The 576,716-nt window shown below is 45.4% G+C and overlaps 2 protein-coding genes across 2 annotated transcripts; both read right to left on the reverse strand.

Annotated features, from left to right (window-relative positions):
• Window positions 1–44,419: 44,419 nt before the first annotated feature.
• Window positions 44,420–397,360, reverse strand: TENM4 (teneurin transmembrane protein 4). Its single transcript, XM_084845392.1, has 29 exons — window positions 397,345–397,360; window positions 396,523–396,657; window positions 318,350–318,602; window positions 301,958–302,056; window positions 299,854–300,089; window positions 255,593–255,763; window positions 248,439–248,653; window positions 243,629–243,839; window positions 215,399–215,500; window positions 210,910–211,104; window positions 204,450–204,650; window positions 183,785–183,970; window positions 152,096–152,242; window positions 143,307–143,523; window positions 122,932–123,051; window positions 117,047–117,308; window positions 111,053–111,320; window positions 109,683–109,826; window positions 105,633–105,882; window positions 95,713–95,733; window positions 89,988–90,220; window positions 83,090–83,244; window positions 75,550–76,427; window positions 69,743–69,915; window positions 62,272–62,507; window positions 58,098–58,394; window positions 55,586–57,200; window positions 50,405–50,547; window positions 44,420–46,189 (listed from the first exon to the last, which is right to left on the reverse strand). The coding sequence occupies exons 1-29, from the start codon at window positions 397,358–397,360 to the stop codon at window positions 45,431–45,433; spliced, it is 7,938 nt and encodes a 2,645-aa protein (XP_084701518.1). The 3' UTR covers window positions 44,420–45,430.
• An 84,485-nt stretch (window positions 397,361–481,845) lies between these two features.
• LOC146349347 (teneurin-4-like) lies at window positions 481,846–517,590 on the reverse strand. The gene is made up of 5 exons (XM_084845393.1): window positions 517,368–517,590; window positions 501,486–501,755; window positions 500,196–500,324; window positions 489,212–489,418; window positions 481,846–481,973 (listed from the first exon to the last, which is right to left on the reverse strand). Exons 1-5 carry the CDS (start codon window positions 517,588–517,590, stop codon window positions 481,846–481,848), a joined length of 957 nt encoding a protein of 318 aa, XP_084701519.1.
• Between the last annotated feature and the right edge of the window lie 59,126 nt (window positions 517,591–576,716).

Genomic DNA, 576,716 nt, shown 5'->3' on the forward strand with positions numbered 1-576,716 from the left:
CTGGATATCTCATTCAAACATGCAAAGACATGCCCAACCATCTCCTAACCATTAGCTTCCACTGATGATGAAGCCAATTAACCTGGGCTATTAACCAGCAATCTCAATCTGCATAGCACAGGAATGGTTAGCCACCACTGTAACAATATATAGCAACAACTCATTGGAAATATAGGGTGCTTCCAGATGAGGCTTTTATCATGCAGCACCCTGACTCATACACAGAATTTTCCTGCCAGGGCTTCCATCTTTTTCTCTTTCCAACACCAACACCGTTAGGGAAGAAAAGATGGAATACTTGCAAATGTTCTTTGATTGGTAACACTAGAAGCCATCAGTCTAGAAGAATCCCTAAGAATACATTGCTGCCCTTGTGAACAGGAGACCAGACTGTCTGCTTAATGTACAGCTGTTTATAATTTTGACATGAGCCACCGGAGAAGATCCATGCAGATAAATGCATCTGGCAGGGTTTTTTTGGCAACGCCGTAAACTATTTACTGATATTTTAAAACATTTACAATTGACTTTTTTTATTTGTAGGAACACATTTTATTAGATCACTGCTTGAGTATTTGTGAAGAAATGATACCTGGCACAAAAATATACAACCTGATACTATACGTTGTGACTGCTATGCACTGAGTTTTGTCAACAGAGCATTGATATCGATATTCTTTTACTCTTGCTTCTGAATTTTAGAGAAGTACAGTGAATACTAAAGTGTTTATATATCCTCTTTGAGACATTTCTACCGTTTTGATTTTAGCAAAGCACTGCCTTTTCTTTTGTGTCAGCTGCATAGCTAGCAATTCATCAATTTCTCCCTTCCGCTGCAAACAATGCAGTCAAGGTGAAAGTATCCAAGCATCTTTCCTATAGAAATGGAGGCAAAATGATGTCAGATACTCCCCAACAATGAATCATACTTATTTATTTTACTTAGAGTGCAATCCTATGGATGTTTAGACAGAAAAAAAGTCCTACAATTTCCAGCATTCCCCAGCCAGCCCTGCTGGCTGGGGCATGCTGGGCGTTGTCGGACTTTTTTCTCTCTAAACAAGCATAGGATTGCACCCTTGATCATTTTATTTTATTTATCAAAGTATTTTTAAGCAATCTTTCATCCTTGCAGGTACCAGGGTACAAGCAGTCCAACCAAAACAGTCCTACGGTATACATTAAAAAACAATAAAACACAATCATCATAGCAGAACAACCGAGAGGCAGAAAATGCAATGCAAAGACAGATCGATACAATTCAACTTAAAATGCCTGAGCAAACAAAAACATTTTAACATGATGCCCAGCATATTGTAGTAAAAATGTAACCTAAAAGCCATTGTATGTGTCTTAAGCAGCACATAGTACTGTAAGAGCTGCGCATGCCTGGAATGAGCAGACAGTAACCCTAAGATAAGGTTGCTAAGCAAACCGCTGGCAACCAATCAAAAGTAACACGCTGGCTGAGGAATGCAAGCTAAGTGATAAAACTGTAGCGCGGAGGTTGCCCAGGGTCGACTCTGCTTTGAGCGTGAGCTCCTTTGTCGAACTGTTTGCAAACAATAAAATCGAGTTGGACCCAGCCTGAAGTTGACTCTCCTCTTTGGGGCAAATTGGACTAGCCTCCAGGGGGCGAAACTAGCATTTTGTGCAACAAACTGGCGAGCAGTCAGGAGTCCCTTGGACCACCCTGGGGTCAAACGACAGAACCGGCAAAGGTGCCTGTGGGGCGCGCCGGACCGCCTTTGAGGTCTGCCACGGCACCAGAGAACGGGGGTCGGGACACCCAGGAGGTTAAAGGCGTGGACTCCATTGATTGAGTCAACCAGGCTGAACGGGTCTGAAGAGACGGCACTAGGGTGTTGGGCAGAGTAAGTACTTGATTTCCCTTCTGTCTTTCTGTTTGAGTTGCCTTCGGAGCGTCTGAGGTTTGTCAGACTCTGTGTAAACGTCTGAGGTTTGTCAGGCTCCGTGTCAGTGTCGGAGGTTTGTCAGGCTCCGTGTATGGTTTCAAACAGAGGTAGGCACAATGGGGGTGGGTAGCTCCCGTTTAGAAAGCTCTGCCACTCCCTTGGGATGCATGCTAAAGAACTTTAGCAAAGTCAAGCGTCTGAGGTTTGTCAGACTCCGTGTACTAAGATGTCGAAAGGCAAGCTGGTTACACTCTGTCAATTGGAATGGCCAGCATTTGGAATTAGTTGGCCAGACATAGGATCCTTTGGTGTAAATCTTGTAAATGCTGTATATAAAAATGTGGTGAATAATGGGCAATGGGATCAATTCGCCTATATTGATGGTTGGTTGAATTGGTGCGGAAAGAATCCCCCTTAGTTACAGAAGTGTAAATGTGTAAATGTGTTACTGGCAAAGGACCACAGGGGCAAGAGACCCCGGGTGGTGTCTGAATCAAGTAGTAAGAGATAAATTTGCCTCAGGGAAGGTGAGGTTATCAGCATTTGGATGAGTGCCAACCAAAATCCACTGAAGGTGAGAAAAGGTTGAATATAAAGTTCAATATTGTAAAGTCATGATGGTATGCTCCGAGGTGAAGCCCAAAGCCCCTGTTCCCCCCGATTCAAGCCCCACGGAAGGAGCTTGAAGACTGGGAGACCCTGCCCAAGGTGCCCTGAGCTCCCCCCGGTCTGATTCGGCCTGTTAGGTTGGGAGGAGAGGTTGTTGGGGGAGGGAGGGGGCCCGCCAGAGACAGTTTGTCTGCCACCGTATCCAAGTTTGTTAGAAGAAGCAAAAGCAGTTGAAAAAGTTGCAACTTCTGAAGAAAGAGATTTGTTTGATGACTTAAAGACTGTGGCAAAATCAAAAAAACAAAAACAAAACAAGAAAAGCATCACAGCTGGAAAGCTGAGCAGCACTGCTCTGTTCTTATCTGTGGAGGAATCTAGAAGAGGTGTAAGGTTACACCTTCCCCATTCGAACTGATGAAGAGACACAGAGCTTTTGTTAAAACGCATCCCTTCTTTATGGCCCAAAGCCTTCTTTGTTAGAGGCACTCTGCACATGGACTGGAACTTTGGCCAGTTAAAGACTTGCCGTAAAAAGTACTGTGAGGCTTGTCATAGCCTTAAACTCCCGTTGTTGTAGATTGTGTGTTTGTTTGTGATCAGATCAGTGTACAGTTTGATTTGTGATTTCAACACTCAGATAAAAAGCTGCATTTGACTGAAAGAACTGGGTATATTTAGCCTTGAGAAGAGAAGACTGAGAGGAGATCTGATAGCACTCTTCAAGTACTTAAAAGGTTGTCCCAGAGAGGAAGGCCAGGATCTCTTCTCAATCATCCCAGAGTGCAGGACACGGAATAATGGGCTCAAGTGACAGGAAGCTGGATTCCAGCTGAACATCAGGAGAAACGTCCTAACTGTTAGAGCAATACGACAATGGAACCAATTACCTGGGGAGGTGGTGGGCTCTCCCACCCTGGAGGCATTCAAGACGAGGCTAGACAGCCATCTGTCAGGGATGCTCTGATTTAGATTCCTGCACTGGGCAAGGGGTTGGACTCGATGGCCTTGTAAGCCCCTTCCAACCCTACTATTCTATGATTCTATGATTTCCAAGGCTTTGATTTCATTTACCCTAATGAAGCATACAGATACAAATTGCTAGAGATTCATAGACTACAAAGGAAACAGCCTTCAAAAAGTTCAAAGAGAAACTACGAAAGTTAGTTTCCCTTTAAAAAGGGGGCAGCAAATTCTCTTAACTTAAGAGGTGAGAGAGAGAGAGTCCCCCACTCTCCCGTGATACTTCTAAGCCCAGCTGTGTTTCTGAAGCCTAAGAAAGTTCCTGCCCCATGTGTTCCAGCTCTTTCTCAAAATCTGAACTGTTCTGACGTTCCATTTGCTCAGAGGCAAACCTGACACTCTGCCAAAACTCATGCAGTGTGGAGTTGCCGATGCAAAAATGGTGGCTTGGAATTCTTTCCACATATGAGAACGCCCTTCCCTTGATTTTGATGGGCCCTGACCATGCAGTCAGAGGAGCAGTATAATGGTTAGATCTGCTCCACCATGCCCTACTATACAAAACAAATGTTTTCCAGTCATGGTGTTAGATTTTAATGATATGAAAAAGGTATAAAAGAAGGCAGAAGAAAGTAGCAGACAAAAAGGCTTAAAAAAGAAAGAAAGCTTATCCCAAATGTGTGTCGTTGAAGATCTAAGCAAGCGAGTCTCTGTCGAAGCAATGGCAAACAGCCTAACTTGCAGAGAAAACAAAGAGTTAAAACTGGTGCATGGCACAGAGAATTTGAAACATGATTTGCAGAACAGGCAAGCCAAAAGATAAGTGTGCCTGTTACAAGAGGGAGGCTATAGTAGCCATAAAAAGGGGTGAAGCCCCCGTATGAAGGTTTAACAAAAATATTACCCACTAGAAGTGGACAATTAAAATAAAAAAGGCTTTTCTTAAATTGAAGCAAGCCTTAATATCACCGCCTGCTTTAGCCTTATCAGACCCCAGATCATGAAGTTTTTAGAGCTATGGTGCACATGAGAGCACATAAAAAAGTGCCATTCCTGGAAAAAGGAAAAGGCAATGCTGGCAGCCACCATGGGCGGAGATATAAACAGCAGCTTGAGAGCACAGAAGTGACCAGAGGGGGGGGGGGCAGAAAAGGAAAGGGCCAACCGGGGCTCAATAAATGTGCGTATTGCCGAGAGAAGAGACATTGGAAGAAAGATTGTCCAGAGCTGAAAGAAAAGAGAAAAGAGACTCACCCTGAAGGCTGCCAAATGCTGGCAGGGTCCTCCAGTGGGGGGGAGTCTAGCTGAAGGGCCACCGCCCTACGAACAAACGCTTGGGAGAATCCCAAGGTAAAAGTAAGGGTTGGTGGCGAGGACTGTAAAGCCCTAGTAGATACTGGAGCCACATTTTCTATGATCCCTGTGAAGCCCCCCGGTAAGAGAAAGTGGAAAGCATGTAACTATAGAAGAAATTAAAGGGAAAAAAAAACAAACTAAATTGCCCGTGTGCAAGCCCCTCCTCACGAAGACTGGAAATAACATACTGGAACATGCCTTTGTAGTTTCATCTGCATACCTGGTTGCCCTCTTGGGGCGGGACTTGTTAACAAAACTGCAAGCTAAAATCTTCTTCCGTGATAATCAGATTGTAGTACAGCTGCCAGCAATGCAGGGCTCAAATTATCGAATGGCCCTTCAAGCAATCAAGATTGTGTCAGAGGCCAAAGGGACTGAGATTTTAGAGAATGTTGATCCATGTGTGTGGGCAGACAGAACCCCTGCCCGACCAAATGCATAAACAAATTAAAATCTTCTTTAAAAAGGGAGAGCCCTGTGTGCGTGAGGCAGTATCCTCTGAAAAAAGCCACCTGTGCAGGCTTGAAGCCGCTCATTGAGAAGTTCAAAAATTATGGTTAGCTAATAAAGGGATCATCTCCCTTTAGCACCCCGATTTTGAGTGCTCCCGAGGCAGATAGCACCTCCTTCAGGTTGGACCAAGACCTGAGAACAGTGGCTGACTGCCCTTTGTGCCTCAAAAATGATTCAAAGATGCTTGAGCCCCCAGCTCAAATGAGAAGTCGCCCATGCGCTTACTATCCTTTTCAGAGATTTCAAATTGACTTTTCAGAGTTGCCCCAGACTCATGGCTATCGGTACCTGCTAGTAATGATAAAAGCAATTGACTGCACCGCTCAGACAGTAGCCAAGATCCTGTTAAAAAGTAATCCCTAAGCTCTTGTTACCTAAAGAGAGTGAATCAAATCAGGGGCCCCATTTTGTTGGACAAGTGACGCAAGTAGTGGCCCAGGCATAACAAACTAACTAGAAGCTACACCCCCCTTGGAAACCTCAATCTACAAGTCAAGTTGAGAAGATGAACCGCACCTTAAAGACAATGCTCATTAAAATTTGTTTAAAGATTAAGTTGAAAGGCCACAGGCCTTGCCAATCACCTTGACTCGAGTATGGTGCGCCCCCAAGGGAAGTATTAAATTGACACCTTTTAAACGTTCCACAAGTGCCCACCTCGGATATTACCTATGGCTGATAGCTTAAATGTGAATTTAAAAGTAAAAGTTTTAAGATTCAAGGTTATGTTACTGCTTTGCAGTCTGTTTTGTTTTCACAGGTTTGCGACACCGCACCAATCCTGGCCTTTAGATGCTCCAGTGCATAATCTCAATCCCAGCGATTGGGTGCTAATCCAGTCCTAGAAAGATGAACCACCTACCAAGAAGCAGAAGGGTCTGTTTCAGATCCTACTTACCACTCCCATTGCTATGAAAGTCGCCAAAGAAAAGAAGTGGATTCATCACACTGAATAAAGGCATCACCTGCACCAGAGAGGGTCACACCGGAAGCTGACCCACCTGAAGGTCACCGTTGGAATAATGAACCCCTGAAAGGACTCAAGTAGCTCTACAGAAAGAGGGTGCTCTCGTTTCAAGGGTTCCTGATGAACGGAACAAAACTGAGTTCCAAAAGTTCAAAAAAACTGTGTTTTTGTTGTCAACATTCTAGTAGCTAGAACAAGGGCGTCCCAGGCCTCACTTGCTGTTTAGAGAAAACCGTCAATGCCACAGCGATAATAGTTTGCGCCTTTAAGTGTGTAGTCCACCGCTGGACCAAAGAGAGTATAAATTTGAGAAAAGCCTTTTGAGGGGGGAATTGTAGTAAAAATGTAACCTAAAAGCCATTGTATGTGTCTTAAGCAGCACATAGTACTGTAAGAGCTGCGCATGCCTGGAATGAGCAGACAGTAACCCTAAGATAAGGTTGCTAAGCAAACCGCTGGCAACCAATCAAAAGTAACACGCTGGCTGAGGAATGCAAGCTAAGTGATAAAACTGTAGCGCGGAGGTTGCCCAGGGTCGACTCTGCTTTGAGCGTGAGCTCCTTTGTCGAACTGTTTGCAAACAATAAAATCGAGTTGGACCCAGCCTGAAGTTGACTCTCCTCTTTGGGGCAAATTGGACTAGCCTCCAGGGGGCGAAACTAGCATTTTGTGCAACAATATCCCACTCTCAGTGCTGACAATATGGAAAGCCACTGTGGTCTAGTGGTTAGAGCAGGGGTCGGCAACTTGTGGCCCTCCAGATGTTTTGGCCTGCCATACCAGCATAGCCAATGGTGAGGAATCATGGGAGTTGTAGGCCAAAACAGCTGGAGGGCCACAAATTGCCCACCCCTAGGGTAGAATGTCAGACTAAGACTAAAGAGGCCTGGATTAAAATCCTCTTTCAGTTACAAAGCTCACTGGATGTCGGGGTATGGCCAAAGGCAACAGTCTGAGGAGAGGAACCATAGGACAAGCTAATAGCCAGAACCAAAATAAGTCAGGGCCAAAGGACAAGCCAGAAGTCAGAGATGTAGAACACATCAGGCCAAATTAGGAAGAGCAAGCCGGAGCTTAGCACCAGACCCAGAATCACAACAGGACCTCAAATTCAACTGCCAGTCCAAGTTTACTGCAGTGCGTTCTACCTGGAGCTGCCTTTGAAGATGGTTGGACGCTGCAGCTTGTACAAAATGAGGCAACTGGATTGATAGAAGGCACCAAGAGGTCCTAACATGTAACAACAAGTCTGGCCTGGTTGTACTGCCTGCCTGTATGTTTCTGAGCCCAATTCAAGGTGCTGGTTTTGACCTAATGTAGAAAAGCAGGACCTCAATACCTGCCAGAGTGCCTCTCCTGCTATAAACACACCCATACGCTACGACTGTCACCTAAGGCCCTCCTCCAGGTGCCTCTTCTGAGAGAGCTTCAGAGGATGACAACAAGGGAGAGGGCCTTCTCAGTGGTGGCTCCCCAATTGTGGAATGCTCTCCCCACTGAGGTCTGCCTGGTACCAACATCATCATCTTTTAAGTGCCAGGTTAAGACTGCCCTCTACTCCCAGGCATTTGATGCGGATTTTAATGTCATTTGTTTGATTGGGTCCTGGTATCGTACTGCAACTGTTTTTTAGCTGTTTTAAATTGTTTTTAAAATTCGTATGGTAAAGTTTTTTATTTTTATTTTGTTTTGTACATGGGGTTTTTGGGTAATTTTTGTGAACAACCCAGAGAGCTTTGACTATTGAGAAGTACAGAGATGAAATCAATGAACAAGGAAGACCTTGTTGCTTAAGCAAGGCTTAGTTGGAAAAGGAAGCCTTTTATACTTCTTCCTGCCCGCAAGGATCCAATCTCCAGCCTGGGTGGGCAGAGTAAGTCCAGGCCTGAAGGTACTTCACTAAGAAGCAGTGGAGGCCGGTGGCTCCAATGTCAGTGGGGTAATGAATCCACTCTGGGTTTCAGTCAGAACCATTTTGAGTTCTGACTGAAACCCCAGCTGGATTCATAGCCCCACTGACATCAGAGCCACCAGGCTACGCTGCTGAGAAGCTGCTCATGTCGTGTCCCCTGATTCTGAGGCTCTACATTACCCTGAGGAGGACTCAGAAGGGTCACAGGTCACCCCGCTTCATGGAGAAACCTTGGCACCCCCTTCTATACCGTCCCAGCCCAAGGAAATAGTTCTCCTTTCATCTGAGTCTGAGGGTGACCCCTCTGCAGCTTCTACTGTCCCTCAGCCACGTAGGAGCATGAAACGGCAGAAAATAACTCATTCATTCATTCATTCATTCATTCATTCATTTCTTTTCCATACTGCCCAATAGCCGAAGCTTTCTAGGCGGTTCACAAAAATTAAAACCAAAGAGCACACAATAAAACAGTATAAAACTTATAAAACATTAAAACCGCAGTATAACAATACAACCAGAAAAAAACCTAGCAGCAACCTTTTAAGAACGGTGGTCAGCATCCAACAGGAGCAGAGCATCTGAAAGTCTAGGCTTTACCAGACTTCTTGACCACAGTTGACTGCGGTTCTTTGCTGGGACAACAGCTCCTTATGGGAGAACGCTTCTGCCTTGGCTCCCAGATTTTTTCCCTGCCACCGAAAGCATTACCATTTGGGAAAGCAGGGTGCTTTGAAAGCATGGATCCAGATGGGAGGCAGCAGTGCTTTGAAAGTGTGGCGGGAAAGCTATTTCTTAAAAACACACGCCAAACAAACAAACAAACAAAAAAACGGGAGCGACATGTGGGTTTCATGTAGTTCCTGCTGCATAGCCAAAATTTGCAGTGGCAAAAAAGAGAGAAAAAGATTCAATTGCCTGTCAGCTTCTGTGTATAGAATGGAGGGGGGTATCTTTGGTTCAGGCAGCAAAATGTCTTGGGCTGGCCCTGAGTGTGGAGTAGTTCTTGCCTTTTGGAGGATTGGGGATGCAAGGGTGAAACAATACTAATCCATATTCAGAAAAGCCAAAAGTTAACTTTTGAATGTCCAAAGATGTAAGCTTGTGGGGGCACCCTTGGTAGTGGGGCAGATGGTTAGAATGCATATAGATATGACTTGACTTGCTAATCAAAATCAACCATTTTGTGTATATGGGATGTGGGAAATGGGTATTTAGAAGCCAAGCAGGTTGAATCATAAGCTACTTAGGGAGAACTTGTTTGCAATTCACCACTAATCCCATCCTCTATGGGGCTTTATTAACACCGTATCTAGTCAACTGATAACACAACTTTGTTTGTATAGTAGATTTTGTCAACCCCAGTGAAAGGAAGATTAGCCCAATAACTTTTCAAAACCTGGATTTGTTTGTGCTTTCCTAGAAGACGTATCGTTCTCTATCATTTATTCTTTTTGTAGGAAATCATGTCACTTCCCTATCCACTTTTGGTCTTCTTTCTTTCTACTGCTCCAGGGAAAATAAGAGGTGCTGTCTGTGATTTTTGGGGAGAAGGAGAGAAGGCAAGTTGATCAATCAGCCCAAGCCAGCAACGAAGAAGCATCCCTGCCACTGAGGAATGAGCTCAGAAGGATGGAAATGGTCAGGGGACTTGGGAGAAACAGCCTAGGGGGACTGCCTCCACCGACCACCAGCACTGTCTAATGGTAGGGCCGGCCAAGAGAGAGAGAGAGAGAGAGAAAGGGAATGTAAAAGGGACCCCTGATTGGGGGGGGGGCAGAAACAGATTGGCAGGAAACGAGCCATAATGGTGGGGCCCACAGGCACTAGAGTGGCCCTGTGTCCTACTTTACAGAGGACACTCCTCTATTTGAAGGCATCCTCAGTTTGAAAGTCTTGTCCAAAGCTGGTTTAATGATAAAGAACTCTAGGAAGGGAGACTGGTAGGGCCTTGAAACTGCCTGTTACAGACAGTACCTGGGCAGCACTCTGAGCAGGCACACAGGTCACCTGGTCATGATGACATGCACTGCATTGCTATTCAAAGTACAGGAGCAATTTCTAAATGTTTATCTATACACATAAGCGAGCTTGTGCAAAGTTTATGTTATGCAAATCACTGTCCTCTTCTGTCCTCTGTTTTGGCGATGCATAGCTCCTTTTGGGGGGCAATGCAGACGTGGCCGCTCTAACAAGCACCTTGTGCCCATGGGCCTTCAAGACCTGCAGTGGACCCTGAGCACAAAGCTACCTGCCAGTTCACCTTTCTCTGCCTCACCACCTCTGTCCACGTTGACAGGTAAACAGGCCTCAGGCTCTTGTGACTCTAGAAAACTCCATAAATCCCAAAGCTGGTGTTGTGTGTATATCCTTGGAAGGGTGGAATGGTCATATCATTTTGTTTTCTCATCCCCAGGGAAAGGAGGAATACAAACAAAAATGAGCACTGGAAATGGCCCTTGATTTCACCCTTTATTGATTAACCCAAGGATCCGACTGAGTGGATTAGATTGCCGGCATTCAGCCCCGTGTACGGTTCCTGAAAGGCACTCATTGTATGGCCTTGTCTATATTGTGCAGCTAATGACACCAGCAATCACAGAGCGTTATATTTAGGACTGAATTACTGTAAGAGCACGGCAGCCACACGTCAGAGGCTTTCTGCTGGCTATTACAAGCACCATTCTGCTAACACCCCAAATGGGTCTGTTATGTACAAAATATCCACAGGGTGCTTTATGTCTTCCAGAAAGTGAAGGAGGCAGCAACAGTATTGATCGGCAGCAGGGTACCACCGGAGAGTGGATGGAGGGAGGGTGGAAAAGTGAGGGGGAAGTAGCGTAAAGAGAAGGAGGAGAGACGATAGTGTTCGAGGTGAGGAATAAATTAACCTTCCATCAACCAAGGTAGGAGAAGAGATGTCTTCCATCTGCAGAAAGAGGACAGAAAGAAAGTCATGTTGGCTGCATGATTGTCCTTCCATCCCCTTGGTAAGCGGCTAAAGGTTTTGTTTCAATTTAATGTTACAATTCCTCTTCATCTTACCAAAAGAGGCAAACATGACACTATAATTTAAGACAATGGCTGTGAAACTTTTTGTGATCTGTAGACATCATTGCCAAGTTTAAACTGGGCTATGAACCACAGGAGCAAACAGGCATATATAACCCCATGACTTGAATCAGCAAGGGAAATCCACATGCATAGCTGATTGGATGTCCATGTGGATGAGTGTGGTGCTATGCAGATCTATTTCTTAATGAGGCTAAAGGAGATGAGCATTTCAGACTGGGGTCATGAGTTGCATGCAACCAAGTATGACTAGTAAGGCTGCTGGATTCAAAGACGAAGAACAATCCTATACCTTCTGAGGGCTTTTCTACACAAGGCATTTATCATGTGCTCATCATTTCCTACTCCCAATTGTTTACGGGTTCTCTAGATGACGTTATGACCCCCCAGTTTTATTTCTGTGTCTAACTAGCAATTTCCTTGAGTTTTTTTAGAGCAAGGAAAATGCGGCATTTAATTGTGAAAGCAAAAGAAAGAGTGATTTCCTCTTGTGTATTTGTGCTATTCCACAGTGCCCCCTAGACGTTATGTAGCAGAAAAGTGGGAAAGGAAACACTCCTGGGGTGGTGCCCGGATCTCAATTCTGCGAAGAAACCAAAAGTAGATACAGTGAATTAACAGCCAATTAACAGCCTTGTGTGGAAAATCTCTAAATGTCCATAAGCAGCAGGTGACAAGTTCTCCTGCTCGCTCCTCCCCTGGCCGTGTCTTCCACCCCTCCCCTAATATTCTGCAATTGACCAGATCTCAGATTATGCCACACAGCAAGTAGGGGAGGGTAGATGGTGCCAAAGCTGGGGGAGGAACAGGCAGCAGAAGCTACATAGGCATGCTGGGAGTTGTAGGCCCTGTTTCTGTTTAAACATGCATAGGATTGCTCCCTTAATGGGTGAGCTCCACTCAGATTTCCTATAGGCCAGCAATGAGGAATACATGGCCCTCCAGATGTTGTTGGACAGCAAATCCCATAGCCCCTCCCCATTGGCTATGCTGGCTAGGGCTGATGAGAACTGTAGTCCAACCACTTCTGGAACGTTCCCCCATCCCTGTGTGTGTAGATTTTCTTCATCAGGTTTTCCTTCAATATACATACCATCCCTTCTTTGGAATGACTTTTTTTCTGCAATTATGTTAGTAATTGGAACAGGTGTGTGTTGATTTGGGGATGATTGAGTACTAAAAACACAAACTAGTTTAGCCTTCCCCAACCTGGTGTCCTGCAGATGGGTTGGGCGCCAGCTCAACTAGCTGGGGGATTATGGAAGTTGTAGTCCAACACATCTGGAGGGCACCAGGTTGGGGAAGGCTGAGGAATATTATTGTGCTCAAGCTTCAGATTAAGCAAGATTAGTGACTAGAGCTGCATCCAGCATCCAGTTTCTTTCAAAAATAAGCCCAGATAATTTTGGGTCAGGTTTAGTCACACCCCACTATTGCTCACAAAGAACTGCTGAGCCATTTTGCCAAGTCCGAGCTGTGCTGTATTTGTTCAACATCAAGCAAAATGTTCAACACACAGCTGCTTGACAGTTGTCACCTAACTGCCCAGCCAGCAACGTTGCTGCCCACCTACCCAGGACATGCCCTTGTGGGCATACGTCGGTCAAAGGAACGCACTAAGCGCAGGTAAAATTCAAACACTGGCAGAAGTAAAAAGGCCTGGCAGCCTGCCAGCAACACCAGGCTAAAACAGGCGTAATTTCTTAGGGTGCTTTCAGACTAGGCTTGTATGGTGCCATTGCCCTGTCTCATTCACAGAATTTTACAGGAGGTCCAGGCGGCTTTTGGTAGTGCTAAGAGGCTTCCTTCTGGAAGCACCCTTAGTCCCCAAAGCCAGTGATCCTGATCCACAGATACTTGTGCACAGAAGTGCTCTGTATGTGAGGATCTGCAGGTCCTTCTTAAGGGATGTGTGCCTTCCTGCACTGAGCAGGGGGTTGGACTCGATGGTCCTGTAGGCCCCTTCCAACTCTATGATTCTATGATTCTATGATTCCCTGTTGCTCTTTAAACAAGGACTTCTTAAAAGTCTGGTGGCGGAGGTAGGGAGGGTTTAATACCAGAAAGAGCAAGTGATACCCTGGCAAAGGGAAGGAACAGGATTGCCTCCCAGCCACAATTTTACTGGCCCAATTACAATTTTATCAGTTTTGACTGGTGGTCTTGCCAACATTTTTACTGGCTTCTGCTCCTCCGTTTGTAACTATTGACATGCAGAAATTAACAGGTGACAGTTATGTTTATCTCTAAGTTGTCTAAAGCCTCCCCTGCTGATGGCACAGGAGCAGACCAGGCTGGTTTTTTTCTGGTCAGCTGGAAAGCCTGTTTACTACCTTGCTCCTGCCCTTTCAATAGGAGCCTGATGTCTGGGAATTTAGCACTGGAGGTTTTCCCCAATAGCTTTGTCTCCATGTCAGGAAAACCCTTGAACTGCTAATTTTGAGCATGCCAAGTTAATGTTGACAGCACATGAGTGGGGCCGTTGAAAGAGGTGACAAGCTTAGCATGTATTTCTGTACACAAAGCACTGTGAACAGCATGGTTAAGCATAACCCTCTTAAATAAGCACTGTGGATGTACAAAATGTGTGCGCCTTTTTCATGTGAACGTCGTATAAGTTGGAAAGGCAATGTGCAAAAGCATCCAACAGATGGCAGCACAGCACAATAAAAAGGTCAACTATTCCCCAACTATTCCGAAAGAATATTTTTATCCCTTAAAGGGTTTGTTTTGATTTTTCTAAACCAATTTTTTTTCTGTTTGAAAGACGATATTTTCCCAGCCATTTCTCTTTGCAGAAGTGCTTCAGAAACATAATGTGTTCATTAAGTTCTCTTTTATTTTCCTGTATAAAGCCTGCAGTTATTACATTCACCGGACATTTTGAAAGATCTGTGCTTTGCCACCTCTTACCACTTCAAATATATGTTGCAGTTTCCACAAGTTAAAAAAAAATTGGAGCAGATTTTGATTTTTTCATGAACTATAAAATACTATGGGATGAGAATTTCCGGTGTAGATTACTTGGTGCACCAAGTTACACTATTACCTGTCTTAAGATTGGAAGCAGAAACGTTTCGCCACGAAGTACAAATACCAAACATGTTCACTTAAGATCTGAACCAGGTTTGTCTGAGAAAGATAATAAGTTTAATTCTAGGGTTATCTGGTGCCTGAGGATAGAGGATAATCATTGTTTCTTCGTCCCAACAGATGGGGTCACTGCTACATAATTAAATAGGGGTGCAATCAATCCTCTGCCAGCTATGCATGGCTGGCTGGGGAATGCTGGGAACTATAGGACTTTTTCTGTCTGAACATGGATAGGATTTCCCCTTAAATGCATTTCAAGTTTAGTGATGGAGCCACTCTGGCTAAAGAGATGGTGGAGTGTCAGTATCCAGCCTGTATCAATATGGACAACTATCGGGGTGGAACCAGGAGTCACAAATTGTGCAGGCAAGTGGGAAGGGTCTCTGTTGATGACCTCAGAATGCAGAGAAGCTGGAATGGCTGGAGGTAGTCGTTCAAGTAAGCCATATCCTGCACCAGTGGAAGTCTCAGAACCATCATGAAAAGTAGCCCCACATAGAGTGCATTGCAGGAATCTAGCCTGGATGTCACCAGACCATGAATAAAGGAGGCAAGATCAGTCCTCTCCAGATAATGTTGCAGCTGTTGTACTGGCTTAAGCTTGCAAAAAGTACTCCTGGTCATCGAGGCCACTTTAGCTTCCTGAATCCAGGAGCACTCTCAAATTGTGCGCTTGCATGTGGGTGCACAAACTGCGCAACTACATCTAAGACCAGATATATTCCTCTGTTGAGACTGATCAATTTCCCTACCCCATTACTTCTGTCTTGTCTGGATTTTCAGCTTCTTTGTCCTCATCTATCCCCAAACCACCTCCAGATACTGATTTGTTACTACAATGATAATGTAAGGCTTTCCCCTTGTTGAGATAGATTAAGACCTGGAGAAATGAATATGGGAAGGGCCATTGTTCAGTGGTAGAGCACATGCTTTGTGTGCCGAAGGTTACAGGTTCAACCCCCCAGCAACTTCAAGTAGGGCAGGAAAGACTCCTGTCTGACACCCTGGAGAACTGCTGTCAGCCAATGTAAAACAACATTTGGGCTCAAGGCAACATGCATGGTTCTCTCTCTCTCTCTCTCTCTCTCTCTCTCTCTCTCTCTCTCTCACACACACACACACACACACACACACACACATTTTATCCTCCCAACAATCCTGTGAAGGTTAGGCTGAGAGATGATGACTGGCCAGTGAGCTTTATGGGTCTCTGGAAAGGACATTAACGCTTCTGTAGATCGAGACTCTAGTTCTGGACCTACCCACAGCTTAAACGCAGTGCTCCCTGTGCTGTCCGTCTTCCACCTTCTTCAGCTATAAAATGGGGATAATTATATGTCATTTTGTAAATATGCACTGAAGACCTTCACATAGTGGGTGTTGTTAACATTGTGACTACCTAAAGCTTCCAGTTTCATTTCTTGTGCATTCCTTGGCACATTCAAGAGACGGCATCTGATGTTTAGCTAGTCTATAATGATCACCATACCATGAAACCATCATGAGTTGGTTCCTAAGAGTTAATTCATACATCCATTATTAATGTGTGCCTGGAAATTCAATTTACTCTCATTAACGAGTGATTAATAGTAAAGTTTCAGCAGATTACGGTCATGCTGCAGCAGCTTTTCCAGTACGCTCAACTTGACAAATGCAGCATTTTTTACACACACACACACACACACACACACACTAGCAAGTTCCAGCCATTTCAAAGTTGTCTGGTTTTTATGTTCTGGCTGAAAAATTGGCATCCCTGTTGGGAATATTTTGTAATGGGAAGGAAGGGAGAGGGGTAGAATTCTTAATTATGAAAATGTCACCTTTCTCTGGTGCCTTTTTGTCATCTGCTCCTTTAAAAATAAGCACAGATGGCAAAACTGAGCTTCCATCTTAATAGGGCTTAGGAAAGTACAAAGAAGTGTAACGTCACCATCTTGGTTAGGATCTTGGCAGTGGAAGCTGGTGGCACCTATGTCAGTGGGGCAGTGAATCTACTCTGGGTTTCATTCAGAACCTGTCAGAACCCTGAAGGAGCTATCCAAGGTGCTGAACCCTATCCCCCAAATGGGTTCAGCACCTTGGGTAGCTTCTTTAGAATTCTGACTGGTCCCAACTGAAATCCAAAGTGGATTTACTGCCCAACTGACATAGGAGCCATGAGCCTCCACTGGATCTTGCATGAGAAACTGAGTTCAATCCTGAATGAGACCAAGTCCCAAAACTACTTCAACATGGTGGGGTTTGAGCTGAAACACACCTAAAATGACATTTTAGGTGTGTTTCAAGTTACCATCTGAGCATGGTAAAGAGGCCACCTTAGATGTTCACTGCATGTCCATGCCCAGCCTTATTTATTCAGTTATATGGTTACAGACAAGACTGTCTTTATTCTTTAAGGATTCATGATCCCAATACAGAAATTGGTTCCTGAGAATCTTGGCTTTAAAACAGCCTGAGGGCTGAATTCAGTTTTGGAGAACCTCTTGGGGGGCTGCAGTTCAGTGATGGGCAAAGGCAAAACTGGGCAGGGCCAAAATGCAACCCCCCACACACAATTAGAATATTTTAGCATGAAGTTCTTACTGCCAATAACTAAGCCTTAGGAGAGGTATTTCAACCTTTTAGAATGGGGGAAAAGCTCATGCAAAAGCCAGGAAACCACCAAACAATTGGCAATTGGGAGAAAGGTGGTGGGTGCAGGGGAAGGGCATGCCATATGGCAAATTCTGAAGGGCAGATTTGGAGCCCAGTTGGGCCAGATTTTGCTGGCAGGCTTGCAGTTTGACAACCCTGCTTTAAAACTTATTCTGAGTGCAGAAACTGGTGCATAATTTGAATTATTATGATTTTTGTGTCTCAGGGCTGGTTCCAGAGTTGTCAACCTTTGATAAAAGATCTTCAATTGGTTGGCAGACCTTTATCCTGCTTGAGTAGGACTGAGGTCCAGATTCTAGGACAGATGGTGGCAAGCAGGGCTGAGCTGATATGTGCACCCCTGCCTTCCCTGTTCAGAGGGGCTTGGTGTAACCACTGGCCACGAAAGCCCATTAATTGAGACTGGCTCTGGTCTACCATCAAGTCCCAGTCTCTTTAAAAATCTGTAAAGATAGCTGCCTGACATAATCAAGGAGTGCATTTAAAACGATATCGTTACATTTTAACCTGCCAGCTCTGCCCTTCTGCTTTCTACACAGGACAACAGGCCAATCTCTGCATAACAGGTCACAAATCTGACATCAGAAATGGAAACATGCAGAAACCAATGGGAGAAACTTTCAGTCTCCATGGATGCTCTGCTACTGATCTGAAAGTTGTCATTAGAACATAAGAAGAGCTGTGCTGGATCAAGCCAAAGGCTTATTCTACTCCAGCATTCTGTTCCCACAGTGGTCAACCAGATACCCCTGGGAATTCCACCAACAAGACATGAGCACATCACAATAGCACCCTCCCGCCCTGTTCTCCAGCAACTGGTGTACCTAGGCATACTGCCTCTGATACTGTTGGAGGTAATATATAGGCATTGTGACTAGTAGCCATTGATCGCATTATCCTCCATGTATGTGTCTAATTCCCTTTTAAAGCCATCCAGATGAGTGGCCATGTCTACATCTTGTGGCAGCAAGTTCCATAATTTAACTATGCGCTGTGTGAAGAAGTGAAGAAGTACTTCCTTTTATCTATCTTGAGACTCCCACCATTTAGCTTCATTGGATGACCATGTTGTACTATCATGAGAGAGGGAGAAAAAGAGGAAGACATTTTCTACAAAGGAATTTCAAGGGGAGACTCTTGTAGGAAATTGTTGAATTAGAACTCATCAGGAAGTTTGATTCTACTTGTTAAGGCTTGAAACAAGACTATGGTTTCCTGCCACACTACAAGGGTGAATCAAAATAGCAAAGCAAAGGTGTTTATGGTATCACCAGTTGCTAGTACTCTGAATGGTCACTACATTTACCTTAGGGTTCACATAGAATTGATGAAGTCTTTGAAGTGTGATGCGACTCTTCGGATGCTTCCAGATGTGGGTGTTATCGTGCCCTTGCCCTGCCCCACTCACATCATTTTATGGGGGATCTAGACCATGCAGTCTTCCACTCGTAATCCGTGTTTTCCCACTGCTTCTTCCATTTTTTTCCTTACCACAGAAAATCCATTGAAGAGAAAAAGACAGAACTGCCACACAATGCTTTCTACTTAGTAGCGCCAGGAGCCCTCCACCTGGAAGTGGTCCCAGATATTGTTGTTATGTCTTTGTGGTCCTGAATCTTATTGTATCTTCTAGGGCAGCCTTCTCCAATCTGGTGGTGCCCCCCAGGTGTGTCAGACTACAACTCCCATCATCCACAGTCAGCATATCCATGCTAGCCGGGGCTGATGGCAGTTGTATGCCAACATATCTGGAAGGCCCCAAGTTGGAGAAGGCTGTTCTAGGGGGTTCCGATATTCTGGAGTGAAATGACGTTCACTTGAGAATAGGGGAGGTCCCTTTAAATGGAGTCCATCTGTAGAAACACCACTCTGTCTTCTGTCACAGCTGTTTTTCTTTGGCTTTCGGCTAGGAAGAAAAGACCTTTTCCACTGGCAAGAATTTTGCTTTAGTTACATACACATGTGGGGAACACCATTGCAAATCATGCTGAAAATCAGAGTTGGCAGGACGGCTCAGAAACTTCTTTCAAAGGTTATTGAGAGCAGAGTAAAACATTTACGTAAGACTATACAGAGAGTCCCCAGGGTGCAAGAGGGCGTCGGAGGCCCAGTATATGTTAACCTTTGGGGCTTTCTCACCTGTTCTTTTTTGAACCCATTCATGCTCTTTTTATGATGATGATGACGATTTGCTTTTTAAAAAATACTGTGCTTAGATCTCCCAGGTAACGTGCGCCATATGTCCGCTGCCCTTCAAACTGAAGCAGCACCAAAAGTTCATACTACCCTCTCCTGTTTTCCCAGCGTGCAGAGGTTTGTTAGAAGTAATTTCAGGTGCTTTCATAATTTCCAAACACGGCAATTAGATCACGGGCCCCAGACCGACTCTGGCAGCGAAAATTAGCCTGTATTTCCTTTACTTCGCCTAATGCTAATAGCTTGGAATTGTCATGGCTGCTATCATTCTCCCTGCCTTATCCCTCAAGGGTAATTATACCGTTTCTCAGGCTAGGTCAATAATCAGATTTACGGGACTCAGGGTGAGATTTAACTGTTCCCTTTCCTAGTAAAAAAATGTTCTTCGCCCACTTTTAACTTGCAGTATTTTGTATTATCCTGAATAGAAAAAAAAACAGAACAAATAAAAAGACACCAAGGGAAGAAATGTATAGCTGAAATGTTATTTAGGGCACAATCCTATGGCTGCTTGTCAGCAGCTAGATGGCCATAGGATAAGACGGTTCCTGGGAACAGATTTCAGGGCCCGTACTCCGAGGTCTGTTCCTGGAGAACCGACCCCCACCCCCTCCTGCAAAGAGCAGCATGGAGTGGTGAAAATGGGATGTTCCTGGGGACGAGGCAGGGAGTTGGAAATGCTGGTACGACACATCCTATATGTTGTCCAGCCGCTGCTTCCTGCACTCCGAGGTCTTGCGGCTAGACAGCTGAAATCGGCTGTTTAGCTGCAAAAGCAGGGCAGCAGGAGCTCGGAGGAGATCCGCTCCTCACCGCTCCTCCTGCCCTGCACTGGATCAGTGGTGGCCCCAGGGCTTGGAGGTGACCATCGATCCAGATAGGATTGCTCCCTTATTTATGTTGCAAATTGCCTTTCTGCTAAAAATGACAACAACCAGTGTTCTAGGTGATAATAGCATAATGAAAACAGTAGGAATTAATGTTGGGAGTCCACCATCGTCTTCCTGTTGGAGGACAGGCAACCAACGATAAGGGAAAGCCCCAAGGCAACCACAGAGGTGCTGCCTTTGCTTTTACAGGCTGAAAACCCCATGGTTGTCCCACCAACGGAGAAGCAGTAAAGCATCAGGACCAGCAAGCTTCAACTGATGTACCAACTATGGCCGTTCCTTGAGAGGGATAGCCTTGACACTGTGATCCATGCACTGGTAACCTCACAGTCAGACTACCGCAAAGCACTCTACATGGGGCTGCCCTTGCACCTTGTTTGGAAGCTGCAGCTAGTGCAGACTGCAGCAGCTAGGATTCTCTGTGAAGCACCTAGATACGCATGTTACACCCGTGTTAAAAAAAACCTGCACTGGCTGCCTGTGAGCTACTGAACCATGTTCAAAGTTTTGTTGTTGACATACAAAGCCCTAAACAACTCTGGACCAGGATACCTAGCTGACCATCTTACCTTAGTTGACCCCTGAGATCTTCTGCGGAGGCCTTACTGGTCATTCTGCAGCTAATGGAAGGTCACCAGTTAGTGGTATGTAAGCAGGGCCTTCTCAGTGGTGGCATCCACCCTTTGGAACAGTCTTCCATATGTGATTTGAGAGACAGAAGTGGTGGGAAGTTTTAAACGGCTCTTGAAAACACACCTATTTACACAGGCTTTCCCTGACCTGTGCGGGACTCTGTTACCTATTCACACAGGTTTTCCCTGACCTGTGAGGGACTCCATTACCACCCTGTTTTATTGTTATGAGGATATGATGTCTTTAAATGTTCTTAATTGGTTTTAATTATTTATCTTGTTTCTGTATTATGTTGTATTTTATTGTAAACTGCTTAGCGATTTTAATATATTAAAGTATTTTTGAATACTTTAGAAGTATCAAAAAGCATGAAAGTATTTGCTCCGGGAGAGAGCGCAGGACAGGAAGGCCTGGCGTGCTATGGTCCATGGGGTCACGAAGAGTCGGACACGACTGAACGACTGAACAACAACAATTTGTTTAAGTGGTTGTATCAGCAAAGTGTCTTGCAAACATGTCACAGCATGGGCTTTGGAAAACTCCCTCTCACTACCACGGGATCTGGAATGTAATAACCCCTAAAACACCCCAAGCGGTTCTGCTGGATGACACAGTGCTGACACAGTGGACAGTGGTGCTGCCAGCCCTAGACCTTGGGGCCAAAGTCCAAATGACCACCCAGGTATCAGCAGCTGATGGGGGCGGCAGCATACAGGCCTGGCTTTGGCACTTTGACATCCCCTCTTCTTCTTCTCCTTCTCCTTCTTCCTCTTCTTCTTCTTCTTCTTCTTCTTCTTCTTCTTCTTCTTCTTCTTCTTCTAAGCAACCACTTATAGTAAGGGCACAGTTGGACATGCATGCACAGGTTATTCTTTTTTACTTTAAAGATATATTATCCTTTTCTACACAAAATGGTGGCAGCAGGGATGGGGAGAAGATAAATGTTAGTTGTGGGATTCACAACTGAAGTAGTACACATGGCTGTCTACAGCCACCCCCTCCCCAAATAAGACCATTAGTCCAGGGTCTGAAATGACCTATCTGCACCACTGGCAACAGAGTCAGAGAAGAAAGACTTCACTGCTGTCCTCATCACTGTGGAATAGGCCCTACGATGAGCTCTAACCAGTGTTTAATCAGATTCAGCCCAGGTTTTCCCCCAACATTGTTCTAGTCAGCTGCCCAGGCATTTCATTGCCCTAAGCTCCTCAGTCTGGAGAAGATGCAGATACCAGGGAAAGTGGAAGGTGAAAGGAAGAGGGGCCGACCAAGGGCAAGGTGGATGGATGATATTCTGGAGGTGACAGACTCGACCTTGGGGGAGCTGGGGGTGGCGACGGCCGAAAGGAAGCTCTGGCGTGGGCTGGTCCATGAAGTCACGAAGAGTCGGAAGCGACTGAACAAATAAACAACAACAACAAGCTCCTCAGAAATCCAAGGAGCCTCTGCTCTGCTCTGGAGCAGGGGACACTTAGGAACAATAGTGTCTACTGCTTGGGTCATCTCCCTATTCCACAGATCAAACAGAGCTTTGAGAGTATTACCAGCTCCAGTGGCTGGATAATTCTCCAGAGCTTTCAGTAATCCTTCAGGATCCATTAGTATCTAGGGGCAGGGAAATTTAATAGATCACCCAACCTTGCAGAAGGTAAGAATCCCAGCATCGAAACCCTCCTGGGTAGTGATCTGTCCATGACAATGGGGTTTTCTCTCTCAGGCCAGCCGTCTGGTTCTCTTCCCCCCATTGTGAGAGTCCAGGTCCAACCTGAAGCTTCCTTCTGGCTGCTTGCCCCAGGCTGAGAGGCCTTTAGCTCTCATCAGAAATGTCTGGCTTCAGCGGGCCGCGGGCTAAACTACCTCAGAGAAAGCTGGAACAAAACATCCAGAAAACCAAGGCAGGTGACGACACTTCCAGTTCCTCCAGCCCTTCCCCACTTTTGATAACAGTCATCTATAAAGGCAAAACTTAAGGTGGACTCTAGTTTCTTTTCACATGTGCAACTCAGGTTTAAAAGGCCCCTGGCGCTCATGGTTGTTGGATTTGTGCCAAACCTAATTCCCTTTCCTGGGGCCCAGAGAGTAGGAGTCAATGAGAGGAGGAGCAAGCAGATGGTCCCTGAACCTGCTTCAGAGCGCAGAATGAAGGGCCCTCTTCCCCTTCTATAATTTGATGTTTCTTTGGGCTATTCTCCCTCCCCCACTTTTTGGGGTGCCCCCTTTCTGCCTTTTTTTTTTCCCATTTTAGAGCTGCACCCTTCTGGAGGGAAGGCAAACGTCTTCTACAATTCTTCCATCCATCTGGGAGGGCCATGAACTGTTTGCACCATTATATTAAGCCATTCGTAACCAGGCCCTTGACTCTTCGTAGCAGAAGTGGGTTGAGTCCTGGCCACTCTGCAGAACTCATGTAGAGTACTGGGCAGATTCTTCAGCCTGGGATATCATTCACTCCTCTGCCAATGTGTATGTGGGACGGGGGGGGGGGAGAGTTGTGATGTCATAACTGTGGAGTGGTCCGGCCCCTGAGCAGCTGGGTTGGAGAGGATCTGATACCTCCCACCCACACACTTGAAGAAGTTGGCCGTCCCTGAACGAAATAATGGTTCTTAGTGCATATTTTAGCTTATTTTTTCCTTTATGGCAAAATGCTTCATGCCACCACGGCTCTGAGTTGAAGCAGATTCACAGCAGTTTTGCAGCGCTGTGATTCACTAATATACACACCACTTTCGGGCAGTAGCCAGTTTCTGCTTTCATCACAATGGGTTGGATCCAGATTTAGTTATACTCATGACTAACTTAACCCACAGATTTCAATTGGTCAGTTCTAAGTATGACTAAATCTGGATCCAACCCAAGGACTGAGGAGCAAGCGAGGCCCCCAAAAGACAAGCTGAGATAAGTGTTGGTTATTGCACTGCACCAGTCTACGTTTCACTTGGATTTTCTAGATGGTTTGTGACAATAGATAGTTGCTAGTTAAGCACTTTAGCGGGGCGGGGGGAGGCCTTTTTTGCGCTCCCCCTCCTGCTGCCACGCTGCCAAAAATCTTCATCGCTGTGTTGCAGTAATTCTGCTGAGAAACAAGACATGCGCTGTTGGGCTTTCTGCACCACACGCACCTCCTGCAGCGGGAGGTGGCACCCAGGGGGTTCCAGGGGGTCTAATGCGGCCCTCTGAAGTCCCCCACTTATGCACTAGAGTGTCTCCAATTGTGCTGCTCCAACAACAACACAATGAAAACAGTCCCTAATTGGGCCCCAAACCTTGTCCCAGGCAGTCGCTTCACTTGGTGTTGTTTTGTGTCAGGGCTGGCCCTTCTCACCAATTAAATGTGAAACAGTGTGTGCTTTCGCAGCTGGGCCTCCGGCTGATTGACAAATACCACATGCCTGTCAAGTTTTCTGGCTTGTTCTGAGGGTTCCTACTCTGAGAGGCGACCCACTCTGGGTTGTCAACGCTATGTCGCAGAATCCAGAGCCTCATGGAAACATAGAGAAGCAAAGAGCCTCCAAACGTAAGGTGCAAGTCTGAAAAGGACCAGAACTTCACTCAGAAGGTGGCATACTCCAGCGATGAGAGGCTGCAGTGCAAATAATAACATTTTGGGATGAGATTGTACATCTTAAAAGGGGACATGAGCCCAACCCTCTGTGGCTTTTAAGATTATACAGCCTAGTCACTTAACATATCTTTCTCTGAGGAAGGTAGGCAGGCAGTTATTTCCCTTAATTAGGAAGGAGACAGCAACAAACAGGTAAAGATTTGGGAAGTTTCCTATAGCACACAAAGGTTTTCCAGCCCTGCGACCTGAGCTCTTTTAGTCTGACAGAAAACATAATTTAGCATCCCTGGTGGACATTTTATCTCTGTGGTGCCATGCCATAGCTGGTCCACAAGATGCAGCAAAACTAATTCCTGTATCATCAGAAGCAAAGGAAAATCTGAGAACAGCAAAACAGAGGAGAAGAGTTCCCTATCTGGACCGTTCCCTAATCCCCTGTCTCTCCAATCCCTGCTATCGCAAAATTCATGACGTTCCTGCCATATTGCAGAACAGATGATAACATATTTCTAAATCCCTGTTACAGTTTGGACGCTGTGGTCCTGTGTTTGCCTTTCCGCCTTTTATTTAAGGCCTAGTCTATTGCATCAAACGAATCGCAGCTGGTGCATATGCTTCATAACTCTGTATCAAACCAAATCCCACAGGGTTTCCTCTGGTATTATTTTCTAAGGCAAGCTATTTTCAATTCCCCTCCCCTTCTTTCTCACAAAGTAATAAACCCTTTTAACATTGCTGTGTGTGCAGGCCTTGCTGTTAACAGGCTCCCATAAATACTGTGATGTATTTTCCCTCTTACTAAATAATTCTGATTTATTGGTAGGAAAGAACTACACATAATGGTTCCAATATGTTGTTACATGCTTATATAATATAAAATGGTTGCCAGACACAGATAGCTGATCACTTACTGCTTTGGACCCTTCAGGTGTCATTTGAAGCCACAAATAGAGCAATAATAATAATAATAATAATAATAATAATAATAATAATAATATTTCTAGGCCACCTTTCGGGGCAGAAACCCTCCTTAGAGGCTGTGGCCTATGTAACAGCATTTTTAACACTTTGAATTTGAGCTACATGCTCAGCAAAATAATGGGGAAGATAGGAATGTGTGAGAAATTCACTCTTACTGAGTTTTAACAAACGGATTTACCCAGTTTGCACCTCCCGGATCTAAACACAATTTGTGGTTAGAAATCACACATTTCCGAGCTCGTAGTGGTTTCCACGAAACAAAACGAAATGCATTTGGCAGCATGCACATGTTTGAAAAATGCAAAAAGAAAAATACGTGCATTTCCAAAATGTACACAAACACACTTTAGTCAATGAGTGCATGTGTCCAAAGATGTGTACATTTCAAAATGCACACAGAAATGCGTACATTAATGTGCACATTAGGAAAAATGCGTATGGATTTCTGTACTGATTTTTTTAAAACCTGTACGAGCTCATGGAGAAAAGGGACAGAACAAATTTGACCTCCAAAACCAACAATCTCAGCAAGAAAGTTTTTTTCTGGGACTGTATCACTTCAGACTGTTCTTTGAATGATGTGATACATACAAAAATAAGATAAAAACCTTGCATGTTGAAAATAAGTATGCCAGGGACTGGGTGGAGGAGTAAGACTGGTGTAGGAGTAAGACTGCCCCCCCCCCCCCGCACAGGTTCAAATCAGTTTAAATTCAATGTGGCAGTAAGGATTGTGTCAAAATTGTACCCTCTTGGCCTTAACTGTCATATTACGGCATGGTAACAACTTCATCAGCCCATGAAGCGGACTGAGAAGGCTGGTCTTTGACATTCACATATGTAAAGGGAGTTTGACAAGGCACGGAAATGTCAGGCAGAGAAAGCCAGGCTCTCTGAGACTGGCATCCCTGGGCACCAGTGAGAGTGATGCGAAGGGGAGTAGAACCAATCAGGAAATGGACTCCTCTGACGCCCGACATCCGTGCTCTCTCAGGAGGATGCAGAGGGGAGTTTGGAGAGGAGATTCTGAGGGGAGGGCTTGTTACAGTTAGCCCAGTATGGCAGTGAATTGGCCACTGTTTCCTTAATAAAATTGCCTGAAAAACAGAGGTCCTCTCCATTTGCTGCTCCAGATGAGAGACATGTTAAACTCAGTGACAAAGAAGAGGCTCATAGGATGGCCAGATGCAAAAGAGGGCAGGGTTCCTGCACCTTAAATAGTTGTGCAGAAGAGAGAATTTCAGCAGATGTACCTTGCATGACAAGCTACACCTGCTGAAAGTCCCTCTTCTCTACAGCTATGCAGGATCCCTGTCCTTTTTTTCACCTGGCCAGCCTAAAACTGGACCTTAGTGTTGTCTCCAGATACGAAGGGTACTTTTCCCTCAGAGTCCTCCCTCAAAGCCAGGAGAAGTGTTTCTCAGATATCATCAAAGAGAAAGGAAAGAGTTTGGGAGGAGTTGTGGAGGCAATCGTCTCTTCCATTTCAAAGGCCCTTTGGTGTCCACACAGGCCATAGGTTCGTGTTCCTGTGGCATTGTCTGCTGGTGCTGAGGAGATCAATACTTGTCCTTTGATCAGCTCTTTTAAGGGAGGATAGTTGGTCTGAAAATCACATCTTGTTTCTGGCAATAAAATGATTTTCAGCCTCCATAGGTGTGCACTGACATGAAATGCCCCACCCCCTCCTTTGGAGCTTTGCCTAGATGAGAGTTTAGGGAATCATCCCTGGTTCACCATTTAGAACACAACTAGATATGGACAAAATGAGAGATGAAGCAGCATCACAGTTTAGCGTGTTAACATGACTTCTTGGGCCCGACCTGTGTGGACTTTGCCACCTGTGCAAAGACAACATGGGTGCCATTTATACTTTGAATCATTTAAGTTAACTGATTAATCAATTTATACCCTTTCAGTCACTAAACAAAGATGCTCCCAATTCATCAAGCTGTTTTTTTTAAAGTATTATTTGTAATCCAAGTACTTTTAAAAAGTGCTGACTACAAGCACCAAATCAGAAGAAGCATTCCCCTGTCACTCTCACCTGTAGGACGGAATGCCTCTTCTACAATTATACCTCCTGCAACACTTGCACCTACCAACTAAAAACAAAGTGGGCTATTTGCTTCAGGACTGTTGTTTTTATGCAAATTAAATCAGTTTATCCAGTAATCAGCTAAACTCGCATGATTAATTAACTAAAATGTATTTAATCAGGTGACAACCATAGTTATATATAACTGCCAGACAGGGGCCACCGAGGGTGTGTTTCCACGCTATTGGCTTCACTTTGTTTGCAACTTTGTTGCGATGTTTCCTCAGTCGCATTTTCTCCGTTTCCAGTTTCCAAGTGCTTAAAGTCTCGGCTTATCATCGCTGTAGCCTGGGGCTCTGTGCTGTTTCCACTGAGCTCTAATTGAATTATTTTCTTGATGGCCGCGTGGAGTCTGAGTGGAGTCTGGTTTGGGTCTGATTACCTCATCCGTGTTCCTGTGTCCTCTGCCGTGTTTCCAGGACAATGGAAGGAGAAGCTAATGGAGGAGTACGGGATTTTAAAAAAAGGAATCAGCTTTGCTGTGAAGAGAGGTTTTTAGGGATGTCAGAGAATTCCGCAATGGATCTCGGTGAGGCCGAATGTCAGTGCATTTGGCCCCCCGAAATCCATCGCGGAACGGCCTGCCACCCCCCCGCCCCGCATGGATCCCCCCCGGGACAAGACTTACCTGGGGCGGATGTTCCGGACGGCGGCGGCTCCAGTGGCGGCTTCGGCGGCGGCGGCTGGTCTTCCGACCGGCTGCCGCCACCGCCGCCATTTGCAGTCTGTGTCCTTTTTTTTTCTCCCCCCTATAGACGTGATAGGCTACGTAAAGACTTACGTAGCCTATCACGTCTGGGTTAAAAAAAAAAAAATGCATACACAAATGGTGGCGGCCGTAGCCACCATTTGCGTTCCTTATTTTTTGCTGTCTTAGTCTACGTCAATATTTACGTAGACTAAGACGAAGAAAAGAAAGGGGAACGCAAATAGTGCCCACTACGCTATTTGCATTCCCCTTTCTTTTCTTCATCTTAGTCTACGTAAATATTGACATAGACTAAGACAGCAAAAAATAAGGAACACAAATGGTGGCGGCTGTAGCTGCTGCCATTTGCGTATGCGTTTCCCCCCCCCCCCCCCCGTGGCTGGAAATCCAGCTGCGGATGGCCCTGTCCTGGGCCTGGCCGGCTGCTCTGCTGAGCCGCCGTGGAGCACAGCCGGCCGCCGAGGATTCCGGGGGGGAGGACCAGATCGCCTCCCCCCCCGTCGAGGATTCCGGGGGGAGGGACGGAACACCTCCCCGCCCATGAACAGAATCTGTGAAAAGTTAAGTCACTTTCGTACATCTCTAAAGGTTTTCCCCCTCTTCCCCCTCTTTCTCCTTTCCCCTGAAAGTCCAGATGCACTTGCATTTCAGGAGCAAGCCTCATTGAGCAAAATGGGAGTTACTTCCGAGTAGACACACATATGCTTGTGCTGGGAAAGTGGGGGGGAAGAACACAAAGAGGGAAACTAGCCCCCATTTTAACCCAGAGGACCTCATTGACCACAATGGGAGTTACTTCTGACAAGACAATAATGGGTTTGTTGTGGGAAAGAGACCGAAACCAGCCCCCATTTTAGTGCACAGGATCTCTGTTTGGAAGCTGTGAATGAGTTACGTCCTAAGGCAGTGGACTAAAGCCTCGAGACTGAGTTTAATCACATTTAAGGACTTGGGCTTAAAAGTGTGCCATTTCAATTGAGGGGGAATCTCTGTAAGTTCTGATGTATGCATTCAAAGGCAAGCCTCATTCAGCACAATTGGTGTTACTTCTGAGGAGACACCAATCGGTTTGTTGTGGGAAAGAGAATAGTAAACGGAATCCAGCCCCCATTGTAACCTGCAGGATAGCTATAACGGAGCTGCGATGAGGGATGTACGAAAGTTCTGCCACGGAGCTCAGGGAGGCCGAATGCCAGCGCATTCAGCCTCCCAAAACCAGTGGCAGAACGGCCCGCCACCCCCCCGGGACGGGACTTACCTGGGGCGGATCTTCCTGGAAGTGGTGGCTCCGGCGGTGGCTCCGGTTCGTCGTCGTCGGCAGCGGCGGCCGGTCTTCTGACCGGCTGCTGCCGCCACCATTTCCAGGTTTTAAAAAAACAAAAAAACGTGATAGGCTATGTAAAGATTTACGTAGCCTATCATGGCTAAATTTAAAAAAAACACCGTGATAGGCTATGTAAATGTTTACGTAGCCTATCACGGCTGATTAAAAAAAACAACAAAAAAACCCACGCGCGTATGCAAATGGCTACGCTATGCTATTTGCGTTCCCCTTATTTTTGCCGTCTTAGTCTACGTAAATGTTTACGTAGACTAAGACATGCCAAAATAAGTAACACAAATGGTGGCGCCCATGGGCGCCGCCATTTGCATACGTGCGTTTTTTTTTAATCAGCCGTGATAGGCTATGTAAACATTTACGTAGCCTATCACGGCTGACTGCAGGGACGCAAACGGCGGTGGCTACGGCCGCCGCCATTTGCATCCCTGCTAGCCAGCGGCCAGATGTCCGGCTGCTGGCGGAGCCAGCCGGCAGTTCCACAGAATTACTGCGGAGCACAGCCGGCTGGCCAGGATTCTGGGGTGGGGGAGGAACGGAGCGCCTCCCTCCCGGCGAGGATTCCGGGGGGAGGGATGGAACGCCTCCCCCCGCACCATCAGCATAATCCCCGAAAGGTAAGTGATTTTCGTACATCCCTAGCTGCGATGTACTTTCTTCCTAAGGCAGTTCACTGGAGCCTCACTTGGTTGCTTAAACACATTTAAGGAATTGGGCTTTAATGTGTGCCATTTCAATGGAGGGGGAATCTCAGCCTCATCCACCGCAGTGGGAGTTACTTCTGAGGAGACACTAATGGGTTTGTTGTGGGAAAGAGAGTAGTAAAGACAAAGACAGAATCCAGCCCCCATTGTAACCCTCAGGATAGCTATAACGGAGCTGCTGCGATGTACTTTCTTCCTAAGGCAATTCATCAGAGCCCTGCTTGGTCGCTTAAATGCATTTAAGGAATTGGGCTTTAATGTGTGCCATTTCAATTGAGGGGGAATCTCAGCCTCATCCGCCTCAATGGGAGTTACTTCTGAGGAGACAGTAATGGGTTTGTTGCGGGAGAGAGAGCAAATCCAGCCCCCATTTTAACACACAGGATCTCTATATGGAAGCTGTGAAGGAGTTACATCCTGAAGCAATGGACCAAAGCCTCGAGATAGCGCTTAATCGCATCTAAGGAATTTGCCTTTGATATGTGCCATGACCATTCAGGGGCTTCTCTGTTATTTCTGTGGTCATTGAGTAGGGATGTCAGAGAATTCCGCGACGGATCTCGGTGAGGCCGAATGCACTGGCATTCCGAAAACCATCGCGGAACAAAGCCCTCGCCCCCCAACCCATGAAAGGCGCACAGGATGAAGTGCCCGCTGCCCCTACCCCACGAAAATCGAGCGAAATGGAGCACTTACCTGCTCCCATCCGCGCTGCTATGCGAATGGCGGCCGTCCTGCGGCCGCCATTCGCTTCCTCCTTCTTCAGCCATGATAGACTACGTAAATACTTACGTAGCCTATCACGGCTAACGCAGGGACGCCATTTGCATCCCTGCGGAGGCCGTGATAGACTACGTAAGTATTTACATAGCCTATCATGGCGGGGGGGGGGGGAACCCCAGCGTACGCAAATGGTGGTGGCTACCGCCATTTGCATACGCTGGGGTTTTCCCCCTGCCGTGATAGGCTACGTAAATATTTACGTAGCCTATCACAGCTCACTGCAGGGACGCAAATGACGGCGGCTACAACAGCCACCATTTGCGTCCCTGCAGGGCTGCCCAGTGGCCGGATGTCCGGCTGCGGGCGGCCCCGCGGCTTGGCCGTGGAGCGGAGCTGGCCGGCCAGGATTCCGGGGGGGAGGCACGGAGTGCCTCCCCCCCAGCTAGGATTCCGGGGGGAGGGACGGAGCACCTCCTCCCACCTGCGGAGCCCGGCGGAGCCAGGTAAGCGGGGTTTCGTACACCCCTATCATTGAGAGGGCAAGCCTCATTCAGCACAATGGGAGACACACACACCTCAACTGGGGTCATGGGCTGTGTTCTAGTGCTTATTTTCAATGAGGTTTTAAAAGTTGGTCCCTCGGCATCCTGCTCCAAACAGCGGTGAAACTTCTGGAAAACAGGGGGAAAGGGTTGGGTCACTGGGGTCAGAGCGACACACCCTCAAAGGCTGGGCTACATGCCCCATGGGCAGGACTATGATACTGGATGCAGTGCGATTGTGGAAACAGGTCAGTAATGGGGCCGTGGTAAGCTGGAAAAGTTGGACTATAAGCAGCCTCAGAAGAAGCGGTTGTTCAGCGATAAAATGCGGCGCTGGTGCTGAATGGCCACAACGTCATGGAAACACAGAGACCTCACCGCGCAGCCAGGTTGGAGTAAATTCTGGTGGAATATTGGTATATTCTCTGGTGGAAACACAGCCCAAATCGTGCCACATTATGGCTGTTAACCAAATTTGTGTGCAGTCACCTATTGTGGACTGGGGGCTTTTCACTACGCTCCCTCTGTAAATGTACCTCGAAAGAGTTGCGGTGAAATGGCTACATGGTGTCCATGTAACGGTTGTCATGCTATCCCTTTAAAAGAGCGTACATATGGTGGCTGTAACATGAAAGCAGGCCCTAGTACCCTGCTTTGGTACAGTTCTACAAGTTTGCCATTGATCCCATGGTGGTAAGGGCTATGGATTCATCTAAAAGTGAGGGGGGATAGACTGTTAATGGTATGAGTGCATCAGGCTATTGACAGCACTTTTACTAAGGTTTCAAAGCACTTTGCCTGCATTATTTTACTAACCTTTAAGAACATGAGAAGAGCCATGCTGGATCAGACCAAGGGTCCATCTAGTCCAGCATTCTGTTCACACAGAGGCCAACCAGCTGCCCATGGGAAACCCCCAAGCAGGACATGAGTGCAACAGCACCCTCCCACCCGTGTTCCCAGCAACTGGTGTACATAGGCTCACTGCCTCTGGTGCTGGAGGTAGTATATAGCTGTCAAGACTAGTAGCCATTGATAGCCTTCTCCTCCAGGAATTTGTCCAACTCCCTTTTGAAGCCACCCAAATTGGTGGCCATCACTACGTCCTGAGGTACGTAGTTTAATTCCATAGTTTAACTATGCTCTGTGTGGAGAAGGACTTCCTTTTATCTGTCCTGAATCTCCCACCAATCAGCTTCACAGGATGACCCCCGGGTTCTAGTATTTTGAGAGAGGGAGAAAATGTCTCTTTTACAACCTTTACAACCCATTAAGATAGGCCAGTATAATTATCCCCATATTACAGATTGGCAGGGATGGGTGGGAGATGGAGGCTTTGAGACAATGACTTGTCTAAAGCATCCCCAGGGAGTTAATGATTGAGGTGAAATTATCAAACCATTGGGAGGCACCCTTTTAAAAGCATGATGCCATTTCTAAAAACCCTCACTTCCTTTCTTTGCTGTCTCCATTCTGAAGGAAATGCCTTCTGTAAATTGCATGTTTTTTTCTCTCCCACAACAATCCTTGGAGCTTTTTGTTTCCTCCTGGCCTGCCGGAGATGGCATTGTAACCTGGGAGAAGATTAATATGATGAGAAAAAAGGGCGAGTAGAGTTTCCCATTGCAGAGGTTGTTTGGTCAAAACCTGTCACATTCAAGAGTTCTTTTTAGCTGTTCGGGGCTTATGAGTTCCCACTCATTGGGAATGATTAGAGTTGGTTATGTAAGGCATCTTGGAGGTGAGGGCCAGACCGTCCATTAGCTTAAAGATGGTAATGTAGTGTCAGGCAAGCATTCTCATTTCTTATGGTTAGAGGCAGAAACATGGAGGCCTTGGCACCAGCCTCATTTGCTGAGGCATTCTATTTGAAAGCCCTCTTGTACTAAGACATGAGAACCAAACAATGTGTGCATAATAACACAATTACGTAACACCTTGGCGAGGAGGCCAAGTTTTGTAATACTTTTTTTAATCAACAAGTGTACATCAGTGGGTCTCCAAGTGTAAGGTAGGCTTGCTAAAATGGTGTGGAATAGAGCTGGGCGAATCGCAGACTCTCCTCAGAAGTGGCACAAACATTTCATCAGATGGAGTGTCGTCATGAGGTGGCTATTCCCCCCTTTGTTGTGATGAAGTGGTTGCCTGAAATGTGTGATCTTACTGTTTCTCAGAACTCCTCTGGGAGATGCTAGTTGCAATTCCAAACCCAATGGGGCTTACTTCTGAGTAGAGATGCATAGGATTGCAACGTTCCCCATTTCTAGCTCCCTGCCACACCCCAGTTTCTCCACATCCCAGCAATCTGCTGTGGAGTTATTGCTCTCTACCCCATTTTCCCCATGTGTGCACTTTTGCCTACTGCTTCCACCCCCCTCCTTTTCCCCTTCTCCTCCCCACTGCTCACAATGCGAAGGCAAGATCGTTACTGCGATCAAGCCGAGAAGTGGTTTTTCATAACAGAGAAACTACAGAACAGCAAAGAGGCACAATGTTGCAATCACGATCTAAGAGAGCATTGGAGAAGTGAAAGAGCACTTTAGGGTGAGTTTCTACAGTTAGCCTTTAACACTTTCACTGCAGGGGAGTGAGATTTATTTCTTACTTCTGAGTAAACATGCACAGAAGTGGGGGGAATGTTAAAGATTGAAACCAGGCTAACTTAAGTGAACGAGTGTCTCCACTACTGTGGTAATATGAGGGGTTCTTTGATGTTCTGTAGTTTCTCAGCTATTATGTAAAATTCCATGTCTGCTTTATCGCGGTAATGTTCTTTCCAGTTTACGGGAGCATTCATAATGCAGTAGCAGCTGGGAGCCTGGACAGGGGCAGGAAACAAGCCTCACTCATTGGTCTCCCCACCTTTTTTTACTCTATGTCCACCCACCCCATACCCCACTTGTAAATAACTCCACTCCCCCCCCCGGTGGCTGTGGTTGGTGAAACTGGAGTGCTTACTTCAGGTTCACAAAGCTGCGGCAATGCACTATTTCGACACTGTGCTTCTAAGGGGATTTTTTTTTTTTTAAGGTAGAGACTGAGGAGCAGAGTGCACCTATACTTTTGGGGGGATGGCTGCCAGAGTTTAGTGGTAGGCAAGGCAAAGTAAATACCATGAGGTAACTCAGAACTCCTGAATGGCTGGGTGCAAAATGGCAAAAACATCAGGGAAACACAGGGAGGGGAAACATTGGGGGAACACCCCTTGACCGGGCTCAGTGAGGTCACAGCCAGGCAAAAGACACACCCCTGGGCAGGGCTATCATGCTGAAATAATTGTTTCCAAGAGGAAGGAAATCTTCCTAGGATGATGAGTCATGTGAAATTGTCAGTGTTATGATAAACAGCAGTGATGCCATAAAATATATGATATATTCTTAAGAGCACGCTCCGGGAGAGAGCTCAGGACAGGAAGGCCTGGCGTGCTATGGTCCATGGGGTCACGAAGAGTCGGACACGACTGAACAACAACAACTGTGTTTGTGGATTTGGGTTTTTTGTTTCTCTTGTTCCTAGGTGTTTTCTTTTATCCACCCCTAATTCCAAATAAAGTTTTGTTAGCATTCATGATGCATCTTGAATATCACACTTTTCTGCATTAGTGCCTTCCAATTCCAAGGACCTTCTACTACTAAGTGTAGGCTTCTGTATGTCATAGAATGTGATGCTCAACCAGAAATCAAATAGCACACACAAGGAAAGAGCACAGGTGTGTTGTAGCAGCTGGTGCTATGTGAGCAAATTACAACTAGAAACTGCTGTGCAGCTTCCCCCACTCCCGCCCCCCGGAAAAATTCCAGTGGACACCCATGACCAGTGTCCTTCATAGCGGAGTCTTGAACCTGGGTCTCCCTGTCCTAGTCCGACACTACGTGGGTCGCTCTGGTTATGGGCAATATATAAAATAAAGTTATTTCCCTGATGGGACAAAATATTGGCCCTGCATATACCAGAGAGGCAAGGGAGGAAAATCCTGGACATAGCCTTTTGTGGCTACTGATTATAATCCAGCAGGAAGTAAAAGATTGGGCTGTGATTTACAAAGGTCTTGCAAGCCCTGTGAGTAATCCTTGCAGGCAATTGAGTAAGAGGCCTTGTGCCAACAAGAGAAAATTAACTTAATGGGCCTTACACTCTAACCATGAGTCCTGGAACGTTTCTGTATATGGGGGGTAGTTGTTTTTTAAAGTGTGCACCAAGGAACATGTGGGATATAATAAATAAACTTGGAGGCTGGGCTAAGAGAACAGGTAGTAATGGGGCAATGGTAGGGAATAGACAAGGGCTTGGTGGGTCTAGAGGAACCTGCAGACCATCTGTTGAGGGCCTTGTAGCTGGTTATATCAGGATGGGGAAGGCAGAAAAGGATCTACTCACAGATAGCTCACGCACAGAATCATAGAATCATAGACTAGTAAGGTTGGAAGGGGCCTACAAGGTCATCGAGTCCAACCCCCTGCTCAGTGCAGGAATCCAAGTCAGAGCATCCCTGTCCAGCCTCATCTTGAATGCCTCCAGTGTGGGAGAGCCCGCCACCTCCCTAGGTCATTGGTTCCATTGTCGTATTGCTCTAACAGTCAGGAAGTTTCTCCTGACTGTTAGATGATTTTCAGTAGATTTGCAAACATAGATCACTTCTAGGTGTTTAAGAATAGCAAGAGAAAAGTTACTTTGTTGTTCTAAATTAGTCTGTTAGACTCCCTTATCTGCAGTAACTAGCTGCAGATTTGTGCTTGTATATGGGTCAGCCCAGTCTATCAGCCAGCCCAATGTATGGCTCATGTGGTGCAGTGGGTAACTGGCTCCATCTCAGGGCCACCATTTTGTCTCTGGCTTCTACCTCGCAAGCCACTGTGTTGCACCTGGCTCCGGTTGGTGGGCCCTCAGGGTTCTAGTAAAAAAAGAAAAGAAAAAAAGGACACTGAAGTTTGACCACACCTGGTAAAGCATGCTAATCCCAGGGTTAGGTATCCTTGTGGTGAATTCCCCACCTTCTTGTTGTATTATGTATAACTTATCATATGACCACTTTTTCTGTCCACAATCCATGTCAACTGGGTTTTCTGACAGGCGTGAGGAAACTCATGATATAAGAGCCCCAACTTGCACAATGAATTGTAATAGATATAATACTAATAAATAAATGACATGGCCAGAATAGGGAATGTGCTATTGGGATAGGAAATTTGCCAGTCTTCTTGGTGAATGTAACTACTAGACCAGCTCCGAAAGAGAGCTCCTTAAGGTTAAGGAGCAGTTAACTCATGGTGTGTATATATCAATCATGGAGTAAAAACACAGTCCTATTGTGCAGTGACACTGTCAAACAGGATCTTGTATTTACAGTCATCAGCTTCTTAGACTGGAGTGAAATGTTACAGCAAACACAAGGCTGACACTTAAAACAGCAGCCCAGTGTTAGTTTCTCCTGCTCAACATCTAGGGATACTCAGGGCTTCGTCACATGGAGCTTTTATCCTGCTATCGAGATTGGTTACTCGTGGAAGTTTGTGAGTCCTTCAGATGACGACGTCAACCTCCAGGGCATCTCCCGCACCTAATGATCTTTATTCCATTTTTTTTAAAGATGGGAGATAATGAGCTATCAGTTTACGGTGCTCGAGTTCCGCTTGAGTTCTCTCACTAGACCACACCGCCATCTAGCAGCTGTATAATGAAACATATGGAAGACTCAGATAAGAGGGAAAAGGAGGGGGAAAGGGGGGCGGGGGAAGGAAGTGTGTGCAAAGGGGGTCCGTCTTGATCCTGCATTTAAAATGGAATTAGAAAGCCCCATTTTAAATGCAGGATTTTAGGCTGGTGTAGAGATGCTCTCAGTGCATGAAGTGGCATTCTGAATTTCTCCAGCCTGCAAGTTGTAGTCAATAAAGTGGGGTAGGCCTCCCTAGGATGTGTACATCAATCTGGAGTGCCCCTAGGACATTTGAGGCTGTTGGTTTGGGCAGCAGCCTGTCCCATCCTTAGTGTTTTGACATCTTGTGTCCTGGATCCAGATAGGTTTAGAAGTGTATTAACAATTTTAGCAATCCTAGGCCCAAAGAACAGTGGGAGGTCCTATGCACATCAATCGAAATAGCTTGCATTTTTAGTACTCCAGCTTTAACTGTTCATATAGAAATAGGTTAAGCATGTATTTGTGATCTTGGGGTGTGTGTGTGTGTGTGTGTGTGTATGTGTGTGTGTGTGTGTGTGTATATATATATATATATATATATATATTGCTTTTTTTTCTAGCCCTTCCTAAAAACCCAAACTAGTAGCCTGTTGTTGTTTTTTCATTGTACCATCTATGTAAATCAGTCTGCTCAGAGGAAGGTTTGAGTAGGCTCTCTGTTGGACAGGGAGTTCTCCAGGCCCTGTTATAAATCCTGCACCTGGATCTAAAGGCAAACTAAACAACTCATAGTTTATTCCAAGCCATCAAAAACTTCTCCACTCTTTTTAAACACAAAATATTCTTTTATTTGTCACCGAAGGCTACACATGGTCACTTCTGTTCTGAGATTTTTTTGTTTTGATTTTCATTTTCTAGAAGGTATCTACATCTGCACGTATTTACAGGCTTGTCTTATTTACACAGTCAAGAATACAGTGTTAGAAACACAAAGTGTCAAGAGAGAGAGAGAAAAAATCTCAAAAAATTAGTTCCAGACGTCAGGAAATTACACACAGTAATGAGAACAAAATCTCCAGTGCTGGGATTGCAAGTGTGACTTTGCGAGAAAGTCCTCCTCAAACTGGTAGCTGTGTTCAGAAGTTATCCTGTTATACAAAGCATATTTTTCTTTGTTTGCCGTAGGAAAAAAAGTGTGCGGTTATTTCTACAAGTGTCTTAACCTCAATCCCTTGCTGAAAAAAATATGGGGAGGTCTAAGATTCTTCCCCCACCCTTTCTTTTCCTTGTTCACTCAGGTGTTCCAGGGGCTCCTTTGCAAATATCAGTAACGTCAGAGGCAAGGTGTAATGGTCTGTAGCATTGTGCCATTAGCAGAAATGTTTCACTGAATAGGGAGAAAAATGATGTGGGGTTTCCAATGACTTGAGTTTCAAGATAAGTTCTGGATCAATTCTTATGCCATTAAAATAGTATCAGCAACCCCATCATATTTACTTTTCCTAAGTGAGGAATATTTAGAGAGAGATTCTAGGATGGTATCTGGCAGAAAGTAAATACAGATATGTGCTTAACACACTAAAGGTGCAATCTCTGCATGCTTACCTTGGTGTAAGCCCCATTGAACGCAGTGGGATTTACTGATGAGTAGACCTGTATAGGGTTGCACTGTAAAGCTACTTTTTGTTGCCATACACGTAATTCTATAGTGCACATAGAACTAGGGTGGCCACCCTCCTACTTTTCACTGTAGGTTGCTATCTGTGAAAAGCTTTTTGCAACTCAGCCCCACTGAAATGAATGTGACTTGCGTATTTAACTTTGCACTTTAGTTTCATCGATTTCAGTGGGGCCTAGCATGCTTCCAAACAAGGCTTTTATTGTGCAATCAGTTTCTTTTACATAATTTTGCAGTGTGTCCAGGCAACATTGTCATTAATTTGTAAACCCCCCCCCAAATATTTTCCCACCACCTCTTCCTTCTTTTTTCATATCAGAAAAAATCTGTTAAGGAAGAAAAGATGGAATAGCCTTTTGAGTGTTAGTGTTATGAACCATACTTCTGAAAGCACCATGTGTTACAAATTTCTCTGGATTGCACTGTGACCAGTGTCACCTATTGTCCCTTTGGGTGGCAGGTCACAGTGGTGAGGACATCAGCAGGATTGCTCCACTGCATATAGAATCAGATCAGGGAAGCAAATGCCCTGGATATGGGGGAATCGGTTTTGTAATGAAAATCTATGTCTTCTGTAGATCTCAAACATCTTGGCTGTGTTATAAGCACACTACACTTCCATTCCCTTCTAGATCCCCTTTTCCATTTTCTAATTAATACCCTTTCTATCGCAACCATCCTGTTTCCATCCTTCTCTCTGGACTCTCATGGTAAAAATCATGAGTTACATACACAAGACTATGCCCTCCAAAACCACAGAGAGAATGTATATTGATGCAGGCAGGACCTAGGGTGATCAGTGGATGACTGAGGCAACACCAACTCAAGAAGACAGGGAGCCATAGATATGCAATTTATGCATATGTAAACTGGATGTGCTAAATTAACATACCTTATTTGTGTTATATCCAACAGAGTGACCTGGTTTGAGCGACAGCTCATGGGCCAAACATCCCATGGGCTGTCATGCATGAGTGGGAGACAGCAGGTGCATTACCTCCCATATGCCCATCACTTCCGCTTTTAATCAACAACCCACGAGCGGCTCCTTCATAGGGTGCTGAGTCTGTTGCCCAAATCCAGACTGCTGGCTTGTTTAGGGGCTAAATAATTCAGCAGTTGTTGGGTTAACCACTGGGTTGTTTAGCCCCTAAACAATCCAGCAGTCCATGTTCAGGCAACATGCTCAGCAACCTATGAAGGGTCTGCTTGTGGGTTAATTAAAAGTGGAAGTGGCAGGTGCGTGGGATGCAACACGCCCGCTCTCTCCTGCTTGTGCTTGTCCATGGGTCAGGCATGCAAACCGGACCATTATCAAGCACTGAGACCATGCTATTGGAAAACATAGCAGAGAGTACTTCCTAGCGGCATGTTCTTACAGCCCAGCAGCATGTGCGCATCAATGTGTTGTATGAGCTTACACACAGACAGAAGCATGACTTAGATGTGGTGAAGTGCTTGTCTGAAACCATTCTCAGTTTGAATGCATTCAACAATATAGTATTCCCAGAAACAATACTCTTTGCTGTTTTAGAAAACTGTTCAAATGCATTCCAGAAATTAAACATCCTCTGACACATCTTTTCTCTTGCTCAGTACAAATCTTAATTTGTCTGTGTGTGTGTGTGTGTGTGTGTGTGAGAGAGAGAGAGAGGCAGAGAGAGAGAGAAAGAGAGTGTGATATACCTTAATTTGTTTTCTTGACTCCAAAGTAAAACCAAAGAAAGGAATGGTGAAAAATCTTTTGGTCCTAAAAACAAGGTAGTTATAACACTCTGTAGAAAACTAACAGACAATTGTGGCTGCAGGAAATACCAAATCAAACATGCTACACAGGGCTAGCTGGAGGGCATGCCTGCCCATTTTTGCATCGGATCAGTTATGAAATTCACCAAAATATTTGTTGATGCACAGATTCTTGTGCTGCAATCCTATACACACTTATCTGGGAGTAAGCTGCTTACTTACTTCCAAGTAGAAATGTACAGGATTGCACTGTTGTGGTAGCAACCCCCAAAGCATCTTTAATGGATATGTTACATTAGAGAGGTGTTTTTCAAACCAAATTGTTGGTCTGAAAACCCTGGCATTCCTTAGAAGCATACTGAGAGGGTTCCTCAAAGAGAAGCATCATGCAAAGACAACTTGACTGACCTGTCCCCTGAGACACCATAGGGAGAGTGATTGGGTGTGCTCTAGGGTCACTCAGTTCCTTTGAGGCAACAGTGAGACTGAACAGGTCTGACCAGAACACTGAGATGAACTGATGAACTGAGATAGGGTCCTATTCCATTCCTTGGAATGGAATAGGACCCAGAATCCTGTGTAACACAGAGAGTGTCCATGGCAGTGACACAGGGAGTCCTCAACAGATTGGTCCATGTGAAAAAGTTCCTGGCATGTAGGAAGTCTGAAGAACAGTTCATCAGGGCATCCCACTATAGGACAAGAGGTTGCAGTAGATACCACTAGAGCACAATAGCTTCCCTTAGCACCTTTTAAAGAATAATTTTGATGTATACTCATGATGGCAACTTCATATGGTGGTGAACGCACTGCCCTCCTATCCCTCAACAGCCACTCATTTCAAAGAAGTCTTCTGCTACATTTCTATCCTGCTTTTCCTTTAAGGAGTTCAGGGACACATGCCAAAGTTTCCTGGATGTCTCCCTCCAGACACTGGCCAGTAACTTATTTGAGCTTATGGATAGATGTGCCTCTAATTTCACGAAGACATGTGATGTGAGATGCCACTAAAGTCCCCTGTCTGCAGTTGAAATTTTAGGAAATGTGTATACTTCCTTCCTCTTATAGGTAAAGATAAATAAAAAGAGGTGCCCAAGGACAAGCTAATAGTATAGAATGTTTGTCCATTGGAGCTGCTACACAAAATTTATCTTGGTTCTTTGGAGATCTTTGTATGAATGTTTTATGACCTGTACGGTTCACCCTATGTCATAGGTGAGAGAGATGACACAAATGTCCAAGTCAGGTAAAAAATTATGGTGTCACTCTGATGCCCTACAAGGGTTGGCTCTGGATTTTCGGTGACCTGAGGCCTCTCTGGTAGTATGCACTCTCAGCTTGCTGAGATACTCCATTACCCTGATCACGATGTCAAAATAACATGTTCTAGCAGAGAGAGGGGATTGTTGTCTGGATGCATTACAGCCTGGTTATCTCCCTCCTCACCCATGCCAGGTCACTCATGCATCAGCCTCCTTCTCTGCCGCTCTCTCAAGGACCAGGAACAGCACAGCAGAGGCTGGTAGCTCCAACGTCAATGGGGTGGTGAATCCACTTCTGGTTTCAGGCAGAACCAGTCACAACTCTAAAGGAGCTATCCAAGATGATGAACCCTATTCCCCAGATAAGTTCAGTACCTTGCATAGTTCCTTTAGACTTCTGACCGAAACCTAGAGCAGATTCATCTCCACAATGAGCCACCATCCTCCACCAGGATAGCCGAGGAGGAGGCGGAGCTACACACAGGAAAGAGACACACACAACCTCTTACTTGTGCAGGGGGAATGACGAGTTGAATGGATGGAATCCATCCAGGCAGCAGACAGTTTTCCTGACTGGCTATAATCGTTTATAAAACAACCTCCTTTTCCGTTGCTTCCTGACACTCAAAAAAACTCACTCAAATATCCCCCACTCAAGTCATGGCATGTGTCCATGTCCTTCATTCTCAGTCTTGGGCACTATTCTCTTGGTGTCCAGTTCTCACAATTTGGAAGTCTGTTGGGGTGTTTTTAGAGAGAGACTCTGGAATAGATTTTGTCTCACGAGCTGAACACATATTGATCTCACAAGGCTATATGTTTTCCACATATACATTATATCCCTTATGAGCTGTGAAAAACAATGTGAAAATATGACACTGAAATGCTAGCGAGTGCCTGAGCAGGATTTCCACAGGCAAGGGGGTAAGCTTCAGTGTCTTGCACAAGATTCTTGTTACCCCTAGGGATGTTGGAGAAATCCACCACGGACTCCAGTGAGGCTGGATTCTTTGGAATCCGGCCCCCCGGAGTCCGTGGCGGAACGGCCTCTCCACCTGCCACCCCCCAAAATCCCCCCCCGGGACGGACCTACCTGGCGGCAGATGCGGCGGCGGTGGCGGATGCAGTGGCAAATGCGGTGGCGGTGGCTCCAGCTCGTCTTCCAGCTGCTGCGGCCACAAATGGAGGCTGTTGTAGCAGCTGCCACTTGCGTGCCTGCATTAGGCCATAATGCGGCTGCTACGCCATTTGCGCCCCTGCTCTTTGCCGTGATAGGCTACATAAGTATTTACGTAGCCTATCATGGCAAAAGGTAGGGATGCAAATGGTGTAGCAGCCACCATTTGCATCCCTGCCTTTTGCCGTGGTAGGCTACATAAATACTAATGCAGCCTATCATGGCCTAATGCAAGGATGCAAATGGCGGCCGCAGCAGCCCGGCAGTGGCCGGAAGTCCGGCTGCGGCTGGCCCCGGCCAGCGGCTCCATGGCTTTGCTGCGGAGCAGAGCTGGCTGGGGAGGATTCCGGGGGGAGGGACGGATCGCCTCCCACCCCCGCGGATCCCCGGAACGGAACAAGGTAAGGGATTTGTACATCCTTAGTTACACCCACCTCTCATGGTTACTATTGCCCCAGTATCTGCACCTTCAGGTCACCTGATGCCAATCTCCATATCATTCTGTTCTACTATGCCCCGGTTCTTTGGAAACCACAATGCTGGAAGTAGAATGAATTGCACAAAACAAGCAGATGTGGGCAAAGTTGCATAACACGGTTTGATAGCAGAATCTGGGTTTCCATGGCACAGAACTGGGTTACATTAGTGCTAAATGTGGGGTTTCTTTGCACAGAGTATTAATGGCTGTTCCACTTTCCAAGACCAGATGTAATGTATTTGGACGTGTATTTGACTGAGATTCTTGCATTGAGCAGGGGGTTGGACTCGACGGTCTTATAGGCCCCTTCCAAGCCTACTATTCTATCATTCTATGAATCCACCTGCCTATAGCTCAGTAGTAGGATATGTACTTTGCATGCCTACTGCCCTAGGTTCAATCCCTGGGATCACCCATTAAAGGACAACGTGGAGGCAAAGAAAGACTTTCTCCAAGACCTAGGGGTGCTGCTGCAAGTTAGATGGCCCTGGGGAACCCAGAGCAATGGCTTGGCTCAGTATAATGGACAAAGCAGACTGGACTTGGTGGACGTGTGGAGTGTCTTCCAATGGTTTTTGTTTTTTTGCAGTGCAGCCACAGGAGGCTCTGAGTTTGATGTAAGCAGCGCTGCTGGTGTGTGCCTCTTTTTCTATGGGCCATCTGCTCACTAAAAAGCACCTCCCAGCCACTTCTTGATACGATATCTTTTTATCTTGAGGGAGAAATGCAGTGGATTATTTTGGCCTATGGAGAAAGAGTTAAAGACCTCTTCTCCCTTGCTGTAGCTCTCATCAAATTCGGCATGCCCCTTCCCCACAGCTGCATTAGAGTAAAAACAAAAACCACTGAGATCCACAGTAACATCTAGTTTGGTCCTCAGGTATATAATTCTCAGGAGGAATTGAGAACATTTCACCATGAATGGTGAGCCTACCATTGGAAAATTGCCACCTGTACTTTTAAGAGAAGAGCTTGCATCCTCAAAAGATGACTTTTAAGACACTTGACCTGGTGTACAGAAATACTATATATTTAAGGAGAGTTTACCATTGACAATTATACATCATTGGTGCTTTCCATCCAACAGCATGTGCAAGAAAAGTTATCCTAGTAGAGTGTGAATCTTCCCCCACCCCCAACCCCATAGCTGTAACGGGGCTTCAAAGTAAAAAAACAAGATCTGCAGCGATACATACTCTGTCACACTCACACAAAAACAAAAACAAACTGGTGAACAAAATAGCCTATCGTAGTAAAAAAGACTCATTTAAAAAAAATAAAAAAAGATTATTCCATCTCAGGAAGGGAAAGACTCATCTTGCAAGTCTATAAGACGCAGCTATTTTGCCTTGTTCGGCCACTTCTGAGCCGCAGAATCGCCCAGAAAGAGTGTGAAATGTGAAAATGACCTGCAAGTTCTCCTTTAGGGGCTCACGGTTATTTAGAAGGATCACATTAAGAAGATTTAGAACAGTCTCCAGCTTCTTCTTTTTGTTTGTTTTCTGTGTGCACTGCAGGGTGTCATGAGCTTACTCTCCCACCCCACCTGCTCCTTATTGGAAATCCTTTTTTTTTTCCTTTTCCAACCCACGTATGAAGGGTTAGTGTGAATCCAATACAGAGACCCTTTTCTCACCACATTAGGAAATCTATGGATTTACATGGACAACTCCTCATTTTTTGGAGTGTTGCACAAAACGGGAAAGGAAGGACGAAAAGGACACGGGATTTCACTGTGTTCACGCAACAGCGAAATATACTTTCTGGTCCATGGAAGGGTGGGTGGGGGTGGGGTGGGGGGAATGATAATAGTAACAGGTGAGAAAGTCAAATTTAAAAAAATAAAATAAAAGGATGTTGCATGAGTTACAGTGCAACTGTATTATCACTCCACCCCAACTTTATTCCTTATCATTTATGTTCTTTGTTTTTTAAAAAAGGATTGAGTACAACACAGTCTGGTACGCGGCCACAAAAGAGTAGCTGTCTTTGGCAAGAAGTCAACGCATCGACCCTCTCTGTCACCTTCTGCCCATCTCGCTCTGTCTCATAAAATGGATGTTGTTGGCGCTGTCTGAGAGTTCAGGATACTGCTCCACTGAGATCACAAAGTAGCCATCGTAGCCCTGAACCCGCCCTGTGTTTAGCAATTGCTGCTTCTCCCCTTCTGTCCAAGAGCGGGTTCCCTCTTCCCCATCCCGCAGTCTCTGCTGCTCCCGCACCCAGGCTTGGGTCACAGCACGTTGCCTGGCCAACTCCAGCACACGTGTCTTCTCCTCATCCAAGGTGGTCCCATAGCGGGTGTTTAGGCACAGTGCTCCATGTTGGAGCTGGATGTCTGTGTATCGTCTAGTCCTTCCATTGAGCACTGTGTTGATTTGGGAGACGGTGACATTGACGCCATTTTCCAAGGTTCTCCTCCCACCGCTGAGGCCCAAGATGGACAAGTCGCTGTCCGACGACCCTGGTTTGACAAAATAGTGGGTGTCCATGCCCTCAATAGTGAAGTGCAAATTCTCCAGGTAGTGAGCGTTGTTCAGTATGGCTGCAATTCTCCGCCCATCCTCATTAGCTGTGCTGATGATGTCGGTGGCTACCCTTCCATCTTTCATAGCAAATTTGACCCCCTTTCCAATGATGGATCCTCCTGAAGCAAAGTTATTGTTCTCCTTGACTTCATGGCATCCCGCAATGCTTGAGCTGTAGATCTGTTCAAATCGCTCTAGGGTGACAAAAGCCTTCAACTGCTTCTGCACTTCACACTGCACTCCCAAAATCGACTGAGCAGCAGCAGAGAAAAAGATTAGGAAGATTAGGACAGAGAGAAACTCATGTTAGCAATATACAGATGTTGAATGACCCCTGTCCCCCCGGCAAGGAAGAGTCTTGTGGCATCTTAAAGACTACCAAACGTAGACTGCAATCCTAGACACACTTACATGGGAGTAAGTCCCACTGAACTCAATGGGATTTATTTCCACGTAGACATACATAGGATTGCACTGTTAATCTTTTGGGTGTATACTTTTGTGGACTTATTTTGTTCACCTTTGAGGTGAACAAAATAAGAGCCAACAATGTGATGTGGCTGCAAAAAAGGCAAATGCTCTTTTGAGCTGCATTAATAGAAGCATAGCTTCCAAATCCTGGGAAGTACTAGTTCCCCTCTATTCAGCACTGGTTAGGCCTCATCTGGAGTACTGTGTCCAGTTCTGGGCACTGCACTTTAAGAAGGATGCAGACAAGCTGGAGAGGGCTCAGAGGAGGGCAATGAAGATGGTCATGGGACTGGAAACAAAGCCCTATGAGGAGAGATGGAAAGAACTGGGCATGTTTAGCCTTGAGAAGAGAAGACTGAAGGGAGATAGGACAGTGCTCTTCAAGTACTTGAAAGGTTGTCATAGAGAGGAAAGCCAGGATCTCTTCTTAATCATCTCAGAGTGCAGGACACGGAAGAATGGCCTCAAGTGACAGGAAGCCAGATTCCGGCTGAACATCAGGAAAAATGTCCTGACTGTTAGAGCAATACAACAATGGAACCCATTCCCTAGGGAGGTGGTGGGCTCTCCCATACTGGAGGCATTCAAGATGAAGCTGGACAGCCACCTGTCAGGGATGCTCTGACTTGGATTCCTGCATTGAGCAAGGGGTTGGACTCGATGGTCTTATAGGGCCCTTCCAGCCCTACTATTCTATGATTCTATGAACTGTTACAAGGCTCTTCCTTCTTTTTGATGCATCAGACTAACATGGCTACCCCTCTGGAATAGGCTGAATGAAACGTAGCAACAGCATTTCAGCATGATGGAGAAATGCCTATAAGCAATCAGTTCCAATCCTTTGGGAAGGAAAGGCAGTGTATTCAATGAAGGCAGAAGTAAATTTTGAGCTTGCTTTAACTTCTTCCAAGAGGATGCCATAGATGTCATAGTCATAGAATCATAGGGTTGGAAGGGGCCTACAAGATCATCAAGTCCAACCCCCTGCTCCGTGAAGGAAGCCTGATTCCCAGGCGGGCTCCCATCCAAGTACTAACCAGGGCCGACCCTGCTTAGCTTCCGATATCAGACGAGATCAGGCACATCCAGCCCTTTGCTGGTGCCCTTGCATCCACATCACAGTAAGCCACTGGGTGCGTGTGCACATAACACAAAACCATAATTTAGCATTACGTGCACAAGGAACAATGTGCCCGTGCAAAGTGCTGGGCATAAAGCACTCAGTGCATACTCTGCTCTTTTTCTCCTGCATGGCCAGGAGGAGGAATAAACCCGAACTTAATTTCATTTTTTTCCAGATTCCTGGTTTGTCATTATGTTTGAAAAAGGAAATGTTGTTTAAAACAAACTCTACTCAACTGCTAAACAAAGCAGTTTTAAAACCGGGATTGTTTTTATGGTTTGTTTAAGGAACTATTTTTTTTTTTAATGGCAGAACCTACTTATATATTCGAAATATCTTTCACCTCACCCATTGCCATATTAAGTGTTTCTAAGGGCCAAACTAGGCATGATATAGGGAGATCCATGGGGTCGGGGGGTGGGGATCAATCAAGAAAATGATGCAGAAGGAAAGGACGAACCCACCCTCCACTGATAGTGTAATCCCAATCAGACCCAATTCACGGATCTTCCATTTCATCTATAGTTTGGCCCTAAATTAACAACATGAGGCGATCACTTTTTCTCTAAGACTCAAACCGTGACGCTCCTGAAGTGTCCCTTTACCAACAGCTTCTGCATGGTACTGTGGAATGTTATGAGCGCCACTGTAATCGTAATTAAAAAACTTCTCTGTTATCTCAAAATAAGTCCTGCTGTGCCTTTGAAAAGCTGCTTAATTTTAAGATCTAACGACCTTGAACACACCCTTTTAATAATAAAGTAATGCATTTGGGAAGAGTGCTTTCTTCTGGGGAAGAAAAACAACTTTGTGGGCTCTGTGGCTGGAAAATAAAAGGAAGGGACGCAAACAGATTATGCAGAGTTCAAAGAGTCAGAGTATCCTGACTTTGAAATTTGCTACCCATTCCGTTTCATCTTCCATTATATATCTTCCTCCCTAGCTGAACTAGGGAAGAAGAGAAATAGAAAATGCAGTTTGAGTGAAGACGGTGGGCTTCTGATAATGCCCAGGCTTTCAGCAAACTGTTAAGATAGAGAGGAATGCTAGAAAACCAGAAGTACCATAGATAGAAGATTGGAGTCTGAGATTTGAGTCTGAGTCCCAGCTGAGTCCTGGACTCAGAGATATTCTGCTTGGTACAAAGGGGTTTATGTTGGGAAATTAGTAGCAGTCAGTGTGCTGATTGCCATGGCTGTCACATCACATGAGAGAAGGTCTCTGGTCCAGTGAAGGGTAAGTAAAAATAAATAAATCCCATATCCCACATTTCAGATGTGAGGGGGAAGAGGCCAATTCCTCCCTTCATCCTATGTCCGACATCCCTGATCCAGCAAAGGGGAGGGTTTTGTTTTTTTTTTAAACCTAACTCTCATTGGACTGGAGACCTTCTCTCCAGGGACACAGAGCTCACTTCATGTCTCGAGGATGAACGGCTTGGATGCAGCAAGGAATACGTAAAGACACCACCCCCTTGCTGCAGGGTGAATTGCAGAAGACATTCTGGCTTCCATGATCCATTCTAGAGTCTTGGCAGAATGGAACAATTTCAATTCTATTCCCACAAAATCTCTGTGGAGTAGAACCGGGTGGCTCTGCTCACCCGAACACTTTGATCTTAAGGGGCTGGGGGGAAAACATTTGTGATAGCACTGTGTTGATCCTTTTGGGTGGAGAAAAGCACTGCAGCACTCCAGCTTGGAAAGTGTCAGGGTTGTTTCTGAGTGCAGGGAGTGGGACAGCAGTTCAGATTCTGAAGGAGAACCGCCAGACACGGGGGAGGTGTTTCCCCAGGCTAGCCCAGACATGACTGGCCCGGCTTCTCAGGTTACAAATGCCCAGCTGGCTGAGGATGAGGGTTCCTCTTCACACCCCCTTTGAGAGAGAGCGAACAGAAGGGGGCGGGGTTGGAGAATCTGATCTAATAGATGCCAGGTGCATATGCAGAGCAAAGAGAGGGAAAGCAGGGGTGGAACTTAGATGGTCTACCAGATTGGCCTTGCGTGAGAAGCTGCGCTCAGAAGCCTCACAAGAGAGAGGTTCCTCCTCCACTTAAGTTAGGCTAGGGAGCCTGCCTTCCTCTTCAAATGGCGGGCAACTTTCATAACTACCTTTTGAACCCCCTGAAGGCATTTCCGTGTAGACTGGGAGTCACTGAGAATTTGCATCTGTATGACCCTGTGAAGTAATGGATTAAAAGCTGTGGACTGAAGCCCTCATCTGTGCATGTTTTGGCGTTTGAAGTTAAGTGGGGGCAAAAGGAATCCTGGCAGAAAGAGAGCTACAGTGATATTGTGGTAGTAGATGTTGCTGCAATAGCACTCGAACGCTCTCCATCCAAGCTAGATGGACTGCTGCTTCTCGTGGCTGTAAAAGGCTGGAAGACACTGCCATGATTGTACCTCATCAATCTTTATGTCCCAGGAAAGAGCTCTGTCATTGCCAGGAGGATGTACAGAGGTGCTTATGTGCTTGGTGGGTATGAGGACTAAACCTGGAGAAGCTGGCACTCCACTGGCTATATACACCCCCCCAAAAAAAAATTGAAAGGGTTCTGTAGAATAAATTAGTGATGACCCCAAGAGATAGCCTTCTAGAAGCCAGAGAAGCAGACTTTATATCAAAGTCAGGCAGATGGACTTTTCATCCACATTACAGAGGGTGTGTCCAGATGGAGGGGTCCCTAGCATGAACCATTAGAAGGCCTTGTGCAACCAATCCGTCTTTTTCTCCTTAATGGAGTTTTGGCCATAAAGAAAAAGACAGAAACATGGGGAAAAAACAGGAGTGTTATGAGTAAAAGACAACATCGTCTGGACCCCCCGTAAATTTCCACAAACAGGGCAGGGCGATGGTGGGATAAAAGTCTCTACCTTGCTGTTGTCCCATTCTTGGGTTTTCAGCTGGGTGTGGATGAGTTCATAGGAGGGTTCCACAGTGTCCATGTCAGGCTTAGGATATCCGGGGATGACATTGTGCAGTTGAAACCCAAATGTGAGCAGCCAGCTGTTGACATCTGGAACAGGAGAAGATAAACTAAAAATTTATCTGCTAGCTACATTTTAATGCATGTAGGCAAAGCCAAGCAGCTTGTATTTCAGAGCTGGAAATCTGGAAGGAGGAAGAGGTCACATTCCCCCAAATGGAAAAAAGTGCACTGGCTATTTGCATATGTTCATTCATATGCACATTTAAAGCTGTACATTGCCTAACATGCCTGAAGTGGTCATAATGGCAACTGTACTGCTATAGGACAGATTTTAGATTGCATGTTGTGGCCAATGGGAAGCAAATTCACATCAAGCCACCTTATGGGTAAGACACCCAGCAAGTCAACCAGCAGAGCCAGTGTGATCCACTGGATCAAAAGCTGGCATTGGATCTGGGAAAGGGTGGACTCCAGATGCATCCAACCATAAACTGACTGTGGGTCCTTAAATCAGTTGCTTATCACCCTATGTCCTCCATTTACAAAATAATGGAAGTGGCCGGTTCCTTTTTAATATCTGTCAGCAGGCCGGTCAATTGCTTCTTCTTGCTATATTCTCAGCCCTTTCAGCACAACTCCATGTTGCCCACTAATGAGCCAAGTGAAGAAAAACGTTGAATATCCTTTTCTGTTTGCTGGTATTCAGGGTGCCTTCTGTGCCTTTGAGAGATAGAAGGCAATGCTGCTTCTTATTATTTTATGAAGATTTGCTTTAAAATAAAAAGCACCTTGCTCTCATAGTAGAAATCTCAGGCTGCTATAGCACAAAAATAATCAACTTGCTGCCTCAAGGGAAAATTCTTCACAGCATCTTTACACATCACTCACCAACATCCATTGCCCTGCAGATTAATCAACATCATGCTTAGTAACTCCCCATTGATTCAAAGGAAAGAGTATCTCAACATAGCTGCATGACAGACTTAAAAGTGGTTTAACTATTATTCCCTTGTTCAAGGAAAGCCTGGAAACTGTAGTTTTCTGACGCGGGCTAAGAATCTCTAAGTTTTTAGTCACGACCAACTACAATCAGCAGGCTTCTTTGGGGAGTCCGTGAAAGCTAAACTGGTATAAAAATCAATTTAAGTTCGTAGTGTAGATATATTCTCACTACAAGCACTACGAGATTAAATTTTAGCCTTTCAGATTCTCAGGGTTGGGTTTTTTGTTTGTTTCTTGGCTCTGCATATTGTGGATGATGAAGAACAAAAGAAAGAGCCCCCTGCAAAGAGCACATCCAGTACTGGATGGGGGAAGAGGTCAGCAAATGGTTTTCAAGGCAGAGTCAAAAAGAACTTGTCAAGAGGACAAAAAGCAACTTGCTTGAAAAGTTAATCAATTCTTTGTGAACTGCTATTCTGGAAGGTATATGAAAACATCTGTAAACACAGCCTTCTCTGCGGGATGTGGAGTGTGGGTGGAAGGAGGTCAGAAAGAAACATTTTTTTAAAGGTCCAGGAGCTCAAAGTGAAAGAGACAGAAAGCACGCTCCAGCCACAGCGAAGGGTGTGATTAATCCTCCCATTGAAATCAATGGGACTTCAAAGTGCTTGTCTTTGACCAGGCTGTGCCCCAATCTGCTGAATGGCAGCAACATTCATTTTTTAGAGAAAAGTACACTTCATATGACACAGGGTACATTTTTGCTTCCATCCACAGTAACTTGGCTTGTACTTGCCAGAATAAATTCATTTGGGGTCGACGGCAAAGGGCATAACCAATACAGACAGGGGTAACAGAAATGTCAGCTCCGTCTATCAGAATTTCCCAGCCGTACTTCCCCACAAAGTAGTCAGAAAACCTCTGTGCCATAAAAGTAAAATTGCAGAAGAACTGCTCCTACTATTGGGTCTGCTAAACATAAATTTCAATAAATCAAAACCTCCTTTGCCTGTTTTGTTTAGGTGCTCTGTCAGAAAGCTCAGAGCACAATCCTATGCATGTTCAATGCAGCTGACTCCCTAAAAAGTGTGTTTCGGACTGTAGGCTTAGTTTCTCTACCATCAGGTAGAACTTCATCTCTCTGCCTTCCATCTGCACCATTTTGAGGTCTTTGATTCCTCCCATGCCTTTTATTCTCACAACGAATAGGCCACAAACCCTGTCAATTCCTCTTTTGAATGAGCTCCTTTCTCATCTAGCCAAAACTCTTCTAGAGTGCTGCCATCTCTCCTGTTCCACTCTTGCTGCTGCGATTATCTTGTCCTTCTCTATAAGTTCATAAACTAGTTCTCTCCCTCATATCAATCCAAGCTTCTAGTTCTTCCTTTTAAAGCTCTCTGTTTCTCTGCTCCAGACGATCTCTCACCCTTTTTCTCCCCTTTCCTTTGCCGTTGTTTCACGCAAGTTCATCTCCTTTTGTTTCTTCATGTAAAGACATGAAGCTGCCTTATACTGAGTCAGAACACTGGCCCATGTAGCCCAGCACTGTCTACTCTGACTGGCAGCATCCTTCCAAGGTCCCTGGCAGGGGCTTTCCCAGCTTTTCAGCTTGAGAGCCTTTAAATGGCAATACCAAGGACTGAACCTGGCATGCAAAGCACACAGTCTACCACTGAGTTGAGGCCCATCCCCCTATGTTTTGCTTTCATACCACTTCCTCTGTGTCAAGGGCATTGAAATTCTTTCAGCCCAGGGGTCAATTCCATTTTGGAGAATCTCTCGGAGGCTGCATTCCAGTGGTGGGTGGGGCCAAAGGAAAAAGGGCGGGGCCAACCCCCCAAACACCAGCATATTTGAGCTTAAAGTTCTTAGGGCTTCTCTGCACCAGGCTTTTATCCTGCACCTTTACTGGGGCTCCTGCTTTCGGATCCTTTGCGGTATTAAGATCAGCTCCTTTACATGTGCTTTCTCTCGGGGATTTCTTTTCTCTGCAAGTTCTATATGTTTCATTAAACAGCCACTACATGGTATAGCAGCATTGCAGAAGTACACAGAACCTCTGAAGCGCTTCAATGTGCCATTTAAAAAATAGTGGATTATTCCAGTTAAGAAAAGAGCCTTGATAATGGTCACAAAGCTGGGAGAGGCCCTGGAGGGTGACAACGTCATGTAAAGTACTTGCAAACTACCATGAGTGAGCAATCATGAACACACAATAAAAGCCTCATGTACAGAAGCCCTTACTCCTTACTTAGGCATTTCAACCATTTAGACTGGAGGAAAAACTGCACAAAACTGCACATTTGAGAAATCACCAGTGGAAAGGGAGTGGGGCCAGGGAAAGGGGGGTTTGTGGCCAGGTAGGTACCCCAGGAGAACTAAATTTGGCCCTTGGTTCTGTACTCCTGCTTTATGTGGAACAGCTTCCCACCACCTCTTTCTTTTCTCAAGTCCCTCAAGACTTGCTGGCATACTCCAGCACCATTGGACCTCATTTCTGATACTACTCTGTCAGTCTTCTATGCCTGCCTGTACTCTGTTACCCTCCCCTCTCCAATACACATCAGCTCCCACCCTCAAATTACTTATCCCAAAGTAATTCGACTGATTCTGGTGGAGTTCGGTTTGTTTGGTCAAAGGCTGCAGTCTCTCTGGTCTGGCCTATATTTAAGGCATGTGATACTTGTTTTTCGACAGCCCTTAAATAGCAATTCTCATGGATGAATTAACATTTAATCGCATTGTTATTTTTAAAAGGCTTGATAAAAAGGTCATGATTAGAAAGGATTCAGCTGCTACTCTTCTGGAGCAAGGATCCTTAATACTGTTTATTTAGATGCAATTTAGAATCTGGGCTGCCAGCTGATGCACACAATGATACCTCTGTGCAACTGATAGGAAGTTAGAAGGGCATTAATCACCCTTTAATCTGCAGAAACGGATGTGTGAACGAGTAGCAAAAAGTGAGGCAAGGGAGCGGGATCCTTTGTGCACATTTTTGCTCGTTACTTAGCTTAAAGTATTGGAGAGGGTTTGTGATACAGCCAGGCAGGCAATATGACTAGGGTGGAGGATGGTACTTTATACCAGATCAGACTGTTTATTTGTCAAGCCCAGCGGTGTCTGCTCTGACTGACAGTGGCTCCCTCGTAGGGATGGCGGAGAATTCCGCCATGGAATTCCGCCATGCACTGGCATTCGGCCCCCCGAAACCCGTGGTGGAACTGCCTGCTACCCCCCCACACCCCCTGCGGATCCCCCCTGGGACGAGACTTATCTGGGGCGGATGTTCTGGACGGCGGCAGCTCCAGCGGCGGCGGCTGGTCTTCCGACCGGCTGCCACCACCGCCATCTGCAGTCTGGTCTTTTTTTTTTTTTTTTACTCAGACGTGATAGGCTACATAAGTCTTTACGTAGCCTATCACGTCTGGGTAAAAAAAAAACACGTACGCAAATGGCGGTGGCTATGGCAGCTGCCATTTGCATTCCTTATTTTTCACCGTCTTAGTCTATGTAAATATTTACATAGGCTAAAACGGCGAATCAAAAAGGAACGCAAATAGTGCCCACTATGCTATTTGCGTTCCCCTTTATTTTCGCCGTAATAGTCTACATAAATATTTACATAGACTAAAACGGCGAAAAATAAGGAACGCAAATGGCGGCCGCTGTAGCCGCCGCCATTTGCGTACATGTTTTTTTTTTTAACCCAGACGTGATAGGCTATGTAAATATTTATGTAGCCTATCACAGTTAAATACAGGGATGCAAACGGCGGCGGCTACGGCCGCTGCCATTTGTGTCCCTGCTACCCAGCGGCTGGATGTCGGGCTGCTGGCGGAGCTGGCTGGCGGCTCTGTGGAATCCCCGCGGAGCGGAGCTGGCCGGGCAGGACTCCGGGGGGAGGGTCGGAGCGCCTCCCCCCCGTCGAGGATTCCGGGGGGAGGGACGGAGCACCTCCCCCACCACCGTGAAGCAGATCCGCGAAATGGTAAGTGACTTTCGTACATCCCTACTCCCTCGGGTCTCAGGCAGGGAGAACACTTTCTCATCATTTTCTCCCTGATAACTGGAGACACCAAGGATGGAACCTGGACTCTCAGCATGTAAAGCACATGCTCTAACACTGAGCTATGGTTCGCACTCCTTGGGTAAGGGACAGTCGGCGAAAAACGAATTTTACCTGTCATGTAGCACTTGATATCCTGAGAGTTACTAATAGGATTGTTATTCTTGAACATGTAAAGGTTGAAAGGCATTATGTTACTGCTGCTTAGACGCTTCCAAATGTCATGGTCTGGGCTTGTCCACCGTCCGGCAAGCACATCATAGTCTCTCTTCCCCATATGTATGAGCTTTGTGAGGGGGTCGTACAGGCCTCCATGGTAGCCAATGATGATTTGGAAGTTTGGGTTGGTGTCCATGTAGATCTCCCCATAAGCTGTGTACAGGATCTGCTTGATCATCAACCCTGTTCCACTGAAGACAGCCAGAGGAGTCCCAATGTTGTCACAAGCAATGTAAAATTCATCTCCACTGCTAAGCTCCATGGCAAAAAGATGGCCCTGAAGGTCATAATAGAGGGAAGTTATCTCAGAACTGGAGTGATTGTAAAGATGGGTGACTTTGGTGGGGTTGGTGAGATCTGCATAAAAGAACTGCAGATGATGGCCATGGGTGGTTTTGCTGGACACCCTCCTTCCAAGTCCATCATAGCGATACTTCACACTCCACCCACTGGCTTTGTTGTATGCCTTGATGAGCAGCCCTGCAGAGTTGTACTCAAAAACGTCATTCCCCCTTTGTCTCAAGAAGCCATCTTCATCCATCTTATACTGCACATCCCCCAATCTTGTAATCCTGTCTCTGAGATCATACCTCAGTGGCGTGAGGCGAGCACTGTTGCCAGGACTCAACAAATGGAGATTCCCATTTAGGTCGTAACTATACCTCCAGAGTGGCTTCTCGTTGATTGAGACAGTCTGCAACTGGCCATCAGCATCATATTCGTACGAATACCTTGTAGTGTTTGCATATGGGCCAACCTTCAACTCCTTTTTCACCACTCTCCCCATGTTGTCGTACTGCACAGTCATCCAGTACATGAGGGACCTAAAAATCTCATACTGTACTTCTTTCATCCTACCATATGCATCAAAGTGCTTAGTGTGAGTCATGACTGCTGTGGTGATGATCTGATTGATATCATAATAGATCACTCCAAATTTGCCAAACTGCTCTGTTTTGCCTGATACGTCGTCATATCGGTAGAGGTCAATGGGTAATGGTGTCTCGTTGATCACCGCTTGCATGCTGGTAACCCGGAAGCTGTTGTCATAATTGTAGTCAAAGCGGGCATTCACCATGCCTTCTTCCGTGAAACGGAAGATCTGCCGGTCAATGAGCGGTCCAATCTGCCGGTACCGGATAGTGCAGGTGAACCCCTCGTTTTGCAGGTTGATAGTCTTCAACATGCCTGCCGTTTCATCATAAGTGAAGCTGATTTTGGTTGTATCATAAAGCATTTCAGCCAGCTTTGACAGCTTTCCATATTTGTAGATGACACGCCTCCCTGTTCCCAAATGATGGGTATGAAGGAGCTGCTCCTCCTCATTGAAATCCTTGATGACAGAGGCATTACCCTCTGGGGGCCTGTAGATGTTCCTGTAATAGCCAACGGAGCGGATGGTTTCCAAGGTCTGTCGGGCTACATTGGGCATGGTCACGGATGACAAACGGTCGTTCTTATCGAATTCAAAAATGTACTGCCGCTGGCTGTGAAGAAGCAGCACCATGGACTGAAACCAGGAGAGAGAAAGATAGTTATAGTCCTTCATTTTAAAGCCATTAGAAATTTGAACTTTCTCCAGCAGGAACATTCTTTAGGACATTATTATTACTGTAATAATCTTGCCTCCTTTGAAGATCCCCCCCCCCCGAATTTTTGTAATTGGCGGGAGAGGGAAAGTGCCAGTTGTTGATGCATTGAACAATATCTTATGGATTTCTAGACATTGGTATAGATGCCCTCCTCCCTCTGTCCCTACCATAAAATTTTGGTTGATCAGTAGATCCAGTTTCTGATATAGCCCAAATCTCCCAGATTCGTATTCACTAAACAGATGTGCAACTTGGTGAAAATCCATTGCTGAACACTACATAGTCCAAAATGCTGACGGAAGGGAGCATTATTCCACTCAGAATTAAGAATACTTGGATGTACTTCTAGACAAAGTATATCTGTGTTTTCCTGGCTTGTGTGGGATTATTTATTTATTGATCAAAACATTTTAAAACCACCCTTCATCCTTGTGGATACCATTGTGGTGTATAAATATAATATGGGTGGGGGGTTGCTACTGTCACACCCAGAATCCCCTCAAGCAAGTATTTAAAATCTCTTGGGGTGCAACTCTATCTATGTTTAGACAGAAAAAAGCCTTACAACTCCCAGGATTCCCTAGCCAGCCACGCTTCTGGGAGTTGTAGGACTTTTTTTTTCTGTCTAAACATACATAGGATGGTACCTTTAAGATTGAAAAGCAACTTGGAGATTATAATCAAGAGAAGCTGGAATGTTAAAAGGGGGCAAAAATAAGGAATAGGAGGAGAGACTATCAATGAAGGGGATCTGATATGGAAAGCAGCTGTTGATTCTACAAAGCTCAGAGAGACTTTTTACAGGTGGCACTCACCTTCTCCAAGTATGTGTAGCTCCAAGATTTGCCATCAGCAAAGATTCTGGACGTAATCCTGCCAGACTGGTCATATTCCATCCTTTCTGACATGGTTCCCCTTTGAATCCCAGCAATATGCCCCCCTGAGGAATATGTTACGTTCACCCCATTCAGCCTGCTGCTTGGAGACCAAAGGCTGGGCCGCCCGGCTTGATCATACAGGATGCGCAGGGTGAACTTGCGATGGTCATCGTAGATCTTCTCTGTTCTAGTCACACGGTCAAAGTCAAGGGACAGCAAGTTTCTGTTATGAACCTGCAGCAGGGACAGGGGAGGAATGAGAATTAAAACTACACAAGCCGTAAGAGGATGAATGATGAGCCACTGTTCAAAACAAACAATTTTTCTGGGGAGGTGTAAAATTCTGGTTTTTTTGCAAGCAGCCATAGGACATAGGAAGAAAATAAGAAATAAGAAAGGAGAATAAAACAAATCTGAAAACAGACCGCTCAATCCCTAGATAGATTCATTAAAAGTGCAGCACTAACACGTTTATTATGAAATAAGTCCCACTGAGTTTAATGGGACTTATTGCCAGGTAAGTGTGTATAGGATTGCAGTCTAAGTGTTTTAAATGTATTTATTAGTTGATTTAAAATATTTTATGCCACCTTTAAAGGCAAAGCACATATTAAAATGATGAAGGTGATGTGCTCAGTTCCTCAAGTGCAACCATTCTGAAATGCGAATGTGTATGCATGCGTACGTATTTAAAAAACACCAAAATGTGCATGGGTGGGGATTGCTAATTTGATTGCAAAACTGGCATAGAGCCAAAGGGCATTTAAATTTAACCCCTTTCTCTTGCACCTTTTCCTAATTTACATCATCCTTGAAGAAACTGCTAAATGCTCTGCAAGAGAAAAAGTAAAAGTGCCTACATTATGCCTGTTTTGAAACCTTTTTTTTTTTTTTTACCCATACTGCAAATGGGAGGGAAGGGAGAGATTTACAATGGGAAAGTAGTATAGAGAAAGAAGTAACAACCCACCTCCCAACACACAATAGTTCCTGCTTCAGATCAAAACCCACCCATGGCTGCATTCAGTTAAAAAAAATCTCCCAGTGTACCCCATGAATCTCCCAGCATTACACGTAGTTTGGCCCTACGAAGGTTTAAGGTTGGAATTAGTGTGACAGGAAACACAGCAACCAAGCGCTGTCCCCGAGAAAAGGCAATCATAAAATGGAAAAGCCTTATAGTATTTTCATAGAGGAATATGAAAATATTATTTCTACCATTACTGCCTAATACATTTCTTTTAGCACCTCCCGAGTGACCTAAGGCTTAAATGCAACATACAGAAGCCCCTGCTCTGGAAGGAGTGTTTGTGCTATAAGGCCTGAAAAACGGAGATTTACAACACAAATGCTGAGGCAATGCTAAGTGCCAAAATGGCACCTTGGTGTAAGAGTTTGCATCTCAGAAATAATTAACTGCAACTACATGGGTAAAAAAATATGGCCTGTGTGGTTATTTCTCTGGTAAAATGGGCTGAGTGTGATAGGATGCTTGAAGCTCAGCTATGTACCACGTGGCCATTTGGAGGGAGCTAGCCAAGCGGTGGTTTGACAGTTGGCAACCAATCTCTGTAGTGTGGCTGCTGGGTGCGATGGTACACCCTGTCACTGTGACAACCGTGGCTGTTCTCTTCTTACCAGAATCCACACAAAATATCAAGATGAACCTCTGTTTGGACATCCCACGTTCAATAAACAAAAGTGAACAAATCAGACCGCTCCATAGCTGTGAAGACACCAGCTGCACTCCTAAGCGAGAGGAGGTTTTATATCATAGATTGCAGTCTGCATTTGTGTGAAGGGGGCAGCGCTGTCCAGAGCAGTGTTACAAGAAGCGTTTATGACAAGGGTCGAGCAAGTAACTGTTTGGTATGGATTTTTAATGCAGCAGTTGAAGAGCAAGACGATCAATCTGTAGCAGTCAGGTGCAATTAGAGGTCCAGAAAGTTACAAAGCCAGAAGGCAACTTCAAGGTGTTAGGGTGCAAGGCGCTGAAAGTGGAGGCAGGCACAGGTTAGTGAGTTAAGAAGGCTGGGAGAAGAATGGACCCAGTGAATGAGGCGCAATGTACGGCTTCTGGGGGAAAAGCACCCCCTATCTATTTTTGTGGGTCTCCTGGTATTGTCCTGGTCCTCACGATATTTTCTGCACAGGTAAGAAGTCCCTGCTCTCTTTGGACACGGATGTCTTGCGTTTTCCTGGCTTGGTGCCCAGTAACACACTTCCAGGGGAATGGGGCTCTTCTCATGTGGCTACTGTGAGCCCAGTGAAGCAACAACAGCAACGAGAGGGATTGGGGAGGGGACTGTGTAACATCACAGTTCTCCGGCTTGCGTTGCAAGACTGTCAGACATCTGGGTGTTTGTCTATCAACAGATGGATGGTACCACATAAGCAGAGAGTAGAGTTCATGTAGGGGATTCCCCAGACCACAGATGTGGCCGCTCTTCACAGTTTTATTGGCTTAACTAGATTCTCTATAATTACGTCAACTGACTCTTGGTCTGTAGGAAATAGATGATCAATAAAAGTGCTGAGGCATCTCAAGGGATGGGTGTGAATCAGTCCTAATACTCTGGCCAACAGGGAAGGCAAATGACATGTGATTCCAGGAGACCCATGACTGATCCACTAGTGCAGACAGGGAACCTTTGGTCTTCCAGATGTTGTTAGACGGCAATTCCCAGACCATTTGCCATACTGGGTGGGGCTGCTTGGAGTTGGAGTCCAACAACATCTGGAGGGCAGAGGTTCCCCAACCTACCCTAGTATTTACTTTTTATTAGAGAAGTGAAGGCTGGGAGGAGCATCCCACATTTCCCCCCATAAATGAGACGAGGGGAATTTTGATCCCAAAAGCAGCCCACAGGAAAAGAGTTATAGTATCCTCTGCACCAGTGCTGCTACTGCTGCTACTTGGCATTTATCCTTATTAATGAAAATTTAATAGGGATACATGCCAAGTTCTGCACCTAGGAAAAAGAAACCAAATGCAGAGTTACAAGATGGGGGATACTTGGCTCAGCAACACTACACGCAAGAAGGATCTTGGAATTGTTGTAGATCGCAAGCTGAATATGAGCCAACAATGTGATGTGGCTGCAAAAAAGGCAAATGCTATTTTGGGCTGCAGTCATAGAAGCATCGCTTCCAAATCCCGGGAAGTACTAGTTCCCCTCTACTCAGCACTGGTTAGGCCTCATCTGGAGTACTGTGTCCAGTTCTGGGCACTACACTTTAAGAAGAATGCAGACAAACTGGAGGGGGTTCAGAGGAGGGCAATAAAGATGATCAGGGGCTTGGAAACAAAGCCCTATGAGGAGAGATGGAAAGAACTGGGCATGTTTAGCCTTGAGAAGAGAAGACTGAGGGGAGATATGATAGTGCTCTTCAAGTACTTGAAAGGTTGTCACAGAGAAGAAGGCCATGATCTCTTCTCCATCATCCCAGAATGCAGGACACGGAATAATGGGGTCAAGTGACAGGAAGCCAGATTCCGGCTGAACATCAGGAAAAACTTCCTGACTGTTAGAGCAATACGACCATGGAACCAATTACCTGGGGAGGTGGTGGGATCTTCCACACTGGAGGCGTTCAAGACGAGGCTGGGCAGCCACCTGTCAGGGATGCTCTGACCTGGATTCCTGCATTGAGCTGGGGGTTGGACTTATAGGCCCCTTCCAACCCTACTATTCTATGATTCTACTGCCGTAAAAACAAAGGCTCCCTACGCCTGCATGTTCCTTTTTTAACAAGCCAGGAGATCAATCTGAAACCTCCTGGTGTCATGTATAGGTTGGCCCTCAGTACTCTGAATTCTTGATCATGAACACCACTGCAAGACTGAGGTCCAATTCTCACATTACATTTTTATGCAATAATAAAGTCTCCGAGAAGTGCTCTTGCTCCTGTCAGCTCTGTGCGATGGAAGTCTCTCATTTCAGTTCACTCTCGTCTGGCAAGAGCTGGTATTTACCACAATAGGGAAGCCTATTGAAATACTAGAGTACACCTTCATGCATGGAGCCAAGCACCAGCTCTCACCCTGAAGTACAGGTAATGCGAGAACAGATCCTGCGAATCACGGCTCAGCACAGCCTTTTTCACTCACCCGCAGCCTGCGTCCAAAAACGGTGATCTGGCCCCTCGCCTGTTCTTTGCGCTGCCTCCACTCCACCAGGTTGAGCCCGTTGTCAATGGGGAGGGTGACGTTCCTCTTCCCCACAGTAGGATTAACGGTGCCAGCCAGTAGATGAGGTTCAGTCTGCAGTGCCACTTCCATCCCATTTGCCAGCATGAGCCGGAGGGAGCCGTCTCCACCGATGTAATAGCTGTTTCGCACTTGGTCTGTAAAAAGGAGGGAAAAAAATGATCCAGAGAGCTAAATGCTGTCGCTAAAATTATTTATGCAAATTAGAAATAAGATGGGTCAGGCCAGAGGAGAATAGCATCATCCTCAGGATTAGTATGGTAGTACCAGTATCTGAGAATTACTAGTTTCTGTTTATGGTAATATAGGCATTTTCAAGCTGTTTTTCAAACAACTAGAATTGCCTCATTTTTTTTCTGGGAGGACTCCTATGCCTTTACCTAGGTGCTCAGCAGACAGAAATTCAGTAGGTGAAGCCTGCCCATCACTCCATGAGAATGTTCAACTGTTAAATTTCTGCCAGTCATGTTGCTAACAGAAGCCCAGACTGGGCCAGGGTGAGTGTCATGTTTAGCCAACTAGTTGGCAATTTGTGGCTCCACAGTAGAAAATGGAATTCTGGGAGCTATTGGCTTGCCATGTCATGAGTGCTGCAGAGGTGAGGAAAGCTCCAACTGCTGAAATTCCTTTGTCTGTCCAACTGTTAATGGTATAGGAGTGCTGACCTCAGCTGCAACTGATCAACCAATGCCATTTTCACGCACATGGCCTTGGGACTGCCTCTGGGGACAGGCCATAGCTCAGGGACAGAGCACTTGCTTTGCGTGTGGAAGGTCCCAGGTTCAATCCCTGGCCTCTCCAGGTAGGGCTGGAAAAGACCCTGACTGAGAACCTGGAGAAATGTTGCCAGTCAGCGTAGACTGGTTTGCACTACAACTTCCATCAGCCCACTCAGGGATTAAGAGAGTTGTAGTCCCAAACATCTGGGGGGCACTAGATTGCCTACATCTGGTCTAGACAATACTCAGCTAGATGAACCAATGGTCTGACCTAGTATAAGGCAGCGTCCTGTGTTCCTTTTCCCCTTAGTGTGAAGAGAGACGGTCTTTTCTGAGTGGCTGCATCGTTGGTTCTTTCCCGCCGCATAAATTCAGCTTTGCAAATATGCACCCCCAGCAAATCAAACGTTGGATTGGTGACCAAGTCAGCCCTCAAGTTGCGTTTGTGCTTCTCTGTGTGTCAGGACCACTGTTGGTCTCCCCTGCCCCCTTTTCCTTTCCTTTTTAAAGGAGACACATATGTATGCATGCATGCAAATAATGATCTTTCACTTTACCCCCAAAATCGAGCCTCCCTTCCACATCACGAAATGGTGGAAGGAGATGTGTTGGTGATGTCATGGCACTAGCCAGTAGGTGCCTATCGATATCCAATGAGGAAGGGCTTTTCCAGGGGCAACCAGAAACCTCAACAAAAATGTGCAAAATTCTTATTTTCCAGTTTTGGTCTAGGACTGAAAAGGTGTGTGTGTGTGTGTGTGTTTGAAAACAACAAAGGTGCGAGCAAACTCTTTTCACCACTGTTAAAATGTTACATCTGTTTTCACCTTTAACATTTTTGGGAACTAACCCTTGTTTCACTTTTCAAAAAGGTGGGACCCCTTTCCATTCTGCAGAGAGCATTGTACAGCACTAGCACAAAATGAAACTTTAAAAAGGGCGACCTGTTTGTTCTGTCATTGGCAGAACAACCTCCATGGCAGTTTGATGTCTACTTGCCATATTACTGAAAACTGGGTGCATGTAGGTTTTATTTGGTGGCAGGGGCAGGTTGGGGGGATTTACATACAGTCCTTGTGCATGGTGTGATGGCAGACAATGTGGCAACCTTGATGAAGCTAAGCAGGTCTGGCTCTGGACAGTGTTTAGATGGGAGACTATTTGGGAACTCCATTCATTCATTCCTTCATTCATTCCTTCATTCCTTCATTCTATTTCTATACTGCCCCATAGCCGAAGCTCTCTGGGCAGTTCACAAAAATTAAAAAGCATTGAAACACATTACACAAGGTACAAGAAAAGCATTTACATAAAGCTATATAAACAGATAACACAGACAACAAATATCTAAAAACAATTTGTTAAAACTATCAGCCAATGACAATCCAAGGCCTAATTTAAAACTCATAAAACATATGCTGCCAATTGCCTGAGAGAAGAGGGCAGTTTTAACCTGGCACCAAAAAGATGACAATGTTGGTGCCAGGCAGGCCTCGTCGGTGAGATCATTCCAAAATTGGGGGGCTACCACCAAGAAGGCCTTGTTGCCACCCTCCGAGCCTCCCTCGAAGGAGGCACCCAGAGGAGGGCCTTGGATGCTGAGTGTAGTGTACAGGTCATCTCATGCCGGGAGAGGTGCTCCATCAGGTATTGTGGTCCCGGGTTGTGTAAGGCTTTATAGCTAGCCCCTTGAATTTGGTTCCGAAACATACAGGCAGCCAGTGCAAGCGGGTCAGAATCGGTCTTAAATGTTCAGACCTTCTGGTCCCTGTTATCGATCTGGCTGCCGCATTTTGCACAAGCTGCAGCATCTGAACCGTCTTCATTTATGCCACCTTGAGGTCCATGAAGGAATGAGGGCGGGACACAAATCAATAATCTAGAAAGGCTAACTTGCCAGGAAGTGTTGGGAAAAGCTCACTGTTCTGTTTAATTAGAAATATCATTTAAAAGAAGAAGAAACACATTGTCCATGAGTTAAAAGTTTGTTTGCTTGTTTGTTTTTATAAAACAAAGAATTTGGAAGAGGGCTGACTCCACAAGCAGCTCACCATCTGAAAAATGCCACTGATTCTCAGTTTGCATGAAGCAGCCAAGAAGGTTATGGGGAAGGAACTCTTGGTTTACATCCGAGGTGGCGAACTTGCAGCCCTCCGAGTTTTGTTTTGGCTTACAACTCTCATCAGCCCTAGCCAGTTTCACCAATGGTGATGGACGATGGGAGCTGTAGGCCCAAAGATCCGGAAAGCCACAGGTTGCCCACTCCTGGTTTACATGCTTTTCTCTTCCAGCTTAAACAGGTCTCCTATGGAAAGTGCCTTGTCCAATGGGCCCACTCCCTGCCTTCAGTCCCGGAGCTGGCTCTGACTTGGAATGATGCAGCCATGCCGCAGTGCTGAGCAACTGAATATTGAGAGGCTTGACCATGAGACAATTATTAGAGGCCCTCATCTCTGGAGGCATAAATCAAACCAGAGTCAGTTAATTCTCTGAAGAGCCCTGAATGGCGGTGTCTGTTGCTTAATTAGACTCCCGAGGTGGAGTTAAACTCCCATCCCAGTGTTCGCCAGACATCTTATTGTTTCTGAAATCCAGTCGAGCCAGTTAGGAACAGGCTTGGCTGGTGTATAAAAGGTGAAGCTGTACTATAACTTGGAAAGGGCAGGATGGAACATTTCTAGTTCCTAACCCTTGTCCTCCTAGACCATGCCTTCATCCTAACTAGGGATACGTGACAGTGCACTGGACAGATCCCCCTTGCCTGCCCGCCCAGGCCCCGCTCAGAGAACCATGGGGCTTCCAGGTAGATAATGCTGCATACTTGGGAGCTGTTAAGACCCCATTTATGTAACAATACAGGTGTGAAAGGAACATTCATGCCTGTAATGTTGTGTAAAAGGGCCTTCACCCGGAAGCACCAATGGCGGCTTGCAAGGGAGGACAGGTGGACCCACAGCTTCGTCGGGCGCTCACTGGGCCACACTGAAGCTTCGGGGTGCCACAAGCAGGGGTGGACAGCAGCAATGGCTTGGCGAACACCCGACAAAGCTAGGCATGGGCGAGTCCATCCATCCCTATCTTTTACGTCTTTGTCCTCTGCTGCCCGAGAACTTCCCAGTAGCTGCACCACTCTCGGTCATCTGAGGGTCTCCTGCTCCAAAAATGATTCTGCACTCTCTCCCTTGCTGCCCCATGGCTGTGACTGCCCCCCACAACACCTCCCCTAAATCCCTCCTCAAAACCCACCTTTTCTGCGAAGCCCTGGGCACAACCCCTTAGTCCCCACATCCTACTGTAACTAAGCCTAAACAGGCATGACTGAAATAAATAAATGCATCATCGTGCCTCATTGACCCCAGTCTCCATGTCACTCCCCTTCCCCTGTTGCCTCCCCTGTGCAGAATTATAGATTGCAAGCTCCTCTGGGCAGGGATCCCGTCTCCTGTCCTTTCTGATAGCCAATAATAACAAAACAGCAACAACAACAATAAGCTCTGACCTTACAGTCACAGAAGAATGTCTTAGGACAACTGGAGCCAGAGGCTGGAGGACTGTAACCTAACAAATGTGGTTGTATTTCTCAGGTCCCGGATGGATGGATGGATGGATGGGTGATTTGAGAATTGAGGTTTCTGGAAAGAGTGTTGGCTTTAACTGATCAAAGCAGGTGTCAGCCTTCTGAAACACTCCTGGGCAGGAGCTGGATTTGAGCAGTGAAGTGTATGCATGAGGGGTTCATGTGTGAGTTGTACGTTGTATTTGAGTTGTAGGTGAACACGTGCGTGCACGTGTACATGTGTGTGTGCCCCTGCCACCCTAGCAGACACCCAATGCAACCAATCCTGGCTCCAAGCCCTTTCCCCTCCTCGAATTCACTCTGAACGGTTGTGCACCCCTGATGTGGATGTGAAGCAGTCCGAAACCAATGGAATTAATGGAGTATAAAATGAGTGGCCAATTCCAACCTGTGTTTCTTTGGATTACAGCCTTAACAAAATCCAACTATTACACCCCGAATAAATTGCAGAGTATATCATTTAATGTAAATGTGGTCTTCCTTGGTGTGAATTTGGGTGTTTGCTTTCCACGAAGCTACCCTAACTTCATCTCCCGCTGCCCTGATGGTCTCTTTTGATACAATAACAGCAATAGTAAAAGTGGACGTGGACTGTGTTGGGAGAAGAATGTGCTAGCAAGGAAATCAGGCTGAACCCCGAGTGGAAAACAGCTGCAGTACCAACAACTGGCCAGGCAAAGGCCTGACTTGGTAATTAGGTGCGAGTGTGTGCGCGTCAACACTGGAAAGCATTAGGAGGCGCCAGGATGTGGGGGTCTCCTGGTGCTGGGATTACCACGATGATGTCTGTTTCCTGCTGCATAATCCAATGCGTGCCGCTCACCCCTTCTCACCCCTTGCCAATAGCTGCAGAGAAGACGCTGATTCATTATTTGAATGTATTTGTATTAATGGCCTGACTTATCTCCAAGACTCTGGGGAAGTTATAGAAATATTTCCAGTTTTACATTAACTACCCTCCCCCTGAAAGGGATGGAGATCTGGCAAGTTCATAGTTGTGGAATGGGTTGGAAGAGGGAAGATGGGGTTTTTCCACACAGGCACCCACCCACAAAATGACATGCAGTTTAGCTTCCTCTTTTCTCCTTCGTAAAGTGGGTGGATGTTACAGCAGGATAGGGGTGTGGAGAGGGTTCTCAGCTGGAGCGCTCACATAGCCGAGCACCCCTGCTCAAAATCTGGCAAAGAGAATTTAGGCGGGCACAGCAGAATGAACATTCTGCTCACCCTCCTGATTCTCTCTGCCAACTTGCTACCCTGTCTCTGGGGGGAGGTCGGGGGAGGAGAGAAAATAAAACTCACCTCAGACAGTGTCATATTCTGCCAGGGATCATGGAGGTTGCAGTTCAATCCCCATTACCCTTGGCAACAAAAAATACTGCAAGCTTCACTCCGCAGGCAACACCCTTTCTTACTGGAGGCACTCCTATCTTCGAGGAAGCCCTCCAGTATCCACTACCCTCATCCCACATGTTGAATTTTCTCTTGGAGGAGTGGGATGGGGTAACACGCAGTGGAGGAAACTGAGCCCTTAAGAGGGTTCCTTCTGAATGCCTGAAGGGCCAAAGACACTTTCAGGGCGGGCACCAGGTTTTTGAACTAGTCGGTTCAACTCCCGGTTCTTGAATGAGCGGGAACCATCCTGGCTTCAGTGGTGGGGTGGCGAGAGGCAACAGGAGTGCATGCTGAAGCCTCTGAACCTCTTTCACTGCAAAATCAACCTTTAGCCCTTGCCTAGTGTCATGTTAGCAGAGCACTGCATGTTCCTACCAGTGCTATCTGCATGCGACCCTACAGTGCGAGATACTAGATACTGTTGTGACTCAAGGAGAATCCCGGCTTGACCCAGAAACCTTTACAATCCTTCCAGGTCAGGGAGAGCCAAAGGCCAGCTTGGACGGTGACCTCACTTCTGAGTAGGGATGGATGAATCTGTGAGTTGAGAGCCAGTGTGGTTAGAGTGTTGGACTGGGGAGGTCTGAGTTCAAGTCCCCATTCGGCCATGAAGCTCACTGGGTGAATTTGGGCCCGTCATTGACTCTCAGCCTAACCTACCTCACAGGGTTGTTTTGAGGATAAGATGGAGAGGAGGAGGATCATGTGAGTCACCTTGGGCTCCTTAGAGGAAAAGGCGGGATATAAATGCATTGAGCGGGGAGTTGGACTCGATGGTCTTGTAGGCCCCTTCCAACCCTACTATTCTATGATTCTAAATGTAACAAATATATTCTAAAAATTCGGTTTCTCTCAGTTTATCATTTTGCCAGTCTTTGGTTCGGTTTGTCTCAAACTTTGAGAATTTTTCCAGTGTTAAGTTGGGTTCGTCATGAACTTTGAGAATTTTTTTTTTTTTTTACGTTTGTGTGAAAATTCAAAAGTATTTTGCTGCACATTTTCCCTAAAGCATGCATTTTTGTGTGTACGCTTGTCTAATACACACATTTTTGTAAGCAATTTTTCTAATATTATGCCTTTTTAATATTATTTTCCCATGAATTTTATTCTGAACATTAAAATGCAAACTAAATAAATTTCACCATCATCCCTATGTCTGAGCCCAGTAACCCTTTACTGCCCAGGGAATGATCCAACAGCAGCACACTGATCTGTGGGTTCTAGGCTCTACGCCCAGTAGCTCCTGGCAACTTTGGCCTTCAGTCTTCCTCAGATGACTGGAACCCTGAATCTTCATATATTGGTTAGATTTAACAAACCTAGAAATAACTTCCTTTATTTACAACCAAAGAAAGTTATAAAATAAGGGTGCAATCCTACGCATGTTTACACAGAAAAAAGTCCTACAACTCCCAGCATTCCCCAGCCAGCCATGGACTGTTTTCTGTCTAAACATGCATAGGATTGTGCCCTAAAAAAGCAAGTTTTTGCCAAGACTGAAGACAGATTGATATAACTGTTTGGGGGGTTATTTCCAGTCTGTGGTGCATGCCACACACTTCATCCAACCCATCCTCATGACTTGTAACTTCTACGCTGTACCCTCCCCAGTCCAATGAAAGAACAATAAGCAGGAAAAAAAAAAACAGGCCTAAGCCCAGTCAGTAAACATGAGCCTCACCTTGCAAGAGGGTATAGAAGGCGCCTGATGCTGAAAGGTTGGTTGTTATGGTGACATCATCCTTGCTGGAGGTTTCAACCTGGACGTGCACTGAGCTGTCTGTGTCACTCCGGAAGCTGCTGACCTGGCCGGTAGGGAAAGTGATGTTGGTGAGACGGCCGAAGCTGTCGTATCTGGAAAGGAAGGAGATGTGTGAGAAGTGAACAGAGAGAAGGGAGAGAGAGAGAGAGAGATTGGGATGGGATGGGACAGGAACCTGCATGCCAAAAATTTGGATTTTAATTGGCTGCCACCTACTCTAGGCTTGAGGAAGGCAGTGGGCCAGAAATTCTATTTAAGATGGCATTGCTGGTATTATGAACAATTTGAGCAACCATCCGGACTCCAGCCAACTGGGGGTGGCATATCATGCCCTCGTTGCAGTTTGTTCTGTGGGTGGCATCTCACATATATATGCACAATAGTTGTGGCAGAGGGTGTACAGCCATGGTGATTAACATTCCTTTTAACTGCTATTTTTAATTAGCGCGGACAAAGTGTAAAATATTCATGCTCAAACTCAAAGGCTTCTATATTACCAACAAGGCAACGCAGAAGGAATTTCTGAATGCATTTTGCTGCAGACATTTCTCTTGACCACACAGGAATGCTTTAACGAAACATTTTTATTACGAAGTAACCCAAAATTCTGCTGATCTGGGAAAATGTGGCCGGTATCTGGATGGAGACTAGGGTTATTTGATCTTGGAGAAGGGCAGAAAAACAGGTCCCATAGGATGTTAAGGCCTTGCACAACCCAAGAGGAGATGCAGACTTCTTGCATAAACTTTCTGGCCAGCCACTGTGCTCTGATTGCCTTAATTCCTCCATGTTAACACTTGCAAATTTCAGGTCTTTACTCAGGACAACAACTACAGAAACCCCCACCATGAAAATATGTTATGCTGATTTCTAACCTTCCTGTTTAAGCCAAATAGAAAGACAAATAAAGAATTCAATGTCTTTTAAAGCTGTAAGATCCTGAAAACCCAATACTGTGTAAGCAAGCATGCCTACATGACTCTTTTGTCACCTTTGCTTAAGAGCATCACAAAAATCCCCCTGGCCAACTTGCTCACCTGGACCTGTTAAAGCCAGAAATATTAGAGATGGCAGAGAATTCCACCATGGATTCCAGTGAGATTTCTAAAGAATCCGGCCCCCCGGAATCCATGGCAGAACGGCCTCGTGCCCCCCCCCCCCGCGGAATCCCCCGGGATGGAACTTACCTGGGACAGATGCGGCGGCGGCTGGTCTCCTGGCCGGCCATGTCTGGGCTGCTGCGGCCACCATTGCTGTCCGAGCTGTGATAGGCTATGTAAGAATTTAAGTAGCCTATCATGGCTAACCCCCCCTCCAAAAAAAACCAGTGTACACAAATGGTGGCGGCTATGGCGGCCGCCATTTGCGTTCCCTATTTTTCGCTGTTCTAGCCTACATAAATATTCATGTAGGCAATTACGGCGAAAAAAAAGGGAACCACAAATAGTGTAGTGGGAACTATTTGCGTTCTTTTTTTCCCTGCCGTTTTATCCTATGTAAATATTTACGTAGGCTTTTACGGTGAAAAAAAAGAAAGAAACGCAAATAGCGCCTACTACGCTATTTGCGGTTCCCTTTTTTTCGCCGTAATTGCCTACGTAAATATTTACGTAGGCTAGAACGGCATAAAATAGGGAACGCAAATGGCAGCCGCCGTAGCCGCCGCCATTTGCGTACGCCGTTGTTTTGTTTTGGGGGGGGGGGCATGCCGTGATAGGCTACGTAAATACTTACGTAGCCTGTCATGGCAGCCTGCAAGGACACAAATGGCGGCCGCTATGGTGGCCGCCATTTGCGTCCGCAGCAGCCCGTCCACGGCTGGAAGTCCGGCTGTGGACGGCCCTGGCCGGCTGCTCTGTGGAGCTGTCGCGGAGCAGAGCCACCGTGGAGCAGAGCCAGCCGGGCAGGATTCTGGAGGGGAGGACTGGATTGCCTCCCCGCCGTCGAAGATTCCGAGGGGAGGGACAAAGTGCCTCCCCCCCCAGTGGATGCCCCGATCGGAACCAGGTAAGTGATTCGTACATCCCTAAGAAATATGCACCCATCAACTTCCATCTTTTCCGCACATCAGGAAAGAAAGGGAATCCCATTGTCTTCTTTCTTCCCATAATGTCTGACACCTAAAATCCATTTTCCAACATCCATGAGTAATCTTGGAAGAAAGACTTGTTTTGTTTTATTTTGATTACTACACCCTGAGAGAAAAAGGATAAAAACAGCAACCTAAACTCAGAACACGCAGCAAGGGAGAGAAGGAAAGAGGATTCCTTCCATCCTTTCTGCTCAGAAGAGCAATCCCCCCCTTCCTCCCTTCTTTCTCCCCTTCTTTCCCAGAGAAGGAACTCAACAGAGCTTCCCATCACTTCACAAGTCAGCAGATAAGGAGAGGTAAATCTTTGCACCATCTTCTATTTCCTTCTCTCTTTTCCTCCCTTTTCCTAGTATTCCACCCCATACCAAATTCCAAAACCCCTTGGCTTTAAAGCTCCCTGTTGCTCTTTATTCCTCTCCATTCACTTTCTTCCCAAACCCTGCATTTGTTCTAAAACTCTATCAAAATAGAACTCTATCCTTCTCTGCCCCGCTCCACTTTCTCTCTTCCTCCATGATCAGCTACACATACAAACACACACACACACACACACACACACACACTTTCTATGCATCCCAGTGTACTTCACTATTGACTTGAAATGCTTATCTTTAACCTTCTGAGTGTTAATGTATGATTCTAATTCCCCAAGTGTATGTATAGTTCTAATTTCCCTGATATGCGATTTTAATTCATTTTAAATTCTTCTTTAATAAATCAAAGAATTGCTTTCAAAGAGCTTGTTGTGGTCTCTGACTCTCTCAGCTTGTAGGGATCTCAGGTTTTCCTAAGTGCCTACAGTTCAACGCCAAAAGATCACTCAGGTATGTGTTTGGTTTACATGTATGTGATACACACACCCATGTAAATTAAAGCATGCTTCGTAACATTTTGTTTCTTCCTTATTTTGCTTTTGCTTTGCTCTGCTGTTTCTAAAGATGCATTTGGGATCTCCACCTTGCTTTCTAGGAGGGTTTCTCAAATCCTGGGCCCAATTCACACAATCTTGGCTTATTTCAAAATCAGTGTGACTTTTTGTATTACCCAGCCAGTTCTGCATCCGTGTATGAGTGGTTGTAAGAACAGGTTGGCCAATGTGACCAAATCACTAGAAAAATCCAGATTCAACGGTAGTATATGGCAAATTACACAAGATTGACAGACACACCACTGATCTAGGCACATGACTTAAAAGCCAAATTGGCTTGAAATAAGCAAAGCCAGCCCAGGTGTATTCTGATATTGCAATACATAAGCATTCATAAACTGAAACTGGGCATAGAATTTAGTACCACAAGAATCTCCACTTTCTTTTTTTAAAGGTAAGTTTCTAGCTCTTAAAGTTCTGTTAGGAATTGTTGCAAGCTTGTCTCAGGTGCGTAGTGTTTGCACATGTTATTGCTTATGAACTCAAAAAACTTGGAAAGCTGATTTATTTATTTGGCTGTGCTTAGATGTCATGATAAACTGGTTTACTGTGATAGGAATGAGCCTCCCCCCAACCCCACCTCCCCAGGCTTACGTGCTCTCCCCACATGGCCATGAGAAGGAGCTTAGAAGCTTTTAATTAACCACAGTTTAGCATATGGCTGAACCCTCATCTGTGGTTTATCTTAACTACAGTTTGTTGAAACAAGCCAGCTTCATAAACCAAGGTTTGAAGTTGGCTTGTTTCAAACAAACCATGGTTAAGATTAATCACAGTTTGTTTGGTTCGGACGTCATGAAAAACTACGGTTAATATAAAACAGAAGCAAAAGTATTTGAACTCACAGCTATGCCAGAGCAGGACAAGGAAGCACATGAGACCAGGGTGAAGCTAGGCTCATTCCTAACATGACAATCCATGGTTTATTGTGACCTCTGAAAGCAGCCATCCTGTGTGTGTATGAATAAGTATGTAATAATTATTTATATCAAGCCATCTTCATTGTTCAAAATAGAAATTAAGCAAGTTCCTTTCTGCAACATTTGAAATCCTTGTTTGTGTCCCCTTACATAAGTGAGAACATGCAGGAAAGGTGGAAGCCAGGCAATTTGCTAAAAAAAACCCCTCTCTTGGACAAGAGCACTCAAAGACTAGTGACTGAACAACTTTGGCTGACTGCATCGTTAAAGAAACCCACAAAGCTTTTTGTTAGAAATTGGGCAAAATTGATGATGTGGAAGTCTCGGGATCTTGAAACTGCGTAACTGATGACGTGTTTCTGCCTCCATGAATGCACTTCACTGCCACATAATTCTGTTTGGAAAGGTAGACTTGGGAAATGCCACTCATGTCACAGTCTACTACTATCCTAGTATTTGTAGGGAGACAAATCCTCCCCAAGTCAATTCATTTCAGAGTTAATCCGGCTAGGCCTGATTTCCACAGTCAAAGGATTTAGAGGTAGGCTGGTCTCCATCACATACTAATATTCTCATGTCCTTTTAATGCTCCGACTTGCACCAGAATTAAGGACAAATACCACAGTGCATGAAGGCTCCAAGCAGCCAGTGTGAGCAATGAATTCATCACCTGCTAATGTAACCCACTACCGTCTGATCGAGCCACCCTGGCTTTCACAATCACAGTGGCAATTAATATGGTGACAAAGGAACCCAGGGCCATCCATCCCCAAACGGAAATGTATTTAGCCAAGGTTCACTGCACAGAATTAGAGCAGTATTTGGTGCTTATGAGATTATTTTTTGCTTGTGAACATCCGACACCATCATTTGTCATATTACTGGTGTGGAAAGGAGGCCATGATTCCAGAAATGCCTGTTCAGAAGAGTAAATCCTTCCATCCCCCAAGTTCTCTACTTTCAGCCACCATTGGCTGCTAAATAATAACTGGAAAGCCACACACCTTGCAATATTGTCACATGTACTGCCTAAGAAGCAGAACTCACATCAGTGCTTTCAAAGGGTAGGGATGGGATAGGTGGGAGAAAGGAAGATTGCATTAGATTGTCTGTCCCAACCACAGTGCAAAGCTTTAGTAATGTGTAATTTTGCAGGTCTTGAAAAAAAAGGGGTGTGGTTTGAAATGTAAAGTACAGCCATCCAAACCTCCTGAGGCCATGTTGACTCAGGCCCAAGCCTCTTTATGTAGACTGGGCAAGCTTGACATAGGTTTTCTACTGCCATTTCCCCTTATCCCAAACTTCCCTGGCAAGGCAGCCTCAGATGGTGCTGTGTGTAGGACTTTAGCAAGTACAGACTGGGAAGAATTCCACACACTGAAACATTATGCTCCAGGTGACAAAATTAATTCCATAATTATGTCATGGAGCCCACTGCTCCAAGATGTGGTGAGAGCTGCAAGATTATATAGATTAAAAAATGAGACTGGAGGGCAAATTCATGGAGAAGGATAGGTCTACCAAAGTCTGTTAGCCCTGACAGCTCTATGGAAGCTCCAGATTCAGAAAAGGCAGCATGGCATTGATGACTAGTTCCTTGGGGGCAAGGATGGGAGAGGGTTTTTGGCCTCATGCCCTGCTTGCAGGCTTCCCAGAGGTATCTGATTAGCCACTGTGAGAAACAGGATGCTGGACTAGATGGACCTTTGGTTTAAACCATCAGGGCTTTTCCTATGTTCTTAATGCAATCTGTGATAAGATCAGCGGTATCCCGACAGATACTCACTCATAAAATGTTGTCCACCCATTTTCATTGCTCTTGGTGGCAAGGAGGCCAGAATTCCCATGGTAGGTCATCATGGCCACCTCATGACCCTGCGCTGTCACACTCTTGAGGGCGCTGTTGGTTCCAATGGTTAGCCAGTAGACCTGCCCATCGGGTACCACCAGCCAGAGTGGCATCCCTGTGGAATCCCTCCGGATGTTGACTAAATTTCCATTGTTGTCGGTAATCAAGGTTATGTCGCCGTCTCCTGTGTAGGTAAAGTTGTAAAGGTAATCTCCGGTGGGAAGGCCCTGGGTGAAAAGGTGTTTGCCACTGGTGTCAAACAAGTAGAGTTCCTGATCGATGGGTGAGGATAATTCATATAAGTTCTGTGTATTGAGGAATGGCTTGTTTTTCCGGATGAAGCGGATTCGGATGTTCCCAAGATCGGCCACATACAACTCACCATCTGCACACACCGCAAGGGACGAAGGGGCGTTGAGCTTGGCATCCTTTGCATAGCCATCATCCCCAGAAAAACAATCACAGTTGGCATCATTTTTACAATCACAGCCACTTGGAGCACCGGCCACGAGCGAGATTTCCCCATTGGTAGTGACCTGCCTGATGCGGTTGATCTTCTTCTCATCTGTCTCTGTTATGTACAGAACGCCACTGTGAGAGACAGCCAGGGCTGTCGCAGATTCCAAGGTAGCATGAATAGCCACCTTGCTCAGAAGGAAGTGATCAATACCCGGGACCTGGCAGTGCATTGGCCTTCCTGCCACGATGCGCACTTGGTGGTTTTCTGAGATTTGCAATACCACGTTATTGTCAAGGACGTACAGAGAATTGTCCATTGGGTTTACTGCTAGGTCTGTAGGCCACTCTAGACGGACCTAATAAAATGGAAAGAAGAAGAAACAGTTGGTGGGCTCCACTACTGCCATTAATATACATTATTAACATCTGTTTAGCAACAATAGTGTCTTGGTTTACTTCCAGACAGATGGCTCCTAGTTATCCCATCTTTCACTCCTTAAAGGATTTTCTGTGGTAAGAAAAAAGACGGGAAAAGCGGTGGGAGAACATGGGAGGGTCTCAAATGGAAGATGTTGCCATTGTCTGGACACCCCATAAAATTCCATGAATGACAAAGGGTGATTGCACAATAAAAACCTCTGGAAGCACCCTTGGGCTCTATAGGGGTGCATAAAAATGAATGGAATAGATAATAATAAAATAAACAGGTTTTGGACCCAAGTCCATATATTAGATTTCCGATAGGTTGTGAGGGTAGCCCTTGAGACCCAGTCACTGCATTCTTGATGTTGGAGGCTATTCTTCAGGAACATGGAAAGGTTATTAGGGCTCAGGATCCCTGGCAGATGAAGCATGGAGCCATACTGTAAAGTCAACTCAGGATCAGTTTATTATCTTGACTAATAAGCTAGAAGACAGCTAGGAGAGCGGCAGAATGTTCAGCCCTTGCAGAACTGAAAGCAGCTCTGATTTAAATACAGTTTTGCACCATGGACTTTTGATTAGAGCTGAGCCTCTTAAAAAACAGACCTCTTACATTTGCATCCTGCAAAGTTGGGCACCTCCCACCCTTTCATTGATGCTTTCAAGGGCCCCTACAAAGTCTGTCCATTTCCCTATCTCCTGGCTCTGAGCTGAAGGACATAAGGTGGGGACAATCACCCAGAGGCCTAGGCAAAAAAAGGAAAGACAGAAGTCATAAACATTGCCACATGTCATAACTGTCGCTGAAAGGGGGTACACCTATCTGTCCTTAGCATAAACCTCTATTATAGGTCTTCTTCTCGCAAAGGTGGTAAACGTGTTCCTGTGCTGTAGTACTTGGGCTTCAGTGAGAAAATTAGCATGTCATGGAGACAGCTAGGTTAGAATGCTTCTCCCTGACATCTCATTATCTAGGTGGAGGATTTCAGGTGTGTGTGTTAAGGACATAGGAGAAATTCATTTCTGTTCATTATTTACCAAAATTTACCCAATTCACATCTCCTGGAATCAAATGTGGACTCAAATGCAAACTGTAGTCAAAGTCTATAGATTTTCAGGCCTGCGATGCGATTTACAGAACAACAACAAAATGCATTCAAAGATGCGAACATTTGGAAATGCGTATGAAAAATGCGTAATTTGAAAAATGCGCATGAAAGATGTGTACTTTTGAGAAATGCACACAAACACATTTGAATCAGTGGGAGAAAAATACATCAATTTCAAAAATGCACTTAACTGATGCGGACATTTCAGAGAATCTGCACAAAATTATGCATGAATTCTTGTGTGAAAAGGAAAAAAAAAACCTCCCCCAAAGCTCACCATCTGAGACAGATGCAAATTAGAACAATCTTCGAAGTGGAATTCAGAGAATCCCAATGAACTTGAGTTTTGCAGATTCACACATCCCTAGTGTGTGTGTTTTTGAATGGGGAGGATTCAGTTTCGTGAGGCCCCACCTGCGCTCTAAAGCAGTCCTGCCCAGACTCCACCTCAGCAAGACCTCAGCTGTAGGGACAGAAAACTAAGCTGTGTCTGGTCTCTCGTTTTTGCTTCTCTCGCTCCTGGCCCTCTTTAACCCTTCCTGGGGTAAAACATGACAGCCTGTGGTTTCCCCTTCAGTAATGCATGCCTCTCTGACTTCCCAGTGGTCTTCCAAGCGACTGCTACTAGGCTTGCAGCCTCGAGTTAGCATCAAGAATGTAAGTTTATTCAGAAATGACAAGGGAATTTTTTTTTTCCTCTCCACCTCTTAAAACCAATTTCTTGTTAACAACGGCAGCTAAATATTTTATGGCTTCTGGTCCTTCACTGCCTGAGGGGTCTGACTGAAAAGACCTCTCTAGCTGATTTATATGATGAAAAGATAGCACCCTGGTTGAAGTTCTTTTAGAGAGGTCTCTTGGCAGTATCCGTCTTTGGCAGGTGGGCAATGGAAAAATGGGTCCCTCATATTTGGAAGAAGAGAGTGGGGACCTGAGATGCAGCAGACTGACCGACACTTGGATTTTTTTTAATGCTCTTCCAATAACTTTAAAGAAGAAGATGTTACAGTATACATTTTCAAAATGGATTCAAAAATGTGGGGAGAGCCCAGGAGGTTGTGGGGAAAGCCCAGGTGGTGGCCAAGGAGGGGAAATATGATGGTGGGAGGGAGAATATGACCAAACTCCCCTTCCTCCTCCCCTCTGCCACCACTGTCCTCAGCTAGCATGGTGAGTACATTATTGGCTGGATCCCAGAGTGAACTGAGAGGAGAGAAGGAATGGGAAAAGATTAAATTGTGGCTGGAGCAGAGGGCAGTGTGACCTACCAGCTCCCCATGCAGAAATCTGGCATGTCACTGCCTCCTCTCCCCAACTTTTCCTAGCTGAAGCATTGCTTTCCTGCTCCTCATGCATAAAGTGTGTTTGTATCTCCATCCATCCATCCATCCATCCATCCATCTACAGTATCAACCTACCTACCAGTCTCCTCAGCAACCTGAACTCAAGGGATGAGCATGGATTACTGAATTTGTACCTGAACCAAAGATAAGCCCCTGCAGTGGGTTTGGGAACCAAAAGGCAGGGGAAAACTCCTCCCCCTCACACACACACTTTGCTCCAGAAAACTATTGTGCGGGGTTGGACAGTTGGATGCTTCCCACCTAGAAGAGAAGGTCAGCTGAGGCTGTGGCTACCCCTGGACAGCTACCCTTGGGGGACAGAGGGAGGGTAAAAGGAGGAAACTATGCCTCCCTCTTTGCTCTACTCTTCTTCTCCCTTTGCACCTTGGATAGCTCCTTTAGAGTTCTAACTGAAACCCGGAGCGGATACACCACCCCACTGACATCAGAGCCACCAGCCTCCACTGGAAGAGGGCTTCGTATCCTGCTGTGAGTTTCACAGAAGCATCTGAACGTAAGAAGGGCCCTGCTGGATTAGACCAAGGATCCCACTTATCCTGCATACTGTTCACACAGTGGCTGACCAGCTGCCTGTGGGAAGCCCCCAAGTAGGACACAAGTGCAAGAACACACTCCCGGTCATGCTTCCTAACAACTGGTGTACATACACAGGCCTACTGCCTCTGACACTGGAAGGAGCATAGAGCCATCAGGACTAGTAGCCACTGATAGCCTTATCCTCCATGAATTTGTCTAACCTCTTGGAGAAGGCTTTCAATGGCTACTAGTCCTGATAGCTATGTGCTACCTCCAGTATCAGAGGCAGTATGCTTATGTATACCCGTTGCTGGGGAACACGGGTGGGAGGGTGCTGTTGGGAGGTCACCCCTGCTGCCTTCTGAAATCCTCAGGTAGCCAGAATCAACATGCAGACAACAGGGCTCTTTTCCAAGGCTTTATTTCCATTCAACCTAATGATGCTTACAGATGCTAATTGCTTGATCCTACGAGTGAGACTTAAGAGAGCTGCCTACTCGGGGATTCTAACCTTAGGAATCAGTTGATCTCCGTTTTGAGTGGAAGGTGGGAAACCTCTGAACTTATGGGCTAGGAGGAGAGAGTCTACTCCTTTCCTGTGGGGCACTGGGGCGCCGCTGTTGCTGTTGCGCCAAGCGGGCTGAGCGTAGGGATGTCAGAGGATTCCACCACGGTTCTCAGTGAGGCCGAATGCCAGTGCATTCGGCCCCCCTAAATCCGTGGTGGAACGAAGCCCCCCGCCCCACCACCCTGCGAAAGGCGCGCGAAAGGGAGCACTTACTGGTGCCGTTCGCGCTGCTTTGCGAATGGCAGCCACATCTGCGGCTGCCATTCGCTTCCCCATTTTTGCTGTGATAGGCTATATAAATACTTAAGTAGCCTATCACAGCTAACACAGAGATGCCATTTGCGTCCCTGCAGAGGTCGTGATAGGCTACGTAAATATTTACGTAGCCTATCACGGCAAAAAAACAGGAATGCAAATGGCGGCTGCTGTAGTTGCCGCCATTTGCATCCGCAGGCTCCACACGCCTGCAAATGCACCTGGCTGGTGGCTCCGCGGAGTTGCCACGGAGCGGACCTGGCCAGGTTAGGATTTTGGGGGGAGGTGCGGAGTGCCTCTCCCCCACTGTGAATCACCCCTTTGAAAAGGTAAGTGACTTTCGCCCATCCCTAGCTGAGCGCCTCCTCTCAGCGCTCGCCATCTCCCGCTTGATGCTGCGCCGGTGCCTAACGTCCAGAAACTGCTGTTGCGCCTCCCTCTCCCTGCCAGGGTCACTATCACTCTCAGGAATGTGTACTGGGAGGGGCTCTCCCCCTGACTGCACCTCTGAACAGCGCCCGGGTTCCTCTCCTATGGTTTCTATCTCTTCCTCAGAATCAGAACTGCTTTGGGGCTCTCTGGGCTCCGATCCAACCCTGAGAGGTGCTGTTGCACTCTTGTCCAGCTTGTGGATTCCCAGTGGACAGCTGGTTGGCCACTGTATGAACAGAATGCTGGCCTAGATGGACCCTTTGTCTGATCCAGCAGGGCTCTTATGTTCTTATGCTGGACTAGAGGGGCCCTTGGTCTGATCCAGCAGGGCTCTTCTCATGTTCTATGTTTGGCCACCACTGCTGGAAACAGGCTGCTGGACAAGCTGGACTTTTTACTCTACCCCAGCAGGGTTCTTCTGTGAAATTCCCTTCCTTCTCTTCCCCATCTGCTTCCCCAGGGCAAGACTGATGGATTCTGAAGGATCAGCACATAAAGAAATGAACTGTAGTTTAGTAGTGCTTTGTGAAGGTTTCTTTTAAAAATCCAGAGAGACAAACCCATTTTTTTTAAAAGAACAACAACCAGGTCTAAGTCTATATCAAGTTCCGGCTTGTAGAATTGAAGCTGCAATGTGCCAAGACTGTTTTTAACAACCAAAGTTAACTCTGGTCCACTAGGCAGGTGACCTTTGTAGGCCTGTAATTTTCATCCTGCTCATAAATGGCGGGCAGTGGGGTAGCTGCCACAAAGAAGCAGGAGCAATCTTTTCAAATTGGGGCGGGGGAGAAAGAACCAAAGGAACAGGTGCCAGGTGGAAGCATAGAAATTACATGGGTGGTGACAAAAGGAAAACCCCCATTGGCTCCCATTGTGCCTAACTAACAGCATTCAAGCCTTCCAGTGAGGAGCTGTAGTTTCGCAAAACAAAGCCCCATTCCTGAAGCCATTCAAATAATAATTTGGGGCACACCAGACTGATAGATTTAGAGATTATGCCTTCAAACCGGTACTGATTATCATGACGGACCGCACCCTCGAAATCTGAACCCTAGCAGCATCAGTTATATCTAGTTTACACTAAGAAATGCAGGTGTCGAAATAGGGCTGTTTTTTTAAAACTTGAGCAGCAGGACTTAAAAAGCCCAGCATGAGAGCAGTCATGACCCATTTGCAATCTGATGCAATTCAAGATTCTTCGTTTTCCTGCTGTTGATAATTTGGGCAGAACAGACTTCAACCACTGTTTCTCTGATATTAATTTGAACCAGTCCCCCAAAACACACTGTGTCCAATTTATGAAGTCTCTGACACAAATAGAAAGAAAAAGTACTTGTGATGAGCAAATGAGTTGAACAGGTAACAATAAACATGAAGATATTTTGAGTTTGGGCTGCATAGTGATATATTCCTACTAGTCCTACTATCAAACATATATGTTAGGCTAAAAATTATCAACCGCAATTCTCCCCTAGTCATTGGCTTAGCTGAGGTGATGTCATAGAATGTTCAAAAACATCTTCAACTGCTGAGAGGGAACCTCAGTGTCAGAATGTTCTCAAAGTAGTGCAGTTTCTGTAAAGTGAGATTTCAGCTTGGTTGAGAAAAACCCTCATACAAAACCAGAAAATAGGAAGAAAAGGACAGGGGGCTTAGACTACAAAGGGGGCTGAAGAAATTGGGACAAAGCTGGCAGCAGCTGAAAAGCAGGGAATTAAGGTTAGTGTAGATTGAAGAGGAAGAGGGGGACAGGAAAAAGAGGAGTAATAGAACTGAGGGAAGGAGAGGCCAATGTAATAGCGAACCTGAACGAGAACAAGGAATGGAGAGACTGTTGTGTTAGTGTAAAAGAAGAGCAGATAGGAAAAAGGAACCAGAGCTCTTCACAAGGACATTACAGCAGTCTGAGGGTATTATTCATTGGAGTTCCAGGGAACCTTTCCAACAGCGTACAGAACACTGATTCCAGCAAGACATACAGGGGAAAGAGTAGGAGGGAGGTCATGGCTTCCTGAAGATCATAATAAGGATGGGATCAAAGAGGGCTTATTAGCAGAGGGCACTATGGAATAAGTGGAGCTGCGGTACTCTAGGAAAAACTTTGTGGAAGAAGTGAGCATTGAGCTGCAGTGAGGCCATGGGACATTCACAAACATTCTAACTACTGTGGGAAGGTTCAGTCATAGGATGTTTACAGATAATCCCCAGTTTGTAGGGAAAAGGTATTTGAAAGAGGAAAAGGCTGACAGATAGAGATGGGGGAGTTTCACCATAAGATGTCGCATGGCAGATGAGACCAAGTCTGAATTAGGAGAAGGCTGATAATTCCTCATTCATGACAGGCTGAGTACCTGGGAGATATCCATGACCGAGTCACAGCTCAGAGGCCTGGCGGATGTCAGGTCATTGGAACCAAGCACAGTCGAGATGATTCCGTTCTGGTCAATGCGGCGGATCATGGTGCCATCCACAAAATATATGAACCCAAATTTGTCCACCGTGATTCCTGTGAAAAAGAAACAAACCCAGTATGGATAACCACACAGAAAGAACTTGGTTGTATCAGTGTCCAGGGATTGAATAAACAAACACACTTATTTTCAAGATCTATTTGGCCTGAATCCATGAGGGGAACAGGTGAGTCAGGGGAAGTATGAGGCAGAGAAGTCAAGAAGGTTGGAATCCTTGATACTTGTCATAAAAGTGATTGTTCCGTAATTCTTTTCACACTGTATGGAAAGCAAATAGAGGATGTCCCAATCCACTAATTCAAGGTTATGTTGGTAGAAGTTCTGGGTCTTCCCCAATTTCACATAAAGTGGGGGGGGTGGGTCAGTGCTGGCCTCCACTGCCCTCAGTGGTCCCACCTCCTCCTCCTCCTCCTCACCACTTGCTGCTGCCCATTTGCTTGCTCACTTTCTCTGAGAGCAATCCACACTGCTGGTGAGGTGAGCAGAACCTCTTGCTCTTCTCCCTCTTTAATCACTCTGAGAGGGCGGGTGTCAAGATTCCCCTTATGACCTGGATCCCCTGAGCAACTCCTTAAGGATCTCTTGCCTCCTTAACAGTCCCACCTTCCTTCTTTTAAAATTCCCCTTCCCAGTAACATGGGGTTTAGGCTGTAGATGTGGGGGTGATTGACACTCTAGACACTTGGGGTTTAACCACAGTTTACCAGCAAATTAAAACAAGCACATCACAGCTAAAGGTATTTACACAGTACAGCTGAGCGATACGAAAGGCCTTAAAAGAAAATATAAGTTGCAAAACTAAAGTTCCTTTACCCTAGCCATCCTTAGACTTTTCTAGGCAGCTTCTTCCTGCTCACTCTTCAGACTCTGCTTTCCTTCAGACTCTGGCTGTCTCTCTCTTGCTCTGGCTGCAGCCCGGTCTTTCTGATTTTTACTGGCTCTCTTGCTCTCTTTACATACCCTCTTCCCTCAAAACTGAAAGTACTGCCTCAACCTGGAGAAAGGAAACTTAAGTGGAGAAATGAAACTGGCACCCAACCGGAGAAATGAAACTACTCCTCTCAGGGTTACCCCTTCCCAACAGAAAACTCCAGGCCTCTAGAACAGCAGGTGAACAGGTGTCTATAATGAGGAGCAGGAACAGGGCCAGAGGGTTCCTGGGCTTCGGAGTGGGTCTCCTGCAGAGCTTGAATGATTCAAACCCGGGGGCGTGGGGTATAATTTTTTTAGAACAAAAGGGGTGCACATGTGTGTATGTGCACCCTCAATACACTCCCCTGCCTTGAATTTGTCTCCCTGCAACCTGTCCCCTCAGGTGCCTTTCTCCTCAGCTAAACTCTGATACCAATTATGAGATCAGCTGGGAGAAAAAGACCTGGGGGAAGAGGCTAGGGGAGATATGCTATAGGTATGGGGAGCGTTCAACTCCCCTACCCTGCACACTTCTTTTGCTTTAAAAGCCAGGCCACCTCATTTGATATGTGATTGGTGTAGACCAAGGATATTGAACCTCTTTAACCTGAGGGCTGAATTCAGTTCTGCAGATGTTCTTGGCTGCATTCCAGTGGTGGGCGGGGCTGAAGGCAAAAGGGGCGGGGCCAAAAATACCAGAATATTTTAGCCTCAGGAGAAGCATTTCAATTTCACAGATTGGGGGAAAACACCATGCAGATGCTGGGAAACCACGAAACAATCGGTGCTCAGGGAAAAAGGGGTGAGGCCAATTGGCAAGCCCCGGAGGGAAGGACTGGGATTTGGCCCATCTGCCTGAGGTTCAACACCCCTGTAATTTTGGGTAAATGGGGCTATTTATGGCTTCCATTTTATGCAGATGGCGACTTAGGTAAATAGCAGAGCCACCATTTTTATGCAAAATGGCGGCTTGCGGACAAGCGGGGATCTCTGTGCTTGGCTAACTTGGTGTGCCCTGAGTCGGGTAAGTGCAGGGATCTGCGGACTGGAGTCCAGGGGGCCGAGCTGGCGAGAAATCACCAAGCCTCAAGCCCCAACCAGACTCTTGTGACATCCCTAAAGAAGAACCCACATTGTCCAGCCAATCCAAGCAGCCTACACTTATACATGCGACTGACGTGACAGTAGGAAGCAGTTCACACCTCCTTCATACAGCTTCTGTCCAATAACTAGGGAGCCTTGGTAGCCAGCCACTGTTTGTGGTCACCACCGGCTCAGTCCCTCTCCTGAGTTCTCTGGCATGCACAAAGGACATGGGAAAGACAAGGTGTGGTTTTTGAACACAAGAAGCCACCTGGTATCAGACTGTTTGTCCATCTAGCTAGCATTGTCTATCCTTACTGACGGTGGTGGCTCTCCAGGTCTGAGGCAGATGTTTGTTACATCATCTGCTACCTGATCCTTTCCACATGCAAAGCATGCACTCTATAACTGAGCGATGGTTCCTCCAAAGCGCAGTATAAAGTTACAGACAAACCTTGAACTGAGAGCCTGGAACTTTAAAATTGTGCATAGTGTGGAGAAAGTAGATAGGGAGACATCCAATCCAGAATTTTGTTCACAATCTGCTGCCTGTAGAAAACCCACAAGTAGGAAATGAGTGCGACAGCACCCCCCTGGTCATGTTCTCCAGCAACTGGTGTACATAGGCACACTGTGTCTGATACTGGAAGTGTCATATAGCCATCAGGACTAGTAGTCATTGTTAATTTTATCCTGCATAAATGTGGCTAATACCCTTTTAAAGCCATCCAAATTGGTGGCCATCACTACATCTTGTGGTAACGAATTCCATAGTTTAACTATGGAAGAAGTGAGGCCAACGGAAGAAATGCTTCTTTTTATCTGTCCTGAATCAACTTCATGGGATGACCTCTAGTATTATGGGAGAGGGAAAAAAATGTCTCCCTCTCCACTTTCTCGGCACCATGCATAATTTTGTACACCTCTATTGTGTCTCCCCTTACTCACAATTTTTCTAAGCTAAACAGTCCCAGAGGGTGTAACCTTTCCCCATAAGGGAGTTGCTCCAGCCCCTTTATCATTTGGGTTGTCTTATTCTGCACCTTTTCCAATTCTACAATATCCTTTCTTAGGTGCTGTGACAAGAACTGTACACAGGATTCTAAGTATGGCTGCACAATAGATTTGTATAAGGGCAGTATGATATTGGCAGTTTTACACATCTGCATCCCACTTGCATGATTCATCTTCTGTAAGCAAGCAATGGGTGGGTCACAAGTGTGGGACCAATCACATGCAACATTCTGTGTGCAACAGGGAGCACATCATATTAACACAAGCGCCTCAGCTACTGGGTGGCATAGAAATGCAATAAACAAACAAGATGCACTCCCAGGCACCCCACTGAGTAGAGCCTGCAACCAGAGGTGCTTGAATTAATACAATCTTGGCTTTCTTCTTATCTTTTTTTGGTGAAGAAATGCAATTTTGTTTATGAATTCAGCACTGAATCCTCATATGAAATAAGCCCTGTTCCAAAATAAGTATTCTATTTTGCATTTCTCTTTTATTTTTTTCTTCTTTTGCTGTGGCTTATTTTTTCTTCCCTCCTCTTCTCACATATTGCAATCTCTTTTAGCTGTGGCTGTTTAGGGCAATTCCATCACCACAAAATTTATGCAAGAAGACCATCCATGGTGGGGGAATGCTTCGATGTCAGCTGCATCAAGCTGGAGATCGATTCCCCCTTCCCTCCCTTTTGATTGCTAGGACAAGAACAGTTTGAGCAGATGATAATTGTAAAGTGATAGCTCTCTAATTTACTGGGAAGGTGGGAATTCAGCAGAGTCTTTGGAATTTCGCAGTGCTCTGGGTGAAATGAGCCGGAAGAATTATTCTCAGGCAAATGTGTACCGCACTGTCTGTGACACCCCACCCCACCAACCATCTTGTTGCCTGGAATCTTAGCTTCTGGTTAAGGCAAAGTATGTTTCTAGCTGATACTAGAAAGTTTGAAAGTTCGGTGCCCCCAATTCCCTGGTGCTCACAGCACCTGTGCACTGGATGTTATATTTGAATAAAGACCCATATGGTGGATGGTAAATTTTAAAACCAAATAAATCGGGGACCTTTACACATAAAACCCAGCGTGCTTAACCCCAATTCATGTCATCATTACTTATCACAATGGAGTGGGAGGACAGATGGGCGACTGCATGATACAAGGATGTAATTAATGTAGGGCTCTATTCAAATGTGATATTCATCACGTGTGGTCTTCTGGGTGGTGTAGGGCAGGATAGGCTCAACCCCGATCCCCCGTTGCATAAAGATTCTACACAAATAGAGCCACATTTGCATACAGCTATAAGATGATGTCATGATTATGATGTGGTTGACTAATGATTTTTTCAAAATGTTCTTGCGACATCACAATTCTAGGTCAGCAAAAGAAACAAGCTCCGTCAGCTCCCAAACCCTTTTCTTTTTCTTGTCCTTTTTTAAAAGAAGAAAGCTGAAATTCTGGGACTATTTTATGCTATATCCAGTAACAATTACTGCTGTTGCATAGATACTAATATGCACAATTGTTGCCAATATCATATATGGATCCCCAACAAAAACCACCAAGGAAAGAGGTTCTGCAGCACTTCTGGGCAGCTAATTGCATTGGTGAACTTCTCCTATATGGTTCAATATGGAGAAAGCTAGGCACACTTAGATCACATTTAGACCAATAGGATTAAAGGAACCCCTGTTTTCTTGGGTTATGTCCACGGATGTAGAGATTGTGTAAAATCTGTTCTGTCTATGTTTTGAGGATTGTCAGGCATCTTTCATTCTGTCATCCACCCATCGACAGAATCGGATGGTTTTTTGGTTCTGAATTTGCACAGATGCAAATTTGCACAAATTTGCATGTGCAAAAATGCACAAATCCCCCCTGCTCATTTTCACGCTATAGCCTATGGGGGAAATGCACTTTTTTGGCCAGTTTTTAAAAATGTTTTGAGTATTTTTCTATGATGAAATTTGCGCAAAATTCCCAAAGGTTAGAAAACTGGTCCACAAGTCTGCAGAATCTGCCCAAATGGGGAAAAGCCAGTCTGCTGCAGAATCCATGGGGTGGATTCATAAAAATCCAAACTCATTTGGTTCTGTTGCGGATTTCTCCAACATCCCTAATAACGTCCACTGTTTTCTTAATATTTGACCTAAGTTTACATTCCTGTATATTTAAGAACTGTCTTGTTAGATCAGACTAATATCAGTCTAATCCAGGACTCTGCATCCAACCCCAATCAGCCATTTGACTGTATATCCCTAGTTATTCATATTTATGAATAATTTAAATTATCATAGATAATTTATGAATAAGATAGAAATTACTAGTTCCCAAACATATCATTGGGGGACCCCATTTCTTACTTTCCTCCATTGTGAGAACTGTGCATTTATTCCTGGCCTCCACTTCCTGTTCTTTGACCAGTTACCAGTTCATAACAGGACTTCTCCTCTTATCCCATGACTACGAAGTTTACTCAGGAGATTTGAGGGACTTTGTCAAAAGTTTTTGAAAATCCAAGTACACAATATCACCACCAGAACACACACTTGTTAATACCTCAAAGAACTCTAAAAAGTTGGTGAGGCAGGACTTCACTTTGTGGAAGCCATGCTGAGATTCTTCTTCAGCAAGAGATGTTCTTCAGTATGCCAGATAATTTTATTTTTAATGATTTCCACCAATTTACCCAGCACAGATGTTAAGCTAACTGGCCTATAGTTCCCTGGATCTTTTATTAAAGATCTGCATTAATTTTGCTATATTCTAATCCTCTAATATGGAGACACGTTTTAGGGATAAGTTGCAGTTTGTTAGAAGATCAGCAATTTCACATCTGAGTTCCTTAATAGCTCTTGGGTGAATGTTCTCCAGACCAAGTGATTTGTTAATTTTAATTTGTTGGTCCTAGAACTTCAGCTCTTGTCACCTCTATTTGTTCCAGTTCTTCCGCTTCCTCCCTGAAAAAGTAGATTCAGGCATGCGTATCTGTCTTGCCTCTTCTGTAGTTGACAGAGGCAAAGAATTCATACAGCTTCCCTGCAATCTCCCTAACTTCTAATATACCTTTCACTCCTTTGTCATCTTAACAGTCCAATGGCCTTTCCTTTGGTTTCCTGCTTCTGATGTATTTGGAGACTTTTTTTTTAACCACTGAGCTATTTCCTTCACCCATTTTAGGCAGGCCTACTGTATACGAAATAGTTGTACAGAAAAGAAGAGTCTCAGCAAACACAGTTTTTCTCACCCCTACATGATGGGCTGCATTGACTAAAATTCCATTTACAGTGCTACCAACTGAACACCGAAGGCAGAACTGCTATCCAGGGCAGGCATAGCTGGGCATCTGCTAAGGGCTCACACCTGAACAGAAGCCCACTGTCAAGAGCCCCCTGGACTTGCTCCTCCTCTTCATCACTCCAACCTGCTTGTTCACCTCCCTCTTGCTCTGGCCTAGACAACAATGGTGGTTAGAAGGAGGAGCGGCAGATGCCATGGCCTCTTTGCTCACTGACTCTTTGCCTGCCAAGCAAGCAAGCGGTAGCAAGGATGAGAAAGAGGGTGAGGAGCCACAGCAACTGGTGACAATGGTGGACTCACTGAGGGAGGGGGCCCACTGAGGGTGACTTGCCCAAGGGCCCTCAAAAACCAGGAGCCAGCAATGACCTAAGCCTTTGGGCTGTCCCAGCTTTTATACACAATTGGAACCATTTGTGTGGAAACCGCATGCCTCTTTGACAGCCACCAGATCCCTTAAGGAATGGCTGTCCCTCGTACCTCTGGGACTTGTGAGTGTGGCCTCAGTTGCTTTCCCTCCATCTCCACAGTGGGTGTCATCAAACGGAAGGCACTGGTCTCCTGTTCCAGCTACCACCTCTGAATTCTTCACCACATCCTTCACCACAGTGGTTGACTTGATTTTAAAGATGCGGCGGCTGCTGGTGTCGGACAGGTAGATGGATCCACTAATAGGGTCTGTTGTCAGATAATACTTATGAGCAGGGCTGTGACTGCAAAAAGGAAGAAGGCAGAATAAGTCCATTGTTTCTAACAAAGTTTTACACCCGCCATCAGGAATCATGTTGTGGATATGGTAGTATCACAGCACCATCAAGCCAGCAGGCTCTCAGAAGCTAAGAGAAAGAGGCACGGCAGTGGAGAGATCTGAGGAGCAGGAAGGACTTTAAACACCAGATTCCCCTGTTCCTGCTTGGCTGCTTTATCCGTAATATAGAGAGGCAGGCTGGATATAGGAACAGCTGGAGAGCGCACCCGCAGTGACAGCTTCATCTGGTGTGCCCAGGAAAAGCCAAAAAGCCAGCCCAAGAAACTAAAGAGACTTCGTAAAGCCATGGAGCAGGTAGGGTCTTAAACACCTGATTCCTCTACTCCTTGTTAGCTGCTGTGTTGGAGATGTAGAGAGCTGGGCCAGGGAAAGCAGCGGTTGCCAGCTAGAGACTCCACCCTAGTGAGTGCCATAAGCCAGCTTCTGGGGGTGGGTGGATATCTAGACAGCCCGCTGTGCAGTGGATAAGCTAGGAAGTTAGCACAAGTGAAGAGAGAGATGCAGCCCCTAGGAGGGCTGAGAAGCAAGTAAGATTTTAAACGCTGGATTCCCCTGCTCCTTGATAGCTGCCGCATCAGAGACGCCATGAGCTTGGCCTGCGAGAGGAACAAGTGCCTGCGAGAGTCCACCCCCAGTGATCGCACCATCTGACTTTGAACTGATTTCCAGGGGTGGGTTGCCCCTTTGGGGGGTCACTACTTTAGGGACTGGAATGAGTGTGAGAGCTACCCCTCTGACAGAGAGAGGGAAGGAGGGTATCTATTAGAATCTCCTATCAAGGGTTGTTGATTCTGTTGACTGGCCACATGAGAGGCAGTTATGCTGGGTGTAGTGGTTGGAAACTCCCTCCAGCATGCATGTGGGTGGCCTTATCCTTAGGGTGAGATTCTTATTATTGATGTAAGTGTGGGTTGATTAACCTCGGAAACTGAGGGTGGTAAGGGTTTTATTAACAGCCTAAGGACGCAATCCTATGGCTGCTAGTCAGGGGCTAGATGGCCATAGGATAAGTCGCTTCCCTGAGAACCGACCTTCACCACTCCTGCACTGCCTTGTAGGCAGTGTGGAACGGCCCTGCACTTGGAAGAGGTGCACGGAGCAGTGAAAATGGAGTGTTCCTGGGGGTGTGCCGGGGCGGGGAAGTCAGAAATCCAGTACAACACATCCAACGTGTTGTCTGGGCGCCACTTCCCTCGCTTTGACTTCCCGTGGCTAGACAGCCGAAATCAAAGAATCATAGAATAGTAGGGTTGGAAGGGGCCTATAAGACCATTGAGCCCAACCCCCTGCTCAATGCAGGAATCCAGGTCAGAGCATCCCTGACAGATGGCTGTCCAGTCTCGTCTTGAATGCCTCCAGTGTGGGAGAGCCCACCACCTCCCTAGGGAATGGGTTCCATTGTCGTATTGCTCTAGCAGTTAGGACGTTTTTCCTGATGTTCAGCCGGAATCTGGCTTCCTGTCACTTGAGCCCATGATTCCGTATCCTGCATTCTGGGATGACCAAGAAGAGATCCTGGCCTTCCTCTCGGTGACAACCTTTCAAGTACTTGAAGAGCGCTATCCTATCTCCCCTCAGTCTCCTCTTAAGGCTAAACATGCCCAGTTTTTTCAGTCTCTCCTTGGGGCTTTGTTTCCAGTCCCCTGATCATCTTTGTTGCCCTCCTCTGAACCTTCTCCAGCTTGTCTGCATCCTTCTTAAAGCGTGGTGCCCAGAACTGGACACAGTACTCCAGATGAGGCCTAACCAGTGCTGAGTAGAGGGGAACTAGTACTTCCTGGGATTTGGAAGCTATGCTTCTATTAATGCAGCCCAAATGAGCATTTACCTTTTTTGCAGCCACATCACATTGTTGGCTCATATTCAGCTTGTGATCTATAACAATTCCAAGATCCTTCTCGCTGGCAGTGTTGTTGAGCCAAGTGTCCCCCATCTTGTAACTGTGCATTTGGTTTCTTTTTCCTAGGTGCAGAACCTGGCATTTATCCCTATTAAATTTCATTCTGTTGTTTTCAGCCCAGTGCTCCAGTCTATCAAGATCACTTTGAATTTTGTTTCTGTCTTCCAAGGTATTAGCTATCCCACCCAATTTTGTGTCATTTGTCTAGCTGCAAATGCAGGGCGGATGAAGTGTGGAGGGGATGATCCCCTGTGCGCTTCTCCTACCCTGCATTGGATAGGTGGTCACCTCCAAGTTCGGAGGCATCCACTTATCCTGGTAGGATTGCTCCCTAAGTGTCTTAGCAGGGACTTTTAACGACATATCCAGGGGAAGTTGCGTGTGATAAATAAGAGAGCGGTGGAGGGAGGGTTCAATGCTGCAGAGCTTCCCGACTTTGAGAGGTAGAGTGCTGGGTTCACCCAGCAGAGTGGCTTAATATGTCAAAGTACACTTCAGCCCCTCTCAAGGAACAGTTTGGGAGTCACTCATCTGGCTGGTGTCTCACACTGCTCACACGGGTCTCCGGTGGGAGCTCATGTCATGTCTACTGCCATAAAAAGTAATTTTACTTATCCTCACAGTTTTCTCTCACCTTTCTTTTAAACACCTTGGATTTTCCAATCCTTAAAACATTTTTAAAAACCCTGTGTGTTGAATTCTTCATTTGAATTAACACCTCCTTTATGGGCAGGCTGGGGCGGGGGCGGGGGGAGACCTTTCTGATGTATCCCAGAATATCCCCTGTGATTTACCCTATTAAAGGCCGAATAGATTCCATCTGCACAAGATGACACTGATTCTTGCTAAATAAAATACTCTGACCTTCAGCAACTCAGCTTGGCAGTTTGGGCTCCATCTGTATTCCTTCCCAATGACAGCAAACTGGCAGGGTATTATTTCATTTACTTGCCCGTCACTCAACCTGAGCAAGTGGCATCCACTTTCAGGGGGGTGGGAGGTGCCCTGTGGGAATCCACCATCCATTTTTATCAGGCCCCAGCATTAGCTGCTGTCTTCAGCAAGGCTAGGCCGAATGTCAGTCAGTTGTTGAGGCACTCATAATCACTGGAGGTGGGCAGGCGAGACATTAATAACAACAGGCTGACATTCCCTAGCACCTTGTTTGCCTCAGGACTTCCAAACTACTTTTAGCTGAGCTTCTCTCTTCAAATTGGAGAAGGCCACGGCGGTGATTTACACACCCATAATTGGACAATGTGACCCCTCTATCCACATTCAATGGGAAGAGGGAGGGTCACAGATGTTTGCAAGTCCCCTGCCAGCCTTCTAGAAAAGTGCCGAGTATTTTTTTTTTCTTACCTCAGAATGGTGATGGCCAACCTGTGGCCCATGGGCCAGATTTGGCTTCTGAGGCAATTTTACCTGATCCCTGGCTGCTCTACTAGATTTTAATCAAGGTATGATAGTTGCCTGTGAAACTCAGTGGAAATTGCTTCTCATCCTCTTCTGTTAGTGGAGGTGTTTGCTGGATTGAAAGATCTTCCACAAAACAGAAGGGCACAACTGGATGAAACTCAATGTTTTGAAGTTGTAAGAAATTGAGATATTCTGCACTTCAGTGTTATATATGGGGTCAATATATCTATATCTATCTATATCAGGTTAATAATAGGTACATAGCTATATGTAATGCTATGAAGAATGCATTTCCTTCACAATAAGGAAGCTCTTCTTGGTTGATGGTGCCTGACCACTCAGGAGAGGGTCAGTCTGGCACCAAAAACATTTCTAGTCTCCCACACAACCACTCTCAAGAGGACAGTGTGCCCCCTCTGAAAATATAGAAGTGGTCATCCCTGCCTTAGAAGGTGAAGGCTCACAAGACTAGTCTGACCTTTAAATATAGTGGACATCCAGGCCTCTAGGTGGTGCTATGGAGCCATCTACCAGGCTCCCCCACCATGGTCCGCTGCTGCTGCCCCACAACTTCCTCCTCACGCTGCTGTTGTTCCAACTCCCCCCAGCCCCGAACTAGAGCTTCATTCAAAATAATGCCTTTTATAGAGGACATCTAGGCCTCTAGGTGGTGCTATGGAAAATGATGCCCTGGATTGAGTGTGTAGTGCTATATTCATCCTAGCATGTTGTGCAATTTCCTGTACCCGCTGGGTGGATGGGATGGGATGGGGTAGACCTACTGCAGGAGGGAATGATCATGCCATGGATAGATGACCCATGTTTAGGCTTGTCAACAGCCACTTGGCTGATTGCCCGGGCTGAATGAAAAGTGCCTCTAAAAGTTTTGGTTCTTGGTTTTGGCGGCCCCCTGGGCAAGATGCTCTCAGTGGGACCCCCTCCCTGAGTAGGCCTCCCTCCTCCTCCTTGCTGCTGTTGGCACTGCCTATTCACTTGCCTCTTCCTCTGGATCCATCAGCACCACCTCCCAGAGGGAGAGAGGGAGAGAGAGAGGATAAGATCAGCAGAGATTGCTGCTCCTTCTCCTCAATCCTATCACTGCTTGATTGTTTGGAGAGGGCAAATGAACAGGTAGCAACAGCCAGGAGAAGGAACAGCAGGGTCAACAACTCCCAGGGATTGTCAGTGGCCCCCTCCTGACACGTGGGCCTCGGCAGGTGCCCAGCAATGCTGACCTGACAATGGCCCTGGCTAAATGACTAGAAATGGAAAGTTTCCTAAATTGGAGAAAGGTTTGTACTAAGGCTGAGCAAAATGATACCCCCCGCCTCCAGCCCCATTCACCACCCATACACAGGCACTGAATTTCGGTTGGGGCATTTCAGAGATTTTTTGAGGCGGGAACCAAATATTTTCAAAGGTTCATGGTAATGAGGGGACTCACCAGCAACCACAGGTCAGCAGTAGGTTTTTTAGGTGTGTGTGAGCATGCAGGCTGTTAATGGTATTTGTGGGCTAATAACTTTGGGCAACTTATTTGCAAAGCTCGCTACATTGCTGTTTCTTTCCATTTTGCTTTTCAACCAGAGGTGACTGAGGACTCCAGCACGGCTGCTGTGGCAATACAGATATTAAAGTGAAGGGTGTTGGTAAAATGTGGAAGAATATTGGAAACCAGCATATGCATATTTCATATATTTTATATATTCCCACACAGGACAAAATGGACACACGAGTTGCACAAGGAATCACTTTTTTTTTCTTTTTTAGCAACACCACAGCATTCTGTGAGCTGCAAAACAACCATTTTCCTTGATCAGAAGTGGTAAATTAAGGATGCATATCCAGTTCTTCTGCAAAAACCTAGTAAACAAATGCAGCATTTTGATACCCAAACAGATATCCAAAACTGAAAAGGCCACTGAAGTGCAGAAAGCATCCTACATGGAGATGCCCTTAATTAAAAGCATCTTCATTTGACAGGGTATGGTGAGGGCCTGTTTTATCTGTAATATATTAAACATGTACAGATGGCTCAACGGGCAAGGAAAAAGAGCGAGCGAGCATGCAACAAAGACAGAGAAAAGAAAGAGACAATTCTCCACTTGTTGGCTTACCTATGTCTGAAATCTTTATTTCTGACAGAAGAACAGGAACGCAGAAGGAAGACAAGAAGAAAGGAGGAGAGAGAGAGGGTTAGAAGGTGAGCTCCAAGTATTATTAGCAGGCTGAAAACTTGACAGTAACAACCGCACTGTACAAGGCAATAATAAATACAAGATTTAGGAAGCCTGAGACTGATACATTTCATGATGGAGATTACTTGTCAGCAAGCTGCTTTATAGGCTGCTGCCCATCACTGAAAAAGCTGTCTCCCAGGTGCCTTTAGAGTTGCCTGCACAGCTAAAGTGTAGTGTAGTGTGAACGTTATGGGGTACATTGTACCATTATTTCCTGTTCCTTTGGGATGATTTGCAGAGCCCTTCCACACATAGACAATGAATGTGTGGGGAGCCATTTGAGCCCAGTTTTTCTTCCCCACTGGCTTTGCAGGTGCCATTTCTCCCCCACAGCCTGGTTCTTTTAGCCCCATACTTTGGCAGGTGTGTGTGTGTGTGTGTGTGTGTGTGTGTCTGTATGGGGGACAGGGGGTGACCATCCCCCAAAAGGCCCATTTTTAGGGGTGGGGTAGGTAATCTTTTCATTCCACCTTCCACCCTTTCCCCCTCTATTTGGGGTAGGGCCTCTTCCAATCTGAAGGGTGTGAGTGTATGTGTGGGGCTTCCCCACACATACAACTGACTGGCCATCTGAAAATCTTCCTCTTGCTTCCCCTCTACCTAATTGAGGCCTTTTGAGGGGAGGCATTTCCCACTCTTCTCCCTGCTGCCCTGCCCACACCATGATTCTCCTGCCGAAGCTTCTCCTTCTGACCCATATTATGTCCCCTCCCCAAACTTTGTGGGATTTGAAAATACCCGTCCCATATCGTGCCATGGCAAATGGATCATCTGTATTGTTGGCCATCAGCAAAGTTGCGATTTTGCACTCTGCTGGGGGCTCATTCACGTGGACTGAAGAGTAACAGTAGCAGGAAGGCAGCCCTCAAAACAGGAACTACATCACTCAAGAAGTATTTCCTGTTGCAGGGCTTTGGACTGTCATCGCCTCAGTTCAAACGTGAAGACGGACTTCCAGTTCTGGGTTACGATTCAGAGTGCGAGTCACAGTGCCACTTCCAGGTTTTCAAGGGCCCTTGAGCAAGACACACTCAATGGGCTCTCCTCCCTCAGTGAATCTACTTTCTCACTGCCATTGTCACCAGCTGTGATGCCTCCTCCTCCTCTTTCTCGTCATTGCTTCCACTTTCTTGCTTGACAGGCAGAGAGCCAGTGAGCAAGGAGGCCGTGGCCTCTACTGCTCCTCCTTCTCACCACCATCATTGTCTGGGCCACAAACCACATCTTCAGGCAAGGGAGGGGCCAGGGTGGGTCCCCCTTCCAACAGCAGCTAGTCTACATGGACTTGCAGAATCAGTTAGGGATAGAATCATAGAATAGTAGGGTTGGAAGGGGCCTACAAGGCCATCGAGCCCAACCCCCTGCTCAATGCAGGAATCCAGGTCAGAGCATCGGATGGATGACAATTTTGTTTCAGTTTGGTTTTGGTAAGAATTTACTAAAATTCGCAACGTTCTCCAAACTCAAGACAAAAATAACTTGATTTTTTTTTTTTTAATGAAATGTGGGAGAAACCAAAACTGATAGATTTGTCCATCCAGGCTTACAGCTTTCAGAGCTTAGTTCTTAAAAGTCTGGGTTTGAATCCCTGTGTATTCTGTCACATTTGTGGCACTGAACTGGGGTTGCTACCTCTTTTTTTCTACAGGTTCCTCATCTTTAGCAGCTCTGTCGTAGGCTGGTAGACCATGGTCCTCTTCATGCTGGGAACAGCTGTACCTATTGAATTTGGTCAGTGCAGATGGATGAGAATTTTATTTCACTTTGTTTTTGATAAGAATTTGATAAGAATTATTAATATTCGCAAAGTTCTTCATATCTGGGAGAAAAAGAACTCGTGATTTGAAAAATTTGAATGCGGGAGAAAGCTAAATGGATGTGAAAGGTCCCAGGTTCCCTCCTTGACTTCTCCACTTAACATGAATCTCAGGTAACAGAGCTAGGAAGAATCCTCTGATTGAGGGTCGAACTACACATGGTGTCAACACACGTGTGATCGCATCTCCGTTTTTAAAAATTTTAATGGCAGCTGTGCCACAGGGTGCAAATCCAGTTGGGACCACAGTACTGCGCGGGGTGTGGGTGGAGGGATGAACTGAAGCCTTCCCTCTCCACACCATTTCCCCATTTTAAATACACCCAATACTGCTACTTGCCCCATGGGGCAATAGGGTTCAATGTGTGTGCAAGTGTGATTTCAACCAGGATTAGGGGGAAAAAGTTAAGCCCACTTCCCCTTATGTTGCTGTCACAATTGGATTTGTACCCACAGCTGATCTTACACTTAAACAAAAAAGAAAGAAACGTCCTATCATGGATCTCCTAATGCCACATCTCGTTGCACTCTGAGAACTTGGAGACGTACTGCCAGTGCGTGTAGATCAGCCTTCCCCAAACTTCATTCTATCAAATCAGACAATTGGTTCATCATCATCATTCATCTAGCTCATTTTTGTCTACACCAGCCTTACCCAATGTGGTGTGCTCCAGATCTGTTGGACTCCGGTCATGCCCAGTTTGGCATGATGGGAATTTGTTTGTTTATTTATTTACATTTCTATACTGCCCAATAGCTGAAGCTGTGTGTGCAGTCCAACACATCTGGAAAGAAACCCGTTGGGGAAAGCTGGTGCAGACAATAATGGGCTAGAGGAACCCACGGTCTGACTCATAGAATGACGTTCCCTATGTTCATGCATGGCCCCATAGTTTGGGCTCATGGAAATGATTCAGATGGCCTGTTTGCTCTGTGCAAAAAGGAACCCCAGGCTGAAAAGGCCGGAGGAGGGGCGAGGGAGAGAGAAGGAGAGAGACTGGCCTCATGAACAGAAGTTGTGTGAACTGGCCCACATAGTGAGCATTAAATGTTTTAGTGAAAAAACAGTTAGTACCATTGGTCAGTGTGTTCCTTTCTACTTTCTAGAAAGGCAATTTAGCAGCTGTAGCGTTGTGGGCAACAACAACGTCGTTTTATGTTTTACTGCGCGAGACTCACAAAGTGGCCACGGGAGAGAGCCGAACCAATGTTTAGGCTGTTTTCAGCATTCCTGAACAAGAGTTACAAAACCTTCCCTTGCTGCAATCTTTTTGAAACACCCGTTTTACAGCTGCCATTTCCCCTCTGGAACACCGACCCCCCCGATCTCCAATAAAGAAACCATACTGAATGCCATTCATCTCCAAGGGAACACGCTTTGAAAAGGCACAGATAAAAACCATTTGTGCCCAAAAAGCCACCGTTTCCCCAGATGGCTGTTAGCTGAGGCCAACCAGGCAGATGGCTTGTGGGCCTTTTACAGTTTCTTGATCCTTGGAAGTTAAGAATAAAAGCAGCAAAAGCAATGGCTGGAGCTGCTTTCATACCGGTGTGAATTTATAGTGTCTCTACAGGCAGGAATAAGGTTGTTCTTTTCAGGATCTAGGATAGGACTTGTCGGGGGGATCCTTAGGTTTGGCTACTTTGCCTGACAGTGGCTCTCAGGAGGATGCTGAGAGCCACAGGGGATGCCAAGGACTGAATCTGGGACCTTCTGCTTGCCAAGCATGTGGCCTCCCATTGGGCTATGGCCCCTCCTCCCCTGATCTTAACTAATTTAATTTAGGAAATCCATAGCAATACGCTATCTTGGAAAGCGGTGCTTTTAAGGGAATCAGTAGGGATGGGTGAGCTTCCTAAAGTCCTCTTTGGATTAACTTGGAATTTACCTGACTTTTTCTCTCCCCCACTCCTAAGAAATTGCAAGAATTCAAGCCATTGCTCTGAGCCAATCTGAGGGCTCATTTTAGGAGCCTTTCCCCTTCTCCCAAAAGAATGAATGGAACCATCTGTTCCTATGGAGACAGGAGGAAAACACTATGGGGTCCAAATTGAGGGTGACGGCTAAAAGCTAGCCCTGGATGGATAACCCACAGGGGGCTAGCTTTTAGTCCCCGCCTCTGGTTCCTCCCCACAAACATCTGTTTTTCTGCCTCCATAGGAACTAGTGCAGCCCTTCATTCCATTGGGAGAGGGAGGAAAAACACCATGGGAGCAAAATGGTGAGGTGGAGAAGGGGGCCCTGATCTCTGGTGAGGAGCAGGGGCTTGGGCCTCCCTCCCTGATTTTGCCCCTGCAGTGTTTTGGGTTTGTTTTACACGGCTGTGCAACTAATGCAGCTCCATTAGCTTGCATTGGGGCTGGGGGAAAGTGCTGTGGAACTTCCTTTCCTGGGCACTTGGATTTTGAATGCTCGGGGAAGGGCGTCCATGGGCAGGAAAGCGTGTGTCCAGCTTGGACTCAGGTCTTTTGAACTGCTTGGGTTTGGAGCTAAGCCCAGGCACACTCTCACATGATCTTTAGAAAGTGGGACCTTAGGACCCATGCTTGTGTCTCTGAGACAACTGTAGGAGTCAAAGGCAGATCTTTCTGGCAGCTTCTCCATGCTGCCACTTTACTTCTAATAGGGCATATGAGAAGCACAGGGACTCTAGGTAGCAGGTACCTTTTCCCCAGTTTTGATGGCAGAGGACTCAGCCTCAGATCCCTAAAGAGGCTTTCCATCCCCTCTAGAGCAAGAGGGAGGTGAACATCCCCCCTTGTCCTTACCTTGAAAGCTCTTGGAAATGCTCTCCCTGGCCTCACCCCATTCCACACTTCCTGCCTGATAGCCTGATAGCTTTGTGGCTCCAACTCTACAATTTCAGGTACCAGAAGGCTTCCTGATCTCCTAAGAAGAAAGACACACCCTGGCTGCCCTCAAGGATCTGGCTACTTCCACCTGCCTTGTCCCCACTGTCTCCATTAGTTAATAAATTCGTTAAGCTGTTGAGGATGCCCCTGGTGTATGGAGGGAGCCTGGTGTGAAATATTACCCCAGGTGACAGATTGGGGTGCGATGGGGGGTAACCTTGGTGTGAGGTGGGTTGCTGAAATAGTTTCCCGGATTTTTACAGCTTCCATTAAGGTCTGAAGCATTTTATTTAAAATATTTATTATCAGACTGGAATTCTCAGGTCACTCATAATGTAGCACATTTCTGCGCATCTGCTATTCCTTGTAGGAAAGCGATGATAAATCAAGGATAACAAATAACAAACCTCATCTCAAAAGCCTTCTTTTTCATGAAGCTCTGCTGAAGTGTGAAAGGCCTGGCTCTACTTTTTTGGGTGGGGCGGGGGGAAGTGCCCAGCACCACAGCCCATACTTTGCATGTAGAAGGTCCCAGGTTCAAGCCCTGGCACCTCCAGGTAAAAGGATTAGGTAGCAGGTGACGGGAAAAACCTCTGACACAGTTTCAGGAGAACTGTTTCCAATGATGGGAAAAGATGAGAAGTGTGGAATGCATGGTACTCCAGATGTAGATGGTCTGAAGTCCCATCAGCTCCAGCCAGTATAGCCAATGATGAGGAATTGATGAGAGTTGCAGTCCAAGCACATCTGGAGGGCCCCATGTCCCCCATCCCTGTGTTAGAGAGACAAATTGCCTGATGTGTTATATGGCAGCTTTCTACACACCTGAGTGTAACCTAAGAACTTTGATGGTGGTCATAGCCTAAGGGGTGTAACCATCTGGGTTTGGGATCCCACAGTTACACATTTCCCAGGTGAATGTTTCTCTCTCTCCAGGTCTGAAAACCTGGAGAGCCGCTGCCAGTCAATGAAGACAATACTGAGACGAGTGGACTGACTCGGTATGTAAGTCAGATTCCTATGTTCCTAAGCCTTTTGCTTCAAGGAGTCCCATTCAAAATGCTGTTCTGAGTTGCACATATAGTACTAAACTGAACATGGCCCTTGCTCAAACTGCCAAGGTCAGGCACCATAGAGATGCAGGGCTAGAGCGACCCCTCTATCTGTATCCACAGATTGAGCATCAAAGCCAATGGCAGTTCTCAGTTCAGTACTGGAAGCTCAGGCTGTGTGTCACTCTAGTCTTTTTCTCACCTCTATGCTTGGCATAACCCCTTAGTCCTCAACTGAAATGAAGCCTGTGTAACTGCGTTTGCTCACTTTCATCTGTTGTCACCCTTACTTCTCTCTCCCCTCCCACTTAAATTCAAATTCTAAATTCTTTAGGGGCAGGGTTTTATCTTTTGCTTACTGCATGAAGTATTATGTACATTGATGGCGCCATATACATACACTGAAAAATCAAGCATCTTCTGCCTGGTGTGGTTTCCTGGCTGTAGAATAATGCGCATGTGCATGTGTGTGTGTGTGTGTGTGTGTGTGTATGTGTGTGTGTGTGTGTGTGTGTATATATATATATATATATATATATATATATATATATATATATTATTCATTCTGTATATGGATGCAGGTAGTGCTATGTTTGCATTCTTGTTGTTCAGTCGTTAAGTCATGTCCGAATCTTCGTGACCCCATGGACCATAGCACACCAGGCCTCCCTGTCCTCCGCTCTCTCCCGGAGTGTGCTCAAGTCCATATTCATTGCATCGGTGATGCTATCTAGCCATCTCATCCTCTGCCATCCCCTTCTCCTTTTGCCTTCAATCTTTCCCAGCATCAGGGTCTTTTCCAGAGCGTTTTCTCTTCGCACTAGGTGGCCAAAATATTTGAGCTTCAGCTTCAGTATCTGTCCTTCCAATGAGCACTCAGGGTTGATTTCCTTTAGGATGGACTGATTTGACCTCCTTGCAGTCCAGCAGACTCGTAAGCGTCTTCTCCAGCACCACAGTTTGAAAGCATCAATTCTTCGGCGCTCAACCTTCCTTATAGTCCAAATCTCACAGCCATACGTTGCTACTGGGAAAACCATAGCTTTGATTAGACGGACCTTTGTCGGCAAGGTGATGTCTCTGCTTCTTACTATGCTGTCTAGGTTTGCCATAGCTTTCCTCCCAAGGAGCAAGCGTCTTTTAATTTCATGGCTACAGTCACCGTCTGCGGTGATCTTGGAGCCCAAGAAAATAAAATCTGTCACTGCTTCCATTTCTTCCCCTCCTATATGCCAGGAAGTGATGGGGCCAGATGCCATGATCTTCGTTTTTTTAATGCTGAGTTTCAAACCAGCTTTTGCACTCTCCTCTTTCACCCTCAACAAGAGGCTCTTGAGATCCTCTTCGCTTTCTGCCATTAGGGTGGTATCATCTGTGTATCTGAGGTTGTTGATAATTCTCCCGGCAATCTTAATTCTGACCTGTGATTCATCCAACCCGGCGTTTCTCATGATGTACTCTGCATATAAGTTAAATAAGCAGGGCGACAATATGCAGCCTTGTCATATTCCTTTCCCAATTTTGAACCAATCGGTTGTTCCATGTCTGGTTCTTACTGTTGCTTCTTGACCCTCATACAGGTTTCTCAGGAGACAGGTAAGGTCTCTTTCATCTCTTTTTTTGAAATTCTGAAAGAGACCCCCATCTCTTTCAGAATTTGCCACAGTTTGTTGTGATCCACACAATCAAAGGCTTTAGCATAGTCAATAAAGCAGAAATAGACGTTTTTCTGGAATTCTCTTGCTTTCTCCATGATCCAGCAAATGTTGGCGATTTGATCTCTAGTTCCTCTGCCTCTTCGAAACCCAGCTTGTACTTCCGGTAGTTCTCGGTTCACATGGTGCTGAAGCCTAGTTTGTAGGATTTTGAGCATAACCTTGCTGGCATGAGAAATGAGCACAGTTGTATGGTAGTTTGAACACTTTTTGGTATTGCCCTTCTTTGGAATTGGAATGTCAACTGACCTTTTCCAGTCTTGTGGCCACTGTTGAGTGTTCCAAATTTGTTGGCATATTGAGTGCAGCACTTTAACAGCATCATTTTTTAGGATTTTAAATAGCTCGGCTGGAATACTGTCATCTCTGCTAGCTTTGTTGTTAGTAATGCTTCCTAAGGCCCACTTGACTTCACTCTCGAGGATGTCCGGCTCAGGTTCAGTGACCGCACTATCATGGCTATCAGGGACATTAAGATGTTTCCTGTATAGTTCTTCTGTGTATTCTTTCCACCTCTTCTTAATCTCATCCGCTTCTGTTAGGTCCCTGCCTTCTTTGTCCTTTATCATGCTCGTCTCTGCACAAAACATTCCCTTGAGATTTACAATTTTCTTGAAAAGATCTCTAGTCTTTCCCATTCTGTTGTTTTCCTCGATTTCTTTGCATTGTTCATTTAAGAAGGCCTTCTTGTCTCTCCTTGCTGTTTTCTGGAACCCTGCATTCAGTTGGATGTATCTTCCCCTTTCTCCCTTGCTTTCCGCTTCCCTTCTTTCCTCAGCTCCTTGTAAAGCCTCATCAGACAGCCACTTGGCTTTCTTGCATTTCTTTTTCTTTGGGATGGATTGAGTTGCTGCCTCCTGAACAATGTTATGGACCTCCGTCCATAGTTCCTCAGGCACTCTGTCTATCAGGTCTAATCCCTTAAATCTATTCCTCACCTCCACTGTATATTCATAAGAGATATGATTTAGGTCATACCTGAATGGTTTAGTGGTTTTCCCTACGTTCTTCAATTTCAGCCGAAAGTTTGCAAGAAGCAGCTCATGATCTGAGCCACAGTCAGCTCCAGGTCTTGTTTTTACTGACTGTATAGAGCTTCTCCATCTTTGGCTGCAAAGGACATAATCAATCTGATTTCGATACTGACCATCTGGTGATGTCCATGTGTAGAGCCGCCTCTTGTGCTGTTGGAAAAGAGTGTTTGCTATGATCAGCGTGTTCTCTTGGCAAAACTCTATTAGCCTTTGTCCTGCTTCATTTTGTACACCAAGGACATGCTTGCCTGTTATCCCAGTGATTTCTTGACTTCCTACTTTAGCATTCCAATCCCCTATGATGAAGAGGACATCTTTTTTTGGTGTTAGTTCCAGAAGGTGTTGTAGGTCTTCAGAGAACCGATCAACCTCAGCTTCTTGGGTATCAGTGGTTGGGGCATAGACTTGAATTATTGTGATGTTGAATGGTTTGCCTTGGATTTATACTGAGATCATTCTATCGTTTTTGAGATTGTACCCCAGTACTGCTTTTCCCACCCTTTTGTTGACTATGAGTGCTACTCCATTTCTTCTAAGGGATTCTTGTCCACAGTAGTAGATATGATGGTCACCTGAATTAAATTCACCCATGCTTGTCCATTTTAGTTCGCTGATTCCCCAGATGTCGATGTTCGATCTTGCCATCTCATGTTTGACCACCTCCAGCTTACCTTGATTCATTGATCTGACATTCCAGGTTCCTAAACAATATTGTTCTTTACAGCATCGGACTTCCTTTTCACCACCAGACACATCCACAGCTGAGTGTCCTTTCGGCTTTGGCCCAGACGCTTCACTCTTTCTGGCGCTACTTGGAAATTCCCTCCCCCCAAATATAACCCATTGTGTCATGCTACTTTCCTGTAGAGCCCGAGTTTGCAATTTCTTCCACCTTGCCCCTACTCTGCAGGGAGTTAGTAGGATACTTAGGAAGAGGGCAACTTCAAGACAGCTTCAGACATATAAATCACAGTTAACGCAGTGGCCTTGTTATGAATGACCCCCTAATGCCCTGAATATCCTCTACATATTGTCAATAGTCCTGGTATCCTTCCAAGATTAGATCTTTCCTTGCGGCTGCATGTTAATCTTCAGCATTCCCAGCAGACACACCACACAAAGGCAATGTTTAACTTTTAGGCCAAGCCTTCTCTTGGGTTATATTATTTAAGGTGCACCACTGCCAAATTTGCCCTGTCTGTTCTTATGTTAGTGTTGCTGTTCTTGGACAGAAAAATGTTGCCCTCATTTTCCCATTTGGGCAGGTAACAATCAGTGCACGAGACTGGCTAAGAGAGGACTGATTTCACCAGGCAGTCTGGCATACCTTAACTCCAGGACGTTGGTGACATTTCCAGAGGGGAAGATTCTTCGGATGTAGTTGAAGTCTCCGACGTAAAGGCTCCCATCCGATCCGCAGGTCAGGGCGACGGGAGCCAGGAGCTTGTTCCCGTCGGCGAGGCCATTGCAACTTGGGCAGGAGATGCTCCTCCTGCGCCCGTTCCCCATGATGCTCCCTATGACAGGTGGCTGCTGAGAGATGAACTGGTTTTCCCCATTTCCTTTATGCAAGATACCTGGAAAACCACAAAAGGAAAAATAAAGTGGGGCTGACTTCCGTGTCAGTGATTTGAACGCTGCAGCTGGGACACTGAATACATTTGGCTCCAACGACAACAAGAGCTGCTCCAACGACAGCAATATATTTATTTATTTAAAACATTTCTATCCCGCCCTATAACATTAAGATCTCAGGGTGGCATACAGATAAAATCAATGTAAACTATATAAAACAATAAATAATTTAACACCTCAAAACACATTAAACTATTAAACAAGCTAAAACCAGTTAAAATCTAAAACAATAAAACAGTTAAAACAATGTGCTAGGCAATGCATTTAGCCCTCAAAGGCTTTCGTAAAAAGTCACGTTTTTACTTGCTGCCGAAACGAGACCAATGTCTGCGCCAATCGGGCCTCCAAGGGGAGGGCATTCCACAACCGGGGTGCCACAGCAGAGAAGGCCCTCTCCTACATCCCACCATAGTGTATGTCTCGTACTGGTGGGACGCAGAGGAGGGCCCCTCCAACAGATCTCAGTTCTCGGGCAGGCATATATAGGGAGAGGTGCTCCCTCAAATATCGAGGTCCCAAGCCGCTTAGGGCTTTAAATGTCATCACCAAAACCTTGAATTCTGACTGGAAGCATATTGGCAGCCAGTGCAATTCCTTTAAAATTGGTGTTATATGGGTTTTATGGGGTGTTCAGGTCAGCAGTCTAGCTGCTGCATTTTGCACTAGCTGCAACTTCTGAGTCATCTTCAAGGGCAGCCCCACGTAAAGTGTAATGCAGTAGTTTAATCGGGAAGTTACCAGCACATGCACTACTGTGGCTAGGCTATCCCTGTCCAGGAAAGGCCATAGCTGGCGGATCAGCCGAAGCTGGCGCCAAGTACTCTGGGCCATGGAGTCCGCCTGGGGCTCCAGTGATAGGGATGGATCTAGGAGTACTCCCAAGCTACGCACCTGCTCCTTCAGGGGGAGTGCAACCCCGTCCAGGACAGGTCGCTTACCTAATTCCCGGACCCGGGTACCACCAATATCCTGCATGATTTAAAGATAGTAGTATCCCATATGCTGGGGCAAACCATTTTGTGTGGGGTATTCTGTGGGATCACATGAGCCCACCTGAGCTGACTCTGCTCTGATTCTGCACAGCAAGGGAACATCAACTGACCGTCGTTGGGCATTTCTGCCAGCAAGAGCCAACGTTCGATTCTGGGGAGTGATCGTATCATGGAGTCCTGCATTTCTGGTGCAGCACAAAGCATCAAATCAGTTAGCAGGAGACACAACCTCATTTGCAATACCCACCAAGGTTCTTCTGGGTTGCAACCTACTTCAAAGGCCTTTAAGATAGTGTAAGAGTAGCTCTGCTGGATCAAAAGAGAAGTCCAGCACCGTCTGTATCAGCAGCTGGCCAGAGACTCACAAGGAGGGAATGATATTGTTTTGAGCTTCTGGTAATCAAAGGTATTCCGCTTCTGAATACAGAGATTCCATTTTAGCTATCACAAGAGGGATCTGCAACAAAATCTTGCAGTGTGGAGTGCTCCTGTTCAGGGTTCTGGCCAGCCAGCCATGCCCTCTTCCAGGATAACATTCCATTCCCCCTATGCCCTCGTTTTCCATTCCCCTCCAGTCCCAACAGGCACTCAGTATTCAGTGGCAACTGAGCATGCACAGCCCCTCGTGTATTTTTTCCCCTAAATATAGTTTTTACTTCTGGAAACCTTAGTGTTCCCAGTGCATGCTGATATCTCCTCTTGTTTCTTAGTAGCCCTGTTTGGCTGGTCAGCTCTCACCAGCTCAGTTTGCTATTAGAAGGCGTTATGGCCAACAGCTAAGTTCACACCTAACTTCCAACGGGCACATATGAGTCACCTCCAGACCAGTCCCTGTCCTCCACCTCTCTACCTATTTCCGAGCCATGTAAAGACTTGGGATGCGACCACTATTCTGTATCTGGTGAGGATAGATTTTACTGGAGAATTCACAACAAGCCAGGCAGGCGATTAGCAAAACAGACGAGGTGTCTGTCTCCCAGCAACTTCTAGCATCACAACTGATGATGTTACACAGCAGTCCTTCCAGGTGACCATATATTTTGCCAGTGCACTGTCTCATAGGACTGGACCACAACAGTGCCATTACGATATATTTCTACCGCCAGGGAAGGCTCCCATTGGTATCCCCGTTAGGACATCCCACTGCACAAATCAAGAACAAAAAGAGCAAGTCTACGTGGTTATGTATGTAATAGATAAAGAAGCTAAAAGTATAAACACAGTATCCCTGAACTGATCCCTAGAGAGAATGGCTAGTAAAATCTGGGATGAGTGAAGAATGGCTGCTATCAAGCAGACTCCATTAGCTCACTGCACAGAGTTGGGAAACAAGAGATGGGAGCACACGCAGCCTCTCAGGCAATGGGAGGAACAAGGACTCAGTGCAGAGTTAAACTGTGGAATTCGCCTACCACAGGATGTGGTTATGGCCACCAATTTGGATGACTTTCAAAGGGGGTTGGGCAAATTCCTGGAGGAGAAGGCTATCAGTGGCTACTAGTCCTCATGGCTATGTGCTACCTCCAGTATCAGACGCAGTGAGCCTATGTACACTAGTTGCTGGGGACCATGGGCGGGTAGGTGCTGTTGCGCTCATGTCCTGCTTGTGGGTTCCTTGTTGACAGCTGGTTGGCCATGGTGTGAAGGGAATACTGGACTAGATGTACCCCTGGTCTGATCCAGCAGGGCTCTTCTGATGTTCGTATGACCCACGCACTTAAGGCAGAGCAATGGTTTTGCATACTGAAGTTCCCAGGTGCAGTCTCTGACACCTCCAGTTAAAAGGATCAAATGGGGATGGGAGAATCAGTGAGGCTCGAGCTCAGCGAGTTTCTCTGATTTCTACCTCAAGCTTGGTTCTCATCATTCCCGTATGAGAGCTTTTTTCTTTTTTTTCCAAACAAGAAAAGTGTTTATTTGGGTGGGTTTTCTTTTAATGTGTGCACCAAAATGTATATTTTGGTGCACACATTAAAAGCCCCCCACCTGTGCAGAGAGAACTGTGGTGGCTGCCTCTCTGTGCTTGTAAAACATAGCATGGAGAGGGTGAAAATGGGTGTTCCCGAGGGCAGGGAGGGGAGGAGACCACGGAAGCCCCTTTACGCTGCTTCCTATGGGGCTTCCAGGCCTGTTACTGCCCCCTCTTGGAAGCCCCAGCTAAGAACGCAGGGCAGGCGGAGTGTGGAGAAGAGGATCCCCTCTGTCCTCTGCTCAACCAGCGTAGGATAGTGGCCACTAGCTTACGACTTCAGAGGCTGGCAACTATCTCGACAGGATTGCACCCTAAGTCTGTCTCCCTTTACGCCTGCCGCTTGGGACTGCACTCTTGCAAAGGGCTCTCCCAAAGGCTGACCCCTTGATTAGGATAGCCACCCACAGGGTATGTGCCTGGATTTTCTCCTCCTTGCTCTGGGCACACAGAAACTCAAAGGCTTTCTTTAAAAGATGGCAGGACAAACTAAGAACAAGCTATATCCAAAAGAAACGCTTGCAATGGATTTTCAGAAGCTGTTCCTTCTTCTTCTTTGGCTTCATGCATGCACACAGAACAGTTGGCACAATATGTAGGTTACAATAAATAATTGGTTAGCAATACATGTGCATGTGTGTATATTCCCCTCCCCTTTGGGTTGAATTATTAATGGTGAAAAAGCTACTATGCACAGTGCAACTGTGTCAGACCTGTGTTATTTTTATTATTACAATTGGGGAGAGGGAGGAGGTTACGAGGTTGCTAAAAGCAGACGTACCGCTCTGGATGTTGAGTGCATGGTGCTTGTCCAGGGACCACCCTCCGAGTTTGGAAGCATCAATTTCGTAACCTTGAAGCACCGCTGTCCGCTTCTCCCACAGGATCAAATCAGGACATGATTCATATTCATAGCCCACTGAAACTGGGAGCAAGAGGGTGAGAAAAAGAGAGAAAAGAAACCTATCTCTTAATCACCTTCGAAGTGCATGCTCAGCACAGAGCAAGGACTTATAGTCGGGTGGCTGGGTTGGGCAGAAGGGCATTTCTGCAGGCTAGAACCAATTCTTATTTAAAACACTCTCACGTCCATACGGAGGCTCCCACTTTAACGTCTACTGTGCATTAAAAAAAAGGTCAGTCTGGTAATAGATGTTGAACAAATGTGCTAATTATTTAAAAACTGCTGGATCAGGGACATGTTTATTAGACATGGAAGCCTCAAGGTCCCCTGGTTTGCATTTTCCTCCATTATTTACTTTATTGGCCAAAAAATGTCCGCTGAAGCAGGACAGAAGGAGGAAGACCAAAATGTGGAGGCTCACCATTCAAGTCACACTTTTAGGACAATTCACGTGGCCCTTTCAGAATGGCAGGCTGTGGGTTATTGGATGAGTAGTGACTGTTCTTTGACTCCCTTCTCAGGGCCCTGGGGATGCTGTTGGCCTGGAGCAACAGAGGGCAGGCTCAGTTTTGGAAGAAGCAGGTGCAGGAATGTTCCGTGTGCTGCCCATGATAATGGCCTGAGTGACAGATGGAGGCCTGCGGTTATGGCCATTGTGGGAGGGACCAGCATATCCAGTGGTGAGTGGGTGAGAGAAGAGATGATTTGGGTTGAGGGAAAGGACTCAAATTCTCTATCCCTCCCCCATTCCACACCTATCAAACTTGATGGGGGACTTGAGTTATGGACATCTGCTATCATCATCATCATCATCATCTTGTCTTTCTATTAAAATATAAACCCTCAAAGCAGATTACATTAAGCATTTAAAAATGATCAACCTATCCCCCCCCCCCCATTAACAACAAACATACAATACAACAAGGAGAAGCAGATTAAAAGAATCAAGCAGAAACCCCAAACAGTCAGGGAAATTAAGTCAGGCATCACCCAGGTCAAAGGCCTGTCAGAATAAAAAGGTCTTTAGGCAGTGACAGGAAAGCATCAAGGTGGGAGCCAGACAGATCTCCTGGGGCAAGGAGTTCCACACTTCAGGGACAGCAACAGAGAACGTCCTTACAGGTGTTCCTGACAACTGCGCTTTAGATGGTGGTGGGATGTGCAGAAGGGCCTCTTCGGTCAACCTGAGTGGACAGGCAGGTTCATGGGGGAGGAGACTGTCCTTTAGACCAAAAGTGCCATCTTACCAAAGACTTCCGATAACCCGTACACCTTCTGATTGTACACGTCAGTCTTGTCCCATATGAAGTAATAAGAGAGATCTGGGGCTGCAGCAAACCACCTCCTGAAAAGACGTCCCTCGACAGCTACCATGAGGTGGACTTTCATGAGATTGAACGGTATGGTGGGGTGGGTCAAGCTGATCCTGAGGACTGATTTGTAGCCAGATGTACGGCTGCTCAGGTAGCTCAACTTGATTTTACTGCCTGAAATTTTAATCTCTTCTTGTAAGGCCTGGTAAAAAAATTCAACCATCACAAAAAAAAAAAAACACAGAGAGGTTGTATTAAATCACATATCGAGCAGGCAAGAAACATCAGCCGAGCTGTAATTTATGAGTTGCTTATGCTGTTTTTAATAACATGGGTAGAATTCTGGTTTTATACACCCACATAAAACACACTGATACTAAAAAGTACAAAAACATTATAGAATTGTTCCTGGAAGCAAAGGGACATTTCTCATGTGTTTTCAACTACCTAAATTTTGGGACCTGAGCCTCATGTATTCATCACTCATTGACCTCATTGTGCTACTAAGGCTGGCAGATGCCCCTTACAAACAAAAGGCTGTGCAAACTTTATTCCAGAACATCATGGTGCCATGAGACATAGCAGATGTCTTTATGTACAAAACATATGCAACAGCTCTACAGTGCCCTGTGAATTTTGATCTGGTAAACTGAAGATTTGGAAGCAGTGACTCTCATTCATTCATGGCTTCAAGACTTCTTGAAAGCAATGCCTCTACCCATGAAACTGGCCACCAAGACTGACTGGAAGTCTGAGCTGACACAGAAATGCAGTGGTCTGTTGCTTCACGGGGGTCTCCCAACCCCAGGAATGGTGCTCCAGCACGGGGGCACTGACTTCATATGGACCTGGTTCACATATAATGGTGGTGGATCGTGGGTTAATTAACCCACAATTTGCTGAGGTTGCGTGCACCACCATTGGCCCAATTAGAGGTTATTTTGTGATGTGCGAACCCACACACTATGGGTAAAAAATGGGGTAAAAACCCCCACAGTTAAACTACGATTAGTTCTTAGGTTAGCTGTGGGTTGCTTAAACCGCAATTAATCCAATTAATTGGGTCCGGGTTCGCATGTCATGGAATGACCTCCAATTGGAGGTTGCATGTGCAAAATGGTGGAGGCATGTGCCAGGCACACGCTGCAGCAAATCATAGGTTAATTTGGGCACATGTGTTCCAGGCACAATTCAGGGCCATAGGAGTAACCTATGACTCCTCAAATGGCTTGGCCTTATGCAGAGGTGGCTGGTGAGGTGGTTCAGTAGGTGAGATCTTCATCAGCTGCTGAATGTTGATAGAGAGGGGAGGCTCTGTCTCTGGCTTCAGAGGGGGAGACCTGCAGCATCCTTTGGCCCCTCACACACTATCAAGAGGCCATACTAAGGCCGGCCCTACCATCAGGGAGCTGGACTCGATGGTCTTATAGGCCTCTTCCAACCCCTACTGTTCTATGACTATTCTATGATTAGGTAGAGCGCCTGCCTGAGGTGGCACATGCTATAGGGCAAGGAACAGTGGTGAAGTGCCGGAGAACAGAGTTGTGTCTGTTACTCAGCCTGCCCTGTGTCCCCTAAGATAGCCTGCTGCCCTCAGGTGAGATGAAGGATGCTGTGCCCTTGATAGTGTTGAAGTAAGATTCAACTGCCAGACTAGTCTGCCTGGCTCCTGTTTGTGGAATGGGGGGTGCCATCTTGTCCTTCAATTCAACCAGCTGGCAACCTGTTAAAACTATGTCAAGTGGAATTCCTGTTTAAATAAAAAGATGATTGCCTGCCACTGGAAGGTGAAAACAACTGGGCTAGATGGGCCTCCTTTGGTAGAGAGTTCCAACGTTTGGGTGCAGTCAGAGAGGCTTTTTCTCACCTTCCTGCCAAACACACCACAGACATTTCTCACCTTTCTGATGTACCTCTGAACACAGTAGGACTTACTTCTGCATAAATGCACATAGGATTGTGAGGTTTACTCAGAAGTGGGTCTGACTTCCTGGTAAGGGTGTGTTGGATTGCAGCCTAAAACAAAGGTGTTCAAATCTTCTAGGGAGGCCCTTCCTATTTAAACAGGAATTTGGTCTACAGACCTAATTTGGTTTTTCTCTGCTGCTCATTTTAATGGTGTTTTGATTGTTTGGCATTTTTGTATGCTCTGGTTGGGGACACCTTTACCTTTTTTTTAATCTGATTTTTAGACAGTTTAATATTGCTTATTTGTTATGTTATTTCTCTCACTCTAAATTTATTGTGGATTTTATTGTTGTTAGCTGCCTTGGGCATTTTCTATGGACAGGCACAGTACAAATGTAACAAAATAAATAAATAAGCAAGCAAGCAAGCAAGCCTTTTTCCCCCACTAGGCAGCAGCTCTATTTCAAAAAGAAAAAAGAAAAAAAAAGAACTGGTTGTTAATTTTTTTATCTACCCTCACAAGCTACTGTTAGAGACTCAAAATACTTCCTGAAAGGGATAACTGATAAGTCACACGGCTCAGCATCTCTCAACAAACCACTCAAGTGCAATATCCTTGCTCTCGGACATATTTACTTTCTCTAATGCAGCCTTTTCAATTTATGTAACTCGACACATATGAGGGTGAAACACAACAGAACTGGGAAAAGGCAGGAATCATTTTTTTAAAAATGCATTTTACAAGCTTAGCTACCAGGCATGCTGGGAACTGATGTAGCCAGTTACAAGCTGGGAAGGGTTGAGAAAAGGGAAGTAGTCCTTTAATACAATCTCACTTCACAGCCAGTCAACTTGGGAGAGAATCAGGCAAAAATAACTACAAAGGAAACATTTTTTCCCCACATCTTGTCCAATGCCATGTTAGGAAATTATTACTTCTCTCTACTGTGGTCTGTCTTTATTGACTGACTGCTGTTTCAGAGGAAAGGTCAAACCATGGGAGAAAACAATGCGAGTGTGATGGAAGGCTTTGGAAAGGATGTGGCATAAAATGATGACTATATGGGGAAAATTCCAAAATGGCAGTTGTTCAGACTCATAAGATATATATATCTACACTACAAACTGATAAGAGTTTTATTCTGTCTTTAGTCACAGAATCTTACAACTGTACCATGCAAGTGCAGAATTTTGTTACTGGGGAGAGAATTAGGCTGGCTGAGAATTTTAGCTTGTATTTTAAAAATATGCTTTTCTTAAACCTCATGGCTGCAGTTTTGAAAATATGTGTGCTCAGCAGAGCTCTTTGTCCCTCTCCAGGACGAGTAGCATGTGAAATGCTATGAACATTTAATTTCTATTGTTCGTTTGAGGTACAGAATTCTCCATCTGTGATGGGAGAGGGATGCTGGGCTAAGACTTTTGTGAGATGTGCAAAAGCATCTCACAAAAGCATGTTGTGCCTTTGTATGGGACTCTAGATCAGAAGAAATGAAGCAAAGCTGAAGCAGACTCCCAACGGACCCCACTGGGCCCAGAATGAGAGATTCCATAGGACAAGGATGACATAGGAAACCCCTTCCCTTCGTTCTGTGGTTGACACTTGTCAATCATCCACATGGGTGAGAACCTCTGGAAACAGTTCTGGTTATATATTGCTGATGGAAGTGTTTACTTGATAAACATAGTAAAAGAACATCTTTGCATTCTTTTTGAACTACAGATGTGTGAGCTGACTAACTCACCCTGAACATTAACTGGGCATTTGAGTGGTCCAGTTGAATACAGGAAAAACCTTGAAGATTTTTAAAAATGTTGAATATGAACACTCAAAGAGCCTTATTATGGTCTTCGTGCTGAACCTCCTTTCCTGCAAGTCCCCTCCCTCCAATTCCCAAGTCAAAAAAGTCTTACCCACATGGCCTCATCTTGGCAGCCAATTTATTATTATTTATATTACTTTTATATGGCTTAATATACTAAAACTTAAGATAAACATTTAAAAATAACAAAATTTAAAATTTAAAATTGCAATAGTTTAACAATAAGACAGGGTAGTAACAGAGTCCCTCACAGGTCAGGGAAAGCCTGTGTGAACAAGTATATTTTCAAGAGGCGTTTCAGAAGGCTGCTCTTATATACCACTGCCTGGTGGCATTCCATTGACTGTGGAACAGTCAGTAAGGACTGACTTATGGGAAATGATGTACTGAGCATAATTTGCTGCCAAGGAGAGATCTCATCTTGCACAGTCGTTCCTGTGACTAAGGAAGCCTTCCACTGCTTGTTGTTCTCTCCCCCAGAGTAAAGATTTTTTGGCTTGGGAAAAAGAGGGACTACCACAGTAGTTGCAGAGTTGAGATGCAAGCCCTGTTTCGAGTCAGGAGCTGTCAAAAGGGGCTGGATCCAATGTGAAATGGAACCAGCTTGTTCAGGCAGGCAAATTCACATTTTGAGCTCCACTTTCCTTCAAAAACTTTGAGCCATCCCTACTTTCAACCAGTGGCAGGTAAGCCTGAATAAGAGGCAGAAGAGTTCACAACCCAACAAGAAACCATAGGTTGTCTTCCTGGGTTCTTTGTGGTTAACAGCCCATAGTTAAACCATACTGCAGAATTCATACGTAATGACAGCCCACCATTTAACGACTATGCATACTCAACCCAGAATCAACCTGTACTCTGAATTGTCATTACGTGTGAACCAGTTCATAGTGTAAGAGACCAGATGCTCTGGATTCCAATTGCCTGCTTTGCTTACGGCCTGCTGCCATAAATCTGAGCCCTTTTGTTTTCCACATTTGCTTACTATTGAATTGTAAATAATGTGGCTCTGGGAATGAAGGTCCCTCCCACCCCCGCAGTGACAACTGCAGATTTTCTCTGCTGGTGGCTGTTGTTAACCAGCATTTTCCTGTCAGTCTATCAGATATGGGCAGAAAGAAATGATAGTGATGTGAGCTGTAAGCTTTAAGTATCAAAAGCATGCAAATGCCTATGTAAATCAGTCATACACCCAGAGGGGGAGAAGCCTTTGTGTAGAGTAATGTGTGTGTCTGGGATGGGGAGGGGAGAGAGAGGCCTGAGTAAACACAGAAAGCTGCCTTCTACAAGACAAGACTATTGGTCAATCTAACTCAGTATTGTCTACTTTGTTCATTCCCAACTCTTCCTGGAGATGCCCGGGATTGAACCTGGCACCTTCTTCATGCAGAATGTCATGTGTTTTACTCACAGAGTTATGGGCCATTTACTAAAAAACACTGCTGTTTCCTGAAGTCTCTCTACCTAATCCAGCATTGCCTTCTGCCTTGATTGCTTCTGGGGTAATCCTGTTCCTGCAGCCTCTCTACCTGTTTTCCCAGTGCTACCTCTGACCTCCCAAACCCGCAATCCTTCTGAGTAGATCTCCGGACTATTGCCTCTAGATTGTACTCTGGCAACACCTGGATTAAGACCGAACTGCATATTATGTGTAGTTCTGTGATGGCTTTCCTGATAGTTGTTGTTGTTTTAATGGAAGACAGATGTGGGTTGAATAGGGAATGGTATTTGAGGGAGGGGGTGTTTAACCCTCTCCTTGCAGCCATTTTCCAGTTCAAAATTCTCCCTGGCTGTTTTTCTGTCTGTGGAGGAAAACGTATCCTCCAGAAAAGGTATTTCTTCTCCTTGGGGAGAAAAGCAGCTTAGGGAGGTGATTTTGAAGAGAATGAGTGGCGGGGAAAGTGGTATCCCCTCCCCACTGCTGGACACACACATACACATACTGGTTGGCTACTGTACTTGAAACTAGTGGCTGCTCTGCAATAAAAAATAAAGCACAAAACTACACATAACATGTATTTTGGTCCTCAAATCCTTTAAAATGCTGACCTCATGGGGCCGAACCCTCAGCTTTCACCACAGCTTTCTAGTCTTCCCGTGTACTGAGTGCTGGAGATGCGGCCTTACAGCTCAGTCCAGACAAGTACCAGCATGAGAATCCTGCAACTGGAAATATACTTTCACTTTCATTGCATACCTGGATTTCTGGCACGATGGGGCCTCTCTCTGAGCAGGAGCTGGCAAATGCCGTCAGGGGAGATGGCGAGACCACGGGATTAGGCCGGGCAAAGTTGCTCAGGTCACAGCTGGGTATGTCATTCTCTTCGTGCCTCATGACTATGGTCTCCATGACGAAGAAGTGATCCCAAGGCAGCCAGAGGGTGTGGTCTTGAGTAATGAAGGGTGCCCGCTCAAAATGCAAGATGATGGAGATCCCACCATTAGTGACAAGGTCAAAGCTGTTGATGGAAACACAATATGCTACTCAAAAGGGAAAAATAAAGGCTGATAAATTAATATCAGCTACCGAGGCAGTTCGGAACCACAAAGATTACCACGATTGTTTTTATGATCTGGTGAAACTTTCCCTTTAAAAATGGATTAAAAGAAAACAGAAAATAAACCATAGAGCTTTCTTTCTTTTTTCAAATTGTCCTATCTTCCCATACAAATTGATGAAAGGAAGAAGCAACATAAAGGAACCAACAACAGCTCTTGGCCTTTGTAAAGAAAACATCTTCATGGATTGCCTGAAAACGAAGGAAGATGAGAAATCTTTCAGGCTTTGAGGAAAAAGAATAGCCAGGTTGCTTCCCAGAGACTGACGCTGTCCCCTTAAAAATTCCCAGATCTGGAGGGAGGCTGAGCATCTGTGGCTTTTCTCTCCTATTTTCTGCATCCCCTTTCTCCTTCCCACAGCAGCCATGAGTCCAGATGTGCTGCAGGGCAGGCAGAGGGGAGGGGTAGATGAAAGGACCATGTTTGCGAAGTCTCCTGGTCTCAACCCTTGGGTATCATTCACCTCCTAGCTCAGCCTTCCGCAACCTGGTGTCCTCCAGACATTTTGGACTACAACTCCCAGAATTCCTGACCATTGGCTATGATGTTGGGGCTGACGGGAGCTGAAATCCAAAATATCTGAAGGGCACCAGGTTGGAAAAGGCTGTCCTACCTTCTCGGGAGGAGCCCCAACTTTACTCCAGGGCCTACCCTTCATTCCTCCATGGCTTGGCAGGGTAGTATCGACCCACAGCTCCAATCCTCAAGGAAGGAACAGCACTTTTCCTCCCCTTGCAGCACACAGAAAGGAAGAGGAGAGGTAAACTTGATTCCGTTTTAACTCTGTTTTAATCTGTACCCTGCAAACTATTTGTTCCTCTTTTAATTCTATGGGAAGAAATGGCCAGTAAATCCATTCACTTGCTGCTGCTTAGGGAAAACCATGTCTCTTGCCTGCATTTATTCTTCTTCAAAAGTGGTCCACACACAGGTCACACATATATGGCCTTCCCACACTTGCTGGCTCTGCTGTTGAAGGGATTCTGGCCCAAGCTGCTGTTTTGGGTGGTGATGAATGTGTATGACTGTGTGGCACAACTCAAAGAAGAAGAAAGAACTATCTACAGAAAAAGAAAGATCTATGGAAAAAAAGAGAAAGCGCTATATCCAATGGAGTTGCAGCGCTCGTGTTAATGAGGTTGTGCTAGTGTGAACCAACCATTAGAACTTGCTAGCACAAAGGGGAAAAGCAGTGATCTGCTGCCGAAATTCAGCAAATTTGGCTAGCGCTGCTACAACATTGGATACTACCCTTAATCTCTGGGAAATGTGTAATAATTATTTATTATTCACAATAATCAGACATGTTCATTAGGATTTACTGCTGAAATGTCTGTCAGTGGACAGGGAAAGGGGGACAGAGAGATGCTGTATTTTAGGGGTTGCCAGTCGATAGCATCTGGGCTAGGCAGGAGGTTCGTCCCCTCAACTGTGTTCGAGATTACAGATCTATTTTGCCTCACAGAACTTAATGGGAGCCACTGAGAGCCAAGCACTGTCTATATGCATGGTGCACCTCTTTCCTTGCATCTCCACTGGGGGTTCCATCACTTGGTCTCACTAGAGTGCAGCCAATAGACAGAACCTGGAAAGTGGGGCCTGGGGTCAGCCCAAATGTGTGATCTAGACAGGATAGATTTATTTCTGTCTATTAAGTGAAAACAAAACTTCTACTTTTTTATTTTTTAAAGTAGGTGTGTTTACTCTGCAATTCAAGTAGGGGCATCAAATTCCCAGACCCAGGCCACTTGCTGTCTTAGAAAAGCCTTGTTTCTTGCTTGCCAGCAAACTGAATAGCATTTAAGCCTTGATGAGGGCATTTTTAACAGTTAGTTAGCATTTGGCAAAGCCTTGAAAGCAGCCCTAGGCCAAAGCTGAGCAGTAAAATATGGGGTGGGGGGAATTACAGAAAGAGTTGTGGTGTTTTTCTTTTAAATACTAAACAAGACAAAAAAATACATTCAAGGAACTATTTATGGAAACACCTCCCCTTGGCTCATTGGTGAGTAGAACTGCTAGGAGCAAGTGAAGTCTAATGAGCTTTGGTAAGGCATGTGAACCAGCCGGGAGGAAAATAAGCTTCCTTTTGGACCAGCCGTGAAGCTTGACAGAAAAGGGAAAGCATCGATCTCATGTCAGAGGGAGGCTCAACAGCTGCGAAAACACAGAGGCTACATTGTATTGTGGGAGATTTGGTCGCTCATCAGCTCCTGCCTTTGCCTTGAAGATACCTTGACGGGACCGAGCAGTGACAATGGAAAGAAAGAGAGAGAGGGAGAGAAAAAAAAGAACTCCCCCAGTGGAATCAAAATTAATACTGGCAAAACTCTCAAAAATGCAAAAAGCATAAAAGCATTCCCTTTGTTGAGGCCTGGCCTTTGCGGCAGCTGTTCTGTAGGGCACGGCCTTTGGGCCTACCTCAGGGTGTGCCACACGTGGTCCCCACAGCCTGCCCGCCACCCCCAAAATTCAGGGGGAGCCCCCCCAATGAATTTTTTTGAGGGGCAAATGAAATAGCATAGTAGCTGCTACAGAGCCCCCAAAGGATCAAAATTAGGTTGTTTGCAAGCTAATTTTGGCCCTTTTGGGACTCTGTAGCAGCTATGGATGCTATTTTCTCCCCCCCGCCGCCTTCTTGGCACCTGTGAGGGGTGTGTGTGGCCTGCTGGGGGCGGGAGTGTCCAGGGGGCAAAAATGACCCCTGGACCTCCAGAGGTTTCCCACCAGTCAATGGTTCAAAGCAAGAATTCTTGTTTAACAAGCGTCTCTTTTACAGTTTGCTCCTAGGAATGGCTCTGTTGAGGCAGCAATCTACAGGATCAGGCAGGAAGGTCCCAGCCCTCCTGCAAGGGAACCACCATTTCCCTGGCACTGCTAGAACTGCAGCAAGGCCCCAGTGTTCAGCAAATAGCTGTCTGTGCTGATACTGCATCTTTGCTGCTAGTGTGTCACGTACTTCCAGTGCTTCAATGCAATGGAGAGCTGTGATGCTCAGGGGACACGGCGCACTACAGCAGAATTATTATTATTATTATTATTATTATTATTATTATTAAATTTATTAATCGCCCATCTGGCTGGTCACCCAGCCACTCTGGGTGATGTACAACATACAATAAAACAATAAAATTCTACAATAAAAACATTTTATAAAATACCCTAACCCACCCCAAATGCCTGCCTGAACAGCCACGTTTTTAATGCACGACGGAAGCTCATTAAAGAGGGGGCATGACGGAGTTCCCTAGGGAGGGAGTTCCACAGAGTGGGGGCACTACAGCAGGAGGCAAAGTCCCTCTTTTGTGGCATCCAAAGACCAGTGCAAGGAGGTGCCTCCAGCTGCTGTTGCTGTTTTTATTGCCTTTATTACCGCATCTGAGTTTGATTGTTGTACACAGCCTTGGTAGGGCTCCTGCCCTGAAAAGCAGCCAAGAAATGGTTCAAACAAACAAACAAATAAATAGATAGTAAATAAAACCAGTACTGACTGATGGAGTGGAAAGGCTTTCTCTGAGAAGTGCAACAGAGTCCACCGCTTGCAATGCATGGGATGTAACTTCAGCCGCATGGTGGCCAATCATTACTTTCATGGCTGTAGTTTGAACTGATCCACCCACACATTCACTTTTTTGTAAACTGCGCCTTTCTTAATCTGGAATAGTTACAACCTTGTGGGTTCAAAAGTACAAGGGCCTATGTTTTTGAATGGATTAATAAGTACGATTCCCTGAACCCATTTAATGTGCAAATGGCCAGTGCATCTTCTGCATGTAAGGGCTTATCTAACAGTTACACTCAAGAGGACGCTGACGTTTATACCATGTTTCCTTAGAATAACTAATTGTGTTGTTAGGGCCATCACATTATTTAGGAACTGTACTCATGATCTCACCATTTTAGCTGTACATTTCTGCAATTGTAATTGTACAATGGTGAGGAGGAGGATCAAGAAAACCACCTTGGGCTCCTTGGAAGAAAGGTGGGATGTCAATATAACAAACAAGCAAAGAAACAAACAAATAATTTTATTGGGGGCTTTGGGAAGCGGGATAGTTTATGCTATTGTATTTTATGTTCTTATTGAAAATGTTATGTAAACCACACTGGAAACTTTTGTGATGAAGGGCAGCATATAAGCAAGCAAGCAAGCACTATTTTAGGGAGGGTTTGCTGTTAAATTTTCAGATTTGTTTTGATTTGACTAGTTTTTCATTTGACTGTGTATTAATTACTTGATTTTAAATTCTAACATTTTAAAAATACTGCTTGTACTTGTACTGCCTTCTCTGTTAGCCCTCTCGGGCACTTTTCATGGAACAGTGGAGTGGAAACATTTTAAATACATGGCACGGGCAGGAAATCTCAGAATGTGATGGCCCCAACCTTCGTGGTGAGTTGTTCTAAAGTTTAGAATCTAAACAATATGGCCAGAAGGTGGAAAACTCGTCACAGAGATGCCAATTCCCTGTAGAAAGTGCAATGACTAGCAACAAGTATGCACTGAATCTGGTGGGAACAGTTCATCTTTTTCTTACTGTGTTTTAACCACCTTTATCAGGAGTAGCAATTTCTAGTTAAAACATTAAAAAATAAGGTAAGGAATCTGTACTGAGCATAATGCGGCATGCATCTGTAATGGCCCCAGAGCTGTAACCAAGTCACCTGTAGTTTTAGAGGAGCCTAGAGATCCATAGTGCTCTCTTTAGGTTCATTAGAGCCAGTGTGGTGTAGTGGCAAGAGTGTTGGACTGGGAGCTGGGAGATCCGGGTTCTAGTCCCCACTCAGCCATGGAAGCTCACTGGGTGACTTTGGGCCAGTCACACACTCTCAGCCCAACCTACCTCACAGGGTTGTTGTTGTGAGGCTAAAATGGAGAGGAGGAGGATAATGTAAGCCGCCTTGGGTTCCTTGCAAGAGGAAAAAAGGCGGGATATAAATGCAATAATAAATCAATAAATTATAAGTGCAATTTCCTTGCTAGTGGGCCTCTGAGCTTGTGAGATGAGTCAAAGGTCAATAGTGCAGCCTCAGCACATTCCATGCTAATGAAGGCTAGTATCTTATCAAGGCCTAGGATGTGCCTGAGAAGTGAGGCTATCTTTATGCCGAGCTACAGGTGGTTGTGCCGGGAAAGTTCTGATTATTTTCCCTCTGAACAAGTACTGTTAGTCTGTGCTGGGAAAGTTGCAGATGAACGCTGATTAACGCTTGCTGCTGTCATGCTGCCTCACTGCTAACATGTATGGTATAAAACCCATTGTACCCCTTGGCTCTGGGTTCAGAGAAGCTGTCTGATCCAACCATTGGGTACGCCTGTGTGCTGTAAGTACTCAATAGTCTCCTTGTCAGCAAACCTGGATCTGGCTTATCATTATCTCGGCACCTCCAAACCTTAGCAGCCCATGGCCGGGGCATACAGCCTCCTCTGAGGCAGCAGAGAGTGAACTTGATCTCTGTAGCCAGGGTGCTGATGCGAAGGAAGTACATGCTTCATACTCCCAAAGACGGAAGGAGTCCACATACCTGCCATCTTGCCTGCTGATGGTGTAGCCAAAAACGGGGTTGTTGACGAAGCTGATGTTCACGCCGACAAGCGGGGTCCCGTCTGATGTCATCACCTGCCCACGAATCACACAAGGGTGGCTGGACAGAGGTAAAGAAACAGCAGTGGTGAGGTGGTGATTCTGTCGACAGGGAGAAGGTCGTCTTCTGATGTAAAAAGCACCAACTAACTGCATAGTGTCCAGCTGCACCTATCCGGCCCCATTTGTTTGAGTCCATCTGCTCCATGTGTTACTTACTGGCCAGCTGCAGCCTGATTGGTTGCTGGCACAAGATGCAGTGACGGCCACCCATTTGGATGGCTTTAAAAGGGGATTGGACAAATTCATGGAGCAGAAGGCTATCCATTCTAGTCGTGATGCCTCTATGATATCTCCAGTATCAAAGGCAGCATGCCTCTGTACACGAGTTGCTGGGGAACATTTATTTATTCATTTCCTTTCTATACCGCCCAATAGCCGAAGCTCTCTGGGCGGTTCACAAAAATTAAAACCACAAAGTGCAGCATGAAGCAATATACAGTATGAAAGCTTAAAACCACAGTGTAACAGTACAACCAGAATAAAACCAGAATAAAACCTAGCAGCAATGCAGGGATTTAAAATACAGATTTACAACAGCAAAGCTAAAAGTCTAGAAAGCTAAAATGCCTGGGAAAATAAAAAAAGGTCTTCACCTGGCGCCGGAAAGAATACAGTGTAGGTGCCAGGCGAACCTCACTAGGGAGCTCATTCAACAGCCGGGGTGCCACAGCAGAAAAGGCCCTCCTTCTAGTAGCTACCCACCTCACTTCCTTTGGCAGCGGCTCATGGAGGAGGGCCGCTGAGGATGATCTTAAGGTCCGGGCAGGCACTTCAGATAACCTGGCCCCAAACTGTTAACATGGGCTGGAGGATGCTGTACCACTCATGTCCTGCTTGTGGGTTTCCCTTGGGTAGCTGGTTGGCCGCCGTGTGAACAGAGTGCTGGACTACATGGAACCCTGGTCTGATCCAGCAGGGCTATTCTTATGTTCTTATCATCTGGGAAGGGCTGTAGCTCAAAGGATAGAGCACCTGCTTTGCATGCAAAAGGTCCCATGTTCAATTCCTGACATCTCCAGCTGGGGCTGGGAAAGACCACCATCTGAAACCCTGGGGAGCCAATGCCAGTCATAGCTCCTACCCCCTTTTTCTTCTCTGGTCACTTTTGCAATAAGAAGGAAAAGGGGGGGATGCGGAATTCGATTTTTGCGCAATTCTGCTTGTGAGCAATTTCACTACAGCATTAAAGCACTATAGCAAACAGAAGCGTCTCTGCCAGTATTATCTGGGAAGGGATAAAATGCGCAACTTCGCTGTATCACTAAAGTGCTATAGCGCTTTAGTGATTTTGAGATAATAAAGGCTTTATGCCAGCACTAGTTATGGGGGGAAATGCGCAATTGGGGGGGTTGTCCTGCTCCTGCAAACCCCAAGTGTTTATCTGTAACACCTCCTTTTTGTTGCACCTGGGATTTCCCCTCCTTTGGGAAATCCCAGGTAAATTGGGAAATTACCCCAATTTATTGGGGTAAATGCACAGGGTTTTGATGGTGGATCAGGTGCCTCCTGACTAGGAGAGGCTGTGTGTGACATTTGGTCCCAATCCTGTAAACCTCCCCTGACAGAAGCAGAAGAGATCAAGAAAAGGTGGCAAGAATATACGGAAGATCTGTATAGGAAGGATAATAATATCGGGGATAGATTTGATGGTGTGGGTCAGTGAGTTAGAGCCAGACATCCTGAACAGTGAGGTTGAATGGGCCTTAAGAAGCATTGCTAATAACAAGGCAGCAGGAGACGATGGTATCTCAGCTGAACTGTTTAAAATCTTGCAAAGTGATGCATGCCATATGCCAGCAAATTTGGAAAACACAAGAATGGCCAGCAGATTGGAAAAAATCAACTTATATCCCCATACCAAAAAAGGGAAGCATCAAAGAATGTTCAAACTATTGAACAGTGGCACTTATTTAACATGCCAGTAAAGTAATGCTCAAGATCTTGCAAGGTAGACTCCAGCAATTCATGGAACGAGAATTGCCAGATGTACAAGCTGGGTTTAGAAAAGGCAGAGGAACTAGAGACTAAATTGTCAATATCCGCTGGGTAATGGAGAAAGCCAGGGAGTTTCAGAAAAACATCTATTTCTGTTTTACTGACTATTCTAAAGCCTTTGACTGTGTGGATCATAACAAATTGTGGCAAGTTCTTGGTGGGATGGGGATACCAAGTCATCTTGTCTGCCTCCTGAGGAATCTGTAAAACGACTAAGTAGCAACGATAAGAACAGACCATGGAATAATGAACTGGTTTAAGACTGGGAAAAGAGTACAGCAGGGTTGTATACTCTCACCCTACCTATTCAACCTGTACGCAGAACACATCATGCGACATGCTGGGCTTGATGAAGCCAAGGCTGGAGTTAAAATCACTGGAAGAAACATTAACAATCTCAGATATGCAGATGATATCACTTTGATGGCTGAAAGCAAGGAGGAGCTGAGGAACCTTATGACGAAGGTGAAAGAAGAAAGTGCAAAAGCTGGGTTGCAGTTAAACCTAACCCCCCCCCCCCAAGATTATGGCAACCAGCTTGATTGATAACTGGCAAATACAAGGAGAAAACGTGGAGGCAGTGACAGACTTTGTCTTTCTAGGTGCAAAGATTACTGCAGACGCTGACTGGAGCTGGGAAATCAGAAGACGTTTACTTCTTGGGAGGAGAGCAATGACAAATCTTGATAAAATAGTTAAGAGCGGAGACATCACACTGACAACAAAGGTCTGCATAGTTAAAGCAATGGTATTCCCCGTAGTAACCTATGGCTGCGAGAGCTGGACCATAAGGAAGGCTGAGTGAAGGAAGATAGATGCTTTTGAACTGTGGTGTTGGAGGAAAATTCTGAGAGTGCCTTGGATTGCAAGAAGATCAAACCAGTCCATACTCCAGGAAATAAAGCCAAACTGCTCACTTGAGGGAATGATATTAAAGGAAAAACTGAAGTACTTTGGCCACATAATGAGGATACCCTGGAGAAGAGGTTGATGCTAGGGGAAGTGGAAGGCCAAAGGAAGAGGGGCCGACCAAGGGCAAGATGGATGGATGATATTCTGAAGGTGACGGACTCGACCTTGGGGGAGCTGGGGGTGGCGACGGCCGACAGGAAGCTGTGGCGTGGGCTGGTCCATGAAGCCATGAAGAGTTGGAAGCGACTGAGCGAATAAACAACAACAACTGCAAACCTCCAAGCTTTTATAGGCACCACCTCCTTTTTGGTACACACAGGATTTCTGCTCCTTTGGGAGTTATTGCTCCCAGCCCCTTTTCAAACTACAAAGTTACACATGCATCAGAAGGGGATCATGATTCCCTGATCACGTGGCCCCGATATAGTGAAGTTACAGCATCAGGGAAGCAAAGAAGTCATTTTGTGCATAATTGCGGCTCTACATGGGCGGCCCTTCAGTGCTCGGTGGCTGCTTCCTGAGCCCTCCCTCAGTGAGCAGAAGTGGGTGGAGGAAGCGGTTTGGTGAGCAGGGTCCAGAGGGGTGAGTGGGGAGGGGGTCCATCGGACTCCAACCGCTTCCCGGATGCCTGCGCTCCGCTCCACTGACCCTTTCAAGTATGCTCCTAACATCTTGACTCCTATACATTCCATGTGCCTGAATGAGGTATCACAAGTAGAAGCATGAGGATAATGAAGTACAATGACTCAGCCGGTTTTTTGGGTGGTCCTCACTTGGCCATGTACTCCATCTGTCCTCGTTTTGCAGTGTTGAATCAGATGTGGATAGTTTTGTTATGCAAATAAGTGGGAAAGCTCTGGATGTATGCCAGTGTGCACAACACACACACTTGTTTGAATTGGTCAATTGTAGCCCGGGCAAGGATAAGGCACTATTCCTAAGGCACTGTTTCTATTGGTGAACAGTGGTGTAGTGGACTCAGAGTTCTCAGGGATGCAGTACTTCGCAGGGACATCTGCCGCCCCGCTCAGAATTCCCTGTCCCCTTTGAGCCTAGCTGCAATTCCGACAGTAGCTTGGGGGGAAATGAATTTTCCCAGCAACAATATATCGTTCCCTGTTGTAACTCAAAGTATGTTGCAATGGCTTTGGGTTGAAAGGGCAAATAAGATGCGTTATTTATTATTTACTTATAATATTTATATACCGCTCCTCATCAGAAGATTTCGGAGCGGTGAACAACATAAGAATAAAACAATGGTTAAAAGAGTTTAAAAAGCTAAAACATTTTTAAAAAGACAAATCCCAACGAAGTGGAATTCAACAACCAACGGCTGGTCATGCAAGGAAGGATAAGATGCGTTAGCTTTACAAAAGACCTGCTCCTGGTGATGAAAATGGCTACAACTGGTTAGTTGATATGGATCAACACAGCAGCCTGAATTTTGGGACTCTGCTTGGGGGCGTGGCTATGGGGGCTGTCATGATGAGTGCCTGCACTAGCATTACCACCCATTAAGGCTAAGAACCCCCACGCCCAGGTTCTGCGCATGGAACTCTAGGTTCCCCAGTGATGGAGCCAACTCAGCCTAGAACCCCTAACGAGTAGCAGGAGAGCTGAGTATCTGAGAGCCCTTGTGGTCCCCTTTGTTTTAAACAACCTCCTCCATGAAGGCTGTAGGTATTACAAACTACCCGCCAGAAAGCAAGAAAGTCTAAAAAGAGCTACCTGACAGAAAGTGAGTGAGGCAAAACTGGGCTAGGCTAGAGCTTTTCCCTGTGATGACTGATGAGCTTATTTCATTTGCAAGGAGTCACTTATGTGGGGAGGATTCAAAAGTAGCATCCCCCACACATAGTCTGAACTGGTACACCGCACAGTCTACCGCTAAGTTCTCCTGCATGCAGAGATCTGCCCTGAATCTGGTCTTAAAAAGAAGATGGGAAAACCAAGACACATTTGCATTTGGCTAAAGGGAGCCAAGAAGGATAGGAGGAGGTAAAATGATGAAGAGATTAAGTCCTACACTTTGTCTGATGAGGTTTTTTTTTTAATTTCATTTTCCCAAGTGATAAAATTTGCCCCATTTGGGAAAATCAATTAACACCATGCCTTGTAAGCATCTGGCCTCTCTCGGGTCAATTTGTCCTTTCTGGAGGCAAGACTGTCTACCCACAATGCACCGAGCCTCACAGGAACCTGGTTAATGCTAATTTAGTCAGTCATTTCCTTCAGAAGACCTTGGTCTAAATGCAATTACATTGCAAACAAGCTAAGTGGTACAGTAAAGACTCTCTCAGCTCTGCCCAGGAAAGTCTCTAGATAAATGTACATAAAATTATATCTCCTGTTAATAGGAGGAGATCTCTTTCAATCACTCTAGCCTTGCCAATATGGAATTTACATTTGGTAATTTGGCAAAACTGATCTTTTTCTTGTAGCTAAAGGTTCAGCAATCTGCTGAATTATTAACCTTTTCTTCCAATGAATTTGCCTGCCTTTTTTATTTTGGAAATTGTTTTGATGTAAGGCTGGAAAGATCTCTTTCCATTGAAAATAACCATTTAGTCACTATTTTAAATTAGTCCTTCCTTGTGCCCCCCCCCCCCAAAAAAAAACAACCACTCCTTTTGGGGTTGCTTAATATTTGGGAATAAATGTTCACAAATAATTTTCAAGAAAGTGGATGGTAATTTAGGCATGCAGTAATTTTAACCTGTCATATTACGAAGTAATGCATAATTCACCAGGAGTTAATGTTTCTGTTTTCCCTTGGGTAAAATGGAAAGTTCTGCGTCAAGCAAAGGCGGTATTGAGTTCATTGTCCACAAAAGCCAGTATTGTACAATATGTCTTGCACAACTAGTCCTAAACATAATTTAACCTTGCTGGTTAGGAAATAGAAGCAAGCTAATAAAGAAAAGTCCCTGAGGTGGCACCCAGTCCATTGGCTCTACCCTTCCTTTTTCATGGAAAGGAGTTGCAAAATGCCTAAACTTTAATTGTTACTGAATCATTTTTATACCATGTTTAGGAAATGCAAAACACTTTGTAGTTCTTAGTTCGGTCATCTCCACAAATCCTGTGAGTCAATGTTGTACAGCATAGAGCACTGGGCCGGAACTGGGGAGATCTTGGTTCGAAACACCACTGAGCTCGTCAGGTACTCTACCTGACTATTTGGCATTTTTGCCTTGGATTCGGTATCAGGTATTCTGTTGAATAAGCCAAGTATTCAGAGATGATCTCATAGGCCCCTTCCAACCCTTCTATTCAATGATTCTATGAAACTTGATTTCATTAATAATAATCATGATTTTCACAATGAATGTTGCTATTATTATTATTATTATTATTATTATTATTATTATTATTATATGAGTTGTTTCAATTGAGCAATGAGACTTTTTAGTATATGAGGAACATATATAGCAAAACTGTAGTTGAGTAGCCTTCCCCAACCTGGTGCCCTTCAGATGTATTGGACTGCAACTTCCATCATGCCCCCATAGCAGTTAAGAACATAAGAAGAGCCATGCTGGATCAGACCAAGGGTCCATCTAGTCCAGCATTCTGTTCACACAGTGGCCAACCAGCTGTCGACCAGCTGGTTGGCCACAAGCAGAACACGAGTGCAGCAGCACCCTCCCACCCACGTTCCTCAGCAACTGGCGCACAGAGGCTCACTGCCTTAAACATTTAAAACATTTATTTCTATTGTCCTTATTCCCTGATCCACCAGGCTCTATCCACTGACATGCTAACCACTGCATACTGACCTGTCAAATCTCCACCCTCAATCAGCCAAAGCTAACATGGGCTCGCTCCACTGACCACATATTTTTAAAATCACAGTTTGACAACCTAGACATTCACTGTTCTGTCCTTGGGTGAGCTATTATATCTCAGCCTAACCTACCTCACAGGGTTGTTGATAATCCCATGTGTGCCACCCTGAGCATTCTTGGAGGGAGGGTGAGATACAAATGAATGCTGCTAGAAGAGTAAACCAGGCATATTATAACTTCACTGAGTCCACAGGAGCACAATAACCACCAGTGGTAGTAAATGGAAGCACTCATTGTGGCTGTTCTCCATTACCGGAGTTAAAACTAGAGGTAGTGTAGCAGCACTAGGGGTATTTGGATTTGAAGTGCTGCTTCCTTAGCATGGCTAGCATAACAAGATGTGTCTCTAGTCAAGCTGGGAGCCAGGAATAGAAAAAAGAAGGTCTGCAGGACTAGAGTCCTCAAGTTGAACATATGGAACTGCCTTCTATTGAGGTGGACCATCATCTATCTGGCTCAATGTTGTCCACTCTGGCTGGTGATGGTTCTCCAGTGGAAGGGCAGGGACTTCCCCAGCACTGCTCCCCAAGATCACCAAGGGACTGAATTTGGGCCCTTCATCACACAAGAGGTGTGCTCTACCACTGACTTATGGGCCCTCACACAAATAATATGCAGTATTTACATCTAGTGGTTTATTATGTTCCTATACAAAATGCTTCAGCATTTTGTTGTTCAGTCGTTCAGTCGTGTCTGACTCTTCGTGACCCAATGGACCATAACACGCCAGGCCTTCCTGTCCTGTGCACTCTCCCAGCGTGTGCTCAGGTTCATATTCATTGCATCGGTGATGCTATCTAGCCATCTCATCCTCTGCCGTCCCCTTCTCCTTTTGCCTTCAGTCTTTCCCAGCATCAGGGTCTTTTCCAGAGAGTTTTCTCTTCGCATTAGGTGGCCAAAATATTTGAGCTTCAGCTTCAGTATCTGTCCTTCCAATGAGCACTCAGGGTTGCTTCCAATGAGCACTCAGGCTTCCGCATTATGGAGCTAGTAATGCTGACTTACCTGACAGAATTGTTGTAAGGGATAAAATAAGCAGTGTGTACTCATATTTTAGCCCTTAGAACAACTCTGTAAAGCAGGCATCCCCAACCTGGTGTCCTTCAGATGTGTTGGGACCGCAACTCCCACAACGCCCAGCCAGCATGGCCAATGCTGGCTGGGAATTATGGGAGTTGCAGTCCCAACACATCTGGAGGGCGCCAGGTTGGGGATGGCTGCTGTAAGGCAAGTTGGGGCTATAATCATTATGAACAACCAGGTATCTAGGAAACCTGCCCCTCTTCCTATGCTTAGCACAATTTCGTGTCATCATAAATGCTAACAGGGATCTGAATTCTCCAAGTGCCGGTCCCCATGCAGTCAAAATGGCACCACTCACATACAAGAGCAGACATGGGGGAAACTTGGATACAAAATGTTTCGGGAAAAAAACACCTTCAAGGCGGAACTCCTTCCCCTGCCCCTCAGCCAAATGAGGACTGAGCAAGCTCAGTGGGCAGGGAATGTTGACTGACTGCTGTAGGAAAACTGGGGGGTGGGGAACAGAATGGAATCTTGAACATGAAGCATTCTGCACTGCAAAATTTTATTGCAGGTCCCACTTATTATCCCCACATTGCAGGCTGGTTGGGGATTGAAGCTTGCCTAAGACTGCCTATTAAATTCATTGCAGAAGAGAGGTTTGAATCAGCGAATTTCTGATCCATCCCTTAGCCACTATGCTGCACCAGTTCTCGGACTTGTGAGCAAGCGAGACCTGGAAGCCTTTGTAAGAACCAGGGAGTATTACCTGTCCTGCTGTGGCTTAGGTGATGCAACTCCCTCCCTGTAGAGGCTCGCATGCCCCCTACGTTAAGGCCTTTCCACTGTGTTATTCAGGCTATTTTATTTTGTTGATGCCTTGGTAGCCATCTTTGGTGCCCGCCCTTGTTGCACTTTTATAATTAACTGGTTCTTCATTGTATTGTGCTTGGGAGTTCTTTAATTTATACTACTTTAATGGTTTTCTTTAATACTGTAAGTGGCTTTGAAGGCCTACATGAAGAAAATATTCATACTAAATAAATAAATATTGCTATCAAAGCAGCTGCCTTCCTTCCCAGTCTGGCTGTCCTCCTGCCGTTCCCACTTTTGGCCAGAGGTCTGTGGTAGTACCCAGGTACAACAGTGACTGCAGCTTCAGGCGGGAATTCCACCCGGTAGTTAGAAGCATTGCTCATAACAACTCCGGTACTTGATTGCACTACTGACATGACTTAACTCCAGTGCTGTATTCCAACTGTTTTGGATATTATAACAGCAGTGAAAAAATAACTACCGTTTAAAAATGGTTACACACACGAGGCCTAAATGGTTTTCAAGAGCCAGGTTTATTCTTTTGCCCCCGAGTGCTAAATAAGAATTTAAAAGACATTATAGGAAATTGCTACTAAGGGATGGTAAAATTTAAAAAGTAGCCATCCAGAAATGTTCTTGCGCCACCTGTGTAGACTGCAAGCGAGTTCTTACAAGAATCTGGCATATGTCAGACAGCTGGGAGACAATACAAGCAATTAAACTCAGCAGAAAACTCCAACAAGAAACAGAGCACCAGAAAGCTACTTTCAGGCTGAGTGTGGGGGCGGAAATCTTGGTTATCAGACCAAGAGCCCGCCTCAGCGTTTGGTGAAGTGCCACCAATGGCTGGAGACCGTGATAGGTTCCAGGCGTCCAACTGCTGAGGGACTGATGGGGTGCAAGATGGGGGAGATGGAGAAAGAAATAAGCAACTAAGGACACAATCCTATGCGTGTTTAGACAGAGAAAAGGCCTACAACTTTTTGTTGTAAGTTGTTGTAAGCAAGGCTGGCTGGGGAATGCTGGGAGTTGTGGGCCTTTTCTCTGTCTAAACACGCATAGGATTGCATCCTAAATATGTAAACAATTTTTAAAGCTTCAATTAAAAACAAAATTACAGGTTTTTGTAGAACAAGGCAGTTCTGTTATTATGATCTTTTACATTATATTCCACCATTCCTCCAAGAAGCTCAAGGCTACGTACCACCCCCACCTCCCAACTTTATCATCATAACAACCTTGGGAGGTAGGTGAGGCTGAGAGACAGGGACTAGACCAGCGAGCTTCATGGCTGAGCATGACACTCTGACTACCATACCACACTGGCTCACTTGTTCTAGCTAAGATTTTTTTCTGAGGGCTAAACTAGATGTGACGGTACACATGCCCCTGGAAACAGCGACCATACACTCAACTTCCCTTCTGCTGATGTAAGTTCTAGTAGAATTTCCCGCTTGTCATGATGTTGTGATCATGTGCATCTCCTGGCCTTGTTCTGCATCAGCCTTCCCCAACCTGGTGACCTCCAGATGTGTTGTACTACAACTCCTACAATCCGCTAGCCAGCCATAATCCACCATCCAGCGCATCTGGAGGGCAACAGATGTGGGAAGGCTGTTCTACATCACTGGCCGATGATGGTGAGATGGGTGGGTGGGAGAAACAGAACATCACAGTGTCATGAGGTAAGTTTTAATCAATGTTCTGGACAGTGTTGGTGCCATGTTTCTGAGGGTCTGTAGGCACTGGCCTCCTTTAACTGGGTGTGTGCATAACTGAGAATTCTCTCCTGCTGCCCCAGACCTTATTGGGGGCCCCTAGAAAGAGCAAGAGGGGTGGTTCTACCCAGGCTGCAGGCCCTCTGTTAGTCTTGGGGCAGCTTGACCCTGCTACCTTCTGATTCAAGCCTTGGTGACAGAAGCAGAGGAGTGGGGATGAGCCAGACGCACAGCTGCCATTTTCAGGGGCAGCCATGCATTTACTGACATTTTGAGTTTTGCCAGCTGTCCAACAGCCCCTTACTACTCATCTCCACGCGAAATGAAACCTAACAAAATATTTTACTTATATTCATCTCGTTTCCCTTCTTTGCCTTTCCCATTCCTCCACCACTTTCCACACCCTCATTCTCTCTCTCTCCCTCTCTCGTTTCCTCCATCATGCAGAAACAGGAAACTAAAAATTAAAAAAGGAAGATGTAAGTGTTCAGTCTCTGTTCCTAGGGGTTTCCAGTCTAATACTAACGAGAGAAATCCATGTTTAAACACAAATGGTGGGGGTTAGCGCTCTTTCATTGGCTACTGCAGATTTTCACACATACTGATCCCCTCCCTCCCGTTGCCTTAGTAATGGCTTGACAGCGGGGCTTGAAGACTGAAGGAAGAACACATCAAGGGGATAGACAGGGTTTAGTTTTGATGACCCCCCAGAGATAGCTAGTGATTAAGGAAGCCTGAATGCAAGAAACAGGAAAAAATGGACAGGAGCTAGTGGCTGACTTCCAGTCACACCGACAGTCAGCGAAAGCTTTTCTCTTTAACTTCTGCCATGCAGGAATGCTTTAAAAGGAGTGCAACTATGCCCTGTTTTACAACTACTGGCCAGAATTGTTCTACTAAGCCAGGATTGATTGCAAAAATGGCGGTGAAACTTGGTTTTCCATTTTAAAACAACAGTGGTTTTGAAAAGAACAAGGAAGAGTCTTGTGGCACATTAAAGATTAACACATTTACGATGACACACACTTTCACGGAGTACAATCCATGTCGTTATGCCATAATAAATCTATTAGTCTTTAAGATGCCACAAAAGACTGTTGTTTTTGCCGCAACAGACTAATACAGCCACCCCTCTGGAAGTGGTTTTGGAATTAACCCAATGTTTTCATGACTGGAAAGGACAGTCTAAGGGAGCATTATTAGGAACACGTCACACATTACACAGTAGTAAAACTGGGTTTCCAAGCAAGTGTACACTTGACAGGGAACTGTTGCACATCCAAGTCCTTGATGTTGGTGCCTGTAAGTTACACAACTTTGCAAACATGCATTTGTCACCTTTACACATTACATTTTTACGTGCAAGCTTAAAAACCAACCAACCAACCAACCAGATAGATTATTTATTTATCTCTATCCAACCATTTCCCCAATAGTTGGACTCAAGGTGGCTTTACAACATTAAAAACTTGTAAAGTTAAAACATATAAATAGAAATGTACAAAAGGGGCCTTTAGATTGGATTGTGTGGGAGAAGCTAAAAGAAAAGCATTGGATTTCAGAGGTTTCTTGCAAGAAGGAAGTGGAGAAGCATGACTGACAGAGTAGCCTGGTGTCAAGATTGATTCTGAGTGCAGGGAGATAGTTAGCAGCTCAGATTCAGAAGAGGAGCAGCCAGAACCAGGGGAGGCATTTTCACAAGCCAGATCAGATATGGGTAGGCGTGCTTCTCACGTTACCAACTCCCAGATGGCTGGGCATGAAGCTTCCTCCTTACCCCCCTCTGTGAGAAGCAGCAAGCAGGAGGAGGAGGAGGGGCTTGAGGAATGTGACGTAAGAGATACGAGGCGGCGGCGCAGAGCTAAGAGGGAAACGTCAGGGGCGGCGCTCAGACGGTCGACCCGGTTAGTGATGAGCGAGAAGCTACTCAGACAAGCATCACGTGAGGGGTGGGACCTCCCTCCCTAAGTTAGCCTAGCCAGATAGCCTCCCTTTCAAACTGCGGGCAACTTTTGGTGATCCCATTTGAATCCCCTGGAGGCATTCCTTTGTAGCCAGAGAGTCTTTGAGGATTTGCATCTGTAATGAACCTGTGAATAATGAATTAAAGGCGTGAGACTGAAGCCTCTCATTTTGTGTGTGTGAGAGTGCTTAAGGAAAGAGGGGCCCAAGGGATTTAGGACACCTGGAATATCTAATGTTGCAATCCTATGTATGTTTAGACAGAAAAAAGGCTTACAACTCCCAGCATGCCCCAGCCAACCATGCTGGCTGGGGCATGCTGGGAGTTATAGACCTTTTTTTCTGCGTAATCTGGCATAGGATTGTGCCTTAAATGTCTTGGGATGCTTCTAGATGAGGTTCTTTTATTGTTCAATCACCTCATTAATGGAATTTTACCTGGGGGGCAGGGTTCCAGATGATGTTGTCTTCCACCTGTAACCTTCCCATGTTTACTTCCTGATTCTTCCATCTTTTTTTATTACCACAAATAATCTCTTACGGAGGGAAAGGTGGAATAGCTACACAATGCCTTCTGGTGGGTAGTGCTGGGAGCCTGCCATCATGAAGCACCCTTGGTCTCTGGAGCCTTCACTGATTCTGCCATTGCTTGATGTAGCCTCCGCACCATTTCATCTCAAATGGTGGATTTGTAAATGAACAGATTTTCACATTCCTCAGTCTGGAATTCTCTCTCTTCCAAAGGAAACCGCTCCTACTAAGGCTAGCCTGAACTTCCATTGACTCAGGAAAAGGGGATCAAACCAGGAGGACTCAAGTCTGGGTGACGACATGTTAAGTAAAACAAGCTGCACTGGTTCCTTCCGAACGCTTCTCGGTTTTCGGGAAAATGTGCTCTCTAGTTGTTAAGGAATTCAATTAGGCAGAAAGTAATGGAGGAAAACTGAAATTCCTTGGGAAGTAATAAAATAGATGGAGCAAAAGCCTTGTGTATTTCTTGGCTTAAAACACACAGATGTCATCTTTTCTCCAAGGCTGGTGAGAGGAAGACATTAAAATGTTCTTTAAGCTGCTAATGAAAATGTGGAGCATTTATGTAGTCAGCTTTATACAATTCCATTTTATGATGCCGTTCCAACTGACACTGTGGCTGTCGAGATGTGTTTCAAAATGCACTGGAAGTAGTCGCCTGAATCCTAAGACGGTTGTTTGCTGTATGCCTCCGCTCTGACCATCCTATGGCCGTGGTCTAGTGCTTCATCTGGGTCTGCACACAGCTGGGGTTCCTGCCTCACCTCCCACGTATGGCTGTTTTACTACCTCTGAGCTTTCTATTGCTGCTGCACTTTGTTTAGCACTAAATCTGCGTGGGTGTTTTTTCTTTGCCAAAAATGGCTGACTGTTGTAATGGCCTTTTTTTAGCTAAAACGATCAAGATAGAACCAACTGTTTAAAGCCTCCAGCATTAAGCAAGTACTTGCATGAATGGCACTGCCACCACAGAGCAAAGACCACTTCCCGTCACCTCAGACGTCCCGTCCACATTCAACTGTAACTGGAATGGTTTTTAATAACTATTTAAAATGTGATTTTAAAATTTACATGTGAACTGCTTAGGGATTTTATTACATTAAGTGGCATGGAAGTATCACAAACAAACAAACAAACAAAATGAAGGCCACTTGCGTCAAGCTTTAAGAACTCTAGAGGTGCCTCTGTGCCTTTGCTTCCTCAGGCATAGCTGTGGTTTTCTCCTTGCAAAGCCATAGGAGCATAGGAAGCAGCTTTATACCGAGTAAGGCTCTTGGTCCATCCAGCCCAGTATTGCTGACACTTTCTAACCCTACTCGGAGATGCCCGGGATTGACCTTGGGACCTTCTGCATGCAAATCATGTGCTCTACCACTGAACTATGACCCATCCACCTTCAGTCTCATGATTGCATGGGGTAGTTTGGTTGGAACGATAAGCACAATGGATTGGCATTTCCCATTTTGATTGGGGGGAGAGCACTCACGAGCAATTGGAGGCAGAGGGAAGACTTGCAAGGCAGGTTTGGTCGGTGGGTGGTGTTTCTGAAGTTGGTCGCCACAGGGAAGATGCAGCTACCTTAGCGCGCGCACACGCGCGTGTGTGATCTTCTGCCCTCCTGGCCTACGTCTCCTTCAGAATGCCTTTCCAACGGTAGGAAGGAATGGGCAAGCAGGATGCCCTGAATGGACCAGGAGCGATCTGGATGGACTGGACTGATGGACGGTGTACACTTTTGCTGAAAACCTAGCGGACAGCCTGAAGTGGCTACACCAGCAGGTGTAGAAGAGGCAGTGAGATGGAATATATGGCTCAATGCCTGCATAATATGCCCCTAAGGTTTAAAAGACACAGCTTAGTTTCCCTTGCAAGGGAACAGCAGTTGCTCAATGGTCTAATGGAGTACAGGTAAAGCAATGACCTGTGACAATTCACTTTTGGGTGAATTTATTACTGAATTACTCTCTGGCTTTCTAACAAACAAGTGGAGCTGACAAGCCACCTCAATGCTGTTAGACAGAGAGAGAGAGAGAGAGAGAGCGCGCGAGCATGCTCAGGATAAGGAGAAAGAAAAGAGATATAAAAAGGACATTGATGAATCACCTCAATGCATAAAATGTAAAGACCTCGCCTTCTCCAAAATATCAGCCATTCTGCATTATTCATGGGCAAGTGGGGGGAAATGACAAAACTCAGGATGAGAGCCCATATTGAAATGAGCATTTATGATGATAAAACAAGCCCCTGAGTTAAATTCCGAATGCAAAGGACGTCTCTTTGCATCATCTTGATGAACAGATAACAAGTGCTCTTGTGTCACTTGATCATGCCCTTATTGATTTCCCGGCCACTTACTCCTGCTGTTTGCTTTGTATCTTTAAGCCATTTTTAGCTGTCCGTCACCCTAAGGATTGGCATGAGATACACCATGGTATCAAGCCACTGGTTTTCGAGAGCGACACCTGAGAGTCCTGTTCTCTCTCTCCAGAGTGGCAAAGAATCACAGGACTGCAAGAGAGGGCAAAACGTTTGACATCTGCGCGTCAAACAGAACTCAGGGAAAAGGGCACTTTCAGACAGAACTAAGTGCAGGGATGATGTGGTGAGCAGTTTTGTGCTTCTCATCCCCAAATACCAAATCTAGTGGATACTGTGAGAGCCAGTGGATAAACAGCTGGATGTGAATTTGGGGAATGTTGGGAGGACACTTGTCCATCCTAACTCTGCTCCAGAAATAATCTGTTATAGCCAGATTAAATTTTTGGACATCTACTGGAGAGTCCAGATTTCATATGGAATGGATGGGGTCATGGTGATGGCAGCATAGTTGCACACGGGGCTGATTCCCTACCAGGTTGGCCCAACCATGAGGCAGAGTGTGGCGCTGGGGTGGGGTTGGGAAGCATACCAGCCTCCTGCCTCTTCTCATAAACTCTGCAGCTGTTCCCATATGTTGGAGGACAGCTGATTTCACTGATGTAAACTCATTAGCTCTCCCACTGAATGAAGCTTAGATGGACTTAACTTTGGCTGGATTGCGCTCTATTTATTAATAAAGCAACAAAAGTTGCAGCAAGACAAAATCAGTGTGCTCACTCCCCCAAGAGTGGGTGTCCTGGCCTCTACTGACGGGCTGCACAAAGGGTAACGCACAGAGAAATTTTGCAACCCCCCCCAGCCCCAAATCCAAGGGATCTCCACAGACCCTCCCTCCACACACATTCTGTCTCTCATAAGAATGGACAGCTGATTCCCTGCAGATGCGGATATCCTGATATATAGCTACCCAGTGGAGGCTGGTGGCTCTGAGGACTAGTGATGTACGAAAGGGACTTACCTGGTCCTGCAGCTTGCTTCGCGGTGGGGGGGAGGTGCCCTGCCTCGCCCGGCCGAAATTCAGGCCGGGGGGGGGAGGCGCCCTGCCTCGCCCGGCTGAAATTCAGGCCGGGGAGAAGCGCCCCGTCTCCCCGGCCGCGAAATAAAAAGTGAAAAAAACAAAAAAACACCTGTGATAGGCTACGTAACGATTTACGCAGCCTATCATGGCTAGATTTCCAAAGTCAGCCGTGATAGGCTACGTTAATTGTTACGTAGCCTATCATGGGAGTTTTGTTTTTTTTTACTTTATTTTGTAATGGCGGCGGTGGCAGCCGGTCGGAAGACCGGCCGCCGCCCCCGCTGAACCGCTGCTGAACAGCCTCCGGGACCCGCCGCCGAGAGGGACATTCGAGGGAGGTAAGTCCCATCCTGGGGGGGGGGGCGGGGGAGTGGCGGAGAATTTCACCAACAATTTCGGGGGGCCAAATGCGTTGGCATTCGGCCTCCCCGAGATTCATGGAGAAATTCGCGGCCATCCCTACCGAGGACAGTGGGGTGGCGAATCTGCTCTGGGCTGTGGAAGGACCTTGAAGAGCTCCTTTAGAGTTCTGACTGGTTCTGACTGAAACCTGGGCGGATCTGCCACCCCACTGACATCGGAGCCACCAGCCTCCACAAGTGGTACTGGCAGCTGCTGCAGTGTGGATTGCTGTTGTTCAGGATTCAAAGCACTCCATTCCGTTCCTCCACTCCCAAAAGGTCAGCCAGCATTCTGCAGACATTCAGCATGCTCAGTTCTCATTGTGCTATTTTTAGGGTCCCACTCAGTTTTTTTTTCTTCCTAAAGTTAAAAAAAAATAATTTGCAAAATGTGGGATTTCCCAGAGCCTGTTGATACCTCCATCTTCTGTGTGGGTGGTGCTGTTTTGACTACAGAAAGACTAGCACTTAGAGTATTGGGGTCGCTCTCAGTATAGACCTGTGTATCTTTGGGGAAGTCTTCAAAGCCCTCCCAACTTAGGAAGGCCCAGAGCGAGTGAATGGCTGGACACCACCATTCAGGAAGACAGTGAGTGAAGAGCAGCGATGGGCAAAAATGCGATGTCTGAGTTCATTTATGTTCCCTGAGTTCTTCCTTGAAGTTCGTTTCACTTCATTTGCATTCCTGAACACAATAATGCACAGTTTTCAATCAGGATAAACGTGCATTTAAAAAAGAGTGCAATTTTTCTGATTTGCAAAAATACACATTTTTCTCGACCAACATCGCCCCCAAAGGCTGAAAATTAGAATTTTGGGGTGATTTGCTCACACGTGCACTTTCGAATGTGCACAAGTGTGGGGAATTCCGAAAATTTCCCGAGAATTGCATTCTTCCTGGCGTTTGTGTTTGGGGTTGCGAACATGACATCTTTGCAAGATTTGTGAACAGGAACAAAATTCTGGTATGTCCCTAGAGGTAGGCGCCTTTATATCTATGTGTCTCATTCTCCATCCTTCTTTCCCAGCCACTCCATTCTATTTCCCCCCAGCCCCCTTAAGGGTTCCCTATCAGCACAATTTTTTTTTTGTACTTTTGCAAACTTTGGGTTTACCCCAGGACTGCTTATAGCTGTTGCCCCTTGTGCATGGCTATTGCCATTTTGACTACATACGCAATGCCACTCAGAGAACTGAATCAGAGTATAGCAGCCCTCCCAGCATTGCTGGCTGGGAAGTATGGGAGTAGTAGTCAAACACATCTGGAAGTCACTGGGGAAGAGTGGAATATAGCATGCTGATATGAAACTATGGTAAGCACAGGAGGTACGCACGTTTCCTAGATACCTAGTTGTTATTGACTGTAGAACAGCCTCTTTGGGGGAGAACATGAGGACGTTCGGGGGATGTAGAACAGCCTCTTCAGGGGAGGATGTAGATGGTAGAAACCTTACAGATCTTTGGTTGTCATTAAAATGGACAAAAGGTAATTAAAATGGACATGTCAGATCTATGTAATATAAAAAGATCTGTCTGTCAAAAAACCAACAACCCACACCAAACATAGTCTTCTTATGCTCGGATAACATATGCACATAGAACTAAAATCCCAGCAGGCAGCAATACTATGGGAAATCTTTTTCTCCTCCAAAAGCAGCTGAGGGTGTGCGTAGAAAAACAGCTCCAACATCACAATTCCAGTGATAGCTTGTTATTTCAAGGCTCTTGTTGGTCCTGGGCAGCAGATGAAGTCAGAATTTGTTTATTTCACCCAGATTCAGAGACTGATGTTTCAAGGTTGCTTTCCATGAGATAACAACTCCCACCTAGAGGATCAATGAATTCAGGGTGTTTTCAGCAATACCCCTTTGCTGGCTACTGTGGATCTGTCCTGGTCTGCTTATGCAATAGAGTGAGGTGGTAGAATCCTGAGTGGACTGCACCACTTAGGACTGTGGTGGACTGCACCACTTCAAATAACAGGTGGCGGTGGCAAAACCATTGTTGAACACTGCCACATGTAAAAAAAAATCTCCCTGCATTTTTTTAAAGCTCTATGATGCTAGTTTTCTAGTTGCAGGGAGCTTTTCACATAGGGGAAAGGGATCAGAAGAGGTGATCCACCACATGAAGTCTGAAGTGGTATAGCCCAGTCTACCACCTAATTCCCACCTCATTCTGCAGTGTGCATAGGCCAGCTTCATCCACAGGTCACTGTGGGCCAAACGAGACGGCGAGGGCAAACTACATGAGAAATGTAGCATCTGGTTTGGCCCTGGGCCCTTCTCCATGGATGTCACCCACCCAAGATCTAGCAACTTTGCTATCTAGTTTAGACAGCACGGAAACACATGGGGAGAGCAATCCTATGCCCCCTAGAAATAGGATATTTTGGTTTCCTGGCTCCAAGCTCAGAGACAGGGCTCCGAGCTTGGAGCCAGGAAACCATACTCCCCACCTCATCCCTCGCACCCCTGCAGCCAGCGCAGAGAGAACTGCGCTGGCTGCTGCTACAAGCTCGCGAACGTGCGCTCGTAGGGGATGAAAGGGGGCATTCCCAGGGCACGGAGGGGAGGAGACTGGGACGTGGAGATACAACGTATGCCCAGCCTCCTCCATTCCCCCTCCCTGAAGACTCCGCTAGAGCGAAAATGCAGAGAGGGAGGTGTGTCGTGCTTCCCGCTCTGCACTGGATAAATATAAGACTCCACGTTCGGAGGCTGAGGGGTACCCAGGGCAGATCAGATTGGATTGCGCCTTAAAAGTCAAAGTTGAGCTGAGCTCCATAGTTGTTGTTTTATGCCAGATGGCTCCCCTATTCCACATGTGGAAAGTTGCTGTGCTGCTGTAATGTAAGCAGGGTTGTGCTGTTTCTTAAATTAAAAAAGCCACAAAATGCTCTGCCAAGAAAAGCTGATTCTGCATCCTATGTATATTATGCAAATCAAGGCTATATCTGCCTATTTTGCATAATTTATTCTGTTTCTGTTAATTATGGGGAGGAACAAAGAACAATACAGTGCACTCCAGTCCCACTCCATGACCCCTGGTAATCCTGTTCAACTTGCCTTCCCAGCTTCTTAGAATTCATCAAGCTTTGCCCATGTGCATTAGCCTTAAGGACTAGGCTCTTTGTTTTTAAAATGAATTCTGGGATGCTGAATTCTGCATCCAGTACCAAAGCACACTTTTCTATGGTCTGACTATAGAACTGCAGAGTACAGACAGGGAGAAATACTGGAAAAGGGAGGAAATTTATTTATTTATTTATTTAATTTCTATACCGCCCAATAGCCAAAGCTCTCTTCGGCTATTGCCCCCCAAAGTATGTTCCATTTGCTTTTGTATGAAAATTAGCCAGCAATCCTAAGCTTTAGGAAAAAACTAGCTAGAGAGAAGCATGGATATGTGATCATTTCTCAAGTTGTATACCATTTAACTCAGTAAGACCTTCAGGAACTATTCCTGCTCATTATATTTTTTTTTTAAAAAAACAAATCTTAGTATCTTCTTTTCTGGTAGGATGGTGCTTCCATGTCATGTATCATTTTGCTTTTCTGTTGCACATGGTTCATATCTCACGCAGGCATATCCATGGCCTAAAAATATTTTGGTTTTGTTGCAGCAAATAAAGCCCCAAAGGGACTTACCCTCCATTGAAAGGATTCTCTCCTGGAATTATGTGCGTGCTGTCCTTGCCAACTAGAAACTTGATCCGATCATAGAATGAGTAAAGGTTCTGCTGGGACACTGGTGGTTGCGTCTCCTGTATGATATCCAAGGGGTCTGGAGAGCCCAAGCACAGTGTGTTGGTATGGCATAGGGGCTGAAGGCAGCAGTCTGGGTCCATGCAATCTATTAACCCATCTGTGGATCAGAGAGAAAAGGAAAGGAACAGGCTAAAGGGGTGCAAAAACAGGAGCACAGATCAGTAACAGATTCAAAGCAACCTTTGTCCAGCCCCTCAAAGTCCAAATGAGTGCTCTCTCTCTCTGTCTCTCTCTCAATCTTAGCAACTCTGCTACGCCAAACCAAAGCTGTCCTCTTTCAGCTCTTCATGACACTCACTGAATTGCCTTGGACAAACTGGTATCTCTCAGCCAAGTCAACCTCAGAAGGTGAATAGTGATGGGTGAACACCCCTCGGTTCATTTGGAATCAGCTCAGTATGTATGAGTTTTCTCAGAAAATTCTCAGGAAAAGAGAGTTCATTTAATAGTTTAGGGACTGCACAGCTCTCTGGAACTGCATTTGGTGTCCTTTACATGTGTGTGTGTGTGTTTTAAGTGCAATTGCATCTAACCCTCCTCCAACCCTCACACAGAGATTGACATCCTAGACGACTGAGAGGAGGGAGTTGAAACCTGGAGAATGTCCACTCACAAGCAGGATTTTAAAGAAGTGTGCTCCCAAATCTGCCCTAGAGACAAAACAGAGTCAAAATAGGGCCAGTGATTTGACGGTGAGAACTATTGGAAAACCGAGTCTTTCTCTGTTAACTATGGACAGTTGGAACATATGCTTCAGTTCTTGTTGGCTTCCCCTTAGTTTCCCAGCCTCAGATTAAGACTTCAAGGACCAAAAAACGACACTGCAAGCAGCAGCAGGCATGTGTTTCAGGGAAAGCCATCAACAGAGCATCTGGGATGAGGCATGGATGCTAAAGAACTAGTTTTTCACCTAATATTTCTTTCTGTCCTTGTGTAGACAAGTCCCCCCCCCTTTTTTTTTTCCTTTATCCTGATCAGGTGTAAGTATGACAAAGGGTCTTTGCTACTGACATCTTTAAAGCTCTTAAACTCTCTGAACGTAGATCTGGGATTCAGCTCCTGGCTCCCCTTGACTTTTAATGGGTGTTATAGGATTATGCTCCCTTCAACTCAGGAAAATTTAGGAGCTGCTTATGCCATGCAGATCCAACACACACACATATATACACACACAGAGAGAGAGAGAGAGAGAGAGAGAGAGAGAGAACACAACCCCCAGGCAGAATTAGGAAGCAATCCTATGCATGTTTAGACAGAAAAGAGACCTATAACTCCCAGCATGCCCCAGATTTTTTTCTGTCTTAACATGCATAGGATCGAACCCTTAGAGTAGCTTTTAATATGCGACTACTATTACAGAGTGGTTAAGATGTTGGCTCTCCATACATGTATAGCTGTGCTTTGCAGCTTTGTTGACATTCTGCTGACACCATGACTCAAGCATCCATTTTGTTACGGAACAGGCAGCCAAGCCACAGGGGCTGCCAGAAATGAGAAGAGGCCCCGGGTGGCTGCAGAGGGGCCAGATAATTGTGTATTATTTATTATTTATTTGTTACATATATATCCCACCTTTTTTCCTCCTTAAGGAACCCAAGGCGGCGTACATAATCCTCCTCCTCTCCATTTTATCCTCACAACAACAACCCTGTGGGATTGGTTGGGCTGAGAGTCTGTGACAGGCCCAAAGTCACCCAGTGAGCTTCCATGGCCAAGTGAGGTCTAGAACCCGGATCTCCCGACTTCCAGTCCAACACTCCAGCCACTACACCACACTGGCTCTCTTGTGTATGTGCTTCCCCCATTGATTACATTATAAGGAGTTGCTCCCATGCACAGGGCTGGCCTTAGCATTAGGCAGAGTGAGGAAGCCACTTCAGGCGGTGGATGCTGGAGGGTTCGATGAAGCTGTGGTGGCAGCCCTGGTGCCCCCATTCCTCCTGAACCTCCTGGCTGACTGCCACTGTTGAAGGACAGAACTCTGTGTGCACTGAAGCATGCACACCTTAAGCTAGCCTGCTGCCCTGCGATGTAGTGAAGTACTCTGTCCTGTTGTCTGTATGATGCAAGATTCTACTAGGGATGTATGAGAATTTCGTTTTTGCGTGCAAAACATGCGAGCATGCCCTGTTCGAAGCCCTGAATGCGAACGTATGTGTCCAACGAAAGTGGTCACAAGTCGTCAAACACATACTTGCATTTGATTTGCACAGCTTTCCTTGTTTGATTTTGTGCAAGTTTCCTAATTTGCACAAGTTTTCCCCTGCAGACTGAAAGCCCCACTTTAGTCTATGGAGGAAAGTTGCACAAACGAGGAAATGTGTGCAAATATGGCTTTCAACAGCTGCTCAATTTGTGCAATTTTCCCATTTTTGCAGAGTGAGCAGTGATCCCAAGCTTAGACAGAAATTGGGCATGAGACGAGTGGGGAGGCAATGTCTGGAGAGGCCTAGTGATCTCAAACGCTGCCCATCGCTAAACTCAACTGCCGGGTCGGGCAACTTCTATACACAGAATGGGGGAGGACCGCATCTTGTGCTGTGCCTCAGGCAGAATGTCTTGGCTGGGCTAGCACTGCCCATGGAACTAGGGAAACATGCACATGCATAACTGGGCCAAGTCACCACCCACCCAGCTAACATACCAGGGCATCTGTAAGTTGGCCAATGCAGAGCCTGGCAGGATATGGCCCAATCCTGAAGCATTCCGACCCCAAAGGTGGGTCAACAGGTATCACCTGGACACCCCTCGGGATACCTTTCATTTAGCTAGGGATGGACAAAAGTCACTTACCTGATCCCGAAGCTTGCTTCGCAGTGGGGGGGAGGCGCTCCGTTTCCCCCCCCGAAATTCTGGCCGGGGGGGAGGCGCCCCGTCTCTCCGGCCGCAAATCCTGTTGTCCTGCTGGGACGCAAATGGCGGCGGCCATAGCCGCCGCCGTTTGCGTCCCTGGCCTGCAGTCAGCCGTGATAGACTACGTAAATCCTTACGTAGCCTATCAGGGCTGACTTTGGAAAAAAAAAAAAGCACGTACGCAAATGGCGGCGCCTATGGGCGCCGCCATTTGCATTCCTTATTTTGGCCCGGGTAGTCTATGTAAATATTTGCTATTTGCGTTGCCCTTATTTTCGCCGTAGTCTACGTAAATATTTACGTAGACTACCCATGCCAAAATAAGGAACGCAAATGGCGGCGCCTTTTTTTTTTCTTCAAAGTCAGCCGTGATAGGCTACGTAAGGATTTACGTAGCCTATCACAGCTGACTTTGGAAATCTAGCCGTGATAGGCTACGTAAATCTTTACATAGCCTATCACGTTTGTTTGTTTTTTACACTTGGAAATGGCGGCGGCAGCAGCCGGTCGGAAGACCGGCTGCCGCTGCCGCCACCACCGAACCACTGCCAGGAGCTGCCACCGTGAGGGACATTCGCTGAAAGTAAGTCCCATCCCGGGGGGGTGGCGGGGGGGTGGCGGACCGTTTCTCAACCAATTTCGGGGGGCTGAATGCGTTGGCATTCGGCCTCCCGGAGATTCGTGGAGAAATTCTCTGACACCCCTACATTTAGCACGCTGATAGCTAGTTGTCTTCCATGGTACAGATCTTTCAGAGAACAGCCAGCTATCCTTAATTCAGTTAAGTAGCCAGGAGCCTCCCTGAGGTTTCCTTCTATTCCCCAGAGTCAAACTACTGCTCCCTTTGTTCTGCCCCATCCTGAGTGTAGTCTCAGAGCCACTAAGTCATTTGTATTCTTTGTTCTGAAGCCTATAATAGCCCTTGAGTTTGGACACCAGTTATTTCCTTTTGCTTGCACATCCCTGACATTCATGGATTTCAGTTCATCTCTAAGATTAACTCAGAGTTCACTTGGCCTCCAAGATCATTCATTGTGATCCTTTGCTAGCATTAACTCCTGCTCCACTCTGATGCCTAGCCCATATTTCCAGGGCCAGAGGTCTCTACTTCTTTTCCTGATCCACCTTGTTACTCCACTGGAGGGGACATAGCTCAGTGGTAGAGCACCTGCTTTGCATGCAGAAAGTCCCAGTTTGATCCCCGCCCAGCATCTCCAGGTAGGGCCAGGAAAGAATCCTGCCTGAAATCTGGAGAAGTGCTGCCAGTCAGTGTCGACAACAGTGGGTTAGATGGACCCATGGTCTGACTTGATATAAGGCCGCTTCCTATGTTCCTTGTTTGCCCAGAGAGATTTGTTTTGCTTTGTACACCACAAAGAAAAAATCTGTACCCAAGTTAAGGTGCGTGTTGAGTCCAAAGCTGAGTCCCATATGTCACACAGCATAACCTCTGAGCTCCCGACTTCCATTTTTGGTGCTATGTATGTGTTGAGTCCAATGTGGGGTGTCAAGCATGGACTTTAGAGCGTTGCTGGGAAGCTTCCACCAATGGTCTTGAGTCGAGCATTACCAATTTAGCCACCTTTCTAAAACCTTTGAAGAATTTTTATATAGTTCCCTTCCTCATATCCTCTCCCCACGTCTCCCTTGCCTCTCTCTGTTTTTGTTATTTTCTTTGGTGTTGTCAGGTCTAAGGAGAAGGCCCATTTTAAGGCTCTACATTTTAAATTATATTCTTAAACCAAACTATGGCAGCTCTGGGTCCCTAATAATGGCTCAGCTTTCGCTCAGTCTCCCCATCATCTCTGTGAGCACCGATTGTGTCAGAACCAGGTTTAGTTATATTATCCATTGGCTGTGCCTAGGCAACATGGTTCTCCATAATAGGGATGTCGGAGGAATCCATGAAGCTCACCAAGCCTTATTCAGCTTGACCCCCTGGACTTTGGCTCACTTTCCTGCAAGTTGACCCGACTTGATCTGCATCGAGTTGGGCCAGCTCGCAGATTTCTGGTTTTTAAAAAATTTGTGTAAAGCAGCGTGCACAAATTATGAGCGCAATTTGCACAAATTACACACATTTCATCCGTAATGTGCAGAAAATGGATTTTTACACAAAAATAAATAAATAAACAAACAAACAAACCCAAAGAAATTCCTGGATTTCAGGAACAGGCCCCCGGCTCAGCTCACAAATGCAAGCCAAGTTGGGAGCACTGCAGGAATCTGTCGGGGCCAAAAAGGGCTGGACTTCCCAGTGACAGACATCCCTACTCCATAGTGCCTAAGCGGCTTGAAGCTTTTGCCCCATGCTTAATTTGTAACTAAAGCCAGACAACCTGAGGGTAGCCTGTGCCCCTAGTATTTTTCCAACTATTTGTGACCAATCAGGAAGTGAAGTCCTTCCAGGTTCCCCTTGCTCTGAAACCAGGGAATTATAACTGCTTATGCTCTATACCAGCCTCCCCCAAGCTGCTGCCCCCGTATGTGTTGGACTGCAACTTCCGAAGCCCATGCTGGCTGGGAAACATGGGAGCTGCAATCCAACGCAGCTGGAGGGCACCAGGTTGGGGAAGGCTGCTCTATATCTTTTCCTTTTCTCCTCTAAATATATCAGTTTCAGCCCTATGGACCACCATTTTCACCAGCACTCAAGCTTTTCTTGAATGCCCACCCGCCCAGTCCCCTTCCTTGCCATTTTATAGCACCTCTTTCCATTCCTTGTTTGGCAAACGTTAAATCCCCAATCTCCAGATTTCTCTATTCCGATGTTATGCCTATCAGAACTAGTATACTGGCCCATGTGCAAGGGGGCTGGCACACTGACCAAGCCATTCTTCTCTTTTGTAACGCATGTGGATGTGCTAAAAACCAAGTCTGTAACTTTGGACTTGAACAGTTGTTTGGGCTATTTTCTCCACTGTAGAAGTAGTGGTGTCTCCCCTGTGTCGAAGCACAGTACATACATCTGCTATGGGCATCCCATACCTCTGGAAGAAGTCCCTTTTCCCCCCCACATTCGTTCTTACATATGTGAGTTTGTATCTGCTTGTGATCGGGGACCTGTGGCAGCACCACTTCTGCGGAATGACACTGTGCCCAAATTCATCTGAAAATTCTGTTTGAGGAGTTTTTATTTGTGGTGGCCTTTCCAAGTATACAAGCCGTGACTTGATGGGACAATCATCAAGGGATGGTGTGCATGTATGAACTCACCATTGTAGCCCTATGCTATAAACAATGGCTTAGAAGAAAGCCCCAAGAAGCCCAGTTCCGATGGTAGTTGCATAACTTGATGCATGTTTACTCAGAAGTGATGAGGTCTATGGGGCTTACTCCCAAGGAGGCATACACAGATGCAGTCTTAAATTTATGTCACCGTCTTTTATAACCACTTCTTACACTCTCTGTTTTCAACCTAAAGTGCAAATTTGGTGCATGGGAAATTTCTGTCCCAACTTAGGCCAGAGACATGTGTAATATTGACCAGGCGCAACTGCAGTTTTGAACAATATTCTTTGAAGATAACAACTGTAGTTTCCATTCTGTTTCTGGTCCAGGTTGCCTCCCTGGAAAACCGTGCCCTTCACCCATTCTAAACATGGCCATTTTTGTTCCCATTCACAAAAGTGGGGATTATAGCCTAAATCCGTATATTTGACACATCTGGTGCGGTGAACAGTATTGCTGCCTTGAGTCTGCCGTAAATAGAAATGAAGACGGTGGTATCCAGTTTCATGGGAGAGAAGAAAGTGTCCTTTGTTTTACAGCTTGTGTTTTTTTTATACCAGGGGAGGGGAGGAGCGCTACTTCTGCTGGGGGCCCCTCTATTCCAAATCTTTTTTCCAAGGGAAGTAATTTGGGCCATTTACCACACCAGATGTGCAAAACTATCTTAAGCATTCAATCACACACACACACACCCCACAAGCTCTCAGGCTTGGTTTTACCTCCACTCCCCCTTCTGGAAATAGCAGTGCTCTGTAATATGATAACACATGCAATGCTTGTACTTCACTGCTATCTTAAGCGGGGTGTGGGGGGGCGGGGAGGTACTGTGGTTTACAGAATCAAATTATGCATTCTTCTGTCTGTCTTACAATTAGATGTCTCCTAACGTCTAATCCAAACCGTAACCGTCTACCAGAGCTTTCTCTGCAACATGATAAGCTGCTGTTAATAGCCAATTACAAGAATTTGCTTGCCATTATTGCCTACATCAGTATTAAAAGAAAAAGAAAAGGGTGTGTCTCCACAGGAGAACTAGTTGAGCCTTAGAACACTGTGCTGATATGTTTTCCCAATCGTGGCAAACAGCAGGTGCTTAGGTGGGCGATGTGTCGGGTTCTCTGCTCAATAAGGAATGAGGCTGGAGGTCACCTTAGCAGGGGATTTTTGTTGGGGAAGTCTCATGAGGGAAAGGGATTAAGTTCCTCCCCTTGTGGTCCCAATCTAGGACCACAAAGGGTGCTCTTTGTAAACGTTTTAATGAGAGCGAGATGCTTTTGGCCCTGAAGACCAGACCTCGCCTAGCCTTTCTCTAACCTTGCCTAGCCTCTCTGAGTAAACATAGCTGCCATACATCTGCTTTCCCCAACTTGAAGCCCTCCAGATATGTTGGACTACAACTCCATCATCCCCAGCCACCATGGCCAATGGGGAAGGCTACTTTACACTGCATCGTACCATTGTTCCATCTAGCCCAGTATTGTCTAGTGTAACATCTCCAAAATCTCAGGCATGGGTCTTTCGTAGCACCTGTTACCTGAGGTTCTTCTACATGTAGATGCCAGGCATGTGTTTTACAATGGAGCTGTTTACCCTAATATGAGCATATGAAGCTGTCTTATGCTGAATCACACAATTGGTCCAAAGTACTGTCTACTTTGACTGGGAGTAGCTCTCAAGCAGAAGCCCTTCCCAGATCTGATGAGATCCTTTGGAGTTCAGAACCTGAGGCCTGGGGGTAAAATGTGGCATGCCTGCTGTCCCAATATGGACTTCCTGGGTTCCCTGGATGGCAACGCCCCCTCCCCCTATTTATTTATTTATTGCATTTATATCCCACCTTTTTTCCTCTTGCAAGGAACCCAAGGCGGCTTACATTATCCTCCTCCTCTCTGTTTTATCCTCACAACAACAACCCTGTGAGGTAGGTTGGGCTGAGAGGCTGGGACTGGCTAAAAGTCACCCAGTGAGCTTCCATGGCCATGTGGGGACTAGAACCCGGATCTCCCGGCTCCCAGTCTGTCACTCTCACCACTACACTACACTGGCCCCACTCTCTCCCCAATCACTGATTGTTTGGTGGTTTCCCTGATTTTGCACAGTTTTTTCCCCATTCTAAATGGTTCAATTGCCTCACCTAAGCCTTGATTACTGGTAGTACGAGTTTTAAAGTAAAATATGCTGGTATTTTAGAGAGAGCTTCGGCTATTGGGCGGTATAGAAATGAAATGAATAAATAAATAATAAAATGTTTTTGGCTCCGCCCCTTTTGCCTAGCCTACAACTGCAATGTGGCCCCCAAGAGCTTCTCCGAAATGCAATTTGGCCCATGAGTTGGAAAAGGTTTAGCACCCCTGCTTTAACTGGAGTTGCTCAGGATTGCGCCTGGGACCTTCAAAACACAGTGCCCTCCATCTGGTAGCGACCATAACTGCTGGCAAAGGATCAGATTGGATTAATGTAATAATATAAGATAGGGGAAAGATTTAAGGTTGGATCCTAGGAATATTCAGTGGTTCCCTGGCCTTCGAGGTGGCAGATGCAAATGCAGACTTGCAGTTAGCAAACCATGTTGGTCGTTATCTTACCTCCATCATTGTCTTTTCCATCGCCGCATGCTGTCTCCATGGAAGTGTCGCAGCCCGCTCCTCTCCAGCCCAGCTGGCAGACGCAGTGCCACCCATTCATGTCTAGCGTGCACCTGCCGTTGCCGTTACATAAGCCAGGGCATCCTTCTGGAAGGGCAAAAGGAAAATAACAGTTCCATTTCATCAGGAAGGCATTAGAAAATTTAAACTGAGTAGAGAGAGGGGCAACCTGCCTACTGTGTCCAGACAAACGGGTATTTGCAGTGTCCTTGATTGATGGCATTAAGGATGCATGAGAATTTCGTTGCAGTTCACAAATCACTTGAAAATGCCCTGCTCATAATCTCGAACACGAACGGGAGTATGTTTTCTCTGAAAATGTTTGCAAATTTCTGAACTTGTGTTCACATTTGTGAAATGCGTACTTGAAAAATGTGCAACTTTCTCAAAATGCAAAAATTTCTCAAAATGCATAACTTTCTTGAAATGCACAACTTTTAAATCATCCATGCTTTAGTCTTTGGGGGACATTTGTGCAAATTTGAGAATTTTTTGCACAACTTCCATGAATTGCTGTTCATCTTGCGCAATTTCCCCACTCACACAAAACAAACAGTGATTGTAAAAGCAAGCACAAATCAAGGAGAGATAAGCAGTGAGCTGATGTTCGGAGATTCTTGGCAAGGTCAACTATTGCTCTTGCCCATCCCTAGAAGGCATACCCTTCTAGGCTCTCTTGTTCAAAGGGACAGCTTCTTATTGCATCCTAAGGTGATTCACACAACCGTTTATCTCAGTTTGACATTTTCAGTGGGCATGTAAACATCTGAACAAGACTGAATGGTTTGATATGCATCCACAATGCAACGTATCCCCGTCAACAGGACAGTCTCTTTTTTACAAAACCTTTTCCTCATTTCCGTATGGAACAATTTACAAATTATTACAACTATACAGTGAAGAAAGACTCTACCCTGAATCAATTATACAGCAATTTTTCTTACTCCCCCCAAATGTATATAGATTTCCATTAATAATCACATCTTCAAATGTCTTTGCTCCTTTATACCATTTCTTACAAAAAATCTAATTTATCTATTTCCATAACCTTTCTTCTTAGCCAAGTACATACTATAAGTACACATTCTTTTTTGTTGTTGCTTTCAATTATTGGAATCTTAAATTTTTGTCTTTATCAACAACTTCCTCAATAAATTTATATCTTCTTTAATAAGTATATCTTTCCAATAAGTTAAGCATACTGAGGAAACAAAATGGGCAAGTATATGAAAAGATCTCAGATTGTTTGATTGATTGACTGTTGGAAATGTCAGCAAGGTGTTAATACACAGCACTTGTCTTACGGTACAATCCTATGCATGTTTAGGCAGAAACAAGTCCTAGAACTCCCAGCATTCCCCAGCCAGCAGTGCTGGCTGGGGAATGGTGGGAGTTCTAGGACTTTTTTTCTGTCTAAACATACATAGGATTGCAGCCTTACTGAATTATTGATTTGTTCCAATATGCCATTTGATTCCTAATTCTGTAACCTTTTTATCAAAATAAACCAGAATAAACTGAATATTATTATGGCAGAGGGTAAACTAGAGCTATGAATAATTTTAATAGTCATATTTCTCATATTGTATCACATTCCCATCAAACAATAATAATGACATCCTTCTGTTTTCATTTGTCCAGCATTATGTACTATTAACATCTTATAATTATATCTTATAATTATTTTTCAAAGAAAATGTATAAAAATGCCAGGCTGTATTTCCATATCCATTCTCTGCAATTTGAAACTTTGATTTCCATTTCCATTTAAGGGTGAAATCCTATGCATCTTTAGACAGAAAAAAGTCTAAAAAATTTTTCTATCTAAACATGCATAGGATTGCACCCTAAAATTATTACCTAGACCTTCCTGAGATTCTAGTAATGAGGATCCTGAGCTGACCCTTAACTCAAATTTTTAAACCTTTTCTGAATGCAACTAGCTATGATCTGGACATGAACCTTTCATCAGACTAGAATCATAGAATAGTAGGGTTGGAAGGGGCCTACAAGGCCATCGAGTCCAACCCCCTGCAAAATGCAGGAATCTAAGTCAAAGCACCCCTGACAGATGGCCATCCACATAGAAGATCAACGTGTCTGAATTTAGAGGAAAAGGTCAATTCATGTTGACTTCAGTGGATGTCCATAGCTACTATGAATTGGAGTAAGGAGTGCTGGTGCTGAGTCCCCGGCACCACCAGGTGCACAATGCATTATTTCCCTTTGCCACGGGAAATGTCATTCAATGCAAAAGCTACATTTCCTTCAGTTATAGTTCACTGGAAGATGCAGCAGTTGTCCCAAGCATCTGTATAAACCACCACTAAAAAGCAAGTGTGGTGGTTCATGGTTCAGAATACCTATTTTTGTCTCCTCAAATAGTAATAGTTGCCTAGAATACCAATACCAAACACATTATGATGCTTTATACTTCCCTACTCCCCATAGCACACCTTCACACTTTACAATCCCAAGGGGATCCAGGCAAGAGAAATCTCTTGTGGGAGGTATCCTATGGCTGAGGATGTTAACATGTGAAATGAATTTGCATAGAGATGCATGTGAAATTTTTACAAGCAAGCCATCAACACCAAGAAAGCTTGAAGGTTCTGTCGTCAGGGATGATTGTTGCAAGTCATTTACCCGGGTGGTATGTGGGATACTGGGCAAGCGGTTGACACAGATTCCATGGGGAAAGGGGTTGTGGGATTGCCATGCCATCTCTAATCTTAGAAAAGTGACTGAGACCGGTGTCATGATGTCCAAGCAATCAGACAAATAAGTTACTATTTCTCCTTTTCTTTCATCTTTGTCTTCTTTCTATCACCACCACCACCAAGGAGCTATAGCCAGTGTTTAAATTATAGGGGGACGGGGAAGACCTGGCATCCTATCTTTTGTGACAACACCTTCAGCTATTGTTTTTAGAAGGTTAGAGGGAGAGCATGATTTAGCTAAAAGTGTGGGTTTCATTAAGAGCCCCTCTACTTTTTTCTCCGTAATCTATGCAGAGATCACAGCTCAGTGGCACAGTATATGCTCTACATGCATACAATCCAAGGTTTGATACCTAGCACCTGCAATTAAAAAGATCTAAGGTAGCACAGCTGGGAAAGCGGATCCTAAAGAGCTACTGCCAGTCAAAGGTGATACTGGGCTAGATGGACAAATGGTCTGACACAATATATTGTAATTTCATGCACAGTGCTTTACAGCATCAGCGAAAAACACAGGTCTCTGCCCCAAGAAGATTACAATCTACATTTAATTCTGGGGAGAGAATAAAGGGATGGGAAAGGTGAAGGTAACAAAGGAGGAATGTGAACAATATTTTAGATTTTGTTTTTGCCAGGGATGAAGACTGGAGGAGGGTGTTAATTAAGAGTGGTGGATTTGAGGAGAGATTTGAAGAGAGAAAATGTTTGACACTTGCACAGGGAGCATCTCACCATGCAATTATGGTCATGTCATTTGGCCAATAAGATTAATTTTAAGAGAGGAAGTCCCAGTTTGGATGTAAACCCATTAAAATGGTCCACCCCAGGCGTCTTATGGATCCGAATGGATTCCTGAACGCGCTTGGGGATTCTCTGGGGCACGCCAACGGCCACTCGGTCGAGACCCTGGTGGATTGCGGCTGGAATGCCGCAATCACTGGGGCATTAGATCGGGTGGCTCCGAAACGCCCTCTCCCCCTGAACAGGGCTCGGACTGCACCATGGTTCAATCCGCGGTTACGAGCTCTGAAACAGGAGGTGAGATGGCTAGAGCGCCGGTGGCGGAAGTCTCGCTCCAAAGACGATCAGACACGGGCTAGAGCTGTATCTTCAGCCTATCACGTGGCGGTGAAGGCAGCAAAAAAGGAATATTATGCTGCCTCCATCACGTCTGCAGAGTGCTGTCCCAGGAGGCTGTTCCAAGTGGTCCGGAGCCTGGTCGGTCCTGTGGCTCCGGAACCACTGGAGCATTCTAAGGCCTCCTGTGAGGCCTTGGCAAGGCACTTTGCAGATAAAATTGATCGGATTAGGAGTGTTACTCCGTGTGCTGTGGATACAGTTAGTGAGCAAGAGGCGGCCTGTGGCAAACGGGTTTTGTGGGATCGGTGCCAGCTTTTTCCTCCTGATGAAGTGGACAAGGTGCTTTCATCTGTAAGGCCAACCACCTGCTTACTTGATCCTTGCCCATCTTGGCACATTATGGGCTGCAGAGAGAGATTGGGTGAGGGGATCAGGGCGGTGGTGAATGCCTCCCTTGAGGAGGGAGTGATGCCATCAGCCCTCAAGGAGGCAGCGATAAGACTGCTCTTAAAGAAGCCCTCCTTGGATCCCCAAGTTCTGAACAACTTTCGCCCAGTCTCAAATCTGCCATTTTTGGGCAAGGTGATTGAGCGGGTGGTGGCGATGCAGTTGAAGGCACACTTGGAAGAAACTGATTATCTAGACCCATTTCAGTCAGGCTTGAGGCTTGGGCATGGGACAGAAACGGCCTTGGTCGCCTTGGTGGATGATATGAGGAGGGCTCTGGATAGGGGTGAATGCTCCTTCCTTGTTCTCCTCGACCTCTCAGTGGCTTTTGATACCGTTGACCACGGTATCCTCCTGGACCACCTGAAGGGGTTGGGCATTGGAGACACCATATTGCAGTGGTTCCGGTCCTTCCTCTCTGGCAGGTATCAGAGGGTAGCACTGGGAGAGGAGGTGCTGGACCCGTGGCCACTCACTTGTAGGGTGCCACAGGGTTCCATCCTCTCCCCAATGCTATTTAACATCTATGTGAAGCTGCTGGGGGCGATCATCAGGGGTTTTGGGGTGCGTTGTCATCAATATGTGGGTGACATGCAGCTCTACCTCTCGTTCAAATATTCACCAAGGTTGGCCGTAGAATCCCTGTCCAAATGTCTGGAGACAGTGAGTGGCTGGATGGGGAGGAATAAGCTGAAGCTGAACCCTGACAAGACCGAGGTACTTTTGGTGGGAGACAAGAGGAGGCTGGGGGATGTCGACCTGGTGTTGAATGGGGTACAGCTACCCTTGAAAGACCAGGTCTGCAGCCTGGGGGTCATTTTGGACTCCCAGCTGTCCATGGAGGCTCAGGTGTCAGCTGTGAGCCGGACAGCGCTGTATCAACTCCATCTGATACGGCGGCTGCGCCCCTACCTTCCTGACCATCTGCTCCCATCGGTAGTACATGCCTTGGCCTCCTCTCGTTTAGACTACTGTAATGCGCTCTACGTGGGGTTACCCTTGAAGACAGTTCAGAAGCTGCAGCTGGTACAGAACGCGGCGGCTCGCCTGATTAAAGGCAGCCGCCGGCGAGATCACATCACTCCAGTGCTGAAGGAGTTGCACTGGTTACCAGCTGTTTTCCGGGCCAAATTCAAGGTGTTGGTTTTGACCTTTAAAACCCTATATGGTTCCGGCCCAGCCTATCTTAAGGAGCGCCTTACTGAACACCAGACAGGCCGCTTAACAAGATCAGCCTCGGATGGCCTTCTCTCTGTCCCATCAGCCAGGACAGCTAGACTGGTGGGGACGAGGGAGAGGGCCTTTTCTGTGGTGGCCCCCACTCTGTGGAACTCCCTCCCTCGGGAAATCCGCCATGCCCCCTCTTTAATGAGCTTCCGCCATGCATTAAAAACGTGGTTGTTCAGGCAGGCATTTGGGGTGGGTTAGGGTATTTTAGAAAACGTTTTTATTGTAGAATTTTATTGTTTTAAACTGTTTTATTATATTCTGTACATTGCCCAGAGTGGCTGGGTGACCAGCCAGATGGGCGATTAATACATTTAATAATAATAATAAATAATAATAAATAATCATCGTCATCTTAGCATTAGGCAAATGAGCTTGCTAAAGCCTTGGGCTTGAGTGCTCCCTCCTCTATCATCCTCTGGCATTCGCCAGATGAGATTGGAAGTATCTGCTTCCAGGTTTAAGATAACCATAGTTCATCATTATGTCCAAACTGTGGTTAATTTAAACTATGCTTTATTGGAACACGCCAAGATCAGAAACCATGTTTTCATCTTGGCTTGTTTCAATAAACCATACTTTAAACTAACCACAGTTTGCTCTTGCTGGACATAACCATGACCTACAGTTAGTTTAAACCTGGAAGTGTTTACTTCTGATCTCCTCCTCTGGTGCGCACTGGAGAGGGAAGCTTCATCCCAACACTTGCGCAAGCTCATTCATGTGGCTGAATGTTGGGCAAGAAGTATGCATGGAAAGGCTGAAATCATTATTGCCTTTCCATGTATACTTCTTGCCTGACATTCAGGAAGAAATAATGAGCAAAGTTACATTTGGGAGGATGGAAGCAAAGAAAACCAGTTGTTCCATATATACAAATATACATATACATATATATATTTCCCCCTGTCTAGCAAGGCTGTTTATGCAGATTAGCAAGTTATTAACTCGCAATTTTTCAAGACTGGTAGCCGGAATAATCTGCCGCTAATGATCTGGGCAATTAAAGCTCTTTAATCAGTCCCAGTCATAACCCTCCTATATCCCTCAGAAGGCTCTTTCTACAGAAGTCATATCTCCAATTGAGATTTTATTTAGAGATTACGGTTGGATGCTGAAGGAATATAGGAGAGAGGTGGAGTTAATGTATTTCCTTCTTTGGCCTCCCTCTAGTTAAAAGAAAAGGAAGGGAAGCATGATGAGGGCTTTCCTCATCAGATTTTGGTGGGAAAGGGAATGATTTCAGAAGGTCATAAATGGACATCACTGTGAAGCTCACAACCATTTATGGCGGAGAGACCATCGTTTTAAGAACATTGGAAGCTGCCTTGTATCCAGTCCGACCATTGGTCCATCTAGCTCAGCCTTGTCAACACTGACTGGCAATGGCCCTCTAGGGTTTCATGCAGGTTTTTTCCGGCTCTACCTGGAGATGCCAGGGATTGAACCTGGGATCCTCTTCATGCAAAACAGGTGCTCTACCGCTGAGCCCTTCCTCTTCCAAGTCCCTTAGCACTTTGTTGCCTTGATGGTGACAAGTCTGGATTGCTTGGTCTCTACAGAGCATAGTATTTACTTAGACCACTTCCCCTTTTCATGGCCCTTTACCACTATGGATGCCGTCTCCATGGTTGCTTAGACAATGGAATGCAAACTAGCCTTCAGTATGGAGGGTGTGTAAAAGCTTCCACCTCTGGTTTCCACTACTCATGCTGGCTGGGGAATGCTGGGAGTTGTAGGACTTCTTTCTGTCGAAACACGCATAGGACTGCACCCTAAAAGGTTGAAATGCCTTTCTAAAGGCTTAGGTACTGGCAGTAATAGCATTAAGCTAAAATATGCGGGTATTTTTGGTATTTCTGGACCTGCCCCCTTTGCCTTCAGCCTCGGCCACCACTGGAACGTGGCTCTGAAGAGATTCTTCAAAACTGAATTCAGCCCTAAGAGACTACACTACATCTGGCAAGGAGGTCAGGAAAGTCTGCTAACATGTGGGAGGACACTTGAAAGCCTTCTGAATAAAACTCAGCCTTCTGTAGCTGCTGTCACGTGAGCTAAATGTGCAGCTCTCCAGATCTTGTTGAACCGCAACTCCCATCAGCCCTACCTTGTATAGCCAATGGTGAGGGATGCAGGGAACTGCAATCCAACAAGAGCTGGTGGGCGACACATTCCCCATCACTGAACTAAACAGATGAATGGGGACAATCCATGTAGCCAAGAGTTTCTTCCATGTTTCCAAAGTAGCTGTTTGCATTGCTGAAGAGGCAAGCTGCTTTTCAGCTTAAAACTTAAACTGACAAATGGGCTGCCTCTTCAGCACATGGTGGAAATGCTAAAGAATGATCTATCTGGTCTTCAGCATGTTATCTCTTAATTTCACTGTGGTTTTGGAGACCACCTGTAAGAGTACACTAGATGTCACTGGTGATCCTCACTCGGACCCCCGATTTCTGAACAACAGCCAGAGAGAAGGTGCCTAAGCAGACATAATGATGTATCCCTAATGTGGAAGGAGGGGTAACATGTTAAGAAACGCCACCTTTTTGTTCTTAGCAGAGTGAGTCACTGGACTGCCAAAGCAGACCAGATATGGTAACCTAATCATGTATATTTGGAAGTGTTAATAAGAAACAGAAATGTGAGCGAGCGCTAAAAATAAATCTTAAAAAATCACAGGACAGCTGTGGAAGATCTGTACAACTGGAAAAATATAATTAAGTCATTTTCACTTGCCGCCTTGTTTCTAAGGACCAGGTCCTACAATCCCCTATATGAGGCTAGAAGAGGTGGATTGGCTGAATCTTTTTTCAGCCTGACACTGCGGGAAAGCAGTCACACAATGGCTCCATCACTCACTCAGCTCATATTTCAGTATGCAGTGAGGTTCCTATCTAGTTTCAATTCACTTCCTTAGTTTGCTGACAGGTAGAACATAGTGAGTGATGAAGCCCTTATTCGGTAATGTATATAAAGTGCTATATACCTGCTACATAGTGTGCTTACTATCACACAATCATTATACCATGTGGCCAGGTTGAGTAAAGATTCACCGAAACATTCTCTGGCTATATGGAGGTAATGGAAATTGACTCTTAGCCAGTGCAATCGTATTCAGAATCTTGGAAGTCAAGAGACTTGCCCCAAAGAACCTTGGGGATTGTAGTTTGGTGAGGGTGCTGGAAATTTGACATCCATGATCCACAGTCCCCACTCAATCAACTGTAGTCCCCACCATTCTCTGGAGAGAGAATGACTATTAAACCAGTCCAAATCTCTGGAGTAGATATGCACTTAAGATCGGACTGTTTTGCTGGTTTGGATTAGAGCAGAACGAAACCAATGCATCTTTCCAAGTCAGATCAGAATGGCTGATTTGAAGATTTCAACCAGAAATATGTTAATAATTAAGACAGCACAAATGACCTGAGCTATGTTCATTTCAAATCATGCATTCTGCCCGCATAACTAAGAATTATTCAAGATGGAAGTTACAGCTAGTGCTGATTTCTCCAAGGCCCATCAAAAATGCAAAGGTTTACTGCAACTACTCTCACCAGGCACCAAGGAGTACAATCTACACTTTGCATCTCCTGGTTTGTAAGGGCGAGCCAAAGAAGATAAAGCAAGTATTTTTTTTTTATATATATATAGAAGGCATATGGAAAAAAAGGGGGAGAGTGTATAACAAGGGACAGAGAGTGGAGATGCCTGTTACTTCACATCTCTGTATCTCAAGGAAGGTGGGACACTGAGATACCATGCTTTAATGGTCTCTCCCTGCCTCCTCCTGTTCCCTCTGGATGTTCCTCTGTCACCTTTTGATATATTTATTTATTTATTACATTTATATCCCGCCTTTTTTCCTCCAAGGAGCTCAAGGTGGCGTACATAATCCTCCTCCTCTCCATTTTATCCTCATAACAACAACCCTGTGAGGTAGGTTGGGCTGAGAGTATGTGACTGGCCCAAAGTCACCCAGTGAGCTTCCATGGCTGAGTGGGGACTAGAACCCGGATCTCCCAACTCCCAGTCCAGCACTCTAGCCACTACACCATGCTGGCTCTCATATAACCCCCCCGACCTCCCAAATGGAGATGAAAGGCAGAAACCAGGCGTACTCTTGAAATCTACCATACCAACATGTACCATATTATTAGCAGGAGGTTCTGATCACACCGCCTACCAATGACCTACCTATTCTTTGTAAGAATTGCTACCACTCTAGCTCTATAAATGGACACAAAAGCAGCTTCTCATTCCTTGATCTAACAAAAGAGACTTTAACCCCCCCATAATATATAGCAATTCAGGGGCATTTCATTCACTGTAGGCAATTAGGTGGAAACAACCCAGATACCAGCAGAAAGGAAGCCCTTCTGAAGCCACACAAGTTTGGCCTACAAGCAGTATCTGTTCTTGCAGGTTTCCTAAAGGGCTAAGTTGCAAAAGCAGCTTTGCTAGTTCTTCAGGATTAGCATTTGTTTGGCCACTCTGGCTGTCTGTTTGCAGTCCTGTTTGACCTGCCACCCTATGGATGTCGAAGAGAGGCTGGAAAGGGATACAAAGTCAACATTTGATCTGGAGGTCTGCTGCCACCAGGATGACAGTGTTGATCACACCACCCTGGAATGCTGTAGGACAGGAGGAGTTCGGTTAATTGGGAAGATGTTGTGGGTGAGTGCTCAGTGCAACAAGTTTTTGGCTTTCAGTTTGTTCCCTTGAGGTTAAAATGGCTGAGCTGTAGAAGCTCAGGAAGGCAGAGAGGTATGTGGATGAGGCCTTCAGGATCATTGTAAGGAGTTCTTGGGATGAAAGAAGGAATGTCGGAGGAATCCGTCCAGGGGGTGGAGCTCGCCAAGCTTTCATGAGCTCGGCCCCCAGGACTTCGGCTCGTTTTCCTGCAAGCTGGCCTGACTCGATCTGCATTGAATCGGGTCAGTTTGCAGATTTTCTGGTTTTAAAAATCTGTATAAATAGAAATGTGCGCAAATTGTGTTCACAATTTCCTTATTTTTTTCACATTTTGGCTGTAATTTGCGCACATTTCCATTTACACAAATTAAAAAGATACAGAAAAAATCCCCAGATTTTGGGGACCCCCCCTGCAGCTTGGCCCACAAATGTGAGCCGAGTCGGGGTGCTCAGTGGGAGTTCGTCGAGCCCCCAAAGGGCTGGATTTTACAGCGATAGACATTCCTAGATGAAAGCTACTCAACTGTTGTGAAAAAAAAAGGCCTGGGAGCAGGAAGGCATCATATGAGCGCCAGGGTGGTGTAGTAGCTAGAGTGTTGGACTGGGAGCCGGGAGATCCAGGCTCTAGTCCCCACTCAACCATGGAAGCTCACTGGGTGACTTTGGGCCAGTCACACACTCTCAGCCCAACCTACATCACAGGGTTGTTGTTGTGAGGATAAAATGGAGAGGAGGAGGATAATGTAAGCTGCCTTGGGTTCCTTGCAAGTGGAAAAAGGGTGGGATATAAATGCAATAAATAAATAAATAAATAAAAATACTTGGGAAGCAGGAAGCATCACTTAGGAGAGACCTACCTCTCAGGTGATGTATCTATATCCTCTGACACCAAGGATATAGCTCTGGGATGGGGTAGAGTCCTCCTAGTCAGAGACTTTATCATTTCGGATGTAGAGAAATGGTTTGTGATAGATATGGCTACTGCATTGTGACTTTCCTGGCTGGTGTGAAAACTGTGGACATCACATGCTATTCAGATAGGCTGTGAGGGAGAATCTGGGGATTGTGCCACCTGATTTATCGAGGAAAGGCATCTTTTTAATCAATCGAAAGATCTGTAATGTATCAATCTAATTAATCAACTAACAGCACAGTCCTAAGCATGAATATGAGCCATCAATGTGATGTGGCTTCAAAAAAGGCAAATGCTCTTTTGGGCTGCATTAATAGAAGTATAGCTTCCAAATCACATGAAGTACTAGTTTTTATTTATTAAATTTATTAATCGCCCATCTGGCTGGTCACCCAGCCACTCTGGGCGATGTACAACACACCATAAAACAATTTAAAACAATAAAATTCTACCATAATTTTTTTTTTAAAATACCCTAACCCACCCCAAATGCCTGCCTGAACAACCACATTTTTAATGCACGACGGAAGCTCATTAAAGAGGGGGCATGATGGAGTTCCCTAGGGAGGGAGTTCCACAGAGTGGGGGCCACCACAGAAAAGGCCCTCTCCCTCATCCCCACCAGTCTAGCTGTCCTGGCTGATGGGACAGAGAGAAGGCCATCCGAGGCTGATCTTGTTAAGCGGCCTGTCTGGTGTTGCTGGAGGTGCTCCTTAAGATAGGCTGGGCCGGAACCATACAGGGTTTTAAAGGTCAAAACCAACACCTTGAATTTGGCCCGGAAAACAACTGGTAACCAGTGCAACTCCTTCAGCACTGGAGTGATGTGATCTCGCCGGCGGCTGCCTTTAATCAGGCGAGCTGCCGCGTTCTGTACCAGACGCGTTCTGTACCAGGCGTTCTGTACTAGTTCCCCTCTACTCAGCACTGGTTAGGCCTCATCTTGAGCACTGTGTCCATTTCTGGGCACCATACTTTAAGAAGGATGCAGACAAACTGGAAAGGGTTCAGAGGAGGGCAACGAAGATGATCAGGGGACTGGAAACAAAGCCCTATGAGGAGAGACTGAAAGAACTGGGCACATTTAGCCTTGAGATGAGAAGAGGGGAGATATGATAGCGCTCTTCAAGTACTTGAAAGGTTGTCACAGAGAGGGAGGACAGAACCTCTTCTCGATCATCCCAGAGTGCAGGACACGGAATCATGGGCTCAAGTGACAGGAAGCCAGATTCCGGCTGAACATCAGGAGAAACTTCCTGACTATTAGAGTAATACGACAATGGAACCAATTGCCTAGGGAGGTAGTGGGCTCTCCCACACTGGAGGCATTCAAGATGAAGCTGGACAGCCATCTGTCAGGGATGCTTTGACTTGGATTCCTGCATTGAGCAGGGGATTGGATTCGATGGCCTTATAGGCCCCTTCCAACCCTACTATTCTATGATTCTATGTTTACTCAGACATAAGCCCCTCTGAATTCAATTGGGAGTTATTCAGGTTAATATGCACAGGGGTGCAGCCGAAATGCTGCAGCCCTACCATTGATTACAGGGTTTGGGTCAGTAGGCACATTTGGAATTTTGAGAGAGTCTTGAAAGAGCTCTCATAAAATGGCTGCAATGGGGGGAAGGGGTTACCCATTCATAAAATGGATGCCATGATGGGCATGACCAGTCACAAAATACTCATGCCGCAAGCAAACTGGTGAGACTAACAGAAAAGTAACTTCCCCAAGAACCTAAGTACAAGGCAGAGGTGGGGTCTGAGCTCTGAAACAGAAAATCACTCTTTTGAACCCAAATAAAGATGGCGCTGGAGGGCAGCCCTTTGTGCTTTGCAACATCCCAGTTAAAAAATAAATACATTACAGAATCTTAACACATAAAATTTGAAAAGCAGGGGCAGGAAGCTTGGTGGGCAAGTGTTGGAGACCCCAGGAAGATCCAGGAGCTTGGTTCTGCTTTGCATCCGGTCACTTTACCTTCCCACTGCAATATGGTTAAAACAGGCACTGACTTTAATGGAATGGTATGGCATCCCATGTTTTTTGGTGAAGAGTGAGTGCTTTTACCAACCCCTGCTCCCTCCCCAGACATATAACTATGTACAGTTACACCACTACAGTTTCAAAAGGATGTGTGTGTCCAACTTAATCAAATTTAATGTCAGCTTGTCAGACGTACCAAGAAAGCACTGAGTGACTGTGGCCTATGTATATAATTAGCTACACATTTTGAAATGGCAGGCAATGGTTTCCAGCTTTTTTTTTTTTTTAAACCTCAATTTCCCCATTATAGCTATAATTTCATAAATTAAATTAATAAAGTACAGCTTCAACCCAGGAGGGCCTTGAAAGAGGAGGACTTTTCCAGAGCAACTTTAATGGCTTTTTGGTAAGGCACTGTAGAACGTGTGCGGTTTTGAAGACTGAAAACAAAACCTAGCTTAAAAGCATTGAGGTCTGAATCTCGCATAACTCTGATGGATTTATTTGTAATGTGACGTTCCACTTCGGATTGTGAGAACAGCCCCAAGTTTGGTTATAAGCGAGTGTTTCTCAAATGGGGATCAGGGTGAGGTTTATTTTGGTGTATGTGTGTCAAAGAGAGAACCACAAGTGTCGTGGCACCAGAAAAGGTAATACTGTTTTCTGGGCCAAATTTAAGGTGTTGGTTTTGACCTTTAAAACCCTACGCAGTTCGGGCTCAGCCTATCTCAAGGAGCGCCTCCAGCAACACCAGACAAGCCGCTTAACAAGATCAGCCTCGGATGGCCTTCTCTCTGTCCCATCAGCCAGGACAGCTAGGCTGGTGAGGACGAGGGAGAGGGCCTTCTCTGTGGTGGCCCCCACTCTGTGGAAGTCCCCTCCTAGGGAACTCCGCCATGCCCCCTCTTTAATGAGCTTCCGCCATGCATTAAAAATGTGGTTGTTCAGGCAGGCATTTGGGGTGGGTTAGGGTATTTTTAGAAATATGATGTTTTTAATATAGAATTTTATTGTTTTAAACTGTTTTTATTGTTGTACATCGCCCAGAGTGGCTGGGTGACCAGCCAAATGGGTGATTAATAAATACAATACATACATACATACATACTTAGGATAGCACAGAAGAAAAAGATTGCCTCCTCCCATGTGTGCCTGCCTGGACCCTAAGATCATTTTCAGGGGTCCTTCTCCAGAAGCCCCTGCCAAAAGAGGTAAGGTGTCTACCAGGAAAAGGGCATTTTCTGCTGTGGCACCCCGATTGTGGAACAAACTCCCTAGAAAGGTTTCATTGCAGCCTACGTTAGACCTTTTCTGGCACCAGATGAAGACCTTTTTATTTTCCCAGGCATGTTTAGCATTTTAGCATTCCAGGTTTTTTGTTTTGTTTTTTTTAGCTCTGCTATCATAAAACTGCTATTGCATTTTAAATATCTGCACTGCTGCGAGGCTTTACTCTGGTTGTATTTTTATTCCATAGCTTTAATCTATTAAATCTATTATATTTTATATTATATATATTATATCTATTATATTTAATCTATTATATTTTATATTGTATTTTCTGTTGTATTTTTGTGGTTTTAATTTTGTGAACCGCCCAGAGAGCTTCGGCTATGGGGTGGTATTAAAAAAAAAAAAAAAAAAAGGAAAATAAATAAATAAATAAATAAGAAATAAAAAGGACAACCAAAATGATTGGGGGCTGGAGCAACTCCGCTACAAGGAAACGTACAATGTTCGGACTTTTTTAGTTTACGGTGAGCAGGAGGGGACATGTAAGAGGTTTAGAAAATTACGCACAGTGGGAAGAAAGTGGATAAGGAGTTTTTCTCCCTCTTTGCTAGAATCCGGGGGCATCCCATGAGTAGAATTGTGGGAGATTCAGGACAGATAAATGGAAGTACTTCTTCACAACAACCCATTGTTACTGTGGAATTGATGACCACAAACGTAGATGGCTTTAAAAGGGGATTTGACAAATTAATGGAGGCACATTGGCTACTTGTCGCAATGGCTATCTACTACTTCTAGGATCCAGAATGCCTCTGAATATGAGTTGTTGGGGAAAATAGGAGAAGAGGGATATTGTCCTTCTGTCCTGCTTGTGGGTTTCCCAGAAGCATCTGGTTGGCCACTGTGTGAAATAGGATGCTGGACTAGATAGCCCTTTGGTCCGATCCTGCAGGGCTCTTATGTTTATTCGGAGTGGGGATGGGGTGGGGGACAAGGAGAACACAAACTTTGTCTGATATATTAGCTTTCTTGAACAGCAACAGTGGTATATTTCACATCAATGTTCTGATTCAATGGAGTTCACTTTCAAATAAGTATGCTTAGCTATGCATACCAGTGGTGCAGCTAGATAATTTTAGACCCAGGACTTAATTGTCTTGGGGTGGGGAGTTCAGACAGCCATGTCATATTAATTCAGTTGTAAAGCAGACAAGTAACATTTCTCTCTCTCTCTCTCCCTCCCCGCCCAGTCCAAGCTGCCATTTTGTACTTTACAAATCCTTCTATATTCCTGATAGGTTAAGAGGAAAGAAGAACTGTGTCCAAATTCTTATTAAACACACACACACACACACACACACACACACACACACAGATATGCAGTTTCATATTTTAAACTCACTTAAATCATAACACCATCATGACTACAGGAATAAAATGGACCTTGCTTCTGCGGCCTTTATGCTAAAGACATTTACTTGGAATAAGCAGCATTTTGTTGTAAAAAAAGAGGGGGTAATATGTATTTAAAGTAAAAATAATGAACCATCTATAACTACCCCATGACTATGCACTGTATGTACTGTCAACTGAATGCACTGTAGCCGCACGATCTCATACTCTGGCCTTCATTTGTGGCAGAATTGTGAAAAAACAATAGTCGTGACATGCACAGTGACCTGGTTAAAGACATCTAAGTCAATTAATCATATGAAATATGCGTATCAGAAGAAAAACAGGAGCTCTAAAGCAGAAAAAGCATACTTTGTTTTTAGATGATGCACGCAAGTGTTGCAGTGGGTATCATTTTAAAGGGCCCTTCCTCTTTCTCTCTCACCCAGGGTGGGGTGGGAGTGGGAATGCCTCTTCTATGATGGAACTTGCCATCTGCAATTTTTATAACTTGCAATAAAAATAACAAAAGGAATCAAAGCTTGTTACCCAATTAATCAAAGGCAGCATTTAAGTTAATCAAAATATTTTTAATTCAACATTTTAATCATTTTGCTTGAATGTTGCAGCAAAAATTAACAGATCCCCCTCCCCCAATGAACTGCAACAAATGCACTTAAAATATGCAAGGCTTTTGTGGTTAACTTTTTTCAATCTGATCTTGAATTTAGCCAGTTCATACAAATGGCGCCTCTGTGTGGGTGCCTCCCAGCTATGAGTTCAGCGGTGGTCCTGGCCACTCACTCGGCTTGTGCTTGTAGATTGCTGGCTAGTGTCAATCAGCACATTTGTATAACCAACAGGATGAAAGATGCAGCCCAAATGGGAGGCATCAGGTCACCCAGAAATCCCATCTTCTGGTTGATATTCTGCATATCTTTTAGATATTGAAGGTCATATCCACTGGCCAACCTCATCTGAAGATTTAACCTGCTACATTTGCATCCAAAAACAAAGCCCATGGTCAATATTACTCATTTTAATCTGGAAACAAGGAGACTTTGTACAGTTGCACTCACCTGGTCTTCATGCCTTGGGTCGTCATTATTATTATTATTATTATTATTATTACTACCACCACCGTTGCTGCAGTGACTGCAGTTATTATTTTTCCTCTTGAATAACCTGGCTAGGTGGAACAAAAGGTGGAATGCAGAGGATAGAGGAAACACTGATATGAAATTAGTGCAAGATGACAGCACTTACAGAAGGATGAAGTCGCAAATACATTTTCCCAGCCTAAGAAAGCTAGCCATGTCAGACTTCAGGCGAGAGTATTGTGACCATGGAGAAAAGATGCCACCTAATTCGACATTTTGGGTGTGTGTGCGGTGTGAGTGTTTCAGCTGGGTTTAAAACACAAAGACAAACAGGGGAAAAGAGAGGAAGGAAGACCACCATACCTTTCACTACCTTATCCAGATAGTGAGCTTGGGAGATAAAAGACAGGACATGTAAAGTAGGATTGAATAAAGTGCAGTACAGCTTAGTACGAGACAGTGTGGGCAAAGCAGAGGCAAAGGAAAGGAGGTTGAGGGCAGGGTGGAAAATGGAAGGGCCGGGGTGGGGGTGGATGTTGGGAAGGACAACAGCAGCAGCAATGGAAGATCAAGCCTTTAAAACAGGAAAGCAGGAAAGTGGAAAAAGGGAGAGCAGCAATACCCTCAGCCGAAGAATAGGAAAAGGTCTGTTTGTTCATCCTGGGTGCAGTGAGAAAAACAGGGCCAGAATAAAGGGCATTGTAAGGTCCTCCGGGCCTTTTCATGACTAGAGCAACCTCTCACTGAAGCTGCTGTGAACATATTTTCTCTCTTTTCTTCCTTCCACCCATCATTCCACCCAACAATGTAGACAGCAATTTACAAATAATTTAAAGAGGAAGATCCCTGCTCCAAGGAGTTTGCTGTCTAAGTGTGTGTGAGTGAGTAGCATGTGTGCGTGAGTTGTATGTTGTACGTGAGTTGCATGTGAATGTGTGCGTGTGCGGCTCCTGCCGCCTCAGCAGATGCCCGAAGTGGCCCACAGGGCCAAAAAAGTTGTGTGCACCCCTGACTTATGGGTTGGGAAGGTGGTATATAAATTCAGAAATAAATAAACGACATTGGACACAAGACTAATTTATAGCAGAGCAAAGGGTCTTCTGTAGGCCTTACAGGATCTTCTCTTGGTACCAGGGGAAGTTTCCATGAGCTTGTTCGTTCTTTCGTTCTTTCTTTCTTTCTTTCACTTAACTGCAATGATGAAGGCTCTGTGTAACAGCCTTCGGCCGACTCCTTTGACACTATGAATTCACCTTACAAAAGGGAAAGGCCAAGTACAATGATGATATGAAGGGATTCAGCAGAAGAAAAGAGAATTTAAGTGGCTGGCTTAAGGTCACAGAGAGAGAGAGTGGCAAAAATATAAAAGCACAGACGTTTTGGCTCATAGTGGTGTGACTGAACAGCTCCTTTTCTTCAGAGCGGTTGATAACTTCAGCAGTGGGAAAAATGCTTTGGGGGAGAGGGTGAGCGGGGTGGGGAGATTTTCAGTTACTCTCATTTGCTCTCTTCCTGCCAAGTGCTTTTCTCTTATTTATAATGTTGTTGGATAAAGATTGGGGCGCACCACTTCTCCAGCTTGGGCACCATTCCCACGCTCCTTTCAATCTGGCTCTCAGATGACTCCTTGTATTTTCCATTTCTTTTTTCTTTCTCCTCCTGCACTGACTCGGGAAGACCACCCAGCTAGAAGGGTCACGACCTTTTAAGAATTTTTGGTTGGTTTCCCCCCCCCCCTTTGAGTCTAGACTCCAGTATGTCTAATGGGTAAATGAAAGCACAAGATTCATATTTGTAAGCAAGAAGGACAGGAAGATTGATTACTAAACGTTGGCTCTAGGATGGGACAACCTCAATTTTCTGGTACTTCAGAATCAAGGAGGAAGGCTTGATTACAGTTCCCAGAGAGTCTCCTCCAGAGGGGGAATTTACTAGATTAGAGCCCACTCCATCCAAACTACCTGGCTGAACACCATTTCTGAAGAAGCTGTCATCTTTTTGCAGCATTAAGAGCCAAGCCACATGATCCCCACAGAATCATATGATGTAATTCTGGCTGTACTGGTCCACTTTAGACTGTAGGAAGACTGCATTTAAAAAAGCAAATAACTCCTTACAGATACAAAACTAGTGTGTCGCCATCTTCCTCACATACTAGTATCCTTGGTGCAAGAGGTTTGTTTTTTTAAAGCTGCCTTGTGTGCCATTATTTTTGGTAGAAAGGTGGGGTATAAATAATAACTTTTTTTTTTAAAGGAGTTAGTATTCAAATATTTGATTCCCCTGTTGGCAGTGCTTGAAGTAGTACAGTCCAACAAGGACTGTACCGTGTGATCATGTAGCTGGGCTCTTAGGCACCCCAGTGATTCTGAACAACAACAGCAATAGGAACAATGCGAGGGATGCAGGGGAGGGAGGAGTATTTCTGCAGCACCATTCTAAGAACATTTTGTGCAGCAGAAAGTCTCAGCAGTATCTTCCTCTTCAGTTATTCTCATTAATTCCCCAAATGCAGTTAGGCCATTTGGTTGAAATGAAACCAGACTTGCAGTTAAGTTCCATTAATACATGGCTTCGGACCACAATACCTGACAGAATGCCTCCCTCAACCTGAGTCTACCTGGAAATTGGAAACTACGATTAAACATCGTAAGGTGAGGCTTGAAAGGTGGCAACAAGGGAGAGGGCCTTGTTAGTGGTGTCCCCCCCCACCTATGGAATGCTCTCTCCACTGAGGTCTGCTTTGTGGCAACACTGTCACCTTTTCAGTGCCAGGTTAAGACTGTCCTCTACTCCCAGGCATTTGATGGCATATGGAGGGCCATTTCTGTCAGTTGTTTCTATCAGGTCCAGTATCCTACTGAAATTATTTTAGCTGTTTAAACTGTTTCAAATGCTGTATGTTAGAGATGTTATATTATGTATTGTGGCGTGTATTCTTGTGAACCAACCAGAAAGCTTCAGCTATGGGGCTATATAGAAATAAAATAAAATAAATAATCCATCTCCTAAAATAATATCCCATTCAACTTAAGGCATGGCCAGCCGACCTGGTGTGGTAAAAAAAGAAAAGGAAGCAATTTGCAGCATGCCTGAACAGGGACTATCAGGTCTAAACATGTGGCTGGGGCTTTTGGCCTGGATATTGCTCAGAAGCAGGCCTGGACTCCTGCCTGCTTCTGCAGGGCCTACTCCCTAGTTCAGCAGACTATATTAAAAAAGATTTAAAAAATACCCCAAGGCACTGGGAGGTACAAGTGCACTGCATAAAGTCATACCTTGGACTTCACTTTGGCATTCTTGTCAAACGTTTGGCTATGATGAGATTGGAGAACATGGACTATCAAGCTATTACAGGCCAGAGCTGGGTAGTATGACACAAGTGTGGCTACTGCTCAAAGCAGCAGACCCACATCTCCTTCTGTCTTCCCCATAATGACAAGAAGAGCCCTACTGGATAAGGCCAACGGTCCACCTTCTAGTCCAGCATCTTGTTTCACACAACTGGTGTCCAGACATATACTGCTTCAAAACCCGAAAGCTCCATTCAGCTGTCATGTCTGATAGCCACTGACAGACCTGACCTTCGTAAATTCATCTGACATCCTTTTAAATCATTCTTCCCCAACTTGGCATCCTCCAGTCGTGTCCAACACACCTGGAGGGCGCCAAGTTGGGGAAGGCTGCTTTAAAGCTATCTAAACTACCTATTCTACAAGACGTAGTGATGGCCACCAATTTGGATGGCTCTAAAAGGGGTTAGACAAATTCCTGGAGGAGAAGGCTATTGATAACTACTAGTCCTGATGGCTATATGCCGCCTCCAGTACCAGAGGCAGTGAACACCAGTTGCTGGGGTACATGGGCAGGAGGATGCTGTTGCACTTGTGTCCTGCTTGTGGGTTTCCCATGGGCAGCTGGTTGGCCACTGTGTAAACAGAATGCTGGACTAGATGGACCCTTGGTCTGATCCAGCAGGGCTCTGCTTATATTCTTAGGGCTGTAGCCATCACCACACCTTGTGACAGTGAATTCGACAAGTTAATTATGTGTTGTGTGTAGGAGTCCTTTTGTCTGTCCAGCCTATTTCAATAGATTCAGGACAGAGAAAAGACAGGTCTATTAATAAAAAAGTGGTCTATTAATAAAGAAAGTGTGCTGGTCTATTAATAAAGAAATGCGTTGGCATGACATGCTCAGGTTGAGCGTCACCTTGTCTCTGCATGTGGCAGCAGGGACTGGAGCAGGGGTGGGCAACCCTGCAACCCTGATGAACTCATGCTATGAGTTGTACTACGACCAGAGGAGAAAGGAGGAGTATGCGCCAGCACCTGTTTGCTTCTTTTGGCTGCCGTCAGGTCTGTCCTGTAACATCTAGTTCCACCCACAGACTATCAGCTTAACTGTTTGAAGGAGCAAACAAAACTACAGAGAGTTTTTCGCATGACAGCCTGAGCATGTACCTCCTGCATGGCCGGAAAGGATGGAACTGAAGAAGAGTCTCTTACTTTGCTTTGTGATCTACAGGGAGGGAACATTAGCAGAAGCTTCCTTCGCTTGTGCCAGCCATTCCTAGCAATGTTACCTGCACACCTGTCAATTACAGGTAGGAATTTAGCTTCAGCTGCAGGAACGTCACATTTTTCAGGGCTAAAGCAGGCAGGGAGATGAGATGTATGGGGAATCTTGCCCACAACAATGCAGGTGGTCATGCAGGGAAATAACATCAGGATGAGGGAGATGCTTGCCATGCACAATGCAATTCCACGGCGCCCATGTCCTTTCATCTGTGCCAATATTGCTACCTTTAAAAAATATATATATCTTGGATTATATTATAAGTCTGCAAGAAGTCCTACACATTTATTATGGTCTACAAATTTACTCTTTAGGAAATGTATTCGTCTTGGGTTGTGTATGAGTCTATGGACAAATATTGTGCTATGCCAGTGGGTGGGATATTTGGGTGGTGGGGTGAAGTGGCATGTAAGGAACTCTCTCGATGTACTGCAGGATAAATGCAGCAAGAGCAGTTAACGAGAAAGGAGGTTCCTGCTAACCCCAGACCGACACTGGGTTCTCCTGCAGTGCTGATCAAGATGACAGGGCAGATGGTTATGAGTAGTGACTGTGGTTGAGGTTGGTGGCTCCCAAATATCTGGAGAGCATCAGGTTGCCTAATCCCTGTTCTAGAGGAATGCAGAGGTGGGGCGTGGGGAGGCATTCAGCAGCCACGAGGACTGCAAGGAATGTTTTGGTGCTAGAACGATGAAACAAGCAGCAGCACGAGCGAAGCGGGTCAGTCAGGAGTAATTTTGAGGTGACTTTTTTCCAGTGGAGGCTGGTGGCTCCGATATCAGCGGGGCGGTGAATCTGCTCCAGGTTTCAGTCAGAACCAGTCAGAACTCTAAAGGAGCTCTCCGAGGTGCTTCACAAAGTGTTCTTAAACTGCTCTGGAGGTGGAGGAAGGAGGGAATCCGCTCCTGGTTTCAGTCAGAACCAGTCAGAACTCTAAAGGAGCTCGCCTAGGTGTGGAGCTGTCTTTGGAACACCTTGGATAGCTCCTTTAGAGTTCTGGCTGGTTCTGACTGAAACCTGGAGCAGGTTTACCTCCACTGAGTGGCTGTGCAGGACTTCAAATGGGTGCAGCTTGAAACGCTAACTCCTCCCACTTGGAAGGTCTGGCTCCATTTGAAGCCACATTCTGTCCCCATTTCAATGTGAAATAGACCCTGCACCCTGTCCAACTCTTCCTGCTAGTCCCTCCCTGCTATTTTCCCCCAATAAAAAACAAAATATAACCCCTCTGCCCTGGTAAAGGTGCGTTTTGTTTTTAAAAAGAAAAGAAACACTTTACCTCAGGGAAGGCAGCATGGAGGGCTCACTACCACAAAAAAGAGGGGCCCTTGCAGAGGCTTCTCCTTAGTGGGAAATGACGCCTCGAGTGTAATTTTCTGTGGTAGAACTTGTAGTTGTCCAACTATGAGCTCCATGATCCCTTGGAGGAACACTTGAGGCATTTTGGTAATTTGACAGGGATGCTCAAAAAGCTCAAGTGGTTGTCAGGGAAAGCTGGAGGGGGCGCACACATTGACAGTTATGAACTGCCACACGAATCTGATGCAGACTCTAAAAGGCTTCTGCGACTACTCTCAAGCCTGCCCCGACATGGTTCCAAACAAGGCTTTTATGGTGCCCTCCCTCATTCACCCCCTTCATGGATCACTGCCTTGTTGTGGCGAACGGGCTTGCGTAACTCAGTGAAGCCATAAGCTATGCCATGCAGGGCCACCCAAGACGGACAGGTCATGGCAGAGAGTTCTGACAAAATGTGGTCCACTGGAGAAGGAAATGGCAACACACTCCAGCATTCTTGCCAAGAAAACCCCATGGAACGTATCACAAGGCTGAAAGAGATGACGCCAGAAGATGAGCCCCTCAGGTCGGAAGGTGTCCAATATACTAGTGGGGAAGAGCAGAGGGAATTTCCAAGTAGCGCCAGAAAGAGTGAAGTGGCTGGGCCAAAGCCGAAAGGACACTCAGCTGTGGTTGTGTCTGGTGGTGAAAAGAAAATCCGATGCTGTAAAGAACAATATTGTTTAGGAACCTGGAATGTAAGATCAATGAATCAAGGTAAGCTGGAGGTGGTCAAACATGAGATGGCAAGATTGAACATCGACATCTTGGGAATCAGCGAACTAAAATGGACAGGCATGGGCGAATTTAATTCAGGTGACCATCATATCTACTACTGTGGGCAAGAATCCCTTAGAAGAAATGGAGTAGCACTCATAGTCAACAAAACGGTGGGAAAAGCAGTACTGGGGTACAATCTTAAAAATGATAGAATGATCTCAGTACGAATCCAAGGCAAACCATTCAATATCACAGTAATTCAAGTCTATGCCCCAACCACTGATGCCGAAGAAGCTGAGGTTGATTGGTTCTATGAAGACCTACAACACCTTCTAGAACTAACACCAAAAAAAGATGTCCTCTTCATCATAGGGGATTGGAATGCTAAAGTAGGAAGTCAAGAAATCACCGGGGTAACAGGCAGGCATGGCCTTGGTGTACAAAATGAAGCAGGACAAAAGCTAATAGAGTTTTGCCAAGAGAACACGCTGATCATAGCAAACACTCTTTTCCAACAGCACAAGAGGCGACTCTACACATGGACATCACCAGATGGTCAATATCGAAATCAGATTGATTATGTCCTTTGCAGCCAAAGATGGAGAAACTCTATACAGTCAGTAAAAACAAGACCTGGAGCTGACTGTGGCTCAGATCATGAGCTTCTTGTTGCAAAATTTCAGCTTAAATTGAAGAACGTAGGGAAAACCACTAAACCATTCAGGTATGACCTCAATCATATCCCTTATGAATATACAGTGGAGGTGAAGAATAGATTTCAGGGATTAGACCTGATAGACAGAGTGCCTGAGGAACTATGGACGGAGGTCCGTAACATTGTTCAGGAGGCAGCAACGAAATCCATCCCAAAGAAAAAGAAATGCAAGAAAGCCAAGTGGCTGTCTGATGAGGCTTTACAAGTAGCTGAGGAAAGAAGGGAAGCGAAAAGCAAGGGAGAAAGGGGAAGATATATCCAACTGAATGCAGAGTTCCAGAGAATAGCAAGGAGAGACAAGAAGGCCTTCTTAAATGAACAATGCAAAGAATTCGAGGAAAACAACCGAATGGGAAAGACTAGAGATCTCTTCAAGAAAATTGGAGATCTCAAGGGAACATTTTGGGCAAAGACGGGCATGATAAAGGACAAAGAAGGCAGGGCCCTAACAGAAGCAGATGAGATTGAGAAGAGGTGGCAAGAATACACAGAAGAACTATACAGGAAAGATCTGAATGTCCCTGATAGCCATGATAGTGCGGTCACTGAACTTGAGCCGGACATCCTAGAGAGTGAAGTCAAGTGGGCCTTAGGAAGCATTAGTAACAACAAAGCTAGCGGAGATGACAGTATTCCAGCTGAGCTATTTAAAATCCTAAAAGATGATGCTATTAAAGTGCTGCACTCAATATGCCAACAAATTTGGAACACTCAACAATGGCCACAAGACTGGAAAAGGACAGTTTACATTCCAATTCCAAAGAAGGGCAATGCCAAAGAGTGTTCAAACTACCGCACAATTGCGCTCATTTCACATGGCAGCAAGGTTATGCTCAAAATCCTACAAGCTAGGCTTCAGCAGTATGCGAACCGAGAACTACCGGAAGTATAAGCTGGGTTTCGAAGAGGCAGAGGAACTAGAGATCAAATCGCCAATGTTCGCTGGATCATGGAGAAAGCAAGAGAATTCCAGAAAAACGTCTATTTCTGCTTCATTGACTATGCTAAAGCCTTTGATTGTGTGGATCACAACAAACTGTGGCAAATTCTTAAAGTGATGGGAGTACCAGACCACCTTACCTGTCTCCTGAGAAACCTGTACGAGGGTCAAGAAGCAACAGTAAGAACCAGACATGGAACAACCGACTCGTTCAAAATTGGGAAAGGAGTACGACAAGGCTGCATATTGTCACCCTGCTTATTTAACTTATATGCAGAGTACATCATGAGAAACGCTGGGTTGGATGAATCACAGGTCGGAATTAAGATTGCCGGGAGAATTATCAACAACCTCCGATATGCAGACGATACCACCCGAATGGCAGAAAGTGAAGAGGATCTAAAGAGCCTCTTGTTGAGGGTGAAAGAGGAGAGTGCAAAAGCTGGTTTGAAACTCAACATTAAAAAAACGAAGATCATGGCATCTGGCCCCATCACTTCCTGGCATATAGAAGGGGAAGAAATGGAAGCAGTGACAGATTTTACTTTCTTGGGCTCCAAGATCACCACAGACGGTGACTGTAGCCATGAAATTAAAAGACGCTTGCTCCTTGGGAGGAAAGCTATGGCAAACCTAGACAGCATAGTAAGAAGCAGAGACATCACCTTGCCGACAAAGGTCCGTCTAATCAAAGCTATGGTTTTCCCAGTAGTAACGTATGGCTGTGAGAGCTGGACTATAAGGAAGGCTGAGCGCCGAAGAATTGATGCTTTCGAACTGTGGTGCTGGAGAAGACTCTTACGAGTCCCCTGGACTGCAAGGAGGTCAAATCAGTCAATCCTCAAGGAAATCAACCCTGAGTGCTCATTGGAAGGACAGTTCCTGAAGCTGAAGCTCAAATATTTTGGCCACCTAGTGCGAAGAGAAAACTCTCTGGAAAAGACCCTGATGCTGGGAAAGACTGAAGGCAAAAGGAGAAGGGGACGGCAGAGGATGAGATGGCTAGATAGCACCACCGATGCAACGAATATGAACTTGAGCATACTCCGGGAGAGAGCGCAGGACAGGAAGGCTTGGCGTGAAATGGTCCATGGGGTCACAAAGAGTCGGACACGACTGAACGACTGAACAACAACAACAAACCCTCATTCATGGAATTTTACGGGGTGTCCAGACATCGTCTTCCACTCCTAGCCCTTCCCACCAGTTTGTCCATCTTTTTTTTTTACCGCAGGAAACACCAGTAAGTAAGAAAAGGTGGAAAAGCAGCATGATGGCTTCTGATCGTTAGCACTGGGACTGCTCCATCTGAAAGCACCCACGGTGTGGATCAGACCATTCCTGTCCACCAAGAAAAATTCTGTTCTAATAGAATTTCTGCGTTTAAACAAAAAACTTTTTTGTCTAACGGAGTGTGAACATCCACAACTGCGTTCAGTCAAACCAATAAATCAGGTGCAGTGTGTTAAAAAGTGTATGAAAAGGGCAAGAAGAGAAACACCCAAAGATGGAATGACAAAGTAACTGGATTCAAGGCTATGAAGTAGCTGATTTAATCTTCTGCTAAAATGGAACAGTAGGAAAAAAATACCAACCATTAAACAAGTTGTCTAAGCAGAACAGATACGCTGGTGAAATGGTACAAAAATTCACCGGTAAAGGAAAGGGGAAGAAGGCATTGTAATGATGGAGGAGAGCTGGAAAATGGCCAGGCTGAAGGACTGCATAAAACTTGGAGTTATATCAATTGTGAAAAGGTTTGTAACTCTTTAAAGTGATAGAAATTTTTATGAAACCCCCCCTCCCCACTAAGTCTCAACAAGAATTGAGTGCTAAATAGGAACGAGTTCTGATGGATCATGGGATGCTTTGTGGGACAACAATACTTTATGTGATCATAAATAAAAAATAATAATAAATAAAGTAAATCAATCCAGTGGCGGATTGAGCAAAAACAAAAACAGTTGATCTGGAAGCACCCTCAGAGAAATTCAGCATAGGAACAAGCTACTGAACCTGGAGATAGGCTTCAAAGTAGGTATGATAGGGGATTTGTTGGCTCTGGTCAGCACACTTGCACTGCTCCATTATCTCTGAATAAATAGGTTTTGCATCTTTGTGTATTTCCTGTAAAACCTGCAAACTCTATTTGACCACCAGCAAGAGCTGGACAATTAAAAAAAAAGAGTGCATAGACCATGGGCAACAATAGCTTTGTCATACTCTATTAAAAAGAATATGTTTCCAGCCTTCTGAAGATGTGGCATTTCCTGGAGAGGGTTTTAAGAAAAGGAAAAACAAAACAAAACTGGGAAGGCATGTGCTAAGGATGCATAAACATAGGAAGTGTGTCATGGCATTAGGGAGAGACTCAATGGAACCCTCCCAACTGTTTTACACTGAAGCTGGGCTGATATTTCTCATTTGACAACATACGGCTTGAATTTTTTCAGGATGGGCGAAATGAGGGGACAAAATGGGGCTTACCTTTCACCGCCTCTGTCACCACTTCAACTACGGCTGCTGCAGTGGCAGCAAGAGCTTTTCTCGCCATTTCCCCCCAGTGGAGGCTGGTGGCTCCATGTCAGTGGGACAGTGAATCTGCTCCAGATTTCAGTCAGAATTCTAACGGAGCTATCCAAGGTGCAAACTCCTTTAGAGTTCTGACTGAAAGCCAGAGCAGATTCACCACCCCACTGAAAGTGGTGCCACCAGCCTCCACTGTTCCCCCCCCCCCAATGTCCTCTGTGTGACACTGTGTCATGATGTAGCATCACAAAGAAGGGGTGTCTGGAAAAAACGGTGGCTGACAGGTCTTCTCCCCCGGCCCTGCCGCCCCTATAGCCTCTTTGGTGTGATGCTACATTATGATATAGCATCCAGGGCTGGCTCCGGGTTTTTGAGGGTCCTCAGGCAAGACACTCTCCCTCAGTAAGTCTACCTTCTCCTTATCGTTGTTACCAGCTGCTATAGCTCCTCCTCCTCTTTTTCATCATTGCTCCCACTTGTTGTATGACAGGCCAAGAGCCGGTGAGCACGTAGGCAGTGGCATCTGCTGCTGCTCCTTCTCACCACCACCGTTGCCTGGGCCAGAGCGAGAGGCAAGTGAACAGTCAGGATGAAATGGCGAAGAGGAGGAGCGACTCCAGGAGGCTCTTGCCAGTGGGCCCCTATTGCGATGTGGGCCCTTGGCATGTGCCTGACCATGCCTACTTTTGACGCCGGCCGTGACCGCTTCACACCAACAGAGTTACATGGGGGGAACTGGCAGCCACCAGCTGGCAAACTCCAGGACGAGCATTTGCTATGGGTAAGGTACATGCTCCCCCCACTCCATTTTCTGCTCGTGTCCCCTGAAAGGACTGTTGAGATGTCCTGTCCACTTCTGCAGACTGCAAAGCAGGCGGTGAAAGTGGGGGGAGGGCATTTGGGGCTAATCCAAATGTACATACATAAACACTGGTTCAGTTCAGATGCTCAGTGGCCTCTAAAGAACTTTCTGTGGGCAAATATGGACCTTGGAACTGCCACTTGTGCCATCACAGTGGCCCTGTTTCGAGACACTGCAACTGTCCAGAGAGCACCAACCGGCACCTCTGGCACGGACATCATATGATCTGGAAGAACTAGAGGTAAGTAGAGCTGTAAAAACCTTCCTTGTGTCTCAGTGGCCTAGCAGACACATCATCACTCTGTTTTATTTCTACATGACTTTAAAAGGAGCCTGTTTTTTTAACTGGGCAAAAGCTGTTAGATGCACGGAACAAAAAGTCAAAAATGCAGTTGCAGGGAATGCTGTTGAGTGCCAGTCTATGGAGTGTCCGTTTATAATGGGTCTTGGCAGGCAACATTCGTATAAATAACTGATAAAACAGAGTTTCGGTGAAGTCATGGGTGACTGCACCATTTCAATGCCAGAATTTAAAGCAATGGGTTTGCGTGTGATGCATAGATGGTGCGCATGTATGTTCTGTGGGAGTGGTCACATTTGTTGCTCATGTGTCTGCCATGTTCATGCATAAATTGTGTGGGTGGAGTCTTATCTTAATGAAGCATATGAGTAAAGAGAGCTGAACCCTTCCCCTGCTTCACTTCTGTGTCCTCGGTTGTCCAAGCCCCTTCCCCCTCAGCCTGGCACTAATACTGGAAGTAAGCAGGACTGGGATTAAAGAGCCTTAAGGCAGGGGAGGTTTCAGCTTTCTTTATCCGTGTAGACTATTTGTTGTAAAAACGAGACATTGTTAACATTGTTGCTGGTTTTATTGTTGGCTTTTATTGTTGTTTTTATTGTTTTTAACGCTTTTAATATTTTAACTGTTTTTATGTATTTCATTGCTGAGAGCCGCCTTGGTAGGGCTTCTACCCTGAAGGGTGGCCAACAAATATTTTAAATAAAGAAATAAAATAGACACTCTTCTCTTCACTTTATATATGAATGGCACAGAAGCAAAAACACACAAACAGGGCTGCCACCACCAGGGCCGGCGTTATGTGCAGGCATGGCCGGGCACCTGCCGAGGGCCCAGGAAGGGAAACTGATAAGAGACCCTGGAGTTGCTCCTCCTTTTCCCCACTGCTAGGGATGTACAGATGTACAGATTCCCCACCGTCCGTTCCGGTGGGAAATCCGCCCGGGGGGGTAGGCGATCTGTTCCTCCCCTCCCGGAATCCTCCGGAGCGGCTCCACTTTACAAGGATTCTGCAGAGCTGCCCGGCTTGAGGGCCGCTTACCTGCTGGACCCATCTCGTTCTCCTCCGCGCCGATTGCCTTTTTTTTTTTTTTTAAAGGCCATCGGCAGGTTGTGCCCATAGACCTAAATGCAAACTAGAGCCGTGAATCTTGCGTATAAGTCTATGTGTCCATAGGTATAAGTCTATGGGAACATCCTGCCGATCGCCATTAAAAAAAAAAAAGGCAATCAGCGCGGAGGCCAACAGGACGGGTCCAGGAGCAAGCAGCTGGAGCCGTTCCACACGGAATCCTCCTGGAGCAGAGGTAAGTGGGGCTAATACACTGTGGAATCCGGCCTCATTTGAATCCGCAGTGGATTTCTCTACCATCCCTACCCACTGCAACCTGCTTATTCACCTGCCTCTTGTGCGGGCCTAAACAATGGGGAGAAGGTGCAGCAGTGGTAGTAGATGCCACTGCCTACTACTTGCTTCCTGGGTCTCTGCCTGTCAAGCAAGCAAGTGGGAGCAAGGATGAGAAGGAGGGTGTGTGCAATAGCAACCGGTGACAAGAGCAGTGAGAAGTTAGAGTGGTCGAGGGAAGGAGGCCCATTGAGGGTATCTTGTCCAAGGGCCCTCCAAAAAGTGGGCAATACAAATTTTGGAGCACTGGCCAGGCATCACTGAAAGTAGGGATTTTGTGCAACCCCAATTTTCTTGTTTGGGGTTTTGCTTTATTATGAATATGAAGAGTGACTGTGTGTGTTGGGGGGGCAGTTGGGGTAGAGAGAAACCCAAGTGCAACCGGTGTTCCTCAGCTTGGGCCAAACAGGTGAAGGCTAAACACTGATGGAGAGAAATGGGCAAAGAACATGAATTCTCAAAGAGAATTTAACGTTCTCCCCCACTCACCTAATTAATGTTTTTGATAGTCTAAACATGGCTCAGTTGTCCATGGGGGTGGGGAGAGATGACATTTCAATGTATCTCGCTATATTTGATTTCAAACTGATGGCAACACTGAAGCAGCTTCACTGCTTCCTATCTCATCCTTCAAAAAACTATGGGGACGTTTCAGTTTTCATTGTTAAGGTATCAGTTACGTTTTTCTGTGACATTTTGTTTCTTGACCTGTTCTACTAAGAGAAAATAAAATCCCGGTTCCTGCCTGGGTTTGCAAAAACAGAGAAGCACCAAGTGAGCTACAAATTATACAGGCCTGTGGCTAAAACAAGCAAAACAAAAACAAAAACACCCCAGCATGGCTACTTCAATTGAGCACCAAGACAACCTGCATGTTGCAACCTGAGACTGAGTACATTATGCAAACAAACCAAATATTCATCTGCTTTGCATAATGTATTGTGCTTCCCCCATAGTGTCGAATGGCACTCAAGCCCTGCCCCTGGGAAATTCCACTCAGACCCCCCACATCTGGGCTGCTATGACTTTACCGGACACCTCCCACACACTCTAAAGCCTGTCTTTACAATCATCAGGGCTAGAAACTTGTTATACATTCAAAAGAAGGTGGATATTTTTAGGTTGCTGGATTCTGTGGCCAGTACCACTTTCTGCACTTATGAGGGGCAAATGGAGGTTATAATGACCCTGGCTTTAGTGTGAATGTGGTGTAAGTGTGCTCATATTGCACATGGAAGGACATTGGGCATTTTGGGGTGTGGAAGGGGGACTGCCGCATGAAAATGTATGACACCAGAACATGAAAATCCAGGAACATAAAAAAAGATGCGCATGCTACGATAATGTCACGCCAATTCAATTAGGCATGCTCCTTTCCTCCCTCCCCTCCACCCACATTGGTTATTCCTTTTCAATGGGATGTTCTTTCTTTTAAAACTTTTCCTCCTACCAATGGTGCAGTGTTCTCCGTTCCAGCCCGGGCTGCATTCACACTTGCCGTCACGGCACGTCCCGTGCTCATTGCAGCGTGGGTGACATGCTCGCTGATCACAGGCCGCTCCCATCCACCCCTCCTCGCAGCGGCAGGTGCCTCCGACACAGACGCCATGCCCTCCACAGTCCGCGGCACAAATCTCTGTGGAAGAGAAGAAAGGAAAGAGGCCAGGGGTGGGTAGGTGAGGGGCAAGAAGGCGGGGGGAGGGGAAGGGGAGGGTCAGGGTGAAAAGAGAAATCCAGAATGTTATTGTTATGAAAAAGCAGCCACACTCCACTACCTCGCCTGACGGGGAAATGAAAGGAATTCCTACGGCTCATAACACTAATCCTTTCTGACAATAAGAATCTAATAAGCAGATTACAAAAAAGAGGAGACGGACATGAATTGACAAAGTCCGTCGGTGATTGAACCTCCTATTTGCTTTCTAATACTATCACGCTCCTCTGGCTTTTTGTTGAGCTGGCAGATCCAAAGGGGGAAGGTTTTCCCAATGTAAAGGAACAAAAGTCACTTTTTAATTAAAAACTGGTTAAGTGTGAAAACAATGAGCCACTAAATCGCCCGAAAATAAAGTCAAGTGTCGCCAGCAAAGTCTATTTGCAGCTCGTTAGCCCTCTGGTGACGGAGCTGGGGGCCTGGGGCTTATGAAACTTCGCTCTTTTGTCCTCACTGTCGTTAACATTCACAAAGGATGTTCTATTTCTCTTGAATGTTTTGGGAGCGTTGAAATCTTGCCTCCTCTCTGGGATACACAAACTGCCACTGGAAGGCCATTCCGGGCCTGCACAGCTTGAGATCGAAAGCCAAACACAACTTGCTGGCTGTATGGTGTAGCGCAGTGGTTCCATTGGTGGTTCTTGACCGGGGAGACCTTAGTTCAAATTCCCACTCAGCCAGAAAGTTTACTCGGTGGTCTTGGGCGAGCCACTCACCCATGGGAATAGATTAGGCCATGTATGCCGCTGGTTGTTATAAGTTAAATACTGGATTTTGGTCTACCAGATAAAGATTTTTTTTTTTTTCTAGAATCCAGAAAGACCAGTTCAAGAAATGGGTTTTTAGAGACCTTGGCTCTGGAAGGGTCCTTATTGGACTTGAAGGTGCAATCCTAGGCATGTTTAGACAGAGAAAAGGCATAGCACTCCCAGCATTCCCCAGCCAGCCTTTTCTCTGTCTAAACATGCCTAGGATTGCGCCCGAAATGGACTCAAAAAGTCCAGCCCTTTCCAAAGACCTCTAAGCCATTTTGTGCATTCGATGACATCACATGGTGAACCACCATATATATATGTGGTGTAGGTGACGTTAAGGTTTGGGGGCTTTGTTGATGCCTGGTATAACTGCAGTTCAGTTCATGTATTCTTTCAGGGAGTTGCAAATATGAACTGATTTCTCCCCCATCCTTACTTCAGTTGCAACACTTCAGCTTTCATGCTATGAATGATGGTGAGCATCGTTTCCATGGCCAAAAGTAAAAGAGTGTTACTCCAGAGTGTTACTGGGGTGGGGTGGGGGGTAAAGGTTTCAGGCCTACAGAGGCAAAGGGAAAAAGGGTCAGGCTTAGAGGCCTGGCTTTTTTTTTGTTGGGAGGGAGTATTCCTGAGAGGAGTAGTTTCATTTCCCCAGTGTAGTTTCATTTCTTCAGATTTGAAGCAGTACTTTCAGTTCTGGGGGAAGAGGGTATAAAAACAGAGAGTCAGAAAGACCAGGGGAGTGAGAGCCGAGTCAGGAGACCACAGCCTGAAGAGGGAGTAGGAAGAAGCAGCCTAGAGGAGTCTAAATATAGCCAGGGTAAAGGAACTTGTGTTTTGCACCTTTTATTTTCTTTTAATGCCTTTTGTATCACTCAGCTCTATTCTGAAACAAAATTTAGTTGTGATCTGCTAGCTTTTACCAACAAAATGTTGTAGTTAAATCCCAAGTGTCTGGTGTGTCAATCACCCCATGTCTACAGCCTGAACACCAGATTATTGGGAAGGAGACATGTAAAAGAAGGAACGTGGGACTCTTAAGGAGGCAAGAGATCCTTACGGAGTTGCTCAGGGGGTCCAGGTCATAAGGGGAACCCTGACAGGGGGACAAATCTATTTTATGTCTCACTGACCCTAGACTTTGAAAATCAACCCTGCTGCTATACATACAAGTCCACCTCTTCACTCTTATACTGGCTGCTGGCTTTGATGCTCTTGCTCTAGGATGAACAACAGAAAGCTTGGGGGTCTTATCAGGCCTTTAAGGTTTGGGGGCTTTGTTGATACCAGGAACCCAAGGCAGCTTACATGATCCTCTTCCTCTCCATTTTATCCTCAACAACAACCTTGTGGGGTAAGTTAGGCTGGGAGTTGGTGATTGGCCGACACCCAGTGAGCTTCATGACTGTGTGGGGACTAGAATCCAGGTCTCCTGGTCACTAGAATCCAGGTTTCCAACACTCGAACCTCTACACCACACTGGCTCTAATCATAAACCTTTTTACTAATAGCAAACACATTCTCTAAGTGTGGATCCTTATGTAGCCAAACTGGAACCATCCACCCAAAGAGAGAAAACTGGGGGAACCCTATCATTTCTAGAAGAACAATAGACTGAATGCAAAAAGAGAACACATTCTCAAGGGAGATCTTTTTTATTGAACCCAACATGTTTCAGAATGAAGAGCTCCTTCATCAGGGGCAATTTTAGAAATACTGGCTACAAGCTAAGCCAACTTCCAAAGATGGTTGGTAACTCTCTTACAGGGCACTGTTAGCCCCAACTATATTATGGCCCTGGTTTTGCAAAGAAAATACATCAATCCTGAAATGGAAATGACTCCAGAGCGTATGAAACCACGTGATACAGCAATATTGCTGAAGTTAAGCAGAACTTGTTCTGATCAGTAACTGAATGGGAGACTGACTCCCATATACTTAAGTTCCATGACGGTGGGTATAAATTAAAGTTAGAGACTTTGATATATCAGCATACGAAGCTGCCTTGTACAGAGTCTAACCACTGGTCCATCTAACCACTAGATGGACCCTAGTCTGACTCTGTACACGGCAGTTTCTTATGCTGATTCTAGCCCATTGCTATCTATACAGAGTGGTTCCTCACCCCAGCAGTACAATCTGAGTGCCTTTTAAATTGGAAAAGCCAAGGATTCACCTTGGCATCTTTGGAAGGCAAAGAATGTCCTCTACCACTGACCTAAGAATCCTCCCAATACGGAAGTGTGTAGAGAGGTTTGTAGACTGACTTTAAAAAGTCTAATTAAAGCCTGTTTAAATTAAAGGAAAGGAGGAAGTAAAGCAGGGGTGGGCAACTTTTGGCCTACAACTATCAACATTCCACACCATTGGCTATGCTGCCTAGGGCTGATGGAAGTTGTAGGCAAAAACATCTGGAGGGCAACAGGTTGCCCATCCCTAAAGTAAAACTAGATGCTGACTAACACACAGCATGATGGGCTGATTTGGGACTTTCTGGGCCCTTTTTTAAAAATTCAGAATGAGCTATTTGTGGTTAGGGGAAGAAAACGTCAGATGACCTTGCCTATTACTTTTGGCAGCTTGGCAAAACTGAGGAGGGAAATTCCTGAAAGATCTTCATGATTTAGAAAATATTAATATTTATCCGATGTGGGCAGCTCTGTAAGAGACCTGTTTTCAGGTAGGAAGCTTGATATTTGTCTGGCAGTTTTCTACATTCAGGGAATTGTCTTTTATGGAGGAGCATTCAACCATGTAAGCACCCTGCAAAAACACGCATCCCTACAGTGTGATGCAGTATAGTCCACAGCAGGTTTACTGTTTTAGTGAGAACTAGGCCTTTCTCGCTCTCCCTTCAAATCCTTCCTCAAAGCCCACCCTTTTTGTGGACAAAAAGCCCACCTATATTGAAACTGCATTTGCAGGTATTCATCTCAGGGCATGTTCTGAAGGTGCATGAGGCAGCAACCTTGGTGTAAATAAGCAGGTCTGGTCAATGCTTCAGTGAAAGGCCGTCTGGAAACCTTTGGTGTGGCACCCTGGTTTCCATTCTGGAAGAAAACTGAGCTGTTAATTAAATTCTATTATCCTTGCCTAACTTTACCTCCTTGTCGCCTCCCCTTGCTTCTAAATTCAGATGATCATTTAATTGGTGGTGGGACCTGTCTCTTTTGTTGATGTTATGCTGCAAAGCAGCCTTTCCCAACATAGTGCCCTCCAGATGTTTCTGACTACAACTCACATATCCCTGACAATTGACAATGCAGGCTGTGTCTGATGGGATTTGTAGTCCAAAACATCTGGAGGGCACCAGGTGCGAGAAGGCTACTGTAAAGCATCTTGTACAATGATGATACTCAGTGTCAGGGATGTTGAACCTCTTTCAATCCAAGGTCTGAATTCCATTTCAGAGAAGTTCTTGTGGGCCATATTCCATAAGAACGTAAGACGAGCCCTGCTGAATGAGACCAAGGGTCCATCTAGTCCTGCATTCTGTTCACACAGTGGCCGACCAGCTGTCAACCAGGAACCCACAAGCAGGGCATGAGCACAACAGCACCCTCCCGCCCATGTTCTCCAGCAACTGGTCTATATAGGCTCACTGCCTCTGGTACTGGACATAGCCATCAGGACTAGTAGCCATTGATAGCCTTCCATTGGTGGGTAAAGCTAACGTCAAAACAGGGCAGGGCCAAGGGACAGGCCAAAATACCAGTATATTTTAGCTTAAAGCTCTTAATGCCAGGAACTTAGCCTTAGGAGAGGCATATCAACCTTGAAGAATGCGGGGGGGGGGGGACCTGCAAAAGCCAGGAAACCACCCAATGTCAGCAATTGAGGGAAAGGGGGTGGGCTCAGGGGAAGGGGGCATGGCCATCTGGGGAACCCTAGGAAGCTGGATTGAGATATTGCACTCCTGCTCTCTATGTATCTTACAGCCCATTTTATTGCAGACAAGTCAATCACAACGCTACCACTCTATGCAAACAGCCGCTCTGTTTTCAACTCAGGGCTTTCTGAGTCATGTGTGCGCTCTGTTTTCCAAAATCTGTGTTTTTCTGGAGGCTGTGGGGAGGGGATATTGAAGAATGAGATTAGGTAACATCTGAGTTTCACTACTGAATGGGAAGAAGGTCAGGGAGGAAAAAAAAAGGATTTTATTACTCTGATTACAGGACCGGCAGCCTTTGGGGCAACTGCTTTATGCCGACACTGGTTTTTTGAGCGGATCTAAAACATTCTCCCCAGGCATGGAAGCTTTTCCCCATTAACAAATATTTTCATACCAGCTGTTCCCCCCAAAAGGTGGTTAAATATTTCCTTTCATCTTTAATCTCTTTTACTGTTTGTGAGAATAGCTCAGCCGATCCCCTGCGCTATCTCGAGGTGCATTTGTGAGCTCCTGCTGTTCTTGCCTTGTGTGGATTCGTTTGCTTTGCTGTTCAAAAGCCTCATGTAGGAGGGAATTTGAGCAAGCTTTAAGGCCTAAGCTTTCCTCCTTAGACTTCAGGATGAATTTTGACCTTGGGACTCGTGTACAGGTCTCTCTCATCAGTAGGCATGGCGGAGAATTCCGCCACAGATCTCGGTGAGGCCGAATGCCAGCGCATTCGGCCCCCTGAAATCCGTGGTGGAACGAAGCCCCCCCCCCCCCCCCCGTGAAATGGGCCCAGAATGGAGCCTACCTTTGTCAGCCATTCCGGTGCTCCTCAAATGGCAGCTATGTCTGCAGCCACCATTCGCGTCTTTTGAATGGCCGTGATAGGCTACGTAAATACTTACGTATTTATGCCATTTACGCCATTTCCGTCCCTGCAGAGGCTGTGATAAGCTATGTAAATATTTACGTAGCCTATCACGGCAAAAAAAGGGAACGCAAATGGCGGCCTCCGAAGCCGCTGCCATTTGCGTTCCCTTTTTTTTTTTGCCGTGATAGGCTACGTAAATATTTACGTAGCCTATCACAGCTAAAGCGGGAATGCAAATGGAGTAGGGGATGCCATTTGCATCCCTGCTTTAGCCGTGATAGGCTACGTAAATATTTACATAGCCTATCACGGGCTGGCGTAGGGATGCAAATGGCGTCCCCTACACAGGACGCCATTTGTGTCCACAGCAGCCCAGCAGTGGCTGGAGGCCCCGCTGCGGGTTGGCCCGGCCGGTGGCTCCACGGCCTGGCCACGGAGTGGAGCCGGCCGGGCAGGATTCTGGGGGGGAGGAACGGATCGCCTCCCCCCCGTCGAGGATTCCAGGGGGAGGAACGGATCGCCTTCCCCCACCTGCAGAACCCGGCAGAGCCAGGTAAGTGGGGTTTCGTACACCCCTCATCAGAAGGGAAGGGCTGAAAAGCATGTTAAGGAAAACTGCTGGTTTCGCAGAAAAAGGTTTGTTCTCTTTCCTCACAGTATAGGAGGCACAAACAAAGAAGCATGGATTCCATTGCTGGCGAGATCATGGATGAGGAGCAGTGAGACTCACTCCAAATAAGGGCAGCACTAAAAGGAAAGGTGAACAGGTGAAGCAAATAACTTGGATTCTGGTGCAGATCGTGTGTTGATGTACAAGAAGGGTATTGAACCTCTTTTAGACCAAGGGCCAAATTCCACTGGAGAGAATTTCTGTGGTTTGGTAGGGCCAAAATGCCAGCATATTTTAGCTTGAAGCTGTTACTGCCAGTCACTAAGCTTTTGGAGAACCATTTCAACTTTTCAGAATGGGGAAAAACTGCACAAAAGCCAGGAAACCACCGAACAATTGGTGACTGCAGGAAAGTGGGTGTCACAAATCCCTTGGCCCCCTCTATCCTTAGGCACTCACACACACACACAAATAGAGAGGCTTCAGTCTCATGCTTTTAATTCATTATTCACAGGTTCATTACAGATGCGAAGACGCTCTGGCTACAAAGGAATGCCTCCAGGGGATTCAAATGGGATCACTGAAAGTTGCCCACAGTTTGAAAGGGAGGCTCTCTGGCTAGGCCAACTTAGGGAGGGAGGTCCCGCCCCTCGCGTGATGCTTCCCTGCGTAGCCTCTCACACATCGCTAACCGGGTCGACCGTCTGAGCTCCGCCCCTGACATTTCCCTCTTAGCTCTGCGCCGCCGCCTTGCGTCTCTTAGGTCACATTCCTCAAGCCCCTCCTGCTCGCTGCTTCTCAGAGAGGGGGGCAAGGGGGGGGGGATTCAGGCCTGGCCATCTGGGAGTTGGTAACTTGAGAAGCACGCCTACCCATATCTGACCTGGCTTGTAAAAATGCCTCCCCCAGTTCTGGCTGCTCCTCTTCTGAATCTGAGCTGCTAACTATCTCCCTGCGCTCAGAATCAATCCTGACATCAGGTGGGGCCAGGGAAAATGGGCATGAAGTCAGATGGCCAGATTTGGCCCCCAAGTGGGCTGGAGTTGGCACTTGGGCTGTGACCCTGACATACAAGATTCAAAAAGCACATCGCTACTAGCAGATGCTGAGCTCTAACAAAGTTGCCAGGAGATGAAGAGAGTGGCTTTCACCCAAATACCAGCTCATGAATTGATAATTAGAGGATTTATTTAAAAAAAGGGAGGGCTAGTAGCAATTGATTAGAGTTCAAAATGGGCCAACTGCAGTAAGGCACTGCACTCTCCTGAGCAGGGTGAGGGCATACATGCATGCCTTCCACAAACCCGCCATTTCAAGTTTATTAAATAAAAATACTAAGTTTTTGGCTTGAGGCAAGTTGCTTCTGCAAAGCAAACACTCCTTCTTAGCTGTTGAAAATAGGGATGGGAGAGCGAGGCGTGTTTGAGCTCACCGAAATTCTCCTAACTTCACTTCGAAACTCAATTCAGCTCAGTCCCATTTTCATTCGCGACATGTCTTTTGGTTCGTTCGGAGTGTGCATTTTCTGTGCTCATTTTTTCAAAGTGTACACTTCCCCCCACTGACTAAAGCATGCAGATTCCAAAGTCAACATTTAAAAAAAAATAAATGCATTTTTTGGGAAGGTGTGAACTAAAAAATGTGTTCACGTTTGGGGTTGTGAATGGGGCAAGTTTGGATGATTTGCAAACTGAAACAAAATTCTCATACATCTCTAGTTGAAAACAATTATTCTTGGCTTAGGGCAGGCAGCTTCTCCAAGTTACCAGTTGTTCCTGGCTTGAGGCAAGCTGATTTTCTGTGGGAGGGAGACGGTACTGGCTTAATCAAGATATGACTTAAGATGCTTGCTATTTGCCTTTGGACCAAATCTTCAATCGCAGTAAATGTCAGTTACTCAAATTCTTTTTCCCACTGTAAAAAAACCAGGACACCCAAGGGTGCATTCTCAGGGCTTGCTGAAAATGGGAGCGTTTGCTCTAGAGGTACTGCACGTTTGCAAATGGCCACTTGCTTGGTTGCCTGGGGTGAGTATAAATGGCTCCCAGGGGACCAGAGATCAGCAGGAGTCTCCCCTTTGCAGCCTGCCCTTGGCAAAAGAGAATTTTCTACCCACAGCACTGGCTGTTTTGCAAGACATGAAAAAAAGAAGACATTTGTATGCAAGTGAAACTAAAAGAGAGCCAACCACTTCAGTTACCCTTGTTAAATCCCTAATAAATATGGATTTAATGGTAAGATATAAGATCTGTTAAAATTACCAAGAGCTGCTTAAAAACTGAATTATTCCACTGACCTTCAAAATGTTATTAGAAAATTTAATAATTACAAACTGCCTTAAGTTGGATTTTTGGGTTTCAAGGAAGCTTGATTAAGGCTCCCACCCCCACAACTGCACTGTGTTGCAGATTGTTTTTTTTAAACTGCCCTGAATAGGATATTCACTGTCAACTCTCATGTCATGTTAATGGAGAGGAAAGATGCTCCCATGTGAAGCCAAACTGTCCATTACTTTAGCTACTTAAAAGCAGCCAAGCCACAATAAATTGCCACCTTCAGTGCCATTTTTCATGGTAGAAAGGCAGGGTACAAATCAAATCAATAAATAAATTCCCTATCTCCAGACGATCCCTGTATGATAATTCAGTTTCTCTCTTCAGTATCTTCCAGGTTGTTTCTGAAATTTAAATCTAGGGATCCAAGTGGAAAAACCCATGGAAATGTGCAGACATACTTGTTGGTAGGGATGTTGGAGAATTCCGCCGTGGACACAAATGGGGCCGGATTCTTTGGAATCCGGCCTCTGGAATCCACGGCAGAATGGATCACTTACCTCCCTTCCAGGAGGACTGCAGGCGGAATAGCACACCGGCTCCAGAGCGCTGGCGATACGGTAATGGCGGCCACCATTACCGTATCGCTAGGAGACACACAGCCACAAATGCCGTAGTGGACGCCACTTGTGGCTGTAAAGCGCCGAGTTTAACCTAAATGCAGCTGTAAATGGCTGCAATTAGGTTAAACTAAGGGCTTTATGGCCACAAGTGGCGTCCAATACACCATTTGCGTCTGTGTTTTTCCCCACGATATGGTAATGGCGGCTGCCATTACCGTATCGCCAGCGCTCCGGAGCCGGTGTGTGGCTACGGCTGTGGAGGATTCCAGGGGGGAGGAACAGATTGCCTCCCCCCCGGGTAGATTACCCACCGGATCAGAAGGTGAAGAATCCGTACATCCCTACTTGTTGGTAATACCTCTGTTTTGCATTAACTCTCTCACATAGAACCCCATTCATTCATATTCATATTCATTCTCATTCTCTCTCTCTCTGTCTCTCTCCCTCACACACACACACACACACACACACACACTAACTTCCATTGTGACCACTTCCCACCATCTGGTCTTTCATAACATGTCAGCCACAACCTGATACCCTCCAGATGTTTTGGACTAGAACTCACATCAGGTTAATAAATTTGGCTGCCATTGTTACATCTGGCTTGTAGGGCTGGCCCTACTTTTATTTATTTATTACATTTATATCCCACTGTTTTTCCTTCTTAAGGAATGCAAACCAACCCTATGAGGTAGGTTGGGCTGAGAGTCTGTGATTGGCCCAAAGTCACCCAGTGAGCTTCCATGGCTGAGTGGGGACTAGAGTCCCGACTCCCAGTCCAACACCCTAGCCGCTACACCACACTGGCTCTCACACCATTTGGCAGAGTGCAGCAGTTGCCTCAGGCAGCTGATGCTGGGGGGGACAAGGAGTGATGGCAAGGTACTGGAGGGCAAAGCTGTGTGTGCCCCCTAAGTTAGCCTGCTGCCCTGTGGTGCAGTGGAGAATGCCATCCTGTTTCCAGCACTGAAGTAAGATTCAACTGTCAGTCTTGGCTTATATACATGGAAAGGAGGAGGGGAACCATCTTGTTCTTCACCTCAGGCAGCAAAATGTCTTGGGTCCACCCTGCTGGTTTGACCCTAAAAGTACATTGGCACCATTTTTATTTTATTTTTTTTAGCTTCTTTTGGTTCATAGAATCATAGAATAGTAGGGTTGGAAGGGGCCTATAAGATCAACCAGGAGTCCAAGTCAAAGCATCCCTAACAGGTAGCTGTCCAGCCTCGTCTTGAACGCCTCCAGTGTGGGAGAGCCCACCACCTCCCCAGGTAATGGGTTTCACTGTCGTATTGCTCTAACAGTCAGGACGTTTTTCTTGATGTTCAGCCGGAATCTGGCTTCCTGTCACTTGAGACCATGATTCCGTGTCCTTCACTCTGGGATGATCGAGAAGAGATCCTGGCCTCCCTCTCTGTGACAACCTTTCAAGTACTTGAGTGCTATCATATCTGCCCTCAGTCTCATCTTCTCAAGGCTAAACATGCCTTCTCAAGGTTCAACTTGTGAGTGGTGTCAGGAGCTAATCTACTGATAGTTGGTGTTCAATGTGTGTGTGTGTGTGTGTGTGTGTGTGTATGGGGTGGGTGGGAGGCAAGATTGGTACAGTTAGTTTGGAAGGTGAGTCTGAGTTTAAAACATTTGATACATATTGGCCTAAACCATTATCAGATTCCAGTACATTTACTATTGTGAACTTTGCTTTAAACAGTCACTTGCCGTTGGGTGGCGCTGCATGAAATGAAATATCTCAGGGGTTTTTATTCAGAGCATTAAGATTTGGTTAAAGTAAAACAAACATTCCAGCCTTGATGGATTATGTCCCCTCCTCTTTGATGTTTAATTGGATCTCCAAGTTTTACAGGATGCGGATTAAAGCTTCCCAAAGACAACTAATTCCCGCTGAACAGCTAACACTCCTTACAAGAGACTAGGTCTCTTTGTGGTGAATTTATTTGACTCTCCCATTAACTCAAAAGCTCAGAGTTTGACTTGGTGTGTCTGGATATATGTTTAATACAAATTTTGTGAATGCCTGAAATTTCCATAGCTATATTGATGAATGACAGCAGTCAATTAAATGGGACTGTCAGCATTCACTTGTTTATGTCCCCAGTGTGGAGAAATAGTTATTTGGGGACATTCGGAAAATACCCATGGGATTGGTAGGATTCACCTGCAAATGTCAGCCTTGATCACATTAACTGTGGTTGGATCTACAGGTGCATCATAAACGATGAATGGTATCACAGACTAGAGGAAGGGATCCCACTTTCGAATGTCCCCCAGCCCACTATCTAAAAACTCTCTGCAATTAGAAAACTATCAGGGAGAAAGGTTCTAGGCCAGCCCAGTTCCTGCTTTGCTGGTTTCCTATTTGTAGGGAGTTTTTAACATAGGGGACCCTTGTGTTGTCGATCACAAGCTGAATATGAGCCAACAATGTGATGTGGCCACAAAAAAGGCAAATGCTATTTGGGGCTGCATTAATAGAAGCATAGCTTCCAAATCCCGGGAAGTACTAGTTCCCCTCTACGCAGCACTGGTTAGGCCTCATCTGGAGTACTGTTTTGGGCACCACACTTTAAGAAGGATGCAGACAAACTGGAGAGGGTTCAGAGGAGGACAACAAAGATGATCAGGGGACTCGAAACAAAGCCCTATGAGGAGAGGCTGAAAGAACTGGGCATGTTTAGCCTTGAGAAGAGTAGACTGAGGGGAGATATGATAGCACTCTTCAAGTACTTGAAAGTTTGTCACAGAGAGGAAGGCCAGGATCTCTTCTCAATCATCCCAGAGTGCAGGACACGGAATCATGGGCTCAAGTGACAGGAAGCCAGATTCCGGCTGAACATCAGGAGAAACTTCCTGACTGTTAGAGCAATACGACAATGGAACCAATGACCTAGGGAGGTAGTGGGCTCTCCCACACTGGTGGCGTTCAAGACGAGGCTGGACAGCCACCTGTCAGGGATGCTCTGATTTGGATTCCTGCATTGAGCAGATATACCCAACTGAATGCAGAGTTCCAGAGAACAGCAAGGAGAGACAAGAAGGCCTTCTTAAATGAACAATGCAAAGAAATCGAGGAAAACAACAGAATGGGAAAGACTAGAGATCTCTTCAAGAAAATTGGAGATCTCAAGGGAACATTTTGGGCAAAGACGGGCATGATAAAGGACAAGGAAGGCAGGGACCTAACAGAAGCAGATGAGATTAAGAAGAGGTGGCAAGAATACACAGAAGAACTATACAGGAAAGATCTGAATGTACCTGATAGCCATGATAGTGCGGTCACTGAACTTGAGCCGGACATCCTCGAGAGTGAAGTCAAGTGGGCCTTAGGAAGCATTAGTAACAACAAAGCTAGCGGAGATGACAGTATTCCAGCCGAGCTATTTAAAATCCTAAAAAATGATGCTGTTAAAGTGCTGCATTCAATATGCCAACAAATCTGGAACACTCAACAGTGGCCATAAGACTGGAAAAGTTCAGTTTACATTCCAATTTCAAAGAAGGGCAACGCCAAAGAGTGTTCAAACTACCGCACAATTGCGCTCATTTCACATGCCAGCAAGGTGATGCTCAAAATCCTACAAGCTAGGCTTCAGCAGTATGTGAACCGAGAACTACCGGAAGTACAAGCTGGGTTTAGAAGAGGCAGAGGAACTAGAGATCAAATCGCCAACATTCGCTGCATCATGGAGAAAGCAAGAGAATTCCAGAAAAACGTCTATTTCTGCTTCATTGACTACGCTAAAGCCTTTGATTGTGTGGATCACAACAAACTGTGGCAAATTCTTAAAGTGATGGAAGTACCAGACCACCTTACCTGTCTCCTGAGAAACCTGTACGAGGGTCAAGAAGCAACAGTCAGAACCAGACATGGAACAACCGATTGGTTCAAAATTGGGAAAGGAGTACGACAAGGCTGCATATTGTCACCCTGCTTATTTAACTTATATGCAGAGTACATCATGAGAAATGCCGGGTTGGATGAATCAGAGGTCGGAATTAAGATTGCTGGGAGAATTATCAACAACCTCCGATATGCAGACGATACCACCCTAATGGCAGAAAGCGAAGAGGATCTAAAGAGCCTCTTGTTGAGGGTGAAAGAGGAGAGTGCAAAAGCTGGTTTGAAACTCAACATTAAAAAAACGAAGATCATGGCATCTGGCCCCATCACTTCCTGGCATATAGAAGGGGAAGAAATGGAAGCAGTGACAGATTTTACTTTCTTGGGTTCCAAGATCACCGCAGACGGTGACTGTAGCCATGAAATTAAAAGACGCTTGCTCCTTGGGAGGAAAGCTATGGCCAACCTAGACAGCATAGTAAGAAGCAGAGACATCACCTTGCCGACAAAGGTCCGTCTAATCAAAGCTATGGTTTTCCCAGCAGTAATGTATGGCTGTGAGAGCTGGACTATAAGGAAGGCTGAGCGCCGAAGAATTGATGCTTTCGAACTGTGGTGCTGGAGAAGACTCTTACGAGTCCCCTGGACTGCAAGGAGGTCCAATCAGTCCATCCTAAAGGAAATCAACCCTGACTGCTCATTGGAAGGACAGAGACTGAAGCTGAAGCTCCAATATTTTGGCCACCTAATGCGAAGAGAAAACTCCCTGGAAAAGACCCTGATGCTGGGAAAGACTGAAGGCAAAAGGAGAAGGGGACGGCAGAGGATGAGATGGCTAGATAGCATCACGGATGCAATGAATATGAACTTGAGCACACTCCGGGAGAGAGCGCAGGACAGGAAGGCCTGGCGTGCTATGGTCCATGGGGTCACGAAGAGTCGGACACGACTGAACGACTGAACAACAACAACATTGAGCAGGGGGTTGGACTTGATGGCCTTGTAGGCCCCTTCCAACCCTACTATTCTATGCTTCTATGATCCAAAACCTGACCCTGCATCTACAGTCTAAAGACGGGAAACTGGAACTAAGTGGAGAGTGGAATGCAGCCTTTTCGCTCTACCAAAAATCCCAGGCTGGATTGCAGAAGCTGAAACAGCTTCCACATTTCACAAGCACAAAAAAGCCTAGCAAGCTTATTTTTTGTTCATCCCCTGTGTAGAGCATGCAGTGCAGGGTCTTCAAGAGTCCACCTCACCTGATCCAAACCTCTGCTATAGCCTCACTGAATGGCCTTACATAAACCATTGCCTCACAGGAAGCACTTCTCTCTACTCATGAAATAGGGAACAAGGATTGATTATTTTAAGGCAGGAGAGAGCAAAAGGTAGACAGGTATCTATTGATTTCGTATTTATCCCGCCTTTTTACCAAAACTGGCACTCAAGGTGGCTTACAGGTACAATTGAAATGGACTAAAACAATAAAATGATACATTAAAATATAATGAAAACATTACCATTACAGAATAAAAAATAAAAAACAGCACCCAACCCAACAGACCCACTTACAGGTCAAAGGCCTTCTTGAATAAAGCCACCCCAAAGTCCTCTCTCGGGTTGCCGCCCAACTTGCCTCTGAAGATGTTGGTCTTGAAAGAAGGGCCTCTCCAGAAGATCTTAAGAAATGGGCAGGCTCATATGGGAGAAGGCAGTCTTTCAGGCAGCCTGGTGCCAAGCCGTATAGGGCTTTATAGGTCATAGACAGCACTTTGAATTCTGCCTGGAAAAAGGCTGGTAGCCAGTGAAGCTGTTGTAACAAGGGAGTCGCATGCTCCCTGTCAAGAGTTGGGCTGCAGCTTTCTGGGCCAGCGGAAGTTTCTGAACAGTTTTGAAAGGCAGCCCCACGCAGAATGCATTACAGTGGTCTAAATGGGATGTAACTAAGGCATGTGTGACCATGGCCAGTTCAGACATTTCTACAAATGGGTGCAATTGACACACTAGCCTCAGCTACGTAAATACACCCCTGGCTACTGCCAAGGCCTAGCCATCCAGTTTCAGGGCCAAGTCCAAGAGTACACCCAACCTGTGAGCCTGAGTAACCCCATCCAGCACAGGGTGAATCCCTAGTCCCTGATCTGCCTTTCGACTGTTCCAAAGCACCTCTGTCTTGTCTGGAGCTTCAATTTGGTAGGTGTCTGGGTCAAAAGCAGTAGATCAACAAGGGTTTCTGACTCCCAATTATTTAACAATAGCAACATGAAAAAGGCTTTTCTTCCCCCACTAGATTAGGCTGCTGAAATGCAGAAAGCTTGGGCAAGAGGGATGGGATGAGGAGTGGATTTTTATGTGAAAGGATGGTTTAGCTTAGTTTTGATACCAAAGCCAAATTTCTGGGCTAAGCCTATGCTCAAAGGCATCTGCTCCTTAATCTTAAGAGCGTGTCTGCCCCCAAGAGCCACCATTTTGTACTTGGTTCTGGGTAGTGGACTGTGGGTTGATTCTAGTAAAAAAAGGAGATTCCAAAAGCCTGAAGGCTGCTAACCTCAGCTGTAAGACTGCAGCATGGATGAAGAGGTATGGTTAGGCATAAAACTTGCTTAACATTAAGGACAAAAAAAGTCCTAAAACCTGTACCTATAATTTATGAATGAACAAGATGGAAGTTACAGTTTGAGAACTGGTTTTCTACAGCTGCCTGACCTCTTCCGTTATTACTATGTATAACTCCTCTCTCCCCCCATGACTACCTCAATCCCACATAAACCAACTACCTCTTGGGTTCGCATATAAAAACATAACCTTTTCCCTTTCTGCATTTGTAAAACTTGCCTCAAGTCACTTTTTCAGGCAGCACAAAATTACATCTTGAAGACTTCATTCCTCCAAGAGCTGTTTCCGATGTTAAAGTTATTATTGTTTTATGCCTTATGGCAAGGAATCCCTGCTGAGGTGGTTTGTAAACACCCATTTGTTACCCAGACCTCTCAAGTCTGTCTTGGCTTCAAACTCTGAAAGATGGATTTACATGCTGTACACATACTGTACTCCTCAGGCAAATGCACACCACCACTGAAATGACTAGGGCTGGTAGCGTGGACTGGGGATTGACATGTGCACTGCTGTACAAGTGGAATTATGGGACAAGGCGGCCGCTGTTATAAGATGCTTTCATCTTTTAAAGGATTTTTCTATGACAGCGAGGGCTAGAAGCCTTCCTTTTAAAAACAAAAGCCCCAGGAGTAGAGAAGTGTCCCATTGTCATTGCATAAAGGATAGTTGATGAAGGTTTGGAGACCAGAGTAGCAGAGATGGTCAAACTTATGCAATATAAAAACTTGAGGTAAAAAAATAAAATAAAAATTAGGCAAATGTAGTAATAATTGGCTCCTGTTTATTATATCTATGAAATCTAGGTATATTTTAGAGGTCAATAGATATAAACGTTACCACAAATCCTTGTGGTAAGACATATATTTATCTATTCATTTATATTTATCTATGGGCAAAGCAATCTTTGGATCTTTTTGGTTTGGAATATCTCCCCCTGTTGAAACCAATAGGGAGGGGCTCTTTAAATCCTTCCTTTTTAAAATGATCACAGAGTCATAGAATAGTAGGGTTGGAAGGGGCCTACAAGGCCATCGAGTCCAGCCCCCCCGCTCAATGCAGGAATCCAAGTCAGAGCATCCCTGACAGATGGCTGTCCAGCCTCATCTTGTATGCCTCCAAGTGTGGGAGAGCCCACCACCTCCCTAGGTAATTGGGAGGAATAAAAATAGAATAAAAAGTATATAAAAAAAGAGAGAAACCAATAGGGAGGGGCTTAGCAATGCAAGCTCCAGGCTAGCAGAGTGTGTGCGTGGGGGCTTATCCAGAGGCCTCTGGGGGTAGGGATGAACAAGAATTTCATTTCTGCTTGCAAAACATATGAACGTGCCCTGCTTGCAACTGTGAATGCAAGCACGAGCAGGAAACATGTTCTCCGAAAATGTTCGCAAGTTCTCAAACATGTACTTGTGTTTGAAAAATATGCACATTTTGCCGGAAAAAAGTTCAAAAATGCGCATTTTAAAAAATGCCCAACTTCATACTTTAGTCTATGGGGGGAAATTAGCACAACTTTGGAAACATTTTGTGCAATTTCCCCATTAGTGCAAAAACCAACAGCGATGATAAAGGCGAGTGCAAACGGAGGAGACACGAACATCGAGCTGATGCTCAAAGAAATTTGGTGAACTCAAACAATGCTTGTTCACCCACCCCTGTCAGCGGGGAATGAAGGGGCTTTAGAGCCATACCTACCCTTGACCCAGTTTGGGGTCTACCTGGCAGGAAGACCTCCAGTGGTAGCTTTCTGCACGTGCAACCAGGGCTGGGATGGCTATGTTGCCCTCCATGCCAGCTGAGCTCCTCTCTACTCGGGGGGGGGGGGTATTCACTCTATCCTAATCCCCCCGGCCAACAGAAATGGGGGAGAGGTAGGATTGCACTGTTATTTACATGCTTATACTCATTTGTATCTATATTTAATTTTGTATCCATATTTAATAGAAGAAACAAATAGAACTGGCCGTTTAAAACATTTTTTCAGTTTAGTGTCAACTGCACTGGTTGCCAATCAGTTTCTGGGCCCGATTCAGAGTGCTGGTGCTGACCTTTGAAGCCCTAAATGGCTTAGGACCAGTCTACCTGAAGGACCATCTTCTCCCATATGTTCCTCCGCAAATGCTAAGATCATCTTTGGAGCTCTTTTCTGGGTACTGTCACCAACGATGGCGCAATGTGTGGCTATTGGGGGAAAAGCCTTCTCTGTAGTGGCCCCTGCCATCTCCTCTGTATAATTTAGACGCCACATCAAGATGGTCCCTTCCAGTAGGCATTTTATCTTTAATCTGTTGCCCTGATTCTTAACTTTACTGCTGGCTCTTTAATACTTTTTAATATTTTATTACTTTGATATTTTTATTGTTGCAATTTTTTAAGATGTATTTTATTGTTGTCGTTCTTTGCAATTGTAAACCACCCCAGCAGGCATTTGCCAGTTGGGCGGTATAAAAATCTAACCGATACGTAAATAAACACTGACGGCTTTCCCCCAAACGCACAAGGGCTACCGTACAACGCAGTAGCCACTCTGGCTGGGGTAGCGCAGCTAGAGTGATGGACCAGACTTCGTTTCCATTTTTTTCTGTGCCGCACCCTAAAAGCCCCTTTTTGCCCCCATTCATTTTATATTGAAAATGTATTCATAAAGTACCACAGTATCAGCTTTGGTCAATTTGAATCTGTATTTCATACAGTGTCAAAGTGTTGTTGCCCAGTGAGAAAACCAGGTCCAAGCACTGGCAACGCACAGCCCCCAGCAGGTAGAGAGCTGGTAAGAACCCAGAGCAGGGATGGTAGCAGGTAAAGCTGAGATGAACGTTCTCTTAAGAGAATGTTTGACTTGAACTTGGAGAGCAGGGGTGTCTCTGAGGGAAAAAAAGCAGTGAAGGCTGGTGGCTCCAATGTCAGTGGGACAGTGAATCCACTCTAGGTTTCAGTCAGAACTCTAAAAGAAGCTATCCAAGGTGCACCTTGGAGAGCTCCTTTAGAGTTCTGACTGGTTCTGACTGAAACCCGGAGCGGATTCACCGCCCCACTGACATCGGAGCCACCAGCCTCCACTGGAAAAAAGTCACCTCAAAATTACTCCTGACTGACCCACTTCGCTCCTGCTGCTGCTTGTTTCATCGTTCTAGCACCAAAACATTCCTCGCAGTCCTCGTGGCTGCTGAATGCCTCCCCCCGCCCCACCTCTGCATTCCTCCAGAACAGGGATTAGGCAACCTGGTGCACTTCAGATATTTGGGAATACATCTCCCAGGGTCCCTACCCCTCCCTTTGAATGACGGAAGCACTGCCTTCATTCTGATTGTTGTCAGGATGTCGCCATGGAAACATGCAGGGTCAACCTGAAGCCAAACAGAGCGAGGGCAATGGTTCCTTGCTGCCATTCTAGGAAAAGATGGCTGGGAAAGATGGCAACCACCTGCCTCTGGGACTGCAGAAGTTCTGTCACTGCCAGCAGTAAATTTGTCCAGCTTTCATTCCCTTTGCCCATTCATTCATCAACACCCCCCCCCCACAATCCTGAGCACACAGCTGGAGTAAGGAGCTCAGAGAGAGCTATTAACCCAGCCAACATCTGGGAAAACACTCCAAATTCAGCAGAGCGATTATATATATCTATATATCTACACACGCACACTGTTGCTAATTCTGCAGTTGCAGCTGGATCTGCTTCTTCATTGACTCACTGAGGGGAGATAGGATAGCGCTCTTCAAGTACTTGAAAGGTTGTCACAGAGAGGAAGGCCAGCATCTCTTCTCGATCATCTCAGAGTGCAGGACACGGAATCATGGGCTCAAGTTCCAGGAAGCCAGATTCCGGCTGAACATCAGGAACAACTTCCTGACTGTTAGAGCAATACGACAATGAAACCCATGACCCAGGGAGGTGGTGGGCTCTCCCACACTGGAGGCATTCAAGACGAGGCTGGACAGCCACCTGTCAGGGATGCTCTGCCTTGGATTCCTGCATTGAGCAGGGGGTTGGACTCGATGGCCTTGTAGGCCCCTTCCAACCCTACTATTCTATGATTCCATGACTATTGCTGGGTCTTCCTCCTCACGAGTAGACCCCTTCTCCCATGTAGATCCTTCCTCCTCAGTAAACCTCAGGCAAAAGGGTCTCCTCGTGGCCAGACATCCTACTCGGTCCATTGCCACGGGTTCTCTGGGGAGCCGTGGGATGAGGGAGGGCAATCAGGAATCCTGGCTGGGCTCAGGATGGGGTTGAAGGGGTTCTTTTGGACCTTAGGTCCTGCAATGGAACTGCTCAGGTTGCCCCGTGTCTTCTGTGGGAGTTGGGTTTGCTGAATAATCCCAATTCTCCTCCTCCGAAGAGGTCTCTCCTGGGCTTGGGTCAGCCAGGAGCCTGACATCCCTCCAACTTCACTGCCTGCCAATGGGGCAGCAAAATGTGTGTGTGTGCCTGGGTCAGCTCAGATCTTGACAGGAGGGCAAAGAGTATACTAGGATAGTCTAGTGGCTTAGGGAGTTCAGCAGACTTTGGAGCTACACAGATCAAGCAACTGCACAGGATTAGCTCTCCAAGATCACCCGAATGCTAGCACCAGTGGATTCTGGTATATGGCAGCTATTAAAACAAAAGTCTGGGAAGAACAACCACTGGGATACTGTAAAAAAGAGTGTCTTTCTCTGTAGGCTCAAAGCACAATTTATGGTATGGAGACGGTGCAGTCTCCAATACATATACATCCAACTGCTATGCAACGGAACTACCATTTACAATTCATACAGAATTCTTCCTAAGTGGTCAAGTGCTTATATTTTCTGTAACTCAGGCCAGAAGGGACCAAGGCATATCAGGCAATAAAACTGAATGCAAATTCTCCATTCGAGAACTCACAGATCATTCAAGTAAGGAGTAATTTAAGGAAAAGCCACAGGTACGATTACCAATTGAGCAGTCATGGCCAGTCCAGCTTGGATCACAATTGCACAGGCCGGTTTCAGGCAGGAAGGTGCCATGGCCGGAGCATTGGTCCAGGCACGTAGCTCTCGGCGTCTCACAGTTGGTGCCTCCCCAGCCAACGGAGCAGTGGCATTCTCCTCTCACACAAACGCCACGGCCTGAGCAGGTGGGGTCCATGCAATCCACTGTTACGGAAGGGAAAAGAATATATGCAAAAATAAGCCTAGTTTCATATTCATGACTTTATCATCATCCTTATTAACACATGGGCCCTATGTCCTCTATATTTAATTATATTTAATTATTTATTTATCACGTTTCTCTATGTACCTTGTCGGACTGTCTAAAGATACATGATAATATTTATGGGGAAATCTCATTGTAAGCTATAAATTAAATACTGCCTATTCTTCCCCTTTTACTCATGCCTCCACTTACCCAGTTGTTGAATTATAGATTTTAAGACCCTTGGGACAGAGACCTCTCCTCTTGGACACTGTAAAGGGCAATGCACATCAACTGTGGTAGATAGATAGACGGACATGGAGGATAGAGTAAGGGTGCAATCCTCTGCATGTTTCGACAGAAAAACGTCCTACAATTCCCAGCATGCTGGGAGTTGTAGGACTTTTTTTTTTTCTGTCTAAGTATCCATAGGACTGTGCCCTTAAGCTCTCCTTGTAGGCTCTGTTTTAAGAAGGAGCTGTCTCACAGGATATGGAAAGTACTATGTTCTTAATGGGCTTTGTTTAGATGGGCCAAAACCATTATGCACATTTTACCCAGTTTTAAGACAGTTGATCAGCATTCTCCTGAGAGCACATGGGTATATTACTGCTGCATAAACTCTCAACTGCAGCGCTCTCTCAGGATCATCCCAGGAAAAGCCCAACTTATCCATTTCTCCTGCTATTAAAGTGTTAGGGGGGTGGGCCCCCATTTGAGAACACAGGCCCTGGCAGGCTTGACCCCTTTCTTACTCAGAAGGAGAAACTATGAAAGGGAGGGCTGGGAGCAAGCTGCCTGTACCTTACGTCCTCAGCAGATGGTTCAACTGTTGAGAACAAAGATTGCCGGCTAACTGACAAGGGGCTATATAGCTAGGCAATTAATCATCCCCTCTGAAAGCTAACAGGGGGGAAAGAAGGTAAGCTGTATGGGGGTCTCCATCACAGAAGGCAGTGCGTGCTGCAACCTCAGCGTTAACACAGGCTGATAGGAGGGGAATGCATGTGTGTCAGGACACTCCATTCATCATAATCCCAGGGCCATTTTTCATGTTGAAACGAGCCCTTTCACAAGATGCCATGCACAATGGCTACTTTAATCTTGCCCTCAGCTGGCCGTATCACTTTAGACCCTTGGCACCATGCCAAGGGTCCTGGGATAGGATTAGAGAATTTGTCTGCTTTCTTTGTTGTAAATGCTTTAGTGTGTGTGTTTTGTCTTTGTCTTTCCTTTTCCCACTTTCTTCTGTTCTTACAAAAAGAAGAAGAGAATGGTATATTTTTCAGGACTTTTAGCTCAGCAAATGTATTTGCTCAGCTGCAGGCAAGTGCACGGCACCATTCAAAACCCAGTTTTCTGCTCCTTTCTACAGTATGGTTCTCACAGTAATTTGGGGGAACAACCCACAGGGAAAAATTTCAGTCCCAACCCTACTGAAATGAATGGGAACTCCATGCAGCTCCCATTCATTTCAATTGAGCTGGCACAGGCAAAATTCCCTGTGGATTGTGTCCTTAGGATGCTGTAGCTAAACCAGCAGTCCAGGGAGGTGGGAAATCCAGGAGGTGGGAGCACCTTCCTAATAAGGAAAGCTGAAAACTTTTAAGGTTTTTTAGTTTGAGGGGAAAAAAGTTGTTTGTAGTCCTATACACACTTACCTAGAAGTAAGTCCCACTGAATTCAGGACAGACAAAAGAAAGCACTTTTTCACACAGTGTGTAATAGTCCTGGATCTGCCACAGACCCACATAAAAAAGCAGGTGTGCAGAGAATCTTGAAGTTCATATATGTTTCAGGCTCATGTAGAAACTTCGGAAAACATGCCCATTCTGGTTCATGGATTTTGGAACTGCCATTTTCCAAGATGGCTGACATACAAATGGCGATCTGTGATAACTCATGGACAAATGCATGTAGAAAGCTAGTTTTGGAAGTAAAATACAGGACTTTTAAAAAGTCAAGGTGGGTAGAACAACTACTATTACTAGCCATTCTTACCTCCGGTATGGCCTAATGCAGGCCCCCCCAAACCTTCAGAGGTCGATGGGCACATGTGGAATGTTGAGCCAGTGTTGTGGGTGCACTCACAAGGTGGCTGCCATAGGGGTTTGCCCATTCATAAAATGGCTACCATGGTGGGCATGGCCAATCACGAAACACTCATTTCCCAGAAGGCAAACCGGTGAGGCTAAAAGAAAAGTTACTTGCCCATGAACCTAAGTACAAGGCAGAGGTTGTCAGGGTGGAAACTAAGCTGATAGAGCCCCAGAGCAGTTCTGATTCTGAGGAGGATCAGCAATCCGTGGGAGAGGAGCCAGCTCAACCCTCACAGGCACAGCAGCTGGCAGAGATTCCTCCTGCCGGCATTCCTGAGATAGACAGTGATCCTAGCAGTGAGAAAGTGCAGGGGGGGGGGCTTGCTAGACGCTCGATGCAGACGCAGGGAGTGACGAGCGATGGAGGGCGCGGAAAGGAGGCATAGCGCCCGTTTGGCGCGCAAGCAACGGCCGCATCCCGTGGACCCAAGGGAAAGAGGGAGGTTCTCTCCCTAGCCCATAAGTTCAGGGTCTTCAAGTGATTCTCCTTCAAACGGGGATCAACTGCCTACTCGGAGCATAGGCTACGCTGCTGTTCATTGCTTAGTCGCTGGTGATTAGCATCTGAAAGAGTAATTAAGTTGTAAAAAGGATTAAAGCCTTGAAAAGAATCCTTTTGTCTGTGTCTTGAGTTGGCTATTGGAGTAGACTGAAAGAGGCCGCTAGGGCTCTCCTGACAGAGGTGGGGGCTGAACTCCAAAACGCGAACCCACTGTTTTGAACCCAAATAAAGATGGTGCCAGAGTGCAGCCTTTCTTTTACCAGCATACCAGCCAGATAATTAAAAAAAAATCTTAAGGAACAAAGTAAAAATCAGGAAGGGCAGGGAGCCTGGTGGGCATCAAGAGAGATGTCCGTGGGGACATTGGATAGGATGCTAGACTGGGAACAAGAAAACCCAGGTTCAAATCCTTGCTCAGCTATGAAGCTCCCTGGGTGCCCTTCACCACCTCTTAGCCCCACTTAGCCCCTGTTGTGGTAGGTGAGGGGAACTTTATATGAACTGAATTCCTTGGAGGAAGGGTGGGATAAAAAGGAAGCAAATAAATATTTATTTAATAACCAATGAAACCAGAAACACATTCAAACAACAGCACACTGGGTTTTGTTATTTAAGGTGCATTGTGACACAGCATTTCACACTTGCATAAAGGATGGAACGTCGTTGAGACGCTCTTGCATTTGCACATTTTTATGTGGCATGTTTTGCTCCCACACATGGCCATCAATACTTCTGGTAGTTGTAAGGCTCTTAGATTGCTGCAAAACACTATTTCACTTCCTCTCAGCTGCCATCCAGCAGATTTAGCATTTGCAGTCATGATCCAAGAGGGTGCGTGATGTTCTAGCAAGGAATGTTCTTTGGATAAAGCTGGTGGTTGGTGGCAGATAAGCAAGAGAAAGGTTCAGTGTTCTGTATATGCATCAACTCTCTGCTCATCAAAAGTGTTCACTTTTGTTGATACTCCACTTTGGGCCAGGTGGTTTTCAGGCTGTGCAACCAGTGGTGTCTTTTTGGTACCAGTCTTGCTCAAAGCATCATTGTGGGAGAGGGAGAACAGAGAAACTAGGCACTGTGTGAAGAAGGACTTACTTTCCTTAATTTCCTGCCGTTCAGCTTCATTGGATGATACCAGGTTCTAATATTGTGTGAGAGGGAGAAGAAGTTCTCTCGATCCACGTTTTTTACACCATGCATAACTTTATACACCTCTGTTATGTCCCTCCTTGCTCACCCTTTTCCCCTAAGCTAGACAGGCCCCCAAACTGTAATCTTAGGCATGCTCGCTGGGACATGCTGGGAGTTGTTGGACTTTTTTCTGTCTAAACATGCATAGGATTGCGCCCTACATTTCTTTGTGCGAATGTAGGGGGGAGGGTGAAAAGAAAATCCTTAAAAATAAAAGAACAACCATATATAGAAAGAAGCAGATTATTGGTTAACTTTCTTCAAATCTTTTTTGTATATATTGATGGCTTATGGATTGAAAGCAATTTCAGTCCATATTAAAGGTTTCTATATTGCGATTAGGGTTTTGTAACACTGGCGAGGAGGGAAAATGAATGTAGAATAGATTGTTTATATCTACAGGTGTGCGAATCAGCAAAACCCGAACTCGCCAAAGTTCTCCAAATTCCACCTCAAACCTTGTTTCGACTTGAGCCTCTATGAGATTGCGACCTTTTTTTGTGTGTGCATGAAAATACGTGTGTATTCTTGTGAATATTTTTCTAAATGTATGCATCAATTGGATCCAAAGGTAGCCGAGAGTTATCGGGACGGACGGACCACAGCTGAGTGGCAGAGCACCTGCTTTGTACCCAGAAGGTCCCAGGTTCAATTCCCAGCATCTCCAGTTAAAAGGATCAGGCAGCAGGAGATTGGGAAGACCCTTTTCGTTCTCAATTCTTGGGTTAACTTGGGGTTGTTTAACCCACGAACGACCCCAAGTGCCTGTTTGGATATCACGGAAACAACCCTTGAATGCCGCATTTGAGGGTTGTGGAAGCAAACAGGAAGCGGCTTGCGCACAGCATGGTGTGCATGCCTGCAATCTGAGGGTTAATTAAGCCACAATTTGCTGCCAGACATTGCCATTAGGTCTGAACAGGCTTATTGTCTGTCATGGGATGAGGCATGTTTTTATGCTCCTACGCAACAATCAAATGAAGTAGCTTCCGGCAAAAACTGGCATATGGCTTTCCAAATTTAAAAATAATTGAAAAAGAAAGCTGACAGTAAAGGAGGACATGAGGAAGGGAGGGACAGTGGATGAGATTAGGGGTACTGAAAAATATTTGTCCAAATGACCACAAGGGACATCTCAGGAAGGTTAGTTTAATTATCTACTAACTTTGATGCTAAAAATTCATCTGGAAGCAGAATGCTAATTTGGGACTGTATAGGGAATTAAGTTCAGGATTTAATGCAAAGCCTCATTCCTGCTGGTCTGAGCTACAAATCACGTGGAAAACCAGCATATGCAGACATATGCTTCACTGCACCGATGATGGGGAAAAAGGATTCAAAAGAAATGCACTCGTGATTCAGGTCTCAAAAAACTAGTGTATCAGAGAGACAAGGTGGTACTGCATGTTAGGAAGAACACAGAACCGCTGCTGAAAACAGCAGCTCCATATCAAGTTGCCACCCCACCCCCCTATAACACCTAGTACAACTTAACCTATCTCCCATTGTCTATGATGCACATACCTTGAAGTCATTACGATCTGTGTTTTCTGACTATATTATTGGGTGCCACTCTTGGGGTGGGAAAACACACTTTGCAATGGCTTCAAGGTATAATACAGTAGACATGACGAGGAGAGGGTCCTTGACATGAGGCTGCCATTTTCAGTGGCAGTCTTGCATTTTTATAATGTGTCGTCCTAGCCCATAGCTGACTGATGGGTAGTTTGCTGACACAAGCTCATCCATCTGCCACTGTTGCCCCAAGAGCTATTCTATGCATTCCTTGGCAATACGGAAGAGCCAACATTAAAAAACAATTATATTCACCCCCAATGACAACAGGGGTTCCATCCTACTTGCATATAAAGGAAAAGTGAAAAACACAGCACCTAAAAGACATAGAAATTCATGCAAATCAAGGAGAAATGCTACGACATTTCCATTTCATGCCTAACACAGAACTGAAAGTGATCTAAGGCAGGACTTTTGAAAAGATATTCGATCTCGAAATGATGTTGAATTCAAGGCCCAGATACTGCAAAGCCTCCTTATGGAAAAGCAGCCCCCCTTTCTTTTATACATGCTACTGCTTCATAAATGTTGGCATCTATAAATTGCTTTGTGTAGTACACCAGGAAAACACACACACATTTAGATGTGTGAATGGGGAAGACCTAGTAAGAACATTTGAGCCCGTGACTATGTAAGCCGGCTCTTCAAGTTGCTCTCTCTGTCAGAGGCACTGGATGATTTTTTGTCCACTTATTGTACAAAAACTGATAGAACACCCGCAGCTATTTAAAAAGTTTCTTTTTAAAAAATGCTCTATCTGCTCCAACGCCAACCATTATACGTGGTATCAGAGCCTCATCTCCCTGCAGTAGGACAATAGCAATCAAAGGCAAAAGGACAAACTGAATGAAATACCTTCTTCGCAGCTCTCTCCCTTGTACCCTGGATTGCAGATACAGGTACCCATGATGCAAGTGCCATGGCTATTGCAAGAGACGTCAATACACTGGTTGGTCGGAACGTCACATTCGGCTCCTTTCCATCCACTGTGGCATAAGCACCGGCCTTTCATGTACTGCCCGTTTCCGCTGCATAACACTGGGCAAGATGCTAAGAAGTAATGAAGGATAAAAGCATGAAAGCTTCACGTGTGGGGCTCTAGAGTTCTGCAACAATTCATTTATTTTATTAATGTCATTACTGCTGCTGCTTCTTCTACTAAAAGAATGTATATAGCCCAGCCCAGCTGACACTAGCGTCTTCTTTTTAAAGATTTCATCCATCTTTATCACCCCTAATGACCCTGAGCCCCCAATGTAGGGGGCCCAGAGGCATTGTGAAGCAATGGAGATTTTTCAGTGCTGGGCTGGGGGAATACCAGGGGCTGGAGCTGCACGGCTACTCCTTTCAGTGCTGGTGCTCATGCTCAGCACCGTGGTCTCCAAAGGGCACATTGTCCAGTGCCCCCTCGAACTTGGCGCTGGCCCCGTCCAAAAGCATTTTGAATTCTGTGGGATTCAAAAAACTGTTTGGGATTTTGGAAGTGATGTTGCTGTCTGTGTGCTAGTCCCTCTCAAATTTCTCTGTTAATGTAGGATTCAATCCTGTGGTCATTTCCCCAGAGAAACCTGGAAACTGACTGAGGGATTGAAGCCTGTGTGTGTGTGTGTGTGTGTTTGGGGTGTGTGTGTCTGTACCTATGCTATAGTGCAGACATTCTGGGCCTGTGTGAAAGTGTGGAGGCAGGAGAGGCAAGGGGAATGACTGTAGCTCAGTAGCTGCAGGTCCCAGCTTCAGAATTGTTGTTGTTGTTATTTATTAAATTTATTAATCACCCAGCCACTCTGGGCGATGTACAGCATATAATAAAACAGTTTAAAACAATAAAATTCTACAGTAAAAACATTTTCTAAAATACCCGAACCCACCCCAAATGCCTGCCTAAACAACCACGTTTTTAATGCATGGCGGAAGCTCATTAAAGAGGGGGCATGGTGGAGTTCCCTAGGGAGGGAGTTCCACAGAGTGGGGGCCACCACAGAAAAGGCCCTCTCCCTCGTCCCCTCCAGTCTAGCTGTCCTGGCTGATGGGACAGAGAGAAGGCCATCTTCAATGCCTGGCTTCTCCAAGTAAGGATAGGAAAGAATTCTGCCTGATACTCTGGAGAGCTGCTGCTGCCAGTCAGTGTTGACAATACTGGGTTAGATGGACCAATGGTCTCAGTATAAGGCAGCTTCCTATGTTCTCATGAGGTCTGCAAAGAGGCTCATCCACCCCTTCACCTGGTGGGCTGGAATGGCTGTTCAGGTATTGTCCAAACAAGCCCAAAGTTGTGCAGGCTTGAATTAGGATTGGAACGCTGAGGCACCTCAGATGTGGAACTTCTGTGGGCAAAGGCCAAACTTCTGGGCCTGTTTAGCCTTGAGAAGAGAAGACTGAAGGGATATAGGATGTACTCTTCAAGTACTTGAAAGGTTGTCACAGAGGGGAAGGCCAGGATCTCTTCTCCATCATCCCAGAGTGCAGGACATGGAATAATGGGCTCAAGCTTCACGAAGCCAGATTCCGGCTGAACATCAGGAAAAAATTCCTGTCTGTTAGAGCAATACAACAATGGAACCCATGACCTTGGGAGGTGGTGGGCTCTCCCACACTGGAGGCATTTAAGACAAGGCTGGACAGCCATCTGTCAGGGATGCTCTGACTAGGATTCCTGCATTGAGCAGGGGGTTGGGCTCGATGGTCTTATAGGCACCTTCCAACCCTACTATTCTATGATTCTATGAAAAGCCTCAGTTGGCTCAATTGCTGGGCAATTCTGAGAAGGTTGTTATAAAGCAACAACACACATTTCTTTTCCAGAAAGCCTTTGCAACAGGGTGAACTGAATATCAGTGCCATTTCTGTGTTTTGAATTTTAAGACTGTATGCTTGTGTGTTTTTAACAATTTTACTTGTTAAAACACTGTCTTGTTTCATGCCTGAATGTTTATGTAAAGTCTTCAGTCCCCTTTATGGAGAGAGGTGGGCTGTAGCTGGAGCAAATAAAGAAAGAACCCTTTGACTAACAGCCTTTTTAGGGTATGGCTTTGGTGGACCTCAGGTAAGACAATGTTAGGGCCAGAGGTTGCCTGAATTAGTGCTGAGTGCCCGCCCTTCTACACTGTGCCGTGACAGCCTCTACACAAAGCAAGGATAACCTCGGAGGCTCAAGGCAAGGAAAGAAGTTGCTTAGAGACCACCTTATGGATGGCTGAGAACAAAAGGTCAGCCTAAAGCTCCATCAAGCTATTGACAGAGCAGTTGCTGGAGAAACAATAAAACACAGCGGTTTCTAAGCCCCTTTGCTTAATTCTTTCCCAAAGGGACAGTGCTCTCGATGGGTCCGTTTTCTCATTGTTCGTTCACATGCGGCAACCAAAAGGAAGGAGATGGGGGAAGTGGGAGGTGTGGTGGGGGTTATGCCCATAAAGTCACAGCAACTAATAAACTAACAAGCCCACAGAGTCAACTGGTTTTTGCCCGACTGCAGCCTTCCCCAACCTGGTGCCCTCAAGATGTGTTGGACAGGACAGAAAAGGGCAACTAAAATTATCAAGGGGCTGGAGCATCTCCTCTAGGAGGGAAGGTTACAACAGCTGGGACTGTTTAGCTTGGAAAAAAGGAGGGTAAGGGAGACATGATAGAAGTCTACAAAATTATGCATGGTGCGGAGAAAGTGGACAGGGGGACATTTCTCTCTCTCTCTCTCTCTCATAATACTAGAAGCCAATGGGGTCATCCTATGAAGCTGCTTGGTGGGAGATTCAGGACAAATAAAAGGAAGTACTTCCTCTCACAGTGCATAGTTCAACTATGGAATTCGCTATCGCAGGATAATGGCCACCAATTTGGTTGGCTTTAAAAGGGGGTTGGACAAATTGCTGGAGGAGAAGGCTATCAATGGCTATAAGTCCTGATGGCCATTTGCCACCTCCAGCACCAGAGGCAGTGAGCCTATGTACACCAGTTGCTGGGGAACATGGGAAGGAGGGTGCTGCTGCACTCATGTCCTGCTTGGGGATTTCCCATGGCAGCTGGTTGGCCACTGTGTGAACAGAATGCTGGACTAGATGGACTCTTGGTCTGATCCAGCACGGCTCTTCTTATGTTCTTGAATGCTATGGGGGATGTTGGAAGTTGTAGTCCAATACATCTGAAGGGCACCAGGTTGGGGAAGGCTGCTCAACTGCAATTTTGCTATATATGTTCCTCATATACTAAAAAGTCTCATTGGTCAATTAAAACAACTCACACCATCACCATCACCATCATAGCAACATTCATTGTGAAGATCATGATTATTATTAATTAAATCAAGTTTCAGAATTAACTGATCACACCTCTGCGACCACACTTCCAATGATGCTCCCACTTACAGGACAGTTCTCTTTCAAAGGTCTTCTACGGTTTGGTATGTAAAACAAGATTGTGCACGAGCACAGATAATGCTTTTTAACTTAAGTCTATTTCTGTTAACTGAAGTCCTGGGCACCAATTATTGCTCAGAAAGAGCTAAGTGATCCATGGAAAAGGTTTAAGGCTCTGGGCATTTGAGGGAAAACACAGCACAATCAGAAATATGGGAGAACGCAGAACTTCTGAAAAACCTGAGCTTTCTTTCCAGTGAGTTATTTAAAGATACTTGTGACTGGAGCCTCATTTCCAAATCAAGGGGATGGGAGTTTGCCCATCACTACAACAGTGGGCTTAGCTAGACTGCCAGCCATGTGGCAGAAGCGATGCACAAGCACATTGGATTGAACCGTCAGCTTGTAAATAGTGCCAGCTCCAGGTTCTGAAGAGCCCTTGGGCAAGACGCCCTCTATGAGCCCCCACCCTCAGTGAGCCTGCCTTCTCACTGCCCTTGTCACCGGCTGCTCTTACGCCTCCTCCTCTTTCTCATCATCGCTACCACTTGCTTGCTTGACAGGTAGAGAGCCAGTGAGCAAGGAGGCCGTGGCATCTACTGCTGCTTCTCACCACCACTGTTGTTTGGGTCAGAGAGACAGGCAGGGGAACAAGCCGGTTGCACTGGGAAAGAGGAGGAGCAAGTCCAGGGGGATCTTGTCAATGGGCCCCTGCTGGGAAGTGGGCCCTTGGCAGGTGCCCCACCATGCCTACCCTTGACACCAGCCCTGAATGCAACCGCACACGTTCTTCCTTTCTTTCTGAAGCCTTTCCTGGGATAAATCTGAAATTGTGGAGAATTCTTTATGGGCAGCGTGACATGGGTGGCTTTTGACCGTTTTCCGGGAAACCCCTTCACCTGCTTAAGCAGTCTCCCCAGACGCATCCCCAACAAGATGCTGCATTGCTGTCTGAGAAGAGCGATAGGAACAAAAAAAGGTAGCTTAAATCCTACCTCGGCCACAGTCAGGACCCAGGAAGCCGAGGAAACAATGGCAGGTCCCTGAAACACAGTCGCCATTTCCGTAGCAGTTGCTGGGACAGTTATCCACTGATTCTAAAATAGGAAGGAACAGAGAAAATGCATGGATGAAGGAAAAGTCAAAGCACGTTAGATGTGGGAAAAAGTAAGTCACAGGACATACACACACACACACACACCCCTCCTGATTTGAACCCTTGGTACAGAGACTTAACAAGAATTGTGAGTGGTTTTCTTATGATGGAAAGTGATTAACTGGTGTCATTCTTGCTATGTGTATGCATCACCAGTGCCAGCCACACCTACTCTGAATGGAGCTCATATTCATTTGTCCTCTGCACAGAAACATACCCTGCTGTCTGTCTTTGGTTGGCCTTTTTTCTTATTTTTTCCTCTCTGTATTACGGTATATATGTACAGCAATCCACTTAGATGACAATGCCTCTGATGAAATGGTTTCTGGCCAATGACACCTGCCTCATTTATTTTTTATTCCTTTGTTAGATTTATGCCCTGCCTTTCCTTCAAGGAGCAAAAGAGAGGTTGCATGATCCTATTTCTCCTCCTCTCCATTTTATCCTCACAACAACCCTGTGAAATAGTTCAGGCTGAGAGTAGGTGAATGGCCTATAGTCACCCAGTGATCTTCATGGAAGAGTGGGGACTAGAACTCAGATCTCTCCAGTCCTAGTACAACACTCTAACCACTACTCCACACTGGCTCTTATCACTTGTTTCACACTTCTGCCCCTATCCCAAAATTCTGCCCCCATCCCAGTCCCCATTTTGTTTGCATCTTCCCTTTCTCATTATTTTAGATACATCCTACTTGCTATGAAGGCTAGAAACATTTCTCCTCCAATAAAAGTTAAGATGCTCAGCATTTTGAAAATGCTGTCTGTTTTCACGGCAGAAAGCAAAACCCCACTCTTCACAGTATCTTAGCAGCCTTGCAGAAATCAGGATGCTGATCACCGTGAATCATAGCCCTATAATCATAGCCCTATAATGCACACACAGATCTGCTATGCGCATGGACTTCCTCACTCATTTCAGAGAGGGGAGAGCTCTGCGTGCAGCTCTTTGCAAACACAGAACAAGCCCTCCACTAAAATGAACGAGGAAATCAATGTGGGCAATATATGAACCATAATGTCTGTGCTAGTAAGAAATCAATGGATTAAGATGCTTGTCTCTTGTGTATTTTCTAGTGTATTTATTTATTTTAGTAAATCCGAATTTTATGTCTGATGCTGCTGGAGTTGGCTAACAACATAAAATCAAATAGACTATCAATATCAAAACAATCAAGACACAATACTTAAAACCACAGCATCAATAAAGCTGAACATTAAATCATATAGCAACGTATCTAAAAACCGAACCTCCTGCTTCTTACTTTGTGGGTTAGGAGGATACAGTTTTATCCCATACATAACGTAATGCTTTTGCTAAATAATTCCAGAAAAATAGAGACTCTAAACATCAGCTATTTTTTGTCTTCAAAAAGTGAATAGGTAATGGCAAATTGTGTCTAGCACTTCCTGTTTCGTTTTAATGACAGGGTCAAACTGTTAATATTTACCATTTTCTTTTCATGAAGAAAAAACATGGCTTATTAAATCTTAATTTTCCCCCAAAGAGAGAATAAATATAACTTTTAGTGATTTCTTAGCATACGTTTGCATAAAGACAGGGTGCCATTGTCTGTCTGGGGCTTGGAGCAATGAAAAAATAGTAGGGTTTGTTTGAATCTATTGCTTCTGATCCTCACTAAATGTAATGCGTGTCATATTAAAATAGGATGTAATTATATAGGAGCGGCCTTAACTTAGCTGGATTCATTTTTCACCGAAACAGGTTAGAAACAGAGGTGCTGCCTGGGAAATAACTTATTTTTTAAGGCCTTCATTCAGGTCTTTGTGGCAGTGAAACCATTTCTAAAATTTCTCACTTCTTGTAAGGCAAGAAAACTAGCCACTGAACTATTTACATGGAATTGGTGCTAAGAACATTGTGAGTCTTTCTAAATTAATGGATGTGAGGCATGGAGGCAGGAAGAGATTGGTCATTGCACTGTCATGTAAAGGGAAATTTACATTAATTTCCTATTTGTAGGAAAGGGAAACGAACAGCAATCGGATGTGAACATTGTGCAAAAATCCCCAAATTAGCGGAAATTTCCTCCATAGACCAAAGCAGGGCCGATTTAGAAATTTGTGCAAATTGAACAGGGAAAGGTGCGCAAATTGAACACGAGCACGTGTTTAGTGATTTGCAAACATTTTCAGCGGAGACGTTCTAATGCTCGCCGTTGCAAGGGGAAACTGAAGTCTTGTACACCCCTAGCTATTTGTGCTGGGTCCAATCTAGTACCAGCAGTATGACATTCCATTTCCAATAAAAGGAGGGGGTACTTATTGCTCTGAAGAAACAGGTTGACTCCTTTTTGCTATTTTTCAGTAAAACTGTGCAGATGCAGGGTTGGATCCAGATTTAGCCATGCGTTGAGTAGACCTACTGAATTGAACAGGACTTAAGTTAGTCATAACTATCTTTAGAGCCATTGATTTCAATGGGTCTACTCTAAGAATGACTAAATTTGGATCTAAGCTGTGCACTGTGGCACTGAAGTGAGGGAATGCATAGAACTTAAGCAAGGGAGAGCATAGAACTAAACAAATGGTGAAAAAATAATGAAAAAGAAACAAACAAAAGAACCATAAAGGTCACTGCTATGGCATGAGGGTAAACCTTGTGTAGGGTTGTTGTTAAGGTCAGAATGAGCTTCGTTTGTGGCAGTAGCATCAAATGGAGTATGCATAGCATCTGTTATTTATTTAATTTCATTTTTATCTCACCCTTCTTTCAAGGAGCTCATAGTGGCTTAACTATCTAATCCAGTATCTCTGATCTTCATTAGCAGTCATTTTCCAGCTCCAAGGTCCTCCTCTCGTTATGAAAGATCCTTTTAAACCAGAAATGCTGAGGGCTGATCCTCTGCTGTGTTTTTTTTTCTTTAAACATCCCCAAGAAATTCTTTGCGCACAAATACATACACCGCCTTATCTGGGGCACATTTGCTTTTGTTTAAATTTATTTTAGAGATTTACACCAATGGAAATAGCACGTTAAGCACAACTTTACAATAAATACTCTGGTTTCATTCGGTTGTTTTAAACTTTTAAAGGTCTTCATCTTGTATTACTTACTATGTGATTGTATTTTATGGCTTTACGTTTTATTTTGTGAACTGCCCGGAGAGCTTCAGCTATTGGGTGGCACAGAAATGCAATACATTAATAAATAAAGATAAAAACAGAATAATACACCCCAGTGTCAGAGCTGACCCACAGGCAGCCGAGCCAGGAGCCAGGGGGACAAGCCAGGAATCAGAGAACAAGTCAAGGCCCAGGAAGACTATCATTGTCCAGGCAAAATCCCAGCCTGAAACCTTTCCAGAAAACTTCCTGCTGGTGAGAGCCAATGGCCAGCCAGCAGTGGGTGGAGTCACTCCGGTACCTGGGAAGCCTTTGCTAAGGAGATGCTCCTATGTGTCGTCCCGGTGGCTCGCTGCCCAGGGCATCTGCCAAGGGAGCTGTGGGTTCCAGGGTGCTGCTTAAGCAGCTCTCATTTCTCTGAAAGCAGACCTTGGAGACAGCAGTCTTGAAATGCTCTTCTCGGTTTGCAAGCAGGGGCTTGCCCAGGCCTGATATTAGTGCAGTGAGCTTTTTAAAGCTCCCTTGCTCTGTCCTGCAATCACCTATGTGGATTACTTTTTCTTTGGACAAAATGCAATTATATATATTAAAGAGATGGACAAATTGGTTAGCTCCCAATAGATCTTCCTTTTCCCCCCTTCTTTCGGATTAATTATCCACCCTCGGGCTGGCTGGGTCAGCCAGCAGAACAGCGGCTGTTGCAGTATTTCTTCCTTATTTATCTACTGGGTAGCATCAGGCTTAATTACTAAGGGCCTCTCTCTGTTGGGCTAGAGGCCAAGGCGATGTCTGCCCAATACCAGACCTTATTAGAGGCTGTGGTAATGCGACTGCATGTTAAAAGTTACATATTTTATAGCCTCCGTGCCTCACTCACTCGTCCCCAGGCACTGAGAAAAGAACAAATCTGATGCCAAGAAAAACATACAAACAAACCAAACATTATGCATTTAGCAGGGTAAATGAGGGAGGTGGGAGGTTTGGAGTGGGGAGGAGGCAGTAGCCTGCATATAATTAGAGCTAGCACCAGTTTCAATGGATTAAATGTGCCATCGTTTCTGCAGCTTAACTACTGACCGAATGCCCATGCAATGTGGCCAGCATTTGGTGGAAGGGTCATGGTTTGCAGGACCATTGGCTTCCCAGTGAAACCAACCTGAGGACAGTTACAATGGGCTCAGACCAAGAGATCACCTTATACCACCTAGAGTAGATGGCAGCTTCCCACACGCCTCATTGAGTTGTGTAGGGCTTACGTGAATTGCATTTCTGTTCACAAGTTGTGTGAATATGTCCCGCTTGCAACCCTGAATGGGGATGTGAGCAGCAGCATTTTGTTTGGAGAAAAGTTCCCGAATTCGCGATCACATTAGAAAAATGTGTATTTTTTTTAAAAATGTGCACTTTGAAATGTGTCACGGGATTCCTCCAACCCGTGTAGCTTTCCCTGTGTTCCTCTGGTTCACTACAATCTGGTATAGGTGAAACATCTGGGCAAACCAAGGGAACCTAGGAGAAATACAATGGCAATGAGACTTCCAACATGAACACTATAGAAATAAAGTAAAATTGCCATTGCTTCTAGCACGAGAGTAAAATCAGGGTTAAAGAACATAATGGAAACATACGGAATTAGCCCAACTAGTTCAATACTATTTAGTATTTCAATTTGTTTTACTGCAATTTTAACTTCCCAGGGAACTTGGTGAAGGTGGGGTATAAATCCATAAAATAGACAAATACATACTCTCCAAAGGCTCAGACAGACCTTTCCCAGACCTGCTACTAGAAAGCCTTTTTAACTGGAGATGCCAGGGATTTAACCTGGGACTTCCTGTATGCAAAGCCAGCGCTCTACCGTGGATCTATAACCTCTTGCTGATGAGCTAAGAAAATGGTGAGGAGGGCAGCTGAAAGACATCTGGAGAGGAGCATGGAGGAAAAAGACTGCAGATGAAGGGAAGGAAGAAGTAAAAGATGAAGGAGGAAGGAGAGGCGAGAAAAGCGAATCACAGACAGCTTTGAAAACAGAGACGATTTAGCTGATCAATGGTCAGCTTGGCATAGGCACTTCCAACCAGCTGTAAAGAGCTGAATTAAACAGAAGCTGCTCTTCATTACCGGATGGATGAGGTTCCCCCCCCCCCCCCGCTACAGCTGGAGAATTCCTTCTGGAGAAGACTCGGGCAGTAAAGCCATCTGATAATGATGACAATAAGATCTGTAAATAGTAATGCTTTGTTTAGTTACCGAATGATAGAAGACTAGATGCTGTAGTGCTCCTGTTCAGGGTTCCGTCCCGCTTGCAGGCCAGCCATATCCTTCTCCAGGATGCTATAAACCACGGGAGGGCGGCCACTTTCGGTCCGGGGGCTGGATCACTCCCTCAAACCAAGCTGGCATGCTGGATGGTTTCAGGGGGTGGGGCCTCACACCCAAAGCCTCACCCACTCCCATGACATCATATGCCCTGCCCCACCCACTTAATTTTTTTTCTCTGTGCAGAGAAAGGCATGGAGCTGTATGCATCTCTCTGCATGGAGAAAGGGACTCGACTGGCACTTGTGGGAACCAGCTCCTGCAAGCCTTGGCCAAGTCAGGCTGCTTCTTTCTGCGCCGCTCACACCTTGATTGGGCACAAGCAGTACAGAAAGTGATGCAGGGAAATCCCCAGCTTATCTCCTACGTCTGACTGGAGAAAACAAAGGGATCCCCCTTTACACCACTTGCCCTCATGGGGTGGGGTGGGGCATGGGGAGGGGAGGGGGCAGGACCTGCAGAGGGTACTGAACCCTCAGTGGGCTGGATTGGACACCAGTGTGGGCTGGATTAGGCCTGTGTGCTGGAGTTTGCCCTCTCCTGTTATAAACTGCAAGGGCCAGAAGCACGACATTCCATTCTGTACACACACGTCCCATTATCTGTTTTTCTTTTCCCACTGACACTCAACATTCCATGGCTATTGAGCACGCTCAGTCTTCATTGGGCTATTTTGCTCCCTTCTTCTTTTTAAAAAATATGCTTCTACAAACCTCAAGGTACCCCTGAACATCCCAACAGCGCTCTCTTGTTTCTCAATGGCCCAATTTTGGCTCAATTTCTCTTGGCAATTGTCACCTGAGTTCACTATTAGAAGGAGTGGTGGTGGATACATTATAGAACAATAAACAGATTTGTTGTTTTGGTTAGTTAATTATCATTTAAATAATTTATGACTCAGTTCTCTGTTGGCGTATCCAAACTAATGTGCAACCATGCTGAAAATATTAACAATTGAAATACTACAAACAATTAATGAATTACATAACAAACATAGTTTTTTAAAGTTTAAAAACAAAATGAAATAAATAACTTTGGAGGCAGCAGCACTGATTACTTTTGCCTCTCTTCACACCCGTAACGAAATCAGCACCTGTGTGTATTACACAAATGTCTGAATGATGGAAACTCCCCTCCCCGCAGATAATGTTGCGAAACACAGTAATTCTGATTGATGAAGGCAAGGAAAGGCCAGCAAATGATCACTTCTCAAGAATTATGGGTACACATTCTCAACATTCTTTGCTCTGTCTTATTCCTTTTACGTAGCATCTAATATTGGTCATTTATCACACATGTCAGAAAGCTGGTTGGTGCAGACGCAGTCAGCAAATGGAAGCTCCTACAGTTTTGCAGCCTTAATATACAGCTCCCAGAATGCATGGGTAAAATGTGGGCAGAGCAGGAGGAGGACTTGATGCCTGTCCCAAACCTGTCCTTGGTTGCGGTTTTCTAGTATTAGGGATGTTGAAAGGCTCCATCTAGGGGGTAGAGCTCACTGAGCTTTCATCAGCTTGGCCCCCTAGACATCAGCTCATTTTCCCCTGAGCTGGCCCAACCCAATCTGTGGATTTTGGTTTTAAATGTTTTTTAAAAAATCACGCAAATAGCTGTTTGCACAAATTGTGGCCATAATTTACATAAATTGCACAAACTGCAGCCACAATTTGCCCAAATTACGCAAATCACGGCCAGGGGTTGCACAGATTGCTAGTTTATGCAAATGTTTAAAAAACTAAAAATTTCCTGCATTTCAGGAAGAAACTCGTGGCTTGGCTTGCAAACACAAGCTGAGTTGGGGGTGCCGTGGACATCCGGTGAGCCCCCAAATGGCCCGATTTCCTGGCAATGGAATCCCTATCTAGCATCAGCTGCACTTTCTTCCAGACTATCCTCGGGCTACGCTTCTTCAAAGGTGCATTAATCCACCTGTTCAACAGCAGGGGGTGTCCAGCCTGGGCATGCAGAACTTCTGGACTAGGAATGCACCAGAATTTCATTTCAGTTCGTAAATCATTCAGTCTTGCTCCGTTCACAACCCCGACGGTGGGTGCATTTCTAAAAAAACTGTTTCCACATTCCCGAACTGGCAACCACATTAGAAAAATATGTGTATTTTTTAATGTGTACTTTGAAATGCACATTAAAAAAACAACAGCCATTTTTATGCTTTAGTCTGGCAGGGGGCGGGGAGAACCTACTTCGGCCCAAGAGCTGAATTCCATTTCTGAGAAGCTGGAAACCTACCACATGATTGGTGGTTGGGGGCAAGGGGGTAGGGAACCCCAGGGAAATGGGGTGTGGCCTTCTGGGGAACCCAGGAGGGCCAGATTGGAATCCTAGGCCTGCAGTTCCCTATCCCTGCTTTAGTCAGTGGAGGAAAAATACACACTTGAAAAATGAACAAAGAAATGTGGACATTTCCTGTTCGGAGTGTGTACTTTCCCCATTTGAACGAACCGAAAAACAGGCTGAAAATTAAAAAAGGAATAAGCCAAACCAAGCTTTGAAATGGTGTTCAGAGAATTTCGGTGAGCTCAAATTTCCCTGGTTCTCTCATTCCTACTCTGGACTGACCTATAAATATTTAGAACATAGGAATACAAGCAAAGCCTTGCTGGATCAGACAGAAGGTCAATGTATTCCAACATCCTGTTGCCAACAAGGGGCAGCCAGATGTCTCCAGAAAGCCTACAGGACATGAATACAGCTCGCTCGTGTTCGTATTCAGGGTATACCGCCTCTGAAAGTGGACATTTCATAGTATCACAGCTATTAGTAGTTGACAGGACTATCCTTCAATAATTTTAATATTGTAAGAGGAGGGAGAGAAGCCAGATTTCGGCTGAACATCAGGAAAACCTTCCTGTCTGTTAGAGCAATACGACAATGGAACCAATGACCTATGGAGGTGGTGGGCTCTCCCACACTGGAGACATTCAAGATGAGGCTGGATAGCCATCTGTCGAGGATGCTCTGACTTGGATTCCTGCATTGAGCAGGGGGTTGGACTCGATGGTCTTGTAGGCCCCTTCCAACTCTACTATTCTATGATTCTATTATATGTTTTTGACCCTCTCTCATAAATCTAGAACTTGGGACAAACAAGGAGTATACAACCTTTTTGGCTCTGAGGACCACATCTGAGAGCCAGCTGGAGGGCTGGGAGCTGCACATACTTGCATGCTCTCTCTCTCACACACACTTCCCCCATCCCATCTCACTGCATGGTGATGGGGAGGCTTAAACCTCCCCTCCCTGGCTGCTGAGATTTAGAGATTGCTGGTGTGTGTGTGAGAGAGGTGAAAGCTTCTTCCATTCCCCAGCGACTACCATCAAGATAGTTGTTTCCCCACCACTACTAGGAGCAGGAAGACACCGATCTCAGAAACCAGGGAACAGCAGCTTTTTCCCTGAAGCCAAGCTTATCAGCTCACCTGTCAGGAAAAGTAGATGGGTCCTACCAGCTTTGGGGGCCACACAGGGAGGGAACCCCTGGGACAAACCAATGGAACTGATCAACGGTAGGTTCAGAAAAACAAAAGAAAGTACTCTTTCAACAATGCACAATTGATTTATAGATTTCATTGTCATCATAAGATGTGGTGATGGCCATGAGCTTATATAGCTTTAGAAAAGGGTTAGGCAAATCCATGAAGGGTAGGTCTGCCAACAGCTCTTAACCCTGCAGCTTCCGGGCATAGTAGAAGTCTGAACGAGCAATCCTTACCCAAATTTTGCCCCACATTTTAGAGTTCTGAATTCTATAGCCTTGTTTTTGAAGTAAAACTGATGCATTTGGAATCCTCAACTGATGCATTTGAAGTAAAACTGATGCATTTGGAATCCTCAACTGATGCATTTGGAATCCGTTTTTAACTTCTGCATTTTGTACATGTGTTCAGCTCTAAAGGGAGTGATAGGAAACCCCACTTGGCAGAGATCCCCCACTTTCTGTAGCTGCCCTTCATCTCAGCCCAGGATCTCAGTGACAGTGACACAGGAGACCTTTAGGCACCAACTTTGTAAGACATTCTTCAGATTCCGTTCAAGAAGTTGCCTCACATTGCTCTTCATACTGACGTTGATGTTTCTAGACTCCTAGGCAACCTTTGGGAGGAGGGCATGAACATTGGCAAGACTAAGAATAAATCACTGTGATCTTGATAATTATAGGGAGAAGAAGCAAGACCTCGGCAACATCTGGGCCTCTGTATGGCTCCAAGCGCAGGTCTATGGCGCATGAAAAATATGTCTACGCGAACTTGGTATTGAAGCTGCTCAGTATACAGAAAAGGGGACAACCAACTTTCTTAGAACAAAACAAACTTTTTTTTTGCATTTTAAAGGTTCTAATCTTTTGTAAACCAGCACAACAGCTTTAGCTATTAGGTGGTATAAATATTGTAATAGTAGTAGTGCTAGTAGTAATAATACTGCAAGTAGGAACAGAAAAAGAAGGTGAGTATTCCCTGTCATACCCAAGAGAGGGCTCCAGCCATCAGAAGAGACTCCTCCTACTCCTCCATTGTCACACTTTCATATTTCATATTTGACTGCTTTGAGAACTCTAGGATGGATACCAACTGGGCCTGGTGATTTATTTGCTTGCAATGTTTCAATAACATTGAGAACTTCATCTTTTGTCACCACTATTTGCCTCAGTTCCTCTGGTGAGCATGCAGTTTCCCATGGATTTCAGTTCCTTGGGATCATTCATGTCTTCTTCACTGTACATTTCCTACTGATGCAACACTGCAAGAAAGTATTGGTGAGCATTGCTTCAAAGGAAGAGAAAATGAGGGATAAACATTTTTAACTTTTTTTCCTTTCTTGTTGCGTCTGATGTACGTACGGTCCCGTCAAGATTTTTCCCCTGATGTTTTACTGACGTACGTGCATGCATATGCACATCAGTCAAATGTGGCACAAAAAATATCTTGATGGAATTGTACGCATAGTCAACATCTACATTGCTTTTTGACTGAGCTTTATCCATGCACACATGCATGTCACTAACAGGGTGGGGCGGGGTGGAGGAAGATGCAAATGAACTAGGGTGGCCATAGCTCTCTTAAAATCCTCTACTTGAACGGCTGCCAGAGGACCATAGTCTACTTGATAGGGGTGGCTGTCACAGGGAAATCTGGCCCTTTTGGGGCTTACCAGATTTCCCTAGCACCCCCAGCTACTTGGCTTTCATTTGCAAGCCGTGGGCTTTTTCCCCAAAATCGCCCCCCCTCCAGTATATAGCAACTTGTGCAAATTGTGGCTGCAATTTGGTAAATTTCCACAAATTCAAGCCATAATTGGCACAAATTGTGGCTATAATTTGCACAGGTCGCTATTCACGAAGCCCATAAAGTCTGTGAGCTGGCCCGACTCAATGTCATCAAGTTGGGTCAGCTGCAGGGAGGAGACCCAAACCTGGGGGGGGTAGGCTGCTATAAGCTTGGCAAACTGTGTCCCCTGGAAGGATTTCTCTGACATCCCCACTATTTGAAGGCACCCTCCATTTAAAGGTCTGTACTGCTCAATTCCAATTTGAAGACAATGAACCATAAGAACTATTGCTCCTCCACAGTTAGCACCTGGACAGGAGGCAGGAGCATAGGTTACTTGGTCTCACCCTTCTACATTATGGTGAAATATACTGTATTTCTATTTAAAATATATTTATTTGTAAGTTTGCATCTATGCATATAAATTAGTATATGCAAGCATTATGAAAATTTCTGTCCTGCATTTTGGTATGCATTTACTCTTTTTGGGTGATTCATAAGTGGCCAACTGAAAATGAAATCACAAAATCATAGAATAGTAGGGTTGGAAGGGGCCTACAAGGCCATCGAGTCCAACCCCCTGCTCAATGGAATCCAAGTCAGAGCATCCCTGACAGGTGGCTGTCCAGCCTCGTCTTGAACGCCTCCAGTGTGGGACAGCCCACCGCCTCCCTAGGCAATTGGTTCCATTGTCGTATTGCCCTAACAGTCAGGAAGTTTTTCCTGATGTTCAGCCGGAATCTGGCTTCCTGTCACTTGAGCCCATTATTCCGTGTCCTGCACTCTGGGATGCTCGAGAAGAGATCCTGGCCTTCCTCTCTGTGACAGCCTTTCAGGTCCTTGAAGAGCACTATCATATCTCCCCTCAGTCTTCTCTTCTCAAGGCTAAACATGCCCAGTTCTTTCAGTCTCTCCTCAGGGGGCTTTGTTTCCAGTCCCCTGATCATCTTTGTTGCCCTCTGAAGAAATGGAAAATTTATTTATTTATTTATTTCATTTCTATACCGCCCAATAGCCGAAGCTCTCTGGGCATGCAGGAAAACTGCATGCTTGCTTCAATTTGGGAATTAATTTCAGCTATTCAGCAGGACTGATGGGCAAAGTGAACTGGTGGAACAATCAAGGAAAAGAACCAAGGACATTCACTCATTGCTACTCTGCATATCTGATATCTAAGGATAAATGGAATAAAGTGATGGCTTATACACTCGCACACTCATACACACACCCCACTTGTCAGGTTACAGAGATGTCTAGGTAGGTGTTGTTGAAAACAGGCTGTTGTGGGACTAGATGGGCCGTTATCTGGTCTGCCGAGTCAAGTATTATTTTCTTCTGCCAAAAGGTATATTGCCCCCGCTTGCTTTAGACAAAAAAGAAAAAGGCTGGGATTACTCCCTTTTTTCATTTCTAGGTCCTGCACTCCCTCTGTCCCTCCCACCAGTACAGGATATTTTTAAACCTGTATTTTGCTCCAGTAAATGAACCACTCTCTTCTTGCCAGAGTGCCTTAGGGACTGCAAAGTTAAGTCTACTAAAGGGTTTTTGTGCACGTGCATGGTGTGTGCGGGTGTGCGTATGTGCTTCCCACACATACACACATCCCTACAAACTACAAGAAGAAAACAACAATTATGCAGCCTTTGGGGGTTCCGGCTGTAAAGCCTTCTGCTTACAAGCAGGAAGCTGCTTTATGTTCACTATATTACAATCCCCGCCCTCGTAGCTGGGGGCAAGGCCAGTGCTGGCTTTTGCATTTCATTGCAAATAATAATTGAAGGCCAGCGTGCCCATTTTAGAAACACAGAACAAAAATGCACACAAGGGTGTCTAACATTGGCTGATGCAGCTACAAGACGCAGAGCAGTAGCCTAGCCATGGAGGCTGGGGGCAGGAGTAATTGAAATGAAGTAATTGAAATAATGTAGCAAATTCCATTAAATAACATTAATTGCAAACATGTTAGATTTCTCCTATTAAATTGTCGGCGCAAATCGTCAACAATTTATACGTCCGGCTACAAGGTACCCTAGGGCTCCACAGCCACTACAAGGTTGCTAGATACGGGGCTTCAGTGATGGCATTTCTAAATGTACCAAGTAGACCACTAAAAAAAACCAGGAACGGCTTCCATTTTGTCCATGGCCATTATCTAAAGGAGTTCATTACACGTGCAACAGGAAACTGCACACCTAGTTGGCTCTCTCTTTTTAATTTTGGGTGCTAAGCTACCATAGCCAGTGAGGCATGAATATGATTGCAAAAGTGAAGTGTGATAAGCCTTGTTAGCTGTGAAAATTGAAGGGGCAAAACTTCCAGAAGGAAATGCCCAGCTTTTGGGGGGGGGGGGTGTTTCCCCATGAATATGCATGAATGACTGTTTTTGGATAGTATCTCACCCTTCTTTTCAGCTGCAGTGGCTGCCAGTCCATTTCCGGGCCCGATTCAAAGTGCTGGTATTAACATTTAAAGGCCTAAACGGCTTGGGGCCAGGTTATCCGAAGGATCGCCTCCTCCCATATGTGCCTGACCGGACCTTAAGATCATCCTCAGCGGCCCTTCTCTGTGAGCCCCTGCCAAAGGAAGTGAGGCGGGTGGCTACTAGGAGGAGGGCTTTTTCTGCTGTGGCACCCTGGCTGTGGAATGAGCTCCCTAGTGAGGTTCACCAACATTATATTCCTTTTGGCGCCAGGTAAAGACCTTTTTACTTTCCCAGGCATTTTAGCATTTTAGCTTTCTAGACTTTTAGCTTTGCTGTTTTAAATCTGTATTTTAAGTTCCTGCACTGCTGCTAGGTTTTATTGTGGTTGTATTGTTATATTGTGGTTTTAATGTTCTATATATTTTATATTGTTTTATTGTGTGCCGTTTGGTTTTAATTTTTGTGAATCGCCCAGAGAGCTTCGGCTATTGGGCAGTATAGAAATAAATAAATAAATAAATAAGTTCTATTTGTTGTAGGGCTGAGCCAAACTTTCATATGTAAAGATTCTTGCAATGATGTACACAACTTCGCAAAACAATCAGTGGGTAGAATCCAGTCCAATTTAAGTCTTTTCAAGACACACTGATGTCAATGAGAGATCTACAATTGTGCCTAACTCTCTTGTTGAACTCAATCAGATTAGAATAACTTTGGGTGGACTATCCCATGATAGCTGTTTGATTCTTTCGTATAACTGCCCTGGGAATATGATGGAAGGCAGAAATATAATACCTATAATCAATAATATGAAATATCCTGAGCAATGGTACAGTAGAGCAAAGTGGACTGAACATAACATTCCCAGGTCTTTTAAATGGACACCTAGCAAAGGTCCTTGACTAGCGACTCAAAAGATCCACAGGTTCTACAGCAGTGGGGCCAACTTTTTGGAGACAGCAATGGAAGTAACCTACACATCTGCAGCTGGAGGGAAACCACTGTAGGTGGCTGCATATAATCAACCGATAGTAATTTCATCCATTCCCCTTCAAGATCTCACTAGTAATAGCTGAAAAAGTGTTCACTTTTTAACAGCTTCATTAGGGATGTGTTCAATTGTGCACTCCTGTATGCAAGCTCGTCATTTTTATGGGTACAAGTTAAGAGCAGGACTTTGGGGAAAATACATTCTAAGAAGCCCCATTGTTTCGGGGACATAAAGGTTTTATATTTAGGTGCCAAGACATACAAACAGTTCAGTACTTCCCACTGCCAATTTCTACTCTCTGCCATTATAGCTTGGACAGAAATATGAGCCAAGCAACTCCATAATGTGAAACAGGAACTAAACAGGCTATGCTTACATTATCCGACAGTCCAAGCACATTATATACCTAATAGAGAGTGCTCCATCTTAAAAAAGGGCAAGAAACTCAAACCATGCTGACTCAAATTTCCTGCTTTACAGGGGCAAGTTTCTCTAGGAACAACTTTGGATAACACTGGAGGCCTTGTCATAAAGGTTGAATTCAGGTCTTTGGAGAAACAGCAGCACCCCCCCCCCAAAAAAAAATGCATGTGAATTAAGTTTAAAATTATGTAAACCTTTTCTTGACCCTGAAGCAAAAGTAATTATACCCGTCAATGAACCTTTTGTAGAAACTCTTAGATCGAGCGAAGTTGCCTAGCTGAAATACCGAGGGAACTGACAGGCTGTGGCTGACAGAAAGTGATCTTTGGGCAACCAGGCCTGGGGGAACAACGTAGGCACGCTGGCCAGATTTTTTAAAAAAGGAAAAAGGAAAAGAGGAGCATATTTGACCCCACCCATTTTGGGCAATGCGAGAGACGGAAGAAAAACACGCACCCCTTGTGCACGAACTGCCATTTATTTTTCATGTTTGTCACGCCAACTTAAAATAATGCTGCTGCTGATGGTGCAAGTGATTCTAGAGTGCATTAAAAAAAAAAATCCCACACCACTGGTGAATTATTCCATTTTGCTGCAATTTATAATTCCAAAGTGGAGGCCTAAACCAACAATAGTCTTGGCCTTTGCTGGATGCTGAGGGTGCGTTTGCTTCATGGGATTCCTGGCTAAGAGACGAGCTCGTCCTCCATCACCCGGTACACTTTTTTCTGTCATCTTTTCAGCACCAGGTGGGCCTCTACTCCCAGGCATTTGATAGCGCATCTATGTCAGTTGTTTCTATCAGGTCCAGTATCTTATTTTAACTGTTTAAATTGCTTTAAATTTCGTATGTTAGAGATTTTATATTTGTGGTATTGTGGTAGGTGAATTGCATGTTGGGAGTTGTACTAGAGGCATGGAAGAAGTGGGAGAAAGAGGAAGTGAAAGGGAGGAGTCAGGAGGATTGGAGAGGGAGACTGTTTGCTTGAGTTTCAGTTTTGAGAAAAGGCCTAGTGGAGGCCTAGAATAAAGAAGAATTTAAGTAAAAAAACAACAACTCTTTTTTCCCCCATTCAAATTTAGCTGCATCAGAAGAAGACGCTCCAGAAGCCAAATCGCAAACAGCAAGGTGCTAAACCAGAGTGCACCTGTGACATTGGTATACAAACACTAATGCTTTTGCCTCGCAGCTCTACAGGTAAAAAGGAATCGAGAGCAATCAGTTTGCAAACAGAATGCTCACCTATGGAACTCCCTGCCACTGCTGAGCAGGCCGTGAGATGGTTGTATGATGTCTGTGTGCATTAGGGAGCAATCCTATGGTCTCTAGTCAGCGGCTAGACGGCCATAGGATATCTGGTTTTCCGGGAACCGACCTCAGAGCCCGCGCTCTGAGGTTGGTTCCCAGAGAACTGACCTCCTCCCACTTCCACGCTGCCTTGCAGGCAGCGTGGAGAAGCCCCGTGCTTGCAAGAGCGCAGAGCAGCCAAAATGGGGCGTGCTGGGGGCGTTCCGGGGTGGGGAGGGCAGAAATGCCTGTACGACACATCCAATGTGTCTTCCAGTAGCCTCCTCCCCTGCTCTGCCCTCCCACGGCTAGACAGCCGCAATCGGATGTCTAGCTGAAAATGCAGGGCAGGAGGAGCATGGAGGGAACGATCCCCTCCGTGCTTCTCCTGCCCTGCAATGGATAGGCAGTCTGCATAGGATTGCGCCCTTAATGACCTTCCTTTGTTTAGAGCGTGCGATAAAGGAAGCTCATGAAAAGAAAACGTGACAGTCACTCCAACTAACAGCTTTTTCTCCTTCCCTCTAATGCTTTCTCTAACTCTAAAGATTTTATTTTTTTATTATACTGTTTAAAAGAAAAATAGGGGGGATGTATTCTTTCTGTGCCATAATATTATGTTTTTATTATCTTGCATTGCAGCATGAATTTTTGTGAGCTGCTCAGATAGCTTCATCTATTGGGCGGTACAGAAACAAAATGAAATAAATGAATAGTAATAATAACAACAACAACGAAGCCAAACAGCAGGAAAGGGAGACATACAGAAAAGCAAAGTGAGAACAGAAGGGCCATGCAGAGAATGAAATGGATTAACTCTCAGGCAAGGGGGCTCCAAAAGGACCAGGAATTCCTGAAGACAAAACTATTCAGAAACCACAAACAAAAACATGGCATGGTGGACAGTGCTGGTTGTAGACCAGCAGAATCTCATTTTGAAGCCTCTAGAAACGAGGATCATTCAGATTTGGCTTCAGGGATTCCACAGATCCTGACGCGGTGTGAGGTTCAGTCTGTCAAGAAACCATACTGCAGGCCACCTAGAACAGCAGGGCTGAAAGCCTGGCTCTGCCCCAGAAGTGAGGCCTGGGACGCTCCAGCTTCTCAAGAGGGGACAAGGAAAAAACTGGAAGGCACCAGCAGCACAAGAACACATCTTTTTATTTTTATTTATTACATTTCTCTACTGCCTGAGAGCTGCAGACTAGAGGCTACCTAAGAGGTACACTTGACTTGAAACAGTTTAGTAAGGCCTAAGATGTTTCAGGTTGGAGGCCTTGCTCTCTCTCCATCACATATGGATATATGATGGGGTGGGGGACTCAAATCCCTCCCCACAATTTTGGGGACCCATTAAAGTGGCGGTCCATTTAGTTAATTTTTCAGTGGGGAAGTGATATTCGCCAGCAGGTTGGTGAGGGCAGCAGCTTTTTTTTGGCAATGTCTTCTTTGGGTCTTTTGTAAAAAAAAGTTTATTTTGCTGCCAACACTCTGCAGGGATAGAAGAGAGGGAGATACCCTCCCATTGGCCTGTTTTCACCTATTTCTATTGAATATATTTCTTGTATTAGCAGACTTGAGTTTTTCTGCTGGAAAACTAGAGTGGCCTATAAATATCTACCTACCTATCTCCAAGTGTGTATTTTAATTATTCCTTGCAAAAGATAAATTAGCATCATTTGCATCGTTTAAAAAAATAATAACCCAATATTCCACTTTCCAATAACAAATGCTAATTCCACCACCAGAATAAATCACACTTACTGGCAAAACTTGAATATTTCTACATTTGTCCCCAGGTGTGGGGCTCAGGGACTTAACAGTCTGGGAAAACAAAAAGACAAATGAGATTAGCTTCTCTGGTGGTGCCTGCAGTTTATTAGATGGGGGTCTCAAACACCCTAAGGTTATGGCAGCATCCTGAAGACTCTTAGCTGGAGAAGAGCTCCACCAGGGAAGGAACCCAGGGGATGCTGACTTGCACTCAGGAGCTCCTGGTTGCTCCTGCAGGGACCACCAGTATGGGTTCTCCATTTCCACCATAGCTCTGCTCTGTTCCTTCTCTCTTCTTCCTCTTTCCATCTCACCCAGCAGGGAAAGGGTCCTTTTATTTCCCCTGGTCTTGGAAATGCTACAGTGCTGCAACACCCCCCTCACCTTCTCCTGCTCTGGCCACCACTGACAGCTGAGGCTTTTCTTTAATGAGCCCAGCTGCATGGTGGATGCTTCAGAGGCTGACTCCTGCAGGTTGGAGGCGTATTGTGACATCCAGCCCTTGGGCCTTCTGGTACACAGCAGAGGATTCTGATGAGGACAAGGCACAGGCTATTTCCTTGGTGGTAGGACAGTCAGTGCCTTATTGAGGGCCCTCCTGGCCAGAGGACACAGCCCTGCCATTATCCTCAGGCTTAGAGGATGAGTCTCCAGCAGATCGTCCATCTCCCCAGCATCACAGGCTACAAAATCAGGTGAGGGCCCTTTAACAATCCTGTCAGCTCTTCCAGGAGGAGCAGAACTGACTACGCTACAGGTCTTGCCAGTTTACATAAGGCTTCAGTTGGCTTTAACTCCCTGCTGAGACATCCTCCTCCTATTGCCCTAGTAGGAGAGAGTTCCAACCAACAGGACCCACTCAAAACTATCCAAGGTTCTACATTCTTCCTGCCTTGAACTGCCTTCCTGGCTTGATCTTCCTACCAGCTTCCCCAGTGAACCTCACGAAACCACAGAATGGGAGAGGGTGGATGATGCATACTGCACCAGCCTGGAAGCCCATTCGCTGGCTGATAAGGCAGTTCAGGTAGGCCGAGCGGTAGTGGGGAGACATGGGGCACACAGCTCATTCCTCTTACATCAGGGATTGAACCAGGGACCTTCTACATGCAAAGCTTGTGCTCTGACACTGAGCTACAGACCATCCTCAAGAGCGCGGCGTGCATGTGCCTCTTGGGTATTGTTATAGCACACAAATAGGAATGCCCCAAAGAAAAGAGGGATGATGCCTCCGAGATATCCCTCTGTGCTCCATTTGGGTATTTGGCTGTGTAGACTGCATCCCCTTCACTGGTCTCACACTGGTCCTTTTCAGCTTCATTGACTGCTAGGGATGTAGGGATTTGGTTAAATCCATTCCACCTGTGTTTTGTGGATTGTCAGATGTCTTCCATTCCATCATCCATGCATTGACAGAATCAGATTCTGTAAACCAGGATTTTGTTTTGCGGGCATGAATTCACATTAGTGCTAATGCACACTTGTGCAAATGCATTAATCGCCATTACTCAATGCGAATGAGCAATAATGCACATTATCTAATAAGGATTACTGCAAATCCCCCCCCCCCCCCGTGAAAAACCTGTCCACAAGACCGCGGAATATGTGTGACTTAGAAATAGCTGGTTGGCTGTGAAACCCACAGGTCGGATTTATAGAAATCCAAACTCGTTTGAATCCATTGTGGATTCCTCCAACATCCCTAGGGACCGCTAGAGGTCAGTACTGGCAGGAGCATCCTGCATGTCCCCCACTTCTGGAAAGAGAAGTGCTGAAGCTTCTGGCCCAAGAATCACCTGGCCCATCTGGATGACCTCTCTGAACTGACGCCACACCAACCTTCAACGGCACTGGACAAACCTTTAGCTTGACATAATAAGGCCACTCACGTATTTATTTATTTTTGTCCTGTGCATGTTTCCTCCTTGGGTTTCGTGGTTCTTCAAGCTTGACAGCAACAGCTGCCAGAAGGTTCTATAGATGCCTGCAGCCAGGCTCTTGGCTGTTCCTTGCCACCGTTGAACAGGTTTTTGGCCAACATCTGTCCCAGATGTGCTGACTCCAGCTCTCCCTTGGCCTGCTATTTTGTTCTACTTAAGACCAGATTGTCCCAAATAAATCACTGTTATCTGGCAGAGGTGAATCCACCAGGCACTTAGCTGAGGAGCATCTGTGTTAGAAAAATGCTGCCAAAGTCATTTACAGGGAGGTTAATTTATTACAGAGAGAGACCTTGGTCTTCCCTTGCCGTAATTTGTAAGGACAAGGGATGAAACGGGCTTATTACAAGGAGAAGCCGTTATTCTGTAGCTTCCTCCTTTCATCCCTTGCCAAGTGGCTATCATTAGCTGGTTTGGGCAAGGATTATAATGGCATGTTGTCCAAAGCTTCTCAGGAGATGGGAAGATGCTTTGGGAGAGGCAGCTTTCAACAAATACGGATGCTCTCAGCTTTGATTTTCCTGTATCAGGGATGTCCACCATGACTAAAAGTGGTGTGGGGGGAGATGACAGAAGCTTATAAAATCATGCATGGTATGGATAAAGAGTTTTTCTCCCTCTCCCCAAATATGAGGACTCAGGATCATCCAACAAAATTGGTGGGTGTGAGAGCAGCAGGACCAAAAAGAGAAGAAAAAAAAAAAGATAAAGAAAAGCGAAATATTCAAAACTGAAACTGTGGTGGCTAGCACTACCAAATGGCAGCGGTGGGAAGCCTGGCTAGTCACAAAGAACAAGCAATGTGCCCAAGAAACTGAGTTCAAGGCAGGGATTGGGTCTTAGCTCCAAATGTCAAGCCACATATTTCACCCCTCATAGCACAACAAAATACTCACTTCACAGAAAGCAAACTGGGGAGATGCAGAGGCAAAAAACTTGCCAGCCAAACCCAGGGCCAACCCAAGATGTGCTGCTGCCTGAGATTTTGCTCCCTTCACTCCTGCCAGTCTCTCGCTCACCCCTGATCACCACCCAAACACACCCACTTTCCCTTTCAGGAACACTCACCCCAAAACATCCTCTTTCTCTCTCAGGATCCCCCCCACAACACATGTTGTCTGTCTTTCTTTCTTTCTTTCTTTCTTTCTTTCTTTCTTTCTTTCTTTCTTTTTCTTTCTTTCTTTCTCTCTCCCTCCCTCCCTCCCTCCTCTCTCTCTTACACCTCCCCCAGTAATCCATGATACACACATGCACACACAATCCCTCCCTTCTCCTCAATCTTCCCTCCAAGATGAGTCTGTTGCACTCTACTCCTCACCCTCCAGCCCTCCCGTTTCCCTCCTGCGCACTCCACACTCTCCCACTTATCAGGTGGCGGAGTGCCTTTTTAGTTTTTACACTGAGCATTCTGGGAAAGTGAAAATGGCAGGTGGCAGGGCTTTTGCAGTGTGCCCAGTTGCTTGGTGTTTGTTTCTGTAAAATACACATCGGTTGAAGAAGGAAGCCTCACAGACATGTTGAACGGTGTCTGGGGGGCACTATGGCAGCCGCGGGCATCGCACTGGGGAAGGCAGGTTTATATTATTAGGATTTCTCACTGTAATAAGCCTGAAGTATTATTGAGTGAAGGAGCGATCCAAAAATATTCTAAATAAATGAACAAAATTGAATGTTACACAAGCTTGTTTTTCTTTTCTTTGTTAAGTATTATGCCCCCCCTTCCTAAATGGAAGTAGGTTAGTAAGTTTAGACTTGTGGTAAGCTCAAGACAGACATAAGAAAGTTCTTTCCCCTCCAGAGGATATGTTAATCAACAGAGAATTGCCCTGAGAGCAAAATGGAACCTCCACATTTCTGAATGCTGTGAACAAATAAGAGGGGGGAGTCCCTTCCTTCCTGACGAGCTTCCACAGTTATCTAGCTGCCCACTGTTGGGCAGAGTATACTGAACTAGATGAGCTTTGGCCTGATCCTGCAAAACTAAATAACCAGGACAATTTAGCCATGAGGTTGAGGACCGGGCAGCAAATAAGCTTAATATATCCTTGTCAGCCAACAATGTGTCTATCTGCTTCTCTCTGTTATGCTGTTTATGAAGATTTCCAGAGCTCCTATTAACCCCTGTCTGGTTACTTTGTCCACAGATAACAGATTTCCAGTTTCTGGGGCTTTCATTCTTCCCAACTTTCACAAAGGAAGGGGGAGAAAAAGAGCATTTTCTTCAGACCAAAGAGTTAAGATGCCGTCAGAGGAGGAAGCGAGAGGCACAAAGTATACAGAAGGCAGAGAGGTGAGGATTTCAAAGTAGACCACAGAGCTGCAAGGAAACTAGTGAGGTTATTTTGGCTTTTCAGCTGATCAGGTCTCCTGGCACCTCAGCCTACTTTTCCTGTCAGGGGTTTGGAACTCTGTAGCGGAGCCACACGAGAGGTACGGGGAGGAGTCTGACACCTGCGGAAAAGTGTGTTGTGAATTTGAGGGTCGTGATGAAAAGGTGGCTGGCAGCTGGCAGTGTAGGAGATGCACAACAGTGAAAAGCAGATTATTTAAAGACAGTGAGGACCAGTGGAGGCTGGGGCGGTGAATCTACTCCTGGTTTCAGTCAGAGTCAGACAGAACTCTAAAGGAGCTGTCCAAGGTGCTGAACCCATGTTGGGGATCAGGTTCAGCACCTTGGACAGCTCCTTTAGAGTTGTGCCTGCTTCTGACTGAAACCAGGAAGGAATTCACCACCCCACTGAAATCAGAGCCAGCAGCCTTCACTGCTTTCCATCACCTGTTACCTGATCTTCTAAAAACAAGCAAACCTGGAGATTTAGGTTTCCTGAAGCTTCCACTCCCAGTGAGCCCTCGAGGTGTCTTTCTGCTGCTTGGGAGGAGAAAACAAGCCTGCCCCCACCAATTTCCTAGGTCTCCAGTTATCTTCTTTAATCAGTAATGACTCAGCCACTGTGCCTTTATAAGCCAGTACAAATCAAGAGTTAGAGAGGCGGATGTTGACACGCACGCAGATACACACAGTCTCAAAATGGCTTTAGACATCAGAATCATGCTTCTTTCTTGACAGTTCCTACAAGCCTCAAATGTGTACATCCTATCTCTATCTCCTCTTTGTAATTATAAACAGATTTTTAAAAGCCAGTCGCTTGAGGGCACAAACCTGTCTTAACGGCTCTTGTATAAACTGCGAGATCACACTTAAAATTAGACATCTCTGCCTTTGCCTCTCACACCCAAATTTGCCCTCCCAGCCCACATCAATCTATTTCCCTCCTTCTGCAAAGATCTAGCCTCCCATTTGTCTGGTGATCTGGAACATCACACCCTAGTCCATAAATACAGCGTGTCACACCGTTAAATCCTTTCCCCTAGCACATTAACAAAAAACGCAGAAAACAAGACAAGATGCTAGAGTGTTTAGAAGATTTAAAATCTACCAATACTTCTTTTATTTATCTAAAATATATACCCTGCCTTTTTAGCCCCCCGCTCACCTGCCGCATGGGCTCTCAAGGTGGTATACATCAGAAGGGGGCAATCTTCAGGCTTGTGGGCTCTGCTTTAGTTTTTACTACTGAATGGAGCCCTCTTCGCATGGATTGGAATAGTGCTTAGTTTGATACAGCAAAGCCTTCAAGCAAATGCACACAGCAGTCAAAGTTGGGCACACTGTGTCCTCCCTGTCTAGGCACCACCCCTGCCATGGTGCACTCCTATAGCCCCCCCCCCCATTCCATGAGGTAGGGCTGCTCCACAGCAGGGAGAGAGGGCAGGTATATAACTCTGTCTCTCAGCCTACTCATCTCCCCTGGCTTCAAACTGTAAAGACTACAAAGCCATGTGCTGCTTATGGAAGCCTGCCCCTAGCAGCTGTTGATGTTACTGCAGGCTTCAACCACACGGACACATTAAAATTCATTAAAATTAATTAATGTGTTTTAAAAATAAAATAATCATGAGGTGCAAACTCCGAGGATTCCCATAGTATGCATGCCAAGTTTCAGGCGCTGTAGGTTTTAAGGTCTTGGTGCTATGGCACTGACTGATAGACAGACAGACAAACATCCTCTCTATATATACAGACAAACAATATATCTTGTTATAGACCAGAATCTTGAGGGCCATATGCAAACTGGTGATGCAGAAGCCAGAACCTACTGCCTACTGCATCCTATAAACCGAAACGTTGGATAACTTGTTTATACAAGTACAAAACAAGACATGACATTAAATGCATCTTTGCACTTGGCGTGTGCAGGTTTTTTTTTGTTTTTTTTTACGAAATAGCATCAGCTGGGGGTAAGGGCTCAGAGCAGACTAGCAGAGCTGACTTAATAGTTTCCTTCCCTGCTGCAGTCTTGAGGAAAATCTGAAGCTATTATTTGCACTGAAAGAAAATCCCCCACTGGTGTCAATGGGGAATTTCTCCCCAAACCAAATCCCTCAGAAGACAGATTTTCCTCAGGACTGTAACGGGAGAGGAAGGAATTAAATTCACCCTCGCTGCCTACTCTGAGCCCGATAATTATCACACACACCCCCGGCCGCAGCAATTTGCATTTCTTTTAGAAACCTTGCATGTTCGATGCAAAGACGCATTTAATGTCATGTGCTGTTTGGCCCTGAGTTGATATAGATTGGGGATTTGAACACAAAATTCCTGAACTGGCCAGCAGAGTTGCACAAAGAACAGAAGGCAACCAATTAATACCTGTATTTGACAGATGAGAAACACCAAGGCTGAGCGATAAGCAATTAACTCAAGGCCAGCCATAGCAAAGAGGGTTGTTTTTTTCACTTACACTTTGACTTGCTATTGTTAAACTACTGGGAGTCAAAAAACCTTCTAATGCATATCCCTCAGAGAATGACTATTAAGTCCCAATCTCCCTTCTTCACCACCAATTTACATAAATAAAACTTGATAAAAATTGGGTGGGGAATAACGAAACAAGAATCAGAAAGCCAGACAGCAGAAAGGAAGGTGATTCATAAAAGAACAGAAACAGATCGTTCTGTGAAGGTCTCTCTAAATAAGGTAGGGGCAGGCAACATGGTTTCTCCAGACACCTTTCTTGGTACCCACCAAGGTACCCTACCCCTTCCACTTAAAAAAAAAATAAGCAACCAATTTTGCCATGAAACATCAGAGCCACCAGCCTCCACTGACTTGATCCTTTTTAATGGAAGGTGTCAGTGCTCAATTCTGGGACCTTCAGTATGCAAAACCATGTGCTCTAGCATCGAGCTATAGTCCCTCCATAGAGCTCCTGCAAACACAGAGGATGGCTCTGCGAACACATATGTGAATACTCTTCCAGTTGAATTGGATGGGGAAGTACCCATATGTACAGGGGTTCCATGGGTACTGGATGTGGAGCTATGCCTTAAAAAGCAAAGAACAATGAATGGGAGAAGAGATCCCTTCAAGAGCAACCACTGTATGAAAAGACCTTGGAGAGTCCTCCGGAGGGAAAGGTGCTGTGCAGAGGCAAAAGTCCATCTCATTTCCAATCATCTGGTACAGGGGGAATGCAAAATTTATACTGTATTCCATAGGGTCAGATTACAACTTGGTAGATCAAAGTATAATTATTTTCAGCGCTATTTAACGATGAACAGGTTTGAGCACATGCATGAGAATAACATGTGCATTCCCGACAGCAAAGAATTACAACAGTTACATTCAAAAGTAGGATATTGCCCATTGCATTGCAGACCCGTGGTTAAATAAACTTTCAAGGTAAATAAATAAATAAATAGTATATTGAAGCCATAATGACATTGCTTTAATAAGACCTAAACTTTTAATTAACCTGCCAAGACAAATTACAGCCAATAGCTCTCAGGTAACTACTGCAGACAGCTGAGACTCAGCGGCAAGGCCTCTTCGGGGAGAGGGATTAATGGCAAGCTCAGAACAAGCCGTCATTTTGCAGTCAAGGAAAAAAAAATCAGACCATTAAATAATCACTGTGGTTAAAAGAATGCTAAGTGTTAATTTTTATGGGAGGGTGTGTGAATTACAACAAGATGGATTAGGGAAATAAGAAACATGGCTGGATTCGGTAAAATATAAAATAGCTGTAAGTATGGCTACCCCATGTGATTTTATTTAGAGTCTCCCGATATTTAGTAGGGTTAAAAAACACACACACACAACTCATAATGAGTCTTGAAATAATGTCATCCTCAGCTTTCAGCAGAGCAAAAAAATAATCTAGACTGCTTGGCAAGTCTGTTTGGTGGAGTGGCTGTGAGCTACAAAATTCCTGGATCAAATCTCCGATCAGCCATGAATACTTTGGACAGCCAGGGAAAAGACACTGACCTGGTTTGCACAACATGGACAATTCCCGGGTTGTTTAACCCAGGAATTGGCTGGGGGGATAAGCGGGTGAGGAAGTGAATGAGTGTGCTGCTCACCACTTCCGTTTTCATTTAACAACCCAGGAACGCCCCGGGGAATTGTTGGATTACCCATGGGCAATTGTTGGGTTAACTCTGGGTTATTTAACCCCTAAAGAACCCAGAGTTCTGGGTTCGGATGTCACAAAACAACAGCCCATTCCTGGGTTAATTGAAAATGGAAGTGGTGAGCAGCAAGTCCCATGCACCCCCACCAATTCCTTGGTTAAACAACCCAGAAATTGACTAAGTAATGTGAACAGGATAATTCTGTCTCAGCCTCCCCCCGTATCAGCAATATGAGGCCTGGCCTACTTTACAGGGCTGTTGTAAAGACTGCTGGAATATATGAAGCCCTTCAAACAGTCTAAAGCAGGGGTTAGGTAACATGGTGCTCTCCAGATATTTTGGACTACAACTCCCATAATTCCTGACCATGGGCCATGCTGGCTAGTGCTTAGGAGAACTGTAAATCCAAAACATCCAGAGGGCACCAAGTTGTGTAGCTCTGGTCAAAAGCAGGGAGATGCAAGTTTGAAAATGTGGCCCTTGTAAAGTGATGCATCTGTCAGGAGCGCCCTAGCTGCCTCTTACAGTCCCCTCCAATAGCCAACTCAAGACACAGATGATGAGGATTCTTTCCAAGGCTTTATTCCTTTATTACTTAATGACTCTTACAGATACTAATCACTAGTGACTAAGCAAGGAACTGCACTGAGGTAGATAGCAGAGTAGCCTAAGCTCCAGGTAAGGCAGTTGGTCCCCATTTGAAAGAGAACCTCAGGAAGACTCTGAACTTATGGGCTATGGAGAGATCCTCACTCTTACCCCTGGGTCCTCAGGACGCGACCATTGTTTTAGCGCCAAGTGAGTGGAGCGCCTCCTTTCGGTGCCCTCCATCTGGCGCCACTCCCTGCATCTGCGCCGAGCGTCCAGCAAGCCCCCCTCCAGCACTCTCTCGCTGCCAGGGTCACTATCTCTCTCAGGAATGCAGGCTGGAGGAATCTCTCCCTGCCGCTGTGTCTGTGAGCGATGAGCGAGCTCCTCTCCCACGGGTTGTTGCTCTTCCTCAGAATCAGAACTGCTCTGGGGCTCTATGGGCTCAGTTTCCACCCTGACGGCATCCCACCTTAGAGCAAGGTGGCTCCCTGCATCCTCCACTGTCTTAGCCATGCTTTTTCTGTAACTTGTGCAAAGGAGACACACATCCGCCAACCCATGGGCAATAAATCCTTCGGCACTGTGACTGGCTGAGGCTTCTGGTTCTGTTGTTATTTTGTTGGGCAGTAGATTCAGGATAGACAAAAGACAGCTCTTTTTCACACGACAGGTGAAATATGGAAATTGCTTGCAGCAAGACATAATGACGATTACTGGCTGAGATGGCTTTAAACAGTGACTGGATTAATTTATGGGGGAATTTGGTCTAACATTGGTCCTGTCATGAGAACTAAATGAAACCTCCAGCTTCAGTGGTAATATGCCACTGAATACTGGGAAGAAACAGCAAGGAGGACGATTACCTTCAAGTGCTGCCAGTGGGCTTCCTGCAGGGGTTTGGTTTGCTACTGCAGGAAACAGGATGCTAGACTAGATGGATCTTTGGTCTGGTCCAACAGGGCTCTTCTTATATTCATAACACATGGCCACCCCACACTAGAAGACAGTGTCTTTGTAAGGCTGAGAAAATATTAGCATTTGAACAGCATAATCTGGGCCTGAGAGACATAATTGTCAGAAATATTGTTTGATCGAGATTGGCATGGTGTAAGCAGGAACGAGATAACCAAGTATTAACCTTGACTGGAAAGACTAAGATCCAGTGTGGTGTAGTGGTTAGAGTGGTGGAGTGGGACTCGGGAGATCCGGGTTCCAGTCCCCACTCAGCCATGAAGCTCCCTGGGTGACTTTGGGCCAGTCACTGGCCCTCAGCCTAACCTATCTCGCAGGTTGTTGTGAGGATAAAATGGAGTGGAGGAGGCCATGGGCTCCTTGGAGAAAAAGCGGGATATAAATGTAACAAACAGACACACACATTTTTCTGCACCCCTCTGTATTGCAACAGTCTAGGTCATGGATGTGGAACATAAATAACATAAAGATTAAAAGGTGTACTCCCCAAAATGAAGTCCATACCAATGGTAGTGGTGAGAAATGAGACCACCTCGGATTCTTTCCCGTCATTGTAAAAGGCCAGGTGCCACATTCCCGAATCCAAATACTGAATAAATCCTGTCTCGTGACTGGCCAATGGCACAATGCCCTTGTATTGCCTCTGAGGGCCTTCCAGGCTCCGGGCCTCCTGAGTAAGTAGTCGCCTCCCATCAAGGAGCTCCACAAAGTCAAACTGGAAGAACACAAAACAAACACAGTTCAGATGGCATTCCATATTTTGGGGTCAAGGCTATGGAAATCTTGTACTAGGTTGTACAGGTTGTACAATTCAGTAGGATTGTGTAAAAAAAAGAAATAATAAAAAAACTATTTTTAATTTATTGAGCTACTTGACCTCTGAGTTAGAATCCCCCAGCATCTCCTGCAATATGCTACTGGTGAAATGGTTATTTGGGGTAGAAGGTTAATGAGAAATGGAGGCACCCCCAAATGCCTAAAGGACAGAAAGTAAAGTATGAGGCAGGAACTTAAACAACTGTCTCCTACCATGTGAGCCCACCTGCAGGCTTTGATTGTTGGGGGAGGTCCTGCTCCATGTCCCACCATCATCTGATGGAGACACAAGCCACCTTCAGTGGTGGCATCCACACTTTGGAATGCCTCACCTTGAGACCTGCCATAGGCTAAGACGATGATGAGACAAATGTTTGCTTACACATGTTTGCTCACAGCATCCCTGGAAGTATGTTAGGATTCCTAGTACCCTGTGCCCAGCCAGGCAATTGCCAGCAGGGCAGGAGAAGCGATGGAGGCAATTTTTGCCTCTCCGTCCTTTTAATAAATTTTCCTCTAGACAGGCCTCTGAGCCCAGCTAGAGTAGTCATGCAGGTGGGGGTGGGGCTGGAGGCCATATGATTTGTTGTATTCTGGCCTCTCCTCTCCTCTCCCCTTCCCGCCTGTTGGAATGCCCCCTTTCAGACCTGTCTGAGGTCCTCCGAGGCTGCTTTTGTGACCTCGGAATGCAGGCACCATGTTACTTTCTGTGGTTGGCTGCAAGGGGGTGGGAAAGGGGGAATGGGCAGGATAGCTAATACCTTGGAAGACAGAAACAAAATTCAAAGTGATATTGATAGGCTGGAGCGCTGGGCAGAAAACAACAGAATGAAATTTAATAGGGATAGATGCCAAGTTCTGCACCTAGGAAAAAGAAACCAAAGGCACAGTTCCAAGATGGGGGATACTTGGCTCAATAACACTGCAAGCGAGAAGGATCTTGGAATTGTTGTAGATCACGAGCTGAATATGAACCAACAATGTGATGTGGCTGCAAAAAAGGCAAATGCTATTTTGGGCTGCATTAATAGAAGCATAGCTTCCAAATCACGTGAAGTACTAGTTCCCCTCTACTCAGCACTGGTTAGGCCTCATCTGGAGTACTGTGTCCAATTCTGGGCACCACACATTAAGAAGGGTACAGAAAAAACTGGAGAGGGTTCAGAGGGGGGTCAACAAAGATGATCAGGGAACTGGAAACAAAGCCCCCTGAGGAGAGACTGAAAGAACTGGGCATGTTTAGCCTTGAGAAGAGAAGACTGAGGGGAGATAGGATAGCGTTCTTCAAGTACTTGAAAGGTTGTCACAGAGAGGAAGGCCAGGATCTCTTCTCGAGCATTCCAGAGTGCAGGACACAGAATAATGGGCTCAAGTGACAGGAAGCCAGATTCTGGCTGAACATCAGGAAAAACATCCTGACTGTTAGAGCAATATGACAATGGAACCCATGACCTAGGGAGGTAGTCGGCTCTCCCACACTGGAGGCATTCAAGATGAAGTTGTCAGCCACTTGACTTGGATTTCTGCATTGAGCAGGGGGTTGGACTCGATGGTCTTGTAGGCCCCTTCCAACCATACTGTTATTCTATGACTGGATTTGGAAGTCCCCCTTCCAAGGTCATAGCAGTGTCTATGGCCTCAGAGGAGGTACTCTGAAGAATCGTATGGTCCTTGGGATGCTTTCCAGGGACCATCGGATGGCTCTCTTAAGTTGTTTCTTCTGTATCTGACTTGTTCTCGCCTGATGTAATATTGTTACCACATAATTTTTGTTTAATTATTTTAATTGATTAATCAATCAATTAATTAGTTACAATGAGCATTTATATCCTGTTTCTGATTTTTAAAAAATCATTCCAAGTCAGCTTACAAAATAAATTTATAAAACAATAATGGAACAGTTATGCTGTTTTATTGTTGAGTGTTTGTTATGATGATTGATAGCCTCCTAGAAGGACCCAATAAGGATGTAGAGGTATGCTATACATATTTTAATTAATTAATCAATATTAATTGTTAAATGCCCTTTTAGAATGGGAATAGCTATTTTTGTGCTTTACATTTTTCTTAAACAAACAACAACAGAAAACTATCTGAAGTTTTGCATGGATAGGACGTTGGTAAAAACTCAAGTTTGTCCCAGTTTTTCTGCATCCTTCTGTATTGCAACGGTCTAGGTCAGGGATGTTGAAGTTCTTTCAGTCCAAGCACAGAACTCAGTTTCAGAGAAGCTCTCAGGGGCTCCATTCCAATGGTGGGCAGGCTGAAGAAAAAAGTGGGCTGGGCTAAAGGCAAAAATTTGTAAACCGTCCAGACAGCGTTGGCTATTAGGCAGTATAGAAATGTAATAAATGAATGAATCATAGAATCATAGAATAGTAGGGTTGGAAGGGGCCTACAAGGCCATCGAGTCCAACCCCCTGCTCAATGCAGGAATCCAAGTCAGAGCATCCCTGACAAATGGCTGTCCAGCCTCGTCTTGAAGGCCTCCAGTGTGGGAGAGCCCACCACCTCCCCAGGTAATTGGTTCCATTGTCGTATTGCTGTAACAGTCAGGAAGTTTTTCCTGATGTTCAGCCGGAACCTGGCTTCCTGTCACTTGAGCCCATTATTCCGTGTCCTGCACTCTGGGATGATCAAGAAGAGATCCTGGCCTTCTTCTCTGTGACAACCTTCCAAGTACTTGAAGAGTGCTATCATATCTCCCCTCAGTCTTCTCTTCTCAAGGCTAAACATGCCCAGTTCTTTCAGTCTCTCTTCATAGGGCTTTGTTTCCAGTCCCCTGATCATCTTTGTTGCCCTCCTCTGAACCCTCTCCAGTTTGTCTGCATCCTTCTTAAAGTGTGGTGCCCAGAACTGGACACAGAATGAAAATGGGCTGGGCCAAAATGCCAGTAGATTTTATGATAAAGCTCTTCCTGCCACTCACTGAGCCTTAGGAGAGGCATTTCAACTTTTTAGAATGCAGGAAAACCGGCACAAAAGCTGGGAAACCACCAAACAATCAGTGGTCAGGGGAAAAGGGATGGGATTGGGGGAAAGGGCCATGGCCATCTGGAGATACCTGTTGGGACCCCAGGCAGCTCAGATCTGGCCTTTCATCTTCAGCCATCTGTAAATACACTAAAGATTCCATTTCATTCATTCCATTTATTCAATTTCTATACTGTTCAATAGCCAAAACTCTCTGGGCGGTTTACAAACATGAAAACCCTAAAAATACATAACATAAAACCAACATACAAAAATAGGACAATTTTAAAGCAATTGACAGTAAATGCCAGGACCCATTACAAACCTTATCATACGTTGTCAAAAGCCTGGGTCATTTCAAGATGGCACGTGTCAAGGTTCCCCTTGTGACCTGGACACCCTGAGCAACTCCTTAAGGATCTCTTGCTTCCTTAAGAGTCCCACCTTCCTTCTTTTAAACTTCCCCTTCCCAGTAACATGGGGTTTAGGCTGTAGATGTGGGGCGACTGACACTCTAGACATTTGGGGTTTAACCACAACAGTTTACTGGTAAATTAAAGCAATCAATCATGGCTAAAGGTATTTACACAATAGAGCTGAGTGATACAAAAGGCATTAAAAGAAAATAAAAGTTGCAAAACACAAGCTCTTTTACCCTAGCTGTCCTTAGACTTTTCTAGGCTGTTTCTTCCTGCTCACTCTTCAGATTTTGCTCTCACTTCAGGCTCTGGCTGCCTCTGCTTTTATTGGCTCTCTTGCTCTCTTTATATACCCTCCTCCCGCAAAACCAAAAGTACTGCTTCAAACCTGAAGAAATGAAACTTAAGTGGAGAAATGAAACAAACACTTAACTGGAGAAATGAAACTACTCTTCTCAGGGTCACCCTCTCTCAGCAGAAAACTCCAGGCCTCTAAGCCTGACCTTTTTCCCCTTTGCCTCTGTAGGCATCAAACTTTCACAGCATGTGAACAGAATCAACGGAAGATCGGACTTGGCTCCACATCTCACGCTCCGCCCTAGAAAAGTGAGGGGCCATTCCTCAGTGGTAGAACTCATACTTTGTATGCAGAAGTTCCCAAATTCAATCCTTGGCATCTCCAGTTAAAAGGATGGTAGCACATGATGAGGACAACCTGTTTTCTGCTTGAAACCCTGGAAAGCCATGGCTAGGCCGAGTGGACAATATTGAACTAGATGGACAAATAGTCTGACAGCTTCCATGCCTACTGATTTTTAGAATTTTTCCTTGTTCCCTGTGCCATTTTTTTATTCCTTAGTATATTTCAGCTGTTTTCCTGGGGCTTGAGAGTCACTGTGAGTCAGAGGAGACAATACTGGTCAAGATGTACCAGTGATTTTCCTGTTCATATGATTCTTCCTATAGGTGATTTCCCTTTCTGGTAACTTACCAGGTCCCAACCATATTAGTTTCAGCCGTATAAAATTGTGCTATGTTCTTCCAGGCCATTTTCTGTGCTTGAGTTCTTGGAGGAAGATAACAACAGATGAAGACATTCGCCTTACCTGTGTGTGTGAAGGAGGGAGGCCTTTTCTGCCATAGATCCCAACTAGAGCAGACTTTCCTAATGAAACGTTGAACTTCAGATGCACTGGGTGGTCAATGAACACCTGAGATCTCCAAAAGATACTGGGAGGGATCTTCTGTGTGGCTCGCCTGCCAACGTCAATCTCTCCAGTGTCTATAAAACTGTCTTCTGGAAAGAAACTACTGGGCTTTCCTGCTGAGATACAGCAAAAGAAAAGAAAATTGTGGATTAGGTTCTTATAACGCAGCTGCGAATCATCACCTCCGTGGCTGACTCTGATAGCAGCTTGGGGAAATTATCATGCTCCTTCCTGTATTGTTGGTTTTCATGCTTAACATCAAGACCACAAAGTCAGAGGGATCATTTGCACTAAGTTATGTGATACATTTCCATACTGCAAATCAATGCAGCATGGCAGATGCAGGAATAGAGTTCAGTTGCCACCAAATCCAGAGGTTCGTGCTTGGAAGAAATATCCGAGAAATTTCAATGGAAGCATAAAAGAGCTTCAATAAGAGTTGTGAAATTTCTCATGGGGATCCTGAATGTCCGTACTGAGGATGCACAGAAAACATTCATGCAGATTGTTAAATCAAACTCTGTAGTGGCTGTCACTGGTCTCTCTGCCCAACACTGGATGTCCTGCTAGAAATCTATGGCAGCCGACAGACGTTTCCATACAGTAAGCGAAATGGGTAAGACGGGGGACAAGAGCCACCCCTGGATTTCACCAAAAGTGAAATTCTGAGGTCAATTTGAGAGGACACTGCCTTGTGCGGAGTCAGGCCGTTGGTCAGACTAGCTCAGTATTGTCTAGTCCTGGGGAGTGCAACCTCCAGCCACAGCATTGCCCAATCCAGCCCATGGAGGATTGAACACACTCCGTGGGCTCCTCCCCCCAAGCCACTCCTCCACCCCAAGGCCCACCCACTGACCTGGGGAGCGGAACCCGCATGCTATCTCCAACCAGAGCTAATATTGGGATTCTCCGCTTGGCCAGGGCTTGCAGAAGCAAGTCCTGCCAAGTCTCTTCCCATGCCACTCGTGCCCTGGCTGGGATGCGAGCAGGGCGGGAAGGAGGCACTCATGCAAGTGCCAGCCACATCCCTTCCCATCCCTCTTGTGCCCCAATTGGGATGTGAGCACTGCAGGAAGGACTCAGTCGGCGCTTGCAGGAGCTGACTCCTATAAGCACCAGCTGAGTCGGTTTCTCAGTGCAGGGAGAGGCACAGAGCTCCGTGTCTCTACCTTCACAGAGAGAAAAAAAGTGGGTGGGGCAGGGGCACAATGACATCATCTGGCCTGCTGGCTTGGTCTGGAGGGGCCGTTGCCCACCCCTGGTCTACACTGACTGGCAGTGGCTCTCCAGAGTTTCAGACAGGGGGCTTTGCCAGCCATATCTGGAGATTCTGGGGATTGAACGTGGGACTTTTGCCTTCTCCCCAAAACACCTGTGGGATTTTGAGGCAAAACACTGCAGTTAAGGCCTGGTCTAGACATGCGGTAGAAATAGATGCTAAGAGGGGACTGTACCACTTCAAGATGCAGGTTGGGAGCATGCTCTTTAAATCCTCCTTCATGTTGAAAATCCCCAGCCAGGGGAAAGCCAGCAGAGCAGAGAGGAAGGTTCGAACGTCCTACCCCTTTTGCTTGCTGTGCTGATTTTCTATTTGTAGAGAGTTTTTAATGCCCACACCTGCGGTGTGAAGCGGAACAATCCATCCTACCACATCAAGATGCTACCACCTAACTCAGGGCTGGCGCAAAATGGGGCGAAGCTCCTGCAACAATGCCAAATATTGTTTAAAGGTGGAGTTACATTTGACATTAACCTGGAAGTTAAATGTGGAACAGTATTTGTTATCATAACGGCTATACTGTTGAAAAGTTAAACAGTATGTGCTGATTCCATGAACGTGGCAGTCCTTCATGGTGGGCAGGGACTGCATGCACTGCTGTAGCTGAGGCGGGGGACACAGATGCAGGGGTGACCCTCCCGATCTGCTTCCTGAGCCTTGTGGCTCACGTTGGGCCTGTCCTTGACCTCTCATCTCATTCGGCTGCATGTCTCAACCTTTCTCAGAATGTTCCACAGATTCTAATGAAGGGGAGAGGAAAAAAGCTGACCTGTTGGAATTCCCTCTTCTTTGCAACATGTGGGGCCCCACAACAAACGTTGCCATAAATCTGTGAGGTGCAGGTGTTACCTGAGCCCATGGCTGAGGGCTAAAGAAACTAAAGATAGCATCAAACCGTCCTTGCTCTAACATGCATCTGTCTTCATGTGCAATTTTTAAACAGTTGGTTTTAGTTGTGGGACATATAAAAGCACAACCAGTCTTCATGCAAGTTAGAGGAGAATGAGGCTTCTGCATGCAACGGAGTGATGGATGTGTGAGGTGGTGGTGAACAGGCATTTTAAGTAGATTGACCTTTGCTGTAACCTGAGAGGTATGACTGATTTTTGACTGGGAATTCAAACCACCCTCAGCCCCACTTCTGACCTGCAATATTAACGGTGGACAGCATTGCTGGGCTGCTGTAAGCTACTCTCTCTCTCTCTCTCTCAGCCCAGCCCAGCCCTCCACCCAGCAATAGGGGGTAGCAATGAACTATACTGCAGGGCTGTTGTATGCTACTCTCTCCGCACAACCTTCAATGTGGGGATAAAAGCAACATTGCAGGGTTGTTGTAAGCGTCATCCTAACTTGCAACTTGCAAGGAGTCTGATACCTCTGGTCAATATTGCAGGGTTGTTGTAAACCATTCAGAGCCCAACTTGCAGTATGCAGTATGAACTACGTTGTAAGGCTGTCATATGCTACTAGCCACGGCCCCTTCCAATCCACATGTTTTGGACAGTAAATTGTGTTTGTTTTTGAATTTGCATAAGCAGGGCTATTTTAAAAAATATTTCACGCTAAATATGAGAAGAGTTGGAAAGAGCAGGAACTCTTCTACCTGCTGGTACTTTGGGGGGTTTTGGAGGGTGGGGAGTGAGAAGGATACAACTTCTCAGTGCGAACCAGGAAATAACCTATCAATGAGAAGGTTCTTTCTGCTTTTTAAAATATATTTCTACATCTCTTCTTCCATCTTCTTTTGCTCATTTCTCTCGGAGGAAGGAAGAGGAGTGGAGCAAAGGGGAAAAAGAGACACACGGATATAAACACCCACTCTCCTCTGCACGCCTTGCCTTCTCTTTCAGCCCTTTCTTGCCAGCTTGGCAGAAGCACTTTGAGGCCTCCCAGCCTGCTGTGTCCATCCCCTCTGGCCAGTTCCAGCCAGCCAGTAGTCAATTCCATTTCCCCCTCCCCTGGTTTACTCTGCTAAGGGCGCAATCCTATGCATGTTTAGACAGAGAAAAGGCCTACAACTCCCAGCATGCCCTAGCCAGCTGGCTGGGACATGCTGGGAGTTGTAGGCCTTTTCTCTGTCTAAACATGCATAGGATGGCGCTCTGACTCAACTTTACATGGCTACTAAGTGTGCTCAGTCTTTGTTTTTGGTTTGTTCCTAAAGATGCACCTCTGCAAACTTCGGGATTCCCCCAAGCTTGCTGATACCTCCCTCTTATATGTGGAGTGTACTGTTTTGGCTACTTAAGGACTGGCACTCACCCCTGAACTTCGTAAATATCTATGCAGTTATCAAAGGCACATCTACCTGATAAGCTTTGCATGTGATCACTTAAATATGATTGCTAAGCAGCCTCAAGTTTAAATACATGGCATTTGAACAATATATACTGCTATATTTTGGCTATGAAAGGGACAATTAAAAGGTCAGGAGCAATAAGGTCAGCTTTTTATTATTCTTAGGAAGGCAAATCTGTCAATCTTCTCATCTTCTTGGGCCATTAACGCACAGCCCTGTACATTTAAGCAAAATCAATGGCACTAAACAGAAAAAAATAATTAAATAAATGGAGCTATCAGGAAGATAAAGTAAACTAATAATCGGAACGAATGTCACGTTTGCGGAGACTTTGTCGCCTTCTTCCCTTTTTGAAAAAATGTAAATGGCATTTAGGGAATAAGGAATTAAAATACCTTCTCCAGCCACTGCCTGTTTATACAGCTGAATTCCCTGACAATGCATGTTTCGTGGCAAGATCCTGATTGGCAGCACATTCTTGCAACCATAAAATAAAATATTTCTACTATTCTAGATAGTAAAACTCTACTTAAAAAGTTAAGTGATTCCATCTGTTATCAAGTCAGCATGAACTCCCCCTGAGGGCACATTAGGTTAGATGCTTTGGTGTTACTTTATTTAAAACAAGTGTGTGGTATTTTTGTATGTATGGGGGGCACTTTTCAGATGGTAACCGTGGATTGGGATGAGCATGGGAGTAGCCACTGAACAACTGCTCCAGAAAATCTAATAGCTGAAGCAGATTCCCTTTCTGCAAATATAACTGGAGATGCACCTCACTCTTATGCCCCCCCAAATTCATCTTTCAAATATGTAAGCCTACCCCCCACACACACGTCTCCACAGAGGATCCCATTTCCTGCATGTCTTGAGTGAGTCTCTGTTCTATGCATAGCTTCTGATAGGAATGAGGCCCAGAAGAGTAACTCACTCAGAGAACATGCATTCTCCTTGACTAAGAATCTACTGGTTTTACCATTCAGTCAGTGAGTATCATCCAGTCTGATTTTTTGGGATGACTTTCAGTTACTGAGGCCCAAGGGTGTGTGCAAGGCGCATGCATGGGTGCGTCTTTCCACTTGTTTACTCGCCCTTCCTGGTTTATAACATCTAGCAGGAGTGAGATAATGCAAACAGCGGGTTGGTAAGTGCTAAAAGAGAGGATGGTCACTCCTATAAAAGCACTCTCTGGACCCTGGTGATTGTTCAGTCAAAATATGTCTCTTTTGGGGCAAGATGCTTCAGTGAGTGGTGGCAGTACAACTTTAGGACAGCACCAATTGTCTGGATCCATTTCAGTCTGCTTTCTGACCTGGCTTTGGAACTGAAACTCTTAACCTGATGGGTGACCTTTCCTGAGAGATGGACAAGGTTAAGTGTGACTGTATTAATTCTCCTGCACCTCTCAGTGCCTTTCTATACAATTGACTGCAGTTATATTTCCAGACTGACTGTGGATTTGGGGCACAGCACTCCAGTGTTTCCATTCCTATCTGGATGGCCAGTTGCATAAGAAACTTCAACCAGTTATAATTTTATAGGATTGGCAACTTAAAACATCTTACAGCAATGCTGCCCAGTTTAAATGGTCAGGAAGGGTAGCTCTGCCCTGTTAACCCTGGGTCATCACATATTTTGTCATCTGCTACTTTCGGTCAACCTTGCAGGTTTTTCGTCCCCAGTTCTCACTGCTTCCATGTTGCCTCCATTTTTGTTCATGTACAGTAGCTAATCTTTTCTTTTTTAAAATGTATGGTCACAACCATAACAACATATGAAACTATAGTACACTGGACTAGAACACCAGTGGCTACCATGAGCAGAAGACACCTTGGATGAGGCAATGACCACAGGTGAAGGAGAAGCAGAGTTGTAATATGAACCATAAATAAACCCTTTTCTGAAAAACAGCCTTACGGACTCTGACCTATAAACCAGCAAAGCCAGAATATTTGAAGGGAAGCCTATTTAGTTCCATATGTGAGCCATCTTATTACGTTGACTGAAATAACCTGTAGCTGAGTCCTTTACATTTCAAATGTGATGCAGGTCATATGGAGAACTGGAAGATGGTTTTAATTCAACTAGAGTTTAGCTTGGAACACCTCATGTTCATCAGCACAACATGTTTCATTTGGAGGGGATGAAAAACCTGTCTGTTCTATACCTACAGCCAAATCCAGACTCACCACTGAAGTAGGTAATGACTGCTTTTTAATAAGAGTCAGGATTTCACCTGTTGCAGGTATTTTTGCCTTGGATTCCTCATTAGATGCTATCTCATAGGCTGTCAAGCTGTCAGTGTTTTTCCCCGAGCAAAGGCTGGCTTTCTATAGTTCTGAACAGCTGCAGCTTACTAATTCCAGTAGGTGGCAATGCCTCTTGGCAAGCCAGGAAACATTGTACAAGACAATGACCACTCATAAGGCAATCAAGAAGAGAAATGGGCAACTTCCAGATATTAAATTTGAATTCCTAAACACATTTTCATAGAAGTAAATAACCACTCATTTTTATTCTAAATCAAATACTTGCACAATGCTTGCACAACATAACTAGCACTTGCTAGAGCAATGGAAAAAAAGTGGCGATTCGGTGCTGAATTCCAGCAGCAGTGCTGAAATTCAGCAGGAAATCACTGCTTTTTCCTGTTGACCAATGAGCGCTAATTACATAGCAAAGCATTGGTTTATGCTGGTGCAACATCATTAGCACACTGGGGCACAGTTGATATGTTTAATTTTGAATATCAAAATTGTGTGAATATATAGGAATCCAGCAGGAAATCTTGGCTTTGGGTCACGGACAGAATGGAGGAAAGATAACATTCAAATTTCATCAACAGCAAAGTTTTGACAGGAAAAGTTGGGGGTGATGTCATATGGGTCTAAACTGAAAATGTTGTGAAATTAGATAGAATTATGTTATAGCTATTCTACTGATTTGTAAATGGAGGAATTCAGAATACGTGGTTTGAAGACTGCAGATTAAGGCTTGTGGTTCCAGTGGTTCTTTATTAATATTTTAATATTAGATATGCTATCCAGTAGCAACAACCCCATGCCAAAACCCCGAATAAGCGAGAATTATCAGCATTCAGTAGCTCTGTAAAAGAAGGAAAGTTGAAGCAACATTTTAAATCAGCAAAACATTTCTGATAACGGAAATGAACACAGGATAGTTTTGGTGGAGAAATATCATCCCCAAATGCATATGAAAGAGATATTTCCTTTTATGAATGGCTCTGGATGGATCATTGCATGGGAATGCACACTTCAGGACTTGGCAGTTAACAGTGAAAAAGGACAGATGGAAATATGGATGGACAACTACTGACTCTAGAATGTGTTGAAGTGGGTGAGTTCCAGGATGTGGTGGCACTGGAGGAAGGGGCAATGAAGTTATGAGGGTAGATGTCTGGAACTCAGAGGCAGACACAGAGGACTCACAACAAGAACAACACACCAACCGTACCTTCGCCGACTCCTTTGCCTTTCCTGTCAGGTAACTCTAACCCCGTGCCCCCTGAGGAATATAAGGAGACGTCCGTTGGCACTGGCCAACTGGTGGCCATGTCTTCCGTGATCTCATACATCTGCCCTTCCATCGGTTGCAGGTGCCAGTTTAGGCCAAACAGGTGCATGGCTGTGGTGAGCAATGAGAAAAATCATCTTTTGTGGGGGGTTGTTTATCTGCTGAGGAGAATTTTGAAATTTACAGGCTGTGCCCGAGTTGCACATTCAGTACTCCTCTTGTTCGATCCCTAGTGTTCCAGAACACTACTGGGTTCTCTCTACTGGAAACATTTCAAGGTGCTGTTTTTGACCTATTCAAGTCTTAATGGCTTGGGCCTACTATTTCTTAAAGGGTCTAATCTTCCCTATTCTCAACCACAACCATGAGAACAAATGGTTATGGTCTCTTCACTATGCCATCCATGACCACTTGTCAGATTTGGACAGCCAGGGCCCATACAGAGGTATTGTCAATGGCTGTCCCCAAATATAGAGCCCTCTCTTGCCCTGTTAACAAGGAGAAGTTCAAGTTAGAACACCCTTCAAAGGTTCAATAAGAGCTGCTGTTTGGCCTAGCTTTTACAGGTTGGGTCTGAGGGCAGAACACATTATCATGATACATGAATGTTCTCCAACCCCCCATCTGCCATTATACAGAGATCCTATAGATGAATTGGTGGCTGTGAGAGAGGGTATTTCACCCCTCCTGTGCCTGCAGATTATCTTCTGCAAAGGCCCCACTCCTGTGGCCATCTTTCCCTCAGCTGAGCTTACTTCCAGTTTTGGAGCCCGGCAGAGGAAAAAAAAAATATTTACAAATAACCTGGGGATAATTTGTATGGGAGAGAAGGGGAAAAGTTCAGCAGTCCTACCACTTCTCTCCTGAAAATGGCTCTCTACCTCCACATTACAGGCCTGAGGCAAGAACCGTGTGGCTGCCTTGTAACATGTAGCTTCACCCAAAGCCAACCATGACTGGTTAGGATCTGCTATGAGCTTTCTTAGTTTATATTTTATTATTATGCTCTTTTCCCAATCATTTAAACTTACAGAATTACATAAACCAATGGTAGAGACGATCAGTTTGTTTAACAGACCTATTTTATACACAATTCCTTGGCTGTAAATTGTTTGTCCCCCATTCTCTCCCTCCCCACTTTCAGATCACTTGACGGAAGGGAAGCCATATTGCATCAAGAACAGTACTACATCTACTCATAGTACCTTAAGTTGGAAAGTGCTCTGTACTCATCACTTCCTAATAAAAGCCACACTGGGGGCAAAAAGAACAAACATCATCTGTCTGTGCTCAAGAGTAGGGATGGACGAATCTGTCTGTTTCAGTTTCTACAGGTTTTGAACTTCTCGAAGAACAAGCTTGTTCCATCTCAGTTCCACATCAGTTTCCAAATTTTTTGTTTAAAAGTTTTTGTATGTATTTCCCCTAATACATGCATTTTTGTACACATTTCTTCTCCTATTGTATGCATACCAAAATGGATACAATAGGAGGGATGCATATAAAATGCATATCTTTTGGGATGCATTTCTCGTAATGTATGCAACTGTGTTCACATTTCTCCTAATGTTTGCATTCTTGTGTGCCATTCTCCTTAATGTACATGTGTTTGATCGGAGAACTGCATTGCCAAATTCAGAGAAGTGCAAAAACTGGAGGATAATTGCATTCTGGTTTGTGCATTAGTTTAGGAAGTGAGAATTAGTTCATATTAAAATGAACATCCAATGAATTCCTCCCTCAAGAGGTCTGCAAAACCTTGGCTTCTGCCTCTCACCTCTTTCCTTTCTCCCATATTTTCAGTTTTCAGCAAACTTGCTCTCTCTTTTCTCCCTCCCTGCCTCCCTTGAGACATACGGGAGTCTGTCAGAAATCCCCAGGGATCTTTTGTCCTAGCCTTGTGTATAGGCCCCAGGAGCATAACCAAGTCACCGGTAGTGTTAGAGGGGCCTAGAGATCCATAATGCTTGCTTAAGTTGATTATTGGTGCAATTCTCTTGCTAGTAGGCCTCTGAGCATGCTGAGATGAGTCACAGGCCGATATCAAGATGTCTCTGGGAAGAGAAGTTTGTTTATCTTAAAGCTGCAGGTGGCTGTGCTGAGAACCAAATACTTCTAGTCTATGCTGGGAATGAATGCTAGGTGGCATTTACTGCTGTCATGCTGCCTCATTGCTAACATGTATGGTATAAAACCCATTGTACCCCATGGCTCTGGGTTCAGAGAAGCTGTCTGATCCAACCATTGGGTACGCTTGTGTGCTGTAAGTTACTCAATAAACTACTCCTTGTAAGTAAACCTGGGTCTGATTTATCACTATCTTGGCACCTCTAACCTAAGAGTTCGAAGCCCACGGCCAGAGCAATACACCTTGTAAATAGCTTAGCAAAATTTACTAGCCCACCCCTCAAAAAATATTGCTGGCCCTCCTGCCTAGAATGCAATCCTATGCATGTTTAGACAGAAAAAAATGTCCTACAATTCTCAGTGTGCCCCAGCCACCATGGCTGGCTGGAGGGATGCTGGGAGCTGTAGGACTTTTGTTCTGTCGTAAAATGAATGCAATTGTGCCCTTAAGCATTTAGGACACTAAGGTAGCCTTTTAAAACATTTTTTTAAAGAACACCTCTCTTCTGAGTTCCAGAAATGTATTTACCTTGTCACTTGCAGGTAATTTTTACTTGCTGTAGGTGACCAATCAAGAAACTATTTACTACCTTGTGGTTCCACAGATAGTAAGCAGTCTTTGTTCATTCTGTCTCCATGTGGCCTTCGTTCAATTCCTTCTCCAAGCAGCCTCCCAATCCTAGCTTGGAAAACAAAGGTGATGGCGCAAGGCAAAGTCCCCATCTTGGAACTGCTCAGGAGCCACAACGGGTCGTACCAGTAGTATATAAGGCAACGGCAGAATAAGCCCTCCACTTCGGTTGACTCGGGGCCTGTTCCTGTTACCTCAGTGGTGTGAGAGCCACAGAAACATGGCTCCATTTTACGGTACTTCAGAAATATAGGAAACCCGGGGTCACAAAGCAGGACTTGATGGCACTGGTACCTCCCACAGTAGTGTTGCCTTGGGTAGCAAAAGGGCAACATAAAGGCAGCTATGGTGGTCCCTCCCAACATATCGTAAAATCCCTGCTTTACTGGGACCATATTGGAAGGAGCCATGTTGCAGTTGTTGTCATGCATTTTTAATGTACTTACCATTTTATATTGTTTTAGCATTGGTTTTTATATTTTATTTTTTATGCAAACCGTTTAGAGATGATATCAAGAGGTATATAAGTAACTTAACTAAATAAATAAATACATGCTACTACGGTAGCAAAGAGGCAGGCAGTGGATCTGCTTCCATGCAGCAGCATGGGAAGGAGCTATGCCACCACTGGGACACAGGAACAGGCAGGGCTGGCATCAAAGGTAGGCATGGTTGGGTGCCTGCCTAGGGCCCACATCGCACCAGAGGCCCACTGACAAAAGACCTGGAGTTGCCCCTCTTCTTCACCATTGCAACCTACTTGTTCGCCTGCCTCTCGCTCTGGCCCAGACAATGGTGGTGTAGAGAAAGAGGAGCAGTAGATGACACTTCCTACATACTCACTGGCTCTCTGCCTTTCAAGCAAGAAAGTGGTAGCAATGATGAGAGAGAGGATAAGGAACAATGCTGGTAGACTCACTGAGGGAGGGGGTGTTGTGCCCAACAGCCCTCAAAAACCTAGAGCTGGGCCTGGCAACAGTGGCTCAGTTTCACAGACTTAGAGACAATCTTTTGCTCAATGGCCCCCATAGTTCTCCAGAATGAGACCCACAGGTAATAACAGCAATGAATGCCAGCACTGGAGAGCTTGAAAACAAAACACAACAGTTCAGAGGTCTTCTGAGCCCCTTGTTAAATATTCAGGTCCAATTTGGGAGGGGCTTCACACCATCACCCCTTCCCTGCAAGCCATTCTTGCTGCTATCTCTCCCAGCCACCAGCCTCCACTTCACCCAACCTACTTGGTTAATGAGGAAAATAGCAGTGGAGAAGGCTCCTGGCAGTGGAGACTAGGGATATATGAGAATTTAGTTTTGCTTGCAAAACATGTGCCCCGTTCTAAGCTCCAAATGCAAGCATGAGCATGTGTCTGCCAAAAGTATTCACAAATTGTTGAACACGTGCTCACGTTCATCTCATTCCCGATCCCCAGTCTGATTTGCACAAATTCCCTAATTTGTGCAGATTTCCTCAGCAGACGGAATCAGCCCTGTTTTAATCTATAGATAAAATTTGCGCAAATTTGGGGAGGTCTGCGCAAATCTCCCATTCGATTGCTGCTTGATTCACGCAAGTTTCCCATTGGTGCAGAGTGAGCGGCGATTGCAAACGTGAACAGGAATCGGGCAGGAGACAAGCGATGAGACAATGACTGGAGAATCCTGGTGATCTCGAACCTCGCTTATTCGCCCACCCCTAGGGGAGACCTCAGGCTTAAGGCCTGGATGATTCGTTGTTACTGCTGGAAATCATAAAAAATGTACTTCCAAATGTTTTCCAGTTCAATCAACTTCCCATGCTTCTCAATGACAAGGGTTTCTGAGCTGGGAGAAAGGGGAGAGGAGTTGGCCCCTATCCAGCCCCTATCATACACCTAATGACATCATCAGGAGACCAATGGGTCAAGCTCAGATTGGGGCCAAGTTTAAAAAAGCTAACTGATAGTATTGTATACTGTTGTAAGCTGGGAGCCAATCCTGGCTGAAAAGCAGGGTATGAACCTAATTTAGTAAATAAAATACTTAAGGCTCAATCGAAAGCGAGCCCACACTGACTGGTTTGAGGCACCCCCATTCCGAATCGAGACAGGGGTGGTGGTCTCACCCATCATTAGTTCTAGGCCAAGTTGAGCAAAACATTGAGCAAAACAAATCCAGCCTTCAATAGCATGGAAGCTCTTTCGACCTAGTTTCTCCTTTTGTTGTATGGAGGGAAAGTGAAAAAGAACAGACCAGGGCTTCTGCCTTGATGCAATGCCAGCTTCCCCCTTATCAGGTCAAGGGTGAGTGGGCTAGGCTGGAAAAGCATGGACGAAAACGCCAGTTAGATTTGCTCAGTGCCAACATTCAGCACTTTGCACATCCTTGTGGATTATGCAAAGCCAAAATGGCGCATGAGTCAATTCCACCAAATAATAAGTACCTAAAACCAAGGAAAGAGATGGGACAATTTTAAAAAATAAAATAAAGCAGCACACACAAGCACGGTATATACAGAGGGGCATGTTTATATGATTAGCTATCGCTTCCTGAAAGCACAGAGGAAAGCCAAAACAGCTTCCCCTATCATTTCTCTCTCTTCCCCAACATAAACATTTCATATTTAATCACAATCCAAATTTCCCTTTGGGCTCTCTGCAGCTCTCAGATTTGCTGTTCCCCACACTTGAAATGGCATTTCCTGATTAAGGGAGCACATGCACTCACCCCACCCCCAAATTTTACACTGCACATCCTCCAGGAAAGTGTACAGCCGTGTTAGCATCCAGTCCACTCAACATAATTAAGAGCAGAAAAACGGAAAGAGAACTACTCCCAAGGTTGCCATGTTGTTTATAAAATCATGCCAGAATTTGTCAAGCATTCCAGAAAGGAGCTTAGCGCTAAGCTTAGGGGAGAAGGTCAGAGCTACAAACACCTCACAACAAGACCTGAGGCTCTTGAACTCTCATGGCAAAGAAATAACACACACTTCGTATCTGGATGAATTCTCCTAGTTGCCAATCTCAAACCCAATGTCCCAAATCTCTCAATGGCTCAGATATCACACCAAGACACGGTTTGTCCTACTCATCGTTTAGAAACCAGGCAAACCAAGGTTTAGAGATGCTTGTCTGGTTTTGATCGCTGTTCTTTTGACCTCTTGGCTCCAGAGGTTCACTCCAATGTACTTCAGCGATGGAGCAATAGCTGTAACTATGGGTTATCAATTCAGGCAACATTGAACCAGTTAGCACAAACCAGTTTGCAAACTCACTTCAAAGCCATGATTCCTGATTCCAATTTGCTGCCATCAACTACTGATGTCAATTCAGACACCACACCAAACCATATAACACCAATCCATGATTTGCTGTTACAAGAAGAGCCCTGCCTCATCAAACCAAAGGGAGCTGTACTACCTGAATGTATAAACTGGCCCTAAGTAAGCACAGATCTCATTTTGGCATGTAAAGAAGATCTGAGTGTGTTTGTTATCGAAAATGCAATTAATCTTTAGGAAATTCCACATAAGGCCCCAGGCAGAATGAAAACCATCTGAGCTGTGGGAAGGAGTTGGCTCACATGAGGAAGCCTTCAAACATACCTCACCCTCATAGCTTTCAAACGTTCGTGGCAAGCAACTGCAGGACCTCCCTAGACCACAGTGAATTGCTTTTACTGTTTGGCAGCTCCTCCTAATGCTTAACCTACATCTTCCTCTGTGTGGCACAAAATAAACAAACTGGAACTGTGGGTAAGAGATTTTTTTTTAAAAGAAGATATCAATGGAAGCAATAAGGGCTCCTAAAAGCAAAACGAAAACTTTAAACAAGACTGAAGAGGGAATCCCTGATGGTCTCAGTTGAAACAGTCTCAGTCTGGACCAATCTGTGACCTTTCCTCTGTCATTTTTCTACTCAGCAAGACAAAAAGAAAGGCACTCAAAGCAGAAACGCCTTCTTAGCAATATTTTTCACCTCACGGGCAACATTCAATACATTTCCAGCCTGCCTCGAAAGCTTCCCATCTACTAAAAGAGCACGGTGCAATTAACAGCCATTTAAAAAGTGCCAGTTGCTACAGTGCTGCGTAGTTAATGGTGTTTAAGACCTCTGTACGCACACACAGTTTGCTTTGTTTTGGCTACACTCCTCAGGGTTAATTGAAACTATTTTATTTTCTCTAAACTCCTTCTCAGCAGCAGCCACACCGGTGGTTTTAAGACAGAACTAAAATGTGATTTTTATTTTTACGCGAAGTGCCCCGATTGCTAACTAGTGAGGGGGAGAGGATGCCATATAGCTAAAATTATCATTATAGTGGACACAATCCACCATATTAACTCCTGCAAGGTGCTGCGTTAATAACTGCTGTCTCCGATTACCACTGACGGAATGCTACTGCTGCCCATATTTTCCCTCAATAACTAGGCTCTTCTTTTTCCTTTTTGAGGGCAGGCTCTTTTAATGTAGGTGTTAACTCCTTGCAGGAGTTAATATGGTGGAACCTCTTTCAGCCCAGGGGCTGAATTCAATTTCAGAGAAGCGCTGGGGAGCCGCATCCCACTCTTGAGCGAGACCGAGTGCAAAACGTGTGAGGCCAAAGGCAAAAGGAAAAGAGCCTTAAGCATGGTGGCCCCTGGAACTCCCTGCCTCTGGAGGTCAGGAAGGCGCCAACGTTGTGTTCCTTCCAGCGCCTCCTGAAGACGTTGTTATTTCGGGAAGCCTTCCTTGAGTGACCGGCCATGGTTTATTAAATTCGGTCTTATTGGAACTTGTTTCTTTTTACATGTTTGAATTGTTTTAACGTGGTGTTTTATTCTTTTATCTTTGTTGTTCACTGCTCCGAAATCTTTTGATATGGAGCAGTAGATAAATATAGTAAATATTTAAATAAATACATACATACATGATTAAAAGGGGTGGGGCCAAAATACCAGCCTGTTGTAGCTTAAGTCTCTTACTGCTAGTAATGAAGCCTTAGGAGAGGCATTTCAACCTTTCAGAATGGGGCAAAAGCTTCACAAAAGCTTGGAAACCACCCAAAGAGGGTGGGGCCAGGAGAAGGGGATGTGGCCATCTGCAAAAATCTGGAGGGTTCGATTTGGCCCCACCCCTTTGTCTCTGGGTTACAATACCACCATGATGTTGTCGGGAGCTGCCCCTTTTCAGCATGTAACTCCTTTGCTGAAGGAACTGCACTGGCTGCCTATTTGCTACCGGGCCAGGTTTCAGGTATCAGTAGCAGTGTACAAAGCCCTAAACAACTTGGGACCAGGATACCAGAGAGAGCACCTTCTTCTTTACCAACCTGCCCGGCCACTGAGGTCATTGGAGGGCTTGCTCCTGGTGGTTCTACACAGACCTATGGCTGGGTTGGAGTCCACCAGGAAAAGAGCCTTCAGCGTGGTGGCCCCCTTTCTGTGGATTTCCCTGCATTTGGAGGTCAGGCAGGCACCAATGTTGTGTTGTTTTCGGCGCCTCCTGAAGACACTGCTATTTCGAGAGGCCTTCCCTGAGTGACCAGCTGCAGTTTATTAAGTTCAGAATCTGTTCTTTTAAAATGTTTTAACTATGTTAATTATGGGGTTTTACTCTTTTATCTTGTTGTTCCCCACCCTGAAATCTTTGATATGGAGCCGTATATAAATATTATAAATAAATAAAGCTGTCAAGGGCTCCTTGGAGGCCTCTCTCAGTCTAATCCAGTAGCCAAGTCCAGACACAGACAAAGGGATTCTTTTCAAAGCTTTATTCCTCTTTTACATCTTAATAACTCTACCGTTAGCAACTAGATATGAGCAGCAGAATACCTATGCCCTAAGTTGGAACAGTTGGTCCCCGTTTGAAAGGGAATTACTGGCAGACCCCTGAACTTAAGGACTAGGGAGAGTCCCTCCCCTTTTCCCTTGGATCCTCTGGGCGCAGCCATTGTTTGCACGCCAACTGAGCACTACGCCTCCTTTCTGCGCCCTCCATTTGGCGCAGCTCTCTGCGTCGGCGTCGCGCGTCCATCAAGTCTGCTTCCCACGCTCTGTCACTCCCAGGACTGCTATCTAAGCTAGGAATGCTGGTGGAAGGAATCTCCATCAGCTGTTAGCCCTGGGAAAAAGGAGCGCGCTCCTCTCCCAGGAGCGACTGCTCTTCCTCAGAATCAGAACTACTCTGGGATTCTATGGGCTCAGTGTCCACCCTGACATCAATGTTCTCACAGTCCCTTGTAGTGCTTTACTCTCCCACTTGTCATTCTCTCATTTTCTAGCTTGGGCTCTTCCTTTTCTTCCTTTCTATGGAATCTTCCATACTGTTGAAACGTAGATTGTTAACCTGTAAGTGGGAGCTGATAAAACAGACTAGTTCCTACGGAAATAAAAGCAAGCTCGACCAAGAGACCAATTGCTCCTGAAGAAGAGACTTCATCTTGAAACGCAGAGAGCAGAGCATTTTAGATGTCTGTACGACGAATAAACAATTATTATAGACCATACTCTGTGGTGCTTTGGGATCTTTTCCTCCCTGGTGTTTTTAAGCTGTAAGTGGGGCAAGGATCCATCCTTACAGAAAGAGACTCTGTAAAGCACTGTGTGTGTAATTAATTAATTAATTAATGTAGTACATTTTTTGTGCCATGCTAAATAAGCAGAGGTGAGCACGACTGGAAAGTATTTGGGATTGAGGGTGGAGATCAGGAGGGAAAAAAATGTGAAATGAGAGGGGGTTGGGTGGAAGCAAGAATGAAGATTGCTGAACATGTCAGAATGGAAAGATCAAATAATAATTAAAAAAACACCAATTCCCCCCCCCCCTTAAAATGTAAAGGAAAAGGGGTGGGACAATGGCTTGGAGGGAAGGAGGTGTGTGAAATATTTGCCCGGTTCCTATGAGAAGGCCCTATAGCTCAGTGGTACAGCACATGCTTCACATATAAAAGGTCCCAGGTTCAGTCCCCGGCATCTCCAAATAGAACTCGGGGTGCAGGCCTAAGAAAAATCTGTGACGCACTGAGAGCTTAGAAAGCTGCTGCCAGCCACAGGGACAGAGAAAGATGCCCTCTGCTAAGGCAGACCACTGATCCATCTAGCCCAGTATTGTCAACACTGACTGGCAGCAGCTTTCTAGGGTTTCAGACAGGAGTTTTTCCAGCCCTACCTGGAGATACGAGGGATTGAACCTGGGTAGACAATGCTGGACTAGATGGACAAATATTCATATGATCCTGATTCTAAATATTTTACTTCCTTGTAAGAAAGTCACATTGATTTTAATGGGATTTAGGTTGCAATCCTTTACAACACATACCTGGGAGTAAATCTCACTGAAGTCAAAGAGACTTGCTTCTTAGTAGACAAGCACAGGATTGCACTGTTAGTTCCCAATAGATCAGGGTTAGAAAGAAAACCCTGCCCCCCGCCAATGGCCATGTTCCCTTCCTCTGGCCCCACACATTCCCAAGGGTGTTTCTGGCCCCACCTCTTTTGCCTTTAACCCCACCCACCACTGCAAGGTGGCCCCCGAAAGCTCCTCCAAAATGGAATTCAGCTATGATCCCTGCAATGGATCATAGCCATTCCTATTATTTGCGGATAGGCCATAGCTCAGTGGCAAAGCATGTGCTTTGCATGCAAAATGTCTCAAGGTCAGTCCCTGGCATCTCCAGTCAAAAGGTTCTCAGACAGCAGGGCTTGGAAATACCCCTGCCAGAAGCTCTGGAGAGGTGTTGCTAGAATGGATGGCAGTAGGCTAGGTAGATGATTGTCCAAGTATGAAACAGCTTTGTATGCTCAGCCAGGGGCACTGCAATACAAAGATCTGTGGAACGGAAGAGCAGTATCACAATTTTGGATCCAAGTCAGGTTTCACTTTTCACTTTATAACCAAATTACAAGTTCTTTGTAAGCTGCCTTGGGAAATTATTTGAACGGTGAGGTAGAGATTTACGTAGCAAATACATCCACGAAATTAAAGAGTGCTTAACAACAACAAAACCTTGTGAGGTACTAATTTTTCTGATTATAAGTTTCTAGTAAAAACAACAACAACCAAGAAGCACAGCACAAGCTGCACAAGACACAGTGGTAGGGGTGGACCAGTGGGCGATACTAATCTAAGAAAGTTAATTCCCTCAAAACACTGATACATTTATTTACCAGGAATCGTGGAGGGGATCAAGGTTTGCTACTTAATGGAATGGATGGAGTCCAGGGATAGTTAGTGGCGGTGAATAGTGCCGACACATGTGTTTTTTCCCACCCCTCTCATTTTTCGTGTTAGCAAACAACATACTGTTCCAGGTTTATGTTACCAAACAACCTGTTGTTCCAGGACTGGAATGACAAAAAAAGATTTGAATAAGAGAAAAAAATTGAGCACTCCACAACAGATATGTAATCAGATCGCATGAAAATGGTTCAAGCCCACCTTTAAATTAGACTTCAGGGGTTATGCTCCTTGATTACCTTTGCGCTACCAGGGACTTATGATAGAGCCGAAAAAAGCAGACAGAAGATCATAGTCAGCAGAGTAGACAAGAAACAGGAAAAAGACTAGAAGGAAAAGAAGGAAAGAAGCGGGGAAAACAAAGATAGTGATTCAGATGGCCAACAAAATGGACTCCTCTTAGGACAGGTTGATGGAGTGAGGGAGTTAGCTGGGACAGGCCAATGATTTTGATAGATCACTGAGAGAAGAAAAGGTAAGACATGCTAGTGAGGCGTAAGACACTTTTTGGGCGGGGAGGGGGGTGCAAGGAGAAATCCACAGAAGTCAGCAGAAAAACAAGAAGAAAAGAAAAAGAGCCACAACCAAACCTCACACATTGCTGGCCTTTTATTAGCTTGTTGACTTGCTCAAGCTAGGTAAAGGAAATGCAATAAATAACTGAAGTGATCAATTACAGCATTTTAAATTAAAGCCTGAGTAAAAGCCCTCAGGCTGAAGTCAGTAATTGATTTCTAAGTTGGTGCTGAAAGAGGGGTCCTGAAAGGAACACCCTGATGTTGCCGGACATGTCAGCAGTCTTTGTCGATACTCCTTGTTTAATCTTCTGGGGGGTCAAAGCCCTCTAGGCCAACACTTTTGTCTTCAATTTTGATCCATTGATCTTTAACCGAAGCAAATATCCCCGTGAAAGGAATTTTCTCCAATAAAGTCTGTGTGTGTGTGTGGGTGCGCGCACGTGTGCGCGCTCGCGCTCCAAAACCTTTATATTTTACAGAGCGCAGTGGCTGGAGGAAGGGAGGACCACATCCATCTTTCTCCACCAGTCAGAGTATTGCAACCAGCAAAACGCCCCTCTTAATTGCTCAGCTCCACAGGTTAGTTAGTTGGCTGCAAGCAAGGTTACCCGTTTTTGTTTTACTGGCTGTGCAATCCTGCTTTTAACAACAGCCTGGCTAGGGAAAAATGGCCAGAAGGGGCATCAGCCTGGTGCTGTTTTGCTAGCTATTGCATACCAAACGAAGACCTTTTAATTTTCACAAGCATTTAATAGTTACAATTTTTTAACTTCTAGCCATTATTATTATTATTATTAAACATTGTTAGGAAGAAAAGTGGGAAATACATATTTTAAATAAATAGGGTCTTTATGCTATAAAAGGGTTTTAATGATTGAGGGTTTCCATGGAAATATTTTATATTGAAAGGTAACAACAGAAATGAATTAAATAAAAGTATTTGTGAGGGAGAACTAGTGGACAGGAGAGCCAGTGTGGTGTAGCGGTTAGAGTGTTGGACTGAGGAGACCTGGGCTCTAGTCCCCACTTCGCTACAAAGCTCACTGGGTGACTTTGGGCCAGTCACTGACTCTCAGCCTAACCTACCTCACAGGGGTGTTGTGAGGATAAGATGTAGAGGAGGAGGCCCATGTACGCTGCCTTGGGCTCCTTGGAGGTGAGACGGGATAAATGTAACAAATAAATAAAAATACATAAAGGAAGGAAGGACGGATTAAGCAACTCTCTCTTATCCATTCCTCATTAAGTACCTCCACCCCACCACACAATTGCCTTCTCAGGAAAAGTACGTTTTCCTCCTGACATGCAGTTCTACCTCAGATCAGAATTAAACCAAGCCCACTAGCTTTCACTGACACCTTTCACTGTAGACTCATTTTACTCCAAGGAAATGTTTTACTTTCACTTCCCCACTCCCTCTCCACTCCCTCTCTGAGATAAATTTAACAGTAATTACCAAGGTAACTACCCCACACCCATGTCTCACTCTATCTGTGATGAAATTATGTGATTTTTGGGCAAGCAGCTGCTGGGAAATTAATCACACTTTGGTGAAGACATTCCATGCTGTTACATAGAGCAGGAGAGGGAGGTTTAGGAAGGAGGAACTGCCGAATTGTCAATCTTTCAGCGGTTCGGTATAGGCAGTTATTGCTGCGGCTGGGTCCTAGGGAGGAAGAGTTATAAAGCAGGTAATGTCTTCCACTGAGCCAACATCTGCTAGGATGTGTGTTCCACCTCAATGTTCCAGAAGCAAATACTAGCATGGGGATTTCTTAGATAAAGTGTGGTCTCGTGGTTAGAGCGTTGGATGGGGGCTCAGGAGATCCGAGTTCTAGACTCCACTTGGTCATGAAGCTCAGCAGGTGATTTTGGGCCAGTCACTGACTCTCAGCCACAACAGGGTTGTTGTGAGGATGAAATGGACCATGTAAGCTGCCTTGGGTTCCTTGCAAGAGGAAAAAAGGTGGGATATAAATGCAATAAATGCAATAAATAAATCAATATTAATAATATGTCTCGGCCTGCCATAGTAAAGAAAGAACACCGCCCTTCCATTTGACAGAGCAGACTGGGGCAATGGGATTTACTGAGGAGAAAGTCACCCACCCACTGTTTGTGGGGCAGAAGTCCCCCTACAGTGCCTATACAACATCACAAGGAACATTGTGTGGAAATCAGTATATCATCCAAGCACTGACTTTTCCATCACAAAAATCCTAGCATTCCAGAAACGCAGGGATTTCTTGTGAGTAAGTGAACTAGCCTTACTTTCCCATCACTAAAATGGAAATGGGGTCTTGGTCAGGAACACAACCTAGAACATACTGAGAATCCTGGGAAAAAATAAGAATGACCCTACAGGATCAAAACAGGGGTCCATCTAGTCCACCACCCTGCTTCCAACAGATGCTTCTAAGGTTACAAGTACGGTGTGAAGGTATTAGCTCTCCCTTACTGTTTCCTCCCATTTAACGGCATATTGCCCCTTAACATGGATGCTCCATTTTTCTATCATGGCTAATAGGACTGTCAGCAGCTTTCTTCCACGAATTTGTCAAACTCCCTTTTAAAGCCAGCTAAACTAGTGCCCATCATCTCAGCCTCTGGCAGTAGATTCTATAAGTTAATTATGCATTCTCCACGGAAGTACTTTATTTTGTCTTGAATCTATTACCCATCAGTTTCATTGGCTGACTCTGAGTTTTAGCATTATGAGAGAGGGAGAACTATGCAGACAGTTAAAGAACCTCTATCATTTCTCTTCTCTCATCTTTTTTAGTGAACTAAAAAGCACCTCTAGCCTTTCCCCATAGGTTGTGCTGATTGCCCCTTTTGCAACCAACTATGGCATGCTATGGTCCATGGGGTCACGAAGAGTCGGACACGACTTAACGACTGAACAAAAGTATGGACATATCCCAGGGTCCATGATGGTTCTGGACCCATTAAATCTGGGTCTGGCTGAATCATGTATAAAGGGCATGGGTGAGTCTAACTGTTAGTGCCAAAGATGCACATGCTAAACCTTGTATCCACCCACAGTGTATCTCCCTCAAGCTCCAATACAAAGATCCTGGCTGGAAGAAAAGTGCTTCTAGGGAGAGGCTACAGGGAAGTAAGTGCCTGGCAGAGGGACATTACATCAGAACTGGTTATCCTAGTCATTTTTCCCAGCTGGGTCTGCAAGCAGGATTTCAGAGTCCTGCTTAGACATCTGGGACCAGAAAAACCACACATAATTGATTCTATCCATGGAATCATCTTTTAAAAAAGAACAGATTTGCCCTACTTACTGCACAGCCTTTTGAAATCTCCCCCCCCCCCCGCCCCAAAGAAAAGAAAGCAGTGAAACCTGTTCTGAAGCTAAGCAGTTAATCTTTCTGTTTTGACTTTCTATATCCCAAGAGTCAGCTCTTACAATTCAAGAGGCTTCCTTAATTACCACTGGAGGACAAAGTATTTCAAGGGGCTGTTTGCCCACACAAAGGAATAAGAGTCACCTACTACTCTTCCAGCTCTGCACAGGCACGATGGCACTAACAATCCCTGCAGGGAGGAAAACCACGCTTTATTCACTTTGCAAATTTTATGTATCGTTTTTTAAGCATGCATTCTTGTTTGCACGGAGGATAGTAGAAAAAAAAAGAAAAAGTGTCAATAACAAATAATTGGCAATGTGTAAATTACATGCGTTGCCACCTGATGTGCAGAAATACCTCTGGGTATCGTCAAAGCTGTGCCACCGGCAGCACCCGAAGTTCTTGGGCAGCTACCGGGAGATAGTGCCAACGCCTGTTCTACGGCTGCCCACACAATTCCCTGTCATCTCTGGATCTGGTTGTACTGAGCAGCAGCAACAGCTGGTTGGAAAAGCCTCCATTTTAAAACTGCCCACAATGCTCCAGGGGTAATTGTGCATTGTGCGTAGTTATAACAGACTGCTTGGTTGCAGAATCTGCTGCAGATCATGGCAATACCACTCCTGCCGATTAGCTCTCCAGGGGAGGCCCAATGATGTTGAGGGAGGCCCATCTGAGGGCACTTTGCTTGGGGGCCCACATACCTAGAACTGGCTCTGCAAAGTAGACACCCATGGTTTATCAGCAGAACTATTAATGCTGGTACAGGGGACTGCGGGAATCAGATAAAGGGTAACTGGAGACCCAGTTGTGCTCCCACCTCTGATCTTGGGATTTTCCTCCTAATTCCCTTGGGGCTTCTTGAACCATCACAAGATACTGACTGGTGTGGAATGATACCGATCAGTGGTTTTCAAGCTGTGTTCTAGGCAATCCTGGGTTCCACAAAAGCTTATCAGGGCTCCTCACTAAGCTGATGGGAAACAGCAGACAAACTTCTCCCAAAGACAGCTTCTCCTGCAATTAAAGAACTTCCCTGATTCCATCACTTGATCATTTCTCTGGTTTGCTCTGCTCTGCATTTCAGTCCTCCTAAGTTCCAGTTGTTAACTAGAAGAATTCCTAAAATTAATTCTGGAATTGGATCAGGCACAGTTTGTCACAACTTGAATTCCTTCTGTTGATGGGCATCTCCCACACCCCGCCCCAGCACTACTGATGGGCTGATGCACATTTTATGATGCACATTCATAAAATATTACAAAAACAGAACTGATGTGATCATATCAAAACTATTTTTAGTTATATGTTGTTTGTGTATATTTCTGTGTGCTATTATCTAAATGGCTTTTAAGCTTTGTATATTGTATTTTAATGTTTTAACTTCTGTAAACTGCCCAGAAAGCTTCAGCTATGGGGTGGCATAGAAAGGTTATACATAATAATAATAATAATAACAATAATAATAATTTATTGTATCAACAATTTTTTAATGTTGTCCAGTGTTTGAGTGAAGTGCGCTCTACCTCACTGGCAAAACACCATGCAAAAACAATCTTGTCACAACAGTGTGAAAATCACAGCAAGTTTGCTTTGGGGAGAACGGGCAGTGTTTTATCAGCGCACACAAGTGCACATGGATTTTGTTAGAACACTGAAGTATACTGTTGCAATCCTACAAAAGTTCAAATCAACATCATCTTGGGGAGGGTTTTATCAATTCAAATGCGTAATATGGAGGGGCGGGGGCTGGAAATGACACAAATGAACTGCAAAAACTGAACGCTCGAGCGAACTGTACACATGCACAGTACAACGTAAGGATATAAAACATGGAACAAGGGGAAAAACTTAATGCACGTATTCCACTTTGGAAAGGCCAGTTGATTTGGAAGTTCAAAATCCAGACAGAAATTTGGATGAGGACCATTTCAGAAGACTTACTACCTGCAATTCACCTGTCTTTTTGTGCAATGTGCTGCTTGAGGATAGTGAGTGCTGTGCACTCTCAGTTCACACAGAATGATGGTCGATATCTGGTGCGAACTTGAGGTGCTCCCTAGTATACCAAGAAGAACCCTCTGCAAGATGCAGGGATTCCATTCCAGACATGGAAATGATTCTCTAAGGGAGCAATCCTATGGCCGCTAGACAGTGGCTAGACGGCCTTAGGATATGTTGTTTTCTAGGAACTGACCGCAGCGGCCGCGCTTCCCCCAATTCTGTGCTGCCTCGGAGGCAGCGCAGAACAGCTCCATCCTCCATGCTTGCAAGAGGAGCGTGGAGTGGCTGAAAAGGGCCGTGGCTGGGAGCGTTCCCTATGTGTCGTATCCTATGTGTCGTAAAGCAGCCTCCTTACCCACTCTGTCCTCCTGTGGCTAGACAGCCGCAATCGGCTGTCTAGCCGAAAAAGCAGGGCAGGAGGAGCATGGAGGGAACGATCCCCTCTGTGCTTTTCCTCTCCTGCTTTGGATAGGCAGTCGCGTCCGAGTTCAGAGGCAGCCACCTATCGAGATAGGATTGCTCTCTAAGTCGGAAGCTTAAAACCTCTCCTAGATCTGGACCAGAAAAATCACTACACTCAGCCATAAAGCTCACATAGGGAAGTCATCATCAGCACAGCATTTTTAACAGTGCTGTTATGAGGGTAAACTTAGAGCTGAGCCAAATTTTTGCAAGTTTCAGTTTTTGCGTCTAAATCGTCTATGTTTGGTGAGAACAGACCCCTCCACCAAGCAGCTAAGATTAAAAGTATTTCTGTGCTTTTATTTTATTTATTTATTACATTTCTATACTGCCCAATAGCTGAAGATCTCTAACTGGTTTTCATATAAGCACCTCAGTTCCCCCCTTAAATTAAAAGAAAAAAAGACCAATTTTAGCCTTTCCTGATAGGGAAGATGCTACAGTCTGAACCCTTTTTGTTGCTTCCTTTCTGAACTTTCACCAGCTCCATGATATCCTTTATGAGACAGCTAATGTGTTAGCCAGCCTACACAATCAAGCTGAGGGTGCTTACATAAAATGTGCAGCTCCTTCCCTCGGCTTATACTAATAAAGTAGCAGCAGGCTAGGAAAGGAGAAGACATAATACACCACCGTATACCATCTTGCTGTACCAGAGGAGATCACTGCAGGCCCCATCGGCACCAGTAAATTTTGGATTATTCATCCTACAATGGCCTTTCCTAGTAAAATAATATTTTTCCATCTAGATCCTTTTACGATGGGAACCATATTACTTCCTAATCTATATTACAGCATGTTTCTCCATGATCAAAGTCAATTACCACTCAGTCCCAGCACGCCTCTAAATTGAGTTTTAATTTGTGTATATTAAAGAGGAATCTTCCCATTGGGGTATTCACTGTAATTAGAAAAAAAAGGCTAGGCAGATTTTACAGGGAGCCTCCCACCTTGCTTTGTAATTGCTAAGGTAAAGGGCTAGTCTGTTATGGTCAGTACAACTTTATGCACACTACCTCATTAGAAAATCTGTAATTTTTTTGGGGGGTGGGGGGTTTAATTTATGAATCGTGAGTCAGATGCTTAATTCAACTACCTGCAGCTCATACCCTAGCTGCCCCCAATACAGAATCACAGAATCATAGAATAGTAGGGTTGGAAGGGGCCTATAAGACCACTGAGTCCAACCCCTCGTTCAATGCAGGAATCCAAGTCAAAGCATCCCTGACAGATGGCTGTCCAGCCTGATCTTGAATTCCTCCAGTGTGGGAGAGCCCACGACCTCCCTAGAGAATGGGTTCCATTCTTGTATTGCTCTAACAGGATGTTTTTCCTGATGTTCAGCCGGAATCTGGCTTCCTGTCACTTGAGCCATTAGACCATGTCCTGCATTGTGAGATGATCAACAAGAGATCCTGGCCTTCCTCTCTGTGACAACCTTTCAAGTACTTGAAGAGCGCTATCCTATCTCCCCTCAGTCTTCTCAAGGCTAAACATGCCCAGTTCTTTCAGTCTCTCTTCATAGGGCTTTGTTTCTATCTATTGTTTCTTCTATATCTATCAGATCACATTCTATTCTGATTCCAGCCTAATCAAGAGTGAATTCAAACAACCTATCCATTTTCATGAACATTTTATAGTATTGAACAATGTCTCCCCACTTTGGTGATTAGTTTATACTCTTTGCGGAATGTTTATTTGTCAAATAATTCCCATCACTTATTCTCACTTTTGATGGCCCTCACTGACTCTATTCCATAGCCAAATCTGACAGGTTGTGATATTAGGGATGGGAGAACCAGGGATGCTCAAGCTCACTGAAATTCTCCACAACTTTATTTCAAAGCTCAGCTTGCTCCTGTTTGTATTTTCAATAGGGATGTATGAAACTCCACTTACCTGGCTCCACCGGGTTCCGCTGGGGGGGGGGAGGCGCTCCATCCCTTCCCCCGGAATCCTCGCGGGGGGGGGGGAGGCGCAAAGCACCTCCCCCTGGAATCCTGGCCGGCCAGCTCTGCTCCACGTGGATTCCGCGGAGCCACCAGCCAGCTCCGCCAGCAGCCAGACATCCGGCCGCTGGGTAGCAGGGACACAAATGGCGGCAGCAGTAGCCGCCGCCGTTTGCGTCCCTGTATTCAGCCGTGATAGGCTACGTAAAGACTTACGTAGCCTATCACGTCTGGGTTAAAAAACAAAAACGCGTACGCAAATGGCAGCGGCTATGGCCGCCGCCATTTGTGTTCCTTATTTTTGGCCGTCTTAGTCTACATAAATATTTACGTAGACTAAGACAACCAAAAATAGGGAACTCAAATGGCGGCGGCTGTAGCCGCTGCCATTTGCGTATGTGTTTTTTTTAACCCAGATGTGATAGGCTACGTAAGTCTTTACGTAGCCTATCACGAATGGGGAGGTGGGAAAGACTGCAAATGGCGGTGGCAGCTGGTCGGAAGACCGGCTGCCGCCGCTGCCGCTACCTCTGCTGAAGCCGCTGCTGGAGCCACCGCTGTCCGGAACATCCGCCCTAGGTAAGTCTTGTCCCGGGGGGGAACCGTGGGGGCGGGGGGGGGGCAGGCCGTTCCGCCACGGAGTTCGGGGGGCCGAATGCACTGGCATTTGGCCTCACTGAGATCCATGGCGGAATTCTCTGACATCCCTAATTTTCAACCTGTTTCGCAGTTTGTTCAAATGGGGAAAGTGCACATTTTCCCAAAGTTGTGCATTTTTTCCAATGCACACGTTATGCATGAGTTGTACATTTTTCCAAAGCTGTGCATTTTAAAAAATGCATACTTTGAGTTATGCATTTTTAAAGTTATGCATTTTTCCAAAGTTGTGTGTTTCTAAAGTTATACATTTTCCAAAATTGTGCATTTTTTTTTAAAAGTACACACAAACACGAAAGCAGGCTCAGGAATTTGCAAACATTTTTGGAGAACATATGCTCCCGTTTTGTTTGGGGTTGCATACAGGCATTTTTGAGCGATTTGTGAACTGAAACGAAATTCTCATACAACCCTATGTGATATTAATTACTGCTATCTAGTGATGCCATCAACACAGGCTTATCAATGCATTGTGACATCATCACATACATTACCCTTGTGATTAACTCTATGTGACTAACTCAGAAAGAGAAAGAAGCAGCAATTAGAAAAATTAATAGCACAGCACGGGATTTCAAAGTCTTTTTTAGGATTTTTTTTTTTTTACTACACTGAAATCAGCAGTGTCAGCTTGAAAATTAGGAAGTTGAGGGGAAGGGGCATTTTGATTGGGAAGAAGAAAGCCAAAGAAAATGGGAGTCATGAAAAACTGGAGGAAGGTAAGGGTTACAAAGATGTGTGGGATTGATGAATGCTGTGGGCTCTGATGTAAGTGGGGAGTTTTGGTCCAAGTTTGGATTAGAAACTATGAAAGAGAAGTGTGGGATTGGGGGAAGTTATGAAGTTAAGTGGCAGAATTCTGGGATGTGGCAGGGTTTAGGTTAGAGACAGGGGGCAAAGGAACTAAGGACAAAGGTCCTGAGGAACTAGAAAGAAAGATGTGGCAAATGGGAGAGAATTGATAAAGTCCATCGAGAGTGGAAATTCAGCACAGAAGCACACAGGGTAATTTCATGAGTAGGACTTGGGCTGAAACAACAATAGGAAGTTGGGGGGCTAGTTAGAGCTGGCAATCCTATTTAGCCGTGCGACTCACAACTGTTAATAAAAGTGGGTGAGATTCAGCCTGGCGTGAGATAAAACAAAGCGGATAAATTTGAGAAAAGAATGCAAACCACAGACATGACTGGCACATGGCCAAGGCTGAAGGGTAACCCCAGGAGCTAGAAGAGAATTCAGTGTGGAAACAAATTCACCACAAGGAAAGGGAGGAGGGGATGGGTGGGGGGGTGTAGTTATATACAGCAAGGGTATGTCCATTACTCATTGTCTTTAGAATGCAACTTCCAGAGCTACGACTGAGCCCAAGTGAAAGTTTACTATATTAAAATGACAGACCGACAGGAAAAAAAAACCCTGGCAGATGTTCCTGACATGGGAAACACTTCATTGAGCCAGAAAGGTTTGAGAGAGACCGATCTAGAATGTTATTTGTACAGAGATTGCTGTAAGAATGCTTTATTCCAACTCACTTGTCATCTTTCTACAAACAAGCTTCAACTATAAAACCCTGCTTTAAAAAAATAAGTTAAGAGTCGGGGGGGGGGGAGAACGGGATGGTGAAGAAGAGTGGTGCTGTTCTCTTCTACACAAAAGGCCTGGCAAATTGTTACAAATGGACCCAAGTCTGGGAGGGCTGATTAAGCAGCTGACATTGTGAAATTAATGACATTCTCCCCTCCAGAGAACCTGAGTAAAAATCCAGCACAGGGCGCAGGAGAGACATAAATCTAAGGGAATGGGACAGAACACTGTTAAGAGCTCTATCAATAACGAAATTTAACACAGCCTGGCAGCTGGTTAGGCCAGCCTCAGAGTGAAGGTGGGAGAGAAAGTGGTGGCTTGTTCACACTGGGCTTACTCCTGAGCACAATCCCATTCTACAGTGGCAAGTTCAACCACATACATTATCACAGGGCAAGGTCTTTGAGCTGCTAGGCAGATCTGCCTCTTGGGCAAGCTAACACAATAAGTTATCCCAGGATAACAATCTCTTTACTAATCCATTCAACTGCCAATGTATTTAATATATTAAAAAGGGGTGAATAAGAGGTTGAAGTGAGTTAAAACAGATCAATCAATGGCTTTTGATCTGACTTTTGGTGATCGTTTAATGCAACGGCTTGGTAAAAGAACTTCACCATCCCAATAGAGGCATGGAACAGTATTATTATTGTTGTTATTGCATTTATTTATATCCCACCATTTCCCAATACTGGGGCTCAAGGCGGCTTTACAACATTAAAAACTTATACAGTTAAAACATATAAATAGAAATATACAAAGGTTTAAAATATAATTAAATCATCAATAACATTAAAATTATATAAATTATCAGAATTTAAAAACAACAACAATATAAACAATAGTGCCACTCCATCATATTCTTAGAGGTCTGGACTATCTATCCTCAAAGGCCTGCCAGAACAAAAAAGTTTTGGCCTGCCTGCAGAAACATACCAAGGAGGGTGTCACTCTCACCTCCCTGGGAAGGGAGTCCCAGATCCTTGGGGCAGCCACTGAGAAGGCCCTCTCCTGCGTTCTAACCAGGAGAGCCTGTGATGGTGGCGGGACTGTGAGAAGGGCCTCCCCTGAAGATCTCAGGGCATGAGCAGGCTCATAGGTAGGGATGTACGAAAGTCACTTACCTGGTCTCGCAGCTTGCTTGGCGGTGGGGGGGAGGCGCTTCGCTGCTCCCCCCGAAGTTCAGGCTGGGGGGGGAGGCTTCCTGCCTCGTCCGGCCGAAATTCAGGCCGGGGGGGAGGCTTCTCGCCTCGCCCAGCCGAAATTCAGGCTGGGGAGAAGCGCCCTGTCTCCCCGGCCGCGAACTTCAAAACAAAAAACAAAATGCCCCTGTGATAGGCTACGTAACGATTAACGTAGCCTATCACGGCTGACTTTGCAAATCTAGCCGTGATAGGCTACGTTAATTGTTACGTAGCCTATCACAGGGGCGTTTTTTTTTTTTAAAAACTTTTCTTGTAATGGCGGCGGCGGCAGCCGGTCCAAAGACCCGCTGCCGCCCCTGCCCCTGACGAAGACCTGCTGAACCACCCCCGGGAGGGACATTCGTGAAAGGTAAGTCCCATCCCGGGGGGGGGGCGGGGAATTTCTCCCCGAACAACCTTCGGAGGACCGAATGCATTGGCACTCGGCCCCCTGAAGTTTCGGGGAGAAATTCTCCCCCATCCCTACTCATAGGGGAGAATATGGTCTTTCAGATCACCTGGACCTGAGCTGTATAGGGCATGACTAGCACTTTGAATTGTGCCCGGAAAGAGGCTGGGAGCTGGTGAAGCTGTTTTAGCAGGGCAGTTGTATGCTCCCTGTAGCCAGCCCCAGTCAACAGTCTGGCAGCAGCTCTTTGAACCAGATGAAGTTTCCGAACACTCTTCGGAGGCAGCCCCACATAGAGCGCAGCATTACAGTAATCCAACAGTAGACTTTGGGTAATGAGTCAAAGTAAGCTAGAGAGAAGCAATATGTTTTCCAGAGAGTTGAAACTGCAAAAGAATAAATTTGACACAAATCTGAGATCAGAAAGGACAATATTCAGTAACAAGTGGGAATTTCTGCCTCCTATGACACTCCCAGAACATTTTAGCCTCCTGGGACAATCAGTTACTGACCTGAAAGGGGCTCTTCTTGAACAAAGGAACTTCAAAGGGAGCCTGTTGCCTGAAAGTGCTAAATTGTAATTTAGCAACTCTATTACTTTGGGCCTGAATCGAGATAATGAGTTTTTAATCTGACACAGGTGTTCATTAGTTTACCAATGCCAGGATGTTTGTGCTAATCAATACCGCTTTGTGAATTGTCACTGTACTTATTACATGTAATCTTTTTTGTAATTGTCAGTCTGTGCGTGTTGTATTTCATTCCCCTCTGCTTGCAGTTCCTTCTCCCTCTACAACCATGTGTGCCTGTGTGCGTGCATACACACACACATATCTGCCAACTTCATGCATCTGATGAAGTGGATTCTAGTACACAAAAGCTTAAGCCATATGCCACAAAACCCTTCATTGTTTTTGCTCATGTGGTGCCATAGAGTTGAGCTATAAAATTAGGAAAGCTGTACCAAAAAACCCCTTTCTTCTTCTTTTAGGCTGTAATCCTATACCTATTTACCTAGGAGTAAGCCCCCCCTGAACTCAATAGGATTTACTTCTGAGTAGCCACATTACCAATGCAGCCCTTATTTTTGAACCTTTCTTTTTTCCTGTGCTTCCCCCTTCCCTGGTTATAATGCTGTTGGTTTTTTTTAAAATGATATAATAAAATATTCATTTTTAAAAACACCCTAGAACTTGAAAATGCATATTTTAGTAATTCCTACCTTTAGTGCAGGGGTGAGGAATGTGTCGCCCTCCAGATGTTGTTGGACTACAACTCCCATCATCCCTCACCACTGGCTATGCTGGCTAGTGCTGATAGAGGCTGAAGTCCAACAACATCTAGAGGGCCACACATTTCCCATTCCTGCCTTAATGGCAAGTACAGAAATAAATTGTACTTGTGTGCTATAGCAATGAAATAAATAAATAAATAAATAAAATTCCAAAGTTGCGTAGTGTTACAAGTATGAACACTTCACTTATGAGAACTGTGTTCCCTTGCAATAAAATCCATTGTTGTGATAGCATTAGAAGAAAAACAAGCATTGTGGATATAATTTTAAGATACCAACTTCTGCCTTCACCTTCTTCAGGTACATTTTTGTAATAAAAATGGGAGATAGAAAAGAAGATGGCTGGGTTTAATTCAACAATGTGGTCCCTCTCACACACACACACACAAACTCTCTCTCTCTCTCTCTCTCTCTCTCTCTCATGCAAACAAATCACTCCAAGCCTATTATTATGACTGGTTACCCCACACAAATATATAGTATTTGAAAACACTGAAAGCAACCATTATGGGAAACCTTTCTCCCTTTCGCTCTCTCTGTGTCTGCATTTAACCACAATTAAAATACACTATTTCACGGTAATTAATATCAAATAAAGACAAGGACTGGAGGAGATCCTTTTTCAGAAGTTATTAAGATCTGCAAAAAATTCCTTTTCAGCACTTGTGGGTAAAGGCTGAATCAAGCTGTGAAAGAAGGATATGTCTGAGCATCTGTGCTACTCTTGTTAAAGCCTATGCCAGTTCCCTCCACCCCACCTCTTCAGTGTTCACTGGGACTTCACAACCAGGGATTTATAATGACTGTTAAACAAATCCCTCAAGACAAATGAATTTAAGACTAGAAGCAGAAAGTTCTGAGCAAACCAGAGTAGAAGCAGCTCAGCTTCATCATCCCATCCCTTGCCCACCAAAGAAGACAGAAGGGCCTGGAAGGAGAAAATGTCTATTCTGCCAGGTCCTCAGCATGATAAGAGCACAGCCCCCCGCCCTTGCCAACAGTTAAGAGCTCAACGTTAGAGGCATTGTTTTCCACGGTGCTCAGAACTAGGGATGTTAGAGAATTCCGCCACGGATCCCAGGCAGGTTGAATTCCAGTGAATTCCGTCCCCCGGAATCCATGGCGGAACGGAGCAACCCGTCCCACCACCCCGTGAAAGCCCCGCAAAACGGAGCCTACCTGGCTGCGGCTCCGGCGGCGGCTCTGGCTCCGGTGGCAGCGATGGTGGTGGCTCTGGCCGCTGCCAGGCTGCTGCGGCTGCAAATGGCGGCCGTCGTAGCGGCCGCCATTTGATTCCCTACACCGGCCCGTGATAGGCTATGTATATATTTACGTAGCCTATCACGGCTAAAGCAGGGATGCAAATGGCATCCCCTACGCCATTTGCATTCCTGCTTTAGCCGTGATAGGCTACGCATATATGTAGCCTATCACGGGCCGGTGTAGGGACACAAATGGCGTCCCCTACGCAGAACGCCATTTGCATCCTCAGCAGCCCAGCAGCGGCTACAGGCCCCACTGTGGGTTGGCCTGGCTGGCGGCTCCATGGACTGGCTGTGGAGCGCAGTCGGCCGGGCAGGATTCCGGGGGGGAGGAACGGATCACCTCCCTCCCGTTGAGGATTTTGGGGGGAGAAACGGATTGCCTCCCCCCACCTGCGGACCCTAGCGGAGCCAGGTAAGCGGGGTTTCGTACACCCCTACTCAGAACTAGCAGGGCATAGTGGCTAAGTGACTGAGCTGTGAATCAAAAGGCTATGAGGCTCTTAGGCAAGCCACTGTACAGAGTTGTGCTAAGGATTACTGAAATATTGTTTGATAAGTGCTTCGAACTCTAAAATGTTTACTTTGTGAACTGCTTTGGCAGTTTTTTAAAAAAAGACAGGTTGTAAAGCAGTATAGAAATAAGTATATAAATGCAATATATACATTTTAAGTTCAGTTTTGGGGGTTGATATCTGGATTAGGACATGGATACCTGTTGGAGTATCTTCTCCCTTACGTCCGTGCCTGGATATTAAGATCTTGTGGGGATGCCCTCTTGACAGAGCTGCCTTACCCATGGAATTTGATGCACAGCAAACCAAGAGAGGGCATTCTCAATACAAGCACTGTAATTATGGATCTCCCTTCCCCCTCAAATGGTGGGCACCACAAGGTGTCTTTATGGTCAATTTAACAGAACCACCAAACGTCAGACCTGTTTCTGTTATATCTCACTTTGCATGTTCGTTTCTCTTTGTGATGGGAGCACTGCACGAAGAATTAGGCACCACCAGGCCCAGCCTCATGACACATAGAGAGGCAGCAAGTATCTTGACCAGAGAGGTGGGCAGGCAGCAGTGAAGGATAACCTGATGGCTTTGCATACCAATAAGTGGCCCAAACTGACCGAATGCAGCAGGCCATAGACCTATACAGAAAGCAGCAGCATGGGACAGATCCTCTGGGATCTGCTGATTCCAAGAGGATCATGGTCTGTGGTGTTATCATCCTATCTTGACCTATTTGCACTTCCCTCCTCTGACCGGTGGTCACAGTGGTGCAGCAAGAAGGGGACAGTTCCTGGATGAAGCACTGCAGTGCTTGACATAGACAGCATCAGCACAAAAGTGACTGTCCAAAGCTACCTATGGTATAACTTGACCTGATCCCTTGAGACTGCATAGAAAAGAAATCTTAATAAAACAAGTAGATGTAAGAAACCTTGCTCTGCCTTTTGGCACTCCTGCCTGCCATTTTTGTATTATAAGGCTGTTGAATTTTAGGCTGTTAGCTTTTTAAAGGTAGACCTGTATCATTCCTCACTTTGGGCTGCTTGCTGAACTGGAAGATCACTCTTAACATTTTTAAACAATTATTTATTGGCACAGAAAGATGCTTGTTTTCAGCTGTTCCTATAGGGCTGTATATCTCCCTTACTCCACTGCTTTTAAATGTCAGGCTAGAGGTCTTGGTTAGGTTTGGAACAGAAAGACCAATCCATTATAGCATTTTCCAGGTTAGCTCTCCACTCCAGTTGGGGTGGGTGGATGGGGGATGGATCGATCTTGAGAAGGACGATTCTAATGCAAGATCTTGTATCTTTAACACCATTACTTTTAGAGCTGCAGTTAAATCATTTCAGCTTCTGCAGTCCCTAGACTACAAAGCTATCCATGGCTGCCATCCAAACCTATATCGCCAAGTCCAAAAAAACCACCCCCTAAAAAACAAAACAAAAAACCCAGAAGAAAAGGCCTGTTCTCCCATAACAAAAGAGAGAAGGCCGCCAACAGCAGCATAGATGTGGAGAACAAAGAAAATGCTATTTTGGTTATATTTAGCTCTCGTGACAGGCTCAAAGCAGCAGTGGAAATGGGATGGGAGAGGATAAGAGACAGGGTGGAACTGGAAGCCATTTCTCCATCTCGTTCTTTTTTTGGTTCTTTGCTCACTTCCTGCCTCTAAGGGCTGCTGCTCCATTTGCAGGCCTGAAGCTAAAATGCTGAGCCAGTGCTGCGCTTAACAGCACACTTGGCATAGCTATATGGATTTGATAAAGTTACTGAGGGAAATCTAGTTTTAGAAACAACAACAACAACAACAACAACAAAACGGGGTTGTGATAAGCCTCCGAGTCATTCACAAGGCAGCCTGTCCAAGGGGAAATCCTTCAGCTTCACAGAGTCTGTTCCAACTCAACACTACTCAAGTTGCGACTTCCAAAGCTTTGTTCTTCCGTAACAGCTGGCTCAAGTACGCAGACTCCTTAATGAGAGAAGGAGTATTAATTAGGCTAGAAAGCAGCCAAGAAGGCCCCCAGGGTTCCCACCATCCCGACTGTAGGGGAGAAAATACCTGAAAGAGCCCGTGTCCCCAGACACTTTTCAATAGCCACTGTGGGTATATCTTTTTAGATGTGCCATCTGTCTATTTATCTACATGGCGCACTTTGTGGATCAGGTTCCCAGAGACACTTCGGAAGGGTGTATTGTAGAATTCAAGGGTGGAATTAACAGAGAGATCATTAAGCACTAGGCTGAAGGGTCGGCAGTGAGCCGAAGTAGAATTTCCATATAGTTGAGTCTTGAGTTCTGTCACCTTCAAGGACAGGAAATGAGAGTCTGAGTTCGCAACCAGAGATGTGGGTTACCAGGCAAAAACAATACCCTTCCCCGTCCATAATCTCTAGGATGAAATAAGCATTTCCTAATTTAGGGTATTTTCTGTTGTGCCACTTTTGTTTTAGACCCATATTCAAAGACACATGTTTTGCCACAAACAAAAAGTGAAAATGGGGAGACTTTGCTGTTCAAATGTCTTCAATTTGGATTTGAAACACTAGAGAGGAAGAGTTATTTGGAAATGTACCTCAAAATGTAGTTTTGATACCAAAACTTGCACAACACTAAAAGGTGTCATTCTCACTCACATCTAACAACCAAGATCTAATATTTGATCTACTTAAGGAAAATACAGCTTTATAAATGTTTAAAATCTCAAAAACCATTAGGAAATTTACAAATTTAAGTTTTAAACATCAGTTTGCATTCAGTAAACATTATAATTGCTAGAAATCTGCAGCCAAAGAACTGGCAAACTGTGGCTGTGATTCTATACCTACTTACCTGGAAGTAAACCCCATTGAACTTAAAGGGATTTATTCCTGAGCAGACAGGGACAGGATTGTGCCCTGTCGCACAGTACAGAATGGGACTATCATTAGTTTCTTTGTCCCAGTCATGTCTACCTATCGATCATGCACCTGCACTTTGTATTATGGAAGTCCATGGCTTTGCATACTATAGGGCATTCACTTTACTCTGGCATGTTTCTCTGCTTGGTTCTCTAATTCTTGTTTTGCATAAGCTAGTGGCATTTTGCACGGAGCACACTGAGCACTTTGATGCGCTTTGTTGTTTTTGCCTCAGTACAAATCGCAAAGAATGTTTGAAAGGAGAGTAGCTGCTGAATCAAAGGTTGGTTAGTACCAATGGGGATGTAATGGCTTCCTCAAGTTAATACACCTTTATCTTTTTGTTTGCCCGTTATTATTCCTCTAGAAAAGTGAATCCGCCTTGTAAAAGCTTCTGCAGTGTTTTCACATCACACCAGTCATACAGTTTCTATGAAATCCTATTCCACTCTCACCAAAACAAAAAAAGCTGCATCAAGCTCTTCTGGAGATCTTTAAATTCTGTTCTGTTAAATTCTGTTAATTTAACAGAATTAAAGCAGAAGCTAAATAAGGTCTCTTCAGTTTGTTGTTGGAATGTCAGACAAATCCAAAACGATACAAATGAGTTTGGATTTCTATTATTCTGACCTGTGGATTATGTAGTAGACTGCCTTTTCCCAGCAGTCTGTGGGGGGGGGGGATTTTGTCCCCCTCATCAGTTGAAAGTTATGCAAATTACAGGTATAATTTGTGTAATTTTTGGCCATGATTTGTGCAAATTGCAGCCAGAATTTGCACAATTTCAGCAAATTATGCCTGGCATTTGTGCAAATTACACCTGCAATCTGAGCGACGTTCTATTGACGAGGAAAAAAACACACGGAAAAAGTTCCCAGATTTCGGGAAAAGCCCACTCAGCTTGGCTTGCAAACTGGGTGGGCAGTGGGGATCTGTTGGGCCCCAACAGGGCTGGATTTTCAAAGGGCAGACATCCCTAGTTTCCATACACAGAAGTTTGTATACTCTACTGTCACCTTAACCCAGTGATGCTGAGACACACAGGTGTGCTAGGAGAGTGGCCCAAGTATGCCACCATATCTGATACATTCATCAATCTGTGCCCTTCAGTCATAGCAGGGAGGGCTCATGCAGTGTTGATCGCTTGCCCTCTTTGCTAATATACGGGCAATGACACCATCACGGGGGAGGAAGGACACTCCAGAATTCCCTGACACAGCCTGTGCTGCTGCTGATGTGCATGAGGGAATTCTAAAACTACCATTATTCCCCAGAAAACAAGGCCCATTCCCTGTGCTCTCACTGACTAAGAAGCAAAGAGAACGGATTACTAGGAAGCAATGCCAACTGGCCTATCCTGACTTTGCAAGGGGAATCACTATTCATCATTCTTGTAGCTGAGCCTCCAGACCCTAGTTCCCTCCAGATGTGCTGGACTGCAGATATGTTGGACGGCTATTGCACTCATGTCCTACTTGTGGGCTTTCCACAGGCAGCAGGTTGGCTACTGTGTGAACAGAATGCTGGACTTTGGTCTGAGTCAGCATGGCTCTTGCTATGTTCTTAATTCTCATCATGCCCAGCCAGAATTTTATTTATGTGTTTATTGTTTTGTGCCCCACTTTTCTACCAAGTAAAATGGCACTCATGGCAGCTATGAATTGTGGGAATTGCAGTGAAAGCATGAATGATAGGAATTTCAGTCCAACATTTCTGTAGGGTGTGAGGACAGGGAAGGCAGATTATTGAGAACATATACAATTCTGAGGTGCAAAATGTTCCTCCAATTTAAAATCTAGAAAAACACCTCTGTTCCAGGTAGCAAAAGCTCAGGCAACACTGTCTTTATCCAATGATGATCAAATAGGTTATGGTAAGCCTCCCCAAGTATTACCTATGAAATGTATAATTTGGGTTTGCTTCCCACATTATTTTTTTTAATGTGGTGGATCAGCACCAGATGACTTTGAGATGGTGAGCCTTTCTTCTGAATGTACCTTCATGTGGCAGGATCACACAGCATTGGGACCTAATGAAAACAAAGCTTCTTCCTGCCATGCTGAACAGCAGATCTCACTACATGATGGTAAGTTCAAAAACAAAGTTTTAGTATTCCAATTTGAAAGGAGGAAAAAACACACACGACATGGTGACATGACGACAGCACAAGTAATAATAAGAATTAAGTCTACAGCAGTGTTAACACAGTATTGCACAACCTGGGTGCAAAGAAATTGCAAGGGGGGGGAAAAGCAGACGGTATTCACAATCCTACTCTATGAGTCCATACCACTATCAACTGCTGTCATGTGATCAAAATATATTCTTTGAAGATCCAATTCATGTGTGTTATATATTTAATGACTTTGGCTGATACACTCTCAAACATCACCACTCTCATAGTCTCACCTTCCCTTGCACTGAAACTCCCACGCCTTGCTTCAAGTGGGCATGCTTAGAATTTGTTCATGCGCTTACAGTATATGGCTTGGAGCTTGTTCAATAAACTAAAGCTAGAAGTCTTGCGTTCTTAAGATTTCTAGGATATCGCAGCAGTTCAGCCAGCGATAAGGGAGGGCTCAAAAAACAACACAGCCAGCAACATTTACCTTAGATTTTGTCTCCCCCCCAACCCTCCCCCTTCATGTGACTTGTTTGAGAAACTGCAACGTTATTGATTTTTTTAAGGAAATGTATATTACGTCCTGAGGTATTACCTGATGTTTCACTCATCTCTACAACCACAGTAAGTGCCCAATAAAGGTGTTCCTCATGGGATGGAAGGGTTGAAAATATAGAGGTCTTTATGTTAAGCTTTGAATTAGCTAGCTCTTCTAAAATTCTAATAATTACAAAGCAATAATGTAATTTAGAGTGCAACCCAAAGCCCCCATAGCTCGCTCACTGGAGCAGGTTAGGACTGGGTGGAGATGACCTTCTGCTGGCACAGAGGAAGCCCACTGGTGGGGGATGGGGGATGGTACTCTGCCCACCTCAACGGCTCCAATTCCATCCATGGAAACCTGTGTGGTGGAATACTACTGCCGGCAGTGCTCCCACCAGCAGTAGATGATGGAAGGCCCTGAAACAGGGCATTTTGGCAGTGGGAGCCCCAGCAGCTTTGGATCTGCTGGATCTAAAGTCCTGTGGATCCCACCAGGGGTCTGATCTTTGGGCATCTCAGCTACAGCCTGCAGCAGGCATGGGGAGGGCGGATCTCCCCACCTACTGCCCTGGCTAACACTGGCAAATGGGGCTTGGGATGTGGTGCTGGATCCGCACCACACTGACCCCACTTTGGATTCCTCTGTCCATTCTGAGTGGATGGATTAAGACAGGGGTGTTGAACGTCTATCAGTGCAAGGGCCAAATTCCATTCCAGAGAAGCTCTTGGGGGCCACATTCCAGCGGTGGGCAAGGCCAAAGGCAAAATGAATGGGGCCACAGTACCCAAAATACCAGCATATTTTAGCTTAATTCTCTTGCTGTCAGTAACTAAGCCTCAGGAGAGGCATTTCAAACTGGGGGGACTGCACAAAAGTCAGAAAACCACCAAACAGTAGGTGGTCAGGGGAAAGGGATAGGGCCAGGGAAAGGGGGCATCGCCCTCTGGGGAACCCTGGATGGTTGGATTTGGCCCACTGGCCTGAGGTTCTCTGCCTCTGGATTAAAGAGAGAGAATATTCAGGACAGATAAAAGGAAGTACTTCTTCACACAGCGCAGAGTTAAACTATGGAATTTGCTACCACAGGATGTAGTGATGGTCACCAATTTGGATAGCTTTAAAAAGGGGTTGGACAGATTCCTGGAGGAAAAGGCTATCAATGGCTACTAGGCTTGATGGTTCTGTGCTACCTCCAGAACCAGAGGCAATGAGGCTATGTATGCCAGTTGCTGGGGAACATGGGTGGGAGGCTGCTGTTGCGCTCATGTCCTGCTTGTGGGTTCCTGGTTAACAGCTGGTTGGCCACTGTGTGAACAGAATGCTGGACTAGATGGACCCTTGGTCTGATCCAGCAGGGCTCTTCTTATGTTCTTAATAGAAAAGGATTTTCCTGCATTTGATACTCTTGAGACAACGCAAGTAACCATACCAGTAGAATCTTTACACTGGAATCTCTGATTAGGCTTAGTTTAGAGAGCTATCTAATATTATTTAGACACTTTAATGCAATAAACCTAAGCTCATTGCTTTCCTTAATATAACCAAAGCTAGCATGAAATACATTTTGTCAATCTTACTTAAAATTAAACACTGAAACTAAATTAAAATTAGCAGTATAAAATCAGGGATGAAATATCACCCAACAAGAGTAAAACAATATGTATTTTAAGAAGTCTACAGCTGCACTCTGAAGTTCAAAAAATAAGATCTGATTATTATTTTTTTAATGAAGCAAAATAAGTACTTTCACTGAAATCTCCACTGTATTCAGTAAAAGAAAATTGTGGAAGAAAGGATTGTGGTGTGTTTTTTTTTTAAGGTGATACAATTTTTATCTTCAACTTGACAGGATGTGGAAAATAATTACAAATGAAAAGGTTATTCATAATTTTTAAATGAGTTAATTAGTAAGCCCAGTCAGAGTCACTCATTACATTAATTAATAATTGATTATACTTGAAATTAAACACAATTTTTCATTAAATCTAATTAAATATCTGCACTTTTTCCACCTGCTGATTAGATCAGTGGGCTTGATAGCGTCTCTCCTCATTAAATATGTTTATGCTGAGCTGAACCAATTAATTTTGGTTTTGAGTAGTTCTTTCAGAAATTAATAATTATGACTCATGAATGCCACCAGTACAACATGACCAGGACTGGGGGTGGGGGTCATCTTTCCAGCCTATTATGACATGTGGAAGATACTTCAAAACCATAAGATACGGCATGAAAAAGACCTAGGGTAGATCCAACCCGAGACTACATTAGTTGAACTTAGGTCCCACTGAAATCAGTAGAACAAGTTAGTCATGAATAAGTCCCAAGGATATCAGTGCAGACAAAATTCAACTAACTTAGTCTATGTTGTTGTTGTTCAGTCGTTCAGTCGTGTCCGACTCTTCGTGACCCCATGGACCATAGCACGCCAGGCCTTCCTGTCCTGCGCTCTCTCCCGGAGCATGCTCAAGTTCATATGCATTGCATCGGTGATGCTATCTAGCCATCTCATCCTCTGCCGTCCCCTTCTCCTTTTGCCTTCAGTCTTTCCCAGCATCAGGGTCTTTTCCAGAGAGTTTTCTCTTCGCATTAGGTGGCCAAAATATTTGAGCTTCAGTTTCAGTATCTGTCCTTCCAATGAACACTCAGGGTTGATTTCCTTTAGGATGGACTGATTTGACCTCCTTGCAGTCCAGGGGACTTGTAAGAGTCTTCTCCAGCATCACAGTTCGAAAGCATCAATTCTTCTGCGCTCAGCCTTCCTTATAGTCCAGCTCTCACAGCCATACATTACTACTGGGAAAACCATAGCTTTGATTAGACGGACCTTTGTCGGCAAGGTGATGTCTCTGCTTCTTACTATGCTGTCTAGGTTTGCCATAGCTTTCCTCCCAAGGAGCAAGCGTCTTTGAATTTCATGGCTACAGTCACCGTCTGCGGTGATCTTGGAGCCCAAGAAAGTAAAATCTGTCACTGCTTTCATTTCTTCCCCTTCTATATGCCAGGAAGTGATAGGGCCAGATGCCATGATCTTCGTTTTTTTAATGTTGAGTTTCAAACCAGCTTTTGCACTCTCCACTTTCACCCTCAACAATTGGCTCTTTAGATCCTCTTCGCTTTCTGCCATTAGGGTGGTATCGTCTGCATATCGGAGGTTATTAATAATTCTCCCAGCAATCTTAATTCCGACCTGTGATTCATCCAACCTGGCATTTCTCATGATGTACTCTGCATATAAGTTAAATAAGCAGGGTGACAATATGCAGCCTTGTCGTACTCCCTTCCCAATTTTGAACCACTCGGTTGTTCCATGTCTGGTTCTTACTGTTGCTTCTTGACCCTCGTACAGGCTTCTCAGGAGACAGGTAAGGTGGTCTGGTACTCCCATCACTTTAAGAATTTGCCACAGTTTGTTGTGATCCACACAATCAAAGGCTTTAGCATAGTCAATGAAGCAGAAATAGACGTTTTTCTGGAATTCTCTTGCTTTCTCCATGATGCAGCGAATGTTGGCGATTTGATCTCTAGTTCCTCTGCCTCTTCGAAACCCAGCTTGTACTTCCGGTAGTTCTCGGTTCGCATACTGCTGAAGCCTAGCTTGTAGGATTTTGAGCATCACCTTGCTGGCATACGAAATGAGCGCAATTGTGCGGTAGTTTGAACACTCTTTGGCGTTGCCCTTCTTTGGAATTGGAGTGTAAACTGACCTTTTCCAGTCTTGCGGCCATTGTTGAGTGTTCCAAATTTGTTGGCATATTGAATGCAGCACTTTAACAGCATCATCTTTTAGGATTTTAAATAGCTCAGCTGGAATACTGTCATCTCCGCTAGCTTTGTTGTTAATAATGCTTCCTAAGGCCCACTTGACTTCACTCTCGAGGATGTCCGGCTCAAGTTCAGTGACCGCACTATCATGGCTATCAGGGACATTCAGATCTTTCCTGTATAGTTCTTCTGTGTATTCTTTCCACCTCTTCTTAATCTCATCTGCATATGTTAGGTCCCTGCCTTCTTTGTCCTTTATCATGCCCGTCTTTGCACAAAACGTTCCCTTGAGATCTCCGATTTTCTTGAAGAGATCTCTAGTCTTTCCCATTCTGTTGTTTTCCTCGATTTCTTTGCATTGTTCATTTAAGAAGGCCTTCTTGTCTCTCCTTGCTATTCTCTGGAACTCTGCATTCAGTTGGATATATCTTCCCCTTTCTCCCTTGCTTTTCACTTCCCTTCTTTCCTCAGCTACTTGTAAAGCCTCATCAGACAGCCACTTGGCTTTCTTGCATTTCTTTTTCTTTGGGATGGATTTCGTTGCTGCCTCCTGAACAATGTTATGGACCTCCGTCCATAGTTCCTCAGGCACTCTGTCTATCAGGTCTAATCCCTGAAATGTATTCCTCACCTCCACTGTATATTCATAAGGGATATGATTGAGGTCATACCTGAATGGTTTAGTGGTTTTCCCTACGTTCTTCAATTTAGCCGAAAGTTTGCAAGAAGCAGCTCATGATCTGAGCCACAGTCAGCTCCAGGTCTTGTTCTGACTGACTGTATAGAGCTTCTCCATCTTTGGCTGCAAAGGACATAATCAATCTGATTTCGATATTGACCATCTGGTGATGTCCATGTGTAGAGTCGTCTCTTGTGCTGTTGGAAAAGAGTGTTTGCTATGATCAGCGTGTTCTCTTGGCAAAACTCTATTAGCTTTTGTCCTGCTTCATTTTGTACACCAAGGCCATGCCTGCCTGTTATCCCGGTGATTTCTTGACTTCCTACTTTAGCATTCCAATCCCCTATGATGAAGAGGACATCTTTTTTTGGTGTTAGTTCTAGAAGGTGTTGTAGGTCTTCATAGAACCGATCAACCTCAGCTTCTTCAGCATCAGTGGTTGGGGCATAGACTTGAATTACTGTGATGCTGAACGGTTTGCCTTGGATTCGTACTGAGATTATTCTATCATTTTTAAGATTGTACCCCAGTACTGCTTTTCTCACCCTTTTGTTGACTATGAGTGCTACTCCATTTCTTCTAAGGGATTCTTGCCCACAATAGTAGATATGATGGTCACCTGAATTAAATTCGCCCATGCCTGTCCATTTTAGTTCACTGATTCCCAAGATGTCGATGTTCAATCTTGCCATCTCATGTTTGACCACCTCCAGCTTACCTTGATTCATTGATCTGACATTCCAGGTTCCTAAACAATATTGTTCTTTACAGCATCGGATTTTCTTTTCACCACCAGACACATCCACAGCTGAGTGTCCTTTCAGCTTTGGCCCAGCCGCTTCACTCTTTCTGGCGCTACTTGGAAATACCCTCTGCTCTTCCCCAGTAGTATATTGGACACCTTCCGACCTGAGGGGCTCAACTTCCGGCATCATATCTTTTAGCCTTGTGATACGTTCCATGGGGTTTTCTTGGTAAGAATACTGGAGTGGGTTGCCATTTCCTTCTCCAGTGGACCACATTTTGTCAGAACTCTCTGCCATGACCTGTCCGTCTTGGGTGGCCCTGCACAGCATAGCTTATGGCTTCACTGAGTTACGCAAGCCCCTTTGCCACAACAAGGCAGTGATCCATGAAGGGGAACTTAGTCTATAACAACCCCTAATGTTCTAGGTTTGAGTCCACATCCCTTAAAGGCGGCCTATACATATTTTTAAATAAATAAATAAACAAACAAACAAACAAACTTCTTATGTACTGCAAGGATCTTTCACACCAGACACAAACACTTTCACATACTAGAACACTGGCCTTCCAACTACAACCTTTAAGTGGGTCAAATGTCCTGGTCTTAAGCGGGTTACACCAATGGAACCAGCAGCAACTTTTGGGTGGTTAGTTATTTTCTCTTTAAAATATTTATATACTGCCCTTCATTACGAAACCACAGGGAGGTATACAGACTTCACCGAAACAACAATGAAAATAAAGTTAAGACAATAAAAAAAAAACAGGAATACTATCAAGTGAAGTATTAAAAACCAGCAATGCCTGGTTAAACAGGCAGGTTTTTAACACATACTGCTGAAACAACATCAAGTCTGGGCACCTGTTGGTGGTGAGGGTGGGGGTGGTGGTGGGCGGGAGAGAATTCCAAATGTGGGTGCCACAACAGAAAATGCCCTTTCTCTGGTTGCCACCAGATGCACTTGTGCAGGTGAAGGAACATCCGGGAGGCCCTAATCTGTAGATGAAAGGGGCATTCCCTCAGATAACCTGGTCCCAATTTGTTTAAGGCCTTATATGCCAATAATATCACCTTGAACCTGGCCCAGAAATAAATTGGCAGCCAGTGAAGTTCTCTGAGAAAAGGCATAACATGCTCGTGGTAGGGTACTCCACTCAGCAAGCTGACCACCGAATCCTGCACTAACTGCGGTTTCTGGACCAGTCTCCAGGGAAGTTCCACATAGAATGCATTGCAGTAATCTAATCCCGAGGTTATCAATACATGGATCACTGTGGCCAGACTATCCCTATCCAGGAATGGCTGTGGTTCGTGTACCTACTGAATCTGGTAAAAAGCACTCCTAGCCACCGAGTCCACCTGAGTCTCCAGTGAAAAAGATGGTTCAAGAAGAACTCGCCGCCCGAAATGACGAACTTGATCTGTCAGGTGGAATTCAACCCCATCCAGAGCAGGTACCTTGCATGATTTCCAGGCATGAGAACCACCCGCCCACAGAGTCTCAGTCTTGTCAGGATTCAGCCTCAGCTTATTGGCCCTAATCCAGCCCACCACTGCTTCCAGGCACTGATCTACTGTTGCATATCCTCACCTGAATCAGGTGTCACACAGAAGTAGAGCTAGGTGTCATTAGCATACTGATGACATTGTGCCTTAAATCTCCTAGTGGCCGCTCCAAACAGCTTCATATAGATATTGAACAGCATCTGGGATAAGGTAGTATCCTGAATTACTCCACAGTACAAGTGCCACTGGGCCGATACATAGTCACCCTATGCAACTTTCTGAAACCAGCCCTGCAGGCAGGAGTGGAACCACTGCAATACAGTGCCTCCCACCTGGCGAGCCAGTCCAGGAGTACACCATGGTGAAGGTATCAAAAGGCACTGAGAGACCAAGAAGGATCAATAGGGTTGCACTCCCATTTATTACTAGATGTTACAGAAAGGGAAAGGGGAACTGGAATTAGGGTTTGTCTAATTGCGCCTTAAGGTCTGGTCGCTGCCCTGAAGAATGTGCACACATATCTAAGTTTTTTTCCTGCAACCATGAGATCTAGAAACTAACTTTTCTGAAAAAAACAAACCAGAGAGCTAAGAAGGATGCCAAATTCCACATAAGAAATCAGTTTTTCACACTTGCATGGTAGGATGCAAAACACTCACACACACCCCACCGCCTATTCTTGATAGATGCCAAATTTCTACATGAACTAGGAACAAGTTCCTCTGACACACAGAGATAATGTCCAAATGTCTGCTTGGTGCATACGGATAACGCAAGATAAATGGGGCACCGGAGCTGAACATACTTGACAAATGATGAAAGGTGACTGTACATTCCATCAAGCTGTTACCAATTTAATGCTAGCTGATTAATCATTTCTGATCCTATTACAGCAGACGCTAAAAAGGTGACTGAAAGCATGATTCTAATCCACGACGGGGGGGGGGGGTAGGAGGAGAAGGAGAATCAGACATTAAGGAAACATCAGCAAAAGAGAAGAACCACGGAAGAGACCATCTATGTTAGTAACTGACTGCATGCATACCGAACGGAGTCCTAGGGGCATAATGAAAGCAAAATACCTTACCCCCATCTGTTTTTTAAAGGTTCTCAGAGTATTTTTTTTTTTTTAAGAATGAAAACAAATATGACATCAGGCCTGGTAACTTGGTCTCTCAGCATAGGAAAACAGACATCAAAAGTTAAGAACTCAGCTTAGGAGTTGCAGAAGCGTAATTCGAAAAGGAAAAGTGAGAAGGAACCAAATGTAGGAATAAGACGCGATGAAAACTCCAGTAGTGCAAAAGTGTGTTCTATTAAGCTGAATACATTTCGAATGGAATTCTTCATTGAGGCACTCTTAGGCTTCACATGGTTCAGTTTATATTATCCAAACTCTGTCAGAAAATAATTCTGAATTATATTTCACAATTATTTTGCAATGGAGTTTGGAGTTTGAATATGTTTCAGATTAGAATATGTTTCAGACTTATTTTGCAACCTGGGAGACTATAGACTGAAAGTGTTTGTGCCTAAGAGTACCTCTGAAACATGCTGGGCTCAATAAAATGTACTTCTGTCCACCTGGAGGTCTCATCCCTTCCTATTCTTGCAAAACCATTATTCCTCCAAATATTTCAACTCTTCCTTGAACTCAAAATATGAGCAAACCATTCTCCACAGCTATGTGCTGTTGTGCAATGACCCACAAAATGAGATAAAAAATATGCTAGATCTTTTATGGGGAATGTACTGTTGCTTTACCCCAAACAATGCACATTTCATGGTATGGTAAACTCTAAACTACTTTTCCAACTGGCTCCCCTTGAGCAGTTCCATTCACTTAATAAATATCCCCACCCCCCATCCCTTCGGTGAGAACAAGGAAAACAAGAATGTGTACTAAGTTCAAGATTAATAGCTTGTTGCAAAACTGTTTACCTGGGGTACGCTGGTTACTAACAGAATATTTTACTAACCCCCTGGTCTCCCCACTCAGATGCTTCTGTTGACATTCAGAAATCACAAAAATGGAAGCCATCATTTACCACAATTCCATGTGGGCACTTAATATTTTTATTGTTTGCCTCCAAGATACTTGGAGGTGCCTCAGTTTCTCCTCTATGACCAATGTATGCATTTACCAGAAGCACATAAAATAATGGAGTATTTAAAGCACATAGGGCAGAAGATTTCAATCTGAAGGCAATGTACTACTTATAAACCTAGAGCTGGTACAGCAGATATAACCCAGACCCTTTGCAAATCCTGATTACGATGGAAATCTAGATTATACATAGCATTATTGCACATGAAACTTTGAGCCCCCCTTCATGGATCACTGCCTTGTTGTGGCGAAGGGGCTTGTGTAACTCAGTGAAGCCATAAGCTATGCAGTGTGTGGCCACCCAAGACGGACAGGTCATGGCAGAGAGTTCTGACAAAATGTGGTCCACTGGAGAAGGAAATGGCAACCCACTCCAGTATTCTTGCCAAGAAAACCCCATGGAACGTATCACAAGGCTAAAAGATATGATGCCGGAAGTTGAGCCCCTCAGGTCGGAAGGTGTCCAATATACTACTGGGGAAGAGCAGAGGGAATTTCCAAGTAGCGCCAGAAAGAGTGAAACAGCTGGGCCAAAGCCGAAAGGACACTCAGCTGTGGATGTGTCTGGTGGTGAAAAGAAATGCTGTAAAGAACATGCAGCAACATCCGATGCTGTAAAGAACAATATCGTTTAGGAACCTGGAATGTCAGATCAATGAATCAAGGTAAGCTGGAGGTGGTCAAACATGAGATGGCAAGATTGAACATTGACATCTTGGGAATCAGCGAACTAAAATGGACAAGCATGGGCAAATTTAATTCAGGTGACCATCGTATCTACTACTGTGGGCAAGAAACCCTTAGAAGAAACGGAGTAGCACTCATAGCCAATAAAAGGGTGGGAAAAGCAGTACTGGGGTACAATCTCAAAAACGATAGAATGATCTCAGTATAAATCCAAGGCAAACCATCACAGTAATTCAAGTCTATGCCCCAACCACTGAGGCCAAAGAAGCTGAGGTTGATCGGTTCTATGAAGACCTACAACACCTTCTAGAACTAACACCAAAAAAAGATGTCCTTTTCATCATAGGGGATTGGAATGCTAAAGCAGGAAGTCAGGAAATCACCGGGATAACAGGCAAGCATGGCCTTGGTGTACAAAATGAAGCAGGACAAAGGCTAATAGAGTTTTGCCAAGACAACACGCTGATCATAGCAAACACTCTTTTCCAACAGCACAAGAGGCGGCTCTACACATGGACATCACCAGATGGTCAATATCGAAATCAGATTGATTATGTCCTTTGCAGCCAAAGATGGAGAAGCTCTATACAGTCAGTCAAAACAAGACCTGGAGCTGACTGTGGCTCAGATCATGAGCTGCTTCTTGCAAACTTTCGGCTTAAATTGAAGAACGTAGGGAAAACCACTAAACCATTCAGGTATGACCTCAATCATATCCCTTATGAATATACAGTGGAGGTGAGGAATACATTTCAGGGATTAGACCTGATAGACAGAGTGCCTGAGGAACTATGGACGGAGGTCCATAACATTGCTCAGGAGGCAGCAACGAAATCCATCCCAAAGAAAAAGAAATGCAAGAAAGCCAAGTTGCTGTCTGATGAGGCTTTACAAGTAGCTGAGGAAAGAAGGGAAGTGAAAAGCAAAGGAGAAAGGGGAAAATATATCCAACTGAATGCAGAGTTCCAGAGAATAGCAAGGAGAGACAAGAAGGCCTTCTTAAATGAACAATGCAAAGAAATTGAGCAAAACAAGACAATGGGAAAGACTAGAGATCTTTTCAAGAAAATCGGAGATATCAAGGGAATGTTTTGTGCAAAGGCGGGCATGATAAAGGACAAAGAAGGCAGGGCCCTAACAGAAGCAGATGCGATTAAGAAGAGGTGGCAAGAATACACAGAAGAACTATACAGGAAAGATCTGAATGTCCCTGATAGCCATGATAGTGCAGTCACTGAACTTGAGCCGGACATCCTCGAGAGTGAAGTCAAGTGGGCCTTAGAAAGCATTAGTAACAACAAAGCTAGCAGAGATGACAGTATTTCAGCTGAGCTATTTAAAATCCCAAACATGAAATTAAAAGACGCTTGCTCCTTGGGAGGAAAGCTATGGCAAACCTAGACAGCATAGTAAGAAGCAGAGACATCACCTTGCCGACAAAGGTCCATATAATCAAAGCTATGGTTTTCCCAGTAGCAACGTATGGCTGTGAGAGCTGGACTATAAGGCTGAGCGCCGAAGAATCGATGCTTTCGAACTGTGGTGCTGGAGAAGACTCTTACGAGTCCCCTGGACTGCAAGGAGGTCAAATCAGTCCATCCTCAAGGAAATCAACCCTGACTGCTCATTGGAAGGACAGAGACTGAAGCTGAAGTTCAAATATTTTGGCCACCTAATGCAAAGAGAAAAGTCACTGGAAAAGACCCTGATGCTGGGAAAGATTGAAGGCCAAAGGAGAAGGGGACGGCAGAGGATGAGATGGCTAGATAGCATCACCGATGCAATGGATATGAACTTGAGCACACTCGGGGAGACAGCGGAGGACAGGAAGGCCTGGCTATGGTCCATGGGGTCACGAAGAGTCGGACACGACTTAACAACTGAACAACAACAACCTTGAGCCATGGTTGAGGCAAAGAACAGAAGGGATGGGGGTGGGGTGGGCAGGAGAGATTTGGCTATAGAGGAGAGGAGGGAAAAGGCATGCACACTTGAAGATTTGGCCCTTGCTTCGCAAAATATCATGGTGTTGAAATTAGGATTGCACAAGACCATAATATTTGCACATATCTTAGTGGAATCATCCTGTTGTTACAGATGTCAACTGGAAGGTTTCCTATCAGAGGTTTCAGCTCCTTACTTATTTATTGGCAGTTCGTAGAAGATGGAGCAGACCTGTCCAACAAACCTCTGCATCTTTCTCCCGCAGAAAAATCAAACTTGTTTATGGGCAGCACAGTATACATGGCAAAACTCCACTTCGGGCAATTCAAGTTAGTGGAACTGCCATTTCCTCATTGCCAACAATGACACCCACTGAAGAGGGGTTTTCAGGAAAATTTTGAATGGGAAAAGCTTTTAGAAAAAATGTCCTATGTAAATTAGGTTTTATCAGAACATTTTCTGATGCCTCACAGGGTGATCTAATTTAGAAGGTTTATTTTACTTGCACTTAGTAACCAACAAAGCTTTTTTTTTTTTTTTAAGCACCCCATGTTATTTTTTTGACCCAAGTATTTGTCCTGAAATATTGGAGGGGAAGTATTAAAGCACACTTCAGCTATTGGGTGGTATAGAAATGAAATTAACAAATAAATAAAATAAAAATAAAAATAAATGTTGTATTATGCAGAATTTTTAAAAATCGGTATACTTGTAAAAATGGAAGGACAATAGCATGTACTTCCCTTACACTGTTTACATTTAAGAAAAATGCAAAGGTACTGATAACGGTTGACACAGTAATACATTTTAGCAAACTAAAGACCTGTACATGGTATGCTGACAACCACTCGTCTACAATTTTGAAACTTCCAAGCTTGCAATTGGTATCCATTCACTGCTACTAATGAACTTGGAAAAATTTCTTCGGGAAAAATTAAGCACTTTTCCACCCCACATCACTGATGATGTCATAACAGTGTTTGTCTCTCCCAGCACTGGCACAGGATACTGAAATGGTAAAAAGGAATGGAAGGAAAGACTTACCGATAAAATATGCCAGCAGTATCACCAGCGTGACCGAGATGATAATGGCACTCAAGGCGGCACATTTCCAAGTACAGTACTTATAGGGCTTCTTCAGGTTAAAGGCCGGCCTAGAAAACGTACTTCTGGGAAGAGGCCTAGGGGGCGGCGAATACACAGTGCTGGACGTCAGAGGATATCCTGGAGACGGTGTACAAAAGAGCGGAGAGGTGCCTCCTGGTTTGAACAGGAAGTGCCTGAGAAAGGAAAGAGAGAGAGAGAGAGGTCGCAGGTGATCGATTCCCTAACATAGAAAACAATGATGGAAGCTTTAGGCACAGCAGCCTTGGTTAAAAACAAAAACAAGAGGCCGGCACCATGCATTGAAGAGAAAGAATTTGTTAAAGTAAAAAAAAAAAAGGAGAGGGGAAAAGGAAGAAATGAAATACATACATGGAAAATAAAAAGTAAGACCAGCAACAACACCAAAACTATGCCCTGTCTCCATAAGAAGGCTAATGCTGCAAGTGAAATGAGATACTTTGAGCACAAATTATGTAGACTGTATGCATGTGTGCCCGCAAATGTTATCACACTGCACAGAGTGTTGCGGGGAGGGATACATGTGCTCTATTGCCCTTTTGTCACAAGGATTTTGCTTCTGCTGCACCTTCAGTGTCCCTGTGACTGATCTGTACATAACTTCCTGTATATATGATCTCTCTCCGTAATAAGTCAACAACCCCTACATGTGGAAGCAGTCAGATGTTAACTTACCAATATGGGAATGCGCAGAAGCAATCATGCCAGCGTCTGCAGGTCCAAGGCTGGAGCCACATTTTACCAGGAAAATATGGGGATTCACAACCCCATGTTTTCCTCAAAACATTAAGGTAGATTTGAGGGAGGGGCACATTTTTAGGAAAGGATCAGTGGGCAGGAAGGGATGCTTTTCCCACTGATTCTTCCCCGTGAATGCCACCACAGGTAGTCCCCCCACCTAGCTGGAAGACTCGATAAGGAATTTGCAGGGAAGAACCACACAGCATGGCATGGGTTAAGCGACTTTATCCTGCTGATTTTCCCCTACAAGGGTCCCCTCCCATCCCTGTATTCACATGACCTCCTGGCTGCCACTATGACCTCCTTGCTGAACCTCAAGGCATCAGGCTAGCCAACCCAAATAGTCAGAAAACTAAGCTAAATGGACCACTGATACGGTCTAAATAGCAAGTTCTATGTGCACGGTGGGTTGTATCCAATGTTAGTCCTACTTGGAGTACTTTTAAAAAATAGGCTGCACTGCAAAGCTGCAGTTAAATTGGTGATTTAATAAACTGTTAGTAATAACTGTTATTTATTTCATTTACATCCTGCTTTTCTTCTGTGGCACCCAAGATTGCCTTCAAACCCTATGTGGGCTGTCTCCCATCCAGATAATGACCAGTCCTGGATCTGCTTAGCCTCAGCAAGGCTGCTGCAGCATATGCTTTCAAGTTCATATCCTTGGGACCAAGCAAGTAATAAGCTGTTACGAGTTAAAACTATTTTGTTATTGTACTAATCAGTTATTCTTTTTTGAAAGGGTACACTTACTGAGAGGGTCCCCCCAGGGGCACAAAACATTCCATTTCCCCTAGGTAAAAATAAACATGGAAGAAGTGCTGTTGGAGAGAGCAGTCATAATTGTCAAAATGGCACAAAGACATTTTCCCCAAAGTTCAGACAACAAACCTGGAAATCTTCAGGTTAAGGACACTGAAACCATCTCAAAATGAAATGCAAAGCAAACATAGTGGTATGTCATAGCCTGTTAAACCCCTACTGCTGCCTCTGTGTTAGTGAAATGATTTCCAAGGTGTCAGGAGGGAGCCAATGAGATGCTATGGATCAGCATATTAACGAGGCTGCCATTAATATGTACAGGACAATTTGTGTTGCATATACTCAAGTACCTCATTGTTTTCATTACACCCTTTCCTTGAGGGGGAGAAGAAAAGAAGACAGAGGTGGGGTCAGATCATTCAAGACAGGAAGTGGAAAAATATGAGATCATTTGTCATGCAAGGATCAGCGAGTGACTGCACAATTAAAACACGAAAGACCACGTTAAGTGTCAACGTACCCATCATTGTAAGCACCATCATGTCGGGAGGAGGTGAGAATGTCCATCTCAATGAGGTTGTCCTGCAATGTCTCTAGGAATGTCTGCTTTGCTATGTTTCTACATACATATGGAAACATGAATGAAGCCAAGTGAGACATGCATCTATGAAGTGTGACCTCATAAACCCACAATGGTTATAGTGCAGCTGTGCATGGAATTAGAATGATGGGCCACTTATTCATATGTATAGCATGTTACAACATATACATATACAGCATTTGTGAATGTTCAGTTCCATATATACATAGATTTATCCTATATACTGTATGCATACACACATGAATATATATGTGTGTATATATATATATGTGTGTTACAGTGAATATCTAACGTTTGGTGCATGTTGACATTCACATCTCAATATTGACAATCCTACACAAATTTTGTGAATGCCTGAAAATTCCCCCTTTGTCAGGCTAATACCAGTGAATGTTGAAAATCACACACAAGGGACTGGCTATGCTCAGCAACATTATCTGAGTTTTCAGACATTCATGGAATTAGAGTGGGAGTATCAACAGTCACAGGTCAATGCCGACATACATCAGATTTTGGACATTCAATGCAATGTATATAACTATATCTATATCTACAAACATACCCTCAACTCTAGGCATCTATTTATACATAAAAAGTAAGTTATTTGATGTCTATGTTCACATTTCATAGCTTTTTTTGCTGCCAACTTAGCTGTCCAGAGCCGTCGCAAATGAATCTATCTGATCTACTGGACATCTTAATTTCGCACAGCAAGCATCCCCAGTAATGAGTCTGTCTCAGTGGGTGCGCCGGCTAGAAGACGGAATATGCCAGTCAATAATCCTCCTAGAAACCATTTCTTCACAGATCTCAGATAAGAATTCAATCAGACTGAATTTCATTCTCTTTCTTCTTTTAGTTACACTTCATGTTGCAGTTCCAAACTGAATAGTTAACAACCAAGACAATCCCGATGTTCTTACCTTGCGTCACTGGAACATGTAAATTGAACAACATTCAAGAGTCACAATTATGTGTCTCAGTTTTCACTCTAAATGTATACAGTTCAGGATACATTAGTACCAATTCATTTTATCCAGAACAAGAGGCAGACAACATAGTTAGGCCCTATGTGTATCCCTTGGATCACCACCTTGAACTCATCTGTCAATCTCTGGTTTGCTTACAAACTCAACAGCTGAATCTGAAACCAAAGCCAGTTGAAAACAAGTCAACAACTTCCACCTCTGGCAAGGTCAGGAGCTTTTGATTCATCCTTCTTTCATCCAAGAACGAGGGATCATATAAACAGGGTTATCATATCTGATATGCAGAGGTAGTTGGAGGGGGAAGATTACCTACAGCAGTGGTTTTCAAATTTCCTAACTTTAGGGAATAGGTTTCCTGTCTTCAGAAAGCCATCAGTTAACTCTGTGGTACCACTGCATTTTACAACTTATGGAATCTTCCTACTGAAGTTTACCAAAACACATAAATAGGACCAAATGTTATGCCTCTATGCTCCAGTCCTCAGTGCTATCACTCCATCTGCAATCGGTTGGCCTCTCAATGTGCTGGAACACTGACATACAGAAGGACTCTCTTGTCATACAAAAGGGTGCTCTTAACAAGATTATTGTTTTAAAACTTTCATTGCATTATTAGTGTTATTATTAGCAAAAACAAATATTTTCCCTTGGCAAACAATCAAACATTAAAGCGGAATTTCAACCTGAACTATAATTTGAATTCTCAGGCAGAGACGAGAAAAGGGAGACATTATCCTTTGGGTGCAGTTATCATTTTAAGCTTACAAGTTGTGACATAAAATTATGATCTTCAGTGAGAGTTTGCTTTTGCAACAGAAGCTGAATTCAGGTAGCATCTTGTATCAAAGATACCTTTGGTCCCAAACTCATTACATACACCTGAAAATGCAACGCCGCTTTTTTGCAGGAGAGCGGATCCATCTACCCTTGCAAAGGTGATGAGTAATGATTTTGTTCAATCTCCCATACTCTCCCCAGCCTTTGTTGGCAAGGGGAATCTTTGACAGCCTAAACACTGGTGCTTGATCCAAAGAAGAGAAACATGATTCACATTTATAGCTTTGAAGTCAAGTGGATGAACCTGCATGAGCCAAAACGCAGACCTTGAAAACTGCTTAAAACTAAGGCTGGCATATCTGTTGTTTTCTTGTGTTCCCCAAGAATACAGGAGAAGTTGTATGTCAAGATGAAAGCAATAAAGGAGAGCTTTTGATGGATAAGCTGCTAAGTGGGGTAGCAGCGAGGATATAAATACAAATTTATCAGTAGTTAAAACCCACATAAAACAGTTTTTTACAATGGAATTGTACATTTTTGTGGGAAATTGCCAATATAAAATGAGATAGGATGTTGGGTTATACAATGTTTCATGGAAGTGTCAATAACTGAATAAAAACAAGGAAGGGGTGCGGGGAGAGGAGGCGGCCCCAGAAAGTGCAAAAAGTGAAGAGAGAGAAGGAATGGGGAAAGCTTCAAAAGCTAAGAATAGTGGTATGATTCCTGAAACTCTAACATGTTCAGAAGTCTTTGGGGAGCAATATTTCTTGTATTTATGTCTTTCAGAAAGCTTTCTCCTAAGGGAGGAACTAGATGTGTTGAACCATAGCGCCAATGCCAAAATATCAACCTGGTTCTAGTTGCCCCTCTCATTCAATGTCCGATGAGGCAGCCACAAAATATATTAAATAAATAACAGAGTGGATACAGCATTGGACTAGGAACAGGGATCATATTCCTGCTCCTCCATGAAGGTTATTGGGCAGCCTTAGGCCAGTCACCACCTCCCAGCCTAACCTACCTCCCAGGACTGTTGGTAAGATAAAAAAGAAGCAGGAGAACTGCATTCACTGCCCTGGGCTTTGTGGAGGAAGGACAGGATAAAACGATGATGAAAGTATAAATATTTGGATGGAAACATGAAAAAATGCAGTTTGCTACTAACCATGAATGGAAGCTTGGCATCGCCTCCCCTTGTGCACAAAGGAGGGAGGAAGGGGACAGGGGAGTGCACAAGTCCCATTGTGGCTGATACGTGCAATGACAAGCTACAATTTGTTTTTAGATCACAATCAGGCCATTGAAAAACCTGGTTGCACTCAAACCTGTCAAGATGACTTAAGACTATGTCATGAAAATTACAACAAGAGGTATTTTTTTTCCCTAATGGTGTGGATGGAGGAATGAAGAGAAACACTCAGAAGGAGCAAGTTGCACATTTGCTACTCTTAGGGATGTGCAAACACACCCCATCTCGGGTTCTCTGGGTGCCACTGCCACTTGTCCCCCCCCCCCGACCTGTGCTCAAGCCCCAACGAGCTCAGCGAGTCGCCCAAACTCACCCCGGGCCCGTCTGGTGAGCGCCTGCCATCTTGCCACCTTTTTTTAATGGAAAAAAGGGAGTTTTAAAGACTGCATATTTAAATATACACAGTTTGGGGCCAAGAAAGCTTACTATGTGCAACGTAAGAGGCATAATGCCTCTAATATTGCACATATTAAGCTTTCCCGGCCCCAAACTGCGCATATTTAAATATGCGCAGTTTTAAAAACCACTTTTTCTGTTAAAAAAAGGTGGCAAAAATGGTGGGTGCTCCCTGGACAGGTCATGGTGAGTCTGGGAGGGCGTGAGCGGGGGCTCGGCGGGCGCAGTTTGGGGGTTGCAGGTGGGGGGCCCGACGGACTCCTGGACCCAGTCAGGCATTTGTGACATCGCTAGCTACCCTACAAATGCCCCACCAGGAGAAGAAATCCACCATCAAGGATGCTCACACAACAAATGGTCACCAAGACTGGTTAAAAAAAACAAGCATCCGGTTACCTACTCTTGTCAACCAAATGCCTCCAGGAAGCGCACAAGTAGGTCAGGAAAGCAATATCCCTCTGCTGTCCTTGTTCTCTAGGTGCTGGTATTCAGCGGCATACTGCCTTGTAATCTGGCGACAGCATTAGATGTCTGAAGACAGTGCTGTTGGTATTCTGTATCTTTAAGCAAACAGCACACTTGCACGGGTTGCAAAATTCAGCATGTTGAGGAACTCAGGTTTATTTTATTATACTTTTTAACAAGTTTGATTTCTAACCTTTATGGCTTCAAAGATAGCCTTGAAATACATGGGCCATGTCAGCTACATTAAAAGCAGAGTTATACTGACTCAGACTGTGGGTTCATTTAGTTCTGTATTGTGTGCTCTAATGGGCAGCGATCCAAGGTCTCAGTCAGAGGTTTCCCCCCAGTTTTGCTAACCTGCCTGCTTTAACTGGAGATGCTGACAACCGGACTTCTGTATGCAAAATGTGTGCTCTGCAACAAAGATGTTGTCCCTCTGCTAATCTTACAGCTTAGAGGGTGGCTGAAAAGGATTTGGTGGTTGCAAGTCCTGTGTTCCTTCCTTTAATTAGCAGAAACAGAATCAATTGTCCCAAACTGGCAAATGTGTAAATTTCCTAAGTACGTGAAACATTTTCAGCAATATCAAAAAGCACCTCCCTCCCCATTTGGAATATTGTTTCAGTAGTTCCTTAGCGTTCCCCTTATTTTTGCCGTCTTAGTCTACGTAAATATTTACGTAGACTAAGACGGCCCAAACTAAGGAACGCAAATGGCGGTGGCCGTAGCCGCTGCCATTTGTGTATGCGGTTTTTTGTTTTTTGTTTCCCCCAGAGCCCTCTGCGGCCGGAAATCCGGCTGTGGAAGGCTCTGTCCTGGCTGGGCCTGGCCGGCTGCTCCGTGGAGCTGCCACGGAGCACAGCCAGCCGCGGAGGATTCCAGGGGGGAGGAACGGAGCGCCTCCCCCCCACCATAAACATAATCCGCGAAAGGTAAGTGACTTTCGTACATCCCTATTTGAAAGTGTCCAAAAGTATCCACCCATTCAGAAAGCATTACCCCCACTCTGGATTGACTTTGTTTCATAGAATCATAGAATAGTAGGGTTGGAAGGGGCCTACAAGGCCATCGAGTCCAACCCCCTGCTCAATGCAGGAATCCAAGTCAGAGCATCCCTGACAGATGGCTGTCCAGCCTCATCTTGAATGCCTCCAGTGTGGGAGAGCCCACCACCTCCCTAGGCAATTCGTTCCATTGTCCTATTGCTCTAACAGTCAGGAAGTTTTTCCGGATGTTCAGACGGAATCTGGCTTCCTGTCACTTCAGCCCATTATTCCGTGTCCTGCACTCTGGGATGATCGAGAAGAGATCCTGGCCTTCCTTACTGTGACAACCTTTCAAGTACTTGAAGAGCGCTATCATATCTCTCCTCAGTCTTCCCTTCTCAAGGCTAAACATGCCCAGTTCTTTCAGTCTCTCCTCATAGTTTGCCTTAAATGACACCAGCATGAAACAAAATCTGATAGAGTACATAGGGTTGTGACATTAGTCCTTTCATGACATGATCCCAAACTGAGTGGGATAGTCAGCATGACTAATCAAAGAAGAAAACATTGCAAATATGAGAAGAAGCAAGTCTGCATTGAGACGATTGAGAAAAGGTGAACTTTTTGAAGGAAATATCTCTACGTTCTTGAAACAATACATGTGAGCTGAAAACTGAAATGGAATGAAGCATAGCCCTATAGAAAACACACAACGCTGTGTTCAAGCAGCCACTTATGCAGGTGTTGTGTGAAGAATGGCACTTATTTGCCCTTGTCCCTGTCACCACCAGCAGCTTGCAAACGAGTGCAAGTTACATCTCTCTCACTGCATCATCTGTTTTGTCATGACCCCAACCATGAGCAGTATGGGAAACCTCTTTCTGTTGATGTTTCTAATCAGGATTTACCCAGTTCACATCTTCTGGACTGAACAAGGACTCGGATGAAATCTGCAGTTGAAGTCTGTACACTTCGGAGCTTGCGATGTGATTTGTGGACCAAAAAAAAGTGTTTGGCAGCATGCGTACATTTGAAAATGCACATGAAAAATGCATACTTTGGAAAAATGCACACAAATATGTTTTAATCAATGGGAGAAGAATGCATACGTTTCAAAGATGTGCACAACTGATGTGTACATTTGAAAAAAAATGCTTGAAAATATCCACGGGTGCGAATAGAAAAAAATAAAGCTCACAATCTGTTATGGACTTGAATTAGAATGAGCTTTGAGATGGTATTTGGAGAACTTTGGCAAGATTGAGTTTTGCTGAGTCACACATCCCTGGCAGCAGCTGGATCAGGAAAAGCAGCAGCACAAACCACGGACCTACTGTACTCAGAACTAGGCCCCAAGACCAAGCCTGAGCCTGTCAGGTTGCTTACCTGTAACTGTAGTTCTTCGAGTGGTCATCTGTGCATCACATGTATGGGTGATTAACAAGCCAACTTACTGGTGGTGGGTAGGTGTGTCATCATAATACTGCACAATACTGCTCTTCCAAAAGTGCAGTCCGACCTTGTGTGCACATCTAACTTGTAATGCTTCACAAAGTAAATGAGGTAGCCCATGTAGCAGCCTTATGTAGATCCTGCAAAGGCACCCCTCTACCGAATGCTGTAGATGTTGACACAGCTCTCATCAAGTGCACTCAGGTTCGAGGCAAAGTGTCTTGACCAGTAAGCTGGTACACCAATTTTATAATCTGAATTATCCAGGCAACCAGTCTTTGGGATGACACAGGTAAGCCCTTATTGGATCTCCCATAACAGACAAATAATCTCTGCGATTTATGAAAAGATTCAGTTTGGGCCTTGTAAAAGGTCAGAGCCCTGCAAACATTGAGGTTATGCAATCGCCTTTCCAACTCTGAGGAAGGAGACAAGAAAAGGCTGGAAGGAGCACAGCTGGTTAATATGAAAATCCAACACCACTTTCAGCAGGAAAGAGATGTCTAGGCGAAAGACAAGCTTGTCCTTATGAAACACCGTAAAAGGCATGTCAAGATGGAAAGCACATAACTCACATGCCCCCCTAGCTGAAGTGATGGCTACCAAGAAAGCCACTTTCTAAGAAAGTAAACTAATATCAATAGTAGCCATTGGCTCAAATGGCTTCGACATTAAAGTCCATAGCACCAAAGAAACACCCCATTCTGGTACCATCCTTCTAACAAGGGGAACCAAATTTCATAATCCACGCAACAACTATTTGGTGAGTGGATACGTAAACACTGAAGGTCCTTGTATCTGTCCTCTTATTACTGATACTGCCGCCGCATAGACTCTAATGGACGAGTATTTAAGGTCCTTCTGAAACACATGGTGAAGGAACGACAAAACATTCGAAATAGAACAATCTCCCAAAGACTAACAGCCCACTCCTGCTCTTGAACAGAATGTCTTGCACTCCTCATTCGAGGGGTTTGCAAACAAGTCCACTGATGGGTGCCCCCACCATCAAAAGAGTCTGCATAGGATGACTGGACACAGTTCCCACTCATGAGATGTCAGAAAGATACAACTGAGTGAATCTGAGTGAATCTGCCAAAATGTTGTCTGTCCCTGCGATGTGAATTGTAGTGAGGCATATGCCCCTGGGGACAATCCAATCGTAAATGTTGAGGGTGAGCCCCACCAGCTTGGACGAATGAGCACCCCCTTGCTTGTTTAGGTGGCAAAGAATGGAAGTGTTGTCCGTTAGGATTTGAATGTGTCTGCCCTTGAGGTAAGTTGCGAAAGCCTGTAGAGCCTTCCACACCGCAAGGAGCTCCAAAAAATTTATGTGAGCCTGATGCTCCATTGGCAACATCGACCTTGAACTTGCAGAGGCCCACAATGAGCTCCACACCCAGTTAGGGAGGCATTGGTGGTGAGGACCCGAGATGGCAAGGGTTGCAGAAAAGGGATGCCTCGACTGAGATTGTTGGGATCCATCTACCAGCAGAGAGACTGAGCAATGTGTTCCGGGCTCGTGAACTGGGTTTGACGAGCATTGGTCTCGTTGTGGAAAATCCAGATGAAACAGTTTTGCATGGGTCACATCCTTAGTTGCGCCCACTCCACTACAGTCATCGTTGCCACCATGTGCCCTAACAGGCATCGGATGCTGTAAACGGAAACATATCTGTCTCGGTACAGACTGCTTGCCATTTTGTACCAATTGGACTACACGGTCCCGAGGGAGGAAAGCCCCTCGTGACGTCCAAGAATGCCCCTATGAATTTTATAGTTTGAGAAGGGAGTAAGCTCTATTTCTCCTCACTGAGGCAAAGTCCCAAAGCATTGAGAAGATTCCGAACAAACACGATATAGTGACCTATGGCTTCTTTGGAAGTATCGACCAGGAGCCAGTCGTCTAAATATGGATAAACTTCGGTGCCCTTGAGTCAGAGATACGCGCAAACTACCGCTACACATTTTGTGAATACTCTCAGTGCCATCGCAAGGCTGAAAGGCAGCACACAGAACTGGAACCTGTCAGGACCTACTGCGAAGCAAAGGAACCTCCGGAATGACTCTTCGACCGCTATGTGTAAATAAACATCTTTGAGATCCACCGCTGTGAACCAAATGCCTTTCAAAAGGAGGGGAAGAATTGTTGAAAGCGTCATCATCCTGAATTCCCTGGGTGTGATAAATTCATTTAATTTTCGTAGATCCAAAATGGGACAGAGTCTGCCATCCCTTTTTGGAACTGTGAAGTAATGGGAGAAAAAACTCTTGTTCTTCTGTCTGAGAGAAACACGCTGGATGACTCCTTTCAGAAGAAGGGACTCCATTTCTAGATGTAACGCTACTGACGGTGGAGTCACTTGTACGGTTCCCACTGGAGAGAGGCTGTCGAATTCAATCTTGTGTCCGCGATGAACAACAGCCAGCACCCATGGATCTGAAGTTATTGCACAACAAGTAGGGAGGAAGAATGAAAGACCATCATGAAACTGCAGGAGAGGGAGGTGGTGACTGGCTTGAGCTGGGACAGAATCAAAGATGCCGCTTGGAGGAGTTGTCAGGTTTGGTACAGGCGTTATGAAATCTAGCAGTGGAGTATTGCTTCCTTTGCTGTTGCTGTTGTGGCTGGTACCGAGAGGTATGATCTGCAGTTTGTTTCTGGTAGTATGAAGGCTTTTGTCTAAACCAACAATGAGGTCTGTATGATTGTTGTTGTTGAGGTTGCCCAATTCCCATCTTTTTAGCTGTTGTTTTGGCCTTTTGTATGGAATCCATTTGGTCATCCATCTTAGAATTAAACAGATTACCTTCTCCATCAAAAGGTAAGTCTTCAATTCTAGAACGGGCCTCAGGTGTTAATCCTGCGAACCGGAACCATACATGACGCTTAGTGCAACTGAGCCCACCAGTGACTTCATGCTGCAATACGCCTGATGACGTGCGGTATTGATTTGTTGGTGTGAAAGTCGAACTGCCTCAGATTGGAACTCTTTGGCCAATTCTCTCTGATCATCTGGCAGGTAAGTACCTAGGGAGTCCATCTTCTCCTACAAAAATAATTGATAATGGGACATCATGGCTTGGTAGTTAGCAAAACGGAGTCCCAAGACTGCAGATGAATAGAATCTTCATCCCACGTTCTTCTTTATGCACCAGAGACGCATGAGATCATTGAGACGGACATTGAGCTGATTCGACTATTATCGAATTGGGACGTGGTTGTGAGAAAAGGAACATGGCATCCTTCTCTTTCATTTTATATATTCACTCCAATCTCTTTGATGTCGGAGCCCCAGAAGATGGGGCAGACCAGGTTTGCTTCACTGTTTGAAGAAGGGTCAGTAGAAACGGGATCACCACCAGTACCAAAGACTCTGAATCCATCAGAGACTGGATCTTCAACTTTTTCCGTCGACTGTTGCACCTCTGTTCCTAAAGACTGCGACATTTGTAAAGCTTGTTCTGAAAAATGGCCCATATGCTCCAATGGGGAAGCTCTATCTCAGGCACCCACCACATCATCAGGAGACGAAATAGATGGTGGAATGGAGGATTAAGATGAGGAATCTGACTGATAATCCTCTACTGAATCTTGAGATAATTCTGTCTGATTGGTAGTCTTTACTTGCTCACTCTGCATCCCGATCTATGTTGCCTCTACATAATTGCAAAGAAGTTGAACGTGTGGAGGTAGTGGAGGTGGCTGCTGAAAAACATCGGTGCCTGGTGGGCCTGAAATTGAAGCTGATGAGCATGATCTGTATCAGGGTGAAACTGCTCCAAAATATCTCGCACTATCATAGTACACATCAGAAGCTCTTCTGAGTGACGAGTTTGATATGACCTTGGAGGAAGCATAGACAAGCCCAAGTATTGATCCCACTCCTGAGGTCCCTGAATGAGATTTGGGTTCTGGGTGTTCACCGCTTGAAGAGCTTTTTGCCACAGAATTGCCTTCAATCTATCAGAACGATTCTTGCAAGCTTGCTTAGAGAAAGATTGACAATGATGGCAAGTCTCCACGACATGAGCCTTCCTAAGACAAAGAAGGCATAAATAATGACCATCAGATGGTGGCAATTTACTGCCACGCTTTCTGAAGGGGGCTTTCAGTGCCACACGCCAACAAGACGAAATAAACTATTCTAACCTACTTTTTTTTAGAAAGACAGAAAACAGCAAGAAAAAACAGAGAAAGACAAAAAGGCGAAGAATTAAGAGAAAACCTCAGCAGCAAGGTCCTAACAAGACGGACAAACATCCCAAAGAGGCAGCCATAATGGCGATCGAAAAGGAACTGAGGAGATCGGCGGGAACCCACTCGGATACGTGCAGTGGGATGATGGTGGAGGGTTCCCGCCAAAAACAGCATTCCTCAGCTACAGAAGTTTCCCGAATGGAGGCTCCACACAGGTTCAGAGCACATATGTGTGATGCACGGAGACCATGAAGAAAAACTGCTAGAACTATCTATGTAATAAATAAATAAAAATCAGGAGCAGGTCTTTTGTAAAGCTAACGGGTCTTAATTGCCTATTCAAGGCCAAGCCACCCCAAAATACTGCAACAGAGATAGCTCATGACAATATATGGTTGCTGGGAACATTCCCACCCAGTCCGTGCCAGCTACTATGGCAATTGCAAGTAACCTCAAAGGGGACAGGGGAGCCCGAGGTGGGTGGCAGATGACATCATCATCCCTGCTAATCAACAAGTCCCAGTGCTTTGACCCAGCAAGCCCTGACTCCACTACACTACTGCTAGTCACTGCTTGGTTGGGAGACTGCCTGGGAACCCACAATGTCTGCCACCTTGAGTGCCATCATGGAAGGAAGGCCAGGTAGAGATAAATAATTAATATGGTCCAGGTTTTGATGGAAAGGCAGCAGAGAAATATATAAGTAAATTAAAGGGGCCAGGCCAATTGGTTTAGAAATGTGCCATGCATGTTGGTTTTCCTTGCACATCCCATGAACACAGGAAAGAGTCCATAGTTCAGTGGCAGAGCAAAAGTCCCAGGTTAATCTCCAGCTGAACGGGTAAGGTAACAGCTGGTGAGAAAGATGCCTTTCTAGGACCCTGGAAAGCCACTGCCAGTCAGAGTAGAGAGTGCTGGACTAGATGGGCAGATTTGGTATGAAGCTATGTCCTAAAGATCTGGGGAAGGGGAGTTGGAGGAGAGGGAAGAAGCACTTAAATCAGCACACCTATTCCCCTCCCCCACCAAATTAGAGCTGCTTAGATGTGCCCATAGACTGTATAATCTGCAGCAGTTTCTGAAAACATTCTGCTTGAGTTTAAAAGTGATGGAGCTCCTTAGAAACAATAAAGACTAACCTGTAACATGCAATTACCCAAAGACAGAAGGAGGGAAGAGAGATGTGGCAAAGGAACTCAAGGGGTGTGGGGGAAAGACTAGAAGAAAACTATGCTAATTGACTGATGTGGTGCTTTGCAGGGTTCCAGACTTACTGGAGCAATATTTTAGAACGAGCAAAATGCAGCCAACGACATCTCCCCCATTACATCTTAACAAGATCAAGTTCTCCTGCGATGTAGACTACAATTATACTTGCTGTGATCGGCACAGCTAGGAGCCTAAATCTTTTCAATATATTGACTGATTTCAGTTTCTTAAATAGGATATTGATTTATTCTGCTTTGGGGGAAGAAACTATACAGAAGAGCATACGCACATGTAAGCCCATTCTGAATTATGTTTCTCATTCCTGTTTTAAATGGGGAAAATAGCCTTACAAGCTACTGTTAATGCCGATGATATTTTCAAACTGCAGAAGACGGCTGCAAGGCAATTTCCTCTTCTCTTCGTCAAGCAAAAATGCATCGGGAATAAGCTATGGAGCTACTATGAAAAGAAAAACTAAACTAAACTAAGTCCCCCAACTGAAAGCAAGCAAGAGCCATAGCTCTGTAGCAGAGCAGCACATACTTTGTGCGCTGGGATCTCAGGTTCGATCCCCTGGGTCCCAGGTAGCAGGTGACAGGACCACTTCTTGAGACCCTGCTCAGCTGCTGGCAGTCTGAATATACACTACTGGGCTAAATGTACTAATGGTCTAACAGAGTATATGCAGCAGCTTTATGGAGAGGAGCTATAGCTCAGCACTAGAGCAGATGCTTTGCACTAATAAGGTCACAGTTTCATTTTCCAGCATTTCCAGTTAAAATGACTTGGGCAGCAGAGCTGAGAGAGAGTCCTTGTACAGTTCATTCCAGTCATATCAAGGAACTCTGGGCTAGATGGCCTATGGGTCAGGCTGAATATAAAGTAGCTTGTACAGACAGAATTTCATTAGGGGTGGGATCAGGACCAGACTAGGTGAACTGGACAGCCTACATTATTCCACGCTCTGGTAATACATGGGGCTGCCCTTGAAAATGGATCAGAAGTTTCAAGCAGTGCAAAATTTAGCTGCGAGAGTACTGATTGGTTTATCTGTGTGGAGTCACCAATTCTAAAAGAATTGCATTGGCTGCTATTTGCTTCCAAGCCCAATTCAAGATGCTGATGAGCGCTGTTAAAATGCTAAACAGCTCGGGACCCAAATATCTGAAAAAGTGCATCCTCCTTTACAAACCTGCGTGTACATTAAGATCATCAGATGAAACCCTTCTCAGAGTTCTATCTGTTGGAGAGGTACATTATGCATCCACAAAAAAGAGGGCCTTTTCTGCGGTGGCTCCCTGATTCTGTAATACACGCCTGAAGGAAGTATGAGTGGTGCCAACACTATTCTTTCTGGCACCAGTTCAAAACATTTTTATTTGCCCAGGTCTTTTAAATTAACTATATTTTTTAGTTGGGGGAATGGTTTTATTTAGTGCCACTCAACTGAATTTTAATGATGTTTGGCATTTTTATATATACTACCCTGGGATGAAGGTGTGGTTCAGAATTTCAAATAAACAAACAAACAAACAAATAAATAAAACCCCAACATTTTCAAAGTAGAAGACTACATAGCTTAGTTCACAGAAAGTATTTTCTTCTCAACTGTTAACATATACTGCGAACACAACCTTTTCCTGCGCCCATATACATTGTTTTTTGGTGATTAAAAATTTACTGGTTGTTTTTTTTTTTTCATTTTTAAATACTAGGAAAAAACCCACTAATTAATAAATGGGTACAATGGATGCTTAAACACTCCTAAGGGCGCAATCCTAAGTAGATAGGAGGCAACCGCATATCCAAAGCAAGGCAGGAGAGGCATGGGGGAATTGTTCCCTCTGCACCTCTCTTGCCTTGCTCTTTTTTGCTAGACAGCTGTTTTCAGCTCCGAGGTTGGTTCCCGGAATAGACCATATCCTATGGCCCACTAGACAGTGTCTAGCAGCCATAGGATTGCTCTCTAAGTCCCACAAAGAATTAGATTTAAGAGGGCTTAGCTATGGCTAGATAATGTGTACTGTTTAAACCAGAGGTGGGCAACTCATGAGATGTGGTGTCTCTGGTAGGCTCTGCCCATCCAAAAGTGCTTTGAAGCTGCTTCAAGAGGGTTTTGAAATCACAGATCTGGATGGATCTGTAGAAGATCTGCTCTCTGCCAGATGTAGGATCTGCTCTCTGCCAGAGCAGGGCAGGGCTGCTCCTTCCCCAGGGGAGCAGGGAGAGAAGAGCGTTTGGAAAGCACCGGATACAGATAAATCTGCACTTTCAAAAGGTGTCCCTGTGTCTCTTTCTCTGTGTTGTGAGAGCTCTGTGTATATGGGGGGCTGGGGAGGGGGGAGGGAGGGAGAGAGAGAGAGAGAGAGGAATGCTGTGTATGTGTGTGTGTGTATGGGTCGTATGGTGTTTTTAGAACATAAGAAGAGCCCTGCTGGATCAGACCAAGAGTCCATCTAGTCCAGCATTCTGTTCACACAGTGGCCCACCAGCTGTCGGCCAGGAACCCACAAGCGGGGCATGAGTGCAACAGCACCCTCCCACCCATGTTCCCCAGCAACTGGTGTATACAGGCTCACTGCCTCTGGCACTGGAGGTAGCACATAGTCATCAAGACTAGCAGCCATTGATAGCCTTTTCCTCCAGGAATTTGTCCAACCCCCTTTTAAAGCCATCCAAGTTGGTGGCCGTCACTACATCCTGTGTTAGCGAATTCCATAGTTTAGCTATGTGCTGTGTGAAGAAGCCCTTCCTTTTATCTGTCCTGAATCTCCCACCAATCAGTTTGGTAGGATGACTCTGGGTTCTAGTATTTTGAGAGAGGGAGAAAAATGTCTCCCTATCCATATTCTGCATGCCATGCATAATTTTGTACACCTCTCCCTTTACCCTCCTTTTTTCCAAGCTAATCAATCCCAGCTCTTGTAACCTTCCCTCCTAGGGGAGATGCTCCAGCCCCTTGATCATTTTAGTTGCCCTTTTCGGCACTTTTTCCAGCTCTACAATATATATTTCTAGGTGTACCAGAACTGTACACAATATTCCAAGCGTGGCCACACCATAGATTTGTATAAGGGCAGTATGATATTGGCAGTTTTATTCCCAATTCCTTTTCTAATTATGCCTAACGTGGAGTTTGCCTTTTTTTTTTACAGCAGCCACACACTGGTTTGACATTTTCACTGATGTGTCCACCACAACCCCAAGATCTCTTTTCTGGTCAGTTCTTGAGTGTGTGGTGGTCATAAATGTAAGAAAGAGAGAGAGAGAGAGAAAGACAAAGTGTGGAGTGCTGATGATATTATTTTATTTATTTAATTAATCTGTACCCCGCCTTCCTACCAAGAAAAATGGCACTCAAGGCAGCTTACAATCACAAATAAAATTTGATTTAAACAATAATACAAATGCATTAAAACACAACTAAAAAACACAACAACAACAACAACACTGCAGACAGCCCAACAGACCCACTTACAAGCCAAAGGCCTGCTTGAATAAAAAGGTCTTTGCCTGCCAGCAAATTCAGAGGGGAAAGTGTAGGGGCCACAAAGCTGGCACAAACTGCATCCAAAAAGTGTCACACAGACCCTGATCCCTTACTTCACCTGCTTTTGTTGGGAAAGTGGTACCAGGTTGAGAAGCAGAATGGTACTTAATACCAGTTGCTGGGGCAGGGTGGGGAAACAGAAGATGAGGGTTATATTGCCTTTATGTCCTGCTTGTGGGCTTCCAAGAGGCATCTGGTTGACCAGCTGTGGGGAGCGGACTAGATGGAGCTTTGGTCTGATCCAGCAGGGCCCTTCTTATGTTCATACCATGCACACACATTATATGGGCATTACCTGGAACAAGATGCTCTAAAATGGCAACACTTTGTCCCTGAAGGCTTTGCCCTAGAAAAAGTACTCTGTAACAGAATGGATACGTTCAACGCCATTTTGGAACTGCTTTCCCCTGAGACCACCACCGCTATAGGGTTATGATGACTATGCACAATGGGAAGAAGGCAGTGGAAAGAAGAGAAGGACTCAGACCTAGGCATGGGACTAATTCCAGGCATTTCCAGCCCTGAGCCTTCAGGGACCACTCTGTGGACCACAGGGGTTGGATGCACATCCTACCCACACCACAGAATTACACACACATGTGCCCCAAGGTGAACCACAGCTGTTTGCATTTGATACCCCAGAAAAGTGAAATTACAGCAAATATTCATCAGTTTTGCACAGTTCTGTTCCTTGTCCTTGATCCATCAGCTGCTGCCCGTACTGTGTTAACCAGAGCAGTGGTCCAACTCAGCATAACGAACATACCAAATTCAGTGTGGGGACCAGAGGAATAGACACACATCTGTGTGAACACACTGTCAGAGGACTGATAAGAAAATGTATCCATGCACAGAGATCAAATCATTGTGCAGAGCACAGAACCCTACCTCCCAATTATTGCAATGCCATCCAGATACACACCGAGTGATCACCAGGTGCCCCAGACATGTTTCCAGGCTTTTCTCTATGTTCATGAGGACTAAATACTTGCACAAAGAGAGAGCATCTTACACAAATGAAACAAAATAAGGTTTACCTTGTCTCGAGGGGGATGTTACTGTTAAGTAACCAGTTGTCCTGAGCATGCGTAGACTCTTGTGTTCCAGCCTGCTGTTCTCCAGAAAGGGAGTGGTCTGTGGGAACAGGGCTAGGATTGCTGCGTGGTGTGAAGTTCCCTCGATTTAGGGAATTAATGGAGGCTGCATGATGTTGGTTTGGCGTGTGTGCATGTGAAAGTGGAGGTGGGGGAGTTCGGAGCCTTGAGTGGTTTTGAAGATTTGGTGGATGATCTGTGGGGAAAGCAAAAGCAACCGATTTGTGAGTTTCAGGAATTAGGCAAGATTTCACAAAGTAAGTGAGAATACTTTTTAAAGGACTACCTCCTTTGGTTAAACGGTATGCAAGCTCTAGGGTTACACAGAACTCTTAGCAGACTGGAAAATTAGTTTATCTTGTTATTTTTAAATATTCTCATCATCATTTTGCATCACACAACCAAACATCCAGTAAGGCGGGCATTATACAACAGAAATAAATATTTAAGAACATAAGAAGAGCCCTGCTGGATCAGACCAGGGGTCCAACTAGTCCAGCATTCTGTTCACACAGTGGCCAACCAGCTGCCCATGGGAAACCCACAAGCAGGACAGGAGTGCAACAGCACCCTCCTGCCCATAGGTGTACAGAGGCATACTGCCTCTGATACTGGAGGTAGCATACAGCTATCAGGACTAGTAGCCATTGAAAACACTTCCACTGAAAATTCATTCTTCCACGAACGAACAAATCCCATCCAAGTTGGTGGCTGTTGTTACACCTTGCAGGAGCAAATCCCCTAGTTTAACTATGTACAGTGTGAAAAAGTACTTCCATGAATCTTCCACCATTCAGCTTCATGGGATGATCTTGAGTTCTAGTATTATGAGAGAGGGAGAAAAATGTCTCCATATCCACACATGCATGATTTTGTACACCTCAGTCCTGTCTCCCCTTACTGGCCATTTTTCCAAGCTAAACAATCCCAGCTGTTGTAGGAGGAGTGTTTGCTTGTTTCCCAAACTTTGCAATTAACCATTTTGCTGCTGCTGCTTCTTTTTTGAATATATTTTTATTTATTTTATCTTTATAAATGAAATAAACAATACCAAAAATACCAACAACCTGATCAATACTACAATTTCCCAACAATACAATATTCTGATGAGGACACCACAATAACAGACAGAGAAGGAAAAAGAAAAAAAGAAAAAAAAAAGAAAAGGGAGGAGGAAAGGAAGTAAAGAAAAAAATAAGTTTCTTTCCCTTCCCTTCCCCTCCCCTCCCCCCCTCATCCTTTAAAGAATTAAGTTTAAACTCCAATACCCTCCGGCCTCCGATGCCATTCTATTTTAAAAACTATATCTATAACCTTAACAATCTTACAGTTTAATAAACAACCTTACATTTCAATATCATATCAACAATCTTATACCAAAGAAACAGGTCTACAATTCATTCCCAGAAGCCATTAATAATAATAATAATAATAATAATAATAATAATAATATATAGTGTTATATAATAATAAAACTTAAACCTTCAACAGTAATATATTTTATACTAGATATAGAAGTACACAATATACCCCCAAACAATAAAATTAAATACAGCATACCATATCTATTTTGAAATAAAAATATAAAGAAAAGCAAGAAAAAACGAAAGATGAAAGCGAATAAACAAATATATGTATACTCATTTATCTTCTGACCTAGCCTGGATCATGTAGACTAAACCATTTTGCTTCTGACAATGTCTTCCTTTTTAAAAAATCCACACAAGCCATTAATATCGTTCCTGGATAAGCAGGTAGGAAGGCAATCCCAAATGCATCCATCCATTGTGAAATGGTTGGGCAAATTCCCTGAAGATAGCTCATTCTTGGCCCTATAATGAGCAGGTTGTCCTTCAGGGCAATCTACATGTTACTCAGAAGCAAGCCCTGCTAAATTCAATGGAATGTAATCCCAGGTAAGTAAAAATACCATTTAGGGGAATTGCAATACATATCGATCCTGATCATAAACCATTTCACACATCAGGTAGTTATCATGCAACATATTACCACTTCTCTCATAAATCCTGAAATGATCTAATAATAATATTAAGAACATTATTATTATTATTATTTAATTTGGTAATTAGTTAGATTAAATGTACAATTTCCAGGCACACAGAGATAAGGCTGGAGTGGTTGTTGAGAGAGAAAGAGAGGGAAAGAGTTGAGTAAACGTTCAGAGCTATGGGAGGCATCATCATCATATTTCTATACTGCCCCATAGACAGATGCCTCTCTGGACGGTTTACAGAAGCAGTTCTATTGGGCATCTCTGCCCAGCCATGAAGCTTGATGGGTGAGTTTGGGCCAACCATTCTCTCTTTGACTAATCTACATTACAGGCTTGTTGTAGGAATAACATTGATACAATCCCCCTGTACACCATTGCAAGCTCCTTGGAGGATGGGTGGGACATAAATAGATATAAAATTAAGTGAAAAGTTTAAAACATGCTAGACCTCTGGACCAAATATACAACAGTTAATTTGTTATATTAGAGGTGCCAGGACTCAAAACTGCACAATTTGATTGGGAAGCCCTTTCCCCTAGTCCTAGAGTATCATGCTTGTATCCCGTCCTTCAGGGCAGCATAGCTGGTGGCCATCCATTTTTTCTTCACAACAACCCTGTGAAGTTAGGTTAGGCTGTGAAACAGCACCTGGCTCATGGTGAACTTCATGGCTGAGTGAAGTTTTGATTCCATGTCCTCTCAGGTCCAGGTCACACACTGCTCCCACCACACCACACCACACTTCTCCATGCTGGATCTCATTCCAAGAGTACTAAGACTGGCTACAGTGTAAGGAAAAGATTCTGTCTATGCTCAGGACCATCCTTCTGATGCAGGTTTAGAGGTTGTGATGCTTGCTGTGGCTATCTCTTTGCCTCCAGTATGCCATGTTTGCATATTTGTAAATAAAGCAACTATTATAAGGACCCTGTAAGTCTCAACTTACATTCCCCTCATCCAAAGGAAGCTAAACCTTGTGGTGCTGCCCCAGGATTTCTGGCCTCTTGGAGAAGTTGGGAGTGCATAGCAATATATCATTCACAATTGAAGTGGACAAGGTGCTTTCATCTGTAAGGCCGACCACCTGCTTACTTGATCCTTGCCCATCTTGGCTCATTATGAGCTGCAGAGAGAGGCTGGGTGAAGGAATCAGGGCAGTGGTGAACGCCTCCGTTGAGGAGGGAGTGATGCCATCAGCCCTCAAGGAGGCGGTGATAAGACCACTCTTAAAGAAGCCCTCCTCGGATCCCCAAGTTCTGAACAACTTTCGCCCAGTCTTGAATCTGCCATTTTTGGGCAAGATGATTGAGCAGGCAGTAGCAATGCAGTTGAAGGCACACTTGGAAGAAGCCGATTATCTAGATCCATTTCAGTCAGGCTTCAGGCCTCGGCATGGGACAGAAACGGCCTTGGTCGCTTTGGTGGATGATATGAGGAGGGCTCTGGATAGGGGCAAATGCTCCTTCCTTGTTCTCCTCGATCTCTCAGTGGCTTTTGATACCGTTGACCACGGTATCCTCCTGGACCACCTGGAGGCATTGGGCATTGGAGACACTGTATTGCGGTGGTTCCAGTCCTTCCTCTCTGGCAGGTACCAGAGGGTAGCACTGGGAGAGGAGGTTTCGGACCCGAGGCTGCTCACTTGTGGGGTGCAACAAGGTTCCATCCTCTCCCCGATCCTATTTAACATCTATGTGAAGCTGCTGGGGGCTATCATCAGGAGGTTTAGGGTGCGGTGTCATCAATATGCGGATGACACGCAGCTCTGCCTCTCGTCCAATCCTCACCAAGGTTGGCCATAGAATCCCTGTCCAAATGTCTGGAGACGGTGAGTGGCTGGATGGGGAGGAATAAGCTGAAGCTGAATCCTGACAAGACCGAGGTACTTTTGGTGGGAGACAAGAGGAGGCTGGGGGATGTTGACCTGGTGTTGAATGGGGTACGGCTATGCTTGAAAGACCAGGTCCGCAGCCTGGGGGTCATTTTGGATTCCCAGCTGTCCATGGAGGCTCAGGTGTCAGCTGTGAGCCAGACAGCACTGTGTCAACTCCATCTGATACGGCGGCTGCGCCCCTTCCTTCCCAACCATCTGCTCCCATCGGTAGTACATGCCTTGGTCTCCTCTCGTTTAGACTACTGTAATGCGCTCTACGTGGGGTTACCCTTGAAGACAGTTCGGAAGCTGCAGCTGGTACAGAACACGGCGGCTCGCCTGATTAAAGGCAGCCGCCGGCGAGATCACATCACTCCAGTGCTGAAGGAGTTGCACTGGCTACCAGTTGTTTTCCAGGCCAAATTCAAGGTGTTGGTTTTGACCTTTAAAACCCTATATGGTTCTGGCCCTGCCTATCTTAAGGAGCGCCTCCAGCAACACCAGACAGGCCGCTTAACAAGATCAGCCTTGGATGGCCTTCTCTCTGTCCCATCAGCCACGGCAGCTAGGCTGGTGAGGATGAGGGAGAGGGCCTTCTCTGTGGTGGCCCCCACTGGGAACTCCCTCCCTAGGGAACTCTGCCAGGCTCCCTCTTTAATGAGCTTCCGCTGCACATTAAAAACGTGGTTGTTCAGGCAGGTATTTGGGGTGGGTTAGGATATTTTTAGAAAAATGATGTTTTTACCGTATAATTTTATTGTTTTAAACTGTTTTATTATATATTCTGTACATCGCCTAGAGTGGCTGGGTGACCAGCCAGATGGGCAATTAATAAATTTAATAAATAAATAAAATAAAAACAATTGTACTTTTGCATAGTTCCCTGCTTACTACCTGTCTCTTCATTCTATCCATACCCAAGCCAGACTTCTAAAAAGCTGCTATGTAAATTCTAATTTTACGTTGCTATTACAGATAATGCCTTTTGAATTAAGGAAAGGAAAGAAAGGGTGTCACTTATGTTCTATGTTTACATAGCCTCTCCAATTTCTTCACTAAATGTAAAATAGCAAATTTGTCGAACTCCTGCCAGTGTGGCTTCTCCCCTCACAAGGTTTTATAATATGCATTCCTTTCCTGATAGTCATTTACCATTCCACACATCCCCCCCCGCCCTGAGCCCTAGAGTCTTTTGACTATATTCATATACACTTATGTCATGTTTCAGCATTGCAAATGTAATATACCTTGACTAGGATTAAAACAGATTTCTTCAGCCTCTCTCTCTCACTTTGCAAGTTCTCAAACCGGAGCCCTTAATGAAGCAAGCTATGAAATCTGAGTACTGTAAAATACTGAGGGAAAGCAATGCTTTTGGAGAATACCTATATTGGATTCTTGCTTTGCTGTTTTCAAAGAACATAAGAAATGCCTTGGTGGATCAGATGACGTGTCCACCTACATTTAGCATCCATTAATGGCCAGCCAAATAGCTATAGATAATTCACAGGCAGGACATGCAAACAATGGCTGTTCCACATTATTTCCCCACAGCATCTGGTATACTGTCCCTGAACATGGATGTTTCATTTAGATATCATGCCTGATAGCCATTTGCCAGATCCATGAATTTATCTAAAACCTTTTGCTTTTAAAAAACCAATCAAAAAGCTAAATGACCTCACATCTTGTGGTAGTAAAACTTTGGCCCAGTTCGCTTGCAACTGTAACCTGCACATAACGTTTTTTAAAAACACACTGGGTTACTGTGAACGAGCCAGTGCACTAGTTCATGTGGTTCAGTCTCTCCTGCTTGGCTCACGTAGCTTAATTGCTCCTCCTGCTTGGCTCCTCCTGCCAGCAGGAGTGGCTAAACAAGCCAGGTAATTGGCCAACTTGGTTAGCATTACGCTCAAACCTTGTCTCTTTCCCACAAGGCAGAGTTGGAACCCAGAGTTTGTTCTAAAAAAACACCTGGGTTATCATTGCATGTGAACCACAATTTTGTCCAACATCCCATTTCCAGCTGGTACTTGGGATCTGGTACTCAGAGGTCTCTAAATATGAAGGTTCCATTGAACCATCAGGCCTAATGGTTGTTGGTAAGACCTCCATGAATTTGCCAAATCCTTCCTTAAAGCAATCTAAGCTTGAGGCCCTTGTCACATCTCCTGGCAGTGAATTTCATAAGAGTCAATTTGCAAGACCTGAAGGTTCCTAAAGTCATTCCTAGGAGAGCCAGTATTAGGAAAATAAACCCCGAAACAAAAGAGGGACTGACACTGTTTAGGGGAGGCGTGGGTAACACATGGCTCATGGGCCATATGCCCCCGTCTCCCCCTCCCATTGCCCCCACTGTGCCTCTTCTTAAAAAGGAGGGAAAGAGGGAAAAAGTCTAGGTTTGCCACTGAAATTTGGCAACAAACCACTACAGAGGTTCAGAACAGACAAATGTAACTTCTTTTTTGAAAACCTTCTCCCTTTCCTCTCCCCATCCAATGTTTGGTGGCAGGGCAGCAGGAGCGTGGCCCATAGCAGGTCGGGGCGGGGGGCAAATTGGCTGCCTGAAGTTGCCCGCCCCTGGTTTAGGTGGAATGATAATCTCTCCCCGCACTCCAATGTTTGTCTTCCTACTTCAGTTCCGTGGACTAGCCACCTTCCTTTTTTCTGCCAGAGCATGTTGTTTGCAGGCAACTGGGGCTCTGACACTTTTAAAATGCAAATCGGAGATATAACCTCAAACTCTCCTGAGGAAGTGACTGAATAACTGATTAAGGAGCATAATTCTCTCTCACATGCACTCTTATCTTTTCCATCCTGAGCAATGATTATAGCATAATGAAATACACATATTTGCAATAAGAAAATAACATTTGTGCTGTATTAACTTTCCTGATGTTCCCCTACGAAATAGCACTCTTCTGAGTTATATAGGAAATCAGATTAACAACATACTTATGCCTCCATTAAAGTAATGAATCAACACGGGGAGGTTACTTTTTATGTCAGCAATCCACTTTCCATTCCTTATTTTTACAACTACAAATAATTACACAGAACAGCAAGCACAACCTTTAGGGGCTTTTCTGGAGAGACTGGCTCTCCTGCATACTTTTGACAGAGCTTTCAAGTACTGGAAATATCACAGTGTGGGTGTACAAGGAACACAAATATTGCACCCAATCCTTCCAGCATGCTCCCCCACCCCCTGCACCCCAATGAAAATGCTCCGATATTCTTCTACAACATATTACCCTCCAAAACTTCTGAGCCAGGGAAACAAGAACTAAGCCTTGCTTGAAAGTTAGTAGAAAATGGCTTGCATGTGGAGAAGCACAGGGTAGATATTATTATTACATTTCTATCCCGCCCCACAGCTGAAGCTCTCTGGGCAGTTTACAAAAGTTAAAACATTAAAATACAACATACGAAGTTTAAAAACCATTTACATAAAAGCATATGGACAGTATATACAAACAACAAATAACTAAAAAGAACTTTGAACTTAAAACATTTTTAAAAAATCCAACAATAAAACAACACAGCTTAAAAACAGTATACAAAAGTCATCAAAAGGAACAAGAGTTCTAAAAAGGGAAGGCCTGCTGGAAAAATAGTCTTTGTTGTTGTTGTTGTTTATTCGTTCAGTTGCTTCCGACTCTTCGTGACTTCATGGACCAGCCCACACCAGAGCTTCCTGTCAGCTGTCGCCACCCCCAGCTCCCCCAAGGTCGAGTCTGTCACCTCCAGAATATCATCCATCCATCCATCTTACCCTTGGTCGGCCCCTGTTCCTTTTGCCTTCCACCTTCCCTAGCATCAGCATCTTCTCCAGGGTATCCTGTCTTCTCATTATGTGGCCAAAGTACTTCAGCTTTGCCTTACTATCATTCCCTCAGGTGAGCAGTCTGGCTTTATTTCCTGGAGTATGGACTGGTTTGATCTTCTTGCCGTCCAAGGCACTCTCACTAATGACTGCTTAAAGATCTTCAAAGAGGTCAGCAGGTGCATTTCATTCCACAACTGAGAGGCAGCCAAGGAGAAGGTCCTCTCGCGTGTGGCTGCCAGTCTCACATTAGACAGCCGCAGCAAAGAGCCCTCTGAGGACCTTAGGTGGCGGACTGGGACGTAGGGGAGAAGGCGCTCTCTAAGGACACTGGGTGGGGGATGGGGTGGAACCTGTCCCCATGCTCTGCCTTAAACTGGCCCGATGCCCAATCCCATTGCCAATCTGCCTTCCAGAGGCATGCCTGAGGATACTCAAGGAAAAACATGTCCCAAAACCGTATGCATGCTTTTTTCCTTATCATGTATTGCAGGGTTGTGAGAATTTTGGAGACAGTAATTGCATGTAACCAATGGGGCTGGGAGCTTGGCCTGCTGGGAGATGTAGCTTGAGAGGGAAGGAAGCTGAACTTCCTGGGTCTTGACAGAGTTATGCTGCCGTCAGTCTACAAGTTTTTGTTTTCTAAGTCATCCTTGCTGGAACTCCAACTATGCCTCAAGTACTTGATACAACGTAGGGGAAGCTGAACTTGTTCTTCCTCTAAGCCTGCCTGCATCCATCTGACACAGCGAAGAGTGAAATTATAGTTCCCCCTCCCTTTGCTCCTTTACCCGCATCTCATCTGTACTTGTTTTTATTTATTTATTTATCGCATTTATACCCCGCCTCTTTTTCCTCTTGCAAGGAACCCAAGGCGGCTTACATGATCCTCCTCCTCTCCATTTTAGCCTCACAGCAACAACCCTGCGAGGTAGGTTGGGCTGAGTGTCTGTGACTGGCCCAAAGTCACCCAGTGAGCTTCCAGGGCTGAGTGGGGACTAGAACCCAAATCGCTGGGCTCCCAGTCCAACACTCTAGCCACTACACCACACTGGCTTTTATATCATGACCTAAACCAAATGGAGGATGTATTACAGAAAAAAAACACACCAATGAGCACATTTCCAATGATATCTTTTGAGAGTGGGGTATGTTGCAGACTATTTTGTAGATCTTTTACTTTGCTGGTCTTCTCAAAACTTTTTGTTTCCCTCTAAATTTTCTTTGGTGTGTCTCCCAAAATCTGGAGCCTCCAAACCAATTTCATGTTAGATGAGATTCAGTGGTAATTCTAGTCCTAGGTCTTATCAATTTTGCCCACAGCATGGAGAATTACTTCACCAGCCTTGGACTCCCCAGAAAACATCCAGAGTTGGTAAGAGGAAGATGGTGACACCCACAAATTGAACTAAATCATTTCGGTAGAAGGGGGTGTGGGGACTCCATACTCTGAGGAATTTCACACTTTTGCTTCCCCCTTTCTGCTCACTTTTTTATCATGTTACAAAACAAGCAAAATAGTTCAAAGATCTTTCTCTGTATTTATCTGAATTTAGAAGCTTTCCTGGTTCAAAGAGGCAGCACCCAGAAAAGTGTTTAATACATGTCCATGCACACATCTTTTCCATTCAAATGTTATGATGTTCAACACAGTGAAACATACTAGATAAGCTACAGAACAAAGATTTAGTGATTAAGTGGCCCTCAAACATTCCCTAATTCTCACTTGCACATGGTTCACATGTTAGATGGTATTTATTTAACCCATGGTTTGTTGCTCTACTTAGGGTTTCTCTCGCAGAGATGATCAAACAAACCGTGCTTTGTTTTCTCAAGCCCTGGGTTGTTTGTTTCCTTCCTTCTTCACCTGCTCCCTTCCTGTGTCCTTTGCAGTGCTGTAGGACTGGCAGGGCTGCACAGCCTGCACTATGTCATCTTCCTGCTTACCACTGGTTTATTCTACACACAGGGCATGGAATACTCCTCAGATGCTCCCAGCACGGCTCATAGCTTGCTGAAGAAAGGCTCCCTTCCTCCATCCCCAGGCAAAATGCTGCATTCAGAGAAATTTAACCCTTTCTCACCGGGACAGTAGTGCAAAGGAAAACTTATTTTACCAAAACAGAGGAACTACCTTTCGCTGTTTTTGAAGTCTTGCTTCTCAATTTAAATAAAAAAAAAACACCTTTCCTTACAGTAATGCACTCTCCCTCTCTCCCCAATTCTTCAGTGAGTCCCCCCCCTGCCCCCGGCACCACTAATCATTCCCAATTCAAACTGCCCCTCCCACCTCCCAGTGCTTCTGCTGCACTACTGTGGCTCACCCCCCAGCCCCACACTCATTCGATCTTCCCAAATTCTCTCTCCACCTTCTCAGGGCTTGCACTACTGATAGCATACCCCTTACAAAGATAGCTTTTGGCTTCCCCATGCCCAATTACTAATTGCATTTCAGCCTGCCAACTGCGGATTGACACACACCTATGGCTAGATCTGTCTGAGCAAAAAACATTCCACAGATTAATGTAATGGAACATTTTACGAGTTACTTATGCGTTGCTGTAGAATTACAGGTGACTCTAATCAGCTAATTAATAGGGTACAGGTAGAAGGCAATTGTATGCATGTGACTCTAATAGGCTGATCAATGGGGAGCGGAGAGCATAAATGGCCAGTGGGACTAGTCATTAAAAACTCTCCCAGTGCTGTCAAGAGCAGCTCATTGCTGCAGGAGCAGGAAGGGGATCCAATCTGCCTGGCTGGTGTTGCCGGGCAGATTTTGCCATAATTCTGGAAAAAGGCAAGTGAGAACATAACTGCATCTAGAGCAGCTGGTTCTTTTAACCACTCTTGCCTGCTGCCTCGGTAGCCTAGCCATACAACGCATGAACAACCCACAGTTCTGGGTTCACACAGAATGACAACCCATGGTTTAAATAATCCAGAGTTCACAAGCCAACAACAAACCATGGGTTCTCTTCCTGGGTTGTTCTTAGTTAACAAACCATGGTTAGCGTGGCCACATTCACACATAACGACAACCCCAAATTCAACAACCCATACCATGGATTAGCATTATGTGCAAACCGGGCCATCTCAGGAAGCATACATTCCCAAGCCCGCTGTTGTGGCAGTTTCCCCCTTCATTTGCCATACGAAGGAAACACACAGCTGGCAATCCTGCATTTCCCTCATAAGGTTTAGTTCTGCTCACAGTAGAAGCAGCTGTCTAGCAAAAAGCAGCCATTTTGATTTAGCTGGAGGGTGGTTTAAGATTTCAGGTGCTGATGTCGTGTTGGGGACTAGCACTGCTCCATTTTAGTGGGACCTACTAAAACTATGCCTTGGTAAACAGAGTCTTATGAAGACCCTATAAATGTCCACCCAAGACTTTTCCTATAAAGGTTACTCCAACTATAATTATAACACTTTTCATTATTGTTGGAGAATGGCAAGGAACTGCTGTATTGGCCAATACAGAAACAAACCATTTAAACAAACTATTTATACACAGAGATGAAGGATTTCCCACCCCGCTCCTGTTCCCTGCCTTTGGATAAGATTCTACACAGGAACAGCTAGGGGCAAGGGTGGGGAACTGTAGCCTAATATTTGGGGTGAACAGCAGCCCATTTTTCTGTCCATCACTTTGTCATCAATTCTTTTTACCCTTAAAAAAAACAATTTCTGCCCATATAAGTCAAAACAAAGCCATTTTTGTTCAAATATCTCTGAACAGCAACATAAACTAGGGACAATTTCTGTTTGGCAGCTAAAACCTTGACACTGAGTCTGTCAAAATAATTACTATTTTTCCTGCCCCAGCCTCTGTTTATGAACAGAGTCTCACTGATTCCTTCCATACTCACAAGCTGGAAAACCAGGAGTGCACTTAAGTGTAGAATTTCTTTGCACAAATGGAAGACTTTACTGCCTTTGTTGAGTAGGTATGGTTTGCAAGTGGCAGTACCTGACACGAACTTACCCAATTTGTGTTGCCCAAAACAATATGTGAACCAAGCCCATTATATTTGGATATTTGCAATTTTCCAAATTTTGCGATGCCATTCTCCAATCCAAAAATCGGTGTATTTGTGAAAATAATGTACAAAAAATACATCATTTTATGACAATTGCTTAGAAAAAATATACATAATAGGCAAAATTACATACAAAATGCATATATTAGGGGAAATGTGCATGAAAGTGTGTTTGAATTTTCATGCGGACATTAAAGATTTCTCAAACTCATGCGGACACAGGACAAAACAAACTTAAGGTTAGAAAAATGAGAAACAGAGAGAAACTGAAACTGACAGATTTCTGCAACTTTAGTTATATGTTCAGCCTCGCATTTAAGCACAAGTCAGGCAGTCATAGACGAGAAAGGATTAGTCAAAGGTGAGTCAGCAGGCTGGCAAAGGAGACAAGGAGAGTTCTGTCGCACCTCTGTACCCAGCACAGATACCAAGCACAAAAGGGAAGCACCTTCCTCCACACGTAGCACAGAAACACAATGGACTGCTGCAAGAGGAATGGAACTCTCCACCACTCCTCTGCCAGCTCCCAGCAGCAGGCCAGTTACCATTTCTGCAGGTGAGTAACTTCTGTTGGTTTATTTACATGGCTGTTTATTACCCTTAGTATGTCATTTTCTGACTTCTTTTGATATCAGTTGGTTACCCGTGAACACAGTTTGCGGAGAAAACTAAAATCTAACAAAATGGGGTGTCATTGCTCATTAGCTCCTTCAGCAGCCTGTCTACATAGTCAATATAAACTTCTGAATTACACTGAAAACTGTTGTTATTTGTGGAATCTCCATATCAAGAGCTTTCCAATGAAGTATGTTTCATGAAAATCGGTCAACAGGAAGACAGTCAAAAAGGGATGACCAACTAACTCCTGACTTGGAATTATATATATAAGATTGTTGCCTGACCCAAATCAGGGAAGGGTCACAGCTCAGTTGTAGAGCACATGCTTTGCATGCAAATGACCCCAGATTCACCACCAGGTATGGGTGGGCAGAAAGCTTGTCGGAAAACCCAGGAGCCCCTGCCAGTCTGTGCAGACTATACTGAATTAGGTGAGCTAATGGTCTGACTACTATGTTCCTTTGAAAGTCAGGGAATAAATAAGAAATACATTTACTTAACCCACACACCCCCAATAAATAAATACATAGCTTCCCTCCCCAACCCCAAAATCTTGTTATACTTCTTTACTACCTGCTACTGACACCAAATGGTACCACACAGAGAAAAATGACAAGGAATTGGGTGTAATTTCAGAGTAGAGTATAAAGATATATTATCTGTAACTCAAACAGCACATTTCCATTTCTCTCTCTTCTTATATAGAGAGAAAGCTCCATTCTGATGGGGGCTCCTTTGAAAAGACTATAAATTAAACAATAGAATGAATAACTGACTGGATGGTTTTATTGGTTCTAATGTAATACATGCAATTCAGTCAGCTGTAGGGGAAAAACTCATTCAAAATTTCATTTCAAAAGGAAAGTGTACAACAACATAATAAAAATGAATTAAGTTAATAAGGATTGGAATTCAGCACACCTTGGAAGGTTGAATTTCATGGCGCATGCTGAATTGTTGCTGACAGAATCCAAATTAGTTTTACACCAGTTTTAACTCAAGAGAGGTTCTAAATAATGTCAGACATCAACCACACCATTAAGCTGGGTTAGCCAGAGAGTGTCTTTGGATGCAACATTGATGCAGGGCACTGAAAGCACATCCATGTCATGCTTTGGTTCATCCATATCTCTGCCTCATTAGAAATAGAATTTTGACATCACATATCTCCTGTATGCATCTCACGGAGGTGGTGTGATGCTGAAGTCTAGTTCAGACGAGACAGGCACTCACCTACCTGCATGGCCTACACATGCAACAAGTGCAAGTTGATTACACTGTTGGAAGAAAAGGTAAGAGGACTGGAATGGCGAGTGTCGACCCTCCAGGGAATAAGAGAAGACAAAGAGTTCTTAGATGCAACGTTAGAACTACAGCAGCAAAGTGAATTACAGAAGCTAGAAGAGCAACAGCAAGCTGAGGCAGAAAAGGAAAACGCTGAGATGAGGAAAAATGAAGTAGAGGATACTCCTTGGAAAAGGGTGACAATTAGGAGCAGAAGAGGTGGAAGCCACTGTGCACCAGTGGAGGCAGTGGAACTATGGAACCGTTTCCAGGTACTTGAGGATGAGACTGGAGGACAGCCTGCAGAGGAAGGATTACAGGGGCCCCCACATGAGAGCGAGCAAGAAGCTGAAGGTCAGTCAAGCAGAGCCAATGAAACCAAGGTCTACAACAACAAGAGAAGAGTAGTAGTTGTGGGACATTCCTTGCTGCATGGGATTGAAACCCAAGTATGCCGCAAAGACCCATGGACTCGCCAGGTATGTTGTCTCCCGGGAGGGTGGATTAGAGATGTGACTGAAGGGTTGTCTACGCTCATAAAGCCAACTGACAGGTATCCCTTTCTTCTCATCCCTGTGGGAACAAATGATACCGCCAAGTGGAGCTACCAAGAAATCACGTCAGACTTTGAAGCTTTGGGAAGGAAACTCAAGAACTTTGGGGCCCAGATAGTTTTCTCATCCATCCTTCCAGTAGTTAGAAGAGGGACAGAAAAGGAAAGAAAAATACTCTGGGTGAATGACTGGCTATGAAGGTGGTGCCGACGCAAGAGATTTGGATTCTGGGAGCATGGGCTATCCTTCCTGGAAGATGGACTGTTGGTAAGGGACAGGTTGCACCTCACAAGAGTTGGGAAGAATGTCACAGGCCACAGCATGAAGAACTTCATCAGGAAGGCTTTAAACTGAATCCTATGGGGGAGGGAGACATAAGGTTGGGGGTACAATGGATGAAAGCTCATGCACCACAACAGATACAACAACAGCTCTAATAGTGCCCAATAATAGTCTTCAAAAACATGTAGGAAGAAAGACAGACTATAAGCACATGGTCTTCGATGTCTATATACTAATGCCCAGAGTATGGGAAACAAACAGAACAAATTTGAACTCCTAATACAGGAGGGAAATTAGGACTTGATAGGTGTAACTGAAATTTGGTGGGATGACTCCCATGACTGGAATACAGCAATTGAAGGATATAACTTGTTCAGAAAGAACAGAAGGAACAGAAAGGGAGGTGGAGTTGCCCTATATGTTAAAAGTACATATCTCTGCACAGAAATACAGGAGGAAGAGCTTGGTAGCCCCATCAAGACCATCTGGGTAAAAATGAATGGAGCAAAGAATAAAAGGAACATGGTGGTCGGAGTCTATTACTGGCCACCTAATTGAGGAGAAGACGAGGATCAAACTTTTGAAAAGCAAACTGCCAGTGTTTCAAGGAAGCATGATGTAGTACTAGTGGGGGACTTCAATTTCCCTGATATTTGTTGGGAGACGAATTCTGCAAAACATGGCCCCTCCAAGAAATTCCTGACTTGTGTTGCTGATAACTTCCTCCTATAGAAAGTGGAGGAAGGAACTAGTCAAGTCAAGGAACTGGCTATCCTTGACTTGATCCTAACCAACAAAGATGACTTAGTGGATAAAGTAGCAGTTATGTGAACTCTGGGGGAAAGTGACCATGTTATACTTGAGTTCTTGGTTCTAGAGGAAGCAAAAGCCAAGAATAGCCAAACGCGTACCCTGGATTTTAGGAAAGCCAATTTTAATAAACTTAGAACAATGATAAGTAAGCTCCCTGGCAAGCGACTCTAATGAGAAAAGGAGTCCAAGATGGATGTGAGTTTTTTAAAAAAGGGAATTCTAAAGGCACAATTACAAAAAATTCCAACAACAACAACAAAAAAGGTGGGAAACAACAGAAGAAGACAATGTGGCTTCACAAAAAGCTTAGAGATGACCTGAAAACAAAAAAGGATACATATAGGAAGTGGAAGGAAGGCCAAGCTAAAAAGGAAGAGTACAGGCAGGTAGCACAGAATTGCAGGGATGGCATCAGGAAGGCTAAAGCTGAGAATGCGCTGAGGTTAGCTAGGAGGGATGCTAAAAGCAACAAAAAGGCTTTCTTCAGATACGTGCATAGTAAAAGACAGAGGAAAGTAATGGTAGTTCAACTATTAAATAAGGATGGCAAAATGATAACAGATGACAAAGAAAAGGCAGAAGTGCTCAATTCTTACTTTGGCTCAGTCTTATCCCAAAAGAGGGTCTATGACCCCCCTGGCAAAGGCGAAGTACAGGATGAAAGGGCAGGATTGCAGCTTGTGATCAAAAGGCATATGGTCAAGTAATACCTAATTACTTTGAATGAGTTCAAATCTCCAGGGCCTGATGAACTGCACCCTAGAAAAATAAAGGAACTGGCAGAAGAACTCTCAGAACCACTGTCTATTCTCTTTGAGAAATCATAGAGGACAGGGTTGGAGGAGGGCTAATGTTGTCCCTATCTTCAAAAAAGGCAAAAAGGAGGAACCTGAGAACTACAGACCAGTCAGTCTGACATCAATTCCTGGGAAAATTCTGGAACAGATTATAAAGGGATCCATCTGTAAGCACCTTGAAAACAATGCAGTCATTACTCAAACCCAACATGGATTTGTCAAGAACAAATCCTGCCAGACGTATCTAGGGATGTACGAAAGTCACTTACCTTTTAACGAAATGTGATTCGAGGTGCGAGGGAGGTGCTCCATCCCTCCCCCCCCGAATCCTGGCTGGGGGGGAGGCGCTCCGTCCCTCCCCCCCCAAATCCTGGCCAGCTGGGTCTGCAAATGGCGGCGGCCGTAGCCGCCGCCGTTTGCATCCTTGCAGTCAGCCGTGATAGGCTACGTAAATGTTTACGTAGCCTATCACGGCTGAGTAAAAACAAAAAGACCAAAACCGCGCGTACGCAAATGGTGGCGCCCATGGGCGCCGCCATTTGTGTACGCACGGTTTTGGTTTTTTTTTTACTCAGCCGTGATAGGCTACGTAAACATTTACGTAGCCTATCACGGTATTTTTTAAAAATCTAGCCGTGATAGGCTACGTAAATCTTTATGAAGCCTATGACTTTTTTTTTTTTTTTACTGGAAATGGCGGCGGTGGCAGCCGGTCGGAAGACCGGCCGCCACCGCCAGCACCGCCAGCAAGATTCGCCCAAGGTAAGTCCTGTTCCGGGGGGGGCGGGGGGGGCAGACCGTTTCGCCACCGATTTCAGGGGGACGAATGCGCTGGCATTCGGCCTCCACGAGATTCGTGGCGAAATTCTCTGACATCCCTAGACGAATCTGATCTCATTGGATCAGGTCATCTCCCTTGTGGACTGTGGGAATGCTGTGGACATAATATATCTCGACTTCAGCAAAGCTTTTGACAAAGTGCCCCATGGTATCCTGATCAGCAAACTAGCTCAAAGTAGGCTAGATGAAACAATGATAAGGTGGATCCACAGTTGGCTACAAAATCGGACCCAAGGAGTGCTTACCAATGGGAGTTTCTCAAACTGGGGAGAGGCAATGAGTGGAGTACCACAGGGCTTGGCCCTGGGCCCAGTGCTCGTCAACATTTTTATTAATGACTTGGAGGAGAAGGTGCAGGCAATGCTGATAAAATCTACAGATGACACAAAATTGGGCAGGATAGCTAATACCTTGGAAGACAGAAACAGAATTCAAAGTGATTTTGATAGACTGGAGTGCTGGGCAGAAAACAACAGAATGACATTTAACAGGGATAAATGCCAAGTTCTGTACCTAGGAAAAAGAAACCGAATGCATACTTACAAGATGGGGATACTTGGCTCAACAATACTACAAGTGAGAAGGATCTTGGCACTGTTGTACATCACAAGCTGAATATGTGCCAGCAGTGTGATGCGGCTGCAAAAAAGGCAAATACTATTTGGGGCTGCATTAATAGAGGTATAGCTTCCACATCACGTGAAGTACTAGTTCCCCTCTACACAGCACTGGTTAGGCCTCATCTGGAGTACTGTGTCCAGTTCTGGGCACCACACTTTAAGAAGGATGCAGACAAACTGGAGAGGGTTCAGAGGAGGGCAACAAAGATGATCAGGGGACTCGAAACAAAGCCCTATGAGGAGAGACTGAAAGAACTGGGCATGTTTAGCCTTGAGAAGAGAAGACTGAGCGGAGATATGATAGCGCTTGTCAAGTACCTGAAAGGTTGTCACAGAGAGGAAGGCCAGGATCTCTTTTCGAGCATCCCAGAGTGCAGGACACAGAATAATGGGCGGAAGTGACAGGAAGCCAGATTTTGGCTGAACATCAGGAAAGCATCCTAATTGTTAGAGCAATACGACAATGGAACCAATTACCTAGAGAGGTAGTGGGCTCTCCCACACTGGAGGCATTCAAGATGAAGCTGGACAGCCATCTGTCAGGGATGCTCTGACTTGGATTCCTGCATAAATAGGGGGTTGGACTCAATGGTCTTATAGGCCCCTTCCAACCCTACTACTCTATGATTCAATATAGGGCAAAACTGGGGTAGGGGGCAGGGGCATGCACATAAGACCCACCCACAACATCCAGCCGCACCCTGTTAGATCTTTGTACGTTGAGCATGAAGGTCTGCAAAGGGGTCTGTAAGCATGTGCAGTAGAACGAGCTTACATACCTCCCATGATCACGAACCCTGCCTTATCAGGTGTCCAGTCACTGGAGCCTGTAACTGTGTTCAGCTGAATGTGCTTACAGAGCACTTTGCAAACCTTTATGCTCAATGAGCAAAGGTCTAACCGGCAGCCACACATGTGGGGATTTTGGGGATGTGTGGCTTACGTGCGCACCTATTTCCCCTCCCCACTTCTGCCCTGCGAACCCCTGCATAGGGCTATGGAGAAGCAGGAGGCACGAGGCACTCCTTGCATCAGGTTTGTGTCTGAACCTGGTCAGAATAGCTGTACAGTCTTGCTGTGACTATTCTCATGATTGCTTTAGCATGTTCAAAAACCTGAACATGCTGGCTCCTAAAGCATCCCCAGACAGTTGAGGGGTTTCTTTTAATTTCGTTTTTTAAAACATTTGTAGAGTATCTTTCCTCTAACAAAGTTAGGGTGGCATACCTGGCTCCCCGATCCCATTTTATGCCAAGAGAGAGTTCTGGCCTAAAGTCACTCAGTTAGCTGCTAGGGATGGCGGAGAATTTCTCCCCGAATCTTCGGGGGGCCGAGCACCAACGCATTCGGCCCCCCGAAATCAATGGTGAAATTCTCCGCCCCCCCCCGGGACTTACCTTTGGTGAACGTCCCTCCCGGGGGCAGGTCCCGGCGGCGGTTCGGCGGCAGTTCATTGCGGGAGGGGGCGGCGGCCGGTCTCCCGACCGGCTGCCGCCGCCGCCATTGCAAAAAACAAAAACAAAAACCTAAAGTAAAAAAACCCCCCACACACCCGTGCATAGGCTACGTAACGATTTACGTAGCCTATCACGGCTAGATTTCCAAAGTCAGCTGTGATAGGCTACGTAAATCGTCACGTAGCCTATCACTGGTGACTTTGAAAAAAAAAAGCGCGTACACAAATGGCGACTCCCATGGGGACCGCCATTTGCGTTCCTTATTTTGGCACGTCTAGTCTATGTAAAGATTTACGTAGACTACGGCGAAAATAAGGGTAACACAAATAGCGTGCCCTTATTTTCGCTGTAGTCTACGTAAATCTTTACGTAGACTAGACGTGCCAAAATAAGGAACGCAAATGGCGGTCCCCATGGGAGCCGCCATTTGCATACGTGCTTCCCCCCCCCAAAGTCACCCGTGATAGGCTACGTGACGATTTACGTAGCCTATCACGGCTGACTTTGGAAATCTAGCCGTGATAGGCTACGTAAATCGTCACGTAGCCTATCACGGGGTCTTTTTTTTTTTTTTTACTTTTTGTTTTGCGGCCGGGGAGACGGGGCGCTTTTCCCCGGCCTGAATTTCGGCCGGGCGAGGCGGGAAGCCTCCCCCCCCTCGCCTGAACTTCAGGGGGAGAAGCGAAGCTGGAGATTTGATCTTGGGTGTCCCAAGCCCTGTGCTTGTAAATAAAGGAAATATTTATTTATCTCATCTTTTATATAGCACCCTATTTCAAACAATAATGGTGGCGAATTACAAATAGCAAATAACCTTAAATACACACAAAGAAAATATACACAATTCCACTCCTTATTTTCCCTCAGTCAGTCCATGTAGGAACATCTTGTGCCATTTAAAAATGTTGGTCAGGCTAGCATCTGAAGAACCTTCTGGTAACCTTTGCCTAAGCCCTAGGTTCTAGCCCAGCTTTCTCCCTGGCATGCTAATGGGAGGGGTGGAGGAGATATTTTTGTAGATAGGAACATTCAGTCATGTGCACCCCACCTGTTACATGGTGCAGCCCAAACATACCTCAGTGAGAAGTTGTCCCAGAACTCTTTGAGGCATCATACACAAATATGAATTCATCATTTGTATAAGAGAAACATGAAAACACGATCTTAATAGTTGCATTGCTTTCAATTCTGGGAACACTGACAGATGGAACAACAAAGCCCAGACACTGCCACTTAATTGCTAGGCAGTGAGAAAACGGTTTTTATAGTTATTTCAACTCTTTGTGGAGTGACATTTTAAGAATAATCTGTTCTATAGCCACAGGAGCCCTGACCTTTCTGGGGAAGCATGAGATGTATTTTGCTATTATCTGCAAAATAAGGTGACTTTCGCCCTACAATATCAGAGTGCTTTGTAAACCCCAGCAAAGACGTAAGATAGTTAAGATGCAACTTTACCCTATGCATGTTTGCTCAGAAGGATGTGAAATGGCATTTTGTTCCAAGTGTACATAAGATTGCAGCAACGATATGATTTGCAGCAACAATCAGTTAGGGTGGGTTTGTGACAATTCATAGAATCATAGAATAGTAGGGTTGGAAGGTGCCTACAAGGCCATCGAGTCCAACCCCCTGCTCAATGCAGGAATCCAAGGCAGAGCATCCCTGACAGATGGCTGTCCAGCCTCGTCTTGAACGCCTCCAGTGTGGGAGAGCCCACCACCTCCCTAGGTAATTGGTTCCATTATCGTACTGCTCTAACAGTCCAGACATTTTTCCTGATGTTCAGCCGGAATCTGGCTTCCTGTAACTTGAGCCCATGATTCCGTGTCCTGCACTCTGGGATGATCAAGAAGAGATCCTGGCCTTCTTCTCTGTGACAACCTTTCAAGTACTTGAAGAGTGCTATCATATCTCCGCTCAGTCTTCTCTTCTCAAGGCTAAACATGCCCAGTTCTTTCAGTCTCTCTTCATAGGGCTTTGTTTCCAGTCCCCTGATCATCTTTGTTGCCCTCCTCAGAACCCTCTCCAGTTTGTCTGCATCCTTCTTAAAGTGTGTTGCCCAGAACTGGACAGAGTACTCCAAATGAGGCCTAACCAGTGCTGAGTAGAGGGGAACTAGTACTTCCTGGGATTTGGAAGCTATGCTTCTATTAATGCAGCCCAAAATAGCACTGGCCTTTTTTGCAGCCACATCACATAGTTGGCTCATATTCAGCTTGTGATCGACAACAATTCCAAGATCCTTCTCGCTTGTAGTGTTGTTGAGCCACGTATCCCCCATCTTGTAACTGTGCATTTGGTTTCTTTTTCCTAAGTGCAGAACTTGGCATTTATCCCTATTAAATGTCATTCTGTTGTTTTCTGCCCAGCACTCCAGTCTATCCAGATCACTTTGAATTTTGTTTCTGTCTTCCAAAGTATTAGCTATCCTGCCCAATTTTGTGTCATCTGCAAATCTGATCAGCATTCCCTGCACCTCTGTCAAGGGCTCCTTGGAGGCCTCTCTCAGTCTAATCCAGTAGCCAAGTCCAGACACAGACAAAGGGATTCCTTTCAAAGCTTTATTCTTCTTTTACAACTTAACAACTCTACAGGTAGCAACTAGAACTGAGCAGCAGAGTACCTATGCCCTAAGTTGAAACAGTTGGTCCCCGTTTGAAAGGGAATTACTGGCAGACCCCTGAACTTAAGGACTAGGGAGAGTCCCTCCCCTTTTCCCTTGGATCCTCGGAGCGCAGCCGTTGTTTGCGCGCCAACCGGGCACTGCGCCTCCTTTCGGCGCCCTCCATCTGGCGCTGCTCTCTGCGTCTGCGTCGCGCATCCACCAAGTCTGCTATCTCTGCTCGTCACTCCCTGGACTGCTTTCTAATCTAGGAATGCTGGTGGGAGGAATCTCCGTCAGCTGTGGGCCCTGGGAAAGAGGAGCGCGCTCCTCTCCCAGGAGCGACTGCTCTTCCTCAGAATCAGAACTACTCTGGGATTCTATGGGCTCAGCGTCCAACCTGACAACCTCCTCCTCCAAGTCATTAATACAAATGTTGAAGAGCACTGGGCCCAGCACTGAGCCCTGCGGTACCCCACTCGTTACCTCTCCCCAGTTTGAGAAGGTCCCATTGATAAGCACTCTTTGAGTCCGATTCTGTAGCCAACTGTGGATCCACCGGATCGTTGTTTCATCTAGCCCACTTTGACCTAGTTTGCTCATCAGGATATCATGGGGCACTTTGTCGAAAGCTTTGCTGAAGTCGAGGTATATGATGTCTACAGCATTCCCACGGTCTACAAGGAATGTTACTTGATCAAAAAATGAGATCAGATTTGTCTGGCAGGACTTGTTTTTGACAAATCCATGTTGGCTTCGAGTAATCACGGCATTGTTTCAAGGTGCTTCCAGATGGATTGCTTTATCATCTGCTCCAGAATTTTCCCAGGGATTGATGTCAGACTGACTGGTCTGTAGTTCCCAGGTTCCTCCTTTTTACCCTTTTTGAAGATAGGGACAACGTTAGCCCTCCTCCAGTCATCTGGCACTTCCCCCGTCCTCCATGATTTCTCAAAGAGAATAGACAGCGGTTCTGAGAGTTCTTCTGCCAGTTCCTTTATGACTCTAGGATGCAGTTCATCTGGCCCTGGAGATATGAACTCATTCAAAGTCATTAGGTGTTCGACGATATGCTTATCGATCTCAAGCTGCAATCCTGCCCCTTCAGCCTGCACTTCGCCTTTGCCAGGGGGGTCATAGACCCTCTTTTGGGAGAAGACTGAGCTAAAGTAGGAATTGAGCATCTCTGCCTTTTCTTTGTCACCTGTTATCGTTTTGCCATCCTTATTTAATAGCTGAAACACCATTTCTTTCCTCTGCCTTTTACTATGCACGTAGCTGAAGAAAGCCTTTTTGTTGTTTTTAGTATCCCTCGCTAACCTCAGCTCGTTCTCAGCTTTAGCCTTCCTGCCGCCATCCCTGCAATTCCGTGCTACCTGCCTGTACTCTTCCTTTGTAGCTTGGCCTTCTTTCCACTTCCTATATGTGTCATTTTTTGTTTTCAGGTCATCCCTAAGCTTTTTGTGAAGCCACATTGGCTTCTTCTGTTGTCTTCCACCTTTTCTTCTTGTTGGAATTGTTTGTGATTGTGCCTTGAGAATTTCCTTTTTTAAAAGCTCCCACCCATCTTGGACTCCTTTTCTCGTTAGCGTCGCTTGCCATGGGACCTTACTGATCATTGTTCTGAGTTTATGAAAATCAGCTTTCCTAAAATCCAGGGTACGCGTTTGACTACACTCGGCTTTTGCTTCCCTTAGAACCAAGAACTTAAGTACAACATGGTTGCTTCCCCCCAGAGTTCCTGTAACTGCTACTTTATCCACTAAGTCATCTCTGTTGGTTAGGATCAAGTCAAGGATAGCTGATCCTCTAGTTCCTTCCTCTACTTTCTGTAGGAGGAAGTTATCTGCCACACAAGTCAGGAATTCCCTGGAGGGGCCATGTTTTGCAGAATTTGTCTCCCAACAAATATCGGGGAAAATGAAGTCCCCCATTACTACTACATCATGCTTCCTTAAAACATTGGCTATTTGCTTTTCAAAAGTTTATAATTAGTAGCAACATTATTATGGGGGCTCTCCAATGATCAGCTGAAAGTAACAGAGTTCCCCCCCACACACACATACATATCTGCCTTGCCTTGTTTTCTGGACCCACCTCTGTTTAAGAACATAACAGTATCCCTGGTGGATCAGATGAAGGGTCAATGTTGCTCAGCATTCCATGTACAACAGTGGCCAAGAAGAGGAAGCCCATAAGTAGGGCATGAGGACAATGGCTCCCTCATGGTGTCCCCCTCCCCCAGCAACTGGTATTCAGCAACATACTGCCTCTGGACCTGAAGGATTCATACAGCCTTCATGATCAATTGCTACTGAGAAGACCTCTCCTCTTTCTCCACTGATTTTTCTAATCCCCCATTAAAGGTATCTAAGCCAGAAGCCATCACTGCATCATTTGGCAGTGAATTCTGTAAGTTAATTATATATATAGTGTGAAGTACTTTCTTTTATCTTCTCTTGCCCAGCCTGCCTAACACTCCCATGATTCCCAGCCAGGGAATTATGGTTGGGAATTATGAGAGCTGAATTCCAACACATCTGGAGAGCAGCAGGCTGAAGAAGGCTGGTCTTGCCATTTGGTCTCACTGGATGACCAGGTTTCAGTATTATGAGAGAGTGAGAAAAGCTTCTGCCTGTCCACTTTCTGTTTGTTATCATAGTATGAGGGCTCTGCTGTTCGAAGAAGAAGTCAAAATACAGCTGAGCAAGGCTGAGCCTTTTGGCATACCTAAAATCACCTGTTGGGTGGCATTCACTGGGCAGTATCCAATGCAACATGATTGCAAACGTAAATTGCATGCGCTAGCATAAGCGACCGCTAGTGCAACACCAATAGTGTTAGCTGGTTCAACCGGTTTTCCATAATGCTAGAGGTCCCTTATGTCAGCGCAATGTAATTTACGTTAGAGCTCATGTTGCGCTGGACACTGCCCATTGTTATTAATGCAGGTTATTTCCTTGAATGCAAAACTTCTGTGTTTGGCTCCCCCTCCCCCAACTTTTTTACATACATTTTTTCCCTCATCCCACATATTCTTATGCATATATTTTTAAAAATGCAATCAACCCAGTGCAACTTTTATGAAACAAATAATCCAGGAGTCGGAGGAGTTTAATCAAATGCAGTAGTCATATCTTCATCTTCTGGTATCAGCTATTGCTGCTCCTAATTTATGCTGCCAAAGTTGTCAAAAAGAAGTGGGGGGACTTGTTTGGCACTTTGAATGACTGCAATGGAACAGTTGAATACATACATCACATACGTATCTTTGTACTCGGCATTTCAAGGATATTAAACGACTCCAGAACTGGAAACAATATGCATGAAGGATTACACTTCAGAGTACACATTATAAACTTGGTACACTTTTTAAGTGCAAAGTAAACTTTTAATTACAATTTGAGTTTGGTTTCTTGCAGAAAGAAAACTAAAAAAAATCTGTTACCTACATGACCCTGAACAATCTGATCTCTTGTTATAAATACCATCAACTTCCTCAGGCACTCAACCTTTACAATATATTCATACCTACCACTAAAACCGCTTACTCTCATATAGGTTTACATGATGATTTATCTGGAGATTATAAACACCTTAACATGTGTCAGTCTGTGAAGTTAAGCAACCAATGGATTAATCAGAGCCAGAAGACAGAGCCCCGGAATACCTAGGGGCTTTCGGCTCCTCCAGTACATTTTATGGTATACAGAGGAGTGTGGACAACAGGATTTTGACTTGAAAGTGACCAAAAAGCAAGGAGTTTCAAGGGAATAAAGATCAAACAGAAATGCAATTTGCTCCGTGCTCGGATTATGTACCAATTTCCCTTGGGAAGGCAGACATCCTGCCACAATACGAGTGCAACACTGTTTGCTGGGCAACAAAGAACATTACAGGATTATGATGGCCACCTCTTCCAGCTTCAGAGCCTTGAGAAACAGCCATGATAGCACTGTGACAGCATTTTTCACAAGGACCAATAAGGTTGCTGGAATAGCTCCAGAGGGTGTATGGCAGCACTTTCCAATGGGGTGCCCTCCAGATGTTTTGGACTGCAACTCCATCACCCTTGACCATTAACCATGCTGGCTGGGCTGATGGGAGTTGTAGTCCAAAACACCTGGAGGGCTCCAATCAGGGAAGGCTATCCTAAGCCACTGTTTTCAGCCACCAGCAGCTAAATAGCAAGGAGGATTGTATACCACCAGTGATGTGTGTTTGCCATTGGTAGTGCGCATGAAGCATCTCCTATATTTTACTGGTTATGTATACATTAGACTTCCATTGGACTGTTCTATTGTACTGTGTTGCCTTTATTCAATTGCATTAGAGTCTATTAGAATGCTTAGCAGATAAGGAAAAAATCCATAACATCTTTTGTGAAAGCCTAAACAATCTGATTATAAAAGCTGTAAGGTAGTCAAAAAGCATTAGGCCAAACAAACATAGTCCACCATGGCCTTTCCTCCCCACCCCTTCCCATTGTCTCTGCACCACTGACTTACTCGAAGAGAATATTGCTAATTACACTGCCTTGCATTGATTTCTGCCCACTTCCCACAAGAGGATGGATTACTGTGTCCTCCCAGACTCTTAATGATTTAGATTAGAATAAAACTGCCATCTGATAACAGCCTGAGTCACCTTTAAGAAAGACATCAAATGCAGCATCACCACATTTCCCCCGCTTTTTCCTCCTTCTAAACTCTGCTTTCAAAATAAGGTTTCAAGTGGGATAGGCGACAACTCTTCTATGACAAAGTAAGCATGTTGGTGCAGTCAAATAAAATCCTACCGCGCACTGCTAGGAAACACGGAGTGGCAAAATGGCAGATCTGTCTCTATCTGTGCTTCTGCTCTAATAAACATTCAGCAGACCATCACATTCTCATTTCATGTACACCCGGGTAAATCACAAGACAGTTCCAGGAAGTGACACTACAATCTGGAGAACTTTATTTTCAGTCTCCCTCACTCCCTTTCTCCCAGTCCTTTCCATAAACTCAGAGAGAAATGTGAAGCTGCCTTATAGCACGTCAGGCAATTTGTCCATCTAACCTAGTGTAGTCTATTCTTACAGGCAGCAATTATTCAGGATCTCAGGCAGAGTAGGGATATATGAAGATTTTGTTTCAGTTGGTTTAACATCAGACCTTGCCCCATTTGCACCCACAAACATGAGTGTATTTTCCAAGAAACCTCGCATAGTCTTGAGCTTGCGATCGCAAATGCACTCATTAGAAAAATGTGCAGTTTATAATGCACATTTTGAAAAAAAGCATACATTTTCACACTTTAGTCAATGGGGAAAGGTGTGTATTTGGGTGTGCATTTTTCCCATTCAAACAACAAAAGCTTGCATTTGGGAATAAGGCAGACTGAGCTTCGAGGCAGAACTTCGAGACCTTCACTGAGCTCAGGCCTCACTGATTCTCCCATTCCTGAAGCAGAGATCTTTTATATCACTTATTAATCCTACCTGAACTTTTTTTTTTTTTTAAGTGGACCTGCCAGGGGTTGAACCAGGAACCTTGTGCATGAAAGGCATGCACTCTCCCACTGAGCTATGGTCCTAGCCTTGATAAGCAACAGCAATTTATAGGCCACTTGAGACCTACTGTAACTGTCTACGTTGCCTCTTCTCTTCCCATTAACTTTGCTCTGACTTGTTCTCTGCTGTGGACAATAACCTCCATGGCACAACTAAAAAAAGCCTGGTGGCAGCTTGGTCAGTGTGAAGACAACCTTGAGAGGTAAGCTTGCTAGATATCAGGGTTTGACCCAAGGTTCCAGCTTGCTAGATTCATAGAATCATAGAATAGTAGGGTTGGAAGGGGCCTACAAGACCATCGAGTCCACCCCACTGCTCAATGCAGGAATCCAAGTCAGAGCATCCCTGACAGATGGCCATCCAGCCTCATCTTGAATGCCTCTGGTGTGGGAGAGCCCACCACCTCCCTAGGGAATGGGTTCCATTGTCGTATTGCTCTAACACGGTCAGGAAGTTTTTCCTGATGTTCAGCAGGAATCTGGCTTCCTGTCACTTGAGCCCATGATTCCATGTCCTGCACTCTTAGGTTCTAAAAGAGAAGGAGTTCGGTCTCAGGGTAGAAACTATTTTCTACAGGGCCCATTTCTGGGGTTTTCCCAAATTCAAATAGCAGTGATCAGAAGAGAACTGGGTGGGATGGTATGCACCGTGCCCACCTGCGCGTGTGCAGAAGATCAGCTTCTGCTTAATGGGAAGGAGCAACAGAGCCTCCTTCCTAGACAAAGAGCTTCAGAAGGTTCTAGGGATGTCTTGTACAACCTGAGGAAATCAGGTGTGGGGCAGCACAGAGACCATGAACAAAAACTGGGAAAAGGACTGCTATTCTGAAAATACGTGATACAGCAGCCTTGACGATGTTTCGTAGGTCCAAGTATAGTCAATTCCTGGAGAAGACATCACGGGGGAACCAAACCATGTATGCTCCATCGAGCTCCATTATGGAAGGAAGATGGAATATAAGTATAATAAACAAATAACCCTGCACTGAAGATAAGTTAGGAGGAAAAGCTTAAGATTTCATCCTCTTTAAAAAATAAATAAATCACTAAGTGCCACCAGACTCTGCCCCTGCTTCAACAGGCACCAGACATGAGCTCCCAGGCTTCACCCCCTCAGGTTTTGAGCCTCAGGAGGTCTGTCATCCTAACATGAAGTAAGCTGGTTGGGGAGATGCCGTAGCTTAGTGGCAGAACACATGCTTTGCATGCAGAAGGTCCCGCCTTCGATACCCAGAATTTCCAGGTAGGACGGGGAAACCTCTTGCCTGAAACCCTGGACAGCCACTGCCAGTCAGTGTTGACAATATTAGGCTCAGATGGACCAACGGTCTGACTCAGTATAAGGCAGCTTCCTATGTTGGTATAGATTAATGGCATGTTATGTGAAGAGACAGCCACACACAGGAAGTTTCATGGAGTTGCATGTGGAAGTAACTCCATTGGTGAGGCCACCCAAATGGATCACTTCCTCTCAGGCATTACAGTTCAGCTATGTAGAAGCTACCCAGGGCACCCAGGCAATCTCTTGGGCAGGTGTCTGATCCCACTGAACTAGAAATTAGCTTGATAAAAAAATGCACAGAGAAGAAGGAAAAAGGAGCTGAAAGGGATTCCAACAGGTTGCTGCTGCCTTTGCAAGAGATTTTTCAGATTTGTTACCTGTCTCAAATCCCATGTGGGCCAAAATTCCTGTTCTTTTCACATTTTTCTATCATCCATTTTCAGCACATGGACTAATTGTATGTTACTGCAGTAATTATGTTTTCAAATAGTTTTTTATATAGCATGCTATTTTTTTTAATTAATAAAACACTCGTATTACACATCACTGTCAATTCTGACCACAGGAAATCTCAGGAAGAAGTAGGATGGATTCTGCTTTCCCCTTATCCCCCTTCCTTTGCTCATTCACTGCCCATTTCATTCTTTATCGAATATATACTTTCTTCTATAACGTGTCCTAAACCTGGGGGGTAAAAACCCTCCTATCAGCGTAACTTGCCCGCTCAGCCTGTCCACTCACCACTTTCAGATCCTGAAAAACTTGTATCTTGTCTGCAAAGCTTTAGACATATTGCTGAAAACTTTTGGTAGCCTAGGTTAGGCTTTGAATAGGTAGGTGGGTGTGTCTCTTCTGCCAACCACTATTTTTGGATGATCCGAATCTTATTATTACGAAAGAAGAAGAAAGTTCTGTCTCTATCCACTTCCTCCACATAATGCATAGCCTTATAAGCTTCTATCACAGGGATCTCCAATGTGGCACTCTCAATGCTCTCCATTCTCTGTCCCCCTCCCCATCAAAAATTTGGACCACGGGTCCAAAAAATTACTTTTAATAAAAACCTTGAAAAACGTTAGGGCGCCAGGTTCTCATTCTTGTTCCTGAACGTGCTGCTGATCTACCATCTGGCGGGCAGGAAGAGAAGGAAAGAATTGCCTCCTGGCCTCACCCAATCTTCTTCCACCCAAACAGACCTTTCCCATTTCCTCTCTCTTTCTCTCCACTCCTAGCTTCTAGTCTCACTATTTCTTTATCTGTTTCTCCCCCCGCCTAGCCTCTGTGGGGTCAAACACTGTGGGTTGCGTTTAGAGTTCAGACTCTTCCTCTGCTTATACCCAGTTTCTTGGGTAAATTATTTGTCTTTTTTGACTAGCCAGCCCCTCACAGCAGCCAGGAACCAGTCCTAATCCCCATGGCTGCATATGCCATTTAAAAACCATGGGAGACTAAATTGTGGACTTCCAGCCATCTTGTCTAGTTATGCTTTTAGGCACTATAATATTCCAAGGAGAGTTGGGAAATTTAAGGGCAAGATGAGTACATAGGCAGTGAAACACAAACTGGGGTCTATGTGAAGATTCTAGTGCCCTTGTGTGTTAATTAAGGTGGGTCGTTACTTTTTTCTCTTTTTTTATTGTAATCCATGCTAAGCCTTCATGTGAATATATGCAGACCACTGATCCATCTAGCCCAGTACTGTGACTACTCCAATTGGCTCTCTGCTGCTAACTGGAAATAATACCCCCCCCCAATCTATTAGGGATGGGTAAGCATATGATGTTTGAGCTCACTGAGGTTCTCCAAATTTCTTCCCAAAGCTAAGTTTGCCTTGATCGCAACCCCAAACACAAGCATCCCGCCCCCCTTGATCAGGAAAAATGTGCATTTTTAAAAGTGCACACCCAAAGTGGAGTCCACCCCCCCCGTCCCCCATAGGTTGACATGCAAAAATGCAGATTTGAGGGGAAAATGAGCTGAAGTGTGCACTTCAGAATGTAAATGCATGTTCAGGAAATTGTGAAAATTTCCCGAGAATCGTGCTCCTGCTCACCTTCGAGGTTGCGAATGGGACATGTTCGCATCATTTGCAAACAGGAACAAGATTTTCGTACATCCCTACAATCTATGGATGGATTTCCCTCCCATGTGTACTCCTCCTAATGCTAATAAAGGGGCAGGGAGTTATAAGGGAGAATCCATGGGGAGGGGGAGGGGGATGCTTAGCCCTTCTTTCCCACAACCACAGGTCTTCCACTTAGGTTGCCCAAGCTCCAGGTTTCCTGAAAATCAGGTCTGAAATCAGAAATAAGCTCAGCTGGGGGTGGGGGTAGGAGGACTGAGCTGAAGTACCACAGAAGAGAATCAACTGACAGAGGAAGGACTATGCACCCCCTCGTGCATGCCAATTCACTCCTAAAAATGTCACCCTCCTGCCCCCACATGGCTGTTAGTAATGCAAGAGTAACCGTAGCAATATCTTGACATAAATAAATCCCTTTTTCCAAAGGGACATCTTCTTCCTCCTCTTCCTCTTATCCAAAGTTAGCATGGATAGATTTCATTATATAGAAAGGGTGCTTCATTTGCAGAAGCTTTAAGTGCAAACACAAGGTGCCTCACACATTCCCTTGCATGGTTCTGCCTGCAAAGTTTTGAGGGTGAAGGGTTGTTCTGCAGTCAGCCTGTTCCTCTTCTAAACTACACTGTAATCTCATCTTGCAGTTCATCAGGAGGAGGCTAAGAGAAGTGTTAATCCCCTCTAATTCTCTGGGGTCATGTAGGAAACATGAGGCTGACTTGAGCTTTTTTGCTAAGTGTGGGAGCGATGGAAGCCTGCAAGGTTCTTAATTAAACAAGGGCATCACTGCATGAAGGCTACCCCCCACCCCCACCCCCACATCTAACAGAAGACTAGGCGTCAAAACAGGGGCCTTGAAAGAATGACAACACTTGGGGTTTATCCAGAGTCAAAAATATAAAAGAAGGGGGAAAAGGAAGAAGAAATTAACTAGGCGTGATCTAAATGCAAAAGCAGCAGGGAGCTTGGGAGCTGTGATGAAACCACAGAATAACGAAGTTCGAAGCAACCTCATGGACCACCTGTAAGCAGCATGAATCCTACCTAAGGGATCTTTGTTGGAAGAAAAGGTCATCCCCATCTCCAGAAACGGCCAGGCTGGAACATACAGGGATGTGAAGTCATCTCCTGGGTCCAATTTCAAAGAGAAAATGGCATCTGAACAACTCCCTAGTATAAACATGGTTCCTTAATCCAAGGTAAAAAAAATCCTGAATCAACACTTGCTATAAAGTATTAAGTGCTTCCAATTGGAGAAGGCGGAGTCATTCCTTGGATCATTTGTTATATCTGACTTTAGCAGTTAAGCAGTTGAAGAATAATTAATTTAGGTTGACATGTATTTCCCCCCATTTTTTCCAAATCTGCCTGCTGAAGAGTTCTATGAAACTCAGATGCTTGCATACTCCTGCAACAATCTAACATTGTTTAACAGAAGAGATCACTTTGCTAACTTTTACTATCTGCGTCTAACACAGTCTATTAAACTGTCATTTCGCCTAGTTGCTTTCTTTCTGACAACCTCTTATTGATTTCCACACCAATGACGGCTAACCACTCACTTGTAATAAACTCTTCGATTTAGGATACCGTTGATTCCCCATACTCTCCCTAATGCCTGAACTCCCTTCCAGAATACATGTATGATACCCCCCCTTAAAATATACAATTTCCACCAAGCCTTTGGCTTAGTACCCACCCCTATGCAACAAATATATACGTAGCAAAGCCTTCTCTGACAGGCTAGTTTTCTATATGCAAGGACTCTTTATTTTTACACTGAGGAGCATCCAATCATATGGGCTTCCACCTGGAGTCTGAAGTGGTAGAGCCTAGACACAGTGAGAGAACGAGGCCCAGGTTTGTTCATAAACACACGTCAACGTTTTCCTCTTGTTTTGGAAACCTCTGAGGCCTGATGCCAATCTGGACCACCCCTGCACTTCTCCCCAGTACGTAAACCATTCATCTTAGTTTTAAATTCAGCCCGTCACTCGGAATAAGATCGGACAAAGAAACAGCAATCAAGCGATTTCCATGCGAGGCAGGTAATTACGGAATCTGTTAAATTACAGTGATTAGACACCACTCTGTAGGAGCACAAAGAACATTCCAAGCAACTTTTGGAGGAGGAGAGGGGAGGGTGGAGGGAAAAGTTTTAATTAAAACAGCTGCATGCCTCTTGCAATTGATTCGATCCATTCCTAATACCGCCCCCCCCCCCAGCAATCCGCCACCTCCCTTAAAAAAGCAAGCAGGTTAACAAGAGACAAAAGGCAGAGGAGGGAGTCTAAGTGGATCAAGGGGAGCCTTGGGAAATCCTCACACAATAGGTCTGAATATGGCATTAAATGGTTCATTCCGTGGAAAGTGATTAAATGGGAGAGATTTGCCTTTATTATGGAAATAGGAGCCTCTGTGCTGTTGGACCTATGCTAATGATCTGAAACACACACAGAGAAAAAGGTGGCAGTGTTCAAATGGTATATAATACACTACTTTGCCATCAGGGCTCGAAGAGGTCATTTGCATGAATACAATCAGGCAAAAGAATTCAAACACCAATAGATTCAGCGAGGGATGGCTGGGCAGGAATCATTCTCACCGATGTCAAAAGTTCACAACACAGAAATTGGGATCTGGTGGGTACCTTGGTTCAAAACCAACAATGAAGCCCTCCCTCCCTTTTTTGCCATAGTACTGTGCAAACAAACAGACTGTGTGTTTTTATTTGCAAAAAAGCCTATATTCCAAGGGTAATTGAAATTAGCTGCGGGGGGACAGGGGACGGGACTAAATTACGGGACTAAGTTACAATTGCTTGGAGAAAATGAATGCATCTTAAAATCTAAAACACAAAGCTCTTGTACTTAAACCACTGAAATCCCAAATTACATTTCACAATGTAAGTTAGTTAGGTTCTTTGTTATAAAAGCTCACGCCACAATAGTCAAGCCGTTAAAATGCCACAGAGTCCTTTGTCTTTTGACATAAACTGTGCCAGCAGAGATATCCCCTCAGATTACAAAAGGAAGGATTGGAGTAGTGAGAAACATAAGCTGGAAAGGTTTCAAGCAAGATCTAAGTTCCGTTCCCTTAAGTCTCAAGCTTTGGTGTGTGGCTGTCATTTAAGCCTTCATCACTTTCACATCCTAACTAACGCTTGGTTGTGTTCCTGTAAAAACACACACACCAAAAACCTCATACGAAGGGAGGAAGCAGGAAATATTTTAAGCCTAATTGCTGTGAATTTCAAAATCAGTTCAGGCTTTTAAAAGTTAACAGTACTGGGCTGGGAAAGGCTTCAGGCTGTTGGGGGGGGGGGCACTACAGGACATAGATAGTAAGAATAGGGATGGATGGACTCACCCGCACCCGGCTCTTCGGTGCTTGCTGAACTGCTGTCACTGCACACCCACGCTTGTAGCACCATGCGAGCTTCAGTGTGGCCCAGTGCAGGCTGCCGTCCTCCTTAGCCAGCTGCCGCTGTGAGCAACAATGGCTGACTGGGCGCCTCTAATTAGGTAATGTTGTGTAATTAGTGGCTGTAAAGGGCCCATTTATGCAACGTTACAGGTGAGTTCACCTCCATTCACATTAGCTACCCAGAAGCACTCAAACCACCATTGTTGTGCACAATGGCGGCTCCCTAGGGAGGACGGGCAGCTCCTGGGGTCCCATTGAGCCACAGGGTGCGTGCCAAGCGGGTCAGCAAGCACCCCAGTAAGTGGGGTCTGGCAGGATGGGCGGGGGGAGGCGTCCACTGGACTCCCCCCCATCGTGGACTCTCATGACATCCCTAAGTAAGAACACTAGCCAATACGCCCAGGTAAAGTCTATTTATTTATCGTACAGGTTAGCAAACCTTGTTCATCAAGTGCCCTTTTTGTTTGGGAGGAGGAAGAGGTCAAACTGCACCGTGTTTGAAGTTATTCAGTCCTCTAATATATACTTTCTCCTGTGGCTAGTAAATGCAACTAGAAATTTGATATGGGGTGTTTTGAAACTTGCAACTTACTAAACTTAATAATATGAAATAATTTCACCAGTACTTCCTTCTTCAGTAATTGCTGCCTGTGTTCATATGATCATTTATTAAAAAGCAGACCACCATGGACACACTCCAAATAGGGTTACTCAAGTCCTTCTAGGCCTGAGGAGGAGGAAGACTCTAATTTACAAGTCATAATTGGGATCTCAGGAAGCTGTGAACAATGCTTGAGTTGGCTGTGTTGCTTGCTGATGGCGAGAGGACAGCCTAAGTCTATGGGCTAAAACTAGGTCTATTGACTTCTTAAAAGGATTGTTAGTTGTTTGCCCTTTTAATGGAATGATAATTAATTAATCAATCAAATTTAAAATATGTTTTTATGTCACCAAAACTTCAATACAGCATAACCTAAAATTTAATAAACCAGCACTACAACACACTCTTAGAAGGAATGACCATCTTTCAAATCTTCTTTTTTTGCTCCCTGTGACCATAACACATCAGAAACAAAACAGGTTCCAAACCAATCATGTGCCCCAACATTTGGTCCTACGTAATTGAAATGGACTTTTGCCAATTAATTAATTACAGTTTAAGATGGTTAATCTACTGTTTAAAGTTTGCAACCCTCGCTAAAACAGATCGTGCTTCAAATGAGATCTGTTACTAGGAGACCACAGCCCTATCCTACTTCTTCACATCCTACCAGTCTGAAATGAAGTACTGTTACACTCTATTGTAAAAAGAAATACTGTTGACTGCCATTCCACTTCATGGAACAATAGAATAGTAGGGTTGGAAGGGACCTACAAGACCATTGAGTCCAACCCCCTGCTCAATGCAGGAATCCACTTTTTTTGTCTTCCACTTCCCATGATTTCTGCATGCTGATCCTGGTGCCCAGAAGAGCCTAATCCTGCCTATACCCCTCCAGACACTACTCTTTCCTCCAAGTTACTCTTCAAGGCTCGCATCTTCAGCAAAGCCATTCCTAGACTTCCTCCACTTCACCACTCTTGCTACTCCACCACCACCTGATTTTTTCCTTAACTCAAGGCCAAAATTCAACCTTAAAGCTCTGCCTTTAAAGCACCTCAGGTGTGCACAACCTACGGCTTGAATATGGCCCTCCATGGCCTTAACTACAGCGACCCCTGATCCCTGCTGCCGAATTCTCCACCCACCCACTGCAGATCACTTTTGCCCTGCCACTGCTAGCAGCAAGGTAAGAGCGATCTCTATCAGGATGGCTGGGATGTGCGTGCATGTGTCTGTGCAGTTAGGGACGTGTGAGAAATTCATTTCAGTTCATTTTGGATCAGGATCCACCCAGTTCTCATCTTCCGGATCCAATATAGACTCAGATGCAATCTGCGGTCAAAGCCCATGCATTTCTGACCTCGCAATGTGATTTGTGGACCAAAGAAACTGCAATCGACAGCATGCGTACATTTGAAAAATGTGCATGGAAAAATGTGCACATTTGAAAAATGCACACAAATAGGTTTTAATCAATGGGAGAAGAATAGGTTCAATTGGGAAAAAAATGTGCATGGATTTTCACATGAAAAGGAAAAAAAAACAAAGCTCACAATCTGATACGGACTCAAGTCAGAACAAGCTTCAAAATGGAATTTGGAGAACTTCAGCAAGCTCAAATTTGGTGATTCCCATGTCCCTATTTTTTTGATAAAATAGTTAAGAGCAGAGACATCACACTGACAACAAAGGTCCGCACAGTTAAAGCAATGGTATTCCCCGTAGTAGCCTATGGCTGCGAGAGCTGGACCATAAGGAAGGCTGAGCGAAGGAAGATAGATGCTTTTGAACTGTGGTGCTGGAGGAACATTATGAGAGTGCCTTGGACTGCAAGAAGATCAAACCAGTCCATACTCCAGGAGATAAAGCCAGACTGCTCACTTGAGGGAATGATATGAAAGGCAAAACTGAAGTACTTTGGCCACATCATGAGAAGACAGGATACCCTGGAGAAGATGCTGATGCTAGGGAAAGTGGAAGGCAAAAGGAAGAGGGGCCGACCAAGGGCAAGATGGATGGATGATATTCAGGAGGTGACGGACTCGACCTTGAGGGAGCTGGGGGTGGTGATGGCCGACAGGAAGCACTGGAGTGGGCTGGTCCATGAAGTCACGAAGAGTCGGAAGCGACTGACTGAATAAACAACAACAATGTCCCTATTTGCAGCTCCTGACCTGAGCCAGCATCACATGCAGGCCTCAGGAATAAAAAGGTTATGCACCCCTGCCCTACTGTAACTATACCCAAGTACACGCAGCTGAAATGCTGTATATTCTTTTCTGCATTTACCCTGCCTCCATATCTCTGCCTGTCCTCTGTCCCCCCCCCCCCGCCCCGGGTCTCCAACTTTAGACTAAGAGGGTTAATCGTCTTTCAACCTGAGGGCGGAATTAAATTTCAGAGAAGCTCCTGACGGCCCACATCCCAGTGGTGGGTGGGACTGAACAAAAGGAGTGGGGCCAAAATACCAGCATATTTTAGCTTAAAGCTCTTATTGCCAGTAACTAAGCTTTAGGAGAGGCATTTCAACCTTTGAAACTGGGGAAGGGAGGGTGGGGACTGCACAAAAGCTGTGGATAGGGAGACATTTTTCTCCCTCTCGCAAAATACTAGAACCCGGGGTCATCCTATGAAGCTGATTGCAGGGAGATTCAGGACAGATAAAAGGAAGCACTTCTTCACACAGCGCAGAGTTAAACTATGGAACTCACTACCACAGGATGTAGTGATGGCCACCAATTTGGATGGCTTTAAAAGGGGGTTGGACAAATTCCTGGAGGAGAAGGCTATCAATGGCTACTAGTCCTGATGGCTATGTGCTACCTCCAGTGCTAGAGGCAGTGAGCCTTTGTACACCAGTTGCTGGGGAACATGGGTGGGAGGGTACTGTTGCGCTCATGCCCGGCTTGTGGGTTCCTGATGGACAGCCGGTTGGCCACTGTGTGAACAGAATGCTGGACTAGATGGACCCTTGGTCTGATCCAGCAGGACTCTTCTTATGTTCTAACCACCAAATGCTAGGCAGCTGGGGAAAGGGGTGTGTTAAGAGGCATGGCTCTCTGGGGTTTTGGGATCCCAGGCAGGACAGATTTGGTCCGTGGGCCTGAGGTTCAACACTCTTGCTTTAGAATGTAAGGCAGGAATATATCTTCTTGTATTTTGTAAAGTGTCCTGAAATTGGTGGCACTGCAATAAACAATATAATATAATTCTGGTCACCCTGGAGTAGACCATCTGGAAATATAGTTCTGTTCAACAACTGATTTGCTTGGAGGATTGCACTAAACCTCTCTCTGTTGTGCTAACTTACTGCATGGAGTTCTGGGGAGGGAGGCAGATAAAATGAGGGAGCATTAAAACAAAAGACTCTGGTCCCTACTTGCAGTCTGAAGTGGTACAACCCAGAACTCTACAACTTTATTCTAGATCAATGTAGAGTAGCTCTCATTCATAAATTAAATGGATCTCCTTCTCTTTGGAAACTGGCCAAACCTTGAGCAGCTTTCTGGAGTGATATAAAACCTTTATATCTGAGCTAGTTGTTTTAGCATGTGTTATCTTTTAACTGTCTTAATTGGATTTCAACTGGATATACATTCAGTCTATTGTTAGATTTAAGATAAAACTTCAGGACAGAAATTTTATAGCCTGTGCTTTCTCTCTTTTAGCTGAGAAAGGGAACATTTTAGCTTTTCCATATGGGCGTACAAACACCTTCCGCGCAGACATTTTCTTTGAAGGGATTGCTTATTCTGCCAAAGATAAAGATCCACCAACTCAGGCTATGTAGGATCTTTTGCAAGCACCAAGCAAAACATACAAATCTGAGAATAACACTGCAACATGACTATAACGTAGGGACCAATGAGAGGAGACCCCTGAGACAGGTCTGACTCCCTCAGTTGCCCCAGCCCAGATATGAAATGGTTATGTGGCAAGTGTTCTGTGAAGGTGGCAAAAGAAGGTGACCAGGGGCTAACTTGTCCAAACACAGACTTGCAACATTTCCTGGAAAAGTTCTACTTCAGGCTTTGGAAAGTCTCCACAAAAGCTTTGCCATCATTGCAGGGTGGTGACCAAGAACTAGTGATGGGTGAATTTGTCCCAACAGAAATTGTAATTTGCTTGTCAAGTTACTAATTCCTCCATCCAATCTTGGACCATTCTCCATTATTCTGAGAACATGTTGCATATATACAAAATGTTGTGTATACGCATCAAATAAATGCATTTTTGGAACTTAGTATGGTGCTAAGTACATCATGCACCAGTACACCTCTGTGACTGGCTGTTTTCACGTGCCCTACTGTTTACCCTTACAACTAGTGGAGCCGCTGGAACTGCGGGCTGTGGTGTGATTAGGAGCTACAGAAGCCGGACCTCCATCTGCTGAAGTCCAGATCTCCTCTATGCCTTGGGTTGCACTGTCCCCTGCCAGCCTCCTCCTTGTTGGATTCTCTTTCAGGTGTCCCCTCACAGAGCCACCTACCAGCACCCAGGTCTAAATAAACATTTACTTACCAAACAAAGGGGGAGAGGGATGTCCGATAGTAGAGAGAAATGGCACTGGCTGACTAGCTGGACACAGAAAAGAAACCAAGCCATGACGGAAAAAGCAGTGTTGAACAAGGGGTGGATGCTAAGCTATATGGCTATTTCTTCAAATGTAATTGGCTTGTTGAAGGATTTCAAAACTAATCTTTCACACCAATGTTTTTGGAGAAGATTAAATAAAGAGTTAAGTGATGTCATTCCACACGCATGAGCACTGCGAACAGGATGTTTGCATTTCCTTCAGAAAATAAACGGTTGAACCAACCAACATCAGGACATGCGCAGAAATGGCAGAGTTTAGATGCTTTAGTCATGCAGACCATGTGGGTGTTTGTACTTGGTCTTGGTTTGAATACCAAAAATATCAAAGTCTGTTAGACAGTCATCCAAGCTCGGAACACATATGGGCATTACGAACGTAATAGATTTCATCAATGAACCACCTAATTTTGAGTTTCGGCAGCATCCCAACCAAGAACACCTTTTTGTGTGTCCAGAATGGTACAGTCACTTTGAGGAAAACTAATGTTAAAGATCACGATGGGATGTAAGGGAGAAGGTGCTCTCTAAGGTAGAACCAGTGTGGTGTAGTGGTTAGGGGGTCGGAGAAGGACCAGAGAGAACTGGCTTCAAATTCCCAATCCGCCAATTAAATTAATTGGGTGAACTTGGGCCAGTCACTGTCTCTCCACCTAACCTACCTCACAGGTTTGCTGCGAGGATAAAGGGTTCAAGGAGAGCTATGTACATTGCCTTGAGTTCCTTGGGAGGAAGGGTTGGAATATAAATGAAGCAAGCAAGCAAGCAAGCAATCAAAGGTATACATTAGGCCTGGTTTAGGGTCATTCTGAGCAAAACCAGTTTTCCTTCTATGGTTCGCAGACTCTTCACCTAAAAGCAGTCAGTTGCTCCAAGGATATTAAGCAGCCAGTCATAATCATGGAGTCATTCTTGGGGTGCTTATCACGTGCCTCCTTAGGGATTTCCTGAGTGCAAAGACTGATAATTAAGAGGCTTGCTTGAACTGGAAGCCCTGTTTAAAAAATAAATAAAATCTTCACATTTTTAATAACACACACTGCATTTCTTCTTATGCCAGTTTATGGAAAACCGTATGTTCACAGTATTGGCTATGCTAATGCCAGTCTGATATTCTGTCTCTTCCCTGCCCTCTCACCCCATGCAAAACCATTCCAAAAGCTAGGCACATCTGGTTCAGAATCTGGATTTCCTTTACTAAGAAAGTTGGCTTAGCTGGAATCGTGCTAATACAGTGGGCCCTGCCCTGTTTTTGACAATTCCCTGGCAGGCAGCTCAGCTACACTCCACAAATGGAGAGATTATTATAATCCAGTTCCAATGGGGCAAAAAAGGAATTGTCCACATCTATCTTCTATTGCTTGCCCTACCCTGGAGTTGAATTTTTTTTTCTCACATACCTGACTTAGAGAGAAATTGGAGTTACCAAATGCTACCTGCAAGTGTCCAAAGCCTTTAAGCTGACAGCCAGTGTGGTATAATGGTTAGTGTTGGACTGGGACTCGGGAGACCTGGGTTCTAGTCCTCATTTGGGCATGAAGCCCACTGGGTGATTTGGGCCAGTCACTGACTCTCAGCCTAACCTACCTCACAGGGTTGTTGTGAGGATAAAGTGGAGAGGAGGATCACGTATGCTGCCTTGGGCTCCTTAGAGGAAAGGCAGAATATATGTTTACCAAACTAAGTAACTGATCAATTAAGCAGCTCTGCATACACTATTTACGTAGCCTATCATGGCTGGGTTTTAAAAAAACACACACACATGACATGATAGGCTACGTAAATCTTTACGTAGCCTATCATGGCTGGGTGGGTTTAAAAACAAAACAAAACCCGCGTAAGCAAATGGCAGCGGCTACAGCCGCTGCCATTTGCGTTCCTTATTTTTGGCTGTCTTAGTCTACGTAAATATTTACGTAGACTATGACGGCGAAAATAAAGAGGAATGCAAATAGCGTAGCGGGCGCTATTTGCATCCCCTTTTGATTCGCCATTTTGATTTGTTCATTAAAACGGTGAATCAAAAAGGGACACAAATAGCGCCCGGTACGCTATTTACGTTCCCCTTTATTTTCGCCATCATAGTCTACGTAAATATTTACGTAGATTAAGACGGCAAAAATAAGGAACGCAAATGGTGGCGGCCATAGCCTCCGCCATTTGCGTACGCGGGTTCCCACCTCCCAAAGAGCCCTCCGCTGCCGGGAATCCGGCTGTGGACGGCTCTGGCCTGGCCGGTTACTCCACGGAGCTGCCGCGGACCACAGCTGGCCGTTCGAGGATTCCGGGGGGGGGGGGAACGGAACGCCTCCCCCCATGTTCACACAACAGTTTTCCTGACCACTTTTTCTCAAACTGCATTTGGGGGCCCTCCAGTCAGGACCAGACTGTACCTCATTCTAGCTTTGGAGAGGTACCTTCCTGAGGTTATGCTGGAACTGGGAGGCAAGAGCACTAAAGGCATATGGTCAAGGAACACCTAATTACTTTGTATGAGTTCAGCTCTCCACGGCCAGATGAACTGAATCCTAGAGTAATAAAGGAACTGGCAGAAGAACTCTCAGAACCACTGTCTATTCTCTTTGAGAAATCATGGAGGACGGGGGAAGTGCCAGATGACTGGAGGAGGGCTAATGTTGTTCCTATCTTCAAAAAGGCCAAAAAGGAGGAACCTGGGAACTACAGATCAGTCAGTCTGACATCAAGCCCTGGGAAAATTCTAGAGCATATTATAAAGCAATCCATTTGTAAGCACTTTGAAAACAATGCAATGATTACTCGAAGCCAACATGGATATGTCAAGAACAAATGCTGCCAGATGAATCTGATCTCATTTTTGGATCAGGGAACCTCCCTTGTGGACCGTGGGAATGCTGTAGACATCATATACCTCGACTTCAGCAAAGCTTTCGACAAAGCGCCCCATGATATCTTAATTAGCAAACTAGCTAAAATTGGCTAGATGAAACAATGATCAAGTGGATCCACAGTTGGCTACAGAATCGGACTCAAATAGTGCTTATCAATGGGATCTTCTCAAGCTGGGGAGAGGTAACGAGTGGGGTACACCAGGGCTCAGTCCTGGGTCCAGTGCTCTTCAACATTTTTATTAATGACTTGGAAGAGAAGGTGCAGAGAATGCTTATCAAATTTTCAGATGACACAAAATTGGGCAGGATAGCTAATACTGTGGGAGACAGAAACAAAATTCAAAGTGATCTTTTAGGGATGTCAGAGAATTTCTCCACGAATCTCGGGGAGGCCGAGTGCCAGCGCATTCAGCCCCACGAAACTGGTGGAGAAATGGTCTGCCACCCCCCCGCCCCACCCCCCGGGATGGGACTTACCTTGTGCGAATGTCCCTGGTGGCGGTGGCTCCGCTGCCGCCATTTCCAAGTTAAAAAACAACAACAACAGACGTGATAGGCTACGTAAAGATTTACGTAGCCTATCACGGCTAGATTTTTAAAAAACACCGTGATAGACTATGTAAATGTTTACGTAGCCTATCATGGCTGAGTGAAAAAAAAAAAACAAAACCGCGCGTACGCAAATGGCGGTGCCCATGGGCTATGGCCGCCACCCTTTGCGTCCTGGCAGGACAGAAGGATTCGCGGCCGGAGGGACGGGGCGCCTCCCCCCCAGCCAGAATTTTGGGGGGGAGGGACGGAGCGCCTCCCCTCCACCACGAATCAAGCTTTGGGATCAGGTAAGGGACTTTCGTACATCCCTAATCTTGATAGACTGGAGCGCTGGGCAGAAAACAACAGAATGACATTTAATAGGGATAAATGCCAAGTTTTGCACCTAGGAAAAAGAAACCAAATGCACAGTTACAAGAAGGGGATACTTGGCTCAACAATACTACAAGTGAGAAGGATCTTGGAATTGTTGTAGATCACAAGCTGAACATGAGCCAACAATGTGATGTGGCTGCAAGAAAGGCAAATGCTATTTGGGGCTGCATTAATAGAAGTATAGCTTCCAAATCATGTGAAGTACTAGTTCCCCTCTACTCAGCACCGGTTAGGCCTCATCTGGAGTACTGTGTCCAGTTCTGGGCACCATACTTTAAGAAGGATGCGGACAAACTGGAGGAGCTTCAGAGGAGGGCAACGAAGATGATCAGGGAATTGGAAACAAAGCCCCCTGAGGAGAGACTAAAAAAACTGGCCATGTTTAGCCTTGAGAAGAGAAGACTGAGGGGAGATATGATAGCGCTGTTCAAGTACCTGAAAGGTTGTCAAAGAAAGGAAGGACAGGATCTCTTCTCGTCTCGATCATCCCAGAGTGCAGGACACGGAATAATGGGCTCAAGGGACAGGAAACCAGATTCCGGCTGAACATCAGGAAAAACTTCCTGACTGTTACAGCAATAGGACAATGGAACCAATTACCTAGGGAGGTGGTGGGCTCTCCCACACTGGAGGCATTCAAGATTAGGCTGGACAGCCATCTGTCAGGGATGCTTTGACTTAGATTCCTGCACTGAGCAGGGGGCTGGACTCAATGGTCTTATAGGCCCCTTCCAATCCTAGTTATTCTATGATTCTAAAGTGAAGAATGTCAAAGGCACTGTGCTACTGACCAGGCGAAGGGAAACCAGGCTTGTGGTATTTACAAGAGAGACTAGCAACAAAATGTTGCAGTGCGGCGAGCTCATGTTCAGTCAGTGTTCCAGCCAGTCAGCCAGCCATGCCCAAGATGCTCAATTCTATTCCCCACTCCCAGTTTCCTGCCTTCTAAGGCTACTCAGCATACTCAATCCTCTTTGGGATATTTTGGGGTTAGGTTTTGTTTTGGGTTTTTTGTTTGTTTGTTTATTTCTTTGCCCCCTTACAATTTTTCCCTCTACAGAGTTTTTTGTACTTCTGCAACCCTTGGGCTTTCCCAACCATGCCAATGCCCCCCTCTTGTTTCTCAGTGGCCCTACTTTGGCTACAGTCCTCTCAGCACAAACCAGCTGAGTTTGCTGTTAAAAGAAGTGATACCAACTTGGCTAATAGAAGCTTCATCTTGCTTGCCAATCGCAGTTGCTGAGGTCACACAACCCTGTGCTAAAAGGAACTGCATGGCCTGAGCATACACAATTCCAGGCTAAGTTAGACTTTTGTTGTTCAGTCGTTCAGTCGTGTCCGACTCTTCGTGACCCCATAGACCATAGCACACCAGGCCTTCCTGTCCTTCGCTCTCTCCTGGAGCGTGCTCAAGTTCATATCCATTGCATCGGTGATGCTATCTAGCCATCTCATCCTCTGCCGTCCCCTTCTCCTTTGGCCTTCAATCTTTCCAAGCATCAGGGTCTTTTCCAGTGACTTTTCTCTTCGCATTAGGTGGCCAAAGGATTTGCGCTTCAGCTTCAGTATCTGTCCTTCCAATGAGCACTCAGGGTTGATTTCCTTTAGGATGGACTGATTTGACCTCCTTGCAGTCCAGGGGACTTGTAAGAGTCTTCTCCAGCACCACAGTTTGAAAGCATCAATTCTTTGGTGCTCAGCCTTCCTTATAGTCCAGCTCTCACAGCCATACGTTGCTATTGGGAAAACCATAGCTTTGATTATACGGACCTTTGTCGGGAAGGTGATGTTTCTGCTTCTTACTATGCTGTCTAGGTTTGCCATAGCTTTCCTCCCAAGGAGCAAGCGTCTTTTAATTTCATATTTAGGATTTTAAATAGCTCAGCTGGAATACTGTCATCTCCGCTAACTTTGTTGTTACTAATGCTTCCTAAGGCCCACTTGACTTCACTCTCGAGGATGTCCGGCTCAAGTTCAGTGACCGCACTATCATGGCTGTCAGGGACATTAAGATCTTTCCTGTATAGTTCTTCTGTGTATTCTTGCCACCTCTTCTTAATCTCATCTGCTTCTGTGAGGTCCCTGCCTTCTTTGTCATTTATCATGCCCATCTTTGCACAAAACGTTCCCTTGAGATCTACGATTTTCTTGAAAAGATCTCTAGTCTTTCCCAATCTGTTGTTTTCCTCGATTTCTTTGCATTGTTCATTTAAGAAGGCCTTCTTGTCTCTCCTTGCTGTTCTCTGGAACTCTGCATTCAGTTGGATATATCTTCCCCTTTCTCCCTTGCTTTTCGCTTCCCTTCTTTCCTCAGCTACTTGTAAAGCCTCATCAGACAGCCACTTGGCTTTCTTGCATTTCTTTTTCTTTGGGATGGATTGAGTTGCTGCCTCCTGAACAATGTTACGGACCTCTGTCCATAGTTCCTTAGGCACTCTGTCTATCAGGTCTAATCCCTGAAATGTATTCCTCACCTCCACTGTATATTCATAAGGGATATGATTGAGGTCATACCTGAATGGTTTAGTGGTTTTCCCTACGTTCTTCAATTTAAGCCAAAAGTTTGTGATAAGAAGCTCATGAACTGAGCCACAGTCAGCTCCAGGTCTTGTTTTGACTGACTGTATAGAGCTTCTCCATCTTTGGCTGCAAAGGACATAATCAATCTGATTTCGATATTGACCATCTGGTGATGTCTATGTGTAGAGTCGCCTCTTGTGCTGTTGGAAAAGAGCGTTTGCTATGATCAGCGTTTTCTCTTGATAAAACTCTATTAGCCTTTGTCCTGCTTCATTTTGTACACCAAGGCCATGCTTGCCTGTTATCCCGGTGACTTCTTGACTTCTTACTTTAAGCATTCCAGTCCCCTATGATGAAAAGGACATCTTTTTTTGGTGTTAGTTCCAGAAGGTGTTGTAGGTCTTCATAGAACTGACCAACCTCAGCTTCTTTGGCCTCAGTGGTTGGGGCATAGACTTGAATTACTGTGATGTTGAATGGTTTGCCTTGGATTCGTACTGAGATCATTCTATCGTTTTTGAGATTGTACCCCAGTACTGTTTTTCCCACCCTTTTATTGACTATGACTGCTACTCCATTTCTTCTAAGGGATTCTTGCCCCCAGTAGTAGATATGATGGTCATCTGAATTAAATTCGCCCATGCCTGTCCATTTTAGTTCACTGATTCCCAAGATGTCGATGTTCAATCTTGCCATCTCATGTTTGACCACCTCCAGCTTACCTTGATTCATTGATCTGACATTCCAGGTTCCTAAACAATATTGTTCTTTGCAGCATCGGACTTTCTTTTCACCACCAGACGCATCCACAGCTGAGTGTCCTTTCGGCTTTGGCCCAGCCGCTTCACTCTTTCTGGCGCTACTTGGAAATTCCCTCTGCTCTTCCCCAGTAGTATATTGGACACCTTCCGACCTGAGGGGCTCATCTTCCGGCATCATATCTTTTAGCCTTGTGATTCGTTCCATGGGGTTTTCTTGGCGGGAATACTGGAGTGGGTTGCCATTTCCTTCTCCAGTGGACCACATTTTGTCAGAACTCTCTGCCATGACCTGTCCGTCTTGGGTGGCCCTGCACGGCATAGCTTATGGCTTCACTGAGTTAGACAAGCCCCTTCGCCACAACAAGGCAGTGATCAATGAAGGGGTAAGTTAGACTAGGCCCCACATTTCTGGGCACCACAAACATGTTACTAGTGGGGCTCTTTGGAGCCTGTTTCTGAGTTCCAGATTTAGAGTTGTCTGGGTATGACAGAGGCTGCCTATGCACGCTGACATGGGAGAAAACCCCACCAAACACAGTACACCTTAGTTCTGAGTAAACATGCATAAGATTGCACTGATACTTTGTCAGAGTCAATGTTTGGGCTCATGGGACATGCAAAATGGAGTAGAGGAGATTGACAGTCCAGGTCTTCTAATTCCTCCCGCTCTGCCATTCCTGCCTTCAACATTCCTTTTATGCCTGAAATACTCCACTGTCGTCTTTTTGTTGCAGAAACCATAATCCAAGGGGAGTGGTTCTGAACAATAAGTGCCTTTCTGTGCTCAATGTGCTGTGAAAATATTAATTACGAGGCTAATGAGCCCCTTACTTTTGAGTAAACCAGGTTGAAGTGTTTCACCTGACTTCCTTCTGTAGATACAGCTAATTCTCCATCAGGGACCAATTCAGCCAGTTAGAAATGCTAAAGAGGCTGAGGAGCTGGGCTGGGATAAAGTCAGTCAAATGAGCCCTGTGGCCAAAAAACAGAAACAGAGAAATATTGAAAGGAGGGATGCCATCTTTGGAAAGATCATCTAAATGTGGACAACTCCTTTGCATCAAATAGTACCATAACGAAGAGCAATTCCATACTTGCCCACCCAGCACCAGGGCAAACTATGGACCATTAAAACGTTGTTAATGAAGTTCTGTCTGCTCAGATTTCATTTCATAGACTGCTTCTCCACAAACTGTAGTGCGAAAATCCTGCTCGCAGCTGCTGTTGAATGACTCCCGATTTTCTCCTCTCCCACCAGCGGTATTCAATAGATGAATGAGCTTTACTGTGTTAGGCTGCAGGCACAGGGCCAACGAGAAGCTGCAATGGTGCCACTCTGCCCAGGCAGCTGCCCTCCATGCTAAACCTCTGGGCATGCCAATCTTGAGCTTTGTATCTACAATCTTGAAAAACAGGCCTGAGTCCATATTTTTTCCTGCTCTGTTGCTCCTGGTTACCCAGAGCTCCACTGAATAAACCCGCACCACTGCAGAGGTTTGGATAGCATCCACTACTTGAAAGGAAGTTCCACTAAATTAAACAGAATCTTTTCCCTCATCCATTGGTGTGAATATCTTGAGTTGCTTCCCTCTGCCTTACAAACCTTAGTATATATTTGGATACAATAAAGACTGCTGACTCCAAATGGCTCACAAAAATTTACCACTAGGTTAAGGGGATGCATCCTGCCCTTCTCACCAGCATCCCAAAACCTTGTCAGGGTGAAGAAAGTCATTTACAAGAGGGTAACATGATGATGACGCTGCTGATGATGATTTGAGAGAGCGCTTTCTCTCTTATCTGCTTGCTCAGTCACTGAGATCATCAGATGGCTCTCCTGAGGGTTCCACTTGGACCCAAGAGTCCACTCAGAGTAGAACTTTAAGGGAACAATCCTATGGCCCCTAGACACTGTAGGATTCTCTGGATTCCCCAATCCAAGATTGGAGAGACACTGCTCTAACCTCAGAGGGGGGAATCAGAGCTTTGACCCCCCTCCCCCTCGCAGCCTCCGAGTTCGGGAAAGTGGCCTTGGAGAGGGGGAAAATGGGGTGTTTCAGGTAGGGAGGGGAGGAGACTGGAGAGGGCAGGATATGAGCTAGCCTTCTTCCCTCCCCTTCCAAAATGCCTTCGCTAGATGGGCAAAAAAGCCCTTCTAGCAAAAATGCAGGTTGGGAAGATGGGGAGGCGAAAATCACCTCTGGTGATCTTCCCACCCTGAATAGGATGAATGTAGGCCTCCAAGTAGAGGGGATTATCCCCTTCATGGATCACTGCCTTGTTGTGGCAAAGGGGCTTGCATAACTCAGTGAAGCCATAAGCTATGCCGTGCAGGGCCACCCAAGACGGACAGGTCATGGTGCAGAGTTCTGACAAAATGTGGTCCACTGGAGAAGGAAATGGCAACCCACTCCTGTATTCTTGCCAAGAAAATCCCATGGAACGTATCACAAGGCTAAAAGATATGATGCCGGAAGATGAGCCCCTCAGGTCGGAAGGTGTCCAATATACCACTGGGGAAGAGCAGAGGGAATTTCCAAGTAGCGCGAGAAAGAGTGAAGCATCTGGGCCAAAGCTGAAAGGACACTCAGCTGTGGATGTGTCTGGTGGTGAAAAGAAAGTCCGATGCTGTAAAGAACAATATTGTTTAGGAACCTGGAATGTCAGATCAATGAATCAAGGTAAGCTGGAGGTGGTCAAACATGAGATGGCAAGATAGAACATCGACATCTTGGGAATCAGCGAACTAAAATGGACAGGCATAGGCGAATTTAATTCAGGTGACCATTATATCTACTAGAGAATAGCAAGGAGAGACAAGAAGGCCTTCTTAAATGAACAATGCAAAGAAATCGAGGAAAACAACAGAATGGGAAAGACTAGAGATCTTTTCAAAAAAATCAGAGAACTCAAGGGAACGTTTTGTGCAAAGATGGGCATGATAAAGGACAAAGAAGGCAGGGACCTCACAGAAGCAGATGAGATTAAGAAGAGGCGGAAAGAATACACAGAAGAACTATACAGGAAAGATCTGAATGTCCCTGATAGCCATGATAGTGCGGTCACTGAACTTGAGCCGGACATCCTCGAGAGTGAAGTCAAGTGGGCCTTAGGAAGCATTACTAACAACAAAGCTAGCAGAGATGACAGTATTCCAGCTGAGCTATTTAAAGTCCTAAAAGATGATGCTATTAAAGTGCTGCACTCAATATGCCAACACATTTGGAACACTCAACAGTGGCCACAAGACTGGAAAAGGTCAGTTTAAATTCCAATTCTAAAGAAGCGCAACGCCAAAGAATGTTCAAACTACCGCACAATTGCGCTCATTTCACATGCCAGCAAGGTTATGCTCAAGATCCTACAAGCTAGGCTTCAGCAGCATGTGAACCGAGAATTATCGGAAGTACAAGCTGGGTTTCAAAGAGGCAGAGGAACTAGAGATCAAATTGCCAACATTCGCTGGATCATGGAGAAAGCAAGAGAATTCCAGAAAAACATCTATTTCTGCTTCATTGACTACGCTAAAGCCTTTGATTGTGTGGATCACAACAAACTGTGGCAAATTCTGAAAGAGATGGGAGTACCAGACCACCTTACCTGTCTCCTGAGAAACCTGTATGAGTGTCAAGAAGCAACAGTAAGAACCGGACATGGAACAACCGACTGGTTCAAAATTGGGAAAGGAGTACGACAAGGCTGTATATTGTCTCCCTGCTTATTTAATTTAATTTATGGCACACCTTGACAACATAGTAAGAAGCAGAGACATCACCTTGCCGACAAAGGTTCGTATAATCAAAGCTATGGTTTTCCCAGTAGTAATGTATGGCTGTGAGAGCTGGACTATAAGGAAGGCTGAGCGCTGAAGAATTGATGCTTTCGAACTGTGGTGCTGGAGAAGACTCTTACGAGTCCCCTGGACTCCAAGGAGGTCAAATCAGTCAATCCTAAAGGAAATCAACCCTGAGTGCTCATTGGAAGGACAGATACTGAAGCTCAAATATTTTGGCCACCTAATGCGAAGAGAAAACTCCCTGGAAAAGACCCTGATGATGCTAGGAAAGATTGAAGGCCAAAGGAGAAGGGGATGGCAGAGGATGAGATGGCTAGATAGCATCACTGATGCAATGAATATGAACTTGAGCACACTCCGGGAGACAGCTGAGGACAGGAAGGCCTGGCTTGCTATGGTCCATGGGGTCACGAAGAGTCGGACACGACTTAACGACTGAACAACAACAAAACAGGGGATTATGATCATCAAGGGTGCAACCCATAGGATTGCGCCCTAAATGTATTGTCTCCTTTTCTGTGGAATTCCATGCCAGTTGATGTCAGGCAAGCGCCAATGATGCTTTATGTTCGGCATCTGCTAAAGACATTTTTATTTAAATGAGCTTTTCCTGAATGGCCGGCCATGGTTTTATTGGTATAACTTAGTTTTAAATAGTTTTATTTTGTATTTTGATTCTTTCCCCCCCTTCTCTTATGGCTTGGGAATTTCTTTTAGATACAAACATGTTTAAAATAAATTTATAAAACTTATAAAATAAATAAATAAATACCACCATTGTTTGTGTACGGTACTTTATAAAGTACACAATCCCTGTCCAGAGAAGCTTACCTTCTAAAATTTGACACATGGGAGAGGAATAGAGGAAGGTGAGTGAGATGGAAGCAAAGATAAAGAGGGGAGTAGAGACCTTACCTGCCTACTGCTCACCTCACTCAAAACAAGGGATACTGACATCTATGTAAATGAGAGAACAATATTTGCTTCCTAGCTCTAAGAGCATATCTCCATTCTCTTGCTGCTATCCCCTTCCCCCAACCTTTCTTCAAGCTTTTCCATTATCAATAGCACTTGACTACAAGGCCTTCTCTCTTTTCACACTTTCTCCTCTCTGCTGAAATAACAAATAGTTGCCTTTGCACTCAAAGTTGGCTGGAGTAACTTCTTCTAGTAGGCAGGAAAGCCACCTACTTTGGCTTTCCCCCAGAATACTGGTGGGGGAGAGGAATCCCCACTTTGGCAGCCATCATGAGATGTGGGTAGGCAAGGGAAAGCAAATCCAAAGGCTGGGACCTGTTTCCAAATTGCCTGTCTACAATTTTTGGCACTTTAATGACACAGGAAGGCTACAGGGCCAAGTCTAAGCTCCAAATATATTGGGAACACAGCTGGTTTCTATGTTCTTGAGTCTCCTCTGGTATCCTAAGCCACCACCTTTTTCTTTCTTTTTTTCTTTTTAAAACACTAATGGTAGCAGGTTTCATGTTCTGTGCCAGAAAGCTGGCCGGTGTTGAAAAGAGCATTCCACAATGGTGGATTATTTTGCGCAAACTGGGCTTTGTGCTTTCCAAATCCACAGGCCCTCATCTGCATTCCCTTTGCTCTGACTTTCCCACCATTGTTGGCAAATTGCGGAAGTGAAAGGGATCTCCCTGACATTACACGATTCTGAGGTTTTTCGCAGCTGTAAGAATTCAGAGCGAAGTCCTATCGCCGTTAAAGCCAACGGGAGATTTGCCACAGGGCCTCACATGGATTCCATCTTTTGTGTGGTTTAAGATACAAGGCACGGGCATGCACGTAAAGCAGGGCATGCTACAATTCAATAAAAGTGGCTGTTTGTCGCATGGATCAAAACCCCGGGAATAAACAGGAGGGAGAGAGGGAAAAGGACTCCCTCTAGGCGTTACTCATGCCTTGAATAAGACTAGAGGCAGAACTGAATTTTATTGGTGCAGAAGTTGGAAGGAGGGGTGAGGGGTTATGTTTCTCCTGAAAAGAGTAGCAGATGTGAACCAAAGAAAAAAGCTGCTTGAGAAATGGTGCCATGCATCAAGTTTCAACATTCAGGTTATTATTTTTCTCTCCCTTTTTCTTCCCCTTGTTTTTTTCACTCCATTAAAATTCCACCTTAGAAATCATGGTCAAAGCAAATGAACAAACCTGTATTGTTCAGCATCGAAATCCACAGAAACCCATGTGGACACCGATAATGCAACCCTGGAACCTGAGCTGAAAAGAAGGTGAAAACCGCTCAGGCAACGCATATAGGAAATGCTAGGGGGACAGATTAAGCACATCACTAATCCATGTGTTGTATTCCTACCGCACAGGTGTGTCCGGGGATTATCTTTCTGACAAGCACGACACTTGTGCCAGTCTTTAAACAAAAAACAACCCCCAAAACCAGATCTCCTCGCTCTTTCCTTTCGGCAATCCCCATCGATTAGAAATAAAAGCTCTGTAGCTATTTTGAACTGAAATGAAGGGAGAAAAAATTCTCAACAACACTTCTGAGTCAAATTTTAGCATATCGCTGAATACAACTGCAGCTACTTCTTAAATCTAATCACTTAACCAAGTAAAGGAGCATACAATTTCAGGCTCACAGGTCCCTCCCATACTTAGCTGCTAATATTGGAAAGTCAAAGAAACTTTCAGGTAGGGCAAAAAAACATAAAACTTCTTCCACTGCATGTTGGTCAAGGACATTTCAGAAGAAGAATGAGGAAGATTTTAAGGCCTCCTCTGACAACTGGGGACCCATTTTAAAGATGGGGAACTAAGGCGAAGTGTGATGTGACCAAGGCCATGCAAACAAGGTCATGACGTAAGTGAGACTTAAATCTGGATCTCTGAGATCTGAGGGCCAATTCACACATGCGCATAACTCTACTTTGCATTTTGTCATCAATGAGTTGCAGTTGCTTTTCTCAGGTTGCTACGGCACTATACTATCAACAACACAGTTCTACTCCAGGCAGCTCCCTGGGATTGCCTACTTGGTAAGGCTAAGACTTCAGGACCTTGTTCACACATAACTTTGGCAGCAACTCCAGTAAAACTGTCTCACTGTCTATCCACACATGCATGTACCTCTCTTGATTTCCCATCATTTGATCTGCAGTGTTGCGTGACTGGTTGCTGTCAGGTGTTCCTGAATCAAGCATGCCCGCCCAATGGCCCCCAAAAACCTTTCATCTAGAAAAGTACATGGTGAATCCCCAGGTGACATTTCACTGTAATTCTTTGCCAGTTATTTGCTGTTACAAATGTGCCCTCTCCCTGTAGGCTGAAAATGAGATACAATCACAGGAAATGCAACATTAGCTTTCCACGGCAGAATTTCATGTGGTTTTATTGCTATTCCATCATGGGAAGACGCATTTGTAAGAAAAAGTAACCATGGAAGAATCAGAGGAAAATTCCTTGTTAAAATTGATCCTATAAACATCATCCTTAGAACAAATGAGCAAGCTTTTGGCCTTTGCAGATCTCTTATTTAAACAACTCCGCTAAACAGATAAAAGCTTGAACACAAAAAGCAACTTTTTGGTCAATTAAGGTTAACACCATTCTGTCCTGGATTAATATGGCAAACGCTTATCCATGCATTAGTAACATCCTAGCTGGACTGCTGCAAGGCAATCTAAATAGGTTTGACCTTGAAGTTGATGTGGACACATAAGCCCAGCCTGCCTACTGATTAGCACAGACTGGAGAGTATACATGTCAGTAGTTTTGAGGGACCTGTATCACCAAGCCTGACTCAAGGTATTGGTTTTTAGCTTTAAAACTGTAAATGGCACAAGCCCCCATATCTCAGAGTCTAGAATACCTCCTGCCACATGTCCTTCCCTATTCATACACGACAACTTACTCTGTGTGCCATCATTTGCATGATCTGTGTGTGTGTGTGTGTGTGTGTGTGTGTGTATTTCGTTTGCATACACAGCAGATGATGCACTGAACTTCAACAAAATGGGGAAAATTAGCTACTTCAAGTAACAGAATTAGCTTACTAGCAAAGTGAGCTAAATGGTGTGTGTGTGTGTGTGTGTATGTGTGGTTGCCATCAGGTAAAACATTTCAGATGGCTTTTCAGAAAGGAAGATACTGCAGATTGTAGGTGCTATTTTATAGTGGATTTGGTTGCTGCTGGTTTTTATGTCATCTAATATATGTTGTCTGATTTTACAGGGTTTTTTATTGCAAACTGCTTCAAACATTTGTAACAGAGAAGCAGCTAATAAATTTTATAAATAAATAAATAAATAAATAAAATAAACCTTGCTAATGAATTGCTTTCCCAAAGCATTATCTTGGGCTCCTAAATTCCCTCTCTGTTTTCCCCCCCCAGCTCTACTCCTTATTGTGCCAGCCAAATCTAGCAGGCTCTGGTGCCATACTGTTTCCCATTAGCTACCGACCACTTCAAAAACATCGATTTCGTGACAGAGAGCTCTGCCCATGAACCGTTCGAAGTCCCTTGGCTCTTCATTTATTACTGGTACTCTGGGCTGCTCTCTCCTAGGTAGCTGTTGTGCTAATGAGCCACGCATTGCCCCGTTGGCTTCTCTAAACTGCATCACCCCTCTTGGTTCTCAGCTTGAATCCAGTTCTTAAGCCTGCTGTGGCAGAATGATTCAGTGCAGTAGATACAATGCTAAGGAGCCAAAAGGAGATGTGGAAACAGACGCAGCAGTTTTAACCAGCATATTTTTTTAAAAGCCACCAAGAAGCCAGCGTGGTATAATGGCTAGAGTGTTGGACTGGGAGCTGGGAGATCTGGGTTCTAGTTCCCACTCAGCCATGGAAGCTCACTGGGTGACTTTGGGCCAGTCACGGACTCTCAGCCCAACCTACCTCACAGGGTTGTTGTTTTGAGGATAAAATGGAGAGGAGGATAATGTAAGCCGCCTTGGGTTCCTTGCAAGAGGAAACAAGGCGGGATATAAATGCAATAAATAATAAGCCCACCTTCACCAAAATGTCTTGCAAGCAACATGTCTGCATTCACATGCGCCTCATCTCGTCTGATCTCAGAAGCTAAGCAGAGTCAGCCCTGGTTAGTACTTGGATGGGAGACCGCCTGGGAATCAGGCTTCCTGCATTGAGCAGGGAGTTGGACTCGATGGCCTTGTAGGCCCCTTCCAACCCTACGATTCTATGAGACTATGTGCCTTAAAGATAAATGCAGCAGGGATGTTTTGAAACAGCAGTCGAGTACAGTTAGCCAGGTTGCATCTCAGAAATTCATGTTATCGTACCTTTGGATTCTCAAGTGAAGCAGGTGATGGCTTATCCCACCTAATAACGCTCCCCCCCCACACACACACATCCTTCCCCAGGGAGGGGGAGTAGATGGGGAAAGCAGCAGCAGTGGAGGGCCTGGCTGCTCATTCATATGTAAGCCAGGCTTACGAAGCTTCCCCAGTGATCAGCAGAGAAGGCTGGAGACAACTGCAGGCAACCCCCCCGTGAAAGCAGGAGCCACTGGCCATCTGTCTCCAACTCTCCCTTCTTCACCTCTGCTTGTTTTCTCTTCATTGGTGGCTAATTGTCCCTAGGGGTTGGGTGGGTCCGAGGAGGACACTTCACCTCTGAAGGAGAGAGAAGATCAGAAGAGGTAAAACCATGGAGAGGAGAGCTCATAGCTATCATTGCATACAGTCCTTTTCCAGCCTTCTCTGCTGATCTCTAGGGTGGCTTCAGAATCCTCAGCTGTTGGAGCCTGACTTAAGCATGACTAGAGCTGAGACAAAACAGCCCCCTTCAGGGTCAGTGAAGTGTGGGACATTTCAGCAGAGGGACACAACTTGGGAGAAGCGGGGAAGTGAAACTTAAGTGCTGCTGCCCGGAGTTGGTTGTTGCCATATTTCATCCCCTACAGCACCTGGGAGTAGGGATGTATGAATCCCTTACCTGGCTCCGTTCCGGGACATCCGAGGTGGGGGGGAGGCGCTCCGTCCCTCCCCCCGGAATCCTCCCCGGCTGGCTCCGCTCCGCGGCGACTCCACGGAGCCACAGCCGGATTCCGGCTGCTGCTGGGCTGCTGCAGCCGCAAATGACGGCCGCTACGCTGGCCACCATTTGCGCCCCTGCTCTTTGCCGTGATGGGCTACGTAAGTATTTATGTAGCCTATCACGACAAAAAGCAGCCACGCAAATGGCGGCTGCTACGACGGCTGCCATTTGCGGCCGTAGCAGCCCAGCAGCAGCCAGAAGAGGAGCCGGAGCCGCATCCGCCACCACGTAGGCTCTGTCCTGGGGGGATTCTGCGGGGTGGTGGTGGGGATTGCCCCATTCTGCCACGGGTCTTCGGGGGGCCGGATTCTTTAGAATGAATTCTTTAGAATCCGGCCTCACTGGTGTCCATGGTGGAATTCTCCAACATCCCTACCTGGGAGTAACTCAAGGCCAGGGCCAGGAGTTGGCACCCTTGAACAACCACTGTGGCCCAACAGGAGCCCCGCTGCTGATTGCCGGAACTCCCCCATTCCACTTGCTGGTTCTATTCCTTATAATTGCTGGCCACCCACAGGCCCTCGTATAGACAAGTCAATGTCCAAGCCGAGGTCGACCTTCCCTTATGGCTAACCTTCCTGGGGCTTCATGCCAGTGGTAAGCCCCACCGCCAAATGTAGCAAGGCCCTCCGACTCTCAAGCACATGCACATCCACTCACACACAGGTTCGTTGACATATAACCCCCTCCCCATTCTTACACACATGCATATACATGTACACACATGTCCACACACAGACACGGAGATGCCTTCTGTGCAACACAGCAATTAAGACAATTAAAATGCATCCCTTTACAGCCAATGGAAGGCTTTTTCCAAGCCTAATTGCGGTCTGTGTGTGTGTGTGTGTGTGTGTGGAGGGGAGGCGAATGTTAACCTGCAGAAAGGGTTAACATTTCCCTACCCAGTTGTGCCCCCCCCCCCCACAATGGCAATTAGGGTTGGGGAAAAAAACCCTTCCACTGGCTCCAATGGAAGTAGAGTGGCCTTTTACACACTGTGACAAAAGAAGACACCAGGGTTGCACAAAGATGGCATATGCTAGTTTATATGTATAGACGCAAATGCAGAAATAATTATTATAATCCAAACAGAAATACAATACATCTGATAACAGCTGGGAAGACTGACCAGGTGACCTGGGTGCCTTGCTCAGCCTGGTGTCCAGATGCTGTTGATGTGCCCAGCTCTTCCTTCTGATGGTTCTTTGTCTTTAAACCGGACTCAGGTTGGCAGCCCTTCAAATAGAGGATGCCTTAAAATAGAGGACTGCCCCCCTGATAGACCTTGAAATAAAGGACTATCTGCTACAAAGTAGGACACCTGGCCACCTCAAATGGAAGGCCTTTTTCAAGTTTAATTGCTGCACGGGAGTGGGGGCAAGGAGGTGAGACCATGGTCCAGTTGGAGAAGGCCCTGTGGGCCGTAGAGAATACCTTCCCACTGGAGTTTGAGTATCTTTAAAAAGTAGTATAGTCCCCAGGACTTGTTTTAGAACCAAACAGTTAACCCAGCCTTGCCTGGAGCTAAACCAAAAGCAACAAGAGGCAGTGGTGGGGGTCTATTTGAACCAGGGCGGTTGCCAAGCCTTCTCCTGAAAAATCAAGAAATGGTAACGTGTTTTGGGAAAGGCCTCATATGGGAGAGGGATGGACGACTCTGCTCACGTGCAAGACTGATAATGTTCCAGCACCATCCAGTTTATTCTTACAGAAAAGGCTGACATTTATTTAATATATACACTTTAATGAGAAACTGTGACTTGAATGTGTTCTGTTTCACTGACAGATGATATATGCTTTAAAGTATGTTATGGGCACATATAAACATTCCTATGGAAAGCAGATTAACGTTTAAAACACAGCATATGCAGCTTTCCACCACTGTTCAACGAAAGCTAAAACCACACGCAAACACCCATTTACAAAAAACATTTAAGAAGAGAATACGCTAGTTTAAAAGTTGCAACTGGGTGTTTGTGCGTGGTTTTGGCTTTCACACTGCTCTCCAACGACGGGAAGTCATAACCTGCTAGTCCTTCCCAAGGCATGCACTGAAGTGCTCTGGGGGCCCTTCTGCGACCAGGTCCTGCATGCAGCTGCATCCACTGCAACCCCTTGAAGCTTAAGGTTTTTATTTCAATTGAGATGTGGGTTGGAAGTTTAGGCTGCACCTCTCCCCACAACCCCCCTCTCCTGATACTGGAACTTGTGCCCACTTCCTGTCAGGTTTTTTCAGTCTTCAGAAGCCACAGCCCGAGTCTATAGTTGATCTCTTTTTCCAAATACTAGGAGGATCCCCCTGCCCCTTTATGATAACATGAACTACTGAGAATGAAAAATTGTACATACGGTATCCGATTCTGTGGCTAAGAAGTCAATCTGCAGATACACAGGACACACTGAGGGCTGAGGGCATTACGTTATTCATGCTTTTATAAAATGTGTGCATAACGCCACCACTTTTATGTGAAAAAGAAAGCAGTGGGCCTGCAGACTGGCCATGGGCCTCCCTGCAAACAGTACAGCATTTTCGAGGTCGGGGGGGGGGGAATTTTGGGCAGGAAACCTGCTTAAGCCCCCGTTTTAGATTGGGAGCCCAGTGCCTGATCGGGGCCCCATGCAGCTGCTTTTCCTTCAAAATAAAATTGGCAGCACTTTTTTTTCCTAAAGCGTGAACACTGAACCGTGTAGTTTAGCCCTGCTTACAGTCTATTGTTTGGGGGGAAAGGAAGAAACAATGCAGGAGCAGAGGTGGAAGTTAAACTGAAAACAGCAGCCGCATCCACGTGTAAAAAAATACATGAATAGAAATACCCCAAACCAAATCCACTATAATCAATGCCTCCAATAGTTAAATGCGGAGGAACATTTGCACTGTTGTCAGGATCTCTTGGCAGATGAGGGAGAAGTTGCCATGGAAAGCCACCTGTTTCTCCAGGTTAAAAAGTGTACTTAGAAGTGAGGTCCAGCACAGGTTAACAGGCCTTTATAGCAGCTCTCTCCAAGCTGGTGCCCTCCAGATGTTTTGGACTTCAGCTCCCATCAGCCCCAGCTAGTATGGCTAATGGTCAGGAATTCTGGGAGTGGCAGTCCAAAACATCTGGGGGGCACCAGATTGGGAGAAGGCTGCTCTACCGGCTGCAACTATGGAGGGCTAATACAAAATAGTCCAGAACAGCTAAATGGAAATCCATATGCAAAGGAAAGCAGTCTACTTCTGAATAGCAGATACTGGGCGCAGATAAGGGGACTGGGCCTCATCTTCGTATTCTGCTTGTGAATACCCAGAGGCCTCTAGCGTACCATTGCTGGAAACAGAACAATGGGCCAAACAGACCTTGGACTCATCCAATAAGGACATTGTTCTTTACATAAAAACGTTACATGAATGTCATTATTTCACCCAGAAAACAACCGATAAGGACATTGTTCTTTACATAAAAACGTTACATGAATGTCATTATTTCACCCAGAAAACAACCACACTGAAAGTACATATTCACTATAAGTATCTGACATGGAAAAATATCTGTTTTTGTTCATACAACTAGGAAACTGACCTAGTTTTCTACAGGTTGGAATAGCCTTTAGTTTGATACAGTTGAGCAAAGTTATGCAGGTGTCAGTGTTGGACACACTGTGCATGTCCTGTCTGAATGAAGACACTGCCACTGACACCCCAAGACACAGCCTTTGCCATGGTGCACCCCTATAGCCCCTTGAGGGAGGGGACTGTCTACTCCATTCCCCGGAGCAGGAGGGAGGAGGAATCTTATAACTCTGTCCCTCTGACTACTCCCTCCTGGCTTCAAACTGTATCAACTGCAAAGCTCTGTGCTGGTTAGGGAAGTCTGCCACCTAGTGACTGAAGACTTCATAACATGCAGGCGTCATACACAAACAGAATTAAATGAATTAAAATTAAGTGTTTTTAAAATCAAATAACCCTGTTGTGTACTCCCCGAGGGCCCGCTTAGTATGCATGCCAAGTTTCAGGTGTTTAGGTTTCACAGTCTTGGAACTATGGTGCAGACAGACAGACATCCTCTTATATTATTATAGATTTGAGGTTGGCAGCAGTATCAGAGAGGGCTGCAACTTTCATGAATTAATCAGTTACATTAATCAATATGCAGTCCAAGCCTAAGCATATTGACTCAAAAGTAATTGCCACTCTGTTCAATGGCGCTTATTCCCATGGAAGTGTGCATAGATAGTGCTGTGGCCTAAAAAACCCTGCATCATCATCCAAAACCAAAACAAGCCTGCTTTTTGCTTCAGATGTACTCATATGCAAATGTAACCCATTAAAACTCATAGGATTAATAAACTATGATTTTTCAAAATTGGCTGACATCCCTAGTATCAGAGGCTGTGCCATCTCCATGTCTATGTGCCCTGCAGTGCATATAGAGGCTTTTCATCCAGTTTAACTCAAGCCTGTCTTTAAATACAGCAAACAATTATTTATTGAACAATCTCTTTCAATGGAACAAAAAGAAATAATAACTCAAAGTCCACAGGAAATAATGAGGTTGTCACAAATGAGGGTTGGGTCCACTGGGAAATTATTGGTGGATACTGGATAAAAAGGGGTGAGTCCTGGTTAAAACAGAGTATTCTATCCCAGGTCTTCTGAGCCTTGTGCTTCTTTGCTGGCGAGGCCATAAGTAAAGAAAGACTCCCGCCCAAAGGAAAGCCCTCTACTAGTTCATCTCAGGCTGCTAGAATCCAGCTACTGCAGGCCTGGCTAGCAGATCCTTGATCTCTCCACTCACAGTATAATCATATACATTTCCTATACTTTAGCACATTACAGAGCTGGGGGCAGCACAGAGACATCTTCATCAGTTTAACGGCTAGAACAGCCTTCCCCAACCTGGGGCCCTCCAGAGCTGTTGGGCTACAACTTCATCATCTCCAGCTAGCATGAACATCTGGAGGGCACCAGGCTGGGGCAGAAGATGATGGCGAGGATTCTCCTCCCAAGTCTTCCCTCCTGCAAATAGAAACATGTTGATGCCTACCCTGTGACCTCTGAATGACAAGAGCCTTGGCTTAAAGGGTTAATCCCCCTGGCAAGACCTTGTTTTATCCAGATTATTATGTGGGTCACTGACACAAAGACATGCCCTGATACTCCCAGGCTGGCAACACTACACCCATTTGCAAGGAAATACAAGCTAAAAGCTGCAACCCAGCAAATAAAATTCACAAGTGGCTCTTCTAAGAATGTATTTAGTCATGTCTCTCTTCTAGGCAGACCTTGGAAAGTTGATCACACATAGGTAGGGATGTCGGTGAATTCCGCCACCGACCCCATGAGGCCAGATTCAAAAGAATCCGGCCACCGGAGTCTGTGGCGGAAAGGATCCCTTACCTCCGCCTCTCACGGAATCCTCCCCGGCTGGATCCTCCCCGTCGGCGGCTCCGGAGCACCAGCGGTATGGCCGCCATCGCCATGCTGTATCGCTGGCTGAGGCTGACTCCGGACACAAATGCTGTCCACTATGCCATTTGTGGCCGCAAAGCTCTTAGATTAAGCTAAATGCAGCTGTAAATGGCTGCATTTAGCTTGAACTAAGGGCTTTATGGCCACAAATGGCGCAGTGGACACCATTTGCGTCTGGAGTCAGCCTGATATGGCACAGCAATGGCGGCCACCCATATCGTTGGTGATACGAAGTCGGTGGCCGGCTCTGCGGAATCACCGTGGAGCAGTGCCAGCTGAAGAGGATTCCCTGGGGAGGGACGGATCGCTTCCCCGCCCCCGTGGAACACCCCCGGAATAAAAGTTAGGGGTTCCGCCCATCCCTACACATAGGACACAGTCTATCATTTTATGCTTCTCTGTGCATTAATGTACACAGCAGGGTTTAAAAGCTCCAATTTCCGGAGTGCAGAAGGATCAAAATGCTTAATGGAATGACCTAAGCTTTGAGAGGGAAACAGGGTGCAAAGATATTAGCTCCTTTCGGTCCATGCTTATTTCAAACATGAATAAGCTGAATATTAAGCTACTTTAAGTTGATTCTTAAAGTAGGCTGTTCAAAATGTCCTATTGCAGCACCACAAATGAATATATACTTGCCTATACACCTGGGACACAATAGTGTGAAACAGCGCTTGGAGTAGGAATATTGGCAGAAGGAGAAAAAGAAAAAGAACACTATGAATTAAGACTTGGAGTCTGTTTTCAGTGGCAGACCAACAGGTCAGAGTTAGAGCCACGTTTGCACAGAAGATTCCCACTATGACTATTTAGGGCTTTAGTTAAAAACTGGAAGCGTAGAAAGGAAAGTGTGTGTGCAGGGGGCACAATGTTTTGTGCAATATTCCTCTTAAGTAGACCAGACTGCTTGCCTAGTCTACTCAGATTCCCCCGCAGTTGGCCCTAAAGAGATCAACACAATTCCGACACAGCTGGCAGGTTTCAACTGCTCTGAAATCAGAAGGATCCATCCTCCACAAAAGAGTTAAATCAGAACGTAGAACTGAAGGGCAGCATGCACACTCTGGCCCCTTCCAACTGCAGGGGGCTAAAGGTCACTAGGAGGTTGCACCCACTGCCACCCAGGACGAACAGCATAGTCAGGGGAAGGCCATCCTGGCCCCATCGGTCAGCCAGAAGAAGAGCAGCTACAGGGGCCTTGCTTCCCCCCTCCCTGACAGAAAGAACACTCAGTTCCAAGCACCACTTGCCCTTTGACTGCAGAGCTGAAGGGAAGGATACACTGGCCTTATCCACTGGCCAGGGAGCTAAGAGCCACTGGGCTGTGGGTTTGTGTGTGGGTATTAATGTGTGTATTATTACAATCTGTTGTAAGCCATCTGGAGGATCATTTGGTCCAAAGGTCAGATATAAACTTTACAAATAAATACACATAACGTTTGCACTTTTCTTCAGAACCCTTGGCAATCCAGGGCCGACACGCGTCTTTTCTCCACAGTTAGGGCTGCACCTTTGGGATGAAGTCCAGTCCCCACATCCCAGGGCCTCCCCAGCTGACCACCCAGAAAGAGGCAGGTGATGAGGGTAGCTGCAAGCAGGCCTGCCAGGGCTGATGCTGCTTGTTGCAGCATCCTTTCTTTGTATTTATAAAAAAACATTTAATAGTCTGGGGGCACAGAGATGCTTACAAATGCTCATATTATTGTTAATCATCATCATCATCTTTTAAAATATAATGTCCTTTCCTTGAACAAATTTATGCTTATTCCCAAGTAAATGTGTTTAGCATCAAGCAGCAGAAACTCCATGTTATTCCTTTAGTCATGATGGTGCCATGATTTAAGTGAATTTAAAATGCGAAATTTCACATGCTCAGAGTATTATTTTTTTTACAAATCAGATTTGGCAAACAGTTTTTCTTCAACATATCAGAAATGCAGAAGCATTTGTAAAGCAGCAGGAGTGGGGAGGAGAGAAGAGAAATGTTAATTTCTTGCGAGTTCCTTGCGAGAGGGAGAAAGGCGGGGTATAAATGCAATAAATAAATAAATAAATAAATAAATTGTGCTCTTCACAACTGAAGTAATACACATGACCATCTAAAGAGTCCAGAGTCTAAAATTACCAAACTGCAACACTGAGAACACAGGTTATCCAAGTCTCTACATGCTCCAGCTATCAAAGATTGTTATGAGATAATCCACAGTAGCTAAATAGAACTTCTTTGTTCACAAGCAGTCTATTTCTGAATGCCAAGTGGTGGACAACAAAGGCAACATTGGGACAGACATCACTTTCATGTCCTTGTGAGTTCCTAGAGGAATCTGCCTGGCTGATTTTGAAAAGATAATATGATAATACTCTTAGGAAGCAATCCTATGGCCACTAGACAGCAACTAGACCGCCACAGGATATCTGGTTTTGCAGGAACCGACCTCCCCCCACTTCTGTGCTGCTCGGAGGCAGCATGGAACAGCCCCATCCTCTGCGCTCGCAAGAGGAGCGGGAGAGGCCGAAAAGGGGTGTTCTGGGGCGGGGAGGGCAGAAATGCCTGTATGACACGTCCAATGTGTCGTACAGCATCCTCCTCCCCCGCTCAGCCCTCCCGCAGCTAGACAGCCGCAATTGGCTGTCTAGCCAAAAATGCAGGGCGGGAGAAGTGCGGAGGGAATGATCCCCTTCGTACTTCTCCTGCCCTGCATTGGATAGGTGGTCGCCTCTGGGTTCGGAGGCGGCCGCCTATCTGAATAGGATTGTGCCCTTAGTTTATTTATTTATTTATTACATTTCTATACTGCCCAATAGCCAAAGTTCTCTGGGCGGTTCACAAAAATTAAAACCACAAAGTACAGCATAAAAGCCATATAAAATAGAAAAACTTAAAGCTAAAGCATAAAAATACAACCAGAATAAAACCTAGCAGCAATGCAGAGATTTAAAATGCAGTAACAGATTTAAAACAGCAAAGCTAAAAGACTAGAATGTTAAAATGCTGCAAAATAAAAACGTCTTCACCTGATGCTGGAAAAATAGAATAGTTACCATTCTCTCATATATTTTTTCTAACTCTGGCATTGCATCTAAAAAACATACCACTTTATGGTGCTTTGCTTCCCCATCATATATACATTTCTATTTGTCACCATCACACAATGGACTCTAGTGTTACTGTGGTCTTCTGCAATAAAAAATCTTTTTGTCCAATGCAAAATACTGTGGATCCCTTTAAATAACAATCCTATGTAGATCTCACATGAGGCCACTGGAAACGTCCTATGTGGCCCCTTGTGGGTGCCCATGCTGCTGCCCCTCTGCCAAATTTCCTCCCCTGTGCCACCGCTGCTGCCACAATTGTGCTGGGGAAGACTGTGTGCAAGGACAGTAATTCCCACATGCTCTGTTCCCCACCACAATCGGGCTCCCAACAGCATGCCAAACAGCTGTTTGGTGAGCCGTCAGGAGCATGACTGTGCAGAGGAAGAGGGCACATAGGTAAAGTAATCTCCATTTAAAACGAACGATTTCCTACAGACAGTGGGCGAAATTGCGACATTATCTCAGTGCACAGGGAGGGGAAGTTTAAACCTCCTTGTGGGCTAAGATGAGATGGGGAGAAAGAGTGTACAAGCGTGCAAGTATGTGTGTGCATACTGGTGTGCCTCCGACTTAGCACCCACTCCATATGCAGTTTTTGGGGCAAAAAGGTTAATTATTACATTTGTATACTGCCCAATAGCCAGTTTGTTTTCCTAACAAATTAGGAAACCCATCCTATGTGGATGGGTTTCCTAATTTGTTTCCATGAAGGAAGGCAGCACGGCTGTGCACAAAAAGTGGCGTGAACAAAATGTTTCCCTCTCCATTCCAATGAAAGGGGAAGCCCTTTGGAACAGGAAAACACTGGAATTCTTACACTTGCCACGAAGTGTGTTGATCATAACTTGCTATTAAAAAAGGATTAGACAAATTCACAGACAGCTCTATCAACAGCTATCACCATGATAGATAAGTCACAGTATACCTCTGAATACTGGATGCTGGCAGTGTGGGGGAGAATAACAGGAGAGGGCTGTTAACATCATGCTCTGCATGAGAGCTTCCCAGGGGAATTTGGCTGGCCTCTGTTGGGAAAAGGATGCTGGACTGGATGGACCATTGGACTAATACTACAGCAGGGCTCTTCTTATGTTCTGGATTGTGACTCCAAATTGGAATTGGGAGGAAGTAAGTCATCTGAACCCATTCTCCATGGCAACCTTCCCCAACATGGCACTCTCCAGATGTGTTGGATGACAACTCCCATCACCCCCCCAGCCCTGGTTGGGGATGATGGGAGTTGTAGTCCAACACATCTGGAGGGCCCCAGGTTGGGGAAGGCTGCTCTTTGGGAATGCCAATTAACTTGCCCTCAAGAATAGAACAGCCATAAAGTTATCATAGAAGGGTGGGAGTTTGCCACCCTTACAACCCATGCCCAATGAAGTGAGGATTCTAACCAGTAGCAGTTAATCAGGATTAACATGGAGCACAAGGGCTTCCTGTGTGAAAATCACTTGAATTGGTATAAATTAACTGCTGCTATGCTTTTATTGTCTCTGTTGTTCTATATGCTTTTATTTCATGTTTTCATGCATCTTTTTATAGTTTTGAATTGTTTTATTATTTATTTTGTTAGCCACCCTGCCAGTAGAAAAACAGGAGAGCGACATATAATAGAGATACGCCCTTCTCTCAATCCCACCAACATCCAAGGTGCATTTAGCAGGGACAAGAGAGAGGGTCTACTCAGTGACTGTGCCCCAGCTTTGGAACTCCCTCCCAAGGAATGCTCATTTGGCCTCTTTCTTTCTTATTACATTCATATCCACCCTTTTTCCTGTTGCAAGGTACCCAAGGTGGCTTACATGGTCCTCCTCTCTCCATTTTATCCTCACAACAACCCTGTGAGGTAGGTTAGGCTGGGAGTCAGTGACTGGCCCAAAGTCACCCAGTCAGCTTCATGGCCATATGGGGATGAGAAACCAGATCTCCTGAGTCCCAGTCCGACACTCTAACCACTACAACCACACTGATATCACTCTGGCACCAGACAAGGACCTTTTGATCTCGACAGGCCTTTGACCTGTCCAGTTGATCCATCTCTTTTCATAGTTAAGGTTTTTTAACAGGTTACTCTTTGGGAAGTTTTATTATTTTATCGTTTGATGGCAATTGGTTTTTACATGTTCTTCTATTTATATACTGTTATGAGGCTTTTTTTTAGTGTTTACTGTGTTTTTATTCTGTTTCTTAGCTGCCTTGAGTAATACGGGTAGAAAAGTGGGATATAAATTAAAATAATAAGCAAATAATGTAAAAATAAAATACAATACCCCCCCCCAATGTCTTTTACTTATTTCTTCTGACATCCTTTTTGAAACAGCTTTTGAACATGAACATACAATGCCCATAGCCCAGGCTTCCTTCAGAAGGAGTGTGACTCATCTTGCTCAAAAGAATGCTCGCTATTGTATCTCCAGCAAAAGAGCCTATTCCTGCAATTCCAAGTACATTACATTTGCAATTTACATGGTGATTTGCAATGGCGGCACTTCTCCCTGGGTGTTAGTTACTTTGGAGGGGCTCCTGGCTCTAAGCGGAGTTTACACAGCTGTGGAAGGAAAATCTAGCAGGGATCAATTAAAAAAAAGAGAGTGAACAACACAAATCTCATGCAAAAAAGAGAGAGAAAATTCTCAGCCAGCCCTGCTGTTGAAACAGGTCTTCTACCCAGAGAGAGAATGAGTTCACTAACTGAATTAAATGTAGCCCCAACCCAAATAAGCTTTAGCTCATTTTCACCATTTAGAGAGCATAAAGACTCCCTTTTGTCATCCAAAGTCTAAGCTGCCTAAAGCCTTTACAGAAACAGAACTTTTAAGGAAGGAAGGCAATTAAATCCATTTGGAGAGGTCAGGAGAGCCTTTGGGGGTTTTCCTAGTAGCCAGGATGGGCTTGTGTGGATCAGATTTATGGACCGTTGTGGGCCTTCCAAAGTTACTTTAGTTACTTTCAAAAAGGTCACCGTTTGTAGTTTTGCAGAAAGATGGTCACAAGAGACCTGGATCTGACTGGTGTCTCTCCTTATCAACCACTGGAAGTCAGAAACTCTCTCTCTCTCTCTCTCTCTCTCTCTCTCTCACACACACACACACACACACACACGTAAACACTCTCCTCCAGGCACGATGTCTTAGAGCAGGATGTATTTATTACTGACCTACGGAATTTCTTTTTCATGTAAAGAAGGTGCCAGGGGACGCAAAATGTCTATAAATGCTTAAGGAGCTAGGGGGATGGATATGAAACAGCTGAAAAGTCCAAAGCCTCAGTAGCACATCAATAATACAATAATGTCATCAACCCACTGTAGAGACTGAACAATGCTTTTCCTGTCCGTTAGTTAATTAGCAAACAGAGAGATTAAAGGCTTTAATCTCTTGCTTACTCTCAGTCTCTCTTAAAACACACACACACACACACACAACCTGAACAAACAAATCTCAGAACTGGAGGCTATATGTGTAAGCTTCTAACAGAAGGAAAAATGTAAATGATAAAATACAAAATTAACCCTCCCACATTTGTCAGACGAGAAAAGGCGCAGTTGTTTAAGGGGGCAACTCATTTGTTAGTTTTAGAGGAGAGGAAAACTCACATGAGGGGATTTTACCCACCTCAAAGTTGAGCCACATATTATGGCGTCACAGGGAATGGCAACCTTGACGCAAGTTCTTCATATAACGTGTACAACATCTAACCACAAAAAGTGGCACTATCACCATACCAGTAGCATTGCCCTCACCAATGGCCGCCACTGACAGTGGTGGAGATACTCACAATATGGTGACCAGGGATGTACACACTGTGTAAAAGCCGCTCTGTCTGTGTTTTGCGGATTATCAGGCACCTTTTGTTCCATCGTCCGCTCACAGATGGATGCGAAAAAAAATCGTCACGTGGAAAAGTATGCAAATAATTATGTAAGAGGTTTCGTAACAATTTACATAATTTACCTTGGTAGCGTATTGTCCCCCATTCCATTCAACTTTTTCTCAGCAGAAACTTGCATATTTTCTACGAATAAATTTCATAGGAAATTTCAGGAAAGTAAAAAAAATAGTAATTCAAAAGTCCACGGACTCCAGACGGCCTGAGGGGGTCGCTCCGCAGAAGATTCCGCAGAGGATTCTGCAGGTCGGATTCTTAGAAATCCGAGCTCATTTTAGTCCATCTTGAATTTCTCCAGCATCCCTAGTGACAACACCGTGACACATAGTAAGAATTGTTATATATTGCAGCTGGAGGAAGGGCTGGATATATATGCCTCAAGGAATACCAGTTCCACAGGGCAACCATAACATACAGGCCAGACTTCAGTTTTGCAAAAGGACGTTTGCCTGAAATCCCTCCCCACCAAACCACTGACTTCCCCAATCTGGTGCTGTCCATGTTTTGGACTTCAACTCCCATCACCCCCGGTCAGCATAGCCAATGGCCAGGGATGTTGGGAGTTGTAATCCAAAACATCTGGAGGGCATCAGGTTTTTTTGCTCTCAGAAATCCTGGCATCTTAGGTTTCCACTGCCTCTGAGCATGTGCAGAGTCCCCCCAGGGGAACAAAATGTTTTAAAAGTTCTGGAGATGAAAGCACCTTTTCTGTTTTCTCACAGGCAAAAGCCTTTTCAAAAAGGACAGGGTGTCTCCTCTGAAGGGCATCATCTGGTTGTTTCTAAAGCATTTTAGAGGAAGTTGGGAAATAATGAAAATGCTGACCACACCATCTTTTCTGGCGTTACATCTTCCTGTCGTAGTAACTGGTGAGGAGGAGGGAATTCTGGTCAGTTGGCAATCCTACTGAAGTGATCACATCGTAGAGGAGGCTAGCTTTTTCTCAAAGGGCCACCTTCACACAGGCATGTACATCATTCTTCTCATCACCTCAGTGACTCCTGGCTGAAGGAGTTTTGTGTCTGAGGCATTCTTGTTGTGGGGTGATAACAAGAGCTGTGTCTGCAGTGTTTGATCTGTGGAGTGGCCATTTTGTGCCTGGAACTCATCACTTAGCCATCAAGTAAGGAGGAAGGCAATTGTGGATGGGAGTGATTTCAGAAAGACACCTGACCTCCTTACAAAAAATGGAGGCATCAAAGTCCCCAAATCTAGCATTTTAGCACCTCAGAAATGAAGGTCTGAATTAGCCCTTACATACTATACGACATCTTCAAGTTGGGGTAGAAAGCAAATCAAGCACTTCCAAATACTGTAATCTTAAAATTTCAAACCTAGGTGTATACTAGCAAACATTAAATAACATATCAAAGCACAAAGCTGGCATTCTGCTATCGCATTTGCTGTGATAATAGTGAGAACCACTGTGGTGCAGTGGCTAGGCTAGGGCTGGAGAGACCCAGGTTCAAATCCTCACTCAGCCTCAAGGCACCATCTCTCAGCCTAACCCACCAGTTGTTGTGAGGATAAAGTGGGTTGGGGAATTATGTAGACCACCCTGACATCCCTAGAGGAAGGGCAGTACATAAATATAATCCCTAAATAGAACTGGGGAACATGCTTAAATAATGAGTGCTGCACTACAGGAACTGCTATATGGAGTGAAAAAATATGTACTAAATAATAATTTTAGTAAGCTTTTCTGGGTTATTGTTCTTAAATTGATTTTATGCTCCTTCTGCTTGTTAGCCTTTTTACTGGATTATGTAATTGTTATTTGTTTTCATTACTGTGTATTTTATTTTCGGATTCTAAGCTGCCTTGAATATTTTATAGAAAGTCTGGGTAGAAATTTTGACAACAAACAAACCTATAATTAGATGAATTCAATTTTAGGAAGGGCTTAATGCTGCATTTATTTTCACTGCTCAGTTTTATAATAAACAAGCTGAGTGTGTCTCTACGCTCATGTAGAGCACCTCTCAGTCTCCCTCACAAAAACAACACACATATGGGATTTCTGAGAAGGGCTTCCAAGCCAGAGGCTGTGAATTCTACTACCCCTCTTTTAGAAAGTATCAACAACAACAACACTTGTATATATATAGCACATCTGAAAACACTTCTCACGTGGTACCTAGTGATCCTTGCAACAGCCCTGTCTGGTAGATAAGTATGCCCACATTGCTGAGTGAACAACCAGAGACTTAGCCAACACTGCTGGACTAGCTCTTTAGCATTTCTTGTAGCCTAGTTTATGTCAGGCTTTTCCAGCCTGGTATCCTCCAGATGTTTTGGACTACCACTTCCAGCATTCCTGGCCACTAACCATGCTAGCTAAGGCTGATGGGAGTTGAAGTCCAAAGCATCTGGAAGGCACCAGGCTGCTTTGCATCGTGGCCTTTAAGAGGATCCTTCTTCCTCCAATGACAAGCTCCATTTGCAAGCACACACAGGAGAAGTTTTGTTTTTTTTTAAAAGATGCACAACTGTGTAATGCCCAAAGCTCAGCCACATGGCTGGGAACTCAGCTGTACTGGCAAATGCCAGGAGGAGGTGAGTGTCGGGTTTGGATGGTATGAATTTTAAGCAGTTTTCTTAATTTAAACAACACCGTCTGCCTTTTCTCTCTCAGAGATAACAACTGAAAAGCAGATAACCTCTTCGTTCAAAAAGCTCACTACACTGCAAGGAGATACTTGATTTTATTACAGCAAAGGGAAATAAAGAAAAGAAGAGAACTGTGTGGACATACGGAATATGAACTAAGTTTAGTTTTCTAAACTAAGTTTAGTTTAGAAAAGATTACCAGAAACATTACCGAAAGTGCTGTGGAATCTTAAACGCCAACACATTATATCAAATACACCCCACTGAAATCAATGGCACTTGCTTCTATGTAGTATGTTGAGGATGCATATCATATTACCTGGAAGGGCATAGATACTGGGAAGCAGATGGGCATTTGAGTCTCTCCAAACCAGAGAGCTCCCATATTTTATTTCACTTTGTCCCTTGGTGTTCCTGTGCTTCTCTTCATGCCTTTCCTGTTCATTCTCACATACTTTCTCCACCCATAATTGCAGACTTTGTTTTTCAGTACCCTATTTTTTCCTCTCTGAAATAACATTTTGCGGTGTGGATTTTGATACCCACACAACCTCCATAATTCCCCTGGCCGATTGTCTGGCCTAGGAAAGTTCAGTGGGGGGGGGGGGGGCGGCACTGGCACATCAGTTGCATGGTTTCCCGAAGTCCCCTCTGCAGGGGCTAATGGGTATAACATTTCCCGGATGGCTTCTTTCATTTTTAAGAGCAAAGCCACATTGAGAGAGCTAAATTTAGGGCAGAGAAGCACCATCCTGAGGAAAAGCCACCAGTGGGTAATTATTTGGAGCATGGCAACTACAGGTTGAACAAGAGTTAAGCACTCCTTGCCTTCCCAATTCACCTCTCTACTTTAAATTCACCCTCCCCAAACCAGCTCTGTTATTTATAAAAAGATGTCAGAGTGCTGTTCTACATGCTAATATGTAGTTAGTACCTAAGACCCATCCATCCTGAGAGGTCAAAATTTCTTCTCTCTCTCTCTCATTCTCTCTTCTGGCCCCCAAATTAATACGAGTGAGTCAGTCAGTCAGTCAGTCAGTCAGTCAGTCATTTATTTATTTATTTATAATATTTCTAGGCTGCCTTTCCCCTACATATCCTGCATGCTTGAAGGGGGAGGGGGAACAGGAAGGGGCTGTTATTGCTCAGTGGTAGAGCACCAGCTTTGTATGCAGAAGATTCCAGGTTCGATCCCCATCATCTCCAGGTAGAGCTGGAAAAACTCCTTCCTGAAACCTGGGAGAGCCGCTGCCAGTCAGTGTCGACAATATTGGAATAGATGGACCAAGGATATGGCTCAGTATATGCCTCTGTTCCTATGTTTGTAATGTAGCTACTGGGCCCACCCCAAACCTCCACACATTCCAAAGAAATATGAAAGGGAATTAAATGCATGTAAAGTTGTATGCACATAGCATCCTCCACTAGGGATGTGCGAACTCGCCCAGTCGGGTTATCCGGATGCCCACCCAGGCCCTGGCTCCACTCACCGGTCCCCAGACTATGCTCAAGCCCATCACATGCTTGGCGAGCAGCCCGCACTCACCCCAGCGGCCTCGTTGCGTTCTGTAGTCACCATTTTTTTGAAAAATAAAATGGTGATTGCAAAAATGCTCATGTTTTCATATGTGCAGAAATGCGCATTTTGCGAATGTGCATTTTCGTGTGTGCAAAAATATGCACATTTTTGCGATCACCATTTTCTTTGTCAAAAAATGGCGACTGTGAAGCTCAACAAGGCCGCTGGGGTGAGTGCAGGCCATTCGCCAAGCGCAGGCAGGGGGCGAGCAGGGGCAGAGCAGGGGCAGGGGCTTGGCGAGCGGGGCTCAGGTGTGCAGACAGGGGCGGTTCTTCTGGATTCCCAGACTGAATCGTGCGCCTGCGCCACCCCTATCCTCCACACAACTGGGAGCCCCAATCGTGCAGGGTTCCTGATTGTATGGTATAGCCCGAGCATGTACTGCTGTAAATGTGTAGAACCTCTTTACATTTTTACACTTCTGTTGGATGCATAGAAGTTGGGGGTGCAGTCCATAGAGCTCAATCACGCTCCCCCTCTCTGGTTCAGTATGTGCAATGCAGGGGAGAGGAACATACTGTATGACTAGATCGTCACTGGATCTTCAGCCTGTTACAATCCAGACTGAATTCAATACATATATACACATACACACACACACAAAGGTGGAAAGAAAGTATTGGCAAAGTGAGGGGTGAAGATAATTAGACACGGCTTGATGACACCAGCATTGCAACAATGCTATTCTACCAACACATAATATAATTAATAGATCTATGAAATGCAAACATTTAGAATTGGTGTACACATAAATATTAGCAGATTCCAGCAGGGAATGCAGGTTTCATTTGTTATATCTGCCTTTGGAGTCTGGAATGTATCCTTCACACTTCTGTCATTCATTCACCTTCCTCTGTCGATGACCAGAGAACAGAGAAGCCACAGCACTTTCAATCCTTGTTATCTGAGCTGTGTCAGATAGCACTAACCCTTGAGGAATTTACTGCCTCTTTGTCAATGACTATCTCCCTACTTAAGGCTCATTGACTTGAGGATGTGAATCTGGTAGTGTAAACCAATTTCCTTTTGCAAAGCTGAACGTTGTGGATTTTCAAGCCGCTTAGTTAATGGGACCAATTCTTTGCAGAATCGAGTCTGAGGTATCTGTGACCTAACCTTAAGTGTTTAAAATCCCAGGCTCTTTCTGTAGAGGTTTTTTTGTTTTGTATTCCTGGTATATTTAGTTCTCACCTTGTCAACTTGATCAGAATCTTAGACGTTTCAGGGCAAGGAAGGTTAAAGAGAAAGAATCAATAGGTGACATTCAAAGTCGCACAAGCGGACTTGTGTAACAGAACTTTCCCTTCCTCCCCTGGATCGCTGCCCCTCACAATCTGCTCCGGAGAGGCCCCCAACTTTCCAGAGCACAGAGGATTACAGGGGGAATCTGTTTTGCTGGCACATGGATGGAGTTGGATACGAACCAATACCTTTACCTGACACAAGACTGTTTAAAGCAGGAATAGGCAACTTTTGGCCTTCCAGATATTCTGGCCTACAACTCCAATCAGTCCTCACCACTGATATGCTAGTTAGGACTGATGGGAATTGTAGGCCAAAACATCTGGATGGCCACAAGTTGCCCACTCCTGGTCTATAGTGTTTGGAAGTTAGTTTGAGTCACACAATAATCTTCTTCACCCTCAGGTGTTCAAAGCAAAAAAAAAGACAAAAATTGAGTCAATGAACCCCAAACTGAATTGACTTGAGCACAAGCATCAGCTGCTCATATGCTAAAATTGTTACTGCACTTAACCCAGTTTTAAAAGCAGAGCATGGGGGAATCAAACACTTGAATATTTCCTTTAAAACACACCCTGTGCATGTGTGTACCCACACACATTGCATTTTACAAAACTATATATACAGAATCATAGAATAGTAGGGTTGGAAGTGGCCTACAAGACCATCAAGCCCAACCCCCTGCTCAATGCAGGAATCTAAGTCAAAGCATCCCTGACAGGTTGCTGTCCAACCTCATCTTGAATGCCTCCAGTGTGGGAGAGACCACCACCTCCCTAGGTAATTGGTTCCATTATCGTACTGCTCTAACAGTCCAGACATTTTTCCTGATGTTCAGCCGGAATCTGGCTTCCTGTAAGTTGAGCCCATTATTCCGTGTCCTGCATTCTGGGATGAAGAAGAATGCCAGACTAGACAGGTCCCTGAGACAGTTTTAAATCCATTCACAACATTTTTACCATGTACCTCAGTCAGAGACAGGCTGACCGGAGCAGCTTACAAAGTTTACTAATAAAACTGTTCCTGCCCTCAGGCTTACAATCTAAAATACATGACACAAAAGGAAATGAGATTGGGAAGGAGGAAGAAAAAAGCAAAACTCAAGCACCAGCTACTAAATAATAAGAATAATAATAATATTAGGCGCTGAGAGAACTGTGCCACATATATCCCTACACATTTTCAATTCTAAATGAAAGTAGCTAGACTTACCAACTTTGAATATATTGCAAAGAAATCAGCTGTACTTACATCTCTCTCATAAAATCCTATGCACTTTTCTTACTTGCTCCTGTCTTTCTAGGAAATTTCTATTTGCTATGCTACACTTTTATATTATTTTATTCTGTTTTTAGCACAGAGCATGAAGCGTATGCCCGTTTAATGCAAAGCAAATTACACACAATTCCATTCTGAGACTGGACTCTCAAACGGGGAAAGCTGGGGAAATTACTTTGGTTCCATACCATGACTACCTATCTATACATGCACACACAAACCCACACACAGTTTAAAAGTGTATTTGTGCAAGCGTGTGCTGCACATGCCTGCCTACTGGGCATGGGGGGAGGTTAGAAGCTGATGAACGTCTGTGTGGCAGGGAATACCGCTCCTGAAATTCTGAAATGCAACCTCCATCTCTCATTTTCCTGGAGCAGCAAGAGGTGGCGAGCAGAGCCGACTCATTATTCTGCTCACTTGTTCGCTCCTGCTGGCCAGTCTCCAGCTCCACTTGGATTGCACGGTGGCAATAGCAGAGAGAAGGGGAGCAGGTGGTGTTTACCTTAGGCCAGCTCAGGCCAGCTGGTTGGACTTCTGGTGGCTGCAGAAGCAGGGCTGGCTCGGTTTCTGCCAGCTCGGGTCAGCCAAGTTGGTGCCCGCAGCAGTAGAAGGGCTAGTGCCAGGCTCCTTCTGAGCCTGCTGCTTGCCTTTTCATTTGCGGGGCTCGCCAGCACGGGTAAAAAGGATGAGCAACAGCTGGCATTGGCAGAGGAGGGACCACTGAGCCTGGCGCAAGGAGGAACAGCCCCTGGTACCTTGTTTCAAGGCCAACATCCCATGGCAAGAGAGAAAATGAGTGTTCTGTATGCTTCTTGCCAGCCTATATGCACATAAGTGGCAGTAAGAAGGTGTCTGTGTGTCTCTGCTTCTTGTGTCTGTGTCTCTTGTGCGTGTGCATGAAAGAGTGTGAGACACTGTTCCTGTATATATGGAGTGGCAGGAGCTTAGAGGAGTGCTCATCTGTAAAGCAGCTCAATATTTTCCTAATTACTTGACCATATAATGCATGTATATGACTTCATCAGTAGTACCTGGCTTGGCTCACTTCCTCGAGTTGTCTGTTCTGCAGGTAGGCTGTTTCGTGCTATCTAACTGTGGTGCAGTTGTCTAGGCTTGACGGTGCTGTGATCTGGGGAGACCTGTTATAATACACAGATGGTATTGCTTGGTGGCAGGGGACATGTAAGCACATGTAATAGCTCTGCACTGTAGATGAACTGACCATTTTCTCCACCTCTGCCTAGGTATATTATTATTATTATTATTAAAATAATTTTCTTTCATTGGCAAGCCTATCAGTAAAAAAGCTGATAATTCTAAATTTGTGTATTACAAAGGCCTTTAATTGCACTGATTTGTGGCAGCGATAGTAGCCATGGCTTTTAAAATGACCTAATACTGATGATATATAGATTTGGTCCTGTGGAGAATGGCATTAATGTATCCCTGATTCTGTATTATTATTATTATGCTATAGAACCCCCAGAACACTGGAGGTCACACATACACACTACAAGTTCAGGTACAGTAGGAAGAAAAATGGGCAACAACATAGTAAAAAAGAGAAAGGGGGGGATATTCCCTTAAAATATAGTAGACATTAATGCAATATATAATTAAGCATATTTTGGAGAATAAAAGCAAAATTTGTCATCTAAGCAGTGCTTCATAATACACTTGTCAAATATGATGCATTTCCCTCTTCTTACATTTCAGTCACAGTTGACTTTTTGCACTAGTGCAAACATCACCTGTTGTAGAAATACAACAGTAATTGAAACATAATATTTTCACATAATACATACTCACAACATCTCTACAGCAGTCTCAGCCAGAAGAAGCTCGAAAACAACACATCCACTTTTTAAAAAGTTCCTGCATTTTCAGAAGTCAACAGACAAGCTCTCCTGACCTGTTACGACCTCCTCAACCTCCCCCCCCCCGCCCCCGCATTTCTGAAAAGCATAAACATCATCTGATTTTCTGAAACGGGCCAGAGAAATGAACAACACACACACACACCAAGAAGAATCCCAGAGTCTGCTAGGAGAGAGAATGGTTGTTTGACAAGTTTTCCTGGAGCAAAACCAACATTTTGCTTTAAGTTGTGAAAATATTCAGAGCTTCTTTTCTCTCCTGTGACTGCAACACAGTCAAGGAGCAACACACTTCAGGATCTGCCTTACTGGGAGTTTCTTTTTATTATTATTATTTCTTTCAAAAAAGTAAATATCCTTCTTTCAGCAATAAAGGCTCCAAAAATTCAGCAGCCTTGACAAGTGGATTTGAAAGAAACGTATCCCTCGACTACCATCCCCCTTGTTAATCCTTTACAAAATTCAAGCAGAAGGCATCAGAAAACTGAAGGATCCATCATACCACATCACAGCTCACACACACGCCCCAAATTGTCTTGAAGGCATGACTGCTCAGAGAGAGGGAGGCAAGAAATAGTGATTTTTAAAGAAGCAATCCAAGGTTTTCCCGCTGCAGGGCTTTTGCAAAATTTGCACACGCGCACACACGAACCTTAACAAGATCCATCAAATGTGTGATGGATGGCACCTATTCCACTCCAGGCATTCCTTTTGCGGGTCTATAAACGCATCTTGAGCCGAGCCAAGTAACAGGGGTGGGGAGTGTGCAAAATCAACAGGCATCACCACATGAGCTGTACGGCCGACACATGCCCATCCACCACCAACCCCCCGCCCCAAAACCATTTGCAAAAATGCACAGAAGAAGATGCGTCTGAGAGGCAGATGGAGCTGTCTGCAATCCAAACATTCAAGTATGCACACGCATCGCGCTGAATTAGGTTTCATTCCACCCCCACCCACCCACCCCCAAACCCAACAACAACAACACAGTAAAATAGGTAGATAGAATGAACTCACCGTTAGAAGGGAGGGAGAGGTTCCCAGAGCCACTTTTAACTAAGAATGAATTGGGGACAAACTCTTCTTCAGAGTCAGAGTCCTGAGTTGGCTGGGCCACACCATTGCCTAGCAACCTTCTCTGGCTCTCATTGGCTGGAGGGGAAGAGGGAGGGGAGGGGGATTGCTCAATAGGGGTTGATGAGGCGGATGAACAATGCAAGGGTGGACCTGTGAACCACAAACACAAACACAGACAGAAAATAAATAACTGAAAATTGCGCCCCCTAAAAAACAAGAACCACAACAGAAGGGCGCACGGGGGGGGGGGGGAGAGAGATACACATCAGGCACAAAGGCATGCACAGAGGCAGAATTCGTTTTAAAAAATAAAATAAAGAGAACACGACAAGATACACGTATTTCAGTCTTAAACATATGCAAACAGATACCCCGCCTCTGCAAATATAAATGCACAGTTTAGGCTTCAATCCTACGGCCACATATGTGGGAACAGTTCACAGTAAGTCACTGGATTTGACTTCTGAGTAGACAGACATGCATAGGATTGTGCCGTGAGAGAAAGAGGATGTTGAGGTGTAGATTAAGTGGCCATTTATTACTCTGGGAGATCCTGCAATTTTCAGTCTCTGGTTAAAAAGCTCTGAGCTTTGTGTCGGAAGACTTTTTAAAAAGAGAAAGTTCTTGTCTTTTTAAACAGCTAACTCATGTGGTTTAATATATATGTATAATACATGAGTATTGAGGCTGGATTTAATCATACGACTGTGTGATTTCTAAGCCAAATGATCCGTCCCTCCAAGGGGAGGCTGAAGGTTGCACCAGCATACGATCGCATGATGAAACAGAGCAGTAACAGGCCAGAAGCAAAAGTCAATAGAAAGCTAATGCACATCAACCGAGCTACTCAAGAGAGCAGCTGCTTCTTTAAAGTGTACAATGCTAGGGCAAAGAGGTACTTTGTATGGAGGACAGTGTGCTATGATGACAAGTCCTGCTCTTTCCTTGAGGACACACATGAAATCTGTGTGTCGTAAACTTGATCTCACGATGCAGTCAGCTTGCCTCAGTGGCATAAGAGCCATTGACCTGTCACTCTTCCTGCCCATACTAACCATGGCCACGCAGACCACCTTTACACATCGCTCAGGGCTCCCACCCATGTCCTGGAAAATACAAAATCTTCCACTGAAGTGAGTGCCTCTGACATAGTAGCATACATGCAATGCACTTCCCAAAGGCCTGTGGCTGTTAGTGCTATCCATGATGCAGCCAGAGGAATGAACATTTGTTGGGACTAGTGTGCAAGTAATTGCAAAGATGTTGGTTACCATCTTTGGTAACAGGGTGTAACAGGGCCCCATAGAAGCCCTCAGCTGTGTGCAGGTAGCCAGCAATGAAGCTACATTGTCAACTCCTCCTATATTAGTATTCCTATATTATTAGAATCACATGAGAGGGAAGCACACTGACGTTCTATTCAAATGGACCCTCTGTGTTTTCTTACAGCCCAACTGTGTATGTACTTTCCCAAACTCCTGAGAACATCGCACACAATCCTCCTTTTTAATTTTTTTTTTTTTTAAAACATAGGGGATAGGGAGCACATAGGAGCGTAATCCTGGGAGACTCATCACACATTTTCTGTTAACTGCAAAGAAAACAAATCACCCAGAGAAATTTGTGCCAGACTTTGCAAAAACAACAAAAATAAAACTTTATAATACGTTCTAACATGTTGTATAAAACTTATACATTAGCATAACCAAAACCATACGATGACTGCACAGTATCTCTTTCTAACAGACATGCCAAAAAAACAAAACAAAACAAAACCCCTAACAGGAACCCACCAAGGGTTTTGTCTGTTTAGATTTGGGATTTTTTTTTTCCCAGAAAAAAGATTTGCTAAGGTTCAGAGAACTAAAAGCTCATCTCACCTCTTTCGTTTCCTTCCTTTCTCAGTTTTGGTCACTGGACCATGTCATGATAGACAGGGGGGCCCCTGTGAACGTTCCTTCCCTGGTTTATGTCGAACTTGCCATGTACATTGTAAAAATTGCCATCAACCCCTTTTGTTTGTCTGTATGTTTTTGATCACAGTTTGAGCTGAGGCCTCATCTGTGAGGCCAGAAGTTTCAGAACAAGCAGATGAATGAAACTCAAAGCCACCCTCCCACCCCCCACTCCATGTTAAGAGGTGCCCCTTGTAATTCAGACTCCCTTGAGACCAAAGTCTTGATATAACTTCGTCTGTACAAGAGAGTGACTCAGACTCACCCTGAGGGGGCCATATATCATGTCCAAATACCAGCGCTGGCATAACCAAACATCACTGATATGATTCTATTTGTCATTACTGCCAAGGTATGAACAATAACAACAACAAAAAGGTAAAGAGGAGTTAAAAGCAGCAGTGGTCCATTTTACCGATTGTGGGTACACGTTTTTGCACTAGCCAGAATACAGACTTCCTAGCCTTCCCAAAGCCTGGGCAAGGTTTGTGGGAGTCCAGGAAAGCACCTTCCCCCAGTTCTCACTACAGCCCAGATAAGAAAGGGGGGGGAAGCAACAATGGATAGAACTCTGAACTCCTGCATTCAAATACTTGGCTGGCTCAAAACGGCATATGAAATTAAGTCCTGAATGCACACCACAGTCTCTTTGGCCCCATTTATCGTTGGCCCTCAGGTCTCCAGCTTGCAAATGCAAACCTCCCCCTGCCCGCCCGCCCGCCCCGCCCCGCCCCCAGTTTCAGGATCCTGGAGAGGTTTTATCCAACCCACTCTCCTTTCTGGACTTCCTTCCATCAACTCCCTGCATTTCCTCACCAGAGTCCTCAAGTGTGCACGATCTGAGAGAGAGATAGCCCCCTGCCATGTACCCGATCCTCTGAGTTGTGGTCTCCCTGTGTGGGATTTATACACTGGCCGTGTGCTGTGACTGGCTGGTGTTCTGTGCCATAGTCTATGCTCTATCATGAATGATGATGTGGGCAGGGTGGTCAGTGATATGGGGGCACTGAGATCAATGGGAGGGAAATTTGTTGCATCAGGTCTGGGGCTGGTGCAAAGTTGCACTGTCAAAGCAAAGTGGCCATAAATTCTAGGTGCATAGGATTTGGCTTAAGTGATCTTCGCCATGCCTCCCACTATAAGTCCACCCGATTCGATCTGTTCTACTTGTGTACCTGGCGAGTTCTGCCAGTGTATCTGTTACTAGACTATAGGACTGCTGTTCCTGGCTATGTGAGGCCGATGAAAGCTGTGTCAACCTCACAGGACAAACATTAGAGAAGATGAAGCATTGTGTCAGGCTTTCAGACTCAAAGATTCTTGGGCAGAAAGACAAAGAGGACAACAAAGCAGAGAAAGTGGAAGAAGAATCACTAACCAGGGAGACAAGGGTTAGCAGCATGCATGCATCTCCCATAAAGCATAGTTTGGGCCTTGGTTAGTCCATTTCTTCCCTTTTACTTTCCCCTCTCTTTCTTTCCCCCACCCTCTTCACCTTCTCATCTCTCTCTTTTTGTCTTCCTCCCACTTTCAAGGACTTACATTTTCCCACCCAAAGTGGAACAGAAAAAGCGTTGACAACTACACGCCAAGCCCTTTGACACCTTGTCCTAAAAAGCCTTCAGAGGGAATGTGTGAAAAGACTGGAGGTTGAAAGGCAGAGAGAGGTAAACACCTGGAAGTGGTAAACGAATGCAGTTGTGGAATTGCTTTCTGCTCAGTGACCGCAGGTCGAAGGTAAATGTGACACATCTACTACCATCACCACGTCACCATCCCCTCCATGTTGCTACAATCACAAACAGTACCAAAGGAAATTATTTTCTCAAAACACGAGTAAAAAAATGTTTAGCATCTATATTGTTTTATTAATACAGGTGGAAAGAAGGCAATCTATGCAGGGCCAGCATCAACGGTAGGCATAGTCAGGCACCTGCCAAGGGCCCCAAAACCAGAAGAGGCCCACTGACCAATCCCCCTGGACTTATTTATTTATTTATTGCATTTATATCCCACCTTTTTTCCTCTTGCAAGGAACCCAAGGCGGCTTACATTATCCTCCTCCTCTCCATTTTATCCTCACAACAACAACCCTGTGAGGTAGGTTGGGCTGAGAGTCTGTGACTGGCCCAAAGTCACCCAGTGAGCTTCCATGGCCAAGTGGGGACTAGAACCCAGATCTCCCAGCTCCCAGTCCAACGCTCTAGCCACTACACCACACTTACTCCTCCTCTTCCCCATTGCAACCTGTTTATTCACTTGCTTCTTGCTCTGGCCCAGGCAACAGTGGTGACGAGGAGGGGAAGCCACTGCCTATCTGCTCACTGGCTCTCTGCGTGTCAGGCAAGCATGCAGTATGAGAAAAAAGGATGAGGAGCAATAGCAGCTGGTGACAATCGTGCTGAGAAGGTGGACTCACTGAGGGAGGGGGCCCATAGGTGTTTTGCCCAGGGGCCCTCCAAAATCTGAAGCCAGCACCGAGAATATGGCCTACGAGTGTATGACTAACCCATTTACAAGCTTCTTGCAAGGAGTGCAGGATGAAGTGGTTTCATCCAACAAGGTACTTATGTGCTTAAGCAAGAGTACATATTTAGAGTCCCTTAATGCAGATTTTCTCCCATAACTGTTAAAGGATTCTGCATCTTTTGGTGAACTATAGGGATTTCAACTTTTCAAAACATAAACCATGCAAAATTAAAGACAGCCTGTGCCCTTGCTTTGGAGTAATTACAGTGCTTTCACATTAAGATATAAAGCTGCCTTATACTGATTCAGACCATTGGGCTGGATCATTCTCACCCCTTGTATTCAATACTCTTTTAGGTGGAGAGGTCAGGGATTGAACCTGGCACCTTCTGCAAAGAAAGCTTGTGCTCTGCCCCAGAGCTAGGGACGCTCCCTCTTCACATTCTCAAGAATGCTTACAACAACCCTGCAAGGTCAGACAGTGTTATTTACACACACACATACACACCGTGTTTCAGATGGGGAGGTGAGGTAGAATTGGGGCTGAGAGACAGTAGCTTGTCTTACAGCGCAATCCTAAATATATTTAAACAGAAAGAAAGTCCTACAACTCCCAGCATTCCCCAGCCAGAGCCAGGCAGAGCAGGGGGAGGACAGAGGCTTCTACAGTCTCTCATTCTTCTGATTATGTTATTTACTGCTAGAGTAAATGGGCCTCTGAGCCCATCTGGAAGACCTACCTTCAAGTGGGTGGGACAGGTAACAGGGAGGCCTGTGGATCAAGCATTGTGTGATTCCATGTGCAGTTCATCATGTATTAAACATCTGTTCCAGTGATCCCCAACTACCAGGGACAGATCCAATTCATATCTACATAAAGTTCAGGGCTTTGGATAAAATAAGCATAAGTGCTTTGCTGGAACAGACAAAACGTCTAACCTAGCGCTCTGTCTCTGATGGAGGCCAGCCCAATGCCCCCCAAAAGGTCACATCATGTAAGGGGCTTGAAGGTGATAGCAATCTCCTGTTTTTTAAGTCAGCGATCATGGCTGCCTGTGGATTTCTCAAAAGCCCTTTGAGCTATTGGCTACAACCCCATCTTGTGGCAATGAATGCTGTAAGTGAATTATGAATTGTGGAGAAGAAATACTTCCATTTCTTTCTCCTTAATCTGTCGGCAAGCTTTTCTTTTGTCAAGTGCTGCATAGCGGAGTGAGCTATAAACTAGGAGAGCATTCCCCAACCTGGTGACCTTTACTTCAGTTCCAACACTTTAGCCACTCTTAAGAAAGACAGCCATTACAGACAGCAAACATCCATTATGGACTGAAATGGATGACAGGCAGTGGAGGTGGGTGGTTCCGATGTCAGTGGGGCGGTGAATCCGCTCCGGGTTTCAGTCAGAACTCTACAGGAGCTATCCAAGGCGCTTCTTCACAGTGTTCTTTGCACCTTTAGGGTTCTGACTGGTTCTGACTGAAACCCGGAGCGGCACCCCACTGACATCGGAGCCACCTCTACTGATGACAGGTGTGTGGCGACTCTCTCCATAGACTTGGAACACACTCACAATCTGTACATATCGGGTATATTAATGCTACTCTGCTTTTTATACAAGTTTAACAGTCATGGTTTCCCCTAACTGTAGACTGGCAAGGATACCAATAATTGTCTGTTTAAGCTCCCTGTCTTCATAGAACTGCAGTCCCCAAGGCTCTTTGGGGAGGGGGAATGACTGTTAAGCTTAATGCAAATCTGTAATGTTATATTTAACCCTAGTTCACTTTATGAGGACGGCTTTTCCTGCCGTTCCATTGAGGCAACTGGGATTCCAGTGTTAAAAGATGGCTATCTCCGTCTCCAAAACGGTTTCATGTTGAGTGAGGAGGGGATTCCATTCATATTATGGAGGGAACTAATTTGCTCGTCCACTGTAATAAATGAGCAAGCCATTGCTAGATGAGTAGCTGTGCTGGAACTTCCACATATGGAAGAAATTTCTGCATTTTGAGTGTGAAGCCAGGGGGTATCAGTTTCCTCTGGATTAAGGTAAGCAAAGTTCATGGATGTGTCCTTGTGCATGTCACATCGTATTATCTGCAAGCGACATACAGCCTGTTGCAGGAACATCCCACACAGATAATACAGAGAATGAGATGTAAACTCTGAGCGTGCTTTCCTATCAGCCTAACCAACCTCAAAGGTTTGTTGTGAGGATATAATAGCACAACCCCTGACATGCCACCTCTTGAACTCCTTGGAGGAAGGGCAGGATACAAAGATGGTAAATAAAACCGGGCCAGCAGTTTACCATGGATGGGTATCAGGAAATTGGAGCTCCCCGGGTAAATGAGGATCACTGGAGCATATGCTTCATGCTATTACTGTGCCGAAAAATTCTCCCACATTTTTCCCCACCATTCTCATTCCATTTGATAGAAAAGAAATTGCTTTCAAAAAGAAATTCAATGGTGAAGAAATTTTGGAGAAATTCTCATGGGCTGGATTTGAGCTTCTGGTGCTTACCTTACTTATGAGGAGGCTGAGGAGTATGTACGAGTGTCCTGCTTTTCACTGTGCAATCAAAAGGAGGCTACAGGCTCTGGCAGCCTGTAGCCTTCTTGGCTTCCCACACTTCAGTTGAAGCCCAGGGAAAGAAATCATGAGGTAATTCCTCCCATGGAGCCTTTTCAGATCAGGAAACATAGGCAGCCTGAGACGCTAGTAGTGATTAGGTAAGCTCAAAAACACCACAAACATAAATTATAAAACACCCTGAGAATGAGGCAGAAGCCTCTTTCATTGGGAATGAAAAGGAAATTGGAGGACAGAACGTGGCTCAGCGGTAGCTTCACCTCTTCCCTGGAGCTAGAACACAGCACCCCTCTCACACCTGCATTGTGGTGTATGCAAAATGGGGGGTCAGCCTGCCAACACAGTTGATGCTGTGGCAGCAGTACCCCCCCCAACCCCTTATGAAAGAAGAAGTGTTGGACTGGGAGCCAGGAGATCCGGGTTGTAGTCCCCACTCGGCCATGGAAGCTCACTGGGTGACTTTGGGCCAGTCACAGACTCTCAGCCCAACCCACCTCACAGGGTTGTTGTTGTGAGGATAAAATGGAGAGGAGGGGGATAATGTAAGCCGCCTTGGGTTCCTTGCAAGAGGAAAAAAAGGCGGGATATAAATGCAATAAATAAAATAAGAAAGAAAGAAGCTGTGCTACAGCCCTTGCTAGTGGTGAGCCCTATATGTGAGAAATTGTTGGAGAATTTCTCCTCCTGCTGGAGAAATTCTGTGAAATTGTCTCCCCACATTCTCTGCCCACAAATAGAGTGGAGAATGTCAAGAGGCCACTTGTGCACAGCTCTACTTCTTATGTGATGAAGTGCACATGGAATCACACAACGAAGGAACACCAAGCATGTGCATATGTGTGTGCTGGATTGCCTCCACACCCCTTCCTCATGCCCAGTCTCCACACAACAATTTTGAGCAGTACCTTTGACATCCCAACTTGCTGCTATTCATCTATGTCTGAAAGGGAATCTACATTTTATGGGGAAATCCATGGTTGTGGTATGGAAGAGAGAGAGAGAGAGAGAAGCAATTTCTTCTACACCATTTCAAAATGAAATCCACAAGCAATGCCACAAGGTGAGATCAACAATACACATAACAGTAAGATGACCTGTTTTTTTTGTTTTTTTTTAAGGTATTACAACAAAAATAACACCTGGCAATCAAGCCCCAATGCTTGTTGAAATTTGTGAAATGGATTACAGGGAAATGGGGCTTGCAGGTGGAGGGGACCTAAGCGTGAGGGGCCGCGGAAGGGTTAGCTTGCTGTGCAGAATTTAACGCATGCAGAGAGAGAGAGAGAGATAGAGAGAGAGAGAGTTTAAAGGCTATAGAGCCCCTCACTGCATTTGAGGACAGGGTATGAAGCAATTTATTCCCTTCTTGAACTACAATTTTCCAAGAAGAGGGAAACATAAAACTTGAAATGGATTATCTGTGATCCTGGGGTTTTCTTTCCTTGTTCCCCCGGGTGGGAGGCTCTGGGCCCTTTCCAGAAGGGCCACAGGATGCAACTTAAAAACCTCACAGATTGGACCATTCAAGGTTCCTTCGTACCTCAAGCACAGTCCTAATGAAGAACTGAGGGATTATTAAAGTAAAGCTGGAGTTTGCTCCCATCTCAGCATCTCTGTAGTCTGCAGTCACATATATATACAAGCCTCAACCCTGCGAAGTAGGTTAGGCAGAGAGAGGGGGGGGGGAGGAGAGAGGACACCAGCTGGTAGAATCTGTCAGTTTCTCTTTGTTCTGCATCTGAATTTTAAAATCTGAAGTTCTTTCCCTCGAATTTTGGTAAATTCTGTTCAGAAATGAAGTGAAATAAAATCCTCACCCTTCTGCACCAGCCAGATTCAATATAGTCCAAGAGCCCATGTCAAAATGCTTATGGCTTAAAGTACAAAAGGGTTGATTATCTTGCCATCTTACAAAAGCTGTGGGATGCCCAAAAGTTGTGGCAGCACCCCACCCTACCCCTTTTTGCGGCCAACAATTACATCATAACATACATGGCTGAAACCAGAAGTATCTGTTGGGGAACAGTGAAGGCAGTAACATCTAGTGCTCCTCCTTCTCACTACCACCACTGTCTGGGCCAGAACAAAAGGCAGGTGAACAAGCAGCTTGCAATGATGAAAAAGAGGAGACTCTTGACAGTGGGCCCCTGCTGGGGTGTGGGCCCTTAGCAGATGCCCAGACATGCTTACCCTTGACTCTGGTCCTGCTGAATACACAGGGACTGAAACCCAGACTTTTAAGACATAAGCGCTCAAAGCCCTGGGTCTGGTTGGACAAAAGTGTCTGTTTTGATTTCTCCCAAATTCAGTTGTTTTAACTCTCAAGTTCTTTTAATTCCAAATATGGAAAACTTTGTGAATTCTGGTAAATTCTCATCAAAACCAATTAAAACACAGTTCTCACTCATTCCTACTGGCTGGCCCAAGGTCACCTTGCGAGGTTCATGGCTGAGCGAGGATTTGAACTTCAGTCTTCCCAGTCCTGGTATGGCTCTCAGTAGGTGTGCAATCTCTTTTCTGCAGAAGCTTGTCCACTACTACTGGCGTCTCATTGAGGAGCCCCCAATAAGCAGCTAAGGAATTAGAGGTGTTCCCGGAACCCACTTTGAAAACCACTGCTCGATACCGATACAGCCCCATTATTTATACGTACCCTAGATATACCCCAAACCCACAAAATGTACAGATATATCTATATATACACATTACAGAAGCACTCACAACAAGTCAATATGCTCTTGGCTGCTTGCTGTGATATGGCTTGTAGGGCTATTCAGAAGCTATTTATTTAGCTCGAGTCCCTGGAGCTTTTCTGCTCAACTTCCGTCCCCCACCCCAGGAGTCAGTCTCTTTTTCTCCTGCCCTCTCTCGCTTCTCCCCTTGAATCTAGTCCCAAGCATTGTTAACTGAAGCAGAATTATGCGCTTTGCAGTGGACTGAAAGAACAGCCCTTCAGAACTCCTCTTTTGAGCCATACTTTGAGCCATACTCCTCTTTTGAGCCACACATTTCTAAGCGTGATTACTATGACAATATATAATGGTTAAGTATTATTATTTACTTAGCATTCTTCCAGAGCTTTAAAGTGTTCATAAACGTCATATTGTCAGATGGAACTCTACAACAACCCTTTGAAGGAGGTCTATGTAAGGGGGGCTGGAGTCAATTCATGACAGTGGCAAGATTCAAACCAGGGACTCCCTGACTGATAACTCAGTATCTTAGCCACTATGTAGAAGTAAGCAAACTTGCACTTGCAATTTTGAGAATAAGCACTTGAAAGAGGCTTCGGTAGAAAACCTTTTCCCTGGGTGCAGAAAAATGAGAAAAACAATCTTTTGCAGAGGTTGTTTTTTTGGTGCTCGTGTGGTGTGCAGCGGTCCCTCCACTCATTCCTGAATGGCGCTTGATGCCTGAAGCTGAGCACGTCCCAGATCCTCTCATGAGCCCCAGCTGGGTGAAGGGAGATTCACAAACCAGCTAAACTGAAGGACTTGGATAGTAATGTGAGAGTTTGCACCTGAACAGCTCCAAAATAAGGAACACGAATGTGAGAGTGTAAGAAAACATCTTATACGTGACAACCAGTGTGGTGTAGTGGCTAGAGTGTTGGACTGGGAGTCGGGAGATCCAGGTTCTAGACCCACTCGGCCATGGAAGCTCACTGGGTGATTTTGGGCCAGTCACAGACTCTCAGCTCAATCTACCTCACAGGGTTGTTGTTGTGAGAATAACATGGAGGAGAAGAAGGGTTATGTATGCCGCCTTGGGTTCCTTAAGGAGGAAAAAAGGTGGGATATAAATGTAATAAATAAATAAATGAAATATTATAGGATGTCAGAACATTTACAGTACTCTATTAGATTGTATCCCTCAAAAAGGAACACAAACTGCATTTTAATTTATAATAATGAAAGAGGATGTGAGTCTGACTGCTGTCTTGCACTGTCATGCCACAACTGTGAAACCTAGACCCTTGAAACCTGGCAGGCATACCAATGGGAGGCTAGTGGTGTGCACCTCAGGGTTAATTTGTTTTTGTTTTTTTAATGCATGAATTCATTTTAATTAATTTAAATGTGCCCATGTGGTTGAAGCCTGCAGTAACATCTTCAGTCACAAGGTGCAGGTGTCCCTAACCAGCACACTGCTTTGCATTCCACATAGTTGGAAGTCAGGAAAGAGTAGTAGGCCAAGGAACAGAGTTATATGCCTGCTCCCTGCCCCCTGCTATGGGGCAGCCCCCCTCAGGGGAATGGAGTGGACAGACCCCTCCCTCAAGGGGTTTTAGGGGTGAACTGTGGCAGAGGCAGTGCCCAGAGGTACCAGTGGGCATGGCTTCACTCAGACGGAGCAGGCACAACATGTCCAGAGCTGACAACTCCATAAGTTTCCTTGAAGTCTTCGCTGGATCACATGAAGGGCTATGCCAACCGGTACAAAGTCTGGGTCTGTTCACTAGTACAAAATAAAGAACCATTCCTTGAAATAAGGAACAAGCGGCAAAACTAATTAGAGCAATTTACTGCCTGATTCTATCCAGAGTTTGTGTCCTTCTGATAAATGCACCCTTCCTTGTGGAAATGAAATCCAATCGTGGGAAACACTAGGCTTCAACCATTTTTGCATTTCCTGTGCTTGTTTCTCCAATGGGGAAACAAATTGGCGAACGTAAGAAGTAAGACACTGTGTAAAAAACAACAAAAACCCACTACAGGGAAACGTCACCTAGTTGAGGTATTGTGCTCTTAACAACTTATCACATAACACCCCTATGCTTGTTTATTACAGAAAGTAAAATGCCTCTTGCCAAGTGTTTATTTGCATATTATTCATTTTGCAGTGACTATTCATCAGCAGGCAGGAGCAGGTCACACCCACACTGATTGGATCTTATATTTATTTAACTGGCTCTTATATTAATTAGGGAAGGTCTTGTATTCATCTGCGCTCTGCATAATAATGTGGCACGTTCACTGCTCTCTCTTGCATTGCTTGGCTTTTGGGGCTTCACTTTGTAAAATATATATATTGCTCCTTTCTGTATTCCTGGGATATATACTTACACAGTAGCCCTATTTGGGCAATCATGTTACTCATGCGACAAGGGAGAGCATGGATGAGCATGTTAGCTCCCCCCCCTGTCACTGTCCTCACCGCCCTGCACAAGATGGAAGCAAATATGTACAGAGGAGACCTTTTCTACCTGAGTAGAAGCCAACTTCAAACCATAGTTTATGAAGCTGGTTTGTTTCCAGTAACCATAGTTAAGATTAACACAGGGTCTGAACGACAAGTTAAACAGAGGTTAATCTAGAATGGAAGCTGGTTTATTTCCACTAACCATAGTTAACATTAACATAGGATCTGAATGACAAGTTAAACTGCAGTTAATCTAGAATGGAAGTGGAAGCTTCCTATCTGCTCCTCACGGTGGGAACACCCAAGCTTAGGGGCAGGCTAGGCTCTTTCTCAAAAGCCTAAACCAGAGTTGAGGAACCTGTGGCCCTCCAGATGTTGTTGGACTCCTGATCCAATCAACCCCAGCCAGCACTGGCAATGGGCAAGGATGAGGGAAGTTCTAGCTGAACAACATGTGGAGGGCCAGAGGTCCCCAGCCCTGCGCTAAACCATGGTTTAGCATTGCATCCAAACACCGCAAATGTGTTGGAGATTCTTTGGGTAGCTGAAGTGGAAGCCATCCCTTTTTTTCTGGTGGCATTGGGGAAGTCAAAATCTTAAAAGTGCAAAAATGAAACAGACAGTCCTCGCCTAGGGCCCTTGCAGCAAGAACCAATGAGAACAGAACAAGCCAATGGTGTATGGAAACTGCCATAATTTCTCCAAAGGCAGCCAACTGTACATCTGTTAAAAAAATCCTTCATAAAGGCCTTCATTATGTAGCTCTGTACCATGGAGAGAAATGTCTTCTAGGCACCACCTGGTGACGGGTTGACATGCTGAAGCTTAATGATGGACATCATTTCGTACTGCCAGCCCAGCCCAGTAATTACCAAACAGTGTGCCACCATACCCTTGAGAAAGTGCCTGGTGTGCCTTGAGAAATAAAATAATTAATTAAACCCTTTACAGTTCCTGTGCCTCCAGCGGAGTCCACCTACCCAAAGAAGGGGGCTGCGCACCGTTCCTCCCCACAGTATTCACTGCTCAGGCCCTGCCTGCTTTCAGTCAGCCTCTGCTATGGGCCAGGAATTCTGCTCTGTCTGAGCATCAGGTACAACTGGATCCTTGAAATACTCCTGATGCAGAACTGATTGACAACTACTTGTTCCTTATTAATTAATTAATTGAAATATTTTTATCTCACATTTCCATCCAAAAAGGATTCCCAAGACAGCTAGCAGCCAGTCACAAAAGCAATACATAAACGGTATAAACATTAAATAACTACTAGGAATGGAGGAAGTTGCCTTATACTGTCAGCCCATTGGTCCATCTAGCCCAGTATTGTCAACACTGACTGGCAGTGGCTCTCCAGGGTTTCAGGCAGGATCTCTTTCCTGGAGATTCCGGGGACTGAACCCAGGACCTTTTTCATGTGCTCTGCACCAGCAGCAGAAAATCACACCCAACTATAGCAATAACAGCAGCACTATATAGCAGAGAAAGAAGATAACTTTTTCCTTAATCAAATCCATAGGCTCAGTTTATAAATTGCTTCAAGGATGAAAATGCTTTGGGATTTGGGGAAGGGTTGTGGTTCTGTAGTAGAGCACCCACTTTGCATGCAAAAGGTCCCAGGTTCAAACACCAGCATCTCCAGGTAGGGCTGGGAAAGTCTAAAAACCTGCATAGCTGCTGCCAGTCAGTGTAGGCAAGCCTGAACTAGATGAACCACTGCTCTGACTTGGCATATGGTAGCTTCCTATGTTCCTAAGCTACTTTAAAATAACAACTAGATCCCAGAAGTCCATTAACCGGCGACATGTGCAGCGTAATAGCTCAGTTTGGGTAATCATATCTCATCTTAAATAGCAGAGATGTGAACGAGACTTTTGCCTATGAATGCAGCCACTTTGTTCCTGTCTTTGCGGCACAAGCAAGCAAACCAGGAAGCCCCTAACTAATCTTGGAATAAGACAAGATATTAATATTAAACAGCTTGAAGCTGGTTTAGCTTAGTCAAAATCACATTCTCCAAGTTGTTCTTCTCCCTGCAGAGGAAAATTTGCAGGGATTCTTTTCCTCTATGGATGCAAAGCAACTACGGATGGGCAATTTTGAGCACACACATGCAAAGCAGGAAATGAAAGAGATAAGTACCACGCCCCAGTCACTCTTCGTCTCTTGATAGCAGCTTCCAACACTCCTTTCCATTTTTTTTTTTAAAGAGAGACTGTTCACACATCTCCCGTGTATCGTCTCATTTGGCTGTCAGACAACTATGGATTTTCCCTGAATTTGAAAGACAGGACGCTATTAGCTCCCACAGTAAATTCAAGGAGGAGAATCTATTCCAAATGAATTCAATTATCCAACACGGCCTGAAGCCAGCAAGTAACAAGAGGAGTTATTGCCGGACTCTTTTTGTAATGTGGCTATAATTCAGTTCTGCCTTTGCCATGTGCAAACTCAGACTCAGGGCATATATGTGGATCACACTTTCTGCTCTCAGTTTTGTTTTGTGTTTCTGATGCCAACAATGCTTTTTAAAAATATATACGTATCAATTATATTTACACTTTTCTGTTCCTACTTAATCTATCCTAATATAACAAAGTAACTATTGCCTGAATCTTTTTTTTCTAATGGTTGGAAAAACTGGATTTGAAACGTAATGAAGGCAGTACTCGTTGAATCATAATTTCTCAATCCCTGTGAAAACTTGACCCAAAGTCTGATTCACACATGCATGTATATACCCTTCAATAATAATACTTCGTACTTACATAGCACTTCAGAGCAGTCACATTTATTATCTCATTGCTGACCTTAACAACAGCCATATGAGGCAGGCCAGGATTAATATTCTTACATTTCAGATGGCGGAGAGTGCGGTGAAATGGTTTCCTAAAGGCCAAAGTAGGTATGATGAGGCAGCCACATGCATTTTATTAATGTCTCTGCCCTATGGATTTATGAGGATTTTGTTTGTGCTGTTAAATCATGAGAATATGTCTCGTTCTCCACAGTTCACGACCCCAAACACAAATGTGTGCAAGAGCAGGTTTGCCAAAAACGTTGCACTTGAAAAATTTGCACTTTAAAAAGCGAGCATTTTTGCAATAATGCACATATTCACATTTCCGTTTATGGGGGAAAGTGTGCATTTCCCCATTCATAGAAAACAAAAATGTGCACTCTCCCTATTCTTAATAAACAAAAAGCGAGAGCAGTGGAATACGGGAAACAAGATGAGCTGAGCTTCAAGGTGGTGTTTGGAGAATCTCAACGATCATGAAAATCACTTATTTGTGCATCCCTACTCCACCCTCTTCACATGTGAAGCTGGGTGAGGCTATTTTTTACATGAAAAACAGGAGCTCCCACATTGCCTTGCTGCGCTCTGTTGCTTCAAAGACATATGGTATTGGAGCTTGGTAGGAGAAAAATTCTTAAAGCCTGGGATATTGAACCTCTTTTCAGCACCAGGGGCGAATTCCATTTCAGAGAAGCTCTTGGGCGCCGTTTCCCTGAAATATTGGTACATTTTTTGCAGCCTTTGTGGTGGCAAACACGGCAGCTGTGGCAAATGCGGCAGGGGTGGAGTGCGGGCTCCAACAGGTTCTGGGGGCATGTAGCTGTCTGACCCCCAGAGGCTATCCACCCTGATTTAGACATTACCATGGGCCTGCACACCAGCATCTAGGGCCTAATTCAGGTCTCTCCATGAGTCCTCCCCATTTCTACCAGGTATGTTTCGGGAAGGAAAGGAGATGGCAGTGAAATTGGGTGTGGGGAGGTCCCTAAGCGCCTGAAAACCTCATCCAGAGTGCAATGGAGCTTTGATTCAAAATGGGCCCCAACACTGAAACAAATTGTTTCAGAATAATTTAAATAATTCCAAGACAGGTTGGGTGGAGAGGAATTCTCCCATCACTGGGGGAGAATGTTCAAGATACAGAGACCTAAAAATATCTGTGTTTTATTCTCCTAACAAGCATGGGAAGAAGGTGATACTGAGAGAGACAGTGATTTTCCCAGGACCACTAATGACTGAGCAGGAACTTGAACCTAGGTGTCAGTCATAAAAAAAACCTCTTGCAGTACAAACCTATGGTAATGTATCATTATCTATGCTAATGTATCATTAAGTATCCAAGCCTTTTCTACCATGGGGTTCCATGTAGAGATACCTGAGGAATTTGATCTTTGCAAATGATGATATAAATTGACCTGATCTGTGCCTCCCACATTAATGTGCAGATTAGAATGTGCAGCTTTCACACTTCCCAAACATTCTGACAGAGTTTTCAGCTTTAAAAAAGTATCAAAATGCATTTTAAATGCCTATTTTGAAAGAAAATACATTAAAAATACACACTGAAAAGCAAATTTTCATGCCAAACTTTGAAATTGCACATTAATGCAGAAACAGGTCAGAACATACTTATAAGTGAGTGCTTGCAAAAATGACGTGGACCAGAAATAGACTGATTCATCCATCCCTAGCTACATGTCCTTGAAAAAGGACTTAACTTTTCAATGAAATACTGTTTAGGATGGACTGTCTGATTGCTATCCTTGAAATGCGTGTAGCATTCACTTCAAGTTTTGTTCTGTTTTTCATCCTAGCTGCTACTGAACTGTGGGCAAAAAAGACTCTGACGTGGCTGTCAAAATTGTCAAGCCACATCGTATCTCCAAAGTCCATCAGGGCTAAATTATCAGCCAGATAAAGTCTTTTGTTTTGTGCCTCTGTTCTTGAATGGAATAAGAAAGCAAAAATGTCTGGCCTTCTGTAGATACAGCTCCTTTTACTCTCTTTTAAAATCTTGATTACAATCAACTCTCCGCTTTTTCCCTGTTGGGGCAGCTAAGCAAAAGCAGCTATTGCACACATACACCCTCCATTAAAATGACTTTTAGACACAGTCCTTCGGAGGAGAGCTCCAGTGGACCGGTAGCTGCATGATGACAGACTATCCTGCAATAAACTGAAAGAAACCCCTGATACAACGAAAGAGACACCATCTTAGAGTACTGGCAGCCATCTCAGGCAGCCTCCTGCAGTGGAAAATCCCAGAGAAGGATAGTCTTATCAACTGCCTTGTTGACACCAACAGAGCAATGGTCTGTCTCATATCACGTACAGCCAGAAGAGTTCCCCCACCCTGGCGAAGCTGCCATGCCTAGAGAACCAGTTCCAGCTAGATCGCTTCCTGCCCAGCCTGCAAAGACACGTCAGCCATAGAGACATGTCAACTACGCATGCTTAATGAAGTTCATGAATACTGTGTGACCCACCCCGCATAGCTAATGAGGTCATTATAATGTACATGTGATGTATGTAGTAGGAGGATAAACACATCAAGGAGATGTCATAAGTAGGCAGGGCAAAAGTTATGAACCTTAGAATTTTTGTTGTTCAGTCGTTAAGTTGTGTCTGACTCTTCGTGACCCCATGGACCATAGCACGCCAGGCCTTCCTGTCCTCCGCTCCCTCCCGGAGTGTGCTCAAGTTCATATTTATTGCATCGGTGATGCTATCTAGCCATCTCATCCTCTGCCGTCCCCTTCTCCTTTTGCCTTCAATCTTTCCCAGCATCAGGGTCTTTTCCAGTGACTTTTCTCTTCGCATTAGGTGTCCAAAATAACACTCTTTTCCAACAGCACAACAGGCGACTCTACACACGGACATCACCAGATGGTCAATATCGAAATCAGATTGATTATGTACTTTGCAGCCAAAGATGGAGAAGCTCTATACAGTCAGTAAAAACAAGACCTGGAGCTGACTGTGGCTCAGATCATGAGCTGCTTCTTGCAAAATTTCGGCTTAAATTGAAGAACGTCGGGAAAACCACTAAACCATTCAGGTATGACCTAAATCATATCCCTTATGAATATACAGTGGAGGTGAGGAATAGATTTAAGGGATTAGAACTGATAGACAGAGTGCCTGAGGAACTATGGACGGAGGTCCGTAACATTGTTCAGGAGACAGCAACTCAATCCATCCCAAAGAAAAAGAAATGCAAGAAAACAAAGTGGCTGTCTGATGAGGCTTTACAAGTAGCTGAGGAAAGAAGGGAAGCGAAAAGCAAGGGAGAAAGGGGAAGATATATCCAACTGAATGCAGGATTCCAGAGAATAGCAAGGAGAGATAAGAAGGCCTTCTTAAATGAACAATGCAGAGAAATCGAGGAAAACAACAGAATGGGAAAGACTAGAGATCTTTTCAAGAAAATCGGAGATATTAAGGGAACGTTTTGTGCAAAGACGGGCATGATAAAGGACAAAGAAGGCAGGGACCTAACAGAAGCAGAAGAGATTAAGAAGAGGTGGCAAGAATACAGAGAAGAACTATACAGGAAAGATCTGAATGTCCCTGATAGCCATGATAGTGCGGTCACTGAACTTGAGCTGCACATCCTAGAGAGTGAAGTCAAGTGGGCCTTAGGAAGCATTACTAACAACAAAGCTAGCAGAGATGACAGTATTCCAGCTGAGCTATTTAAAATCCTAAAAGATAATGCTGTTAAAGTGCTGCACTCAATATGCCAACACATTTGGAACACTCAACAGTGGCCACAAGACTGGAAAAGGTCAGTTGACATTCCAATTCCAAAGAAGGGCAATGCCAAAGAGTGTTCAAACTACCGTACAATTGCGCTCACTTCACATGCCAGCAAGGTTTTGCTCCAAATCCTACAAGCTAGGCTTCAGCAGCATGTGAACCGAGAATTACCAGAAGTACAAGCTGGGTTTCAAAGAGGCAGAGGAACTAGAGATCAAATTGCCAACATTCGCTGGATCATGGAGAAAGCAAGAGAATTCCAGAAAAACATCTATTTCTGCTTCATTGACTATGCTAAAGCCTTTGATTGTGTAGATCAAAACAAACTCTGGCAAATTCTTAAAGAGGTGGGAGTACCAGACCACCTTACCTGTCTCCTGAGAAACCTGTACAAGGGCCAAGAAGCAACAGTAAGAACCAGACATGGAACAACCGATTGGTTCAAAATTGGGAAAGGAGTACGACAAGGCTGCATATTGTCACCCTGCTTATTTAATTTATATGCAGAGTACATCATGAGAAGCGCCGGGTTGGATGAATCACAGGTCAGAATTAAGATTGCTGGGAGAATTATCAACAACCTCCGATATGCAGACGATACCACCCTAATGGCAGAAAGCGAAGAGGATCTAAAGATCCTCTTGTTGAGGGTGAAAGAGGAGAGTGCAAACACTGGTTTGAAACTCAACATTAAAAAAAACGAAGATCATGGCATCTCGCCCCATCACTTCCTGGCGTATAGAAGGGGAAGAAATGGAAGCAGTGACAGATTTTACTTTCTTGGGCTCCAAGATCACCGCAGACGGTGACTGTAGCCCTGAAATTAAAAGACGCTTGCTCCTTGGGAGGAAAGCTATGGCCAACCTAGACAGCATAGTAAGAAGCAGAGACATCTAGGGATGTACGAAAGGCACTTACCTTTCACGGATTATGTTGATGGTGTGGGGGAGGTGCTCCCCGGAATCCTGGCTGGCCGGCTGTGCTCCACAGGGATTCTGCGGAGCCGCTGGCCGGCTCCGCCAGCAGCCGGACATCCGGCCGCTGGCTAGCAGGGATGCAAATGGTGGTGGCTGTAGCCGCTGCCGTTTGCGTCCCTGCAGTCAGCCGTGATAGGCTACATAAATGTTTACGTAGCCTATCATGGCTGACTTAAAACAACAACAACAACAATGCGCGTACGCAAATGGCGGCGGCCATGGCCACCGCCATTTGCATCCCTTATTTTGGCACGTCTTAGTCTACGTCAAGATTTACGTAGACTAAGACGGCCAAAATAAGGGGAATGCAAATAGCGTAGCCGACACTACGCTATTTGCGTTCCCCTTATTTTTGCCATCTTAGTCTACGTAAATTTTGACGTAGACTAAGACGTGCCAAAATAAGGAACGCAAATGGCGGCGGCTGTGGCCGCCACCATTTGCGTACGCGCCTTGTTGTTCTTTTTTTTAAGTCAGCAGTGATAGGCGACGTAAACATTTACGTAGCCTATCACGTTTTTTTTTTAAACTTAGCCGTGATAGGCTACATAAATCTTTATGTAGCCTATCATGTCTTTTTTTTTTTTTTAAACTGGAAATGGCGGCGGTGGCGGCCGGTCAGAAGACCAGCCGCCACAGCCGCCGCCGCCGCACCGTCGCCAGAGCCGCTGCTGCCAGGAAGATCTGCCCCAGGTAAGTCTCATCCCAGGGGGGGCGGGGAGGGCAGACAAAATGCACTGGCATTCGGCCTCCCCGACATCCGTGGCAGAATTCTCTGACATCCCTAGAGACATTACCTTGCCGACAAAGGTCCATCTAATCAAAGCTATGGTTTTCCTAGGGATGTACTAAAGTTCCTCCACGGATCTCGGGGAGGCCGAATGCCAGCACATTCGGCCCCCCGAAATCAGTGGCGGAACGGCCCCCCGGCCCCCCCGGGACGGTACTTACCTTAGGCGGATCTTCCTGGCGGCGGCGGCTCCAGCGGTGGTTCGGCGGCGGCGGCCGGTCTTCCGAATGGCTGTCGCCACCGCCATTTCCAGGTAAAACAAACAAACAAACAAACAAAAAAACATGATAGGCTACGTAAAGATTTACGTAGCCTATCACGGCTAGAGTTTAAAAAACCACCGTGATAGGCTATGTAAATGTTTACGTAGCCTATCACGGCTGACTTAAAAAAAAAAAAAAAATTTGCGTTCCTTATTTTGGCATGTCTTAGTCTACGTAAACATTTACGTAGACTAAGACGGCGAAAATAAGGGGAATGCAAATAGCGTAGCGTCTACGCTATTTGCGTTCCCCTTATTTTCGCTGTCTTAGTTTACGTAAATGTTTATGTAGACTAAGACGTGCCAAAATAAGGAACGCAAATGGCGGCGCCCATGGGCGCCACCATTTGCGTACGTGCATTGTTTTTTTTTTTACTCAGCCGTGATAGGCTACGTAAACATTTACGTAGCCTATCACAGCTGACTGCAGGGACGCAAACGGCGGCGGCTATGGCCGCCGCCATTTGCGTCCCTGCTAGCCAGCAGCCGGATGTCCGGCTGCTGGCAGAGCCGGCCGGTGGCTCCGCAGCATTCCTGTGGAGCGGAGCCAGCTGGCCAGAATTCCGGGGGGGAGGAACGGAACGCCTCCCCCCCAGCATCAGCATAATCCGCGGAAAGGTAAGTACCTTTCGTACATCCCTAGGTTTTCCCAGTAGTAACATATGGCTTTGAGAGCTGGACTATAAGGAAGGCTGAGCGCCAAAGAATTGATGCTTTCGAACTGCGGTGCTGGAGAAGACTCAAAGCTATGGTTTTCCCAGTAGCAATGTATGATCCAGCCAATAAAGAAACAAGTCCTGTGACCCAAATGTATATAAGCTGTACCCCCCCCCCCAGAAAGTGGTTCTCCTTTGTGGTGCTAGCTGCAAGAATCCACCCGAACAGCGCTGTCTCTGCCAAATAAAACTGCTTTGGACTGAATCTCAGAGTTCTGTGTGTCTCTAAGGGGATATTGGCATACCCCTCCTAGAGGGAACGAACTTAAGGCACATTTGTGCAACAAATGGCGACTCCGCCAGGACTTTTCCTCTAGTCAATCCCCATGGCCAAATGACCTCCGACGGCAAGGAATGACATGCACACTGGAAGCCTGAATTAGGCTCCGCCATTCCCCTGCTTCTCGGACGTGTGTTGACCGGCGCTGGGTACCCTAGAGGGGAAGTTCCTTCCTGAACACAGAACAAGCAGTCCTCCGCTCAGAGGTGACAGTTTGAAGCAGCTGGATCCGGCCACCTCAGACGAGGTAAGAGTATGTTTCTCTTTTGGAATTATCATTGGAACAGGGGCCAGGAGAGCCATGGGTTCTGCCTCTAGTAAATGTTCTGAGAGCACACCTCTGGGGTGTATGCTTCAACACTGGAAACAGTTTAAGGGTGATTATGGTGTCAAAATGTCTAGAGAAACTTTGGAGAAATTTTGTAATCGCAAGTGGCTGTTTGGGGTTGGATGGCCCGAGGGAGGCTCTTATGACCCTTCGCTGGTCTCTTCTGTTTACCAAGTAGTCACCAGAGACGGTCATTTAGACCAACTTCCATATATTGATTCCTGGGAATCCGTGGTTACAAGAAAACCTTCGCCGACATGATTATTGAAATGTAAAATGTCTCAGTGTCAAATGATGATTGTCCACAGAGGTCCCCTGAAGGGTGCAGCCTTGGATGGCCTCTGCCCCCCGTCAGCCCCCATTATTCCCCTGGTACCTGAGGACCTTTTAGCCCCCCCTTTATATCCCAGCCTCCCACAACCTGTGTCCCAGAAAACTCCGGCCAAGATTGAAGCCGAGAAAATTTTTGGGAGGACTTTTGGAAAAAGGAATGTGAAGACACAAATAGCATTGCCCTTATTTTCGCCGTAGACTACGTAAATCTTTACGTAGACTACAGCGACCAAATAAGGAACGCGAATGGCGGCTCCCTATGGGGGCTGCCATTTGCATACGCGCTTTTTTTTTTTTTTTAAGTCACCCGTGATAGGCTACGTGACGATTAACATAGCCTATCACGGCTGACTTTGCAGATCTAGCCGTGATAGGCTACGTTAATCGTCACGTAGCCTATCACGGGGGCGGTTTTTTTTAAAAAAAAACTTTGGAGTTCGCGGCCGGGCGAGGCGAGGCACCTCCTCCCCGGCCTCAACTTCGCGGGGGGAGCAGCGAAGCGCCTCCCCCCCACCGCGAACAAGCTTCGAGGACAGGTGAGTGACTTTCGTCCACCCCTATTGGCAAGACATGCAGATTGTCAAGCACACTCTACTGACAGCTGAGGAGCACAGACTAATAAAAACAAAACAAGGGAATGTGTTTTTGAGACAGTTCGAGCACAAGGCGAAGATGAAGATAAAATTAGCGGAGCTGAGGCCATCCCCGACACCAACCCAGGGTGGTCACATGGGACTGATGCGGCGCACAAACAGCACGCCAGCTATGCTAATGTGATTGTAAAGGGAATGAGGAAGTGTATTAGAAAGACAGTCAACTTATCTAAGTTGTATGAAGTAAAACAGACAAGAAAAGAATCCCCAGCAGGATTCTATGAAAGGTTGTGTGAGGTGTGTCAGAAGTATACTGACCTGGATCCTGAGAACCCTGACAAGCTGCGGGTTCTGGTGTCCCTCTTTGTCAGTCTTATGATAACATTAGAAGAAAGTTGCAAAAGGCAGAGGGGATAATGGGAAAGGGCACTGAAGAGCTTATTGAGATTGCTATGAACGTCTATGATAGGCGGGAATAAAAAGAGAAAGTCGAGGGGGCCAAGCTCCTTACAATGGCCATCCGGGGTGAAGATCCCGGATGCCGAGGAAGGGGCCGCGGGGGATGGGAGGGTCCTTGTGCAGTGGACCAGGGTGCGGCGAGAGTAATAAAAACACGGGCCGCCATTTAGACAGGTACCAGTGTGCCCGCTGTAAACAGCACGGCCACTGGAAGAATGAATGTCCCCAGAACAAGGCCAATGGTGCACCCACTGGTCCTGCGCAGACACCGCCCGCCCCGGCTCCCCTGTTCTATGCTGAAAATCATCTGGAATAGGGGCGTCAGTGTGCTGGGTACCCCCTCTTGGCTCAACAACGAGCACACCTGGACCCTGGAGTAAAAATTGAAGTAGGGGGCCAGACCATGACTGCCTTTATTGACACTGGGGCTACCCTTAGCCTCGTCCCCTTTGCAAGGGCTCCAGGGGGCTCAGGAGGGAGTGTGCAGATCCAGGGCGTTGAAGGTAGTACAACCCGCCTCGAAAAGACCCAACCCATCCTCATTAAAATTGGTGATACCCACCTTACTCATCCGTTCGTTTGCAGCCCCACATGCCCCATAGCCCTCCTGGGAAGAGACATCTTGACAAAATTACAGGCCGAGATAAGCTTTTGCAATGGCCAAATAGAAGTTAGAATTCCTAAACAACAGGGGTCCAACTACCAGATGTCCTTGTTGACTTACATGGTCAGGGATCCTGAGGAGAGTCCTGAGTGGTCACGATTCCCGGGTGTAGACCCCTCCACCTGGGCTGAGAAGGAGGATGGGCCCGGGCAAAGACTGCAGCCCCCGTTGTTTATACTATAAAACCCGGCCACGGCTCTGTCAAAGTCCGCCAGTACCCAAGGAAATTGGCTACCCGGAAGGGCCTGAAACCCCTCATCGAAAAGATCAAGGCTTGCTGCTGGCTCTGTGAAGGAACATCTCCGTACGACACCCCCATTTTGGCTTGTGCAAGACTTACATCTTATCAACAAATTAATTATAGCTCCCTATCCTGTCGTGCCGAATCCCCACACGATCCTGACCCAGATCCCTCCAAAGAGCACCTGCTTTTCTGTCCTAGACTTAAAAGATGCGTTCTTCTCAATACCCCTCCATGAAACGGCCCAGCCTATGTTTGCCTTCGAATGGGAAGACCCTGACACCCACCACAAGGCCTAGCTAATGTGGACAGTAGTACCTCATGGGCTCACATGCGCTCCTGAGATTTTTGGATCCCAGCTGCAAAGAGACCTGGCCACCTGGAAGGGGGGCCCCAAAAAAGGCCAAGTCTTACAGTATTGTGACGATCTGCTGATCGCAGCTGAGACCCCTCAAGACTGTGAACATTATACCCGCGAATTGCTTAATTTGCTGGCCAACTGCGGGTACAAAGTCTCTGGCAAAAAGGTGCAGCTTGTAAAAGCAGAAGTCACCTTTTTAGGCTATGAGATCTCGAAAGGCCAGCGCCGCCTTGATCATTGCCGAATACAGGCCATTCAAGACTGCTCCTTCCTGAGCTGCCCGCGTGAACTTTGGGAGTTCTTGGGCCTCACCGGATTCTGTCACTTATGGATTGCAGACTATGGTGGCAAGGCTAAGCCACTCTATGAATCCTTAACAAAGGAAGAAGTGCTCAATTGGGCCTGGACCAGTGATATGGCAAAAGCCTTTCAAGAGCTTAAACGGTCCCTAATGTCTCCCCCGGCCTTGATGATCTCAAATCCTGCCAAGGCCTTCCGCCTCTTTGTGTATGAGCGAAGGGGGGTGGCGGCAGGCGTGCTTTGCCAGGAGTATGGGCCCTCCCTTCGCCCAGTAGGATATTACTCAAGGGTGCTGGACCCCGTCGCTCGATCATGGCCCGCCTGTTTGCGAGCTGTTGCAGCCTGCGCCCTCCTCGTTCAAGAGGCAGAAAAGCTAACCTTAGGAGGGAACATGGAACTGGTTGTTCCCCATGGGGTTCCCCAGATATTAGGTTGGGGGGGGGAGAAAAATACCTCAACCCTGCCCGGCATTCGCGCTATGAGATCGCCCTTCTGCTTGCCCCAAATCTCACCTTCAAGACCTCCACAGCTCTGAATCCGGCAACCCTCTTGCCGGAGCCAGGCCAGGGAACCACCCACAATTGCCTAGAGGTCCTCATCGAAGAAACCCTGGCTCGACCAGACCTGTGAGATGTTCCCTGCCCCGACCCCGATGAAGAATTCTATAGGGATGGACGGAAGTCCCTTACCTGTTCTCGAAGCTTACTTCGCAGTGGGGGGGAGGCGCTTCGGTTCTCCCCCCGAAGTTCAGGCGAGGGGGGGGAGGCACCCCGCCTTGCCTGGCCGAAATTCAGGCCGGGGGGGAGGCGCCCCATCCCTCGCCGGCGAAATTCAGGCCGGGTAGAAGCACCCTGTCTACCCGGCCACGACAAAAAAAGTAAACAAACAAACAAACACACACACACCTGTGATAGGCTACGTAACGATTTACGTAGCCTATCACGGCTAGATTTCCAAAGTCAGCCGTGATAGGCTGTGTAGATCGTCACGTAGCCTATCACGGGTGTGTGTTTGTTTGTTTTTACCGCACTTTTTTTTTTGCAATGGCGGCGGCGGCAGCCGGTCGGGAGACCGGCCGCCGCCCCTGCCCCCGATGAAATGCTGCCGAACCGCCGCCGGGACCCGCCGCCGGGAGGGACATTCGCAGGAGGTAAGTCCCATCCCGGGGGGGGGCGGGGGGCTGGCGGAGAATTTCCCCACCAATTTCGGGGGGCCGAATGCGTTGGCATTTGGCCTCCCGAAGATTCGGGGAGAAATTCTCCGCAATCCCTAGAATTCTACGTTGACAGGTCCAGTTTCATGAAAGATGGGCATCGACACACCGGAGCAGCTGTGATATCCGGCTCAAACCACTGGCTATATAAACTCCCAGCCCACCTTTCGGCCCAAGCCACCGAAAAGGTTGAGATGACAGAAGCTTTAAAAATGGCCTCAGGTAAGCGGGCGAACATTTACACCGACTCCAAGTATGTATTTACAACAGTGCACACATCTGGCAAGCTGTGGAGAGAGAGAGGTTTCATAACCGCCTCTGGACACAAGGTGGCCCACCAACGTCTGATCACAGCCCTCCTTGAAGCCCTGATGTTGCCCAAGGAATTAGCAGTTGTGCATGTATATGCACATGGACGGGCTGAGGATCCTGCTCAAAAGCGGGGGAATCACCAAGCTGACATCGCAGCCAAAGAAGCCACTGGGGACGGGATGACCTGGATATGCCTGGCCAAGCCCACACCAGTAACAAAGCCCCAATATTCTGAGGAAGAAGAGACACAGGCCAAGATCTGCGGGGGGCAAAAGGGGCCAGACAGGTGGTGGGTCCTGCCCCATGGAATCATGTACACCCCTTTAGTAATTTTAAGGCAGATCTTGGAAGACCTGCACAATACCCAGGGCCATATGGGAGCTGGACCCATGGTAGATTTAGCTAGACGCACCATCCTAGGGCCCGCCATGCATGCAGAGGCACAGAGAATAGTCACACACTGCCTGTCAAGGGTTCCTTGGAGGCCTCTCTCAGTCTAATCCAGTAGCCAAGTCCAGACACAGACAAAGGGATTATTTTCAAAGCTCTATTCCTCTTTTACAACTTAACAACTCTACTCTTAGCAACTAGACATGAGCAGCAGAGTACCTATGCCCTAAGTTGGAACAGTTGGTCCCCGTTTGAAACGGGAATCACTGGCAGACCCTGAACTTATGGGCTAGGGAGAGTCCCTCCCCTTTTCCCTTGGATCTTCTGGGCGCAACTGTTGTTTGCGTGCCAACCGGGCACTACGCCTCCTTTCTGCGCCCTCCATTTGGCGCCGCTCCCTGCGTTGGTGTTGCGTGTCCAGCAAGTCTGCTTCCCACGCTCTGTCACTCCGAGGACTGCTATCTATGCTAGGAATGCCGGTGGGAGGAATCTCTGTCAGCTGTTGGCCCTGGGAAGGATGAGCGTGCTCCTTTCCCAGGAGCGGCTGCTCTTCCTCAGAATCAGAACTACTCTGGGATTCTATGGGCTCAGTGTCCACCCTGACACTGCCCTGTTTGCCTAAACATGCACAGCAAGGGAAAACAGCCTCCCACCCCGATGGGAGGGAGACCGTGGGCCCACTATCCATTCCAAAGGCTTCAAGTCGATTTTGCTGAGATGCCCCCATGTAAAGGTTTTAAGTATATGCTTGTGTTTGTTGATCAGCTCACTGGATGGGTTGAGTGTTTCCCAACCCGTACCTGCCAAGCCCACGCTGTGGCTAAGGCCCTACTCAATGAAATAGTACCCTGGTTTTCTCTCCCTGAGTCCATTGAATCTGATATGGGGAGCCACTTTTTCTCCCAAGTTACTCAGAAAACCACCCAGGCTCTGGGGATCCAGTGGCACCTTCACATGCCCTGGCGGCCCCAAAGCTCTGGCGAAGTTGAACAGATGAATAGGACCCTAAAAGAAACCTTAGTTAAAATCTGTGCAGAAACTCACCTCCAATGGGTCGAGGCCCTCCCCCTTGCCTTAACTAAAATCTGGAAAATACCCTGCAAAGGAATTAAGTTGTCCCCTTTCGAGCTCATGTTTGGGCGACCACCTTGAGTTCTGCCCCCGGGACAACGCGAGGGAGCCACTTGGGAAGTGGGAAAGCAAATGTTGTGGGACCATGTTACTGGTTTGCAGTCTGCTTTGTTTCAGTTACACTGCCACGCCGCAGAGTTCCAGTCTTTGCCACTTGACCAGGCCGTCCACCCTTTCTGCTCCGGAGACCAAGTACTAGTCAAAAAGTGGAAAAAGGAGCCCCTGACTGCCAGGTGGGATGGACCCTATACTGCAGCCCTGACTAGCCACACAGCGGTAAAACTTTTGGGGTGGGATAGGTGGACTCATCATACTAGGATAAAAAAATATCCAGACCAGACCTCTGCATCCTGTGCCCAAGGAGACCCGGGGTCCACAAGCAACAACCCTCTGCCCTCCCCGACCCCAGACGCTCGGGGAGGCACAGGGCAAGATTTAGAGAGGGCATGGGACTATCGTGCTCTTCAGGGGCTGAAGGGACTTTTTTGCCGAAAATGAAGTGGCTGTGGGTCCTAGCATTACTTACCAATGGAGTAGTGGGAGCGGGGCAATTTTGTTGTCAAGAAAGTGGCCAAACAGTTTTCAGAACTTCTTTAGGGGCAGAATATTATAAATCCATGAAGTCCATCACCTGCCTAGGAAAAACGGTTTTTGAGGTGCAGCTAACTAAACCTTACACTTGCTACACTGGCAGCCGGAAAAGCCAGTTACCACTAGGAACCAAAGTCTGCCTCACCAAGGGAGGACAGTGAGGATTAGATCAGTGGGGCCCACCATGGGTCCATAAAACCATCAAGCAAGTCATACAACAGGCCAGATTAACCACAAAAGCCCCTCCCAAGCCACCCTTAGTGCAGATCCCAGAAATAAAAGACCACTCCTGGAGAGCCCGGTTAGGGATCCCAATGACAAAAGAAACTGACAATGTATGGCTAGAGTGGGTAAAATACACAGCCAAGTCCTTAAACAAATCCGATTGTTTTGTATGCGCGGCTGGGAGGTCCGTCGCCAAGGTATTACCTTTTCCCTTAGGGTGGGACCAGCCTTCCCTCCTTACTTGCATGATCAATCTATTTCAACATCCCGATGCGCAAGATAGTACCCCTCTGGGCAATCTCTCAACCTGCCTCAACACCACAACATTCCATAATAACTCTCTGCCCGTTCCCCAAGCTGACCTCTGGTGGTATTGCAGAGGCCTGGAGCTCTTTGAGACCCTTCCCTCAAATTGATCTGGGACCTGTGGGCTGGTTCAGCTTGTGGTCCCCTTTTCCATTGCTTTCCACCCACCCTAGCAGCCTGCCCGTTCCCGCTGAGGGCGAAGTGCAACCTCTTTTGACCATCGAATATATATAGATTCAATAGAAGTGCCACAAGGAGTCCCTGATGAGTTTAAAGGGCGAAACCAAATAGCTGCGGGATTCTATTCTACTCTGTTTTGGTGGGTGACCATTAACAAAAATGTAGATTGGATTAACTACATCTATTATAATCAGCAAAGGTTTATAAACTATACCCGAGATGCTATAAAGGGATTGGCCGAACAATTAGACGCCACCAGCCAAATGGCCTGGGAAAATCGGCGTGTTCTTGACATGATGCTAGCAGAAAAGGGGGGAGTATGCGTTATGTTAGGCGGGAGATGCTGCATCTTTATCCCCAACAACACCACCCCTGATGGCACAGTAACGAAGGCGTTACAAGGCCTCACCACCCTATCTGAAGAATTAGCTGAGAATTCAGGAGTTAACAACCCCTTAACCATCTGGCTCGAAAAATGGTTCAGTAAATGGAAACATTTGGCAGCCTCTGTTCTTATATCGCTCCTAGTGGTAGTTGGAGTTTTGATACTGTTTGGCTGTTGCATTATCCCCTGTGCTAGGGGTCTGTCCCAAAGATTAATTGAAGCTGCCTTGTCAATAAATGCTTTTGCTTTATGACAAAGTTGAGATAGCTGACTAACGTGTTTAATGCTCTATAAAAGGCTTTTAAGGGGGGATTGATAGAACCAAAGAGACACCATCTTAGAGTAGTGGCAGCCATCTCAGGCAGCCTCCTGCAGTGGAAAATCCCAAAGGAGGATAGTCTTATCAACTGCCTAGTTGACACCAACAGAGCAACGGTCAGTCTCATATCACGTACAGCCAGAAGAGTTCCCCCACCCTTGCGAAGCTGCCATGCCTAGAGAACCAGTTCCAGCTAGATCGCTTCCTGCCCAGCCTGCAAAGACACATCAGCCATAGAGACATGTCAACTATGCATGCTTAATGAAGTTCATGAATATTGTGTGACCCACCCCGCACAGCTAATGAGGTCATTATAATATACATGCGATGTATGTAGTAGGAGGATAAACATGTCAAGGAGACGTCATAAGTAGGCAGGGCAAAAGTAATGAACCTTAGAATATCCAGCCAATAAAGAAACAAGTCATGTGACCCAAATGTATATAAGCTGTACCCAAAACCCCCCAGAGTGTGGTTCTCCTTTGTGGCGCTAGCCACGAGAATCCACCCGAACAGTGCTGCTTGTCTCTTGCCAAATAAAACTGTGTTGGACTGAATCTCAGAGTGCTGTGTGTCTCTAAGGGGATATTGGCATACCCCTCCTAGAGGGAACAAACTTAAGGCACATTTGTGCAACTCCCCCAGCCACATACCCGTTCACCAGCACCTTGGATTAAATGCACAACGACCATTTTTGGAAACTATAACGGAGCTACATTTCCAGCCTAAGCCAAAACTACATTTGCTCAAACATAAACCCCATTGATTTCAACAGAACTGACTTCCAAGTAAGCACATGCAAGATGGCAGCCTTAGAATCATCCCCTCATCTTGAAAATCTCCACACCGTGTCTCCCCCTCTGCTTCACCTATTGCCATTCATTCAGTATATCTACACCTTATTTTACAGAACCAAATTCATTTGGTTTAACAGTTCAGATACTTACAAATTCATTCAGGCACCAAAAAGCATAGAAAGTTAAGGCACACTGGCTTAAATTCCATGTCATACAAGCAGGAAACCTGTCCTATGGTCTCATATACTGTACTTGCTTACAGCTTCGTTTCTCTAAGTGCATACTTTCCCTTGGTCTTTCAGACACCACCCTCTTCCTTTGCAGGTTGAGCAGATCTGGCACAAGTTTTCCACTACCTGAGGCTGGAGAAAACATGCACCACCACTGCCACACCTCTGTCACCCCCATTCTCAACAGTTAATAGCAGTTTTTAAGATAATCTAAAGATAATAGAACAATTACAGCTTCTAGGTCAATTAATACAACTCTTAAATCCTCTCTGAGCCACATGATTCTTATAAATTAATTCGCCTCCTCCATTTTGTCATCTGGGGCCCTCCTCCAGGTGTCTCCGAGGGAGGTTTGAAGAATGGGAACAAAGGAGAGGCCTTTTTGATGATGGTCCCTCGATTATGAAACTCTCTCCCCGGTGAGGTCTGCTTGGCACCAACACTGGCATCCTTTTTGTGCCAGATTAAGACTTTCCTCCACTCCCAAACATTTCACAGCATATGACCAGTTTTAACTGGTCCTGGGATTTTTATGCTTGATTGTTTTAAATTGTTTTTGTATGTAAATGGTTTTTATATTATGTTTTATATTGTGCTTTAAAGGTTTCTTATCTTTTGTAAACCACACAGTTATGACATTTTTAAAAACTTTAGTTATGTTTAAGAAGTCACCTTATATGGCCTTTACCCTTGCAGGAACAACCCTTTTGTGTAGCTTAAGCGGAAGAAGAATTCTGTACAGGCAGAACAGGGCTGCATTTAGATGGAGCCAAGCCCTGCTTGAATCCTTACTAGGTGTGGTTTTTCCCAGTTGACCTGGAGCCATATGCTTTCTTCCAGCCCATCTTAATTCCCAGGATCCCTCTCTGACCCATCTTTCTCTTCCATTCCATTCCATCTCAAAACTAACATCTTCCGTGAAGCCTATGGCTTCAAAGTTTACCAGTCACCATGCAGTCCTGAACACAGATGCCACTCAAATTGCCAATGTCAGGCAAATAAAGATGCACGGATAAGGTGATGTCTCTTCCTGCAGCCACAGATGTAGCTTTCTGGCCAATGGTAGATTTCAGCACAGTAGTTCCAGTGTTTTCAGGCGGTGTGTTTCTCTTATCTATGTTTTTAACCCCCTAATTTTTATTCCCAATTGGAGCTAAGCTATGTAAGCCAATTTTGCATCCACACCACCACTGTGTTCTAAACTTAAGATTGTAAACTCCTTATGGCAGGGACCTGTCTGATGCTGATATTATTTTGTAAAGCATCATGTACACTGGTAGTGTGGGCATAAGTAATGATGGGCTTTTAAAATAACAGTAGAGGTAAGGAAGTTCCATTTGTGGGTCTGTGCAAACCACTGGCCATTTTTCAATTTGATCTTGTGCCGGGATAATATATTGATTTACCCAATCTGCAGGAGAACATATGTCTTAAATTGAACAAGAGAACAATGCCCAGCTGAACGCTTCCTTGTATAGAATTTCATGGGAAGTAACTTACACAATTAGAAAAGAAATTACAAACGAAATCACAACAGACATCGCTATGCATGAAGAGAAGCAAGCAATTTATTCACAATAGGCCCCATGGTTTGGTTTTTTAAAAAATTGCTTCACTGAAATCCAATGAAGCCAGCTGTCATTTTGATTCAGGAGACCAAGCCCTGATCAAAGCCCCCCCCCCCGATTTTCTTTTCTTTCTTGATGAGAGACACCCCCCACCCATCTTAGCACACTGGGCTGTAGTCTATCTGCCAACTCTATTACATTATGCAAAATTTTGCAGATAGCAGGAAGAAGGTGCATTGAAGACTTCTTGATTAACATGAGGGGGTCAACCCACTAGAAAATGGAGGATCAACTCAAGACAGAAACACAAAGTACAATTATTTTTTTAAAAAACCCACTTAAATGAATCTGCATTGCCAGCTCAACATTGCAAGCAAAAGACGGAAGATCACAGGCAGGGGGAAAAGACTGTAATCCCATTTCCTCTTTTCTCCAGTCTTTTGAAACCAAGGGGCATAGATGTCATTGTGAGCCAGAGGCCATCACCCAGCTGCTAACCTGATTTGAAACCCAATTGTCCCTTGAAGTCCAATTATTTCACAGTCATATCCACCGAGCACAGGTACCTTGTGGGTTTCCTCTTGCTGAGCCACACCAAATAGCTTCTAAGCTTGTCAGAACCACAAAGCAAAGAGTGCCCAACCACCACCTTCCCCAAGATAGGAAGAGTCACTATGAAACTGAACAATGACAGAGGTAAAAGTCAACGATCACAGAAATTAGAAGTGGAGGAAATACAAAGACCTCTTAGGTCATGCTGCCCACCCCAAGAGCAACTGTGATTGTTCCCTGTAATATATTCTCAAGTACTTTCTTCCAGCAAGGTTTCAATGACATGAATGATGAGTTTCACAATGCCTGATGAAACATAATTTCTGTATTCTTCACAATGGATGTTTCCGTGCCTAAGCAGTTGCTAATCAGACTATTGATGATAAAAGTTGAGAGGGTTAAGTACAGGGCTGGCTGGTGAGAGAGTCGCTAGAGACTTGACCCCTGATAAGATGGAAATTAAAACCTTTCCAGATTTATATTTGATGATGCTGGGACATCTCTCCAACCAAATATAAAAACTATGAAAATGTTACCGACATACTAAATAAACAATAAGAAGGTTTTTGTGGGCTCGGTGGGGTTTTCTGTACCTATCTGCAAGGCTGTTTTAACTACTGTTTTCATATTGACTGTCAAAGTAGCTAAATGGGAGAACAGACATGGATTTTTTCCAACCCTTCCAGTGCATGCTTAAGGAAGAAATGGAGGTTCTGATTAGCATTAATGATTAGGAGTATGGTACCAGAAAGTGATAATTATTCCAGATAAAGTAATGTGGAGTACAAGGTCACTTTCTCAAGATATAATTAAATTGCTTTTTGTATTCCCCATGTCTCTACAATGATGTCACACACCTGTCTGCACTATGTATGTTTCAATGTTAATCTTTTTTCACTCTTAATTATACCCACTTGAGCCATTATTTAGTTAGTCTCCTGTCCCCAGGAGGAGACCCTGATAGCAATGTTCTCTGAGGTAAAAAATAGCAAGCAATGACCAATACTGAGGCTCATGCCTATTCCCCTAGGAGAGGAAAATGTGTCTGTCAGCTCATTCAAATTAAATAGCTCCATTTCAGAGGAAGATGGAACTGTGTGTATAATTCGCATGCCAAAAAGAAGCATTCTAGGCCTCCAAGAAATGGAGTATAGAACACACTGGGAGTTCAATGGGCCAGAAGGCCATAACGGCCATTACTTTAAATTCATATCTACTAGCTATGTCTTTTTTTCCCTTTTCATTTTTCATTTCCCTTTTTCCCTGGGACCCTATCAAGGGTAGGGGAGCTTTAATCCTTCTCTCCCTCTATGCGTCCAATCCAGATAGGGCCCCCTGCACCTACTATAAAGTAAAATCACTGCTGCTAGGTATAGAAGATTTAAAGTAATGTCTGTTTTGGCCCTGAAGAAAACTCTGAGGGAAGTTTTCTGAGATAAATGGTTGGCAGGCAAAAGAAATCTTTGTAGCACTTTGCATAGGCTGGAATCATTTTGTGGGAGATTATGATACAGTTAAAGTCTGGGTTCTGTTTTTCAGGTATGTTCTGTCACATCTTTCATTGTTCTGTGATTGGCTTTTATTTATTGACTGAGGTTAATAAAAATAATTCAGAAGCTTGGCTTTCTTCATATGTATGAGGAACTTTTTATTGTAACGTAGGTAGGAATAAGATGTCTACATCACGTGGACTATGAAAGAGGAGATAATATTCTTTTAAATATCTAATATAGTCTAGATATTTCATATAGTCCATAGTGTAGTCTATAGGGATTCCATCTCCCTCTCTTTGATCTCTTGGCAGTGTTTGATACCATCAATCATGGTATCCTTCCTTCTGGAGCAGCTGTTCGAGTTGGGGACACTGCTTGGGACTGGATCCTCTCCTACCTGGATGGTTGTTTCCAGAGGCTGGTGCTAGGGGAGGATTGCTCAGCTCCACAGCACCGCTAGTGTGGGGTTCCTCAAGGGCTGACACCATGACCCACGTTGTTTAACATCTAGATAAAACTGCTATTGTTAGCTGTTTAAATTGTTTTTAAAAATTGTATATTTACATTTTTATGCTGTATTTTATCTTGTGAATTGTTGTGAACCACCCAGAATGCTTTGGCTATTGGACAGTATAGAAATGAAATAAATAATAAAATAGCAATAATCCAGAGCTGGGGGTGTGTGTGTTGTCATCAGTATGCTGATGTCACCCAACTCTGTTTCTGGCCTTGGTAATAGACTGGATGAGAGCAAATAAACTGAGGCTCAATCCAGCTAAGACTGAGGCTGTGCTGGTGAGTGGTTCCTGTCTGGATGGGGGAAGTCCAAGTGAACTTTTGTCCCAGCACATGCACATCTCAGTTTAGAAACTGGCCTATAGAAACTATAAATGTGAGTGGAGATGACGGTAATTTGAACACGTTGGAAGTCATTGAGCTGGTTCTCATGTGGGTGCCTTGGGAGTGTGCACCACCGCTATTGGGCTCATAGTTGGGTATATAGTTGGACTGGATGAGAGCCAATAAACTGAGGCCCAATCCAGCTAAGACTGAGGCTGTGCTGGTGGGTGGTTCCTCTGTCTAGATGGGGGAAGTCCAAGTGAATTTTTGTCCAAGCACATCTCAGTTTAGAAACTGGCCTATAGAAACTATAAATGTGGGTGGAGATGATGGTAATTTGAACATGTTGGAAGTCATTGGGCTGGTTCTCATGTGGATGCCTTGGGAGTGGGCAGCACCACCATTGGGCTCATAGTTGGGTGGTGCTCATTTATGTAAACCAGCAACTCCACATGGGCACTGCCATGACAGCATGACAGCGGTGGCACCTTTTGAGCAAACTGCAGCAGCTACAGAGGAAGCCTCCACATGGAAGCACCGCTTGACACAAATGAAGCCTGAATGCAGCCAAGCCACAGCTTCCAAGCAGCACCATGAATTCCTGGGGCATTTGTGTGATGGCTTGCGCCCTCCCTCTTGTTGGTTCAAAGTTTCCGCACCCTATCGAACCTTACAATGGGTAAATCCTCTTTATTCCTCTCAGGTGTCTTTGCAACTCCAAGTACTAGGACACAAACATGGCCCAGCGTACTTGCATGAGTCATAAGCCATTGTGTCTGTGTGTTTATTATGGATTGATTTGATTTGTACCCCATCTTTCCACCTAGAAAATGGCACTCAAGGCAGCCACGAAGTCAATGTGGGTCTCCCCCCCCCCCCAGTTAGGATAGTGCACAGTTATTTTCTTTTCCAGAGGAGGGCCTCGAACACAGGAAAGCTGTGTTCCCTGACTCCTGCATGTCAGCAAAATTATCCTCACCAGGTTTCAGATCCCATCTCCTTTTTCTTCCTGAATGCATTCCTCACACCATGTATTAGCATTGCTAATACAGAGCAGCTCATTCTTATGCCGCTAGCAGGAGTGGTGAGAGCCGTACTGAACTTTCTAATCCATTTATCTATTAATTTATTATCTAATTAAGGCTCACAATGACATTGCTATTTGTTTAAATAGGCCCTCCAACTAAACCAATATAGAAAAACACATGCATTCAAATCAATTAGAGTGATCCTTAGCAATGTTTTCTTTAATCAGCCGGTAACTGTTATTGCTATTTTGCTAACGGAAGGAAGAAAGCATTTGGCTTTCTTAGAAGTACACAATTGAAGCGGCTTCTGTTGAAAGAAGCCAGTTGAAAATACATGCGAGCCACTTGACTACGACAGCCAAGCACAGACAAGCGAATCTCATTCTTTGGGCCCAGGCAGACAGACAGACATAAAATCATGTTCAATCCAAATATACTTTTTTCTCTGTCTTCCAGGGCAAGTTCTGAAAAAAGTTGGATTGCAACACTTAGAGCACAATCCTAAAGGATTGGTGCTTTAACAACAGAAGCCTCCAAAATCAGAGGCTTCTGAGAATCCTGTGTGACCAGGAGCAACTGAGGCAATTTTGCCTCTTCGCCCTCCAAAATTTTATTTTCTGCTAGACAGGCCTCTGAGCCCATCTAGCCGCATTCTGCTGCTTGGGGCAGGAATGGAGGCTGGGAGGTTGTTGGACCTGGCGGATCCATGGCTCCGCTCCCACTGGCACACCTCCATCCCTCTCATTTCCTACCTTCCCTGAAGTCGGACTTTCGACCTCGGATAAAGTAGCCACCACTCAGCTTTCCATGGTAGCTGGGATGAGTGGGAACTCCCTGTTTGGATTCTGCCCCCCCTTGAATTCAAAGCTGTGTCTATGGCTGGAGGCGGGGATCCACACCATCCTATGGCCTTCCCAGGGCTCATAGAATTGCTCTGTGAATTTATAAAATGGTTAAAACCCAGAGATTAATCAACCGAGATTTCATTAATCAGGTGACATCCCAGGGGGAGCACAAGAGACCCATCCTGCAATTTTCATAGTTTCATTTTGCACTGGGAAAAGACAGTTGCGTTGATTAGACAGTCCCTGTGCCATCACCCAAACCCCCTTTTCCCCAAATCAGTTCTGCAATTATTTTCATACATTTGCAGGGTTTAAAAGAAGAGGTGCAGAAACAATAAGGTTGATGGAATGAAAATCAAGATTGGAATATAGCAACTGAAGGTTATGCCTTGTTCAAGAGAAATAGCCCTAAGAGAAAGAGAGGAGGAGGTGTTTTATACATAAAGATACTGTATACTCCTGCATAGAAATCAATGAATCTGACAACGGAACTCCTATTGAAAGCATCTGGTTAAGAACAGGAGTGAAAAACAAAAGTGATGTTGTGGAAATGTACTACAGACCACCCAGACAACTGGAAGACATGGATGACATGTTTCTGAAACAGATGACAAAACTTTCACAAAAGCGAGCCATAGTAATACTGGTGATCCTAACATTGGCAGGAAATCTAACTCTGCTAAGCATGGAACATCCAATAAATGTTTGTCTTGCCTTGCTGACAAATTCATTCCTCTGAAGGTGGAAGAAACATGGGGCTGTGCCCAGGATAGGTAAGAAGGTGGTTAGAAAACACCTCACTATTTTAAATGAGAGTAAATATCTGGGGCCAGATAAATTACACCCTAGGTTCTGAAAGAGCTTGCAGAAATTATTTCAGAGCCAGTGGCTGTAATCTGTGAGAATTCCTAGAAAACAGATGAGGTCCTGGAAGACTGGAGATGGACAAATATTCCCATCTTCAAAAAGGGGAGAAAGGTGAATCTGGGAAAGCCAATCTGATGTGGATATTGGGCAAAATTCTAGAACAGATTGATCTGAGTACATCTAGAGAACAGTCGGCCCCAACCTGATGCCCTCCAGATGTTTTGGACTATAACCCCTAGCATTCCTGACCATTGGCCATGCTGACTGGGGTTGATGGGAGTTGATGTCCAAAACATCTGGAGTCCACTAGGTGGGAGAAGGCTGTTCTAGAGAATGCTTTGATTAATAGGAGCAGCATGTATTTATCAAGAATAAGTTATGCTAGACCAATTTCTCTCTCTCTCTCTCTCTCTTTCTGTGATAAAAGTTAGTAGTCTAGTAGATCATGGGGACATTGTGGACATAGTTTATCTTGATTTCAGCAAGGCAACTGACAACATTTCCCATGATATCCTTGTTGACAAGATTGTTTTAAATTTAAATTGTTTTATTGTGTGTTGTTTGGTTTTAATTTTTGTGAACCGCCCAGAGAGCTTTGGCTATTGGGCGGTATAGAAATGAAATAAATAAATAAATAAATAAATAAGATGGTAAAATGTGGGTTGGACACTACTACTGTTAGGTGGATCCACAACTGGTTGAGCAATGGTAGCCGAAGAGTGGTCATTAATGGCTCTGCAACAACCTGGAGGGAGGTCTTGAGTAGAGCACCACAGGCCCTGTGCTGTTCAACATTTTTATATATGGCTTGGATGAGGCTGCATGTGGCATGCTGATCAAATCTGCAGAGGACACAAAGCTAGGAGTGATAGCTAACATCACAGAGGATAGAATCAAGATTCAAAAGGATCATAACAGGCTGGAACACTAGCCAAAATTAGCAATATGAAATCCAACAGGGATAAAAGTAAAGTTCAGCATTTAGGTAACAAAAAACAAACACAAACAAACTCAGAACTCAAAGGCACAAAAGTAGGATGGGGGAGGCCTGGCTTGGCAGCAGTGCACGTGAAAAGGATGTAAGTGTCTTAGTGGACCACAACCTGTGAACTATGAACCAGCGGTGTGATGCAGCTGCTAAAAATGCTACTGCAATCATTGGCTGCATTAACAGAAGCACAGGGTCCAGATCACAGGATGTAATAATTCCGCCCTTTTCTGCACTGGCCAGGCTGCATCTGGAGAATTGTATCCTAGTCATGGGCACTATATTTTTAAGAAGGACACTGACAAATTGGAGCATATCCATAAGAGGACGACCAGAATGGTGAGAGATTCGGAAACTAAGTCCTCTGAAGAATGCTTAAAAGAGGTGGGAGTGTTTGGCTTGTAGAGGAGATGAAGGAGTGACATAATAGCAGTCTGCAAATATCTGAAAGGCTATCTTGCAGAAGAGGGAGCAGAGTTGTTCTCTGATGCTCAAGAGGGCAGGTACAGAACCAATAGTCGGAAGTTGCAGGGAAGCAGAATTTGGTTAACCATTAGAACGAGCTTCCAAATGGTATGAGCTGTTTGGCAGTGGAACAGTGACTCAGGAGGTGGTGGGTTCTCCTTCACTGAAGGTATTTACGCAGAGGCTGTATAGCCATCTGTAACTGCATCCTGCATTGAGCAGGGGGTTGGACTAGATGATCTCCTAGGTACCTTCTGTATTGGCCCCAGGAGTGTAGCCAAGTCATTTATAGTGTTAGAGGGGCCTAGAGATCCATAATGCTTGCTTAAGTTCATTATTGGTGCAATGCCCATGCTAGTAAGCCTCTGAGCATGTGCAGATGAGTCAAAAGGCTGATAACAGCCTTCTTGGTACATTCCTTGCAAATGAGGAGAGTCTTTATCTCTGATGTGCCTGGGAAGCAAAGTCTGTTTACAGGTGGCTGTGCCTGAGAACCAAACATTTCTAGCCTATGCTGGGAATGAACACGAGGGGCACGTGCTGCTGAAACACTGCTTATTGCTAACCTGTAGAGTATAAGACCCATTGTACCCAGTGGCTTGGGGCTGAGAAAAGCTGTCTGATCCAACCACTGGGTACGCCTGTGTGCTGTAAGTGACTCAATAAAGTCGCCTTGTAAGCAAACCTTTGAGTCTGATTTATCACTATCTTGGCGCTTCTAACCTAAGAGTTCAGTGCCCACGGCTGGGGCAACACATCTTCCAACTCTATGATTCCTCTATGAAGGAAGAATGCATAAATGTACACATGCCATTTTTTAAAAAAGACAGGCTATCTGAAGCATTTGGGGAGGGGCAACCCAGATGACTGATCCAAGCATTCAATGCAAGGGATGTCCGAGCCTAGGAAAACTGATCGAACTCCACCCCCCAAATGGATTTATTCGATATCCCTAAAGTGGGGGGAGGTCACAATATGGGTGAAGAAACTGGTGGGACCATTTTAAACACATAATGCCTAAAGTATTAGGAAATGTGGCTGAATTTGTTGACTGATTCAGTTTCTGCAACAGTAAGGGGGTAGATTATGTGCGCCACCCTGGGCTCCTTGGAGGAAAGGCAGGATTTAAATGTCACAAATAAAAGTAATTAATTAATTAATTAATTAACTCTCCTCTGTTTTGTTTTTGTTTTGTTTTTAAGTCGAGCAATTCGAAGACAGAAGGCCAAGGACCCTGGTAACTGGTTGGTAAACTTGTTTTTTAACAGAAGACGTATTGCGAATTGATAAGATGGGCAGAAGCCTCAAGAACCTTAGCCCCAGCCAATGATTCACTTGAATGTGAATAGAGAGATGGAGGCAAATACCTCTTTAATACCCTCCTCTGTAGTGTAAAAAGGAACAGAACCTTCAGCATTCATTCATTAATTCATTACAAAGATAAAAACCTTAAAATACATTATACATAGTATAAAAACTCTCTCTCTCTCTCTCTCTCTCTCTCTCTATATATATATATATATAAAGGTAAAGGTGTCCCCAACCAGTCGTGTCCGACTCTAGGGTGCGGTGCTCATCCCCGTTTCTAAGCCGAAGAGCCAGCGCTGTCCGAAGACGCTTCCGTGGTCATGTGGCCGGCATGACTGAACACCGAGGTGCACGGAACGCTGTTACCCTTCCTGCCGAGGCGGTACCTATTTATCTACTTGCAATTTCTTGCTTTCGAACTGCTAGGTTGGCAGAAGCTGGGACTGAAGACGGGAGCTCACTCCGTCACGTGGCACTCGGGTCTCGAACTGCTGACCTGCCGACATTCCAGTCTGCAGTTCAGCATCTTAACCACTAAGCCACTGCAGCCCCATCATATATATATATATAGAGAGAGAGAGAGAGAGAGAGAGAGAGAGAGAGAGAGAGATTATATATATATATATATATATATATATATATAGTTTTAAATCTATAAAATAAATATATAAAAAGTGTTTATATATTTGTACTTACATACAAATACTGTATATAAACAGACAGCACACAGTCAGACAGACAGACACACCTATACCTAAACAATTTTAAACAATCAAAGAAAAACCCAGGACCTGATGAAAAACAACAACAACCTCATTGATTATATGCTGCCAAATGCCTGAGAGAAGAGGAAGGTCTTAAAGATAACAATGTTGATGTCAGGTGGGCCTCGTCAGGGAAATCATTCCATAAATGGAGGGGCGCCACCAAGAAGGCTCTCTCCCTTGTTGCCACCTTTTCAGCCTCCCTTGGAGGAGGTACCTGCAGGAAGGCCTTAGATGATGAACATAGTGTACGAGTAGGTTCATGCCAGGCGAGGCGCTCCATCAGGTATTGCAGTCCCGAGCCATGTAAGGTTTTATAGGTCAAGACCAGCACCTTGAATTGGGCTCAGAAACATACAGGCAGCCATTGCAAGTGGGCCAGAATCGGTGTTATATGTTCGGACCTTCTTGTCCCTGTTATCAATCTGGCTGCCACATTTTGCAGAAGCTGCAGGTTCTGAACTGTCTTCAAAGGCAGCCCCACGTAGAGCACATTGCAGTAATCTAACTTCAGCAGAATCCTCCTTTAATTATGAACCTGAATCATTCACTTTGAGACATGCATTAAAGACATGCACCCATTCAGAGTGAACTGCGAGCAATCTGCATACAGCTGTACAGGTGCACACTCCATTCTCACCTTTGTCGGAATGCAGAGATGTTAGGGGCGGGACCAGCTGGTGTAATTTCTCTCCAGGTGTTCAGTGCATGCATGCAGAATAAGGTAAAAATGTGGCTCCTGTCATTACGACTTTCCATACAAAAGAAAATATGACAGCAGGGTGTGAAGATCAGAACAATGGAAATAGTTCCTTACATGGACCAGGTGATGTATAGTGCAGGCTTCAGTTATCTAAAATTCCACAATTAGTTGTTTTGTTTGTTTGTTTTAAATGTAAAAATCAAAATACTGTGAATGGGACGTAATATATATTGTGGACCATGAGAAATTGAGAGGTTCTAAAGTGGTTTGTAGTTTCCAAAAGTCCAGGAGCATACACACCAGACCACACAGGCATTAAATGGAAGGGAAATACAACTTCTGATTACTACTTAAAACTGATCTACTGGTTTTATTTGTGACACAAAACACCACGGCTAGATTCTGAGGCCTTTTGAAATAACATTCAACCTTGGCCTAAAAATACATGGGGAAATCCACACTCATTCTTAATATTTATTATGGCAGAACATGATTCAGTACAAACCACTGATGCTTTATTTTCTTTCTCTCCCCGGCATGATGCCTGACTTTCCTTTCAAACTAGATATTTATAGCTCAGCCGAAGACATTTTTAAGATGAAGGGAAACACTTCAAGAACCACCAAAGCCAAAGTGAGTGTTTGTTAGGGCAGAGCTGAATGCTCTGCCTCCACCATGCATCTTCAGAGCAGAGACAACACACACTTCTCTGCGACAGCAAGGCTGGGATATTGCGATTTCTAGTAAAGAAGTGGCAGGTGGGAGGAGGGTGCTTAATCCCTCCCTCACCCACCAAAGTTCCCTCCAACTCCTCCCTCCAGCTGCTTCTTCACACACACACACACACACCCATCCCAGCAGGACTCTGGACCTAGGTTTCTGTCACAAAGAACAGACAGGAATCTGTGCAGAGGGAAAAGGAACCGGGGAGAGAGATAATGGGGAGGAAAAGCGAACAAACTGATAAGAAAGGTGGAAGCTGAAAAAGATATGTAAGACATTTGTGTCTCATGCTCTGGATGGGAAGTCAAACGAAATCTGAACTGGAAACTGAAGCGAACTTTTATTTTTTCCTGAATCTAAATGTCCTAAGTGTCCATGGAACTTCCCAAGAAAACACATCAGAGACACCCAGAAGACTGCTGCAGGTGAGTAGGAGTATATTTATTTATTCATAAATTTAGGAATAGGACCCTTGGACTACTTGCGGGGAACAGTGGGATGTAATAAACAAACAAACTGTGATCTTGAGGAGAAAGGGGCAACGGCATGGTTTTACATTATAAGTGTCCATGGAATTGCCAAAGAAAAGGTGTTGGAACCACTCAGAGGGTGAGCACGCAGGTGAGCACGCAGGAGCATTTAAAAATAAATAAATAATTATGAGTTGCCTTTCAGCCCCAGTAAGGCCCCCAAAGTGACTTATGATTACAAGATAGAACAATTTATTAGGAAAGCTACACAAAGGTCAATTTTTATTTCCTCCTGATTCTCTTGCAGGGGTCCAATCCTGCTGCATTCCCAGCCCCATCTCTCCCTCCTGCTTCCAGTTCACTCCACACAGCCGACCATTATACCTCAGTGCAACATCACTCCCAGGTAATGGCTGTCATGGCTGATCCAGCCAGCTATTTTATCAGCACTGGGACACAGGGATCCTGTCCTGGGTGGCAACTGGGTCTTACAGCAATAGAACCTGAATCATTATTTGAAAGCCTTTGCTAACCTTGAATGGAACAGGACCCTAAAACAAAATGCAGGTTACTGGTTTGAAACAAGAGTTCAGCTCCCCAAATCTCCCCTCAAAAAGCTCTGAAACATAGATTTTAATATTTCACCAAATATTTCACACACACTTGCAAGCCGATCTTCACAGAAGAAGGGCTAGTAGCTTACTTTTTAAAGCCTGGGATGATGCAATTCTCAGGCAGCTGAATCCTGTGCTCACTGTCACATTCTGCAGTTTTTCTGCCCCAGTATGGGATCAACACTGTCCCCCCTAGACTTTTAAATGCTCCAAAGCACGGCAACAGGATGGCGCTTCTCTGCTTCCCATAAGAACATAAGAAGAACCACACTGGAACAGACCAAGTTCCATCTAGTCCGGCATTCTGTTCACACAGTGGCCAACCAGAGGCCCATGGAAAGACCGCAGGAAGGACATGAGTGCAACTGCACCCTCCCACCCATCTGTTTGACCACCCTTCTCCCCTGCCTGCTATAACCGGCAAGACACTTTATTTCCCAGTGGGTCAAATTTTGTGCCATGTAGCAGATCCCACACTTATGTGGCAAACCCACGGCGGCACAGCATGTGAGTGGAACCATATGCAGGACTGCTGTCTCCATGGATCATGAGCTCTTGTATTCCTAGCATTTCAACTGAAAGCTGTTCATGCCGCTGGATGCATTTCTTCAAGAAGAAGCCAAAGCAGATCGGGAACTTCTGGTAGGTTGTTGGATGATTTGCAGTAGATTGGAAGGGCTTCTGACTCTCAATTGTTTAACAACTAAACAGCTTCCCTCCCACCCCCAAAATAGTTTCCTGAAGTGAAGAAAGGTTGGGAGGAAACCAGGAATGGAGTCTTATATGGAAGGACAGTGAGTTCACTCATGCCAGTATATTGCTCATGGGATGCAGTACCACCCCATGCCACTAGGACTGCTGGTCAGAGGAAGGAGCTACAGATACTTCCGGCTGGAGCATTCACACACCACAGTCCACAATTCTCCTGGCCTGAGAAAGCAGGTGACATCTAGGCAGCCAGTCTGGTCCACTGGCGGATATATAGCTCTCAGAGCTTCTCCCTTCCCTCAGCAATTTGTTGCATTTGTGCATTGCCAGAATGAGCAATGCACAATAAAATAAATAAATAAATAAATAAATAGAAAAGCAAGAAAAGAAGAAAGATGAAAGAGAATAAATGAATATATGTATAATCATTTATCTTCTGACCTAGCCTGAATCATGTAGACTAAACATAAACAGCTAACAGAGCTTGTTTAAAGATTCCAGTTCATGGGGTTGTAACAGAAATCTCACGCATGATTTTTACGTTCAGCCATGCCTCTGCCATTTCATGATTTAGAAACTTCTTCATCTGACCTTCAGACACAATGCAAAGTGTAGCAGGATATTTTAAGTAACGTTTGTAAGTTCATTTGTTTTGTCATATTTTTCGCTTTGATGAATTGCCTTCTTTTATTCACCTCTTTGATGTAGTCTGGAAATAACATAACTTTATCTTGTTTCCAGGAAAGGCTTCCACCCTCTCTTGCCAAACGCAGAATATAATCCTTTGTGGAGACTTTTGCAAATTGGACTATGATCGTATAGTCTGTCCCTTTAGCATTTGGCACATGAAATGCCTGCTCAATATCAAGTAAATAATCAGATGGGACAGGGAGTATCTCATGCAAAAATTTTCCACAAAAATAGGCAATTTTACATCGGTAGACAGATTTTTAATCCCAATAATACATATATTGGATCTGTATGTGAAGACCTCCAGTTGAGAAATTCTGTCAGAGACATTTTTGAAACAAACTTGTGTCGTAGTTTCATTCCCTGCCACTCGGTCTGCTAGCTCGTTAATTTTCGTCTCCTTTTTTTTGCCAAGATGCATTAATTAGATCCACAGCTCCTTGCAAGGCGGTGATGGAATTTTGGATTAAATCCAACCTTCTGGCTTGCTCCGTAAATTGTGAAGATAAAGTCTTTATCAGAGTAAGTAATTCCCCTATATCTTCTGTTTTTGAAATTGTTGACACAGGAGGTACGAGGGGAGTTGGCGGTGATGCCAGCCCCTTTCTTCTCCTTGGTGTAGCCATGTTTCTCTTCAAACAGATCTTGCAGGTCCTCAGATGTTCTCAAATGTTGTTAATATTTCTTAAATCATCCCTCAGGAGTTGTTGATATTTCTTAAAGCATATATTACAATGGAACATGTCAACCCTGTTTTCTCCTATTAAATAGGAGTTTCAGAACAGCTTTTTGTGTTGGTAAAGCTCTGGGGAGATAATCCTGGAATCCAGCCCCCCCGCTACCTCGTGGGGAGTACTTTTCTCCAAGATGTTATCCAGATACTGCCTTGCCCCCCCTTTTAATTCCAGGGGGGAGATGAAAAGGTTTTTCAACCTTTTAAAAAGCTCTTTGAGAAAGCTCCCACGGAGAGCCTGTGGGATGCTGCCAGGGCGACATTGGTTCCAACCGGAAGTCGCGAGTTTTTATTTCTTTATTCCAAAATAAATGTGATATGCTGTGTTTAAATATATTGTTGGAGGGTGTATTGTGCACATGCATTTATATATCTCGCATAAAATACATTACTGATTGTTGAAGGTTTATTTTAAGTTTTATTATTATATAACACTATATTTCTTTTTAATCATTCTTTTTAATCATTATCATTATTATTAATATAGGTTACTGGGAATGAACTGTAGGCCTGTTTCTTTGATATAAGATTGTTGATATGATATTGAAATGTAAGGTTGTTTACTAAACTGTAAGATTGTTAATGTTATATAGTTTTTAAAAGAGGGTGGCATCGGAGGCCAGGGGGTACTGGAGTTTAAACTTCATCCCTCAAAGGGGAGGGGGAGGGGGAGGGAAACGGAAAGAAATTTCTTTTCTTTTTCTTTACTTCTTTTCCTCTTTTCTTTTCCTTCTTTTCCTTTTCCTTTTTGTTATAGTTGTGTCCTCATAAGAATATTGTATTGCTGGGAAATTGTGATCAGGTTGTTGGTATTCTTGGTATTATTTCATTTATAAAGATAAAATAAATAAAAATATATTTAAAAAAAGAAAAGAAAAAGGAACTGCATCGCCAAAAAAGAGGACAAAAGAGGACACCCATTTATATACTATTTGCATATGGAAATTTATATGCATAGGTACACATTTAGAAATAATACCTATAATTTAAATAGAAATACAATACATCATACCATAGTGGAGAAGGCTGACCAGGTGACCTGTTTTCTTGGTCAGTCTCCTGTCCAGGCGCTAACTGCTGATGGGCCCACACTCTCTCTCCTTACGGTTCTTTGACTTTAAATCAGACTTGGACTGGGCAGCCCATCAAATAGAGGACACCTTCCAATACAGGACTGTCCTCTGTCAGCTCCCCAAAATAGAGGACCGTGCTCTGTTAAGTAGGACACATGGCCACTGTATTTGCTGATGAGGCAGTCCACCACCCTCTCCTTCTGTGCCACCAGACTACTGACTTTCAGCCTGCTTGCCTCCTCCCTTCTGCTTGCTTGCCACCTATCCAAGGCTAGGGATGGCGGAGAATTTCTCCCCGAATCTTCGGGAGGCCGAGCGCCGACGCATTCGGCCCCCCGAAGTTGGTTGGGAAATTCTCCGCCGGCCCCCCCCCCCCCCAGGACGGGACTTACTTTCGGCGAATGTCCCTCTGGGCGGCGGGTTCCGGCAGCGGTTCGGCGGCGGTTCGTCGCGGCCGGGGGCGGCGGCCGGTCTCCCGACCAGCTGCCGCCGCCGCCATTGCAAAAAAAAAAAAACTAAAGTAAAAAAAAAAAACACACCCGTGATAGGCTACGTAATGATTTACGTAGCCTATCACGGCTAGATTTCCAAAGTCAGCCATGATAGGCTACGTAAATCGTCACGTAGCCTATCATGGGTGACTTTGAAAGAAAAAAAAAAAGTGCATACGCAAATGCGGCGCCCATGGGGCGCCGCCATTTGCATTCCTTATTTTGGCACATCTAGTCTACGTAAAGATTTACGTAGACCACGGCGAAAATAAGGGCACGCTATTTGCGTTGCCCTTATTTTCGCCGTAGTCTACGTAAATCTTTACGTAGACTAGACGTGCCAAAATAAGGAACGCAAATGGAGGCGCCCCATGGGCGCCGCCATTTGCGTACGTGCTTTTTTTTTTTTTCCAAAGTCACCTGTGATAGGCTACGTGACGATTTACATAGCCTATCACGGCTGACTTTGGAAATCTAGCCGTGATAGGCTACATAAATCGTCACGTAGCCTATCACGGGGTCTTTTTTTTTTTTTTTACTTTTTGTTTCGCGGCCAGGGAGAGGGAGCGCTTCTCCCCGGCCTGAATTTCGGCCGGGCGAGGCGGGACGCCTCCCCCCCCTCGCCTGAACTTCGGGGGGAGAAGCAAAGCGCCTCCCCCCCACCACGAAGCCAAGCTGCGAAAAGGTAAGTGACTTTCGTACACCCCTAGCCAAGGCACTTCTCCTTGCTTGGGCCTGTGCACTTGCCAGCCCCACTAGGAATTGTTGAAGCTTCCTTGGCAATAAACAACCACCTCACCCCGTGCCACCTGGGAGCAGAATGAGCAGCGGGGAGTGAAAAATACCTTTCTGCAAAAGGCCATTTCGAATCAGAATCTATTATTCAACGTCTGTAAAACTCTATGATGCATAAAGAAGGCTAAGTAATCACTACTGATATCAATGTTTTATGTGTGCTTTCCTAGTGTGCCCTTCCAGGTACAGGAACTGGGGGAAAGTGACAAATTGTATTTCCTCTGCTTGGCTCCCATCAAATTAGGGGTGAAGTGGGGGAAGAATGAGGCGAGGAAAGCCAGCTATAGCTAGGGATCAAGTTCCTTATTTGCTCATTATGAAGAGTACCTAGAAGCTTTTATAGGGCGTCCGGGAGTATCACATGACTGGTTCTGCCCTATTTTGATTCAGAGGCATCTTTGTTAGCCTGGTTATTTATTTATTTTATTTATGGTATTTCTATACCACCTTTCTGATGCCAGCCAAGGCGGCTTACAAAAAAAATCAGAAGATAAAACAATCAAATGAAAGCATTGTGAAACGCTAAATGCAACCTTCAAAACCATGATCGCAACCTTAAAAACCATGGCAACAATTTTAAAAGCTGTTGAAAGCTAAGCATTTGTCTGTGGTTCTTTCTTTCCTCACTGTACGAAGGATGCCCATCCCAGAACTGGTCCATGTGGTAACATAATGATCAAGAAATATTCTGGAGCATTCACAAGACCAACTTGCCCGGAGGTACCCAGGTCTTCCGATTCAGACACCAACAAGGTTGACACCAGGATAGGGCTGGCATCAGGGGTTGGCATGATGCCTGTCAAGGCCCACAACTCCTGCAGCCTCCCGGCCCTGCTACTCCTTATCTTTGCTGTTGCTGCCTGTTCACCTGCTCAGCGAACTCACAAACAGCAACAAGATTAAAGTCCCGACGAAGATGAAACATCTTCCACCTGCCTTGTGCTCTCCCTCTAGACAATATGCAGATTAGGCCCAGACTGGGTCAAGAGGGAGAGGGTAGTTAGTGGTGAGAGTGGCAAGGCAGAGGGAGGCCCACTGAGGGCTTCTTGCCTTAGACCCCATTACATCTGGAGCTGCACTGCGGACCAGAGTGATTCTCCCCTACTTCCCACAGTATTGGATAACTGAACAAAACGGGTTTTAAAGGACAGTATCACTTGACAAGGGTTCCACTGGACCACTATGACACACAGATACCAAGGGAAGAAATTAGTGCGTACTGATTTGTTAGGTGAAATTTTTTTAAAAAAAGGCTTGTGCAAATTGTCTCATTATAAACCTGTATCTGTGTATGTGCAGTATCAGTTGAGGGTCTTCCTTGTCTGCAGTGACCTGGCCAAACAGGCAGCTGCAGCAACTTTTACATCTGTCTGTGCAGGTAGCCAGGAAACAAGGGAAGAAATAAAGGGTCAGGACAGGTGGTCTGAAGGAAAAGCAGGCATGGACTGGCTGAGTGCAACAGGTCTTCTCTTAAGAAACACGTTATTCTGACTGAGGACGTAGTCTAGCAACTGCAGAACTACAAACCACAGTACAGCCCAATGGTTAGCTGCATTGGTGGCACCTAAGGGTAGACAGAATCATAGAACAGTAGGGGTGGAAGGGGCCTATAAGACCATCAAGTCCAACCCCCGGCTCAGTGCAGGAGTCCAAGTCAAAGCATCCCTGACAGATGGCTGTCCAGCCTCGTCTTGAATGCCTCCAGTGTGGGAGAGCCCACCACCTCACTCGGGAATTACACACACACACACATGCCAGGGGAATCATAGAATAGTAGGGTTGGAAGGGGAGTATAAGACCATCGGATCTACCCCCCTGCTCAATGCAGGAATCTAAGTCAAAGCATCCCTGACTGATGTCTGTCCAGCTTCATCTTCAATGCCTCCAGTTGGGAGAGCCCACCATCTCCCTAGGTCATGAGTTCCATTCTTGTATTGTTTTAACAGTCCGGAACTTTTTCCTGATGTCCAGCTGGAATCTGGCTTCCTGTAACTGGAGCCCATTATTCCGTGTCCTGCACTCTGGGATTCTTGAGAAGAGATCCTGGCCTTCCTCTCTGTGACAGCCTTTCAAGTACTTGAAGAGCGCTATCCTATCTCCCCTCAGTCTTCCCTTCTCAAGGCTAAACACACCCAGTTCTTTCAGTCTCTCTTCATAGGGCTTTGTTTCCAGTCCCCTGACCATCTTCGTTGCCCTCCTCTGAACCCTCTCCAGTTTGTCTGCATCCTTCTTAAAGCGTGTTGCCCAGAACTGGACACAGTACTCTAGATGAGGCCTAACCAGTGCTGGGTAGAGGAGAACTAGTACTTCAGATAAGAGTAGGTCAGCTGTTATTTCTTCTGGCAAGTTATCAAATTGAGCATATTTGGAATGTTGAGAGAGCATCATGGGCTCTTTCATGAAATGGCTGCCATGGGAGCATGGCTGGTCATAAAACACCCATTTTCCAGGAGGCAAATTGGTAAGATTGAAAGACAAGTAATTTGCCCAAGAATCTGAGTACAAGGCAGAGGTGGGGCCTTATGGCTCTTAAACACAAAACCACTGTTTTGCAACCAAATAAAGATGGAGGGCAGCACTTTGCTTTGCAGCATGGAGGTCTCCCAGTTAAAAATAATAATATATTTAAAAAAATAAATCTTAAGAAATAAAATAAAAATCACAAGGGCCAGGGAACGTGGCAGATGCCAAGAGAGGTGTCTGTGGGCACACTGGTGCCTACAGCATCACATTGGAGACCCGAGTGTAGCTGAAGTCATGAAAGGGCAGCAACTGGATGATTGTGTAATTTATTATTGTTGTTTAAATTTTACTGCCACTGGGAGGGGGGCAGGCATTTGTGGGATTTTCTGCCTCAGATGTTAAAGTAACTTAGGGCACAATCCTATACATGCTTAAACAGAGAAAAAAAAGTCAAATAACTCCCAGCATTCCCCAGCCAGCCATGCTGGCTGGGGAATGCTGTGAGTTATAGGTCTTTTTTCTGTCTAAACATGAATTGGATTGAACCCTTAACCAGCCTTGGGTACTATGCACCTTGACTTTCAGAGGGAAGGGGCCATTTGCTTCTCTGCCCCAGGCAGCCAAATGTCTTCAGCAAGGCCCACATTTGCATGAAAGGGCACTTTTCATCTGATATATGGCACAGGGAGGATCATAATCTTGTCTAATTCGGCCCTCAGTCACCTGTCTGGGTGCCCAAACCCCCATCCCAAGAAGCCGAGTCCCTCACAGCTACGTCTCCAACTTTTGAGGAACGGCCCTGGGCGAAAAGAGCTCCACAAGAAGCGGTTTGTGGAATACTGCCAATGTATACACAACCTGGATTTCTCGGCCAAGACCGCTGAACAAGTCAGTCAGCATCACAGTCAATTTGGTCTCCCTTGGTACAGTTTGATCCCTTTACTCAACGTTTATTTTGGCGCTAGAAAGCAAATTCTGACATTGCCTATTCAGGACAATTAAGCAAAATGGAAATGTTCCATGGTTGAAACACATTTTTCATGACTGGCTATTGGACAATTTTCATGAGAAGAAAATATAATGGCAGTCATTATTTTTATTGTTCGACTGTTGATATATATATATTTTAAGTGCAGTTATACATCCAGGAACTTGACCTCTTAAAATGCTCCCAGAAAGGTATTTTGAGAAGCGGGCGGAGTTCTCCCTCCTATGCGTGGTGTTGTTGCTTTTAAAGCCACATGTATAGAACTCCTAGGGTTCAATCCCTGTTACCTTCAGTTTTAAAGGACTTCAGGTATCAAGAATGGAAAAGACGTCTGCCTGTGTCCTTGAAGAGCCATTGTCAGTCAGAGACATCGTCCAAGCATCAGAAAGTAGGATACATTGTAGCAGGGGCCAGAGATCAAGGGGTGGAGGGCAGCCTAGGCTGCCACCCCACTACTATGAAGGGAAATAAAATGGGGCTAGATTACAGATCATGCTTTAGGTTACTTACATAAATGAGTTATTTCCCTGTATCTTTGTTAGGGATGTCTGTCGCTGGGAAATCTGGTTCCTTTCTGGCTTGAAGGAGTTATGTGGTGTGCACGACTCACTTTGCATCTGTGAGCCAAGCTGTAGGTGTTCCACAAACTCCAGGAACGTTTTTGTGCATTTCTTTGGAAGGTGTCTGCAAATTACGGCTGAATTGCATAATCTGAGTAAAATTGGCTATAATTTCAGCAAATTCAGCCATAATTCATGCAAATTGCTCAGAAATTTGTGCAAAAAGCAACCCCCCCAACACCCTCCCCTGCACAGAACTCCCAGAAAAACTGTGAACTGGCCCAAGTCGCTGAAGATCGAGCCGGGCTCCGCAGGAGGAACCAAAACGAGGTCTGAGGGTCCGAGCCTAGGATAACTCATCAAACTCCACCCCTCCAAATGGATTTCTCTGACATCCCTAATCTTTGTACCTATTATGAGATTCGCTGGAGCCAATCAGAACCAGTGTTGGACCTAGAGCAAGCAATATTCTGAACAGGCATTGCTGGCCAAGGCCCTTTGGGAGGAGACAGATTGTCCTTGACAGTTAAGCTATGGGCCAAAACAAACGTTACTTTAAATCTGTGTCTAACACCTATGCCTTTTTTCATTTTTACCCTAGAGTAGGCACAGATTTGGACTCTAGTGTAGCAGGTAGTGGCGTTTTTAAGATCCAGACTTGGCATCCTGCACCTTTCTGGAATAAAAATGGGGGGAAAGGCATAGCTTCTCAATAATGCGTTTCAAGTCATGACTGCTTTGGTCCTACAGTTGTAGGAGTCAGAGATTTGTGCTTCCCTATGTGACATTTTTTCTCAAGAACTACCAGCGCCAGGGACACTGGAAGCCAGTGTTGATGGATTATGTATTTATTTATTTACAATACTTCTATATCGCTTAATGTATTAAAATCCCTGAGCAGTTTACATTAAAATATGACATAACAATAGAAAAACTAGGTAAAAAAAATAATTAAAAACAGTTAAGAACATTTAACAACATTATATCATTATAACAATAAAACAGGGTGGTAACAGAGTCCCACTGGTCAGGGAAAGCCTGTGTAAATAGGTGTGTTGTAAGTACTTATTAAAAGCAATGGACAAATATGTCAATTTCAGTTCATTTCCGTTTCTCATTTTTCCGATCTTACATTCAGTTCATATTGAACTTTGACAATATTTTAAAAGTTCAAATGAAAATGTGCACACATTTTTGTGTGCATTTCTCCTAATGTGTGTATTTTTATGAAATTCTGCCTAATAAACACATTTCTTTGCAAGCAATTTTCCTAATGTAATGCATTTTTGAAAGTTATTTTCACTCATATATACAGTTTTGTTTGAACTTTCCTTAATATAAGCATTTTTGGTACATATTTTTTGATTGGAGAACTCCATTCCAAAATTTGGAGAAGCATGAATTTTAAAGGATAACTGAGTTTTGGTTTGCATATTTATTTAAATGTGTGAAATTAGGTTTGCTCACATTAAATTTACAAACACACACACACACACAATATCCCCTGCATATGAATAATTTTTGATTCACATGTGTAAGGAGGAGGAAAATGCTTCTAATGAACTGCATTAATAAAGCCAGAACTGCTGAATAATTCAGTACTTTCCATTAGTAACTGAAAGGATCAGAAAACATTAATTTCTCAGGAAGCTAGAATCTTGGATTCAATCTCAGAGGCCTGTCTTTGATGTTGTGTCTGTCAACTGATTTACCTGTGATATATTCTGGAGCAAACTGGAAACTCTATTGCAATCTACACTTCATCCTGGGTGGTTAACAGCATCTATATCACATGTGGTGTGAGTTTGGTTCTACAATTTGAATTGCAGACAAATGTAATGTCAGGTTCCCCTTCACGGATCACTGCCTTGTTGTGGCGAAGGGGCTTGCATAACTCAGTGAAGCCATAAGCTATGCCATGCAGGGCCATCCAAGACGGACAGGTCATGGCAGAGAGCTCTGACAAAATGTGGTCCACTGGAGAAGGAAATGGCAACCCACTCCAGTATTCTTGCCAAGAAAACCCCATGGAACGTATCACAAGGCTAAAAGATATGACGCTGGAAGATGAGCCCCTCAGGTTGGAAGGTGTCTAATATACTACTGGGGAAGAGCAGAGGGTATTTCCAAGTAGCGCCAGAAAGAGTGAAGAGGCTGGGCCAAAGCCGAAAGGACACTCAGCTGTGGATGTGTCTGGTGGTGAAAAGAAAATCCGATGCTGTAAAGAACAATATTGTTTAGGAACCTGGAATGTAAGATCAATGAATCAAGGTAAGCTGAAGGTGGTCAAACATGAGATGGCAAGATTGAACATCGACATCTTGGGAATCAGAGAACTAAAATGGACAAGCATGGGCGAATTTAATTCAGGTGACCATTATATCTACTACTGTGGGCAAGAATCCCTTAGAAGAAATGGAGTAGCACTCATAGTCAATAAAAGGGTGGGAAAAGCAGTACTGGGGTACAATCTCAAAAACGATAGAATGATCTCAGTACGAATCCAAGGCAAACCATTCAACATCACAGTAATTCAAGTTCATGCCCCAACCACAGAGGCTGAAGAAGCTGAGGTTGATCGGTTCTGTGAAGACCTACAACACCTTCTAGAACTAACACCAAAAAAAGATGTCCTTTTCATCATAGGGGATTGGAATGCTAAAGTAGGAAGTCAAGAAATCACCGGGATAACGGGCAAGCATGGCCTTGGTGTACAAAATGAAGCAGGACAAAGGCTAATAGAGTTTTGTCAAGAGAACACGCTGATCATAGCAAACACTCTTTTCCAACAGCACAAGAGGCGGCTCTACACATGGACATCACCAGATGGTCAATATCGAAATCAGATTGATTATGTCCTTTGCAGCCAAAGATGGAGAAGCTCTATACAGTCAGTAAAAACAAGACCTGGAGCAGACTGTGGCTCAGATCATGAGCTTCTTGTTGCAAAATTTTGGCTTAAATTGAAGAATGTAGGGAAAACCACTAAACCATTCAGGTATGACCTCAATCATATCCCTTATGAATATACAGTAGAGGTGAGGAATAGATTTAAGGGATTAGACCTGACAGACAGAGTGCCTGAGGAACTATGGACGGAGGTCTGTAACATTGTTCAGGAGGCAGCAACGAAATCCATCCCAAAGAAAAAGAAATGCAAGAAAGCCAAGTGGCTGTCTGATGAGGCTTTACAAGTAGCTGAGGAAAGAAGGGAAGAGAACAGCAAGGGAGAAAGGGGAAGATATATCCAACTGAATGCAGAGTTCCAGAGAATAGCAAGGAGAGACAAGAAGGCCTTCTTAAATGAACAATGCAAAGAAATCGAGGAAAACAATAGAATGGGAAAGACTAGAGATCTTTTCAAGAAAATCGGAGATCTCAAGGGAACGTTTTGTGCAAAGACGGGCATGATAAAGGACAAAGAAGGCAGGGCCCTAACAGAAGCAGATGAGATTAAGAAGAGGTGGAAAGAATACACAGAAGAACTATACAGGAAAGACCTTAATGTCCCTGATAGCCATGATAGTGTGGTCACTGAACTTGAGCCAGGCATCCTAGAGAGTGAAGTCAAGTGGGCCTTAGGAAGCATTACTAACAACAAAGCTAGCGGAGATGACAGTATTCCAGCTGAGCTATTTAAAATCCTAAAAGATGATGCTGTTAAAGTGCTGCACTCAATATGCCAACAAATTTGGAACACTCAACAGTGGCCACAAGACTGGAAAAGGTCAGTTTACATTCCAGTTCCAAAGAAGGGCAATGCCAAAGAGTGTTCAAACTACCGTACAATTGTGCTCATTTCACACACCAGCAAGGTGATGCTCAAAATCCTACAAGCTAGGCTTCAGCAGTATGTGAACCGAGAACTACCGGAAATACAAGCTGGGTTTCGAACAGGGATGTACAAAAGTTCCGCCACAGATCTCGGGGAGGCCGAATGCCAGCACATTCAGCCCCCCGAAATTGGTGGTGGAACGGCCCGCCCCCCACCCACCCCCGGGATGGGACTTACCTTGGGCGGATCTTCCTGGCGGCGGCGGCTCCGGCGGCCGGTCTTCAGACCGGCTGCCACCGCCACCATTTCCAGTTAAAACAAAAAAACCCACAAAAAAAGTGATAGGCTACGTAAAGATTTATGTAGCCTAACACGGTTAGATTTAAGTAGCCTACCACGTTTAGATTAAAAAAAAAAACCCGTGATAGGCTGCGTAAATGTTTACATAGCCTATCATGGCTGACTTAAAAAAAAAACAAAAAAAAAATGTGCGTATGCAAATGCCGCGGCCATGGCCGCGGCCATTTGCGCTCTTTATTTTGGCACGTTTTAGTCTACGTAAACATTTACGTAGACTAAGACGGCGAAAATAAGGGTAACGCAAATAAGGGGAACACTTTTTTTTTTTTTAATGAGCTGTGATAGGCTACGTAAACATTTACATAGCCTATCACGGCTGACTTCAGGGACGCAAACGGTGGTGGCTATGGCTGCCGCCATTTGTGTCTCTGCTAGCCAGCGGCCGGATGTCCAGCTGCTGGCGGAGCCGGCCGGCAGCTCCGCAGAATCCCTGTGGAGCGGAGCCGGCCGGCCAGGATTCCAGGGAGGAGGAACAGAGTGCCTCCCCCCCGGCCAGGATTCTGGGGGGAGGGAAGGAACGCCTCCCCCCCAGCATCAGCATAATCCACGGAAAGGTAAGTCACTTTCGTACATCCCTAGTTTCGAAGAGGCAGAGGAACTAGAGATCAAATCGCCAACATTCGCTGCATCATGGAGAAAGCAAGAGAATTCCAGAAAAACGTCTATTTCTGCTTCATTGACTATGCTAAAGCCTTTGATTGTGTGGATCACAACAAACTCTGGCAAATTCTTCAAGAGATGGGAGTACCAGACCACCTTACCTGTCTCCTGAGAAACCTGTACGAGGGACAAGAAGCAACAGTAAGAACCGGACATGGAACAACCGATTGGTTCCAAATTGGGAAAGGAGTACGACAAGGCTGCATATTGTCGCCCTGCTTATTTAACTTATATGCAGACTACATTATGAGAAACGCCAGGTTGGATGAATCACAGGTCGGAATTAAGATTGCCGGGAGAATTATCAACAACCTCAGATACGCAGATGATACCACCCTAATGGCAGAAAGCGAAGGGGATCTAAAGAGCCTCTTGTTGAGGGTGAAAGTGGAGAGTGCAAAAGCTGGTTTGAAACTCAACATTAAAAAAAACCCACAAAGATCATGGCATCTGGCCCCATCACTTCCAGGCATATAGAAGGGGAAGAAATGGAAGCAGTGACACATTTTATTTTCTTGGGCTCCAAGATCACCACAGATGGTGACTGTAGCCATGAAATTAAAAGATGCTTGCTCCTTGGGAGGAAAGCTATGGCAAACCTAGACAGCATAGTAAGAAGCAGAGACATCACCTTGCTGACAAAGGTCCATCTAATCAAAGCTATGGTTTTCCCAGTAGTAATGTATGGCTGTGAGAGCTGGACTGTAAGGAAGGCTGAGCGCCGAAGAATTGATGCTTTCGAACTGTGGTGCTGGAGAAGACTCTTACGAGTCCCCTGGACTGCAAGGAGGTCAAATCAGTCCATCCTAAAGGAAATCAACCCTGACTGCTCATTGGAAGGACAGATACTGAAACTGAAGCTCAAATTTTTTGGCCACCTAATGCGAAGAGAAAACTCCCTAGAAAAGACCTTGATGCTGGGAAAGATTGAAGGCAAAAGGAGAAGGGGACGGCAGAGGATGAGATGGCTAGATAGCATCACCGATGCAATGAATGTGAACTTGAGCACACTCTGGGAGAGAGCGGAGGACAGGAAGGCCTGGCGTGCTATGGTCCATGGGAACATGAAGAGTCGGACACGACTGAATGACTGAACAACGACAACAACAAAGCAGCTATCAACCCAATCCCTGTCACTCCTACAACATTATATCTGTCTTGCAATTTCCCTCACAACTATTCCTATTGATTCCTACCACAATTTAACTTCTGAAGCCATTGTTTGTTTGGAAGCAAAAGCAAAACTAGTGTTCTGAATCCATTATGGAGTTCGCATAGATTTTACATCTACCCTTTCATTGCTATTTTGACAAATATCCATTGTTTTCCTTTAAAAGGCATATGATAGACAGCAATTTAGCATGGATTCAGAATGCTTTGGTGTGGTGGCAAAACCAGAGCAAGAAGGAAGGCAGAAGTGCCAGAAGGAATTCCCTACAGCATCATGGAGGTCAGACAAACGTAAATTTGATAAATAATATTGCTGCCTCCCTCCACTAACCTCAGTCTTCCATCCAGAAAGAATACCATTATGCACTGCACCTTAAGGCTGCAACAATATGCTCACTTCTGAATAAACATGTGTAGGGTTGACATGCAACTGAAATACCACTTTGTGGCAAGATATTCAGCTCTCTCTTCTTTGAAAATCTGATGGAAAGAATTCCCCAGCACTTCAGTGGTTTCTTCAAAGAGCTCTCTCGTTGCTTCCACACAGACCCTCCTAGCGCTATTAATCATTGCTCTTCTGCTGTAAGCAAGAAGACAAATTGCAATTGACTTTCCATACTGTCGGAGGTACTGCACTTTTCCAGTGTGTACATCTTGCTGTGTTTCGTCAGTATCAGAGTGTGAGTGGCATAGTTGCTATGGGTGGAGAAGATGTGATTCACCTGATAGCCATTAAAAAAAAAATATCCACGAGATCCTTAAAAATATAGTAGTATTAAGTATTATGAGCATTACATTACATTACATTATTAATTAGCACCAACTCACATATTCATGAAAGTGGGATTGCCTGATTACTGGCCATGAAATGTCTAAAAATATGAAATGTTTTAACATTTTGGATCAGAAGTATTGACCAGAAGTGTCAATTAGGGAAAAAAATAGAAAAATTAGGGGGGGAAAGGCAATTGTTCCTGAAACCTCTCCATCAGTTTGCTCAGCGGAAGCAAAAGTCTGCATCCCTGAAAATGGCTCCTGGGCAGCAAAATCTCATCACCCGGACAGGACCCTGTTGGCTCTGGGTCCTGTTGCCCCAAAGAGTCCTAGCTTGGTGGTTTGGCTTTTCCGCACACCAACCGTTTCGGGGGATGCAACCCTTTTTTCTCCACTACGCAAACCGATGGAGCTATCACTGTTTCCACTGAGTTACAGAGGTGGAGGAAGTTGTGCCCTTGAAAATGGATAGTGAGGGACAACCCCTCCCCCCAAAGGATCCTTATAGCAACAGGGTCCTGGTTGGGCAGTGGGTCTTTGCCAAATCCCAGCCATTTGAGGGGGTTTAAGACAGCCTATTTTTCCTTCCATGCAAACCAGTGAAGACTGCGATGTTGTTTTTTGTTTTGTTTTTAAGTGCTGTAACACTCTTTCATTTAATTTTGGACTGAATAGTTGTTTGAGCCAATTTCTCCCCCCACTTTAGAAGCAGGTATTTCCCACCTGGGTAGTGCACAGTGCATACATCTGCTGGATGCATGACACACCTGTGGAAAAGGTCCCTGTAGTCCCATGTTCATTGAGTTCACGCACGCATGTGAACGAATACATGCGGCAGCATAGGAGAACAAGGATTTAATGACTACATCATGGGGATGTTCTGGAAAAAAGTGAGTGAATAAAGCATGGTTATTCCAGACTAAATACCTAGGGTGGAAGCTCCCCCTCTATATTTTCCTCTTTCTGTTTTTCTCACACTTTGTCCTACACACGTTTCCTCCTCCTCTCAAACAAGAGACTCAAAGGCCAATGTTTTAAGAGACCATCGTTGTGACCACCAAACCACATCGTTGTGACCACCAAACCCACAAGAAGTGGGTAAGCACAACTGCTGTCAAACCTATAAGAATGGGAATGTGTAATGAAAATGGTACAAGACAAGAGAATCCATTTTTCCCCCTCTGACAAGGTCAATAAATAAAGAAACTGAGAAGGGATGGAAGCAAAGAAGGAAGGAACCATTTAGTTGTCTTATTTTAAAATCCCAATCCGCTACATGTTAAAGTGTTCACATGCCCTGAGAAGATGATTTAGGAATGCTTTAAAACATTTCCTGAAATCAAGTATGTCTTACCTATTGTTTATCCTATACTTTACAGAAGAAACTCAGTTCTGCAGTTTGTTCAGGGCCAATAAATGCAGGGTTCGTGTGATGGAGATGAACTATAATTTATTGCAGGCAGGGAGATAATTCAATACAGAAATTGGGGGGGGGGGATGACAGAAGATTTTGACAATAGTTTAGGATTATCTTCTCTCTCTTGCTCTCTCCTCCCTCAACCATGGAATTGGTAGTTCTAGGAAACAGAAAGACTAACTTAAAGAATAGTCATTGACAGCTTTCAAGAGCCAGGCATTCTTAAGCACTTGGGCCTTATTTAAAAAAAAAGCAGCAGCAATTTAAAGTATTCAAACACTCCCCTATCCTCATTCCACAGGCATACATAGTTACGGTGTTCCTGGGAAAGTTTCATACAAAATAATGGAAACGAAATCAATAGAATTCTCTTGAAATAACCTTGAAGAACTAGCAAATGCAACAATGAATGATATCCTTTTCATATTTTTAACTACTCCCCATTAGATTCCACAAGATCATTCACAAAATCTGCTAACAAAAGCGTAGCTGGTTTCTCCCCTCCAGTCCCCTCCTCATCTCATGCTGTATTCTGGTCTATGACTTTTCATTAGAGAAAAGGGACTATTATGTTATTTGCTGCATCCCATCAGTGTGTGCCTGCTGTTCTATAATAAAATGGGAATAGAAAAAAGAGAGAGAGAGAGAGTGTTCACATGCTTAGAAGAATTTACAAACTATAAAAGGCAGAAAGCAGGCCACTCACTGGAAAAAGAAATATAGGCACTGGGAAATGGGAAGCCAAATGTACCTTTTGAGGCAGCCAACTTGGCCAATAGATGCATTGAAAAGTCTTTGTCAGAAAACTGGTTGTAAAATATAGTGTGAGGAGAAGGACGGCTATATTACGGAAGACAGGAACAGGAACTGCCCCACCAAAGCATTTAGGCTGGGTATTTGTGGGGTGACATTTTATTTATTTATTTTCATTTCTATACCGCCCAATAGCCGAAGCTGTCTGGCTGTGACATGGCCCAAGGGAGCCTCAGAAGAAGCTCTGCATTTAGGATGGGCATTTGTGGGGTGACATTTTATTTATTTATTTTCATTTTTATACCACCCAATAGCTGAAGCTCTCTGGCTGTGACATGGCCCAAGGGAGCCCCAGAAGCGCTGCCACAGCTTGTCACAATGGTGAAATGTGTTTTTAAAAGAAAAAGAAGAAGTGTTGGAGAAGCCTCTGGTGCTGGGCATTAAAAACGTTCCGTTCCCCACCCCCCAAAACAGTTGAAAGCATTTCCCAATTCTCACAGCGAGAGTATGTGGCAGTGAAGATCAGAAGACAAGGTCAACCCAGCATCACACTCAGCCTTGGGCTGTCACTATCTCTCAGTCTAACCTACCTCACAGGGCTGTTGTGAGGATAAAAAGGGAGGGAGAACCATCTACGGCATCTTGAGCTCCTTGGAGGAAAGGTAGGGTTTAAATGTAATAAACAGAGTTTTATTGTCCTTCAGAATCTTGATGAGCAGGTCTGTAAAGAAGCCTGCTTGCATTTGGAGCTTCGAATGGGGCGTGCTCATATGTTTTGAGAGCAAAACCCAAATTCTCATACATCCCTAGGTGCCACCCACCTCACCTCAGATGGTAGGCCCCCTCGGATGAAGGGCTCCAAAGGTGACCTTAGTCCACAGGCAGGTAGAACTAATTCAGGTTCCCAATATATTGGAAACAGACCTGACATATATATGTTGCTCTGGGCCTGAAAAAACACACACCCCATGCTTTGATCAGCTTACAGATGAGAAGAAGAATGAATTGTATCTACCAAAGATGAACTGCCGTTGGAAGGCTTCAGCTAAACCTAATCAGCTTTACCTCGATGGGAGGAGGATTAGAAACAAAGCTGAAATCAAGTGGATCATTCTATCCAAAATGGGTCCCTCTTATCCTGCTCCCCAACTGCTCCATGGACAATCAGTCGGCACTGTGCATTGGCAAGAAAGGCAGGGGCGGGCAGCCCCCCAGTGACTTGCCTTTTACTACTGCAACGGTAAGACAGGCAGGCCTCCCCTGCCTCCCCCTTGTAAAGTGAAAATCCCCCTAGGAGGCTCTAATTATCCTGCTGAACGCTAAATTACAAAATCACCACGGGATCCAAAGGCTGCCTGTGGTTTCCCCCCTTTCTTTCATTCTTTCTAAACTGGCTTAACACACATCTCATTACTGAAAAGAAAGAAAAAAATACGTGGGGCCATGCACCGCATTGCATTGTTGAGCAGAAATCAGTTGCGCTTTAGTTTAGTTGCTGAGTAAATGATTTATTTACTTATATATTTATATCCACATCTATCTTTCTATCAATATTTTATTTATTTATTTATTACATTTCTAGACCTCCCAATAGCCAACGCTCTCTGGGTGGTTCACAACAATTAAAACCATAAAATACAACATGATACAATATAAAAGTTTAAAAGTTTAAAACTACAGTATAAAATAAAAGTAAAAACCAAAATAAAACCTAGCAGCAATGTACAGATTTCAAATACAGATTTAAAACAGCATAAACTGAAAGGCTAAAGTGCCTGTGAAAATAAGAAAGGCTAAAACTTAAAGGCTAAATTGTCACCCTGCTTATTTAATTTATATGCAGAGTACATCATGAGAAACACCGGGTGGGATGAATCACAGGTTGGAATTAAGATTGCCAGGAGAATTATCAACAACCTCAGATACGCAGACGATACCACCCTAATGGCAGAAAGCAAAGAGGAGCTAAAGAGCCTCTTGTTGAGGGTGAAAGTGGAGAGTGCAAAAGCTGGTTTGAAACTCAACATTAAAAAAACGAAGATCATGGCATCTGGCTCCATCACTTCCTGGCATATAGAAGGGGAAGAAATGGAAGCAGTGACAGATTTTATTTTCTTGGGCTCAAGATCACCGCAGATGGTGACTGTAGCCATGAAATTAAAAGATGCTTGCTCCTTGGGAGAAAAGCTATGGCACACCTAGACAGCATAATTAGAAGCAGAGACATCACCTTGCCGACAAAGGTCCATCTAATCAAAGCTGTGGTTTTCCCAGGAGCAACGTATGGCTGTGAGAGCTGGACTATAAGGAAGGCTGAGCGCCGAAGAATTGATGCTTTCGAACTGTGGTGCTGGAGAAGACTCTTACGAGTGCCCTGGACTGCAAGGAGGTCAAATCAGTCCATCCTAAAGGAAATCAACCCTGACTGCTCATTGGAAGGACAGATACTGAAGCTGAAGCTCAAATATTTTGGCCACCTAATGTGAAGAGAAAACTCTCTGGAAAAGACCCTGATGTTGGGAAAGACTGAAGGCAAAAGGAGAAGGGGACGACAGAGGATGAGATGGCTAGATAGCATCACCGATGCAATGAATATGAACTTGAGCACACTCCGGGAGAGAGCGCAGGACAGGAAGGCCTGGCGTGCTATGGTCCATGGGGTCACAAAGAGTCGGACACGACTGAACGACTGAACAACAAAAGTTCCACTGAACTCAGTTGAGCTTACTTACAAAGAAGTGTGCATATTAGGAATGGACTGCAAATCTGGAGGACATTCAGAATTGTGACCTCAACATGGACATGGGGGGCTGGTTTGCTCAATTGCAAAATGGTTAACAAGCCACCGTGGCTTGTTAACCACCCTGTGTATGCCAATCTCATTTGCGTGATTACTCTCACCATTGTGGCTTCTTATGTTGTCCACACCACCTGTTTGAACCTCGTGTTGTCCGAACCACCCAGAACCCATGGGCTGTTGTAGGGTTGTAAGGTGGCTTGTTACCCACCCCAATAAGCCACCCTCACCAGGCTCGGACAACGTGAGAAGCTACAAGGGTAATTATGCAAAACTGGATGGCATGCAGCTGGCACATGCTGGGTGGTTAATAAGCCACGGTGGCTTGTTAACCACCCTGCCATCTTGTGAAAAAAAAAGGTAAAGGTGTCCCCAACCAGTCGTGTCCGACTCTAGGGTGCGGTGCTCATCCCCGTTTCTAAGCCGAAGAGCCAGCGCTGTCCGAAGACGCTTCTGTGGTTATGTGGCCGGCATGACTGAACACCGAGGTGCACGGAACGCTGTTATCTTTCCCGCCGAGGCGGTGCCTATTTATCTACTTGCAATTTCTTGCTTTCGAACTGCTAGGTTGGCAGGAGCTGGGACTGAAGACGGGAGCTCGCTCCGTCACGCGGCACTCGGGTCTTGAACTGCTGACCTGCCGACCTTCCAGTCTGCAGTTCAGCGTCTTAACCACTAAGCCACCGTGGCCCCTGCCATCATGTGAACCAGGTCAGTAAAGCAACAAAGAGAACTCAAGTGAATAGATGCACAGGAAGCTGCCTTATACCAACTTAGACCAGTGTTCTACCTAATTCAGTAGATCTACTAAATTTTTTCCTAGAACCCTGAGATCCCTTTGGAGCCAGTTGCAAAATAGTGGCTGGGGCAGGCAGACATATGCTAAGCACTAAGAAACAGTTAGCACCAAGCGTACAAGTCCTTTCACACACAAATCCACTACTGGTTTCTTTTTCAACAACTTAATTTAGGAGGTAAAGATGTTTTAGTTGTTGATACTGTCAGACAACTTGGAGTGAGGAACCCTCAGAAATTGCCCAGAAATTTGTGCAAATTGCAGAACCTTAAAAAACATGCAAATTTCCTGGAAAATCCACAAAGTGGCCTGACTCGCTGCAGTCGGTGCTGCAGGAGGAACTGAAATGAAGTCTCAAGTCTGAGCCTAGGAAAACTCATCGAACTCCACCCCTCAAATGGCTTTCTCAGACATCTCTAGCTATGGCCCTTCCCTTTTAAACTTTTCATGTTTTATTATTGCAGCCAACCCCTTGCATCTGGGTCCTGTAAGACACCCAGTACGGTGTCTTGAACTAAAGGTTCCAACACCCGCTCTGGCAACAGAGGTAGGCATGCACTCAGGAACCACCTGAGAGACTAAAAAGGCAGGAGGTATACTTTCCATGTTCAAAGAGGCATTTGGCTGCTCCTAAGCTTTGGAATTTCCTCTGGAGGTTTGACAGGGCTTGGGCACTTTCCTGAAGTAAGTTAATTTTAATTTGAGCAAGAACTGCATTGTGGGTAATGAGCATCAGCTAATGAAGGCTGCAATCCCAAACACACTAACTAGGGAATAAGCATCATTGGGCACAAAGGGATTTACTTCTGAGTATATATGAATAAGACTACACTAATAATAATAATAGTAATAGTAATGAATCAGAGGTCGGAATTAAGATTGCTGGGAGAATTATCAACAACCTCCGATACGCAGACGATACCACCCTAATGGCAGAAAGTGAAGAGGATCTCAAGAGCCTCTTGTTGAGGGTGAAAGAGGAGAGTGCAAAAGCTGGTTTGAAACTCAACATTAAAAAAACGAAGATCATGGCATCTGGCCCCATCACTTCCTGGCATATAGGAGGGGAAGAAATGGAAGCAGTGACAGATTTTACTTTCTTGGGCTCCAAGATCACCGCAGACGGTGACTGTAGCCATGAAATTAAAAGACGCTTGCTCCTTGGGAGGAAAGCTATGGCCAACCTAGACAGCATAGTAAGAAGCAGAGACATCACCTTGCCGACAAAGGTCCGTCTAATCAAAGCTATGGTTTTTCCAGTAGTAATGAGAGACTGTGAGAGCTGGACTATAAGGAAGGCTGAGCGCTGAAGAATTGATGCTTTCGAACTGTGGTGCTGGAGAAGACTCTTACGAGTGCCCTGGACTGCAAGGAGGTCAAATCAGTCCATCCTAAAGGAAATCAACCCTGACTGCTCATTGGAAGGACAGATACTGAAGCTGAAGCTCAAATATTTTGGCCACCTAATGCGAAGAGAAAACTCTCTGGAAAAGACCCTGATGCTGGGAAAGACTGAAGGCAAAAGGAGAAGGGGACGGCAGAGGATGAGATGGCTAGATAGCATCACCGATGCAATGAATATGAACTTGAGCACACTCCGGGAGAGAGTGCAGGACAGGAAGGCCTGGCGTGCTATGGTCCATGGTAGGGATGGCGGAGAATTTCTCCCCGAAACTTCGGGGGGCCGAGCGCCAACGTGTTCGGCCCCCCAAACAAGTTTCGGGGAGAAATCCTCCGAACCCCCCTGCCCCCTGCCCCCCCCCCCGGGATGGGACTTACCTTCCCTGAATGTCCCTCCCGGCGGCGGGTCCGGCTGGCGGTTCGTCGGGTGTTCGAGCGGGGCGGGAGCGGCAGCCGGTCTTTTGACCGGCTGCCGCCCCCGCCATTGCAATAAAAGAAAAAAAAAAAGTCCCCTGATAGGCTACGTGACGATTCACGTAGCCTATCATGGCTAGATTTGCAAAGTCAGCCATGATAGGCTACGTGAATCGTCACGTAGCCTATCATGGGTGACTTAAAAAAAAAAAAAGTGTGTACGGATAATGGCGGCCCCCATAGGGAGCCGCCATTCGCGTTCCTTATTTGGTGGCTGTAGTCTACGTAAATGTTTACATAGACTACGGCGAAAATAAGGGCAACGCTATTTGCGTTGCCCTTATTTTCGCCGTAGTCTACGTAAACATTTACGTAGACTACAGCAACTAAATAAGGAACGCGAATGGCGGCTCCCTATGGGGGCCGCCATTCGCGTACGCGCTTTTTTTTTTTTTTTTAAGTCACCTGTGATAGGCTACGTGACGATTCACGTAGCCTATCACGGCTGACTTTGCAGATCTAGCCGTGATAGGCTACGTTAATCGTTACGTAGCCTATCACAGGGGCGTTTTTTTGTTTTTTGTTTTCCTTTTGAAGTTTGCGGCCGGGGAGACGGGGCGCTTCTCCCCGGCCTGAATTTCGGCCGGGCGAGGCGGGAAGCCTCCCCCCCGGCCTGAATTTTGGCCGGATGAGGCGGGAAGCCTCCCCCCCCAGCGCGTACGCAAATGGCGGCCCCCATAGGGAGCCGCCATTCGCGTTCCTTATTTGGTCCCTGTAGTCTATGTAAAGATTTACGTAGACTACGGCGAAAATAAGGGCAACGCTATTTGTGTTGCCCTTATTTTCGCCGTAGTCTACGTAAATCTTTACGTAGACTACAGGGACCAAATAAGGAACGCGAATGGCGGCTCCCTATGGGGGCCGCCATTAGCCGTACGTGCTTTTTTTTTTAAAGTCACCCGTGATAGGCTACGTGACGATTAACGTAGCCTATCACGGCTGACTTTGCAAATCTAGCCGTGATAGGCTACGTTAATCGTTACGTAGCCTATCACAGGGGCGTTTTTTTTTTTTAACTTTTCTTGTAATGGCGGCGGCGGCAACCGGTCGAAAGACCGGCTGCCGCCCCCGTCCCTGAAGAAGACCTGCCGAACCGCCGCCGGGACCCGCCGCCAGGAGGGACATTCGTGAAAGGTAAGTCCCATCCCGGGGGGGGGGGGCGGGGGGGTGGAGAATTTCTCCCCAAACAACCTTCGGAGGACCTAATGCGTTGGCACTCGGCCCCCCGAAGTTTCGGGGAGAAATTCTCCCCCATCCCTAGGCTAGATGGTGTTTGGCAGCAAAGGAATAAATGCTCTATAAGGAATAGGACATGGTTGGTACTTTTAGGAGTATACGGTCCCTGTGCCTTGAATGTTGTGGTGAAGACTACTTGAAATTGGATTTCTCTTAATTTTACCCAGGCATTCATATTTAGGTTTCTGCTTAATGTTACTGTATTGTGGTATGAACATAGCTCAAATTATGATGTTGCTTGGAACATAGGAAAGAGGCAGGTAGCTCGGGAATGAGTCTAAGAATAATCTGTCTATAGTCTGAATATTTTGTTAAAGTACTGAATACTGCAATATGTATTGATTTAAGGAACAAATATATTGTTCAGGAAAATAACATCTAGGATGGCTTTTCCTGTCACTGCAGCACTGTAATAGTCTGATAGTGACACCCTAATCCTTGTGCAACTCTTTGAAAAGGTGGGGGATTCCACTTCAGTGAAGTGGGGGGGGGCACATTCCAGTAGTGGGCAGGGCTAAAAGTGATGGGGGTGTGGCCAAAGGCAGAAGGGGTGGGGGCAAAGTACGAGCCCACCACCACCAAAGCTCTTCCTGCCAGTAACCAAGCCTTAGGAGAGGCTTTTCAACTTTTAGAATGGGGAAAACTTCACAAAAGCCGGGAAATCCCCAAACCATTGCTGGTCTGGGGAACCAGATAAGAACCCCAGGCGGGCCAAATTTGACACCCAGACCTGAGGTTCCCCATCCCTGTCTTTATAAGAGTCATCTGGGTAAGCCTAATGGAGGGAGCAGTTGTAACCATCACATAGAAAAGGTTCAAAATGCCATCACAACTGTGTGTGTGTATCTAATAATGTGTGAGAGCCGGTGTGGTGTAGTGGCTAGAGTGTTGGACTAAGAGTTGGGAGATCCAGGTTCTAGTCCCCCACTCAGCCATGGAAGCTCTCTGGGTGACTTTGGGCCAGTCACAGACTCTCAGCCCAACTCACCTCACAGGGTTGGTGTTGTGAGCATAAAATGGAGAGGAGGAGGATTATGTATGCTGCCTTGGGTTCCTTAAGGAGGAAAAAAGGTGGGATATAAATGTAACAAATAAATAAATAAAATGTAAAAAGCTTCCCAAGTGGTCAGTACTTTCAGATCTGGAAGAAATCTTGAAAACTGTTGAGTACAAGACCAAGGCAATGATTTTAACACCTCCACCTGTGATCTTGGTTTGGCCACACACATCCATGCCCTTTACTAAGGTTCCCCCTCCCTCTTTGTAATGCTTGTGTGTGTGTGTGTGTGTGTGTGTGAATGGGTGGACCACAGTGGCAAGGTTAGAGTGGATTGGATTTACATACTGGGGTGTTATAATTGATTTTAAAATTCAAATCAGTCAAAATAAAAAAATGAATAATATGCAATTAGATTTTTTAATGTGCAACTTTTTTATGGATGCTTGAAGATGTTTATTCACAGACAATAACATCGAGTTAGTTTATCTAATCTGGATTATTAGTGATTTACGTTTCGCTGATAGACATCTACATATGATTATTTAACAACTAATGGCATGTTATTTTAGGAAGGGTCAGAACCCTTCGTGTTCATTCATTGGAATGAATTTGGTTATTTAATATTTAATTTGATGAATATACTGCTAAAGAGCAGCTTGGTTTATTTATGGCTCTAACACTGCAATTTTCTACATGTCTACTCAGAAAGTAAGTCTCATTACGTTCAATGTGGCTTATTCCCGGGTATGTAGTTACACAACTGCAGCCTGATAATGTAAGTGTTGTATTTTAAAGCCGTGATTTTAGATTATGCCTCTGAAAAGGGATTCACTGTGAAACATGTCAGGAAAATAAAAATATGAATCGTTTTGCACCAGCAGTTCTTGCATGTTTGCTTCTGAGGAATACTTTTCAACATTTTGCAGACAGAAATAGGTAAACTCCTTCTATATTAAGTAACAGAGTAGCTTTTCACAGTGGGGTAGCAAGTAATCAAGAAGATCTGTGTACAAACCCTCTCCACAGGGACTTGAGGCTGGCATGACTCATAAAAAAATGTACATGAATTCAAAATGTGCCTTTGCATACCATCCAGAAAGCTCAGCTATACATCTGTGAATCCAAAGATGGCTTTTACTTGTCTTCTCGGTAACTTACTATGGTTGCAGAAAGACAAATGAGGGCAAGAAATTACACATTGCACAGGAGATCTGTGGTTATCTCATGACTTTAAAATGACAAGAACCCGTATAATGCAGAACTCAGTGTATGTGTTTTGTGTGCGTGCATGCAGCAATTTACTCAGAACAGTGTGCATGAGGGGCTGTCTAACCATTTCCTCCTTACCATTTTCCCCATCAGAATATCACCCACTCTTCCAGGCAGCTGTTTGCTCTGCAGGGTGAAAATATTGTAGGAAAACAGTGTAAATGGAAATAGTTAAACACCCCTCCCCCTGACTCTGAACAAACCGGCAGCTCCCTGTGCCTACATTTCTGGAGGGTGTTGGGGGAGGCAGGAGTTTAGTCACAGCTCTCCTGTGTAAAGCGTGGTTTTACTCTGAAGTATTAAATTAAAGCATAGAACATGCAGATTTGACAGGGGGAAATAGTGGGTTTGCAAACCCAAATCAGATAAATGTGACGAAAAAAGGACAGAGGCATAGGTAGCTTACGGTTTTTGACGTTTCTGCAACTATTTGCTGTGAGAGCTCTGGCTTGAACAGCCATTGAGTCAGCTGCTGAGATGCTATTTATTGATTTATTAAATTTATTAATCGCCCATCTGGCTGGTCACCCAGCCACTCTGGGCAATGTACAATAATAAAAACAGTTTAAAACAATACAATTCCACATTAAAAACATCATATTTCTAAAAATACCCTAACCCACCCCAAATGTCTGCCTGAACAACCATGTTTTTAATGTGCGACGGAAGCTCATTAAAGAGGGGGCATGGTGGAGTTCCCTAAGGAGGGAGTTCCTCAGAGTGGGGGCCACCACAGAGAAGGCCCTCTCCCTCATCCTCACCAGTCTAGCTAGGGATGTATGAAAGTCACTTACCTGGTCCTGCAGCTTGCTTCGCGGTGGGGGGGAGGCGCTTCGGTTCTCCCCCGAAGTTCAGGCCGGGGGGGAGGCGCCCTGCCTCGCCCAGCCGAAATTCAGGCCGGGGGGGAGGCGCCCCGCCTCGCCCAGCTGAAATTCAGGGCGGGGAGAATCGCCCCGTCTCCCCGGCCGTGAAATAAAAAAGTGAATGTAAAAAAAAAACAAAACCACACACACATTATAGGCTACGTAACAATTAACGTAGCCTATCACGGCTAGATTTCCAAAATCAGCCATGATAGGCTACGTAAATCGTTATGTAGCCTATCACAGGTGACTTTGGGGAAAAAAAGTGCGTATGCAAATGGCGGCGCCCATGGGCGCCGCCATTTGCGTTCCTTATTTGGGCCCGGGTAGTCTACGTAAAGATTTACGTAGACTACGGCGAAAATAAGGGCAACGCAAATAGCCCAAATAAGGGATGCAAATGGCGGCGCCCATTGGCGCCGCCATTTGCGTACGCGCTTTTTTTTTTCTTTTCAAAGTCAGCCGTGATAGGCTATGTAACGATTTACGTAGCCTATCACGGCTGACTTTGGAAATCTAGCCGTGATAGGCTACGTTAATCGTTACATAGCCTATCACGTGTGTGTGTGTGTGTGTGTGTTTTTACATTAACTTTGTAATGGTGGCGGCGGCAGCTGGTCGGAAGACTGGTTGCCGCCCCTGCCCCTGCCGAAATGCCGCCGAAACATCGCCGGGACCCGCCACCGAGAGGGACATTTGAGGGAGGTAAGTCCCATCCCGGGGGGGGGTGGCGGGGGGGTGGCGGAGAATTTCACCAACAATTTCTGGGGGCCGAATGCGTTGGCATTCGGCCTCCCCGAGATTCGTGGAGAAATTCTCCGCCATCCCTAAGTCTAGCTGCCGTGGCTGATGGGACGGAGAGAAGGCCATCCAAGGCTGATCTTGTTAAGCGGCCTGTCTGGTGTTGCTGGAGGCGCTCCTTAAGATAGGCAGGGCCAGAACCATATAGGGTTTTAAAGGTCAAAACCAACACCTTGAATTTGGCCTGGAAAACAACTGGTAACTAGTGCAACTCCTTCAGCACCAGAGTGATGTGATCTCGCCGGCAGCTGCCTTTAATCAGGCAAGCCACCATGTTCTGTATCAGCTGCAGCTTCTGAAAATCTTCAAAGGTAACCCCATGTAGAGCGCATTACAGTAATCTAAATGAGAGGAGACCACTGCATGTAATACTGATGGGAGTAGATGGTCGGGAAGGAAGGGGCGCAGCCGCCGTATCAGATGGAGTTGATACAGTGCTGTCCAGCTCACAGCTGCCACCTGAGCCTCCATGGACAGCTGGGAGTCTAAAATGACCCCAGGCTGCAGACCTGATCTTTCAAGCGTAGCCGTACCCCATTCAACACCAGGTCAGCATCCTCCGGCCTCCTCTTGTCTCCCACCAAAAGTACCTCGGTCTTGTCAGGGTTCAGCTTCAGCTTATTCCTCCCCATCCAGCCACTCACCTATGGAATGCTATGGAATGTTTATGAAGATTCCAGCTTTGGAAAAGATTTTTTTTGGTGAGTACACAGGTGAGGGAGGGAGACATGGGGCTGTGTGCTATTGGTGGAAATAGGTTTCATGGTGGAGGCGGAGGTGAAGAGGAAGAAGAAGAAGACGAAGACGACGAAGAAGAAACACCTCCACAGTAAATGCATGTGGCTGACTGCTCCCACACCAGCTACCGCTCCAATCAGCCAACAAATTGGTCGCTCCAATCAGAAATCGTGTTAGATTGTTTCTACTTTATACTTCAGCTACTGGTATTGGAGGAGGGCAGGGGTCACCTCCCCTGCGATTCTTCTCCGGGTGTGGAAAGTTCGTAGAATCAGTCATTTCCCTCCCATCTTAGAGTATCTATGCCACTTGATGTGGGCCTTAGCTTTCAAGAAAGACAAACTGCCTCTACATTCCTATAGAGGAAATGAACCATTGGAGAAAGCATAAAGAACCACAGTGACAGAAACCATGTGGTAGTGGTGGTGGGGACATATTCTATGTATGTATGTTTGCCCCTCTTTCACTGAACAGTAAAACTCCAGCTTTACACAATGCCCTGATAGAATCTTATCAAGAATGGGGATTATGTTAAATATGTGCCAGGAGTAATGTGGATTAGAAGCATTCAGAATTGCAGTGGGTATAGCTGGCTTTTGTTTTATTGTCTATTTTAGGGATTTAGGGATAACTTAGAAGCTTGATGCTACTGTGGGGAAGTACGTTAGGAATTATGCATCCCATAATTTGCTGAAAATCATGATAGGATTTAGGAAGGGAGTCTGCGGGAGGATTCAGCACAGAGTTTCTACTGAAAGATAGCTGCTAGCAGAACTGGTACAAAAGTTTCTTTTTCAAGGGGAATTGAGAAGTGTTTCAGACACTGGGCTGGTTTGGACATAACGTTGAATCAGTTTAGAGTTATGAAAATGGGCCCAGGTGAGCTTCAGACTCCTGCATTTCCCTCTTCTTCCTCTGATGTGGCCAGTGAATTACAACAGGAGACATTTGATATAAGAATCTTTGCAGACTTTTATAAGCAAGTATGGATACACAGGCCCTACTTGCAGTGTATGTTTCATGTTTATGTTATATGTTCCAGAAAAAAATTATAATGTACTTTGTGTTGCCCTTCTTTACCATTACTGTTACAGCCCCTTGAGGAAGGCCTCAAAATAAGAAAAGAGGCCAAAACACGTCAGGCTTTCCATTAATAAAACTGGTTGTCCAAACTATGGATTGTTGAAAGAAGCTAATTTCAAATCACAGTTTAGGGCTCAGGTGTAATCATTACAGCTCACCCTCAGAATACTAAATCGTGGTGTAGTGTTACTTGCAAACCAGATGGCCACTGGTCTGTCATTTGGCCATGACAGACAGGGAGGAGGGCTATGTTCAGAGGTAATCAGCTTACCATTTGTGGGAGGACAGACACCAGAAGAAGAATGTTCCCTCTCAGCTAACCACCATTGTAAAGAATGTTAAACTTTTTGTAACTGCTGCAGTTCAGTTTCCCTCAGAGTTGTAAAAATGAAGGGCAGGGTAAAAACAAAAAATAACATGAAATCGATGTATCTAATCAATGTTCTGGATTTAAAATTTAGGGCTATAGAGTGGGGTGTGATATTCTGTGCCATAGAATAACTTTATTGATTGCAGTGACCTATCCCGTGAGCCATACAAATTAATATATGGAGCAGTGAAAAGGGTGGCATGGTCAGAGGGTACATGAGGGAGCCACAGCTAAGCAGGTCTGGGTTTGGCCAGTGCCTGGATGGGAGACCTCTGGCATTCCCCATTTATGGCATCTAGAGTTCCATGATGGAAAAAGGGTTGGATCTAAATTAAATGAATAAGAGAACAATCCTATGGTCCCTGGGGGAGCGACCCAGGGACCATAGGATAGCAAAGAAAAGCCCTTCAGAGGTCAGAGACAGTGCTCCCACCTCAGAAAGGAGAGTCAGATATCTGTCTCCTTGCTCCGCAGAGCTGGCATGGAGATAACTGTGTCAGCTGCCTCTCTGAGTTTGGAATATTGACCTCGGAGAGGGTGGAAAGGGGATGTTCCAGTGACCGGGGAGGGGAGGATACCAGAGAGGCTAGGATATGATTTATCCTGAGCTTCCTCCAGCCTCCTTCCCTCCCCTTCCAAAGCACCCTCTCTGGATGGGCTGAAAAGCCCATTAATTAATTAATTAATTTGTTTGTTTGTTAATTAATTAATTAATTATACCACCTAGCAGCAAAGCTCTCTAGCGAAATATTCAAAGATCGGGGGACGGGGAGGCAAAGATTGCCTCTGCCGCTCCTTCCACCCTGCCAGCATCATCCCAGCAGGGCATAGGAGTCTCAGAAACCTCTGAGGGGCTTCCAGTCAGGGGCTTCCAGTCCGTAGGATTGCACCCTAAATAAATGTTGGAAATCCCTTAAAGCAAGGGTGGGCAAACTTTTTACCCCTGAGGGGCCGCATGCTGTGATAGGGCTATGAGTTGGGGGCTTCACATCAGGATCACTGGGGTAGGCAGAGGATAAAGCCTCCCCCCTCCAGCTCTCTGCCTCTGCACCGCTAAAAGCAGTGCCGGGACTTTTCCTTGCTGCCAAGGTGAAAAGAGGAGAGCAGGCAAGGGCCACCTGTGACTTAAGGGTTGTGCAAAGTTCAATTCTGTTTCCCCTTCTCTGACCCTCCTTTTCCCCCTTAAGAAGAAAAATGAGGGTGTGGGATGGCGGCCTAGGAATGGGTTGGTTGGAGGAATTGCTGACACCACGTTTTTGAGGGCCCTTAGTCAAGACGCCCCAATGGGGCCCCTCCCTCAGTGAGTCTACCTTTTCACCACCATTGTTGCCAGCTGCTGCAATTGCTCCTCCTCCTCTTTCTCATCATTGCTACTGCTTGCATGCTTGCCAGGCAGGGACCCAATGAGCCAGCTTTCCCCAGCCTGGTCCCCTCCAGATGGGATGGGGATGGCTGCCATGAGCAAATAGGCCGTGGCATCTGCTGCTCCTCCTTCTCAGCACCACTATTATCTGGGCCAGAGTGAGAGGCAGGGGAACAAGCAGGTTGCAGTGGTGAAGAGGAGGAGCACTTCTAGGGGGATTCTTGTCAGTGGGCCCTTGGTGGGGTGTGGCCAGGCCCTCAGCCTTCATGGAGGGAGTGTAGCTCAGTGGCAGAGCACCTGCTTTGCATGCAGAAGGTTCTAGGTTCAATCCCTCGCATCTCCAGGTAGGGCTAGGAAAGAATTCTGCCTGAAACCCTGGAGAGCTGCTGCCAGGCAGTGTCGACAATACTGTCCTAGATGGACCAATGGTCTGAGTCAGTATAAGGCAGCGTCCTATGATGCCAGCCCTGTGTGGAGGAACTAAATTAATAAACTGAGGTATCTCAGCAGAACAGCCCAATATAGATCAGAGACCAAGAATCAGTCACAGGCATTGCACAGGCTCTCTCTCTTGAAAGCGGCAAATCAAGCAGGATCAGGATGGAGAGACAATACGTTGATCCTCTCTTTGTAAGAGTGCTGTGCTTTTGAGTTGCTTGAGAGGCAAAAGCCCTTCTGCATTAACAAAACATCATGGGCAAAGTCTGCCTTTAAAACAAAATAAAGCTCCCTATGAATGGCAGCCTCAAGCAAAATTAAGGGAACGGCATTACAGGGTATAAGAGATTAGTGGATGTGATGACAAGCTGGTAATAAACGCAGCCCTGCATGTTTTATGGGGGGCTTGGAAGATAACAATAGGGAGCGTGTGTTTCATACAGCTAGCCCAGATTCAAGTCAAAAAGCTTTGGGGAGCCTCACATATTTTACTTCGTAATCCCAGAATGGCAGCCCAGGACAAGTCTGACATCTTGGAATAAAGGTGTGTTAAGTAAGTAAAGCTCTTGAGTCACCCACAAGAACAAAAGGAAGAAGAATAAGAATTCCAACCGCAATACTTTTGAGATAACAGAGAGAACCTTGGGAAGACCATGGATGTTGACAAAAGCAAAACAGAAACTTTGGGGCTTCTACACTGGCCTTCCCCAACCTGGTGCACCCCAGATGCGTTGGACTACAACTCCTAGCATCCCCCAGCCAGCCATTCTCGCAAGTATTGAGAGAAACCCAGAAGCATCATGTGAAACTCCTTTATCTGAGAGGGCTTTAGTGTTGTTGACTTTGCAACAGATACCTAGGCCTTACTGACAGTGGTGTAGTGATAAATTTTGAAGTGCAGGTAGTCATTATGACACTCCCTGTAGCCATGCCCCAGGGAGAGTCCAAAAATGCAGGCAGTTGCATTGATCCATATCAACAAACCAGTTCTAGCAGGCTTCAACTCTACCAGGAACAGGACTTTTGTAAAGCCGTTGTTGTTGCTCAGTCGTTCAGTCGTGTCCGACTCTTCGTGACCCCATGGACCATAGCACGCCAGGCCTTCCTGTCCTGCGCTCTCTCCCGGAGCGTGCTCAAGTTCATATTCATTGCATCGGTGATGCTATCTAGCCATCTCATCCTCTGCCATCCTCTTCTCCTTTTGCCTTCAGTCTTTCCCAACATCAGGGTCTTTTCCAGAGAGTTTTCTCTTCGCATTAGGTGGCCAAAATATTGGAGCTTCAGCTTCATTATCTGTCCTTCCAATGAGCAGTCAGGGTTGATTTCCTTTAGGATGGACTGATTTGACCTCCTTGCAGTCCAGGGGACTCGTAAGAGTCTTCTCCAGCACCACAGTTCGAAAGCATCAATTCTTCGGCGCTCAGCCTTCCTTATAGTCCAGCTCTCACAGCCATACATTACTACTGGGAAAACCATAGCTTTGATTAGACGGACCTTTGTCGGCAAGGTGATGTCTCTGCTTCTGACTATGCTGTCTAGGCTGGCCATAGCTTTCCTCCCAAGGAGCAAGCGTCTTTTAATTTCATGGCTACAGTCACCGTCTGTGGTGATCTTGGAGCCCAAGAAAATAAAATCTGTCACAGCTTCCATTTCTTCCCCTTCTATATGCCAGGAAGTGATGGGGCCAGATGCCATGGTCTTAGTTTTTTTTAAAGCTAATGGGTTTTAATTGCCCATTGAAGACCAATCCACCCCTAAATACTTTGCATTACAACAGGGAATTGTTGTTGGGAAAATTCATTGCCCTCCAGTTACTATGAGAATTGCAGCTGAGCTCAGAGGGAACAGGGAATTCGGGGTGGGGGTGGGGGTGGCAGATGACTTCAGCGTCCCTGCGAATTAAAAAAAAAAGTGACCCTGCTGCATCCCTGTGAGTCCTCCTGGCTCCACTATGCCACTGCTTATTCACTAGGTAAGCTAATGAAAGATTCTGCTTCCTTCCCAGAGTTCATGTTCCAAGCATCCACTGTTCAGACAAACAACTTTGAGCTACTTCTCCTTGTCACCTGTGTTTCCAAGAGATCACTGTAGCAGGTTCGGGTTAGTTTTGTTTTGTTTACTATTTATACCCCACTTCTTTTTCTTCCAAAGTAATCACAAATAATAAAAGAAATAAAAACATTAAATCTATTTTAATGGTGAAATAAAGAAGACTCTTACGAGTCCCCTGGACTGCAAGGAGGTCAAATCAGTCCATCCTAAAGGAAATCAACCCTGAGTGCTCATTGGAAGGACAGATACTGAAGCTGAAGCTGAAATATTTTGGCCACCTAATGCGAAGAGAAAACTCCCTGGAAAAGACCCTGATGCTGGGAAAGACTGAAGGCAAAAGGAGAAGGGGACGGCAGAGGATGAGATGGCTAGATAGCATCACGGATGCAATGAATATGAACTTGAGCACACTCTGGGAGAGAGCGGAGGACAGGAAGGCCTGGCGTGCTGTGGTCCGTGGGGTCACGAAGAGTCGGACACGACTGAACGACTGAACAACGACAACAAAAAATAAAAATGAAAGCCGTTAAAACCTGAGCTGTGTGCAAATGTCCTCTTGAAATTATCCACCTTACTTGTGGGCAGTGAAATTTGGGAGATAATTTCACTGAATTTCTCCAGGAGGAGGAGAAATTCTCAACTATTTCTCCCAGACAGGGCTCCCCATTGGCAGGGCTCGTGGCACACCTTCTTTCTTTTTTGGTAAAGGTTTTGGGGGTCTTCGTGCTGCAACTTCGTCAACTATCTTGGCAGGCTGGCCCCCAGTTTGCATCCACCGTAATGCAGGTGGGGGCAGTGTTGTATCTAGCTCCAGGGATGAGGTAGAGTTAGTGCTCTGTCAAGATCTGTCCTCCAGTTTCCTGTCCTCCAATGTTCTCCCCCCACCCCACAAAAGAGGCTGCTTCATTCAAGATGTTTTATAATTTATTTTTGTGCTTTTTTTTGAGCTTGCCTAATCACATCTCCTGCCAACCTAGCAGTTCGAAAACAAGAAATTGCAAGTAGATAAATAGGCACCGCCTCGGCGGGAAAGGTGACAGCGTTCCGTGCACCTCGGTGTTCAGTCATGCCGGCCACATGACCACGGAAGCGTCTTCGGACAGCGCTGGCTCTTCGGCTTAGAAACGGGGATGAGCACCGCACCCTAGAGTCGGACGCGACTGGTTGGGGACACCTTTACCTTTACCTTTAATCACATCTAGCCTCCCAGGCTGCCTGCACATCCTGATCTAAAAAAGGAGGCTGCAGGCAGCCAGAGAGATGACTGTACAATGAAAAACAGGGCACTTGTGCTCACTCCCCGGGCACCTCCCTAGTAAGGTCAGCCCAAGAAACCCAAACCTGACCCCTGAGAATTTCTCTGAAATTTCTTCACCATTGAATTTCTGTTCGAAAACAATTTATCTTCTGTCAGATTGAATGAGAATGGTCAGAAAAAGGTGAGAGAAATTTTCAGCGCAGCACTAGTTAAAACATCACAGAGACGTTCCACGGTGATTTGTGTTCAAAGCCAACATGTAGAATTCAGCCCTTCTTCTGAAGCGAGGAGTACAGATTTGCTTGCTAGCTTGTACAGGCTGTGGATCATTAAGCATCAGGTAATGACCGGCCTCTTAACTGCATTCACCCTCAAATCTATTATGGCTGGTTCTAAGCAGCTGCACCATACCGTACTTTAGTTTAGAAACAACAGTCCCACTGCAAGGAACTGTTACCGAATGATTTATTCGAGCGGCGGCCGCCCGCCTTCACGGGGATTATTTCTTAATTAACAATCACTAACTAGCTGATGCTTGCTTCTTCTTCTTTTTAAAAAAATTCTTTTAAGTAGAAACAGAGACGCGGCCTCTTTGCCTCAACCAACGTGTGGGCATAAGCCATTGCAGATTTTATTTGTATCATTATTAAGAATGCAAGAACTGCCTTGTTAGATCAGGCGTCATTGGCTTGGATGTTAAAATAAGTTAACTTGAGGAAGTTCGTGGAAGGAAAGTTTTCTGTCCCCTCCTCCCGCTGCAGCCAACTATGTCCCTGAAAAGATGATTTGGAGGGCTGGGGAGCCCCCCTGAACAATGGGGTGCAGGGAGCTCCTGCGGGGGGGGGGGGAAGGACAGGATGGTAAACTCTCGTGAATTTCCTTAATTTAATTTGTTTTAAGAACATAAGAAGAGCCCTGCTGGATCACACCGAGGGTCCATCTAGTCCAGCATTCTGTTCACACAGTGGCCAACCACAGGAATCCCACAAACAGCACCCTCCCACCCATGTTCCCCAGCAACTGGTGTACATAGGCATACTGATTCTGATACTGGAGGTGGCATATAGCTATGAGGAGTAGGAGTCGTTGATAGCCTTCTCCTCCATGAATTTGTCCAATCCCTGTTTAAAGCTATCCAAACTGGTGGCCATCACTATGTCTGGTGGAAGTGAATTCCACAGTTTAACTCTGTGCTGTGTGAAAAAATCCTTCTTTTTATCTATCCTGAATCTCCCACCAGTTAGCTTCATGGGATGACCCCCTTGGGTTCTAGTAGTATGGGACAGGGAGAAAAATGTATCCCTATCTACTTTCTCCACACCATGCATAATTCTGAACACCTCTATCATGCCTCGCCCTACTCACCATTTTCTAAGCTAAACAATCCCAGATGCTGTAACCTTTCCTCATAGGGGAATTGCTCCAGCCCCTTGATCATTTTAGGGTGCAATCCTATGCATGTTTAGACAGAAAAAAAGTCCTACAAGTCCCAGCATTCCCCAGCCAGCATGGCTGGGGAATGCTGGAACTTGTACGACTTTTTTTCTGTCTAAACATGCATAGGATTGCACCCTTAATGACTTTTTTTTTAACCTCAGGGCCAAATTCCCTAAACCTCCACTCCAGCCAGATACACTCACAACTTTAGTTGCCCCTTAGTTGCCCTTTTCTGTACTTTTCCCAACTCCATCATAGGATCCAAGCCCGATCTGTGGCAATTCCCCCTCCCTCCCAACAATCCCTTGCACCCCATCTCACATTGTTCCAGAGAACCTCCTGATCCTCTGGAGTGGCTTTGGGTGGCTGGCTGTAGTGGGGGAGAAGGGGAAGGGAAACTTTCCTTCTATGAACTACCTTAAGGTAAAACAACAAAGAGTCTTGTGGCCCCTCAAAGACTAACAACTTTATTCTAGCATAAACTTTTGTGGACTATAGACCAGTTACAACCCAGGGAAAGCCTGAGTGAAAAGGTGTGTTTTCAGGAGGCGCATGAAAGATGCCACTTTTTCTGCCTCCCAAACTGCACTGGGGAAGGTTTTCCAGAGGGTGGGTGCCGCTACAGAGAAGGCCCAGCGTCGGGGTTCTTCATGGTGACATTCTGTTTATTTTTGAATGAGCAGCAAGGTCTCCTCTGATGATCTTAGATGTCACCTGTGTACAAGGTGATACTAGATAAGCCAATTAACACAGGTAGTGGGATAAAAATCCGTTATCCTGATCCAACCTCTGGCATTAGAATTAAACTTGCTGATGAATTCTGACTCAGCAGTCTCCCTCTCTAATCTCCCTTGAAGTTCCTTTGCTCTACAATGACCATGTTAAGATCAGTGATAGAGTGTCCTGGGAGGCTGAAGTCTTCTCCCACTGGTTTCTGATTATTGTCATTTCTGATGTCAGGTAATTTATCTTGGGATCCAGCTCGCTCATTAAGTCCAGCACATTCATTCTGGCCAATGGTCGCCAGCCAGAATCAAGCAAGGTATGATGGAGAATGTCTAAAGAGCATGCCCCATTTGAAGCTCCGAATGCGAGCATGGGCCTCCTGAAAGTATTCACAAATTGTCGACCACCTGCTTGCGTTTGTCTCTTTCCCAATTCACAGTTCAATTTGCACAAATTTCCAAATTTGTGGTAATTTCTGCAGTACACTGAATCAGCCCCACTTTAGTCTATGGAGGAAATTTGCACAAATTTGGGGAGATTTGTGCAAGTCTCCTGTTCAATCGCTGCTGGATTTGCACGAATGTGAATCGGGCACAAGACCAGCACTGAAACAATCGTCGGAAAATCTTAGTGATCTCAAGCATCGCTCGTTCACCCAGCCCTAGTCCAAATGCCTACTAAGTTATTTGGGACTATAGCAAGATTTGCTGAGGGACACTAGAAAAGGCAAGTCACTTTCCCCTCCCAGAGCAGCTCTTACGCTCTGAAAGCAAGGAGTTGCCCATTTATACACACAGGGATAATGGCTTTTTCATTCTAATTCTATCCTATATATCAGAGGTGGGGAACCTGGGGTCCTCCAGATGTTGTTGGCCTCTTAAATCTCATGAGCCCCAGCCAGGATGGCCAATGGTCAGGGATGATGGGAGCCGCTGTCTAACAATATCTGGAAGCCTGCAGGTTCCCCACCCTTGCAGTGAACTCATTGTCTGAGTGTCTTCCTTACGTAGCCAAAACAGTGCCATTGACACAAAAGAGGGAGGGAGGCCTTTTGAGATAGGGGCAAAATAAGTTGCAGGAGACCCTCAACAAGGTTCCCACAGCAACAGCAGCTGCTATTAATTCTATCGCAAGCAGAGAAAGGGACATAGTGTGTGTTCGCTTACTCTGTCACTCACCAGCACAATCCCCTTGTTGTGTTTTGCTGAAGAGGTGAACTGGCTCAAACAGACCCATCCGTCAGCTTGTCTGAATAAAACCTGCTACCTTGTTAGTGACAGAGAAATAGCGCCCAAGTTTTGCATTCCAGACTTTATAACAGAGCCGGATACAGATGTTGGGAATAGACAATAAATGTTGGGAACAGACATAAGCCAAATCAAAGAAAGCCAATATAATCCCGCTCAATGTTTTTCTGTATTGTGGTATGTTTTATTTATCAAACTGATGACATGGCTCAAATCGTAGCTGTGAACTGAGAAGCCCACAGCTCAATCATTCACACCTATGGATGGACGAACTTGTTACAGTCTGTGCTCGGCAGCCGCTTGAGCAGCCGCCAGTGTTGCCCACCCACGTGAGTGAGGCTGCGCGAGCCCCTAGAGAGCTCAGCGAGCTGTCCAGGAGTGCGTTGCAGCTGCCCACTCCTCTAAGCAAACCGCCATCTTTTACGCAAGGTGGGGCTCTATTTTTTCATAGATTACTGTTGCGCACAACAGTGGCCAGAAAGGGCCATTTCCACAACATTAAGAGGTCTCTAATGTTGTAGACCTGGCCCTTTCCAGACACCACTGTGCACAACAATAAATCTATGAAAATACGAAGCCCCATCTTGCGTAAAAGGGGCTCTATATTTGTACTGGGTGTGCGTGGGGGAAGGATAATTCCTTTGTCCCCTTCCATCCCAGGCTTGTTACGTGGGGGCAGCGGCTTGCTGAGAGGAGGGTGGCGAGAGGGGCTTCCCTCTTGCCTTCCTCTTCCTGTCAAGCCGCTGCCTTTGTGTTGCTGGGATGAGGGGGAGAGAAAGGATCATTCCTGTCTCCCCCTCCTATCCCAGGCCAACTACATGGGGACAGTGGTTTGACAGGAGGAGGAAGGCGAGAGGGGCTTCCCTCTCGTCTCCCTCCTCCCATCAAGCTGCTGCTTTCATGTAGCAGGGATGGGGGGGGGGGAGAAAGCATCCTCCCCCTGCTGAATCATGTGCCTGTAGCAACTGGTTTTTTTAAAGAATTAAATCTTGTGCACAATGGCCGGCTGGAAAGTGCTAGCCATCACGCACAAGATTTACAAAAAATAGCAAGTCGTCATTTGCGCCTTGGCTGCGGGCACTTGCAGACAGGATTGGATAAGCCCCAGCAGCTCATGCAGCTCAGCGGGTGGGGGCGCAGCAAGCTGAGTTCAGGAGGCTGAGCAGGGGGTGGAGTCCATTGGACTCCATCCCCTGCATGGAGGCTCACGACATCCCTATTCACCCCTCAGCCATTACTTCACTGTATGATATCAAAGAAGCCATTTGTTCTGTCTGCCTCACTCTTCTATCTCCAATATAATATTGGCCTGCTGTTCATGACAGTCATAAAGATTACAGAGTTAATAATTGTGACTACACAGAAGTGCCATACACAAATGTACCCCATCTTCCTCAGTGAAGGTCAGGGGCAACTCACATGAAACTTTGTCTTCACAACAACCTTATGAGGTGGGTTCGGCTGAGAAAATTTGACTGGTGCAAGGGTACCAAGGGTTTTCATGGCCGAGTGACAATTTGAACCCAGGTTTTCATGGTCGACACCAAATACTCCATCCACTGTAATGACTCGGTCGTTATTATCCATTGTAATTAATGTTCCCCAACACCAAAACAAAATAAAATACTTCCAATCAGATTCAAATGCATCTGTCGTTTGTCTCTTTTTTCTAAACTAGTTAATTTTTTATGTATTTGTTTTTTATTTATTCATTTGTATCTGTCCCTACCTTTTAGGAGCTCAGAGCGGAAACCTTGGGAGTTTATTCTCACAACAACCCTGTGAAGTAGTCTAAGCTGAGACTGTCCCAAGGTCACCAAGTGAGCTTCGTGGCTGAGTGGGGATCTGAACCCAGTTCCCGTAGGTGAACTGTGGGTTCTTTAACCCCTAATCAACCCAGAGCTTCTGGGTTTGGATGTCACACTAACCATCTACTGACGGGGTGACCACAGGTTGTTAATTGAAAGTGGTAGCAACGAGCATGCCAGAGGTGATGCGCTTGCTTACTCCAGCTCATATTTGACAATCAGTGTGTTAAACAATCCATGGGTTGTTTTGACATGTGAAATGGGCCAGTAATTACTAATTGCCTGAAAGCTGTCACACATCTGGTTTGGCCCCACAAGCTACCATTTTTGAAACAGACCCACAACTTTACGGGCTTTCATTCTCACTAAAGGGACAGCTTCAGTTTTTCATCTGCTGTCAACTGGAACCTTTTTGCAGAAATGAGCTTATTAGCAATTTGTTCAGTATGTGGATTTGGGGGTGGGGGTGGTGTTGCTACCGACTTTAAATCACCTACAGGCATAACAGGGTCAAAGAGAATCACATATTTTGCAGGTAAGGGGTCCTTAATGCTCAAATCGACCTACTCCACATAGCTTTATGACAGGTTTTCTCACGCTCCACCTTATTAACCCTCATTAAGAGAAAAAGCTAACTGTTTGTGGCTTTTGAAATTGCTAAAAATAAAAACAACATTGGTCGCATGCAGCTTGTCTCAACGGGAGGATAAAAACCTGGACAGACAATAGAGGGATGTAAGCACTGATGGTGAGGAGCAGATTTATCAGGGAATTGCAGCATGTGTCTTGGGGTCTCTTCCCCCCTGATCCCTGCTTTGCAAGGCCTGGTATCTCAAAGCTGAAAGGCTCTATGTACAAGGAAGTATGTTACATGTTCCAGATCTGAAATCTGGCACTGCCTCTGAACGGAACTAGTTATTCGCTGTACTTCAGATGTTCAGGCACTGAGTGCTATTGGTTATGTAGCCAAAACGGTACTACCCACATACAAGGGGGAGGGGGAAAAACCCTAAGAGAGGATCCCCCCGCCCCCATCCAGGGAGGACTGAGCATGCTCAGTGGCAAAAAATAAAGTGGAAAAAGGAAAGGTGGGGGGGATGGACTGGAATCCTGGACAGCAGCTTGCAGCACTGCATTTTTTTGCAGGTCATACTGTGAAATAACAACAATAATAATTTTGTGTAATGCTTTCAAATGTTCAAAGGGTTCACCCTGTAAGGTAAGTCAATATTAATATCCCCTATATTGCAGATGTGGTGAGACTCAAAGGGAGCAGCTTACCTAAGGCCACCTAGTGAAGTCATGGCAGAGAAGAGAGTCAAACTGGAGACTTACCCCTTTCATTGTTCAGTCTCTTGGCCACTATGCTACACTAGCTCTCTTAGGCCACAATCCTATGCATGTTTACACCATGATGGCTGGGGAATGCTGGGAGTAGTAGGATCTTTTTCTGTCTATACATGCATAGGATTGCACCCTCGAGGTCATACCCACAGTGTCTTCTACAAGACGGATTTGTCTGGGGTTTTTAAACTTAAGGAGTAGTCAAATCAGAGTTGGAGAAAAGGAAAACCAATCACAAATTATAATTCCCATATAACAAAAGCGTGGTGGACATCAGTGTGGTGTAGTGGCTAGAGTGTTGGACTGGGAGTCAGATCCGGGTTCTAGTCCCCACTTGGCCATGGAAGCTCACTGGGTGACTTTGGGCCAGTTGCAGACTCTCAGCCCAGCCCACCTCACAGGGTTGTTGTTGTGAGGATAAAATGGAGAGGAGGAGGATAATGTAAGCCGCCTTGGGTTCCTTGCAAGAGGAAAAAAGGCAGGATAGAAATGCAATAAAATAAATAAATACATAAATAAATAAGAAAAAAAGAACCATTAACATTTACTTAGAGCCCTATTTTCATCATTTGTCAAGCAGTCTTAGTCAAGCTTGTCCTATGCATGTTTACTCGGAAGTAAGACCCACTGTATTCACTGGAGCTTACTCCAAGTACGTGTGGGTACGGTTACAACTTTATTAAAGGCAAAGGTGTCCCCAACCAGTCGTGTCCGACTCTAGGGTGCGGTGCTCATCCCCGTTTCTAAGCCGAAGAGCCAGCACTGTCCGAAGACGCTTCCGTGGTCATGTGGCCGGCATGACTGAACACCGAGGTGCACGGAACGCTGTTACCTTTCCCGCCGAGGCGGTACCTATTTATCTACTTGCAATATCTTGCTTTCGAACTGCTAGGTTCGCAGGAGCTGGGACTGAAGACGGGAGCTCACTCTGTCACGCGGCAGTGGCACTCGGGTCTCGAACTGCTGACCTGCCGACCTTCCAGTCTGTAGTTCAGCGTCTTAACCACTAAGCCACCGTGGCCCCTTTACAACTTTATTAGCATTAAACATACAGGGTCCCCAAACTTTTTGGGTCAGTCAGCACACTTGGAATTTTGAGAGTGTTATTGGTGCTCTGCCAAAATAGCTGCCATGGGGGGCACCTTGCCCTTTCATAAAATGGCTGCCATTTTGGCCATGGCTTGTCATAAAGCACTCATTTCCCAGAAGCCAAGCTGGTGAGTTAAAAAGAAAAGTAACTTGTCCAGGAGCCTCGGTACACGGTGGGGTTGGAGCTCCAAAACACAAAACCGCTCTTTTGAACCCCATTAAAAATGGTGCTGGAGGGCAGGCCTTCACTTTGCAGCAAGCCAACCAGCCTCCCAGTTAATTTTTTAATTAAAAAATAAAATAAAAATCAGGAGGGGTTGAAAGTCAGGGAGGCACCAAGAGGGGTGTCTGTGGGCAAACTGGTGCCCATGGCACCAAGCGGAATACTCCAGCCTTATTATATGCACTTATATACTACATTATCAGTAAACCATACAATAGATCTGTATTGCATTCTTCTCAAGCAAATATGTACCATGAGTATAAAATCACATTTGATATTGTTGAGAACTTTTGTTTGTCATTCTTTTCCCTAGACACTTCAGAAGATGGTAGGCTCCTTTCTAAAAAGTTATCCCTTTTCTGTCTCCCTACAGTTATACGTATCTGGTGTGATACCTTCTCCATTAAAGCTGGAGTTGAGTTGAAACAAGTATGCAGTTTTTGCAAACATTTTCATGTCCCCATCCAACCAGCTCCCCTTGAAAGGATGTGGGCATTTCATGAGAGGGGGTGTCCCTGTTGTCAAGGCAACCAGGGTGTATATACTGCACTGGAAGAGAGGGCAATAAAACGCTGCAACACAGCAAGACAAGGATTATGGGCCTGGTTGCCTTGGCAACGCAGGGATGGGTTCCCAGTCCCCCATTATGAGAGGTGCAAATGTTGCCATGTAGCCAGATCTGATTGTCTATAGTGGTGCTATGTAGACAAGTCTGCTATGTAATCCCTGACTGGCTAGGGCACGGTCCCCAACCTCTTTGAGTTGGTGGCCACGTTTCGAATTTTGAGAAAATGCTGGATTCTCTCAAAAATGACTGCCATGTTGGGCATGGCCAGTCACAAAACATTCATTTCCCAGAAGGCAACTGGTAAGACTAAAAGAAAAGTAACTTGCCCAAGAACCTTAGTACAAAGTAGAGATGAGGCTTGAGCTACAAAACACAAAACCAGTCTTTTGGTTCAAATGAAGATGGTTCCAAAGGGTAGCACTTTGCTTTGCAGCATGCCAGTTTCCCAGTTAAAATCATCATCATCATCATCATCAAAAATAATCTTAAGAAATAAAACAAAAATCAGGAGGGGCAGGGAATATAACAAGCAATGCACAATGGCCCCCTAAACCCCACTACCATGGGTTCCTTGCTCCCTCCCTTCTTTCCCCATTTTGCATTTCCCAGAAGCACAAATTAGAACTATGGCCTAGATTTTTGCCAACTACCCTGCTAAGTAAACACACTGTATGTTCTGATGTCCCGGTGGGAGGAATCATATGGCATGGAGGACAATTTTCGGGGTGTGGAAATGAGTGAACATTGTGTTGTTCCCAGTATGATGGGTGTCGGGAGGTCACTGTCAAGGGCTCCTTGGCAGCCTCTTTCAGTCTAATCCAGTAGCCAAGTCCAGACACAGACAAAGGGATTCTTTTCAAAGCTTTATTCCTTTTTTACAACTTAACAACTCTACTATCAGCGACTAGCTATGAGCAGCAGCGTACCTATGCCCTAAGTTGGAACAGTTGGTCCCCGTTTGAAGGAGAATCACTGGCAGACCCTGAACTTATGGGCAAGGGAGAGTCCCTCCCCTTTTCCCTTGGATCCTCTGGGCGCAACCGTTGTTTGCGTGCCAACTGGGCACTACGCCTCCTTTCCCTGCCCTCCATTTGGCGCCACTCCCTGCATCGGCGTCGCGCGTCCAGCAAGTCTTCTTCCCATGATCTCTCACTCCCGGGAGTGCTATCTATGTCAGGAATGCCGGTGGGAGGAATCTCTGCCAGCTGTTGGCCCTGGGAAGGATGAGCGCGCTCCTCTCCCAGGAGTGGCTGCTCCGCCTCAGAATCAGAACTACTCTGGGATTCTATGGGCTCCGTGTCCACCCTGACAGTCACCCCTGCTGCCTTCTGAAATCCTCAGGTAGCCAGAATCAACATGCAGACAATAGGGCTCTTTTCCAAGGCTTTATTTCCATTCAACCTAATGATGCTTACAGATGCTAATTGCTTGATCCTACGAGAGAGACTTAAGAGAGCTGCCTACTTGGGGGTTCTAACCTTAGGAATCAGTTGATCTCTGTTTGGAGGGGGAGGTGGGAAACCTCTGAACTTATGGGCTAGGAGGAGAGAGGCATCGGGGTGCCACTGTTGCCGTCACACCAAGCGGGCTGAGCGCCTCCTCTCAGCGCCTGCCATCTCCCTCTTGATGCTGCGCTGGCACCTAGCATCCAGAAACTGCTGTTGCACCTCCCTCTCCCTGCCAGGGTCACTATCACTCTCAGGAATGTATAGCGGAAGGGGCTCTCGTCCTGGCTGAACCTCTGAACAGCGCACGGGTTCCTCTCCCATGGTTTCTATCTCTTCCTCCGAATCAGAACTGCTTTGGGGCTCTCTGGGCTTCGATCCAACCCTGACATCGGGCTGCACTGGGTTGAATGGCTCACAACTAGTGCAAGCCTATAAGTTGCCACTTTCTCAGAGTCCTTTGCCAATGCCAGAGCAAAGAAAAGACAAGGCCCCATCGCACACTTTCAGATGAATTGCGGCGGCTGGAAAAAGTCTGTGTGCGATTTACCGGGTATCGTTAGAACAAAGGCACAGTTCCATACCATTTCTTAGATCACAGGCATGGTTTGCATCTGAGGGGCTGGATGTGGGTTGCCCACACGGAAGAGGTGAAGGCCACTCTGGTAAGCCCTTTGAAGATCTTTCCTTACTATTTCTGTCTCCAGAAAAACTTTCACCTGAACGATGTTCATTGTTGTGGGCTTGGGGGAAAATTAAAATTACAGGCCTGAAACTCAGACCAGCTTGTCCAAAAGAAAACAACACTGCTGTGAGAGCCGAGAAACCTGGGCTGAATTTAGACCAAAGCCTGCTTTGCCCGTATCTGTGGCTTTGGGTGCAAAAGCCAGCCTGACTGTCACATGGTTTCAACTAGGGGTGGTTTAACCTCGAATTCCAAATCGAACCTGCCAAACAAGGAATGAGTTCACAAACCCTGTAATTGCCAGATCCACAGCTGGTAAAAATTGAGCAGGCTCAGAGGAATTTCAAGGGCAAGTCTATTAAAACAGAGAGAGAGAAAGAAACTTTTTTTCCATCATCCTGTATTATATACAATTATTTATACCACTTTTTTTTAGGAAGCCCTAATAAGCGTTTCATGATGAGATATTAATGGTGGGCAAGGTTTTCTGGAGGACATTTGAAGCAACGATTAAAACAATCTCTATATACAGAGCAAGATCCAAAACTGAATATTTATAGGTCCCTTTGTTTTCAATAGAAATGTTAAACATGTGCTTAACTCTCTTCCCGTGAAATCAATGGGGCATATAAGTGCTTAACATTGGTTAGATTGTGCCCACAGTTTCTAGAAAATCTAAAACAACACATCAAGTTTAATTCTTTTAAACTTTAGTTGCCTATAAAATAGGTTCCCTATACATTGTACAATTCTTTCAAAACAAAAATACAATAAAATGCAAAAAAAGCTAAAACCCAACATGATAAAAATACAATGCAAAGCCAACCAGATAAAATATGGTACAAAATGAGGAGCTAAATGAGTTTGTTAGCTCTCTTCCAGCCCATTTCTGCAGCCAGGCATACCCACAGCTTCATCTTATGAATGGGGTGCACGTTGTCAGCATACTGATCACAACACATTAAAATTCCCCAAATGGCCTCGCTCAACTGCTTTATCTAGATGTGGAATAGCATGGGAGATAAAGGTGGAACCCTGCAGGACCCAGAAGTGAAGATGACACAGGGCCCATCAGAAATCCCCCAGTACCACCTTCTGGAAATGGACATTCAAGTATGAAGAGAACCACCACACAACAGCCCCACCAACCTCCAACTCAGATAGCCACACCAGACCAGAAGGATACCAACGATGGTACTGACAACCATTGAGACATCAAGGAAAATCAAGAGGAAATCAAGCGGCACTTCCCCTGTTTCTTGCAACCGAGGTCATCTCATAGTCAGCCAAGGTTTTGGTGTCAAAAAAAGACTTAATCCATAATCCATAAACAACGACAACAAACAACACGCTTTGCCACCCTGTGATTTATAAACCAAATGACATCCTATGAAGAGGGGTGGAGGACCACCGACCCAAGGTCCAGACATGCACCCCTCCTAATTTCATCCAGACCCCATGTGTTTTCAGGGAGCTCCCCCCTCCCACTTCCCAGAAGGGCCGGTGAGGAAACATGACCAGTTTGGTGCTGCTGCTTGAAGATGCTCCAATTGCATTCCAGCAGCACCAAACACAACTCCCCCACACCCCGGTGACTTTTCCCCAGGGAAGGACTACTGTGGAGAGTGGTCAGTTGGGTTCCCCACCTCTGATTTAGAGCACTGAAGGTTAAAATCAGCACTTTGGATCGAATTAAAAAGGTGAGATGGAGGCAGGCCTGTAGCTCATCCAAGGTCACCAGGGAAACATGTTACAGAAATAAAGATTGCCCTCAGGACTCTGAAGATCTTAGCCATAAAACCATCCTTCCTCCCGTTTGTCAAATAACTTTTCTGCCCACTCTTTTATTGCTTCTCAGGTAATGTTTATTGCTTAGAAAGTAACTAATTATTGGTTGATGGGAGCTTGGATGCAATTAAAAGGATACCCTTTCCCTCTTAATATGCAAAATGTTTCTGAGCTTCATAATCATCTAGGTTTTATAACTCGTCTTGATTACTTTCCAAATGTACAATACTCGTTTAAAAAGGGGGGGGGGAGGTAATTGGCTCTTTAAAATAATGCTGCCTCCTAATGTTCAGCTACGACACCAAATGAGCACCACATCACGCAGGTATTAATGCCTTAAATTGTTTTGCTCCTCACACCCCGCGTTGAACGTTCTAAGCAATTTTTAAGCATAGATATGCTCCACCAAAGGAAAACAGCAGAGTGGGGAAATGGAAGGTAGCAATACTACACAAAAGCAATGGTAGCAAGTATCAGTGAAGAGAGAAATGAAGAACAGCGACAATTTAAAGAGCTCTGGCTGAAGATTTGTTTTCCTGCGGTGCAGGTCTGATTCATGTCTACTGTCTCAACTTGCGTAAAACGCTACACAGGAGGATGTCGAACCACCCTGAGTCACATCGCATGAGGAGGAACAAGAATGGGAGCGCATCCAGCGATCGGCAGCTAGTCTTGTCTCTCTCCTCATGAGTCAGGCAGGCTGACTGCCTCTGCATGCTGCAGCGGGGCCCACTGCTGGCGCAACGGGAGAGGATCGCTTTCGAAAGCAACCGGAAAGGAGCCAAAGCTCTCGTGTCTGGAATGGAATGGGGTCAGCACAGCTAGCAGAAGAGAGCTCTGCTGATCTGCTCTGTCCTGGAAACGAGCATTTCAGCTCATTTCCAGGGTTGCTCAAGGAAGCGCTAGCTTCCTATTGTGCCAGCAGCGGGTCTTGCTGGTGCAACATAAACAGTGGAGATGCGCAGGCAGTGTTGGATGCTGCCCATAGACATTTAGATGTATGAATCGTTACCCTTGGCTTTATAAAGAGAGAGAGAGAGAGGGAAAAAAACCCATTTTTCTCTTTATAAGGAGAACCCTTAGAAGAAAGCGCATCGGGGAACATAGAAGCTGCCTTATACTGAGTTGGACCATTGGTCCATCTAGCCCAGTACTGTCGACATGCTTTGCTTTTCTACATGAGGCATTACTGTGCACGTGTCATTCCCTGCTCATGGCTGTTTACAGGTTCTTTAGATGACATCGTGATCCTCCAGTTTCTATTTGCAAACAGCACTTTCAGCAAGTGTTTTTTTAGAGCAGGGAAAATGGGTATTATTTCTGATAGCGGAAAGAAAACTCAGTCTCTGCTTGTGTATTTGTGCCATTCCGCAATACCACAGTGCCACCTAGAGGTTATGTAGTGGAAAAGCAGGAAAGGAAATGCTTCTTGTGTAGTGCTCGGATCTCAATTCTGTGATGAAACCGAAAATAGATGCAGCAGATTAACAGCCTTGTGTCGAAAAGCCCTGACTGACCGTAGCTCTCCAGGGTTTCAGGCAGAAGTTTTTCCAGCCCTACCTGGAGATGCTGGGGATCAAACCTGGGACCTTTTGCATGCAAAGCAGTTGCTGTAGCAGTGAGTCACAGCCCCTCCCTAAAGTAGGAAAACTGTTCCAGGGACTGGAGGGGAAGGAGGGCTTGTCATGTTTGCCTCACTAGCCCATTGGTGCCCCACAGAAGGAGGATCTTTCTAATTCAGGCTCCATTGGACTGAAAATGGAAAGGTTTGTTTTTTTAGGTAGGGATGGGATGAACGTTTGAGAGGAGGAGCTCAAAATGCAAACTCCCTTTCTTGAATAAGGCGACCCCAATTCAAGTGTGGCAAAAACACCTTTGAGCTTGGGGCTTGCATTGCTGTGGAGCCCCCCAGAGCCCCGGCTACAAAGAACAGGATCCCTCTGCCACCTGCTACCCCTTCCCCCATCACCGAGGAGTTGGAGAGAACAGAGGCAATAGCAGGGGAGGGGGAGCAGTGGCCAAACTGGGCTCATTGGGGTGTTCCAGCAAGCGCACAAAAAAGCGTTCCTCCCAGATAAGTGTGCATAAGAGTGCAGTTCAGATGGAGGGCAGGTTCTGTCTTTATCCTTTTGTACAGCTTCTACTTGCTGTTGGCACTTTACAAATCTAACAGCAGCAGCAGCAGCAGCAATGGCAACAACCTATATGGCGTGGCCTTTTTTCAGGGCACGTGTGCTGGTGTATCGGCCCTGTGGGTTAGTCTGCAAGTCTCCTTCCATTTCCTGTTGAAATGGGATTCTTGCAGGAAGGCTGCTTGACATATTAATATGCATTCAAAGCAAACGGTTTCCAAATTAGCTCCAGTGCGAGTCACTGATTTGCCACACAGATAAGTGCGGAGGTTACACCAGAGGTCAACGACACTCCATGTTTATTGGCCGACTCTTTGGTTTGGAGCCGATGATATTGAGCATGTCTAAGAAATCACCTCAGAATGAGGTAGGGCTAATTGATAATCTACAACTGCTTTTGCATATTGACAAGACCAGCCTTAAAGAATGCAGAACTGTGGGGAAGCAGCAGAGCCGAGATGGGCAGCATCTTTGAAGTATACATCTCTCTTTGCTCTTCGGGCAGTAACTATCGCTCTTCCGCATCTAACACGCATTTCCGAAAGGAGTGCCATTTACCTACTGGGAACCACCACCCAAAACACCTGCTTAGGTTGCTTCTGCAATTGAGCTGGCTTAGGTGGGGATATGCTCCATTAAAAAGTCCTGAGTAAATGCACTGTGGATGTACTCCCATGAATGAAGCTGCATTTGTAGGGTAAACAGAAATACCTGGCAGTTCGCCTTCCCTAATACAGTGAAATCATTGAGATCATCGGAGGAGACCTTGCTGGTTGTACCACAACCTGCAAATTGCCATCTCTCCACAACCAGGAAGCAGGGCCTTCTCTGTGGTAGCACCCACGTTTTGGAATGACCTCCTCGCTGGTATATGAGAGGCACCAATTAAATTTCCATTTCTTTACCCAGGCCTTCCCAGAGTGAGTGTGCTGCCCAGTTTGTTTGCTTGTAATGATGGTGTTATATTGGTTTTAATCGGTTTTAATGTTTTTATTAACATTTTATATAAATGTTTTAGCAAGTATTATGTATTTTAATGTATATCATAATTTATTTAATATTTATTTTTCTTGTAACCCACTTAGAGATATATCTAAATATGGCCAGCAGTATACACATATATTAAATAAATAAATATTATTTTGGTTTTTTTTAATTACAAGTTTGCTATCAATGGCAACTAGTCCTGATGGCTATGTGCTACCTCCAGTACCAGAGGCAGTGAGTGTATGTACACCAGTTGCTGGGGAACATGGGTAGGAGGGTGCTATTGTGCTCGTGTCCTAATTGTGGGTTCCTGGTCGACAGCTGGTTGGCCCCTGTGTGAACAGAATGCTGGACTAGATGGACCCTTGGTCTGATCCAGCACGGCTCTTCTTATGTTCTTATGGTAGTTAGACAAGAGTCACTAGGACCAGATCCAGCTGCTGTGCAGGGGAGGGTGGGGGCAAGGATGATGCCAGCTCCTGTACTGCTGTTTTTAGGGGGGGGGGCTTGGACAAGACACCCTCAGTGGGGCCCTTTCCCTCAGATCCCTCGCTTCTTGGACCAGTGAACAAGACTGACCCGGAAGCTTATTTATTTATATATTTATTTAAAATATTTAATTAAAATATCTATGTACCTTCATTATCAAACCACAGGGCACTGTACAAAATGCATTAGGACAATTAAAATAAAATACAAAGATTAAAAAGAACAACGAAGAAAACTAAGCTAGGTATTAAAATCAGCAAATGTCTGTGTATAGAGGTAAATATCCAGCAAGTGGCTAAACACCATCAAGGATGTTGCTCCACAGGGACTGTAGGGAGAGAATTCCAATGGCAGAGCACCACAATAGAGAAAGCCCTCCCAGGCTACCTGTGCAGGCAATGGGACAATCAAGAGGCCTGATCTGTGATAAGAGATGTCAGAGGATTCCATTTGCGGGGTGAAGCATGACAGAATTTTTCCGGTTGGCCCTGCAGATTCTAGTCTGTTTCCCTCTGCTGGCATAGACCCACTCTGTAGCAAGTCAAGCTAATGCACAGATTTTCAGTTTTTTAATGGCTGCAAATTACAATTTGTGCAATAAATTGTACAACATTTTCCTGGAATTCCCCCCCCCCATCCAATGCAGTCTGTCCCTGCTCACCTGACTGGAAACACTGCAGAAATCCATTGGGCTTAAACGGAACGGATTTCCCAGCATCACACATGTGATTCTCCATGAATGGGCAGGTTGATATGGGAGAAGGCACTCCCTTCTCCCATATTAGAGGGGTGAATGAGTATGATTTGATCCTCCTCTCAGACCTACGAGGGCAAGAAGGCTTCCTTGGCTGGCATGTTGCCACTGTTCCCTCCTTTGGCCAAAGGTGGACACCAGTGCTGAATCCCCACCTAACATCCCCAACTTGTTGGACTACAACTCCTAAGCATAAACAGGAATGTAACAGGAATTGTGCAGTCCAACATATCCAGAGGGCACCAGGTTGGGGAAGGCTGTTGTGGGGTCACCACTTGGTCACCCACTGTAGGTTCAAATCATGACATCCAGTCAGAAAAGGTCCCTTACTTGGCTTGGTTGCACACTCAGCATATAACCATTTTTCCAGGTCAGAGAATTTCAAGTACACAACAAGGCAGAATTGTATTAAAGAAGCAATTTTGGCTGTGACATACAGTGTCCAAACACTTCTGCGCAAGAGCTCCATGCTAGCATGTCCTATTACATTCCTGTTTATGCTTAGGATTCCAGATGCTCTACTAATACATCACTGTCACTTCTTTACAGAGTCAAAGCAAGGCTAGCATTCTCTGAAATTTACCTGGACGTTCAGCCCACACTCTGTGCACTCTGTGGCAGAAGAAAGCCCATTTCAAGTTATATGGATTGAAAACAAAATTCCATCTTCTTTGAAAACAAGAAAAGCTGGGGCATGCTGGGACTTGTAGGACTTAATTCTACCTAAACATGGATAGGATTGTGCCCTTAGAGCTTTGTAGTGGTATGGGTCACTAAAAGGGTCAAAAAGCAACACACACACACACACACACACACAAATATTGCTGTTGCCAAATTTGTCAACTTGGTATGCCGAATCAAGGGCTACATACAGTCCGTGAATTTAATGTTGCCAATCCCTGTGTAAAGCTAGTAAAATTGAGAGATGTAAGAAGACCCATGCTGGATCAGACCAAGGACCCATTCTACTCCAGAATTCTGTTCTCGCTGTGATCAGCCAGCCACAACAGCACTCTCTAGCTGATGTTCCCCAGCAATTGGCACTGAGAGGCACACTGCCTCTGATACGGGAGGTAATATATGTAGCCATCATGACTAGAAGCCATGACTTTGTCTAATTCCTTTTAAAACCATCCAAGCTGGTGGCCATTGCCACATCTTTCATAGACTAAGAGGGAGACTTAAAAGGCCTGGCCAATGATAGCAAAGTGAGCACAAGACAGATCTTCCTGGGGAGAGAATTATATAGGCTAAGTGACACCATTGAAAATGCTGTCTACCCAGTCATGCTATCCATCTTATGTCCAAAGGCAGGGCCCCAAGAGAAGAGTCTCAGGCCACTGGAGGCTGGTGGCTCCTATGTCAGTGGGGCGGTGAATCCACTCCCGAGTTTCAGTCAGAATCAGTCAGAACTCTAAGGAGCTATCCAAGGTTCAAAGCCTGCAGTGGATTCACTGCCCCACTGACATCAGAATCACCAGCCTCCAATGCCTCAGGCTAATGGCATAGCTTATAACTGAGGCTTGTGCTTTGTTTTACTCTAGTGTAACCACATCGTCCTGATTTGGATCAGGACCAGCATACTCTGGGAGGGGAGGATTAAAACTCCCACCCACCTAGTTTCCCGTGAAATTCCCCCTCCTCTCACAGGGGGATTATAAAAGAAAAAGAAAGAAGTCTCAGTTGGAGTCAACAGAACGGCACTAGAGTAAAACAAACCACACATTTCAGCTACACACAACACAATGAACGTAGCGTGTAGTTTGGCCCTTTGATCCCTGCCACAAGGCGCTTACATGGCAAGTGCATTGTACACCTGGGCTGCATGAGTCTTTCTCTCCGCAAACACACAGACGACATATCCACATCTTTAACCATTCGTGTAGCTGCATGAAAGAAGCCAAAGTGGGCCAGACGCCTCAGCATATGAATGCCATCCGCAGTTTTTACGTTCGTTGTGCAGAAAGCCAATGTAACCTTGGTGCACAGCTAGTGTACTTTGCACATGGCTAAAGGGTGGGGCACTCCTAATGTTTGACAGTCTACGAGAAAACAAAGGCAGAAGGGAAGAGAGAGGCAAGGATAATATGACTCATTTTGATGGATGAAACAGCTGTCAAGAAGGATTCAAGCTCACAGCACTGCTGTAGCCCGATTTTGAGGATCAGATTAACAAAATGAGCTCACACTAGATATAAAAGATGTGTGATATACAGATTTGTACAGTGTCTCATGGCTTCCACTTAACAGGGTGCTCAAGCCCTTAATGTTGTCGCATTTGGCTGGTCTTTAAGATCTATAACCGTGGGCTTGGGGTGAGGGGAGGCCTCATAGCAAAGAGCAAAACCAGCCCTGTCTTTGTAAAGAACCATCGTGGTGGGCTCATTCATGGTTTATAAAGGGGGGAGAGAGAGAGACAGCGAGAGAGAGAGAGAGAGAGAAATACAATTGTATCCAGTGCATGCACACGTACATGTAAGTATGTGCAGACATATGTGTCTGGCCTGTGAAATGGGAGATGCTTGAAAGCAGATGGCCCAGGCTATAAAACCATGCTAAGGTTTATGTCTGAGAGCAGGCTAACAGATGCACTACATTACCCGGGCCTTTTAAGAAGATGTATGGTTTGATGCTGGTCTGCTTTTGAAGGCTAATGAACGATCTTTTGGAGGAACCATATGTCCAAGTACACACTGGCCAAAATCGTAATTATTATTATACTCTTCTCTACCCTTTATCTTGAGAGATCTTCATTGTGCTGCTTTGACATTTACTATACAATCCAAAGGAGAAGGAGCTCACATACTGAAATGTGATCAGCCGCAGGATACAGCTTCTAAAAACAGGTACAAAATGTGACAGCTGTACCACTTGTTGGCAGATCTTTTTCATATATATTTTAATCCCAAGGCGTGGATAAAGGCCCTTGGCATCTCATGCTCTGTTGAGCCTGGTATTTTAATATTCATTTAATACTGAGATGCCAGCAGGGTGGGTGGGCTGGCTCCGCACTTAGATGGGACTGTCAATCATTAGCCATGTGCTGGAAAGTGATGTTTTGGTTGTCATTACTTCTGTCAGTGGCTATTCGGCAGTATGTATCATCCATGGGCACCTGAGAGATGATGGCAATGGAAACACTGGTCTGCTTTTACAAATAACTGTGCATTTGTTATTATGGAAGGGTGAGAAATTTGCTCAGTCACGTCTTAGAGATTTACCCAATCCACAACGCCTGGAACCAAATGCAGAAATGGACACAATTTGCAATTGGGAAATCCATACATTTCCAGGCTTGCAGCATGTTCCACAAAAGGGAGGAAAAAGTGTTTGACAACTAGGGATGGGTGGACATGCAACATTCGAGTTTGTTGTTTTGACTTGCCTGTGTGCCCAAACGTGAGCGTCTTTTTTCTTTTGGATCAGGAAAAAAGTGCATTTTAAAAAGTGTGCAATTTTCCCCGATTGAAAAGATACACATTTTCCCCCATAGGGTAAAGCATGTAAATGCGGATGGGGGGGGGGATTTGCATGAATGCACACTTCCAAAAATGCAGATATGTGCACTTGCACAATTGCACATGTGTGCATATGCACATTTTCAGAAGTGCACATTTGTGCAAGTGCACACTTTCAAACGCAAACACAAGTTTGGGAAATTGTGAAAAATTCCCAAGAATTGTGTTCCTGCTTGCATTTATATTCAGGGTTGTGAAGGGTGTGTGTGTGTGTTCTCATGATTTGTGCACAGGAACGACATTCTCATTCATTCCTATTTGACACATTTAAATTACACATTTAGAAAATGTGCCCGAACACTGTAAAATGTGCATGAACCTGCTTTAGTCAAGGGGGGGGGGGCATGCATCCATTAATGTGTCCATTAGAAAAATGTGAGAAAAATATGTACAAATCTTTTTTTCAGAAAACAGCAACAACCTGGGGCAGTACAGACATGGAATGGGCTTGAAGGTTGGAAAAGAAAGAAGTCTGCGGAAATGGACTTGATAGATCTTCCCATCTCTCATTATTATTTTCAAAAAACAGAGTTGGAGGTGAGTTCTTGTGTCATATCCATCACAGTTTCATTGGCCAATCAGGGAATTTCTCCTAACCTAATCAACTCAGGGAGTTGATTTGTGACTAACTATTCCTTACAGCAGATATAGGGAGAAGAAGAAGAAGAAGAAACAGCAAAGAAACTTGAAGGAGCACACGTTTTCTGAAAATACTTTACAACGCCTGCTTTAGGGTGCAACTCTATGGCCGCTAGACAGTGGCTAGACTGCCATAGGATTTTACGGTTCTGAGAAAACCGCCTCCCTCCTGCCTCGTAGGAGGTGCAGTTTGTCCCTGGGTCCGTGCTCAGAAGAGCAGCGTGGAGCGGGGGGAAAGGTGGAGTTCCTGGAGCAGGGAGGGGTGGGGACGGCGGAAGAGCCATTACGACGCTTGCTATGTGCCGTCTGGCCTCTCCCAACTCCAGGCTGCTCTGGCTATATGGCCGAAATCGTCCATCTCTAGCCACAAATGCAGGGCAGCCAGAGCGTGGATGAGAAGGTCCCCTCCAAGTTCGGATTGCGCCCTTTATTTCCTAAACTGATTACAGTGTTCCATCTATGGTAACAGATAAAGTATGCAAAGCCAAAAAAGGAAATAATTAGGATACAGCTTAGTGAAATGTGCTCATAAAAGGAGGCAAAGATTAACTGTGGATTATCAGCTTGGTTAATCAAGAAAGAATCATAATATTAGTATTGCAAAGTATATCCCTTCACTGCTAATTACTACAATGCATTTTTTTTTTTTTTTGGATTCGTAATTGTCCCCTACTGACAGATGCATTGAAAGAAAACAGAGAAAGGTGCTATAGAAGCCGGCACGTAGTCAAACTGTGGAATTCACTGTCGCAAGACGTAGTGATGGCCACCGACTTGAATGGCTTTAAAAGAGGATTGGATAAATTCATAGAGGAGAAGGCTGTCACTGGCTACTAGTCATGATGGCTATATATTACCTCCAGTATCGGTTGTACCAGTTGTTGGGAACACGAGTGGGAGGGTGCTGTTGAGTTCATGTCCTACATATGGGTTTCTCAGAGACATCTGGCTGGCCATTTTGTGAACAGAATGCTAGACTAAATAGGCCTGTGGTCTGACCCAGCAGGGCTCATCTTAAGCCTCCAGCACAAGACTTTTTGATGGAGTCAGTTCATGCAGTCAGTTGCCAATCAACTGCCGAGAAATCAAGTGATGCAAATGCATGTGTGAACCAGGCCTGAGGGTCATGAACAAATGGGCAGAGCCATATTTATTTATTTATTTATTTATTTATTTATTTATTTATTTCATTTCTATACCGCCCAATAGCCGAAGCTCTCTTTAATTATCTGAAACGAAAGAAGACAAAACCCAGCCTTCCCCTTTAAACCAAACCAAACAAAGAAAAACCTTCAAAAGCACCAAGCCATAAAACTATCCAGAAGGCTCTGGATATATAGAATCAGAATTCAATACTGATTATTTATTTTGCATAATTAATGAGGAAACATAACAAAAGCTGCCGACGTTAACTTCCGTGGGAGAAAAATTGGCTTTAATGGCCCCCATAAAACCTGCTATTGATGGCAGCTTTATAAAACTCCATATTGACTAGAGATAAAGGCTATAAGTTCTATCAATACAGTCAGCAATTAATATTGACTGATAAACATATCCGGTAAACTCACTCATTCCGTTGTGCTACTTTGCGCTTACCCATAGCACAAATGTATATCTTCTCTAATATTTCCCCTATAAAATCCTGAAAGTGATTTTGTTAGCAGCTTTCAGAATCTGCAAGAAAGATATTTAGCTGTGAAGAAGCTCCCTTCCCTTTTTAATTTCAGAGAAGACTCTGTTTTGTTTTCTTCTGCTCACTTGCAAATTAACAAATTCACCTTTATTCCCTTATTTTAACAGACAGGCTGATGTCTGCGGAGGAGTTTGGCCAGAGGCCAATACACAAATGATTGCATATAAAAGTGGTTGCTCCCTCCCACTTTATCTTCATAACAATCCTGGGAGGTAGGTTAGGCCAATAGATGGTGTTTCGCCCAAGGTCACCCAGTGACCTTTGTAGACGATGGGGATTTGAACTTGAGTCTCCTACGCTTAGTCCACCATTCTAATTCAGACTTCTCCAACCTGGTGCCCTCCAAATGTTTTCGACTATGACTCCCAGCATACCTGGTCATTGGCCATACTAGCTGGGGCTGATGGGAGTTGAAGTCCAAAAACAACTGGTGGGCATCAGATTGGAGAAGGTTGCTTTAACCAGTACACCACACTGACTCAAACCCAGCAGCAGAGTGGTAAATTTTGACATGCAATGTCTCATCATGACAGTCCCTGTAGCTGCACCCCCAAGGAGAATCCAAAAATGTAAGCAGCTGCGTTGATCCACATCAACAGACAGGTTCTAGCAGTTTTATCTCCACCAGCAGGAGGTCTTTTGTAAAGCTAATGGGTCTTAATTGCCCATTCAAGACCAAGCCACCCCAAAGTACTTTGCATTAAACAGGGATAGCTCACAACAATATACTTTTGCTGGGACAATCTATCCCCCCACTGCTATTGTGAGGATTGCAGCTCAGAGGGAACAGGGAAGACTTGGGGGGTTGGCGGGTGGCTGATGACCAGTGGAGGCTGGTGGCTCCGATTTCGGTGGGGCTGGAAATCCATGCCGGGTTTCAGTCAGGACCAGCCAGAACTCTAAAGGAGCTATCCAAAGTGCTGTACCCTATCCGCAAAATGGGTTCAGCACCTTGGATAGGTCATTTAGAGTTCTGACTGCTTCTGACTGAAACCCAGAATGGATTCACAGCTGGAGCCATCAGCTTCCACTGCCGATGACGTCAACACCTTGCAAATAATAAAAAAAGTGCACGTACTGCATCCCTGTAAACCCCTGCACCACTGCTCAAAACTTAACTCCATTTCATCCACAAGTAACGTCTAGGTGAGGGGTAGGGAACCTTTTTTCGGTTGAAGGTCACACATTCCCTTGGGGGTGATCTGTCGGGATATGCATGCCAGCAGTGGGTGAGCCCAGAGCCAAAAGTGGGTGCAACTACTCCCTTCTCTCTCTCTCTCTCTGTTACTCCTTCTCTCTCTTTCCCCTTCTCTTGTTCCTTCTTTCTCCCTGCCCAGCAGACTGCCAGAGGAGAAACATACCACCCTTTCCAGAGGTCTTGCAGAAAGCTTTTGAAATTAGACAGAGGGCTGTGATTGTCCATCCTAGGTCAAGATCCAAACCCGTGAGAGCTTGATCTCTATAGGGCAGAGAAGAGGGGACGGGGTTGACTAGCAACCAGAACATACCCTTAGTAACATTCACCTGAGAACAGGCTAAGGAAACGCTGCGAATGGGTGTTTCTTTTCTTCTTTAAAAAACCCGCACTCATGTAGCATATTTATTATTGGCAAAAGTAAGCGTAATAGGCCTCACTCACTGAAACTAAAACAGAAAATGTGGGGGTGGAATAAGACAAACCCCCATCACAAGGCTTCATGTAGAAAAAGTAACACCTCCCCCCTGCCAACCCCCCCCATATGTCATACAATCAAGCTGTGAGAAGTACCAGAAGGAGACTCACTTCAGTGAGTCTGTGCGAGTCCTGTAGACAAAACCCTCGTCCCTCAGTGGACAACACGCCACATCTATATTAAGAAGCTGGCAACGTAGCAATTCAATTAAAGGTGTAAAAGTACACACCAATCATGGCTGCTACTTCAGTGTGGTGTTTGCCCCCCCTCTCCATGAACACACCAGGGTCAAACCACAATTGTATATTACAGTTCACTCGCTTTCCATCACAGAACTGCTGACCCAAAAGCTCCGGCCGCTGCCAATCCCACGACTGTGAGACATATTTGCAGCCAAGGAGACAAGGCTGAAGAGATAAAAAGGGGGGGGGACCACACCCGGTGACCTTCAAGGTTTCATAAAAGACGAACTTCTAAAAATATTTTTCTCCTGTCACCCTTTCCCCCTTAGAGAGCAGCCTGGGCTATTTACATAAGCGGCGGGAGTCAGTCAGGATGGGTTTGGAAATTATCTGCTAGAATATCAGTTCAAGAGATAAAGGAAGCGAGAAAGAGAGCAGGGAAATGCTTGATGGGGTGAAATTTTAAATGCTTTTTTTTTTGTCTGAAGAGGCCCTATGAAGAGCACATGGGCCACTTAATGGTCACCACTTTTTCATGGTGAATACATCAGGAACCTCTTCAGCAATTCATTACTGGATGTTTTGTACAAGGGCACAAAAGGCCATGCCATGTCACTATTAAAAGAATACCATCCTTTCCTTTCCACTCCTCTCTCATCCTCAAATCAAATGTCCTAGAAAATTAAGCACAAAACTGGGCCACTGAACAACAAAAATGAGCATGAAACAGATCGAAGCATCTTTAGAAGCAGCAGCAGCAGCACCATTAGCATCTCCTCGGTGCTCTCTCTCTTACCAGTTTCGGTGTTATCATGTTCCGTATCCGTGAGGGTGAGGTTGGAGTTGGCTCGGCTTGACAAGCAGGAGCTGCGACCTGACTTGGTGTTGCGCCCCCAGAGCCTCAGTGGGTGCTCTGGAGACATGACCACGTCGGCTTCGGTGTCAGCATCAGAGCCAGCGCCGATGGAATAGCCGCAGTGGGGCAGCCCTATATCTGTCCGGTATAAAGTCCCATGAGGTGGAGAGACATCTTCGAGGCCCAGCTCTCGCAAGGAAAAGTTGGCTCCTGAAGTGGGGGGCAGGGGGTTGAGAGGAAAGAAGAGTGCAAAGCATTGTGGGATGTTCTCTTAATGTAATAATATAGAAGCTTTCAGCGGATGTTTATACCATGTGAACATATAACTGGAAAAAGGGATGTCTCTTATTTGGCAACATCCACAAGGTTCATAGAGAAGCAGTGTCAAGTCAAGTTAATCTTTCTTTACAGTAAGCAATTAGTGCATCATGTTAAATTTGTTGTTGTTCAGTCGTTAAGTCGTGTCCGACTCTTGGTAACCCCATGGACCATAGCTCGCCAGGCCTTCCTGTCCTCCGCTCTCTCCCGGAGTGTGCTCAATTTCATATCATGTTAAACACACACATATTAATAAGAATACAGATCTGTAGAAATAGAAGGATACAAAATCTATGAAAATACTAATCAATAAATGTAAAAGAAAAATCAGACGATCATGAGTGGTCTCGTGAGAATAGCCAGATTCAGATATTTAGCCACTTGCTCAGTAATTGACTTATTGCTACCCTAGAGTAGAATAATCGTAAGGGATTCAAGAGAGCAACCAGGGAAGAACTGTGGGATAGGATATATTAGGTCTTTTCTGGGCTCTTGATAATAACTACAATGGAATAAAACATGCAAGATGGACTCCACCTTGGTGTTATTACAGGGGCAGCACCTGTTATTCTTTGGAGTTTTATTAAGTCTGCCCTCTAATAGTTTGGACAAGAGAACATTAAACCTTGCTAAGGAGAATGCCGTTCTGTATTTACGAGTAGCAGTGTGGTGTAGCAGATACAGCCAATGGTGTAGTGAAGGTAGGGCTTGCAAGGACCCAGTGCTGCCACGTTTTTATTAGCAGGGACGCTGACGTCACCTGACACATCCCTCAGGCTTCCCTGTTCCCTCTGAGTTTAGCTCAGAAATAAATGTTCCCAGCTCATTGTTACTTGTTGTAATGGAACATATGGAACATATATATGGAACATATATTCTTCCTTGCTGTAACGTAAAGTATTTTGGGGTGGTTTGGTCTTGAACAGGCAACTAAGTCCCATTAGCTTTATGGAAGGCCGGCTCCCGGAAAAGATGAAAACTTCTAGAACTGGTTTGTTGAAATGAATCAACACAGCTGCCTGCAGTTTTGGACTCTCTTGGGGCTGTGGCTATGTGGACGGTCATAATGAGCATCTGCACTTCACCATTTACCCCTTCATCACTGAGTACAGCAATCTATCTGCTACACCAGATGGCTCTCTAGACTGTGCCATATATATCATCAGACTTCTTCATGACTTGCTCACGTCCCCATCCCACTGCCCACATGGCCTCTAATTCTATTTACCTAGTCATTTATTTTAAGGATTTGTATAAAAAGGTAAAGGTGTCCCCAACCAGTCGTATCCGACTCTAGGGTGCGGTGCTCATCCCCGTTTCTAAGCTGAAGACTTAGAATGTCCAAATACGCTGTCCAAATACGCTTCTGTGGTCATGTGGCCGGCATGACTGAACACTGAGGTGCACGGAACACTGTTACCTTTCCCGCCAAGGTGGTGCCTATTTATCTACTTGCAATTTCTTGCTTTCGAACTGCTAGGTTGGCAGAAGCTGGGACTGAAGACGGGAGCTCAATCCGTCACGCAGCACTCGGGTCTTGAACTGCTGACCTGCCGACCTTCCAGTCTGCAGTTCAGCGTCTTAACCACTAAGCCACCATGGCCCCAAGGATTTGTATACCACCTTTCAAAACAAAGGTTTTCCCAAGGTAGTTTGCAGTCAGTATCATAAAAACATTTAAGAACCAATCGCTAAAAAAATTATAAACTAAAAACCACAGCATCAAACAATTTCTAATCCAGGACAATGAAATGGAAGTATGTTTTAAAAGTAACAGTTTAAAAATCCAGCCCATCATTTATAAAAAAAAGCAGGTTGAAATTAAAAGATCTTTAAGGCCCACTTAAAAGAAATCAGGGAAGGAACCAAGCATGCATCCCTTGGGAGGGAGTTTCAGCGATATGGAGCCACCACTAAAAAGGCTTGATCTCTTTTGCCTGCCAAACTAATTGACCTTAATGGTACACTGTGAGCTCTATGACCAATTTCCAGGCCTGGGCAGGTTCATGTGAGTAGAGGTGGCCCTTCAAATAACCTGGTTCCAAACTGCTTAGAGCTTTAAAGGACAATATCAGCACTTTAAATGGGGCCCAGAAGTGGTAAAGGTAACCAGTGTACAAAATCAGCAGTATGTGTTCCAAACGCTTAGCCCCTGCAAGTATTCAGGAAGCTGCATTCTGCACCAACTGAAGCTTCCGGGCTATTTTTAAAGGCAGCCCCATGTAAAGCACATTACAGTAGTCTAGCCTGGATGTAACTGAGGCAAGGTCTGCTGCTTCTAGATAACGTCACAGCTGGCATTCTAGCCTAAACTGGTAAAAGGCACTCCTAGCCCTCAATTATTTATTTGTTTGTTTGTTTATTGCATTTATACCCCAACTTTTTTCCTCTTGCAAGGAACCCAAGGCGGCTTACATGATCCTCCTCCTCTCCATTTTATCCTCACAACAACAACTCTGTGAGGTGGGTTGGGCTGAGAGTCTGTGACTGGCCCAAAGTCACCCAGTGAGCTTCCATGGCCAAGTGGGGACTAGAACCTGGATCTCCCAGCTCCTAGTCCAACACTCTCGCCACTATACCACGCTGGCTTTAGGGTTTCCCCAGCACCAAATCCAGGATCACCCCATCTTTCGCATCTGCAAATTTGGTCTCTCAGAGGGAGTACATCCAGAACCAGTTGTTCACCTCCATTCAGCAGACTTCCTCAATCTATCTTGCCTGGATTAAGTTCTAGCTTGTTCACCCTCATTTATCCCAAAACTTAGGAACGCGGGTGGCGCAGCGGCTTAATGACGCTGGAGTTTGCTGGCCAGAAATGGTTGACACTCCAACGGTTCGAGCCCAGCTCCGCGTGACAGAAGTGAGCTCCCGTCATTTCATCCCTAGCTCCTGTCCACCTAGCAGTTCGAAAGCATACCATCTGCGAGTAGATAAACAGGTACCCCCATTTCGGTGGGGGGAAACGTTGGCAGTACTCTATGCGGAGAGCAGGAACCAGCGCTGGATCTGCCTGGACACAATTGGTGGAGGAGTGGTGGAGAAAAAGCCCGGATGAGCCGACTTCCCTAAGAACCAGCTAAAAGCTAGCTCACCCCCTTTTGGTGCATCAGTGCAACAAAGACTAGCAATTACCGGTGCCAGAACATCTACCGCGTAACAAACATTGTAGACTCCCTGGCAATGTGTGCCATACGATAAACAAATAAATAAATAAATAATCCCAAAACTGCTTCCAAGCCCCTGTTCAAGAGTTACACAGCCTTCCTGGCATTAATGGATGAAAACGAGAGGTAACCATCTACATACTGATGACACTTTAATTCAAACCTACAGGCGGCTTCTCCCAGCGGCTTCATGTAGGTGTTAAAAAGCATGGGGGAAAGAGGGAATCCTATTCATGCAATCATGTCCATGGTTTTGAATGGGTGGGGGGGGAGGGTGGGGAGTAGTAATACCATGTCCTCCTGTCCTGGCTCCTAACCTCATGCATTCATCAAAAGGATGGAACAGAACTCGTGTACAAATGTATAGACATAAAGTCTGTCCGTATGATCACGAGATCTGCAGTTTCCAACATTCTTGATTGCACATACAGAGGTACACATCTAGGTTCTGTTCTGATCTTTTGATGAACATGTGGAAGTTTCCGAGCCAGGCAGAAGCACATTTCCCTCCCCTCCCCCCTTCTCCATGGTCACATCCGCAGCAATCGTGGCATGCATAGGGTTTTTGTTGCACTGTGAAGGAGCAACATTTGAAGTCCAGCATCACTGCAGAGCATAATAACTTCTGATTCACACAAAGCCATTCGTTTTGGGACCCTGGGCTCATCCGCCCAGGCACCTACCCAGTTGACATTTTCCACTCTGATAAGGTCACAGCAGAGACTGTTCAGCTGCAGAACAGATGCAATTGTTTAGCTGGCTAAAAATATTACCTTGGAAAAAAACCCTCTTGGATTCATGTCTAGTTACCTGCAGAGCTACATAATCAGCTCAAGGCGGAATGAGCAAACATTCAAATATTAGCCTTCTCTCTTCAAAAGATTTATGCAGGAAAGCTATCTAGACCAATTAGTGAGTCCATTCCAAGCCTCATTTATTCATTAAATTTATATTCTTGTTTTTTTTCCTCCACCTCATTTACTGTTTTATCATGTAGTATTGCCCAGAAGTACCCCCCAAAGCATCTATTCCAAACAAATTAGCCCCGGTAGTCAAGATAATCCAGTGGAGGCTGGTGGTTCCAATGTCAGTGGGGCAGTGAATCTGCTCCAGGTTTCAGTCAGAACCAGTCAGAACTCTAAAGGAGCTACCTTGGATAGCTCCTTTAGAGTTCTGACTGGTTCTGACTGCAACCTGGAACAGATTCACCGCCCCACTGACATTGGAGCCACCAGCCTCCACTGGATAATCCTATCATCTAGATAAGAGACAGCAACATGGGCCAAGCTGGGCCGGAAAGCAATTTTATTGTACCCCACCAAATGTTAATCAAAGGGCCATGAACTATTTGCCTAGCAGGTGCAAGGAAAAGAAAACTGTTTTCAAAAGTTATGTGAGAGTGTGATATTCGTACCATCAAGTTCCACCTCTCCTTTGGGGTTTTATGTAGAGCCCCAGCATGCTTGGGAACATGGCCTCCATAAGTATGAAGCCATAACTCAGGGGTCCCCAACCTTTTTGGGCCTGTGGGCACATTTGTGAATTTGAAAAACTGCTGTGGGCACCACCACAAAATGCCTAATCAGTGGATCACCCCTTTGGCATCTACCTTTCATGTCTATTGATCTGAAGCTGCGACTTACTGAGCAAAAACTTTTGTTTCCTGTCTACTTGACACGGCAACTTCTCTTTAATAAGGGATTGTCTAAAATAGCTAATTGCTGGCAGTGCAATGCAGGTAATGCTTCTTTTAAACATATGTTTTGGCAATGTCCAGTAGTTGCTTCTTTTTGGGAGGAGGCTCTTCAACAGATAAATTTTGTACAGGAACAGTCTTTAATATTCAGTAATGTGCACCCTCTTTTAAATTATTTATCTGCTTCATGGACATTAAAAAATGGTCAGTGTAAATGGATTCTCTGCATCCCTTTGACAGCTCAGAGGCTGATATTACAACACTGGAAGGATAAACACTCATAATGCAATGGATTGAGAATCTTACAATGCTTTCAATATTTGAATGCATGGCATAGATGCCACCTTCAAATGGTCACTTAGGGCACAATCCTATGGCAGCTAGTCAGCACGTACACAGCCATAGGATTGGTCGGTTCTCAGAGAACCAACCTCCACCCCCTCTCGCACCGCCTCGTAGGCAGCACGGATCAGCCCCATGCTCTGTGCTCATAAGAACAGCACAGAGCAGGAAAAATGGGGCATTCCTGGGGGCGGGGCGGGAAGGTCGGAAGTGCCGGTACGACACTTCCTATGTGTCGTCCAGCTGCCCCTTCCCATGCTCCGAGGTCCCATGGCTAGACAGCTGAAATTGGCTGTCTAGCCATGAAAGCAGGGCAGTGGGAGCACGGAGGAGATGCGCTCCTCACCGCTCCTGCTGCCCTGCAAAAACCCTAGGTTTGGAGGTGACTGTCAATCCGCCTAGGATTGCTCCCTCCTTTGGATATTTGGACCGCTTTTGTTGACGTCTATGCATAATTGTCAGAAAGCTGTATGCATTTCATATGTATTCATTGCTATGGATATATACCAATCCATGTATATTTAAAAAAAAAAACTGGGAAAAAAGTTTTGTGTGTGCCTGTGGGTACCACATTGGGGACCACGGCTGCCATTGAAGGTGCCTGTGGGTACCATGGCACTCAGGGGTACCGTGTTGGGGTCCTCTGTCCTAACTGGTAAGAAGGGAAGGAATTTAATTTCAATTCGGTTTTGACAAGAATTTACCAACATTCTCAAAGTTCTCCATATTCAGGCAGAAAGAACTTGAGATTAAAAACAACCAAAAACCCCATATGGTAGAAACTGAAATGGACAGATTCGTCCATCCAGGCCTAGGGTTTAGAGTGCTTAGCTCTGAGTTTGAATCCCTCTGTATTCAAAATATTAATGTTGAATTCATGTTGCCACTCCTTCTTTTCTGACAGGCTCCTCTTCTTTAAAAACTGCATGTCAGACAGGTACATCATGGCCTTCTCCATGCTGGAAATAGCTGAACCTATTGAATTTGGCCGGTGCAGATGAGTGAGAATTTTGTTTCCGTTTGTTTTTTATCAGAATTTACCAAAACTTGCACACTTCTCCATATTCAGGAAAGAACGTGAGCTTTAAAAAATCTGAACGGAGGAGAAAGTGAAACTGATATTTTGCCCATCCCTACAGCTCGGTGGCACAGCTGTCAACAGCTGGTAGAGCTAGAACAAACTCTCAGGGCAAGGCTGTTCCGTGCAGTGAGCCACCAGTTGGAGAAACTCCCTAAAGAGTAAAAGAATCCCCACCTACCAGAGTGACTCCATCCACTCAGGCTGGCCACTAGCTCTCCTCACTAGAAAGAACAATACAGGCTTTCTGATAAGGTTACACCTTCTATGGTGTTTCTTGGCTTGTTCTCTGGATCTAGCTTCCTGGCTCTTGCTCCAAGTTCCCACTTCATACTACAGACTGACTAATGTGACAATACTGTTCCCACAGAGATTGGCTGTGTTTCAGGATTAAGTTCAATTCTGCCCTGTTTCCACGTAAGTCCGCAAGACTTCTCTTTTTAAAAGTCAGCATGGAAATCCTTACTTTTGGTGTGTGCCGTTTTTCCAAACGGAGCACATTTGGAGCACATTTTTCTAATGTACACATTTCCCCTCAAGTATTTCTCTTCGATGTACCGCAGTTTTGTGTAGTTTTCTCAACTATATGCATTTTCTGTACGCTTTTAACTAATATACACATTTTTGTGTGCATTTTCCCCCCAACCAGCTGTGTTGCCAAACTTGGAAAAGTGTGGATTTGTCAGCGCAACTCTGTTTCGGTTCACATCTTGGTTCAGGAGGTGAAAATGTGCTAAATTTGCATGAAGAACTCAACAACTTTCCCACCAAGCCCTACTTCATAATTGTCTGTTCTGAGCTCTAAGAACACTAGTACCCGACCAGTGCCGAGGGATTATGTTGCTTAACAAACTACACTTTCAGCAGCTAGACTGCTTCTGGGAGTTTATTACAGCTGAAAAGTGGCTTATAAATGACAGACAGATAGACAAAATAGATCAGCCTACCCTAAACCTACTGTCCTCTAGGTGGGTGTGTTGGTCTGCTATTATTATTATTATTATTATTATTATTATTATTATTACTACTACTACTACTACTACTACTACTACTACTACTACTACATTTCTATACCACCCAACAGTTGAAGTTCTCTGGGTGGTTCACAACAACTCACAAGATAAAATACAGCATAAAAATTTAAATATATAAAATCTAAAAACAATTTAAACAGCTAAATACAATTTCAATAAACTATAGTCCTGTTCAGATAGCTGGCATAAATGCCCCATCATATGCCATTAAATGCCTAGGAGTAGAGGACAGAATTAATGTGATGCTGAAAAGTTGGCAGAGTTGGCGCCAGGCAGCTCTCAGTGGGGTGATTATTCCAGAATTGGGGGGCTACCACTGAAAAGGCCCTCACCCTTGTTGCCACCTTCCGAGCCTCCCTCGGAGGTGGCACTTGGAGGAAGGCACCAGATGTTGATGCTGGCAGGGAATAATGGGAGATGCAGTCTAACACAGCTGGAAGGCACCAGGTTTGGGCAGGCTGAGATGGATGTATGAGACTGCTGGAGCCCACAGTACTCTACTAGGAAGAACACATCTTGTTTGATCCTCAGTCCCCTGATAAGGGCAACTAGGCAGGTGGAGGTATGGAAGTAATAATTTGTCAGAAACAGGCTCTTAGAGGAACACAAAGTGCAATAAAAGGTTGCAGCATATTAACCCTCCTAAAAGTGTTCCTGTTCAGGGCTTCAGCAAGCTATTCCTCCCAAGCAGGACACTCCACTCTCCCCCTGCATTGTGGCTTTCTTTTCCTTTCATTTCTTTTTGGGGAGTCCATTTTTCTTTTTCAGCCATCATTCTACATTCCGTAGTTACTAGGCATCCTCACTGGGAGGCTTTTGATTATTTGTCCTTTAGCTTTTCTTTTTTGTAAATTATGTCTTATCCTTCCGAAAACTTCAGGGTTCCCCTAACCATACTGATATTTCTTATTGTTTCTCGGTGGCTCCATTTTGGCTACAATCTTGTTGGCACTCACCACCTGAGTTCGCTACTAGAAGGAATGATAATAGGGCAACTCCATGTCAAGTCTCTCCTGCCGCCCATAATGTATAGTTCAACTGAATTGTGCCCTGATGTCCTTGCAACGAGCTTTTACATGCTCCCACCGGTGCCAGCCAATGATATGGAGTGTGAATGAGGGAAATGCACACAATAATGGCATCAGAATTCAAGTCACACTGAACTGCATGTTATGGAGTACAAGAGAGGAATGCAACACATGGACACCCTTTCTGCTGGCAGCTTCAAGTTTCTGATTACACATCAACCCACTCTAAAAGCAGCAGGGCTTTAATGCCTACATTTGAAAGCAGCTATGATTTTTGCACTCTTATAAGGCATATTATTATGTAGGTCACACCTGTGGAAGAGCTGGCTCACCACAAAGCCGCTTCCAGCAGGTAAGGGCTTTTGCAACAACACAGGTGCACAGGGGTGCTCTGCTCAGCATAAACAGCTTGGCGATGGTGTGTGCGTGCGCTCTCACATTTGTTAGTTCCCCCCTCACAGGGAGATATCGGCTTAATTCTGTTTGCTCCCTGTGGGTGGAGGTAAAACTGAAGGAAGCACCAGAGCGACAGACTAAAAGGATATGCTAAAAGCCCCAAAGAAAAAAATGTAGAGGGGGAAAATATTTGATTCAATATACTCTCTGTCTGTCTGTCTGTCTCTATATATACACACACACACGGACATATACATAGACACACACAGACATACGCACACAAAACCCCACACCTTCTTTGGGAGCTGCAGCCTGGTATGCGAAGTGTTCAGAAGCTGTGGGTGAACGTCACACCTTTTTAATTATCTAAGACAGATTAAGCTTCCTGACAGCATTGACAGGCTGGGGATATTTGGAGCTCCCGTGCTCTGCCAATCCTGTGGAGCTGGTTGAGAGAACAAGGCGCGAGCCTGTGATAAATTAATCCAAATAATACCACTGGGCCTCCTTACAGAGAAGCAGTCATTCCCCTTCCACCACCTCACAGCTGTGAGTAGATTCAGCCGGACTAATGACACAGAGAAAACTGCATCGCCCTTGAGGTGCGGATCACAGGTCAACTGGGCAAGGTTTCCCTTCTATCATTTACAATTAAATTACATATAAACTGTGTAGACCATGAGGGGGGAACCATCCCACAAACATGCCAAAAGCGGTGCAACTCACAGCAGTTTGTGCAACACCTCAACAGCAGCTGCCAGGATCATGGGATTAGATGGGCCACAGAGTCAGGACTGCACTCCACCCTGCCTGGCCAGCACAGTGTTGCAGCACAGTGCATGACTGCATCCTGACTCAGTAGAATAAAGGCAAAACCACCCCTCAAGGCACGGTATGGTAGAATATTCCACCAGCCTTGCTGAAAGGTGACTTATTTTTTTCCTCTTCCCTCCCTATCCCTTTTTCTTTGCGCTCTGTGACTTTTTAAATTGCAAGCTTATGTAGCCCCTTCCTGGAGGGGCTACATAAGCTGGCTGGCTGAGGTGGCCTGGGAGAGCCAGGGCCTGCAGGAATAGCTGCCACCACCGGGGAAGAGGCGTGCCTGCTGCTGCTGCCGCCACTGCCACTGCCGTGGACTCCTGCCTGGCAGTATTTTTAAGGGGATTTTTTTATTTTGTTAAACTTCTGGGGGATTCTGTTGTGTTTTTAGGGGTGGGTAGCCTGCCTGATAGGCGGGTGCGAGGGGGCATGTGTCCACCTGACGGAGGCAGTGGGGGAAGTGTTGGGGGCCAGAACATACTGAGGCTGGGCGGCAGGCGCCGGCGGAGCGCTAGGGGCCAGCCATGCCAGGTAAGGGGAACAAGGGAGAGATGTGTAGCATCTGTCCCTTGCTCAGGGCCTGTCCAGAGCCAAAGGATGGCTGGGGGAGGAGTGACTCCATCTTCTGGCCTTCGTTTGCTGCTCTGCAATGCCAGGTCTGTTACCCAGAAAACTTCCCTCATCCATGACATGATCCTGGATGAGGGTGCAGACCTGGCATGTATTACGGAGACCTGGCTGGCCGAGGCTGCTGCTCCAACTCTTGCGGCCATGTGTCCAGCTGGATTTTCATATGCACAGCAGCCGAAGGCTGGGGATCGGGGAGGGGGAGTGGTTGTCATCTACCAAGAGTCCTTGGTCTTCACCAGACCCCCTCTCCGGGAGACCAAGGTTGCTGAGTACATGTACTGGAGGTTGGGCCTGAAGGGCAGGCTGGGGATTCTGCTTGTGTACCATCTACCCCGCTGCACGACTGACTCCCTGGCCGAGGTGCTTGAGGTGGTCTCTGATGTGTGTGTACAGTCCCCTAACTTATTGGTGTTGGGGGACTTCAACGTACATTCAGAGGCCATCCTCACAGGAGCACCTCGGGACTTCATGGAGACCATGGCTTCCTGGGAGCTGCACCATATTCTAACTGGGCCCACCCATGTAGCCGGTCATGCACTAGACCTTGTGTTTATTTCTGGAGAAGCAGGGAGTGATCTGGAAGTTGGGGGTATATCCACCACCCCCTTGTCATGGTCAGATCACTATCTGGTGACGTTAGACTTCTCGGTTCCACAACCCCTCTGCAGGGGTGGAGGACCCATTAAAATGGTCCGCCCCAGGCGTCTTATGGATCCGAATGGATTCCTGAATGTGCTTGGGGATTCTCTGGAGCACGCCAACGGCCACTCAGTTGAGACCCTGGTGGGTGGCTGGAATGCCGCAATCACTGGGGCATTAGATCGGGTGGCTCCGAAACGCCCTCTCCCCCTGAACAGGGCTCGGACTGCACCATGGTTCAATCTGCAGTTACGAGCTCAGAAACAGGAGGTGAGACGGCTAGAGCGCCAGTGGCGGGAGTCTCGCTGCAAAGACGGTCAGACATGGGCTAGAGCTGTATCTTCAGCCTATCACGTGGCGGTGAAGGCAGCAAAAAAGGAATATTACGCTGCCTCCATCGCGTCTGCAGAGTGCTGACCCAGGAGGCTGTTCCAAGTGGTCCGGAGCCTGGTCGGTCCTGTGGCTCCGGAACCGCTGGAGCATTCTAAGGCCTCCTGTGAGGCCTTGGCAAGGCACTTTGCAGATAAAATTGATCGGATTAGGAGTGTTACTCTGTGTGCTGTGGATACAGTTAGTGAGCAAGAGGCGGCCTGTGGCAAACCGGTTTTGTGGGATCGGTTCCAGCTTCTTCCTTCTGATGAAGTGGACAAGGTGCTTTCATGTGTAAGGCCGACCACCTGCTTACTTGATCCTTGCCCATCTTGGCTCATTATGGGCTGCAGAGAGAGACTGGGTGAGGAGATCAGGGCGGTGGTGAACACTTCCCTTGAGGAGGGAGTGATGCCATCAGCCCTCAAGGAGGCAGTGATAAGACCGCTCTTAAAGAAGCCCTCCTTGGATCCCCAAGTTCTGAACAACTTTTGCCCAGTCTCGAATCTGCCATTTTTGGGCAAGGTGATTGAGCAGGCAGTGGCGATGCAGTTGAAGGCACACTTGGAAGAAACCGATTATCTAGACTCATTTCAGTCAGGCTTCAGGCTTGGGCATGGGACAGAAATGGCCTTGGTCACCTTGGTGGATGATATGAGGAGGGCTCTGGATAGGGGTGAATGCTCCTTCCTTGTTCTCCTTGACCTCTCAGCGGCTTTTGATACCGTTGACCACAGTATCCTCCTGGACCACCTGGAGGGGTTGGGTATTGGAGACACCATATTGCGGTGGTTCTGGTCCTTCCTCTCCGGCAGGTACCAGAGGGTAGCACTGGGAGAGGAGGTTTTGGACCCGTGGCCACTCACTTGTGGGGTGCCACAGGGTTCAATCCTGTCCCCGATGCTATTTAACATCTATGTGAAGCTGCTGGGGGCTATCATCAGGAGGTTTGGGGTGCGGTGTCATCAATATGCGGATGACACGCAGCTCTACCTCTCATTCAAATCTTCACCAAGGTTGGCCGTAGAATCCCTGTCCAAATGTCTGGAGATGGTGAGTGGCTGGATGGGGAGGAATAAGCTGAAGCTGCTGAACCCTGACAAGACCGAGGTACTTTTGGTGGGAGACAAAAGGAGGCTGGGCGATGTTGACCTTGTGTTGAATGGGGTACGGCTACCCTTGAAAGACCAGGTCTGCAGCCTGGGGGTCATTTTGGACTTCCAGCTGTCCATGGAGGCTCAGGTGGCAGCTGTGAGCTGGACAGCCCTGTATCAACTCCATCTGATACGGTGGCTGCGCCCCTTCCTTCCTGACCATCTGCTCCCATGGGTAGTACATGCCCTGGTCTCCTCTCGTTTAGACTACTGTAATGTGCTCTAAGTGGGGTTACCCTTGAAGATGGTTCGGAAGCTGCAGCTGGTACAGAACGCAGCGGCTCGCCTGATTAAAGGCAGCCGCCGGCGTGATCACATCACTCCAGTGCTGAAGGAGTTGCACTGGTTACCAGCTGTTTTCTGGGCCAAATTCAAGGTGTTGGTTTTGACCTTTAAAACCTTATATGGTTCCGGCCCAGCCTATCTTAAGGAGCGCCTCCAGCAGCACCAGACAGGCCGCTTAACAAGATCAGCCTCGGATGGCCTTCTCTCTGTCCCATCAGCCAGGACAGCTAGACTGGTGGGGACGAGGGAGAGGGCCTTTTCTGTGGTGGCCCCCACTCTCTGGAACTCCCTCCCTAGGGAACTCCACCATGCCCCCTCTTTAATGAGCTTCCGCTGTGCATTAAAAACGTGGTTGTTCAGGCAGGCATTTGGGGTGGGTTAGGTATTTTAGAAAATGTTTTTATTGTAGAATTTTATTGTTTTAAACTGTTTTATTATATGCTTGTACATCACCCAGAGTGGCTGGGTGACCAGCCAGATGGGTGATTAATAAATTTAATAAATAGATAGATGATAGATAGATAGATAGATAGATAGATAGATAGATAGATAGATAGATAGATAGTTAGAGAGATAGATAGATAAGCAAGCCTGTGGGTAGGGACTGTCTTGTTTTATTGACTGCATGTAAGCCTCCCTGGGAACTTTTTGGCCTGAGGAGTGGGATAAACATACTTTAAATAAATAAATACAAAAAGAAATGTGCACAGCTGTGGCACAATTTCATATTTTGGGATCGTGGCATACCTTCCCAAAGCAAAGCCTTCTGATCTGCATTCCGGTGCCCCTTTCTTTAAATTATTATAATTCTTTAGTAATTCTGATGCTTATCGCTGTATTGTTTTTAGCTTGAGAGGGTTTTTTACCCTAAAGGCAGCCTAAAATGTTTTGGATATAAATAAATAAAATGAATTACTGAAGTCCAGTGCCAGCTTCAAGTTTCCGAGGGCCTTTGGGCAAGACACCCTCAATGGGTCCCCTCCCACAATGGGTCTACCTTCTCACTGCCATTGTCACCAGATGCTCTTCCTCCTCCTCCTCCTCCTCCTCCTCATTGCTACCACTTGTTTGCTTGGCAAACATGGAGCAAAAACCCGGGAGCATGGAGGCCGCGGGATCTACTGCTCCTCCGTCTCACTACCACCGTCGTCTGGGCCAGAGCGAGAAACAAGAGGAGCAGCTCCAGGGGGCTCTTGTCAGTAGTGGGCCTTCAACAGTTGCCCAGCCATGCCTACCCTTGATGCCAGCCTTGCCACTCAAGCCTGAGGTTCACTGTAAGGCTGTGTCAGGAGCTGGTGCCCCTCGGAGCCTTCCTCATCAGCCGTTCACTTCAGCTCATTTTGAGAAGAAGGGCAGCAGCATGGTTTTGAGGAATACCTACAGTTCCATTTTGGATCACCACTGGGGTTATTGGTCTGGTCTGAAAATGATCCACAAATCTGGCGTCTGTGTCCAAATCCCTCCCATTTCAGGTTTCACCTAGGGATGGACAGACTCACCACAGTCTGTCCTCGCCCAGTGCTTGCCGAACCACCATGCTGCATGAGCCGCTGAATGGCTAGTGAGAGCCAGCCCCCTTAGTGAGCTGCCATTTTGCATAAAAATGGCGGCTTGGATATTTCCATTAAAGTAATGTGTAAATGGCAGTGGTAAAGGGGCCATTTATGTAAGATTATGCTTGGCCAACAGCTCGGTAAGCACATGGCAGCTCACAAGCGGGATCTGGGTGGCTGAGTGGGAGGGCGCCCACTGAACTCCAACCCCCTTTTGTTCTCCCACAAAATCCCTAGTTGCATCCCATTACTAATCTAGATTCGAATCTGTGCCCAGCCCTGAACAGAACATGCTTGATGCTGCCCTGCCCAAGTCATTAGGCCCTCAGTCTCATTTCTTCATGGATAAAATGAGAATATTTATCATCACAAGATTGTTGTAACATAAAGGTCATAAGTCACTTTGCACATTAAGGGTTGCATCCAGATTTATCCAGGATCAACTGCACTGACAGCAGTGGACTTCCCCCTCCCCTCCAACCCCAGGAAAATGCTACAAAGAGTCAGGTGACCCTGCTGACCGGGGTGACCTATAGTATGTAGGGGAGGGTGAATCCCCAGAAATTGGGCAGAGGGACTCTTCTGTGAATGGAGCACTTCCTCTCACAGAAGACCTCTTCCTTTCACAAAAGGAAGATCCTGGCTCCAACTAGGGATGCTGGAGAAATTCAAGATGGATTAAAATGACCTTGGATTCCTAAGAATCCATACTGCAGAATCCGCTGTGGAGTGACCCCTCAGGCTGAGCGGAGTCCATAGACTTTCAGGGTTTTTTTTAAATTTCCCCAGATTTATGCATATGTATTTGTAGGAAAATATGCAAGTTTCTGCAGAGGAAAAGTTGAATGGAATGGGGGACAATACGCTAAATGTTACGCACTAAGGTAAATTATGTAAATTCTTATGAAACCTCTTACATAATTATTTGTGGATTTTTCCACATGATGGAAAAAAAGTTCACATCTGTTTGTGAGTGGACGACAGAACAAAAGGCACCTGACAATCCATGAAACACAGAGCGGATTTTATACAGTCCGTACATCACTAGGTCCAACCCTAAAAGTACCACAAAAACGACTGCCCGTGGGTGCCCTGGCCTCTCACCCACCTTCAATCTGCCCTGGAGCTGACATATTAAAATAAACTGAGCAAAGGGCTGGATGTGCCTGATCTCGGAAGCTAAGCAGGGTCAGCCCTGGTTAGTACTTGGATGGGAGACCGCCTGGGAATCAGGCTTCCCGCATTGAGCAGGGGGTTGGACTCGATGGTCTTGTAGGCCCCTTCCAACCCTATGATTCTATGATACTGTGAGCATACCTGTCCGGCAGTACTCGTCTGCCTCTTGGTGAACCATTTCTTTAACCCGATTGCCGTAAGTCAGCCTGGAGTCCTGATCGTAAGCCTTCAGAGTCTCGCTGGAGCTGTACGACTTCTGAGGTATTTTGCTGTCCTCGCTCTCTGCTGAGGAGCTGGTGTAGCGGCGCTCAGCATCGCGGCGCCTGGTCAAAGAACGGTACGGCTTCCTTTCCTTCACATCCATGGCTCTCTTGTCTGTGTCTTCAACATCAAAGAAATGGTGTCTGTGAGGCAATCAGATCTGAATGTTCTGGAAGAGAGAATCAGCAAGCTATTTCAGCACTATAATTCATTCACCACAGGAACATAGGAAATGGAGGCAGACCCTTGCTCCATCTAGCTCAGTGTTGTTTTCACTGACTGGCAGCAGCTCTCCAGGTTTTTAAACAGGTGTCTTTCCCAGCCCTAACTGGAGATGCTTGGGACCTTCTTTATGCAAAGTGTGTGGACTACAGCCTGTCCTGAACAAGCCCCCTCCTCTATTCTACTTAGCCCCCCTGAGCCATCTAATTGCTGATTAAATACGTCTCTTTCACTGGAGAAAAAAGTGAAGGTAGCCACGCTGGGCGAAAGAAAAATTCCAAAAGAAAATGTCCAAAATGCTTTTCACCATAATAATTTCATTAGGACAACTCAAAGGTCAGAAAATAGTGTGCAAGGTTTTGAGTTCTCCAGAGTTCTTCAGGGGGAAGGGAGGAAAAGAGTGGCTGATGTTCAAGCCATGGAGTCTACATTTGCAGGGCTGGCCCAAGGCACTTATTTTATTTATTTATTTATTACATTTATATCCCACCTTTTTTCCTCTTTGTGGAACCCAAGGCAGCGTACGTAATCCCCCTCCTCCTCTCCATTTTAGCCTCACAACAACAACCCTGTGAGGTAGGTTGGGCTGAGAGTCTGTGACTGGCCCAAAGTCACCCAGTGAGCTTCCATGGCCAAGTGGGGACTAGAACCCGGATCTCCTGACTCCCAGTCCAACACTCTAGCCACTACACCACACTTTGTTATCTGAGCCAGAGCAGCAAATGACACCCCCACCCCTCCAAAAGTCAAGGTGCACAGTAACCTAGGCCAGTCAAATTATTTTGGCACCTGAGGCAGAAAATCTCACAAGTGCCCCTTTTCTGGAAGTAAAAATATAACAGTAACAAATTAAATAACTAACTATTTGCTGCCCTATCATGGCACCCCTTGCCATATCTGCCACCTGGGGTGGTTGCCTCACTCTGCCCCATGTGGGGCCGGCCGTGAACATTTGGTTACAGTCTTAACTGGGGCAAGGCTGCAGACATTCAAATTAGACTCTACAAGGTACAGAGATGGTTTCAGGATGCTCTTTGGACCCTCCCAAGGGTTCCTGGGAGGAAGAAACAAACTATGGCTGGTTCCCCCATTTTTGAAAACAGAAAATCCAGCTGTTACTCAAAAAACATCTCCATCCTTAGGCAAAAGCCACCGAAATCTCATTCGCTGAGTAATTCCTGATTGGGTGGACTCAGCCATGTGAATATGCCAGGAAGTAGGGATGCAGCCAGAGAAAACAATGATGTTGAACATGATCCAAAATATGAATACTTCCACCATCTGTATTAGGGATAGGCAATTGGTTGCTCTCCAGATGTTCTGGACTATACATCCTATCAGCCCCAGCCAGCATGGCCAATGGTCAGGGATTGTGGGAATTGTCATCCAAAGCATCTGGAGGCACCAAGCTGCCTACCCACAAACTAAATGCTTTGTTGCGGGGGGGGGGGATTCTGCCCCAATGAAATTGCAGAAGTGTATTTATTTTTACTGTTGAGTATGTGTGTGTGATAGGGATGTACGAAAGGTACTTACCTTTCGTGGATTATGTTTATGGTTGGGGGGGAGGCCCTCCGTCCCTCCCCCCAGAATCCTCGCCGGGGGGGAGGTGCTCCATTCCTCCCACCCCAGAATCCTGGCTGGCCGGCTGTGCTCCTCAGGGATTCTGTGGAGCCGCCGGCCGGCTCCGCCAGCAGCCGGAAATCTGGCCACTGGCTAGCAGGGACGCAAATGGCGGTGGCTGTAGCCGCTGCCGTTTGCGTCCCTGCAGCCAGCCGTGATAGGCTACGTAAATGTTTACGTAGCCTATCATGGCTGACTAAAAAAAAAACAAAAAAAGCACGCGTACGCAAATGGCGGCGGCCATGGCCGCTGCCATTTGCGTTCCTTATTTTGGCACATCTTAGTCTACGTAAACATTTACATAGACTAAGACGGCGAAAATAAGGGGAACGCAAATAGTGTAGACGTCCCGGGGGGGCAGGCCGTTCCGCCACCGATTTCGGGGGGCTGAATGCGCTGGCATTCGCCCTCCCCGAGATCTGTGGTGGAATTTTCGTACATCCCTAGTGTGTGACGATAAATGTGAGTTGTGTGCTTCCCACTGAATACACATGGCTGACTGAAGCCCTCCGACTCACTGCCCCCCCAGCAATAAAAAACACATCCAGAAACCACTCTCATGATCTTGCCTGATAAAGGAAACCATCCACTTATATCTCAGCCTTGAACAAGTATCCTTTGTATCTCAGGTAAATACATATCTCCTAAATAGTTTAATAGCCACACACTGAGAGCGTGTACACAACTTGAGATACCTGAGCTTGATTCAGAAGTTGTTGATTCATGGCCGAGGAGTTCGGTCACGAAATTCTCACAGTGAAATCAAATTAGGGTGACAACATTATTTTCACAGCATGAGGATTACAACATACCTCCAAGTCAACAAGAAGTGTAAAAACCAAAGCAAGAAGTGTAAAAACAAAAGCAAGAAGTATAAAAACCAAAGCACCATTTCTATACTTCCAATCCACACAACCCAGATATATTGATAGTTCCAGGGCTCACTTCTTCTGCCCACATAGTCAATGGGGACAGCTTGTCAGTAGCAGCCAGGTCCGAACCCATCATCTTGGGTCAAGCTCTACCCAGAATTAGAGGCATGGCTTCTAGGAGACTTTATCCTATAAAAAGGCCATAACCTCACCTTCATGATTGAATCCTGAATCCCTGTGAATGCGACCAGATCATGCTTGAGGCCTGAGGTGCTGATAAAACTGATGCGGTCCTTCTCCGTGAGCCCCTTCCAAAGGAAGTGAGGCAGGTGGCTGCCTGGAAGAGGGTCTTTTCTGCTGTGGCACCCCGGCTGTGGAATGAACTCCCTAGAGAGGTTCGCCTGGCACCTACGTTGTGCTCCTTCTGGCACTAGGTGAAGACCTTCTTATTCTCCCAGTATTTTAGCATTTTAGTTTCCTAGTCTTTTAGCTCTGGTGTTTAAAATCTGTATTTTAAATCTCTGCATTGCTGCTAGGTTTTATTCTGTTTGTACTGTTATATTGTGGTTTTAAGCTTTCATATTTATATTGTTTTATGTGGTGCTTTGTAGTTTTAATGTTTGTGAACCGCTCAGACAGCTTCGGCTATTGGGCGGTATAGAAATGAAATGAATGAATGAATGAATGAATGAGTGCTTCTGTTTGCATCTAGCCTCTTCCGTGCTTTCTGGGTTGTAGGGAAATACAAACAAATTAAGGCATTTTTAGTTGATGAAGCATCAACTTTGGAAATAAATTAAATTAATTTGCATAGTAACAAAGCCTCAATATAAGTGCATGCTTACCTACTGAAGGAAAGTAAAAAATAAAAGTACAAGTAAATGAACAAAAATACTTCAGGTTGTTAGAAGCAAAGGCCATATTTTTGAGAACCAGTTTAGTATACTGCCCAAGGGCAAAGTTAGGCAATATGATGGGATATCCCTCATCGCTGCATCTCCCATGGCTTTTTAAAAACTAAAGACAGTTCTGGAAAAGAACCAAAGAATTTGGATCAGGACTGCTGCACTGGAGGGGGCATTACCCTTCCCGCCACGCTATTTCCCCCTTTTAATTTTTTTTTAATTGTAAAATTTCAACAAAACAAAACAAATTAAAAAAGAGGAAAAGAAAAAAATTGTAGCCATTTTCCTGAGAGAGATCCCCCAAGTTGTTCTTTGCCCTGTGGGGCATAATATACTGGAAACATACCTGTGTGTCTTCCCCTGTGGGACTAATAAACATAATTGTGTGTCTTCCCCTGCAGGACTTATAGCAGTTTCAGCAAAGTGGCACAAAGGAAAGGGTTAAGCCCTCCCTAGCCAAATAACAACAACAACAAGGCAATCTTATATATGTATACTCACAAGTAAGTCCCATTGAGCTCAATGGGCTTACTCCCAGATAATTCGTTATAAGATTGCAGCCTAAAAGCAGGAGATCCAACCATGGATCTCCTGTCATCTTATCTAGTTTGGCTATAAGAGACAGAGCTACGAACCAGTATTCGAATCTTGCCTCCACCAGAAACCCCCTACATGGCTTTAAGCAAGCCACTGTCTTTCATCCTTAGCCCCCCCCCCCCATCTGCAATATAGGGATACCAATACTGCCCAACCTTGTAGGGTTGTTGCAAGGATTACAAGGCATACGAATCACTTTGAACACTCAGGTGCTATATACATGCTACATTTTTTAAATGTCATATTACGTGATCCTATGGGCTGCGGTGGCTTAGTGGTTAAGACGCTGAACTGCAGACTGGAAAGTCGGCAGGTCAGCAGTTCGAGACCCGAGTGCTGTGTGACGGAGTGAGCTCCCATCTTCAGTCCCAGCTTCTGCCAACCTAGCAGTTCGAAAGCAAGAAATTGCAAGTAGATAAATAGGTACCGCCTCGGTGGGGAAAGGTAACAGCGTTCCGTGCACCTCGGTGTTCAGTCACGCCGGCCACATGACCACGGAAGCGTCTTCGGACAGCGCTGGCTCTTCAGCTTAGAAACAGGGATGAGCACCGCACCCTAGAGTCGGACACGACTGGTTGGGGACACCTTTTTTTTTTAACAAATAAAATACGTGTGTCCCCAACTTACAGCTCAAACAATTATCCCTCACTGATTAAAAGTGACTCACACCAATTAAATAAACATTTAACTGATTAACCTACTAATCAGTTAGCAGGCCACATATATATTTTCTATTTTCAAATACTCGAGTGTATACTATTTCTAGCAGAGGGGAAAGTCTGGTTTTCCCCTCTGGTAGAAGAATTTATGTGAAAATTTTTACACAGAAATTCCTCCTCTGATGGCTAGTTCTATAGGAAGATTTGCCCATGGCAAAAACCCTTTTCTGTTATGCCAGTATCCACAAAGCCCAATTCTGATCTGCAATTGCCATTAGTAACTTGGTAATAAATAAAGTAGCAACAAAGGAAAATATAAAAACCTACCAGGAAATTGAGAGCATTCCTACTAAATGAGCTATATATGTTTTTCCTCATAAAAGACAGTGTCGAAAAATGTAACGCTTCTGATCTGGAACATCGGGCTTTATGGATTTTTTAGAATCCAGTAATCTGAAGAGAGGCCTTTAGCTCTCTACCCTTTCATTACTTTCCAAAGAGGTGTTCCAGATAAATACCAGGAAAAAAATGTTAATAAATCTGAGCGCAGGACTAGACATTGCTGGCAAAAACAGTGTACCTGTGTCTAGTTCTTCTCCTCCCTACAACCCCCATAATGTCTAGTGAACTTCACTGTGTGACATGATGTCATAACCCCATGGGTTTGCTCGCCCTGCCAATTCTTGCAAATGGCTGATGGACACCGGTACCAATGCCTTGATTGCATATAGATTTATTTCTTTCCACGTAGGGATGGGGAAAAAAGGAGTTTGGTTTGCATTTTAATGCAAGCTTACCAAATTTTGCCTTTTCAAACCAATATGTGAAGCAAAGCTCAATTGCCCTTTGAAACTGGCACTTCTCCGAATTTCGCAGTGGAGCTCTCCAGTCAAAAAATCTGTACAAAAATGTGTATTTTTGGAACACACTCTCTTTGGAGTTACAACTGGTCCCTGCTTTCTCAGCATTCGGGAACAGGGTCAAGACACATCCTTTAAACTCAGCTTTTAAAGTTGTTGTCATGGTTATTATGGCTTTTAAAGGTTGTTATTAATATGTTTTTAATTGATTACAGTGTTTGATGTCCTGAATCTTTTGTAATCTGCCTTGGTTTGTTTTGGAAAAGTGGTATAGAAGCTAAATAAATATATATTTGTGAAAATACTGTTCAAAAAAGTATTATATTATGAAAACGGCTTGCAAAAATGTATGCATTAGGCAAACTGCATATGCTGTTTGAACAGGTGTGACAGCATGGAATCTTCACAATTATTTTAGGTGCTTAGGAGTTAAACCATCAGGATTGTAGGCCTAGGGACAAAAGGGGGCAGGGAAACTCTCAGTGTGACCCATAATAGGGTTTTTGTTGCTGCCCAATTCTTGTCTAAGGCCATTCCTGGAGCAAAGATTAGGAAGGAAACCAAAAATGTCCAGGGAAACCAGTTTGTTTATGCCTGTGGGTAGTTCTCCAGTAAGACCTCACATAGGTCCTCACTCAAAATGAGGGGTTCCTGAAAAAATAACTCATAGTCTGGGCTTATAGCCTTTTGCACATGAGGAAAACGTTTGCCCAACTGGCCAAAACTGCTCAAAGACTGGGGACATGCCTTGGGCTGTTTCTAGACAAACTGCTTATCTACAGAATATCTAATCCTGGACTGCACAGAACCAATTTCCTTGATAACATTTTTACCAAATCCTTCCTTCATCTCTCAGAACATAATGATGCATGAAAAATAACCTCGCATAAGAAAAGACTGAAATATTTCAGAAGGGGAAGAGACGAAAAGATTAAATTCAAAAGACAAAACCCCCGGAAGGGCCAAACTTCAAACCAAGTTTATTACAATAAGAGCAATATGAATGAAGAACTGCATGGACCTCAGATTGATTTCTGATTTTCTATGGGCCTTATTTTTAGACCTTCTCTGGGAGAGGGATAATCAGAGTGCACCATAAGAAGATAGCAATTGATTAATCAGCATAACCCCTGCTGCGTCCAAAGCTTAACTTTCAATTATGCTTCAAACAAAGGTAGCAGGCACACATTTGCCTTAGGTATAACAGCTGCTGGGGCAGAGACAGAAAATATATATAAAGAGAAAGACATATTGAATTTTAGAACCTATAAATGCAAAGTCTCTCTCTCTCTCTCTCTCTCTCTCTCACACACACACACACACACACATCAGAGGTAGGAAACATTTGACCCGTGGTCCAAATCAACCCAATCTTGGTTCCCCAGATGCCACACCCTTTCCCCAAAGTGTATGCCTAGTGGTTTAGCCACTCAAGGTATTTCTGGACGAGCACAGAATAGATTTCAGAATCCATTCCAGATACTGCCATCAGTGTTGATTCCAGCTGTTGGTGGGGCCTTGGGCAAGATGCCCTCAGCGTCAGCGGGGTCTCTCTCTTCCCTGACCTGAGTGGGCCCACCTCTTTGCCACTGTCAGCCTTGCTTTCTCCTTCTGGGCGGTCCAGAGGAGGCTGCTACTCCTTCTTGCTCTTATCACTGTTCATACACTGGGAGAGGGGAGGTGAGCAGGCACCAACAGCATGGAAGAGAAGGAGAAGGGTTACAGGCTCCTGGGGGCCAGCACTGGGGATACGGCTGTGGGTGGGCTTCAGGAGGTAACCAGCGATGCCAGTTTTGGCCATGATTGGCTCTGGAGTCTGGGTGGGGCAGAGTAGATTCCTTCCATGCTCCTTGAAACCTTTCAGAGATGAAAGTTGTTTTTCCATTCAGTTGTAGCTTAGACAGCCCTAAGAAGCAGTGACCTGTACGTTGGTATCTATTGTTATTCTCTGAGGCCTCTAATAACCCACAGCTGCACTGGCTGGCCTTGTCATTGGTTTGCATCAACAGAGGCCTTCAGAGGCCTCTAAGCAGACACACTGTGCTTGCCTGCATCGGCAGTCTTGATTTGCAAGGGTTTTTTTTTTTTTTTTAAGGGAACATATTTTGAACTGAGCAAGAGCTGAATGGCTAGCAACATCGGCTTCATGCACTGAGGTGCAAAGGCCTCTTTAACCCTCTCTGGCCTGAGGTGGAGGAGCAAATGCCCCAAGTCAAGGTGCAGAACATCCAAGGCTGGCCAAGTTATTTTGGTATCGGAGGCAGAAAATCCCAGAAGCACCTCTTTTCCTCCCTGCTTGGCAGTGGAAAACAACAATCAGATGCTAAATTAGAAAGATTTTTCTGCCCTTTCATGATGCTCAAAATCCGGTCCCTTGGCGACTACCTCACTCTGCCTAATGGAAGGGCCGGCCCTGACAAGAGGCTTTGGCAAGCCCTTCCTTTCCATGGACATTCAGCTGCAGTCTGCCTTGCAAAAGCCAAGACATAGCACATAGGCATTCGCATCGGATCGGAGGAGCATAAAACTAGAAGAGCTCGCCCAAAGACTCTGCTGCTCTTCCCACAGGAGAAGAGTAGGCTACGCAAACCTGAGGAGCTGAGGTGCGCAGTAAGGAAGAGGGCTCCCTTAGTGGCTATGCTGTGGGGACAGATGGAAAGCCCCTGGGCTGCTGCTTGCCGATGTCTAATCTACATGGTACAACCTGGCCTGTTACTGCTCGCCACCCATCCTTTACTAGGACGGTAAAAGAACCTTTCTCTCTTTCCAGCAGGCCAAGGTACCAGCTGTACTGTCTTCAGGCACTGTGAACTGACTGTGTACTGTCGCTGTAAGTAAGCCAAGCTCTACTCCACCCTCACTACCCTTTGTTTTCTTAGATTAGGGGATACGATACCCCCTATGCACAGCACCCCTGCCAGGGAGCTCTGTATGACCTTGCAAACAAATCTGATTTATAAATACATCTTCAGGTTACCTGAAGGATTGCCTCCTCCCATATGTGCCTGCCCAGGCCCTAAGATCGTCCTCAGTGGTCCTTCTCCGTGAGCCCCTGCCAGAGGACGTGAGGTGGGTGGCTACTAGGAGGAGAGCCTTTTTTGCTGTGGCACCTCGGCTGTGGAATGAGCTCCCTAGAGAGGTTCGCCTGGCACCTACGTTGCGCTCCTTCTGGTGCCAGGCAAAGACCTTCTTATTCTCCCAGTATTTTAGCATTTTAGCTTCCTATTCTAGTTTGGTGTTTTAAATCTGTATTTTAAATCTCTGCATTGCTGCTAGGTTTTTATTCTGGTTGTACTGTTATATTGTGGATTTAAGCTTTCATAGTTTATATATTATTTTATGCAGCGCTTTGTAGTTTTAATTTTTGTGAACTGCCCACAGAGCTTTGGCTATTGGGCGGTGGTATAGAAATGAAATGAAATGAATGAATGAATACATGAATAAATCAGTTTAGTTACCAACACCTCTGTTATACCTAAACTCAACAGTCAAGGTTTAGGAGACAACATTCCTATTGCACAGCCCACAGTCCTCATTTCCTAAGCCCTTAGCTGTTTGCTGTCAGGTACACCTGCCACTCATGGATCAGTTTGAAGCTAGGTTAGCTTTGGGGTCTATTCAACAAGCCCATGCAGGATTTGCATCAGGGGTTCCAGAAGCTTCTAGTAGGATGTCGCAGGACTCCAGTAGGGGTTCAAGCTCAGTGATTTCTTGCCAGCTTGGCCCCCTGGATGCCAGCCTGCAGATTCCCACACTTGCTCGACTTGCCTGTAATTTTGCAAAAATGGTGCTATTTACGACCAACATTTTAGGTAAATGACAATTTACATAAATAGCCAAGCCACCATTTTTATGCAAAATGACAGCTTGCAGGATGGGGGGACACTGTTCACTGGGCACCCATGGACTGTCCGGTGGCTCGCCCAGCATGCTGAACAAGGGCGGGTAAGTAGTGGAGGTCTGGCGAGCAGCACGCGGGGTGGGCGCAGGGCGGTTCATCCATCCCTAGCTTGTGGAAACCAGAGCTGCTATTAGGCTGCTGGTTTTGTTTTCCATTAATTCTGTTCTTGTTTACCCTGGAAATACTATGTTTTCATCTGGAATCTTAATCTGAATTTCTCCACCTGAATCTGTGGCTGTGTCAGGCGTGTTTTTCTGCACTAGTGGAATAACAATATGTGCATCAGACATATATGTGAAATTGTCTCTCGTCTACTCAATTTTCCTATGTATTCCTGGACCTTTCTGTTTAATCACCTTGAAAAATCCTGGGTCGCTATGAACAAAGTCCTAATTTTTACTAATTTTATGGGCCATGGTAGGCTGGGGATTTGTGTATCTGGTACCCCACCCCACCCATTTTTTAGTCCTGAGACCAAGCCTTGCCAGCATGCCTTTGACAAACAGTTACATCAATGCCACAAGATCTCACTGTGATTTAAGGATTGCACTGGTTGTCCCAGTGGCTGCTATTTGCCTAAGCTGCTGAACAGACCTAAAAGGCCTGACTCAGCACAGTCTCTCCTCTGATACCTCTCCAACTTCCATGCTTCCACATTAGCCAATTTCCCATTCCTTCCTGGCAAATACTCAAGAAACCACCCTCTCCTAGCCTGGGTCACTGAGACTGTGACAGTTTCATTAAGCATATAATTGCAAGGAACATTTTGTTTGATTCATTGGGTGCTGCCTAAAGAGATGTACAGGTGCCCAATAAAGACAGATACATTCACTTCCCCATTGCTACACTGTCTTTTGACTGCTGGGTTCTCTGTTAAGAACATAAGAACAGTCCTGCTGAATCAGACCAAGGGTCCATCTAGTCCAGCACTCTGTTCACACAGTGGCCAACCAGCTGCCAACTGGGAACCCACAAGCAGGGAATGAGTGCAAAAGCACCCTCCAACCCATGTTCCCCAGCAACTGGTGTACGTAGGCTCACTGCCTTTGGTACTGGAAATAGCACAAAGCCATTGGGAGTAGTAGGCACTGATAGACTTTTCCTCCAGGAATTTGTCCAACCCCACTTTCAAGCCATTGAAATTGGTGGCCATCACTACATCCTGTGTCAGCAAATTCCATAGTTCAACTATGTGCTGTGTGAAGAACTCCTTCCTTTTCTCTGTCCTGAATCTCCCACCAATCAGGTTCATAGGATGACCCCTTTGGGTTCTAGTATTTTGAGAGAGGGAGAAAAATGCCTCCCTATCTGCATTCTCCACACTATGCATAATTTTGTAGACCTCTATCATGTCTCCTCTTAGCCTCCTTTTTTCCAAGCTAAACAATCTGAGCTCTTGTAACCTTCCTTCATAGGGGAGATGCTCCAGCCCCTTGATCATTTTCGTTGCCCTTTTCTGCCCCTTTTCCAACTCTACAATATCTTCTTTTAGGTGTGGTGACTGGAAGTGGACACAGTATTCCAAGTGTGGTTGCACCATAGGTTTGTATAGGGGCAGTATGATATTGGCAGTTTTATTCTCAATTCCTTTTCTAATTATGCCTAACATGCACTTTGCCTTTTTTACAGCGGCCGCACAGAGGGCTGACGGCTGACATCTTCACTGAGCTGTCCATGACAACCTCAAGATCTCTTTCCTGGTCGGTCACTGTTCCTTCTTACCTATTACCGTTTGCAGCCTCCTTTCTGTTGGACATCAAATTAGCTACACCAGGAGTTTTGTGTCCTTGCCCTTGCTCCAGCTGCAGTCATCATCCATTCCTCCTGCTATCCGGCTTCTTAACTCTTTGCTCTGCCTCTTTTCTTCCCCCAGTTCCACCTCCATGTCTCAGTGGTGACATCAGAAGTCCCGGGTGGCAGCATTTCAAAAACCATGGACTAAAGAATCTATTAGAGAGGTAAATGCCATGAGCCCTGGACATGGACCTCTACACGATCAGTTAACCTTGCCTAACAACCTCCAAATTCAGTTCAGCCTCAGTGTCTACACAGTCCATGACTAAGGTAAAAGACAGCCAACAACCTCACTCACTTCTCTATCATTCCCAAACTGAAAGCAACTGTTCTAATATTTGCTTCACTTGCACTGCAGTACAACTCTAATCCTAATTTCCTCTTCCTCCTGTTCTCTTCAGCATTTTTTTCAGACATCAGTGTTCCCAGAGAGTTTAGCTGGTCTGATTTTGGCTTTGCTGTTTTAGTTCCTCTTCTGACACCATGTAATATTTACTGCAACGAACTTTATAAAATTATGCCACACGGGGTACTGAAGTACGGTACACACTTTACTCAATAGACAACAACTCAAAATGTCTGCTTCCCCAGAACTGTTTCCCTCCACACACCTACTCATGGAATTCTTTAGTTCCTAGTATTGTCACAGCTACAAAGATGTGGAAAGTTGTACCTGTTGAATTTTTGCCCATGATTCAGCTAATGAAAGCACAGGTGCCTGTCAGGAAAAGAGATAGACCCAGTTCACCCATAAAGTCAATTCGTGGGTTATTTAACCCACAACCTGGCGGAGGTGAGCAGGAGCGAGCACGCTGTCTCTGGCACACTCCTCACTTCCATTTTCAGTTTACAACCTATGATTACCCCGTTCATAGGTTATTGTGATGTCCGAACCTGACCACTCTGGGTTGTTTAAGCCCTAAACAACCCAGAGTGGCTGGGTTCAGATGTCACAATAACAACCTACGAATGGGGCAAGTATGTTGTTGTTTATTCGTTCAGTCGCTTCGAAAGTGGAAATGAGTAGCACGCTGGACTGGAGGCAATGCACTCGTCAGTAAAATTTACAAACCACAATATTAGGCCAATCCATGCAGAAGAGTCCTGTGGCAGCAGAATGGGCTGGACCACTTCAGACTGCAGGTATGGCATCACATTTATCAGTGTGCCCCTAATTAGAAAACACACACCTTGCAAGTAGAAAGCTAGCACAGGAGGGAGTGGGCTGAGATAGAATTTTCTTCCCGATGCACTGGGGTTGTTGTTGTTTTTAACTTACAGGGAGTTTTTTACAGGGCAGGACATTCAAGAATGATATTCCCCCACCAAAGTGGTACATCCATTCCAACATATATACATTCTATTGCATGTGTATATACTAGGCGGGTAGACAAGTTCTGTAAATTTTTCTTGCCTGGTCGCCTATAGACTATTTTTCCTCACTACAGATGACCAGTTCCAATTCATATCACCAAATGGTAGGATGAATTGCTCAAAACCTGTCTAGAAATATTGTGCAGAGGGGGAAACATGGCCTCCAGAGTGGGTGCTGGATAAGGGAATATTGCTAGATTTCTATTCCACCTCTGAACACTACATTCGGGCTGTTACACAAAGCTCTGGAAATCAGCCAGACAACATGAGCTATATTGAACTGTATTTAAGAAAGAAATCATTCTTGGATTAACAGACTGGCATGCTGTCTAGTCTGACTCTCAGGGAAGAGAAAATTGGAATCTCACGGCGTTGTCAAATCAAACATTCCCACAGCTCCCCTCTGGGAATTGCTTCCCCCTTCTCCCCCCACTTTCTTTGCAATCGTGTTAACATTTTAAAAGCATCTCTTGATCTTTTCCGTGTCTGCAGAGAGCTATGATTTCATTACAAACTGGTACAGATCTCTCTCCTCCCTTTCAAAATGTGTGCCCTTAAGGACTTGAGAAAGCCCTCTGACTCGGAGATACATGGCACAGGAGGCAGGCAGGCAGGGAGAAGAAGCAAGTTCCTTTCAGGTCTTGATACATACAATCATAGAGAATCCCAGAACTGGAAGGTAATTTAACACCATCTAAGAATAGACTACTGTAACATGGGCTGCCTTTAAAGACAGTTCACAAACTTCAGCTGGTGAAGAATGCATCCATCACGATGTTTATGTGGGCCAGGTCTTCATGTTGCACCTATTCTTTATCACTTGCGCTGACTGCCTATTTGTTTCCAGGCTCAATTTAAAGTGCTGTTTTTGTCCTTTAAATCCTGGGACCAGGTTACCTGAAGGCCTGCCTGCCTGCACCTCTACAAACCTGCCCATGCCCTGAGATTGACCTCAGAGGCCCTGCTTTCTGGCCTGCCATCAAGGTATGTTGGATTGGAGGGTACCAGAGACAGGACATTTTCAGTAGTGGCCCCACATTGCTGGAATTCTGTCCCTAAAGACCAGTGTATGGCCTCATCCTCATATGGATCTTGAAAAGTTTCCTGATTCATTCCATGTTTTTTTTGGGTGGCAGGCGCAAGGTTGCTTTCAATTATATTTAAATTACTGTTTGCTCTTGTTCTAGATTTCTTCCTTGGAGGGTTTTTTGCCGGGTACAGTGGTATACAAATGTATTAAATACACACAGATTTAATAAATAAATATCTATTTCAAACATATTTAACACAGCTGCCTTCAGCCATTATTAAGGGCTCTGCGGCCAGAATAAGGAACCTTACGATATGGGAGTTCACCAAGACAGCCCTATCCAGGGCAGGCACATAAGAAAAGCAGGGCTGTGAAACATCCATACTCTCCAATGTTTCACACATGCAACCATGGATGCTATTGTGTTGTTATGAGACACCTGTACTCCCATGAAAAATGCTGTCTGAATACCACATTAGAACCAGTACATACATAGTCAGTCCCAGGGCTAGAGATGTTGGAGAAATCCTCCACGGACTCCAATGAGGCTGGATTCAATAGAATCCCCCGAAGTCCGTGGAGGATCGGATCTCCTACCCCCACCTCCCCACGAACTCCCTTGCTGGCCATATCCTGCTTGCTGCTGGCTCCAAAGCCCCAGTGGTATGGCCACCATTGCCGTATCGCTGGCTGGACTGATGGACTGCGGACGCAAATGGCGTCTGCTATGCCAATTGCATCCCTACTCTTTGACGTGATAGGCTACGTAAATCTTTATGTAGCCTATTGCGTGAAAAAACAGGGACGCAAATGGCGTATTTGCGTCCCTGTTCCTTCGTGCGATAGGCTACATAAAGATTTACGAAGTCTATCATGTCAAAGAGCAGGGACGCAAATGGCGTCTGCTACGCCGGATGCCATTTGTGTCTGCAGTACGTCAGTCCAGCCAGCAATACGGCAATGGTGGCTGTATCACTGGGGCTTCGGAGCCGGCTGGCGGCTCCACAGAGTCAACACGGAGTGGAGCCGGCCGGTGAGGATTCTGGGGGGAAGGAACGGATTGCCTCACCCCCCCCGGAAGACCCCCGTGGACAGCAAGGTAAGGGATTTGTACATCCCTACCCAGGGCCTAGTCTGAAGGCACATGAGGCAGCCACCTTGCAGAAACTAAGCAGGTTTCGGTCTGGTCAGCGCTTGGAGGGGAGACCACGTGGGAACTAGATGGCAGAGAATTCTGCCACGGATTACAGTGAGGCTGGATTCTTTAGAATCCCCCCCCCCCGGAATCCGTGGCGGAACAGCCTCCTGCCCCCCCCACAGAATCCCCCCAGGACGGCACTTTCCTGGGGCAGATGCGGCGGATTCGGCAGCGGCGGTTCTGGCGGCGGTTCCGGCGGTGGCGAGGGCGGCAGCGGCGGCTCTGGCGGCTGGTCTCCTGCCCGGCTGCGGCAGGGCTGCTGCCGCCGCCATTGCCATCCTTGCAGCCGTGATAGGCTACGTAAGAATTTACGTAGCCTATCATGGCTAACCCCCCCAAAACAAAACAAAACACGCAGCGTACGCAAATGGTGGCGGCTATGGCGGCCGCCATTTGCGTTCCCTATTTTTCGCCGATTTATCTTATGTAAATATTTACGTAAGATAAAACAGCAAAAAAAAGGAGAACGCAAATAGCGCAGTGGACGCTATTTGCGTTCCTTTATTTTTTGCCGTTCTAGCCTACGTAAATATTTAAGTAAGATAAATCGGCGAAAAATAGGGAACGCAAATGGCGGCCACCATAGCTGCCGCCATTTGCGTACGCTGCTTTTTTTTTTTTTTTGGTTAGCTGTGATAGGCTACATAAAATGTTACATAGCCTATCACGGCTCCCTCGCTGGATGCAAATGGCGGCCGCTACGGCAGCCGCCATTTGCATCCACACCAGCGAGTCCGCAGCTGGAAATCCGGCTGCGGACAGCCCTGGCCTGGCTGGCTGCTCCATGGAGCCGCCGTGGAGCAGAGCCGGCCGTTGAGGATTCCAGGGGATCGCCTCCCCCCCATTGAGGATTCCGGGGGGAGGGACAGAGCGCCTCCCCCCCCCCGAACACAATCCGTGAAAAGGTAAGTGACTTTTGTACATCCCTACTGGGAACCACTTGTAGCCATCCTGAGTTCCATGATGGAAGAAAAGTGGGATATAAATGCAATAAATAAATAAATAAAACATAGCTTGTACACACAATGGCTAGTACATATTGGCCAAGCAAAGCCAGTTTAACTATTGGCCTGTTCCACACTCCCTTTATAAGTTGCTGTAATTTGATAACTCACTTGAACACTGAGATATTGGAATAGAATTTGGCACACACATTTGGGATTCAATTCTATCTTTCAAGGTCAAATACCAGCTCAACCCCTGTGCTCCTTTTTGGAGGGGAGAGGAATATGCAAAATACAATGAAATGTGGTATCTCCCTTGAACACTGAGACATTGGGATGAAAGTTGGCGTGCCCATTTAGGACAGCATGCTGAGTTTCAAGTACAAATATTTCAGCTCAGCCCCCCACTCCTACTTTCAAGGAGTAACACAAGATGTAAAACAAAATGGGGGAAAGAGATGTACAAGACAACAATATGTGTTGAGTCTGTTTCTCACCTCCCAGCTGAGCAGAGCAGAGCAGCGCAGAGCAAGCTGCTCCAGCTGGTCCAGGCAAGGACTACAGAAGCAGGCAAGCTCCCAGAGAGTGAGCGACTAGAGCAAGCGAACAGGGGGAGCAAACAGGAGTTGGCCAGGGGAGTTGCAGTGGTAGAAGAGACAAAGGAGACAGAGGCTAAGAGGTAAGTGGGCTGCAGGAAGCCCAGGGGGCTGCCCTTTATCCTTCTGAGTGGCTGTGGGCTCACCAGGGGCTTCTGAGAGCTCCAACTGAACTGGGGGAGTGTGGCCTGAGTACTTCCAGCAGCTGAGTGGGCAGGAAGCTTCAGTCTGTTTCCTGCCTCCCAGCTGAGCAGAGCAGAGCAGAGCAGAGCAAGCTGCTCCAGCTGGTCCAGGGACTACAGAAGCAAGCAAGCTCCCAGAGAGCGAGCAGACAGGGGGGGCAAACAGGAGTTGGCCAGGGGAGTTCGGCGGGGGAGGTCCCTAACATTTTTAATTTTTTTTTATTTTTAATTTTATTATTTTTTTAACTAACTTTTTCATTTATTTGTCTTGTAACACACACTTCCACACCAGTGGGACTCTGCTTTTAACCTCTACTGAGCAGGCACAGGCTAGTCTAGAACAATCACAAAGCTAGACACAAAAAGGGAAAAGAGGCAATGGAAGGACAGGACTCTCCAGTGGTGGTGACCTGCAAGGTGTGTGCCATGTTTGTTTTCTTGCCTGAGAACAACATGGCCTACACCTGCAACAGGTGCAAGTTGATCACGCTGCTGGAAGAAAAAGTAAGTGGACCGGTGGAGCGGCAACTGTCAACCCTCCGGGGAATAAGAGAACATGAAGCATTCTTGGCCTGCCTCAACAACCACGTTTTTAATGTATGGTGGAAGCTCATTAAAGAGGGGGCATGGTGGAGTTCCCTAGGGAGGGAGTACCTGGCAGAGAGGAAGTACTGGAACCACCGCAATATGGTGTCTCCAATGCCCAACCCCTCCAGGGGGTCCAGGAGGATACCGTGGTCAACAGTATCGAAAGCCGCTGAGAGGTCAAGGAGAACAAGGAAGGAGCATTCGCCCCTATCCAGAGCCCTCCTCATATCAACCACCAAGGCGACCAAGGCCATTTCTGTCCCATGCCCAGGCCTGAAGCCCGACAGAAATGGGTTATCATTAAATCAACAACCGGAGCCTGAAGAAGATGCTATTGCTCCTTTCTCCTTCTACATTACACTCAAGAGTAGCTCACCACAAGGGGCACCGGTGGATTGGGGTGCAATTGGGCTTTGGTTTCAGAGAAATTTTATCTGAACTGATTTTCTCTGAATTGTGCCTTTTTGTGTTAAATAGTTGGCCCTTGGGAAGTTAAAAATTAATCAGGCTCTCCAGCATTTCTTCAAGGAACTTGACCGGCAGAGCCGCTTTCCTGTCTGGGGTACTAGTACTGTTCCCAGTGTGCCACACTTTCTCGCAAGATGCATACAGTGTTAAAGCAGCTGATGTTTTCATGGTGGCTCATCCTTCTGTCCTAGGTTTATTCCTCCTCATCCCATTCTGCTTTTCTAAAGACTGAAAAGACAAGACAATCGAGTGGGGAGATGCATCTCTCCTGTGGTTTTCGCAGTTATCATCTACCTCTAAGCTATATAAATTGCCCGCATTTAATATATTGTTATCTCCAGTCTGTTTACACTAATTTTCATTTATACAGTACATCTCATATAACAGAGGTAGAGCCAATGTCTTTCTTTTTGGCTTTTTTTTTTTTTTTTGGTTTGGTTTGGTCTGAAAGCCTTCAGGGAAGCTCATAGCTTTTGATCATTCTCATCTTTGATGTAAGCAAATGTTTTTTAAGTTCTGCTCCAGCGGAATGTCTCCAGCTCATATTCATTAATGATGCAAGTTCGTTTCTCCTTCCCTGGCTATGCTATTTTTATAGTTACATTTTGTGTGTATTTTATCTTCTATGTAGTCATGAGGGCAAAGAAGCAGGGGAAGAGAAACGATCACAGCTCTTCTTTTGTCTAATCTTAACTAATGATATTCTGATCTCCCCCCCAAAAAAAACACGTTCTTTATTTTGGTGGGGGACGTTGTTATTGTTTTTACTACCTGCCTGCATCAAACTAGAATAACACACGAGAGACTGCATATTCTCATTGTGAAACGGGCTTTCATCTGACAGCACTGGGCTCTTGTCGATTGTGCTAACCTATGCGAGCCACCGGGATAACAGACCAACCCAACCAGAGGGTGTAGGTTGTCCTTTGTCAATATTAGGGTAGTGATGTGTCCCACTTTACAAGGACAGTCCTCTGTTTGAAGGTATCCTCTATATATGAAGGGCTGCCCTATCCAAGTCCACATTAAAGATAATGAATTATAAGACAGGAGCACAGGGATCTCCAAGTTGCCCACCCACAGTTATCACCTGGACAGCAGACTGGGTAGGGATGTTGCGAGCACCTGGCTTGGTCCGGGAGGCCATCGGACTCCCCCACACCCAGACTCCTGGACCCCGCTCGCTGAGCCGTGGGGCGCTAATGGATCTGGTCATCAATCATCCCGGAGCTCAGCGAGCAGCTGGGAGCAGCCCAGAGCTGTTGTCACCACACACGCCCCAACCACTCTCGCTATCTCCTCTTCGCCAGGAGGCGATGGGTACAGTGGTTGGGGCGTGTGCAGCACTGAGGCTTCGTCCTGCCCCTGCTGGCTGTCAAGCAAGCCCTTCACAGCCGGCAGGGGTGAGATGAGGCCTTGGTGCCCCAACCACTCTATCTCCTCCTCATGAGGAGGAGATGGCTAGAGTGGTTGAGGCGTGCGTGGCGCCGAGGACCCGTCCTCCCCCTGCAAACCCTTAACAGCCAGCGGGGGCAGAATGAGGCCTTGGTGCTGCGTGCACCTTGACCACTGTAGCCTTCTCTTCCTCGAGACGGGGAGATGGCTAGAGTGCTTGGGGCACGTGTGGTGCTGAGGAGTCCGGCAGTCAAGCCCTTAAACACACACAGCCCTTGTGTGCACGAGGGCTTGACTGCCGGAGTCCTCGGCACATGGGGGGGGGGCTCACGCAGCTCTGTTGGCGGGGTGGGGTGAGCAGGGAGGCTCCCCGAGTGGGTCTGGGCCAGACGAGAGGGGGAGCGGCTTGTCGAGTTCCCCCGTGCCCCCGGTGATGAGTCCGTCCATGCCTACATGTGGGTTATCTGGTCTGTAACCTCTTTTCTCTTCTTTTTGGATGAGGCATTTCCTCTTTTCTTTGGCAATGTGTATACAGCCACCCTAGCACGGGAGAGGAGAACCTCTGGCCTGTGGGCCTAATCCAGCCTGTGGCAGTTTCCCATCTGGCTTGCAGAGCCTTCCTGATGGTGGGGTGTAGATCAGTGCTAGAGTCCGTGCTTTGCATGCAGAAGGTCCTAGATTCAATTCTTGCTTCCTTTTCATTTCTATACCGCCCCATAGCTGAAGCTCTCTGGGCGGTTCACAAAAATTAAAACCAAAAAGCGCACAGTAAAGCAATGTAAAATATAAAAACATTAAAATATAAAAACATTAAAACCACAATATAACAATACAACAGGAATAAACCCAGAATAAAACCTAGCAGCAATGCGGAGATTTAAAATACAGATTTAAAACAGCAAAGCTAAAAGTCTAGAAAGTTAAAATGATAAAATGCCTGGGAAAATAAAAAGGCCTTCTCCCGGCGCCAGACGGAATACAACGTAGGTGCCAGGCGAACCTCACTAGGGAGCTCATTCCACAGCTGGGGTGCCACAGCAGAAAAGGCCCTCCTCCTAGTAGCCACCCGCCTCACTTCCTTTTGCAGGGGCTCATGGAGAAGGGCTGCTGAGGATGATCTTAAGGTCCGGTCAGGCACATATAGGAGGAGGCGATCCTTCAGATAACCTGGCCCCAAGCCGTTAAGGGCTTTGAATGTTATACCAGCACTTTGGATTGGGCCCAGAAATGGACTGGCAATCCCTGGCATCTTCAGGTACCGCTAGGAAAGAATCCTGCCTGAAACCCCGGACAGCCATTGCTGCCAGTCAGTGTCGACAATACTGGGCTAGATGAACCAATGGACTGACTCAGTATAAGGCAGCTTCCTCTGTTCCTATGCCTTCTGCACATCTCAACAGCCTTTGCCCACAGTAATTAATTAATTAATTAATTACTGATATTTATGAATCACTTAGATTAAAAACAAAATTCTAAGCAACATACAAACAATACAGTATAAAAACATAATTAAATAATCCATAAAACTTAGAAGAGACAATAGAATGACAAGAAGGAAGACAAGAAGACCACCATTCTGAGAAGGCTTGTTGGAACAAGTACATTTTCAGTAGGTGCCCCGAACTCGGAAGGATTGGAGCCTGTCTAATTCGTCTTGGGTGGTAGTTCCAAAGAGGAGGTGCTGTGTGACACTAAAGGCCCTATTCTGAGTCACCATGGACTGGAACTTTCTTTGTAAGCTGCTTTGCATGGTTGAAGAGATGGGTAAATAAGGGTGCGATCCTATGGATGTTTAGAAAGAAAAAAGTCCTACAGCTGGCTGGGGAATGCTGGGAATTGTAGGATTTTTTTTCTGTCTAAACACACATAGGGTTGTGCCCTACATGAATGAAGAAACTCATATGACTGGATCCTGGTGACCCCGCCTTAGATAAATACCTCCAGATTAGGTCCATAGGACTTTGCCTCTAGAAGTGTCTACACAGTTCTGTGTTTACATATGATATGTAGTGCTCCGGAATCCCTGACCTCTTTCTACCTAAATTCCAGCCCAGTCTCTCTTAAATTGTCTGTACACATCCCACATTCTCTGTTCAGCTCCCCTGCTCAGTCTTCTTATTAACTGGTTGGCAATTAAAGCCAGTACAGTATACAAACTGCCATTTCCCATGTGTTTTCTCTCCCTTGGGGGACAGAAGGCAACCCTAAAGAAAGGGCAACAGGTCTATCATAATAGGACGCTGGTATGAAGACAGAACTGATGATGAACGTAAAAAGTGCAACTGAGCTCCCCATTTAGGATGTTGTGCCTGTGATTGGTGTATCCCCCAAGCCATTCATTTCAGGCTCCAGGCATGGCAGAATGTGCAAATGACGCAAACTCTGTGCATATACAAAATTAGCACGTCAGGGAGAATGCTTCTTGCAGGGAGAATGGATGGGAGGGTGCTGTTGCACTCATGTCCTGCTTGTGGGTTTCCCATGGGCAGTTGGTTGGCCACTGTGTGAACAGAATGCTGGACTAGGTGGACCTTTGGTCTGACCCAGCATGGCCCTTCTCATGTTCTCATGTTCTTCATCTTAACCTTCTGACATGCTTTTTTTTTTTTTTTTACTGCATGGGGAATACCAACCTACCACACTCATTTTGTTGGAGAGTGATCAATTGTGATCCCAGCCTGAAGTTACACAGTCCAGGAGCCACACTGCCATGAGTTTGCGGAAGGTATAAACTTAGGCTGACTATACGTACCGTTCTAAATGGGACAGTGCAATTTTTTTCATATTTCCTGACTATCCCGTCGTTTTAATATAAATGTCAATTTTGTCCCGTTTTTAATTTTTTGTAAAAAAAGTGAACGCGTTTATCATAAGGCTCTATGCTAAGCAATGCGTGCAGTAAAACTACTACTGTGACAAAAGAGCAAGTTCCATTTACTTCATCCAGTCCGGGCCAGGCTTCTTGAGCTAGCGACGATCAGACGCAGCTCCCTTGCTTGTCTGCAGCAGCGGGGAATTCAAGAGGCAGTTGCTAAGCCCCATTCAGTGTGGGGGAGCCGGGAGGGTGAGTCTTACTGTTATTTCTACCATCGTTCTGCCCATAGAGATTCTTTCTGCCCTACATTCAGTTTGATTTGGACTTTTCAGACTCATATTTCGGTTCAACAGGATGTTAGCTATTTTTTTATTAAAGCAGAACTCTCCGCTGTAATAAAAACCCCATCCCGTTTTTGTCATCCCAATATCCCGTTTTTGTCTCAAGGAAATACGGTCAGTCCTATATAAACTGCTTTACATTCAGAAAGAAATATATGTATTGTGTCAGTGAGCTCCCAGAATAACAGATAGCAGAACCTATTTGGCCCATCAGTTCGGGCTCACGGATGGAACTGTGATTTCTATGCAGTGGTGATGCTTCTCAGATTTCCCGATGCCTACCAGCAGTAGCACAGATATAGGATTGTGAGAGGCTGCCTTCCTACAATCAGTATGGGTCAATCTAGGCTAGTATTGTCTACACTGACTGGCAGCTGCTCCCCAGGGTTTCAGGTAGGGATGTACGAAAGGCACTTACCTTTCGCGGATTATGTTGATGGTGGTGGTGGAGGAGGCGTTCCGTCCCTCCCCCCAGAATCCTTGCTGGGGGGGAGGTGCTCCTTTCCTCCCCCCCGGAATCCTCCGTGGCCGGCTGTGCTCCGCTGCAGCTCCGCGGAGCAGCCGGCCAGGCCCAGCCAGGCCAGAGCTGTCCACAGCCGGATTTCCGGCCGCGGAGGGCTCTGGGTAAAAAACACAAAACAAACCACGTACGCAAATGGCAGCGGCTATGGCCGCCACCATTTGCGTTCCTTATTTTTGCCGTCTTAATCTACGTAAATATTTACGTAGACTATGATGGCAAAAATAAAGGGGAACGCAAATAGCGTAGCGGGTGCTATTTGCGTCCCTTTTTGATTCACCGTTTTAGCCTATGTAAATATTTACGTAGGCTAAAACGGCAAATCAAAAAGGGATGCAAATAGCACCTGCTACGCTATTTGCGTTCCCCTTTATTTTCGCCCTCATAGTCTACGTAAATATTTACGTAGATTAAGACAGCAAAAATAAGGAATGCAAATGGCGGCGGCCGTAGCCGCTGCCATTTGCGTACGCGGTTTTTTTTTTTTTTTAAACCTAGCCATGATAGGCTACGTAAATCTTTACGTAGCCTATCACGTCTTTTTTTTTTTTTTTACAAGCCTGGAAATGGCGGTGGCGGCGGCAGCCGGTCGGAAGACCAGCCGCTGCCGCTGGAGCCGCCGCCGCCCGGAAGATCCGCCCCAGGTAAGTCTCGTCCCAGGGGGGATCCGCGGCGGGGTGGCAGGCCGTTCTGCCATGGATTTGGGGGGGCCGAATGCACTGGCATTCGGCCTCACCAAGATCCGTGGCGGAATTCTCTGACATGCCTAGTTTCAGGCAGGATTCCTTCCAAGCCCTATGTGAAGATGCCAGGGATTGAACCTGGGACTGTCTGCATGCAAAGCTGGGGCTCTACCTCTGAGCCACAGCTCCTCCCCAGATTGCAGTAGGGGAACATTCCCTCCCTTGAGATAATGGCACTGCCCATATATTGACAAGAAGCAGAGACATCACCTTGCCGACAAAGGTCCGTCTAATCAAAGCTATGGTTTTCCCAGTAGTAATGTATGGCTGTGAGAGCTGGACGATAAGGAAGGCTGAGCACCGAAGAATTGATGCTTTCGAACTGTGGTGCTGGAGAAGACTCTTACGAGTCCCCTGGACTGCAAGGAGGTCAAATCAGTCCATCCTAAAGGAAATCAACCCTGAGTGCTCATTGGAAGGACAGATAATGAAGCTGAAGCTCCAATATTTTGGCCACCTAATGCGAAGAGAAAACTCCCTGGAAAAGACCCTGATGCTGGGAAAGACTGAAAGCAAAAGGAGAAGGGGACGGCAGAGGATGAGATGGCTAGATAGCATCACGGATGCAATGAATATGAACTTGAGCACGCTCCGGGAGAGAGCGCAGGACAAGAAGGCCTGGCGTGCTATGGTCCATGGGGTCACGAAGAGTCGGACACGACTGAACGACTGAACAACAACAACAATGTGTGTCTGTGCAGCTCAAAGCCTCCAGGCATTGAGGGGCATCAAACTCCATCCAAGTTCCAGCTTCTTCTGGATGGAGTCCTTCCACTGAGAACCTCTGTAAGCAACTGGCTGAAGTGTTGTATCCGAATACAGGGAAGCCACATGTCCTACTTTACAGAGGACAGTCCTGTATTCAAAAGACTGCAATAGGGCAGTTCTCTGTTTGAAGGCATCCTTTATCTCAAGGGCTGTCCAGTCCAAGTCTGGTGCAAAGGTAAAGAACCCCAAGAAGGGAGAGCAGATGTCTTTTCTTCTTCTTTTCTTAACAGGGAAGAGAGTAACACACAACAGGTGTATCTTGGGCTTGGCCTTCTGAGTGAAGAAATAAACGACAGAGCACAAGAGCGGTTTTGGGAAAGGGTTCTATGAACAGCTTGGATTTCTGCCACGTATTCCAGAGGGATCGCCAGGTTTAGTCTGTTCCAATAAAACCAGCAAAGCGTCTGGCAACATCTTAAAAAGTTACCATTGCCTAGGCATTCGTTGACTAGAGCTCACTTTGCCATGCGCAGGTGGTGTTGGCTTTAGTTGGCAGGTATATATAGAAGAATAGTAGGGCTGGAAGGGGCCTATAAGACCACCAAGTCCAACCCCCTGCTCAATGCAGGAATCCAAGTCAAAGCATCCCTGGCAGATGGCTGTCCAGCCTCGTCTTGAATGCCTCCAGTGTGGGAGAGCCCACCACTTCCCTAGGGAATTGCATACACACACACACACACACACACACACACTACAGAAAAACAGCAGGGTCCAATGGCTATGAAAGGCACAAGGCAGCAGAAGATTAATAGAGCCCAAACATTCATTCATTCATTTATTTATCGCATTTATACCCCGCCTCTTTTTCCTCTTGCAAGGAACCCAAGGCGGCTTACATTATCCTCCTCCTCTCCATTTTATCCTCACAACAACAACCCTGTGAGGTGGGTTGGGCTGAGAGTCTGTGACTGGCCCAAAGTCACCCAGTGAGCTTCCATGGCCGAGTGGGGACTAGAACCTGGATCTCCCACTCCTAGTCCAACACTCTTGCCACTACACCACAAACATATACAAGATGAGAGCAGTTTACATCTGTAAACCTATTGTTACTTCTTGCCGTTGGGTAAACACATCTGGAAGGCACGACGAGGTTGGTGAAAGCTCGTGTAGACAGTACTGAGCCAGTGGAGGCTGGTGGCTCCAATGTCAGTGAGGCGGTGAATCCGCTCCGGGTTTCAGTCAGAACTCTAAAGGAGCTCTCCAACCTTGGATGGCTCCTTTAGAGTTCTGACTGAAACCCGGAGTGGATTCACACACCCCCCCCCCCGACATGGGAGCTATCAGCCTCCAGTGTACTGAGCCGGATAGACCAATGGTTTGATTTGGTATATCACTGCTTCCTACGTTCCATTTCAGGTTTTGGGGCCCTGCTATGTAAAACGCTGCTCTGTACCCGTGTGTGTGTGTGTGTGTGTGTGTGTGTGTACAATTCCTGCATTGAGCAGGAAGTTGGACTTGATGGTCTTATAGGCCCCTTCCAACCCTACTATTCTGTGGTTCTATGATCTCTTAGCTGAGGATATTACTTTATGCATCTGACAAAGTTGGATCTGGTCCTCAAAAAACATTCCTATAAATGTTTACTCCCATACAGTGGGACTTACTCCCAGGTGAATGTGTACAGAATTGTAGCCTAAAGTTGATGGACTTTAAGGTGCCACAAGAATCACTGCTGGTCCCCCTGCCCACCCCGGTGTGATTCAAGACTTTCTATGTTTAATTGTACTAAGAGCAAATATGGTATGGTTCTGAAGGCACACCAAATATACAATAATGGAGGCCTGATAATTACACTTGATAAAAAGTCAGATCATAAGAAATATTAAAAGAAGAGATGTGCGGAAATCTGAAGTCGAAAACTAAGATCTGACAGCCTCCCAACAAGAACAAAACATAGAAACAGAAACTCCTCAGAATGCAAACTGCAAATTTTGGGGGAGGCTTGCAGTATGAAATGACTGAAAACCGCAGCTGGGAAGATGGAACTCGAGAAAATGAAGAGACAAAAAGATTCTGTTTGACTCGAAAGCGAAACAAACAAGACCTCTGATCACCGAAGTAGCAAATAAGGCCAAATACAATGCAGACCCTCCAAATCAAACAATGGGAAGGCTTGGGAATAGGTTTTGCCTTGACATAAGAGGGTGGGACTTAACCCCTTCGGGTCAACAGCAGTTGTATTCCCACCGGCCAGGATTTGTTTAGACGTTTGCTCTGCCCTTGTGTAGCTTGTCTGAGATTCCCTTGAAATGATACAAGTGCAGCAATGTTGGCTTAAGGCCGCCTTCTCCAACCTGGTGCCCTCCAGATGGGTGGGACTACAACTCCCACGCTGGGAGTTGTAGTCTAACCCATCTGGAGGGTACCAGGTTGGGGAAGGCTGGTTTAAGGAAATTAATGAAGCAGCCTTGCTCTCAACACATGGCTGACACTAAGGCTGCATATAGACATACCTACACACAAGACACCGGAAGCATTTTGGTTTTCATTCTGCCAGCTGTGGGACGAGTTCTGCTTCCCCCTGCCTTCACTCTTGCAATAACACGCGTACCTACCTGGCCCTTAATCCAGTCTGGATTGCCCCTATACTTTGGACAGGCTTTAAGTTCATTTGTCTGTTTTAAAATAATAATTCAGGTCCCTGGCATGCTCATACAATTGAATGATTATCTGAAAGCCCTGAAGGCCTTGAAAACATATTGTTCTACCGTGGCCTTCTCTTGATATGATTGCTGCAGTTGCTGTTTTTGCTGTTGTTATTGGTTTTATTGCTGGCTTTTATTGTCGCTTTTATCGCTATTCTATTGTGTTTATATTTTTGTCACTTTCAATATTTTAACTGTTTTTATGTATTTTATTGCTGTGAGCCGCCTTGGGAGGGCTTCTGCCCTGAAAGGAGGCCAAGAAATGCTTTAAATTAATAAATTAATAAAATGTGTTGCCTTCTTTTTCTTTTTTTTCATTTTGTTTTTTAATTTTACCCATTATTTCAGCCAGATCCATTTAAGCTGAAACATCACAACTGGCACAAGGGCAAGTCATAGAATAGTGGGGTTGGAAGGGGCCTATAAGACCACCGAGTCCAACCCCCTGCTCAATGCAAGAATCTAAGTCAAAGCATCCCTGACAGATGACTGTCCAGCCTCGTCTTGAATGCCTCCAGTGTGGGAGAGCCCACCACCTCCCTAGGGAATGGGTCCCATTGTCATATTGCTCTAACAGTCAGGAATTTTCCCCTGATGTTCAGCCGGAATCTGGCTTCCTGTCACTTGAGCCCATTATTCCGTGTCCTGCATTCTGGGATGATGGGGAAGAGATCCTGGCCTTCCTCTCTGTGAAAGCCTTTCAAGTACTTGAAGAGCACTATCATATCTCCCCTCAGTCTTCTCTTCTTAAGGCTAAACATGCCCAGTTCTTTCCATATCTCCTCATAGGGCTTTCTTTCCAGTCCCCTGATCATCTTCGTTGCCCTCCTCTGAACCCTCTCCAGTTTGTCTGCATCCTTCTTAAAATGGGGCGCCCAGAACTGGACACAGTACTCCAGATGAGGCCTAACCAGTGCTGAGTAGAGGGGAACTAGTACTTCCCGGGATTTGGAAGGTATGCTTCTATTAATGCAACCCAAAATAGCATTTGCCTTTTTTGCAGCCACATTACATTGTTGGCTCATATTCAGCTTGTGATCTACAACAATTCCAAGATCCTTCTCGCTTGTAGCATTCAATTACTCCGCACAACCAGCTAGGCAAGGAGAAGGAGGGAGGGTTGATTTAAGGTGCCGCTGTTGTGTTGAACAGGGTTCGCAGCAGTCTTACCTTCTGTGCCACCAGCAACTTTGTTTCCACTGCAAGCATGTCAGGCTTGCAGTGGATATGGGCTTCAAGAGCAACATCTAAGTTGCAGTACTAGACTGGCTTAGCATTGTCAGCTGACCCCTGAAGGGCCAATCCCTGTCCACCAGGCCGTATCAAGTGCTAGCTTCAGAGCTTCCTCCTCAGTTTGAGCAACCTGTCTCTGGTGTGACAATGCTCTCTAAGCATGACTGGTCTCTCCTTTCTCAGCTGCTGCCTTGGATCTTGAAACCTACCTGGCTTTGACTATTCCCCTGCTTCTAACCCCCATGGTCCTTGTTCACTGCTCTTGAATGCAACCCCTGTCTGTTTCAGAGCACACATCGGCTTCTGGCCTACTTGGACTAACAGAGAGCTCCTCCTGCATCCCACAACCTAGGTGCCCGGAGCTTCACCTGTGCCAAGGCGGGTCATTTCATGACTGCCACAAAGGCCAATCAATCAGCACTGTGAACAGCCAGGCTCTGCTGGAAACAGGAGTAACTGGTTGCTCCCAGGGACAATGGGTAGGGTGTACATCTGTGCAGAAAGAGGTGAATGCAGATCCACAGTGGACTCACTATTCAAGCAACGCATGTCTGTATGCAGCCTAAGACAGGGGTTCCCAACACGGCACCCGTCAGTGCCATGGTGCCTGTGGGGATGTCCAATGACACTCATGAAGCTCTCTACTCCCTGCCCCCTTTAAAAAAATATTAGGGATGTCAGAGAATTTCGCCACGAATCTCGGGGAGAACGAATACCAGCCCATTCGGCCCCCCGAAATCGGTGGTGAAACGGTCTGCCCCCCCCCCCCCGGGACGGGACTTACCTTGTGCGAATGTCCCTGGCAGCGGCATAGAATCATGGCTAGATTTTTAAAAAATACCGTGATAGGCTACGTAAATATTTACGTAGCCTATGACGGCTGAGTAAAAACAAAAAATAAAAAACCGCGCATATGCAAATGGCGGCGCCCATGGGCGCCGCCATTTGCGTTCCTTATTTTGGCATGTCTAGTCTACGTAAACATTTACGTAGACTACAGCAGAAATAAGGGGAACGCAAATAGCGTAGATGCTACGCTATTTGCGTTCCCCTTATTTTCGCCGTAGTCTACGTAAATTTTTACGTAGACTAGACGTGCCAAAATAAGGAATGCAAATGGCGGTACCCATGGGCGCTGCCATTTGCGTATGCGCGGTTTTTTTTTTTTACTCAGCCATGATAGGCTACGTAAACATTTACGTAGCCTATCACGGCTGATGGCAGGGACGCAAACGGCGGCGGCTACGGCCACCGCCATTTGCGTTCCCGGCCAGCCAGGATTCACGGCGGGAGGGATGGGGAGCCTCCCCCCTGGCCAGAATTTCAGGGGGGAGGAATGGGGCGCCTCCCCCCTGGCCAGAATTTCAGGGGGGAGGGACGGGGCACCTCTCCCCCTGGTCAGAATTTCGCGGGGAGGGACGGAGGTCCTCCCCCCCACCGCGAATCAAATTTCGGGCAAGGTAAGGGACTTTCGTACATCCCTAAAAAATATTTTAATAAAAACTTTGGGAAATGTTAGGACACTCTTCCTTCTCTCCTTTTCTAGCCTCTAGCCTTGCTCCTTCTCCCCCCTCTCTCCCATTGCCTTGTTACTTCCCCCTTCTTCCCAGCCTCACTATTTCTCTCCCCCTGCTTTAGCTCACTGTTTCTCCCCCTCCTTTCCTTGCTCTTTATCTCCTGTCAGGTTTCCCCATTCCTCCAGCACACACGCTTAGGCATGGACACCTAAATCAGTGAGATTTTTTTATAGCTAATGCAAATGACGGCCGCAGTAACCACCGCCATTTGCGTACGCGTTTTTTTTTTTACTTTGCCATGATAGGCTACGTAAATAGTTAAGTACAGGGACACAAACGGCGGCGGCTAGGGCTGCAGCCATTTGTGTCCCTGCTGCCCAGCGGCCGGATGTCTGGCTGCAGGCGGAGCCGGCCAGTGGCTCCTCAGAATCCCCGCGGAGCGGAGCCAGCCGGGCAGGATTCCGGGGGGAGGGATGGATCGCCTCCCCCCCACCGCGAAGCAGATCCGCAAAACGGTAAGTGACTTTTGTACATCCCTAATCCAAACAGAGAAGGCTTCAGGCAATGAAGATGAGATGTTCCTAGCAAAGGCTTTTCGCCTTTGCATCAGCTTAAAAGGGAAGGCGTGACTGTAAGACACCTGCTCTGGATCCTTTGACAGACAAGGGCTTTTGGCCTTTCCGCAAAGCCCCTGTCTAAACAGGGCACCACTGCTCAGCCCTCCAGCATTGATGCTTCCGCCTGGGCAACCCTTCTGCAAACCCCAGTCCAAGTCTGTCAGGTTCTCATGGACAGCTTCCAGCCTACCTGCCTGCCAAGGCCAGACCAGCAGGTGAGCAACGAGTCAGGTGAGCCTCCCCCCCCCTCGGCTCACTCTGAGACCAGTGACAGAGCTGAGCTCCCACCGATTCTGACATTCCAGAGGCTGAATAGGCCCAAGCCCTCTTCCAATTACTTCTAATCAAATCTTAGCTGTAACCTACAAGGCCCACTGCAGTGCTGGAACTGGGCCCAGACATCTACCCAGTTGCCTTCCTGTTTTCCCTTCCCCTCCCCAGCCTCTGGCCTTGCTCCACCTCTTTAACTCACTTTTGACCAGCCAGTCACTCCTGGCACCCATTATGTGACTAGCCACAACCTCTGTGGAAGCCAATTTGCAGCAGTGCCCAGAACAGTTTCTCAAATCCCCAAATGTGCCCGGGTGACCAAAAAGGTTGGGGATCCCTGGCCTAAGAGACAGCTCTATCATTATTTTGCACATTGCATTATGCCTCGAATATTGTGCATATTAAGCTTTCCCAGCCCCAAATTGCACATATTTAAATATGCACATTTTTGAAACTCCCTTTTGTATGAGGAAAAAAGGCAGCAAAATGGTGGGCGGTCGCTGGACTAGGTTGCGGTGAGTCTGGGAGGGCATGAGCGAGGACAGCGGCTCAGTGAGTGCAGTCTGGGGGTTGCAGGCGGGGGGCCCAACAGACTCCCATACCCAGTCGGGCGCCCGTGACATCCCTACCCTCAATTCCTATGAATGTTCAAACACTGAAATTGTCATATATCAATTATGGAGAAGAATTTGCAAAGCACGGTTCCCAGATGAGCATGATGTTCCTTGGCTACAGAATCAGGTACAGAGAATTATGAACAAAGAACACTGTATGAAAAGAAGAAGAATCAGTGGAAGAAAACTGTAAATCAGTGAATGACACCGAGCTGTGCGTAAAGGTATAATTTGTATTGCCTACAGATGCAGATATTAAAGAACTAGGTACATGGAACTATTTTCGATTGTAAGCTCTCTGGTGCAGGGCCCTATTTGTTTATCTCACTCTGGCAAATGTCGTGTGCATTGATGGCACTCTATAGAAATATATCAATTATATATATATATATATATATATATATATATATATATATATTTAAATGACTGTATATATTTCTATATACTCTATAGAAATATATCAAATATATATATATATATATATATATATATATTTAAATGACTGTAAAAATCCATGCTTGTAAACAATGCACCAGAGAAGTTGTTTCACATAAGATCTACAAGTTACAGAGGAAAGTGAGAAAACAGTTATTTGACAACTGTGTGTATACTCTGTATTTTGCAAATTCATCTTTCTTTGTACAACATATTTTCTCTTGGTCTCTGGAGAACATTCATTTATTTTCAGATTTTGTTATTTTTTCAGGTAATGTTTATGACAGGGTTCCTAATGCAGAGCCCGTGGGAGCCATGGTCCCCACGGGGCCCTCCAATGAAACCTGTGAAACTCTTAACTCCCTGCCCCCTTCAAAGTTTTTTTTTAATAAAAACATTGGGAAGTGTTAGGACACTCTTCCTTCTCTCCTGTTCTAGCCCCATGTCTTGCTTTTTTCTCTCCCCGCTTTTTACCTCTCTGTTTCTCCCCCTCCTAGCCTTGCTCTTTCTCTACCCCTTGGCCTTCCTGTTTTCCACTCCCTCCCAGCCTCTAGCCTTGCTCTTTCTCTCCCCTTTCCCCTCTGTTTCCCCTCCCTCCCAGCCTCTAGCCTCACTGTTTCCCCCCCTCCTAGCCTTCCTCCTCTACCCCTTTGCCTTCCTGTTTTCTACCTCCTCCCACCCTCTAGCCTTGCTCTTTCTCTCCCCCTATCTCTGGAACTCACTTTTGACCAGCCAGGCCCTCATGGCACCCATTATGTGACTAGCTACATTCTCCGTGGGAGCCAATTTGTAGTGGTGCACACAGCAGTTGCTTGAATTCCCGAGTTTGCCCATGTGTCCAAGAAGGTTGGGGATCCCCGGCTTATGCTGTTTAGGGTGAACCATATCCTCCTTGTTTACAGGGCTAAAGAGGACAAAACAGAACCATTTTTATAGTCTAGGGGTCATGAGAGGGAGGGGGCAGGAAATGCTGATGTCACGTCTGAAAGCTGCTTTAGCAAAACAGGACACATGGGCAGGTGTGAGCCACAGTCTTAAGATAATGTCTAGGTTGGTGCTAACCTTCCCATGCTTAAATATTGCTTCAGTCATCAGCACACACTTTTATATTCACCAGTGGTATCTTATCTTTCCCTGAGTAATAAAACTATGAGGGCCACTGTGGAGATTCCTCAGGAACAAGGAGCAAAATGTTTCCCTGGGGTGTACGACACCTGGCAGAGCTGGCTCCAGGTAGATAGACACCCACCCACCCACTTGCCCCCTTCCCTGATATGGGGTTTTGTCATGTTCTCGAGCCTTGACTCCCCCTAAGGCTCAGAGGGAGGCATGGCTGGAGGGTAGGCACCAACTGGGGAGTCATTGGCCTGCATTCCTGGATCTCTCAGGCCAGAAATTGTTCCTTTGCCCAACTCCTGGGACTCAGAACACACACCCCTAGGGCAGTTCCACATCACACTCTTGCTGTAGGACCAATGTCTGCAGAAATGGGCAATGGGCCTTTAAGGACACAGTCAGCTCCTCAGAGGGGGCGGAGGACCAGATCTGTCAGCCTTCAGAAGGCCTCTGTATCTTGTTAAGGCCACCACTCTCTTGTGTGTGGGTGAGAAGGCTCCAGCCAGGATCTTCCACAGTGCTCTGTCCAGGGTTCTGTCAGACTCTACCTTGGCTGAACATGGCTCTGCTAAAGTCGGTTTCCCTTGTGAGGCTTGAGACATGATGGGACAGGACAGGTTTAGCAGGTGGCATTGGCTGAGTCCGGGAAGCTGCTCACCAATTAAATTTCCTTGCAATGCTCTAAAGTGATGCTTTTTGTTGTTTATTCGTTCAGTCGCTTCCGACTCTTTGTGACTTCATGGACCAGCCCATGCCAGAGCTTCCAGTCGGCCATTGCCACCCCCAGCTCCCACAAGGGTGAGTCCGTCACCTCCAGAATATCATCCATCCATCTTGCCCTTGGTCAGCCCCTCTTCCTTTTGCCTTCCACCTTCCCTAGCATCAGCATTTTCTCCAGGGTATCCTGTCTTCTCATTATGTGGCCAAAGTACTTCAGTTTTGCCTTTAATATCATTCCCTCAAGTGAGCAGTCTGGCTTTATTTCCTGGAGTATGGACTGGCTTGATCTCCTTGCAGTCCAAGGCACTCTCAGAATTTTCCTCCAACACCACAGTTCAAAAGCATCTATCTTCCTTCGCTCAGCCTTCCTTAAGGTCCAGCTCTCGCAGCCATACATTACTACGGAGAATACCATTGCTTTAACCAGGAGTGTTGCTATGTTGGGCATTGTGGGAAAGTTGTAACAATGGGCTGCTTCCCAGTTATTGCCACCATAAGCCCTTGGCCAAGGAACCAGGCCGGCAGGATAGGGCCAATAGTTCTGCCTGAGGTTGGGTGCTTCTGCCAGCCTTGTCACCTGGACTCAGGATGGGAGAAGAACTAGCATGTTTGAATTCTTCACTATGAAACAAACACACAGAAAACCTCCCTGCAACTAGAAATCTAACACACCAGGGAGGATAGGCTAAACCCATGCCAGATTTTCTATGTGCATAGAATTTTGTTGTTTATTCTGGAATGGAGGTAGCGGGGTGGGCGGGCCATTCTTTACTATGTGATTCTGTTGAATGTATAATCTGGCACTGAGAAATGGGAGTTTGCATCATGGCTAATTATTTTCCCATTTTCTCTCTCTCAATCCTTTTCTTTTAAATCAAAATATCGCATGTTGTAATAGGGAAAGTGTGTCACAGGGGGAATAATCATGTCTTGACATTTATTTGAATTTGTTATTTCTGTCTGGGATTCTGTTTGCTATATCACTTCCAAATCTTCATAGTGATAAAATGTCAACCCTATTAACACCCAAAATGCATCTCCCAGAGTGCCAACAAACAAAATTATTTTCTTCTGCTTTATTCATCATACAGGAAGACCGTTGGGGGGGGGGGGAGAGGGTTCTCTGAACCTCTCACTGAAAATCTGGAGGTGTTTAGATTTCTATTGAGCCCCACATTTTGTCAGATGGAAAGAGGTGTGCTTGTTTTTTAAATAACATACCAATTGCAACTAGGGATGAGTGAATCAGCAAAACTCCAGCTCAGTGAAGTTCTCCAAATTCCATCAAAGCTCATTCCGACTTGAGTGTGTATCAGATTGCAACCTTCGTTTTTGTTTTGTTTCTTGCACAAAAATCCATGCATATTTCCATGCACTTTTTTTCCAAACGTACGCATGAGTTGTGCGCACTTTTGAAATGTGCGCATTCTTCTCACATTGATTAAAGTGTATTTGTGCACATTTTTCAAAAGTACGCCTTTTTGTGTGCGTATTTTTCAAATGTACGCATGCTGTCAAAAGCATTTTTATGGGTCCACAAATCACATTGTAAGCTCGGAAATGTACGGACTTTGACCGCAGAGTGCATCCGAGTCGTGTTCAGTCCAGAAGGTGCAAACTGGGTAGAATCCTGATCAGAAACGAACCAAAACAAATTTCTCATACATCCCTAATTGCAACTTCTTATGGGGTCAATTATTGGTCTGCTTCACCCTGACAATTCTTACTTCCTCAGGGCCAATTTGCACACTTACCCATCCTGGGGACTAGGGATGCTGGAGAAATCTGCTTCAGACTCCAGTGAGGCCATATTCCCAAGAATCCAACCTGCAGAGTCCACAGTGGACTGGCCTCCCTTACCTAAGCATCCTTCAGTTTTCACACAGGGCGGCTCTCTGGCTTTATAAAAGGCCGCACTTGGTTGGCCACAAAACGGCCGCAATTTAGGTAGAACATAAGAATATAAGAAAAGCCCTGCTGGATCAGACCAAGGGTCCATCTAGTCCAGCATTCTGTTCCCACAGTGGCCAACCAGCTGTCGACCAGGAACCCACAAGCGGGGCATGAGTGCAACAGCACCCTCCCACCCATGTTCCCCAGCAACTGGTGTATACAGGCTCACTGCCTCTGGCACTGGACGTAGCACATAGTCATCAAGACTAGCAGCCATTGACAGCCTTTTCCTCCAGGAATTTGTCCAACCCCCTTTCAAAGCCATCCGAGTTGGTGGCCATCACTACATCCTGTGGTAGTGAATTCCATAGTTTAACTCTGCAGTGTGTGAAGAGGGACTTCCTTTTCTCTGTCCTGTAAGTGATGTATGGCTGCAAATGGCATAAATTACACCAATTATGGCCATATTTTTTTCCACGATAGGCTAATGGCTGCTGCCATTATAAAGCCAGAACTGCCACACGAAATCTGGTGGATGCACCAGGGCTCTGGGGAAATCTGTGGGTCCCGAAGTGGCCCAGATTTCCCTGCAGCGGACCCCCCCCCCGGACTGAATGTCGGGGGGGTTGCCCATACCTACTGGGGACCCTTGAGGTGTGATAGAGGAATAGGTACACTCCCATCACACATATATGGAGTAACATTGAGCTTGCAATGACACCAACATTAAAAAACTCCCAACAAACCCACAGATTTTATTTTGATCAGTCTGGGCAGATAAATGTGTTGTTTTTAGGTTGTAATCCTATGTGTACTTAACTAGCAGTAAGTCTCATTGAACTCAACTGGAATCATTTCCAAGTGGACTCTCATAGGATGGTGCTATTAGTTACCCATCTGGAGATACCAAAAGTTCAGTAAACGTATAAATATTCTAGTGGTATCAGATCTGCAATCCATTTTCAGTGATTTCTTGCTCCAGATATTTGTTACAAGTGAGGCCTGCAACAAATTGTTGCAGTGGGGAGTGCTCCTATTCAGGGTTCCAGCCAGCCATGCCCTCTTCCACGATATTCCATTCCATCCCCCCTCCCAGAGTGTTCTTCTTTTTCTCCCGTTTCAACAGTCACATTCTCAGCCAGGGCACTGAACATGCTCAGTCCTCATTGGGCTGTTTTGGCCGCCCCCCCCATTTATTTTCCAATTTATTAATTACATTTTTAATTTTAATCGTGGGGTTACCCTTGAAGACGGTTCGGAAGCTGCAGCTGGTACAGAACGCGGCAGCTCACCTGATTAAAGGCAGCCGCCAGTGAGATCACATCACTCCAGTACTGAAGGAGTTGTACTGGTTACCAGTTGTTTTCCAGGCCAAATTCAAGGTGTTGGTTTTGACCTTTAAAACCCTATATGGTTCTGGCCCAGCCTATCTTAAGGAGTGCCTCCAGCAACACTAGACAGGCCGCTTAACAAGATCAGCCTCGGATGGCCTTCTCTCTGTCCCATCAGCCAGGACAGCTAGACTGGTGGGGATGAGGGAGAGGGCCTTTTCTATGGTGGCCCGCACTCTGTGGAACTCCCTCCCTAGGGAACTCCGCCATGCCCCCTCTTTAATGAGTTTCCATCATGCATTAAAAACGTGGTTGTTCATCCTGCTCACATCCTGCTTCAGGCAAGCATTGGGGGTGGGTTAGGGTATTTTAGAAAACGTTTTTATTGTAGAATTTTATTGTTTTAAACTGTTTTATTAAATGCTGTACATCGCCCAGAGTGGCTGGGTGACCAGCCAGATGGGTGATTAATAAATGTAATAAATAACTAAATAAGTGAATAATTTGCCCCCAAATCAGTTAAAAACCCAATGTAAATACAGACTTCATAACAAAGCAACAACAGTAAAACCGACTGGGCAAATGAAAAGATACCAAAAACAGAATAAAGACGGCACCAGGCAAAGAACTCTGGGAAGAGAGTTCCAAAGGTAGGGTGCCACAATAGAAAAGGCCATGTATCCAGGCACCACTAACATTACTTTGGATTTGGGGCAGGGCTTCTTAAGGCCAGTATTAACAGCTGAATAAGCCCATGGGGGATCTGAACTTCTCATTCATCTAAGGGGAAAAAAATCAGACTAAGAGTCAGAACAGGCAGGTCTGGTGTGCTTTTGTAAAGGCCCTTCCGCACATGTGGTGGTAGCAAAAATAAAGCCAGATTTTGTGTGAGTGTCTACTACACCCAGTCCTGGCTCTCTGACAAATTTCCCTGTAGGATACACATCTTCCCAAATATGTCTGTCTTATTCACACAACACACACCACAGACAGACAGACAGATGTATAGATACAGATATCTTTAGCTGCATACCTAAAAAAAAACCCCGTAATGTGCGGAGCAGCCCCAAGAGTAAGAAAAGAAATGTGAAGGAGGAAAATGCCTCTTATGTACTCTTGCTTTCTCTCTCTCTCTCTCTCTCTCTCTCTCTCACACACACACACTCCTTCCTGGGTCCACAGGTTCTGTAAGTGCCATCCTTTTCAAAGCTTCAAATCAGTGTCAATTTGATCTGTTACCAAAAGCAAGCCATTGAACATATGAAACTCTCTTATACCACGTCAGGCCATTGGTCTATCTAGACCAGTACTGTCCTCCATCTAGCATCAGGTATCTAAAGGCAGAGGTCTTCCCCAGTCCCATGATCTGAGGTCTTACCCCCCCTCCCGCCCCCATAAATGCAAGGGATTGTACCTAGGACTTTCAGCAATGCAAAGCATTCAGTACCACGAAGTTACAGCCGAGCCCCTGAGAGAGTTTACCACCCACCCACCCATAGGTAAAGTCAGGATACAATCCTAGCAATCACTTAAACATACACAAACCTGATTGACTGCCATGGGATTTAGAGTCAGTGATTAGCGTAGGGTTACAGACTTTAAATATATGCTCAGGTGTTCGGTACAAATGCCATGCATGCACATCAAGGACTTTTATGCATAGTAAGGTACTGTTTTTAGTAAGTAAGGCATAACAGAAAAGCTTATTAAAATAAAATACTGGTTTCCTTAAAAGAATAGCTGGCTTACCTCTTCTGGATGCTTCCCAAGGGTTTGGTAAATGCCCTCTGCTGTCGGCCAACCTAGAATCTAGGGCTACCCATCCTTGATGAGAAACATCAGGCTTTTCCTTCCACATTGCAGAGCTGTTAATCAGCCCCCTTTAGGACAAGCCATTTACCGGACAATGTGAGTTTTATTGGGTCTCTGGAAAATTCCGAAAAGGGCAGAGAGACCAGTCCTTGGGCCTAACACGCCAACGTGGTAGACCGATTTAAAAACCACCGCTACCACCACTGCCAGACACAACCAACACACCTTCCGTAGAGAAGTCACAGCCGTTGGCTTTTCTTTTCTAAGGAGAGCCCCTCCATAGCCTCGTTGAACAGTTGAATTTTGCAAACCTCCTCGAGCAAACTTTGGCAGACGGCGGGAATGGAATGCAAAGGCGTGCTCCCGGGGGCTGCCCTTCAGCTTGCAGGCTTTCATTATTTACACTTTTCTGTCTGAATGCTTTAGAAAAGGGCTTTCTTTGGAGACACTCCCCGTCACCCCCCTTCCTTTACTTCAACAGGAGCCTGTTGTGTTGTATAAGTTTCTCTCATTTAAGCTAGAACGAAGCCATCCTCAATGGCACGCCCAGGTGCTGGCTAAGAGGGAGGATGGGAGGTCTCAGTCTGAGAAGCTCTGAAAGCGTCCCCATCATCTTTCTTCTTCCTTCTTTTCAACAAGGTGGCTCTTTAATAGGTCTTCTACCTTAATTCAGATTTCTCTTTTTTTCTGACTGAAGTTTTGGCTTGTTTAGGAGCCAAAGAAAAAGAAAGAAAGAAAGAAAGAAAGAAAGAAAGACGGGAACAGCAGCAAAACATTTTAAAACAGGGGGAAAAAATAATAAAGCAGTGAACCTCGAACTTTGTGCTGAGCAAAAAAAATAGTGTATTCCACAGAATGAAAACTCTGCCAGGAACCCGGTTTGATTTTAAAATCTTCTCCACAGAAAATTCAAAGAGGCCTTTCCTGAGATTCATTCACTAGCAGGATCTCTCTCTCTCTCTCTCTCTCTCTTCCAATTATCTCCGAGGAAGATGTTTAAATCAAAATGTATTGCATGCCTAATGATTTTTGTTCGTCGTGGAATAAACATTTTTATGTCTGCACCAGGAGGAAGAGGTTTCCCTCTCTTTCTCCCCTCCTCCCCTTGTTTTGAACTCTTTTTAAAAGCCATTTTCAAAACAGAATTCTCCAGATGTGGGTGCCTGAACGGAGTCTCTTGAAGTGGCGGGTAGAGGAGCGGGTGGGGTGGGGAGGGAAAGAGGATTACTACCAACTTCGCAAAATAGCCAATGTATAATGAAAAGGAGAAAGTGGCATTATTAAAAAGGAGCCCTCGGCTGCCTCATTTTGTTCTGACACATCAGCACGGCTTTTTTATCCACCTTCTCCTCTCTACCCAGGCTAAAAAAAAGGGTTAAATAAAAAAAGAACAAACACCTCCATCCTCTTGTCGGTAAACAAGGAGAATACAAAATCCCTTTTCATTCAATATGGACTGTGGGCGGTGTGTTGTTGGCCTTGGAAAAATTAGGGGTTTTGTTTTCCCCAAAGCAAACAGGATACTTGCCTTGCTTTGAGACAGAGATGCTGAACTCAGCCCTGGCAGAAACAGCCAACAGAATTGAGGGGGGCACACTCCAGCCACAATAGCCTCATCATCGACCAGAAGCCCCCCTCTTCCGCTGGCCATTTTTCAGAAGCAAATTTGGAGCAAAGGATCATGCATCCCCTGCTTGACTGTTAGCCTCTTGTGTGCATAATTAGCTTAGGTTCAGTAGCATCCTTAATTAGTGTGTCTGCCAATACGATTAAGCGATGTGTACACACACAATTCGAGCAATTATTTGAGGGTTGTTGGTAGGGATGCTTCGCCTTTCCCCCATCTCTACTACTGAGAAAGGCTGTCCGCATCGTTGCTGTTGTTGTTACAAGATAAGACTTGTGAAAATTTTATGGTTGATTACAACCCCCCCGCCCCGCTACACACACACACACACACACACACACACAACACTGAGCAAGGGGTTGGACTCGATGGTCTTGCAGTCCCCTTCCAACCCTACTCGATGGTCTTGTAGGCCCCTTCCAACCCTATGATTCTATGAACACAAGTATCTTTAATCCTTTCAAAAGGGCTGCAGAAAGGGGATGTGGATGTGTGTGTGGATGTGTGTGTGTAGAATCTGCCTCCAAGTACCTGCACCGGAGGCCATGTGTTCCTGATACTCAGTTTCCCCTCTCCTCAGGATCATTTCAGTGGCAAAGGGGCAGCCCCCATTCATTGCCAGAAGGGGTCATGTTGGCTGGTCTACACACAGTCTTCTTTTGCTGTGGATATTCCCTAGCACAGGGGTGCAGAACATGAGGCCCACAGGCCAGATCTGACCTTCCAGAAGGCCAGTGGGCCTCATGTTCCAGATCTGACCTTCCCCTGACCACTTCCCTTTCCCCTGACTGCCAGTCATTTGGTTGCTTCCCTGCATTTGCAAGGTTTTCCTCCCATTCTAAGAGGCTGAAATGCCTCTCCTAAGGCTTAGTTACCGGCTGGAAGGGCCTTCAGCTAAAATATGCTGGCACGTGCGGTATTTTGGCCCCAGTCCTTTTGCCATTGGCCTCACCCACCGCTGGAAGGCAGAGGCAGTGAGCCTGTGGAACCAGTTGCTGGGGAACATGGGCGAGAAGGTGCTGTTGTTGCACTCATGTCCTGCTTGTGGGTCAGTGGTTGACAGCTGGTTGGCCACTGTGATAACAGAGTGCTGGACTAGATGGGCCCTTGGTCTGATCCAGCAGGGCTCTTCTTATGTCCTTATGAATGCAGCCCCCAAGAGCTTTTCCAAAGCTGAATTTTGTCTTCAGGCTGAAAGAGATTCTGCACCCCCTTCTCTAGCAGATGTGAGCATAATATACCACCTTCCCTAGAGTCTGTCTTTTTTTTGTGGAATGGGGGCAGGAAACTGTTTTTCTGCAAAGCTCACCAACCTTACAAAACCTCTGCTTTCTCACCCTTAGTGTCTGCACCACACAGACATTGAGGTTTGTGTGTGTGTGTGTGTTTGTATAGACTAACACACACACATACATATGCACATAACATATACACGTGCACGTGTGTGTGCGCTGTACCCAAAATTTCTCCCACTTTTTTTTTTTTACCATTCTCATTCAATTTGATAGAAAATAAATTGCTTTTGAAAAGAAATTCAAAGGAGAAGAAATCGCAGAGAAATTCTCATGGGTTGGGTTTGGGGTTCTTGGGCTTACCTTTCTTGTGAGGTGGCTGAGGAATGTGAGTGAGTGTCCTGTCTGTCATTGTACAATAAACTCTGTGGCAGCCTGTAGCCTCCTCGGCTTCCTGCACTTCAGTTAAAGCCATCATGAGGAAGACATCGTGAGGCAATTCCTCCCATGGGGCCTTTTCAGTTCAGAAAGTGCAGGTGGCCTGGGAGGCTGTAGAGCAATGGAAAGATGTGTAATAGAGAGAGAGAGAGAAATGCACAGCACCCTCGGCCATCTCGCAGGGATTAGGTAAACTCAAAAATACCACCAAAGGAAATTCAAAATTCTGCCTCAGAAGAGTGGAAACCTCACCACAGTTGATCCTGTTGTCACCTACAGAAGCAGTTCAATAACCAAAAACTCTTAGGAAAAAACAAAATAACCTGTGCTACAACCCCTGCCAATAATAATTTCTATCTGTGAGAAACTGTTGGAGAATTTCTCCGCCACTAGGAGAAATTTTGTAAAATTGGTACATTTGTACCAAGCAGGGAGAGTAGGACACTTCTATGCAAAATGCCTTAAGGGCAATTTCTCTGCCCACAAATAGGCTGGAGAGTTTTGAGAGACCATTTGCACACAGCTCTAATATATACACACTTTTTAGCAGGAAGAAAGCAAGCTGTTGACAACTGTCATTAGTATTCCCATCTTTACGATGTTGAATTGTTTGACAGGAGGCGGATCGGCTATCCAGTGAATCCCAAGCTTTCCTGAAAGTAGCTAAGGGCATTTTGGCATGGATCCCCTCACATCCCCATTCTTGGCATGTGCCTTACACATGATTCCAAGAAGCCATGTGGATTCCTAACAAAACCGGGGCAGTTTTCCATGGGATAAAGGGGCAATTGTGGGGTTATCATGAATTATGGAGTCATCCAATGTGGCAGAATGATATGAGAAACCTCAAAGAGCACAGGTAGCGCTCTTCCTTTAGCACTTATGGGTGTGTGTTGATGTACCAAGCAGCGAGAGTAGGACACTTCTATGAAAAATGCCTTAAGGGGAAAAGGGGAGGGGCAGAGCTCAGTGGTAGAGTCCTTGCTTTGTATGTAGATGGCCCCAGGTTCAATCCCTGGCATCACCAGTTCAAAGGATTGGGTAGCAGGTGATAAGAAAGACTATTGCATGAGCCTCTGCAGAGGCACAGCAGACACCACTGCCTTGGATAACCCAAGTCTGACTTGGTGTAAAGCAGCTTCTGATGGTCCTAAAGTTATTTACTGGGCAAGGCCTTCTTCAGGGCCACTTCAGGCACACCTTTTTATCCAACAATGAGATCACCTCCATATATTGGGTGGCAGGGTGGGGCAAGGGGGGGCTTGTTCAACTAGAGGTTAGGCCTGAGGGGCTCCACATCTTTCCCTGGAACATGACTCTTGATCTCAAGTTCAGTTCCTTTAAGGACTAGTGATGATGGAGAAATTCGAGATGGACTAAAACGAGCTCGGATTTCTAAGAATCCGACCTGCGGGATCTACAGTGGAGTGCCCCCCCTCAGGACTTTTGGATGATTTCTTTTACTTTCCCCAAAGTTACGCATATAAATCCGTAGAAACATACATATGTTTCTGCTGAGGAAACGTTGAATGGAATGGGGGGGGGGCAATACACTAAATGTTATGTACTGAGGTAAATTTGCAATGAATATGGACTTGAGCACGCTCTGGGAGAGAGCGCAGGACAGGAAGGCCTGGCGTGCTATGGTCCATGGGGTCACAAAGAGTCGGACATGACTGAACAACTGAACAACAACAACTGAGGTAAATTATGACGATACTTACATAAATATTTACAGAATTATTTCCGTATTTTTCCACGTGACAAAAAAAATATTTGCAGTTGTCTGTGGGTGGAGGACAGAATGAAAGGTGCCTGACAATCCACGAAACACAGATGGAGCGGATTTTACACAGTCCATACATCCCTATTAAGGACATAAGAAGGCCCATGCTGAATCAGACCAAAGGCCTACTTAGTCCTATTCTGTTTAGATAGTGGCCAGCATGTCACCTGGTGGGAAGTCCACAAATAGGATATGAGTGCAAGTGTGATTTATCATACTCCTTGGCTTATTTATTTATTATTTAATTTATTGATTGCCCATCTGGCTGGTCACCCAGCCACTCTGGGCGATGTACAACATACAATAAAACAATAAAATTCTACAATAAAAACATTTTCTAAAATACCCTAACCCACCCCAAATGCCTGCCTGAACAGCCACGTTTTTAATGCACGACGGAAGCTCATTAAAGAGGGGGCATGACGGAGTTCCCTAGGGAGGGAGTTCCACAGAGTGGGGGCCACTACAGAAAAGGCCCTCTCCCTTATCCCCACCAGTCTAGCTGTCCTGGCTGATGGGACAGAGAGAAGGCCATCCGAGGCTGATCTTGTTAAGTGGCCTGTCTGGTACTGCTGGAGGCGCTCCTTAAGATAGGCTGGGCCAGAACCATATAGGGTTTTAAAGGTCAAAACCAACACCTTGAATTTGGCCCAGAAAACAACTGGTAACCAGTGCAACTCCTTCAGCACTGGAGTGATGTGATCTCGCTGGCGGCTGCCTTTAATCAGGCGAGCCGCCACGTTCTGTACCAGCTTCAGCTTCCAAACCGTCTTCAAGGGTAACCCCACGTAGAGCGCATTACAGTAGTCTAAACGAGAGGAGACCAGGGCATGTACTACCAATGGGAGCAGATGGTCGGGAAGGAAGGGGCGCAGCCGCCGTATCAGATGGAGTTGATACAGCGCTGTCCGGCTCACAGCTGACACCTGAGCCTCCATGGACAGCTGGGAGTCCAAAATGACCCCCAGGCTGCAGACCTGGTCTTTCAAGGGTAGCCGTACCCCATTCAACACCAGGTCAACATCCCCCAACCTCCTCTTGTCTCCCACCAAAAGTACCTCGGTCTTGTCAGGGTTCAGCTTCAGCCTATTCCTCCCCATCCAGCCACTCACTGTCTCCAGACATTTGGACAGGGATTCTACGGCCAACCTTGGTGAATATTTGAACGAGAGGTAGAGCTGCATGTCACCCACATTTTGATGACACTGCACCCCAAACCTCCTGATGATAGCCCCCAGCGGCTTCACATAGATGTTAAATAGCATCGGGAAGAGGATGGAACCCTGTGGCACCCCACAAGTGAGTGGCCACGGGTCCGAAACCTCCTCTCCCAGTGCTACCCTCTGGTACCTGCCGGAGAGGAAGGACCGGAACCACCGCAATACGGTGTCTCCGATGCCCAACCCCTCCAGGCGGTCCAGGAGGATACTGTGGTCAACGGTATCAAAAGCCGCTGAGAGGTCGAGGAGAACAAGGAAGGAGCATTCGCCCCTATCCAGAGCCCTCCTCATATCATCCACCAAGGCGACCAAGGCCGTTTCTGTCCCATGCCCAAGCCTGAAGCCCAACTGAAATGGGTCTAGATAATCGGCTTCTTCCAAGTGTGCCTTCAACTGCACCGCCACCACCCGCTCAATCACCTTGCCCCAAAATGGCAGATCTGAGATGGCTTCTTTAGGAATGTAGGAAGCTGCCTTATACGGAGTCTGACCATTGGTCCATCTAGCCCAGTACTGTCAACATGGACTGAAAGTGGCTCTCCAGGGTTTCAGGAAGGATCCTTTCTTAGCCATACCTGGAGATGCCAGGGATCGAACCTGGGACCCCCCGCATGCAAAGCAGGGGCTCCACCACTTCTCTATGCCTCTCCTGTCATTTTCTCCCATATGATCTACAGGCCATGAGCACCACCCGCCTCCGTATGCCCAGCAAGTGAAGTTCTGAATTCACCCCTTGTGTAGGTCAGGCAAGCAGTATTTGGAAGATGAGATGCATAAGGGAAGGACTCTTCAAGTACCCGAAAGGCTGTCACAGGGACGATCTCTTCTCGATCCTCCCAGAGTGCAGGACACAAAATCATGGGCCCAAGACAGGAAGCCAGATTCTGGCTGAACATCAGGAGAAACTTCCTCACTCTTAGAGCAATACGACAATGGAACCCATTCCCTAGGGAGGTGGTGGGCTCTCCCACACTGGAGGCTTTCAAGATGAGGCTGGACTAGGGGCATATGAACCCCACTCACTGATCCGCCTGGGGGGTCCGCGGGGGGTCCGCGATCCCTTCCTCCCACCGGAATCCTCCCCGGCCAGCTCTGCTCCACGGCGAGTCTGCGGAGCCACCGGCTGGACCCATCCGCAGCTGGACTTCTGTCCGCTGCCCTGCCGGTGTGCGGATGCAAATGGCGTCTGGCGTAGCAGATGCCATTTGCATCCCTGGTCTTTTCATGATAGGCTACGTAAATCTTTACGTAGCCTAGCACAGCAAAGAGCAGGGACGCAAATGGCATAGCGGATGCTATTTGCGTCCCTGCTCTTTGCCGTGATAGGCTACGTAAAGATTTACGTAGCCTATCACAGCAAAAGGCAGAGACACAAATGGCGTAGCGGTAGCTATTTGCGTCACTGCTCTTTGCCGTGATAGGCTACATAAAGATTTATGTAGCCTATCACGGCAAAAGGCAGGGACGCAAATGGCGTAGTGGATGCTATTTGCGTCCCTGCTCTTTGCCGTGATAGGCTACATAAATATTTACGTAGCCTGTCACGAAAAGACCAGGGACGCAAATGGCGTCCGCTATGCCGGACACCATTTGCATCGGCACACCGGCACCGGACGCAAGGACTCAGCGGACGGACCCAGACCTGGCCAGTGCCAGATAGGGTCCATCCGGGATGAAGTTCGCAGGGTGATGGTGGGGGGGGAATGGGAAATCTCTGCCACCCCTAGGCTGGACAGCCATCTGTCAGGGATGCTCTGACTTGGATTCTTACATTGAGCAGGGGGTTGGACTTGATGGTCTTATAGACCCCTTCCAACCCTACTATTCTATGATTCTAAGTTACAGGAAGCCAGATTCCAGCTGAACGTCAGGAAAAACTTCCTGACTGTTAGAGCAATACGACAATGGAACCCATTCCCTAAGGAGGTGGTGGGCTCTCCCACACTGGAGGCATTAGACGAGGTTGGACAGCCATCTGTCAGGGATGCTTTGACTTGGACTCCTCCATTAAGCAGGGGTTTGGACTCGATGGTCTTATAGGCCCCTTCCAGCCCTACTATTCTATGATTCTATTGCTATTCACTCAAGGACAAGGGTGAGAGAGTTAAAGATCCCTGGGCCAGCTGCTTGGAGTAAGTAGCAGAAATGCATACCAAGGACTCTGCCAAAGCTTTTCTTGCTGTTCATGGTACAGTTGCCATGTTGGAATGAGAATTGGGGAGGTAATGAGTGGAGGAGCACTAGCTGCCTTGTCTTCCATTACATGGGAGAATTTAACAGTATAATTTATTATTTAAGTTTTTTTTTAATATTGTATCTTGCCCTGAGATCTATTGATAAAGGGCGGGTTAGAAATATTTAAGTAAGCAAATAAATAAATAATATATAAAACAATTTATCTGTGCTGCTTTTCAAAACTAAAATTATTCCCAAAGTGGCTCACAGTCAAAACATTTAAATAAATTAAACAATAAAAACAACTATAATCAATATCCAATCACCCAAACCACAAATAATTATCCCCCACCCCTCAAATCTAAAGATTAAGAGTGGCATATAACACCAGTGTGGCATCATTAAAGTGCAAAATACTCTAAAAATAATTGAAACAAGAGCAATAATGAATAAACCAACCCCACTTCCTAGGTGAATTAAAATAAAAATGTTTTTAGAGCTTGCCTTAAATAAAATTGGGAGGGGGCCAAACATATTTCTCTGGGGAGCGAATTTGCAGATGGGAGACCAACACTGAAAAGGCCCTGTTTTGTGTTCCAGCTAACCTGACTGTACTCACTGACAGGTCTGTAAGCAGGGCCACTGTGGCTGATCTCAAGGTCCAGGCAGGCAGGCAGGCTCATATGGGTGCAAGTGGTTCATCAAGTAATGTGCTTTCAAATCATTTATGGATTTAAAGGTCAAAATAGCACTTTGGATGGGTGGCAATCCTCATTCACATCGGGGAAGAAGGGGTTAAAAATATTTTGCCCGTGTCGTGATTCATGCAGGAGTGAGCCAGTGGGCAGAATTGATCTTGCTGGCCAGTCAACCCTGGCTCAGTTCAAAATCTGTGAAAATCTCACAACTGCCTATGTCAGGAAGCCATGCCATTTCTTATCTAGTAACTCAGACTTTGCAAGACTTATTGCTGAGGAGATGAAATTTTGCACAGGAACTCTGTTTTGTTTTTAGCAAGCTTGTGTTTGCAAGGTTGCAGCTTCAGAAAACTGAAACGGAGGGGTTGGGGTGGTAAGAGAAGAACAGCTACTAATGTCAAAGGATATTGCTGTGTTCCGAACTATTATCACTTTCCTACTTTATATATTGCCTTACTTCTACTTTAGAATTGCAATCCTTTCTAAAATCCAAGAAGTCCGTATTTTACGATGAATAAGGAAACTGAGAAAAAAAATATGCATTTTAAACCCTGATTTTCTCTGTGTTTGTTTATGTGCAGAATTCTGGTTTCTCCATTCTGGTTCCCAAGAGGAACAACAGCAATACAATCCATAAGATTCCATGCTGGCTTGGTTCAGACATCGTGCTTAACTATGTTTAGCCTTGTGCTCTCCCCTCTCCTTCAGGTACAGCCATGAGGAGGAGTAAAAGCTTTACTTCTGGTTTAAATTCAGTGCAACTTCTTTGTTACCTGAATCCAACAAACTCTGGTCAACCTGAACAATGGTCGGGCTCACATGCCTCCTTCCTTCCCCAGTTCATCAAAACAATGCGTGTGGTCCAGAAGCACTTCTGATAGGGTTGCTACTTATGAATCATCCCCTAAAGAGGAAAGGTATCACTAAAAAAGAGTTAACATTAACCATGTTTTAGGGCTTGGAAGACTTGCAATCTCATCCTTGCTGCTGTGACAGAGAAGGAGAGGGGAGGTGGAGTGTGCAAACCTGAGGCTCGCTAGAGCTCGTTCTTGTCTCACTAAGTTATGGTTTAGCGTGACGGTCAAATGTGGCTGTTATGCTACAGAGGAGCATGTTCAGTTAAAACAGCAGGTATAGTAAGTCGTTTTTCCCCCACAATTATTCCTAGTATTCTTTTTAGCAGCCTTTTAAACTAAGGCACAGCTTCTTCCTCCTGGATTAAAATCTTTGGTGTGGGACAGGATATTTTATCAGGTCAAGTGGAGTTGGCTTTATTTGATTTCTTTGTGTACCTGTGTTTTGTAAGATCAGCAAGAAAGAGGCAGCTGAGTTATCTTGATGGGTGACTCTGCAGAGAAGAAAATGGGTCTAGACTTTAGTAAGTCTGATAAGAGGAGACAGGATAGGGCTTTGCCAAGCCATCTGGGTGCCAGAGAAACTGATAACGTGATAATAAATGTTACTTATTAGGTATTGTCTCAGGTCTGAGCTTTCATGAAGAGTCAAGGGCTTAAGGCGCTATTTGTTTTCCACATCAGGAAAACAACTTGCAAAGCCTGCCGTGAAGGCCAGGTCTTGCTATGACCCTGGGAAAGATGGATCCCCTGGATTGTCCCCCCAACCATGTAGGCCTGTCTTTCCCAACCTGGTACACTCCAGATGTGTTGAACCCCAACTCCCATGCACCATGCTGCCTGGGGATGATGATCTGGAAGGAACCAGGTGGAGAAGGCTGATATAAACCATTGGCTGCCTGGTTTGGATGTGCTTAATTGCTCCTGCTAGTGGGAGTGGCTGAACAAGCCAGGGACTCTCTGCCCATGCTTTATTTAGCATGATGCCCGGATGGGAACTCTGGTTTGTTGGGGCAAGAGTCCCTGGCTTTGTTTAGCTGATTCAGCTGGCAGGAGGAAGCAAGCAGGAATGACTGAAAGGCATGCATGAGCATGCTGGCATGCTCATGGTAAGCTAGATTTATTTTTTTTACCATGTCATGCAAATGCAGCCATCGGCTTTCAAGTCTCACCAAACCGAGTCCTCCTGAATCAAGGGCTGGGGAAAACACTTGAAGGCTTCTCTAATGCCACCACGGAAGGCTCAGCACCAGGTATATGACTCTGGAAGCAACGAATGATGATGATGATGATGGACATTTATAGAAGAGGGCAATAAAGATGACCGGGGGACTGGAAACAAAGCCCTGTGAGGAGAGACTGAAAGAACTGGGCATGTTTAGCCTTGAGAAGAGAAGACTGAGGGGAGATAATGATAGCGCTCTTCACAGAGGTTATCACAGAGAGAAGAAGATCTCTTCTCGATCATCCCAGAGTGCAGGACACAGAAGAATGGGCTCAAGTGACAGGAAGCCAGATTCCGGCTGAACTTCAGGAAAAACATCCTGACTGTTAGAGCAATACGACAATGGAACCCATTCCCTGTGGAGGTGGTGGGCTCTCCCACGCTGGAGGCATTCAAGACGAGGCTGGACAGCCATCTGTCAAGGATGCTTTGACTTGGATTCCTGCATCGAGCAGGGGGTTGAACTCGATGGTCTATAGGCCCCTTCCAACCCTACTATTATATGATTCTATGATTCCATATACTGCCATATTTGCTAAAAAGCCATCAAAGGTGGTGAAACAACAACAGCAGCAACAACGGCAACAATACATCAATAGATACTGTGGGCCAGTTATGAAAATGAGTAGGCAGGGTCAGGCGTGGAATGTCCAGGTATTAAGTTTAGTGGTGGTACAGGAACACCATCACAACTCATTTTGATATGGCTGAAGGGCCAGCAACATTGGCTCTCACATGAGCCAAGACAGAAGCAATGGGCTGGGTGTGTGTGTGTGTGTGTAAAGGCAGCCCATGGAATCTGGCTAATATTGGGGCAGGGTAGGAAGACTTTGGGAGGTGGCACCGGCCTTTTTCTTCTCCCCCACCGCACACCTTGTCCCATTGCCTATGTCTTCTCATAAGCTTGAAATGTTTTGGCCCCAAAACATTTGTGAAACTGGGATATCTCTGATCAGTCTCTCAACGGTATTTATTTTTTATCTATTTTCTTCTTTGTATTTTATTTATTTGATTGCATACTTCGCTACTGTGTTTAAACTGCTGGTGGTTTTGCTTGTTTTTCTTTTTAGGTTGTATTTTCTACCTCATTTGTTTTATACTGATTTTAAGTAAGCCACTCTGTGCATTGTTTGTAAAAAGGAGAGGCATAATTGCACAAGCCTATGAACGTCAGGTCAGATGTGAGTTCAAGGGACTTAAAACCCAAATAAGTGTATACGGAACTGTAGCCTAAGACACACCTGCCTCAGAGTAAAGCACAGGGTCCGATATGTCACAGATGAAAATACTGTCCTATTTGTGACCCTCCTCTTCTTGTACCAAGGATTACGGCTCAAACCCACCCGCCTTCTGTTTACTCTGCAGCAACCTGTCCTGTCCTGTTTTAAAGGCCACCAAGATACTTGTTCTTTAGGTTAAAGATTTGTCAGGGAGACACAGTTGTCCTCCAGTCTTTTCTCAATTGTTCCATAGCAAGTTAATGTTCACATGTTTGCATTTATATGTATGTGTATTAGAGGCAAGGTACTAGGGGCAAGGTATTCTCACACACTGCACTGAGAACATCTGAAGTGCTGTCACGCAGAAAATGGAGCAGACTTGTTTTCTGTCACTATAAAGGACAGGACTAGAAATATATGACCATTTCATTTTTGCTCGTCTCCTGTCACCAACCACTGCCCACCACCGCTGCCGTGCACAAACCCCTCGCACTCTCCTTACTGTTGTCAGCATTGGCAAGGACAGCGCGAGAGGTTTCTGTGTGGCAATGCCGGCAGCAGAAGTCCGCGAGCTAGAATCCTATCCACAGCCAGGGCAGCTTGGCAGACTTGACCCCTGGGCGGATTCCTCTGCCATCCCTAGTGGAAATTGCTGGGAAGCACATTTTGGCTAAATATTAGGAGGAACGTCCGACTGGGAAGGGCTGTCCATCAGTGCAGCAGACTGCCTTGAGAGGTGGTAGGCTCTCCTTTGCTGGAGGTAATTAAGCAGAAGCTCAGCACCATGTATCAAGGATGCTGAGTGTAGCTGCATCCTGCATTGCAGATCTGGTGTTGAGGATGTTGGATGAGATGACCTCCCAGATCCCTTCCAACTCTACAATTCTATGATCCCAGGAGAGATTTAAGTTCCAGTGCGCTCGGGGAGTGAGCTGAACCCTGAAGGATGATGCTAGTAACATACACCGACAAGAGTTCAACACTGTATTTGCTCAGTTGCCAATTCTAACTGTGTGTCTATGTTCTGAGATGCAGTTTGTACCTGGCTCTGACTGGTGGACCTCAAGGTTCAAATAAAAAACAAAGGAGATCTTACAAGTCTGAGGTCTGCCCACACCTGGTCTAATTTACCTCATGGCTGATCCCTGGGAAAGATTCCTTTCCCATCTATGGGGGAGCTGCTCCTTTCACTGGACAATCCCACCTATGGGGTTTCTTATTTTACTAGCAAATGCTTCTGTTTCAGGGCCTAAGGAACTCCCCGCCATTAAAACCCAAAGTTCCACAAGCTGACCCTTCTCCACCACCTAGTAGCTTGGTATAAAGGCTTAGGCGTGAGATAGGCACCACCACTACAGACAAGGTGAACTATTAAACAGGTTGGTTTATTATAGGGATATTTTGTACATAAGGGAATACTTCTATTTACTTCAGAGTTTTCAAAAGGATACTTACAGACAATTCATAGAATCATAGAATAGTAGGGTTGGAAGGGGCTTACTAGACCATCGAGTCCAGCCCCCTGCTCAGTGCAGGAATCCAAGTCAGAGCATCCCTGACAGATGGTTGTCCAGCTTCATCTTGAATGCCTCCAGTGTGGGAGAGCTCACGACCTGCCTAGGGAACTGGTTCCATTGTCATATTGCTCCAAGAGTCAGGAAGTTTCTCCTGATGTTCAGCTGGAATCTGGCTTCCTGTCACTTGAGCCCGTTATTCCGTGTCCTGCATTCTGGGATGATCGAGAACAGATCTTGGCTTCCTCTCTGTGACAACCTTTCAAGTACTTGAAGAGCGCTATCATACCTCCCCTCAGTCTTCTCTTCTCAAGGCTAAACATGCCCAGTTCTTTCAGTCTCTCTTCATAGGGCTTTGTTTCGAGTCCCCTGAATATCTTTGTTGCCCTCCTCTGAACCCTCTCCAGCTTGTCTGCATCCTTCTTAAGTGTGGTGCCCAGAACTGGACACAGTACTCCAGATGAGGCCTGACCAGTGCTGAGTAGAGAGGAACTAGTACTTCCCCAGGTTTGGAAGCTGTGCTTCTATTGTTGTTCAGTCGTTAAGTCATGTCCAACTCTTCATGACCCCATGGACCATAGCACGGCAGGCCTTCCTGTCCTCAGCTGTCTCCTGGAGTGTGCTCAAGACTCAAGTTCATATTCATTGCATCGGTGATGCTATCTAGCCATCTTATCCTCTGCCATCCCCTTCTCCTTTTGCCTTCAATCTTTCCCAGCATCAGGGTCTTTTCCAGTGACTTTTCTCTTCGCATTTGGTGGCCAAAATATTTGAGCTTCAGCTTCAGGAACTGTCCTTCCAGTGAGCAGTCAGGGTTGATTTCCTTTAGGATTGACTGATTTGACCCCCTTGCAGTCCAGGGGACTCGTAAGAGTCTTCCCCAGCACCACAGTTCAAAAGCATCAATTCGGCGCTCAGCCTTCCTTATAGTCCAGCTCTCACAGCCATATGTTACTACTGGGAAAACCATAGCTTCTATTAATGCAGCCCAAAATAGCATTTGCCTTTTTTGCAGCCACATCACATGGTGGGCTCATATTCAGCTTGTGATCTACAATACTTCCAAGGTCCTTCTCGCTTGTAGTGTTGCTGAGCCAACAATTCTTAAGGACTCAAAAGACACTGTTGCTAATACAAGTCTCTTAAGGCGTAATCCTATGCATGTTTAGACAGAAAAAAGTCAGACAGCTCCCAGCCTAAACATGCACAGGATTGCACCCTTAATGCCTTTTTTTAACCTCAGGCCAAATTCCCTAAACCTCCACCCCAGCCAAAATACACTCAAAACCAGGTCTTCCTCTGACACCTACTGAATAACTTTCCCCATGTTTATGGTTTAGGGAGCAAAATAACAGAGCATTTCAAATATAAAGATAAACATAAACCCGTGGCTGGTAAGGAATGAGGAAAGAACAGGAGTTTGTTTGACTATGGTCTCTGAACTGCCATGAGACAGGGTGACCCTACAAAAACTGATGCTTTGCTCAACCTCAGCTTTGCCCCCACCCCCCGCCGCCGATCTTCCACAAAGCCCTGTCAGAGAAAGGTGGAAAGTAACTCAGCCCAGAAGCCCCTTTACCCTGGGCTGAAGATCCCACTGTTATAGTCACAACAGGCGTGATTCCAGTTGAGCCGCTGCTGTCACCCACTTTGCATATCTTTTATTCCTCTCTTAATTGCCATTATACTTGGAAACTGGTCTAGAAGTCCATGGGAATGCAAAGGCAGCCCTCTCCCTCACACAAGTTCTTTTTTTTTTTTTGAACAAGCAGGATCCAATTAAAGCACCATTATCCCCCTCCCTCCCCACTTTTGCTGTTACTGGCCTAATTTGACAGACCACCACAGAAAAGATGTCTTGCTCATCTAGAGAGACCACCTTTTCTTATGAAAATTAATGTTGTTGTTTCTTAAAGGAAACACACACACACACACACACAGATGACAAGAGCATAAAACCAAAGGCAGAGCAGCAGCAGCCTAGACTTTGCAGGAGCAAAAGTGGATTGTTCTGTAAATTATAAGACCCAGCTCTCCAGACGAGTTGCTTCTTTCTCTGAAGAGGCAAATGACCTAAGATTTTAAATCCATTTGTGAGGTCTAGTCGAGCCCCCCCGCCCCCGCAAGGTAGGGGGACTGGCTGAGAGAGAAGAAAGACTTTGGGAGAAAGAACTAAGGAAAATCAGTATTAGATATGGGTGTTCGTGTGAAGAGGGATAAGGTTTGGCATGCGTAAGCAGCAATAGCCATGTCTGCATGACCAGTGGAGGCTGGTGGCTCCACTTTCGGTGGGGGAGTGGTTCCATTCTGGATTTTAAACAGAACCAGCCAGAACTCTAAAGGAGCTCTCCAAGGAATTGGACCCTATACTCACAAATAGGTTCAGCACCTTGGATAGCTCCTTTAGAGTTCTAGCTGGTTCTGACTGAAACCCAGGATGGAATGACAGCCCCACTGAAATCGGAGCCACCAGCCTCCACTGCACAAGACCAAAGGCAAAGAGGTAATTATGGAATGATCTCCCCACTGAGGCCTGCCTGGCACCAACACTGCCATCTTTTCAGAGCCAGGTTAAGACTAGGGATGGTGGAGAATTTCTCCCCGAATCTTCGGGAGGCCGAGCGCCGACGCATTCGGCCCCCCGAAGTTGGTTGGGACATTCTCCGCCGCCCCCCCCCCGGGACGGGACTTACCTTCGGTGAATGTCCCTCTCAGAGGCGGGTCCCGGCGGCGGTTTGGCAGCGTTTCGTCGCGGGCGGGGGCGGCGGCCAGTCTCCCGACCGGCTGCCGCCACCGCCATTGCAAAAAAAAAACACCTAAAGTAAAAAAAAAAAACCCACCCGTGATAGGCTACGTAACAATTTACGTAGCCTATCACGGCTAGATTTCCAAAGTCAGCCGTGATAGGCTATGTAAATTTATGTAAATAGGCTATTTGTGTTGCCCTTATTTTCGCCGTAGTCTACGTAAATCTTTACATAGACTAGACGTGCCAAAATAAGGAACGCAAATATTGGTGCCCCATGGGCGCTGCCATTTGCGTACGCACTTTTTTTTTTTTCCAAAGTCACCTGTGATAGGCTACGTGACGATTTACGTAGCCTATCACGGTTGACTTTGGAAATCTAGCCGTGATAGGCTAAGTAAATCGTCACGTAGCCTATCACGGGGTCTTTTTTTTTTTTTACTTTTTGTTTCGCGGCCGGGGAGACGGGGCGCTTCTCCCCGGCCTGAATTTCAGCCGGGCGAGGCGGGGCGCCTCCCCCCCCGGCCTGAATTTCGGCTGGGTGAGGCGGGACGCCTCCCCCCCCACCTGAACTTCGGGGGGAGAAGCGAAGCGCCTCCCCCCCACCGCGAAGCCAAGCTGTGAAAAGGTAAGTGACTTTCGTACATCCCTAGTCTACACTGACTGGCAGCCATGGCTCTCCAGGGTTTCAGGCAGGGGTTTTTCAGCTCTACTTGGAGATGTTGGGGATTGGACCTGGGACCTCCTGCATGCAAAGTATGTGCTCTCCTACTAAGAAATGGCCTCCAAAGGGATTGTTCACAAGGATTTTTTTTTTAAAATATCTGTGCTATCCACTAGGCTGCCACATGTCCTCCTTTACAGAGGACAGTCCTCTATTTGATGAGCTGCCAGAGCACAGTCCTCTGTTTGAAGGGCTGTCCAGTCCAAGTCCTGTTTAAAGACTTGTTTAAAGACCAAGTCCTGCTCTCCCTAAGAAGGGGGAGCAGGAGCCCTGAAGTTGCCTGTCAACAGCGAGCAGCACCTGGCCATCAGACTGAGCAGGCCCACAGGTGGTCACCTGGACTCAGTCTTCCACACTATGGTAAGATGTAGGGCTTCATCACATGGATCTTTTATCCTGTGATTGAGATTGCTCCTTTACGGACGTTTGAGGGCTCTTTACTTGACGCCGTGACCCTGCTAGGCCCTCCTGCACTAAATCCCCCTTGTTCCATTTTTAAATAGATCACAGATAATGAGCTATCAAATTACCCCGTTGTGTTCCGCTTCAGTTTCCTCCGTGAAAAGTGTTAAAGCGGCAAGAAGCGGAGCGAGATCAATGAAAGATAATGGAAGACTCAGATACGGGGAGGAGTGGGGAAGGAAGCACATGTAAAGTCCGTTGTGATCCTGCATTTAAAACAGAAGCAGAAAGGCCCGTTTTAAATGCAGGATTTTAGGCTGGTGTAGAAATGCCGGTACTGTACACTACTTATTTCCAAATGTCCATATGCAAATTTTATGCAAATCTGTGTCTTCTTTTGTCCTCTTTTTTGGAGCTGCATAAGTGGCCCCGTACTGTCCACACAATTTTGTTGTGAAAAATCTTTATGTCTAGGAGTACATTCCCCACAAAAAGCTTTGGCAGGGTAATACCTTTACTAGGACAATGTCACAAAGTAATGAGCAAACGTTCAGGTTCTGCAGAATTCTTGCCCAGTTTGGATGATAAACAAAACAACAAACAGTATGTGTTGGGGAGGGCGGGGGATGGACAGATCATGATGACCAAATATTGCTCCCAGGTGCTAGGCTTCTGAATCCAGCAGAAATGTTTAAAATGTGGCTCTCTTTAGTTATGATAATAATTAAGAACAACAACTTAAAGTAGCAGCTTTAAGTGAATGCACACTCATAAATCAGAAATTGATTTATTGGGCACATCCCAGACAGCGTTAAGCATCTTATAGTCCAATTTGAGCACACAGTCACATTTCTCCCATTGAAATCAATTGGGCTGGAGTGTTTAATTGGCTGGATCATGCCCATTGTGTAAGGCCATTTTGCCTTAGCTGGAATATAAGGAATAATAATACTGGCCTACTTAACAAGTTTGATGCTAGGACTGCGGTGGGGCTGGGGAGACAGCCATCCTTTCTAAGCGTAATGGAAGCAGTTTGAACCAATGCTCTCTGCTCTGAAAAAGTAAAGGCTTTGGAATGCAGCTCTCACAGGGACTGGCTGGCCATTAGTCCTTTGTAGGGATGTCAGGAGAACATGGTTTGAGCCTCAAATTTGGTGTCACCAGCTCACCCCCCTGAACGCCAGCTTGCAGACCCCCATGTTTGCCCAACTTGGTGCGTGCTGAGTCAGGCAAGCTCATGGTTCCCTGCTTGTTCTCCGTGGTTCCTTGCTAATTAGACCATTTACGCCGGTAATACTGCATAAATCATGCTATTTATGGCTGCCACTTCATGCAAAATGGCGATTTCCATAGAAGGCTTACCCACAATTTTGCATATAATGGTGTCTCAGAGGAAAGTAGCGTACTGCATGCCTGCAGACCGTTTGGTGGGTTGTCCTGAACACCCGCCAGGGTTGGGCAAACAGCGAGGGTCCGGCGAGCGGCACGTAAGGTGGGCATGGTGGAGTTTGCCCATCCCTAGTCCTTTGTTAGGCAGATTGCTGGTGAATAGCAGAGAATGGTGGGTTGATGGGAGTTAAGGGTAAGGAGATAGTTGGGAGTCTCTCTATGTTTGCATGAGGTGGGATTATGGTAATGTGAGCTTCAGACCCATCAGAGCTTGGGGAAACTGATGCACCCCATCTCCAGCTAAAGAGAGGAGTCATTTGTGTGTGTGTGTGTGTGTGAGAGAGAGCGGGGGGGCGGGAAGGGAGAGGGGGAACCATATTTTGCAATTTGGAAAGGGTGAGAGAGAAAAGAGAGTTAGAGAGCGAGAAATGTGGGTTGGCTGAAAACACCTCTGTGATGCAAGGCCTCTGTCAGAGTATCTGATAGGGGAGGGGCCATAGCTCAGTAGCAGAGCACAGAATGTTCCAAGTTTGATCCCTGGCATCTCCAGGTAGTAGGGATGTTAGAGAATTCTGCCACGGATCCCAGGGGGGCCGAATTCCAGTGAATTCGGCCCCCCGGAATCTGTGGTGGAACGGAGCAACCCACCCCACCATCCCGCGAAAGCCCCGCGAAACGGAGCCTACCTGGCTGCGGTTCTGGCTGCAGCTTTGGCTCCAGCAGTGGTGGCTCCAGCTGCTGACAGGCTGCTGTGGACGCAAATGGTGTCCTGAGTAGGGGACGCCATTTGCGTCCCTATGGTAGCCCATGATAGGCTACGTAAATATTTACGTAGCCTATCACGGCTAAAGCAGAGACGCAAATGGCATCCCCTACTCAGGACGCCATTTGCGTCCGCAGCAGCCCGGCAGCGGTTGGAGGCCCTGCTGCAGGTTGGCCCAGCTGGCGGCTCCGCAGCCTGGCCGTGGAGTGGAGCCAGCCGGGCAGGATTCCAGGGGGGAGAAACTGATCACCTCCCCCCATCTCGAGGATTTTGGGGGGAGGGATGGAGCGCCTCCTCCCCACCGCGGATTTCCCTGGACAAAACCAGGTAAGTGTTTAGTACATCCCTACCAGGTAGGGCTTAGGAGGAATCCTGCTTCAGAAAACTCAGTTCTCCAAATGCCTGTACTTATGTAGCCAAAATGGCATCATCCATGCAAAAGAGGGAAGTATCTGCAGGCTTGGGGGAATCCCAAGGTTTGCAGAATTATAAAAATTCTTTAAGGGATCATCTCCCCAACCCCCCGCAATGGAAAACTGTATGGGAGGCTGAATGGACTGGTGGTTCCATTTGTTGGTAAATAATATTAATATTACATAGACACCTTATATCTCCAGA

The sequence above is a fragment of the Heloderma suspectum genome, chromosome 3 (genome assembly GCF_057233095.1).
Source record: "Heloderma suspectum isolate Gila_16-S chromosome 3, 16-S_ref, whole genome shotgun sequence".
Lineage (NCBI taxonomy): Eukaryota > Metazoa > Chordata > Lepidosauria > Squamata > Helodermatidae > Heloderma > Heloderma suspectum.

Excerpts from the sequence above, each read along its gene's own strand:
- TENM4 (XM_084845392.1), bottom strand. Across the intron at positions 302,057-318,349 it reads AACATCCCCCTCGAGACAAG|AAACATAGCAAAGCAGACAT; the intron begins GTAAACCTTATT and ends ATATGTATGTAG. Across the intron at positions 46,190-50,404 it reads AAGAATGGGACAACAGCAAG|TCGATTTTGGGAGTGCAGTG; the intron begins GTAGAGACTTTT and ends GCTGCTGCTCAG.
- LOC146349347 (XM_084845393.1), bottom strand. The coding sequence starts at position 517,590 with ATGGATGTGAAGGAAAGGAAGCCGTACCGTTCTTTGACCAGGCGCCGC. Across the intron at positions 500,325-501,485 it reads ACATGATAACACCGAAACTG|TCAACCCCGTCCCCTCTTCT; the intron begins GTAAGAGAGAGA and ends TCTGGTTGCTAG. Across the intron at positions 489,419-500,195 it reads CAAGACCTCTGGAAAGGGTG|ACACGAGAGCTTTGGCTCCT; the intron begins GTATGTTTCTCC and ends ATTCCATTCCAG.